The sequence below is a fragment of the Xenopus laevis genome, chromosome 1L, assembly GCF_017654675.1.
Source record: "Xenopus laevis strain J_2021 chromosome 1L, Xenopus_laevis_v10.1, whole genome shotgun sequence".
NCBI classification, from domain to species: Eukaryota; Metazoa; Chordata; class Amphibia; order Anura; family Pipidae; genus Xenopus; species Xenopus laevis.
The window spans coordinates 94,635,226-95,211,941 of NC_054371.1; the positions used below are offsets into that span (position 1 = coordinate 94,635,226).

Consider the following 576,716-nt stretch of genomic DNA (forward strand, 5'->3'; position numbering starts at 1 on the left):
GCTTAAGCTTGACATTCTTCGCTAAATGGGTAGCAGTTTCTTATAAGGTAGAAGAGCTAAATTAAGTAGTGACCACAGTCCCCCTTTCCCTTGTGTGCATTTGTTTTTTTTGTTTTTTTTGGGTTCCGTAGCAGCCTGACCAGTGTCTTATATAAAGTGATTCAGATTTACTCTTGTTCTAAGAAATGGCTCAGTTGGCTAATGCTCTGCTTTATGTTACAAAAGGTTGGTGGATCGATTCCCATTTTAGCAGTTTTATAGTCATTAGATTTTTTTTTTTTTTTTCAATTGTAGTGGCAGTTTTGAGTCTTTTAAACTGTGATATGGAGTGGGTAAAAACGGTCAGCAACTTCTATTAATAATATTTTACTACATTGATGTATTCAGTTTTTGGGGGGACACAGCCAAATAAATGGAAACAAAAATCAATGGGCTTTTGTGCCAATAATTCTAGGCATTAGTAATTTGCATAGTACTGTATTAATACTTGGTTGAGTACTTTACCCCCCTATAAAAACAAATAATAATTATAAAAACAAATACATACATCAATGTTTTATAGCAATATTTATTTATTTATTTATTTATTTATTTATTTATTTATTTATTTATTTATTTATTTTACTTTTTAATAGCTGTGTGTATTAGCCTAAAAGAAACGTTTTCAGCATATGCAATAGATCAGAGGCTTCATAGCCTTGTGGTTAAGTGACTGAACTTTGAAGGTCATGGGTTCAATTCCTCTATTTTCTTTTCCCCCTTCACAATCATGATTTTTTTTTTTTTTGGTGTGTGGGACACTGCTAAATGAATGGAAATAAATGAATGGGAGTTGTGATAATAATTATCTTATAAAATGATAAGCCTAAATATGACAATGATTTTTTTTTTTATGTTATTTTACTATTAGCCTTGAAAAAATGTTTTCAGCCATAACAGCCAAAAGGCTTCATAGCATTGGGGTTAGCTCACTGAGCTTTGACACTCAAGGTCATAGGTTCTAGTCTTGCATTTTTTAAAAAAAATTTTTTTTACTGTTAAATGTTCCACAGACAGCTGCAGCAACCTGCGCTACTAAAGACACAAGAGAGCAGGGCTGGACTGAGAGTCCAAATAGGCCCTGGCATTTCAGGTAAAACAGGCCCAACCAGCCTACACAGAGGTCCAAACAGACCCCACCAGCCACTAAATACTGACTTTCTATGGGACCTTATAGCAGCCCCTCTGGAATTTGCCAGAACCCACAGATTGCCAGTCCGGACCTGCAAGAGAGGGGCCCCGGTCATAACTAACTAGGATTGCAGACACCTGTAGCGCAAAGTAATTAGGGACCCGGCTTACCGGGAACTAGTGTTGCCACCTGCCCGGTATTTTACTGGCCTGGCCGGTACATTTCATGGCTGATCCCAATGTTATTAATAGGGAAAAAAATTAAATATATAAGGGGGAGGCGGCCGACATTGATCCTCTGCTCCCCCCACCACCTTCACTACCAGGGCTTCCTCCAGAAATCACTGACAAGGGAGAGAGATTTCAAATCAGCGGCCTCGTTCTTCACAGACTCGCAAGACTCTTCTTCACGGACTTAGACCCACTAGAACGATCTCCGGAGTCGCTGGAGTCACATTTCCACTGTGCCAGTGCTACGTGCTTCTTACCAAGGACCACAGCTCCTTCACACACTGTCACGATATATGGGATAGAGCCAGGGAGGAGAAATCCAGCGCCAAACGATTGATCGTCGCCCTTTCTGAAGAGGACAGGAAGTGGAGTTTCAAGTTATTTATTAATAAAGGATTTGCGATTTTAAACTTTAATTTGTGTTTGTGGATTTTTTTGCCGTATACTAACAAATTTTTTTTTTTAAATTTTGATGTTACTTGTCCTTTAACACAGTCCCTGAACTTTTTTGGACCGGGGCCGGATGCAAATTTTTTTTTCGAGGACCAGGGGGTGGGGTGGGATTGGGGTCAGCGGGGTCAGGTTGTGGGGGTCAGCAACATAGTTGGATGCGCTGGCGTCCAATTCGGGGCGCGTCGGCATCCAATTCGACGCACTGGGTTCAGTGTCCACAGGCTGCTTCTGGGCTGCAGCCCGACAATTGGGGAACCCTGCTTTAACAGACCTTCCCCCCAACAAAAGTCCTACATATGTGAACACTGTAATATAAACAAACCCTGGTGCTTTTTAAATGCAAATGAGATGAGGGCATGTAATTAGTACAAAGCTCCTAGACTCAGTAACTGGAATGCACAATTAAACAATGAGGCAGGAGTGGGGGTTGGGTGTGCTGTACTATACCATGTGCTAAGTAGGGAATTGTCAGACCATTCAAATTAATTTACAATGCCTTCAATTCTTTGAGCAGAGATTCACCTGAGATCACTAAGGGCTCATACAGAGAAGCAGGTTTAAGCTGTATAACAGAGCATTCTGTCCCAGTGGCTGCACAGATCCTATCTGATCCCCATTGTAAGCAGCAGTCCTGTCCTGCTTTATGGCAGCTGAGATTCTATCAATCTGTATAACAGAGCATTCTGTTTCAGTGGGGTGGGGGGCATTACTATGCACATATGCTCATGTTATTGGTGGGGGATGGGGTGCCTATATATTATTTACCTACCAGCTGACATATTTGCAGGCCCCCACTAGACTGAAAAAAGCAGGCTAATGAGGGATGTCACCGAGTAGGCCGGGACTGGCAATCTGTAGGTTCTGACAAATGCCAGAGGAGGGGCTTCTCTAACAAGCTATAGAAAGTCACTCTTTAGTGGGCTGGTTGGGTAATGTTTGGGCCTATTTTGACTCCCAGTCCTGACCAGATACTACAAAAAATCAAACCTTAAATATAGATGAGGGTTTACTTTTTGAACTCCATTGTAACATCAATAATACGCGCTGCGTCAAAACGCATGCAATTTGATGCATGCGTCAAAAATAAGGTTATAGATAGAATTGTCGCGTCGCATCGTGTCGCAGCGTTGTTCCGACGCGACGCGACTGTCGCATGCAGACGCAATGCTTTGCTTTTTTGTAGTATCTGGTCAGGACCATAAAGCAGGACAGGACTGCTGCTTACAATGGGGATCAGATAGGAATTTTTTTATTTACATAGATTATAAAAACCCTTTTACAAAATAATGCACACCTTCAAATTACTAGCATGATGCAAACTCTAATTAATGAGAGTCCATTTGTGGCAGTTCATGTAGTATGTGACACCAAACCACCCAATCCACCCTCCAGAGGATAGTCAGAATCCATTGTCCAAACTCTGTCCATACTGACATCCTCCCCTCCCTATAATAAAGGACATTCATATTCAAGTCCAGAGTCTGCTTGAAATGTCCTCGTAACACACTCCCTCCACCCTAACCTCGTCCCCCACCCAAAACAAAGGACCCCCAAGGACAAAACAAAGCAGGCAGTAATTCTCCTCCAAGGTGTACATAATAAAATAATAAACATTGAACAAAACGGCAGGTTTAAACTAAACATTAGAATATGAAATCCCTCCATGAAGAAATATTGGATGAGGATTTCGATCTTTCCATCTGTCTTATAAAACATAACTCTCTGAGTATAAAGGACACTATCCTCTCTGCACTCATATCCATCCCAAAAATGTATTTACAACGACCCTGCCAAAGGTGATATTTGTAGGCAGTAATAATGAGGTAGACTGTCTCCCTTTGATATGAAAGGTCTCTTGCCAAAACACCATATGCAAGTTCAGCATAGTTAAGGGAACTTAAAGATGGGGCAGATATGGCCTGGGAAACTTGATGAAGGACGTTGCTTGCCATGGGACACTGCAAAAGAAAATGCTCCTGGGTCTCCTCCACACCACACCCCCAGGGACAATTTTTATCTACTGCAGACAGGTATTTCACATTCCCCCTAACAAAGAGCCTTCCTTGAAGAGAGAGCCATGCCAGATCAAAAAACTTTGGGGGTAATCTCTTACTGTTTAGGTAACGCAGGCTCTCCACAAGAGTTCCCCCTACACAGTCCTTTAAGGCCATTGGAACAGCAAAATAGACACTCAACACCCTCTTATAAAGATCACGTCTGGAGGCTGTGCCAAGTTCGCCTATCCTAATGTCCCAAACTCTTAAAAGCTTCAGTGCGGGCAACAAAGTGCAGTGGGAGTTGACCATGTCGCACCCGCACCAACTTCACCCTATCGCCTTGTAACCATTGCCCTATAAAAGGGGATGCCCAGGCCCTGACACTGTTTTCCCACGGAACATCAGTTCTTTGGCCCAGATTCCCAAAATTAAATTTCAAGAAAATTGTGCCAAAGAAGGCCACAGGACATAACATGCCCAGCCCACCCTCTTTAGTCCGCAGGTAAGTGATCCCTCTTTTGACATGATTCAGCTTGTTCCCCCAAAGGAGCTGAAAGAACAAGCTGTGGATCCTTACATAGAAAGCTTTTGGCAAGGGGTAAACATAAGACACATACAGGAGGATAGGAACCAGGTAAGCTTTGATGAGCTTCACTCTTTCTCTATAGGACAGCTTCCAGTTTTTCCATCGCTGTATCCTTAAGTCGACAGCATCCAGTTTTGACTCCCAATTTAACCTGGCATTATCACCCCTCCCGAATTTGACCCCTAGAATCTTTATTTCACCGGAGGCATGCTGGAAATCAGGGAGCGGAAAATCCGGCTCACCATCCAAGGTCCAGAAAGCTTCCGACTTATCAGCATTGACCAGAGAGCCTGAGGCCTCTGAGTAACTTTCGATAACCCCGGCCAACATCCCAACTTCTTCAGGACGGGAGATGACAACCGAGACATCGTCCGCGTAGGCTACCGACTTCAGGGGCAGGTAACAGGGGACCTGGAAGCCCTCCAAATCCAAAGCCTGAACTCCACGAAGAAATGGGTCAATCGCAAAGACATATAGCAGTGGACTAAGAGGGCAACCCTGGCGTACCCCAGCCTCAACCCCGAAGGTTTCACCACACCACCCATTGACAAGTGGGAAGCTTTCCCCCTCCTTATACAAAACAGAAAGCCAATCAACAAATTGGTCCGGGATGCCATACTTACGCAAGGTCGCCCACAGATAATCATGATCCACCCTATCAAAAGCCTTAGCTTGGTCAAGACCTACCACATACTTCCCCTTATTTTGGGCTTTACATGTTTCGAGCACTTCTCGTACAGACAAGACTGCCCCAAAGATGTTCCGCCCTTTCACCGTGCAGAACTGCTCACGGGACAATAAGGTGCCTGAAAATAAAACAAGCCTAGAAAAAAAACCTTTGCCAAAAGCTTCCTATCGGTGTTCAAGAGGGCAATTGGCCTCCAGTTCTTGACATCTGTAGGATCCTTGCCCTTGGATAATAACACCAAAGAGGAGATTCTCATGGAGGGAGGCAAAATGCCTCTTCCCAGGCAGTCTTTAAAGACCTCCACAAGAATCGGGGTCAAAAGGTTCTTAAAAGTTCTATAGAATTCAGCTGTTAGGCCATCTGGACCTGGGGCTTTCTTTAATTTTAGCTGCTCAATTGCCTTTTTGACCTCTTCCTCGGTGATGTCCTCAATCAAGGGTGAAAAGTCCAAATTTTTCAGGTCTGGACCTGGGGTTCCCTCCAGAAAAGCTTTGATCCTTCCCCTATCCAAAACCTTACTTCCGAACAAACTAGCATAGTAGGTTTGAACAACTCGCAGGATCCCACCCTTAGATTTCTGAACTATACCCTGAGAGTCCTTCAAACCAACAATCAACTTCCTCGTCACAGCTTCCCTGCAATTCCGAAAGGGATCCGGGCAATGAAATCCCCCATAATCCCTCTCCAGAACCAAGGACCTGTAACGACTATACTGATGCCGTTTGATCTGAAGCTTTAGTCTGGAAACTTTCTCCCCAACCACCCTGTCCGAAATTAAGGATTCAAGCTTTCTTCGTAGGGCAAGGTACTTTTTATACTTGTTTCCCTCCCTTATAACAGATAGTCTGCGGAAGAAGGTGCGGAATGACTTCTTGGCCTCCTCCCACCACTGCGACATTGAGTCGAAAAACACAATCTTTGTTAACTCACACTGAAGGAGTGCCTCAAAGGAGTGCTGCACTGACTCGCTCTCCAGGGTATCTGAACTCAATCTCCATAACCCCCTACCTTTGGTTGGAACTGAGGAGACACCCAGCAAAAAAGATAAGGCAAGGTGGTCAGAGTAATCAACCAAGATTTCCTCAGTCTGAGTAAAGATCTCCTCCTTTCGAACAAAAGCCATGTCAATCCTGCTGCTTCGACCTGCACAATGGTAAGTATGCTTTGACATCCGGCCACCATGGGTAAAGACATCAACCAAGTCTGCTTGCTCAAGTATGTTTTTAAGAAAATTACTTTCATATTTGTCAAAGGAAAGCCTTGATCTATCTTCTGCTCTAAGGACCTGGTTGAAGTCACCAGCCATGATGACTGAAGTGGAGGTATGGAGATATGGCTGAATTTCCCTCAAAAGGTTTTTTCTCCCATGCCCAGACTGAGGCCCATAAACATTAATAAGTCTCAGTCTGCGTCCTGCAACAGAGACATCTAATAGAAGACACCTGCCTACTTCCACCTCTATAAGGCGGTGCACAAATATTCCAGAAAAGCCTTTAAACAAAATACCAACACCACCCCCAGGTTCTGCAGCAATTGAAAAAAAAGCTGGACCCCAAAGCCAATCTTTTGATGCTTTCTTGATATCTGCAGTGGTGGTCAGTCTGGTCTCTTGCAAGAAGATGATGTCAGCTGAGGTGTGGCTCAAGGCTTCAAAGGCTTGATATCTTGTACTGGCCACTTTAATGCTTGCAACATTTGTTGAAATAAACCTGAGGGGGCAAGAAGCCATAGTTAAGTGTTATTAATTTTTTTGTGCCTCCTCCTCCTTCTACTCCTTCTCTCATCCTGACTATCATCTTGATCACCAAATCTTTTAATCTGTGTACCAGATGGGATTGGATCATCATCTCCTAACGATATCATCTCACTTGCATCATCAGATAAAGCCTTATCATCTTCCCTGAACTCAACCGAGACAATTTTCCTGCAGACTTGCAATTTGTCACATTCCATTTCAGACCCTGAAACAACTTCCTCCTTTCCCTTACTGTCAGTATCGCCTTCAGCACCACTATCTGTACCCACATCAGCCTGACCATGACACTGTTTCACACTTTGTTTGTCTTCCATATCTATCCTTTCCAGTTCATCTTGCTCTTCCATAGCATCTGCCCAAGATTTTTTCTCTGCCAAAAGCTCAAATTTGTTTTCTAGGCTGATTTGCATAGGTGGAATGTATTTTGGAGGGGACTGCTTTCCTGAAAGGTCTTTGTTCTTTATTACTGTCCAATCTTGTGAGAAAGGGGACTTACTTAGTCTTACTGGTGGAATTGCCTTATCTGCTGGTTCACTATTTCCCTTTCTAGACTGTGCAAGAGGTTTCTGCCTCTGGGGAAGAGGCTGTATTCCCAAAGGCTGAATGATGGGGGCCTCTGTTATAGAAACTGGCAACTCATTTTTTGCTCCCTGAGACAAAGAGGAAACAGTCAGGGGAACAGAATCTCCTGCATCTCTTGCCACAGCTGACTGATCTTTTACCGTATCATGAGGCTGAGAAGGGGGAATGACCGATGGTTGTGAATCAGACTGGAAATAATCCATCTCATCCCTTATCTCTTCCAACAAATCCTTTGCCATCTCTTCCTCTAACTGAGGGCAACTCTCCATTATGTTATGAAGAGCCTCTGGACAAGCCCTATGTGAGTGGCCATAGCTTCCACACAAGTTACATTTCACATCATTGCAATCTTTCCCGGTGTGTCCTACATCACCACATAGTGAACACTTGACCACTGCACAGGCACTTGCCCGATGTCGGTAAGAACTACATTTGAAACAGGCCCTTGGCTGACCCGGATAAAAAACCACCCCTCGCTCACTACCAATGAAGACAGAGTTTGGAAGATGCTGCGGCACATTATACCTCATGTACAATTCCACATTAGTACACCACCCACCTGACCAATATCCATTATTATCAATGTCTTTCTTCAAAGGGGTAAGCACCTTACAATGACGTCTAAGCCATATTAGAATATCCTCAGGTGGGACACAATCATTCTTAAACAAAATGGTGACTTTCTTTGTCTCAGGTTTAGTTATTGAGATGACTCTAAAGCTTTCCCACAGGCCTGAATGTTTAAAGCTGTCATAATCCTGCCAAAAAAATTCCAGGGCTTGTGATGTTTTGAACACAATGTCATATTCGGTGTCAGAAAACTTTATATAAGCCCTGACGCCTACAGGTGTTAAAGTACTTTGCTTAAGCAGCATCTCCTTGGCTATCACATCTCTAGAAGGCATTTGTTCCTTATCACCCTGCCACCTGAGTCTAATCACATTCTTCTGCTTGAAAACTGGCCCAGTGATATTGTTTTGCACCCCAGGCACCCTCACCCTATTCAGTGGCCTATTCCAAGCATTTGGTGGAGGTGGTGGGGGCACATTTCTGCTGCCTGCACTTTCTGAAGGAATTGACTGCTGACCATTTGGTCTCCTTACAGAGGAAGAAACAGGTGCAGAGACAGAACTTGGCTGTGCGGAGGGCACTGTAGGCAGAGGATTCTGAGAAACAGCTGGAGTAGTTAAAGGGGAAGTTGTTATTGGAGAAACTGTAAGGGCTGGGGAAAAGGTTGAGGCTATAGAAGAAGTGGTGAGTACAGCAGAAGAAGATGAAATAGAAATTAAAGCGGCAGTACTTAAAGGGGTGGTACAAGGAACAGGTTGTATCACATCGGCCAATGAATTAGCATCTTTGTTTACTTTATTAACATCACTCAGCACAGATTCCACACACTGCCTTGCAACACTTTCACTGATGTCTCCACCTCCACACTCCATAACATCACTTGCATTCACACAGTCTGCTCCAGCCTCCACTCCATCCACTCCATCCTTCCCAGACTCTCCCAAACCAGCAGCTGCCGTCAATTCCTGCTCACTCAGCTTCCCATGCCCCAGTGCCAAGGACATTGGGGCACTCTGCACAACTGCAGAAGTCTCTGTATTATTGGCTGATGGTTGAGTGAAGGTCTCCTTGGATGCTGAGGGCTGATGGGCACAGTCATTCTGGGAAGTAGAGGGAAGGGAGGGAAAATCCTGTTCTGAGAAAACAAAGCTTTCCTCTTCCTTATGAGCAGATTGGCTTCTCTTTCCCATTTTATCTTCTATATTATTTGCCTCATCCAAGCTGAAGATAAAATTGGGTGCATGTATCTGAGCAACAACTGATTTCTTTGGTTTCAGTTGGCCAATCCTTCTAGTCTCCTTGTCACTATCAGAAGTAGATGAAGCAGATGCAATTTGCCTCATGGACCTGTATTTAGCCGGCTGTTTAAGAGCTTGCCGAGAGTCCTCAAACCTTCTCCTGTTTGTATAGACTTCAGAAAGGGGACCAATTTTTTTATAATTCTGCAAAATCTGTTTTTCCAAGGTTCTGAACTCTTCATTTATTTTGTTGACTTTTGCTAAATAAAAGTCTTGCTTCTCCACATCAGCAGTGGAATAGTTATAAAATGCTTTTTGCAACTCAACTTTAAATTTTTTTCGCTGCAGCTCCTGCTCATTTGCCAGTTTTATTAATTCAACCAGTTCATCAGTGGTAGGTGTTTGATCCTGGTTGTGACTTGAACCAGCATACTGTCCCTTTAAGAGGCTTTCTGCTTGGGGTTGTTCATTTATATCAGAACAATTGTTTCCCTCTGATGTGGGAGTACCAAGATGGCTGTTTCCTGTGAGACTCTTATACATCTCTACAGAGGGAGTAGCAATATGGCTGCTGGAGTTTGTTCCTACTGCCTCCCCTGACTCCACACCAGCTCCAGACACCACCCGCACCCCCGCACATGAGGCAGTTTTTGTTACCAGAGCATGGGGTGCTTGATGCCTCTCAGGGGAAGTTTTAGAAGCAGCCATTCCTCCCCCACAATCAGCCACTGGAGACTGCATGTCGGCCGCATGGTGCAAAGCAGCTGCTGCATATTCAGCCCCTGATTGTTTGCTGGGTTTGCTCTGTGCTGCCTCTCCACCCGCAAACTCACAGTCTTCCCCTGACACAGATTTCATAGAGGCAAAGAGATCAGGAGAAATAAAATGCTGACTGGTTTCCATTTTATGTTTTAAGACACAAATATCAGAACTGACATTTTGCACACAACCCTCCATGTTTGTCACAGATACAATTTCTGCTTTACTTTCCATTTGTCTTTCTTTTCCAACAATCTCCTTCCTTCCCTCCCTCTCACTCATCACACACTTTACTTCCCTGTCAGGCGTTTTCACAGCACTGGCAGCTGCCTTTCTCAAATCCTCCATGTCTGTGGAAGAAATCCTTCCCAAGGAAACCGATCTCGACCTTCTCGCTGCTCCTTTCCTTTCACTCCCTGCTGCTTTACTCCTTGTCTGCACCTTCCTGGTGGATCTCACACCTTCCAGTGTAGGCCCCAAGGCCTGGGCCTCACGCTGGGGGTTTGCCCGCCCAGGCCTTGCATGGCCTGGGCTGACACTCTCCATTCCTCTGGTTCTCTGAGAGCTCTCTGATGCACGACTGCTTTCACTGGGGATCAGATAGGATCTGTGCAGCCACTGGGACAGAATGCTCTGTTATACAGCTTAAACCTGCTTCTCTGTATGAGCCCTTAGTGATCTCAGGTGAATCTCTGCTCAAAGAATTGAAGGCATTGTAAATTAATTTGAATGGTCTGACAATTCCCTACTTAGCACATGGTATAGTACAGCACACCCAACCCCCACTCCTGCCTCATTGTTTAATTGTGCATTCCAGTTACTGAGTCTAGGAGCTTTGTACTAATTACATGCCCTCATCTCATTTGCATTTAAAAAGCACCAGGGTTTGTTTATATTACAGTGTTCACATATGTAGGACTTTTGTTGGGGGGAAGGTCTGTTAAAGCAGGGTTCCCCAATTGTCGGGCTGCAGCCCAGAAGCAGCCTGTGGACACTGAACCCAGTGCGTCGAATTGGATGCCGACGAGCCCCGAATTGGACGCTAGCGCATCCAACTATGTTGCTGACCCCCACAACCTGACCCCGCTGACCCCAATCCCACCCCACCCCCTGGTCCTCGAAAAAAAAATTTGCATCCGGCCCCGGTCCAAAAAAGTTCAGGGACCCCTGTGTTAAAGGACAAGTAACATCAAAATTTTTAAAAAAAAATTTGTTAGTATACGGCAAAAAAACCCACAAACACAAATTAAAGTTTAAAATCGCAAATCCTTTATTAATAAATAACTTGAAACTCCACTTCCTGTCCTCTTCAGAAAGGGCGACGATCAATCGTTTGGCGCTGGATTTCTCCTCCCTGGCTCTATCCCATATATCGTGACAGTGTGTGAAGGAGCTGTGGTCATTGGTAAGAAGCACGTAGCACTGGCACAGTGGAAATGTGACTCCAGCGACTCCGGAGATCGTTCTAGTGGGTCTAAGTCCGTGAAGAAGAGTCTTGCGAGTCTGTGAAGAACGAGGCCGCTGATTTGAAATCTCTCTCCCTTGTCAGTGATTTCTGGAGGAAGCCCTGGTAGTGAAGGTGGTGGGGGGAGCAGAGGATCAATGTCGGCCGCCTCCCCCTTATATATTTAATTTTTTTCCCTATTAATAACATTGGGATCAGCCATGAAATGTACCGGCCAGGCCAGTAAAATACCGGGCAGGTGGCAACACTAGTTCCCGGTAAGCCGGGTCCCTAATTACTTTGCGCTACAGGTGTCTGCAATCCTAGTTAGTTATGACCGGGGCCCCTCTCTTGCAGGCCCGGACTGGCAATCTGTGGGTTCTGGCAAATTCCAGAGGGGCTGCTATAAGGTCCCATAGAAAGTCAGCATTTAGTGGCTGGTGGGGTCTGTTTGGGCCTCTGTGTAGGCTGGTTGGGCCTGTTTTACCTGAAATGCCAGGGCCTATTTGGACTCTCAGTCCAGCCCTGCTCTCTTGTGTCTTTAGTAGCGCAGGTTGCTGCAGCTGTCTGTGGAACATTTAACAGTACAAATTTTTTTTTAAAAAAATGCAAGACTAGAACCTATGACCTTGTGTGTCAAAGCTCAGTGAGCTAACCCCAATGCTATGAAGCCTTTTGGCTGTTATGGCTGAAAACATTTTTTCAAGGCTAATAGTAAAATAACATAAAAAAAAAAATCATTGTCATATTTAGGCTTATCATTTTATAAGATAATTATTATCACAACTCCCATTCATTTATTTCCATTCATTTAGCAGTGTCCCACACACCAATAAAAAAAAAAAAAATCATGATTGTGAAGGGGGAAAAGAAAATCGAGGATTTGAACCCATGACCTTCAGCTTCAAAATTCAGTCACTTAACCACAAGGCTATGAAGCCTCTGATCTATTAGATATGCTGAAAACGTTTCTTTTAGGCTAATACACACAGCTATTAAAAAGTAAAAAAATAAAATAAAATAAATATTGCTGTATTTAAGGTTCTATAAAACATTGATGTATGTATTTGTTTTTATAATTATTATTTGTTTTTATGGGGGGGGTAAAGTACTCAACCAAGTATTAATACAGTACCATGCAAATTACTAATGCCTAGAATTATGGTCACAAAAGCCCATTGATTTTTTTTCCATTTATGCTTTTTCCACACCTGTACCGCAGCAACAGCGAGAGGAGATCGGCCAGGCAACAACTGACAGAGGGGTCGGAGCACAAGAGCATGGTGTCCCCCAAGCACCAGCTTACCTGCAGTACTGCAGGTGGAAAGAGCTCTCGGCCCCCCATTCTTCTTGGAATCCGATCTGGGGGGTTGCGGGGGGCTCTTGCTGTTATTGTTACCCATGTTGAAGTACTTATTCAGCCATTTAGCCATGATCGGCCGCTCTGGGTCCTGTAGGTGTGCAGCTGGGCAGCTACTGGCATTGTAGCGTGACTTCCTTCCTATAGGCTGTGTGATGTGACGGGAACAGCCAGGGGAGCTGCGGGAAGGCTGTCCAGCCGAGTTTAATGAATGAAGCCGATAATGGTGATTGGCAAAGGCAGTGAAAATATCAAAAACATAAACCAGCAGTCAGGGGCTCATGTGGAGCTGCAGAGAACCCCCCCAACACATACCCAGATGTCAGGATATTTATCGTCCAGGGTGTACTGGGTCCAACAACAGGTGGCCCCAGCAGCTTTGGTCAGAGTGCTTTCAGCACACCTCCCAACATTTTATAAGTAAAAAGAGGGACAAAATTTTTTTCGCATGTAGCATGGCAATTTTTTTTTGACCACACCCATTTTGTGGCCACACCCCCCTAATTACCATGTTCATTTTACAAAATTTGGCCTTATCTAAACTGTTACAATTACTTATTTTCTTAATTCAAAATTGTTACAAAGTATCTTAGTTGCACCCAGGGCTGCCATCAGAAATCACGGGGTCCCGTACAGCAAAATTTTCTGGGCCCCCCAGTCCCCGCCCACCGCAGATCCCGCCCACACCACAGTAAAATGTCCACAAAGACACAACTGCTTAAAATGGTAAACCCCCCACTCACAAAAAAAAGCCATTGGTGGTCAGGGCCCCCTTATAATTTAAAAAACAAAAAAATTGGCGACAGGGGTCCCACATAAAAGTTTTTTAAAAAAACATTAGTGGTCAGGGCCCCCCCATAAGTTAAAAAAAAAACTACTGGCACCAGGGGCCCCATAAATGTTTTTTAAAAAAGCATTGGTGGTCAGCCCCCCCCCGATAAGTATAAAAAAAACTATTGGCACCAGGGGCCCCATAAAGGTTTTTTAAAAAAGCATTGGTGGTCAGGCCCCCCTATAAGTTAAAAAAAAAACTATTTGCACCAGGGGCCCCATAAATGTTTTATAAAAAAGCATTGGTGGTCAGGACCCCCCCATAAGTTAAAAAAAAAAACTATTGGCACCAGGGGCCCCGTAAATGTTTTTCTAAAAAACATTGGTGGTCAGGGCCCCCCCATAAGTTAAAAAAAAACTATCAGTGCCAGGGCCCCCCTACAAAAAAAATCATTGTATAAGTGGGCATTGCACACACTGTATATAACAGGATCCAGGTTTCTACTGATACCAGCACTAGGCAAACTCTGTACACAGGGTCTGTGGTAGTTAAATATATCACACTACAAAGAGTCATAGTTAGGCAAATATTAAGCACAACATACACATAACTGCTTTGTCTCCCTCATGTTCTGTTTCTCTGCAAGCTCCAGGATGCTGCCACTCAACTCTCTCTGTGTCATAAAGAAAAGAGGCCAAAGAGGAACCGTGTGCTTACAGGGGCGGGACATAAGGAAGGGAGACGCTGTCATTGGCTGAAAAGCACTGGGGCAGGGCGAGATTGCAGAGTTAGGGATCATCTGCAAATTTCATACTGCTGATGAAAACTTCAGTTGTGCATTGTGTCACAGCTTGAAATTGAGTGGAACTTGCAGATAATCCCTAACTTTGCACTTCTCCTCCACATCCAATTTTCGGCGCGACTTCGGGTCTTCAGCACAGCCGGGCCCCCCTTTAGCCCCGGGCCCGGTACAGGTGTACCCCCTGTACCCCCCTGATGGCGGCCCTGGTTGCACCTGTTAGCTGTACTGGCCTCTCTGCCAAAAGCCAATTAAGTTGGAAATGTTGTCTCTCTCTCTCTCTCTGGCAGGACATGGGGTGCATTTTATAAAGCAATGTTTATTCTGTTGCTGTGTATATCACAAATCCAATCTATAACAGGAGAATATTTTTTTTGTGCTGTCAGAAATATAAATATTATTTTTAACATGAATAAATCAACTGGTAGAATCTCTAATACATATACTGTGGAACATTTAACAGTACAAATTAAAAAAAAAAAGCAAGACTAGAACATATGACCTTGTGTGTCAAAGCTCAGTGAGCTAACCCCAATGCTATGAAGCCTTTTGGCGGTTATGGCTGACGAAAACATTTTTTCAAGGCTAATAGCATAATAAAATTAAAAAAAAATCATTGTCATATTTAGGCTTATTATTTTATAAGATAATTATTATCACAACCCCCATTCATTTATTTCAATTGATTTAGCAGTGTCCCACACACCAAAAAAAAAAAAAATCATGATTGTGAAGGGGGAAAAGAAAATCTAGGATTTGAAACCCATGACCTTCAGTTTCAAAGTTCAGTCACTTAACCACAAGGCTATGAAGCCTCTGATCTAGTGCATGTGCTGAAAACGTTTCTTTAGGCTAATACATACAGCTATTAAAAAGTTAAAAAAAAATAATAATAAATATTGCTGTATTTAAGGTTCTATAAAACATTGATGTATGTATTTGTTTTTATAATTATTATTTGTTTTTATAGGGGGGTAAAGTACTCAACCAAGTATTAATACAGTACTATGCAAATTACTAATGCCTAGAATTATGGTCACAAAAGCCCATTGATTATTTTTCCATTTATTTGTCTCCCACCCCCCACCAACAAAAAATATTTTTTTTTAATGTTGGGACATGGTTCATTGCACTGAAAGTGACAACAGAATTTAACTTGGTTTGACTTTGGGGATTGAACACTAAACACACTGGTCAAAGGCAGGGACTTTACCCACTAAGCCACCATATGTAATGTGGTTTGTTATAACTAGCATTTGGTGACATCTAGTGGCCACAACTCTGTATTACATGCAGGTAAACACGACACGCATGAGATGAGACAACGTAGGATTTTATCTACCGTTACAGCGCGACAAATGTATAATCCATTCTGGCTCCATCTGTACATGGTATTATGCATATGGGTGAGTAGGATTATGAGTATGCATGGTATTATGTTGGCATAATACCATGCATACTGTCAGGTAAAATGAGAGACCTAGAATTAATTGCATGCTCTAAAAATTATGATATAATTGGTATCACTGAGACCTGGTGGTTACATTACTAAAAAAAACTCAGCATCCATAAACACACCCCTCCCTACTTTTAATTAAATTCTATATACCCATACCTATACTAACTATAGAGCTTAGTATCACAATAGCCTTTTATATTATGTCTGTCCAAAAAATCATCCAAGCCATTCTTAAAGGCACTAACTGAATCAGCCATCACAACATCACCCGGCAGTGCATTCCACAACCTCACTGTCTTGACTGTGAAGAACCCCCTACGTTGCTTCAAATGAAAGTTCTTTTCTTCTAGTCTAAAGGGTGTCCTCTGGTATGGTGATCCACTTTATGGGTAAAAAGGTCCCCTGCTATTTGTCTATAATGTCCTCTAATGTACTTGTAAAGTGTAATCATGTCCCCTCGCAAGCGCCTTTATTCCAGAGAAAACAACCCCAACCTTGACAGTCTACCCTCATAATTTAAGTCTTCCATCCCTCTAACCAATTTAGTTGCATGTCTCTGCACTCTCTCCAGCTCATTTATATCCCTCTTAAGGACTGGAGTCCAAAACTGCACTGCATACTCTAGATGAGGCCTTACCAGGGACCTATAAAGAGGCATAATTATGTTTTCATCCCTTGAGTGAATGCCCTTTTTTATGCAAGAGAGAACTTTATTTGCTTTAGTAGCTACAGAATGACACTGCCCAGAATTAGACGACTTGTTATCTACAAAGACCCCTAGATCCTTCACATTTAAGGAAACTCCCATCACACTGCCATTTAGTGTATAACTTGCATTTATATTATTTTTGCCAAAGTGCATAACCTTGCATTTATCAACATTGAACCTCATTTTCCAGTTTGCTGCCCAGTTTTCCAATTTAGACAAATCACTCTGCAAAGTGGCAGCATCCTGCATGGAACCTATAGTTCTGCACAATTTAGTATCATCTGCAAAAATAGAAACAGTACTTTCAATGCCCACCTCCAGGTCATTAATAAACAAGTTGAAAAGCAAGGGACCTAGTACAGAGCCCTGCGGTACTTCACTAACAACACTGGTCCAATTAGAAAATGTTCCATTTACCACCACTCTTTGTAGTCTATCTTTTAGCCAGTTCTCTATCCAGGTACAAATAATATGTTCCAGGCCAACATTCCTTAATTTAACCAGTAACCTTTTGTGTGGCACTGTATCAAATGCTTTAGCAAAGTCTAACTAAATCACATCCACTGCCATCCCAGAATCGATGTCTCTACTTACCTTCTCACAAAAAGAAATTACGTTAGTCTGGCAAGATCTATTACGCATAAAACCATGCTGGCACAAACTCATAGTATTATGATTTGCTATGAAGTCCAGTATCTTATCCTTTATTAACCCTTCGAAAAGCTTTCCTACCACTGACGTCAGACTAACTGGCCTATAGTTTTGAGGCTGAGAATGGGATACTTTTTTGAATAGAGGCACCACATTAGCAATTCGCCAGTCTCTCGGCACTATGACAGATCCAAAAGATCTAAATCCTGAAAAATTAAGTAAAGAGGTTTGGCAATCACAGAGCTAAGCTCGCTAATTACGCTGGGATGAATACCATCTGACCCCGGACCTTGGTTAATCTTGAAATGTTCTAGTCTCTTTTGAATTTCTTCATGTGTGAACCATGCATCATTAGTTGTATTACTAGAATTGGGACTATTAAGAAGGAAACCTTCACTAACTGGTTCCTGATTTGTGTAGACAGATGAAAAATATGAGTTCAGAATCGGCGCTTTTATTCTGTTTTCATCAACCAGATGACCCCGCCTCTGATAGTAAATTGTCATTCAGCATATTTATAAACCTACCAGCTTTTTCTGTCTTAGCAACCCCATTACCCCAGTCAATGTCTGGATAATTGAAGTCACCCATAGCAACAACTTGACCCAGCTGTGAAGCCGGGTTTGTAAATATGCTGAATGACAACTTTTTATTCTAACATTTGTGTGGGTGAGCATTTAGGGACTAGTGATCATAACATGGTCTCCTTTGAGATTCTGTTGCAGAAGCAATTCTATAAGGGAGTAACTAAAACACAAAATTTCAGACGTGCAAACTTTGACAGTATAAGGGCATCTCTGCAACATATTAAGTGGGAAATACTTTTCACAGGGTTAAACACAGAACAAAAATGGGAAGTCTTTAAAATGCTGCTTAATAAATATAGTTGTCAGTATATTCCACTTGTAAGCAAGGAACGTCGTTGCAAAGCAAAACCTTTTTGGTTCAATAGAAGCGTTGGTGTTGAGGTGGGTAAGAAAAGACGTGCTTTTAAGGCTTTCAAGTTAGCTGGGAGAGCCGAATCATTTATAAGGTACAAGGAGGCCAATAAATCATGCAAAGAAGCTATAAGACAAGCTAAAATTGCTATAGAAAAGGATATTGCAGCAAGCAGTAAAAAAAATCCAAAATTATTTTTTAAATATGTTAATAGTAAAAAAATGAAGCAGGAAGGGGTGGGACTCTTACTATCAGAGGGGGGTCAGCTGGTTGATGAAAACAAAATAAAAGTGCAGATTCTGAACTCATATTTTTCATCTGTCTACAAAAATGAGGAACCAATAAGTGAAGGTTTCCTTCTTAATAGTCCCAATTCTAGTAATACAACTAATGATGCATGGTTCACACATGAAGAAATTCAAAAGAGACTAGAACATGTTAAGATTATCAAAGGTCCGGGGTCAGATGGTATTCATCGCAGGGTAATTAGCGATTGCCAAACCTCTTTACTTAATTTTTCAGGATTCATTGAGATCTGTCATTGTGCCGAAAGACTGGCAAATTGCTAATGTGGTGCATCTATTCAAAAAAGGATCCCGTTCGCAGCCTCAAAACTATAGGCCAGTTAGTCTGATGTCAGTGGTAGGAATGCTTTTCGAAGGGTTAATAAAGGATAAGATACTGGACTTCATAGCAAATCATAATACTATGAGTTTGTGCCAGCATGGTTTTATGCGTATTAGATCTTGCCAAACTAACTTAATTTCTTTTTATGAGAAGGTAAGTAGAGACCTCGATTCTGGGATGGCAGTGGATGTGATTTAGTTAGACTTTGCTAAAGCATTTTATACAGTGCCACACAAAAGGTTACTGGTTAAATTAAGGAATGTTGGCCTGGAACATAGTATTTGTACCTGGATAGAGAACTGGCTAAAAGATAGACTACAAAGAGTGGTGGTAAATGGAACATTTTCTAATTGGACCAGTGTTGTTAGTGGAGTACCGCAGGGCTCTGTACTAGGTCCCTTGCTTTTCAACTTGTTTATTAATGACCTGGAGGTAGGCATTGAAAGTACCGTATATACTCGTGTATAAGCCGACCCGTGTATAAGCCGAGGTACCTAATTTTACCTACAAAAACTGGGAAAACTTATTGACTTGCGTATAAGCCTAGACACAACTAAGACCCTTTATGCTACAATCACTACAGCGCAAACTAAATCACTGAAAATTTGTCCCCCCCCCAGTGGATTTATATTACAGATATTTTTCAGCTGAGACAAAATATACTTTCCACTAGCAATTATACACACATAGACACACATATACTTTACACACACACTCTTCCCACAAAATAATCACACACACATTCTATACACACAAACTCCCCACACATATACTATATACACACACAAACTCTCTACCCACACCATCATACACTATATACACTCAACACACAATAATGAAATTGCGGGGAAACGCGAGGGGTGTCCGGCTGCTGCTCGAGCTGTGGACTTCCAGGGGAGTAGACGGGAGGAGGAGGCTGGGTCACTGGGGAAGGAAAGACTCGTCCCCGGATTAGACACAAGGGACTCGGTGTGAGCAAATAACGAGGCGAATTCCCTGGCTGGATCGGCTGATGATTCATCGCTCCTTCCGCCCAATGCCACACTCGATCATCCGCAGCGCGAGCGGCTCCCCCGGGGGAGGAATGGGCTGATCGGGCGGGGGAAGGAGCGGACTGTGGATAAAGGGAGAGTCCATGTGTCCGAGGGAGGAAGGTCGGGTAGAGGGAAGACTCCCGGGGAGCGGATTCCCCACAGGTTGGAGGGACTGGCGGTCAGTTCCGGTTAGAGGAGCCGCTTGTGCCCGGGGTTCGCTAATTCCTTATTAGCCCAACACAGACCCCCGGCTCACAGCCAGTTCTTCCGCCCTTTGCGCCTGCTCTTTCCGGATCCTGTCCCCTCCCGGTGCTGGGCGGGTGCTACGGACAGAGGGAGCCCCCTGCAGGCAGCGCGGACACGTCGAGCCCCGGGGAGGGAAGTGTCACATTAGGCAGGAGCCCCTCGCGTATACTTACCCGCGTATAAGCCAAGGTCAATTTTTTCAGCACATTTTGGGTGCTGAAAAACTCGGCTTATACACGAGTATATACGGTACTGTTTCTATTTTTGCAGATGATACTAAATTGTGCAGAACTATAGGTTCCATGCAGGATGCTGCCACTTTGCAGAGTGATTTGTCTAAATTGGAAAACTGGGCAGCAAACTGGAAAATGAGTTTCAATGTTGATAAATGCAAGGTTATGCGCTTTGGCAAAAATAATATAAATGTTATTTAATAGTTATTTTATAAATGTTATGTTATACTCTAAATGGCAGTGTGTTGGGAGTTTACTCAAATGACTTAAATGAGTTTACGTAAATGAGAAGGATCTAGGGGTCTTTGTAGATAACAAGTTGTCTAATTCTGGGCAGTGTCATTCTGTGGCTACTAAAGCAAATAAAGTTCTGTCTTGCATAAAAAAAGGCATTAACTCAAGGAATGAAAACATAATTATGCCTCTTTATAGGTCCCTGGCAAGGCCTCATCTGGAGTATGAGGTTGTGGAATGCACTGCCGGGTGATGTTGTGATGGCTGATTCAGTTAATGCCTTTAAGAATGGCTTGGATGATTTTTTTGGACAGACATAATATCAAAGGCTATTGTGATACTAAGCTCTATAGTTAATATAGGTATGGGTATAAATAATTTAATTAAAAGTAGGGTGGGGTGTGTGTATGGATGCTGGGTTTTCATTAGGAGGGGTTGAACATGATAGACTTTGTCTTTTTTCAACCCAATTTAACTATGTAACTATATACCATTCAAAAATGTATGTGTTGGATCAGTGGCATAACTAGATATTACTGGGCCCCACAGCAAATTATTTTTCAGGCCCCCAAAATTTTTAGCAGTTGACTTGTTTTACCAATATTTATTGAAACTGTATATGAATTAGGGCCTCGTGGGGCCCCAATACCTCCTGGGCCCCCCTGCAGGCGCAGGGTCTGCTTCCTCTATAGTTACGCCCCTGCGTTGGATTATACATGTGAGTAAGAGGGATTATACTCACCCATTCATACATTTATAATCCTAGTCATACATGTAATCCCACTCACTCATACATGTAATCCCACTCACTCATACAAGTATAATACCACTCACTCATATGAATAATATCACACATACATTTACTTATTGCACATATCTTCCCCACATCATTTGTACTACTTATACCCCTCCATTTGCCAGCACCATCACATTTTCCTAAAACAAATAGCAGCTTTCATCCGGTGGCCATTTTCCCTCTGATACCTCATCAGTAACATTGAGACATGTATGCTAAAGTTTATGAATGCAGGTTACACAGACACAACATACTTTCATAAAAAGTTCTGCTGGGACTGAGCACTGAGTTTAGACAAGGTGGTTAGGAGAAAAATATAGGATCAGCCAGCTAGAGCAGAGTTTCTATGGGAGTGCTATCTCTTTATTGGCAGTTAAACTGAGGGGTGTGTTTAGTAATCTGATCTGAAAAGAACTGAGAATGCTCATAAGTCAAAAGTCAAAGCAAATTCCTGAGGGAGGGTTACGAGTAGGTTAGAGGACTATAAAGATTTTTAAGTGATTAAGGGATGCTGGAATCTTACTGTTAACCTTTTAACAACCAGAGTGTCAGTTATCTAAAGATTTTAATGAGGCCGTTCACTGATTAAATTTTTATGGGGGGGGGGGTTTACATGTCCTTTAACAAGCATTAAAATATCTGACCACCACAGATGTCAAATTTACTGGCCTATAATTGCCTGTCTGAGATTGTAATCCCTTTTTAAATATTGGAAAGACATTATCTTTTCTCCAATCCATAGGTACCATACCAGATGAAAGCAAATCTCAGAAAATCAGAAATAGGGGCCGGTCTAAAACTAAACTAAGCTCTCTTAGAACCCATGGGGTGTATGCCATCTGGCCCTGGCACCTTGTATATATCAATTTTTAATATATATATTGGGCCTGCCCACCAAATAAAGAGACCAAGTGGCATTCAGAAAAAAATAAATATTTAGCTTTAAAATTCACCCCGACATTTCGAGTAAACGGCTTTCTCAAGGAGCCCCCTTGAGAAAGTCGTTTAGCCGAAACATCAGGGTGATTCTCTTTCTAGGGCAAGGGTATCCGCTTCCTTTTTCTGATTTTCTATTTGTGACCATTTTTGAGTGATATGTATATCTAAATTGCATGTTGTTTGCATTATTTGCCCTTTTCTGTAAATCTGATCAAACTGACTTTTTGTGAATTTTAAAACTACCGTATAATAAGTTTTTCAGCATCCAAAATGTGCTGAAAAACTCTACCTCGGCTTATACTCGGGTCAGCGGTACCCGACCCAAGTAGCTGAGATTTCAGTCACTTTTAATCATTCCTATACCAACAGTACACTTGGGGAGAGACTGCAATATCCCACAATGCCCTCTGTTGGTTATATGAAAGAATAACAGTGCGCCCTCTGTTGGTTATATGAAAGAATAACAGTGACTGCAATATCACACAGCGCCATCTGTTGGTTATATGAAAGAATAACAGTGACTGCAATATCACACAGCGCCATCTGTTGGTTGTATGAAAGAATAACAGTGCGCCCTCTGTTGGTTATATGAAAGATTAACAGTGACTGCAATATCACACAGCGCCATCTGTTGGTTGTATGAAAGAATAACAGTGCGCCCTCTGTTGGTTATATTAAAGAATAAGAGGTGACTGCAATATCACACAGCACCCTCTGTTGGTTATATGAAAGAATAACAGTGCGCCCTCTGTTGGTTATATGAAAGAATTACAGTGACTGCAATATCACACAGCGCCATCTGTTGGTTATATGGAAGAATAACAGTGACTGCAATATCACACAGTGCCCTCTGTTGGTTATATGAAAGATTAACAGTGACTGCAATATCACACAGTGCCCTCTGTTGGTTATATGAAAGAATAACAGTGACTGCAATATCACACAGCACCCTCTGTTGGTTATATGAAAGATTAACAGTGATGGCAATATCAAACAGCACCCTCTGCACATGGTTGTGGGACAGTGGGACAATGCACACAGTAATCCGTTTGGCAATTCTCTGTCATCATCAACTTTGCAAAGAAGTCCGGTTGATGGGGGGGTTGCTTTGGCAGAATGTGCGCTGCTGGGAGACAGGGCTGTAGTTGTGTCTAGGCTTATACTAGAGTCAATAAGTTTTCCCAGTTTTCGTAGGTAAAATTAGGTACCTCGGCTTATACTCGGGTCGGATTATACTCGAGTATATACGGTAAATATATTTTCTGAATGCCACTTGGTCTCTTTATTTGGTGTGCAGGCCCTATATATGTTAATTAGGTCATTGCCTGACCTTGTGTGGGGGTTGTTCTGGGCTTATTGCACTCATATGTAATTATAAACTGAATTAATTGTGAATATTGTACATTAGAGTACCCTCTATTTATGAATATTTTATATTCATTTTTATTAAAGCTTTATGAATCATATCCTGACTCAGCCACTGACTTGATTGAGCTGAGCCAACAGTTAAGATATGAATCAAGCTTGGGAACTCCTCTATTGTATACTCTATTGTGATTAAGCACATTTGCCTTTTCTGTATCTGTTTCAACCATACTGGTACCATTATTTAAAAGAACATCAGCTCTCAATCTGCATAGTTTTACTAGCCCTCAAGGCACTAAAATTTGCTTTTCCAAAATTCATGGTTTTTGTTGCCCCAGTATATATTTGTTTTTTTGCACCAGACATTAAATGATAGAACATTATGGTCACTATTACCCAGGGGTTCAATGACTTGCACATTTGCTATACGTTCTGGGTCATTTGAGATCAGTAAATCCAGAACAACATTTTTTCTGGTAGGCTCCTCAACAACTAGTGATGGGCAAATTTGCGCCGTTTCGCTTCGCCGAAAAATTCGCGAAATCCGCGAAACGGCGAAAAATTCGCGAAACGGCGCCGGCGTCTCGTTTTTGACGCCGGCGCCCGTTTTTCCGACGCCGGCGCCCGTTTTTGGCGCCGGCGTCCCTTTTTTCAAAAAAATTTTTTGATGCCGGCGAATTTTTGACGCGAATTTTCGCGGGCGTTTCGCGAATTTATTCGCTGGCGGCGAAACGCGCAAATTCGCCGCGAATTCGCGCCTGGCGAATAAATTCGCCCATCACTATCAACAACCTGTGCCATCAAATTGTCATGCAACAAGTTTATAAATTTGTTCCCATTAACTGATCTGACAGTACTGTTGCTCCAGTCAATATCTGGGTAATTAAAATCCCCCATTATCTTTACTTTACCCAAACTAGTAGCCTTTTCTATTTGCATGAGGAGCTTCGCCTCCTCCTCACTTACATTAAGGGGTCTATAGCATACGCCTACAATTAATTTGCTGGACTCTTTACAATTGGTGAAGAACTCCACTCATAAGACTTCTGCCCCCTCATTTTCTAACATAACCTCTTCCTTTATATAAACTTTTAAATCCTTCCTAACACACAGACATACCCCTCCTCTTTTTCTATTGCCTCTGTCCCTCCGAAACAAAGTATAGCTACTGATATTTACTGCCCAGTCATGCGACTCATTCAGCCATGTTTCAGTCACACCAATCACATCATATTTTCCCTCCAGCACCTCCAGCTCTCCCATTTTACCAGTCAGACTCCTTGCATTTGCAAACATATATTTAATACTGGTACCATACTGAACATATGACATGTGGTCCTCCCTATCCTTAACAGTACCCCCAGCCAAATCTCCTCCCCCATGTTCCCTTTCTTTGCCCACTATCTCATCTGACCTGTCTTCCACTGAATCTTTTACTGAACCCTCCCCCCACACCTAGTTTAAAATCGACTCCAACCAATCTCTCAGCCAAGCATTAATCTCCCTATGCTCTCGCTGTTTCCTTAGCGTTGCTCGTGGCTCAGGTAATATCTCTGAGAAAATTACCTTGGAAGTCCTCGCCCTCAACTTTACACCTAGTTTTTTAAAATCATTCTTGAGGACTTCACCACCTCCTCTAACTTTGTCATTGGTACCTATGTGTAGGTCTTCCCCAGCCCCTCCCAATAATCTGTCCACTCGTTCCATCACACATGCCGAACCCTAGCACCAGGAAAACAGCAGACTGTTCGGCATGTAGGGGCCTTATGACAGATTACCCTATCCACCTTTCTAATAATTGAATCCCCTATAACTATAACCTGCCTTTTCTTCCACTCCCCCCACCACCCGTATTAGAGGCACTGCCCCCCAGGGTGCTCTGAGAGTCAGTCTGCTCTATACGCGCCAGTTCAGATTTTTCATCCTCAGCATCTTCAGCCAAAACGGCGAATTTGCTGTTTTGGACAAGCTGTGGACCAGTCCCCCTACCCTTCTGCCCCCTACTTCCCCTCCTGACTGTCACAAACCTTCCTCCCTCATTAGCCTCCACTGCCTCTTCTCCTCCCCCCACTCCACTAGCCCCTGCCAGCGGTTGCTCTGCAATAGGGATGTAGCGAACTGCCGATTTGGTGTTCGCGAACGCCGTTCGCGAACACCGGCAAAAAATGCGAACGTTCGCGAACAGTTCGCGAACTTCGAACACCGCTAAAATCGTTCGATTCGAACGATCGAAGGATTTTAATCGTTCGATCGAAGGATTTTCATTCGAATCGAACGATCGAAGCCATTCGATCGAATGCTTTTCATTGAATCGAATGCTTACAATCGTTCGAACGAATGGAAATCGTTCGATTTTTAGCGGTCGAAGGAATTTGAATGGTCGAATGGTCGAAAGATCGAACGCGAACTCAAAATGCGAACGTTCCCAAACGTTCGCGAACATTCGGCGGACGCGAACGGTCGAAGTTCGCGCGAACTAGTTCGCGGGCGAACAGTTCGCTACATCCCTACTCTGCAAGCCTCCTTTCCTCCCCCTCATTTGCCGCTGCTCTCAGTGCTGCAAGTTCACCCCTTAGAGTCTGCAGTTCAGATTCCAAGATGAAAACCCACCGACATCTCTCACATGTAAATACTACAGGGAACTGCTGCTCCAACACCACATACATGTGTCAAGGCACACACTGAGTGATAACAGCAAACCCACTTGCACTCATATTTACACTGGGTACAGTCTCCCAAATGCAATTCCTCACAAACGCCTTTTTGATTTTAAACGCCTTAAGGTTTTTAATGCTGCTTAACACTTAAATCACATGCAACACTCGCTTAGCAGCTCCTACACTCGCTTTGAATTCACAAGGTTAAGGTTTCAACCAGAGCACACAAAGCCTGATCAGAATTTACCTGATTAACTCCTCCACCTTAATTAGAAGAAAGAGGGAAAGAGGAAAAAAAATGCTATTTGCTACCAGCAGTAAAATAACCCCTTATTAACTTTTTTTTTTAAAAATGTTCCCCTTAGAAACTCTAAAGCTAAAACAAAAAGAAAATAAATGCACTCAATGTATGCAGCTTTTTCTATTTGCATCAGGAGCTTAGCCTCCTCCTCCTAACTAACATAAGGGGGTCTATAGCATACTCCTACAATTAATTTACAATCATTGAGCGTTCCACCCATAAGACTTCCACCCACTCATTTTCTAACATTTTCATTTTCTGACAATGGAGAAGGCTCACCAGGATCACAGGTGGTGGCAGAGGATGCAGCTGCTCCTTCAGCATACATGTCTGGCCCAGTCTAATTTTATGTAAGGTATCCTGAACTCTGAACAAATTTAGATCTTGGCCTCGGCTTACCCTTCTGTCTATAACAATTCTTCATGCATCTAGGCCGTTTGGGTCCTATCACTGCCCACAAATGGGCGCACCCCCCTGAGAGCACATGCACTGGCCCCTAGGCTGCAAAGTCCTAATGCCCACATGCACATCCCTTGCGACCGCATTCTTCACAGTGCTCTTCTAGATTCGGTAGGGCGGCATGCCACCCCTCAAATTTTGCCACCCTAGGCCCAGGCCTTTGTGGCCTCACCACAAATCTGGGCCTGTGGGCAGACACGGAACCAAACATTAGCAGGAGGAACAGGGAACAAAAAGTGCGGTTGTGGGACAAGCTGAGTCAATACCAAAGGGGCAGAGTAGTGCCAAAATAGGAGACAAGAAAGTAGTCAAGGTCACAGCCCGGGTCAAACACAACAATAGTGAAGTACAAAATCAGGATCCAAGAGAGTTGTCAAAAACAAGCAAAGGTCTGGTCAGTCAGCAAACTAGGGAATGGGCAGTAACAGGCAAGACTAACAAGATATAGCACCCAGGAACTATGAAAATATTTGAATTTCGTGCCACACACTATGGCACCACGTGCTGGTGCTGAAATAAAAGAATGGGTGCCTCTGATTGAATGAAGTAGTGGTTGCGGGCGTCCCTGCAGGGAGCGCAATGGGTGCCTCCACTGCACCACTGGACCACCAGGTACCCTTACAAAAAGCTCACATTTTAGTAGTCATTAGCTACTGCTAAACAAGTTGCTGCTAAACTTTTTGAGCTGTTCTCAGGGTTGGGTCTCCAAATTGGTCCAAGGGAAAAAATTAATGTCAAAAATTCATGAAGGAACATTACATATTCAGATAATCCCACGTCTCGCTGGACAATTTTTTGATATACCACAAAAGTTCCAAAAGCAGATAAGAAATTAGCAAATATTGTTTCGGCAGTTAGTAGAAATGCCATACTTCACTGTTGGATACAAGTCTGCCCCCATCACTTGATTTTGCTTACCGTATGAATTGGTTGGAAGCTACTCTTAATAGAGAATGTCAGGTTGCAACCTTTTTTGCTACTTGGGCAAAGTATGTTCAAACATTATCTCCTAGATGAAATATCATATGTATTTCGGCTCACCGCCTGGTATATGTCAGAAGAGTTGGCGGGGAAGAATCCTTTAGTGATAGGAATTGAAATATAGGAGAATATCTATAAAAGGTTCTGGTGTTGTCTCTATTTGATGCAGTCTTGGGTGGTACTGGGAGTAGCTCTGGGGGGTGGGAAGTTGAACTTTTCCAATGTCTAGGGGGTTTTGATGATTACTGTGTGACCTTAACCATTGGGGTGGGTTGATGAATTTGTACAGACCTACTCCAATTTAAATATGTAACCCCATTCATGACTGCATGGCATGTTTGTCAATCTGTATTGTAATTTTTTTCTTTTGGTGCTAAAAATTTTTTTTTAAAAAAATTCATGAAGGAGGTGCTGGTACTCTTAAAGATACAGTCTATAAGAACCTCATTGTATCATCCATAACCTGATGGGTTGGTAGAATGATTCAACTGATCTTTAAAGCGCATTTTAAGAAAATGTATAGATTCATAAAATATAAATTTTATGATAAATTGCTCCATTTTCTGCTGTTTATTGTCCAGAAAGTCCCACAAACCTCTACAGTCTTCTCCCCATTTGAGTTGTTGTATGAGAGAAAGGTACTACATTTGTTAAGGAGTCGTGGGAGGAGCAGCCTTGTCCTTCTAAAAATGCTGTTTAGTATGTCATAGATCTAAGAAATCATTTAGATACTTTGCTAAAAATATTTGAAAAATGTACAATAAAGTACAATAACAGTTTAATAGAAATGTTTGAATTTGGATATCTCAGCCAGGTCATAAAGTGTTGTTACTCCTCCCTTCCTCAGAAAGCAAGCTCTTGATTAAATGACAGGTTCCCTTTGAGGTACTGTGCTGGACAGGAAAGGTAAATTACAAAATTGCACTACCACAAAGTAAACAGTTATCATTTCTTAAAGGGGTGGTTCACCTTCAGAATAAAGTTAGTCAATAAATTCATGGGCATATATTATTCATTTTACTAATATACATTAATATGCAAAAATGAACCATTACATAGTTAACTAACCCGAAAGACACGACTCCACGACTCCACTGCACTAAATCTTCTCAGACTGTCTCTTTCAGAAGGGTTCGCCGACACCGCTCCATAGTCCTCCCCCCTCCCTTCAGTAAAATGACGTCATCGCTACTGCGGGCTACAGCTGCTTCAATCACTTTGTGCGTAGACTCGGACTTGGAAAACTGAGAGCACCCTGTCCCAGATTACAAAGATTGGGACCACATCTTTCAGTGGTAAAAGTGCAGGGAGCCCCCAGATACCTATGGTGAGCAGCTCATAATAACATAGAAAAATGATCTGCTCACTAACATCAAAGTTTACAGATGTGTTCACAGAACTCCCTGGTATGACACATTTTATGACACAGAAAAAAACAGGAAATAAAAACACAGGCACAAGAGTGGAAATTAGATCCCCCCCTTATCAACTTCCTCACAGAAGAAAAGGTCTTTTATTGAAGTTGGCAGAACTGCTAAAGTTATGAGTTATTGAGGAGTCTAAAGGTGACTGGTGTAGCTCCATAATCCTGGTTCAGGAGCCACATGGGTCATAAGGTTTTGTGTATATCTGTGCCAAGTCAATGCAGTGGGTGAAGCAGGATTGGTAAAACCAACAACAGGATCAACAGATCAAACTAATCAGGCAGTTGCAGGATTAGCTTTCCAAACAGCAGGAGCAACTGCTTCAATTCCAGGCCACACAATCGGTGGGGACGCCTGCCGCATCTGCTTCCTCCTGCATCTTCTTAGGATGTGTGCTTCATTTTACAGGTACGCGCACCAATCGGCTGTCTTTTGCTATATTCGAGGCATTTGTGTCTGACGCCATCGTGCTGGTGCGAAAATCAAATATTTAAAGGCACATTTCACTGTTTTGCATTGCCCAACATAAAGGTCTATTTCTATAGAATTTTCTGTGTGTTTCTATGACCATGACTTTTCTATCGTTTTTTTGCTGCTCCTATTTGGTAATGACCCAGGCCTGTCCCATGGGCTCATACCCTAACACCTCCACAGCGGAAACAGAGGACAGACTCACCTTTTTGACAAACTAATCTCCCTCCACCAAAGCCTTCACGAAAGCAATTCACGACTACTGGTCCATAGTACAAAAAGACAGAATTCTCCCACCTCCCTTCAAACTTCCCCCGCGAATTGCCTACAAGAGAGGCAAAAATTCGAGAGACCAACTAGTGAACCCAGATCCTGCACACTGATACCAACCTCACATAACCTCTCCGTGGTTACCTAACTCGAAGCCCAGTTGTTATCGATGCATGGACTGCACTACGTGCAGACAACTACTCACAGGATCTACATTTTCCCACCCACACTCAGGAAAGCAGATTGCTATCAAACACAGATTGACCTGTACTTCGAAGTTTATTATCTACATCATCAAGTGCCCCTGTGTACTGGTATACGTGGGGAAAACTATTACCAATTTCCGAGGTAGGATGGCTAATCACAGATCAATCATCAGAGCAGCACTTGGAAAAGGAAGTGGAGACACCCCAGTAGCAAAATATTTTGTGAAATGTAAACACACACTGGTATCCTTGCGAAGTATGATCATAGACTGTGTTCCCGCTCCCCCCAGAGGAGGTAACCGTAAACGTCAACTGTTGCAATCCGAACTCAGATGGATCCACCATTTAGACACCCTCAGCCCTCGAGGGCTGAATGAACTTATCTCATATGCTCCATTCTTCTAATAATTTCACCCTCCTGCAAAAGGGGTCTAGGGGTTGGAACACATTAGATGACTGGCACTCGGAACAGTAATTTGACGCTGAGTTGGCCCTTACTTATCTTTCCTATTCACTATAAATCTCTCACTGGCATTTCCAAGGTGCTCAAATACCTGACCCAGACAACCTATCATGTGACCCTTGTGAGCCTCCTTAACAGGGACAAATAGAAGAGTCCTCTGCACTCAACCCATTATCAATATATTTAAGACAGAGACATTTTATGCATACTGCTACTGAAAAATGCTTTACCCTTTAAACAAAACAGGGATTGTTTGTCCATATATTGCAATATATTTAAGATGGCCAACTATGTCAAAGTCATCCCATATCTGGCCAGTCCTATTGTGCTGCCTCAGCAGTTAAAGTTATCAGGGTTAGAAAATATATGTTTAATTGCTTATGTTTATATGCATACCCATTGTTATGCTGCCACCTGCTGACCAAGGCTGTATTGCAGCTCTGTATTTCCTTGTTTGTAAACCCTCCTCCTATTCCTTCCTTATGTGTGACGTCAGTTCCTCCCATCATCCTCTTGTGTTCCTGCCTTCCATGAGTGAGGAGCTACAGCTCAGAGGTTAGGAAGGAAATATTCTTTTTGACCTGCAGCACTTATTCATCCACTGCTACATTGTTTATCCACCTCAAATAAAGCAGCTTTGTGGACTACAAGTGTCTGGTGAGTTCAGCTATCTGGCAAAGATTGTCCTCAGTGGTTGTTACAGCTCCATACAGGCCCAGCAGGGAGGTCTCACGGGGATTCAGCCATTATTACAGCAATTGGAGTCAGAATACCTATGCTCGATTTTCATCTGATTCATTAAGAATTCTATTGCTTCATTATACATTTTACAAAGGGACTAAGTTTTACCTGCAACTTACTAGCTGCTTTCAAAGTAAAACTCCCAAACTTGGCTGCCCTTTTATTAGACACCAGTGGGATCACCTGACTATAGTTGGTGACTTTAAAAAGTCTGGATTTTACATAATCCTTTGTCCTGCAGACAGACACCTCAGAAGCTGGTCTAGGGCCAGTGTTGTCACAGGCCTTTAAAGGGGTTGAGCAGCCAATTTTTTCCTTAGTAGGAAACTTTATCCCAGAGAGAAGAATTACTCAGTTACTGAGATAGAATGCATGGCTGCTGAATGGGCTATTGAGGCACATAGGTACTACCTATCTGGGGTACAGTTTTTGTTAGAGACTGAGCATCAAACCCCAGATTAATGCAGCGGCATATGGCCCTCCAACCCTCCAACACAGGCCTGAAAATGAAAATGGGGATTTTTAGGCAAGGGTTGTGCTTCAGCCCTAGAAACAAGGGCTTCCTGCAAACAGAGGAGGTATGTAGCAGAGAATATTTATTATCTTAATATGGACTGCACTTGGACACGTTCATATTGAAGATGAATATTTTGTAAACCATTTTTCTGGATTGGATTTTCGATTTGGATTAATACATTTTCTTGTATTCCACATAAGGGTTAAATGTCTGAGAAACTTGAGTGTGTGCGGATCCGTCTCTATACGTGTACGTAGCTAATCAGTATCCCATTAAATCCTGGCTGGTCAGTCTCTCAAGATCTCTGACTGAGAAAGCCATAGAGATAGGTCAGTAAACCTAACCCAGAGGACAGGGCGACCATCCATCCTGCAGCAGTTGATTTCTTCTCCCTGGCTATCTCTCCTGGCCACCCTATGTTTGTCGCGCTCTGCTCTGCCGGCAAGATTGACAGCCAGCTTCTTCTTCGCCTCCAGTCACTTCTTGATGCAGCAGTACTGGTACTGATCCTGGTGGTGATAATCTATGGGGCAGTTGCGGTTGGCATGAAACCGGCGTGCGCTGGCCTTGTCCCTGCACACTTGGTGTGCTGCTGCTGACTCTGAGCCCTGCTGCCCCTTGTCTCCCCTGCACCCTGTGTGATGGAGGTCCCGGCTGACTGGGGGTCTGCGGCATGTGGGGGGCAGCGAAGAGCACTTGTAGTTGCTCCCACCGCCCAGCCTGTCACTCCTGATCACTGCTCCCATTGATCCCATTGATAGTAGCGCCATGGATCTGACAGGAGTGCCTGCCCCGCAGTGCTGCTTTTGGTTGCAGTCCCAGGCGTTGCCACCTGAACTGAAGCTCTTATCGGTGGAGACATACACAGTCCAAGGAAAACTAAGACCCAGTTCTTGTCGGATTTTCCATACACAAATGCACTCTTGTGGAGTTCGCTTCAGTTCAGGCGTCAGCGCCTGGGACAGTGCCACGGACAGCAACCAAAAGCAGCAGCACTGCGGGACAGGCTCTCCTGTCAGTAATTGAGTTATTTTTTACTTGTTTTTATCCATTAAAATTCTGTCAGCTATTTATCCATTTGGTTGCCCCTGTACACCACAGTTTGGTAAATCTATGCATATTGGGCATCAAACTGTTCAAAACAAATAGTGCCAAAGAAAATTGTTCAGAGACCAAGAACATGAGGAGGCCCAGGTGCTCTGTCCTGAGCCTTCACATCGCCATGTTCTTTGTAGAGCAGGCACTTAAAGAGCAATCCTCGGGGGCGTGGCTTGGAGCGGCATGTGAACAGACGTGAGTTGGTGCGGCTCCGGAGCTCGGTCACAAAATCCCTGATTATATCCTGAGCGTACAGCTATATCACGGCTACAGAGGCAACCCCAGCAGAGGGACTACCCCAGAGAACGCTGATGGGGCAAAATCGGGCAGTCAAGAGAGCCTCGGAGGCGGCATTGAAGCTCGAAAAATATGCGCGAGAGAATCTCTCTGAACAAAATGGCGCTAGAGAGCAGTCTCCCGGGCCCGATGCGAGGGAAGGCCAAAGCCACGCAGATGGTAATTCCCAGGAACTGACCCTAGCAGACCTACTGGCTGAAATCAGAGCCTCAAAGGAATCTAGCAACAGCCTTATATGCTCCAAGACGGAAGAAATCAAAGTAGACCTTTCTATCATCAAGCTTGATTTGCAAAAGGTACGGGAAAGGGCGGCGGCCCTGGAACAAAGGGTGAGCTCTGTGGAAGACCTATGCCATCCATTGCCCGAACGTATCCAGCATTTGCAACAAGCGGTGGTCGCATGCACTTCCAAGTCGGACGACTTGGAAAATAGGTTGCGACGCAACAACCTTCGATTTATTGGCTTCCCGGAAAAGGCTGAAGGTAACTCCCCCGAGAACTTCCTCGAAGCCTGGCTTATTGAGCAATTTGGGCGAAATAACTTCTCCACAATGTTTGCCATCGAGAGGGCCCATAGAATACCCACCAGAGCTCCGATACCGGGGGCCCCACCGCGCCCTTTGATTGCGCGCCTCCTGAATGCCAGGGACCGCGACGGCGTCCTGACGATGGCAAGGAAGCGGGATGCCCTCAACTATCAAGATGCACGGATTTCGGTGTTTGGAGACTTCTCTGCAGAGGTACAGCGCCAAAGAGCGAAGTTCCTAGATGGGAAGCGGAGGCTACGTGACCTCAATCTGCAGTATGCGATGTTATACCCCGCCAGACTCCGGGTCATAGCGGAAGGCCAGACCAGATTCTTCACCTCGCCCACTGAGCTGAGTGCCTGGCTGGACACCCAGCAGAACCGGGCATGAAGCACCCAGGCCCCGGAGGGAGTGGGACCACTCTTCATCCATCTGGCGTAATCTGGCATTTGGAGGGCGCACCGTGAGTACTGTTTTGGGGTGGGTGGGGGAAATCTCCTGTCCACTAAGTTCTGTTTTTCCCTTTCTCCCACTCCTAACTTCCCCGCAATTTTTTTTGTCAGCGATTGTTTTGGCTGCGTCACACCACCCCGAGTACGGGGTGTACCAACAGACCCGCAGTAACCCTTACTGTTTACTTCTCCTTTTGCCTTATACCACTTGTTTGGACACTGAAGGGGACGGTAAGATCCTGTTGCCCTAGATGTTGCCTCCGAGGCCCAGTTCGCAGCACAAGTGCTGTTCACATTTAGCTTCCGAGACTGCGTTGCACCAACTTTAGTATGCAGTTGACTTTCTCCCATTTCCGGGTGAAGTGTGCTTGCCTGTTCACGGCCTTTACTGGCCCAGCGTGAGTTCACGCTCCTCAGCAGTTATGCAAGTTTGGGAAAAATTCTGCCATAAGTTGGGGGAAAGGGCAGAAGGGGAGGGGAGGGTGGTTTGGGAACATGATATGTTAATGTTTTGCAGATCTGTCTATGAATGCTGCACAAGGTTCAGGTATGTTGTCTTGGTTGCCAGAATTGGGTACTCTCAGGTATATATTATGTCAGCTCATACAGATGTCTTTGAAGTGCATTAGCTGGAATGTGAGGGGCCTGAATGACAGCATCAAGCGCAGGCTGACTCTAGATTTCCTTAGAAAATCAGGCGCTAAGGTTATTTTCCTGCAAGAAACTCACCTGATAGGGGTAAAGGCGCAGGCCCTTAAGCGCCCCTGGGTTGGCTGGATGTACCATGCCCCATACTCTACACATTCCTCGGGGGTGGCGATCCTAATCCACAAGTCCGTGCCCTTTAGATTTAGAACCATAAAATCTGACAAATCTGGCAGATTTCTGTTTATACATGGCTTCCTTCAAGCTCAGGAGATGGTTCTTGCCTCTATATATATCCCTCCCCCTTATTCTGATGACTGTGTGGTACAATTAATACAATTTATTGCTCAATTCCCACACGCTGCTGTAGTGGCTATGGGAGACTACAATGCTATTTTAGACCCCAAACTAGATAGGTTACGAAGGGATGGGAAACCTGGACCATCACCCTATAACAATTTGTTAGCCATTACAGGTGGAGCAGGCTTAGAGGAGGCTTGGAGGCATTACCACCCAGGTGTAAGAAACTACTCCTGTTTCTCCACCTCACACCTAGTCCTGTCGCGGATTGATCATGCCTTCTTAAACCATAGGGCTCTCCCCCTGGTGAAAAGCATTAAATATCTCCCGAGAGGCATCTCAGATCATGCCCCCTTAGAACTAGAGATCAGAGTGGTGACCCACCAGAATGCTCCCAGATGGTCACTAAACCCGATCTGGTTAAATATCCTTCGGAATCACGATAGAGTAGAGGAGTTCATTACTGATCTATTAGAGGCGATGAAGGACGCCACTGACCATCTTGTATCCTGGGAAGTATTGAAAGACCACCTCAGGAAATTTTATAATGCAGAAATAAATGCCTATAAGGCCCAATTCGCATTTAAACAGCAGCAGCTTGAGGGGGAGGTCACTAGATTGGAACTTCTAGTAACCATGGCTCCAGATACTCAAGGGTTCAGGGACTTGCAATCGGCACAAGATGAACTTGCTAAATACTTGACTGAAAAGGCCAAACATCAACACCTATTCTCAAAAATTAACATCCTGGAGCATGGGGAGAGGGCCGGAAAACTATTAGCACACCTGTCTAGGCAACACTCAACCCTCCCCGCTATCACGCTCCTAAAAGACGCCACCAGTAAACCAACCTCAGATCCGTTAGAAATACAGAATATTCTGAAGGGCTTTTACTCTAAGCTATATACCTCCACTTTGTCCCCAGCCGACTTCCCAGAAGTGGAATCTTTCCTTAGCTCCCTAAGACTGCCTCAACTAGACCCTAAATACAGTGAGTACCTAGATTCTAATTTAACTTTAACCGAGGTGCAAGAGGCAATTGACTCCTTCCCCAACGGGAAAGCAGCTGGGGCCGACGGCCTCCCCATTGAACTTTATAAATGCCACTCAAAAACACTAGCACCATTTCTACTTAAGGTGTATGCAACAGCCCTACAGGCGAAAGAGCTCTCGCCCTCTATGTATGAAGCTGCGGTAATACTCTTAGCAAAACAAGGTAAGGATCTGACCTTACCAGAATCATACAGACCAATTTCCCTTCTAACAGCAGACGCTAAAATACTAGCCAAAATCATAGCAAATAGGTTAAAGAAAGTAATTCACCTCCTAATTCCAGATGATCAACTGGGGTTTATGCCGGGCAAGACCACGGCCATGAATATCCGCAGATTAATGGTTAACCTCACGCTGGAACACTCTAACATAGGAGGGCGAGCTGTGGCGGCATTAGATGTCGCCAAGGCATTTGACACTGTGGAGTGGGGGTATTTGTGGAGAGTGTTAAGACTTGTGGGATTTGGAAATCACTTCATAACCCTTATACAGCTGCTCTATGCCAAGCCTATAACTGCATTGCGGGTGGGTGCAACATTGACTTCTCCCTTTGCTCTGACCAGAGGCACCAGGCAGGGCTGAATTTTGGTTTGAAGCTTAACTAACAGCTCCTAAAGTAAGTTTACAAATATGACTTTTTTACTATGTAATGCTAATAGATTACCGATAGATGTAGTTTCTTTGTTTTAACTGTTTATTAACAATGTGACATTACGACATAAAGTTGTTTTTGATGAAGATTTGCTTTGTATAGGGAGCACAAATATGGCTGCCTGGTGTGTCTCAAATGATACACACCACTATAAAGGGGCTGGTCTTTTTAACTTTGGAGCATCTGTATTGGTAGATTTTTTTGAGAACACTTGGACTGTTTAATTTATATACATATGTATTTGGTAGACAATGGTTTAAATACCTTGTGTTTAGAACTCACCAGTAGCCTATGATTAAGTGCTGTTAGAACATAAAACACATAAGGCTGTTACCTATCTTTGTACTTCAATAAATACATGATTTTTAACTTATTTGCCTGGAGGATTGTTCTTTGAGCGTCTGCTCTACTGTCAGGACTGCCAGAAGTACCCGACCCAGAAGTACCCGACAACGCTGTTTACATTCCCGGAGGTCACAGTGAAGATCCAAGATGGTGTCGCCCATGCTGAACACATGGCTGCAGCGTCGCTGCATGATGATGTCATCACTGGTGCCGGGATCTCGTCATAAAAGGTCGGCCAAAACACTGTGTCGGAGCCCAAGAATAGGATTCAATTCACTACTGATCCTGGGTTCCTGTACTGCCTGTTTTCCATTGCAATTTTATTATGCAGTAGTGCAACGTTTCGGGGTCACGCCCCTTTGTCAAGCATAGTGTGGACAAGTGCAGACATGATTTAAAGGGTGTTCAATTAACAAATTAGCATATTTAACAAGCTTTGCTGTGAAAAAAGTTCTTTGCATTGAAAAAGATTTATACATATCAAAATGCCATTTAAAATGCAATGTTAAAGTGAAAGAATATACATCCAAGTACCAATTAACAATACACTGCTGTAAAGGTTCATAGTGAAAAATACAGTTAAAAAGGACAATATTAAAAGTTATTGCAGTAAAAACCTGTTTAGTAGAAAAATTTAGTGAAAATATTTTTATCAAAAATGCCCATAAAAAAGAGCATAATATAAGATCCGTTAAAGTCCATAAATATTAGTCCTTTATTTTGACTTCACGTAGTGCTGGAAGTGATGAAATATAGAGGTGAATATCTAAGAGAAAAAAAATTAAAACAATATGGCAACAAAATGGCCATGAAAAAAGGTTAAAACTGTAACAGCTAGACAAATTCGATTAAAAAAGTAACAAATACTTAAGATAAGATAACCCTGCATCCTAAAGGGATGGGGAAAAAAGAGGACACTTTACCTGTCCCTGAAGGGATCTCATAACAAAGTTTTTATCTGAAAGGAGAAGGAATAACATTAGTATATATTTCTACAAACTTTTTAATAAAAAAACCAAGTCCATGCACAGGAACGTTTCCTCTGAAGAAAAGGCGGCTTTAAAAACTTTACAGGAGAATGCTTCAATAACTATTACCCAAGCTGATAAGGGCGGTGGAATAGTCATATTAAATACTCTAGACTATGATGGTGAAGCCAAACGCCAATTGGATAATACCACTCACTATTTCCTTCCAAAGATCCACAAAAAGCTCACCAACCCCCCAGGACGACCCATAGTCTCCAATGTGGGTTCGATCTGGCAATTTATGTAGACTCTTTCTTGCAAGATATATTGCCCAAGCTGAAGCCCTGCCTTACTGATACCACAGACTTTTTAAACAGACTAGCGACTACAACCATTCCACCTGGTGAATTTTTCTTATGTTCTCTCGATGTTAAAGATCTGTTTACATCCATCCCCCACGACGAGGGAATCGAGTGTATTCATATGTACTTGGCTCAGGGGGAGTTAGCCAATCATACTGTGAATTTTGTATGTACTTTACTTGAGAATGTCTTATTTAAAAATTACTTTCACTTTAAGGAGGTTTTTTATTTACAGCTACAAGGGTGCGCCATGGGTGCCAACATGGCGCCCGCATATGCCAACATCTATATGGACCACTTTGAGAAAACCTTTATTTTTTCTAACAATGATTTCACCCTAAGATTAATGCGTATATGCGATATATGGACAATACGTTTTTTCTGTGGTCTGGGTCACTGGAGAATCTTAATGAATTCTTGGTATATTTGAATAGTATAGATTCCACCATTAAATTCACTCTGGAGGTTAGTCCCACTGAGTTACACTTTTTGGATGTAAACATCAAATACACAGGACAGGAGTTTTTAACCACAGTCTACACCAAACCAACTGATAGAAATAACTTTTTGCGGCCCACATCATATCATCCTCCTGGGTTATTTAAGGGCTTGCCCCGGAGCCAGTTGCTACGTGTCAGGCGCATAGCATCCACTGAGGAATTATATGATAATGCTTCTGCACAGATGATTAAAAAGTTCTTGGCTAAAGGATACGAGGGAGGTACCCTAGAGAAACACAGACAAGAGGTGCGGGCTATTCCTAGACAACAGTTACTAGAGAAAAAGATGGTTAAAACGCACAAATCCCCTAGAATACCGTTTATTTCTACTTTTGATGTAAACTCAAAACGGTGCCGTAACATCGTACTTAAGTATTGGGGACTTCTTGGCACTGATCCGAGGTATGGTAAGCTGTTTCAGGCTCCACCACTGTTCTCTTACCGGCGGGGGAAAAATGTGGGTGATTTGGTGAAAACGAAACCTAAGTGTAACCTAAACAACCAACAGCCTATGAGATCACACGGCACTTTTCCCTGCAGGAATTGCGGACACTGCAGTGGGATTATCCCTGGGGAGTATGTCACAAATCCTTTGCAAGGTTCTAAACATTCGATTAAAGGTTTTTTCACCTGTGACACCAGCAATGTTATCTATTGCCTGAAATGCCCCTGTGGCCTATGTGGGCCAGACATCCAGATCTATTAAAACAAGATTATATGAACATAAGTCCACAATCAGGAATTATCAACCACCTGCCGTTGGTCAAACCACTTTAGGGACACAAGCAGCTACTAGGGATAAAGAAAAGGAGTTGGTTAAAACTAAACGAGAAACCTTTTAGCCAAACATTTTTTCACACATGGCCACAGGGTGGCGCAGCTCCGTTGGCAAGGTGTTAGAAAGAGTTATGTGTAAACAGGGCCAAGATATCAAAAGATCTCTCTTACAAAGGGAGTGTTATTGGATCTGGGCATTGCAAAGCAGGGCCCCGAAGGGGCTTAACGAGGAGTACAATATGTCGTGTTATTTATAAAATTATGGAATGGTAGAAATATATACTAATGTTATTCCTTCTCCTTTCAGATAAAAACTTTGTTATGAGATCCCTTCAGGGACAGGTAAAGTGTCCTCTTTTTTCCCCATCCCTTTAGGATGCAGGGTTATCTTATCTTAAGTATTTGTTACTTTTTTAATCGAATTTGTCTAGCTGTTACAGTTTTAACCTTTTTTCATGGCCATTTTGTTGCCATATTGTTTTAATTTTTTTTCTCTTAGATATTCACCTCTATATTTCATCACTTCCAGCACTACGTGAAGTCAAAATAAAGGACTAATATTTATGGACTTTAATGGATCTTATATTATGCTCTTTTTTATGGGCATTTTTGCTAAAAATATTTTCACTAAATTTTTCTACTAAACAGGTTTTTACTGCAATAACTTTTAACATTGTCCTTTTTAACTGTATTTTTCACTATGAACCTTTACAGCAGTGTATTGTTAATTGGTACTTGGATGTATATTCTTTCACTTTGAAGGACCAGTAACATCAAAAGTTTTTTAAAAAAAATTAGTTACAATACAACGAAAAAAAAACATCAAGACCAATTAAAATTTAAAGTAGCAAATCCTTTATTAAGATATAACTTACAGAAACTCCACTTCCTGTCTTCTACAGAAACGGCGAAAGGGCGACCATCCATGCTGTTGTGCTTGATTGCTCTTCTCTGGCTCTTCACTGACAGCGTGTCGATCTCCTCCAGCTCTTCAGAAGGCCGCAGCGGTGTTATTATGCCTGTCCCCACTGTAACATAGCAGACCGCCAGCATACAAAGGTAACCCAGAACCCCCTGCCCCTGCATTATTTCAACCCTCCTGGCACCCTGAGGATTCCTTCTGCCTGCTGCTGTGGGCTGCTGGAGAGACGCGCAAGGGGCTGCATCTCTGCAGAGCCTGCCTTCTCAAGGTGAACCAGCTGGCCGGCGTGTTTGTGAACGCATCCCCAAGGCGAACGGCTGCCTTCACGATGGCTCCAATCACCTAGCAGCGTAAAGACTCCCGCCACTCGTTTCCTGATTCCTCCAGAGTGGAGGTTATACGATCCTCAGCCTTTTGCCCCGCTCGGGCTTCCTTATTGTGTTGCAACGCTCTCCTTTTGGTGCCGGAATCACTCCGGTTTTGTTACTGATGTAACCGCTCGGGAGGAAACCGGAAACGAGAGGCGGGAGCTGCAGAGTCTCGGCACAGGGAACTAGGCTGCTAGGTGATTGCCATTGCAAAGGCAGCAGTTCGCCTCGGGGATGTGCGGAGAGAGCCGGATAGCATTGGACAGGGGCCTGCCATTCACAAACATGCCGGCCAGCTGGTTCACCTTCCGACTCTGAAGAAACGCTGCTCCCTTTACTGATCCATACATTGACTGCGCGTCTCCCCAACAGCCCAAAGCAGCAGGCATAAGGAATATTCTCGGTGCCAGGAGGGTTAAAATAATGCAGGGGCAGGGGGTTCTGGGTTACCCTTGTATGCTGGCGGTCTGCTATGTTACAGTGGGGACAGGCATAATAACACCGCTGCGGCCTTCTGAAGAGCTGGAGGAGATCGACACGCTGTCAGTGAAGAGCCAGAGAAGAGCAATCAAGCACAGCAGCATGGATGGTTGCCCTTTCGCCGTTTCTGTAGAATACAGGAAGTGGAGTTTCTGTAAGTTATATCTTAATAAAGGATTTGCTACTTTAAATTTTAATTGGTCTTGATGTTTTTTTTCGTTGTATTGTAACGAATTTTTTTGTAAAAATTTTTGATGTTACTGGTCCTTTAACATTGCATTTTAAATGGCATTTTGATATGTAAAAATCTTTTTCAATGCAAAGAACTTTTTTCACAGCAAAGCTTGTTAAATATGCTAATTTGTTAATTGAACACCCTTTAAATCATGTCTGCACTTGTCCACACTATGCTTGACAAAGGGGCGTGACCCCGAAATGTTGCACTACTGCATAATAAAATTGCAAGGGCTTGCCCTGCTACTGCAACTCCTGTGTGCCGGTGAAATTCGTCTTACCCTTGTTGTGAGGCGGCCGATTCCTCTACCACTGGGCACCAGGATAAGAACCTTTGGGAGTGTGTAGTGTGCGGCTTCTCCAAAGTTTACTTGGACTGCCTGTTTTCCAGCCTTGATTCCTGCTCCCTGTCTGTGATTCCTATTACCTGCCTGTGTTATTGAACTATGCCTGGACTTTGGACTTTTGCATCTGATCTGCCTGCCCTCGTTAACTCCTGCCTGTGACCACTACTACTGATTCTGCTTAACCCTTCGGATACCGCGACCTTGCTCCCACTAGAGGGCTTCCTCCTTGATCCAGACTACCTCCCTGGAGGGAGCTCCCGGCTCCCTGACATCTACAAACTACACAGCAATATCAAACTGTTCAGTAAACCCCTGACATTTATAAATAGAATGCTTTATGATGGTAAATTATAAAATGTTAGGTATATAATGGGGCAAAGCCATAAAAACCATTATGGTTAGCATACAATAGCTTTGTAGTTTGGTAGTTTGCAATAGAAAGGTGCATTTATACATTTTGGATTTGTCAGAATGTGTACAAATGTATATGGTTTATGGGGAGTCTTATGGCACATAATACACATACTTTGTGCTAATTGCAACACCCACAGTGTCAGCCGTGAAAATTCATATACATATTTTTAGTTAGGTGCCTCTGCATGCCACATACTTTGGTAAATCGATGCATATTGGGCATGAAATTGCTCAGTAGAAACCTTGCATTCATATTAGGATGTTTTATGCTAGTACATTATATTATGTGGGGCATATAATGTGGTACAATTTTCAGGAATTCATGAATTAACTGCTATGTTTAGAGTAGCTTTGCTGTTAAGTGCTTGGCCATATGAAGACATATTTACCCATTTTAGATTTGGCAGAATGGGTTTTTATTTTGAAAATATGAGGTTTTCTGGGGTTGACATACTTATTTGCCATTTTAACCACACAAATCAGGCATCTTACTTTTTTGGTAGTAGAAATATATGTCATGAAATATGTATCCACAAACTTAATTTTGGGGTCTCTGTGCCAGATCTTTGTGTTTTTTTTTTCATCTTACGTACTTTTTACGTACCCCTTTTCAAGCACAACTTAATGCAAATATGTGCTTTCAGAATCTTTTTGCTATCTTCCCTGGAAGTACACATGATTAACTAATAATAATATTAAGCATTAAGTATAACACCTAAAAAAAAATTTCTGCAGTATTCACCTAATAATGGCTTCCATATACTATTGTTATATATTATATTATATATTTATTATACATTTATTAGTAGTCCAAAAGCATACCATATGCATAAATAACAGTCCCAGAGAAGAAATATGCAAGAGACAGGGTGAAAGCATAACTCCAGAGTTGAGGTTTAAATACATGAAAATTGCCTCAAAGCTTCCACTTTCAAACATCTTATCGCCCAAGTATGATTAGGTACTAAGAAAAAAAATATCCCAAATATGATTCCCAGGGGTCCACCAAACCATTTGATACCAATTTTGTATAGGATTACCAAAGTAGAATTTAGTATTCAGAGACCCCAAAATGTTAATGCATAAAACTATCCCATAAGTCACTTCAGCTACTTAAAAATCAACACATTTGCTGCACTTTTTGTGGCGTAAAAACACAAAAAATACATTGACCCCCCAAAACCATATATTATTTTTTAAATAAATATTCTGCTGAATCCAAAATGGGTAACCATTTCTTTCTACTCCACAATAGTCTCAATGCTTTCCTAAAGTTGGTGATTTTATGAAATACTTTAAAACCACCTCAGAGCTTTCAAAATTTTCAGCATCTTATCATTCACATATTATTAGATAAAAACATCCTAAATATGATTGTCAGGAGTGCCCACGGTGCATAGAATTACCAAAGTAGCTGGCACATTTATCAAATTTCAAATGAGTATTTATAACCTCCTTTAAATTCGAATATTTACTCGAAAATCGATTGGGGGTTATTTTAAAAAAAATAAAAATTTTAAAACTCTCACTCATTTACAGATTTGAAAACTCAAATCAAATTTGACTAGACTTGATTCGAGTTTTTTCTCCAAAAAAACTCAATGTCAGAAAGGCTACTAACATGTCCAAATTGATCTCTTCCATTGACCCTGCATATTTTAGGTAGCGAATAGTCAAATTTGAGTTCTTAAAGGGCCAGAGTATGATAAATCTCGAAATTAGAATTAGAATTAAAACTCGAATCGAGTTTGGATAATTCACAATTTGAGAGAGTTTTGACAATAAAAAAATATCACAAATTGGAATTTTCATTTCGACCCTTGATAAATCTGACCCTTAGAGACTCCAAAATAAAGGTCACTTCAGCTACTGAAAAATAAACACATTTACTACATTTTTAGTGGGGCCAATTGCTGTGATAGTGGCTGATTTCCCTGTGAGACATCCTTACTTTAATCCCCAAAGGGTAAGATCAGTACAAGTTCAGTGATGGGCCGATTGAAAGTCTTTAAGGCACCATCCTAAGCAAGTCTTACTTACACGTTATGTACCTTACCATACTCACTAGGAATGAACTGTGTGATAAGTCTGATTGGTCAATTAATCCACTGGGTTCGTTGGTCTTTTGTAGGACAGGGTCTCATACCTGTATGTTAGGAGTCAGTCTTTGCCACTTTCTGTGTCCTTGCAAATCTGCCACTTGGTCTAGCAATAGACACGTACTGGCACGTAGAGACGCGCTGTTTTTGCATGCTTCTTTAGGGCTGAAGGTGTTATTAGACGTACTGACATGCCAGTACAGTAAACTTAAGAAGTATGGTGTCACTACGTTCCAGTACGTGTCTATTGCTAACACCTTCAGCACACAGGCAGCAGTATAGTCTGCTGCTATCTATCAATATAGATAGATAAGTGGCAGATCATTTCACTAATGTGCCCAAATATTACTACTACGATTACTCGATTTCTGTTATTTAATGTTAATGTTAAAGAAGAATGTCGGGCTGAATGATCGGCCCCCACACATTTTCACCTCACCAAATCTGACCCTCGTTGCAAAAAGCTTGGGCACCCCTGCCCTAGTGTGTCGTGTAGAGACGGACCAAAGGCCGAACACATCTAGGCCAACATTGGTGAAAGGTGGGTCTAGGCTAAGTCTGTCAGCCGGAAGTGTAAGGATACTTACACTCCCTCAGCGCGGCATCTCAAGGTGGCGCTGACGTCACGGGCGTTAAGACGCAGGTGCGCAACAAGGAGCGCGTCCTGACGCCGACGTGCGTACTGCGGCGCTGAGCGTAATGACGTTGGCATCTTTGCGCAGGCATGCTGATGCTTGTGAAAAGGCGCCAAGACTCCAGGTATTTAAATGTATTTTTATATTTTACCTGTGCCTGGTTATCGTGGTTACTCCTGAAACCTAGCTAAAACTGATCTATTGAACTCCTGTGTATTACCTTGCTTTTGATAAAATCTGAATCTTTGCTACATATCCTGACTTCGGCCTGCCTATTGTTCCTGCTATTTGCTGCCTGCCCTTGAACTCGGATCTGGTTTGACTACGTCTCTCTCTTACTCCCCGGTACCTCGATCCTGGTTAGCCTTACTGGCTTCTCTCCACTCACGGCTCCCCCTGTATCATCCTCAGGTGGGTTCAGTGTTTTGTGAGCCACTTGTGGGTCCATGTCTTCTAGAAGAGATCCATCATCTAAATTCTCCAGTAAGCCTGACAGTATAACCAGGCCAAGCCGAAGGACCATCTCCATTTTCAGTTCTCACACAACAATTATCCACGCTTACTCAAGCGGTTCGTGAACTTCGGGGAAGTTATGCTCAGATGCAAGATCAGATGAGGACACTGCAGTCGCCTCCTGGGGGTTCAGCCACAGTATCATCGGCTGATCAATCCACCTCTGATAGTCAAGTACTTTCTTCTGATCATCCTGAGCCCAAGATTCATCTTCCTGAACGGTTCTCTGGTGATCGAAAGACCTTTCGCCTATTCAAGAATAACTGTAAACTTTTATTTACGCTTAAGCCATGTACCTATCCTACCGAACAGGCTCATGTAGGTACTGTTAGGTACTGTTATTTCCTTCTTATCCGGGGACCCTCAGGCTTGGGCTTTTCTGTTAATGGATCAGCACAGCCCAGAACTGGCTACAGTGGAGTCTTTCTTCAAAGCCATGGCCGTGTTATACAAGATCCACATAGGTCTTCGGCAGCAGAAGCTTCACTGCGTGCTCTGAGTCAAGGGCGGGGACCAGCTGAAGATTACACACTGGAGTTTCGCAAGTTTGCAGCAGATCTAGACTGGAATCAATCTACACTCAAACATTAGTATCACCTGGGGTTGTCAGAAAGCTTGAAGGATGAACTGGCACGTACGGGAATTCCTGAGACCTTAGATGACCTCATTCTACTCACCATACAGGTTGAATGGAGACTCCGTGAGCGGAGAGCTGAGAGGTCAGGACAAGGCTCCCCAATGTGGGTACTCCCTTGTGCTTCTCCACCAATCCAGCTGCCTGTTGCTTCAGCTGTTTCATCCCCATCAGTGGATCCTGAATCCATGCAGATCGGTGCCATTAGATCAGCACTAACGCCTGAAGAACGTCTGAGGCCTAGGAGGCTCAATCTGTGCCTATACTGTGGACAAGCCGGCCATCTACTTTGTGATTGCCCCACACAACCTTTCTCCAGGGGTAAAGCTGTTTCTAATAAGTCTCCAGTATTTACTTCCCCTTTAACTCCCTTACTTACAGTTCCACTTTCGTTACAGTGGGAAGACAAGTCAGTGAAACTACAAGCAATAATTGACTCTGGGGCCATTGGGTGTTTTCTGGACTCTGTAATTGCTAAAACTCACTTTTTCCCCCTGCACCTGAAAAAGAATCCCACGCTTCTTTGCAGACGGCTCACCCATATTATCTGGTCCAGTTACTCAAGAGACTTTTCCCCTCTTTATGTCTCTAAATAAAGTTCATTCAGAAACCTTGAACTTGACATTGTGGCGTCACCATTATTTCCTGTTATTTTGGGAATGCCATGGCTTCGGAAGCATAATCCGTCCATTAATTGCTACTGAGGAAATAGTTTTTTTCTTCTGACTTTTGTATTTCTAAGTGTCAACCAATATTATCCTGCAGGCCTGCCAAACTCTGTTCTCTTGCACCTCCGCAAGGGGTTCCTGATAATCTCCCAATGGCTTATCAAGAGTTTAAGGACGTCTTCAATAAGAAGGGAACAGACACCTTACCTCCACATCGCATATATTACTGTCCCATTGACCTGTTACCTGGAGCACAGATACCTTTTGGTCGCATATATCCTTTGTCTGTGCCTGAGTTATTGGAATTTCGCAACTATCTGGATGAAAATTTAGCCAAAGGTTAGTTTACCTAAGAAAGGAAAAGAGAGATCAAGGATTACGTTAGACTTAGTATCATCTGCTCCAACTTCAGACGAGTATGACACCTCTACAGAAGGGTGATTAACACCCATCCCAATTACAAGGATTCAAAAAAATGCAAAGGGAGGAGGTGGACAAAGAAACACTGGATCCAGTCCTGCAATTCAAACGAGACTTCAGAAGAAGGACAAGGGATATTAAACTTATCACACATGCCTTTATCTAAGGTGCAATTGACTGTGTTACAGAAGGGGTTAAATTTTGTACCTAGATGTAAAGGTGATCTATTCAATGTGCAAGCTAAATTGTTTACATTTTTCTGTGTTTTAAATCTTAGAATTGCCTTTTCAGGTACTCAGGCTCTTCAAAGGAGAAATGATGACCCATCTGGGGGACCCCTCATTATGTCTCTACCTGATAAGTATGACCTCTCATCCATTAAAACTAAAAGAACATTTATTCAACCCATAAATCAGCCCTCATTAATTTTTTTGCCAATAGAGTTAAATAACAAATAAGATGTTTACCGTGGCACAGAAAAGTAAAACATATAATCCGACTAAATTAGAAATAGACTCACCATGTGAGCTGGAAAATAATAAAAATATAGTAATAAACCCTGCTGATAAGTATATCTAGTATAGGTAAATCTAAAAAACAACTGGACTTGCTGAGTAATCAATGAAGACGTTTCACTACTCATCCGAGCAGCTTCTTCAGTTCAACTGACTGGTGTGGGAAGTTCTCGCCATATAAACTCTTCCACTAATCCAATCACAATGGCATTGTAACTCTTCAAAGAGGTGACATCTGAAGAAATTTACAGAGGTGTAGATTCTGTGTACTGTGATAGGATTATCCAATGTGTCATGCAACTCCTAGAAAGAGGTGTTACATGTGAGAGTTGCATGAATGGATGTGTGAAGTGTTCTGAAGTAAACAGGAAACCCACTCATACGGATCAATATCTGTTGTTTGATTCCCACCAGCCACTGGAACACAAACTGGGTGTCATTAGAACTCTGCACCACAGGGCGGAAGTTGTGGCAACTGATACAGAGTCCAAAGACAAAAAGCAAAAACATCTTAGAGGAGCTTTAAAAGAGTGTGGCTACCCAGACTGGGCCTTTGTCAAAACAGCAGCAACTAAGCCCAACAGGAACACCAATAGAAATAACCACCCGGAGACACATAGTAGGCAAAACATAGTCATCCCATATGTAGCTGCAGTGTCTGAGAAACTCAGGAGGATTTTTAACAAACACCACGTCCCTGTGTTTTTCAAACCTAGCAACACACTGAGACAAAAACTGGTACACCCAAAGGACCCAACCACTAAAGAAAAACAAAGCAATGTGGTATACGGAGTCCAGTGTAGCGAGGAGTGCACAGATCTATACATTGGGGAGACAAAACAACTGCTCACCAAGCGAATGGCTCAGCATAGGAGGGCGAACTCTACAGGGCAAAACTCAGCTGTCTTTCTACACTTAAAAGACAAGGGACACTCCTTTGAAGATAGCAAGGTCCAAATATTGGATAAAGAAGACCGCTGGTTTGAACGAGGCGTGAAAGAGGCGATTCATGTCAAGGTGGAGAAACCATCCCTGAACAGAGGTGGGGGCCTTCGACACCACCTGTCTGCTACATACAGTGCTTTTCTAACATCTGTACCCAGGCGGTTTCAGAACACTTCACACATCCATTCATGCAACTCTCACAAGTAACACCTCTTTCTATTACATTACAGAATATTATCACATGATCCTTTGACATCATGAAATTGATAAGCACATTAGTGAAGCAATCTATAGAGTATGGTGTTATTAATGATGTTCAAACACAGTTCCTTATTAATAAATATCCAGTTACCCCAGTGTTGTACGCTTTGCCAAAGATCCATAAAGACCCAATTCATCCACCTGGATGTCCGATTGTAGCAGGGACAGGCTCTATTTTACAACCATTAGCCATTTTTCTGGATAAATTTAACAACCGCTGGCTCAAGAAGGTAAATCTTTCTTGAGATACACTACACATTTTTTGAACAAATTAAGAGAGACTCAGGTGCCATCTAATGAATTTATTCTTGCAACCCTTGATGTACAGAGCCTGTATACTTCAATTCCACACTGTGAGGGTATACAAACCTGCAGAGAAATATTAGAGCAAGAAGATCTTGATCAAAGATTAGTGGAATTTCTTATATCACTTTTACAGATAGTATTAACTAAAAACTATTTCCGTTTCGGCTCAACCTTTTATGAACAGGTACAAGGGACAGAAATGGGGGCAAACATGGCACCCTCATGTGCCAAGTTGAATTTTTGCACATAAGAATCTCCAATGCAGAAGGCAGGCTAGAGACTGACCTTTACCAGAAACCAATGGCCACAAACAGCTATCTGCATCCCGATAGCTTTCACCCCAGATCTCAGGTACGATCAATCCCCTACAGTCAGATGCTTTGTACTAAGAGAATTGTCAGTAATGAGGCTGTTTTACCAAGGAGAATTAATGATCTTAAACAAAAATTCTTGGAAAGGCGTTATTGTAATAGAAGTGTAGATGATGCTGAAAATAGAATGTACAGGACTAATAGAGAATCACTATTAGGTAGTGCTAGTTTATATAGTATATATCAATATTAATAATATTAATATATGAATCCACACCAATGAGCGTATAGTAAAGTGATATATTGTAAAATAAATCTGATTGTTATACATTAATGATTAAACTTAGACTAAACAATAATTACAATATTTACAGTTACACATTACACAAGTCTACATTGTTGTTACCAAAAAGGCAGGGGAATAGTGTTCAGTTTCATCTCTGCCTTCCCCTCTGGTCCTCATTCCTCACATGTTGTCTTGTCCCAGGCTCCTCTGGCTTCTTCAGCTCTCTCCTGCCTCCTCTCAGCTGCCCAGCCTTGTCCTCTGTCCAGCGTTCTTTTATTCTGGGTTCTCACCTGCCCCCACAGAAACCCTCCCAACTGCCAAGATGCTGTGATAAACCCCCAACTTGTCTACATCCTGTTGAGCAAGTTTTCTTGCATACAAAATCAGTTTTATGGTCCCCACAGCAGACATAGGCCTTAGTAGTCACAGCAAAACCTTTGTTATGATAATCAGGGCTTCATGTAAGGTCCCTGAACAACAGCTTTCATATTAAATAACAAAATCAAGATGGCAATTTCTTACAGTAGTAAACCTTTAAAATCTCAGGAGAGGGGGGGGCGTGACCGGATGTCGTACTGAACAGACATGAGAATCAGCAGCTCCCGTCTTCAACCAGCATTTAACTTGCTTTCATTAGCGTAAGGACTGGTAAACCACTTATAATGGGCAAAGATGCCAAGAAGAAACCTTACCCTCCAAAACAGACGTCCCTGGCGAAGGTAAAACTCCCTTCAGTGTCGTCTTTCTTTGAGAAACCGGAGGGGCCTAGTTCGCAACGCTCCAAGATGGCGGATGCACCACGTCGTAGCCCAAGCCCGACAGACTCCACGAGCAGCTCTATACAGCGCTCTCAACAGCACGACATTCGTGAGCTCCTCACGGCCTTACCGACTAAGTCGGATCTGCTAGAAATGACTAAAAATATTAAAACTACGCAACAAACCGAATTGGCTGGGATTAAAGATGCTTTGAAAGGCATTGGCGTGAAGATGGAAGAGATCGATCTGCAGCTCCAAACCCATACGCAAGGGATTAATAAAGCTACAGAACGGGTAAATACACATCATAGATACATATATTTGTTGCGGCGGCATATGGAGGACCTGGATAACGAAATAACCTACGCATTCGGGGAATCCCTGAGTCCATTAAACAGCTTGATTTGGAACAGGCCTTATGTGAGATCTTTAACCCACTGCTTGACAAACTGCCCCAAACAGCGATTGACTTTGACCTTGCACACAGAGCGCTTAATGCTTCATTTAGAGAAGACCAGCCAAGAGATGTCATTTGCTGTCTCCATAGCCACAAATTGAAAGAGGAAATCCTCAAGAAGACGAGAGCTGAGGTGCAAATTTCGTACGAGGGGCATAAAATTGAAATTTATCAAGACCTCGCATGGCACACTGCAGCAGAGACGTATGCTTCGCCCCCTGACGGAACTACTCATGGAGAAACATATTAAATACAGATGGGGATATCCGTTTGCACTAATTGCCAATCTAAACGATAGATTCTTCAGCCTTAAAGAACCAGATGATCTCCCCCAGTTCTGCAATGAACTGGAGATCCAGCCACCAGACCTCGCAGAATGGAGAGCACTTGCTTACAACAGTGAGGACCTACCAGAACTGGAGTTCCGAGACTGGTCTACACCAACTAAGAAACGAAGAGGACTTAACAAACCACCACTAGAGTCATGATGGATCCACATTCCTGATTACACAGTTCGGTTCCTAACCTTACAGGAGGGTAACTATATCACGATCTCTGGATGGACTGAACAATTTGCTTATACAAAGGGTGTTTGAAAATTGATGATTTTTCACTTGTATAATGGGCTTACTACTTCTTCCCTTTTGAAGGCCCGAATTTCTAATGTTCCCTTGAGGCTTTTTGCGGTCTTTCCCCTTCCCCCCCCCCTTTTTTTTTATTTTTTTTATTCCTTTCTTCTCTTCCCTTTCTTTCTCTTTTTTTTGTTCCCCACCAGATACCCATGTTTTCCTTCCCTTTCCCCCACTTTTTTTTTTTTTTACTTATTTTACTTATTTCCCTCTTTCCTATAAAGGGCTCGCACATCCCTGTTGCATCCTATGTTTACCTTAGTCTTTACCTTAAATTTGTAGCTAAGCAGAGCTATTCATACCAGAGACTGTGAGCTGCGGATAACGTGTGTTTCAGTTTATCCTAGGCTTCCCCCCCATTTGTATCTCCGTAGTTACATAACTCCCCCAATTTTCTTTTTGGGAAAGGGAGTTCACGGAGTTCTAACACTTAGTTCTCCCTCTTTGAGTCTGCAATGGGAGATAATAATGTGATTAAGCAGTTATGCTTGTATAAAGTATTCAAGTTTGTTTTAACATGCTGGGCGGTTCTTCTACGGACACCTTTGATTTTGCTGAGAAGTGAGGATATCACTAACAGGTATGTGCATTGGCTACAGATTGTTTACAATGATGTGTAACAAATTGTGTATCATGTCGTTGAATGTCAGGGGTCTCAACACAATTCAGAAACGCAACAGTCTCAAATTAGAGCTTAAAAGGCATAGAGTGCAGGTTGCCGTGCTACAGGAAACGCATCTTAAAAGACATCTAAGCAACATCTAAGATATATGTTAAAGGCTACCAAAACATTTACATTAGCCCACCTCAACAATCTAAAGTTAGAGGCACGGCTATTCTGCTGGCCGATCACCTGCAATGGATGTACCTAGAACAGACGGCAGATAAACTGGGACATATTAATGCGGTCAAAGGTCTAATAGGAAATACGAAGTACACTTTTGTATCACTTTATCTTCCGAATACGGGGCGATTGCGACATTTCAAGGCCTTACTCAATCAAATAGACCAGTTCTCTTAAGGTGTCTTGATCATAGGTGGAGACTTAAATTTTGCTTTCGAACCACTTATAGATTGCTCCTCAAAACACTCTAGCCTCTCTTCAGGCCAACTGGCTAAATTGAGACAATTGTCATCTGGATATTGGTTAGTAGATGTGATGTCTCCATTGTTCAACATATATTAGGGACTTTAGAACAATACTTCAAGGAGAACGACACTCCCACTTCAGATCCACAAATGGTGTGGGAACCACATAAATGTGTGGTCAGGGGCGAACTGATCAAGTTAAGTACATATAAAAATCACGAGAAGCAACAAAAGTTTAACCAATTAATGATATCTCTGGCCACACTGGAACGACAACACAAACATCGACATTCCCCAGCCTTGCTCTACCAAATTACGGCACTGAGACAGGAAATTAAAAATTTACTTAGCAATTATACAAAAAAAGCTATATTTTATCAAAAAAAGCTCTACTTTGAACATGGAAACAAAAGTGGTTGTCTACTAGCCTCTGCCTTAAAAGTCAAGCAAAGACGAAACCACATCATGAATATTAGAGACTCTACAGGAAAGCTTACACATGACACGAACAGAATTACTCACGTTTTCCGTGACTTCTACAATCTTTACACAATATTGAGCTGGAACTAAACCAATCTCAGGATTCAGCCGAGACTATAGACATGGACACATATTTGCAAGATATCCGCAAACCTCGACTTTCCAAGGAAGACCTGGAACATTTGGAATCTCCAATATCTCGAGAGAAATTACAATTTGCCCTCAAACACACTCCGACCCATAAAGCTCCGGGACCTGATGGATTTACTACAGACTACAGACGCTTTTCCACGATCCTACTCCCGTACTTCCTAAAACATATCCGCATCATTGCAGACAGTGGCAAACTGCCACTAGATGCTGCTAAAGCTAATATCGCTCCGATACACAAGAAAGGGAAGGACCCCCTAAACGTGAAGAGTTATAGGCCGATATCCCTACTCAACGTAGACACCAAGTTGTATGCGAAAGTGCTAGCAGAGAGACTAAAGCCATTGCTATCAACAATTGTTGACCCTGAACAAGTGGGGTTTGTCCCACGGAGGGAGGCACGAGACAATACACTCAGAGTATATAGCATCATTGACTATTGCAAAAAACACAATATTCCTATGGCCTTGTTGTCCACCGACGCGTAAAAAGCGTTTGATAGAGTGGAATGGGAAACTATCTTAAGTGCCTCCAATGGGTGGTAATTGGGCCCACTTTTCTACGCTATGTCCAATGTCTATATGCACAACCACAGGCACGAATTCGGATTAATGGGACTTTGTCAGAACCTTTTGATATTAAAAATGGTACACGTCAAGGCTGCCCGCTGCCCCCCTCCTGGTGCACGCTTGAACCGTTTTTTCAAAGGATTAGACAAAATTCGAACATCACAGGAGTGATTTCTTGTGACTACCACCATAAAACGGCAGCATGTGCTGCTGACATGCTATTTTTTATCACAAACCCAAGAATTACACTGCCAGCAAGCCTGCATGAATTTGATGTATATGGGACTCTGAGTTACTTGAAAATTAACCAGCAAAAATCTAGTTTTCTTAACATTTCTCTGCCACAATGGGAATTACAGCATGTTCGGAGCACTTGCACATTTATGATTGAACCAAAACATCTTACATACTTGGGTCTTAAGGTGTCGCCAAACACGGCAGATGGGGTATCACTGAATATTATTCCGCTTCTCAAGTCAGTAAAATCTGATCTACAGCAGTGGGATAAGCCGCATTAGCATTGTCAAAATGAACATTCTCCCCCCCTTTTTGTATCTGTTTCAGACGGTTCCATTCCGGATACCTAGATTGTTCTTTAAGGAATTACATTCTACCATCTCTCAATATATCTGGAAACACCGGAGGGCCAGACAGAAATTTGACAATCTCACACAGCCAAAAGTATCAGGAGGTCTGGGCTTTCCGGATTTCTGGGCTTATCATAAAGCTGCTATCCTACAAAGAATCTTAGATTTCTATGTGCTGCAACCCTCCAAACTGTGGATTGGCGTTGTGCAAGCCAGTTATGAGACTCCGCTAGATAAATATCTGTGGTTACCCAAAACAGACCGGGAAGTTCGAAAAACACCAGACCCGATCATGACGGAGATTGTTGATACTTGGGAATCATTAAAGTACAGACGTTGCCTTTTGAATGAGAACTCTAGAATTACCCCTATATTACACAATAAAGATTTCACTCCGGGACTGAGACCCATAAACTTTAAACACTGGACTTCGACAAATTCATTATGGGCCTATCAATTGCTTAACAGTAGATCCCTTAAATCCATGGCAGATATATTACCATTGGAGAATACAACACCACTGGAGATGTTATGCTTACACCAAATTCGACACTTTTTGGCTGCTAAAAGTATTACCGATGAAACAGGACCAGAGGACACTTTATTTGAACAAATGTTTAATAACTCGGATCGCACTCCTCACGAGATTGCAAAAATTTATAAGATGCTGATTTGCCGCCCTATAACACCAATGTGCGCTTTCCACCAAAACTTTTACAGACGAGGAATGGGAGCTCATAGTGACAAAGTCATATACGTCTACTAGATGTTCCAGATTGTTGGAAAATAATTATAAGATGCTCTCTCATTGGTACAGAGTACCAAGTGCCCTATCAAAAAAAATTTCCCAATTTCCCGGTTTGCTGGAGGTGCGGCCAACCTGGCGGAACTTTTTTACATATTATGTGGCAATGCCCTAACATACAATTGTTTTGGACTCAAATTAAACAACTGTTACCCAGATTCACAGACTTACCTATACCAGACTCAGCCCCTTTTTCCTTTTACACAGCAATGAGATGTCCCCAGTGCAATATAAAAATGCTCTTATCTCTATTTTGATAACAGTAGCAAAGTCATTAATCCCATTATTTTGGAAATCAAATCTCATTCCTACACTGAAGGACTGGGCACTTAAGGTCAACGAGATCCACCAGTTCGAAAGTTGTAAAGTGGACATTACTAGGCCGAAACAACAGGAGAAGCTCGCTTTGAAATGGTTCCATTGGACACAGTTTCTTGAATCACCAGAATATCTTGCTCTCGTAACATAAATTATGTGGATGTGCTATTATAGTATTGTTGAGACCCCTGACATTGGTTTCGATTATCACATACCTGTACTTTTCTTTAATTGAATTCAAGTACGCATTTTGAAAAGTGCTTACTTCTCTAACTATTGAGTTAATACTCAGTCCGTAGAGGTCCACCCAGGCCGTTTGTCACTTTTTCTTTTCTTTATTTTTTTTTATGTTGTTTTCTTGAGCTTCTTTATACGCTTCTCAGAGGTTCCTTTAACTTTGAAACAGGACAGACATAGTTTAGCAATTGCATAATTGCTTAGACTGATGATGTATGTAAAATCTTAAATTGAAATATGTGCCTTATCTTTATGCTTTGAAGATGTTTTCCCAATAACATTTCCTGTGATGTATTGAAAATGATAGAAGAAAATCAAAATAAAGAATTTATAAAAACATCTACCTCCACCAGAAAAAGAAGGGTGGAGTCTGGATGCTGGAGTACTGAGGCTGAAATAAAAGCTTCTTTCAGAGACTCAAAAGCTTTTTTTTTTTGCCTCTTCAGGCCACATACTAGGGTCAGCCTCTATTTTAGTAAGGGCAGTGATGGGAGCCACTAATGTTTAATAAACTGCCAGTAGTAATTGGCGAACCCCAAGAACCTCTGAATGGCCCGTAGGGACAGGGGTTGCGCCAAACTTAGGATAGCCTGAACCTTAGCTGGCTCAATTTCTAACCCCTTTTGGGCAAACAGAGGGTACTTCAAAAACACATTTTTCTAGTTTGGAAAACTTGGAGAACCTGGAAAGCGGCAAGACGGTGACTCGTAATTGTTATATGTGCAAAGACCATTGTCAGTGTAATTTTAACTTATTGGCAATTAAAGCATTTACGGTTTTACACTATGTCAGTGCATTCTTATAGAGCTGCAGAATTTGGAGCAGATTGGTGAATCTTCATCTTAATAATTCCCTCAATGCATATTTCCTTTTAAACATTTGTAAGTACCCCACCGTTTGAATACATCATATTGCATGCTTTGGAGTGGATTACAAGGGGTGCACAGTTTGGATAAGCAGAACAATAAGGGCACTTATGTTCACTTTTTCGCTTAAGCACTAAGTGGTGTATCAACATAATTACAAAATACTGCACTATATTGGTATCATTTTTCTTCTCTTTTTTGTCTAACCTTGTGCTACTGAGCGCTGTTTTTTTCTTCAATATTGGTTGGATTCTACTACAAGTCTAAAGGGAGAACAGACATTATTTAAACCGGCAGAGGAAGGAACCACCGGAGCCTTGACATATCTTTTTATAAATCTGTTGTTGCCTTAGCCGCCATAACATCTCTTGGACATGAATACGATGAACAGATAAATTGGAAGACAATATCAAGATATCGTCAAGGTATACCACAACATATCACCCCAAACGGTCACGAAAAATAAAATGTACAAATGTTTGGAAGACTGCTGGGCATTACAAAGACCGGATGGCATTACTAAGTACTCGTAATGACCATCCCAGGTATTAAAAGCCATCTTCCACTATTCCCCTTCCCTGATTTGAATCAATTTATACGTACCCCTACAATCTAGTTTAGAGAAAATAGTGGCACCCTTAACTCTATCAAAAAGCTCTGAAATCAAGGGAAGGGGGGTAAAGTTTTTTTACTGTGATCTTGTTGAGACCTCTATAATCAAGACAAGGCCTGAGACATCCGTCTTTCTTTTCTACAAAAAAGAACCCAGCACCTGCAGGAGAGGATGAAGACCTTATGAATCCTCTCTCCAGATTTTTCTTAATGTATTACTCCATAGCCTGAGACACTGGGAGAGAGTGGATATGTTGTACCCTTAGGGGGAGAGGAACCTGGAGACAAGTCAATGGCACAGTCATAGGGTCTGTGCGGAGGCAGGATTTCGGCCACCTTTTTCGAGAAAACATCAGAAAATGATGAGTAAACTGCAGGTAGCTTTTCTAAAGAGGTAGTGAGCAGCACCTGAGAAATCTGGAAACATTAAGGCTCACAACCTGTACTCCAATGGAGGAGCTTCTCTGTGACCCAATCAATGTGGGGGTTGTGCACCCATAACCAGGGGAGACCCAGAATCACTGGGGTTTGAGGCAATGATTGATGTAGAAGGAGATCTCCTCAGAGTGATCCCCTACAGACATGAGAAGCCTTATGGATTGGGAAGACACCAACCCATTCCTCAGGGCACTCCCATCAACAGCTACCAATTAAAGAAGACAGGGACCTAAATTTGCAAAGAAAAAACTTGTTGGGGAGTAGAAATGGCATAATCCAAGCAGGACTCCCCAGATCTGTGTAGGTTCTGCCCCTTTCCCCACAGTAAAGACATAACCCATTAGCCCACCTACGGTCCCTCTCTCTAGATGACAGACAGGTAGAGCCCAATTGCATGGGCTCCTACTCTAGGAGCAGAAGGTGAAAGATAATTCCAGCCCGTTTCTACTACCCAACGATGAATCTCAGTACAACAATCCCCAAACTGCCACTTGTCTTGCCTGAGGTTAAAGGCCCAAAGCTGTGGGTCCCCCTGCAGTAAAGATTACAAAATTCATTCACAGATTCTTCCATAGGGAAAGGAGTTTGCAGGCCTCCTGAAAGGCAAAGAATCTGCTGCAATCCCCAGAAAACATTTCCAGGATAGGGACCTTTGGCTCCACCAAGGGGTTACCCCCAGGTGAAGGTAATGGTCTGTTTGCCTAGACTGGAGCTGACACAGGAGCAATAGGCTGTTGCTAAACTTGATCCAGCCTTGTGGATAGTCCCTGGAGATATTGGACTATCTGATCTTTTTTGGCCTCCTGTTCTCTGCTGCTGCTTGCCTTTTACCATGTTTATGCTGGCCTTTACCATGGCCCTTGGCTCATGTGTCTGTTGGCCTTTACCATTGCCCTTGGCTCATGTGTCTGATGGCCTTTTACCATGGACCTTGGTACATGTGTCTGCTGGCCTTTTACCACAGCCCTTGGCCCATGAGTCTTCTGGCATTTTCTATGGCTCTTGGCTCATGTGTCCTTTTTTCAACAGTCCTTGGCTGATGTATCCTTTTTTTCCATTGCCCTTGGGACGTGTGTATAGAACTTTTTTATACGTTGGTACAGAAAGATTTGGAGTTATTACCTGCAACACATAAACAACAGAAAGGGGCAAGACATCTTACTCATGGAGAATCCAGGGCACACACTACTCTCCGCCATAATAAAGAAATCATTAATCAAAATTGGTGGAGCCGTGGTTGTCATGGATTCTTCTGCGTATGAAAAAGAAGTGATGAGGCAGCTTGGGGATATTGATACATATGTTAAACTGCAGTCAGAGCCTACAGACAGGTTTAGCAAACAATTAAAGGATTTAGTAGATGTTGGTTATGAAAATGGGATTTTTAGAAAATCTGTCCTCCCCAAAGTCCACAAATCGCTGGTCGATGTGAAGGGTCGACCGATTGTAGCCAGCATCGGTGCTCTGAACGAGGGCCTTTCTATGTACATAGACACATTGTTGATCCCCTTGGTTGAGAAACTCCCTACATTCTTGAGGGATACAACAATGTGCATTAATAAGATGAAGGGTGTGTCTTTGAAATCCACATACAGATGGTTTTCCATGGATGTCACTGCCCTATATTCCAACATTGTCTAGGCTTACAAGCAATTAACTATTGGCTTACCAATGAGAAATGTTATCCAGAGATCCAAAATGTTTTTATACTAAAATCTATTGAAATTTTGCTACATTCAAACTATTTTTACTTTAACTAGTTTACTTTAAACTACTTTTTCCAGAGACGTGTTACCACCATGGGGGCCCCCTTTGCTCCCACCTACACTAACCTCTTCATGGGGTGGTGGGAGAGACACCACGTCTTTGGCAATACAAATTCATACCATTGTAATATTACTTGATTTTATAGAAATATCGATGACTATATTGGAATATGGGATGCAGATGAACACACGCTAAAATTATTTAATGGGTACTGTAATGTAGTAACGGAAGGAATACAGTTTACTTTTGAAACACATGAAAATCTATACCCTTTCTAGATATTATCCTAACCAGAATAGGATTGAAAATACACTATATCATAAACCCTTTACTACATGCCACTAGTGGACATCCTGCGTCTTGCCTGAGGGGCATCCCTGTGGGAAAGTTTTTGCGGCTACACCGTATATGCTCCAAGTGGTATGCCTTTCAGGAGAGAGCTATGGAACTCTGGGACAGGTTCATTGATCGTGGATACGATATGAAAGACATTAAATCTGCATATGATAAAACTGTCTCTACACACAGACTAGATTTACTACAATATAATACCAAAACCAGTAAGAAAAATAAAAACTGTAGGAAAGTGGCCACAGGATCTAGGGCATCGGCATCTGATCAAGGGTCCAAATGTGGTTTAGTACAGTGTATCCAAGAGATGACTTTTATATTCAATGCAGTGTCTGTAGACATTGGGGCATTGGGTTTTAAAAGAGACCTTAGACCAATTTCCCTCTTTTGTTTTTTGAAAAGGGAAATCTCTAGCATCCTGGCTGTCTCCTAGTTTATATCAATCCAAGGAATGTAATTTGGATTCAACCTGGTTACGATACAAAGGCACCTACAAATGCGGTCGTGACAGATGCAAGGCATGCACTGTACTCAATGTCTCTTCTAGATTTAACAGTACATACACTGGAAAGGAATTTACATTATTAAACAATATTTTAATTGCCGCTCGAGGTGGGTTGTTTACCTGGCTACCTGCACATGCAGAGCCCAGTATGTGGGCAAAACTACACGGTGTATGGGGGTCAGATTTGTGGAAAATTTGTCGGCTGTGGAAAGGGGTGACACTAAATCAGCCATTGCTAAACATATGATAGAACAACACGATAAGGTATCTCGAATGACTTTTCAAGTAATTGACAGCCCATGATACAATGTGCGACGGGGTGACAAGGATAAGACCCTTTCCAAATTAGAGGCGCACTGGATTTATCAATTTAAAATGGTAGAAACTCACGGCGGATTAAATCGAGAATAGGAAATAACGTGTTTTTTTCTAATTAAATAATGAAATGTGTAGAGAAATTTGTTCATACCTTATTAACTAATTATTTGTTTCCAATTAATTCTTATCTCCTTCTAAACTCTTCCATTTTTTAGTCCATGTATTCTAGTGTAATAATGAATGAATTACATACTTATATACTTATGTAAATTATCTATAGTACATTAACTGTCAATTGTATGAAATTTTGAGTGGTACAAATCCCTTACTGAAACTCTACATGTATGTGTTTAGCATAATATATGTATTCAGCACTGCAAGGGTTACTGTCCAGAACTCCAAGGGTTACTGTTTTTAGTGGGCATGTTTTTGTCTATTTAAATGCTCACATGGACTAAGTGAAAATAACTTTTGAGGAAGTGGCTTCTGTCCACGAAACGCATCAAGCGTTAGTTTGTTGTGTGCTCCATTCATGCTTTTTAAAATGTTCTAAATAAAGCAATAGTTTTAACACCGCTGGTGCTCTGTGATTGAGGATTCCCTTGGCATGTGTGGCCTTTTTACCACAACCCTTGGCTCCTGTGGCCTTTTTTATGACTCTTGGCTCCTGTAGCTTTTACCAGTGCCTTGGCTTGTGTGGCTGCTGCTCTTACACCAGGGCCCTTGGCTCATGTGTTTGCTGGCCTTTTACCAGGGCTCTTGTGGCTGCTGGCCCTTGGCTAATTTGACTGCTAGTTTTTATGTTAGTTTTGTGGGCTTGTGGTTACTATGGCCCTTGGCAGGCATGGCTCTTTGCCTTGCAGCAGTTGTTGGCAGGACAACAGCTATTGATTTTGTCTTGTTTACAACACTTGCATGCATGGTTGCTGGTTGATCCAGCATTTGGCATGATTGGTGTTGCTCTGAGTTCCACAGTTCATAGTTATTTTTGGTGCTGATGGTATTCAGCAGCTGATGTTGGTTTTATATTGGCCCTATTGCATGTTTTGTTTTTGGTCTTGTATGACACTGCTTATTAGAAATAGGGCTGGCTTATGGGTCAGTGTTTTGCAGGTGTAGTAACTTGTGCTCAGTGGTTGTGGAAATGGATTTGTGTTGCAAATGCAGTTGGTGGTTTTGTGCTAAAAGGTGGCATTCACCATAGTTTGTTTGTGTGCTATTGCTTGTGTGGTAGCTGCTTTTCACTCTGGTGTTTTGCATACACTGCAGCTGACTTGGGTATGACTTGTGCTTGCATGTGTGACAGCTGTCTGGCACATCTATGTTGGCATACACAGTAGCTGGCTTGTCCACCACTGGTTTGCATGTGTGGTAGCTTGTGAATTGGTGGCTGGCTCGTTTGCCAGTGGTTTCTGCATTATTGCTGCTTGGCACCAGAGTTTGCAGGCTATAAACTTTTTTCGTGCCTATTTTCTGATTGTGACACCAGCGGTTTGCTGGTTCAGTAGCTTCTTGGATTCAGTAGCTTCTAAGTGTGGTCGCTGGTTTGGTTCAGTCCTTGCATGCGCTGTAGTGGCCATTGTTTGTGGGTGTATTCTAGTACTGTAAGTGGCCTGGGTGCCATTTGCTTGCTTGGGCAGCAGCATATATGACTGATAGATGGTCTTAAGCCACATTTGGCAGCAGCAGACACATAGTTTGCATTTCTGCAACTCTCTAGGGGCCCATGGGCAATCACTCCACAGAGGCCACTATCTTCCTACTTCTGCTCACTGCCTAGTGCTGCAGAATGTAGAATCTATAATCTGTGGCACTTAGAACATTTTATCCACATGTAGAAACCCATAGGTTTAACACTCCCCTATGGCTTTAAATACCTACACCCCCTTGTTCTCTAGTTGCTTGGCAAAAGCCCATATATCTACTTTTGCTTATTAGCATAATGTGTAATGTGTATCATTTTCCCAGAGACTGATGAACACTTCCTGCAAAACTTTAGTACAGTGTTGGGAAGAGTGTGGGTCTTCCTCTTTTGCTTTCCACTTCAGGAGGGAATGGATGCTGCTTGGAGCATGGGACTTTGCCCCAGTAAAGCCCAGCCTACCAGCCAGTCCCTGTGTTATAATGCAGGTGTGTGGAGACTTACTGAAGCCTGTGTGCCTGGATTATCTGCCCCTGCTGCCAAAGCATGAACAGATTTATCAGAGCAACTGGAGTATCAGTACTAGTTCCTAGTGTCTATACAGACACACCTTGGAAATACCCTTAACTCTTTCAACTCAGGTTTTTATAAAAAGATTTTATAAAGAGACTATTAATAGTTTTTAAATATCCTTCACATACTCATTTAGCAAGTCCATCAAAAAATCTGATGTTTCCCATATGCCTACCTTGAGGTGGATGTATCGGGCTGATTCCACTATTTGCCACAATTGGATCACAATAACATGAATTTTTAAAAATCCCACCTGACAAGATTTCTAAACCTCTTTGATCAATATCTGGCTGATTTTGTACGAGGCTCACATTCACAGGCCAATAAGCTTCTTACTTGTTCTGGAAGGACTGAATCAGCAGCTGTTATGACACAGGAATGGCCACGTTTGCCTTGCATGCTTATTGTCAGTTCTGTTAATTAACTGACTTTTGTTACATTGGTTTAAAATTTGAGCATTTGTAATTGTATGCAAAGAAGTTTGTTTTGAACGACAACTTTTTTATTAGGCAGACTTTTAGTTTGGGGTTTATATTCCCTTTAAGTCCAGTAACAAACTTTCGACTAAAATTATATTGACCTATAAGATTGAGCTACTGTATAAGAAGAGTTGCAATGGTTTAACCAAACAATAACATTTCTTTTAATCAAGATAAAAAAAAGAAGCAGCATTATTATGCACAGTAAGACATTTTACAGTAATATAATGCCTAAAAGCTATATTTATTATTGGTTTGTAATAGTCAAAAGCTTGCTTCAAAAAATCAGTCAAGATTATATCTAAACACGTGACGGTTTCAATGATAATGAATAGATTTTAAATTTTTTACAAACTGTGTTTATATTTTATTTGTATGGATTTTGAAGAGCAAAAAGAGAACTAAAAGATATCGGGATTTTAATCAAATTAAGGAGACAAATTAATTGCGGTCACAATCAGTCATATTTATTATACTCACTTCACAAGAACAAAAATAAATATAGATATAATCCAACGCATGCAATCCCATTTCACTTGCATAATTGTTTATAAAATATATAAGACCATACATAAGTTTCATGTCAAGAAACAACCCACATGCAGGGTTGGACTGGGCCGGCGGGACAACACTCTTTTGGGCCCCTCCGGCCCAGACCTGCTTCCCACACTTCCCTCTTATCTTCTGGGCCCAGTTATATGCTGCAAAAAAGTATGCACGTGTGCATGCACGCACGCATGTGTGGCGCAGGCCCACTAGCCCAGACCCGCTCCCTGCTCTTCCTCCTTACCTTCTGCCAGCAAAAGGTATGTATGTGCACATGCGCAGGGGGAGGAGGTGGTTTCCCATAAGATTAGACTTTACGGCTGGGGGGGCCTGGGGAATGCTGTGGGGGTCCCCTGAAGCTGGGCCCCAGGCCAATGCTGCCCACATGTCACAAAAATAAAAAAAAACGCAATACAGCAAAAATAAAATATGGCCTATATCCGCATGGGGCTTAATAACCTCTAAACAGGTAGAAAAACCTGAGGGTGTAGTTCACTGTGAACACATACAGGGACTCTACCACAGACACTGAAGCATCTATCCCTGGTGTAAACTGTATTTTCAAATGTAAGTGATATTTGAATCATAGGATAGTATTTAACATACCAATTTAATATAGTGTTTCTCTAGTTGGTAGAATGAAGCAATACATGACCCATGCATCCGCCTATGCCCGTTCCCTTAGTTACCCAATAAAGGAGTGACAATATTATTGTTGGAATGATAGTGGCCACAGCTTTATTAATATTGTAACAGTGCATAACATTAGTACAAACTGTAACATGAATAATCCATTCATGACATCCATTTAGAAAATATACAACAATTCCATAAAAAATATCATTGTAATAATAATAATGAGTAACAAAAAACGTGTCTGCCTTAGCCCCTTGTCAGTCTAGCCTTCCATAACCGTGCCTAGCCCATATATCCTTGATTACAATGTAATTATCCTACCGCACACCTGTAGTTCACCAATCCTGCAAGCTGGTGGTGCGTTCCTTCCGTTGACCCGGCCGGGTCCCTTAGCAACCAATGTGTAAAAGAAACGGATCCGCACACACACCGATTAGTGCAGTCGGGGATTATCCCCTTTTATTCAGCCACCAAACATCAACGTTTCGGGGGGGAACTCCCACCCTTCATCAGTCTCCTTTAGTCTCCTTTAGTGTGTGCGGATCCGTTTCTTTTACACATTAGCCCATATATCCTCCAGCCGCTAAATCCCAAGCTCAGTGGTTTCTTGCCGCATATCCCGGGGTCTCCTTTAGTGCCCATTTTGTATTCCATCTATCCCCCATGGTCACCCACCTTAGGGGTTAAACCATCCACTTGACCTGATCGGGCATACCAGAACAGGTCACCTCCCCGGAGACTGACAATGACCCACCTAAGCTGTGACAAAGACCAATTGCCTTCCTTAGCTCCCTGAGCTCCCTGTCTATCCCGCATAACCAAGCCCCACTAATGCAATCGCTTTTCCCCCCCATAAGGCCACAAGTGTGACAACTAGTACCAAAACCCTGCAAATTAATACCATCCCCCCTCAGGCGACAGGGAGGGAGGGTGAGGACTTGCTCACTGTGACATCCTCCTAAAATGGTGCCTAACAAAGCTCCCTCTATTCTTTTCCATGTGACCACTCCTCCCCTTGCTATCAGCTCCACCCCCCCTTTGTTACTATTCTGCCCTGTCCCCTGCCCGAAATGCTGAGCTGTGTCATGCATCCTCTCCTCCTACTTTTGTTGCTATGGGGCTCTCATTTATATTTCAATAATTATATTTTAAATGTTAAATGTGCATTTCAGAAGCTTCATAAATACATTGTGAAGAACTTACCTGGTGGTCTAGTGGGGGGACGGCAGGGACGCCTGCCGCCCCCTCGGCGAGGACGCTCGCCGCACGGAACAGACTCTGTTAGGGCGCGCGCGCGCGCCTCTTCCTGGTTTATGCGCATGCGCGCTGACGTGATGACGTCAGCGCACAGTGGCGCGAAATTCAAATGTTACTTAAAGGTACAGTTTTTCTTTATGCATTGCCCGTGATAGGATTTGTTCCTGGTGCTTCTGAGCCTTGTGCTAAATTCTTTAACCTGTCTGATTCCTGTTTTTGACCCCTGCCTGGCTATTTGACTACTCTGATTTCTGGATTCTGACCCTTGCTTGATTACTGACTACCGCTTCTGATTAACCCTCTGATTGACTTCCTGGTTTGACCCTTGCCTGCTTGATAACGTTTACTCTCTGCCTGCCTCGACCCGGCCTGTTCTGACTACTCCTTAGCCTAACGCCTTGTACTGCGATCTTCTGTCCAAAGACTTGTTTTACTACAGTCGTGCCCCTTTGCTTGCCAGAACTCCTCGCCTTGCTCCTCTCGAAAAGTCCAGGTGGCATCTGAGTACGCTGAGGGCTCCTCCCGAAGCCAAAGGCGGTCACACTACTGGTGAAGCCGAGCCGAGACCAGGGAGCTTGGCATTAGTTCTGGTTTAGGGTGCCGACCGTGACATAACGGGCCATAAAGGATGGACGAAGAAGGTCGAGCTGCCGCTGCTACTTCCACCACTGAGGCGCTACTTACCACGCTGTTACAGCGCCTGGAAGAACATGAGCAGAGGCAAGATTACCTGATGCAAGGTTTCCACAATTTGACCCGTCGACTGGATGCTTCTGTTCAGTCTCCAGCTCCAGTAGTCACCCCTCCTGTGGGTTCTTCTGCTCCGTTGGGTAATGTATCCAAAACCCATGAACCCAAAATTGTGTTTCCCGATAAATTCAATGGGGACAGGTCAAAACTTTTTGTGTTCCAAGAGGCATGTAAATTATACCTCAGCTTTTTTCCCCATTCATTCACTACTGGCGAGGAAAAAGTGAGGTTCGTAATAACCTTATTACAGGGTGATCCCCAAGTTTGGGCTCTCAGATTGCCCCTCTCAGATCCAGCCCGTTTTTCCCTTGATTCATTTTTTAAAACCATGGCTGTACTTTATGATGACCCGGATCGTGCATCTTCTGCCGACTCCGCGATTCGTAAATTGCGCCAGGGGAAACGGGATGCGGAGGTGTATTGCACCGAGTTCCGCCGGTGGGCAGTAGAGACTGGGTGGAACGTCATGGCGCTTCGTAGCCAGTTCCGTATTGGGCTGTCTGACTTAGTCAAAGATAGCTTGGTAAATTACCCTTTACCCTCCAACCTGGATGATCTCATGTCATTTGCCATCCAAGTAGATAGGAGGCAGAGGGAAAGAAGGGGTGAAAGGGGTTCTTCTATGCATTCTGGGTTTACCAATGTGAAGTATAACTTTTCTAATGTGGTGTCCAATGTTAAGTCCCCTAACCCTTCCATGGTTCAACCTCAGGAGGAACCCATGCAATTGGGTATATCCCATCTAACCTCTGAGAAAAAGCCCGCAGGCGTTCCCTTGGTCTTTGCATTTACTGTGGGGAAAAGGGTAATTTCCTGAATTTATGTCCTAAGAGGCCGGGAAACTTCCAAGCCTAAATGGAGAAGGGGAGCTCCATTTGGGTGCAGAAGTTTCCTCTCCCCAGTCTACCTCTAGGATTTTGATACCTGTTAAACTCACCTGGCCTACGGGTTCTGTCAGGGTGTCCGCTTTTGTGGATTCAGGGGCGGAGGGGAATTTTCTGGATGCTACCTTTGCGGCAAAATTTGGTATTCCCTTAATCCCCCTGATTCCTCCTATGAGGATTTTGGCAGTTGATAAAAAACCTTTGGGTTCAGGCCTGGTAACTAAAAAGTCTGTGTCTCTTTCCATGTGCTCTGATAACCATCACAGTGAGGAGTTAGCCCTTTTTATCATTGAGGGTGTGTCTTCTCCTCTTATTTTGGGGTTACCTTGGCTCCAGATCCATAATCCTCATATTGACTGGGTATCGGGGAAGATTCTGCAATGGGGTCTTAAGTGTGGTGGTTCATGTATTCCTCAGGTGGTGGCAACTACTTCTTTAGAAGGTTTACCTGCAGCATATGCTGAATATGCTGACGTGTTTTCTAAGAAAGCTGCAGAAACCCTACCTGATTGCCCTATAGATCTAATTCCTGGGTCTATTCCCCCTCGGGGTAGAACATACCCTCTTTCCTTGCCGGAGGCCCAGGCAATGAAAGAATATATTAAGGACAACCTTGAGAGAGGGTTCATTAAGCCTTCTAGTTCCCCTGCGGGGGCAGGTTTTTTCTTTGTTGGGAGGAAGGATGGTGGTCTACGCCCCTGTATAGATTATAGGGGTCTCAATAAGATCACCATAAAAAACCGCTATCCCCTCCCGTTAATTTCTGAATTATTTGACCAGGTTAAGGGTGCCAAGATCTATTCTAAGATAGATTTTAGGGGCGCCTATAATCTCATACGCATTAGGGAGGGGGATGAGTGGAAAACTGCATTTAACACCAGAGACGGCCACTACGAATATCTTGTAATGCCCTTTGGTCTCTGTAACGCACCCGCCGTGTTCCAAGAATTTGTCAACGACATCTTTCGGGACCTGTTGGGGATATTCGTAGTGGTCTATCTTGACGATATCTTGATTTTCTCCTCTAACTTGGGTGAACATAGAAATCATGTTCAACAAGTCTTGTACAGACTCAGGGAGAATAATCTTTATGCAAAACTGGAAAAATGTACCTTTGAGGTTACTTCCGTTCAATTTCTAGGGTTTAATATTTCCAGCAAGGGTCTTGAAATGGATCCAGGCAAGGTGAGAGCTGTACTGGATTGGACCCAACCCCAATCATTACGTGCTACCCAAAGGTTCCTGGGGTTTGCAAATTACTATCGTCAATTTATTAAGAATTTTTCCATTATTGTGGCTCCCATCACTGAGTTAACTAAAAAAGGCGCTGACCCCAGCATTTGGCCTCCTGAAGCTGTACAAGCTTTTGAATTCCTCAAAAAGGAATTCAGTTTTGCCCCAATCCTTCGTCACCCCGACACTGCACTTCCCTTTATTGTGGAGGTTGACGCCTCTGAGGTAGGAGCTGGGGCAGTCCTTTCTCAAAGGCACCCGACTACCGACAAGTTACATCCCTGTGCTTTCTTCTCCAGGAAGTTTTCACCCGCAGAGGTGAATTATGATATAGGTAACAGGGAATTGTTGGCAGTCAAATGGGCCTTTGAGGAATGGCGGCATCTTCTAGAAGGTGCTAAACATTTGGTGACGGTCTATACCGACCATAAAAACTTACTGTATATTGAATCAGCTAAACGCCTAAATCCCAGGCAAGCCCGGTGGGCTTTATTCTTTTCCAGATTCAATTTCTTGTTAACTTTTCGGCCTGGTTCCAAAAATACCAAGGCGGATGCACTCTCTAGGAGTTTTGAATCCTTTTCCTCTGACTCTAGCGAGTTTACACCCATCATTCCCAGGGAAATAATTGTTGCGACCTTGAAGTCTGACCTCTCTTCCTTGTTGTCCCCTTTACAGTCATCTGCTCCTGCTGATACCCCATCTGGTAAATGGTTCGTTCCTGAGGAGCTTAGGGAACAAGTGTTAAGAGTGGTTCATGATTCTAAAGTGGCAGGTCATCCAGGTATTGCAAAAACCATTTCTCTTTTATCCCGTCATGTCTGGTGGTCTTCCTTCAAACAGGATACTAAAACATTTGTCAATTCCTGTCCAGTTTGCCAAAGGTCTAAGTCATCTCATCATCTGTCCCAGGGTCTATTAAACCCCTTACCCGTCCCAGAGAAACCATGGTCTCACATTTCCATGGATTTTATTGTGGAGTTGCCTCCTTCTCAGGGTAAGGCAGTGATTTGGGTGGTGGTCGATAGGTTCAGTAAAATGGCTCATTTTATTCCTCTTCCACATCTCCCTTCCGCTAAAACCCTGGCAGACTTATTCATTACTCATATTTTTAAGTTCCATGGTTTTCCTGTAAATATTGTTTCTGACAGGGGGGTTCAGTTTGTTTCAAGATTTTGGCGTGCTTTCTGTTCCTTGGTGGGTACTGAATTATCTTTTTCCTCTGCCTATCACCCCCAAACTAACGGTCAAACCGAAAGGGTGAACCAGTCCCTTGAGCAGTATCTCAGATGCTATTTGTCCGATAGCCAGTCCACATGGTCCGAACTGCTACCCTGGGCAGAATTTGCATACAATAATGCTACCCATTCCTCCTCTGGAGAGTCTCCTTTCTTTGTTGTCTATGGTTTGCACCCCAAAGCGTTTTCTTTTTCTAACTCTAATTCCCCTGTACCCTCTGCCAATTCTTCTATCCTGAAATTTTCCGAAATTTGGTCTCAAGTTCATAATTCTTTATCCACAGCTTCCCTAGCTCAGAAAAGAGCTGCTGACAAATCCCGTAGGGAAGCACCCCAGTACAAGGTAGGAGATTTAGTATGGTTGTCAACAAAGAATATCAAGTTGAAGGTTCCCTCTCCTAAACTGGGTCCTAGATTCATTGGTCCATACCCCATCATTGCAATAATTAATCCATCTTCTGTCCGTCTTCAGTTACCTCCTAATTTCAAAATTTCTAATTCTTTCCATGTCTCTCTGTTGAAGCCTGCCAATGATTCTCGTCTTCTGTCTGTTCCTCCCCCAGTGTTGGTTGAAGGTCAGCCTGAGTATGAGATCCAAGAGTTCCTCGACTCCCGCCTCGTGAGGGGTAAGTTACAATATCTTACCAGGTGGAAGGGCTTCGGTCCTGAGGAGAACTCTTGGGTCTCAGTAGAGGACATCAAGGCTGACCGCCTCAGGAAACAATATCATACTAAGTTTCCCAGTAAACCTGGGGGTCCAGTGGCCCCCCCTAGAGAGGGGGGTAATGTGAAGAACTTACCTGGTGGTCTAGTGGGGGGACGGCAGGGACGCCTGCCGCCCCCTCGGCGAGGACGCTCGCCGCACGGAACAGACTCTGTTAGGGCGCGCGCGCGCGCCTCTTCCTGGTTTATGCGCATGCGCGCTGACGTGATGACGTCAGCGCACAGTGGCGCGAAATTCAAATGTTACTTAAAGGTACAGTTTTTCTTTATGCATTGCCCGTGATAGGATTTGTTCCTGGTGCTTCTGAGCCTTGTGCTAAATTCTTTAACCTGTCTGATTCCTGTTTTTGACCCCTGCCTGGCTATTTGACTACTCTGATTTCTGGATTCTGACCCTTGCTTGATTACTGACTACCGCTTCTGATTAACCCTCTGATTGACTTCCTGGTTTGACCCTTGCCTGCTTGATAACGTTTACTCTCTGCCTGCCTCGACCCGGCCTGTTCTGACTACTCCTTAGCCTAACGCCTTGTACTGCGATCTTCTGTCCAAAGACTTGTTTTACTACAGTCGTGCCCCTTTGCTTGCCAGAACTCCTCGCCTTGCTCCTCTCGAAAAGTCCAGGTGGCATTTGAGTACGCTGAGGGCTCCTCCCGAAGCCAAAGGCGGTCACACTACTGGTGAAGCCGAGCCGAGAGCAGGGAGCTTGGCATTAGTTCTGGTTTAGGGTGCCGACCGTGACATACATTCAATAATGCATACAGGGAATGGAAGAAACACTTTTGGCATGCAGCTGTTGGGCTCCATGAGGTCGTCCTCACCCAACTGTCTGCTTGTCCTGCATTGTGATCTGGTCGTTTGGCTCTTAAGCCCAATATTGCCTACCTCAAGGTGGACATATTGGTAAAAGGATCTTTATAAGTACGGCATATACTTTAACCCTTTCCATCAGATGACCAATGCAGATACAGTCTCCGACTTCTCCCAGTTTGGGATGGCATAATTGCCCTGTCCAAATTCAATTCCAAGGATTTTAATTTTGTATTGGGCCACAGGGAAGACATCTGGGAGGTGAAGACAAGATCCCCCTTCCCCGTCCTGAATGCTTCATACTTGTTCCTGTTGATCAGTGACCCTGAGGCCTCTAAATAGTCCTGCAAAATTGATGCCACAGTCACAGTATCTGCCTCTTACCTACTAAATACAATTGTGACATCATCAGCATAGGCAGTGATCCTCAAAGCTCTCTCAGGTGCCAGGGGAACCCCTGCCAAAGCATCACCATCAATTGATCATTAATTCATCGTTAAAGGATCTATGACAAAGGCATACAGCATAACGCTCAAAGGACAACCTTGCCTGATCCTAGAAGGGACCTTTAAGAATGCACCAAACCCAGCCCCTCACAAGAGGGAAGCTTTCGTCTTGCAATACAAAATGTCATCTTTGTTAGAGTTCCATATACAAATCTAATCACTTCTTGGAAACAAAGAGATCTTAAATATGATAGAAAATCATTCAAAACAGGAGATTCTTCATTAATCGAAAATGGATATATGGATTAATATTTGTTTAAGCTTTTTGGTTGAAGTTTAGCAATGCCAATTGCAGGGAAATTCTGTTAATGATGATTTAAAATGTTTTCTGTAAATACAGTGCAAGTTCTCTCCACATAACTATTGTTTTAGGACAATGCCATAGGTACTGGAAGATTTTTATGTTGTGCTGTTTGCATTTAGGACAGAAGGAGTATGTTGACCCATCAGCCTTTTTCAAATAAAATATCCTCTAACCTCAATAAATTTATCTAAATTGTTGATCTCTCCAGTTTTCACAACCAATTTGTTAATTTCCTAAAGAAAATATTAGTTGCTATGGGGAGATGACAGTATCCAAGAATAAAGACCATTTATCTACCAGATCTTGCAAAGGAGGCAAACCATTTATTTTTGGCTGAGACAGCAAAATAGAAACATATATTTTATTTTAAAAAATAAAAAAAAGCTCTTTAATGATTTTGAAGCGATTATTATAAAGGACTTTTATTAATAGCCAGAACATCTTTACATGTTGTATATATATAATTCTCAGTATTAAATGTCCTTAAGGACTAAACGTAGAAGCTCTAAGAATCATCCTGTGTGGCTTAATACAGAGGTAAAGATGTTAATGGGAAAGAAGAGAAAGGCATTTAAAAACTACAAATCTGTAGGGACAGAAGCTGCATTTAATGAATATAAACACTGTAATAAATGTTGTAAATCAGCAATCCGGAAGGCTAAGAAAAGAAATGAAGAGTTAATTGCGGTGGAGGTGAAAACTAACCCTAAAAAGTTTTTTAAATATATTAATAGTAAAAAGATGCAGGTTGAGAGTGTTGCTCCATTAAATAATGGTACCAGTATGGTTGTAACAGATACAGATAAGGCAAATGTGTTAAATCAGTTCTTTTCTTCAGTGTATACAATAGAGGAGTCTGGGTTCACAGGCTCACTTAATAACTGCACGAATGGTTCAGCTCAATCTAGTCAGTGGCTGACTCAGGATATGATTCAAAAAGCTTTAATACAAATTAATGTAAACAAGGCTCCAGGGCCTGATGGCATACACCCCCGGGTTCTAAGAGAGCTTAGTTCAGTTTTAGACCAGCCCTTATTTCTGAATTTCTCAGATTCACTGTCATCTGGTATGGTGCCTATGGATTGGAGAAAAGCTGATGTTATTCCAATATTTAAAAAGGGATTACGATCTCAGCCAGGCAATTATAGGCCAGTAAGCTTGACATCTGTGGTGGGCAAATTATTTGAAGGCTTGTTAAGGGATCACATTCAAAATTTTGTCCTAATGAATGGCATTATGAGCAACAATCAGCATGGCTTTATGAAGGATAGGTCATTTCAGACGAATTTGATTGCATTTTATGATGTGGTAAGTAAGATTCTGGATAGTGGGGGGGCAGTAGATGTGATCTATTTGGATTTTGCCAAAGCGTTTGATACTGTGCCCCACAAACGACTGCTTTCTAAACTAAGGTCTGTTGGGCTTAATGAAGTCGTTTGCACATGGATAGGAAACTGGCTACAGGATCGGGTACAGAGGGTGGTTGTTAATGGGACATTCTCTACTTGGAGTAAGGTTCTTAGTGGGGTCCCCCAGGGCTCAGTATTGGGTCCACTTTTATTTAACTTGTTCATTAATGACTTAGGGGAGGGTGTTGTAAGTAATGTATCAGTGTTTGCAGATGACACAAAATTATCCAGCCCAATTAATTCCATCCAGGATGTGGCGTCCTTGCAACAGGATCTTGACAAACTGGCAATCTGGGCAGCTAAGTGGCAAATGAGATTCAATGTTGATAAATGTAAAGTCATGCACCTGGGATGTAAAAATATCCAAGCCATTTATACCCTTAATGGGACTGCACTAGGCAAATCCATTATGGAAAAGGACCTTGGAGTCCTTGTAGATGATAAACTTGGCTGTAGCAAGCAATGCCAGTCAGCAGCATCAAGGGCAAATAAGGTCTTGAGCTGTATTAAAAGGGGCATAGAGTCACGGGAGGAGTGGGTCATTCTTCCACTGTATAGAGCACTTGTAAGGCCCCATCTAGAATATGCCGTACAGTTTTGGTCTCCATCACTCAAACAGGACATTATTGTATTAGAGAGGGTACAGAGAAGGGCAACTAAGCTGGTAAAAGGTATTGAAAATCTTAGCTATGAGGAAAGACTGGCCAAATTGGGGATGTTCACGCTGGAGAAGAGGCGCTTAAGGGGTGATATAATGACTATGTATAAATATATAAGGGGATCATATAACAATCTCTCTAATGCTTTATTTACCAGTAGGTCTTTCCAGCTGACACGAGGTCACCCATTCCGATTAGAAGAAAAGAGGTTCCGCCTAAATATTCGGAAGGGGTTTTTTACAGTGAGAGCTGTGAAGATGTGGAATTCTCTCCCTGAATCAGTTGTACAGGCTGATACATTAGATAGCTTTAAGAAGGGGTTGGATGGCTTTTTAGCAAGTAAGGGAATACAGGGTTGTGGGAAATAGCTCATAGTCCAAGTTGATCCAGGGACTGGTCCGATTGCCATTTTGGAGTCAGGAAGGAATTTTTCCCCCTCTAAGGCAAATTGGAGAGGCTTCAGATGGGTTTTTTTGCCTTCCTCTGGATCAACTGGCAGATAGGTAGTTAATAAACAAAAAAAAAAAAAAAAAAAAAAAAGTTGAACTCGATGGACATGTGTCTTTTTTCAACCTTACTTACTATGTTACTATGTTACTATGTTACTATGTTTTCAAATATATTCTAAATGGTAAAATGGGTGAGCTGAAGATCTGGAGGAAAAATATGATGTGGTTGTTGTAGCCAAAACATGGCTGAATGAGTCACATGACTGGGCAGTTAATATGAGTAGCTATAATTTGTTTTGCAGGGACAGAGCAATAGAAAAGGAAGGAGGGGTAAGTCTGTTTGGCAGGATTTTAAAGCTAATATAAAGGAGGAGGTGATGTTAGAAAATGAGGGAGTTGGAGCTTTATGGGTGGAGCTTTTTACTTGTTGTAAAGAGTCCAGCAAAATAATTGTAGGATTATGCTATAGAACCCCTAATGTACAGTAAGTGAAGAGGAGAAGGCTAAGCTCCTGATGCAAAGAGAAAGGCTGCTAATTTGGTGATAGTTTGGGGATAATGGATGATTTTAATTACCCAGATATTGATTGGAGCATCAGTACTGCCAGGACAGGTAATGGGAACAAGTTTATAAACTTGTTGCATGAAAATATGCTACACTGGATTTAGTGATCTCTAATGACCCAGAACTGAAATGAACCCCTGGGCAATATTGACCATAATGTGATCTCAATGTATGGTGCAAAAAACAAATATACACTGGGGCAACAAACCCTGAATTTCTGAAAAGCAAATATTAGCTCCTTATGGGCTGCCCTTCAGAGCATATATTAGGGAATTATGTTTTCTGCTAAAAACACAGAACAACAATGGTTGTCATTTAAAATTATATTAAATTGTTACTGTTCTCAATTTATTCCCTTAAGAAATAAATGTAGAAACACCAAACCCCACCTTATGTGGCTTAATATAGAAGTAAAGACATTAATAGGAAAGAATAGAAAGGCATTTAAAACTACAGAAGGGTACTGAAGCTGCATTTGACAAATATAAACATTATCATAAACAGGGCTGTATTTAGGTTCAATGCCACCCTAGGCATCGGACCTAAACACATCCCAACGTCACACCCGTAATGTACCTCGGACCCCCTCACCCCCTCAGCTCCGTCACCAGATTTCCTATGGAAATCCGTGGAGGTGGGTGGGGAGGGTTTTTTTTTAAAAAAAAAAAACCCCAGGGGGCCACCTCCAAAACCATGCCACCCTAGGCACAGGCCCTAGGGGGTCTATATATAAATACAGCCCTGATAATAAATAATAATAATCTGGAAGGCAAAGATTGGAAATAAGGCTAAGACTAACCCCAAAAAGTTTATATTAATAGTAAAAAGATGCGGGTTGAGAGTGTTGCTCCTTTAAATAATGGTACCAGTATGGTTGTAACAGATACTGAAAAAGCAAATGTGCTAAACCGGTTCTTTTCTTCAGTGTATACGATAGGAATCAGAGTTCCTGGACCTGTAGCTGCAATCAGCTCAATCTAGGCAGTGGCTCACTCTGACTCTGATTAATAAAGCTTTACTAAGAATTAATGTGAACAAGGTGCCAGGGCCAGATGGAATATATCGTCGGGTTTGAAGAGAGCTTAGTTTAGTTTTAGACTGGCAACTAATTATGCATGGTTCACACATTAGGAAATTCAGAAGAGATTATAACATGTTAAGATTAACAAAGTTCCAGGACCATATGCTATTCATCCCAGGGTACTTAGTGAGTTTAACTCTGTGATTGCCAGACCTCTCTACTTAATTTTTCAGAATTCATTGAGTGGGAGACTGGAAAATAGCTAGTGGTGCCATTATTTAAAAAGCAATCCTGTTTTTAGCCTCAAAACCATAGGCTGGTTATTCTGACATCAGTGGTAGCAAAGCTTTTCAAAGGTTTATTAAGGGATAAAATACAGGACTTTGTTGCAAATAATAATACTATGCGTTTGTGTCAGCGTGGTTTTATGTGTAATAGATCTTGACAGACTAATTTAATTTCTTTTTATGAGAAGGTGAGCAGAAAACGCGATTCTGTGATGGCAATGGATGTGATCTACTTAGACTTTGCTAAAGCATTTGAAAAAGTGCCACACAAAAGTTACTGGTTAAGTTAAGGAATGTTGGCCCGGAACAAAGTGTTTGTACCTCGATAGAGAACTGGCTAAATGATAGATTACAAAGAGTGGTAGTAAATGGAACATTTTCTAATTGGACCAGTGTTAATAGTGGAGTACTGCAGGGCTCTGTACTTGTGCTTTGCTTTTCATCTTTATTTATTATTAATAACTTGGAGGAGGGCATTGAAAGTACTGTTTCTAGTTTTGCTGATTATATAACATTGTGCAGAACTATAGGTTCTATGCAGGATGCTGCCACTTTGCAGAGTGATTTGACTAAATTAGAAAACTGGAAGCAAACTGGAAAATGAGGTTTAATATTGATAAATGAAAGGTTATGCACTAAATGGCTGTGTTGGGAGTTTCCTTAACTGAGAAGGATCTAGGGGTTTTTGTAGATAACAAGTTGTCTAATTCTGGGTAGTGTTATTCTGTGGCCACTAAAGCAAATAAAGTACTGTCTTGCACAAAAAGGGCATTAACTCAAGGAATGAAAACATAATTATGCCTCTTTATAGGTCCCTGGTAAGGCTTCACCTTGAGTATGCAGTACAGTTTTGGGAAACAGTTCTTAATAGAGATATAAATGAGCTGGAGAGAGTGCAGAGACATGCAACCAAACTGGTTAGAGGGATGGAAGACTTAAATTATGATGGTAGACTGTCATGGGTCACGGTTGGGGTTGTTTTCTCTGGAAAAAAAGATGTTTGAGAAGGTACATGATTATATTTTACAAGTAAATTAGAGGACATTATAGACAAATAGCAGGGAACTTTTTAACCATAAAGAGGTTCACCGCACCAGATGTCACCCCTTCAGATTTGAAGCAATGTAGGTGGTTCTTCACAGTGAGGTTGTGGAATGCCCTAATTTATGTGAGGGTATGGAGGGGTCAATTTCAGTGTGTATTTATAGATGCTGGTTTTCATTTGGAGGGGTTGAACTTGATGGACTTTTTGATCTTTTTTCAACCGATTTATCTATGTAACTATGTAGAGCGGAATCTATTTATGATTTTCTCAGACTTGCTTAATCTGGTATGGTACCTATGAATTGGTGGAAAGCTTATGTAATTCCTATATTTAAAAAGGAATTATGTTCTCAGCCTGGCAATTATAGGCCAGTAAGTTTGACATCTGTGGTGGACAAATTATTTGAAGGCTTGTTAAGGGATCACGTTCAACGTTTTATCCTAGTGAATGACATTATGAGCAACAATCAGCATAGTTTTATGAAGGATAGGTCATGTCAGACAAAGTTGATTTCTTTTTATGATGAGGAAAGTAAGATGCTGGACAGTGGGGTAGCTGAAGATGTCATCTATTTGAATTTTGCCAAAGCGTTTGCTACATTGCCCCACAAATCGCTGCTTTCTAAACTAAAGTCTGTTGGGCTTAATGAAGTTGTTTGCGCATGGATAGGAAACTGGCTACAGGATCGGGTAAAGAGGTGGTACATTCTGTGCTTGGATTAAGGCTTTTAGTGGGGTCCCACAGGGCTCTGTATTGGGTCCACTTTTATTTAACTTGTTCATTAATGACTTTGGGGAAGGTATTATAAGAAACGTATCAGTGTTTGCACATGACACACAATTATGCAGCCCAATTAATTCCATCTAGGATGCGACATCCTTGCTGCAGGATCTTGACAAACTGGCAATCTGGGTGGCTATAAAGAAAGACTGGACAAGTTGGCATTGTTCACGCTGGAGAAGAGGCGCTTAAGTAATAATATGATTTATAACTATTTATAAATATATTAGGGGATCGTACAAAAACTTCGCTAATGCTTATTTACCAGTAGGTCCTTCCAACTGACAAGAAGGCACCCATTCCAATTAGAAGAAAGTAGGTTCCGTCTAAATATTATGAAGGGATTTTTAACAGTGAGAGCTGTGAAAATGTGGAATTTGTTGTACTGGCTGATGCATTAGATAGTTCTAAGAAGGGGTTGGGTGGCTTATTAGAAAATGAGGGAATACAGGGTTATCAAAGATAGCTCTTAGTAATTTATCCAGGGACTCTTCACATTGATATAGTAACACAGTAACATATTAACATAGTAAGTTAGGTTGAAAAGAAGACACACAAAAAACACATGTCCATCAAGTTCAGCCTTTTAACTTTTGTTAAACTGCCTAACCGCTAGTATATCCAGAGTAAGGCAAACAACCCATCTGCCTCTCCAATTTGCTTCAGTGGGGAAGAGGAGTCAGGAATTTTTCCCCCCTCTGAGTCAAATTGAAAAGGCTACAAATGTTTTTTTTTTTGCCTTCCTCTAGATCAGAAATCCCCAACCATTTGAACCCATGAACAACATTTAGAAGTAAAAGGAGTTGGGGAGCAACACTAGCATGAAAAATGTTCTTGGGGTGCCAAATAAGTGCTGTGATTACTAAAACTTGCCTCCAAACCCTGAGTTCAAAAATAAGATCCTGCTTTGAGGCCACTGGGAGCAACATCCAAGGGGTTGGAGAGCAACATTTTGGTCACAAGCTACTGGTTGGGGGACCACTACTCTAGATCAACTAACAGTTAGGCAGGTTATATCTAGACTTATAAGTTTAAACTTGATGGACGTGTGTCTTTTTTCAACCTAACTTACTGTGTTACTATGTATGTTACTATGCTTTGTAAGTTCTAGGCCAATTGGAAGCTTCATGTATATAATTAATTCAACTTAAATATAGATTTAATGGATTTCCATGCTAAAGGCTCGCCAGAGTCAGGATCAACAATATGTTGTATTTGAAAAATACCTTTCTTTCTCCAAGACAGGATGAATAGGTTTTTTTCACTAGAAAAAACTCTAAATGATGATAGAAAGGGTGCAATTTGATAATTTAAAATTAGCGCTGATAACACTGATGTACAGCTAATTCAATGCTTTAAAATTCTGCTGACACAGCTAGCTATGCAACCATGCGCAACACTAGCAACACTGAAGCCCAGAAAACAGTTCCTACACAGCAAAGGCCGTCACAAGGCCAACCATCACAAATTGTTAATTTGCCTATAAAACAAATATTGCCATCAAGGCTAGATGCTGGCAAAAGTAACAGTGCCAGGAGCACCATGTGCAAGCACTGACACAAAAAACTAACTACAGTTAATGCAGTTAATTTGAGCCACATCACATGCAAGCATTTGCACAAAAAACAGCTACATTAATACTAGCACAGGCACAAACCAGCCACAACTCATGCAAGCACTGAAACAAAAGTCAGACACAGGACATGTGAACAATGGCTAAAAAATAGGATCAGCTCACATGGACACTTGGTCGAAAGTCAACCACTGACAAAAAGGCCAACCACAGCTTCTGAGAGTGCTGACACAAAAACCAGCAACAGTTCATATAAGCACTGGTGCTCATCTAAGAACTGCAACAGCTCATGTGGATGCTTGACACTAAAGCCAGCCACAGCTCCTGAGAGCACTGACATAAAAACCAGCAGTACATGCAAGTACTGGTACTCATCTAAGAACTGGAGCAAAGGCCAGCCATAGCTCATGCGAGCATCTGGCTCAGGGAGTTCTGGGTGTCTGCCAAGTAGATCAATAGATCAGTAAGCGGGCCAAGTGTGAGGCAGACAATTTGTTCTAATTTGCATATGGCAATGGCTAGGGGCTCAATGGCTAGAGCAAAGAGGAATGGAGAGAGCAGCTATTCCTGTCATGCACCTCTTCCCAATTGAAATGGGTCTGATATTAGGCAGTTGACCCTGACCCATGCAGTTGGACGGTGATATAACATTTGTATGCATTTAATGAAGTGCTGGGAGTTGGACCCCCGGGTACCAAAACCAGTGGATTGTAACCCAAGGGAAGGTTTAGGAAGACCCTAACCCATCCACCTGTTACATATGGTTTCTCGGGTTTCACAGTGGGCTTGCGTTATTGCTCCAGTTATTGTACCCCACATAACCCCCTTAGAGGTGTCCCAGAGGATTGCCTGGGAGGCTGAGTTTGCATTTAGGGCCCAATAATTTTAGTATCCTTCAGTGTTGGCTGTCTGCACTAGGCTATTAACTAACCAAAGAGGACTAAGTTTCCATAGTCTAAGTCTCGAGGTCATTGGAGTCGACCATCTCAGGGAGAGTAAAAGTGGGGAATGATCAGAGACAACACTTTGTCAATGTGTGGGAGGATATCTGTGGATACTAAAGCTAAATCAATCCTTGGGAAGGGTTGGTGTGTGGCAGAATGACAGGAGTAGTTTCTCAGCCCTGGGTATTTCCATCTCCAGGTGTCTACTGGTTGAAGTGCTTCCGCTCGTTGAGCTAATCTAGTGGGACTTGTACCATGCGCATTGAGTCAGTCAATTTGGGGGTCCATTGTGGAGTTCAAGTCTCTTAGAATACACATTGAGGCTGATGGCAAAGTTGCTAGTTTGTAAGTAAATTTGTTAGTAAATAGAGCCTGCACTCAATCCAATGAATGAAGCCAGAGGTGCACGATCCAAAATAGAATAATATATGAACAGAAGATCAGCACTCTCTGTAGTTTGGTGAAACTGTGTTGATTTATTTTACAGAATATCACATCTTTTCCGACGTAACGGCCCCACATGGGGACTTTTCTCAAGGATACAGTGTACATAGAGTGTTAAAAATAAATACCCCACAGTATGAGGAATGTGTTTATTAGGTACTCAGTGACTACATGGGATAAAGTCCACTTAACCCTGTCTCCTCAGACGCTCCCCTCTCCTCTTACTCCACTGTTTCACAACCCTGCTTTTCCTCTGGGGATGAACTCCACAACATTCACATGGTGGATTAATAATGGTTTCTCCAGAGTTCAGAATTTGTTCATTAACTCTAAACCCATTTCTTGGGATACTTTACAGTCGAAATTTCATATACCACTGACAGAACATTATAGGTTCCAACAGCTCCTTCATTACGCTTCGGGCCTGTTGGGTCGCACATATCCCGATACCTCCTCCTTCGAATTCTTATGTAATCATCCCTTACGCAAACATAAAATCAGTGTCTTATACACTGGACTTGTTGAAGCCACTTATTCACAGGGGAAAACAACTACTATGCTGAAATGGGAACAGAGATTGGGGGAGCCCATAGAAATGGAGGAATGGGAGAATATTCATAAGGTTATGGCAAAAGCTTCTATAAATACCTATATTAAAGAGAATGCATATAAAATTTATCATGACTGGTACTACACTCCTAAGAAGTTGCATAAATGGTTTAACTCGTCTGATCTATGCCCAAGGGGCTGTGGGGAAGTGGCGGATGAAATGCACATGTGGTGGACATGTCCTACAATATACAAGTTATGGGAGGACGTCTTTAAAACGATAAATGACACTTTGGCGACATCACTGCCACCTGACCCTTGGTTAGCTCTCCTACTGCGTAAGCCTGAACTGATAACGTACAATGAACATAAACTTTGTGTTCAAATGTGCCTAATCACGAGAGGCTTAATAGCTAAAAGATGGAAGGGCCCACCTCCAACTATGCAGGAAATCCGAAGCAAGTTGTGGTGGTCGATCGAAATGGAGAAGCTTACTGCTATGTTGAACAATAGGCTCAGTAAATTTGAGGACGTATGGAATATCTGGTTATATAGAGAAGGACTATTGCTAAGACAAATTTAATACCTCAACCATCAGGAGCTCTCACTCAACCCCTTCCCCTCACCTTCTTCCCCTTTCCCCTTTTTCCACATTTATAAGGAATTGTTATATAATTGTTAACACATACTTGGGTTTGTAGATGTGAAAACCATGATATGCGAAGATTGAATATCAGTACAATTATATTGCTAAATGTGTAAACAGATACCGAAAAGTGCATTCTGTTGAACTAATGTGTTAACTTCAATAAACAGAAAGTTGAAAAAAATAAATAAATACCCACCCCCATTAGTGAATTTGGGCGCCAAAAATGACGTCATAAGTCCATATAAGGAATACAGAGTCCAAAAGTTTTCTTCTGTTTCCTTTGCATAACAAGTGCACCTTTTTTCCTGTTAGGTGCATTTCTTGCAGTAAAAGGATAGAGTGTGCATGTTTCTTAATGTAGTTATGCATAAGACTTTGCTTAAATTTAGAGTTTAGGCCCCTAATGTTCCAGGAGATTGTGTTACAGGGATCCATGGTGGTAGAGATTTACATATGTGGCCAATGTGAGTCTTAGTACCTGTTCAGTATTGGTGGCCAGTGATACTGCAGTAAGAGAGTGGATAATAGTTAGCATAACACATATACGGCCTTAAAACATTGCATGAAATAAGTAACTTTTTAACATTCCGCTGGTTTCCCTCTGGTCAGTATTGGGGTGAGTCACCGGGCCATTCAAACCCAGAACTTAAAATAGTTTTAAGTCTTAAATGGCCATTGTTTCTGCCAGCCCGTCATAGTGTAGTCTAATGGTCTGCCTGGTTAAGTATCAGACCACATAATTAATAACAAAAATAATTAATAATGGCCCGGTGACTCGAGCCTTACAAGTAGGTGTCACACTTGTTGTCTCAGATGGCTGTATTACTAATTAGAAACAGTTTACCTGTTTGTTAGGACTGGAAGAGATGAATGCCCCCCCCCCACCTTGGGATTAGACAGCTAGAGGAAGTCGAGTCTGTAGGCAGGTGTCCCGTGAGTTCTTTGGTAATAATAAGCAAACCAGCAGTTGTAAAAAATTAAACAGCAGTTGTAAAAAAATAAACAAAGTCCTATTTATTCTTCCAACACCAACATGTCATTTCAATGTAACACCAACAGGCAAATCTTCACTATTGGGATTCGCCCAAATCCCCGAATACTTCTTGAAAGATTCGGCCAAATACCAAACCGAATCAGGATCGGCGCAGGAAAGGAAAAAGTGGAAAAATATCTTTGACAAAAAGTCACATGATTTCCCTACCTGTCCCTAATTTACATATACAAATTAGAAATTCTGATTCGATTCGGCCAGAAACAAGGATTCGGCCAGATCTAAACCCTGCTGAAAAAGGCAGAATCCTGGCCGAATCCCAAACCGAATCCTGGATTCGGTGCATCCCTACTTTGTAACAATTTTAAATAAAGTAATAAGTAATTTTAACAGGTCCCTTGGAAAAAGTTAGAATCACAGCTTAAAGGGCAATTCACCTTCATTAGCAAAACTGTAATAACTTTAAAAAATACAGAAATATGTTCAAACTTTCATAACCTGCCAAATGTTGTAAAATTAACCAGGTAATTAGGGGGAGTGGCCAAAAAATGGTTGTGGTAAAAAAATTCACAGCGGCAACTTTTTTGTCCCTCTTTTTATTTTCAAAATGTTGGGAGGTATGCCTTTTTAATCTTGTCTCGGACTGTTGTTAAGGGGGTTGTCTTCATGGGCCCTTTGCATCTAACCAGTTGTCTCCTTTGGTTGGTGTTGCAAAGATATTTCCTCGTCTGCCATCTACGATCTTTAGTTTAGCTGGAAAGAGCATATTATTAGGTGGTGTGGCCTAATAATAATAATAATATATATTATAATAATAATAATAACATTTAGGGGCAGATTTATCAAGGGTCGAAGGGAAAATTTGAATTTCAAATTCGAATTTCAAATGTAAAAATCCAAGTTTGCGGGTCGATCTTAATCACTCGAATTTGAAAAATTTAATATTTTTCTTACAAACTCCCATGAACTTAAAATTCGACCCTTGATAAATCTGTCATGAATGTCATGAAATTTATTAAAAAATAAAAAAAAGTATGAACAGAAAATTACACTGAACTTTGCACTAAAAATTATGAATACCTCAAAAACCTCCAAAAATTCAAGTTTTTGGACAATTCCTAGTGAATGTATAAAGGCTGGAGTTACTATGTCACGATCGGCACCCAGAATCCAGAACCAATGCTAGGCTCTCGGCTCTCTTTCTTCTGCCTTTAACAGCCGCCTTTCACCTCGGGAGGAGCTCTCGGCTAATTGGATGCTGCCAGGTCTTATTAAGAGAGGAGCCAAGCAAAGGGTTCTGGTTCAGTTCAAGGAGCAGGCAGAAAGCGTAGTCAAAACCAGGCCGGGTCAGTGCAGGCGGAATACAATCAGAGTCAGACAGGCATGGGTCAAAACCAGGGTATCAATCAAAAAGAGTCAGACAGGCACGGGTCAGAATACAGATTTCAGAATAGTCGATTACCAGGCAGGGGTCAGGATCACAGAAGACAGATTAATCAGGCAGGCAGGGGTCAAACCAGGAATCAGATTCAAGATACAAACAGGTAAAGCACTAAGGAACTCTTAGAGAAGAACCTATAACGGGCAATGAAAGAATACAAAAGGCCCCTTTAAATATCTTTGAATTTCGCGCTATTGCACGCCAGCGTGAATGCACCTATAAATCAAGAGGATGCGTGCCACATGCACCCTAAGGAACCGGCGCACAGGAAGATGAGGCACGGTGTGGTGGGCGTCCCCGCCGATGTCGCGCCGGGCGTCCGGCCCGAACCGCTAGACCACCAGGGTGAGTAGCTATTACAGACTAGATGTCTAGCAGAACACTACTTCCTGCTTTTCAGCTCTCTTGGGGGCAAATTCACTAAGATGCGAAGTTGCGCCAGGCGCAACTTCGCCGCACTTCGCCGCACTTCGCCAGGCGTAGTTTTGCCAGCGCTTCGCAAATTCACTAAAATCCGAAGTTGCGCACAGGGGTAGCGTAAGGTTGCGGAGTTGCGCTAGCGTTGTTTCGCTATATAAAGCGAAGTTGCGCTAGCGAAGGCTAATTTGCATACGGCGCGAAATTCGAATTTCAATGGAGGAACACGTATCTGCACTACAAATGCCTAGAAAACCTTCAAATCTGCAAATAAAATTTTTATTTTGCCCTACACATGTGCCCACTGTCTAGGTAAGTTGCCATGAGTCAGGAAATGTAGGGGGGAGGAAGGGGAGCCCCAAAAATGTTTCGATCTTTTTCAGCCTATCAGCCATCATCTAGAAAACATGCCAGCGTTTTTTGGGACTTAGAAAAAATGTTGACTTTTTTTTTAAACAATCCCTATCTACTCTATTGCGCTTCGCCAGGTCTGAGGTGGCGAAGGAAGTCTAGCGTAAAAGGTAGCGTTCACTACACTGCGCAAGTTAGTGAATTTGCGTAGTTTCGTCGCTAGCGAAGATTCGCCTGGCGTAAGGTTGCGAAGTAACACTAGCGAAACTACGCCAGCGTTCGTTAGTGAATTTGCGCAGTAGCGAAAATGCCAAACGCTAGCGAATTAACGCTAGCTTTCAGCGCTTCGCGCCTTAGTGAATTTGCCCCTTGGTTTCCACTGACTGGTTACCCTAATGACCAAACAGTAACCTCACTGGGCGCCACATGGGCCATAACTGTTGCTTCTGAATGTGACCTGCATGCTTTGAATGAATTGCAAACTTACCGAACAATTATGTACCATGTGGCCCCCCCTTCAAGTCGCTGACTAAAAGCAGGAAGTAGTTTTTTGGCTATTATGTTAGACATCCAGTCACTCCAGCCTTTATAGATTACATTTTTGGATAACTATATTAGAAACATGTTTTATTTTGCACAGCCTATCTATTTATTCAGTTTTTATTTTTATGCTGATCTGTTCCTGCTATTATCGCTTTGTGGACGATATTTTTATCATATGAAAATCATCTGAGGATGAGTTGGAAGCGTTCTTGTTGTTTCTAAATACACATAAACATCCAACTAATAAATTTCAGCAAATTTAACCACACCTCGATACATTATTTGGATGTAAAAATAAGTAACCAACAGGGGACTATAATTACAGAATTATATAGTAAACTCCTAGAGAGAAACGATTCTCTACGTTATGACTAAAGAAAGGTTCCACCTAAATATTCGGAAGGGTTTTTTTTTTACAGTGGGAGCTGTGAACATGTGGAATTCTCTCCCTGAATCAGTTGTACAGGCTGATATATTAGATAGCTTTAAGAAGGGGTTGGATGCATTTTTAGCAAGGGAGGAAATACAGGGTTATGGAAAATTGTTCATAGTACAAGTTGATTCAGGGACTAGTCCGATCTTGAAGTCAGGCAGGAAACTTGGAGAGGCTTCAAATGGAGTTGCCTTCCTCTGGATCAACTAGCAGTTAGGCAGGTTTATTAGAGTTAAAATGTAGAAATTGATGGATGTGTGGTTTTTTTTCAACCTAACTTATATATTATGTAACTATGATAACTATCATTCCCCCAGCACAATTAGAGGGATCCCAAAGGGTAAATTTTTATGTATAAGGAGGATTTCTTCTGATGACACTAAGTATATGGAAGCCTCCAATAAATTAAATGAGAAAATTGTTAATTAATAGGGGCTATAACAGAACCAAAACAGGACCAATTTAGAACAAACGAGATGAGGTTCTGGAGAAACCCCATGGCATTCCTTTAAATAGGTTGACTCTATTCAGTGTTCTTTAACTGCACCAGAGGAAGGACACATAAGGTTTGAAACATGTAGTGCTATGACACAGAAGCTCTACTTGCATGCTCTCCAGTGGATTTTGTATAACTACACTTCATATGTAGCAGTTCAACAGAGCTCTTGAAGACCTAAAGATTGTTATATACATCTTTTAAAGTAATGATTGAGCTAAATTTAATTCACACATTAATTTTTTTTTTTTTTTCACAAATGTTTTTATTAGTTTTTCCAGAATACAAGTAAAATGAATTAAAACAAAATCATAACCAAGAAAGTAAATAAGATAACAATATTATTGTCAAGGGTAGAACAAAGTAGTAGAAGGCAGGAATGATAATTAGCAGTCTATACCGTTGCCAAGTGACCAGGAGAGAATGGACCAGGTAGATACACCGCTACCTATATATATTGAAAAACGACCCAGCATGTCACTAACTATTAACAGTAGGAAGAAACATAAAAAGATTCGTACTCACAGAGTGCTTGTTAATATTTGATTAAGGGAGTGGCTCCTGGGGGGTCCCGTTGAAATTGGTTGTTGTAGGTTTCCCCGATTCATCAGCTGTTGTTCCGCCTCACAGACAAGATCGGTTCCCTGCAACAGTTCCCTTTCATACCATGTAGTATATTGAAAGGTTTGAATGGTTAGTAGTTTAGTATGCAGTGGGAGGGTGTTAATGTGCGTCAGCCAGGTATCGAAAAAGGTTTCCGTGTGGCTTTCCTTACTCGTTAAGGTTTCTATCCAATCTAAGTGGAATATGTATTGCAGTTTTTGGTGCACCAAGGACAGTGGTGGGGGAAGGTGGGACAACCAGGTATGTAAAATGGCTTTCCTGGCCGCCGCTTTAATTCACACATTAATTTAAAGTCACTCACGGCAGTCCCAGTCTAGATACATTAGCTCATGACATAAGCAGTTCGAAAGGAATAATGGTTTTGGATAGGCTCTCTCCACCCACAAAGCAAAAGAGTCACAAAAGAAAAAAACTCTATTCAGCAATGTTATGGGGTGCCGTTTGTATGGGGTGCCATTTGTCCAGTGTACATTTTGTAGACAAAAAGTACATTCTGTCTGCAAAAATAACTTCAATATAGTTGAGGCACAAAATACATTTTACCAGGATATATATATAACTGTGGTCAGATATATTGGTAGAAAATGTACAAAAGCAGTATGATTAGTCAAAAATGAGAACAAAATCTGATTTCTGTACAAATAGGATATCAAAGTATTGTAAACAAGCATTTTGTCTTTCACACTGTATTTTGTTTCTCAAATGTATAAAATCCATGTAACAAAACCAGTGATGTGTAAAGGTACCTACAAGATGAATTATGTAAAAAAAACTAGAACAAAATATATAATGTTGTAAGCGGCTATCATATGTGAATCCACACAATTGATATCTCACTATAATTTACCAGTTTGAAGTGACAAAATAGATGCTTATTACAGAAAGGAATATACCCTATCACAGAATCCATAATATCAACAAAATTAACACCAAGTTCAACAAAACCAATATCAACACAATAGTTAAGTTAGACAAAACAGATAAAACAGACAAAACAGATATTTTCAGATTCAGATTATCTATTTTGTGAAACATTTCTGTCAGTCAAATTAGTGAACCAATGAGATGCAAGCATACTTCTTAACCAATAACAAGCACTCTTTAACTGAAGTCCATTTATCTATTAATTCACATTTCAAATAGCCAATAATATTAGGTTTCACTTTTTTTTCTGATCCTGCAGCTTCTTGCTATGTTTCCCCTCCCCTGAGGCTGCCATTTTCTAGCACATGCTCTCCAGAATGGATCATAGGGGTATTAATGTGAAGCTATTAGCTGACAGCATTTTGAACCTTTCAAAAATAGTTGAGAATTGGTCCTCTACAAGCTCCAACACTGGGGTAAGCCTGACAGTGATTTTATTCATCTCTCTTGTGGTGTATACCAACATATGGGTATCTTGCTATAAGGTGTACATCTTAAAATTTGCACAACTTGCTTTTCAGACTTATTTAGCTTCTATTTTTTTTACTTCAATTAATAATAAGCATACAATCCATAATTGACTGGCCAGTCTACTTAAAAAGGATAAAAACATGCTATTTATTTATCTCTTAATTCAGGGGTCCCTAACCCTATAGCATAGCATAGTACAGGTAAAGGATCCCTTATTTGGAAACCCGATATCCAGAAAGCTCCGAATTATGGAATGGCTGTCTCCCATAGACTCCATTTTATACAAATAATCCGAATTTTTAAAAATGATTTCCTTTTTCTCTGTAATAATAAAACAGTAGCTTGTACTTGATCCCAACTAAGATATAATTAATCCTTATTGGAAGCAAAACCAACCTATTGGGTTTATTTAATGTTTAAATTAATTTCTAGTAGACTTAAGGCATGAAGACCCAAATTACGGAAAGATCCGTTATCCGGAAAACCCCAGGTCCCGAGCATTCTGGATAACAGGTCCCATACCTGTATATACCAATACTATATATCTAGCATCTAATATATCTATCCTCTCCCTCTTTCTGTCTCTCACTCTCTTCTATCTATCATTTAATATAGCAATTCTCTCTCTTTCTCTCATCTATCTATCTATCATCTAATATAGCAATCCTCTCACTCTCATCTATTATCATCATCTATCATCTAATATAGCAATCCTCTCTCACTCTCATCTATTATCTATCATATTTATCATCTAATATAGCAACCTCATAGTGAAACATGCTTTACTTGTCCTTTAAAGGGGTTTTTCACTTATAAATCAAGTTTTACATTAAGTAGAGAGTCATATTCTGAGACAATTTGCAATTGGTTTTCATTTTTTATTATTTGTAGTTTTTTTTGCTTTATTCAACAACTCTCCAGTTTGCAATTTCAGCAATATGGTTGCTAGGGTCCAAATTACCCTAGCAACCATGCATTAATTTGAATTAGAGACAGGAATATGAATAAGTGAGGGCCAAAATAGATGAGTAATAAAAAGTAGCAATAACAAGTTTGTAGCCTTACAGGACATTTGTGTTTTCTGTGGGGTCGGTGACCTCTGTTTGAAGCTGTAAAGAGTCAGCAGAAGGCAAATAATTTAAAAACCATGAAAAAAAGCAATGAAGAGCAACTGTTGCCTTAGAATAAGCCATTCTAAAACATATTAAAATTTCAATTAAAGGTGAACGTCCCCTTTAGCGCAAACAATGCACTTGCAGTCATCGAGGTTGTGAGAGTTTAAGTTTTTTTAAGCTGTTAATGTTTGTCACATCTTTAGTGTTTTTGCTTTGCCATCATCTATCTATTTATTATCTATCTATTCCCCCCTACTTCATTATATATCTGTATATTTCTTTGTCTGGTGCAGTTTCTTCAAGAGCAATGGCCTGTAGAAAAACAGCAGAATTTTTTTTACTGAGGTAGCCTTTTTTGCCACCACTGTGAAAGCTTGTTTAGAGCTCCTTATTCTGTTGATGTTTGTCACAGCTTCAGTATTTGTGATTTTTGCTTTCTACTTGTCTACTTTAACCCGTAGAACATCTATGTCTGTGTTTTTTTGCTTTGTTTTTTCCTTGTCTATATCTTGTCTATATGTTTATCTCTGTCTATGTATCTCTATTTTCTCTCTATTTCTCAATGTATTAACTATATCTTCTCTCTATCAAATGGTGTAGTTTTTTTTTTTCCAAGATCATCAGCTATCTATCATTTATAATCTCTCTCACTTGCTCTCTCTCTCTCTCTATATATGTCTTTCATCTGGAGAGTTTATTTTTGAAATCTTTTTGAAATCTTTTTGAAATCTTTTAATTGAGCTAGTTTCTAGCTGCATTAAGCTGCATCCTAACTCTAAGAAAACAATGCAGTTCCAGTCATAGAAGTTAATTTTTATCAGAGAATAGAAATCTATGTGATTTTTGCTTTGCCATGCAGGAGAAATAGAGAATTAGTTCTAAAAAGTCAAATCCATGTGTCTGTGGCTTTGAAAGTTATAAAATCCATAAAACAGAACCAGTGAAGTGTAAAGGCACTTTACAGAATGAATGATGTTAAAAATAATGTCTCTGATTTACCAGTTTAACATTACAAAATAGTTAAGTTAGACAAAACAGATAAAACAGACAATCCAGATAACTATTTTGTGAAGTTCTGTCAGTCAAATTAGTGAACCAATGAGATGCAAGCATACTTCTTAATCAATAACAAGCACTCTTTAACTGAAGTCCATTTATCTATTCATTCACCTTTCAAATAGCAACAGTTATTTGGCCAATAATATTAGGTTTCATTTTTTTCTGATCCTGCAGCTTCTTGCCATGTTTCCCCTCCCCTGCGGCTGCCATTTTCTAGCACATGCTCTCCAGAATGGATCCTAGGGGTATTAATGTGAAGCTATTAGCTGACAGCATTTTGAACCTTACAAAAATAGTTGAGAATTTGTCCTCTACAAGCTCCAACACTGGGGTAAGTCTGACAGTGATTTTATTCATTTCTTTAGTGCTGTAAGGTGTACAGCTTCAACTTTGCACAACTTGCTTTTTCAGACTTGTTTAGCTTGTGTTTTATAATTTGGAAATATTACTGTCATCATTACATTTGCATATTCCAGCTTTTATTTGAGTTATTGTTCAATAGCAGATGCAGAATTTAAATTAGTTTTTTGATTCTTGTCTCCCCATTTAAACTTAACTCAAACAGTACAATTCCAATTCTTATTTTATATTAGCTCTAAAAGCACTGCAGATTCTTTTTAGGCGGGTTGTTTCGATTCCCCACAGGGATCCCTATATATATATATATATATATATATATATATATATATATATATATATATATATATATATATATATATATATATATATATATATATATATATATATATATATATATATATATATAAAATCTTTGGCTGGCTGGCTGGCTGCTCTGTAAGGCTACAAATATACTGATATTGCTACTTTATATTCCTGATCTTTCTATTCAGCTTCTTTCCTATTCATATTCCAGTCTATCATTCAAACTAGTGCATAGTTGCTAGGGGAATTTGCACCCTAGCAACCAAATTGCTTAAAATGCAAATTGCCGAGCTGCTGAATAAAAAGTTAAATAACGCAAAAACCACAAATAATAAAAAATAAAAACCAATTACAAATTCTCTCAGAATAACACTCTACATCATACTAAAATGTATCTCAAAGGTGAAGAAGCACCCCTTTAATGCTTAAGTCTGTGTGATTTTTCTATTAGTTTTCTGCATCTATCATCTATCTGTCTATCTATCATCTATATATCTATCCAGTGGAGAATTTATTTTCAAGATATTTTAATTGAGATTATCAAACATTGCAGTTTCAGTTTTAGTAAATTATTGTTAGAACTCCAGTCTGTGATTTTTGCATTGGCATATACGTACAATAGAGAACTTGATTGAAAGTCACTGCTAGCTTTTGCCTATCACTTTGCCCATCTATTTTCTGTCTCTCTCTGTTTCTTTGTCAGTCCTTGTTTTTTCTTTTTTATCTTTTTAACTAGCTACCAAGTTTTAATTGAGCTTTTTTCTTGTCTCTTCATTTAAACAGCATTTTTAGCTTAATGGAAAACGATTGCAAAAATGAAAACTGTATATGTGCTTTATCTTATGGAAATTAGAAACCTTATACATATAATCAATTAAAATTATGTCCGTGAAATGAAGTTATTCTTATTGTCCTCCTGGTCATTCTCTCTTGCGGAAGTCAGATAGATTTTGATTTCACAGTCAGGTCTAATACTTTCTTTGTGTGTGTGTGGGGGGGGGTGCTTGGTTTTATGCCGTTTGCCTAGAAGATGAATTGGATCTCACTCTTTCAAAATAACTAGATCTCTCTATAGGATTTATACTGGAGTGTGGTATTGTGCTAGTTTTTGTTTGTGCTGGTGTTGGTTATGTTATTTACCTATAACACAGTTTCTAGGCAAAATAAAACAATTAAAAGATGTATTAGAACTGTTAATTAAAATCTGTCCCAAACGCCTGCATGAAGAGAGATTGCTAAATGGGGCATACTGAAAAGTTACTTTAATATTTCAGAAACAGTACATAATTTTAGATTTTTTTTACTTCCATGATATGAAGCTTATAAAAAAGATTATTTGCACAAAAGTTCCTTTTTAACCCAGACATTTATAACTATACACATTTTTGCAGGAATTTAAAGTCATATTTATCAAACAATCATTACAATATTTATCAAGTGGTGGTCTATTGAAATGTTTGGTTAATTTTCATCTACTAAATTTTCATCAGCTAAATTTTACTTCTTTATACCCAATGCCTGATCAGTCAAAAGAGGAAAAAAGGTTTTAAAGGAGTAAAACTTGCTGTATATGAGACCCACAACCTGACCTGATTAAAGTCTGTAAGGCTGCTGCACACACTTTAAGAGAGATAGTGCCCTGGTACTAACAGTAGTATTATATAGAATTTGTGAAAAATGCTGTTGCACTCTAGGGACTTTTGCAGTAAAAAAAACTTTATTAGAATCGACGTTTCGACCCTCAATGGGGTCTTTATAAAGACCCCATTGAGGGTCGAAATGTTGATTCTAATAATAGAGTGCAACAGCATTTTGCACAAATTTTATATATATATATATATATATATATATACATATATATACATATATATATATATATATCTATATATATATATATACACATATATATACATACACACACACACAAATGAGCATTCACAACTTTTGCAGTAAAATTTCAAGTTTCTTTCTCTTGTGTGCTGATTCCAAAGCAACCTTTAATCATAATGTATTACACTCTAACTACAACTACAGTTATTTAAGGCGTAATTATAGCAGATGCATTTTAGATTTAACCAATAGGTATTGTGAACCGTTAGCGTACATGTTAAAGGGGTGGTTCAACTTTAAGTTAACTTTTAGTATGTCATAAAATGGCCAATTCTAAGCAACTTTTAATTTGGTTTTGATTATTTTTTATAGTTATTTGCCTTTTTATTCTGACTCTTTGCAGCTTTCAAATTGGCGTCGCTGACCCCTTTTAAAAGCAAATGCTCTGTAAGGCTACACATTAATTGTTGTTGCTACATTGTATTACTCATATTTCTATTCAGGCCCTCTCCTATTCGTATTCCAGTTTCTTATTCAAATCAGTACATGGTTGCTAGGGTAATTTGGACCCTAGCAACCAGTTTGCTGAAACTGCAAACTGGAGATCTACTGAAAACTAAATAAGTCAAAAACCACAAATAATAAAAAATGAAAACCAATTGCAAAATTGTCTAAAATTGTCTCAGAATATCACTCTCTACATAATACTTTAATACTTAGTACTATTCTACTGAAAGGCTGCTGTCCCCTTTCTGACCCTGAGAAATGGAGTGAATGTGAAATAGAAACATTTTCAAGTGGGGGAGAGGTAGTAATGTGCATGTGCCTAGAACCTGATCACTCACCATTAGGTGCTCATTGTGCCAGATTACTTTGCCAGCAATATCTGACTGGTATATACCTTGTCTATATCTTATTTCTCAGCCATATGTCCTCACTCATAGCAGATTAGTAGTTTAGTTTGCTATCTTGGATCACCAACAGCATTTATCCTTCAATAAATGATCATGCTCTATTCAGACACACTGTGCAGATGAAAGAGGAAGATGCATTTTAGGTTTAACCTACAGTTAACCTTGAAAGTTATTTTACACAGTATTCTGTGTAACGATTAATAAAGTGACACGTAGAATAATTGTTGTCCCCTTTCTGACCCTTAGCATTGAAAGGGAAAATGAAACACAAAATTGTTACATTCAGTAGGGAGAGTAGCATCAATGTGTATGCTCCTAGAACTAACTGTTCATTTGGTCCTTGTTGTACTAGATTGCTGTGCCAGCAGTATCTCACTGATATGGGCCACCTTGAATATACCATATTCTTTAGTCATGTGTCAAGACTCTGACAGCAGATTAGTACCTATGTGAGACCACAATTAGACAGATGCCACAGGCAGCTGATTCTCAGCCTGCAGGAAACCTGCTGAACAAGAATCAGACCTAAACTAGTGCCAGATTCCTTCCTTGCCCACAGCCTGAACCACTGGGTTAATGTGGGTGCAGGCACAGGTGGGAGATTTTGGTGCCGGAATGCATAGATGGAATTTGATTTTTTTGTTTGGAGAGGCTAAAGTTGGCCGTATACAAGGAATATATTAAATTTAAGATTTGCACCAGTATGATAACCTGTAACTATATCTACAATTCCCACCAACTTCAGTACAAAAGTGAAGTGTATTTTTCAGGAATACCTTTCAATATTCCAACACTGAAATTACTGTATTCTTGCCAGAAAATATGTTTAGGTGCTTTATTGCTCACTGACATAGTAACACAGTAATTTAGGTTGAATAAATACATGTACCCATCAAGTTCAACCTTTGAAACCAGCCTGCTAATTCATCCAAAGAATATAGTGAAAGGCAGTGGACACTTATTAAATACAGTGATAGAGTAATGATACCCCAGCACATTGGGTAATGATACCAGTCACTTTCATTTACAATGCCCCCCTGAACATTGGGTAACATCAATTCCATGCCAGTTTCATGTATTATGCCCCGACTCCCCAGAAAATGTAGGATAAATTCAATGCTCATTCTATGTTTATCTATAATAAGTAACACACTAAATAAGAGAATAAAATCATTACAAATTTAATGTATAATACCCAGAACACAAATAACAGAATAAATGCTTGTTTTTATCGCCTGTAATACTTAAGAACCAAAGTTTAATCCACAAAGTATACATCTAGTTAAAAATAGCATTTCTGGTTACAGCAAGGCAAAGGGTTAATGCTATTAAGGTGAGAGATGCTGCAAAGTTTTCAGCACTGAGGGACTATCTAAAGTAGGGATGCACCGAATCCAGGATTCGGTTCGGGATTCGGCCTTTTTCAGCAGGATTCGGATTCGTCCGAATCCTTCTGCCCGGCCGAACCGAATCCTAACTTGCATATGCAAATTAGGGGCGGGGAGGGAAATCGCGTGACTTTTTGTCACAAAACAAGGAAGTAAAAAAATATTTCCCCCTTCCAACCCCTAATTTGCATATGCAAATTAGGGTTCGGATTCGGTTCGGTATTCGGCCGAATCTTTCACGAAGGATTCGGGGGTTCGGCCGAATCCAAAATAGTGGATTCGGTGCATCCCTAATCTAAAGTATTTGTTTGCTTAAGACAATTCTTTACTGCAGTTCTTATAGAACTTAAAGGGGAAGGAAAACTAGTCGGCGCACACCCCACAGCCCCCCTCCCGTTTGTTGCCCACCCTCCCTCCTCCCCCCTGGCCTACCCATCCCTCTGGGCAAATGCCCCTAACTTGTTACTTACCCTTACCTGCGCAGAAGGGTAAGTAACAAGTTAGGGGCATTTGCCCAGCGGGAGGGGTAGGCCAGGGGGGAGGAGGGAGGGTGGGCAACAAACGGGAGGGGGGGTGGGGGGTTTGCGCCGACTAGGTTTCCTTCCCCTTTAAAGTTTGGGTGGAAGGTGATGCTAATTACCTCCAGTGTCAGCTGCAGAAAAACTTCATAGACAGGAATTCCTGCACTTTCCCGCTCCCTAAAATCGATCTCCATTGATGCTGCTGGTTCAAGCCCTGGTACTGCCATGCAGGCATTTGATTGGCTGCAGAATGGGTCAAACATTAACCTCTAGCCAATCCAATTCCAGTCATACCAGGACTCTCAGGGCAAAACATGAAGCATCTAAACTTTTATTAGTCAAAAAATATAGCTAAATACAGAGGTGAGAGGACATACACCACCCCTTGCTCCCCCCACATGCAGGTTTCGCACTATAAAGTCAGTAAGGGTTAGGGAGTAGGGCATTTATTGCTTTTTCTTCCTCCTTTTTTATTTTTTTTTAAAGGTGTCAAAATACAAACTCTTGCATTTTGGTGCTGAAATTCAACGCACATACATCCAGTCAGCTGATGAAGTGGTTCAAGGGTGCAAAAGGGCAATAGAGAGGTCTATAGAGATAATAGCACTGCATTTATATTATTTTGCTTGCTTTGTTTTTCTCTTGCTGTGATGGGTTTTTAAGTCTTAAATGGGTTGTTCAGGGTGATATTCTGAGACACTTTGCAATTGGATTTCTTTTTTTTTTTTTAAATCTTTATTTTTTGTCAAGCAGAAAAGACATTACAGCAATTGTACATTTTATCAAAAACATAGCATATAAGCCTAACATTGCTAAAACATGTTACGTATGTTGCTATTTTTAATATCATCTCTTGCATATTAATAGAAAATCACAGATATAGGCTAAGCAATGTATCTTTTCAGAAACCAGACAGATCTTTGGTACACTGTCAAGTAATATGCAGCTATTGGATTTCATTTTTTATTATTTGTTATTTTTTAGTTATTTAGCTTTTTATTCAGCAACTCTTTGGTTTGCAATTTAAGCAAAATATTGGGTATTATAGTTTTACATTAACCTTGGTAGCAGGCAAATTGTTAAACAAAAACTACATTGCCCAACATGCAGTGGGAGAGGGAGGCAGGAACATTAAAGGAGAATTCAACCTGTGGGAAAAAAGTTTTTTTCCCCACAGGTTGAATTCTCCTTTAAATCCATATCTTGCCTAGTTTTTACTTAAAGGGGTGGTTCACCTTTCAGGTAACTTTTAGTATGTCATAGAGTGGCCAATTCTAAGCAACTTTTCAATTGGTCTTCATTATTATTTTTTTTATAGTTTTATAGTTATTTGCCTTCTTTTTCTGACTCTTTCCAGCTTTCAAATGGGCATTGATGACCCCTACTAAACAAATGCTCTGTAAGGCTACATGTATTGTTATAGCTACTTTTTATTATTCATCTTTCTACTCAGGCCTCTCCTATTTATATTCCAGTCTCTTGTTCAAATCATTGCATGGTTGCTAGGGTAATTTGGACCGTAGTTACCAGACTGATTAAATTGCAAACTGAAGAGCTGCTGAATAAAACTCAAAAACCACAAATAATAAACTCAAAAACCACAAATAATAAAAAAAAGAAAACCAATTGCAAATTACTTAGAATATCACTCTCCACATTATTCTAAAAGTTATCTCAAAGTTGAACAACCCCTTTAAATATATATATATATATATATATCCCTATGTACAGTGAATCAAACTTTTAATTGATTAATGTTTGGGTCCACATTAGGACGCCTTGTACATGAACTGTGGGTCCTTTTGCTATATATATTTAACTTTTTTTTTAGCCTCTAGGGTCACATCATTTAACAAAACAAGGACACAGAAATTCTGCTACTGAACAGGTATGTTTACGTTACAATATGTGAACACAAAACATTAATTTGTATTTCCCATAGGAAAAAAAAAATTAAATATATATATATATATATATATATATATATATATATATATATATATATATATGTAAAGGGATTTATACTTACGATAAATTATTTTCTAGTAGGCTCGAACTGTCAGTACAGATGTATGGGTTATGTCCAGGTTCACCTCTGGAGGCAGAACCGAAGAATTGGTCTCTTGGCCCCTCCGTCAGGATATATAGGCTGGCTCCACCTCTATTCCACAGTTCTGTTGTAAAGCTCGGTGAGGTGATGAAGAGACAGCATGATATGAAGGAAGGTCAAGAGACAAAAGTAGGAATTATAGAGAGAGACAGAGTAGAGAGTCCTGACACCCATACTAAAATCAGCCTGGGTGGGATTTACTGCACTGACAGTTCGGGCCTACGAGAAAATAATTTATCAGGAGTATAAGTCCCTTTTTCTCTAGTCGGCCCTCCTGTCAGTGCAGACGTATGGGATGTTCCAAAGCTGTCCCCTAATAATTTGGGTTGGTACTGCAAGACCTGATTTTACCCCACAATTGAATTAAACATGCCTCTCCGCTACTGCAGCTTGTAAAACTTTACGGCCAAAGACCGGTGTAGAAGCAAAAACATGGAACTGGTAAAACTTAATAAAGGTGTTGGGTGAAATCGACTCCATCTTGAACTTTTGGCTGTGAATGAACTGGTTCAAAAATGTGAGGTTCAACAATGGTCTGAATGATCCTTCTTTTTTTGTGACTAGAAAGAGGTTGGAGTAGAACCCTTGGAGTCTTTGGTTGTTTGGTACTGGTATGATAACCCCTGACTGTTGTAGAGATTCGATTGCTTGATTTAAGGCAAGTAGTCTGTGCGGGGGAACTACTGACGGAACGAACCATCTTGGTGGTAATTTTGTGAAGTGTATTCTGTAGCCCTCTTTGATAATCTGGAGTACCCAACTGTCCAGAACATATGTTTCCCAGCAGGATAGGAAGATGGACAGGCGCCCTCCTACTTTGGGTAATTGTTGGAGGCAGTCAGGCTGAAGTGGCTTTAGGGGTGGTAGGCTTCTGTGTCTACCCTGTTGCTGCCACTGTTGTTTATTGGGTCTCGCCCCCTGTCTTGTGTTACTGGTACGAAAGTTAGGGGAATGAAAGGAACGAAAATTGCGGTTGGGACCATGTGCGTCTGCCAGTAGATCTGTTGGCATTAGGGCTCCATTGGTCTAGACGCCCTTTTTTTCCTGTTGGAAGGAAGGTGCTCTTTCCACCCGTAACTTCAGTGATAATTTGTTTGAGATCTGGTCCAAACAAAGACTCTCCTGTATAGCATAATCCAAGCAGCTTGTTTTTAGAGGCTGTGTCCCCTGACCACTGGCGAAGCCACAGGGCCCTTCGAGCCATCACCGAATTGGCTGAAGACTTTGCTGCCAGGCAGACGATTTCAAGGGCTGAATCTGCTAGGAAGGACAGGGTATTATCTAGTCTACTGATGTGCCTGTCTAAATCCTGAGCTGAAGCCGGTGGATGTCAGCTATCGCTTGTGCCCATTGTTTAGCTGTGCGGGCCAGGCCTGCTGCTGCCGCTGCCGGTCTGAGAATAGCTGCTGTTTGAGTGTAAGCTCTTTTTAGGGAAGGCTCTGATTTCCTGTCCATAGGATCTCTAAAGGCCGCTTCTTCGGTTGGCAAGGTAGTTTGTTTAGAAAGACTAAAAATAGCTGAATCAATCTTTGGTGGTTTATCCTAAACTTTTCTCTGTTCCTCTGGAACTGGATAAGTATCATAAAATCTTTTATTTAAGGTAAATCGCCGGTCTGGTTGTGACCATTCAGTGTCAATACTTTGGGTGATTGACTTGAATATGGGGAATGACCGGGATTTATTTTGGTGTACACCTAGGACCCTATCGGCTTTTGAGACAGCCGTGGCTTCATCTTTTATCTCTAATGTCTCCATCATCTCTCTAAGGAGCTTCCAGGAAATATCTGGTTTGGCAAAGGTAGGTTGCTCTGAATCTGAATCACTGATTGAGTCAGAAGTCACCTCCCCTGATTCTGGTAACATTGAATCATGAAAGAAAATGGCATCAACATTAGATGAGGGCCTTCCTCACTGTCAGACATGTCAGGTGGAGGGTATTGAGCCTTACGTTTGGTGGCTCTTTGTCGTGTGGTAGGAGGTTGGAACGCTGTCTTTATCCACTCTAAGAAGTCTCCTACCTGAGGAGGGAGTTGTGGTGTTACATGAGAAACTGGTTGCATAGTTATTGGATCATTAGAAATGGACTCCTCATTCCCCTGTAGCTCCAGTATGGCTGAGTTAGTGTCAAGATTAATATCCTGTGGAGATAGGGTTGGTGGCTCAAGAGGCTTACAGTCAGTGCAGTATTTTCTGCATTTAACCACTTTTGCTGGCTTCGTAGTTGATTTCTTTACAGAGTTTGCAGCCTGCATGTCGACTCTTAAGTCCCTGAGCGAGTCTGCTCTTTCCATAGTAGAGGTAGCGATTGTATAGTTGCACAGTTTTGGCGTAATAAAGGCTGTGTGTAAACGCCTTGCACGCTGGCCATGAGAGCTCCGTGTGCTGACTGCTCCTGTTGTGATGCGCAACTAGAAATGGCGCTGCGATATGACGTAATGACGTCGCATAACGTCTTTCATGCCAAAACAAAGCGGTCACCCAAAAGGAAGTTGGTGGTTTCTGGTTGCGCAGAGCGCACTTACCAGACATAGCGCCTTGCGCTGTATTGGAAAGTGTGACTCTGCTTACCTAGGGACACAGCACTTTAGTAATAAAGGCTCTGGATACTGCGAACGGACTCACAGTTATGGGTCCATAGGAGACTAAAAGTAGCTCTCCATGCTGCCCATGGGGATTAACCCGGTGTGTACCAGAGACAATCCTCACTGGGCTCTGTGGTAGCACTGCATACCTAGCCCCTGGGGAGTAATAATTAGTCTGATCTACTCCACTTACTGCTAATTGCCAGTAAGGAGGAAGAATCCTGACACAATGAGAGACAGCTCTGCATGCCTCCATAATGTGTGTATAAGGCTGTCCACTAACTGCAAAATGCCAGCCAGGAGGGATCAGCTTGAATCGGTGGGAGACAGAACTGCATGCCCCCATATCAAATGTTGTAAAAAATATAAATACATAAATAAATAAATAAATAAAACTAGAAGAAGAATTTCTGTCCTTCACCTCCAAGGCAGGACAAAGAACTGGGGAATAGAGGTGGAGCCAGCCTATATATCCTGAGGGAGGGGCCAAGAAACCAATGATACAAAAAACTTTCTACAGCTCTCAGAGAAGCCACTTCCTAAAGGCCTTTAGGAAGTGGCTTCTCTGAGAGCTGTAGAAAGTTTTTTGTATCATCCTTGAAAAAGGTCCTAAGGTGGACCGAAACGTCGGTTTGATACCAAGACAACAATAAAGAATATTATGAATATTAAGAATATTATGTTTTAAGAAAAGGGAGTGCTGGTCCATTGCTAATTGATATATACATACTGTATAATCACCGTGCACCCCGCCATCAACAGCAGCCTTGGAGTGCGGATACTCATTGGAGAAAGTATATATATATATATATATATATATATATATATATATATATATATATATATATATATATATATATATATATATAACTTTTACAATTCACTTATAAGAACTTATTGGCTAACTGTGATCTCGTGTATAGGGTCTGCCAACAAAACAAATCAAAATGAATTTAGGCATACATGTCTGTCATACACATACACACGTATAGTTATCTTTAAATTGTTCTATTCGTTACAATAAACAGCACAAACTAAAGAGCAGAGGTGCAGACTTCTTTTCTGGCTGATCAACAGATATTGTCTAACAGTAAGCTTGATTGGCAGGTGACACCTTCTCTCTTCCTATCTGTGACTAAATGGTCCATTTTAAAACTCCATATTAAAAGTCTAATTGTGGGTCAGTCCAAGACTGATAAAAATTAAAACAAGCTAGTGTTGAGGGAAGTTGGAGTTAGTAAGCAAACATTAGTGCAGTATAAAATCAGGAACTGCTTAGGGTCATTTATGAATACTTGGCAAATTGGCAACTGGGCAGTAGCCAATGATGACAAATCAGACGTGCATTTATTTTCTATCTGAAGCTGGCTGAGAAAGGCTAATCACTGAGTGGTTGCAAATTTAACCAGTGTTTATAATTGAGCACCATATTTTCTGCTTAAGTAATGTGTAAGTAATGATATTTCTCTGTAGATGCTTATTACTTTGAATGGATTTGATCATGTTTTTTCGCTCCAAAACTTTTTATTTTTGAAACTTGAAAAATGTAAAAAAAATATAGATATGTGAAAATGTAATATTTGGTGCAGATTGAATTAGATTTCTTCTCTTAACCACCAGAAAATAGCCCCTTAATAAAATAACTGTTTGTTTTTTTTTAGACATTTCAACTTCCAACAAAACCCAGCCAAGTTAATTCTACTATTAATCAGGTATGTGTGTATTTGAATACCAACAAAATGTTAATTTCCCCACTGTCAAAAAATATACATACCCATTAGCTAAAATTTTTTACAGTAATACAAAATATACACTATTTAAAGAACCTGTTGGTTGAAAACTATGGCAAAGTCTTTAATTTAGGCTAACCAGATCACTTGAAAATTCAGCAACATGTCTAGAAAATACAGCTTCACTGATTGTAGTTTAATTTGAATGAGCACTGCAGCCCTGCAACATGCAAATTCAAAAGTACTGGTGTCCAAAAATGCACTGCCCACTTGGTTCAAGATACACTGTGGTTCAAGGTACACTGGTTCAAGGTACACTGTGTGTACTGGTGGTTACTTAAACAAGTAACCACAGCATTTTCATGCTTACTGAGTTCTCTCCTCATTTCTCTTTTACTAAAAGTGATCTGGTAAATTGTTATGCTTTATAAATAAATCACTATAATCTCAGGATACTCAGGGCCACCATCAGAAATTATTGAGCCACATACAAGTTATTCATCAGGGGCTCCCCCTGAACACAAGCACATAGTACCAAAGGTTTTGGCCATGCCCCTTGTATGCAATACACAAATGATTAGCTAACAGTTACCTAGGTAGATTTTGCTAGCACAAAAGGATGAACAAATGTTTTTTTTTAACTATGACAACTATGATACAAACTGATACTAATATTAACCCTTTAAGTGCCACAGAACGTAGAATCTACGTTCTGTGGCAAAGTAACTTGAAATGCCACAGAACGTAGATTCTACGTTCTGCAGCATTTGCAGGTTTGGGAACGGAGAAGCGGCTTCTAAAGCCGCTCTCTCCGTTCCGACTTGTTCCCCAGCCCCTAGGCAACGAGCCTAGGCGGGGAACAAGTGGCCCCTGGGTCGCGATCGCCCAGGGGCCCCAAGGCAGCAGCAGGCACGTGCAGCATATGTGCCCTGCTGCTGCCTGCACTTTCAGAACGGAGGAGTGGCTTTACAAGCCGCTCGCTCCATTCTTAGTGTCCCTGGCAGCTTCCCCGTCCCCTAGGCAACGAGCCTAGGTGGGGAAAGATGGGCCCCTGGGGCGCGATCGCCCAGGGGCCCCAAAGCAGCAGCAGACACACGAAATGTGCGTGCTCTGCTGCTGCCTGCATTTACTGAACGGAGGAGCGGCTTGTAAAGCCGCTCTCTCCGTTTCCGACTTGTTCCCCAGCCCCTAGGCAACGAGCCTAGGCGGGGAACAAGTGGCCCCTGGGTCGCGATCGCCCAGGGACCCCAAGGCAGCAGCAGGCACATGCAGCATATGTGCCCTGCTGCTGCCTGCACTTTCAGAACGGAGGAGTGGCTTTACAAGCCGCTCGCTCCGTTCTTAGTGTCCCTGGTAGCTTCCCCGTCCCCTAGGCAACGAGCCTAGGTGGGGAAAGATGGGCCCCTGGGTCGCGATCGCCCAGGGGCCCCAAAGCAGCAGCAGACACGCGAAATGTGCGTGCTCTGCTGCTGCCTGCATTTACTAAATGGAGGAGCGGCTTGTAAAGCCGCTCGCTCCGTTCCAACTCGTCCCCCAGCCCCTAGGCAACGAGCGGAAGTGGGGAACGAGTGGCCCCTGGGGCGAGATCGCCCAGGGGCCCCAAGGCAGCAGCAGGCAAGGAAAATCGAGGTGCCCTGCTGCTGCCTGCGCTTCCTGATCATCAAGCCCCGCCTACTCACCAGGGCCAAAAAAGAAGACGGTCTCCAAATGTTCCAAGTCAGCCTCCTGGACTACCTACAGCCTGCCACCCCAGGTAAGTGCCCCCCCCCCACACACAAACACATACTTATTGCACTAATACACTTACATTCACACTTACACACACATACATTCAATTTTGGGGGATCAGGGGGGGTCACACATATTCGCAGCACTTACACACGCTTGCATACGCATACAACACGAATACAACACGCATACAACACGCATACAACACGCATACAACACGCATACAACACGCATACAACACGCATACAACACACAATTTGCATATTGTACGCACACATACATTATTTTGTGTTTTTTTTTCTTTTATTGCATTGCCTGTTTTTTTGGCTGTAAAAACTGTTTTATTGCCATTGCGAATAGCGTATTTGCTAATTGCACTGCGCAATACCTTTTGTATGTTATTTCGATGACTATATTGCAATTTCAGTGATATTGGTGATTTTTTAGACATTTTATTGCATGTTTAGCCATTTTATTTCATTTTCAGTTTTGTGTAGGTGTTGTTCGCTTATTTCTATCCGTAAAACCTATTTAGCCATGCTAAAATAATCAAACTTTGATTCTGACTGCTAATTACATTAGGCTAAAAAAAAATCCATAGATTTTTGTGTTTTTGTTGGATTTTACTGATTTTATACCATTTGGCTCTGTTCTTTGTTACTTTGTTTTGCCCATGGAAATTTTGTCTGCTATATATTCATTTGGGGGTCTCTGTGCGCGACATAGTTTGGTTTATCTATGCATACCAGGCATCAACCTGTTCAGTAGACCCCTGGCGTTCATACTTATGGTGCCTTTTGCTGGTACGTTACAAAATGTGGGGTATATAATGGGGTAAAATGCAAGCTTTGTGAGTATTTTTAGAAATTTCATAAAAACTGTTATGTTTAGCATAGCTTTGCAGGTTGGAAGTTTGCAGTAGAAAGATGTAATTACCTGCTTTAGATTCGTCAGAATGTGTACTTTTGGAAAATGTATAGTTTTATAGGGTCTCCATACTGTTAGGGGGTCTTATGGTGCATAATACAAATACCGGGTGCTTATATTGTAGAAGTCAGAGTGTCATACGTGAAAATTCATATGTACTATTTTCATTTGGGGGTCTCTGTGCGCGACATAGTTTGGTTTATCTATGCATACCAGGCATCAACCTGTTCAGGAGACCCCTGGCGTTCATACTTAGGGTGCCTTTTGCTGGTACGTTACAAAATGTGGGGTATATAATGGGGTAAAATGCAAGCTTTGTGACTATTTTTAGAAATTTCAAAAAAAGCGTTATGTTTAGCATAGCTTTGCGGTTTGGTAGTTTGCAGTAGAAAGATGTAATTACCTGCTTTAGATTCGTCAGAATGTGTACTTTTGGAAAATGTATAGTTTTATAGGGTCTCCATACTGTTAGGGGGTCTTATGGTGCATAATACAAATACCGGGTGCTTGTATTGTAGAAGTCAGAGTGTCATACGTGAAAATTCATATGTACTATTTTCATTTGGGGGTCTCTGTATGCCACCTAGTTTGGTAAATCTTTTCATATCAGGCATCAAACTGTTCAGTACACTCCTGGCGTTCATATTTAGGATGCTTTTTGCTGGTACGTTACAAAATGTGGGGTATATAATGGGGTAAAATGCAAGCTTTGTAAATATTTTGAGAAATTTCAAAAAAAGCGTTATGTTTAGCAAAGCTTTGCGATTTGGTAGTTTGCAGTAGAAATATGTCATTACCTGCTTTAGATTCATCAGAATGTATACTTTCGGAAAATATATGGTTTTCTAGGGTCTACATACTGGTAGGGGGTCTCATGGCACATAATACACATACCGGGTGCTTATATTGAGTGTCATACATGAAAATTCATATGCCCTATTTGGATCTGGGGGTCTCTGTATGCAACATAGTTTGGTAAATCTATGCATATTGGGCATCAAACTGTTTAGTAGACCCCGCCACATTCATATTTAGGATGCTTTATGCTGGTAATGATACATGCACGGTACGATGCTGGAAAGTTGAAGCTTTGAGGCAATTTTCAGGTATTTCACCAAAACCACCAATTTTGGGAAAGCCTTGCGACTCAGTCGTTTGGAGCAGAAAGGCTTGGGTACCCAGTTTAGATTCGGTAGAATGTGTACTTTCCAAAAATATATGGCTTTGGGGGTAAACATATATTTCTGTGTTTTGACTCCACAAAAAATGCAGTCAATTTGTTGATTTTTCAGTAGCTGAATATGCGCTGACTTCATTTTGGGGCCTCTAAATGCCAGATACTTTGGTAAACCTATGCACCATGGGCACCAAACTGTTCAGTGGACCCCTGGCAATCATATTTAGGGTGCTTTTGCTTGGTATATAATGATTCATGGGCGATATGATGCTGGAAATTTGAAGCTTTGAGGCAATTTTCAGATATTTCACCAAAACCGACAATTTTGGGAAAGCCTTGCGATTCGGTCGTTTGGAGCAGAAAGGCATGGGTACCCATTTTAGATTCAGTAGAATGTGTACTTTCCAAAAATATATGGTTTTGGGGGGTAAACCTATATTTCTGTGTTTTTACCCCACAAAAATTGCAGTCAATGTGTGGATTTTTCATTAGCTGAAGTTACCCACAGGACTATTTGTATGCGCTAACTTCATTTTGGGGCCTCTAAATGCCTGATACTTTGGTAAACCTATGCACCATGGGCACCAAACTGTTCAGTGGACCCCTGGCAATAATATTTAGGGTGTGTTTTCTTGGTAAGTAATGATTCATGGGTGATATGGTGCTGGAAAGTTGAAGCTTTGAGGCAATTTTCAGATATTTCACCAAAACCGACAAATTTGGAAAAGCCTTGCGACTCAGTAGTTTGGAGCAGAAAGGCATGGGTACCCATTTTAGATTCGGTAGAATGTGTACTTTCCAAAAATATATGGTTTTGGGGGGTAAACATATATTTCTGTGTTTTTACCCCACAAAAAATGCAGTCCATGTGTTTATTTTTCATTAGCAGAAGTTACCCACAGGACTATTTGTATGCGCTAACTTCATTTTGGGGCCTCTAAATGCCAGATACTTTGCTGCACCTATGCACCATGGGCACCTAACTGTTCAGTGGACCCCTGGCAATCATATTTAGGGTGCTTTTTCTTGGTACATAATGATTCATGGGCGATATAATGCTGGAAAGTTGAAGCTTTGAGGCAATTTTCAGATATTTCACCAAAACCGCCAATTTTGGGAAAGCCTTGCGACTCGGTTGTTTGGAGCAGAAAGGCATGGGTACCCATTTTAGATTCGGTAGAATGTGTACTTTCAAAAAATATATGGTTTTGGGGGGTAAACCTATATTTCTGTGTTTTTACCCCACAAAAAATGCAGTCAATGTGTTGATTTTTCATTAGCTGAAGTTACCCACAGGACTATTGGTATGCGCTAACTTCATTTTGGGGCCTCTAAATGCCTGATACTTTGGTAAACCTATGCACCATGGGCACCAAATTGTTCAGCGGACCCCTGGCAATAATATTTAGGGTGCGTTTTCTTGGTCAGTAATGATTCATGGGTGATATGGTGCTGGAAAGTTGAAGCTTTGAGGCAATTTTCAGATATTTCACCAAAACCGACAAATTTGGAAAAGCCTTGCGACTCAGTAGTTTGGAGCAGAAAGGCATGGGTACCCATTTTAGATTCGGTAGAATGTGTACTTTCCAAAAATATATGGTTTTGGGGGGTAAACCTATATTTCTGTGTTTTTACCCCACAAAAAATGCAGTCAATGTGTTGATTTTTCATTGGCTGAAGTTACCCACAGGACTATTTGTATGTGCTAACTTCATTTTGGGGCCTCTAAATGCCTGATACTTTGGTAAACCTATGCACCATGGGCACCAAATTGTTCAGTGGACCCCTGGCAATAATATTTAGGGTGTGTTTTCTTGGTAAGTAATGATTCATGGGCGATAGGGTGCTGGAAAGTTGAAGCTTTGAGGCGATTTTCAGATATTTCACCAAAACCGTCAATTTTGGGAAAGCCTTGCGACTCGGTCGTTTGGAGCAGAAAGGCATGGGTACCCATTTTAGATTCGGTAGAATGTGTACTTTCCAAAAATATATGGTTTTTGGGGGTAAACATATATTTTTGTGTTTTTACCCCACAAAAAATGCAGTCAATGTGTTGATTTTTCAGTAGCTGAAGTAAAGTCCTGGACAATTTGTATGTGCTAACTTCACCTATGCACCATGGGCATCGAACTGTTCAGTGGACCCCTGACAATCATATTCAGGGTGCTTTTTCTTGGTACCTATTACAGTGTGGGATATGCGGAGCAGCAAAATAAAACCTTTGAAGTGATTTTTCAGAATTTTGATACATTTTTATAAAAACCACTACGCTCAGACAAGCTTTGATGTTTGGTAGTTAGGAGTAGAGAGACATAGTTACCCATTTTGGAATCAGCAGAATGTGTACTTTTCAAAAATATATGGGTTTCTGGGGTAAACCTAATGTTTCAGGATTTTGTGGCCTTGGAATCTGAAGTATGCCATTTTCTGCCTTCTGCTTTCAAAATTCGGTAATATACTGCCGACAGTTTTTGCTGTACAGAAGTCCTAAATCTGCCTATAACTATACATATCTGGTATTGGCACGTTCGAGAGATATGAGGCTTTCCAAATCAGTTGGATTTTCATTCGTAAAATGAAATATTTTTCTGGTATAAATTCATATATTGTGAAAAATAGAAATTTTTCATTTTTTTTTGTATTTAGCGCTAAAAATCTTTTTGCAGAGGTGGAAATAGATGAAAACTCAGGCACATTTAAAAAGCTCAGTTTCTCCCGAAAAAAACAATGTATAGTTTTCCTATGTAAACTATAGGTTTCCCCTCAGAAAATGCCCCTAAAGTGAGAGAGCACAAATGTTTAAAAAATGGCTGGCATTTCGCGTAACCAAAATGTGAAATTCTGCTGGCACTTAAAGGGTTAAAGTGGTTGTTCACCTTCCAAACACTTTTTTCAGTTCAGTTGTTTTCGGATTGTTCCTGAGAAGTAAAGACTTTATTCAATTACTTTCCATTATTTATTTTTTACAGTTTTTCCAAAATCTAAGTTTAAAATTGAATGTCCCTGTCACTGGTGTTTGAGTCTGGCAGCTCAGTAATTCAGAGCAGACTCTGAACTGTTACAATTTTACAACATTTAGTTGAAAGCAGTATCTCTGGAGTATTAGCAACTATTATATCAAGTCTAACAACTGCCAGAAATGAAATCCAGGGATTTTGCTCAGCAGGGACAAAGACCCACCCTCCCAGAGCTGCTTTAGAATGTGAAAAATTACACCTTAAACTTCAGTATTAGAAAAACAGTGACACATAAAAAATAGAAAGTAATTGGAAAAAGTTATTATTTCTGGTGATCTCTCTGAAAACAACTAGTTTGAAGGTGAACCACCCCTTTCATTGCCATGCATTCTATTGGTTTATGCCATTAGCCTTATGCTACTTTAGCCTAATAAGTAGCATTTCTACATTTTTTCTCTATATTTCTTTAAAGTTTTAACACTAAAAATATTTTCCCATCTTCAGAACCTTAATGAAGTGAAGATGAATTTCAGATTCAGGTAAAAAATATTTTTCAATTATTAAATTTAATATATCTAATATTATTCTGTGTAAGTACTATAATTAAACACCATGCATCAAGGTAAAACATTAGGTTTATTTTGTGTGGAACTTTGTTACAAGTATAATATTTATGTGTATATGAGGTGCTTTGCCCCCCCCAAGTGTATGTAAGAGAAAAGCATATGTTTCTTTCCAAATTACTTACAAGGATGTGTGAATGAGTAAGACAGGTATGCATACAGTATTCTGTGGTCAGTACTAATTTGATACTATATCAATGAATTCTACTAAAACCTTATGAGTTTTTTTACGGTCATATACTGTATTTTCTATATTTTTATATTTCTGCATGTTTTTTTAGTTACTTCTCAACATATAGTATTTATTATTGCTTCCTGCTCTAATGTGAAGTCACAACCATTCAGTTGTTATGCATAGCACTTCTCTTCCTGAACAGCTACTTAAGCTGGCCATAGGCACAAAGATCTATTAAGTAGTTAAAGAACAGATGAGCCGATGTTCTGCCCCTGACAGCAATCTTATGATAGACAAAGCTAGTGATGGTCTCCCACTGAAAATCGTACGATCGGACCGTGTGTGGAGAGTCCCGACATTTTTTGTCCGACGGAGATTGGTAGATCCGACAGGTTAGAAAATTTCTGTTGGCTGCCAATAATATCTCTGCGTGTATTGCCAATCGTATGATTTTCAGTGGGAGACTGTCATAGTTTTGTCTATCGTGCGATTGCCGTCAGGGGCAGAACATCAGCTGATCTGTTCTTTAACTACTTTATTTGGTCGGAATGGTAAAACTTTGATCTGAATGGTTAGTGGCAGGTAGGGAGATGGGAAAGTCCGATCGTACATTGATTCGTACAATCAGATATTTGCGTCTGTGGCCAGCTTTAGTCACAGACCCTTCTGCTGTGAACGCCTTAGGGTGGCCATACACAGGCAGGTCCTTTACATAGTTACATAGTTAAATTTGGTTGAAAAAAGACAAAGTCCATCAAGTTCAACCCCTGCAAATGAAAACCCAGCATCCATACACACACCCCTCCATACTTTTAATTAAATTCTATATACCCATACCTATACTAACTATTGTGTTTGTCGTTTTTTTGTTCTTGGCCTGTTGGTGTCAGATTGGTCTGGTATGTTTTTTGCTCTGGTCGGTTTGATTTGACTGGAATGCAGAGTGAAAGGAGCAATAGGGTCTGCCTTGTGAGTTCCAGTGTCTCCTATTGGAAAATCTGTTAGGTGCGTTCAACTTTTGCCTCTTTCCAGTGAGTAGAAATGTGCTCTTACCCCCTGTGACTTCCGCAATGATTTGCTTCAGTTACACTGAACTGTTCCTTTAAGGAAATCTGAACTGTTCCTTTAAGGAAATCAGTCTCCTCCATGGTTAGGGTAGCTCCCATAAATACCTATTAAGGTACAGGACATGCAATTAGTGTGGTGCATTAGGTTAAGAGCGTGGCATTTAGCGCTCCCTGTAGCTAAAGCTATAACTAATGTCACACTCATGGGTGTAGTGGTATCAGTTGTACTGACACTGGTCCCAGCAACTGCGCTGTCTTGTCCCAGGAGATGCACTGCCTTGGTAGTGTGCTCTGAGTTCCCTGGTAGAATGCGCAGTTGCAGCCTTGTGAGCTCTACAGCTGCTTGTGGAGTCAATGCGCCCAAACAAGTGCTAAGAAAAAAGGTTCGAAGTTACGGCGCAAAGCCGTCGCCTAGCTACCGGCTGGTTTCTTCGCTCCTAAAGTAATTAAGTATTTCCTATAAGGCTTTTTTTTTCAGGTGTGAACAATGCAGGATTTTAGTGTCTGGATGTGAGGTGTAAACAATGTAGGAGCCAGTTAATCTTAGTACTGATACCATTTAAACCTTACACATGCTAAACAGACCCAGCAGGTAGACTTTCATGTGGGGGCGACACAAGGCCAGTTGGACAGCACTGAAATAAATGGTTGGACAACGGGGTTGTAACAATATGTGATCGAACCCTCTTTTAATATAGGGATACATGAAAATGTACTTTCTACATTTATGCCAAAACAATAATCATTGTATACAGGGAGTAGATGGCAGTGGTACATTGCATAATATTATCTGTCTTTTGATGATACAAAACAATTCAGGGAATTTAGTAAACCCAGGATGGTGTATCATTTTAAGGGAACCTATTAAAATTTCCAAACCTAGTCCATAATTAATAAATTTGCACCAAAGTTGCTGACATTAAATGGGACATATTGCATATATTTTCACAATGCATCAAACCATATAAAATAGAAGAAAACTTTTTTATTTTGATACCTTTTGGATTAAAAAATGTCTGTATTAGCCTGAAAACTGTTCTCAGCCCTCCCCCTTTGCAACTTCCTGTCTCAGACTCTTCAGTATCTGAGCTGCAGCCAACGGCTCTTTCTGTATAAGCTATAGAGCAGCAGCCAATGAGGGAAGAGTGGGCGTGTCTGTGATGTCCTTCCCTGCAGACATCTGTTAACCCTTACTGCTGGTTTTCCCTTTCCTGAACTGCTCCTTTCTCTCTCTCTGTCCTGTTCATTTAACCCCTCCCTGCCCTGTTCATTTAACCCCCTCCTTACAGTACTTGTTTCTCTCCCTCTATTATGAACAATAGATTATGTCCAGCTGGGCAGGTACATGTGTGACTGCCTATTTGCTGTGGAACACAGGAACATACTGTTGTACTTAAACTAAAGAAAATAATACTATTACATTACTATTACAGTTTGTATTAACCCTTGATTTATTGCTTTATGTGTAACATTTAAGGTATATTGTCAGAACTGAATGATCAGGCAGCAGCATAAATCAGTTATGTGCAGGCTGGGAACACACAGGACAGAGGGTGGGATGGGGTTTAGGTTTTCCTACAGCTGCAGAGTTCAGCCTGTCAGTCTGTGCTATAACCACTTGCTGTAGAAGATTGAAGAGACACTCCCACTCATTTCAGCCTAGCCTATGACCTGTGAACATCTCTCTGCAGCTCTGATATAATGACAGTTGTAGGAGGTAAAATGTTTTCAAAACGTTTTTCTTTCTGCATCATTACATGTTTTGAGGTATGAGTAATATATCTGAATATGAAGGTTATATGAAATGTCTCCTTTAACTATTTACACATAAACCTATGTTTAAATATATAACTAGATTAAAAGCTAAACTTTGACAAATTTAATAATTGCAGCAATCACAAGTGGATATGTCAAGTAGCTGTCATAGTTTTAGAGAAAGTAGTAGCTTCACTATATTTCTGGGCAGTGTAATTGATTAAATACATTAAATAAGTTATATTTCCTTGCTCTCTCTTTCTCTGTTGGATAACGGGTTTGTTAATATTATCTGATTTTTTTTTTTTTTAGATGGAACCTATTTTGAAATCCTAGATTGTAAACAACTTGCAGATGAAGAGGTTGCATTTATTAAAAAACTGAAACCCAGCCACATCCTCGCATTTGCCACGGGAAGTGGAAATATACCAGCTCTAGGATTTTCTCCAAGGCCGCGAATATCGTTCATTCATGATGAGGATCATGTTTATCCAATTGCACACACATGCAACAATGAGCTTCAGTTGTTTGTCAATGTCAAAACAACCAAAGATAATAATTTTTTATATTTGTTATTGACTGCTCTTATGAATGGGGCAGTATTTAGCACTGTCTAATTAAAATGTTAAAGGACAGACATTGGTCTGTAGCCTATCCAGCAATTGTATCCCATTGAAATATGAAAAATCATTATCCTTTGTTGTATATTTTCTGTTCATTTAAGGAGGAACTATCATGAATTCTGGATAGATAAAAAATAGTTTATGTAAAAAGAACTTAATTTTCTACCATTGTGAAGATAATTGATGAAGATCACTGCATCAAGAGCAGCATTCCTTCCTCTTAGTCAGTTATACATTTAAGTGTTACATAGGTCAATATGTCAAATCAAGGCATTTACTATAGAATATCTTATTCGTGATTAAAGGCTTCCAGCCTTTACACATTTTCAGAGTTGTAAGACAACTAAGATGCTAAGAAAAAACAATTAATGAACATATTACTAACATATTTTGTGTCTTTTTTTTTTTTTTTTTGCTACCTGGGGGGTAGTGGTGGCCTAAGGGTTGGGGGGATTTCAAAGTTTGAGATGCTGGTATGGGCAGGTGTTTTGATATCCAGGAAGACCACACCTAATCAATTTTTTGGGGCAACCTCTCTGTAGGTATTGTATGAACTGATTAATTGGTATGAACTGATTCCCTTCTTCTGGCAGGATGGTTTGACTTCCACTTCATGGCAATAAGCTTTGACTGTATAAAGAGAGGGTTGAGGAGGGTACCTTACGTTACTTGATTCAGTGACAGCATTTTGGGAGTAACTAGAAAAATAAGTGCTAATTAAGCCCAATTTCTCCTGTCCTTTTTGTTCAGAACCGCTTGATGGTAGGGCAGACAGGAGCATGAAATCTACTGGAGAATGAGAACCTTTGGAACAGAAATCAGGACTATTAGACTTTATCGTATTAAATCTGTGTGGGTTTAAGTTCTATGTAGGTAGCACATTTGTATAATTTTGTCCCTAAAGCTAATTAAGGGAGTGGTTCTTCATTAGATTAACTTTTAGTATATTATAGAATGGCTAATTCTAAGCAACTTTTCAACTGGATTATTTTTTATAGTTTATAGATTATTTGCCTTCTTCTGACAACAAATGTTGTATGAGGCTACAAATAAGCTACTTTAAATGACTCCTCTTTCTATTCTGGTCCTTTCCTATTCATATTCCAGGCTCTCATTCAAATCAATGTATGGTTGCTAGAGTAATTGAGACCCTAGCAACCAGAGTGCTGAAATAGAAAACCGGATAGTTGCTGAATAAAAAGCTTAATAACTCAAAACCACAAATAATAATAAAACCAATTGCAAATCATGTCAGAATATCCCGCTCTACATCATAATAAAAGTCAATTTAAAGTTGAGCAACTCCTTTAACATATCATTAGTGTTTCTAGGATGTAATTCCACAGTTCTTAGGTAAGATGGGGATGTCCTGTGACATTTTTAATTGGATCCCTTGGCCTGTTCAGGGTTAAAATGAGGATACTGGTTTGCATAGGTTGGGGCTTGAAGGCTAGCTCCTCTATTCACCATGGTGAGGTATCAATTTGAGTGTGGCCAAAACTGAAAGAGCCTGAAGAACATAGTATTGGGTAAGTTAAATGTGTCTTTCAGATTCTCAAAGGTGGACTCATTTCCTTGGACTATGACATGCTCCAGGTATTTTATATTGCACTGAGCTTGTATTTTGTGGTCAGGTATGGAGCATAATGAGTGAGCTGTAGGTTATGCCAAAGAGGTATGTTACCAGAGTACTGTGATTCCACCCTAACATGAAAAACACACAAAAGGAAATATAGACAGACTGCTATAGGGAAATTTGTGTCTGTTAGAATACACAGAAAATGCTGTTGGATCAACAAATCTATAAATGTGGAGGCAAGTTTTGGTTGTATAAAAAAAACAAGTTGTACTGCCAAATAGAGTCTCAATGTAGGTTGACAATCCACATATTGATGGCCAATCACAGGACTTATTTGGCACCCCAAAAACATTTTTCTTGCTTGTGTTGCTCCCCAACTCCTTTTTCTTCTGAATGTTGCTCACGGGTTCAAAGGATTGGGGATCCCTGCCATAGGCAGAGGGTGATATTTTTGTTTGGGAAGGCTATACCTTCCACTGCTTGTTTCATATTCAAAACACACAAAAAAGTATATACAAGAGTCATTCATGGACAGTGGGCAAATTTGCACCTGGGCTACAATCCATAGCAACCAATCTGTGATTAGCAATTTTATCCAGCTTCAGGTTCAACACTGAAAGCAAAACTTCATTGCTATGGGTTACTGCCCAGGTGCACATGTGCCCACTGTTTAAAAATAAGCAGGTGTCACCTTTATGCATCATTATGCACCCCAGAATAAATGCAGTGCAAATGAAATGCATTAGTAATTATATGTAAATGTGTAAAAAAAATGTATGTATTAACGAATACAGGTATGGTACCTGTTATCCACAATTCTCAGGACCTGGGGTATTCTAGATTACGGAACTTTCCGTAATTTGGATCTTCAAAAATCATGTAAACATTATATAAACCCAATAGGCTGGTTTTGCTTCCAATAAGGATTAATTATATCTTATTTGGGATCAAGTACAATTATTGTTTTATTATTACACAGAAAAGGAAAATCATTTTTAAAAATTTGGATTATTTCTTTATAATCTTGTCTATGGGAGATTGCTTTTCCATATTTCAGAGCTTTCTGGATAACGGGTTTCCGGGTAATAGATCCCATACCTGTATTAGAATAATTTCAACATATTACTTTAGGTTGAACAATAATGAATCGTACAGAGTAGTCAGCACAGCTTCCTGGCTTTTTCTTGATTTGTGGTGCAGGTTTCCCCGGTGGCCACTTTTCCATAGGTAGAACTTTCGGGTGAAAGATGAAACAGCACCACTCCTTTGTAAAATAAAAAGGAGTGGTGCTGTTTCATCTTGCAACTGAACAGTAATGAATGAAATCCTGGAAATGTAGTGTAATAAAATCTTGCTTCCTGTAGACTAGTGCTTTAGCCAAGTTTAGAGGTTATAAAATAACCCAGATTTTAACTACATTTAATCAGGGACTCATAAAGATATAAACATACGCAAACACAGATTAAGACACAGGTACAGAAATTCTGATATAAGTATACCCAGGCATATTTAGGCAGGAACACACATAGAGATGCAGTAATACTGGGACAGGCAGTGAAAATGAACACACATATTTGGCAGGCACATAGACACACAACATATACACATTCTTAGGCAGCCCACAGACACTGGCATACACACAGATGCAGACAATCAGAATCTTAGACAGGCCAACACTGATTCAGAAGAGATTTGTAGTTGCACATCCAGTAAATATACCAGGATCTCTCAAATATCCACACCTGATGCCCCAAGTTTCCCCAGGTGCAGCTTCTCTGTTCCTTCCTAAGAAGCTGAAGTTGTTAAAGACAGACAGAAATCAAATGGACCAAGCTAAATAATTTGGGCAATGACTTATGAATAGCTTTTCAACCTGATGATTTTATAGCAAACAGCTCACATTAATTATCATAAATATGTAATATACATACAGACACATGGGCTGCAGCAGCACTGACACTCACTTCTCATAACATCTGAGCTGGCACAATTATCTGAATCTCACTGGAGTTCCTGCCTCCTCCTTTCTCTCTCTGCTCTTGCTCCCTCCTCTATTTGAGATTGACAGTGGCACTCCCCAATCAGCTTCATCCTGCCAGAATATACATGCCCGTGGGACTGGTCCTTAAAGGAGCAGCAGTCTTCACGGCATCCATCTTCCGGGTCCTCGGTAAGATGATTGGGAGATCGGCGCAGTTGTCGCAAGCCGCAGGGCCGGATTTACAGAGTGGGCACCCCTAGACCCACTGGCATTAATCGCTCCTGTCCCCTCCCCTTTATTCATGCAAATTTTCATCATCTGAACTGGAGCAATGGGATTGGCGCATGGGAAATTTAAAAAATGATTGTATCTCCAGCGCATCCCCAGTGTTTTTTGAACCAATGTGGGTGTGGTTGGGCAACATGCCACCCCCCTAAAATCCTGCCTCCCTAGGCCCAGGCCTAGGTGGCCTTTCCACAAATCCGGGCCTGGCAAACCGGCAAATTGCTCCAATTGCGCATGCTTTGACATACCGAACTCCCAGTCAGTTTACCGAGGAGCCGTAAGATGGATGCCTTGAAGTCCGCTACGTGGGGTGGGGTTATGGGATTTTTTCTTACAGGGTTTCCTTCTCCTTTAACTCTTGCTTAGAGAGGGTATAGCCATTTCGGATGCAGGCTTATGATTCTTGTTAGGATTTTATTTAAGGCACATACTCTATTTGGAAACACTAACCCGCTGGTTTGGGAAGGCTAAGCCTCCCCAAGCCTCCATTATAATCCCATGGTTTACACTCATACAAACTGCTGGAGGGGCACCCATATTGTGTCCCTGTATGTAGCACAGTATGAACTGTTTATCTTAGGGTGGCCCTGATAGGTTTCCCTATATCCTGCTGTCTCCTGCCTTCCTTATGCTCCCTGCTTGTGCCATACTCTGCCTGCCCTATACTCCCTGTGTGTGTCATACTCTGCCTGCCCTATGCTCCCTGTGTGTGTCATACTTTGCCTGCCCTATGCTCCCTGTGTGTGCCATACCCTGCCTTCCCTATGCTCCCTGTGTGTGCCATACTCTGCCTGTGCTATGCTCCCTGTATGTGCCATACTCTGCCTGCCCTATGTTCCCTGTATTGATGTCACAAAAGGATATGTCAAGGTTCCGGTAGTCTGCTTCTTCTGCCGGTTTAAATAATGTTCCCCCTCAGACTTGTAGTAAAGTTCAACCAGTAATGTAGAGAAAACCTGCGCTCACTAGCACGAAGTTTAGACAAAAAAGACTAAAAATAATACCAATATAGTGTAGTATTTTGTAAAAATGTTAACACACCTTTTAGTGTTTAAGCGAAGTAATGAACATAGGTAATTCTTATATGTGCACTTTTTACTAAGATCATTGTGAGTGTAATTTTTAACTTATTGGCGATTAAAATATTTATGGTTTTACACTATGTCAGTACCTTCTTATAGAGCTGCAAGATTTGGAGCAGTTTGGTGAACCATCAGCCCAATAACTCTCCCAATGCATCTCAGACAAGATACGCAGTGCTAGAAAACTTGTTTCCCATATGAGTGATATTCCTGCAGTGAGCACCAAGTATTACATTTTTGGTATGTTACCACCATTAATGTGGACATGGTCTTTAAATTTCTTGTAGTTACATGGGTGTGGTTTAAAAAGAGGGAGTGTAGGCCAAAAGGCCAGAAAAATTCAAGCCCTCTGTACCACAGAAGTTGGACAACACTATGCTCCTGATAGCAAAAACTGCACTGGCCTGGGGCAACAGTGAGCAGCAATCCTCTTCCTCTCTCCCTCCTTCTTTCTTCACAATCCCGCAGCCAATGCATGCTTAGTAGAGTGAAAAAGCCATGCAAGTGGCACAAAGACAGAAGCAAGTCACACAGGTACCCAGTTTTCTGTTAACAAGAGCAGTAAGCCAGGGTATCAGGTAAATTATTACAATCCCTGGGGGTCCTTAATATTTTGGCAACCCCCCAGTGATTTCGGAGTGGCAATGATGGGGGTGCCTTTAAGGACCCCATGTCTTTAAGGACCCTTCCTTTAAAGACAACTGTACTTTGTGGGGATCTCAAAATACAAAAATCTCTACAGACAGATATTGACTTTATATAGAAATGATTATCAAGGGGCATGTTTAAAGATTAATTTAAAAAAATGACTGCAACTTTTAATACATAAATATGATGTACCCATAAGGGACTTAGGGGTAATGTTCTGTGCTGAAATCTTTGCACGATATTTCAGGTTTATCCCCCAACATTCTTCTTTACATAGTGATTTATGGGAAACTGGTTGTGCAGGGCTGTACTTAATGCTCTGTACCCCATTAATGTTTTATTCAATCTAGGGGGGCATACCATGCAATCTCTGCCTTGGGCCCACTGCTACCTTAAAGCAGGCCTGACTCTATTAATATTTATTTATTTAGTTTTGCCTTGCACTAACCCCAAAAGAATTCACAGACATTCCAATAATATCTATGGTAGAGAAGTGAATCAATAACTTTAGAAGACATTTTTAACTTAAGTGCTATCAGGTTATTTAAAGAACATGTAAAGTACAATTCACTGGGTTTACTCTACTGCACAAACAAAAAGCTGATTTAGGGGCAGAAATATATATAAGATGCTGGGGCAGTGCTTTTCCATGGCAGGTGTTGGTTTCTCCTAACAGAAACACTAACCCAAGGATAAACACACGCAAACTATTTCACTTGGATGTACCTAACATGTTGATGCTCCCCAATGAAATGTGCTTTACATGCTCTTTGAGACAGGGGCTCATTTATCAACACTGGACACAATTGCCCATGCACCCATGGTTACCTATGGCAAACAAATTGTTGCATTAATTGTCCTACCTGCAGCTGCCTGAATAAAGCCAGATACTGATTTGTTACTATGGGTTACTGCCCATGGGCAGATTTGCCCAGTGTTGATAAATGAGCTCCTGTGTGCTTAGATATTGCATGCAGAAATGTATTATTTTGCAAAAAAAAGTTATGTATTTATTATATTTTTTAGAAAATAGTAAGTTCAGATAAAATCAGTATTTCATGAATACTTCATATACTTTGAAGGTGAACTATTACATGCAAGACAACAATTCAACAAAAATTGTAATTGCTATATGACATAGTCCTGCAGGTTTGCATAGGCAACTGTCCATGGCAGAAAATGAATTATTCAAAACATCAAGCCTATGAGGTCTGTTCATTGTTCATTTGCTTTTCAGCAATAAATTGCCCCACAATATTCACAGCTTTTTCATAAAGTTGTTCACAGTTGTTGAGGTTTACCAAATCCTGTGGTATTTCAGCAGTCAACATCTCTAAAAGCTCAGGGGGTGCATTAATTCTGACATCTGGTACTTCAACCTGGGTCAGGTGTACTTCTTCTATACTGTTTTCTTCCTCTGAAGGGTTGTGTAAGTGCAGGTCTGTTAGATGATTGTTTAGTTCATGCAGCTGTAATGGAGTATAGTTTGACTCTGTTGAAAGGCTATGATTGTTATGGGCTTTTATGTGGTCAGACAACATATTATTGATAAACTTTTTAAAAACCCAATGCAAGCAGAATAAATCCGTATCATTTAGTGGATCAAGCAAGCAGATATTTTCTAAGTTGTAAAAAACTGATCTGAACGTGGAACTAATTAATCTGTTTATGTCTCTCCACAAGCGCTCAATCCTTTCATTGTGGACGGAGCTTCCTCTTATTACAGATGCTGCTGTTCTATGATGATCTGTCATAACTTGCCACACTTTCTGATTTTCACCACCAAGATCTGTTCTAACGTGTATGGGCCATCCATGCACATGTACTGAGTTTTGAAACAAAGAATAAACTGTATCTGATTTGTTATTGGTGGAACAAGCAAGAAATAAAAGAAGCCTACTAAAGCCATCTATCGCTCCATGGATCACAAGCTTCCACCTAATCAGTTTATGCAATCCATCTAAGTGCCAGACATAATTCGGGCAGGGTGAATAATACACTCTCCTTGAGATGGTTGGTCTTTTTCTCACTGCAATTCCTTCAGGATCAACTTCATGAAGTATTGTTCTCAGGCGATGTCTCCGAACATATATTCCATGTGCTCTTAAGTGACCATTTATGAAAACTTCACCTGCATGCATGTGACACTTTTTAATATCTTTTATCGCCTCTTTCAATGTAGCATCATTAATGCTGGTGAATTTCTGCCATGAAATCCCATTTGCATCCATCAGTCTATAGACCATATTTCGACTGATATCCAATCGTCTTGCAATTTCAGATATGGTCAGCCTTAACTCAAACAATCTCTTTATATTATTAACTAGAACTCCCTAAAAATAAGAAAAAAATTGTTATAGATGAAGTGTTTAACTCATAAATTGTCAATGCATTGTCTTAAAAGCTATATGCAAAAGTCTGTGTAAAAATAACTAGTGTAAATGCTACAACAGGATTTACAACTAGGGATGAGTAAAATATTTTGAAAGCAAAAAAATGCCTACAGACTCTAATGCAGGGATCCCCAACCTTTTGAGCCCGTGAGCAACATTCAGAAATAAAAGGAGTTGGGGAGCAACGCTAGAATGAAAAATGTTCTTGGGATGCCAAATAAGTGCTGTGATTGGCCATTTAGTAGCCCTTATGTGGATTGTCAACCTAAATTAAGGCTCTGTTTGGCAGTGCACCTGGTTTTTATGAAACCAAAACGACCACTGGGAGCAACATCCAATGGGTTGGAGAGCAACATGTTGCTCACGAGCTACTGGTTGGGGATCACTGCTCTAATGTATAATTGAAAAAAGTTGCACATTTTGAAAAATATTGCAAGAAAAACATCCATTGACTTTTGTCAATGTGTTTTCGCAAATTTTCGGTAAAACACGCCAGATTTGTCCAACACTATTTACAACTGTCATTCACATAATGTGAATTTTCTACTTAGGATTACCCATTGGCACATACTACTAGAAAAGTAAATTTTTAGGAAAATTATATATTTAAATAAATCAGTGTTTTACATAGGAGTTTTTATATGAGGTCTAGTTTTCCTATAAGTTTTAGAATATCCTATTACTAGCACATTTGCAATTGGTCTTCATTATTTTTTATAGAGTTGGAATTATTTGCATTCCTTTTCTGCCTCTTTTTATATTTCCAATTGGGGTCAGTGACCCTGAAAACCAAAAAATATTTCTCTGAGAGGCTACAATTTTATTGCTATTGTTACTTCCTATTGCTTAGCTTCCTATTAAGGCTCTCTTATTTTTAAATTCCATGAATTTATTTATTTAAACCACTATGTGGTTGCTAGGGTAAGTAAGCTAAAACCAATTAGCCACTGAAATACCAAATTGGAGAGCTACTAAAACAGAAAGCTAAATAACTGAAAACAATAAAAATGAAGACCAAATGAAAAATGTCTTTGAATACCAATGTCTACATCATACTAAAAGTTTAGGCTTTAGTAAGAGTAGAATCAAGTTAAGAATGTGCTTTTGTAAATAGTGGATAGGAGAGTATGAAAGAGAGAATGCTGATGGCCTATTATTAGCAGGTTTTCAGTTGGTCTTCATTTGTATTTTTTCTAGATTTTGAATTACTTGCCTTCCACTTCTGCCGCTTTTAAGCTTTCAAATGGGGTCACCAAATTACTATTGCTCTATGAAGCTCAGATGACTAAAAGCTGCAGGTTGTATATATGTGCAGCAAAGAGATCATAATCATACTCTCCCTGGATGTTTTATGTCTGAACTAAAACTCTGGGTGGTAAGCAGAAATTATAACGCAATGACAGGTGGGGGCTGCCATGACCTTACAACTGTTACTTAAATAAAACTTGCCAGTGTTACAACTACTACTCCAATTTAGGAAGGGTGAAGGAAATGGTTTGTGCTCAGGGTTGGACTGGCGCATTTGGGGCCCTCCAGGTGCCAAACCGTGGGGGCCCCATGCACCAAAGGAATCATACTGCATGTGCAAAATCCTCCACAGCGTGCTACACTTATTTTTCTTTTAGTTAGTTTAGGCTGATCGGGGAGGGGGTCTGGGCTGGCAGGGGCCCTTGAGAGCCGGGGCCCACCGGGTTTTTTTCCCAGTGTCCCGCTGGCCCAGTCCGACCCTGTTTGTGCTGAACATATTGTTACAGAAAATGAAGCTACTTCTTGTTTGTTCCTTGAATGGTAGGTAATTAGATAATAATTAGGCAAACAAATTATAAATAATCCAACTGCATATAATGCATATAATTATCTAACTCATATGGACCATATATGTAGTAATCTTAATTTCCTGCTTGCCCTGCTTACCTGAAGAAATAGCAAAACCATGGATTTTATGTGGTTAAAACAACAATTAAAAAAAAGTATATTCAGCACAAGCCATATTTATTGCACACGTTAAACAAGAAGTTATACTACCCCTATAGCAACAAACAAGATCTACAGGACTGTACACTATTTGAAAACATCCAAATTGTATTTCTTTGCATGTTACAGGCAGTTCTACCATAGGCATCTATGTGGTAATAAACAGATAAAAATAGGGCTTGCATGTGCCCCGCTGATGTTGCACTCTTTTCCCCACACCGGATTTTTAATGCAGCACAAGAAGCAGAGTGCAGCTTTCCCCAGGGCAAATATTTTTCTTATGTGAGCTCTTGCACGATTTGGTGCTCTTATACTTGTGCACCTAGAAACACAAATGACTCCATGTGAGTTATGCTATTTTTAAACATACCTTAAAATTCCTTATTACACAATGTTATGCTGTAGATACATTTGCACTGAGCACTAAGAAAAGTTGTAAAATGCATGATACTTTAGTATTTCAACAATAGCTCTCTTGGTTTCCACTGTTTGGTTACCAGGCAGTAAACAATCAGGGATTTGAGGGGGGGGCACATAGGTCATAACTGTTGCTTTTGAATCTGAGCTGAATACTGGGGATCAATTGCAAACTCACTGAACCGTTATGTCCCATGTGGCCCCCCTTATAGTCACTGACTAACTCAGAGTTAGAGAGCTGAAAAGCAGGAAGTAGAGTTCTGGCTATTATGTTACACATCCACTCACTCCAGCCTTTATACATTACATTTTTGCCTAACTAACTATATTAGATACACTTTTATTTTGCACAGCCTATATATTTACCAATTTTTATTTTTACACTGAACTGATCCTTTAATAGAGAAGGAAAGTAATCACTTTTACAGTTATTACAATTGTTAAAGGATTCTGGGAGTGTTAGTTCAGCACATTGTCAACAGCATTTTAAACAATCCTGGTTTTAATGGTTGAATCTATGACTCTCCATTTTAGTATAGTTATGAAAGCATGAAAATATAAATATAAATATAGATGTTTTCATGAAAACTTAAAGGAGAACTGTCATGAGATATAGTAATTTCTATTTTTAAGTATTACACAGTAAAGTTAACAATAAAAAATAAAACCTATTACATAATTAAACAATAGCCTTATGTCACCTCTGCATCCTCAACCAAGCTATTACTAATCCCATGCAGGCAAACTCAAAAGCAGCATAGTCTGCAACAAGATGTCATCATAATCAGCTCCAAGTATGCTCCTATGTATCCCCCTGGAGGAGCCAATCACACAGATTCCCCCACCAAATATGATGTCATAAGGACATGACCTTTATCATAAGCCTGCCATTTGCAAGGAATTATGGGGATTGTAGTTTCAATAGGGGCAGATTTATCAAATTCAAGGCGAATTTTCAAAGGAAAAAAAGGTGGAATTTCAAGCTATTTTTTGTGTACTTCGACTAGGGAAGAGTCGAAATTCAATTTGAAAAAAATTAAAAAATTTGAATATCGAAATTTATCATGTACTGTCTCTTTAAAAATTCGACTTTCACCATTCATCATCCAAAACCTGCCAAATTGCTGTTTTAGCCTATGAGGGGCCTTCTAGAAACTATTTGGAGTCAATTGGTGGACTTTGGGAAAAACTTTGAATTGAATTTGATCGAATGCGATATTTCTTCAATTAGAACAATTAAAATTCGGCAGAATACGTACCTATTCAAAAGAAAACGGACCGATTTGACACAAAAAAAACATTTAGCTTAATTTTGGTTGGTCTTTTTGAATTCAAAGTTTTTTCAATTCAAAATTCAACTCTTGATAAATATGCCCCTTAATGTGACATTCGTTCCATTAATATGTTTAACTCTCCCCCCTCAAAAGTTGCTTATAATGGGGATCAGAGAGGAAATATGCCAGTGTGAAAGAATGCTATAAACATAGCTATAATCTCAACCATAAAGCAGGGCAGGGATGCTTCTTTTAATGTGTATCAGAGAGGAGCTGTGCCAATGTGAAATAATGTTGTGTTATAAACATATTTAGAATCTCAGCCATACAGCATGAAGTACGGCATACAGGCAGTGTAGGACAGGCAGAGTATAGCAAACACCAAGACCGCCATCAGAAATCACAGGGCCCCATACGACAAAATTTCCTGGCTCCCCCTGGGCTGCGCCCACTGCAAGCCACACCTAAAGGTCCTCCCTCCCCACCCCACAGGTCCGCCCCCCACCACACAGTAAAAAAAAAAATATTGGTGGCTAGGGTTCCCACATGTTAATAAAAAATAAAAAGATATTGGTGGTCAGGGCCCCCCATTAAAAAATATTGGTGGCTAGGACCCCACATGAGAAAAAATTGGTGGCCAAAATTGGGGGACATTATAAGAAAATTGGTGGCCAGGGCCCCTTAAACGTCCATGCCTTCCTGAAGTCAGCAGCACTCAGAAAGATGGGGGGCCCGGCTAATCAAGTAAGTGTGGCGTAGCCAGGCCCCCCTTACCCCCGGGGGCCCCCTACAACTCTACCCCCTGTCCCCCCCTGATGGCTGCCCTGGCAAACACACAGGGAATATAGTATGTTGTGTACATAATATATACATACTCCAGCAGTTTGTGTGAGATTTGATCAGGAGAACAATGCAGTCAATTACAGTTTGGGTCTGACTCTGAGGTGAACAGTACAGGTATTTACAATACTGTGGGAGATTATAGGTTTAAACAATACATGCCTGAGAAGGACAAGGAGCAGTACTACTGAAAATGATCCTCTACAATCAGTTTGAAAAGTTATGTTCTGTCAACCAAACCAGAGGCACAAATTCAGTTCTTCAATAATGCTCCCCTGTCTGCAAACAAAGAGGTGTTGCGCACAGATACGATGTTACTAGAGGATGAGGGAGGGGAAAAAAATATGACTCAGGAAACATGGGCGGGCCTAAGTAAATATTGCTGAACTGAATAGATTCTACTACTTTCAGATTCTGAAAATGCTTGATCTGGAGAGCTGTTAGAAATAAGTGAGAAGAAAGTGTGTTTATAACACAAATTTGATGCAGTTGGGTATAGATTTTATTGTAGTAATTAATGTTATATATCTGTGAGAAAAATGGTATGGTTTATAGTTCATGGCAGTTCTGCTTTAAACCAAGTAATACCTGTGAAAAGAATAATTCTTGGGCACATTTGCAATACAGCACCAATGAGTCTAATGAATGCTTTATGCAAATGTATAGGGCATGCTATAAAATCCTCACACCCGCTTGCTTACATTTATCAGATATAAATCAGTAATTATGTACAATAACTTTAAGACAAAAACATGATCATGTGCTCTCACCTCAGAAGATGCCATATTTGAACACTGATGTGGAAGTATGCTGGAGCTCTTGAGAAAGCAGCACTAGCTGATCTAAAGAGGTGCTATTGATGTGTAGATCATATTACATTTAGAAGAAAGCTTTTGATTGGAAAATAAAATCATGCAGTGGATTGGTAACAGGAGACAATAGGGGGTGGGGGGAAACTAATAACACGAGCCATGATTTGTTCATTGTCAGTAAATTTTAATTGGCTTTCAAAATTCTTACAAAATGATAAAAAATAATGCTACATTGACAAAATAATTCTGATAGCACAAAACTGATAAAGTAATCTTTCTACATAGTTGTATCAGAATATTAGCTGACAAAATGAATTAGGTGATATACTGTAGATATCTGAAGAACAGACACTGATGTTTATCCATTTTGTCAAACAAAAGAGATAATGTGAAAACATACATATCTTTTAAATAAAGATGGTTGTACATAATGTATTTGGTCAAACCAAAAGCTGTATGTTCTTTTGTAAAACAACAAAAGTTGAGCAAAACTTGTTGGAAGTTGAGCAAAACGTGTTTGTGCTACAAAAAAGTAATTTGCACTTTTGTCAAAATACAATAGATATATTATATGTACACAATTTATTTTTGCTAACTATTATCGGTTTTGTTCCACAATACATATTTAAGCAAGACTACATATATTTTGTGGCACAAAATCCATGTTCTCATTAATTCTGTCCAAATGATGCAGAAAATCCTATTAACAGATTAATTTTGCTTACAAAATGTACTTTTTGTCAACATAATGTACATGGGACAAACGGCACCCCATATACTCCATCTGTTATGTCCGGCCTTGTGGTAAACCAATCCAGGTACCTAAAAGTCAGTACTTGCTGCTCAATTGGTCAAAGATAAAGTAGCAAGATCACTGTAGGTCAACAAGAATAAGTATGCAGAACACTTTGTCACACATAAGATGTGGAATACACATAGCTCATCAATAAAAATGGGACATGGGAAGAGTTTCATTTAAGCCTTTGGGGGCAAGGGTCTCCAATTTGTAAATCCACATGGATTCTTTCTGCATTAATAATAAACCTCTGTTTCCACCCCTACGTTGCACAGGGACATGGTCTATTAGCATGTGACGAAACTGGGAGAGAGTATGTTTGCACTTCGACCAGTGCTTAGATACAGGTTGGTCGGCTTTGCCCGTGGACAAAGCCAATCTGATCGCGCTTCGATGATTGTTCATTCTTTCCCTGTATGTCGTCACAGTTTTCCCAATATAATGTAACCCACAGGGGCACCATGCCATGTAGATCACGTGATCAGACGTACACGTTAATCTATGATTGATGCTGTACCTGTGACCAGTTCTGGGGTGTGAGAAGTACGAACCCTGAAGCATTCCACTACAGGTCAGGCAATTGGAGCATTTAAAACATCCTTTTTTCAAAGGCTTGTTGAGCCAAGTCTGTGACCCCTTGGCTTCAGCTGTTACATCCTTCACCCTAAATTCTGTCCTCTACCAGCTTTTTTTCACTTATCAGGACCTGTGTGTGCGGAAGTTTTTTTTGTGTATATATATATATATATATATATATATATATATATATATATATATATATATATATATATATATTTTTTTTTTTTTTTTACAACTTATCTGTTGTGATTACTTTAAATGATGTTGATGACGATGATGAATGGCTTTACAACAAATGGCTTTTGTTTACATCAAGATATTGTAACTAATTATATATATGCAAAGTTTTTAATACAAAGGGTTAATTGACCACTAGTAATTTTGAAATACAAGCAGACCAAAATGAGGATAGTGTTAACGTCTTCTGGTAATACAAAAATATTATAGTAAAAACAACTTTACTCCATTACTTATGTGCTAACTTTTCATGTTTATATTTGTGTATATGTGTGCATGCTAAATTTAAAAAAATAAATCACAGACTATATATAAATTATATGATAAATGTTATACATTTACCAAATATTTGTTACTGTATTTTAGCATTTATACCATGGTTATACACCCCAGTCATCATCCTGTTTTAATATAAAATATTTCTTTATTTGTGCACTCATATCTTCTATATCTTTGCCACCTTTACTTACTTTCTTCTATTCTTGGCTGAATTCTTGGCATTGTAGTAAACAAAATCTTTTTTTTAACCTTTTAAGTGCCAGCAGAATTTCACATTTTGGTTACGCGAAATGCCAGCCGTTTTTGAAACATTTTGTGCTCTCACTTTAGGGGCATTTTCTGAGGGGAAACCTATAGTTTACCTAGGAAAACTATACATTGTTTTTTTCGGTAGAAACTGAGCTTTCTAAATCTGCCTGAGTTTTCATGTATTTCCACCTGTGCAAAAAAATTTATAGTGCCAAATACCAAAAAAAAAAAGAAAAATTACCATTTTTCATCGTATATCAATTTATACCAGAAAAATATTTCATTTTACGGAGGAAAATCCAACTGATTTGGAAAGCCTTATGTCTCTCGAACGTCCCAATACCAGATATGTATAGTTTTAGGGAGATTTAGGACTTCTGTACCTCAAAAACTCCCGGCAGTATATTAACGAATTTTGAAAGCACTAAGGCAGAAAACGGCATGCTTTAGATTCCAAGGCAAAAAATCCTGAAACCGTAGGTTTACCCCAGAAAACCATACATTTTTGAAAAGTACACATTCTGCCGATTAAAAAATGGGTAACTATGTCTCTCTACTCCCAACTACCAAACATAAAAGTTTCTCTGAACATAGCGGTTTTTCATAAAAAAATTCAAAATTCTGAAAAATCATTTCAAAGGTTTTATTTTGCTGCTCCGCATATCCCAAACTATATTAGGTACCAAGAAAAAGCACCTGAAATATGATTGCCAGGGGTCCACTGAACAGTTTGATACCCATTATGCATAGGTTTACCAAAGTATCTGGCATTTAGAGACACCAATATGAAGTTAGCACATCCAAATTGTTCAGGACTTTACTTCAGCTACTGAGAAATCAACACATTGACTGCATTTTTTGTGGGGTAAAAACACAGAAATATATGTTTACCCCCCAAACCCATATATTTTTGGAAAGTACACATTCTACTGAATCTAAAATGGGTACCCATGCCTTTCTGCTCCAAACTACTGAGTCGCAAGGCTTTCCCAAAGTTGTCGGTTTTGGTGAAATATCTGAAAATTGCCTCAAAGCTTCAACTTCCCAGCACCATATCACCCATGTGTCATTATGTACTAAGAAAAGCACCCTAAATATGATTGCCAGGGTTCCTCCAAACAGTTTGGTGGCCATTGTTCATAAGTTTACCAAAGTATCTGGCATTTAGAGGCCCCAAAATGAAGTTAGCGCATACAAACAGTCCCGTGGGTAACTTCAGCTAATGAAAAATCAACACATTGACTGCATTTTTGTGGGGTAAAACACAGAAATATATGTTTACCCCCCAACCCCATATATTTTTGGAAAGTACATATTCTACAGAATCTAAAATGGGTACCCATGCCTTTCTGCTCCAAACTACTGAGTCGCAAGGCTTTGCCAAATTTGGCGGTTTGGGTGAAATATCTGGAAATTGCCTCAAAGCTTCAACTTTCCAGCATCGTATTGTCCATGTATCATTACCAGCATAAAGCATCCTAAAAATAAACATAGGGGTCTACTAAACAGTTTGATGCCCAATGTGCATAGATATACCAAACTATGTGGCGCACAGAGACCCCCAAATGACAACATGTATAGACATTTTCACCGCTGACACACTGGCTGCTGCAATATAACCACCCGGTGTGTGTATTATGCGACATTAGACCACCTAACAGTACAGAGACCCCAGAAAACCATATATTTTCAGAAAGTACACATTCGGACGAATCCAATATGGGTAAATAAGTGTTTCTACTGCAAACTGCCAAACTGCAAAGCAATGCTGAACATAACGGTTTTTATCAAATTTCTGAAAATTGTCACAAAGCTTGAATTTTACCCCATTATATGCCCCACATTTCGTAACTTATCAGCATAAAACATCCTAAATATGAACGCCAGGGGTCTACTGAACACTTTGATGCCCAATATGCATAGATATACCAAACTATGTGGCGCACAGAGACCCCCAAATGACAATAGTGTATATACATTTTCACGGCTGACGCGCACTGGCTGCTGCAATATAAGCACCTGGTGTGTGTAATATGCGACATTAGACCCCCCTAACAGTACAGAGACCCAGAAAACCATATATTTTCAGAAAGTACACATTCTGACGGATCCAATATGGGTAAATATGTGTTCCTACTGCAAACTGCCAAACTGCAAAGCAATGCTGAACGTAACGGTTTTTATCAAATTTCTGAAAATCGTCACAAAGCTTGAATTTTACCCCATTATATGCCCCACATTTCGTAACTTATCAGCATAAAACATCCTAAATATGAACGCCAGGGGTCTACTGAACACTTTGATGCCCAATATGCATAGATATACCAAACTATGTGGCGCACAGAGACCCCCAAATGACAATAGTGTATATACATTTTCACAGCTGATGCGCTGGCTGCTGCAATATAAGCACCTGGTGTGTGTATTATGCGACATTAGACCCCCCTAACAGTACAGAGACCCCAGAAAACCCTATATTTTCAGAAAGTACACATTCTGACGAATCCAATATGAGTAAATAAGTGTTTCTACTGCAAACTGCAAAGCAATGCTGAACATAACGGTTTTTATCAAATTTCTGAAAATCGTCACAAAGCTTGAATTTTACCCCATTATATGCCACACATTTTGTAACGTATCAGCATAAAACATCCTAAATATGAATGCCAGGGGTCTACTGAACACTTTGATGCCCAATATGCATAGATATACCAAACTATGTGGCGCACAGAGACCCCCAAACGACAATAGTGTATATACATTTTCAAGGATGACGCGCTGGCTGCTGCAATATGAGCACCTGGTGTGTGTATTATGCAACATTAGACCCCCCTAACAGTACAGAGACCCCAGAAAACCCTATATTTTCAGAAAGTACACATTCTGACGAATCCAATATGGGTAAATATGTGTTTCTACTGCAAACTGCCAAACTGCAAAGCAATGCTGAACATAACGGTTTTTATCAAATTTCTGAAAATTGGCAGAAAGCTTGACTTTTACCCCATTATATGCCCCACATTTCGTAACGTATCAGCATAAAACATCCTAAATATGAACACCTGGTGTCTACTGAACACTTTGATGCCCAATATGCATAGATATACCAAACTATGTGGTGCACAGAGACCCCCCAATGGATATATAGTATATAAAATTTACAAGGCAAAACAAAATAAGGCAGTAAAGAGTGAAATGCAAAAAAATCCAATAAAACCACAAAATCAATGTTTTTTTTTCCAGACTAGTGTTATCGGCCGTCAGAATCACAGTTTGAATATTTTAGCTGGGCCAAACAGGTTCTACGGCTAGAAACAAGTGAACACAACATATGCAGAGCTGAAAATGCAATAAAATGGCTAAAAATTCAATAAAATGGCTAAAAATGCACCAAAATACCCAAAATTGCAATATAATCACCGAAATAACATACAAAAGGTATTGCACAGTACGGTTAGCGAATACGCTATTCGTAATGGCAATAAAACATTTTTTTCAGCCAAAAAAAGAGACGATGCGATAAGAAAAAAAAAAAAAAGCCACAATGCCATGTATGTGCGTGTGTACAAATGGTAAATTACATGTTATGTGTGCGTGTGTGCGTGTGCACATGTGTGTAAGTGCAGTGAGTGTAAGTGACCCCCCCCAATCCCCAAAAATGTATGTGTAAGTGTGTGTAAGTGTGAATCTAAGTGTGTATTACTGTAATAAGTGTGTGTTGGTGTGTTTGTGTGTAATTGTTGCACTAACCTGAAAAAATCGCTGAAGACTGTTGCAGGCGATCAGGAAGAGCCCCTGGAAGACATCTGCCTCGTGGTTCCTGTCTGTGTGCTGTGGGGGCGGAGATCGACGATCCGGTGCAGGCTGCAGCAGCAGGACACATAAGTAACACGTGCCTGCTGCTGTTTTTGGGCCCCTGGGCGATCGCGCCCCAGGGGCCACTCGATCCCCTGCTCTGCTCGTTGCCTAGGGGCAGGGGATCGAGCAGGAACGGAGCGAGCGGCTCTAACAGCCGCTCCTCCGCTTCTGAACCCGGAAGTGCTGCAACACGTGCATTTCAAGTACCTTTGCCACAGAACGTAGATTCTACAATCTGTGGCATTTAAAGGGTTAAAACTCTACCAGACAGATTAAACAGCTGAATACTCAATTGCTGTATAATGGCTACACATGAGAACTATATCAGTGGTGAGGCACACAGACAAAAGCATTCATTACACCAACTCTGCTATGAACTTTCATTATCATTGCACTGACTAAAGTAGCATCTTGGACTGATGCTTTAAGAGACTATTTCAAAGACATTTCTACATTGTCATTCTACGATACAGATGAAGCCAGAATGGATTGTGCATCTGTCGCACTGTAACTAATCCAGATAAACACGCTGTTTGCGTTAAGTACAGGGAAACACGATACCCTGTCGGTCAGAGAGGAACGGAATTTAAATTAAAATAGGCGCAATAGGCGCCTGATATACGTTTCATTTGCAATGCTCTGTACACTCTCCCGTGACAGAAAGCAAGCTAAACTTAATATTGATAAGACTTTAGAAACGAAGCCAAATGTAACCATTTGGGACACACAGTCAATCCAATATTAGTAAATATTTGGTCATTACATTCTTGACTATAGGCTTTAGATTTTCTTCATTCAATAGACTTGGCCCTGTAGCTAGGTTTAAAAATAAATTAATGAATACATTGGTAAAAATAAATGAACAAATAAAAACCTGTATACGTTTGTCATTTTCTTTAAACATTTATAGTATCCTTAGTACATCAATTTGATTTTAATTAAGGAGGATTTTAGCTGACTCTTTATATCAGCCATAAGAGAAAGTTTTTGAACATACTTTCTAGTACCAGCATAGTCCTAGTGGTTAGTGTAGAGGACTATGATATGGGGATTGTGGGTTTGAACCTACTCCGTGCATTTTTCTTTTTGTTTGTTTTTTAAGAGTTCAAACCCCAATTCCTCCTCAAGTTTTATTTACATATTAGGACACCTTAAGCAGTTGAGGACTGAAAAAATATAGTGGCTCCATCAAACTGTTGATTACTCTGGAATAGAATTTTATTGGTGGTGATAAATGTCGAAGTCACTGGAGCTAGTCTGGTAAATTCGTGGAGCCACTTTTCATTCCTTATTTGCTTTAATATAAAATGGTTAATATGTCATAACATTTACATTTCACTTTTCAGTAGCAGTTAGACAAATAGTAAAGCTTTAGGTGTAGAGGGGAATTGAACCCAGTATATATATATATATATATATATATATATATATATATATATATATATATATATATATATATATATATATATATATATATATATATATATATATATACACACTTAAGTACTGGGCAGGTAAGGGGACAGCATCATAACACCTATGTTATAAATAAGTGAAAAGCATTGTGCAGCTTGTTGCTTCTATAAAAATAAATTGTGATCCCCTAAAATTGCCCCTGCCTAAATGACCCCTTTTGTTTACACATAGTATGCAGGTGTGGCTGCTCATATAACCTACACATCATACTATACAGAATGTGTGTGCACATGATCAGTCCCACATCTCTGGCTAAACCTATTATGTAGTAGTTGCACTATAGCTGAGCACATTATTAAGAGACTGCTAAAAGCTAACTGGTGGAATATTACAGCTAGGAGGATGCATTGGAGTCCAGCAATCATATAAAAAGCTTATTACTGACTTTGAGAGTTTGTCAGACATTATTGAAGGGATATTAGGCCTATTATAATGATGGGTTAGGCTGCAAGATAAGTGTGATAAACTACTGGTAGTGGATTAAATGATTCTGCTGTGTTAGTTCATGTCTGGGCCGTAACTAGGGATAGGCAGAGAAGGCATGTGCCTAGGGCGCAACACTTGGGGGGTGCCAGGCACATACCTTTCACTGCTGCCTGCCCCCAGTCCGGTCTTCAGAGTTCCGCTCGTTGTTCCTGTATGCACGCACATGTGCGCGCCTACGCGGGCATGGGGGGGGTGATGCAGCCATTCTGCGTGCGAGGCAGAGGGGGTCATGTGGCCGGCTGGGTTGCCTGGGGCCCAGCCCTGGTTCATGTAAAACAGTCAGACAAGCACAGGAACTTCTGGTACATTTATTACAAAATGGCAGATAGGTGTGGTCTGCCCCATTATTGCTCTCATCTTAGACAGGAAGATGGAAGCAGGAATGAATCATTAGACAATGTCAAAACAGCAGGAATGCCCTTAATCAAAATACCCACACAAGCAGATTACTACAATAAGAATAGCCATATAACCTAAAATGATCATATTTATGTTTTGCATACCTTTCTTTCTCTACAATCATCTTAAGTGCAGCATTATATTTCTCCATTATAAGAATTTCCAATTAGGAACCTGTAATGTTTAACAGCAGCCCTTTTAAGAAATGTTTATTCATGTTTATTACTATGTAGCACAGGGGACATTAGAGGGCGCCCTCTATAACAGGCCAGATACTATGCCTTAGGGATGATGCAGCCATGTGGAGCAGAGCTATCAACTTTTTATCTTGTTTGTTATGACAATAAGCTTTGTTCTTATTGGTTGAGTAATGTGACAGTATTGCTTCACAGAATGGACATTTTATCTGTTTTGTGAAACGGATATTGTGGAAGCAATGAATCCTGTACTATAAAATCTTGCTTTCTGTCATAAATATCTATTTAGTCATTCAAATCTAGCTTGTCATGCACTAGTTAGTTACACTAATATATTATGTCCAAGTTTTTTTTTTACATAATTCATTCTGTAAGTAACTTTGCATACAAGTGCATCCGTTACATGGAGGTTATACATTTATGAGACAGATTGCTTGTTAAAATGTACAGAATGGAGTTTGTAATATATTGACATCCTTTTGTGCACTGACCAGATTTTGTTCTCATTCTTTAATAGAAATAAGTCTTTTGTATATTTTTTTATCTGTGTATGGTCACAAATATTTATATACCATAAGATATGTTAATTCTATGTATTAGGGATAGTTTGGTATACAGAATGTATTTGGGACAAACGGCACCCCATTAGCTTTTAGCAGTCTCTTAATAATGTCCTAAGCTATAGTTCATCTACTACATAATAGTTTTGGCCACAGATGTGCGACTGATCATATGCACACACATTCTGTATAGTATGATGTGTAGGTCTTATGAGCAGCCACTCCTTAGTGCTGTGTGCAAACAAAAGGGGTCATTTAGGCAGGGGCAATTTTAAGGGATATTTTTTATATAGAAACAAAAAGCTGCACAATGCTTTACATTTATAACAGAGGTCTTATGATGCCACCCCCCTTACCTGGCCAGTTCTTAACCCTTTCACATCAGAGCAGGTTGAGGGTGGCACAACACCAGTGCAGAAAGCACAACTGTGCCCAAGTCACACTCGTGACGCCAGTTATGATGACACACAGAATTAGAAAAGAGAAATTGGGTCCGATTAGTGTCAAAGCACAAATATAATTGTGCAAATTGTAATGCATTGGATGCAATTATGTCAGACATGTCATCTGCATTATGGGGAATGTTCTGCATTATTGGTTAAAAAAAACATGGCAATTGCGGTCATAAATGACCCCTAAAGTCTATGTATTACAATATGTAGCCTTGGTGATCAGTGACATTGTATAATTAATGCTGTCAAATCTCAATTGCACAGTTCCTTGCTCAGCGGCAATACAGGTGCATGTCATACAATAATATATTTAGAAAAACAGCATTTGTCTTACAGTGAGTTCAGAATTTTTCAACAAGAATGGGTCATTCAGCTGCCTTACTGAGCCACATATACCAGATTAATCCATATGGGAAAAAATCACCCATGGGTAGTCTCTGCTCACTCACTGTTACAAACTGTTACACTGCTTTTGACAAAGCTATCATAGTGATGAAATGGAATTTATGTAAACCAAGTAACTGGTTATTAGGCCTACTCATACTATACAGACTGTGTGTGAGCCCCCATTGTCTGGAGTGGAGAGGTTGCCAAATGAGCAGATCTTGCCCCAGTATGCCCACTTTGAGTGGGTGATGTTCATCTGATCTGATCGTGGGCCCTAGGGACCACTTGGTCTTTTGCAGCTTTTATCAGCCCGTGTATGTCCACCTTTAGTCAGCCACTCCAGACAATGGGGACTCACACACAGTCTGTATAGTACAATGTGTGGGCCTTATTAACAGTTTCTTAGTCACATAATTAGCTGTAGTTTAACTACTACATAACTTCCATTTTATCACTATGGTAGCTTTGTCAAAAACATTGTAACAGTTTGTGAGTGAGCAGAGCCCACCCATGGGTGAATGTTTCCAATATTCCAATGGAGTTCGGCAGCACAGTCTTCAATCTGAACTCACACTAAGGAAAATACTATTTTTCTAATTCTATTATTGTATGATATTCACCTGAAGTGCCACTGGGCATGGTGCTGCGCAATTCAGATTTGGCAGCATTGATTATACAATGTCCCTAATCACCAAGGCTACACATTGTACTACATACAGTAGACTTTAGGGGTCATTTACGACTGCAATAGGCATGTTTTATTAACCACAATTCACCATATTCCCTATAATGCAGGTGCAATTGCAGTTACCAGGATGAGATGTGCCTAGTGTTGCCACCTGTCCAGTTTAGACCTGAACAGCCTGGCTTTTTGAAGGGCTGTGTGGGTGAAAACTGCCTGCCTGGTTTTCCATATTAGGAAAATCTGGCAGGATTCCCTATGATTGATGCTGCAGTTAGACAATTGCCAAGGCATTGCCCGCCCCTGATATCACAGCTCCACCCCCATTACAGCATCACCTGCCCCCAGCCTGGAGTTAGAGAAGCCCAGATGTGCCTGACATCCAAATGCATTACAATATGCACAATTACATTTGTGCTTTGACACAGACCCGGGCCAAGGTAGTTAGGCACCCTAGGCAAGGTCTTAAATTAGCGCCCCCACCCCCTGTAGGACCATTTACCACCTAATCACTTAGTTTTTTTTTTTAATAAAGAAAACCTTACAACACATTAATGAATTAAACTTTTCTTTTATATAAATATGTAATGTTAACAAACAAAAATAAAGTACACTAAAAAAATATCATAAAAACCAAAACAGTAGGATAATTTTATCCTGTTAAACAAAGTGCAAATACTAGAATATCCACAACATTTTACTTTTAACACAACTACTAAGAAAAAAAGTGCAATATTGGTCTAAGCTGAAACCTGCTCAGTGATGAAGTAGCCCTTCCACTGCCAACATGCCCATTTTTGAGGTAGCTTGATATGTCGCTGCAGAAATTTCAACCAATCCTTCTGCCACTATACATTGAACTGTACAAACATGAAAAGTGCTCATGTGGCTGTGGCAAAAATATTTAACATTCAGTTGTTAACACATCATTCACACAACCTTCAAGTAAAAAAGATAATAAATACAGTCAAATATTGAGAAATCAATTAAAGTGCAATTTTTCTTGCTTTAATGGCAGCAAAATGATCTATAACATCATCAAAGTCTATTTTCTTTGCAATCTCGTGCTCAATTGAAAGGATGCTTAAGTTTGAAAGCCTCTCTTGTCCCATAGTTGAACGTAAATAATTTTTAATAAGTTTCAGCAAAACTTCTTTCGCATGATGCTATAGTTACAGGTAAAGTCAGAAATATGCGAAGTGCCATATCGATGTTTGGATAGCAGTCTGCAAGTGAGTAGTCCTGTATCATCTGACATAGGTCTAGAGGTGTTGCAGACTTTGTGTCACGGCCGGCACCCGATACCAGAACAAATGCCAAGCACCCTGGTCTCGGCTCAGCTTCACCATTAGTGTGACCACCGTTGGGCTTCGGGAGGAGCCCTCAGCTTACTTGGGTGCCATCTGGACTTAACGAGGGGTGCAAGGCGAGATGTTCTGGCTGGCGAAGGGGCACGGCTGTTAGCAAAGTCTTTAGGCCGAAGGTCACGGTACAAATGGAGCAAGAGAGAGAATCGTCAGACAGGCTGGGTCGAGGCAGGCAGATAACTGGAGTCGTCAGGCAGGCAAGGGTCAAAACCGGGTAATCAAACAGAAGGGATCAGGCAGAAAGAGTAGTCGAAATGCAGGCAAAGGTCAGAGTTCGGATATCAGAATAGTCAGGAACAGGCAGGGATCAAAAACCAGGAATCACAGATAAAGTTAACAAGAACAAACAGCACAAGGCTTCAGGAACCACTAGAATAACAATTCTATCACGGGCAATGACAAACTGTGGGAATGCCCCTTTAATAATTTCAAATTTGGCGCCCTTGTGCGCTGACGTCATCACGCCAGCGCGCATGCGCCTTTAAATCCGGAACTGCGCATGCGCACTAAGAGAAATCTGGAAGAGGAGCAGCGCGGCGCGGCGGGCATCCCCGCCGAGGGGGCGGCAGGCGTCCCTGCCGTCCCCCCACTAGACCACCAGGGTGAGACTTTGTTACACTTTGCATCTGACAATATAGCTTCAACTTGATGTTTAAAGCTCTCAATTTCTGAGCACAATTCGGGAGCATCCAAATCCTTGTTGTATTTTAAAGCAAGGTCAGATGCAGCTTTCTGTAACTGTGGCAACTCAAATGTGACAAGTGCAGGGCAAGAAAGAAATTCAAAATCCACTGAGGTATCCATTAGTGTTTTTGATTTCCATGTTAAGTCAGAGATCAGAATATCAAAAATTTGATTAAGGCTGATTCTAAAGTTATCTCCAGCAAAAGGCTTGCTCCTTCATCGGCTGATTCATAGGATGCTCTGGCTTTCACTTTTCTTTTCCTCTTTTGGGGAAATGTTGCTGGAATTTCAAGTTTTTCACAGACATCCCTGGCGTAAAGGTATATTTCATCAGCACTGATGCCTCGCATTTCTTGGAATGTTCTTCTTAGGCCATCGATCATTTTTGAAGCATCAAGGATGGATATGCCTTTGGCTTGCAACGATTGGTTAACTTTGCCTAAAATTTTATTCCATACAAATAAAGTGCAGAGAAAATGATAGTCAACTTGCAAAAGAAGAGATTGTGCCGTAGACACAGAATCAGAGTTTGAAGAATTTTCTCTGATATCTGACAATGCCTCGCACACATTAATGATCTCAGCAAACAGTGCTTTCACAGCACTTGCCCTTGATGCCTATCGGGTGTTTTTTGTGCCCTTTGAGAGTTGTTTTCAGTATATTTTTTAGTATTTCCCAGCGACTAGTAGATGAGGAAAAAAATGTGAATAGTCGTTGAACTGTAACAAAAAAGGTTTTCATTTCAGCATTTACAGAGGCTGCATGCACACCTGCCAGGTTGAGACTATGTGCTGCACAAGGAACATATTTTGCATACTCCTTTTCTTGCAAAATTCTTGCCTGGACTCCGTTATACTTCCAGGCCATATTTGCTGCATTATCATAGCCTTGGCCTCTTGCATCCTTGATATCAATGCCATCTGTAAGTAACTTGTTTAAAATCTCTGAAGCCAAGCCACTTCCCGTTTTCTCTTTGGTGTGGATGAAGTCTATAAAACTTTCTTCAATTGTCACAGACATAACGTAGGACTTCACTCATTTGCTCTTGATGGGATACATCTGGTGTACAGTCAAAGAGCAATGAGTAGTATTTAGCTTCTTTTATTTTACCAATAATCTCAGATCGCACTCTCTTCCCTAGGATGCTGATAAACTCATTTTGAATCTTATGAGAGAAGTAATTGGTGGAACCTTTTTGGCGAGTTTTCTTTTAGTGCTATGTTATGGTGGCCTATTACTTCTATAATATCTAGAAATATGCCAGCATGTGAGCTACCAATAACATCCGTTGAGCCTCTTAATGCCAAGTTGTTCCTTGCACAGAATAAGATGGCATCTAAAATGCACTTTAAAACATTACGCCACTTCTGCTTTTCAGTCATAATATTTTTTTCTAGTTCACTATCAATGAACTTTCCTTCCTTCATCCTTTTTTCCCATGAGTTTCCACTGTCAATGGTTTTCACAATGATCTGCAGAATTTTCATGAGCTGGAATGCGAGGGTTCAAATTCTCCTAGTCAGAAAAACCCTTTTTTGGGTTTATCAGTGAAAAAGTGTTTTTGCCAAACAATTTACATGGAAAACAAAACAATGCATTTGATGTTTTGGAGTATATTAACCATGTCCTTTCAATCTTTCTACCACTGGGTATTTGTTTGGTGAACCACTTAGGGTTAAAGGAGCGCTCCTCATGTGACTGAGACTTTCCAAAATCCCCATCTTTACCTTGATCAGGGCCCTGATGTACAAGGTACCTTCTGAATTTATCGGTTATTTCTGGCCATGAGGGTGGATCATTTAGATTTCTCTCTATGTTAGGACTTTCTTCAGTCTGAGTATCTTCTGATATTGTGTCATCCTGTGTCAAACTTTCTCTGGCAAAATATGAGCAGGTGCCATGTATTCCAGTGACACTTTCCTCACTGTCTGATTCTGCACAGCTTTTACTTTTTGCTTTTTCTGGCATTAGTTCTAAATCTTGGTCAGATTCAAAACAGATTTCTGGAGCTGTTTCAATGATGCCTGTATCCTGACCACTTAAACCAATGCCACTGGTGCATTCTTCTGAAGTTGAAGGTGTTTCTGCTTCTGTACTTTTGCTTGGTTTTATCCATTTTTGAAACTGCTGTGATAGTTTACTTGCTTCATCTTCCCTTATCTTTCTTCTTTTTCTGAATTCTGCACCAGAAGGTTTTTTGGATGACATTCCTTACAAGATAACAAAGTAAAAAAAAAATTTAGTTCAGGCCATTTAGATCATGCATAATGCACAATCACCTATATCTTTCAAGTTTTCTCTGCTGGTGAACATAGAAAAAGGCAATTTTCTCTAAAAAACAAAAACAAAAAAACCCCATATTTCAACATATGCACAACAAGATAACCTGCCTATCATCGCACACACATAAAGGGGTCAGAAGGCAATGGAACTCAGTGAGTCTAAAATGTTACTTTTTTTTTTCCTACATTCATCTTCAGTCTCTCACTCAAAAAAAATACCAGGTTGTTAGGTAAAATTGGTCCATATTAACCATATATCTGCTGGAATGTTTGGAGAGATGCTAAACAAAAATCGAAATAACTGGAAAAACCACAAAGACAATGACGATCAACTGCAAATTGTCTCAGAATATTACAAAATCTATTTCATACTAACTTAATTTAATGTAGAGTATCACTGTAATGTAGGGTGAACTGAATACTTCAAAATTCAGGGACACGTCTGATAAATACATGTTGTAGGGAAGCACTGGTTGAAATTCTGCCCTGCTCTTTGTATTTTTTAGACATGTCCCTGAATTTTCAAGTGTTCTGGTCACCCTACTTTAATGCATCACAATAAAAACATCTGAATGGTAGACATATTATAACACATAGGGCAGGCATAACATTTTGATATTCAGGGACCACAAGGTAGCAACATATATATAGCATATTTATTATATTGATAAGCAACAAAGAGTGACATTTGGGGCCCAGTCTGAGGACAAATGGAGGACAGTCTGATGACTTACAGTTAAGGCACACTGAATTCTTATTAGTAAAAAAAATGTAGCTCTATACATTATAAACATTAAAACGCTTATCATTAAATCTAGGCAAATCTAGCATTTTTCTGCATTTTAAAGTATTTTATTTTTATAATACATAACTCAAAGTTACAGGCAGGACATCAGCCCAAACTTACAACCAAATAATCACAGCGCACATTAAACAGCAGCCCCCACCCCCAAATAACAGCACACAATCCTAATCAGCTCCAGTAGTACAACAGTCCCACCCCCCAGTCACACATGTCACCCGACATGAGGTCCAGATAGTCAGATATAATTAATAAATGTGCCAGCCACATGAAATTAACCCCTTCTTGATTTTTCCCCCCATTTACCAGTGCCAGCAGCCATCATTTTACTCCCATGTACCTGCAGCATCCAAAATATCCATCATATTATTGCCTCAATCTATATCTCTGCTAAAAATCCATCAATTATCTGTCTACCCATGCAAGCAGCAGCCAAGTTATAGGCCCCAAATTTCTGCCTGTGCCAAGAGCACACAAAATCTGTACTTGTGCCAGCCAGCAGCACCTAAAATATTGCCCCATTCTGTACCTGTGCCAGCCAGCAGCACCTAAAATATTGCCCCAATCTGTACCTGTCCCAGCCAGCAGCACCCAAAATATTTCCCCAATCTGTACCTGTGCCAGCCAGCAGAACCTAAAATATTGCCCCAATCTGTACCTGTGCCAGCAGCACCTAAAATATTGCCCCAATCTGTACCTGTGCCAGCCAGCACCCAAAATATTGCCCCAATCTGTACCTGTGCCAGCCAGCAGCACCCAAAATATTGCCCCCAATATGTACCTGTGCCAGCCGCACCTAAAATATTGCCCCGATCTGTACCTGTGCCAGCAGCACCCAAAATATTGCCCCCAATATCTACATGTGCCAGCCAGCAGCACCCAAAATATTGCCGCCAATATGTACCTGTGCCAGCCAGCAGCACCCAAAATATTGCCCCCAATATGTACCTGTGCCAGCCAGCAGCACCCAAAATATTGCCCCCAATCTGTACCTGTGCCAGCCAGCAGCACCCAAAATATTGCCCCCAATATGTACATGTGTCAGCCAGCAGCACCCAAAATATTGCCCCCAATATGTACCTGTGCCAGCCAGCAGCACCAAAAATATTGCCCCCAATATGTACCTGTGCCAGCCAGCAGCACCCAAAATATTGCCCCCAATATGTACCTGTGCCAGCCAGCAGCACCCAAAATATTTTCCCCCCCAAAGTCTGTACCTGTTGTGCCAAAAACATTCATTGCCCCCAGCCCCCCCAAATCTGTACCTGTTGTGCCAAAAAAATTCATTGCCCCCCAGCCCCCCCCAAAGTCTGTACCTGTTCCAAAAAAAAAATTTTCCTTTTCAAAATTGCGCCCCCCCTATGAATGCGCCCTAGGCGGGCGCCTACTCTGCCTACCCTTAGTTCCGGCCCTGCTTTGACACAAATAAGACCCAATTGCTCTTTTCTAATTCTGGGTGTCCTAATTTCTGATGTGACATGTGTAACATGTGTGCAGTTGTGCTCTCTGCACTAGTGTTGTGCCACCCTCGACCCACTCTGATGTGAAAGGCGTAACCACTGGGCAGTTAAGGGGGACGGCATAATAAGATGCCTTTTGTTATGCATTGTGCAGCTTGCTGCTGCTATATAAATAAAGTATGATCCCCTTAAATTGCCCCTGCATAAATAACACCTTTTTTTGCACACAGTACTCAGGATTGGCTGCTCATAAGACCTACACATCATACTACAGAATGTGTGTGTACATGATCAGTCCCACATCTGTGGCTAAAACTATTGTAGTAGTTGAACTACAGCTAACTATGAGACTACTCGTACAGATGAAGCCAGAACGGATTGTACATCTGGCGCGCTGTAACGCAAGATAAACGCGATGGTCGCGTTAAGTGCAGGGATACACGATGTGCCGACGTTAAGAAATGATTAGAGTGAAAATGAAATAATAATATTCAAGTAATGGACACCAGGTGGCGCCTGAACAACTTTTCCATTCGAACCGCAAGTATTGCTATAGTTACCGGCTTACTTCAGTGATTCACAGTGCAGAAAGATCGTGGCATGCACTCAATGTAGCCTGGAGAAATAGAGAATTTTACTTACCTACTTGACGTAAATTCCTTTTCTTCTAGTCCCGACATGTCAGTACACATGGGCATTACCCCTCCCAGACCTGGAGGTAGGACCTATAACATAGCCAATCAAAATGAATCATGACCTATAAGACCACATGACTTCCTCCTCACCACAGTTATACTTTTGCCATAGCAGTACAGTAACCAAAATAAATAATTGGGATGGGAAACCCTGTACTGACATGTCGGGACTAGAAGAAAAGGAATTTACGTCAAGTAGGTAAGTAAAATTCTCTATTTCTTCTACGTCCCTCCATGTCAGTACACATGGGATCTACCAAGCCATGCACCGAAAACAAGGGGTGGGAATAACCAACATAATGCAAAAACCAAACTGATGCTAAGGAGGCCCTGAGAAAAGGCCAGCATCACATCCATCCAACAGGGGAGCTGATAAAATGTATATCTCCTGAAAAGGGTAGATAAAAGGCACAAGAACAACATGTCCTAGGACATGGTAAACGATTAACAAGAGCTACAAAATCAACCACAAAATTACAGAGACCGGTACTTGAGGATCAAGCATTGCAGATTAAGAATAAACATTCTTTTTAAAAAGGTCCCCTCGGTGACTAGAGGGATACCTGCAATATGGTTATCTGACAAAAACCCCCTGGGGAAGAACAAAAATCCTGCAACTGTTAAAACAAAAAAGTGCCCTAGGACAAAACCAGAATGATGGCAATAGCCATCTCAGAACTAAAACACCCTAGAAACCACCAGGAAATCAATCAGATCAGAAACTAAACACAGCTTGAATGCATCTATCACCAGTGCTGGAGAAATACACGATCCTCAGCAATAGCAAGTGGCCCTAAAAAGACTTGGCCCACATTAGCCTGGTCCTGCATCTTAATGGAAGCAGCTCAAACCAGTGCTGACCGGAGTCACCTCTACACTAGAGATCAGTCCAAGATCCACTAACTCCATGCTAATAATACCTAATGAAGACAACTAAATGAACACCAACTCTGGGTTATCATAAATCAGCATATCATTGTAACCATTGTAGAGCCATGCTGGTACAGCCCAGTAGCTCCACCAACCACCAAATCTAAACTGGGTATACAACAGCACAAGGATAAGCTTCTGAACCAACCAATGTGACTTAAAGCCATCTACCAGTAAGCTATGCTGTTGCCCCAGCCAACTGCTACATAAGCAAGCAATGGGACCCAAGCCAATTACAGTTCTAGAAAACACCCACAAAAGCCGAGGCCACTACAGCTCAAGCTGCACAATGATACAGTTTATGCAAAAACTGAACCAAACCTGTGATCATTCATAGAAGCTACTGAACCAGCCAACAGCTGGGATCACAATCCAAAATCAGGCATGCCAGAAGCTTATAGCCTACAAAAACTGGTACCAACCAGCAATGATGCACAATCCACTGGCAGAGAGCCAGCCACCATACATGCAACCAGTGGTGGACCAGCCAGCTATTATGTATTCCAACATAGATGTGCAAGGCCATTGTCACACTAGCAGGCCAAGATGCCCGTCAGCTGAAGTGTTTGCAAAAAAAACAGAGTGGAATTCGAATACACAAGCAATAGTAAATAAGCCAGCTATTGTGAATGCCACCCTTAGGGACAAGGTAACCAACTGCACTAGCACCTAACACAAAAGTCAATTTCCATACATGCAACAACGGAGCACGTCAGTTGTTGAACTTGCAAAACCCTGTTCCACAAGCCAGCCTTATTGATAATAAGCAGTGGCATACAAGACCAAAAACAATGCATGTAAGGCAGAAGAAAAGGTTAGCTGTAAGCCAACAACATATGACCAACCACAGCTGCTGAATACCAATCAGCAACAAAAATAGCTGTGGGCTGTGAAACTCAGAGCAAACACCAGCTGATGGTACAACCCATGCTAGATCCAACCAAATAGTCAATCATGCCTACTGCTGATGTAACCAGAACCATACCTGCAAGGATTGCAGACAAGACAAAACCGATGGCTGTTGTCCTGCCAAGGATTGCCGCAAGGCCCACAGCAAGAATAGTAACCATGCCTATCAGCCGCCACAGCCTGGCGACCTATGCACCATAGGTCACAGCCAAGACTGGCAGCCACAAGCCCACAAGGACTATAATAAAAACTAGCGGCCACCTTAGCCAGGGGCCACAGAAAAGGCCAACAGCCCAAGAACCCTGGTAAAAGGCAAGCAAGCACCTAAGTTAAGGGCCATGAAAACAGGCCTGCAGCCATAATAACCCAGGTAAAAGGACAACCAAACAAATGTGCCAAGGGTAAAAGACCACACGAGCCAAAGGCTCATGCAACAGGCCAGCAGAACAAGGGCCCTTGTAAAAGGTCAGCAGACCCAGGAGCCGAGGACCATGGTAAAAAGCCATGAACCAAAACAAGGGCTCTAACCCAAGCCAAGGGCCATAATGAAAGCCAGAGGCCACACAAACCCAGCTCCCTGGCGAGATGCCCGAGGCCACACAAAGGGCCATAGACTACAAGCATGTTAAGGTGCCAATAGACATAACAGTAAATGCCCTTTAATCTACCAACAATTAAAGAAGGGAAACCTACAGTCACAAAAACTCAGTAGATGTAGTATAACTACAACTGAGCTCCCAACAAAAGCCACCAGATGGGAATAGAATATCTAAGAGAAGGCCTACATCACACAAAAAGACCCCATATAACTTGGAACACTGCCTGTTAAGTGTGGAAACATCATAGGAAAAAATGGGGCACAATGCTGCTACAGCAGAACAAACCCCTAGCCGGTCCTGGAAATACCAGGTGTAATAAGAGCACACTTACCTACTGTGTCTGCGCAGAGAACTCGGGCTCACAAACCTAAGACCTCAGATGACAACTATACAAGAAGTCAGAGGAATACAGGCACCTAACCAGATAATATGCGCTAGACAGTAGGAATAATCCAGACAGATCCTTGGTGGCAGACTGCTTCTAAAGAAGAAGACTCAGGGGCGTAACTAAAGAGGAAGCAGACCCTGCGGCTGCAGGTGGGCCCAAAAGGTATAGGGACCCATGAGGCCCAAATAAAGAGCAATTTCAATACGTATTGGTAAAAAAGTACAACCTCTGGATATGTTAGGGGCCCTAAAATGAATTTGCTGTGGGGCCCAATGACATCAGGTTACAGCACTGAGCAGACTCAATGTAGGGAAGGAAGGGGCTACCATACTGCTTCAGCAGTGCAAGCCTCCAGCCAACCCTGCAAGCACCCAGTGTAATATAAGGCAAATATAACCTCTGTGTCTGCACAGAGGACAATAGAAACAACAGTAGCAAACTGAGGAGTATCTGCACATTACCTGATAGCAATGAAAAGTCTGCAGGTTGGAAACTTCAGCTAGAACTCGGATAGGTTTCAGCAGAGGGACATAATTAGCTTATTAACATGCAGACTTAGTACCTTGTGTAACTGCATTTTGCACAGAGGACTCCAGCTCACAACATACGACTTCATATAATATAAGAAGGAACACAGGCAGTTTACCAGATAGCTCAGACTTGTCAGCAGGAATATCCAGTCCAGTGGAACACTGCTTTTTAAGAGCAGACTCATAAGAAAGGAAGGAGGTGCCATACTGCTTGAGCACATGAGCCAATATAACCACTGTGTCAGCCAAGAGGATGCAGGTTCACCCATACAAAACTTAAAATATTAAACAGCAATAACAAAGGGGCCAAAGGAACACCTGCACCTTACCAGAAAGTGACTAGTTAGCTTGATGGAAACTCCAGCCAAAGCCCTGATAGCTTTCAGCTGAGGGACATATTAAGCATATTAACATGCAGACTTCCCAGTGAAATTAATATTTCAAATACACAATGGATACTGAGAAATCAAAATCTCTGGATTCAGGTACAACACTGCTTAGGCAGAGGGATTCACCAGCCAGTACTTAAAGTGTAGCAAGAGCCAATACTGTATTTTGCACAGAGGACGCCAGCTCACAACATAAGACTTCAGATAATACAAGAAGTCAGGGGAACACAGGCACCTTACCAGATAGCTCAGGCTTGTCAGCAGGAATATCCAGGTGGAACACTGCTTGTTAAGAGCAGACTCATAAGAAGGAAGGAGGTGCCATATTGCTTGATCAGTGCAACCTCTAGCCCTTCCTGGAGGTGCCTTAGTAACATGAGCCAATATAACTTCTGTGTCTGCATAGAGGATGCAGGTTCACCCATACAAAACTTAAAATATTAAACAGCAATAGCAACGGGCGAAGGCACACCTGCACCTTATCAGAGTGGCTAATTAGCTGGATGGAAACTCCAGCCAAAGCCCCAATAGCTCTCAGCTGAGGGACATAATTAGCTAATTAGCATACAGACTTCCCAGTGCACTACACACAGTAGATAATGAAGAATCATACTCACCAGCTTCAGGCAGTTATAACTAGCCCATATGCATACACACGGCCCTTTTGCAGAAGTTCTGTAGAGTTCTGTAAAGTCTCACATAACTCAAAAGAAAAGGGGAGTCCAAAAATCTCACAGGTAACAATGTGGAAGCCCACACCTGTGTCTGTTCCCAAAAAAGCACTAGATTGAATCTTGTGTCTCGCTGGGCATATAGCAGGGGGGCTGTTTTAGCACAGGGCTAGGACCATGGGTATGCCCACACCTGCACTTCTTCCCAATAAGCGATAATTTACAGATTATGCGTCTTGAGGCATCAGGTAAATTCTTCTCCATTACCTGGGAATCATCCCTCTGTGTCCACACAGAGGTAAAAAATAAGCAAAAATAAATAAATAAATAAAATAAAAATACAGAAGAAAAAACAAAAGGCTCACAGGTAATAATGTGGGAAGCCCACAACTGTGTCTCTTCCCAAAAAGCACTAGATTGAATCTTGTGCCTCGCTGGGCATATAGCAGGGGGGCTATTTTAGCACAGGGCTAGGACCATGGGTATGCCCAAACCTGCACTTCTTCCCAATAAGCGATAATTTACAGATTATGCGTCTTGAGGCATCAGGTAAAATCTTCTCCATTACCTGGGAACCATCCCTCTGTGTCTACACAGAGGTAAAAAATAAATAAATAAACAAAAAGAAAATACAAAAGAAAAAAAAAACACAAAAACTGTTTGATTTCTCTCAAAATTCAACAAAAAATAAAAAGTGAGGAGGGAGATCCTACCTCCCTGTCCAGTAGGACAAAAATAACTGTGGTGAGGAGGAAGTCATGTGGTCTTATAGGTCATGATTCATTTTGATTGGCTATGTTATAGGTCCTACCTCCAGGTCTGGGAGGGGCAATGCCCATGTGTACTGACATGGAGGGACGTAGAAGAAAGGGGGTGCTTCATGTGCTCAGAAACCAGTCACAATAATTTAAATAGCAGTGTGATTATTTTTGCATGGCTAGGAAAGTAGATCTACAGAGGTTAAGTCCTGAGGAACTAAAAAAAAAAAATGTAATGAATTAAAAAATAATTTAAAAAATATATAAATAAATAACCAAAATTAAGTCCCAATGCCTCCTCCATCTATCCTGAGCATATTTTCCCCATTACCATGCACTGATTATTTTTTTTCTTTTAATGTGTGATTGACATCACAGGAAACGTCTGAACAGGCCACTCACACAGGTGCTGTGGTGGCGCATTTGCTATTGATGCTGAAGGTACTGGGTTCAATACCCATCTATACCCAAAGGCTCACAATTTTCTTTAATTGATATTTAAAATTATAATGTACATTTTACAACTTATTAAGCCCAATCATGTTATATTAAAGAAAATAATGAATGCAAAGACACAGTGTCACCATCAATTTGGTTCAAGCTATTTCATGACATTTAGCCACACCAAAAAAGTCCATTCCCGGATTACAAATAATTTGATGGTGCCACTATATCTTTCCATTCCTAAAACTGCTTGATATGTCATAAAATGAAAATTTTACATGTCAAAACGAATTAGAGAAATTAATACAATTTAAGGCAGAAAAGGGAATTGAACTCATAACCTCTTATTTTAAAAGCAAACACCTTATCCATTTGGCCACCAACACTTTCACTGTGGCAGACAAGTCAAAACTAACCCTCATCTGTGATGTACTGAAATGCTGCAGCATCAACTAAATATCCAATACATATGAAGGGCAAAATGACCACAATACCTGTAAAAACTTAATCCACAAATAAATGACTCAACAGAGAGAAACTTAATGTGCTGCTAATACCTGGCCAACTACAGCGTGTATGTGGAAATGCTGGTGCCGACATTTTAAAAATGACTCGTGCCACTGTTGGTGTTTTATTCCTCATTAGGGACAGGTGACTCTGCCCTTTTTTACAGAACATTTGCAAAACAGTGGATGAAGCTCATTGAAGTTAAAGGGCATCCTTGCATGTTACTTTTTCCAAACTGGATGAATTTTTTTACTGTATATTACAGTCTATGAACATTTTTTCATGGCAAAATATTTCACCCATCATTTTTCCTCAACTACTGTATCATAAAATGTTTCACACACTCCACTGCGTCTGTCAGTAAACAGCAGAGCGTAGGTTGACCCAGTAACATAACTAGAGGGGGGTGGGCCCTAGTGCAGGATGTAAAGCCGGGTCCCCCCACCCAGGAACGGAACTAGGGGTAGGCAGAAGAGGCACATGCCTAGGGCGCAAATGTAGAGGGGCGCCAGGCACTTACCTCTTCCGACGCCTTCCTCTAGTTCCAGAAGCAGTGGTAGCAGTTTTTCGCTCCCCTGCGCATGCACACTTGTGCACCTCCGACGCATGCGCACTTGCGTTCCTTGGTGCATGCGCACTTGCGCTTCCTCTGCGCATGCGCACTTGCGTGTTGCATCCTCGGCACATGCGCAAACGGTGTTGGTGCGGAGTAGGTGCTGGGTTGCCTAGGGCAGCCAGCCGACGTGGCCCGGCACTGCCCCCACCCTCCCTAAAGCCGGGTAACCCCACCCCCCAAGCTACGATATTTTCTGCCCGGAAATCAGCGGTGCGCAAGCTGCCGAGTGGGGCCTGAGTAGGGTTGCCAGCTTTACTTAAAAATAATACCGGCCAGTGGGGGGTGGGCACCAAAAGGGGGTGGTCCGCGTCGGGAAAAGGGGTGGGGCTACATGGCGTGCCACAAAAGGGCGGAGCAACAGCGCAGAGAAAAGGTAAGTTTTTTGCGAGTTGGGGACAGGCCAGGGGCTTTTTTTAAAGGGTATTACAAATTACCAGCAATTGCATTGCCAGTAAATTTGTAATACCGGCCCCGGCCTTGGCAGGTGTTTTATAGCTGCTTTCATGTTTTTGGGTCAACCCAGTGGTGGGTGCGATTGGGCCAGGGCCATCACCGGCCAGGTGGCAACTCTAGGCCTGAGCGGGTGATGGCCCTGGCCCAATCGCACCCCCTACTCCCCCAGGTAGTTCCACCACTGGGTTGACCCAAAAACATGAAAGCAGCTATTTTCAGGCTGATGTTCACTTTGTTGTGTGTTTCTATACACAAGCACAAGCTGTGCAAATGAAAAGAGCCGGGGCAGGGAGGTCCATTGCTTCACTTAGCCTGCAAACTCAGGGCCTGGACCGCTGGGCGCCCCAGGCAACCCGACCAGCCCTGCCGCCCCATCCACCACGCGTGCAGGAGGAGTGTGCGCATGTGCACTGGCCAGCCACTTGAACCCCTTCCGGTACACTCTCCCCCTCCCCTCATGTGCGCGCACGCGCACACGCACAAATAGGTGGAAGCGCGGAACTCACTCAGTCGGATTAGGGGTAGGCAGCAGTGACAGGTACATGCCTGGTGCCCCTCAAGTTTTTGCCCTAGGCACGTGCCTACTCTGCCTACCCCTAGATCCGGCCCTGCGCAAACTGCAAAAAAATATGCAGACAGGAAGCAGCGGAGCTAACGCTCCATGTGTGCTCCATAACTGATGAGTGCCCTAGAGGACCACACACAGAGACAAGTGACAGCCGTGCATACTGATAATTCTTCAATGATTTACTGGCCGGTGGGGGCGGCAACAAAAGGGGCGGGCGAGTTTTGCAGATGATTGGGGGCAGGCTGAGGGGGTGTTTTTAAGGGTATTACAAATTTACCGGGAGCTACATTGCCGGTAAATTTGTAATGTCAGCCACCGGCCTTGGCAGATATTTTACCGGCTAGGCCGGTAAAATACCGGCTGGGTGGCAACCGTAACTGATCATGAGACGCTTGAATCTTTTATGTCTTTACAAAGACTTATAAAATAGGTCCAGAAGAGTCAAAATTCACCTCTGAAGAGTCCCAGAGACTGAGACAGACTTAGAACAATTTGCACTCAATCTTTATGAAACTTGCACAAGTACCACCTGTCCGATTGACCAAACGACCGATTCCCTGCCGGACAAAAGATGTTGGCGCTCGCCACACACTGTCCGAAAATTGTCCGAATCCTCGATGGCCACCTTTAGTGTGTTACCATTACCACAAAGCAGAAAAGCAGAGCAGCAGGAATGGGGCTGTTGATACTACCTGCCCATCCCCTCTCCACTGTGTTTCAGTGTACTGCTAGGAAGTGTAAAGTGTAATTAACATATGTTAAGGGGGAAACATAGTAGCTGTTGGCTTTCTGATTGTTGGGATTACCTGTGAGAGGAGTGGGGGATGGGTAAGAGTTAAGTGATCTGGTTACAGTTTCAGACAAGTATGTGAATAGTCTCAGCAATGGAGTTCCTGTTATTTCAAGTACACAGAGGCCCTAACAGCCCCCCAACCAGCCCACTAAATAATAACTGTCTATGGGAAATTACAGCAGCCCCTCTGGCATTTGTCAGAACTCATAGATTGCCATTCAAGGCCTGCTGGGTGACATCTGTCATTAGCCCACTACTTTTTTCAGTGTATTGGGAGCAAATATGTCAGCAGGTAGGGGAATAATATGTTTTCAGGTAAGATGGGCAGGCATTGCCGGTAAATTTGTAATACCAGCCACCGGCTTTGGCAGGTATTTTACCTGCTACCACTGGAGCCTGCCCATCTTACCTGAAAACATATTATTCCCCTACCTGCTGACATATTTGCCCCCGCTACACGGCGCTGGAAAAAGGTACGTTTTTTGCGAGTTGGGGATCAGTGCATGGTAATGGGAAAATGAAGCTCAGGATAGATGGAGGAGGCATTGGGACTTAATTTTGGTCATTTATTTATATATTTTTTTAATTATTTTTTAATTCGTTACATTTTTTTATATTTAGTTCCTCAGGACTTAACCTCTGTAGATCTACTTTCCTAGCCATGCAAAAATAATCACACTGCTATTTAAATTATTGTGACTGGTTTCTGAACACATGAGCACCCCCTTTCTCCAGGCTACATTGAGTGCATGCCACGATCTTTCTGCACTGTGAATCACTGAAGCAAGCCGGTAACTATAGCAATACTTTGCGCTTGGCGACCTCTAGTGGCCAGAACTGGAACTGCATGCAGGTAACTGCGAAATGCAACGGCACATCTTAAGATATCGCACTTGCTGCCAATTATCTAAAGTTACAGCGCGCCAGATGTACAATCCGTTCTGGCTTCATCTGTAAGACCCACTCATTATACTATACAGAATATTTGTGCACATGATCAGTCTAGGGCTGCCACCTTTTTTTCTAGCAAAAATGGACAGGGGGCAGGCCGGTGATGTAAGGGGGCAAAGCAGGTGACATCAGGGACGGGACTGATTATGTGGCAATCAGTGATTGGTAGATAACCATGTCATAGCTGGTCACGGGTTGTTCGGGTGAAATCTGGACAGGTGACAACTGGCCGGTATTTTACTGGCCTGGCCAGTAAAAATTATGGTTGATCCCAAATGTTATTAATAGGGAAAAATATAAATATATAGGAAGGCCGGTATTTTTTGCAAAAAAAGGTGGCAACCCTAACCCTAGATCAGTCCCGCGCCTCTAGCTAAACCTTTTATGTAATAGTTGAACTATAGCTGAGCACATTATTAAGAGATGGTTAAAAGCTAACTGGTGCAAGATTACAGCTAGGAGGAGACATTGAAGTCTAACAATCATATACAAAGCTTATTACTGACTCTGAGAGTTTGTCAGATGTTATTGAAGGGATAGTAGGCCTATTATAATGATGGGTTAGGCTGCAAGATAATAATTGTGATAAACTGGCTGGTAGTGGATTAAATGATTGTCAGACAAGCACAGGAACTTCTGGTACATTTATTACAACATGGCAGGTAGGTGTGGCCTGCTTCATAATTGCTCTCAGTTTAGACAGGAAGAGGGAAACAGGAATATGAATCAGAAGACAATGGCAAAACAGCAGTAATTCCCTAAACCAAAATGCCCACACAAGCAGATTACTACAATAAGAATATCCATATCACCTAAAAGTATCATATTTATGTTTTGCATATTTTTCTTTCTCTCTAATAATTATCAGCAAAGCATTATATTTCTCTGCAATTTGTAAGAACTTCCAATTAGGAACATGTAGTGTTTAACAGCAGCCCTTTAAAGGGATGATTTGTGGAGCAGCCATGTGGAGCAGAGCTGGCAACTTTTCATCTTGTTTGTTATATGGCAATAAGCTTTGTTCTTATTGGTTCAGTAATATGACTGACAGTATTGCTTCACAGAATGGATATGTCTTGTGAAACTTTTTTTGTGGAAAGAATTAATCCTGTACTATGAAATCTTGCTTTCTGTCACAAATATCTATTTTGTCATTCACATCTAGCTTGGCATGCACTAGTTAGTTACACTATTATATATTCTGTCCAAGTTTTTTTTACATAATTCATTCTGTAAGTAATTCTATACATAAGTATGTCTGTTACATGGAGGTTATACATTTGTGAGACTGATTGCCTGTTAAAATTTACAGAATGGAGTTTGTAATATAATGGCATCCTTTTGTGCACTAACCAGATTTTGTTCTCATTCTTTTATAGAAATAAGTCTATTGTATATTTTTTATCTTTTTATATGGTCACAAATACTTATATACCATGAGAGACATTCATTCTCTGTGCTAGGGATAATTTTGTATACAAAATGGATTTGGGACAAAAGGCACCTTATATGGGAGTGGCCTATTTTGAACCTGACACACTGAGAACTTCTTATATCATTACATCATCATGACCAGGCTTTGTCCTTACTTGTTTACTATTGGACATTTTTACTGCCCTCCTCCTAGTAATTTATTGGTTGCCTGTGCACTGTAACCAGTCACATAATTTGAATGGTCATTGATTGATTACTCCATTGTAATGGCATAGGTAAACAAATGATTTTTTTATGGGGTAAAAACACAAATAATATATTGACCCCCCCCCAAAATAATATATTTCTGGAAAGTGCAGTCGCAATGTTTTCCCAAAATTGTCAGTTTTGATAAAATACCTAAAATGGCTTCAAAGTTTTTTCTAGCATCTTATCTCCCACATAGCATGAAAAAACATCCTAAATATTAATACCAGGGATCTACTGAACATGTTGATGCCCAATATGCATAGATTTACTAAACTATCTGGCACAGAAGCACCCAAATGAAAATATGCATATAAAATTTTCACAGCGGACACTCTGGCTACTTCAATATAAGAATACAGTAGGGGGCACATTTACTAATGGTTGAATATCGAGGGTTAATTAACCCTCGATTTTCGACCCTCAAAGTGAAATCCTTCGTTCGGTCAAACGATTTTAATCCATCGATCGAACAATTTTCCTTCGATCAGAAATTTGTTAGAAAGCCTATGGGGTCCTTCCGGTTTTAGGTGATCAAAGTTTTTTTTGAAGAGACAGTACTTCGACCATCGAATGGTTGAATAGTCGAACGATTTTTAGTTCAAATTGTTCGATTCGAAGTCAAAGTTGTAGTCGAAGGTCGAAGTAGCCAATTCGATGGTCGAAGTAGCCAAAAAAATACTTCGAAATTCGAAGTATTTTTTATTCTATTCCTTCATTCGAGCTAAGTAAATGTGCCCCTATGTGTTTTATGTGCCATAATACTACCATAATACCCCCTAGCAGGCATGGAAAACCTAGAAAACCATATGTTTTCCAAAAGTACACATTATGATGAATCTAAAATGGGTAAATACGTCTTTCTACTGCAAACTACCAAACTGCAAACTTATGCTAAACATAGTGTTTTTTCTAAAAATCGTCACAAAGCTTGTATTTTACCCCATTATTTGCTCCACATTTCTTAATGTACTAGCATAAAACATTCAAAATATGAACACCAGGAGTCTACTAAACAGTTTGATGCCCAATATGCATAGATTTACCAAACAATGTAGCATACAGACACATTCAAATGGATATAAGCTTACACATGGGCTTCTCAACAGTAACAGTATTATAAGCTGAGCAATGTGCTATTGTAACTTGATATTTATAATCGATTAATGTGACTTCTACACTATGATAAATATTGTATATGTATGTCTTAAATGAAGATTTGCAAACATATTGGTTGCTATAGAACTAACAGGAGTGTGGGAGGATGCGTCCACTACTGTGTGGATTTCTCCATGGTAACCTGACATCACAATTTAAAACTGGACGCAGTAAAGAGGTGTTGCGGCAAGCTACCGAAATGTAGGATGTTATTACAATTTTTAACCGTGCATTCAATAAATGCGAAGTTTGTGAGTGCAACCCGGTTTGATGATATATTTTGGTAAAGTGGATTGATTTCCCACTTTTGGGACTGATGCACCTTATTTGTGCTGACTAATTGGTTTGGTGCATCACAATTGTTGGACTAGTGTGTGTGTGTGTGTGTGTAACACCCCTAATTAAGCATGACATATAAACAGCAACTCACCACAATAAAGAGCCTGGATTTCTATTGCGTTTGCAAGAACAGTAAACAGAACTACATTTCCCAGCATGCAGCAGAGCTCAGGACCCGGGATGGGCCATGCAACTACCAATGATAAGAAAGGGTACAACATTCTTTGGAGGAGGGGTCTGCCTCTGACTAAGGGGTGAAGGATAGCACTGTGGAAAAGCAGGGAACTTCTGACTGTGTGCGTCTCCTGTTTTGGTGAAAGAGATCTGCCAGAGAGAGAGAAAGCCACCTGCAGAGATCCTGAACCCAGGGAAGCTGTCTGGCTGTTTGCTGAGAAAGTCCTAGGCTGGAAGGCTTCACAGAGGCCCAGGTATTTACACTGCTGGAGGACAGAGCTGCCTGCATCATCTTAATATCTGCTTACATCTGCTACTCAAGTGATCCAGTGTTTTAGGAGCACAGACTGTGAGTAAACTTTCAACACCCTATCCTATTGGGGAACTGTGAATTTACTAATCCATAGGAGTTAACCCTGCTAACCCATAGATATTAGCTTCACCCAAGGGTGTGCTACATTTGGGGGCACATCTGGGATCACTCCACTCATATCACAGACTCTGTACAGCCCTTGATCTTAGAATTGAACATGGATCCTCAAGCTATTGCAGAGTAGTGCCAAGCTGTAAATGCCAACCCAGATCATTGCCTGGCACTGCTGCTTCCTACAAAGGATATGACTTCTAAACAGATATATCATCTAATGGATGATACAATTCCCCAGAGTCGCTGCTTCATAAAAGGCACGAAAAGAGACAATGTTACTGATACCACTAATGTATTACTGGAGTGGGATTGCCAAGTACTAAGCTTAAATGTGCCCCCTACTATAAAGTTTGGAAAAGAGGGTCACAAAGTCCAGCTAGTCATTCCTATAGAAAACCCATATGCCACTTGTACTGCTACTGGGTCATCTTTTAGATGTATCTCGGACTATAGATTCTGAATTTATAACTGCTCTAGGCACTTTTGTAGAGAAATGCAACAAGAGCAGTGCTCCATATCCTGGGTTTGGCTATCGCAAGCTGAGGTTCCTCTCAGGGTCAAAGCCTGCTCTTACAGGGGAAGATGATTATTTCCTGGATGGAACAGGCTATGCAGGTCCTAGATGAATAGGATATCCCTGAAGCCCACAAGAAACAAAGAATATCTGAGAGTTTGAGGGGAGCAGCTGCAGATACTGTGCGGAATCTGAAGCTCAGTAAACGAGACTGTACTGCCTATGATTATTATAAGCCTTTCAGGATGTGTTCGGCAGAACTGAAAATGCAGCTGACCTACTGTACAAGTTTGAGCACACCTATCAGGAACCTGGGGAGAAACTGTCAGCCTATATCAGACGTCTAGATAAGACCCTACACCAGATATTGCTAAAGAAGCATTTGGATCCCAAATTGGTAGACAAGGTAAGAGTGAAACAGATTTGGCAGGGGGGCAAACCCTTTGACCCCATCATGCTGAAGTTAAGACTGAAAGGACTAAAATCAACTGATTAAAGAAGTCAGAGAGGAAGAGGCCATACTGGAGGCCAAAGGATCTACAGTACACTCTGGATCTGGACCAAACGTTGCAGTCAAAACTGTATGCCTGTAATAATACCTGTGCGGCGGGGTCGTCCGCCGCGCCATCGGCGGGGATGCCCGCTGCACCATCCTTCCCTCCAGCCACACCAGCGCGCAAAGGCGCGAAATTCAAAAGTATTTAAGCCCATTTCTGTCCACAGCACCTTGCCCGTGATAGGATTTGTTCCTGGTGCTTCTGAGCTTAAGCTATTTCTGTCTGAACCTGTTTGTGATTCCTGTTGTGACCCCTGCCAGGCTTTTGACTATTCTGACTTCTGGATCCTGACCCTTGACTGATTACCGACTACCTCTTTTGATTAACCCTTTTGATTGACAACCCGGTTTGACCCTTGCCTGCCTGACAATTCTTGATATCTGCCTGCCTCGACCCAGCCTGTCTGATGATTCTCTCACCTGCGCCATTTGTACCGTGACCTTCAGCCCAAAGACTCTGCTACCTGCCGTGCCCCTCTGCTAGCCAGAACATCTTGCCTTATACCCCTTGTTAAGTCCAGGTGGCACCCAAGTAAGCTGAGGGCTCCTCCCGAAGCCCAACGGTGGTCACACTACTGGTGAAGCCGAGCCGAGACCAGGGTACTTGCCACCTGTTCTGGTATTGGGTGCCGGCCGTGACAATGCCCTATGGAACTGAGCCAAGAGGTTACCCAGTTGAGAGCACAACATACTAACTGAGCTGGTGACTCAATTAACTAAGACTGAAGTATCTACTCCAGAGATGACTGGCAATATGCTCAGTACAGCAGCTGCAGAAACTGAGAGGCCTCTTCATACCCAAGCTCGCTCTGGTGGAAAAATAGAGATATGTTACAAGTGTGGAAAACCAGGCTATTAAGGAATACTATTCCGCCATGAACCAAACCCAAGGAAGGTGATAAATTATCAAAAAAGCTAGCTGAGAGCCCATCTGAAAGAAGCTCAACTAGAATGAAATCACACATGAATGCTGACAGGGGGCCCTCCAAAACTCAAGTAACAAAGACACCTAATGTACCAACAGAAAGTGCACACTGCCCTACAAATATGAACAAGCTTAAAGGACAGTTTCTTCCTCATATCCAGAAAGGTGCTAGAGAAACTCACATATGGCAGGGGTCTAAACTACCCAAAGGACTGACAGGTCCATCTCCAGTTGTTCCAGTCCAAATTGAAGGAATCTATGGAGATGCTCTACTAGACTGTGGTGCTCAAGTAACTATACTATAACGAGATTTCTACCAAAAATACCTGAGCTACATTGCTTCGGAAAAGATTGAACACCTTAAAATATGGGGCCTAAGTGATACAAAGTTCCCGTATGATGGCTACATTAATATCAAGTTGGAGTTCCCACCTTCGGTGACAAGGGTCTAAAGATAAATTTGAGGCACCGGCTCTAGTGTGCCCTAGACCAGAAGGTTCTAAGACCTCCATCGTGGTAGGCACAAAACACTGATCTTGTGAGGCGAATGCTTTCTGGGTTGTTGGAATCAAGCCAAAGACTGTATTTAACAAAAGCCAAAATTCACCCCATGCTGCAATCTGTACTGGTCTCCAAGAACAAACAGAGAAAAAAGAAGGTACAAAAGGAATGTGTGGGAAATGTATGGTTTCTACAGAGAAGAGAGCAAGTGATAACTTCTGGGCAAATAACATGCATGAATGCTCGGGTGAAGATGTGGGAAGACCCTGCTCATAATCTCTTGATTGACAGTGAACATGGTGTTGACTTGCCCCTCATAGTTAATTCCAGAAGCCTTACCAGCTGACTGCTTAAAACGCAAAAAGGGAAATATAAGAGTGGGACTCAAGAATACAACCAATGTACCAGTTAAACTTCATCCCCATGCTTTGTTGGGTAAAGTCTATTCAGTTTGCCCTATACCTACAACTCAATTGACTCCAAAGTCCTGGGACCTAAAACCAGAAGATTTCAACTTTGGAGATTCCCTATTCCTTCAGATTGGAGAAAAAGACTGCAGAATCAGCTGCTAGAAAGAAGCCAAGTATTCTCCAGAAGTGACCTGCTCTATTAGCACTGAACTTAGGATTCATCTCAAGGAAGATGGGCCCTTTAGAGAGAGGTCCTGGGGCATTGCCCCAGGAGATCTGGAAGATTTAAGAAAACATCTAGAAGAGCTAAAAGTGGCCGGGATTATCAGAGCATCACGGAGCCCATATGCTTCCCCAATAGTAGTCATGTGTAAGAAAAATGGGTCAGAATGTGTGTGGATTACCGTATTCTGAATCGGCACACCATACATGACCAGTACACAACCCCTCGCCTAGAGGAGGTCCTGAATTGGGTTGTGAGGAGCAAGTGGTTTAGCACTGATCTTAAAAGTGGATATTACCAAATACCAATGCATCCAAACAATAAAGAGAAAACTGCTTTTATATGCCCTCTAGGGTTTTATGAATTTGAACGGATGTCTCAGGCTATTTGTGTAGCACCAGCCACCTTCCAAAGGCTTATGGAGCGCACTGTAGGAGACATGCATTTACTAGAAGCGTTGGTGTACCTGGATGATTTAATTATATTTGGAAGATCTTTGGAAGAGCATGAGGAAAGGTTGACGAAAGTTCTTGATCGACTGCAGAAAAAAGGTCTAAAGCTATCACTGGACAAGTGTCAATTTTGCCAGCCATCTGTGTCATATATAGGCCATGTGGTGTATGCTGCTGGCATTGCCACTGATCCCAGTAGGATAGATCTGTGTCCACCTGGCCGAAACCCAGAACTTCTACTGAGTTATGATCTTTCCTTAGATTCTACGGATATTATAGATTTGTAGAGGGGTTCTCCAAAGTAGCTAGGCCCCTCAATCAGCTTCTGCAGACTGATTCAGACCAGGAGGAGAAAGAAAAATCCAGGGTGCTAGGAAAGCCAAAAACCCAAGAGTGGATAAAGGAGTCCATAGAGGAGAAATGTACAGAAGAATGTGAAAGAGCATTTGATCAGTTAAAATACTGCCTCACTCATGCGATAGTCCTAGCCTATGCTGACCCCAGCAAACCATACACTCTCCATATTGATGCCAGTAGATGGCTTGGGAGGCGTGCTATACCAAGAGCATGAAAAATTATTAAAGCCAGTTGCATTCATAATAAGCAGAAGCTTATCAGGACTGAGGAGGGAGATTGGCACAGAGGGCACCGACTGTTGGACTTCACACAAGTCCACATAACTCAATCATGCAATGCAGCAACTGCCGGCACGCCAAGTGATCACTGCAGGGAAAGTTACAGAAATAGGAATATGGCCAGAGAGCCATAGGGACTCTACAGAGCACGCTGGCTCGGGTTCTCTGTGCTCATCTGTAAGTTGCCCAGATACTTTCCACTGCCATAGCGGGACCCGAGGGGTGCTGAGAGAATGGTATACCCATGACCCCTACCCATCTCCCAGGGATGGGAGAAGCGGGAGCTCTGAAAAGTGGCCATCCAGAAAGCGCCGATTTCTCAGCAGGGGGAGCCAGGGGTGTGGGGCAGGGCTGGCAGGGGCTGAGCTGCTGGGCTTGCGGGTGATGGTGGTGGGTCTGACGTCCCCGGTGCTTTGGAAAGTTTTCTCCAGAGCAACATAAACAGTTCGATAGCTTTGCAGGGCTGCAGTGAGCAGGGTCAGTGATCAGTTCCTCAGATCTAAACGGAGCTGCCGAAGGTGCCCACGGTCAATGCAATTCTACTGCTCCCAGTGTGATAGAGCTGCTTCTCTGACTGCCTGTGCCCCTTGGCTATGGCTGCTGCGACTGCTGCTCCTTCACACGCTATCAGTGAATAGCCAGGGTGGAGAAATCGAGTGCCGCAGGATGGATGATCACCCTGATCGCCTTTTCTGAACAGGAGCAGAAGTGGGTTTCGGTAAGTTATTTCTTAATAAAGGCTTTGCAATTTTAAAGTTTTATTTGTCTTGGTATTTATTTTTCTATGTATACTAAGGAATTTTGAATTTTTTTTTGATGTTACTGGTCCTTTAATGCTTCTGGGAGTGCTGAAATCCTGAACAACACCATACCACCCACAAGGTGACCCACAGCCTGAAAGATTTAACAGAACCTTGTTAGATATGCTGGGCACCCTAACAACAGAACAGAAAACACAATGGAGCCGACATGTGGCAACCCTGGTGCATGCATGCAATAGCACTGGCTACTCACCATACTTCTTAATGTTTGGGTGTGAAGCTAGACTGCCTGTGGATATGGCCTTTGGAGTTACAGCAGATGATACTCCTATTAGATCACACCAAAGTTATGTAGGGAGACTAAAAAGAAATTTGCAACAGGCCTTTGACAAGGCTCAAGTGGCATCAGGGAATAGAAATCAGCAGAATAAAGCTCGGTACGACCAAAAAGTAAAATTTTGTGAGACTCTGGAGACAGAGTTCTCTTAAGAAATCTGGGGATACCAGGAAAACACAAACTAGCTGATAGATAGAAATCGCAACCGTATATAATCCCAGCTTCCAAACCTTCTAGTGTACCAGATAAGGCCCGAAGGGAAATACTATCCAATTAAAACATGGGAACATGGGATCCTATTAAAACATAGGAACCATCTCCTGCCTATTGGCCCAACAGTGAGGGAGCCCACGTCTGAGGCGACAAACCACACCAAAGCATCAGACCCAGAAGGTCAAAAAGAATTCAACGTCAAACCACTGTGGTACCTAGGGCCAACAATCACATTTATTCAAGTGATGATGAATCGGAAGAGGAGAATTGGGGCTTCAACCACTTCTTCTGTGAAACAGACTTTTCACTTTCAATAGTAGAGAATCCACCACTGAACTAAATGTACAGAGTTTGTCCCAGAATGTCCTGAGTTAGTTACCAACTTAGGTGACATACCTTACCAGGTTTCAGATGATGACTAGAACACTCTTGCCCCAGCAGAAAATGAGGTTGTGCATGAACTTTCAGAAAACCTACCACCTACACTTGAGACTGATACAAACATTACTTCTACAATTGAGGTTGATGGACAATGCACTGACTTAAGTTTGCTTAACATAGAGAACCCAGAGTTATCAGACCACCTCAGAGGCTTACTTATGATTCTTAGGGCAACAGTACATAAAGACTGTGATTGCTGCACACAGAAATGTCTAAGCCCATATTCCCTCTGGTACACACTCTACAGGTGACACCCCACCCCAGTATACATCTGTGATATACTTGTAATGACCTTCCTTTGTGGATATACAAATTTGAATGATGTTTCATAAGTATGTATGTACCTATTAAATATACATGTTGCAAGTTATGATATGATATTCTTGAGAGGACTCATGATCTGTGGTGGGGGAAGAGTGTAACACCCCTAATTAAGCATGACATATTAACAGCAACTCACCACAATAAAGACCCTGGATTTGCAAGAACAGTAAACAGAACTACATTTCCCAGCATGCAGCAGAGCTCAGGACCCGAGATGGGCCTTATAACTACCAATGCTAAGAAAGGGCGCAAAATGTTTTGGAGGAGGGGTCTGCCTCTGACTAAGGGGTGAAGAAAAGAGCTGTGGAAAAGCAGGGAACTTCTGACTGTGTGTGTCTCCTGTTTTGGGGAAAGAGATCTGCCAGAGAGAGAGAGAGAAAGCCACCTGCAGAGATCCTGAACCCAGGGAAGCTGTCTGGCTGTTTGCTGAGAAAGTCCCAAGCTGGAAGGCTGCACAGAGGCCCAGGTGATTATACTGCTGGAGGACAGAGCTGCCTGTATCATCTTGATATCTGCTTACATCTGCTACTCAAGTGATCCAGTGTTTTAGGAGCACAGACTGTGAGTAAACTTTCAACACCCTATCCTATTGGGGAACTGTGAATTTACTAATCCATAAGAGTTAACCCTGCTGTTGCTGAACTATATCATTGGGCACGTGATTCCTAACCAGGATGGAGGATATTTTTTTAATTCAGTGGCAGCAGTTATAACGCTGGCCAGCCAACTAAAGGAACAGCACTAACAGACATTGATTTGATAAGGATTAATACCAAAGGGCCCCAACGTATACAATAATTATTTGGAACTGTGACAGGGGAGTTAATACAGCATTATAGTTTGTGGTATATGTTACATAATAGTGTTAAACTGCTACTGTTTTAGAATATGCATGTTGTTTAATACTGCTGGTTATATTCAGATCCCTGCCATTTGCTGCACTTAAATAATAAAAAGGGATCTTATTGTTGAAGCAAAATTTACCTTGCTGTGGTTAATCTGGGAAAGGTAAGGGGTGTCACTGAGAGTACTGGAGTTACCAATTCATTCATATTAGCTTCATATATCTATATATATATATATATATATATATATATATATATATATATATATATATATATATATATATCCCAAAGTTGCCAGCACTCACGATTAAGAAGTTTGGTAAGCCTGGGTGCAGAGTCAATAAATTATGAATAATTGTTGCAAGAAGATCCGCACTCACAGGACTTATAAAAAATAAGAAGATTTATTGCATGGGACTAACGTTTCGGCCTCCCCAAGGCCTTTCTCAAAGTGACAAACTGAACAAGAAACCGCCTTAAGTATACATACGGGCGGGGAAAGACAGCTGGTACATGTCACATGATCAGTATTACATATCACTTTAAGTACTTTCTTTATCGTATCGCTTTAAGTATAACATTTAAACATGTAGAAAACTAGACACAATATATCCCCTAGCTTATATCACTAACAAGTTAAAAACAAGACATTTTGTAACCACATAATAGCTCTACTTAGACATTTAAATAACTAATGTTACAATTACGTCAAAATTTGAAGAGTTCAAAGTACAATGGGGCAAATTCACTAAGCGCCGAAGCACCTAACACTATAGCGTCAATTCGCTAGCGTTGGGCATTTTCGTTACTTCGCAAATTCACTAACGAACGCTGGCGTAACTTCGCTAGTGTTACTTCACACCCTTACGCCTGGCGAATTTTTGTAACTACGCAAATTCACTAACACGCGCAGTGTACTGAACGCTACCTTTTACGCTAGACTTCCTTCGCCACCTCAGACCAGGCGAAGTGCAATAGAGTAGATAGGGATTGCTTCAAAAAAAGTTCAAATTTTTTCTAAGTCCCAAAAAACGCTGGCGTTTTTTCTATATTATGGGTGATAGGCTGAAAAAGATCAAAAATTTTTTTGGGGCTCCCCTCCTTCCCCCCTACATTTCCTAACTCATGGCAACTTAACTATACAGTGGGCACATGTGTAGGGCAAAAAAAAAAATTATTTGATGTTTTGAAGGTTTCCCAGGCATTTGTAGTGATTCTACGTATTCCTCCATTGAAATTTGAATTTGGCGCCGTATGCAAATTAACCATCGCTAGCGTAACTTCGCTTTGCTTAGCGAATCAACGCTAGTGCAACTTCGCAACCTTACGCTACCCCTGTGCGCAACTTCGGATTTTAGTGAATTTGCGGAGCGCTGGCGAAACTACGCCTGGCGAAGTGTGGTGAAGTGCGGCGAAGTTACGCCTGGCGCAACTACGAATCTTAGTGAATTTGCCCCAATGTCTTCATCTACCTAATTACAAAAGGCTGTTGCATCCCTAATTGATCTGGTTCTGTGTTACCCATTATAAACAGTTTTTTTGTTCCATGTTCACCCTATATTATGGTAAACTAATAAACTACTGCTTTTAACATGGCTACTTATAAGGTGCTCATTAGGGGCAGGGTCTCAACCTAATCATAAATGTGTCTCAAATGTATTTTCGGGGTATACAAAGTGACCAGGGGGCGGTGGTCTATGGGCCTGGGGTCGATGTAAGCTGCAATATAATCAAAAAACAAAACCCGATATAGAACAAAATAAATAAAATAAGTATAATGTGATGACCCTTTAATATAGTCATTAACATAATAATGTAGTAAAAGTGCGCCTCACTAGCTAGATACAATTATACTAAATAGTGAATAACATAAGTGAATAAAATTCAACTGCCTCCATATCGGCATTACTGATCATAGTCTATATGTGCATAAAGTATATAATTACCACTGATTGTGCAAACAATCTACAATATATAAAAAAAAGCATTCCTTGCTCCCCCACAAGCCTCAGTATAGGTGAACACGTCACCATATAAGTGAATTAAATATATCTACAAAAATTCCCCATATGCATAAAAATTAGAAGCAAAAATCTACAAAAATATATATAAACAATATATCAGGTAATAGCTTTAATAACCGTCTCTTAGTTAGAGAAGCATATCAAACTCTCTTATATTCAGTCCACATCCAGACCCAATGTCAGAAAAATATCAAAGTCATTACTGGGTTCACTGGCGATCTCTCCAACCCGCACCGGATCCGTCAGCACAACAGGCATCCATCACGGGCCGCAGGCACAAGCGAGGGAGGTGATGTTGTTCCTCCGGAACAAGGGTAATAGCCGCAGATTATCTCAAATCACCATCGCTTCTCTAACTAAGATATGCTTCTCTAACTAAGAGAAGGTTATTAAAGCTATTACCTGATATATTTTTTATATATATTTTTGTGGATTTTTGCTTCTAATTTTTTATGCAAATTGAGAATTTTTGTAGATATATTTAATTCACTTACATGGTGATGTATTCACCTATACTGAGGCTTGTGGGGGAGCAAGGAACGCTTTTTTTATATATTGTAGATTGTTTGCACAATCAGTGGTAATTATATACTTTATGCACATATAGACTATAATCAGTAATGCCGATATGGAGGCAGTTGAATTTTATTCACTTATGTTATTCACTATTTAGTATAATTGTATCTAGCTAGTGGGGCGCACTTTTACTGCATTATTATGTTAATGACTATATTAAAGGGTCATCACATTATACTTATTTTATTTATTTTGTTCTATATCGGGTTTTGTTTTTTGATTATATTGCAGCTTACATCGACCCCAGGCCCATAGACCACCGCCCCCTGGTCACTTTGTATGCCCGAAAATACATTTGAGACACATTTATGATCGACCCTAGGCCCATAGATCGCCGCCCCCTGGTCACTTTATATGCCCGAAAATATATTTGAGACACATTTATGATTAGGTTGAGACCCTGCCCCTAATGAGCACCTTATAAGTAGCCGTGTTAAAAGCAGTAGTTTACCATAATATAGGGTGAACATGGAACAAAAAAACAGTTTATAATGGGTAACACAGAACCAGATCAATTAGGGATGCAACAGCCTTTTGTAATTAGGTAGATGGAGACATTGTATTTTGAACTCTTCAAATTTTGACGTAATTGTAACATTAGTTATTTAAATGTCTAAGTAGAGCTATTATGTGGTTACAAAATGTCTTGTTTTTAACTTGTTAGTGATATAAACTAGGGGATATATTGTGTCTAGTTTTCTACATGTTTAAATGTTATACTTAAAGCGATACGATAAAGAAAGTACTTAAAGTGATATGTAATACTGATCATGTGACATGTACCAGCTGTCTTTCCCTGCCCGTATGTATACTTAAGGCGGTTTCTTGTTCAGTTTGTCACTTTGAGAAAGGCCTTGGGGAGGCCGAAACGTTAGTCCCATGCAATAAATCTTCTTATTTTTTATAAGTCCTGTGAGTGCGGATCTTCTTGCAACAATTATTCATAATTTATTGACTCTGCACCCAGGCTTACCAAACTTCTTAATCGTGAGTGCTGGCAACTTTGGGATATATATATATATATATATATATATATATATATATATATAGATAGATAGATAGATAGATAGATAGATATATGAAGCTAATATGAATGAATTGGTAACTCCAGTACTCTCAGTGACACCCCTTACCTTTCCCAGATTAACCACAGCAAGGTAAATTTTGCTTCAACAATAAGATCCCTTTTTATTATTTAAGTGCAGCAAATGGCAGGGATCTGAATATAACCAGCAGTATTAAACAACATGCATATTCTAAAACAGTAGCAGTTTAACACTATTATGTAACATATATATATATATATATGTATGTGTGTGTATATATATATATATATATATATATATATATATATATATATATATATATATATATATATATGTGTGTGTGTATAGTAAGAGCTGATTTAGCTGGTTTTGAAACAGCGAATAGAGCAATCCTGCAGACAGACCATGAAACCGATTGGTTGGAGGAACAGACCGGCAAATACAAGAGGGAACTGCTGGCATTCAAAATTCAAAGCTCCTTAAGGTTAATCAGGACTACAAGGAGTCCTCTTATCTATCGGTGGCAGCAGGGAGGAACAGCGCAACCCAGAAGAAGGAAACCAGAGTGGCGTGGCAGGAGATCTCCAGGGCGCAGAACAGCGAGAGGCATTTCGGAAATCGAATGAGAGGCGAGTGTGGCAGAGTCACCACGATCAACCTCTTCTTTTTTAGGGGATCGTCCATGCACCAGCAGAGACCCAGGAAACCACCCGCAGGAGCAGGAGGAGGCAGCGGCCCTGTAACAACACGATCACAGGGGCAGCAGGCGAGGCAAAAGAGGAAAGCCTGATTTTCAATCTCTCCTCTCATCGACTAACATCAGCGGAAGAGGCGCTGCTGCAGCGGGGCTTAGGATTCGTACCTTCGTTGAGTGAGACTCCATTTCAGCATATAACAGACAATTACAAGTTTTCTAGGCAATTGCGCTTGAAAGAGTGCTTTGGGCAAGACTGGGGGCCCCAGTATGGAGGTCCTAAATGCTGTGCAGGATACTGAAGCGGGGACATTACAAATGTAGTCTCTACAGTCCACAGCAGATTTAAGTTAAAGAGCAGCTATGACCCTGTTAGCATTAAGACAAATACAAGATTCCTCTGCACTCAACCCATTATCAATATATTTAAGACAGCGACATTTTGTGCATACTGCTACTGAAAAATGCCTTACCCTTTAAACAAAACAGGGATTGTTTGTCCATATATTGCAATATATTTAAGCTGGCCAACTACGTCAAAGTCATCCCATATCTGGATTTTAAAAACTAGTGGTGAGCACAACTTTCCCCTGTTTGTTATAGTTATACAGGAGCAGTGACCAGCTCCATGTTGTAGCTCCCACCCCCTCCAACTATAGTCAGGTGATCCCACTGGTGTCTAATAAAAGGGCAGCCAAGTTTGGGAGTTTTACTTTGAAAGCAGCTAGTAAGTTGCAGGTAAAACGTATTCGTCCCTTTTATAAAATGTATAATTAAACCATAGAATTCTTAATGAATCAGATGAAAATTGAGCATAGGACTGGCCAGATATGGGATGACTTTGACGTAGTTGGCCAGCTTAAATATATTGCAATATATGGACAAACAATCCCTGTTTTGTTTAAAGGGTAAGGCATTTTTCAGTAGCAGTATGCACAAAATGTCGCTGTCTTAAATATATTGATAATGGGTTGAGTGCAGAGGAATCTTGTATTTGTCTATATGTTTTTTGTGGTCACACCCTCATTGCACCCCCGCCTAATGATTTTAAAAACTAGTGGTGAGCACAACTTTCCCCTGCCTGTTAGCATTAACCCATCCATCAAAACATTTAATCGCACGTTAAATTCAGATATGGCTTTGTGGTATAAAGAAAAAAGTAAATGGCGAGGTAACTTGTCTGCAGGGGAGAGGGAAGCCATATGTTCCCTTAAGAACAATAATGATTAGTGATGGTCGAATTTGCGCCGTTTTGCTTTGCCGAAAAATTCGTGAATTTCGCGAAACGGCGAAAAATTCGTGAAACGGCGCCGGCGCTCGTTTTTGTTGACGCCGGCATCCGTTTTTTTTCCGACGCCGGCGAATTTTTGCCGTGAATTTTCGCAGCCGTTTTGCAAATTTGTTCGCTGGCGGTGAAACGCGCGAATTCGCGCCTGGCGAATAAATTCGCCCATCACTAATAATGATATAATCATTAGGAAGGCCGATAAAGGAGTAGCGGTGGTTGTTTTGACTACAGCTACTATAAACAAGAGATACTGACACAATTAAGCTATGGGACAAGTTATGGCAAATTGACATTTGATCCCACGGACAAGTTCCAGGAGGAACTGAAGGGTATACTAAAAAGGGCAAATTGTATACAGGTCCACCCATTGAATTTGCGCTGTCCCTGTTGAAGTTTATTCTATATAAGAATTACTTTAAATTCGAGAAGCAGTTTTTTATACAACGTACAGGGACAGCGATGGGATCGAAGGTAGTCCCTGTGTACGCGAATGCTTACATGTACTGTATATATATATGAGCAAGTTATGATACTGGGGGACCCAATGTTTAGACATTTTCTGAAAAATATGATATGGACAGCATCGAGTTTTTGGATGTGAAAGTCTTTAAGAGTGATGATAAATTAAATTCATGTATTTTTGTTAAACCCACAGACAGGAATACTATCCTACACTACCATAGCAACCACCCTATTGGATACAGAAGTCCCAGATGCTAAGGGTGGTTCACATCGATAGTGATTGGCAAAAAAGAAAGGAAGATTTGACTACCATGTCTAAAAAAAATTTAGAGAGAGGATACCCTTTTCAATTGGTACACAATGTGATGGAGTGGGCCCTGAAATTGGATAAGGATGAGATGCTACTGGAACAAACACGTGAAAGAGCAGGCTCTAAATGTACTGATGATCTGTATTATGTAAGTTATGGGATGGCAGCAAGTTATAAACGCCAATGTGTGTTAAAATATTGGCCATTGGTCCATAGCGATGGGACATTAACTAAAAAGCTACCACCAAAACCTAAGTTCAGCTACAAGAGAGGCAGAAGTCTGAGAGAGAACTTGAGCCCATCTGACCCTGTAGCTAAATACATGGAGCCCCAGAAAGAGCATTTCTTAATACAATGTCCTGGTGTGTTCAAGTGCAGCGGTTGCATAATGTGTGACTGTTTAATATTAGGTACCAGTTTCACTCACCCCCATACTGGCAAGAAATATTCCATTAAGCAGCGAATGACATGCACCACCAAAATGGTTGTCTATATTATAAAGTGCCCGTGCGGTCTCCTGTACTTTGGGAAGATGATACGCCAATTCAAAGAGAGAATTGGGATGCATAGAGCCAGCATAAGGGTGGCATTAGACAGGAGCAGAGAAAAGGACAAAAAAACAAGATATTGCACAACAATTGGTTGCGAAGCATTGGGCAGAGGCAAAGCAAAGTTAAGAGAATGTTTGCACTGCATATTGGTTTAATGAGATTTTGTGCAACATGTATGATGTCACGGGTGGCGCCATTTTGCCTAATGGGATGGGCTATGTGTATAAATATGCACTCACAATGCTTGTTTTTTATCCCAAAAGGCCCAAATACGGGCCGAAACGTTTAAATAAACACATATATATATCTCAGTCTATCTGCACACGCCAATCAATATAGTAAGTGCCAGGTGCTCCCCAATTAATTTACAGTTCACAAGAAGAAAGCACTCACGACTAAATTTTCATAAAAAATAATAGGATCTTTATTCCATCAACCACATATCTACGTGTTTCGATCCCAGAGGATGCGTGCTTTTCTACACACACATATATATACACATAGTTACATAGTTACATAGTTAAATTGGGTTGAAAAAAGACAAAGTCCATCAAGTTCAACCCCTCCAAATGAAAACCCAGCATCCATACACACACCCCTCCCTACTTTTAATTAAAATTCTATATACCCATACCTATACTAACTATAGAGTTTAGTATCAAAATAGCCTTTGATATTATGTCTGTCCAAAAAATCATCCAAGCCATTCTTAAAGGCATTAACTGAATCAGCCATCACAACATCACCCGGCAGTGCATTCCACAACCTCACTGTCCTGACTGTGAAGAACCCTCTACGTTGCTTCAAATGAAAGTTCTTTTCTTCTAGTCTAAAGGGGTGGCCTCTGGTACGGTGATCCACTTTATGGGTAAATTTATATAAATTTAAACCCTTGTCCAAAGAGCTCACAGTCAGTGACAAAGAAAACTAAGTAATAGCTGACAGCTATGCAAAAACAGATGACTTGTAAAACTATGGCAACACAGGCAAGGTAGAGACTAGAGAAAAAAGTGAATATAAACAAATCTGGCAAAGAAAAAAGCCCACAACTTTGAACTCTTGAACTCCCTGGAAGATAACCCTTTCTCACTATTCTATAGCACTTACAATCAATACTAAATAAACCTATCAACTAACAATGTCAATCTAAACCCAACTGATCAGTCGTTATTAAAAATCAATAGCAATAGCAAAATAAATATGCAATAAAAGCACTAAAACCACTAAATACTATCAAACAACAATTCATCAGGCATAGTGATTAGTGGTCCAAATACTTTATCATTATTCACACTATGATATAACTGTTTTAAAAGCAATGAGCTTAATAAACAGCAATACACCTCAATATCTAACTCAACAAAATCACTAAAAATGCAATAAAACAAGAAAAGTGATTATGATGGGTGATTCAGGTTAAAAATAAAACTAGAGCAAGCAAAGACAAAAAAGTAATAAAGAGCAACTCAGAACTGAGAAATTCAGCAAATACAATCAAGAACAATATCAAGAAGAAGAACAATCCGGAAACAGCAACAACAAGGAAAACAAACAACTAAATATCCAATAAAATCACTGAAAATACAATAAAACAATGAAGTGATTATGACATGTGAATACAATCAAGAATGAAGAAAAAACAATATGCAAAAGCAGGTAAATGAACAGCAACAACAAAATATGAAATGCAAAACATAAAACAATAAAAATAACTGAAAACTAACATTATAAAAACTTTAAGATATAAATGATGCTTATCATGTATGATTATCCAGGCATATTTGTTTAACAATACATTATTATTACTGGTTAAATTAAGGAATGTTGGCCTGGAACATAGTATTTGTACCTGGATAGCGAACTGGCTAAAAGATAGACTACAAAGAGTGGTGGTAAATGGAACATTTTCTAATTGGACCAGTGTTGTTAGTGGAGTACCGCAGGGCTCTGTACTAGGTCCCTTGCTTTTCAACTTGTTTATTAATGACCTGGAGGTGGGCATTGAAAGTACTGTTTCTATTTTTGCAGATGATACTAAATTGTGCAGAACTATAGGTTCCATGCAGGATGCTGCCACTTTGCAAAGTGATCTGTCTAAACTGGAAAACTGGGCAGCAAACTGGAAAATGAGGTTCAATGTTGATAAATGCAAGGTTATGCACTTTGGCAAAAATAATATAAATGCAAGTTATACACTAAATGGCAATGTGTTGGGAGTTTCCTTAAATGAAAAGGATCTAGGGGTCTTTGTAGATAACACGTTGTCTAATTCTGGGCAGTGTCATTCTGTGGCTACTAAAGCAAATAAAGTTCTGTCTTGCATAAAAAAGGGCATTAACTCAAGGGATGAAAACATAATTATGCCTCTTTATAGGTCCCTGGTAAGGCCTCATCTGGAGTATGCAAGTTCAGTTTTGGACTCCAGTCCTTAAGAGGGATATAAATGAGCTGGAGAGAGTGCAGAGACGTGCAACTAAATTGGTTAGAGGGACGGAAGAATTATGAGGGTAGACTGTCAAGGTTGGGGTTGTTTTCTCTGGAAAAAAGGCGCTTGCGAGGGGACATGATTACACTTTACAAGTACATTAGAGGACATTATAGACAAATGGCAGGGGACCTTTTTACCCATAAAGTGGATCACCGTACCAGAGGCCACCCCTTTAGACTAGAAGAAAAGAACTTTCATTTGAAGCAACGTAGAGGGTTCTTCACAGTCAGGACAGTGAGGTTGTGGAATGCACTGCCGGGTGATGTTGTGATGGCTGATTCAGTTAATGCCTTTAAGAATGGCTTGGATGATTTTTTGGACAGACATAATATTAAAGGCTATTGTGATACTAAACTCTATAGTTAATATAGGTATGGGTATATAGAATTTTAATTAAAAGTAGGGAGGGGTGTGTGTATGGATGCTGGGTTTTCATTTGGAGGGGTTGAACTTGATGGACTTTGTCTTTTTTCAACCCAATTTAACTATGTAACTATGTAACTATTATTGGCATGTGTCAGGGGGCCTATCGGCTCCCAGTGGGAGTAGACAGGAATTTAGGAACCCAGGAACACGATATAGCAATTCCTATATTTGGGCATTGAACCCATGACCTGGAAGTCCTTTTATTTCAGAGTTTGCACCGGCGCGTGATGTCATCACGTCAAGACGCTGGCATCGATCCACGTGGCACATGGGTGCCGCCATCTTGCCTTGGACGCCGCCGGAGATGGGAGCGCCAATGGGCGCTCCTGACAGCATATTGCTGCAAAGAAATGTTTAAATGTACATGTCATGATGGAACAGTAAATTCCAGCATAGAAAGGGTTAGGTTTTCCACTTTCTCCCAATTCAATAAGCCTTCGTCTAGAATCCACATTGTGAGGAAACCTCACAGTAGGGGTAATTCACAAATACCCACTAAATGTCATAAGGACAGACTGTCTGGCTAGGGGACTGAAAACACAATTATCATACCTGTGATATAGTGGAGTGGTCTTGCCTCTAGGCAGATTTAAAGGTAATATTGTTTTATGCTCATAACTTAAATATAATCTAATACAGATATTAAAATCATTGCACCCATTACCTTATAGCTAGGACTTCTCGAGGAGTCCAAACACGCCCACATTATTATGATGCCTCCCAGTGTTACCTGATATTCTGATAAGGCCAGAATAATATGTGTTGGTCTTTGGGTGTTTGGTCTCTATGAAAAGAGAATTAAATTTCCTGATATTCATAGTTTCATAATTTTGCTATAAAACCACAAATCGTTTAGGCTGGTTGAAAGATCTATGTATCACTGGATGGGGGTGTGACCTTTCTCTTCCCAACCTGAATATTAAGGGTCCAGACAACTGGCAAGATATATGCCTTTGGGGACCAAGCTGCTTGGGAGGTATATGTCATTATTCTTCTGTTCCCCCGGAACAGGACTCATATAAGATCCTTCTGTAGGTGATGTATGCAGGTTTCTGTATTTTTATCCCTTTTTATTTTATAACTGTTTGCTGCCTTGTATGTTATTTGTAATTGTAGCTGATCTTTTTATATTTTATGCACTGTCCACTTTGGACTATTAAATCTACAATTTAAAAGAGTTTGTCTTTACTGCTCTAAATGAACCTTTGACCTGAAGAGAAGTGTGTATGTCAAATGTATGCTAACCCCCTCTTGCTAGTTAGAAGGAAAGTTGTGCCTGTTTGAGTGTTTTGTGTGGGAGTGTGGGAGTGGGAATTTTGTGTTGACTGTGTTGAGTGGGAGTGTGGGAGACTGTTGATTGCCTTAACCTGTCTGCTGGAGTGAATGTCATAGTGCTTAGCTAGAAAGCATAGTCTGATAAGCCTCTAGTAAGTGTCAGATAGGGTGCTTGCGGCCCTTAAGCGTGGTGGTGGCAGCTTTTAAGTTTTGGCATGTTGGGACTGTTTGGGTATGACTGCGTGTGAGTTCTGCACAGGTTAGCAAGGAACTGCGTAGGCCTTTACAGTTGCATGCTGTGTCACATGAGTCTGTGGTGGTGTGCGTGACAGTACACATTGTGGGACATGTCCAAAAAACTTGACAAGTTTGCCCAGGTGTATTAACCTATAGCAAACAATCAGAAATTATCTTTTTAAGAGATGACCATTCATACCTAATTTTACATAGTTTATTATGGGACAAAAGACATGAAGAAATGTCGCAACTGTTCTTATTTAACTGACAGCTGCACCCCCTCATATTTATAAATTATTCAGTAATCATATACTAATACCCTTTAATGATATAGCAAGGACACATTTCGTCCAAACTTTTGATTAAATTACATTATTCCCTACCACAAGTGGATTACATGTAAATTCCCTTGGATGTAATTTTAATCTACCTTCATGGAATGTGGAAAGTATATAATAACAATGCATGCAGACATGCTTAGAACATAAAAACATACATTACAATCCCTTAATCCATTACAAACAACATATCCTGCAATATTAAGGGTGGTAATTACTAAAACTCGAATTTATCTAATTTTTTTTATTTTTTTATTAAAACAAAGCTCCCATCCATGAATTTAACAATACATTCTTGAAAAAGTTGGTGAGAAAAAATGTTGCAACAAATTCCTGCATCAATTGGAATCAGTTGACTTTTTGAATCGACATTCCAAAAACTCGACTTCATCAAATTGTCACCATGACAACTCGAAATTATCAGATGAAAATCAGAACAGATCACAATGTCAAGAAACATCTTTATGGACATCTGACATTTACTTTTACATTATTATATTTTCGGATTCAGATTTTTAGGGGTACAGCAATGTGATCCGTTATCTAGAAACCAGTTATCCAGAAAGCTCCAAATTATGGATTGGGCATCTCCCATAGACTCCATTTTATCCAAATAATCTAAATTTTTAAAAATGATTCCCTTTTTCTCTGTAGTAATAAAACTGTAGTGTGTACTTGATCCCAACTAAGATATAATTAATCCTTATTGGAAGCAAAACCAGCCTGTTGGGTTTATTTAATGTTTAAATGTTTTTTTAGCAGACTTAAGGTATAAAGATACAAATTACAGAAAAATCGGAAACATTGAAGTTGATTTATTGTTTATCACTTCTTTAAGAGCTACAGTATAGTGTTTATGATTTTGATATCTGTATATCTGATATCATGTTTTGTGATTGTATTAATATTGTTGCTAATACATAGTAAGTTAGGTTGAGAAAAGATACATGTCCATCAAGTTCAACCTTTTATGTCTATATATACAGTAAGCTGCCTAACTGCTAGTTGACCCAGATGAAGGAAAAAACCTCAGAGGGGGTGAAAATTTCTTTCCTTACTCAAAGATGGCAATTGGACTACTCCCTGGATCAACTTGTACTATAAGCTATTTTCCATAACCCTATATTCCTTAATTTGCTAAAAAAGCAATTCAATCCCTTCTTACAGCTATTGATTCAGAGAGGGAATTCCACAACTTCACAGCTCTCATTGTAAAAAAAAAAACCCTATCAGATATTTGTGGAATAGTTATTTACGGAACCTCCTTTATTCTGTTGGTGCCTTTGTAAATAAACCATGAGAAAGATTATTATATGACCCCCTTATATATTTATACTGTATTTATACTGTACATACTGTAGTTATCACAGATGATACACAGAAAAAAATTGTCAGTGCTCAGTCTAACCCACACTCTGGAGCTGACCAGCTACAGAAGCAGATAAAAAGTCAATATTTGTACATAAAAGCAATGAGGATAGGATTTGATTGGCCGGCTCATCGGAGATGAGAATTTAAAGGGATACTGTCATGGGAAAAATGTTTTTTTTTCAGAATGAGTCAGTTAATAGTGCTGCTCCAGCAGAATTCTGCACTGAAATCCATTTCTCAAAAGAGCAAACAGATTTTTTTATATTAAATTTTGAAATCTGACATGGGGCTAGACATATTGTCAATTTCCGTGCTGCCCCAAGTCATGTGACTTGTGCTCTGATAAACTTCAATCACTCTTTACTGCTGTACTGCAAGTTGGAGTGATATCACCTCCCTACCTTCCCCCCCCAGCAGCCAAACAAAAGAACAATGGGAAGGTAACCAGATAACAGCTCTCTAACACAAGATAACAACTGTCTGGTAGATCTAAGAACAACACTCAATAGTAAAAACCCATGTCCCACTGAGACACATTCAGTTACATTGAGAAGGAAAAACAGCAGCCTGCCACAAAGCATTTCTCTCCTAAAGTGCGGCACAAGTCACATGACCAGGGGCAGCTGGGAAATTGACAAAATGTCTAGCCCCATGTCAGATTTCAAAATTGAATATAAAAAAATCTGTTTGGTCTTTTGAGAAATGGATTTCAGTGCAGAAGGCTGCTGGAGTAGCACTATTAACTGATGCCTTTTGAAAAAAACATGTTTTCTGATGACAGGATCCCTTTAAAGTCAGATCATGTAGTTTATTCAAGCATCTACAAACGACAGTCAATGTATTTTAATGGGTGAAAAAAAGTTAGTCAAACACTTTTGGATTAGATGCATTGTTTGCATCAGACAGTCATGTTGACCCACGTAAGAGGGAATAAAATTCTATGTATGTAGAGTCCCCCGAGAGCCCCCCTGACTTGGATGGATTCTTTTCTCAAGCTAGATGAGCCAAAAGATATTGGCTATGATGAAAAGTATGCAATTTCCAATATTTCAATGATTACACATGTGAGCATTGCCTTAGGTTAGTACATTACCTCAGAGATAGGCCACTAGTGCGTGGTGAATGAGTCACTAGGTTATCCTATTTCCCCGACCTTGCCAGACAGAATTTATGGTCTGACAATGCAAATGTGAGGTCCCTTAACTCATTCAGGCTGACTGTGCCTTAACACATGCACACACAACTCTCTATGACATCTGTATGCTCTTGCAATGCTAACACCCTTTTATGCCATAAGCTTTTATATTGTATGTTCCCAAGTTCTTTGTTCGGGGGTTCTGACTCTTTTTGAGAAAATTTCATAGGAAGTGATATTATTTGATTGATAGCATTGTGTGCAATGCAAAGGGAAAAAAATTTAGTGTGTGAGGGGTTAATTATAGTCGCAAGGAGTAGGTTGGATATCTGGCATTGTGAATTATAGTTTAAAGGTTTGCAGAAAGTTGTTGAAAGTTATTTCAGCTACTTAAATAAGGAACCAAGTATGTGAACATTTTGCAGTATGACTGTTTTTGTTTTGTAAACCGTGGCAAGTTAGCTCCTTGTAGTGGCAGGCAGCACCCCCAGCCCCTCCCCTGGGAATTCCTAACACCGTTCTAGGTAACATTTCTTTTCTGTGTCCTGCACAGAGAGACCTTCCTAACATTTTCACTACAATTAAATACAGGACAGCCTTTCTGTGAAAAGTGAGCTCTGATATATGAACTGGACCACTAGAATGGATTTTCTGACTTGCCTGTTCCAGGGCCAGATAGCAAATTCCTTTAAACACAGAAACCATTGACTGTTTAGTAACATATCCTTTGCAGCTTACATTTGTTTGATCATTCTACCACATACCCCCCCCCCCCTCTGCTTCAACCAGTAGGGGTCATCACACAGACTAGTGTCAATTACACAATCCTTTAAAATTAATTTTGACCTTTTTCAAGGATGTAAAAGATTCAATGCATACAACTCAATCTGAGTGTACACATACATGCTTTCCTGAATTACAAACACTTTGTATTTTTACTTTACTCTTCAGGGTTATCATACCTAAACTACAGAAGTCACCTGTATCATACATGTCGAAAACACACTCAGTGTTAACAGTCAGCCTATACTTGGCATCATCTTTGTTGGGACTTAAGCCATTTTCTGGCAGACAGATACTTTCTGTATGCAAGACTCCTTCCACAGTAACAATAGATTCAGCTGCTTCTTTGCCAGCAAAAAAAAAAGCTGCAGGGCAACAAAGAGTTACACTCCATTGATTTTAACCCATTGTTTAATAAATAATTTCAACACACTTTGTTCAACAGTTCCCCATTTAGACCTTATCTGCATCAGTTTGACCATCTTTTTGCAATAGAGCTGCACAAACCTTACCATTCACACAAGCATTTTGTTCAGGTTTAACACATACCAAGCATTTTAAACTCCCTGCATCATTCACACCTGCTACAGAAACAGTAACAGTGGGGCCATCCCTACTCCCTTTAACATGTCAACATAGCCTCACACTTGCTCTTTACACACCGTAAATTAGCTTAATTAGACACTATATAAAGTCCTTTTACAGTGGCGTAACTAGATATTACTGGGCCCCACAGCAAATTATTTTTCAGGCCCCCCAAATTTTTAGAGGTTGACCTGTTTTACCAATATTTATTGAAATTGTATATGAATGAGGGCCTCATTGGGCCCCTATATCTCTTGGGCCCCCCTGCAGCCGCAGGGTCTGCTTCCTGTCCCCCCTGTCTTTTTACAGGCAGTAGCCTTCCTAGCTTAACCAGTCATTCTCTAGGCCCATTGCCTGAATTCAGTATTTTCACCTTGAAAATTATTTTCACAGTCAGGGCCACTACTGCCATGAGGCAAGGTAAGAACCTTGCTTCAGGTGGCATGGAGCAGCCATTTACCAGGGGCGGCAAAAAGCCGCCTCTAGTAACTTTAAGAGCCGAATTTTCATTTTTTAACAAGCACTCACTGCACTAGCAATGCGGCCCCCCCTGGACCCGCTCTGATGCTAAAAGTTGAAAGCGTGGAGCAGAAGGGGGGCATCATTGGGGCTCCTGCCTCAAGCGGCAGCAGCCCCTGAAATACCTATGATTACAGTCTCACTTTTTCCTGCTAAAGTAAAAGAAGCATTAGAACAACAATTCAAAATTAAGCAAATAAAGGGGTTTCTTTGCAAATCTTGCTGAACTGAATCTTTTCATGGTTCGGTCCATCACCATGGTTTCAGTGGTAATTTTGCGCTTTATTTATTTTGTACATTATTGTCTTTGTAATGGTCATCATTCTTTGTATCTACTGCCTATTAAATCATGTCACACTATGTAATTTTATAGTTTGGGACATCTCAGTATACTATAGTATGATATATGTATGGTCCCATAGGACCAAAATGAGGACTGAGAGAGAATACAATTCTGTGTATGCAGATTCACCTGGGAGCACCCCTGAATTGGATGGATTCTGTTTTCAAGCTAGCCTTGGTAGTACTACCTTGACCTTGAGGAAGAACCAGTTCATTGGTTATTTGAGCAGTTCTTTGTTTTTCTATGCTGTGAAATGACATCTCTATGCTCTTGCAATGGTAATGCCCTGTTATGCCATAAGCTCTTATGTCATATGTCCCAAGTTTATAAAAACTGTGATTTCTTTGTTTCTTTGAGCTTGTGTCAAATAAACTTTAGTTTTTCACCTCAAGTGGTCTGTGGTTGTTGCAGTTCAACAATACATGCAACTTCATACTTCTTGTAGGATGTGTTTTGTTAATCCAACACCATCCTACAAAATCTTATGTGCAGTTTATCCCACAAGCCCCAGCAAATTATCCTATACTTGTAAGTAGTTCCCTGTTCTTATTACTGAATGGCAGCTAGAAGCAATATTTGGCTACAATTTGTACATGATAAAACATAAAGAAATCACCAGCACACATTCTAACCCATATTGTGGCATTGACCCCTTAAATGCCTCCTCTCCATTGTAAGCAACCCCAACTTGGCCAGTCTTTCTTCATAACTTTACATACCATTTACCAGCTTAGTTGCCCTTCTTTTGACCCTCTCCAATTCAATAATATCCAGTTTGAGCACTGGAGACCATATTCTAGATGGGGCCTTACCAGTGCTCTGTAGCTGTTGAAGAATTGTAGTAACCTTCATGTGTGGACATTTTGTTAAAGGACATTCCTGCTTTTTTGCCATTGTCTTATGATTCATATTCCTGTTCCTGTTCTCCATCCTCCTGTCTAAGCTAAGAGCAAGCATAGAGCTGGCCAGACTTACCTGCTATATTGTAATAAATGCAGCAGAAGTTATTGTGCTAGTCTAACTGCTTACCTGAACTAACCTGAACTAGCCTGAACTAGTCAAGTAGTTTATCACAAGAATAACCACCTCCTCTCACAAATTCTAGGCCCCTTTTAATGCAGCTCAAGGCCTTGTTTGCCCTTGCAGTTTCTGACTGGCATTCCTTGCTTGCTACAGCCAAATGTATTATCTACAATGACTCCTTTTCCATTATGGATTTGCCTAGTGCAGTCCCATTAAGGGTAAAATAAAGCCTTGGTGCTACAAACACAGGGGCTGCATGACCAGCAGCCAGATTGCATCAATTTGCAGAGATGGCAGAATCAGATGTAGCTGTGATGGGGTGAGAACGAATGAGTTAAGGCAGGGTAAAGCTGGGTTGGGGGTGGAGAAATATTGGGATGTGATGTCAAGGGAAGAAGCAGTTCACTTACATGTCTTCTGAGCAGGTAGAAACATGAGGCAGAGCTCTCTCTTTTATATAATGTTATTAGCTGCAGCATATAAACATTAACTTCTCAGTATACTGCTAGCTTTTGGGGTAGAAATATGTGAGCAGGCTGCTTGTTAGTCTCTTGCTGTTTATTTGCTGTTTTATAGCAGTGTCACATACGGCTCCCTAAATTCAGAACAAGTGCTAGGCTCAATCTTCTGCCTGTAGCAGCCACTTCTGGCCTCGGGAGGAGCCCTCAGCTACTCAGATGCCACCAGGTCTTAACCTAGTGGCCAACACGGTCTGTCGGCAGCTTATATCAGTACATTGTTATGAAAACAAGTTACCCATGGGAAAGGCTCACATTATACATTATAGGTGCATATATAAATATAAAATATGTAAGAGCAACATACTATTAACCTTATTTTTGTGTCCCCTGCTCTTCTTTCCCTTTTATTTTCTTATACATCTCTGTCTTGTTTCTTTTTATTTTTTTCTTCTTCTAGCATTTCTTATAATCTTATTTTCTTTACAGTTTTTCATACTGTTCTACCTCTTCCTGCTCTTCAGCTTACACCCCTCTTTCATTCATATCTTCCATTCTCCCCTTTCCATTGGGGAGAATGTGACTCCTGCCTCTTAAACCTTTTGGCACAGCTCTCCCATTTTTTGTGCTCTGTCCTGGCCTCTACATATGTATTTGTTCTATGCACTGCAAATTAATAATGACCTCAAACCTTGCCCTATACTTGCCCTAACCTTGTGCCTGGTAGCATAAATCATTTCACAGTATAGCCAGCAATGATAGGATTATCTCCTTAACATTTTGGAAAGTACATACTATGACAAACCCAAAGTATGTGGCCTGTAGGGACAGTCAGTAGCACTTCCCTTATACTTACCCCCTTTTGTATTTGCTGTAGGGACACTAACAGACAATAGTGCATATGAATTTTCTTGACTGACAATTCAGCTTACTCAAAAAGCACCCTTCTTTACACAATCCAAAATGCATAAAGGTCTTTCTACGCCAAACTACCAATATGCAAAGCTACACTAAAAAATGCAACAAAAAACAATGCAAGGATACAGCTGGAATAAAATCACATAAATGAAATACAACTGTGAAACTCTGTGAAAAAACAATGTAACTGATCCAACAACAGAATATCAGATTTAAGAGTTAAGCTGTCAAAGAAATAGTTATATAGGCAAACAAGAGCCACCTGCCTAAAGCCACAGATATAGGCACAAGCCATTAGGTGGCTATATATTAAAGGGGGTGTTTACCTTCAAATTAACTTCTAGTATGATGTAGAGAGTGCTATTCTGAGACAATTTGCAATTGGTTTTCATTTTTTATTATTTGTGTTTTTTTAGTAATTTTAGCTTTTTATTCAGAAGATCTACAGTTTGCAATTTCAGCAATCTGGTTGCTAGGTCCAAATTACACTACCAACCATCCACTGATTTGACTTAGATACTGGAATATGAATAGGAGAGGCCTGAATAGAAAGATGAGTAATCAAATGTAGCAATAACAACAAATGTGTTACTTGTGTTACTTTACAGAGCATTTGTTTTTTACATGGGGTCAGTGACTCCCATTTGAAAACTGGAAAGAGTCATAAGAAGCAGGCATTTAATTAAAAAAAATAAAATATAAATAATGAAGACCAATTGAAAAGTTGCTTAGAATTAGTCATTCTATAACATACTAAAAGTTAAATTAAAGGCCCCTTTAATACAGCCCTGGTAGCAGCTACATGCTAGGCAGGCAAAGGGCTAATGATAACTGTAGAAAAATAGTTCCTCAATTTACCCACCTAAATAAATTAATCTTTTGCTTCCCTCATCAAACCTCCCCCTATAAAAGGCATGTGGAAAGGCAGCATGGTCTGTAGTGAAGGGACTTCTTTCTCTGTGCCTCCGCTGCCCCCCCTGTTCCCCCCACATAAATCCAGCTCTCTCCTGCTTCAACCCCCCCACCAGAAAAGCCTGAATCGGTATATAGCCACCAACTTCTTTCCCTGTTCCGCACTGCACTTTCCCTTATTATTTAGGACTCAGGAGTCTCATGTACTGAATGTGCGGTGGTGGAGAGTTAGAACAATGATCAAGCAGGAGCATGGGACACTAAGAGAACAGATCACAAAATCTGTATTTTCGCTTACCCTTCTGGGGGGGAGACCAAGAAAAAGGCCAGGTGATGTGAGTGTTTAGGCAGAGGACAAGCGCCTGCAGGCTACTGTAAAGTATAGGTGCTCGTGCAGACCAATCCTCCAACGCTCTGTGCTGCAGGGAAAAAAAAACCTACAGGAGCAAAAAAATTCTCTGGTATTCTGTCCCTTGCCATCCCGCCAAAGGGGATGCAAATTGGTGACAAAAAAGAAGTGGCGGATGCTGTCCTGTCGCATCCCACCCCAATTCCAGCACTGCCCTCTAAGCCAGGCATGTACGGATGGAGGGGGTCTCTACAGAGCAGATGGATGCTATGGAACAGAGTAGTAGAGTGGCTGGTTGGCCTAACCCTTGGAGCTGGGCTGTCAGAGCTGGGATTACACAGCAAGGAAGGGCTGCTACAGAAGCAGCATAGTAGAGTGGCCAGTTGGATCTCTACAGAGTGGATGGGCTGCTATGGAAGAAGCATGGTAAGTGGTTGGTTGACCTTACCCTCAGAGCTGTGCAGGGGCAGCTGAGGGCCCCCAGAGCAGATAGGCAGGCTGCCCTGCACTCCGTTGTTTTAAATAAGTGTAGGAATGGAATCAAATTTACTTTGAAAGGCTATGTTAGTGTAATAGTCTACCTTGTGGGCAGAGTAAATGGTAAGTTGTAGCAAAATAATGCTTTGATTTCTTAGGTCAAGTCTCCTGGCCAATGGAATGTTCTAGTGGTTTTGTTTTTTGTGCTCACTCATTTCTCTAGCACTGAACTATTTAGGCTGGTATGGCAGGCAACCTAGTGTTAAGTTTGCCTTGCTGTAACCTGTCCAACAAATATACATCCACAGGAGGGTAGTTGGCTAAACCAGCAATTGCACGTGGTCATAGACTATTTAAAGGTATTTCAATAAAGGAATGTATTTCTTTATGATTTGCATACATATGATGTTTTAAAAAAAACTTATACCATAAGGCTAATTGCTAATCTTTTTATATTTTACATATTCTTTATTTGGTTTTCTTTTTTTCAGAAAGATAAGGCAAAGACAATATACAGAAAGAAGAATGAAAAACAAAATAATAAGAATTAAATCAGTAGGCTGTAACCCCTGATTGTGTTTACATGACAGTTATACAGTTAATGCATTCAGTTGTACATAATACTTGATATCTTCTCTGGAACAATAAAAGTGGTAGACATTAACTTTCCTTTAATCAGTTATGTCAAGGGTTTTCAAACCAATAAAAAGACAAAGGTGGATCAGCACATCACAATCTATCAAAACATAATAACATCACAATCTATCTTCTAAATCGTAGTACAAGAAATTCACATATTTTGATACTACCCTTCGCACCAAGAAACATCATATAGCAGCTAAAGCAGAATCAGGGATGATTTGAATAAGGTCCAGGACGTCCAGATTTTTATATAGTGATTGGGGGATTTATTTGTGTATGAAAGTAGCTCATCCATACATTGTATCTGGTTAATTTCTGTTACCCATTCAGCCACTGTAGGAGGCCTAGTACATTTCCATAATCTGGGAATTACAGTTCTGGCTACTGCTATTGCAAATGCTACAAAGCCCTTAGGTACAATTTTCAGCGGTGCATTAGGGGATGGTATTGTTAGCAATGCTAAAGAGGGATCAGGTGGGATATATATCCCTGTGACTTTGGAGATTAACTGGAAGACTGAACCCCAAAAGGGTTGTAATAACTGACAAACCCACCAAATATGTTTCATATCACCTTTCTCCATGTTACAGCGCCAGCATATATCTGACACCCCAGGGTAAATAGTATGCAGGGTCGTGGGGCACCTGTACCATCTGGTGAGAATCTTGTAGTTAGTCTCTTGTGCTTTGCATTCAGTTGCCAATTTGTGGGTAAGGACAAAGGATTGCTCCCAGTCTTTGACACTAAAAGAAATATTAAGGTCTTTCTCCCATTGTGCTTTAAATTTAAGTTCTTGTGTACCTTTCAGGTCCAAGAGTATGGAATACACCTGTGCTAATGTATGAGTAGGTTTTAGTTTAGCTAAACAGAGATCATCAAAAGCTGTGCTGTCTGCCAATAGCAAGTTTTTCCCTGGGTTTGTTCGAAACCAATGGGTTAATTGATGGCGAATAAACTTCTGAGCAAAGGAATGCGTGGGAGTCTCTAAGATATTTTCTAGAGGGGCCACTCCTGTTAAACTTCTCACCCTTATAAAGGGGTAACTCTCCCTCTGTCGTTTAGCCAAGAAACCCTTACTAAGCATACCCGGCGGAAAAGCTGGATTCCCAATCAGGGGTTTCATTGGCCCTGCCCTAGCTGTTAAAGGTACTTGTCGTAGAAGTTTTTCCCATGTCAATAACATATTGTGTATAGTTATGGGTAACGTCTTGTCTATCTTTGGGACTTATCCAAGGTAATCCATCCAAAGGCTGCTTCACCTGAGACTGCTCTATTTGAATCCATTCTTTTTGATCCTGATGATGGAAACAGGCTATCAATCTAGTGCAGGTTACCGCTTGCCAATAAGTATATGTCAGGTAATCCTGCTCCCCAATTCTGTTTGCACCTGTTTAAGATTGACATTTTGATTCGGGGTGACTTAGCCCAAACGAATTGCGTGAGGAGCCTATTAGCTTTCTGCAAGATATTCCGTTTAGGTGGCATGGGAAGGGTCTGGAAGAGATATAGGAATTTTGGGAGGATTATCATTTTTACAAAATTAATCCTCCTGAACCAAGTGATTTTTGAATGGTCAATTCTTTGCAGGTCTGCTTTAATTTGGCTTAGCAATTTGGAGTAATTGAGTGTTGCGGCGGTGGAGCTGTCTTGTGGGACCAAAATCCCTCGGTATTTAAGGGAGGTAGACTGCCATGCAAATGGAAATTTTTTTTGCAGTCTGAGTACATCAGTCTTGGACAGAGATACATTTAACGCCTCAGATTTGGGCATATTAATTTTGAAATTACTATAAAGGCCGAATCTTTCTAATTCTTGCATGAGTGGAGGGATTGATAGAAATGGGGATTTCACAAATGCAGCTGCTTTAACCTCTCTTACGCCTATTTTCACACCTTGTATTAAATTATTATTCCTGATTGCAGTTATGATTTTAGGTATAAATAATTGCCCCAGTCCAGCCTGTAGGAGAGATTCCCTGAGGAATTTCCATCTTACCAGATCAAAGGCCTTCTCCGCTTCCGTTGATAACAGTATAAGTGGGATTTTATGCCTTTGGGCATATTGGAGAACGGAGAAGGTCTTGATCATGTTGTCTCTCGCTTCCTGTCCCGGGACAAACCCCACCTGATCAGTGTGTATAAGCGTGCTTAATAGGGGTTTCAGTCTGTTGGCCAGCATCTTGGCATACAATTTCGTGTCAACATTCAATAGGGAAATGGGACGGTAGCTTGCACAGTTTGTCAGGTCTTTACCTGACTTAGGTATTACTGTTATGGTCGCTTCCAGGAAGGACTGGGAGGGTGGCTCTGTGTCAGAAATTGCATTGAATGCTGGGATGATAACTGATTCCAGGGTCCCCTAAATGTTTACACAGCCCTATGGAGAAGCCACCCGGCCCGGGGCATTTCCCCTGTGGGGTAGTGGAGATGGCAAATTTTAGTTCCTCCTGGAGGAAGGGCCGATTCAATGCTTCATGTATGTCTGGATCTATTAATCGCATATGGGTAGTTTCCGCTATGTAGTCCTTTAACTGTTGCTCATCAGGGGGTGGGTCCACTTTCAGGTTATATAATTTAGAGTAATATTGTTTAAAAGTCAGGGCAATCTTATTGGTATGGTGGGTGGTTTGTCCCTCAGCTGTTTGAATGTTCTATATATAATTTATGTTTTGCTGCTGTTCATACAATTTCGCCAATAGCTTACCGCACTTATTGCCCCAAGCATAAAATTTCGCCTTGCCTCTCTCTATATATTTGTGGTATTGAAGTTGGGTCATGTCGTTAAGCTCCTGCCTGGCTCTTTGGAGTTTGCCATATGTTTCTGCATCAAGGTCGGCTTTATGAGTGGTTTCCAATAAATGGATTTGTTTAAGTAATTCATTATACCTCAGTATCCTGGCTTTCTTGAGTCTAGAGCCGTGCTTGATAAGAGTGCCCCTAAGCATACACTTTAATGCCTCCCATCTCGTCAGTGGGGTAGTATCATCCCCCTCATGGCCTCGCTTAAAGTTTGTTATTGTTTGTTTCAGATCAGACATACAGTCCTGATCCCTCAATAAGGATTCATTGAGATGCCACATCCACTGCCGAGCTGGGAGGTCAGGAATCTTTATGTCTACAAATATGGGATTTTGATCGGAATTATTTTGCGGTCTGATGTCTGACAAGGAGACCCAGTCTAGGATGTGATGAGATACAAAAATATAGTCAATTCTGCTGTATTGATTGAAAGGGGGGGAATAATATGTGAAGTCTTTGACAGTTGGGTGTTGAATTCTCCAAGTATCAATAAGCTGATACTTGTAGAGGACTTTTTTGGCCTGTCTTAAGCGCTGGAATGAAATAATAGACTTGCCAGTCGAAGTGTCTAGGCGAAGGTTTAAAGCCATGTTAAAGTCTCCTCCCACAATGAGCTGACCTTCTATGAACCCCTCTAAAAGCAATAACATTTGTTCCAAGAACTGCGTCTGCCCCGAGTTCGGAGCATAACAATTGATGACCGTTAAAACAGTTCTCTGAATTTCTATTTTGATGGCTTGTATGCGCCCAGTGCCATCTGTTTTTGTATCTTTCAAAGTGCATTGACAGTTTTTATGTATCGCTATAGCTGTACCCTTACATTTAGCGACTGGGTTATCATTGCAAAACCAATTTGGGAAATATTTGTTGGCTATCCTGGGCCTATGTCCTACCTTAAAATGAGTTTCCAGCATTAGGGGTATATCAGTCTTATCTTTAAGCATCTCATAAAGTATTTGAGATCGCTTCTCAGGTGTATTGAGGCCTCTAAAATTTATGGATGTTATCCGCAGTCCCGCCATGAGGACATACTTTGAGAATCATGACCGTCGAGGTCCAATACACCTGTAGCGGACTGTATTTCAATGTAGATTGTGATCTGATCCGGGAGAAAGGTAAAAGAAAGGGGGACACCGTTCAAGAAAACACATCAAAAAGACAAACAAATCTAACTGTAACATTATTCTCGTAATTGTGGGTACCTGTCCCACATGTATCCTAGGTGGGGGGGTAGTGGTCTTTCACCTGCCCAAAAGGCCACATTGAAAGCTCTGGTATCATAGGGGGGTCTATTGTTACTTAGACTTAATTGAACGGGTGCCTAAAAAGAACATGGGTTGGAAGATATAGAGAACAGTGATCTGTGTGTTCCATGGGGCATGTAAAAGGCCTTCATCAGGCACGTAGGTCAGCCAATGTTAGCTGCCACCAGGTATGTGACCACTTTTCTAGATTACAATCAACCGCACATTACCCAAAGGTGCTACACTTTAAGGGGCAAATTCACTAAGATGCGAAGTTGCGCCAGGCGCAACTTCGCCGCACTTCGCCAGGCGTAGTTTCGCCAGGGCTCCGCAAATTCACTAAAATCCGAAGTTGCGCACAGGGGTAGCATAAGGTTGCGGAGTTGCGCTAGCGTTGATTCGCTATATAAAGCGAAGTTACGCTATTGAAGGCTAATTTGCATACGGCGCGAAATTCAAATTTCAATGGAGGAACACGTATCTGCACTACAAATGCCTAGAAAACCTTCAAATCCGCAAATAAAAATTTTATTTTGCCCTACACATGTGCCCACTGTCTAGGTAAGTTGCCATGAGTCAGGAAATGTAGGGGGGAGGAAGGGGAGCCCCATCAGCCATCATGTAGAAAACACGCCAGCGTTTTTTGGGACTTCGAAAAAAAATTGACTTTTTTTTAAACAATCCCTATCTACTCTATTGCGCTTCGCCAGGTCTGAGGTGGCAAAGGAAGTCTAGCGTAAAAGGTAGCGTTCAGTACACTGCGCAAGTTAGTGAATTTGCATAGTTTCGACGCTAGCGAAAGTTCGCCTGGCGTAAGGTTGCGAAGTAACACTAGCGAAACTACGCCAGCGTTCGTTAGTGAATTTGCGCAGTAGCGAAAATGCCAAACGCTAGCGAATTAACGCTAGCGTTCGGCGCTTCGCGGCTTAGTGAATTTGCCCCTCAGCGTTTACCCAGAAAGGCCCATAACTTTGTAAGTACAGTTCTAGAATCATTTCATATAGGCAAGACTATCATAATTTGTAGTAATTACAGTGGGCCTTTGTCACTCTCTGCAATTCTGCGTTCGACCATTATTAACACCTTCCTGTCACATTATCATTTTCACGTGCCCTGGTTAAGCTCAGTTAGCCCGACTTCTCTTTTATGTTATCTAGATATAAAATTTACCCCTTGGAAACCTATCAAAAAATACGGTGTCATATCACTTTAGACTTTAACCATTGAGTTAAAGTCTACCTTAGATTGATATAAAGGGTGTATGAAACCTCTAATCCCATCAACCAGTTGAGCAGATCTTCTCGATAATAGTATGTCCATACATTACCAGATCAAGGGGAACTGGGTGTAGCAGTGTTCATAAACATGTAACTGTATGGGTGTAACTGGTCAGTCAAACTTAAACCGTGAGGTCTTGATTCTCAGTTGAGTCGTCTATCTCGGATCTACATCTGCCATATCACACCGAAGCCGGCCGTGTTGTCCCAGATGCAGCGAATCTCCAGGAGTCTGGACCCTTCCATGCAGGTAACGTCATCAGGGGTAAAGAGAGCCTTTTCAGAAAGCCCTCTAGATCTTCTGGATTCCTCAGAGTGGCGGGTTTGCCCTGGTGGAAAGCTGTTAAGGCAAAAGGGAATCCCCACTTGTATTTATTCCCCATTGTTTGAAGAACTTACAGCAAAGGCCGCAGTGCCCTTCTCTGGGCTATTGTAGTTCTTGATAGATCTGGAAAAAATTTGAGCTTGGCTCCATCAAAGTCAAAGTGTCTGGATAGATTAGCCTTTGCCATTATTCGTTCCTTCTCAGCATAAAAGTGAATACGACATATGACATCTCGTGGTGTGGGAGCCTCTGGTCTGAGAGGCCGCAGTTCTCTGTGTACTCTATCAATCTCTATATGCGTTGTAGGAGGCCTACCCAGTAGCTGATTAAAAATGCCTGGCACTGAGGTCCTCAGATCCTCTGGACCAGTGGCCTCTGGTAGCCCATTAATGTTATTAAGCCTTCTCCTGTTTTCCTGATCATCTAGGTGTTGTTGCAGGAAATATATCTGTGTGGCTTGCATAGTCACTGTTTTTTGGAGGGCCCCAATATGATCCAACTGCACAGATTGGGTTTCCTCTAGTGCCGTGACCCTATTATTCACTTGTTCAAAGTTCGTATTAAGGTCGGCTAATTCCAATCGCAGGGCACTCTCAAGCTTGTACACCACCTGGGTCAGGTCTGTGGTAGGTAGTCCGGTTAGTGACTACCAGATCGCTTTTAAGTCCGCTGTAAGTGATGCTTGGCTGTGCTATATGGGCCGGCAGTGTCCAATTCACTGCCATGCTGTAATGGCTGCGCCACTTGAATCGGCCCAATATGCTTGTTTATGGGGGTTGTAGCCCCAGTATCCTATGCTTTACAGTGGCTATCCGGCCATGGTGAAATTGTAAATGCGGGGCTGGGTAACACCCCATTAACAGTTTCGCAGGGAGTGCAAAGTAGTGGGCTGCCAGTTACGGTACCTTTAATGCCACTGTTTTCTGGTGTGTTATGCGGAGCATCCGCCTGTGCACCATGTATTTGTGCTTGGATAGTCATCTGCTGCTTACTGCTTTCTGGTGGCGGGGAAGGTACAGGTGTGGTTACAATGTCCTCCTCGTTTATTTGCCCCACTCTGGCTGCTTCATCATCAAGGCCGCTGGTCCAAGATGGCTGCCGCAAGTCCGCTGAAAAATCGGCGCAATTGTCTTTTGCGCAGAAGAAGGATCCGATATTACCCCTGGGAGAGTTCCCTTCAGGTTTCTGCTTCATTTTATGCCTCCTCTGCCTAGTCATCGCAGCTCAGGAACCCAGAATTAGGATTAATTAGACCCCTTTACACTGCGCTCCTGCTACGTGCGTGCTACTTGGTTCAGCGCTAGGCCACGCCCCCCTAATTGCTAATCTTATTCCATCCTGTGGTCCAGAATGTGTGATACAAAGCAAATGTTTTGTATAAGTTATGGTGGGGATGAGCCCATGTGGCGATAGGACCTTGACAGAGTACTGCACAGGTACAGTCATATGAAAAGATTTGGGAACCCCTCTCAGCCTGCATAATAATTTACTCCACTTTCAACAAAAAAGATAACAGTGGTATGTCTTTCATTTCCCAGAAACATCTGTGTACTGGGGTGTTTTCTGAACAAAGATTTTTAGTGAAGCAGTATTCAGTTGTATGAAATTAAATGAAATTGGAAAAACCGGCTTTGCAAAAATGTGGGTACCCTTATAATTTTGCTAATTTGAATGTATGTAACTGCTCAATACTGATTACTGGCAACACCAAATTGGTTGGATTAGCTCATTAAGCCTTGAACTTCATAGGCAGGTGTGTCTAATCATGAGAAAATGTATTTAAGGTGGCCAATTACAAGTTGTGCTTCTGTTGACTCTCCTCTGAAGACTGACAGCATGGGATCCTCAATGCAACTTTCAAAAGATCTGAAAACAAAGATTGTTCTACTACTGCTTGTGCTAATTGACAGGCTGCTTGGATTTCCTATCATTAAGACACTGCCGATTCAGAATTGAGAGCAGGCCTGCTGAACTTTTATGGTGGATGATGCAGCTCCTGCATCTTTGGGGCCATCTCTCTGCCTAACACTCAGTGGTGGATATAATGACATAGTGCTGATCTCATGTCTTCAGTGAGGAATGGCAGAGCATTTTTTTCTGGCTCCTGGTGTTTCATTAAGGTATACAACAATGGGGTTCAGTGGGATGGCTGAAAGTGAAGGGTCAATTGAGGAGTCCCCTCAAGGTGGCTTGCATATTTTTACATCCCAATTGCATGACCTTAGATTTATCGACATTGAATCTCATCCGCCACTTAACTGCTCCATGATGCCAGTTTGTCAAGACTCTGCTGCAAGGATGCCACATCCTGGATGGAATTAATCAGGCAACATAGTTTGGTGTCATCTGCAAACACTGATATACTACTCAGAGGGGGGGTTCCCTCCATGTATCATGATAATTAAATTACGAAGGCCAATAAAAAAGTTGTTTTTTTTATTATTTGCTTTGGTGTACAGTAGGTTTGATAGCAAACAATGGCATCTGACAATCACTTTTTCCTTAAGTTGTACATCTGTCTGTTAGTGGGGTTTTGCAAATTGAATGTAACGTTAATGTTGGTCTGCTTAAACCTTGTCTTTAACACAGTACAGTCCTGTTCTATTAACTTTCCAGTTTTTCTTTATTTTTTTGTTACAGTTTTAGATTATTTTCCATTACTATGGAGATTTTCATTCATCCAGGTCATGGTATATCTAATATAAGTAATTCTAAAACAAATGGACTTGCTGAGTAATCATTGAAGATGTTTCACTACTCATCCTAGCAGCTTCTTCCATTAAACCAATCACAATGGCACATTGTAACTCTTCAGAGAGGTGACATCTGAAATTCACAGAGGTGTTAATTATGTTGTAGATACTGTGATAGGATTAGCCAATGTGTCATGCAACTCCTAGAAACACGTGTTACTTGTGCTACATACAATGCTGTTCTCACATCTGTACCTCAGCAATTTCAGAACACTTCACACATCCAATCATGCAACTCTCACAAGTAACAACTCTTTCTAGGAGTCGCATGAGACATTGTTTAATCCTATCACAGTATCAATACCTCTGTGAATTTCAGATGTCAACTCTCTGAAGAGTTACAATGTGCTATTGTGATTGGATTAGTGGAAGAGTTTAAATGATGAGGATTTCCCACACCAGTCAGTTGAATTGAAGAAACTGCTCAGATGAGTAGTGAAACGTCTTCAATGATTACTCAGCAAGTCCAGTTGTTTTAGAATTAATTATTTTCCATCCTATTCCACTTAGATTCAGGGGGTCACAGACGCCAGTGTGACATCAGCGCACAGTGGCACAAAATTTTTAATATTTAAAGCCTCAAAGCAGTTTTTCACATAGGATCTTGTTCCTGGTGCTTCTGTGTGTTTGAGCTTCTGTTTACTCTGTATTGATTCCTGTTGTGACCCCCCTGCCTGGCTTCTGACTATTCTGACCTCTGATTCCTGACCCTTGCCTGAACACCAACTACCTCTTCTACGTTAACCCCTCTGATTGATATCCCGGTTTGACCCTTGCCTGCTTATTCTCTGCCTGCCTCAACCCAGTCTGATCTGACTACTCTATTGCCTAACGCCTTGTACTACGACCTTCTGCCCAAAGACTCTCGCAAACAGTCGTGCCCCTCTGCCTATCCAGAACCTCTAGCCTTGCACCTCTCGTTTAAGTCCTCATGGCATCCAAGTAGCTGAGGGCTCCTCCCGAGGTCAAAGGCGGTAACACTACAGGTGAAGCACGAGCCAAGACCAGGGTGCTTGGCATTTGTTCTGGTGTTGGGTGACAGTATGCTGCTGTGTGCTCTCTGCAACCCAGTTGTTAAAGTGAAAACTCTCAGGAACAGCTGGCATCTGTACAATAAATATTACCTTTAGGGGTAATTTATCAAGGTCAAGTTGTGTTTTCCTGCAAAATTTTAGCTTTTCGAGGGTAGTTTCAGTAAAAACTCAAATTTTTTGGGTTAAAAAAAACAAAAAAAATTTGAGATATATTATTCCTCAATGCTGCAAAAAGCTTAAATCTAAAAATACTCCACATTAAACCTGTTGAGGTCATGTATAAGTTAATGGTAGAGGTCCCTTGAACCATTTGAAGATGTTTTTAGCCTTTATGATTTTCTGATTTTTTTCTGTGGTATGCCCTAGATAAACTCGATCAAGTTGAGCTATTAGAGGGTTTTTTTCAGCATTAACTTGAATAATTTGATTATTCAAGTTTCCCCCAATTGCATTGATTCAAGTTTTTTTTACATTCATGTTTTCTAATAAATAAGTAAACATTTGAGTTGTGAGTTTATTCAAGGTATAAAAAGTAAGCAGAGCTCAGTTTTATTACAGAGATATTCTAATATGTGCCCTCATATGTGGGCAGTACAGATTCCCCATGTTACTTTCTATTATATCACCAGCTAGTCCAGTGCTGCTGCCACAGCTGCTGACATGGTCCAATTTATTGCAGGAGCAAAGGGTTGCTCAGCTAACTTTCCCTGAACCAACATTTTGCTAGAGAGATTATAATCATAACCTGAACTGTACACTAACTTAATCTGAACTAGGCATGTCAACTACCGAATATCCACCTCCCCATTGAGGTGTGGTCCTAGGAAATACCCAGAGGACATTAGTGCTCTACAAGCGTAGTATTGCACTGGCATTGCAAACACTGGAGACATTTGGGTTAGGGTCCACAAAGATTCCCTTAATTAAACATTTCCACAGGAGGGCTATACAAAGTTGCTATCCATATTTGCCTTCTGAGACAATTCGGAGTCACACCATTTGTTCAAGGAAGCTGGGCCAGTCAGTTCTTTGATCATTTGATCAAAAAGAAAGTAGCTGGGAACCTCAGCTGTAAGGGGGGGGGGGGTTAGACAATGTATGGATTATAGGAAAGGATCCATGTCCTCTGTCATAGAGTTCACATCCTCATAACTCACATATTGGTTATGAGGAGGTCACATGCTTCCCAATAATACCAAACAGGGCCAGCCTATACCCATAAATTAGGAAGGATAGTTCCTTGGGGACTGGAACATGAGACATTCCTCATGTTTGGTATCATCTGATTGTCCATTTATGGATCACCCTATGCCCCTATTTTCATTATGCTAATGGCTACTGGCAAGACCCAGTATTAAAACTGGCCTAAGACCCAAAACCACAGGGGGTCATTAATCATGGAGACTCCTACCGCATGAATAAGGTAATGAGGAGGAGAGGGGGTGTCCCAGGAGGCCAAAAAAAGGTGGGGAGATGTAACAATGGCATCTCATACTTTAGGGACTCACCTTTGTGGGAGTATGTGCCCAGGTTTCCAACTCTTGTCTCTGGAGGACACAGAAATTCTAGCTTGGTGTGTTTTATTCCATTGTGTTTTATTCCATTTTCTTCACCTTTTGTTTGTACTCTGTATTTTATGTATGTCTTTTTTAATAACAACTTTTTTTTTATAAATGCACTGTTTAGTTCTGTAATATTAAACATAAAATGTGATAAGTTTTGTCCTTGTGCTCTAAAGAACTCATCACCCATATGAAAGCTTGTGCCTCGATGTATTAACTCTTTGTATGCGTGGACAGGAAAGTTACCTATTTATATGCTAAATAACTAGTCTGGCTAGCAGGATAGTATGTTTGAACGTAAACTAACCCTTTGGCTGCTGGAGTACTTGTTGAAATAGTAGTATCTAACCCTGACTATTTACCAAAGGAAAGAATGTTTGATGCATTGGTGTATTGTGAGTTATTACCTGTTAGAGAGCAGGGGAATAGTCACATTAGGTTTCTATTGCCTGTAGATAGACGGTGGCAGTGAATTCATTTTCTGGGCGTTGGTAAGTTGTGGGATGTAACCCCTTGTAGCCAAACCCAACAGTCACGTGGTTGAGAGTGCTGTTTTCGTGACAATCAGTAACACATTTTAACTCATACATTTCAATTCTGTACATCACACTTCAACAGCCTCTGTTGTGTCAACACATTGGTTATGCGCCTAATTCTTGCATGTCCTTGCTTTCCCTGTTTCCCAGACAACTGTTCTACATGCTGGTTGGGCACACGTCAGTTTTTTCCTTCTAATTCCTCTGATCAAGTGACAACCCCCAGCCTATGTAATATATATAACCTAAGATGGTACTTCAAAAGTAAACACCTTCTTTCAAAAACAGTTTCCTGATAAAGTGACTTACACTTAGCACTTCAAAAAACAACATGTATTCCATACAATAAAGCATGTACTATTATTCTAAAAGAAATTCTATGAAAGTTTAGTTATTTGACAACAAAAATTGAAGTAATTATGACTAAGTGGGCAGCAGATTACAACAGTTAATCAAGAGTAATAGAAAATGTCTTTAGTTACTTAACTAATTGATGCTTCAAACCATTGCCATTGAAAACTTTTTCCTGTACTATTATATTTCCTTGCTGACACTTAGTCACAGGGTAGCAGTCCACTGCAGTTACACACTAAAATTGGTTGATTTTTTGAGCTTAAAGGAGAAACTGCTGACATTTTGTCTACAAACAATCTACATTATTAAAAGGTTGCATTTAGAAAACAAAGTAATTGCCATATCTGCTGGTAACACCAATACTAATTTTGGTGAATAATGGAAGCTTTAGAAATGTTGTGGCACTAGGTTGTGTGCACTTATTTGCACATGCCTGTGTTGGTATGATCCCACTTGATATTTATGGAATAAAAATATATTTATATTTTTACAGTTGAATGCATCATGAAACTTTGTGATTTTGTTGGCCAAGAGAGGAAGAAAGTTATTAGCTCCATCAACATCAAGTGGTCTTTTTTCCAGAAGACAAATGCCCAGTGCACTTATAAAGATGGGGTTCTGATCCTTGCACCCAGCTTTGGCTGGAATTTTACGATTCTACCCTTAATCTTTTTCATGGCATTATTAAGAAGGTTGAAACACAAGAAGTAACTGCTGTTGAGTCTTCGTTGATTACAATTGAATTAATTAATAAGATGACTGCATGATGAGATTTTAATTTTATCCCATTTGTGATTAAAAACACACTGGCCTGTCTTGAAGAAAATGGCTTATATATACTAAAGTTGACTACCATAGAGTTTCTAATGTATTTTACAGTACTGGCATAAAGTACTTGAATGTATGGTGTACATATTTTGATCATATTGAACATCACAAAATTGCAGGAATGGATTTCAGGCAAACTATCAACTTGTGGGGTCTGTTTTTTCTGTTTTAAACTAAAAAAATGCCCCTTGCCCCTGTCTTGACACATTGATGACAAAGAAATTACAAGGCTGGGCCTCTAATACCTATTATATACCTTATATATGTAGTTTGGCTTTTCTCTGCTGGAGGTTAAACACCAGCAGAGGAAAATATGTGTGTGCTATTAGCCTAATGCTTTTACTATATCTTAAGGGGGCTTAAGATCTTAAAATGAGCTATGAACATACTTTTGTCTATTGTTATAATTGAAAAATAGCTATGCTTTTATTATTATGAAGATTTTCATTCATCCAGGTCATGGTATATCTAATACATTTGTAATTCGAAAAACAACTGGACTTGCTGAGTAGTTATTAAAGACGTTTCACTACTCATCCGAGCAGCTTCTTCAGTTCAACTAACTGGTGTAGGACGCTCTCTGCATTTAGATTCTTCCACTAATCCAATCACAACGGCACATTGTAACTCTTCAGAGAGGTGACATCTGAAATTCACAGAGGTGTTGATTCTGTGTAGTTACTGTGATAGGATTACCAATGTGTCATGCAACTCCTAGAAACAGGTGTTACTTGTAAAAGTTGCATGAATGGATGTGTAAAATGTTCTGAAACCGCCGGGGTACAGATGTTAGAACAGCATTGTGTGTAGCAGACAGGTGGTGTTGAAGGCCCCCATCAAAACATTAGCAACCAAGCCCAACAGGAACACCAAAAGATATAACTGCCTGGAGACACATAGCAAGTGACTATCCAATATGTAGCTGGAGTGTCGTGGAAACTTTGAAAGATTTTTAACAAACACAAAGGATACAACGCCTTAAAGGAATTGTTCAGTGTGAAAATAAAAACTGGGTAAATAGATAGGCTGTGCAAAATAAAAAATGTTTCGAATATACTTAGTTAGCCAAAAATGTAATGTATAAAGGCTGGCGTGATTTTATGTATAACAAGTCAGTCAGAGCACTACTTCCTGCTTTTCAGCTGTCTTGGTTTACACAGACTGGTTACCCTGGTTACTAGACAGTAACCAATCAGAGACTTGAGGGGGGGCCACATGGGTCATTTCTGTTGCTTTTGAATCTGAGCTGAATGCTGAGAATCAATTACAAACTCACTGAACAGAAATGTACCATGTGGCCCCCCTTCAAGTCGCTGACTAACTCAGAGTTATAGAGCTGAAAAGCAGGAAGTTGGATTCTGGCTGTTTTATTAGACATCTGTTCACTCCAGCCTTTATACATTACATTTTTTCCTAACTAACTATATTAGAAACATTTTTTATTTTGCACAGCCTATTTATTTACCCAGTTTTTATTTTCACACTGAACTATTCCTTTAAGAAAAACAAAGCAATGTGGTATAAGCAGTCCAGTGTAGTGAGGAGTGGACTGATCTATACATTAGGGCAGTGATCCCCAACCAGTAGCTCGTGAGCAACATGTTGCTCTCCAACCCCTTGGATGTTGCTCTCAGTGACTTTAAAGCAGGTGCTTATTTTTGAATTCCTGGCTTGGAAGCTAGTTTTGGTTGTATAAAAACCAGATGTACTGCCAAACAGACCCTCCTGTAGGCTGTCAGTCCACATAGGGGCTACCAATAGCCAATCACAGCCCTTATTTGGCACCACCCAGGAACATTTTTGTGCTTGTGTTGCTCCCCAACTCTTTTTAAATCTGAATGTTGCTCTCGGGTGAAAAAGGTTGGGGACCCCTGCATTAGGGAGACAAAACAACTGTCTTGTCTCTACTATACAGTAGTGTGGATGTGTGAAGTGTTCTGAAATTGCAGAGGTACAGATGTGAGAACAGCATTGTATGTAGTACAAGTAACACCTGTTTCTAGGAGTTGCATGACATATTGGCTAATCCTATCACAGTATCTACAACATATGCATATAGCATTAGCATTTCCGTATATTTATGGGAAGACTATTAAAAAAAACAGTTTTACCAATTTGACATTAACTAACAAGGCACTGGCCATCCATTACTAACACAACATTTTCAAGTTATCATACAGAAAAGGTGCTTCGTAACCTACTATAGCTGGCTTGATAGTTACCAAATATATATATATATATATATGTCAATGTTGGGTAAGTACTGTATTTTGTTGGCCACAGTTCGCCTTACAAAACCAAAACCTGTATAACACAAGGATCAATGTTTCACAATCAACAATCGCCTGTTAACCCTTTAAGTGCCACAGAATGTAGAATCTACGTTCTGTGGATCAAAGGACCAAAGTGCCACAGATCGTAGATTCTACGTTCTGCAGCACTTCCGGGTTTGCGAGCGGAGGAGCGGCTGTTAGAGCCGCTCGCTCCGCTCCTTCACGATCCCCTGCCCCTAGACAACGAGCAGAGCAGGGGATCGTGTGGCCCCTGGGGCGCGATCGCCCAGGGGCCCCAAAGCAGCAGCAGGGACGCGTTTCCTATGCGTCCTGCTGCTGCCTGCGCTTCACTTCCGCCCAGCTCCGCCCCCACATGTCTGATGATCGTTGGAACTGGAGATCTGCTGCGTGGGACCCATTATCAACGATCTGCAGCATCTACCCCAGGTAAGTGTAACATTTACACACACAAAAACACACAAACACACCAACACACACTTATTACAGTAATATACACTTACATTCACACTTACACACACTCACACATAGATTTTTGGGGATTGGGGGGGTCACACACACTCACAGCACCCATGTACACTTGCACACGCGCACACGTGCAAATAACATGCAATTTACCCGTTGTGCACACGCATATGTACATATATGGCTTTGTGGCTTTTTTTTTCTTATCGCATCGTCTCTTTTTGGGCTAAAAAAAATGTTTTATTGCCGTTCCAAATAGCGTATTCGCTAACCGTACTGTGCAATAGCTTTAGTATGTTATTTTGGTGGTTATATTGCAATTTTGGGTATTTTGGTGCATTTTTAGCAATTTTATTGAATTTTTAGCCATTTTATTGCATTTTCAGCTCTGCATTTGTGTTGTTCACTTGTTTCTGTCCGTATAATCGATTTGGCCCAGCTAAAATATTCAAACGGTAATTCTGGTGGCCGATTACACTAGTGTGAAAAAAAAAAGCATTGATTTTTGTGGTTTTATTAGTTTTTGGTGATTTATTTGCATTTCACACTGTTCTGTGTTATTTTGTTTTGCCTATGTAAATTTTATCTACTATATATCGATTTGTGGGTCTCTGTGCGCCACATAGTTTGGTATATCTATGCATATTGGGCATCAAAGTGTTCAGTAGACCCCTGTCGTTCATATTTAGGATGTTTTATGCTGATACGTTACGAAATGTGGGGCACATAATGGGGTAAAATTCAAGCTTTGTGACGATTTTCAGAAATTTGATAAAAACCGTTATGTTCAGCATTGCTTTGCAGTTTGGCAGTTTGCAGTAGAAACACTTATTTACCCATTTTGGATTCGTCAGAATGTGTACTTTCTGAAAATATATGGTTTTCTGGGGTCTCTGTACTGTTAGGGGGGTCTAATGTCGCATAATACACACACCAGGTGCTTATATTGCAGCAGCCAGCGCTTCAGCTGTGAAAATGTCTATACATATTGTCATTTGGGGGTCTCTGTGCGCCACATACTTTGGTATATCTATGCATATTGGGCATCAAAGTGTTCAGTAGACCCCTGGCGCTCATATTTAGGATGTTTTATGCCGATAAGCTACGAAATGTGGGGCATATAATGGGGTAAAATTCAAGCTTTGTGACGATTTTCAGAAATTTGATAAAAACCGTTATGTTCATAATTGCTTTGCAGTTTGCAGTAGAAACACTTATTGACCCATATTGGATTCGTCAGAATGTGTACTTTCTGAAAATATATGGTTTTCTGGGGTCTCTGTACTGTTAGGTGGTCTAATGTCGCATAATACATACACCAGGGTGGTTATATTGCTGCAGCCAGCGTGTCAGCCGTGAAAATGTCTATACATATTGTCATTTGGGGGTCTCTGTGCGCCACATAGTTTGGTATATCTATGCATTTTGGGCATCAAAGTGTTCAGTAGACCCCTGGCGCTCATATTTAGGAAGTTTTATGCTGATAAATTACGAAATGTGGGGCATATAATGGGATAAAATTCAAGCTTTGTGACGATTTTCAGAAATTTGATAAAAACCGTTACGTTCAGCATTGCTTTGCAGTTTGACAGTTTGTAGTAGGAACACATATTTACCCATATTCGATTCGTCAGAATGTATACTTTCTGAAAATATATGGTTTTCTGGGGTCTCTGTACTGTTAGGGGGGTCTAATGTCACATATTACACACACCGGGTGCTTATATTGCAGCAGCCAGCGTGCGTCAGCCGTGAAAATGTATATACACTATTGTCATTTGGGGGTCTCTGTGCGCCACATAGTTTGGTATATCTATGCATATTGGGCATCAAAGTGTTTAGTGGACCCCTGGCATTCATATTCAGGATGTTTTATGCTGATAATTTACGAAATGTGGGGCATATAATGGGGTAAAATTCAAGCTTTGTGACGATTTTCAGAAATTTGATAAAAACCGTTATGTTCAGCATTGCTTGGCAGTTTGCAGTAGAAACGCTTATTTACCCATATTGGATTCGTCAGAATGTGTACTTTCTGAAAATATATGGTTTTCTAGGGTCTCTGTACTGTTAGGTGGTCTAATGTCGCATAATACACACACCGGGTGGTTAAATTGCAGCAGCCAGCGCGTCAGCCGTGAAAATGTCTATACATATAGTCATTTGGCGGTCTCTGTGCCCCACATAGTTTGGTATATCTATGCACATTGGGCATCAAACTGTTTAGTAGACCCCTATGTTTATATTTAGGATGCTTTATGCTGGTAATGATACATGGACAATACGATGCTGGAAAGTTGAAGCTTTGAGGCAATTTTCAGAATATTTTACCAAAACCGCCAAATTTGGCAAAGCCTTGCGACTCAGTAGTTTGGGGCAGAAAGGCATGGGTACCCATTTTAGATTCTGTATAATGTGTACTTTCCAAAAATATATGGGTTTGGGGGGTAAACATATATTTCTGTGTTTTTACCCCACAAAAATGCAGTCAATGTGTTGATTTTTCATTAGCTGAAGTTACCCACAGGACTATTTGTATGCGCTAACTTCATTTTGGGGCCTCTAACTGCCATATACTTTGGTAAACCTATGCACAGTGGGCACCAAACTGTTTGGAGGACCCCTGGCAATCATATTTAGGGTGTTTTTTTTTGGTGCGTAACGATACATGGGTGATATGGTGCTGAGAAGTTGAAGCTTTGAGGCAATTTTCAGATATTTCACCAAAACCGACAATTGTGGGAAAGCCTTGCGACTCAGTAGTTTGGAGCAGAAAGACATGGGTACCCATTTTAGATTCGGTAGAATGTGTACTTTCCAAAAATATATGGGTTTGGGGGGTAAACATATATTTCTGTGTTTTTACCCCACAAAAATGCAGTCAATGTGTTGATTTTTCATTAGATGAAGTTACCCACAGGACTATTTGTATGCGCTAACTTCATTTTGAGGCCTCTAACTGCCAGATACTTTGGTAAACCTATGAACAATGGCCACCAAACTGTTTGGAGGAACCCTGGCAATCATATTTAGGGTGCTTTTTCTTGGTGCGTAACGATACATGGGTGATATGGTGCTGAGAAGTTGAAGCTTTGAGGCAATTTTCAGATATTTCACCAAAACCGACAATTGTGGGAAAGCCTTGCGACTCAGTAGTTTGGAGCAGAAAGGCATGGGTACCCATTTTAGATTCTGTAGAATGTGTACTTTCCAAAAATATATGGGTTTTGGGGGGTAAACATATATTTCTGTGTTTTTACCCCACAAAAATGCAGTCAATGTGTTGATTTTTCATTAGATGAAGTTACCCACAGGACTATTTGTATGCGCTAACTTCATTTTGAGGCCTCTAAATGCCAGATACTTTGGTAAACCTATGAACAATGGCCACCAAACTGTTTGGAGGAACCCTGGCAATCATATTTAGGGTGCTTTTTCTTGGTGCGTAACGATACATGGGTGATATGGGGCTGAGAAGTTGAAGCTTTGAGGCAATTTTCAGATATTTCACCAAAACCGACAATTGTGGGAAAGCCTTGCGACTCAGTAGTTTGGAGCAGAAAGGCATGGGTACCCATTTTAGATTCTGTAGAATGTGTACTTTCCAAAAATATATGGGTTTTGGGGGGTAAACATATATTTCTGTGTTTTTACCCCACAAAAATGCAGTCAATGTGTTGATTTTTCATTAGATGAAGTTACCCACAGGACTATTTGTATGCGCTAACTTCATTTTGAGGCCTCTAAATGCCAGATACTTTGGTAAACCTATGAACAATGGCCACCAAACTGTTTGGAGGAACCCTGGCAATCATATTTAGGGTGCTTTTTCTTGGTGCGTAACGATACATGGGTGATATGGGGCTGAGAAGTTGAAGCTTTGAGGCAATTTTCAGATATTTCACCAAAACCGACAATTGTGGGAAAGCCTTGCGACTCAGTAGTTTGGAGCAGAAAGGCATGGGTACCCATTTTAGATCCGGTAGAATGTGTACTTTCCAAAAATATATGGGTTTTGGGGGGTAAACATATATTTCTGTGTTTTTACCCCACAAAAATGCAGTCAATGTGTTGATTTTTCATTAGCTGAAGTTACCCACTGGACTGTTTGTATGCACTAACTTCATTTTGGGGCCTCTAAATGCCAGATACTTTGGTAAACCTATGCACAGTGGGCACCAAACTGTTTGGAGGACCCCTGGCAATCACAATTTGGGTGCTTTTTGTGATACATAATGATACATGGGTGATATGGTGCTGGGAAGTTGAAGGTTTGAGGCAATTTTCAGATATTTCACCAAAACCGACAATTGTGGGAAAGCCTTGCGACTCAGTAGTTTGGAGCAGAAAGGTATGGCTACCCATTTTAGATTCAGTAGAATTTGTACTTTCCAAAAATATATGGGTTTGGGGGGTAAACATATATTTCTGTGTTTTTACCCCACAAAAATGCAGTCAATGTGTTGATTTTTCATTAGATGAAGTTACCCACAGGACTATTTGTATGCGCTAACTTCATTTTGAGGCCTCTAACTGCCAGATACTTTGGTAAACCTATGAACAATGGCCACCAAACTGTTTGGAGGAACCCTGGCAATCATATTTAGGGTGTTTTTTCTTGGTGCTTAACGATACATGGGTGATATGGTGCTGAGAAGTTGAAGCTTTGAGACAATTTTCAGATATTTCACCAAAACCGACAATTGTGGGAAAGCCTTGCGACTCAGTAGTTTGGACCAGAAAGGCATGGGTACCCATTTTAGATTCGGTAGAATGTGTACTTTCCAAAAATATATGGGTTTTGGGGGGTAAACATATATTTCTGTGTTTTTACCCCACAAAAATGCAGTCAATGTGTTGATTTTTCATTAGCTGAAGTTACCCACGGGACTGTTTGTATGCGCTAACTTCATTTTGGGGCCTCTAAATGCCAGATACTTTAGTAAACTTATGAACAATGGCCACCAAAATGTTCAGAGGAACCCTGGCAATCATATTTAGGGTGCTTTTTCTCAGTACGTAATGATACATGGGTGATATGGTGCTGGGAAGTTGAAGCTTTGAGGCAATTTTCAGATATTTCACCAAAACCGACAATTTTGGGAAAGCCTTGCGACTCAGTAGTTTGGAGCAGAAAGGCATGGGTACCCATTTTAGATTCTGTAGAATGTGTTCTTTCCAAAAATATATGGGTTTGGGGGGTAAACATATATTTCTGTGTTTTTACCCCACAAAAAATGCAGTCAATGTGTTGATTTCTCAGTAGCTGAAGTAAAGTCCTGAACAATTTGGATGTGCTAACTTCATATTGGTGTCTCTAAATGCCAGATACTTTGGTAAACCTATGCATAATGGGGATCAAACTGTTCAGTGGACCCCTGGCAATCATATTTCAGGTGCTTTTTCTTGGTAAGTAATATAGTTTGGGATATGCGGAGCAGCAAAATAAAACCTTTGAAATGATTTTTCAAAATTTTGAATTTTATTTTGAAAAACCGCTATGTTCAGACAAGCTTTTCTGTTTGGTAGTTGGGAGTAGAGAGACATAGTTACCCATTTTGTAATTGGCAGAATGTGTACTTTTCAAAAATGTATGGTTTTCTGGGGTAAACCTATGGTTTCAGGATTTTTTGCCTTGGAATCTAAAGCATGCCGTTTTCTGCCTTAGTGCTTTCAAAATTCAGTAATATACTGCCGGGATATATACTCCCTAAAACTTTACATATCTGGTATTGGCACGTTCAAGAGACATAAGGCTTTCCAAATCAGTTGGATTTTCATCTGTAAAATGAAATATTTTTCTGGTATAAATTGATATACGATGAAAAATGGTAATTTTTCTTTTTTTTTTGGTATTTAGCACTATAAATTTTTTTGCACAGGTGGAAATACATGAAAACTCAGGCAGATTTAGAAAGCTCAGTTTCTACCGAAAAAAACAATGTATAGTTTTCCTAGGTAAACTATAGGTTTCCCCTCAGAAAATGCCCCTAAAGTGAGAGAGCACAAAATGCTTAAAAACGGCTGGCATTTCGCGTAACCAAAATGTGAAATTCTGCTGGCACTTAAAGGGTTAAGGCCTTATTCATCTAACATTTCACAAACATGCAGATTTAAAGTGAGCACCATGTTACAACAATGCAGATCAGTTTCACTTATTTCTACAAACATAAAGGGAGTTCTTTTGCATTCATTTTAACCAAAAAAGTAGTTAGAAAAAGGAAATAGCAATTTATCCTATATAGATTGTTTTCACACATCTTAATTAAACCATAAGATGCTGCATGTTCTAGATGTTCAGGTAGTATCCAGTTTTCCTGTTAATAGTTGTATTTTTTGGAATAATATAAAAGACACTGTAGAGTGCCTGAAAAAGAAAATGATCTTACCAAAGCAAAACAATATTTTAACTAGTAAAAATGTCATACTCATCGAAAATATGGGGCATCTAATTATGCAGCAGCTAAGATGGTGGTTCAAGCAGTAACAAAAGACCAGCAAGTTAATATAATACAAATGTACGGTATTCTTTCTGCAGGAATGATAGCTATGCTGGCGAAATCATATGCTGGAGTCAGCACAAGAATACCCAAAAAAGGTGATCAGTGGGTGGTTGGTTTTAGGGACTTATTTTCCCCTGCAATAATCCTGCTGTAATTTTTCTGATGCTCTTCTTTAAAGGAGTCTTTAACTTTCCCTCTTTTCAGGCCTCCGTCCCTGTAATCAGATAAATGAAGGAAAATTGTATGTTTTCTGCCCCACAGAATGTGTGATACAAAGCAAATGGTTTGTATAAGTTATGGTGGGGATGAGCCCATGTGGCGATAGCACCTTGCCAGAGTACTGCAAAGGTACAGTCATATGAAAAAACGTTTCGGAAAAAATGTTTCAGCAAATAGCCTTTGTCAAGGGGAATCCCCTTGACAAAGGCTATTTGCCGAAACGTTGGGGCTATTCTCATTTTGGCAGGTGTATCCACTACTTGTAGTTTCCTTTTCTGCCTTTTTGTACCTAAGGGTGGTATGTATATCAGCATCATGTGAAATGTTTCTTGTTCTTGTAAACATTATGCTTTTGTTTGGTTGTTCTTTTTAACTAGTAAAACATATTTCAATCTTACCACCTGAGTCTAAAGATTCGTGTTTGAGTGTGCAGACCTGATTTTTTGTATGTGTTATATTTGGTTGCTCTGTAGGGGCGACTTATAGGTTATCTTGCACCTCCCACTGCATTTTTTCTCTTGTATAGTTTGAATTAGGTGTGCCCTCCATTTATCTGTATTTTCAAAAAATCATCCAAGCCATTCTTAAAGGCATTAACTGAATCAGCCATCACAACATCACCTGGCAGTGCATTCCACAACCTCACTGTCCTGACTGTGAAGAACCCCCTACGTTGCTTCAAATGAAAGTTCTTTTCTTCTAGTCTAAAGGGGTGGCCTCTGGTACGGTGATCCTCTTTATGGGTAAAAGGGTCCCCTGCCATTTGTCTATAATGTTCCTCTAATGTACTTGTAAAGTGTAATCATGTCCCTTCGCAAGCGCCTTTTTTCCAGAGAAAACAACCCCAACCTTGACAGTCTACCCTCATAATTTAAGTCTTCCGTCCCTCTAACCAATTTAGTTGCACGTCTCTGCACTCTATCCAGCTCATTTATATCCCTCTTAAGGACTGGAGTCCAAAACTGAACTGCATACTCCAGATGAGGCCATACCAGGGACCTATAAAGAGGCATAATTATGTTTTCATCCCTTGAGTTAATGCCCTTTTTTATGCAAGACAGAACTTTATTTGCTTTAGTAGCTACAGAATGACACTGGCCAGAATTAGACAACGTGTTATCTACAAAGACCCCTAGATCCTTCTCATTTAAGGAAACTCCCAACACACTGCCATTTAGTGTATAACATGCATTTATATTATTTTTGCCAAAGTTTGCTGCCCAGTTTTCCAGTTTAGACAAATCACTCTGCAAAGTGGCTGCATCCTGCATGGAACCTATAGTTCTGCACAATTTAGTATCATCTGCAAAAATAGAAACAGTACTTTCAATGCCCACCTCCAGGTCATTGAATTTCTTCAGCTGCAAAGGGACACTCCTTTGAAGATAGCAAGGTCCAAATATTGGATAAAGAAGACCGCTGGTTGAACAAGGCGTGAAAGAGGCGATTCATGTCAAGGTGGAGAAACCATCCCTGAACAGACACCACCTGTCTGCAACATACAATGCTGTTCTAACATCTGTACCCTTTGCGGTTTCAGAACACTTCACACGTCCATTCATGCAACTCTCACAAGTAACACCTCTTTCTAGGAGTTGCATGACACATTGGATAATCCTATCACAGTAACTACACAGAATCTACACCTCTGTAAATTTCTGCAGATGCTCGGATGAGTAGTGAAACGTCTTCATTGATTACTCAGCAACTCCACTTGTTTTTAGATTTACCTATACTAGATTAGTGGAAGAGTTTATATGACAAGGATTTCCCACACCAGTCAGTTGAACCGAAGAAGCTGCTCAGATGAGTAGTGAAAGGTCTTCAATGATTACTCAGCAAGTCCAGTTGTTTTAGAATTAATTATTGTCCATCCTATTCCACTTATATTCAGGGGGTCACAGACTCCAGTGGGCCAAAAACAATTTCTCTGTGAGGCAACAATTTTATTGTGGTTTTTTATTATCTTATGTTTCTATTCGGGCCCTCTCCTATTCATATTCCAGTTTCTCATTCCAACCACTGACTGGTTGTGAGGGTAAATGATCTCTAGCAATACAACTGGATTATTGCTAAAATGCCAAACTGGAGAGCTGCTAAAAATTCAAAAGCTACAAAAAAGGTAAAAAATCAACATTAGCTATAAAATGTCTTGGAAAATCTGTAGCCCACCCATTGGTGTGCTATAGAAATGTAGTAACAGTGTGACATAGTTGTATGCTGCTAATGTATGCTGCTGTGTGCTCTCTGCAACCTAGTTGTTAACGTGACAACTCCCAGGAACAGCTGGCATCTGTACAATAAATATTACCTTTAGGGGTAATTTATCAAGGTCAAGTTGTGTTTTCCTTCAAAATTTGAGCTTTTCGAGGGTAGTTTCAGTAAAAACTCAAATTTTTTGGGTTAAAAAAACACAAAATTTTCGAGATATATTGTTCCTCAAAGCTGCAAAAAGCTTAAAACCGAAAATACTCCGCATTAAACCTGTTGAGGTCATGTATAAATTGATGGTAGAGGTCCCTTGAACCATTTGAAGATGTTTTTAGCCTTTACGATTTTCTCGTTTTCTTCGGTGGTATGCACTAGATAAACTCGATCAAGTTGAGCTATTAGATTTTCTTTTCAGCATTAACTTGAATAATTCGATTATAGGAGTTTCCCCCCAATTGCATTGATTCAAGTTTTTTTTACATTCATGTTTTCTAATAAATAAGTAAACATTTGAGTTGTGAGCTTATTCAAGGTATAAAAAAAAGCTCACAAACTCAACCTTTGATAAATAACCCCTTTAGTCTTTGTCACTTAATTGGGGGAAAGATCAGACAATGGGGTAAATTTATCAAAGAGTGAAGTTCCGCCACTAGAGTGAAATTCCGCAGCTCTCAATTCATTTCTATGGGATTTTGAAAGGCGTATTTATCAATGGGTGAAAGTGGAAGTTCACCCTTTGATAAGTACACCTATAAAAATCCCATAGAAATGAATGGAGAGTGGCGGAATTTCACTCTAGTGGCGGAACTTCACTATTAACTTCACTCTTTGATAAATATACCCTATTGAATATTTGTCAACCAACAGATGTAGCAAATGATCAGAACCACAGATGCTTTTTGCAAACAAATTAAATTCTTAAAGAACTTCCAGGGATAGTAACATTTGATGATAGCAGTAGTATCTCACTTGAACAGCCTCTGTAGCATAACATAAAGTAACTTCTAGAACATTTAGAGGCATTCAGATTTCAGAGCTAACCCCTCATGTGGGAGCATACTCCTCCCTGGATTAAACACACTTCTTGCTGCTGATTCAATCCCCAGTATAGCTGATACGATGGTGGCATCTTGCTTCCCTACCTGGTTCTGAACTCACCCACTTGTTGCCGTACACTAGTGGTTTGATTATGGTGGGGTTCTAACTCCTCTAAACTCTTTGTTGAAACAGCTATGTGGCTACACACAGTAAACAGACAAAAGAGTAATCAGAGCTTAGGTTTATTACAGAGATATTGTAATATGTGCCCTCCTATGTGGGCATGTACAGATTCCCCATGTTCCTACCTTTTGCTAGAGAGACTATAACCATAACTGTACACTAACTTAATCTGAACTAGGCATGTCAACTACCGAGTATCCACCTCCCCATTGAGGTGTGGTCCTAGAAAATACCCAGAGGACATTAGTGCTCTACAAGCGTAGTATTGCACTGGCATTGCAAACACTGGAGACATTTGGGTTAGGGTCCACAAAGATTCCCCTTAATTAAACATTTCCACAGGAGGGCTATACAAAGTTGCTATCCATATCTGCCTTCTGAGACAATTTGGAGTCACACCATTTGTTCAAGGAAGCTGGGCCAGTCAGTTCTTTGATCATTTGATCAAAAAGAAAGTAGCTGGGAGCCTCAGCTGTAAGGGGGGGGAGTTAGACAATGTATGGATTATAGGAAAGGATCCATGTCCTCTGTCATAGAGTTCACATCCTCATAACTCACATATTGGTTATGAGGAGGTCACATGCTTCCCAATAATACCAAACAGGGCCAGCCTATACCCATAAATTAGGAAGGATAGTTCCTTGGGGACTGGAACATGAGACATTCCTCATGTTTGGTATCATCTGATTGTCCATTTATGGATCACCCTATGCCCCTATTTTCATTATGCAGATGGCTACTGGCAAGACCCAGTATTAAAACTGGCCTAAGACCCAAAACCACCTACAGGGGCTCATTAATCATGGACACTCCTACCTCATGCATAAGGTAATGAGGAGGAGAGAGGGTGTCCCAGGAGGCCAAAAAAAGGTGGGGAGATGTAACAATGGCAGCTCATACTTTGGGGACTCACCTTTGTGGGAGTATGTGCCCAGGTAATAAGTTTTGTCCTTGTGTTCTAAAGAACTCATCACCCATATGAAAGCTTGTGCCTCGATGTATTAACTCTTTGTATGCGTGGAAAGGGAAAATTACCTTTTTATATGCTAAATAACTAGTCTGGCTAGCAGGATAGTATGTTTGAACGTAAACTAACCCTTTGGCTGCTGGAGTACTTGTTGAAATAGTAGCATCTAACCCTGACTATTTAGGGTTAGATTGTTTTAGGGAAAGAATGATTGATGCATTGGTGTATTGTGAGTTATTACCTGTTATAGAGAGCAGGGGAATAGTCACATTAGGTTTCTATTGCCTGTAGATAGATGGTGGTAGTGAATTAATTTTCTGGGTGTTGGTATGTTGTGGGATGTAACCCCAACCCAATCGTCATGTGGTTGAGAGTGTGTTTTCGTGACAATCAGTAACACATTTTAACTCATACATTTCAATTCTGTATATCGCACTTCAACAGCCTCTGTTGTGTCAACACATTGGTTATGCGCCTAATCATCATCATGCATGTTCTTGCTTTCCCTGTTTCCCAGCCAACTGTTCTACATGCTGGTTGGGCACACGTCAGTTTTTTCCTTCTATTTCCTCTGATCAAGTGACAACCCCCAGCCTTTGTAATATATATATATATATATATATATATATATAACCTAAGATGGTACTTCAAAAGTAAACACCTTCTTTCAAAAACAGTTTCCTGATAAAGTGACTTACACTTAGCACTTCAAAAAGGAACATGTATTCCATACAATAAAGCATGTACTATTATTCTAGAAGAAATTATATGAAAGTTTAGTTGTGGGCAGCAGATTACAACAGTTAATCAAGAGTAATAGAAAATGTCTTTAGTTACTTAACTAATTGATGCTTCAAACCATTGCCATTGAAAACTTTTTCCTGTACTATTATATTTCCTTGCTGACACTTAGTCACAGGGTAGAAGTCCACTGCAGTTACACACTAAAATTGGTGGATTTTTTGAGCTTAAAGGAGAAACTGCTGATATTTTGTCTAAGAAACAATCTACATTATTAAAAGGTTGCATTTAGAAAACAAAGTAATTGCCATATCTGCTGGTAACACCAATACTAATTTTGGTGAATAATGGAAGCTTTACAAATGTTGTGGCATTGGGTTGTGTGCACTTAATGTTGCATATGCCTGTGTTGGTATGATCCCTCTTGATATTTATGGAATAAAAATATTTTTATATTTTTACAGTTGAATGCATAATGAAACTTTATGATTTTGTTGGCCAAGAGAGGAAGAAAGTTATTAGCTCCATCAACACAAGTGGTCTTTTTTCCAAATGCCCAGTGCACTTATAAAGATGGGTTTCTGAACCTTGCACCCAGCTTTGGCTGGAATTTTAAGATTCTACCCTTACTATTTTTCATGGCATTATTAAGAAGGTTGAAAAACAAGAAGTAACTGCTGTTGAGTCTTCATTGATTACAAGTGAATGAATTAATAAGATGACTGCATGATGAGATTTTAATTTTATCCCATCTATGATTAAAACCACACTGGCCTGTCTTGAAGAAGAAGGCTTATATATACTAAAGCTGACTACCATAGAGTTTACCATAGAGTGTACACATTTTGATCATATTGAACATCACAAAATTGCAGGAATTTATTTCAGGCAAACTATCAACTTGTGGGGTCTGTTTTTTCTGTTTTAAACTAAAAAAATTGCCCCTTGCCCTTGTCTTGACACATTAATGACAAAGAAATTACAAGGCTAGTCCTCTGATACCAATTATATACCTTATATATGTAGTTTGGCTTTTTTCTGCTGGAGGTTAAAGGAAAATTATGTGGGTGCTATTAGCCTAATTCTTTTACTATATCTTAAGGGGGCTTAAGAGCTTAAAATGAGCTCTGAACATACTTTTATCTATTGTTATAATTGAAAAATAGCTATGTTTTTATTATTATGAAGATTTTCATTCATCCAGGTCACGGTATATCTAATGTATTTGTAATTCAAAAAACAACTACACTTGCTGAGTAATTATTAAAGGGATTCTGTCATCGGAAAACATGTTTTTTTCAAAACACATCAGTTAAAAGTGCTACTCCAGCAGAATTCTGCACTGAAATCAATTTCTCAAAAGAGCAAACAGATTTTTTTATATTCAATTTTGAAATCTGACATGGGGCTAGACATTTTGTCAATTTCCCAGCTGCCCCTGGTCATGTGACTTGTGCCTGCACTTTAGGAGAGAAATGCTTTCTGGCAGGCTGCTATTTTTCCTTCTCAATGTAACTGAATGTGTTTCAGTGGGACATGGGTTTTTACTATTGAGTGTTGTTCTTAGATCTACCAGGCAGTTGTTATCTTGTGTTAGGGAGCTGCTATCTGGTTACCTTCCCATTGTTCTTTTGTTTGGCTGCTGGGGGGAAAAGGGAGGGGGGTGATATCACTCCAACTTGCAGTACAGCAGTAAAGAGTGATTGAAGTTTATCAGAGCATATGTCACGTGACTTGGGGCAGCTGGGAAATTGACAATATGTCTAGCCCCATGTCAGATTTCAACATTGAATATAAAAAAATCTGTTTGCTCTTTTGAGAAATGGATTGGATTTCAGTGCAGTGCTGGAGCAGCATTATTAACTGATTCATTTTGAAGAAATGTTTTTTTCCCATGACAGTATCCCTTTAAAGACGTTTCACTACTCATCCGAGCAGCTTCTTCAGTTCAACTAACTGGTGTAGGACGTTCTCTGCATTTAGATTCTTCCACTAACCAATGTGTCATGCAACTCCAAGAAACAGGTGTTACTTGTGAGAGTTGCATGAATGGATGTGTAAAATGTTCTGAAACCCGCCGGGGTACAGATGTTAGAACAGCATTGTGTGTAGCAGACAGGTGGTGTCGAAGGCCCCCATCAAAACATTAGCCACCAAGCCCAACAGGAACACCAAAAGTAATAACTGCCTGGAGACACATAGCAAGTGACTATCCAATATGTAGCTGGAGTGTCGGAGAAACTCAGAAGGATTTTCAACAAACACCACGTCCCTGTGTTTTTTAAACCTAGCAACACATAGACAAAAACTGGTACACACAAAGGATACAACGCCTTAAGAAAAACAAAGCAATGTGGTATAAGCAGTCCAGTGTAGTGAGGAGTGGACTGATCTATACATTAGGGAGACTCTACTCAGAGACGTAACTAGAGTTGGCGCGAGACGTGCAGCCGGGCCCCGCCCCCCTCCATATGGCCGGAAACGGCCGCATTAGAACAGAGTGGCGCGCGAGCTGCCTGGGGGCCCCGAGGGGGTGCGGGCCCTGGCCCAATCGCACCCCTTGCTCCCCCGGTAGTTACGTATACAGTATTGTGGATGTGTGAAGTGTTCTGAAATTGCCGAGGTACAGATGTGAGAACAGCATTGTATGTAGTACAAGTAACACCTGTTTCTAGGAGTTGCATGACATATTGGCTAATCCTATCACAGTATCTACAACATAATTAACACCTCTGTGGATTTCAGATGTCATTGCTCTGAAGCGATACAATGTGCCATTGTGATTGGATTAGTAGAAGAGTGTATATGCGGAGAACTTCCCACAACAGTCAGTTAAACTGAAAAAGGTGCTCGGATGAGTAGTAAAACGTCTTCAATAATTACTCAGCAAGTCCAGTTGTTTTTTGAATTACTTATATATATCTATGTTTTTGTTATTTCTGTTACATTTTTACTTAAGCACATCCCACCACTTCCTGGTTATGATGAACTAAGGAAAAAACAAATTACCAGTCCACTGAGAAGCCCTCTCATTATGAGCTGCTCAAAGTCTGTAGCATGGGAGGTCTTTGTTCAAAGGCAGATAAAGAGCTCTGAACAAATTGCCCTGTTAATAATGGGAGTTAGAAGAACATTCTTTACACTGGCAAAAAAAATTGGGAAAATATTAGCTCTTTTAATTAAAAGGAAAAGCAGAATATATTATCAGCACAAGTCAGATTTATTGTTATCTGTTTAGTAAAGGTGTTTTTATGTGAATACTGACCCTTTGATTGACATGTTACCATACATGCATATAGCATTAGCATTTCTGTATATTTATGGGAAGACTATTAAAAAAACTTTTACCAATTTGACATTAACTAACAAGGCACTGGCCATCCATTACTAACACAACAATTTCAAGTTATCATACAGAAACGGTGCTTCATAACCTACTGTAGCTGACTTGATGTTTCACAATCAACAATCGCCTTAAGGCCTTATTTATCTAACATTGCACAAACATGCAGATTTAAAGTGAGCACCATGTTACAACAATGCAGATCAGTTTCACTTATTTCTACAAACATAAAGGGATTCTTTTGCATTCATTTTAAGCAAAAAAGTAGTTAGAAAAAGGAAATAGCAATTTATCCTATATAGATTGTTTTTCACACATCTTAATTAAGCCATAAGATGCTGCATGTTCTAGATGTTCAGGTAGTATCCAGTTTTACTGTTAATAGTTGTATTTTTTGGAATAATATAAAAGACACTACAGAGTGCCTGAAAAAGAAAGTGATCTTACCAAAGCAAAACAATATTTTAACTTTCAAATATGGGACATCTAATTATGCAGCAGCTAAGATGGTGGTTCAAGCAGTAACAAAAGACCAGCAAGTTAATATAATACAAATGTACGGTATTCTTTTTGCAGGAATGATAGCTATGCTGGCGAAATCATATGTTGGAGTCAGCACAAGAATACCCAAAAAAGGTGATCAGTGGGTGGTTGGTTTTAGGGACTTATTTTCCCCTGCAATAATCCTGCTGTAATTTTTCTGCTGCTCTTCTTTAAAGGAGTCTTTAACTTTCCCTCTTTTCAGGCCTCCGTCCCTGTAAACAGATAAAGGAAGCAAAATTGTATGTTTTCTGCCCCACTAAGATAATTTATTTTCTAACACCAATTTTATTTCTTTAAAACATGCTTATAGTATAGACAATTACAAATGGTAAAACATCTAATCAATAGTGCCCCTTGGGTGCTAAGATTTCTACTTTAATTGAAACAAAATGAAAATGTAATTTGAACATTATCTCATGAAAATATGGTAATCTAAATATAATTAATGAAACATTGTATTTCCAAAATAATCAAGCCTCCCTTTCAGAATTGTCAGATTTGGTTTTACAGTTCAACTACATTGGTATGGGCTTTGTCACACAGATGCTGTTGAATTACAACTCAACTGCCTTCTTCAATTTATGTAAAAATAAATAATACAACATCCTGTGCCACTGGCTTAACTACAACTAACCAGCTCCCCCCAAAAAAATTTCAGGTAGTCTGGCAGGGAACCCCCAACTCTGGTGGCAAACTAAAGTGCTCTAGTGAGGAGAACAATTATAAAGCAGACCCTGTGGTCTGGGCTTCCCTGTACCCCGGGTCATACCTCATGACATCTGCTGTATTGTAAAGTTACAAAACTATCCAATGCACCAAAAGCTGCCTACACACTTACAGGCAAGAGCAGTGCTGGCTCTGCTGCTATCAGCAATTTAGGCAAATGTGCTATAAAGGTAAAGGCAGGATGAATACAGCTCTGTGCTGCTCACTGAAAAGTATCTTGTTGTAATTGTGTACAGCACTCAACAATCAAATCTCACCTGGTGCTCATTTGGATGGGACTTGCCAAAACCCAGTCATAATCTTCTTTATGCAGACTCCAAGGTACCCAGGAATAGTTTAATAACTTATTTTTATTGCACCATATACCTTGCTGAGAAGTATCCCTGTCACCTGAAAACTGCACCACCCCAGAGTTTCAGGTAAGTGATTAAGTTATTATAATCACTAGGTACATTTGGTATCCTCAGTGACTATTCTTTCCTTCTACATTCAGACTAAAGTAGAATTTGAAGAATAATACCATCTCAATAGGTTAGTCATTTTTTCTTACCACGGGAGTTCAACAAGTCCTCCTTGTTTGGCAATTGCAGATTTCACTCTGTTGGCAAACTGAACAGCATCTTCACCATCCTATAGTCAAATATTGTATTAGCAAATACAGTAGCTGCAAGTTATTAGAATGAAAACAAAAACATGATGGGCCAAACAGAGAAGGAAGGGAATCAAATGCATCTATAAAAAGAAGTGAAAAGACCTGCACTGCAAACTTCTAAAATGGACACAATGAAGATTGCATATTGATGAACTTCATTAAGGTAACAATTGTAGGATAGGAAGGAGCATTCACTTGAAAAAGGATCCATGATGATCCGAAACATGTTGTGACAATAAAGGAATTTTGCAGCCAAGTCTGCGGATTGTAATGCTCCTTCCTATCCTACAATTGTTGCATGAGTACAAGTTTGGCCTGGCTGGTGTGGCCTGAGTAGGAAAGTGAGCTACACAGGTGGAGATCGTTTGGACAAAACTTCATTTTTGAACTTCATTAAGGTATTGCATATGAAGCAAGTGCAGTTACCTGCATGCAGTTGCCAATGCATCATCTGCTGATGAAAGGTGCATAACTGTTCCCACTTAGAGCTACCTCTCGTGATGAAATAAACTATTCACCAGGCATTAATTTGTGATGAAATTTATAAAACCAAAGGAAATCTTGCAGTGGAAATCACAGACTGACACCAGTGTATTTTGCATGAAAAAATTGCTGTTAAAAAAAAAACTGACATCAATACATTTTATGTTACCCCAAAAAGCACCCACTGACTTCAATGGATTTCACCAATTTTCGCCTTTCCCAATTTTTTTGGTGATGTGAAACAGGACAGATTTTGGTGATGTGAAACAGGACAGGACTAGCTACAGCCATCCTGGACCTGGTTGTAGCTCCAGGTTTCTCATAGCAGGTTGCATCAAAAGGAACACGAGACTTGCAAACTTTGTTTTGAAAACACTTTCTGAAAGTGATGCATTTCCCCTCACTGCATATGCTTAATGCAACTTGCACCTAATTTATGTGAAAACACCAGTGCAGTTTCTTCCTTTTTGACACATCATCAACAATTGTGGGGGGCACAATTGAAAGAGCACCAACTGTAATTATAGGAAAAGATACTGCATTCTTGTTAAAAAAAAAAAAAAACATTATGTGCACCTGAAACTAAAATTTGTACACTGCACTTGTGTAAATGATTTCTATAATCAATATTAAAGATACTAAGAAATTTAGTATTTGCCTCATTTTCATTGACTGAAAAAGAATACTTTTCAATAATCACTCAACACTGTATAAGTAGGAGTATAATACCTGTCTATTCACTGGGGGGAGGTACCACACATTGCACTTGAGGGCCCAGCTTGTCATCATTCTCAAAAGATAGCTCACCATGCTATTTTTACTGCTGTTCCAGAAAGCATCCCCAAACTGGGGGTCATACTGTAAAGAGCAAGAGACACAAATTAAAGTTAACAGGCATAGTTTAGTATCTTAAGTTCTAATGGTCAAAACTTAAATTACAGGGAGTGCAGTTTCACTGAACTCTGTAAGATCTATTTTTGAAAGGCTGTCCAGGTCAAAACTGCCTGCCCGGTTTTCCAAAGTAGGAAAAATGGACCGGATTCGCTATGAGCGATCAGCCAATCACAGATCGCCATGTCCTTGTAGGTTCTTGAACGAGCTGGAATAAAAAGTGGTCATTCAGCATATTTACAAACATAATTTACATTACCCCAGTCAATGTCCGTATAATTGTAGTCACCCATAGTAATAACTTGACCTAGTTATGAAGCTGCTTCTATTTGTAAGAGTAGCTGGGCTTCATACTCGTCACTTATACAAGGTGGTTTATAGCATACCCCAATGATAATTTTCTTTGTAACCTTTTGCCCAGTCAAAATCTCTACCCAGAGGGTTTGTACACCCTCACCAGTGCCAGCTATGGTTATTTGTTTAGTGCATGGCTTTAATTCAGGCTTTACATACAAGTACACTCCTCCACCATTTTTAATCCCTCTGTCCCTCCTAAAGGTTGTAACCATTTAACCTTTTCCCTGCGAAGCACGTAGGTACTACGTTCTGGCAGGAAAATGCTCTGACTGCCAAGCACGTAGTACCTACGTGCTGCGCAGTTCAAGGTCTCTCGCTGCAATGGCGGCTTTAGCCGCCATGCAGGCTAGTCTGCGGCGTCCCCAACCCCTTAGGCAATGAGCTTAGGGGGCTCCCACCTCGGTCCTGCGACGCAATCGTCTCAGGGCCCGACTTCAGGCTATTGCCTTATTCAGCAGAGTCGCAGACCTCGTGGGACACAATCCAGCGCCGCCCACTCACTTCCTGTGAGCGATCCTGGACCCTCCAACGCTGCCAAGGACTCCCCCAGCCACAGAAACGGTAAGTGACGTTTCTTAACTGGTTTACACACATTTACACACTCACATGTATGTACACACACACTACACATGTAACTAAAGGTAGATGTTTTTTTTTTTTGCTTTTCTGGATTTTTTTGTCTTTTGTACACTTACATACTTTTGCACATATTTACACACTTACCTACACATATAAACACATTTACACACTTTTTAGAGCTGTACACACATGCATACACAAGCACACACATTTTTTTTTAGTTCTTCATTTTATCAGTTTTCCTCTTGTTATTTCGCTAAAAACTGTTGATTTCACAGCGTGGCTATTGGATCAAGCATTCTGACCGCTAGCCACGCTGTCGGATCAGTTATTTTGTTATGTCATTGATTTGCCTAATTGTTTTTGATTTTTTTATGATTTTATGCTTGCATTGTTATTTGCATTGTTGTTTTTTCTAGCGTCGTTTGCACTTTGATCATTTGGAGTACAAAAATTTTTTAGCAATTTTGGATTCGCCACAATGTTTACTTTACAAAAATATATGGGTTTGGGGGATCTTTCTGCTGTTAGAGGTTCTTGGGCACAAAATATTCAGTCCAGGGTCTATTTTCACAGAAGGTGAATCGGCAGCGGAGAGAATATGCATATTTTTATTTGGGGTCCGCACATGCCAGATGCTTTGGGCATCAAACTGTTCCGTAGACCCTTGGCGTCAATATTTAGGATGTTTTACAATTGTATGTAAGAAATTGGTTGAGATAAATGCTGCCAATTGCAATATTTTTAGACAATTTTCAGAAATAATTCAGACATAATTACCTATTTTGGATTCGTCAGAATGTGTACTTTCCAAAAAGATATGGTTTTGGGGGTTATTTGTGCTGTTAGGGGTTTTTGTGGTGCAATACGCAGTCACTGGTCTATTTTGACAAAAGGCGAAAAGACAACAGAAAAAAATCAAATACACAAATTTTTTTGGGGGCCCGCACATGCCAGATGCTTTGGTATATCTATGGTATATCTATGCATATTGGGCATCAAACTGTTCAGTAGACCCTTGGCATCAATATTTAGGGTTTTTTACAATTGTATGTACGAATTTAGGTGAGATAAATGCGACGAACTGCAATATTTTTAGACAATTTTAAGAAATGTCATAAAAAACCCTGCCTTTAGCGTTGCTTTGCCGTATGGTAGTTTGACATAGAAAGACATAATTGCCTATTTTGGATTCGTCAGAATGTGTACTTTCCAAAAACATATGGTTTTGAAGGGTATTTGTGCTGTTAGGGGGTTTTGTGGCACAATACAAAGTTACTGGTCTATTTTCACAGAAGGCGAAAAGACAGCAGAGAAAATTCAAATACACTGATTTTTTTGGGGTCCTCACATGCCAGATGCTTTTGGTATATCTATGCATATTGGGCATCAAACTGTTCAGTAGACCCTTGGCATCAATATTTATGGTGTTTTACAATTGTATGTATGAAATTAGATGAGATAAATGCGGCCAATTGCAATATTTTTAGACAATTTTCAGAAATGTCATAAAAACCGCTGCATTTAGCGTTGCCTTGCAGTATTGTAGTTTTGAGTAGAAAGACATGCATACCCATTTTAGATTCATCAGAATGTGTACTTTCCAAAAATATATGGTTTTCTGGGGTGAACATACATTTTTGTACTTTTGGCCCTTGAAAAATGCTGTAAATGTGTTGATTTTCCAGGATCTGGAATTACAGAACTGATAACTTAATTGGGGTGTCTTCGTTCTGGGGCCCCTATACACCACATACTTAAGTGTACCTTTGCATATTGGGCATCAAACTGTTCAGCAGACCCCGGGCGTTTAGGGCGTTTTATCTTGGTATGAATTGACAATTAGGAGATACGATGCTTCAGATTTGGAGTATTGAGGTAATTTTCGGAAATGTCATAAAAATTTCCAAATTTAGGAAAGCTTTGCGGCTTGGTACTTTAGAGTAGAAAGGCATGCATACCCATTTTAGATTCGTCAGAATGTGTACTTTCCAAAAATATATGGTTTTCTGTGGTGAACATACATTTTGGTACTTTTGCCCCTTGAAAAATGCTGTAAATGTGTTGATTTTCCAGAATGTAAGAAAGCCTAGAGGCTTGGTACTTCGGAGTAGAAAAACATGCATACCCATTTTAGATTCGTCAGAATGTGTACTTTCCAAAAATATATGGTTTTCTGTGGTGAACATACATTTTGGTACTTTTGCCCCTTGAAAAATGCTGTAAATGTGTTGATTTTCCAGAATGTAAGAAAGCCTAGAGGCTTGGTACTTCGGAGTAGAAAAACATGCATACCCATTTTAGATTCGTCAGAATGTGTACTTTCCAAATATATGGTTTTCTGTGGTGAACATACATTTTGGTACTTTTGCCCCTTGAAAAATGCTGTAAATGTGTTGATTTTCCAGAATGTAAGAAAGCCTTGAGGCTTGGTACTTCGGAGTAGAAAGACATGCATACCCATTTTGGATTCGTCATAATGTGTACTTTCCAAAATTATATGGTTTTCTGGGGTGAACATACATTTTTGGTTTTTGGCCCTTGAAAAATGCTGTAAATGTGTTGATTTTCCAGGATTTGGAATTACAGAACTGATAACTTAATTGGGGTGTCTTTGTTCTGGGGCCCCTATATGCCACATTCTTAGGTGTACCAATGCATATTGGGCATCAAACTGTTCAGCGGACCCCGGGCTTTCATATTTAGGGGTTTTTATCTTGTTATCTATTGATATGTTGGAGATACAATGCTCTAGGCTGGACAGTTTGAGGTAATTTTTCAAAAATGTAACACATTTTTATAAAAACTGCTAATTTTAGGAAAGAATTGCAACTTGGTAGTTTTGAATACAAATATATATTTACCCACTTTAAATCAGATGTATGCCTTGACGTGGTATGGTGGCTTATCAATTTTATGATCATAACTTTGTAACTAAAAAACCCTGTTTCAAAACTATATGCACTAGCATTTTTACTTGAATCATTGAGACAGGGAATTAGACTTTTTGAAATTGGCCTCAGGTGTGCACCCACAACCATTCTTTTTTGTATTTGTAATTGCTGGGAGCTATGGCTAAGCTCCATGTGGTTTGTTACACCCTCATACCCACCCTTTGAGATTTTTGGTGGTCCTATTGTCCCTTTAATTATTTGCTTTGGTTTGTGCAATCACTCTCCCTTAAAAGCCGAAAATGCTAGCGGCATGGGAGGATCTAGCCTGAAGGCAGTCTCTCCCATTTAAAAGCCACATAGCAGTTGGCGGGGGAGGATTTAGCACACAGTTTAAAACCAAGGCATAGGAGTTGTTCACATGAAGTAATGCTATTAAGAAGAGAGGTAAGATACCTATTTTACTATGATTAAAGGTAAACAAGTTAGGGACCACCGTATGGGGTTTACCTTGACGTGGTATGGTGGCTTATCAATTTTATGATCATAACTTTGTAACTAAAAAACCCTGTTTCAAAACTATATGCACTAGCATTTTTACTTGAATCATTGAGACAGGGAATTAGACTTTTTGAAATTGGCCTCAGGTGTGCACCCACAACCATTCTTTTTTGTATTTGTAATTGCTGGGAGCTATGGCTAAGCTCCATGTGGTTTGTTGCACCCTCATACCCACCCTTTGAGATTTTTGGTGGTCCTATTGTCCCTTTAATTATTTGCTTTGGTTTGTGCAATCACTCTCCCTTAAAAGCCGAAAATGCTAGCGGCATGGGAGGATCTAGCCTGAAGGCAGTCTCTCCCATTTAAAAGCCGCATAGCAGTTGGCGGGGGAGGATTTAGCACACAGTTTAAAACCAAGGCATAGGAGTTGTTCACATGAAGTAATGCTATTAAGAAGAGAGGTAAGATACCTATTTTACTATGATTAAAGGTAAACAAGTTAGGGACCACCGTATGGGGTTTACCTTGACGTGGTATGGTGGCTTATCAATTTTATGATCATAACTTTGTAACTAAAAAACCCTGTTTCAAAACTATATGCACTAGCATTTTTACTTGAATCATTGAGACAGGGAATTAGACTTTTTGAAATTGGCCTCAGGTGTGCACCCACAACCATTCTTTTTTGTATTCTTTTTTGTATGCAGTTTTGTGAAGCAGTGCTGTGGAAATTTGGTAGTTTGCTGCTTCTAGTTTTTGATCTATAGAAGTGAGAAATCTCAATAAAACGATATATATTTGGTATTGGCGCGTTTGGGAGACACAGAACTTTCCAAATCTGCTGTGTTCTCATACATAAAATAAATTATGTTTCTGATATTTGCGTTTGTATCATGCAAAACTTTTTTGTTTTTTGTTTTTTTTATACACTTGGAAGCCCATATCTTTTTACAGGAGTGGAATTACAACAAAATTGTAGTATATTTTGAAAGCTTATGTTGTCCTGAAAAAGAACAATATCTTGTTTTCCTGGGTAAACCAAAAGACCCCCCCCCCCAGGAAAGGCCCCTAAAGTGAAAGAGCACAAAATGTTCAAAAATAGTCTGGCAATAAAAGTATCAACTTGGCCAAATTGGCTGGCAGTGAAAAGTTTAAATTAACAGTCCAGTCACATGTTTCATCCCACCAGGTCTCAGTGATACCAATTATATCATAATTTTTAGAGCATGCAATTAATTCCAGATCTCCCATTTTACCTGACATACTCCGTGCATTTGCCAGCATATAGCGGAGGTTACTACTTTTACTTTTTTAATTTGCATTACTTAGTGGAGAATTATGTATCGTAATTTATTACTGACCAAACTCAGGACAGGTAACATTCCTGCTGCATTTACTTTAACAGGTCCAACAATATAAAGAAGGGGTTCTACTAATGCAGGGGACTCACCTATAAGTTCTGATCCAGGGATGGATAGATACACCCTTTCTAAACCACCTAATCAGCCTGATCCCACCACATGTAAAGGTTTAATCACTCTCAAAAAAGCCCTAGTCTCAATGCAACTCCTCAATGCCTGGAGGGAACTTAGCCCTAGGAGTAAGAATTATACTTTTTTGCCAATCCCCACAATATGTACTCCCAACTTGAGCATAGTTGGTTTCCTCAAACCTTTAAGATGAAAACTCTCTTATCGAAAATACCTACAACCACATTGCTTGTCCTTTGTGATATCATGAAACACCCCCCCCACTAAATCTACAGACAGAAACAGGAAATCTAGAACCACCTAATTCAGTATTTCCAAGAGAATGTGAACAGTGTAAACTCCCATGTTAATTTATGGGAAGCACATAAAGTTGTTCTAAGAGGCCACAAAAGTGTAATATCACAGAAAATCAAGCATTCCAACTAAAAAAACACCATTCTCTAAAACTGGGGACCTTGGAAAGTCAAAATAAAATGTCTTCTACTCCCTAACTACAAACACAATTAACTAACCTTAGGACAGAATTGGATCTGCACTTTTCAGCTAAAGTAGCTTCTACATTGCAATGGAGATCCCAGAAATACTGCTCATTAAGTAATAAACCCACTAAAACTGTCTAAAAAATCTGACTCCGGTACCTTATAAAATCAAAACATCCCAAGAGGACCCAGTCAAAATTTTGTTGGAATTTATAAGCTCTACGAATCTCTCTTTTCTTCCAATCTGTTCCTGTCTAAGGAAAAAGCTAACAATTTTTAAAATCACCTGGGCCTGATGGTTTATCTGTCTTGTATTATAGAAAATTTGCTAAAATATTGACACATGCTTAAAAAAAGCACTGAATCAAATCCTAGATTGGGATATTGGGGTAGAGATTCCCTCCTCGCCCAGGTCACGCCCTGACTCCAATCAACTTAACTGTTCCAACTATAGACCGATATCAATTATGAATATAGATGTCACGATCTTCAGAAAATCTAGCCAAATGACTGAATTCCTTTTTGCCCGCCATAGTAAACCTGGACCAAGTTGACTTCGTACCGTTTGACATGCATTAGACAACATCAGGAGAGACTTAACTTTCATACATATAATCCAATCTAGAGCTACCCCCGGTGTATTGCGGTCAATTGACTGGAAAAAGGCATTCAATTCAGTTTCATGCATTACATTTTAGAAAAATGGGGCTTTAAATAAAAATTTCACCATTTGATCATAATCCTATATAATCACCCCAGGCATTCGTATGGCAAGGCCAGTATTTTTCAGACCCCTTCTTTTTGCCAGGCGGTATGAGAAAGGAGTGCCTTTTGTCTCCAATTCTCTTTATTATGGCTCTTGAGTCCATGGCAGCACTACTTCGGGGAGACACCAATATCATGGCCTTAAAGGTAGGTCCAGATCACCACAAATGATGCCCTTTTGCAGATGATAACCTAATGCTAATAATATCTAATGCTAATAACACATGCACTCACTACCTTACCTAATCGTATTCACACATTTAACAAATCTGAAGATCTCTCAGGGCCAAAGATGAATTATGATAAAACCTATACCCTGAATATAAACCTCTCACCTGCAGCAGTCAAACTTCTTAAAATACATTTCCATTTTCAATGGCAACCTCTGCACCTAAAATATTTGGGGGTCAGAATAACTCCAGAGTTGCAAGTCTCCTACAAAACCAACTATCCCCCTCTTTGGAAAGTGATTACATAAATTTTAGAGACATGATCTTAATACAATATATCATGGAAAACCCTATCCATGCAGTTAGAATGACTATCCTACCTAAGACTCTATTATTTTAGAACCCTCCCAATCCCCATATTTAATTAGTGGGGAAATAGGAACCACTCAAGGTTTTTACTCAATTGGGGAATGTAATAAAAGTCGCACAGAGCAAAACAATTTGCACAAATTTTTTTTTATATATTCTCTTTTTATTGAAAAAAAAAAGCATATTAAGACATAGCATAAACATAGGTATCAAGGTTAGAGTAGTATCACAACAAAGATATAGAGATAGAATCATGTGATATACAATAGCAAACTATCCTGGGCCATGTAGCATACCAAAATACACACAGTTCTCAGAAAAGCGCAGTTGACAAAATAACACTACACAGTCATATTTATCATAACACATATTACGTCCCATACCAGATTACGTCACTTGACTGCTACAGCAATCTAGGGACCATTGCATTCAAAGTATACTCATATCTTGTTGAAAAGCAAATAGGTTAAAAACATAACAATAGGATACCAAAATCAGGTGAATAACAAAATATAAAAGAGACCAGAAAAGACAGGAACAGAAAAAGAAAAAAGAGTCGCTCAGCCGTTGTAAATTACTCTAATGATAGACAAGTAAGTCCCAACATAGATTTACCAAGTAAAATATGACACGTATCCAAAATAGATAAGCTCCTAGTCCGAATACAAAAGTTTATATTGATCTGATTCCAAAAATACAACCCATGTCGTCCAGGTCTTAATATATACCTCATGTGTCTCATACACATAACTAAGTAGCTCTTCCATACGCCTAATCTCACCCATTTCTTTGAACCATTCCTGTATTGTAGGAGGAATTATGGACTTCCAGTGACGGGGGATTACGGTTCTTGCAGCACTCAGACAAAAACCTACTAACGACCGTTTATATTTAAACATATTCCCTGGTAGCATAGAGAGAATACCTATTGAAAGAATTGTTGGGATATCCAGACCCGTTACCATGTTAATAACTTTAAACACTCTTCCCAGAAGGGTTTTAACACCAAGCATGACCACCATATATGAGTGGGGGAGCCTAATGCTATTTCACACCTCCAGCAAAGAGCAGAAACCGCAGGATACATTTTGTGCAAAAGCTCAGGACACCTATACCATCTAGAGACAATTTTATAATTTGTTTCCTGCGGTTTACACGCAATAGAGAATTTATGGGAAAGGAAAAAGCACGATTTCCATTGTTCAGCACTAAATGTAGTTTGTAATTCCTTTTCCCAGCTGACAGTATATTTAGCAGGCGCTTGCACCGCTCTGGGATCTGACAACTTATACAGTATAGAGATTCCATGCCTAAGAGGATCTGATTGTAAATAAAGATCTTCGAAAGCAGTAGAAGGTGTAGTCATAATCTGTCGATTCACCGAATTCCCTAGCCAGTGTTGGAGTTGAGAAAATTTCAGTTGAGATAAAAATGTTGTCGGAATACCAGGGCAAACAGTATCAAATGGTAACAATAGCTTATCCTGCACAACCTGTCCACATATAAAATTGTCATTAAACCGTCTACCCAGGAATAAACCCTTGGTCATACCCGGTGGGAAATTCGGGTTACCAATAATAGGTGTCATTAAACCAATCCGGGAAATTAAGTATGGAGCAGTTTTTAGGAAACAATCTGCCTGTGAAAGAGTTTCTCTGCATATTTTAGGCAATGTGTGTTTGTCAGGTCTGAGAGCGGGGCGCAGCCACCACAGAGCTTGAATAGGTCTGTTGAGTAGTGATTGTTCAATTTGAATCCACTTTTTCTGATCTTTATAATGAAACCACTCTATGATTCTGTTCAAAACCGAAGCTCTTAAATAACCCCTTATGTTAGGGATGCCTAGCCCCCCGATAGATTTATGCATCCTCAATACATTCCTACTGATTCTAGGGTTCTTCTTAGCCCAAATAAACTTAGTGAACGATGAGTGCAAAATGTTAAAGAAACGAATAGGGGGTTGGACCGGGATAGCCTGAAATTGATATAAAAGTCGAGGTAGAACATTCATCTTTATCAGACTAAGCCGGCCAAACCACGAAATATGAGGTAACTGCCAATGATTTAGGTCTTTTACAACTTCAGAAAGGAGGGACATATGGTTGAGTTGAGATAATTTTCCCAGGTCTGATGGAATGTATACACCCAGATATTTGATGGCCTCGGATTTCCATTTAAATGGGAAATTGGATTGCAACAATGTTGCGAATTTGGGGGTAAAGAAATATTCAAGGCTTCAGACTTGTCCAAATTAATCTTAAAGTTACTAAATTTCCCATAATCTTTGAATTCAGTCATTAATGAGGGCAAAGAGGTATGGGGGTTAGTAATGTATGTTAAGAGGTCATCTGCATATAGTGCTACCTTATGATGTTTTCCTTGTATCAATATCCCGGGTATATTTGGATTATTCCTTATAGCTATTGCCAAGTGCTCCATAACTAGAGCGTATAGCAGTGGGGACAAGGGGCATCCCTGCCGAGTCCCATTGCTAATACGTATAAAGTCAGTAAATTGGCCATTAATTTTAATTCGAGCCCGAGGGGACTTATATAGTGCCATAATCCTTTGTTGGGCTTTGGGACCCAATCCTATTTGAGAAAGAGTTTTGGATAAGAAAACCCAGCTGACCCTGTCGAACGCCTTCTCCGCATCAGTCGACAGGACCAGCAGGGGAATCCTGTGGCGTTTTGCATAATCTATAATAGTAATGGTTTTTAATATATTATCTTTGGCCTCCCTGCCCATCACAAAACCTACTTGATCCGTTCCTATTAAATATGGCAGATGAAGTTTGAGACGGTCCGATAATATTTTGGCGTACAATTTAATATCGCTATTCAGCAAAGAAATGGGTCTATAACTTTTACAAGAAAGCGGGTCTTTACCAGGTTTATGGATCAATGAAATATGAGCTTCTAATAACGAACATGAGGGAATTGGGTATGTATCTATGTTATTAAAGGCAGTAAGCAAGGGATCAGAGAGATCGGATTTCAGAACCTTATAGAAAAGGGTTGAGAACCCATCAGGGCCCGGAGCCTTACCGGGAGGGGAATTTGTAATCACCTTGTGAAGTTCTGTAAGTGTTAACGGACCCTCAAGAGTCTCTGCATCAACCTGTTTAAGGCAAGGAAGTGCAGTGTTATTAATATAATTATCAATTTCTTGAGAAAATTGAGCGTCTGTTCCTACTTGCGAGCCAGGGATATTATACAATTCAGTATAGTAATTTTGTAGCACCTTCAGAATCTCCTGAGTGCTATAAACTATATGGTCGTTTTTTGATTTAATAGCCGGAATAAATGAAGTCCCTAATTTAGATTTAACTGCTCTTGCTAAACATCTACCCGGTTTATTACTATGTTCGTAAAAGTAGCTTTTACATTTCTGAAAAGAGTAAATGGATTTCCTGTTTAGTTCAGATTTTAACAATTCCCTAGTCAAAGTGAGCTCCTCGAGAGTATCCCCAGAAAGTGAAGTTTTATGTGATAGTTCTAGGTTTAAGATTTTCTTAGTTAGATCAAGAATGAGCTGGGATCGTGCCTTCTTAAGTCTGGTGCCATGTTTGATAAGGATACCCCGTAATACCGCCTTGAGTGCTTCCCACTTTATCACTGGGTGAGTATCATCAGTGACATGAACTTCTTTAAAAGCCGCTATTTCTGCTTTTAACTCCTCAAGGCAGTCCCTATCCTTCAGCAGAGATTCATTTAATCTCCAGGTCCAGGACTTACGTTCCATTGAGGGAAGGGATAAATTAACAAAAATAGGGGCATGGTCAGATAAAAGTTGAATACCTATATTACAGTTCGTAACCCAATCTAATGCAACATGGGCGATAAATAGGTAATCAATTCTGCTATAGGTTTGGTGAACCTGTGAAAAGAACGTGTAATCTCTATCTTTGGGATGAGCAATTCTCCAGCAATCCATCAATTGGTTACTGTGGAGGTGGGCCTTAACATTTTTCAATGTGGTATACGGGACGCTCGTCTTACCCGAGGATGTATCTAGTCTGGGGTCTAAAACCAAATTGAGATCACCACCTAATATAAGTACACCTTGAGAGAAACTTTCAAGCTGGGCCATCATTGAATCCACCAATTTATGTTGGTTTAAATTAGGAGCATAACAATTTACTAGAGTCATAATATGACCCGATAGATTTATTTTAACAAAAACAAATCTCCCTTTCGAGTCTGCCTTCGAGTCCAGTACCGATACTTTAAGATTTTTGTGAAACGCAATAGCAACGCCTTTGCTTTTGGAATCCGGAGTGTCACTAAAAAAACAATTTTGATAGAATCTGTTATTAAATTGTGGTCGGTGGCCCAACTTGAAGTGAGTTTCTTGCAAAAATAACACCATGGCTTTTTGTTTATGCAAACCTGACAAAATTTGAGATCTTTTCGTAGGAGAATTGAAACCTCGGACATTATAGGAGCAAACCAGGAGATCATGCATGGTCATATCTACGTGGACGGAGCTGCTTAATAGTACGGCTGAGCGACTGAAAGAAAAGAACAGGCATTAACATTGAGAGCAATGCTTTCCCAAGTGGGAATAGAACAACAAAATGACAATTCTGAACAATGACCTTGCTGTAAACCAGAATAACATTCTCGAAAACAGTGAAAGTGTGTCTCGGTTCAGTGGGCCTATGTGGGGGCATAGGAGTCAACACAAACATATTATGGTGTTTTAAAAAAGGAGGGTGTCATGCCAGGGCCACCTTGCACTGGCATTTTTAAAGTTAATACTGTAATTACTCAGTCTCAGGCTCACGCAGAGACCCTTAATTGTATATCTCACCAGGGGGCTGTGGAAAGGTGACATCCATATCTGTCATCTGAGACGGTCTGGAGCCACACCATTTGGGCAAGGAAGCTGGGCCAGTCTGTTCTTTGATCGGCTGATCAAAGAACAGAGCTGTGGACCTAGAACAGCAGGGGGGGATAGCTAGTAGAAAATTATGGATTATAGGAAAGTATCCATATCTCCTGTGTCATAGGATTCACAACCTCATAACTTACATATTGGTTATGAGGAGGTCACATGCTTCCTAACAATACCAAACAGGGCTAGCCTATGCCCACCTGTTAGGAGGGCTGGTTCCTGGGGTACTGGAAAGTGGGAACCTATTAGTGTTTGGTATTGTTCTTCTTGCCCACATATGGATCACAGCCTGCCCATGTTTTTATTATAGTATTGGGTACTGGCAAGTACCCATATTTTATTAAGGGATATTGGGGAATATTGCCTGAGAGTAGCAAACCCCCTGCAGGGGGTCGTAAATGACATGTTCCTGGACACTCCTACCTCATGCATAAGGTAATGAGGGGAGTGTCCCAGCAGGAAATAAAAAGGTGACATTCCCAATATCACATTGTCATACAAGGAGGCTCCATTTATTCAGTGGATTGTATGTCCAGCTTCCAACTCGTGCCTCAGAGGAAATACACTGACAACTTCAAAACTTGGTAAAGTAAGGGTTTTCTTTATGTTTTTACTCCCTTTTATTTTATTTACTGTATTTGCAACTGTGTGTCATCTTTGTAATATAATTTTTATATATATACATTTGCACTGTTTCTTTTAAATATTAAATATCATTTAATACGTTAGTCCTTGTGCTCTAAACGAACTCATTGCCCATATGAATGCTTGTGCCTACGTGTATGAACTCTTCGTATGTGTGGAAAGGGAAAGTTGCCTATTTGTATGTTGGATAACTAGTACGGCTAGCAGGAAAGTGTGTTTGAATGTAGATTAACCCTTTGGCTGCTGGAGTGCTTGTTAGACTAGTAGGATCTTACCCTGAGTAACTACCATAGGAGAGAGTGTTTGATGCATTGTGTAGTGTGAGTTATTACCTGTTAAAGAGGGCAGGGGAATAGTCACATTAGGTTTCTATCGCCTGTTAATGATAGATGGTGGCAGCGAATGAACTTTGTGGGTGTTGGTGTGTTTTTGGGGTGTCTGATGTTAGTCTAACCTGTGTGTAAGGTGATTGAGAGACGGATTGTAACCCCTTGTAGCCAAACCCAAGAGTTAAGTGTGGTTGAGTGAGTTGCTTTTGTGACAGAGGGATTATTAGAAAACACTAAATGAGAGCACTATTAGTGCAACAGAGAAATTGAAATGATGCTATACAATAAACATTTCGGGCCCTTTTGTAACTAAGGGCTATCTTAAGGGCGCTATAAAGCACAAAATAGCTGAGACATAAGCATGAGTGAAAAGACCCTTATCATGTAGTGACCAGTCTTTTCTTAGTCGGCGTGCTCTGACCACTTCTTGGAATTTGCTCTCTTGTCTGACGGTTGTTACGATTAGATGGACCTTTCTGTGCATAAGTAGATGAGGAGATCCATTCCCAGGTGTTCCAGTCTGGGATATGTACCTGCGGCAGATCAAAACAATCCAGGAAAGATGCGATGTCTCTGTGTGACTTGATCGTGATCGCCTTCTCATCTTTCATAGCGATCAACGCGAAGGGAAAACCCCACTTATATCTAATTCCACGTTCCATAAGCAGATCTAGAACTGGTTTAAGGGATCGTCGCAGACGCAATGTATGTCTGGATAGATCTTGGTATAATCGTAATTTCCCATTTGCGAATTCAATGTACCCTTTATCTCTGGCCTTGAGCATAATCATTTCCTTTACTTTGTAGAAATGTATCCTGCATATAACATCTCTGGGGCTAGCCGAGGTTGGGTCTTTAGGCCTTAATTCCCTATGAGCTCTGTCTATGATTATAGGGTTATCAGGTTGCTCTCCGAGCAGGTCATTGAATAATGTAAGCAAGGTACGACCAAGGTCCGCATGATTTATAGGCTCTGGAAGGCCCTTAATCCTGATATTGTTGCGTCTAGAGCGATTTTCTTGGTCATCAAGAAGGTTCTGGAGATACAAAAATCTGTCCTCATAATGCGACATGGTCTGTCTCATTTGTTTCAGCTTGTCGCTATTTTTGTTAACAGATGTCTCCAACTGCATATGTTTTTCTCCAATTTCTGACAATTTATTGTAAATCGTAGAGATCTCAGATTTTACCGTAGTTTCGGTCTTTATTACCAGGATTTCTATGTCCTGGCGCGAAGGTAGTGAGAGAATATGAGCCCTTAGTTCTGCATCCAAGGCAGAGGTCGTGTCTGACTCTCGCAAGCAGTCTTGCCTCCGGTCTATATGGCTCCGGGAGGGGAGATCATCTTTAAGAGTAGCAAGATTAAGGCTACTAGGTGACTGGGTCTTATCCAGACTATATTGAATGTCTATATTGGGAATGGAAATCGAATTTTCCTGCATGGCGCCTGTGGCGCAGTTAAGCGGTACACGTGGAGAGGAAGGGGAGACCTGCCAGTCATCGCCACTTTCCCACTGAGGCCAGTCGCTTGTGCGGACTGCGTGTGCGGTATTAGAGTGGGATAACTGAGAGTTACTTGCCGGTATATCCTGTCCATCCGACTGGTCTCCCACCTCCATCCCGTCGTCTGCGCGGTCAGGAGAGTCGCTACGAAGATGCGGCGCTTCCCAAGATGGCGCCTGGGCCTTAGCCTCGGCATGCACGTCCGAGCAGGAAGCCGAGCGTCTTTGGAAAAACTTAGTAAGATGGGACTTCTGCGGGATATCTTGTTTGTCCGGGCTCTTACGACCTTTCTTTGTCCTGCCCAACTCAGCAAAATGTCTTAGAAGGCCGAAATATGGCGAATACAGTCTCTGTGCACGGAGCTCTGCAATTTAGCGTCTGCTCTCCGTCATGTCCAAGCCACACCCCCGCATTGCAAATTTTAATTGCGCATTGTCCACTTTTAAGAAGTGCTTGAAGGTGTCGTAATCTTTTGGAGCAAACATAACATCTTTTTCAGTACATTCACTGTGCATTGGCGCAAACTATAAAATCTGCAAACTTTCTTCCACTGTCGGAAGTGGTCACTAAATAGTTTCCGGTTTCGCAAAAGCTATTTTAAATTTGCTCAAAGGCAAATTTGATCGCATAAAGGCATAATTGTTTTGTATTGCGAATATTTTTCCATTACCAACTTTTATTACATATCCCCAAATATATCAAGGTACAGGCAATATATTATCGATAAGCTCTTTAATGGCAATAGTCACAAGTAAGATTGTGTAAATTGGAAATCGCAGGGGCCCCATAAGAAAAAATTTCCTGGGCTCCCTGGGCTGCACCCACCGCAAGCCCCACCTACAGGTCCACCCTCCCCACCCCACAGGTCCGCCCCCCACTACACAGTAAAAAAAAAAAAAAATATATATATATATATATTGGTGGCTAGGGTTCCCACATGTTAATAAAAAATAAAAAGATATTGGTGGTCAGGGCCCCCCATAATAAACATTCGTGGCCAGGGCCCCCCCATTAAAAAATATTGGTGGCTAGGACCCCACATGAAAAAATTGGTGGCCAGCCCCCCCCCCACATTATGGGAAAATTGGTGGCCAGGGCCCCTTAAACGTCCATGCCTTCACAAAGTCAGCAGCTCTCAGAATGATGGGGGGCCCAGCTAATCAAGTAAGTGTGGCATGGCCGGGCCCCCTTACCCTCGGGGCCCCGTACAACTCTCCCCCCTGTCCACCCCCTGATGGCTGCCCTTGCTGTACTGCAAGTTGGACTGATATCACCCCCTTCCTTTCCTCCCCCCCAGCACCCAAACAAAAGAACAATGGGAAGGTAACCAGATAACAGCTCCCTAACACAAGATAACAGCTGCCTGGTAGATCTAAGAACAACACTCAATAGTAAAAACCCATGTCTCACCGAGACACATTCAGTTACATTGAGAAGGAAAAACAGCAGCCTGCCAGAAAGCATTTCTCTCCTTAAGTGCAGGCACAAGTCACATGACCAGGGGCAGCTGGGAAATTGACAAAATGTCTAGCCCCATGTCAGATTTCAAAATTGAATATAAAAAAATCTGTTTGCTCTTTTGAGAAATGGATTTCAGTGCAGAATTCTGCTGGAGTAGCACTATTAACTGATTTTAACTGGTTTTTGAAAAAAAAAAAACATGTTTTTCGATGACAGGATCCCTTTAATTGTTTTAAAACTTCTGTTTTATTTGTTCAGTACCAAAGTGAGAAGCAGTGGTTAAACTGTTTTGTACATCAAACAGGGTTACCATTACAGTCCAAGCAAAGTCAATTCAGGGGATGAAGGTATATGGCACTGGCCTACCCACATGCCAGTAGTGAATCCAAATAGAAAAGAATGTCAATACCTGTGGTTGCAGCAAATGGGGTGATCCCAAATTTATTCAATGGTGCTATACCACTTTTCAAATGATCAAATGTTTTGGGACCGCATTGTGATACCCAACCATAGAGATTGTGCACATTTATAGACAATTAAACAGCGTCCTCTAATGGTGGTCGTTGATATACAATTCTTAAAACAATTGTGTAACAATGTTCTTTTCCTAATAATGTATCAATATCCATTTTGCAACGGCAGTCCATATACAAATTTAACACGGTTAATCACCTCCTGCTAATAAAAATATTTATAAAAATACAATACCAAAAACTTTTACACACGTACATTTTTTTCTGTTATTTTATAATTTTTGTTTCCAGTGGCAAATTTAACCCATTCTTATATGACCTGACTGCATCTCATAATGTTACTTACTATAATACATATTCACAAAAACAGTGTTTTATCTAGAAAAATACTAGCAGTTACTAACTGACTACAGTACGGTTAGAGGGGAGATGTCTATCTCATTTCCATATTGGTGGGTTTTATGTTTCTCATTCTATGGCTGTAAGGAAAACATAAAAAAGTTAATCATTTAATAGTACTACTGCCTCCAGTTAAAGAAAAAAGTTCAATCCCCAACTCTCATTCAATCCATTAGGGGCTAAGGTACCTAGCTTCCATATCCAAAAACACTCACGCCGCAGCAGTTTTTTGTCAGTGTTGGTGTATTCAGATTTAACCTCTTCTAACACTTGCCACTGTAATTGTGCGACATTGTGTCTACACTCAAAGATTACCTCTGTCGGACAACATTGGACAGTGTGTAGACACAATGTCGCTCATTTACGGTGGCAAGTGTTAGAAGAGGTTAAATCTGGATACACCAACACTGACAAAAAAACTGCTGAAGCGTGAGTGATTTTGGATATGGCCCCTAAGTCAAAGTAAACTTTATTGTCATCTCAGCAGTCTACGAATATACAGTTGAAGGTTTATCATGCCTACGTGCCGACCCTTGTAGGCCTCTGTACTTGTTTTTCTGTACAACCCTGTACTGTCTCTTCTTAGACAACCTTGCATAAGTATCATCATGTACTATAAACAATATTATCAGCTTGCCTCAGCCAAAATATCTTAGCTAATGCGCATGCACATATTTGTCTCTTTTTTCTATCTTGTCCATCCTGAAGGATATACCTATTACAGACATACAGTATACTATGCTAATAACTATGCTGATACGTCACTATATTGGGACGTCTTTACTTATAACCTATATAAGCCTATGTTTGACCTTCAATAAACTGAACTTGTTTGCAACACACAAATGTATTGTGTCGTTCTTGCAAGTTCCCTGATCAGCGCACCTGGAAGGAATGATATCAGATGGTCTGCCAGTACACAGGAATAAATCGAGTCGACTCGTAGCTGCAGGGACAGTGCAAGGAAAGCACAGTCAAGGTTTATTCCCTAACAGTTTCTGGTATCAGAAGTGGGATTCGGTTGGAAATCCAAGGGTAAGTAGGATCGCTGTCTGAACTGAAGGGTTTTTTCTCTTACCCTTGGCTCTTTCCGTTATACCGATCCCTTTGGTATATTTCAAGGGAAAGGTTAAGCAGCTGAAATAGTCTCAATGTAGAGACAGGTTTATATAAGTCTTGTGGTCAAGACAGGTTGTAGAGAATCCCAAGGTAGTTAGTTAAGATATAGGGAATTCTCAGGTTGTGTACGGAGATCATTTCTTACTGACTGATTCGTCCTTCCATGCGTTTTATGTGTTCATGTTTATTGCATATGATTGTTGTTAATGGCTAACTCGATTATTGTGATATTTCCATGACTCTCCTCTACTTTTCTGTTTCCGCCAACTTTTAAATCGACTTGCCCCCTTATACCCATAATAGATTCATAAGCTCTGACATTTCAGAGACAGGCTATTTCTTTCTATCACATTGTGAAGCTTCATGAGTCCGAGAATTAGGTTATTAGCCCGGAACAGAAATTGAGTGTGTAGAAATAACACACAAGCAGATTTCATAAGGAATTCTGTAAATCACGTTATCATTACACTCTATCTATAATATAGTTAGGTGTATTACCTTCTCCTATCTTTTACTAATACAATGGGAGGTAAAACTTCTAATAGTCTACCACCTCCTGAACCTGATGAAACATGTAAACAATATGTATATAGATGTAGTCCCACAGGGGGATTTTATGTAGACCCATAGGTAGATAAAATAGCAGGATGGGGAGAAGCTTTTTCTATACTGAACATCTTGTGTCAGTGTGGTTCTTCTGGTGTACACCCATAATCTAATTAGGATGGGAATAGATATCTTCAGGACTGTTTGTGTCCTTATCAATTTTGATGCCCATAGTGAGGCTGCAGGTTCTGACTGCTCATCAGCCGATACAAAGGACACAGGTCGACCAATAGAGGATGGTACGGAGACTGATCACCTCCGGGACACGGGAAGACCTATTTTTTTTTTTTGTTTCTTACTCGTGTCAAACCTGCTATTATTGTTCATCCCTGTTGTCTAAATCGACTCCTGGCAGCCAGCAAAAACAGGTATTTGCTTGCCTGCAGCTCTTTATTGAACCTGTATAGAGCTATCTATTACCCGGATTGTGTTTTATGTTTTGTGATATTCTCTTTCCGAGAGAGTAGAATTAGATGATTAATGCGTGTGGTATCCGGACGTCGATAGGACGCTGATACAACTCTGTCTCTGTACATCATAATGATAAGGGTCTTGTAGAGACCGTTGAAGCGTGGTTCAAAGTTGCTAAATGCTTACACAAAGAATTTTGGTCCGAACAAAGAATAATCGAATCAAATGGGAATGTTAAAATGATGTATTAGAAGCTCTAGCCCCACAAGAGTTGAGTGGTTGTAACTCATATGGCATACATAGAGCCATCAACTCCTTATGCTAGGAATGTTTCCCGTAATCAGAGCAGGGGAAAGCAAGAATCAGAAAGTGCAGTAGAAGAAGGTCAGGTAAGTGACATAGAAGAATTTAGGTAAGTGACATAGAAGAAGGTCAGGAAAGTGCCGTAGAATCAGAGGAAGCTAGTAGAAGGGTTAAGTTAGAAAATAGAGAATAGTGAGAAGAGACAATTTATCTTTCAGTGCTGAAAACAGCAGCGCTGATACAGGCAGTTCTCAGCCCCAAGCTCTACCCTGGCCGCAGAGAAAAAGGGGGGGGGTGGCGGGCGTCCCGGCAGCACATCTCATTAACACAGACAGAAAGCTCATTCCATGGACATCACCAAATCTTAGAAGGATTTTTCAAGACGTTCTAATCCACACAAATTTGGACAGGAACTCTTGTTTATCCATAGTGCCCATAACCCTAATTGGACTGATATGTTAGTTGTAATCAAACATGTGTGTGGGCCAGTGGATTACCAACATCTGCTAGCTACAGTGGATTGGGACACTAACCCTGCTAACCCAGCCCAAGTAGGGGTCCCGTATCTACACAAGCTGCCTTTCTTATCAGTGCCCCCATCCCTGACAGTTTCATAGGTAGGGACATCCTTTGTAAACTAGGGTGTACCATATACTGCATTCCAGATTGAGTTTGTGTGTTTCTGTCCCACCTCAGTAAGTGTCTGAGATGACTAATGCCCCAGATACAGCAAATCATCTGTCACTAAAAGAAATGTCTAAGAAGGAACCTTCCATACCTCCCGAATTACAATGTGTCCTAGGTGATGTATGGGCTTTATCACCGACAGATATTTAATTGATGTCATCCATTCCACCTGATTCCAAACAAGTAGACCCATGGGGCCCCCTGCCCAAAATCCCATAGCACCCACTGTCCAGGGCGCAAGTAGAGGGGATTCACCCAGTCATTCAAGGGTTACTTGACAGGGGAGAGTTAATTCACAAGATCAGCTCATCTTGCCAATTAAACAGCCCGGCAAGAATGAGTGGCGTTTTGTTCAGGATCTCACAGCAGTTAAAGTTGTTATTGCATCCCATCCGGTAGTGCCTAATCTGACTACCAAAGCAGGTTGCAAAACTCCAGAAGGTGATGTTTCTTTTTTGCGCTTAGGCGATTGGCCTGTCGCACCCCGTGCTCTGTTACCATATTTGGTTGCTGCCTCACATGGTCTCACCCACATTTCAAAAAGGGGGAGGTGTGATGCAGTATCAAGAGTGTGGTTTGCCCTGGGTTCTTATCTATCGCAGCCAAATATGTACAATTAATGTACCCATTTCAGATATTGCAGATAGATTCAACAAATCTGTAAAGACATTGGGATACATCAAATGCTTCACACACCCTGACAAAGTGAGGTACATGGATTTGATAATGAAAAAAATGAACCTTTGTTAAATCCTTATTGTGAATTGTTTTTTGATGGTTCTCGCTACTGTACTGAGGATGCTAAATATCATATGCTGTTGTAACATGTGTTTGATGTTTTAGTTCAGCAGAATCTACCTCCACATATGTCAGCTCAAGAAGCTGAGCTATAAGCACTCATCACAGCATGCATACTAGCAGAAGGTCAAAGGGCAAACATCTTTTCTGATAGCAGGTACTGTATTGGTATTTGTCTCGACTATCTTCTGATTTGGAGGGCCAGAAATGTTATGACATCATCAGGTAATCCAAATAAGAATACAAATACAAATTGAGTAAAACAGCTATTGTTAGCATTACAGCTTCCAACTGAGGTAGCCATTCTTAAAGTATAAGCGCACACAAAGCTTCAAACTCCAGAAGCTACAAGGAAATGCAAAAGCTGACGAGAGAGCCAAGTCAGTTGCCCTCTTGCCTATAATGACAGTAAATTGCATCCAGAAAGACCACAAATGGCCGTTGGACATGGATATCCTGGCTACAATACAGGACTAGGCCCCTCCGATGGAAAAAGGAAAGTGGTCAAAGCTGGGAGCCTCCAAGGATGACATGGGTCTATGGAGAAATGGTGTATTATACTGTCTATCAAAAACAGTGTATGCTATGATGGCACACCTAACTCATGGACTTGCGCACTCAGGTAAGAATGCAATGGCTGCTTCAGTTCAGAAAAGTTGGATAGCACCTGGGTTTCCAGCATTTGTTGCAAAATATGTATTTTCTTGTGTTACCTGTTTACGTCATAATCCTGGTCAGATAGTCAAATCTCCAAGACAGCACTTTGCTAAACCAGAATAACCCTTCCAGAGATTACAAATAGAATACAGCCAACTGCCTAAAGTAGGTACATATGGATATGTACCAGTATGTATTGACATGTTCTCAGGATGGCCTGAGGCATGGCCAAGTTGCTAAGGCTACAACAAAAGCAACTGCTAAGAAACTTTAAATGAGGTAATCTGTAGGTATTCTTTACCAACCTACATTGCAAGCAACAAGGGTACACATTTTACAGGGCAGATAATGTCTTAAATAAAAATAACCCTCAGAGTTTTGGGAAGGTTGAAAGCCTAAATGGTGTTATATAGAATACAATTTAATAGATTCATTCAGTGAGACTTGGTCAGTGAGAGGAGGCGTGGCTTTCCTCACAGGCTCTTTGTTTAGCGCGTCAAACCATGCATATAACTTGTTCAGTTCATCTGGGAGTGTGGCGTCTTCGTCGCTGCTGCTCTGCGCAGGCTTGTACTGTGTGATAGCCTGAATGCCTTGCCATAAGTTGAATGAGTCTTTTGAGTTGTCGAAATGATTTTGAATCTTCAGTGTGTATTCCTCCTTTGCTTGTCGGATGGTTCGAGAGAGGTTGGCACTGGCTATTTTAAGAGCAACTCTGTCCCCTGATCGGAAAGCGGCATCTCTCTCTCTTAGCCGTGCACGAACCTTTGCTGTAAACCAGGGTTTTTCGTTGGCTCTCGTGGTGACAGTTTTGGAGATGGTAACATCCTCTATATATTTGTTGATGTAGCAGGTCACAGAGTATGTGTACTCCTCTAAGTTGATGGAGCCATTGTGGGTAGCAGTCTCCCTGAACATGTTCCAATCTGTGCAGTCGAAACAGTCCTGAAGTGCTTCCACAGCTCCACTCGGCCAGACTGTGATGATTTTTAAGGCTGGTTTTGTGCATTTGAGCAGCGATGTGTATGTGGGTGATAACATCACTGTCCGGTGGTCGGAGGAACCTATGTGGGCGCACACGAAGGCTTTGTAGGCACCGCGCACGTTCATGTAGACTTTGTCCAAACAGTTCTCTCCCCTCGTAGCAAAGTTCACCTGTTGAAAGAATTTGGGAAGCACTGACTTCAGGTTTGCGTGGTTGAAATCACCAGCAACAACGATAAATCCATCCGGGTGTGTTGTTTGAAGCTTGTTGATAGCCTCGTACAGCTCTCCTAGTGCCAGGTTAACATTTGAGCAAGGAGGCAAGTACACAGCTACCACTAGTACTGCAGTAAATTCCCTCGGCAGATAGAAAGGCCGACAATTAAAAATTCCACTTGTGAACAAGTGGAGTTGAATGAGAGTTGGGGATTGAACTGTTTTCTTTAACTTGAGGCGGTAGTACTATTAAATGATTAACTTTTTTATGTTTTCCTTACAGCCATAGAATGAGAAACATAAAACCCTCCAATATGGAAATGAGATAGAGACATCTCCCCCACTAGAAACAAAAATTATAAAAAACAGAAAAAAATGGACATGTGTGTAAACAAAGTTTTTGGTATTGTATTTTTATAAATATTTTTATTAGTAGGAGGTGATTAACCGTGTTAATTTTGTACATGGACAGCTGTTGCAAAATGGACATTGATACATTATTAGGAAAAGAACAGTTACACAATTGTTTTAAGAATTGTATATCAACGACCACCACTAGAGGTCGCTGTTTAATTGTCTATAAATGTGCACAATCTCTATGGTTGGGTATCACTGAGGAAGGGCCATGCGGTCCCGAAACATATGATCATTTGAAAAGTGTTGTATAGCACCATTGAATAAATTTGGGATCACCCCGTTTGCTGCAACCACAGGTATTGGCATTCTTTTCTATTTGGTTACCATTACAGTCTCCACACCTTAGTATCAAAAGTATCTGTATTAGTACTATATATTTATTTTTAAGTCAAATACATAACACATATAACTTAGATTGAACAGATCAGCCATCGTGCCTATATGTTGCCCAGGCCTAGAGTCTCTTGTCCGGGTGGTACCTGTAATACTTTGTAATTATGCCAACATTCCCAAATCGCCTGATAAACCTAAAGAGAATTCTCCCTCTCCGCCACTGCCCTTTCCATGGAGCACCTAATGTCTATACATGCTTTGCATTCCTGAAGAGTTGGTTGCGTGGAAGTTTTCCAATGCTGTGCAATCAAAGTGGTTGCAGAGTTAAATACATGAAATAGTAGTCGCCTTGTTGGTTTGTTGAGTTTTATTGAATACAGCTGTAACAGGGCCACCTCAGGTTCCATGGGGAGCTGTGTTGTTAGCTGAAAGATTGGTTTTCAAAGTGGAGTGAATGTTTGACATTCCCATCACATATGTAATAGGGATCCTTGGGCACCGCAACCCCTCCAGCAGCACTCGGGATAATGTGGTATTATTTTGGAAATCCGTACCGGTGACGCGTGCCATCTGTAGATTAGCTTAATATGAGCTTCTCTGTGGTTTGTACACTTTGTTGCACCTTGGGGTGCTGCCAGGATTTTTTGCCATTGCTGAATGGTAAAGGTTTTTTGGAGATCCTGTTCCCATTTACACTTATACGAAAGCTTATTATTAGGATCCTGGGCTAAGAGTTGTTTGTAACAGTTAGAAATAAGTCGCTTTCCATTCCAACTCTGCTTACAGAGATATTCCATAAAGGTTTTGGGTCGCATGGTTTTATAGTCCTTGTTTAGGGAGCGAAGCCAATGTTTAATTTGTAGGTAGACATATTATTGGTAGGCCTGAGATTGTGTTTTTCAGTCTTTCAAACGGTTTTAGAGAGTTTGCAAAGTATAAAACTGCAATTAGGAGAATCAGACCTATTTTCTGTGTACCTAGCTGTGTCATTATACCACCAATGTCTAGGTCCACTCTAATTTTCTGGGCCAGTGGTTCAGCCATCAGGGCAAATATCAATGGGGAGACAGGGCACCCTTGACGAGTCCCATTAGTGATAGAAAAGGCATTCGACAGGGCCCCCGAGGTACCCACCCTGGCAGTCAGAGATGAATACAAGAGCTTAATTGCTTTAATAAATGTGAGGCCAAGGGCAAACTGTTGGAGTGTTTCATTCATGTAGAGCCAATTAACCCTGTTGAACGCCTTCTCTGCAGTCAAGAAGTACAGTGGGTTGTTTGGTATGTTTGATTGTTTAATAAACTGTGGAACCTCCTTGTACCATCTGATCCCTGTCTACCCATAACAAATTTTACCTGGTAGTTATTTATCAAGGTGGGGAGCAATAAGTTTAGTCAAGTTGCTAATATTTTAGAATAAATGTCAAATCCGTGTATAACAGTGCAATTGGGTGATTGTTCTGGCATAAGTCTGTAGATTTATCTGGTTTTGGGCTTGATCTGGCCTGTTTCTTTAAAGGAGAAGGAAAGCTATGGAGGCATTTTATTGGCAATAGATTAGCTGCAATAGTGCCAGCTAGAATGCTATATTTATTCTGTAGAATGTTTTACCATACCTGAGTAAAAAGCTCTAGAAACTCTCTGTTTGTTTAGGATAGGAGCTGCAGTATTAACTTGGTGTGACATCACTTCCTGCCTGAGTCTCTCCCTGCTCTGGGCTCAGATTACAGCAGAGAAGGGAGGGGGGGGGGAAGTGGAGCAAACTGAGCATGCTCTTGCCCAGGGCAATGAGGTTTAAGCTGAAGGCAGGAAGTCTGATACAGAAGTCCATGTGTACACAATAGAAGGAAAGAAATGCAGTGTTTCTTTTGACATGGGACTCAGAGCAGCAATACTTTGGGGGTTTACTGGTATATTTAGATGGACCTTTCTGATAAGGCTTACTTAGTTTTAACCTTTCCTTCTCCTTTAATATTATTGTAGAGGCAGGTTAAGTGTGGTAGGAGTACTTGTTTGAACTGCTTATAATGTAGGTTAGTGTAGCCATCTTCCACTGGAGATTTGCTAATTTTAAGCTCCTTAATTGTTTGTCCCACTTCTTCTTGTGAGATATCTTTATTTAGGTTTAGGTTATTTGAGGGATGGGGTGGGGAAGCTGTAAATCCTGGAAATACTGGCATATTAGAGCACCCGTGGGGTGGGACTCTAATAGATCATTTTGTAGATTGTAGAGTTTAGCATAATAATTTGCAAAATGATCCGTTATTTGTTTGGGGGTCAGTTAATTTGGCTATGGGTGTGGAAATATAGGCTATTCTATTTTTGGCTTGCTTTTGTTTAAGTTGGGAAACCAATGGTTTATTGGCCTTGTATAATAGAATTGCCTTAAAAGTTTGAGTCTATATTGCATTTTGCTGTAAGAAATTTCATTAAGTTTAGTTTAATTTCTACTAATTCTTGTTTAATTATAGGGGTGGGTAGGATTAAGTATTTCCTTTCTGAGTCCGAGAGTTTTTGTTCTAGCTGTATGTATTGCTTATCTTCGTGGTTTTTTTTTTAAATCTTTTGGCCATGGAGATTAATTCCCCACGTATAACAGATTTATGAGCAAGCCATAAAGTTTGGGGTCTGTTGCAGGTTGTTTATTCTCCTGGAAATATTGTTTGATTTTCTCTTCTAGAAGCTTCTTAGATTCCAGTTTTAATATTAATGACTAATTGAGTCTCACAACCGTCTTCCTTGCCTATTGTCAGGGGCCAAAGTTCAATACATATAGAGGCATGGTCTGACCAAGTACGAAGACCAATCCAAGTTTTGGATATTTGGGTTGTGTTTGTGGGTCTGCTAAGATTATGTCTATCCTTGTGTGTGTGTTATGTCTGAGGGAGAAAAAAGTGTAGTCCTTCTCTCTCTGATTTTTGGCTCTCCAAACATCTATTGGTGCATGAAGATGGAGTATATCTCTAATTTATTTTGCCTGGGCATTTAGTGAAGTTAAATTGGGGAGTGGGTTCAGTCTACGAGTGTCTAGAATAGGATCCAGGAGTGCACTGAAGTCCCCGGCTATTATACTTCTACCCTTTCTATACCGTAACAATTTTTGTAATGTTTTAGCTTAATATCGGACCTGATTTTCATTTGGGACATATAAATTGATCAGGGTAAAGTCAGTATTTCCCAGGTTGCATCGTATCACTAAGTAATGTCCTGAGGGGTCAGCGATTACCCTAGACACCTGCCATGGCACTCTAGACCCTATAAGAATCGAGACTCCCTTGGTTTTATTAGGAGAGTAGGCGTGAAAGGCAGATGGATAATGTTTGTTAAAAAAACCTCGACGGATTATTTTAATAAAAAAGAGTTTCTTGTTAGAAGAGGATATCAGCTTTCACTTTAAATGCATCATAAAGTGCTTTGTTGCATTTGTGAGGGGAGTTCAGTCCCCTAGCATTAAGGGAGTAAAATCGTACCATTTTGGGTGCCAAGGCAATCATTTCGCCTTCTAAGCTTAAAACCTTTAATCACATTAGTAACAATAATAGGCTGGCATCATGGCTGTTCAAAACATTGCAAGTAAAACATTAACTTCAGTAAACAGTAATAAACACAAAATTGAGCATTTGTGGTTTGCATGTGAGGGACCACAGAAATTGACTCCAGGATGTAACTTTTAGGAGTCTGGGGGGTAGCTAAGGTGGGGTATAAACTGGTTGGTGTTTACCGGGTTCTCCCTACAATTTAATTTTTCTCAGGCAAGGAGAATACATAAATGAACCTGCACAATGCTTAGTTGGCTTCAGGAATGCAGTTCCGCAGGATCATGAGAATGATGAGACAGGTTTTAGTCATGTTATTTAGCCATCTGGGACAGAGTTCCAAAGCTTAGCGACTTTACTGGGTGTTGATTGTGGCGAGTTTCTCTGATTGGGTCTCCGCTCCTTTAGCCCCAGCATGATGTTCCATCTGATGAGTGCCTTCTTAGCCTCCTCCAGGGATGCGAGGGTGGAAGGGCTGCCGTTTCATAGTACAATAAGTTTCACCGGGTACCCCCAGCGGTATGGGATGTTGTGTTGGCGTAGTGCTGTTGTGATCTCTTGGTAGGATTTATGCTTTAACACTTTGCCTGCCAAGCACGTACACTGTACGTTCTGGCAGGCAAGGGCTTTAACTGCCAAGAACGTACCTAGTGCGTTCTGGCAGAGACTTAGCAGTGCTGACAGCCCCCTGGGCAACAAGGCTAGGGGGCTGTCATGTCGGTCCTGCAACAGGATTGTCACAGGGCCGACCTAAAATCGCAAGAAGAAGCAACTTACCAGCTCCTCCGTCTTCCTTCTTCTTTCTGCTTCACTGGCGGCTCCCACGCACTTCCTGGCTGCAGTGACTCAGCACACACGCTGCTCAAGAGCAATCTGACTGTCCCTCCTGCTCCAGCAATGGTAAGTGGCCTTTATTTTACACACTACACACTACACTACACTGATATAGATCTATACACAGTCACACATTTACACACTCATTTCAGTAAAGATTTTTTCTTTTTTTTTCACTTGAGAAAGGGCCCTTGCTGCCCGAAACATGTCGTGTGGAATGCACAATAAAGATTGAATAGCAGGTATTCTGCTTTTTGCTGTTAACCCTGTGGTTGCCTGTGACGGAGCACCAGTGCAAATCAAGAATATCCAACCAATGCTGGGTGCATGTGTGTTACCTTTAAATGTGACTACACTGGTATAGATCTATACACAGTTACACATTTACACACTCATTTCAGTAAAGATTTTTTCTTTTTTTTGTAAAGTTATGTACACTTATTTGCACTTTATTTCACACGTATATACACACTGTCACACCACTTTTAAAAGTGTATACACATGTATACACAAAAAAACTCACAAAGAGGGCTTTTTTATTTTTTTACTTTTTCATTTTACTAATTTGTGTTTTTTTACCCCTAAAAACGTTTTTTTTGGCAGCATGACTATTGGGTAATCGATTTTGGCCACTAATTATGCTGTTGGATCAGTCATTTTGTTATTTCATCGATTTACACAATTTTTGTAGTTTTATTGCAATTTTATCCCTGTATTATTTTTCCTTATGTATCTTTAGTATAGTTTTGCTGTCTGGTGCCTTGGAATAGAAAGATATATTTTACTTTGTTTGATCCATCAGAATATGTACTTTCTAAAAATATATGGTGTTCTGGGGGCTTTTTACAGTTTGGGGATCTTACAACACATAACGCAAAGTCAGGGTACTGTTTTCAGCAGCTTAGTTGGCTAGTGTGAAAATTCATATGCATGTTTTTCATTTGGGGAACGTACACACCGCATACTTTGGTAAATCTATGCATATTGGGCATCAAGCTATTCATTAGACCTCTGACGTTCATATTTAGGGTGATTTTTCTTTGTAAGTAAAACATTGTGTGTGAAAAATGCGGCAAACTGCAACATTTTTAGGCAATTTTCAGAAATGTAAAAACCTCTAAGTTTAGAAAAGCTTTGCAGTTTGGTAGTTTGGTGTAGAAAGACATCTTTAGCTTTGTTGGATTTGTCAGAATGTGTACTTTCCAAAAACATATGGTTTTGGGGGATCTTTGCTGTTAGGAGGGTCTTGAGGCACATAAAATAAAGTCAATGGTCTATGTTCACAGAAGGCGAATCAGCAGCAGAAAAAACTCATATGCACTATTTTTATTTGGGGTCCGCACAAGCCAGCTGCCTTGGTATATCAATGCATATCGGGCATCAAACTGTTCAGTAGTCCCTTGGCATCAATATTTATGTTATTTTACAATTGCATGCAAGAAATTGGGTGAGATAAATGCGGCCAATTGCAATATTTATAGGCGATTTTCAAAAATGTAAAAACCGTTGCTTTTATCGCCAAATTTAGGAAAGACTTGCGACTTGGTACTTTGGAGTACAAGGACATGCATACCCAATTTGGGTTTTCGGGAATGTGTACTTTCCGAAAATATATGGTTTTCTGGGGCTAACTTACTTTTTTCTACCTTTGCCCCCCCCAAAACAATTGCAGTACCTGAAATGACAGACCATATGTATGCCACGTGCTTGGGTACACCTATACATATTGGGCATCAAACTGTTCAGACGACCCTAAACTTTCATATTTGGGGTGATTTCTCTTGATACTTAAAAGTATGTGGGTAATACGATGCTGCAGGGAAGAAATTTTGAGGTGATTTTTGGAAATGTCCCCAAAATCACCAAATTTAGGAATGGTTTGTGATTTGGTACTTTGTAGTACAAAGACATGCATACCCAATTTAGATTCGTGGGAATGTGTACTTTCCGAAAATATATGGTTTTCTGGGGTGAACTTACCCTTTTCTACTTTTGCCCCCCCCCCCAAAACTATGTAAATGTGTTGATTTTGCAGTAACTAAAATGACAGACCATATGGGGGTCTACATTTTGGGGCCCCTATATGCTACGTGCTTGGGTACACCTATACATATTGTGTATCAAACTGTTCAGAGGACCCTAGGCTTTCATATTTGGGGTGATTTCTCTTGATACCTAAAAGTATGTGGGTAATACGATGCTGCAGGTTAGAAATTTTGAGGTGATTTTTGGAAATGTCACCAAAATCACCAAATTTAGGAATGGTTTGCGGCTTGGTACTTTGTAGTACAAAGACATGCATACCAAATTTAGATTCGTGGGAATGTGTACTTTCCAAAAATATATGGTTTTCTGGGTGAACTTACTTTTTTCTATCTTTGCCCCCCCCCCCCAAAACGATGTAAATGTGTTGATTTTGCAGTACCTGAAATGACAGATCATATGGGGGTCTTCCTTTTGGGGCCCCTATATGCCACGTGCTTGGGTACACCTATACATATTGGGCATCAAACTGTTCAGAGGACCCTAGGCTTTCATATTTGTGGTGATTTCTCTTGATATCTAAAAGTATGTGGGTAATACGATGCTGCAGGGTAGAAATTTCGAGGTGATTTTTGGAAATGTCACCAAAATCTCCAAATTTAGGAATGGTTTGCGGCTTGGTACTTTGTAGTACAAAGACATGCATAGCCAATTTAGATTCGTGGGAATATGTACTTTCTGAAAATATATGATTTTCTGGGGTGAACTTACCTTTTTCTACTTTTGCCCCCCCCCCAAAACTATGTAAATGTGTTGATTTTGCAGAACCTGAAATGACAGACCATATGGGGTGTCTTCATTTTTGGGACCCTATATGCCACATGCTTAGGTACACCTATACATATTGGACATCAAACTGTTCAGGGGACCCCAGGCTTTCATATTTCGGGTTATTTATATTGATACATAATAGTATGTTGGAAATACAATGTTGCAGGTTGGAAGTTTTGAGGTGATTTTAGAAAATGGCACCAAAATTGCCATGTAGTAAGGGTTTGCGGCTTGGTGCTTTGGAGTAGAAAGACATGCATACCCAATTTGGATTCGGGGGAATGTGTACTTTCCGAAACTATATGGTTTTCTGGGGTGAATGTACTTTTTTCTAACTTTGACCCCACCCCCCCCAAACTATGTAAATGTGTTGATTTTGCAGTATCTGGAATTACAGAACTGATAGCTCAAATGAGGTGTCTACATTTTAGGACCCCTATATACCACATGCTTGGGTACACCTATACATATTGGGCATCAAACTGTTCAATGGACCCCAGGCTTTTATATTTGGGGGGTTTTGCATTGATACCTAATGATGTGTGGGAGATATGATGCTGTAGAGTGGAAGCTTTGAGGTCATTTTTAAAAAACTTCACCAATTTCTATAAAACATTATAAATTTAGGGAACAATTGCAACTTGGTAGTTTGGAGTACAAAGATATATTTACCCATTTTTGATTCACCAGAATCTGTTCTTTCTAATAATGGGTAGTTTTCTAGGGTAAACCTACTGTTAGTGGAATGTTTGGCCTTGAAATCAGAAGTATGCCGTTTGGGGAGCGGTGATTTGGTAGTGTACTGCTTGTACACTTGATTTTGAGCTATACAAGTGAGAAATCTCCATAAAACTCTATATATTTGGTATTGCCGCATTCAGGAGACATAGACCTTTCCAAATCGGCTCTGTTCTCGTACATAAAATAAATGATCTTTCTGATATATGTGATTGTTCTTTGTGAAACATGATTTTTTTCATTTTATTAGACACTTAGAGGCCTATTTTTTTTTTACAGAAGTAGAATTACACCAAAATTCTTGCATATTTTGAAAGTTCAGGTTGTCCTGAAAAAAACAATATATTGTTTTCCTGGGTGAACTAAAAGACCGCCCCAGGAAAGGCCCTTAAATTGAAAGAGTGCAAAATATCTAAAACTGCTTGGCAGTAGATGTTCGCATCTAGGACAAAACGGCTGGCAGGGAAAGGGTTAAGAGCGTAGCACCGGAGAGGTCAGAGTATACCTCGAGTTGTTGAGGCCAACCCTTTTTCTTTCTCGCCAATGTTAGTAGCTGATCCTTGGTTTTAATAGTCACAGAATGACTCGGTTTACCGGATTGCGATTATTTCACGTCCATCTCGTGAGCTAGCTAGCTCCGCCCCTTGATGCTTAATTGTTGATCTTTAAAGTTTGATTCCTGCTTGATGATGGTTCTTAAATTTAAGGGTGGTTTAAGAAGTGCTTATTGGAAGCATATTTTTTGTTAACCAAGCTAAGGTTACCCACTACACCTTATTTTACCCTGGGACCCCTTAAATTGCAAAACAGTAACCATGTAAATTGCAAGTTAGGTGTCTGCAAGAGACAGACCCCGACTATTATTGCTTTCTTTATCTCTCCCTACCTATAGACCTTCTCATTCCCATTCACTTTTCAACTATTTTCTCTTAATGATGAGATGCTGTGAAAGATTATATTTTTGCTATGTAAATTGTTATTATCCTTAAAGGGATACTGTCATGGGAGAAAACATTTTTTTCAAAATGAATCAGTTAATAGTGCTGCTTCAGCAGAATTCTGCACTGAAATACATTTCTCAAAAGAGCAAACAGATTTTTTTATATTCAATTTTGAAATCTGACATGGGGCTAGACATTTTGTCAAGCTGTTATCTGGTTACCTTCCCATTGTTCTTTGTTTGGCTGCTGGGGGGGAAGGGAGGGGGTGATATCACTCCAACTTGCAGAACAGCAGTAAAGAGTGATTGAAGTTTATCAGAGCACAAGTCCCATGACTTGGGGCAGCTGGGAAATTGACAATATGTCTAGCCCCATGTCAAATTTCAAAATTGAATATAAAAAAATCTGTTTGCTCTTTTGAGAAATGGATTTCAGTGCAGAATTCTGCTGGAGCAGCACTATTAACGGATTCATTTTGAAAAAAAAAATTTCCCCATGACAGTATCCCTTTAATAAAAACCTTTAAAAAAAGATACAGATGGTCATCCTATTTTTTTAAAAGGCTATCCTTAGGGATGCCCTAGAGAGGTGCCTTCCAATGGAAGGCACAATTGACCCAATTGTGCACTACCCTATTGCCACTTATCTGTGGATGGGGCAATGGTCATGACCATAGGATATGTGCAGCTCCAGTTATTAGAATAACTTGGAGAATAGACTTTATTTGCTCATTTTGAGTACTTCAGAATTTGTACTTTGTAAAACTATATGTGGATGTAATATTACTGTCAAGAGAGTTTCATGACATGTATGTTTTGTTTGCAGACCTCTCCAGAGAAAAAATTATTAAAGGAGAACAAAACTGTACATTAAAAGCTTGTTACCAAATTATTGCCATAAGTCACCCTCCTGAAACACCAGATCAGAAAACTTTCCCTGGCCCCTCTTTGTGACAATTCCTCTGAATTGCTACAAAACTCAGACAAGCAGAGACTTGTGTTGCACTGCTATGGTAAAAGAAAAGCTATCCTATTGGTGGTGCAGGTCAAGAAGGAGGATCAGTAAATGTCAGCAATGGTATTTGGGCACAGATCAAGAAGGAGAATGAGTAAAGGAAATTGTTGACATTCAGGAAAATCATATGTATCATGACCTGAATGTAATCACGCAGAGCTCAGGCACACTGACGTACGCATGCATATGCCCTACGATAGGATTTTTATTAAAGGGGACATTTTGCATAACCTTCATACAGGCCCGGACTGGCAATCTGTACTTTCGGGCAAATTCCCGAGGGGCCGCTTTATATTTAGCTGAAGTGGGCCGCTCGCAAGATTTTTAAGAAGTTGAACATGCACAAAAGCGTGACTGCTCCTTTAAATGCGCAAAGCAGGGCAGAGTGGGCGGTGATTCTTAAGTCACAGAAACCGGAAGCAGAAGCAGTGGCAGCGCCGGACTGCTCCTCAGTCAACCGCACAGCAGGCTCCTGAGCTGCCTGTCTGCTTATTTATTGCCTTCTGCAGCCAGCGGTGGGGAGAAGCAGCAGACACAGCACAGAACTGTGCTTCTACTTTGTACTTTGTTATGCTTTCCGTAGATTGACTTCAACTACTGGGGGAGGTGCACCTTTCATCTTAAACTGTATGTAAGTGAGTGGCCAGTGTAATCTAATTTTTTTATCGTGATCATCATCAACTGTGAGCTGACTGTAATATTTAGCAGCTTTTATCACTAGATTATAGGTGAAACTATTCTATGTATTGGCTGTGGACAAGAAATAAATGTTTTGAATGATGTAACCCTATCCAAGTTCTGACAAAATAAACGACAGGAAACATAAGTTAACCCCTCACTTCCTTCACCTTCTAAGCTTTCATGTCTTCTTCTACAAAAAGAAAAGTACCATCTAAAAATAAAAGGTCCCAGTAACAAATAAAAAAATAAATTGACAAAGCAACAGTAACAGGCCCAGCTAGGAAGTGACCTGTTTTTTCTTACTTATACTACCCATTATAGGCTCATTATAACGTCTATAACTAAGCAGCAACTAAAACTGATGTTGATGTATGACCTTAAAAATATACACATATTTAAAGTGATAAACATATCACATAAAAATATAATCATTCAAGTACTCGCTACCAAGAGTTAGTTTGTGTGTTGAGATCTCCCAATTAAAACAGCAAACACAGAAAAAGCAAGTATTCCTACATTATTTTCAATGCCCACGCACTGTGTGACATAGGTTGGACTGATGTGAATGACAAATAACCTGGGTGCACCTGCCCTACTGTAAATGATAAGGATATTAGAAGTCACTGAGGGGTTGTTCTGTGACCATATAAAGACACAAGGCTGCAGGCTGAGTTATAGGGGGAACTCTGAGTATCACTCATGTATTATAAGGGATAATGTACCCCCTACTGTAAATGATAAGGATATTAGAAGTCACTGAGGGGTTGTTCTGTGACCATATAAAGGCACAAGGCTGCAGGCTGAGTTATACAGGGAACTCTGAGTATCACTCATGTATTATAAGGGATAAAGTACCCCCTACTGTAAATGATAAGGATATTAGAAGTCACTGAGGGGTTGTTCTGTGACCATATAAAGACACAAGGCTGCAGGCTGAGTTATAGGGGGAACTCTGAGTATCACTCATGTATTATAAGGGATAATGTACCCCCTACTGTAAATGATAAGGATATTAGAAGTCACTGAGGGGTTGTTCTGTGACCATATAAAGGCACAAGGCTGCAGGCTGAGTTATACAGGGAACTCTGAGTATCACTCATGTATTATAAGGGATAATGTACCCCCTACTGTAAATGATAAGGATATTAGAAGTCACTGAGGGGTTGTTCTGTGACCATATAAAGGCACAAGGCTGCAGGCTGAGTTATACAGGGAACTCTGAGTATCACTCATGTATTATAAGGGATAATGTACCCCCTACTGTAAATGATAAGGATATTAGAAGTCACTAAGGGGTTGTTCTGTGACCATTTAAAGGCACAAGGCTGCAGGCTGAGTTATACAGGGAACTCTTGAGTATCACTCATGTATTATAAGGGATAACGTACCCCCCTACTGTAAATGATAAGGATATTAGAAGTCACTGAGGGGTTGTTCTGTGACCATATAAAGGCACAAGGCTGCAGGCTGAGTTATACAGGGAACTCTGAGTATCACTCATGTATTATAAGGGATAACGTACCCCCTACTGTAAATGATAAGGATATTAGAAGTCACTGAGGGGTTGTTCTGTGACCATATAAAGACACAAGGCTGCAGGCTGAGTTTTACAGGGAACTCTTGAGTATCACTCATGTATTATAAGGGATAACGTACCCCCTACTGTAAATGATAAGGATATTAGAAGTCACTGAGGGGTTGTTCTGTGACCATATAAAGGCACAAGGCTGCAGGCTGAGTTATACAGGGAACTCTGAGTATCACTCATGTATTATAAGGGATAATGTACCCCCTACTGTAAATGATAAGGATATTAGAAGTCACTGAGGGGTTGTTCTGTGACCATATAAAGGCACAAGGCTGCAGAATCTTTCACATATTTTACATTAATTACACTTAAGTGAGAAAAGCAGCTCTTTATGCACATAATTTTTTGCTGTTTTAACTCCAATATATGAGTGGATGAGTTCAAGACCAATGCATGTTTACATATGGGCTGCTTTGATCTTTTTGCCCGGGCTGCTTTTTACTCCCAGTCCGGCCCTGCCTTCATATTTAGATATATGATTAATCTTTACTCAAACAATGTAATGATGCAGGAAAAAAAAAGGTTTTGAATGCATTTTACCTGCTAAAAGTGTCATTATATCAGAGCAGCAATGAGAACCTCTCACATCAGAAGCTTGGCTGAATTGAGAGGTGGGAGTGTCTGTTCATTCTCTCACAGGAAATGGTCACAGCACTGACTGACAGGCTGTACTCTGCTGTAGCTTGGAAAACCCCTCCCATCTCCCTGCCTGTGTGTTTGTACTGGCCAGTGGATATGCTACTTCTAAAGCTGCTGCTGACTACTGGATGTCTTTTTGTAAAATATGTGGCTGTACTTAGTTTTCAACATATGAATATGACACACACCCATCAAGTTCAGTTGCTCAAATAATTCAGTTAAATCATTTAGTTAGTAGCACAACTCCAATTTAATGAACACATATGTAAGTATACAACATATATGTAAAAAACAGAGAGGCAAACAGGAGAACAGTGAGCAAACAGACAAATAGACAGGAATCTGTAGCCTGACAGGAAAACATTCCCCACTTTTCCCTTCCTGGCAGACAGACAAGTCGAAAAGCAGAGCAAGGGCAGGAGGGTGGTCTGTCCCTCTGGCTCGGCATGTGCGGGTGCCTATCCCATGTCAGAGAGCTCATCTCTGATCCTAACACTGTGGCTTCAGCCCGTGTCTCGGATTTCTGAGCTGCTGCTCTGCTTAAATTGTTGCACCAAAGTGCAATTTGGGATGCAGTGGCAGTGCAAGGGGCATCTGATGAGCGGCAAGTGTGGGCACTATGTTCTGTAACAAGCTGAAGGAGATCAAACTGACAGGGGAATGTCTGTTCTCTTTGCTGACACAGTGTCAGCGCTCAAAGGGTCGCTGCTGCTATTGCCTCAGAGCTGTGAGCGCCAGCACTTCACGTACAGGGAGCGTTACTATGGCAACGGCTATGCTACTCTTACATCTGCGCTACCCTTAAATCTGTGCAAATGATTATGAGCCAGTTTGTAAAGCACTCTTCACTCACTAGTAGCCAGCACTTATTCAAAGATGATCTTCACGCACGCTCCGTTGCTGTCTGCCTGTGCACAGGAGAAGCTGGGCGGGGACTAGCACAAGCAGCTCTGAGAAGGACCCGGCATGATTGACGTGGCTCCAAGATTACATAGATAACCAGCGCCTCCCCCTATGCACGCCCAATCCTTCTCAGTGGCTTCTGCTTGTAGAAAAAAAAGACAGTGAAAAAGTAGACGGCCGGCTGCACAGATACCAGCACAGGATATCAAGAGAAGGGGAGGAGCAAGATATGAAATACAAAGATATCAGGGAAAGTGGACCCAAAAGGTATATTAAACAAAACGTTTTATTCAATTTTAACACAAAAGGAATTGATTAAGACTTAGTTCAAAAGTATGATATATGTCGCCTTTAAAGGGAAGGAAGATGTGATTTTCTAGCAGGTTAGCAATTATTTTTCTTTACAATGTGGATTAAATACAAATGGAAAGTTGTTGACAGGCAGTTTGATGGCAAGTACATGTACACATAATGGCCATTTCATTTAAAAGGATGTTCATCTTTCAACCCTTTTTACAGTGTTCTTGTTTTCAGATAGTTCACCAGAAACACTTTTTAAAATTACTTTCAGTTGTACTTGTGACATTTTTTGAAAGTTTAAATTTTCATTTTCTTATGTTTTTCTGAAGCAGCTCTGGGAGTTCACTGAATCAGTAAACTGTTCTGAATTGATACATACTGAGATATTAGGGATGCACCGAATCCACTTTTTTGGATTCGGCCGAACCCCTGAATCCTTTGTGAAAGATTTGGCCAAATACGGAACCGAATCCCAACCCTAATTTGCATATGAAAATCAGTGAGGGGAAGGGAAAAAGAGAGCCACGCACTAAGTAGATATATTTCTTATCATTGGCCCTGCTGAGCTGAATCCCTGAGTTTCATTAAAGGGGTGGTTCACCTTTAAGTTATCTTTTAGTATGTTATAGAATGACCAATCCCAAGCAGCTTTTCTATTGATCTTCATTATTTGTTTTTTTAAAGTTTTTCCATTATTTACCTTTTCTTCTGACTCTTTCCAGCTTTCAAACAGGGGTTAATGACCCATCTTAAAACAAAGGCTCTGTAAGGCTACACATATATTGACATTGCTACTTTTTATTACTCTTCTTTCTATTTAGGCCCTCTTTTATTCATATTCCAGTCTCTTATTCAAATCAATGCTAGGTTGCTAGAATAATTTGTTCCTTAGCAACTAGATATTGCAAACTGCTGCTGAATAAAAAGATTGACTCAAAAACCACAAAAAATAAAGCATGAAAACCTACTGCAAAATGTCTCAGAATATCACTCTCGACATCATACTAGCAGTTAACTCAAAGGTAAGCAACCCCTTTAAAGGCAGCTGATAGAATTGCTACATTAGCTGCTGATACAATAGTTGCTGACATTCCATAGATGCTGCTGAGAAATGTATCAACTAAGGTAGCAAATATGAACAGTTCAGAATCTGCTACTGAGTTACCAAAAACACCAGAGACAGACTTTAAACTTCAATGTTGTAAAAATGGTGAAAATAAAGCAACTGAAAAAAAATATTTCTGGTGAACAACCTCAAAACAACTGAACTGAAAAAAGTGTTTCTAAAGTTAACAATTTTCTTTAGAATACACAGATGACATATCTATCACAACTGCAAACAATTCACTATTGTGATATTTTTACCTTTATTGCAACTGGGTAAATGGTTCCTCCAATTTCAAAACTTCCCTTTTTGAACATCATTACGGATGTATTATTGATGCAGGTTCCTGTAGTGGAAAAATAATGAATTTAAATGTGATATACAAAACCTTCAAAAAAATAACAATTGCTACTTAGGGTAAGCATCTGTTAAAAAAAAAATACAGGATAAAAAAGATTATGAAGTTTGCTTGAAATAAGATTCAATGGCCCAATGTACTTCTGTAAGACTACCACATCTTGATAGTCTTTAGCTTGTTTGTTCTCTTCTGAGACTCCTTGCTGGGTGTGCATGCACAGTAAGGGTAAGAGCACATGCTAAGGTTTGGGGTTCCCGACAAATCGCCTCCTCTTCTGGTGACTAATCCCCCCCGAAAAGTCTTCCGGTCGGCTAGAATCTAAATCGCCAGCCAGATGGCATTTCTAGCGCTTCGTTTTTTCGAAGTTGCCCGACATGGGGGCAAATTCACTAAGGCGCGAAGCGCCGAACGCTAGCGTTAATTCGCTAGCGTTTGGCATTTTCGCTACTGCGCAAATTCACTAACGAACGCTGGCGTAGTTTCGCTAGTGTTACTTCTCAACCTTACGCCAGGCGAATCTTCGCTAGCGACGAAACTACGCAAATTCACTAACTTGCGCAGTGTACTGAACGCTACCTTTTACACTAGACTTCCTTCGCCACCTCAGACCTGGCGAAGCGCAATAGAGTAGATAGGGATTGTTTAAAAAAAAGTCAATTTTTTTTCTAAGTCCCAAAAAACGCTGGCGTGTTTTCTACATGATGGCTGATAGGCTGAAAAAGATCGAAAATTTTTTGGGGCTCCCCTTCCTCCCCCCTACATTTCCTGACTCATGGCAACTTACCTAGACAGTGGGCACATGTGTAGGGCAAAATAAAAATTTTATTTGCAGATTTGAAGGTTTTCTAGGCATTTGTAGTGCAGATACGTGTTCCTCCATTGAAATTTGAATTTCGCGCCGTATGCAAATTAGCCTTCGCTAGCGCAACTTCGCTTTATATAGCGAATCAACGCTAGCGCAACTCCGCAACCTTACGCTACCCCTGTGCGCAACTTCGGATTTTAGTGAATTTGCGAAGCGCTGGTGAAACTACGCCTGACGAAGTGCGGCGAAGTTGCGCCTGGCGCAACTTCGCATCTTAGTGAATTTGCCCCATGGCCTCACAAGGAAACTTTGGGTTACTATAGAAAATGAAGCGCTCCGAGCGCCATCCCGCCGGCGATTTAGATTTTAGCCAGCTGGAAGGCTTTTTTTGGGGAGATTAGTCGCCCAAAGAAGAGACGATTTGTTGCTGGGTGACTACATCTCGCCTGAATCTTAGCGTTTGCCCTTACCCTAAGGGCAATTACACATGAGGAGATGTCACCTGAGACAAATCTCTGCAGGCAACTAATCTCCTCCAATGTTTTCACACAAGAGATAAAAGTGGAAACCGATGTGGTACTTTGTTTTTCTGAAGTCACATCAAAAGAGAACTTCAGGCTACTTTGGAAAAGTTAAGCCCAAATTTTGCCTTTAAGTTCAGCCTTTCACTCCTGCTAATGCGACTGAATGTAGAGAAGATGCAGAAAGAAAACAATGGTACCATGGCATTCCTACAGTAGTACCCTAGGCTGCTGCAGTTTTCAGTGAACATAAGCTCAGTGAAACCCTGGCCAGGGTATTTAATGACTGATTGTAACCACTGCGGGTGCCTAACATTTTGGAGGTTAAAAGGGAAAATTAGATTTGGTTTAAACAAGAGCCCCAGTACAGACTGCAATTATTAAATATTTTAGCTGTTGCTAGATGAAATGTTACTAGTGAACATGTCGACCTAACCACTTAAGGTAAAGCAAAGGAACATGCAAGCAGCCGTAGTATACTTACATGCAAAATAAGGCTTTTGCTTACCTTCAGGGAAAATAAGAATTGGCAGTTTTGATTTATCAGATACATGTTCTCTAAGCCTGTTAATTAAATAAAATAGTTATATTAAAACTGCATTTATAGGATTTAAAAATGTATACAGTAATACACTTAAAGCAAATAATTACAAGATACATATTATTGAAAAAGTCCAGAGAAGTTTGGTTTATTGAGATCTCCACACTACATTTAGGAGGATCTACCCCCTTACTTAAGGAGATTTCAACCTGCCCAACTAATTAAAACCCCTACCCTACGTAAGCCACCCACCCCGCTCCCCCTGCACAGGTGTAACACCTGTAAATGCCCTTAATCCTGTAATTATCCCTTGTTGCAGAGTCAGTGCAGTGCAGCTCATGGTGGTATCTTCTTCCTTCCCTTTGGCAATGGTCATCACTTTTAGCACATGTGCAGTTATCATAAAGCGGAAGAAAACTCCAACTGCACATTCGCCAATATGGGTTTTTATTAGTTGAGGGGGTTGAATTCTCCATTAACTTTTTTGCCAACCTTCAGTTCATGTAGCCCTCTAGGAGGGGTTTGGACAGATAAGAGCTTGTCCTGATTTATAGCTGGGAGGTGCAGTGTTTCCCATTCCTGGGTTAAAGTATTTCCCTGGCAGTTCAGTAAAAGATGAAGCCACCACATATTCATGTCTCTATGGACTCATTTGCTAGAGATGGTTGTGAGCTGAAGAGCCAGGGGTGGAGGTAGGTTTCTGTAGGAGAACTAAGTAAGTGTAATAGTTTTGTAATAGCTGTCCCAACAGTAGGTTTACACACATTAGCTGAATTTTTGCTAATCCATAGTAATGATTCCCTGGAGGCTCCATCCCTGTCCTCCACCTTGTATTAATAGTGTATATATGAATTTCGGAATCACATACTGAAGGCAGAATTACTGCAATTACATTTTTATTGTGCTTCCACACGACAAGGTTTCGGGCACCAAGGCCCTTTTTCAAGTGTGTGAAAAAGGGCCTTGGTGCCTGAAACATGTGGAGTGAATGCACAATAAAAATGTAATTGCAGTTATTCTGCCTTCAGTATGGGATTCCCAGTTTTGTAATAGCTTACTCTAGGAGTCCATTCACTGGCCGATGTGGCATGGCATATGATTGATAAAAGAATACCAATGCTCACATGTATTAGAAGCACTGTGTCTTGGTGCACATAACATATGCCTATGTATTTAAGGAAATTTACACTCACAGTTCTTATCTTTGTCAAAAAATAAATACATTTTGTGCAAAACCAATGTTTCAGCTGTTTTACCTGCCTTTTTCAGGGTACAAAAAACAGAAACACAACCCAGTTGTGTCCATGAAACAGAGTATGTGATAAAAACACAAGAAAGTGCAACAATTATTATATATATTGTACATAGTGTGAATAAACTATAAAAACATAGTAATGTAACTGTTGCTATCACTTTAAACCCTAAACTCTAATATGCATATCTAGGTATGGCTGAAATATACGTTTTAACCATGTTAACAATGTTCTATTAAAGAATTAAGGAGACAAAATTAACAAACCAGGTATAAATATGCATAAACTAGACAAGCCAAAATTCAAAAAAGTGAATAAAGCCTAGAAACAAAAAAAATAAAAAGTCTTTATATGCCAAACTGCTAAATAGAGAAGCATGAAATGTCACCCTTCAAGCACATCTTCAGGAAAAAAACACACTAGTAATACTAGTTAGGGAACTACTAGTTAGCAGTGGATGCTAATTATAGTGCTCCTGCTAATCTAGTGACAATGCTGCAATTCAGTTGATATCCATAGTTCATTGAAGCAATGAACTATAACATAAAGGAATCTGGTTAAGAGCGTGGTAGTCGTTGAATAAGATCTTTCATATTGTTTTAAATGGTCTTGATGGTAGCTATCAGAAGTAGATTGAGTGATGTCCCAAATGACACACTTGAAATTAGTTTAGCTGTTGTCTGAAGGATACAGTAAGTAATACTCAACCTTAAAAAAAGCAGTTGGATTAACCTACCTACCTACGTTCACATCCACAACAATACCCTCTTAATCTGTGATAGAACAGGAAAAGTGTTGAAAGCCTTCTTTTCAAGGTTTGAAACCTTCCTTTAGCCATGGTATTGTCTATCATGTTGTCAAGGCAGTTTTGTCACATATTTTCCTGCAGTGTACTTAACTAAGGATGAGAACCACTGTATAATTTGTCATCTTATTTTGAGTTTATCATTTTTTTACAGGTAACCCTTAAAGATTCCCAAATGGCTTGCATAGGCTTTAAATAAGCAATTTTTTCTAGCTGGTTTAAATACAAAGGCCAAGGTAAAAGAGTCAGCATAGAGAGACTTATTAGGGTCAAAGTAAGCCACAAGGACAAATTAGCAAAGCCTCCAGTGGTTCAGCAGATAAGTGTACTGCTGGTTCATTGCATAGACTAGGGTTTGAACCTAGTGCATATACTGTGACAAGCTGTATGCCTGTAAACTTAATTTTGGGGTAAATTAGCTATGGTAAGGAGGTAAGCAGAGGATCAGGAGAATAAAGACAGGGACACCGCTTCTTCAGGCAAAAACACAGGTTTATTAAAAAGACTTTTTCCAACATGAAGTCACTAGCATACAGTTCATTAGAGTTTCAGCATCATGCTTTCAAAAATTTTCCACACTCACCATACAGGGTGGTTTCCACACACTAAGCCCTTCTGAGTTTCCCCTCCAGGGACACAAAATCACCAACTTCTGGCCTGGCTCACCTACTGGCAGCACCTCAATCACTTTAGACTCACGGTGTCACGATCGCTGCCCGGAGCAGTCCCAGGAGCTCCGGCCGGCGTGTCCTCCTCCGCCGGCGTTGCTCACAAAATGGCGGCACCCATGGCCGCCAAGTGGGTAGCGGCGCCGGCGCAATGACGTTGACGCGGCGCAGGAACACCAGAGCATCGCCGCCAGCGTATTGACGCTGGCGCAAAAACGCTAGCGTCAGTGACGTCACTATGGCGCCAATATTTGTGTATTTAAGGGCGTCCAGGATGCCAGAAAGGCACCCAAGTATAGTATACATTTCTTGTGTTTATCCTGGGTTCCCTGTGAGCAGTTATTTATACTGAATCTTGTTCCACATTGTTATCCTGAACTTTTGCCTGGTCTTTGGACCTTGCTTCTAAATCTGCCTGCCCTTCAACTCTTGCCTGAACTTTGATTATCCGTTTGATCAACTCTTTGGACACCGCGACCTTGATCCCTCAAGAGGGCTTCCTCCTTGATCCAGACTACCTCCCTGGAGGGAGCTCCCGGCTCCCTGACATTATACTTGGGCCATGGATCCTACTGAGGAAGCTACGCCTGATGTCTGACGAGCGCTGCGCGGACTGGCATCCCGCATGGAGGATTATGAAGCCCAGCAGTACCGCATAGGACAGGCACTCGATACCCTTCTTTCTCGAATGCCTCCTGCGCCCCCTGCTTCCCAAGCTGTTGTAAATCCTCCCATGGCAGCCGTCTCATCTACCGCAGGTTCCTCATCTGGTGAGCCTCACATTCCGCCTCCACCTCGCTTCAGTGGGGACCCACAAGCCTGCAGAGGTTTTGCTACACAGTGCCCGATCCAGTTCGAGTTTCAACCCTCGCACTTCCCCAATGAACGTTCCAAGGTGGGGTATGTGATGTCTCGTTTGGTCCGCAAACCGCTTGAATGGGCAACATCTCTTTGGGAGATGAATTCTCCAGTGACTTTTGATGCAAAGGCTTTTCTTCAAGCATTTCGTACTGTGTTTGATGCCCCGGGTCGGGTCACAAATGCCCCTTCTCGTCTTCTGCAACTCCGGCAGGGAAACCGCAGTGTCAGTGACTATGCTATTGACTTTAGAACTTTGATGTCTGAGACTTCCTGGAATGACGATGCCTATAAGGCTGTATTCTATCAAGGTCTGTCTATTCGAATTAAAGTTGATCTTGTCTCCAGGGAGTAACCTGACCTGCTGAAAGATCTGATTGCTCTATCCATTAAAGTGGACACTCGTCTCAGAGAGCATCAAGTAGAGAAGGAGCGCAGTAAAAGATTTCATCCCTTGTTGGCACCTCGCTTCCAAAGACCTCTCTTGCATACCCCAGCTACTCAAGCTTCTACATCTCCCCTGGAGGAACCTATGCGTACAACCTCATCCGCATCCGTGAAGGGGACGAAATGGAAGACGGCATTCAACACTCAAGATGGGCACTATGAATATCTCGTGATGCCCTTTGGCCTTTGTAATGCCCCCGCTGTTTTCCAAGAGCTCGTGAACGACATCTTTCCGGGATCTTTTGGGAAAGTCTGTGGTCGTGTACCTTGATGACATCCTGATCGTCTCTAAAGACCTTGTATCTAATCGCTCCCAGGTGAAAGAAGTACTCTCTCGTTTGAGGAAGAACTCTCTCTTCGCCAAGTTGGAGAAATGTGTCTTTGAGGTGTCTAAGATTCCTTTCTTGGGTTACATCATCTCCCCAGAAGGTTTTGAGATGGATCCCGTTAAAATGTCTGCAATCCAAGAATGGCCTCTTCCCTTGAGCACCAAGGCAATACAAAGGTTCATCGGGTTTGCCAACTACTATCGGCAATTCATCAAGGGGTTCTCATCCCGTATTGCACCTATCCTTGCTCTCATCCGGAAAAGTGGGTAAACCCAGTTCTTGGCCTCCAGTTGCCGTTGAAGCTTTTCAGTCCCTGAAGGATGCGTTTTCTTCTGCCCCGGTCCTCCGTCATCCTGATCCGGAGCTACCCTTTTGCATTGAGGTGGATGCATCTGAAGTGGGTGCTGGGGCTATCGTATCCCAAAGACATTCAGCCGATGGGAAGTTGCATCCTTGTGCCTTTTTCTCCAGAAAGTTTTCTCCTGCAGAACAGAATTACGATGTAGGAAATCGAGAACTTCTGGCAGTCAAGCTTGCTCTTGAAGAGTGGCGTCACCTCCTTGAGGGTTTCTCAATTCCGGTCACGATTTATACGTTTCATAAGAACTTGGAGTTCATACACTCTCTCAAGAGACTGAATCCTCGTCAGGCCAGGTGGGCTCTATTCTTCTCCCGTTTCAACTTTGTTCTGACCTATCGTCCTGGCTCCAAGAATCGGAAAGCCGATGCACTTTCCCGAAGTTTCACTCAGGTAGATCGTCTTCCTGAAAGGCTTGAACCAATTATTCCTCCTGCCAAGATTATTGCATCCGTTTCCTCAATTTGCTGAATGAATCTTGGCTGGACAGACTTCTGCTCCTCTGGATAACCCCATTGGGATGGCGTTTGTTCCCTCCGAGCTATGTCTGCCTATTCTTCAACAGACTCACTGTTCCAAGCAAGCAGGACATCCTGGTCCTGAAAAGACTCTTGAACTCCTTCGACGTTTAGTCTGTTGGCCGACTATCCGAAAAGATGTCAAAAGACTTTGTTGCTGCTTGTACCGTTTGTGCCACATCCAAGCCTAGCCATTCCCGCCCCAGTGGGTTATTGCAACCATTGCCTATTCCCTCTCGTCCATGGACTCATTTAGCAATGGACTTCATAGTTGAGCTTCCTCCCTCTAGTGGGAACACTGTGATCTGGGTTGTGATTGACCGCTTTAGCAAGATGGCCCATTTCATTCCCCTGCAGAAGCTTCCCTCTGCTGTGGAGTTGTCTCAGCTCTTCATCCAGTATATTTTCCGCTTGCATGGTTTTCCTGTGGAAGTTGTCTCCGACAGAGGTTCCCAGTTTACAGCTAAGTTTTGGCGTTCCCTGTGCAAAGATCTGGGTATTACTCTCCAGTTCTCCTCCGCTTATCATCCCCAGACAAATGGAGCAGCTGAATGAGTGAACCAAGCTTTGGAACAGTTCCTGAGGAACCACATTTCCCTTTGTCAAGATGACTGGTCTGATCTCCTCCCGTGGGCGAAATTCGCTCATAACAATGCCTGCCACGCTTCCACTGGAAGGTCTCCATTCATGTCGTGTATGGTCAGCATCCTCAAGCCTTCCCACAGGACTTTGTGTTGTCTGACGTCCCAGCTGTAGATGACCATGCAGCCCACATGTCTGCTATTTGGGCTGCAACCAAGTCGAACTTGGAAAAGAGCGCTCTGGTTCACAAGACGTTTGCAGATCAAAGACGTAGACCCTCTCCTCCCTACAAGGTTGGTGATAAAGTCTGGTTGTCTTCCAGGAGCATTCAGTTGAAGGTGCCATCTCCTAAGTTGGGTCTGAAGTTTGTGGGTCCATTCTCCATTTCAGAGGTGATCAATCCTGTGGCTGTCAGACTTCAGCTTCCCCCTGAGATACGAATGCTTCTGGGAAGGACACTCTGATGTTCATGCTCCTCGTCTTGAGAGGGATTTCCACTCCAAGTTTCCCCAGAAGCCAAGTCCTGGTGGTCCTGAGGGTACTGTCACGATCGCCGCCCAGAGCAGTCCCAGGAGCTCCGAGCGGCGTGTCCTCCTCAGCCGGCATCGCTCCCAAAATGGCGGTGCCCGTGGCCACCACGTGGGTAGCAGCGCCGGTGCAATGACACCAGCGCGGTGCAGGCAGAGAGATCTGGGGGAGATAGAGCTGTCCTGCATGTGAGATGGAATCCTCTCTTCACAGAGACCAGTGACTGTCTGCTATCTGAAGAGGAGTGTTACAGATCACACCACATGGTGACTGCTTAGTCTGCTCAATATCTGGAGAAACTGTAAGCAGTTTTCAGTGAGTGCAACCTGTTGATTTTGACTCTCACTTAATCAGGCATTGCAGGGCTTTATACAACCCAGTAACAGTTAGGACTAGAGACAGGACTTTTATATCTGCCTGCCTGCAATCCATTCTGAAGGGTAAAGGCCTATTTGGAGAGGATTATTCATATATCGCCAATAATTCAGCTTGTGTCATTTTCTGCATGTGCTCTCCTGAGTGAAGCCTCCCACTACAGCCTGGTGGATTACAACTACTGTTTATTTGCCTTGTGGATTACAAATACTGGTTTATATATGAGCTCCAACTGCCGGCCTTACTGCTATTATTAACACTGGCCAGTGTTCAGGGAACTTGACTTAAACATTATCTGAGTTGACTAGATCAGTCTGTTTATTATTCATTGTCATTTTCTAACATTTGATCTTACATTAGTGGTATAACTGTGTGTTCAGATGCTTTGACTTATTTGTTGAAACATATTACTAAAAGAGAGATTGTTCAATTTATCCTTATTACTGGGTCTTCGGATCCGATAAAAGTGCTTGACATGACACTGCTGGTTTATGTGTATCACTGGGGGTTGTGGGTGTCACCAGAGGTGGACGAGAGCAGGACCCATCTAACACAGCTACACCTACGGGTGCGCTACACCTATTTTGCCAAGCTAAAATATTCAAACTGTAATTCTGATGTCTGATTACACTAGTCTGGAAAAAAAAAGCATGGATTTTTGTGGTGTTATTGGATTTTAGTAATTTATTTGAATTTCACACTTTTCTGTATTATTTTGTTACGCCTTGTAAATTGTATCTACTATATATGCAATTAGGCGTCTCTGTGCACCACATAGTATGGTATATCTATGCATATTGGGCATCAAAATGTTCAGTAGACCCCTGTCGTTCATATTTAGGATGTTTTATGCTGATACATTGCGAAATGTGGGGCATATAATGGGGTAAAATTCAAGCTTTGTGACGATTTTCAGAAATGTGATAAAAACCGTTACGTTCAGCATAGCTTTATAGTTTGGCAGTTTGCAGTAGCAACACATATTTACCCATATTGGATTCATCAGAATGTGTACTTTCTGAAAATATATGGTTTTATAGGGTCTCTGTACTGTTAGGGGGTTGTATGTCACATAACACACATACCTGGTGCTATATTGCAGCAGTCAGCGCGTCCACTGTGAAAATGTATATACACTATTGTCATTTGGGGGTCTCTGTACGCCACATAGTGTGGTATATCTATGCATATTGGGCATCAAAGTGTTCAGTAGACCCCTGTCAATCATATTTAGGATGTTTTATGCTGATACGTTATGAAATGTGGGACATATAAGGGGGTACAATTCAAGCTTGTGACGATTTTTTAGAAATTTGATAAAAACCGTTACCTTCAGCATAGCTTTACAGTTTGGCAGTTTGAAGTAGAAACACATATTGGATTTGTCAGAATGTGTATTTTCCAAAAATATATGGTTTACTAGGGTCTCCATGCTTTTAGGGGGTCTTATGGTGCATAATACACATACCAGGAACTCATATGCGAAAATTCATATGCACTATTTGGATTTGGGGGATCTCCGTATGCCACCTAGTTTGGTAAATTTGTGCATATTGAGCATCAAACTGTTTAGTAGACCCCCGTTTTTTAGGATGCTTTATGCTGGTAATGATTCATGGACAATACGATGCTGGAAAGTTGAATCTTTGAGGCAGTTTTCAGATATTTCACCAAAACCGACAATTTTGGGAAAGCCTTGCGACTCAGTAGTTTAGAGCAGAAAGGCATGGGTACCCATTTTAGGTTCAGTAGAATGTGTACTTTCCAAAAATATATGGTTTTGGGGGTAAAAGATATATTTCTGTGTTTTTACCCCACACAAATGCAGTCAATGTGTTGATTTTTCATTAGCTGATATATTATTCAAATTGCAGGTGAGTGATTGCTCACCAAAGTTAATCACATCTGAAAGGAGATAATTAACTGATTAAAATACAACTGTCACTTAAATAAAAGTGCACTTAAATATGGAGTGTGAGGATTGTCTGAACAGAAACCAGGTCTGTGGATAATGCGCAAAGTACCCCATCTATTGCCCACTGGTCAGCAAATTCTTTCAACCGACCAGTAAACAGTGCTTGGGTGTACTCTGCTCGGATGCGGGAATGCACCAGCACCGGGAACTTAGTTACATAGTTAAATTGGGTTGAAAAAAGACAAAGTCCATCAAGTTCAACCCCTCCAAATGAAAACCCAGCATCCATACACACACCCCTCCCTACTTTTAATTAAATTCTATATACCCATACCTATAGTAACTTATAGAGCTTAGTATCACAATAGCCTTTCATATTGTCTGTCCAAAAAATCATCCAAGCCATTCTTAAAGGCATTAACTGAATCAGCCATCACAACATCACCCGGCAGTGCATTCCACAACCTCACTGTCCTGACTGTGAAGAACCCCCTACGTTGCTTCAAATGAAAGTTCTTTTCTTCTAGTCTAAAGGGGTGGCCTCTGGTACGGTGATCCACTTTATGGGTAAAAAGGTCCCCTGCTATTTGTCTATAATGTCCTCTAATGTACTTGTAAAGTGTAATGATGTCCCCTCGCAAGCGCCTTTTTCCAGAGAAAACAACCCGAACCTTGATAGTCTCCCCTCATAATTTAAGTCTTCCATCCTTCTAACTAATTTAGTTGCACGTTTCTGCACTCTCTCCAGCTCATGTATATCCCTCTTAAGGACTGGAGTCCAAAACTGCACTGCATACTCCAGGTGAGGCCTCACCAGGGACCTATAAAGATGCATAATTATGTTTTCATCCCTTGCGTTAATGCCCTTTTTTATGCAAGACAGAACTTTATTTGCTTTAGTAGCCACAGAATGACACTGCCCAGAATTAGACAACGTGTTATCTACAAAGACCCCTAGATCCTTCTCATTTAAGGAAACTCCCAACACACTGCCATTTAGTGTATACCTTGCATTTATATTATTTTTGCCAAAGTGCATAACCTTGCATTTATCAACATTGAACCTCATTTTCCAGTTTGCTGCCCAGTTTTCCAGTTTAGACAAATCACTCTGCAAAGTGGCAGCAGCCTGCATGGAACCTATAGTTCTGCACAATTTAGTATCACCTGCAAAAATAGAAACAGTACTTTCAATGCCCACCTCCAGGTCATTAATAAACAAGTTGAAAAGCAAGGGACCTAGTACAGAGCCCTGCGGTACTCCACTAACAACACTGGTCCAATTAGAAAATGTTCCATTTACCACCACTCTTTGTAGTCTATCTTTTAGCCAGTTCTCTATCCAGGTACAAATACTATGTTCCAGGCCAACATTCCTTAATTTAACCAGTAACCTTTTGTGTGGCACTGTATCAAATGCTTTAGCAAAGTCTAAGTAAATCACATCCACTGCCATCCCAGAATCGAGGTCTCTACTTACCTTCTCATAAAAAGAAATTAAGTTAGTCTGGCAAGATCTATTACGCATAAAACCATGCTGGCACACATTTATAGTATTATGATTTGCTATGAAGTCCAGTATCTTATCCTTTATTAACCCTTCGAAAAGCTTTCCTGACATCAGACTAACTGGCCTATAGTTTTGAGGCTGAGAACGGGATCCTTTTTTGAATAGAGGCACCACATTAGCAATTCGCCAGTCTCTCAGCACTATGCCAAATCTCAATGAATCCTGAAAAATTAAGTACTTAATTACTTACTGGTTCCTGATTTGTGTAGACAGATGAAAAATATGAGTTCAGAATCTGCGCTTTTAGTTTGTTTTCATCAACCAGCTGACCCCCCCCTCTGATAGTAAGGGAACAAGACCTCTGCTGGCAGAGGATTCCCACCTTCCAAACATTGCTTTCTAGATTTATGAATGACTAATTTAGCTAAAGCCAGGAGCAAGTTGGAGAGAAGGTCTTTCTCTTGATTGTCCCGGGATACTGGGCGTCCAAAAATATAAACACGAGGGGAAAAGTGTAACCAGAACTGCAGGTAAAGCTTCCTCAAATGAGCCAATAGAGGTTGCAGTCTGGCACACGTAAAATAAGCATGAAACACAGACTCTCCTTTGCCGCAGAATGGACAAGCAGCTGGGGAGTCTGTAAAATGAGATAAATACTCTCCCATGCTCAATGCACCATGCAACACTTTACAACTCAAGTCTCCAGTGGGTCTAGGCACCAAACTGGAATAAAAAGGTCGCCACTGAGGTCTTTCACCCTCATTAAGCACATGTCTCCAGATGGTATCATAGCGGGACATGAGGGCAATGAAGTGTACAGTGTGAAGCATTAGAGAGTACAACAGCTTTCTTGTTATATCATGAAAGTGTGTCAATGGAAAATTCTCCAACTGGCTCAAGTTGGGGGAAGGAAGTGTTTGGGGGGATAGACGGGTTTTGGGTGCTATTATTATGTCTGGAGGTGAGGAGTTCCAAGGTGGATGTGGCTCTCCAGCATGTAAAACCCCATTAATAAAGGTGTGAGAATCAGCAGAGATTGTGTCCTTGATTTCCTTGAGCAGACGGTGTGGAATTCTAGTGGTGAGGAATCCCATGCGTTGCATAACTGTCCGAGAGTCCACCCAATCTGATTTCTCAAAATTCAGGAGATCCTTAACTCTGGTTAACGAGCCTCGCAAAGGCGACGGCGGATGCTGATGGATTCCAACATCCTAGTCTTAAAAGATGGATTGTAAAGTAGGGGCTCATTTAGAATGTCTTCCGATTCAATGGCTCCTTAACACGGAGACCATGCTCCAGGTCTTTAGAGTGTCTTGTTAGTAAGCTGGCAGGGTTGAAAGGTTTCTTAGGAAACCCTCAAGTTCAATGATAAACAATTGCCGGTCATATCCCATATTTCGTACCTAGCGATAAAAACTCAATGCTAGAGTACACCACTGTGGAGAAGGATCTGCATACAAGTATCTGTATTTGCTGGAGACGGAAGGTGTGCACTTGAGAATGTATACACACGACTCCTTGCCCTCCCTCTTTCAATGGGAGGCTTGAGACACCTGCAGAAACCCAGTGCTTTCCTATCCAGAGAAAGTCCAGTAACCTTCTCTGGATCTTAGCAATGAATTCTTGGGTCGGGCTAAGACATACCAGCCGGTACCAGATCTGAGAGGACACCAGCTGATTAATCACCAAAGCCCTCCCCCTCATAGAAAGTACTTTAGCAAAACCCTTCCACTTTCCCAGGCAGGTTAGAACACGCTCCTCAAGTTCAATGAAATTCTGTGAGACAGGATACTCCTCAGCTGATAGGTAGACGCCTAAATATTTAATGATATTGCTCAGTAGCGTAACTTCGGATGCCAGGGCCCCCCTGCAAAAAAATTTTCAGGGCCCCCTCTGCAAAAAATAGTGGGAGAATTTCATGTATTTCATGTATAATATCACCAGAAGTCATAGAAGAATGGCACAGTCGCAATTTCATATATAAATACCCCAGAACTGTAGAAGGATGGTACAGTGTCAGTTTCACATATCTCTCTGTAAAGGCTATGAGCAAACTTAAGGGCTGTTACTGCAGAAGTAAGATCGTAAGATTCTAAGCAACTTAGAACTTCAGTTGGTTTATATTATTTATTTTTTATAGTTTTATTATTATTTGCCTTTTTCTTTTGACTCTTTCCAGCTTTCAAATGGGTGTCACTGACCCCATCTAAAAACAAATGCTCTGTAAGGTTACACATTTATTGTTATTGCCAAATTTTAGTTCTTTTCTAGCTTTCTAGTAAGGTACTCTCCTATTCATATTCCAGTTTCTTATTTAAATCAGTTCATGGTTGCTATGTAATTTGGATCCTAGCAACCTGATGGCTGAAATTGCAAACTGGAGAGCTGCTGAATAAAAAGCTTAATGACTCAAAAACCTTAAATAACAAAAAATGAAAACCAACTGCAAATTGTCTCAGAATATCCCTCTCTACATCATATTAACTCAAAGGTGAACAACCCTTTTAACTTTTAGTGAGATGGTTTTTACCTACTATGTGTAATACCTCAAAGTTAGTTTGATGGTTTGTGCATGCTAATACAAATATAAAAATATTTAAGCAGGGATTATTTAATCAGGAATGTGTGGGATTTATGGGCACTTCTGGTCTATCCTGATGTAGTGGAAAGCTTGCGATGTTTCTAATTGTGTTCAGTATGGAACATAGATCAAAAACATGTGGCAGATTTTAGGTTACTATGTGCTGAGGAAACCCAAAGCACTTGCTGAACTAGAACTCGACAACCCAACTCCCCCCACACCCCAACAGTCCAGATCGTGGCTGGTATCTGCGCAGCAATACAAATTGTCAGCGACCCCTCTCTCCAGCTCCCTTCCCCTGCTATAGCCTTAACCTCCCACCCCCTATTTGCCTACTGAGGACCTCTCAGGACCTCACATGCTGACCTGATACATTACGGTGCAGAGCAGCAAGACTCAGCAGCAGAGTCTCTACGAAGAGAAAGCTGCCTGATACATAATTTACTCTCTGGCCCTGTAGGGTGACGGGATGGCTTGTGACTCAGGTCTGGATTGCCAGCGCCATCCATTGGACCGGGCCCCATTGGACGAGGTGGACTGTAGCCAGTGTCGGATTGGGGGGCCTGGGGCCCACCGTGGCTGCTGTCTCAAGGGCCCCCGCCGCAAAGCCCCTTCCAGACCCTGGGCGCAACCTAAGATGACAAATTTTTGAGACCACACACACTTTAATTGCCCCACCCACTCAAGGACATGCCCACATATTTCTTTTTCTGTATATTTCCCCAGCGCAGCTGCATTATTAATGTATTATATCTAAAACTAATTTAATGGCCCAATAATACACATAACATTACATATGCATAAAACCAACTTTATGTCAAATGCTCCAAAATATATAAAGCGGTGTATATACAGTGCCAATAGTACTATTCTACTTTCCTTCTTGGCTCACTTGACACAGCCTTTCACAATTAGTAGTTTGCAGACTTGTAAAAAAAAATGTCTCAACTTTTCCCCTCCTTTATGAATCTGTGGAATAAGAACTCACCAGCAGTAACAGATATAGTGCAGGCCTATTATCCAGTCCTTTGAACAGCAGATCAGTCACTGGCTCCATTAAAAAAAATAAACAATCCTGTCAGGCAGTTCACAGCCTTGCAATAATCAATCAGACTGCTGCCCCAGCTCCTCCACAGCACTTACAGGAACGCAGCCGTGCACCAGCCTAAAGGTGGCCATACACGGATAGATCCGCTCGTTTGGCGATGTCGCCAAACGAGCGGATCTCCCTCCGATATGCCCACCTTGAGGTGGGCAATATCGGGCTGATCCGATCGTGGGCCCTAGGGCCCAACGATCGGATCCTAGCGTTCGCCAAACGGGCGGTCGGATCGCGGGACCGCATCAACGAACAGATGCGGCCGCGATCCGACGGGATTTTTAATCCCATCCGATCGAGATCTGGCCGACTTTCGGCCAGATCTCGATCGGGGAAGCCCGTCGGGGGCCCCCATACACGGGCCAATAAGCTGCCGACACGGTCTGTCGGCAGCTTTTATCGGCCCGTGTATGGCCACCTTTAGACAACTCTCAGAGGTCAGTGACCCCACTCCCCTCCGTGCACCAGCCCAAGGCAACTCAGAGATAGAGTTCGTGCCCCTACTTCTTTCCAGCACTGAAATCAGCCCTGCACTTAAGGCAGCACACAACTTTTGGTGTGCTATTTGCGCATAAAGTTTGTAAAAGACCGTTCTACTCACAAAACACGGGTGTGTTGGGAGGGGTCATTCTGTGAGAGCAGAGTGGTATTGCCTGCTACGAAGTGTCAGGGGGACAAAGTTATGAGTTATGAGATCCCCGTGGGCCAGATAATCTTATCTCAACCCCTCTAACTTCCTTTTGCCGGAGCTGGAAGTCAGAGGCAGCAAAGGCAGGGAGCGGATCTGGGCCGGCCCTGACTGTAGCCTAGGGGCGCCTTGTGGGTAATCCGGCACTACTGAGGAAGCAGGCCCCGCCGGGCCCCCTGTACCCCCGGGCCCCCCCACGACTGCGGGGTCTGCTTCCTCGGTAGTTACACCACTGATATTGCTCTCCCAGGAGATGTCACGAAAAGCAGGAGGTAGGAAATCTACCTGTAGAGAACCCTCCAGAAGGCCTAAGCTATTGGACCAGTTGATCTGGGCAGATGAGGCAGCAGTGTAGACTTCTTGACACTCTTGTGCCCGCTCAAGATCAACTAGGTCCTGGGCCACAAGAATTACATCATCAGCGTAGGCTGAGAGAACCACCCTCATGACGGGTTCTTTGAGCACCAGTCCCGTGAGCCTTTTCCTTAAGAGACACAGGAAGGGCTCAATGGCCAGCGAGTACAGTTGTCCCCACAAGGGGCATCCTTGTCGAACTCCTCATCCAAAGGCCAGAGGTGCAGTCAGAGAACAGTTGATTTTAACTAAACACTCTGCAGAGGCATACATTGTTTTCAGGTAGCCCAGAAACTGTGGGCCAAAGCTATAGGCCTGCAGAGTGCGTATAAGATATTGGTGATCCACCCTGTCAAATGCCTTCTCTTGATCCAGAGAGAGAAAAGCAAGTGATAGACCAGTCCTTCTCGCAAAATGTAGTAAGTCTCGGATTAAAAAGACATTATCAAAAATTGTCCAACCGGGGACTGTATAGGACTGGTCAGGATGAATCACCTCTGCCAGCACAGATTTGAGCCTGAGTGAGATAGCTTTGGTCATGATCTTATAGTCTGTGCTGAGCAGTGAGACTGGCCTTCAGTTCTTAATAAGACGGAGATCCCCCTTCTTAGGAAGTAGTGACAACACTGCTCGATGACACAAAAGTGGCAACTCACCTTTCTTGAAGGCCTCAGTTAGGACCCTATGGAAATCAGGGCCCAGAGTATCCTAGAAGAAATGGAAGAACTCTACGGCTTATCTTCTAATAAACTGTTGTTAAAGTGCCAGTAAGCTGCTTTTGGCTGAGATGGTGCGATTGACATTCTCAGGGATACACAATTGTGGTCAGAGAATGGTGCCAATCTAATGGTGCTTGACTGGGCTTGTGACATGAGATGGCTCGATATATGTATCCTATCAATCCGGGATTGAGAAACATGACCATCTCTCACCCTGACATAGGTGAAGGCAACCGTCTCTGGGTTCTGTTCTCTCAAGATGTCAACCAAGGAGAAATGAGCAATTAGCTCTCGCAAAACTGACTCAGACGAGTCCCTTTTCTTGGGGACATTACGATCTCGAGCATCAAGGGTGTAATTAAAATCACCCCCTATAATCAAGGCTTCATCAGAGTCAATTGTCTCCATATAGGCTGACAAACTTTCTGGTCCGGTAGTAGGAGCACACACATTCATTAGATTATATGTTCTACCTGACTCCTGGACCCGAAGATGCAATAGATGGCCAGGGATGACAGAGGTAGCACTCAGGACCTCTGGCTGGAAGGAATCTGAGAAAAGGGTCACCACCCCACATGATGTCCAAGTGAGGTGATTAAAAAAGACCCTTCCACTCCAGATTCCAGCTTGCCTCAAGAGTGGTGTGGATCTCTTGGAGGAAACTCACAGAGTACCCTCCTTGACGAAGAAAGGAGAGTACCTGAAACATTCAGAAAGGATTCCGACAGCCATTAGTATTAAGTGTGCTTATACTCAAGGCCATTACTGAGTCTTAGGAAGTGCTTTAACCTTCATCAAGGTCTGATGAGACAAACATTTTTTGTGAAACTTCATTATACGGAGATATTCTGCTGTTCCATAGTTCTTGGCCTCTTTTATGACCTTAATGTATTGTCTCACAGAATTGATAACTAAAGGCAAATCATGCCATTTCTCCAGAGCCATATGCAGCTTCTTCTCTAATTTAACACCAAGGGTGCTCTCAAGAAACTTTTTGAGTTTCTCAGCAGGGATGATTTTGGTAGAAGGATTTGCCACTCCTATGTCAACCTCCTCTTCGATGTTCCCCTCATCCATGAGCTCTTCCTGGCTAAGGGATTGATAATCTCCCCTCTCCACTAGATCTTTGAGAATCTCTCCACAAGATGTTACAGGAAAAGGATCAGAATCACTTAAATTAGCTCCCCAGCAAAAGGTGGAGCTTTGGAGGCTCGATGGTTAGCCTCTGCCCTCTCCACTGCCTCCTGTGCTTTCTGGATGGCAATTACATTGGGATCAGTGGAAGACAAGGGAGGAGAGATCTTTACATGAACAGTAGAGTTTCTCTGGCTACCCTCCTCTGTATTTACAACTCCACCCTCACCATCCTCCCCAGCAGTCTCATCTGCAGGGTCCTGTATGGGGGTTAGCCCAATATTCTCCCCCTCCTGGAGTGAAATACCCTGTTTCTTGGTATCTGAAGAGGAAAGGCCACTATCTGCCCCAACCCCAACAGGTGTTGCAATCATGGGTACCCCCACACCCTCAGGGTTACCCATAACAGGGGTACAATTTTTTGTGGTAGGAACAACTGTGGCCCTGGGGGATGCATTGACATATTTCCCCCTTTCTCTTTTGCCACAATTGTAAGACATGCTGCAGCCTTAGATATCTTCAGTGAAGAAGGAGGAGGTTTGGATATTGTTGAGGTGGGTTGTGTAACAGCCACCTTAAGGTTTTTTTAGTGAAGGAGATATCCCCTTTGAGGACCCTGCTGAAATAGTCCCAGCAGTATAAGAGGTTTTATTTGAGGCACTGGGGGCAGGAACAGGGCCTGTGGTCTTAATATGCCCTTTGGGGCAACTCTGGCGAGTGTGCCCCAGGTTCTTGCAAAGGAAGCACCTCACTTCCTCTGTGCTGTAAAAATTTTTATATGCCATGAGCACTTGACATCAACAACTTGGCATCTGACCCCATGCTTCCTTCCCATTATTTTACAAAACACCACACAAAAAGAAAACTATATACTATTGATCAACAAAAAAGTAAGTTTTAAGTTGAGAAGCTGTGGCAGGGAAAGGGTTAATGTGAGCAAAGTGCCTGGGAGCTGCACTGCTGCTGCTGGAAAAGATTTTATATTTATACTTATAGTAAATCCTTCTCCCTTTAGCTTTCTCTCCTCACAGAACTGAGTGCAAAATCAAAATACCCACTCAATCTGTACAAAAAGTAAACAATTTGTGCTGAAACAACAGAAAAATGCAAATGAAACTGACACCCAGGTGCGGGGGATCTAACAGTGAGTTTTTGTAGCCCAGAGCAAGTGAAGGGAACTGGGCTAGGAATCACTCACCTTCAGGGTCAAAAGAAAAATCACAACAAAAACACAAAAGTGGACAACATATTCACACACCAAGTGAAAACAAAAATTCCTGTCTTAAACAAGGATTTGAATGCTTAATTCGGCACCAAACAGAGAGCTTTCTCCTGTGTGTTGATTTTTTACTAGCTTAAGTTAACCACAGGACTATTTGTATGCGCTAACTTCATTTCGGGGCCTCTAAATGGCAGATACTTTGGTAAACCTATGCACAGTGGGCACCAAACTGTTTGGAGGACCCCTGGCAATCATAGTATGGGTGCTTTTTTGTGGTACATAATGATACATGGGCAATATGATGCTGGAAATTTGAAGCTTTGAGGCAATTTTCAGATATTTCACCAAAACCGACAGTTTTGGGAAAGCCTTGCAACTCAGTAGATTGGGGCAGAAAGGCATGGGTACCCATTTTAGATTGAGTAGAATGTGCACTTTCCAACAATATATGATTTTGGGGGGTAAACATATATTTCTGTGTTTTTACCTTACCCCACAAAAAATGCAATCATGGTGTTGATTTTTCATTAGCTGAAGTGTCCAACAGAAATAATTTGTATGCGCTAACTTCATTTTGGGGCCTCTAAATGCCTGATACTTTGGTAAACCTATGCACAGTGGGCACCAACGGCATTGGTACCCATTTTAGATTCAGTAGAATGTGTGTACTTTCCAAAAATATATGGTTTTGGGGGGTAAACCTATTTTTCTGTGTTTTTACCCCACAAAAACTGCAGTAAATGTGTTGAAAGTAAAGTCCTGAACAGTTTGGATGCGCTACCTTCATAGGGGTGTCTCTAAATGCCAGATACTTTGATAAACCTATGCACAATGGGCATCAATTTTTTTTATAAAAACCGCTATGTTCAGACAAGCTTTGATGTTTGGTAGTTAGGAGTAGAGAAACATATTTACCCATTTTGGAATCAGCAGAACGTGTACTTTTCAAAAATATATGGTTTTCTGGGGTAAACCTACTGGATTTTTATGCTTTGGAATCTAAAGTATGTGGTTTTCTGCCTTAGTGCTTTCAAAATTCGGTAATATACTGCAGGGAGTTTATGCTGTACAGAAGTCCTAAATCAACCTAAAACTATACATAACTGGTATTGGCACGTTCGAGAGACATAAGGCTTTCCAAATCAGTTGTAAAATGAAATCTTTTTTAGGTATAAATTCATATACTATGAAAAATAGGAATTTTTCATTTTTCTTTTGGTATTTAGTGCTATAAATCTTTTTGCAGAGTTGGAAATACATGAAAACTCAGGCAGATTTAGAAAGCTTAGTTTCTCAAAAAAAAGTATAGTTTTCCTAGGTAAACTATAGGTTTCCCCTAAAGTGAGAGAGCACAAAATTCTTCAAAAACGGCTGTCATTTCGCGTAACCAAAATGTGAAATTCTGCTGGCACTTTAAAGGGTTAATGTTAGAGATGGCAAGATAACAATGCCATATGCCACAATGGCATATTTATCTATATCACCTACTTAAGTGCCCTAGGGACAATAGATCCGAATTATACCTGAATTAAGGTATATACAAATGTACAGGATTCAAATATAAGATGGAACCATGCATAAAACAATGTTTGTTTGTTTGTTTATTGTTGGAAAATGCAAAATAAAAACCTTTTAATAAAAAAAAAAAAAAAAAAAGATGTAGGATAGAAATGTTGTACATTATGTTTTGTCTTCTGTACCAGCCCAAGGCAACCACAGTCCTTTAGCAGTAAAGATCTGTGCCCCAAAGATGCTCCAGTAGCTCCCCATCTTCTTTTCTGCTGATTCACTGCACATGCTCTGTGCTGCTGTCACTTACTGAGCTTAGTGATGGACTCAAAATATACAGAACACATAGAATAGAAATGTCACAATATAAGGCTGATTAGTAATAAATAGAGATAATAACTACATGGCAGCACAGAAACCAGTGCAACTAGCATCAGAATTTAAACATCAGCCCTGTAGCATCAGCTTACATTACAGGCCAACCTAATTTTCTGCTTGATAATTTGCTACAACCCCTAATCTTAGCTTCTCAACAGCTATTGAGAATCTGAAACTTTAGGCTGGTGCAATAAATTCAGTATATAAAATATGGCATTTTTAGCCATATTCATTTTTAGGGTTTAGTTCTCCTTTAAACACCCCTTGGATGTCCAACCCACCTCTAGCTGGTTAACCCCATGGTGTCTATTAAAGTGGTGGTTTTAAAGCCTAAAGAATGGGGGTTTCCTGTACTTCACATGGCAGTGGTTACTAATGGGTTAATAGTACAAAAACGAACGGCATGCTGCTGATGAATTAAAGCTTTATTTTACCCTATGTTACAGTGCGTAATGTCCATTACTACTGACGCGTTTCGTGCCCTTTGGCACTTCCTCAGAGTATAAAATTTATTTTTCAAACATGAAACTTTATAGCTAAACACAATATTGACAAAATCCTATATTTCAATCTCCGCATAGTCCTCCCTACATACTGACGTCCACATATACAGGTTGCTAAAGATACAACATAAGCTGTTTTACAATTTATATAAGTTCTGCAGTCATACTCTTTCCCAGTAACTGTACTCTTAAATTTAATTATAAGGAAATATAAAAAAGAACAGACGAGACTAAATATTGAAATTGAAGAAGTCAAAAGCCATCTGACAGAATATCAAACCACACCAGAATATAAAGATAGAGATAAAAAGCTGAAAGAAGATTTAGAAACTATGGAAAGAAAAATTATGGATAGTAAACAGCAGAAATTCCTGAGAGACAAAGGAGACTTTTAATGAAAGAGTCTACTCTTGGGGAATGATACTCAATAAAGAAAGAGGTAGATGGGAAAGAATTAAACCAATATTAAAACAAAACAAATGGCCACGCGCCCCCCGGGAGCCATCTCACCAACAGGTTGTTACGTTCTTATTCACGGAACCCTATGTAGGGATCTCTTCAGTTTATCTTAGTACTTTATCTGAGCTGTTAGTTTAGTTTGATCTGTTATTGTTATTCTTGATAGATTATGTCCATTGCATGAACATGATGTTACATAACTAACGTGTACATTTTCTTACTTGGTCACTACCATGTAACTATTATGTGTTGATCCTTTAATAAAAACAAGTTTTAAAAAAAAAAATAAATAAAACAAATGGGGTAAACTACCTAAAAGAAGTTCGACTCCTGATAGAGACTTGGATGAGACACAAGGGGTGACTTTTTTAGTAACAACAGACAGCGAGGTGGAGACGAGTCGAGAGATACGCGAAAACACCTTTGGAAAAGGCAAAGTAAAGAAAGGGAGAAGGATACAGGAACAAGAAGAAGAGATAGAAGAAGAGAGCGAGGCGGAAGAACCAATAATAAGAAGAGAGAAAAAAGAAAGACTGGAAAAGGGAACTACATCCAAGAAGTTAGAGATGCAAAAGAAAAAGAGATAAATGAAATACAGAAAGAACCTACTAATGAAGATCTTGTCATTAATTTATCATATATATTGACTGAAAATGAAAAGACTCTCTTGAATAAGGGTTTAACGTTCTGTCCATCAAGTCGTTTTTCCCTTTTTTCGACAGTTGTTGATTTGAATAGATTTATTAGAACCCTGTCTCTTAGAAGATTCTTTAATAAAGATAGTAGTAATAGTACTGAATTTGATGTGACACAGTGGACTCAGGAGGTACTGAATTTGGTGGATGAGGATCACTTAGAGAATTTCCCTACACAAGAGGTAATGCGTGAATTAGCTGAATGGGATGAGTATGGTAATGTGGGAGATCATAATATAGTACATACAGATTTAAAACCCAAATCAACCTTTTACCCAAGCAACCAGAATGGTCCTTTTTTTGATAGGTTCTATACATTGGTATGTAATGACTTGAAAACTCTAACAGAATTGAAGAATATATAAACAGATATGAGCAAAATAATTTAACAGAAAAAGAATTTGAGGCATTGAAATCTTTAAAGGATAATGACAAAATTGTAATACGTAAATCTGATAAAGGTGGGTCCATTGTTATATTGGATAGGAGTTTTATGATAATGATATTAAGAGACAGCTTCAGGATCAGAAACAGTACCAATGTTTAGAACAAGATCCTACAAAAGCATTCTAAATAAAATTGAGAAAAATTTTGAAATTTGGTAAAACCATGGGGATTCTAAATAAAAAAGAATTTGATTATATATGGTGTGCGAATCCGAGGATATCAATTTTTCACACACTTCCCAAAATTTATAAGGGATTAGATAATCCAAAGGGAAGACCTATAATTGCTGGGAATGGGTCTTTAAATGAAAAGTTGGGAGAATATGTTGTCAAACTGCTCCAGCCCATAGTTTTGAATTTAGAGTCATATGTGAAACATAGTGGTGATGTAATTAATAAATTGCAAGATGTTATATGGGATGAGGATATGGTGTGGGTTACACTAGATGTTACAGCCTTGTACTCCTCAATTGAACATTCTTTGGGCCTACAAGCATTAAAATTTTGGTTAGCCAGTTCCAAAATTTACTCAGATGAACAAAGTGAATTTATCATTGAGGCGGTTCAGTACCTCCTGTGACATAACTATTTCCTGTATAATGGACGTTACTATCTCCAAAGGTGTGGCACTGCAATGGGGGCGCAGTTTGCGCCATCTTATGCAAACTTATTTATGGGATGGGTTGAGAGATGCCACATCGTTCGATCTGGAAAAAGCATATTGTTCGTTATTATAGGTTCATTGACGATCTGATTGTAATATGGAAAGGTAGTGTTGATCAGGTGCAGGATTTTGTGGCATTCTGTAATAGTAATGATTGTGGTATAGAGTTTACTTATAAAACAAATGATAAATGTATAGAATTTCTAGATATACTGTTTTCACAGGAGAAGGGGGTAATAACAACGGATGTATATAGGAAACCTATCAGTAGAAACTCCCTTTTATTACGGAGTAGTTGTCATCCTGAACCCCTTCTGGAGGGTATCCCGATTGGACAATTCCTCGGGTTGAGAAGAGAGTTTGTTCCACTTGGGATACCTTCCAGAGGGCTGCTATGGATTTATGGGATAGACTGAGTGCGAGAGGATATAGTATACCTACTTTAAAAAGAGCATATGAACGTGCAGTACTTAGTGACCGCAAGGTACTTTTGAAGGATAGAGTAAAGGACAGACATAGACAACAGATAAGAAATAAGAGAGGTAAAAATAATATGTACTTTGTGACAGACTATAGCAAAAAGGCATGTATAATCAAAAAAATAGTCCATAAACATTGGCATCTGATTAATTCAGATCCTTTACTAGATGTCGAAAAACCGAGATTCACATTTAGAAAAAATAGATCAATTGCGAGTCATGTATCCCCGAGATAAAATGGAATGTAATACATCCAGTTGGATACGCTATTTGGGCACATATAAATGTGGAGCAAGAATTTGTAAAGCCTGTAGCTATATCAATATATCGAAAAAATTTAAGAGTACAGTTACTGGGAAAGAGTATGACTGCAGAACTTATATAAATTGTAAAACAGCTTATGTTGTATATTTAGCAACCTGTATATGTGGACGTCAGTATGTAGGGAGGACTATGCGGAGATTGAAAGATAGGATTTTGGAACATATTGCGTGTATTGGTAGAAAAGATAGATCCTCCTCAATTGCTGAATTTTATGTTTTTAATTGATTCAATATGGTGCTTAAGATATGAGGGTATGTCCCTTTAAGCACTGATAGAGAATGCTGTGTCAATATTGTGTGTAGCAATAAAGTTTCATGTTTGAATAATAAATTTTATACTCTGAGGAAGTGCCAAAGGGCACGAAACGCGTCAGTAGTAATGGACATTACGCACTGTAACATATGGTAAAATAAAGCTTTAATTCATCAGCAGCATGCCGTTCGTTTTTGTAATTTTGATGTTGTGAAGGAAGTTCAGCTGCCAGGGAGCATACACGACGGACATGTGACAGTCCTGGACCAATCAGCACGGCACTGGTGAGAAAGTAGTAACTAATGGGTTAATCCCCGGTCACGTGACGCAGAAAATAGCAATAAATTTGAATTCCAGCCCCAACAATCCATCCTTATTTTCCTGTGTGTGAGCTCATTCCAATACCAGTAGGGTCTCCGGCCTCTGACTGCTGAAACTCCAGGGTCTACTAAAAATATCCTGCGAAGGTCCTATCCAGACCATGGCCTTCCGAAGCCGGTACATTGCAGTAAGCTGCATGGTGGTTGAACTCGCGCAGTAAGTCGATGGTTGCATTCCAAATGATTTGAGAATGCAAACGAGGACAAGTGCTCTCCTCAGATATGCTCTGTTTCATAGCTTGAAGCATGCTATGTAAGTACAATGAGTGCAGGGTAATTTGCATATTGGATTTGCCTGCAGTATGCAAGCATCAAGTTAAGAAAACACCTAACTGAATATTATGTCTCTATTGCCTGATTACCTTTCATCTTATTGGATTTACCTGCAGTGTGCAGGGTAATTTGCATCTCGGTGGAAAAGCACCTTACTAAAGAGTAGGTCTCTATTGCATGATTACCTTCACGCTTATTGAATTTGCCTGCAGTGTGCAAGATAATTTGCCTCAAGTTAAGAAAACACCTAACTGAGAAATAGGTCTATATTACCTGTTTACCTTCCAGCTTATTCTGCTTAATAGATTTACCTGTAGTGTGCAAGATATTGTGCATCTCGTTAAGAAAGCACCTAACTGAAGATTAGGTATATATTGCCTGATTACATTCCAGCTCATGTAGCTTAATAGATTTGCCTACAGCGTGCAAGATAATTCACATCTCATTAACAGAGGAGACCTTAACTGAAACATAGGTCTTTAACATTGCCTGATCCTCTTCCAGCTGACTTATCTTGGATTTGCCTGCAGTGTGCAAGATGTGTATAACCACAACATACAGTGGGGCTCATTTATCAACACTGGGCAAATTTGCCCATGGGCAGTTACCTATAGCAACCAATCAGTGATTAGCTTTTTGAAACTAGCTGCAAGTAGAACAATGAATGCAGCAATCTGATTGGTTGCCATGGGGTACTGCCCGAGGGCAAATTTGCCCAGTGTTCATAAATGAGCCCCAGTATGTTGTATGCAGACTACAGGTATGAATACCTTTTTTCCAGAGCTAGGCATGCCATTATCTATTTTGATATGATCAAATCTGTCTTTGGTGGATTAGCACTTGCAGGTTGTATTCCTACAGTATACCAAGGCTAAGCACCTGTGCCAAGACTAAAGGATTGTGATTTGGAGGCCTGTTTGCATCTCCATCAGTAACACCTCACGCTTGTGGTCACTGTTGCAATCAGTATGTTATATTATTGCCTCTCTGAAGTTATTATGCTACCAGGTTGTCACCAGTAGATTATACTGTAGATATCTCTGTATACATGTGATATACATTTGGTAGAATATGAGATGGCCAGGCTCATTTATCTAAATAGAGCTGTGATTAAAGGGATCCTGTCATCGGAAAACATAGTTTTTCAAAGCGCATCAGTTAATAGTGCTACTCCAGCAGAATTCTGCACTGAAATCCATTTCTCAAAAAAGCAAACAGATTTTTTTATATTCAATTTTGAAATCTGACATGGGGCTAGACATTTTGTCAATTTCCCAGCTGCCCCCAGTCATGTGACTTGTGCCTGCACTTAACGAGAGAAATGCTTTCTGGCAGGCTGCTGTTTTTCCTTCTTAAACTGAATGTGTCTCAGTGGGACATGGGTTTTTACTATTAAGTGCTGTTCTTAGATCTACCAGGCAGCTGTTATCTTAGTGTTAGGGAGCTGCTATCTGGTTCCCTTCCCATTGTTCTTTTGTTTGGCTGCTGGGGGGAAAAAGGGAGGGGGGTGATATCACTCTAAAGGTGGCCATACACAGGCCGATAAAAGCTGCCGACAAACCGTGTCGGCAGCTTATTGGCCCGTGTATGGGTCCCCCCAACGGGCTTCCCCGAACGAGATCTGGCCGAAAGTCGGCCAGATCTCGATCGGATGGGACAAAAAATCCCGTCAGATCGCGGCCGCATCTATTCGTTGATGCGGTCCCGGGATCCGACCACCCGTTAGGCATCGTTAGGATCCGATCGTTGGGCCCTAGGACCCACGATCGGATCAGCCCGATATTGCCCACCTCAAGGTGGGCATATTGGAGGGCGATCCGCTCATTTGGCGACATCTCTCCATGTATGGCCACCTTAACTTGCAGTACAGCAGTAAAGAGTGATTGAAGTTGAACAGAGCACACGTCACATGACTTGGGGCAGCTGGGAAATTGACAATATGTCTAGCCTCATGTCAGATTTCAAAATTGAATATAAAAAAATCAGTTTGCTCTTTTGAGAAATGGATTTCAATGCAGAATTCTGCTGGAGCAGCATTAACTGATTCATTTTGAATTTTTTTCCCATGACAGTATCCCTTTAAGTAGACAGGAGTGCCCACTATGGTAACATGTAGCAACTAATAGTTTTATACTGGACATTTAGGTTCAGTACTACCATGTTACAAACAGGACCGCCATCAGAAATCGCAGGGCCCCATACAACAAAATTTCCTGGGCCCCCTGGGCTGCACCCACCGCAAGTCCCACCTACAGGTCCACCCACCCCACCCCACAGGTCCGCCCCCACCACACAGTAAAAAAAAACAAAAAAAATATTGTTGGCTAGGGTTCCCACATGTTAATAAAAAATAAAAAGATATTGGTGGTCAGGGCCCCCCCCATAAAAAAACATTTGTGGCCAGGGCCCCCCATTAAAAAATATTGGTGGCTAGGACCCCACATGAGAAAAAAAATTGGTGGCCAAAATTGGTGTCCAGGCCCCCTCCCACATTATGAGAAAATTGGTGGCCAGGGCCCCTTAAACATCCATGCCTTCCCGAAGTCAGTCAGAAGTGTGGCGTGGCCAGGCCCCCCTTACCCTCAGGGCCCCCTACATCTCTCCCCCCTGTCCCCCCCTGATGGCTGCCCTGGTTACAAATCCTCAATATCTAATGCTGCACATTTATAGTCATCATATTACGATGTTGCAACCTACTCAGCATATTGATACTGTGTGCTGTAGTTCATTATACTTAAAGGATGCAAGCAACTATTCACTAAATACAATGTTATAGCTTCTCAGCAAGTTTATACTATACAATCTATAGTCTGCAACAACTCAGTATATTATCTATGCAGCTACTTGGTATATATTTATGCATCCGGTGATCATTATTATTTTTAATTCACCATTGCTACTAGATTGAGATTACTCTGTGTATTAATATACATTGAGCATGCCATATTATACTAAACTCTATAGTTAGTATACGTATGGGTATATATAATTTGTGATAGTATGGAGGGGTGTGTGTGTATGGATGCTGGGTTTTGATTTGGAGGGGTTGAACTTGATGGACTTTGTCTTTTTTTCCACCCGATTTGACTATGTAACTATGTTAAGTATATTCCCCATTTAATTATGGTGTTCTGCAGTTCTTCATTACTATCAGGTGCAATCACTCTGTGTGTAGGTATATATATATATATATATATATATATATATATATATATATATATATATATATATATATATATATAGATATAGATATATATACATACACAGTTCTACAACATTTTCTAAGGCTAATAATTAGTGCAAACATTATACATACATAGGTGCGGATTCACCAGCTTATTTTTACTGGGTGCAACTATTCAACGTTTAAATATGTGCATTCGGCATTCCATCATTATTCTGAGTGCCACTATTAATGATAAAGGTGCACATGAAGTCATACTTCTACTAGACTGCAACTACTTAGTGTAACATATGCATACCTCCCAACTGTCCCTTTTTCGGAGGGACAGTCCCTCTTTTGACAGCTCATCCCGCAGTCCCTCATTTGTACTGAAAAGTCCCTTTTTTCTCTGCACTGAACAGCCAGAAAAAGAAACAAAGTCTCTAACTTAATTGGCTTTTAGCAGAGAGCACAGAACAGCTAACAGGTGGAAATAAGATACTTTGTAACAATTTTGAGACACAAAAAAAACAGTTTAGATAAGGAGAATTATTTCCAAACTTTCATAACCTGCGAAATTTTGTAAAATGAACATGGTAATTAGGGGGTGTGGCCACAGAAAGGGGTGTGGTCAGAAAATTGCGCTGCGCTACGTTCTGAAAAAAAAATTGTCCCTCTTTTTACTTCCAAAATGTTGGGAGGTATGCATATGTCCTGCAGCTAACGTGTCAATTCATGCCAATTCTCAGTATGTACTGTGTATTCTATAGATTAGAATAATTATATGTCAACTACACAGTGTATTAATACTGTACATTTGTAGTTCTTCCTTTTAACATGATGCAACGGCTTTATATATATACGTATAGATATATATATATATATATTTATATATATATATACTGTATATACTGGACATTCTGCAGTTATCATGGCAGATGTAACTATTCATTAATTTAAGCCATGCATTTTACTATCCATATTTACTATATGTTACTACTAAATGCTTAATACATATATGATTTCTTGGCATATTAATTTCATGCATTCATAGTTCTTGTACCATCTGATTATTATCAAGATTTTATTTCACAACTATCATCCTTAATACTATAGTTCACCATTGATGGTTTCTACAGTTCTATTAAATGCATTTTCTTTGTATTAGTACTGCATACTTCTTGCAGTTCAGCATTATCAACTGAAAGAGCCAATCACAAACAGCATTATAACCTTTTTTGCAGCTTTCCAATACTCATGGCCAAGCTGGTAACAGCAGCGGAGATTCTTATTAGAGGCATATCTGACCACTCTCCCATAACAACTACTTTTCTGGTGGCCACAGACCCAAGGGATATACTATGGAGCAGGGGTTTCCAAACTTTTTGCAACAAGGGCCAGATTTGGTGAGGTGAAAATGTGTGGGGGCCGACCATTCAGGATGACATTCTTTGAACCATTAGGTATGAAGATCCAATTTACAGAAAGATCCCTTATCTGGAAACCCCCTGTTACCGAACATATATATATCATATATATAGCAGGTCCCATACCTGTATTCTGAATGCACTTTAATTGCACATATATGTTGTTAAGTGAAGTGAACTTGCCACACTATAAAATCATTTTCTTGTCCCTCTTCTTTTTTATCCATTTTTTTCCCCCTTTTCATCTTTTTTCATTGGATGGATTATATACAATCTAGCTCCCCAGTGTAAAGCAGTCAGACCCTTACTGCCAGGCTCTTACTGTCAGACCCTTACTGCTAGGCCCTGTCACACAGTTACCTGCCGCTTGGTTGAGGTTGGACCTCCTGTGCCTCCTGTTCCCAGCACTGTTCCTAATCTCTCGCAGCTCCTCCTCTTCTTCCTCCAGCCAGGCTTCAGCCATCAGCAGCTGTGGGCCTCACAAATCCTTGTCCCGTCCTGTCACCAAACGGCAGCACAAGGCTCCTGTGTAAGAAGCCAAGGCCAGATTGGAGCGCTTGTGTTTAGCGGCCTCGGCTCAATGGAGGCAGCAGCGCATTGGCATCTCCTTTCCTGTATCCCAGTGTCAGCCCAAGGAGGCAGCGCACCTGCTGCTGTTGCTGAGCTGCATATCCAGGGTGCCCGCCGTCTGCTGCCTCCTCTCCAGGTCCCCCTCTTTCCCTGCGCACAAACTTTGTAGCGAGTGATGTCCTAAAATGCTTGCCGTACTCCTTATCTCTATCAGTCCCCTGGGAGACAGACGGCAGCACAGCCCGAGTACAAAGTGCGAGTCGGGAGAACTTGATGGCAAGTGCCTAGGGCGTGGTAATCCGTCCCTGGCTGCGGCCCTGCTATGGAGAATTAATCCTTATTGGGTCAATCGCTCAGATTTGAAAGAGCCAATCCAAAACAGCATTATAACCTATTTTGCAGCTAACCAATACTCTGCCTCCACAGAGATAGTCTGGGATGCCCTAAAGGCCCATATTAGGATAGAATATATTAGTAATATTAAAGCTATAAACATCGCAATCAGATCTGAAATAAACACACTCACACAAAGAGCACAGGAGCTGGAGGAAGCATATGTAGCAGCATGCCTGGCTCAATGCACAAAATGCATTAACCCTGGCCCAAGTTGAGTTGACTAAGAAACACATCCTGTATCAACATGCCAATATATTTGAGCACGGGGACAAAAATGATAAACTACTATCACATCTGTCAAAAAGTCATACTGCCCTCTTTAACATATCAGTGGTAAAAATGTCCCCCACTAATTACACATCTGACTCAAAAGAAATCAATGATGCTGTCTGGGCATTCTATACAGATCTATATAGCTCAAAATTACATATGGGACAATCAGAAATACATGAGTACTTACTTAACACAGACATCCCGGTACTAGAAGATCAAGACTCCCAACCATTAGCTGCTGATATAATGGTTGACGAGGTGCTAGGCACAATTTCGTCATTCCCAGCCCTTCCCCATCTTAAGGGGAACTCGTCAGGGCTGGCCACTTCCCCATTTCTATTTTCCCTGGCCATGGAACCCATGGTGTTTTGCATTAGATCTAATCCTGAGGTTGAAGGGCTAAAGTTGGGAGGAATTACAGAACAGGTGTCTATGTATGTTGATGATACTCCACTGTACCTTGCTAACCCTGACCAGGCACTTAGAACAGTGTTGAACACTATCAATATGCATACAACCTACTCCGGTCTCAAAATCAATTGGACCAAGTTGGGGGGCAGAGCTAGCAAGCTCACAAAATGGACGCAAAATAAACGCACTCCGGTAAACCGACGTTAATCCACAACTACTACGACAGGTACAGCAGCAGAACGGTGAGAGAACTAATTGCAGCGGTTCACTAAAGGTATGGGGCAAAGGAGAAACCCAAGGAAAGAGCAAAAATGGGTTACACCATTCTTTAATCAGTCGCCACGATCACCTGCACGAGGCTCACCCTCTTCCACCTTGGATTAACAACAGTGAGATCTCTCGCCTACATTTCCAGATATGACAACTCCAGAGACAGCTCCCGCTACAGCCCAACAACTAAGGGAGATGTTAATAGAGTTCAAAACAACACTCCAAGGCAATATTAAACAACTGCCCATGGACCTTCGGCGAGAAATACAAGAGGTCGGAGAATGCACATTGAAGAAAAAATGGGAGAATTTGCAGAGGCCCACATTGAGCTTGTGGACTCCTGCAACAAGGTGCAAACAGAACTCAACTCATTGAGGGAAAAGGTAAGTGACCCAAAAGATAGATCACCCAGAAACAATGTAAGTGTGCGCGGCATCCCAGAGTCAGTCCAGCCCGCAGAACTAGAGGCCTACCTCTTAGAACTGTTACAAGCAATAATGCCAGAAGCTCACGCTTTGGAACTCACGGTAGACCGCATACACAGAATCCCAAAGCCAAAGACAGAACCCGAAAAGGCTCCTCGGGATGTCATCCTGCGGCTACTATTTCTCAAAACTAAGGACAAGCTGCTAACTTCGGCGAGGAAGAAGGAGCGCTGGCATGCTAAATTCCAACAAGTTGAGGTATATACAGACCTCTCCTGAGCCACACTCCTTAAACGCAAAACCTACCAAGAGATCACAACCTTACTTCGCCAGCACACCATACCATACCGCTGGGGGTACCCGGTAAAACTTATTATATTACGCAATTCCCCCTCCCGGCGTGAGTATATGCGCACCTGCGAATAAGCGCTGGTGAAGGGTGCCATTGAACGGGGATGCACAGGTCCCCATAATTCGGCTGGGCGGCATGCTGCCCCTATTTTTTTGCCACCCTATGTGGCCTCGCCACAAATCTGGGCCTGAATGTATTGCACAGCCATCAGGCCAGCCTAATGTTGGCTTAAATGTGACTGAATTTTTCAATCTTAGAGGGCGAAGCGATTGCCTTGACACAAAAATGGTACGATTTTACTTTGTTTCTCAACAAACATTATCCATACGGCTTCCATGCATACTCTCCAAATAAAACAAAGGGAGTCTTGATTCTTATAGGATCCAGAGTACCATCACAGGTGTCTAGGCTAATCGCTGACCCCACAGGACACCATATAGTGATACAATGCAAGCTGGGGAACACTGACTTTACCCTGATAAATTTATATGCCCCCAAACCAGAACCAATATCTAGCCACTACCAAAATTGTTACAGTACAAGAAAGGGAGATGTACAATAGCCAGGGACTTCAATTTAATCCTAGACCCTATTTTAGACCCGTAGATTGAACCTAGCTCCCAGTTTAATGCTAATAAACTCCCAGGCAAGTTTAGAGACGTATTCCATCTTCATGCATTGGTTGATGTCTGGAGAGCCAAAAACCAGAAAGAAAAAGAATACACTTATTGCTCCCCCAGGCACAATACACACACAAGAACAGATATAATTCTAGCAGACCTACAAGCTACAACCCAAATTTCGAAAACTATGATTGCCCTTCGTACCTGGTTTGCATGGAACTAAGCAAGGAAGAGGGTTGTGGCAACTTAACGAATCATTAATACTGAAAATGGAATCTAAGCAATTACTAGAAAGCAAAATTAAACAATATTTTCAGGAAAATAAGCTACCCACAACAGACCCCCAAACCTTATGGCTTGCTCATAAAGCTGTTATATGAGGGGAGCTAATCTCCCTGACCCCACTCCACAACAAATAGACAGCCTAAATAAACCAATCACTCAAGAAGAAGTAGGACAAATAATCAAGGAGCTTAAAACCAACAAATCCCCAGGGGAAGATGACTATACTAACCTATATTATAAACAGTTCAAACAATTACTGCTACCACACCTAACCTGCCTCTAGAATAATACTAAAGAAACAGGCAAGATTAAACCAGAGTTTTTGGTAGCTCAAAACCAGATAAACCTACAGATCTATGTCACAACTATCGCCCAATTGCACTATTAAACACAGACCTCCCAACCTTGATCAATAACGATACTACATGGCATCAATAATGGAATCCGCGGTTCGTATGTATACATCCCTTGGACAGAAAAAATTAGTTGACTTGGAAGCAGGCTATGCAGATCTACTATATCTGGCTTAACAAACCCAAAAGGCCTTCCACCCATAACTTGCTTCCCACCACTAGATTTACTCTACAAACATGGCACAAACTAGCCATTAAGCAGGACTTTTACTTTACTTCTACACTGTTCCCACTATCAGTTTTCCCCAAAATCATCCCCGACATCCAGATTTCAAGTTGGAGCGAAAGGGGGATTACGCTGATTGCAGATTTATACTTTACAAACTCCTTGGAATCTTTTGAAAGATTGACAGAAAAATACAACCTCAGATCTACCGATAAATATGTCTACCTACAAATTACACATTGGCTACATTCCCTAACCAAGGACTATAAAACCATGCAACCAAAAACCTTTATGGAATATCTCTGTAAACAAAGTTGGAATGGAAAACGACTTATTTGTAACTGCTACAAGCAACTATTAGCCCAAGACCCTAACAATAAACTCTTGTCTATGCATGAATGGAAACAAGACCTCCAAAGAACATTCACTGCACAGCAATGGCAAAACATCCTTGCAGCACCGCAAGGAGCAACAAAATGTACAAATCACAGAGAAGCCTATATTAAGCTAATCCACAGATGGCATCTGACACCACTAAAACTATCAAAAATCATACAGAATTACCGGAATGTTGTTGGCGAGGATGTGGCGCCCAGGGCTCCCTACTGCATATGTTGTGGGAATGCCAAATAATCTCCCCACTTTGGCAACAAATTTTCCAACTAACAAACGAATATTGGGGCAACAACTCCCTATGGAACCAGAGGTTACCCTCTTTACAGCTATAGCCAACTAGATTACTAAACCCACAAGAAAATTACTATTCCATGTTTTCAATTCTGCAACTACTTTAATTGCTAGATATTGGAAAACTTTCACACAACCAGCTCTACAAGAATGCATAGCTCAAATAGACACTAGAATCTCCATGGAGAGGGCAGCAGCGGAGAAAGAGAATTCTCTTGAGTCATGTCAAGCGATATGGGAAATTTGGCATAACTATAAGTTAATACATATTCATTCTTGATCAGAAACTCTAATTTTGATAATGTTTAGGCATGATAGCTGACTGGTTCAATTTATACTTATGTTCTTAATTTAAAATGAGAGACACGGTACCTATACCGATACTCAGGTGAGAAGACTGTAAAGTTAACCCTGTTTGATTTATACAACTAACCACTGCTTTCTGACTTTTGTACTGAGCAAATAAAACGGAAGTTTAAAAAAAAAAAAAAATCAATTGGACCAAGTCCACCCTCTTTGCCATTGACCACAAAGCCCCAAATCTGGAAACTACAATGTTCTAGAACAAGTCTCAGCTAAGAATTGCCCAAGCTACCCTTCAATTACTGGTGAAACAGGGGGGCTAGCAGCACCAAACTTATTCCTGGTTTGAAATATTTTATTTGGTTTTCACAATAAACCATAAAAATCAATATGATAACAAATAGTATGCAGAATAAGAAGATTAATACAATGACATATTAAACAGAATGAATAATTTACCAAACTTATTCCTATACTACCTAGGGGCTAAACATGTACAGTAAATGCATGGCACTTAGCATTCCCTCCCCACTAAATGCCTCCACAATAATAGAGGCACAAGTGACTGGTTTATTTGAAGGGCTAAAGAATCTGCTCTACAGGGTTGTAAAATGCATTGACTCGGCCACATCGCTAATAAAGGCAACAGTGGATGCATGGCAGGTGGCCCTAAATCTATCCCCCAAGCCAACCCCCCATTGCTCTAAGTATACCCCATTATGGTGTAACCCCCAAGCTAAATCATGTAAAAAGTATCCTAGGCCTGAATTTATCGGCATGTTATGGGATCAAATATATCTGATAGGTAAACGAATGCAATTTCAGGACCTTAACGATAAATATGCACTAGCCAATCAAATGCTGTTTATATTTCCAGGTGAGACATGCAGTGAATTCCCAATTCCCCACTGGACCAGTGGATACCTCCCCTGGGAGACTGGAAGAGTATGTACATACTCCAGAACTCTGGAAACCTCTATCGCTATTCTACAGCCATTTAATAACAATTAGAAATCTCTCACTAGCTAAACTCCAGGCTGTAGCAGACATACCCAAACTTGATAATGAAATGTGCGAAGATGCCTTAGACTCCCATTTTGAGGGAATGGTCTGCAGCAGAGACAAAATAACCCAACTGAATTACTAACACATGACCTACCTTACCCCACAAAGACTTCATAGAATGAACTCTTACCTACAACAGACCTGCCTCAGGAGCCCCACTGCAGTTGCAAACAACTTACAATGGTTTGGACCTGCCCTGTAGAACACACCTTCTGGCAGCAGGTGCTGCAACATATTCAATCAAAAACAGACCTAATAGTACCCATGGACCCTAGTGTAACTCTTCTAAACAGGCTAGAGGAAGTATTCATCAAGAGAGCTCAGTGCACCCTCCTATCTATTCTACTTATCTATGCAAAAAAGGCCATAGCCCTGCACTGGAAGGCTACCTCTGGACCAACAGTCTGATGCTAAATGGAGCAATGTGCTAACAATGAATAAGTGTATAAGTAAGGACACAAACCAAGATTGCAATGATTTGTCTAACAAAATAACTAAGCATAACTGAAAGCTACCACAGTTCACCCCAGTCTATGGGTGCAAAACCAAAGCAACATATGGTAATGTGGGCTTCCTAAAAAAAATCAAATCAAAGAAAAAATGTTAAAACTGCAAACACACTTATTAGGACAAGATGGACAAAAGCCTAATGCGTTTTGTGCCTGCTCGGGCACTTACTCATAGGCTTGTTGGCACACCACTGTACAACACCTTTAGCAGTGCTGTGATCAATCACAAGAGCACATCCATCCACCAATCACAGTGATGAGTCTGTAGTCAAAATCATATGACTAAACTCCCTATCAAGTTGTGATATAAATTCACATGTGAACACAAACAAGAAACACATTAAACTAAGTTATACACAACCCATAAGAAAAAACTAACCAGTTGGAAAATGAGTAAAGAAATTAAGTACAGAAAATAAACAAATTAAGGAGTACCCCATAGAGATTATTAATGAAGTATTCAGGGAACATGGGTAATCACTGATACCGAAATTTTGTATGCATAGGTACTATTTTGAAGTTTGTAAAAATCTATATTTCTTTTGAACCGGAGACGGGAGGGTGCTGGGCTTGCACTAGACTAGGGGCCAGTTATTTACCCACTGTCCATGAGCGACAGGTCACTGTTTTATACTCTATATCAAGGATTGATTCAAAAACTGGATCAGTTCGTTGTATATTAAAATTTCTTTCGAAGATTTTTTTAATGCTATTACTTTGAGGACTACATTGTCTGATGAAATAAACCAGATTTGCAGATTTAGCATTCTGTGTGGTCGTTACTGAATTGTGCTGCTCTTCCACAGGAGTTGTAGCCGGGCCTGAATGTAATGCTTTAGAAAAGGCATCAGAATAACCCCTGGTTTGAAAGCTCTGTTGTAGTTTTTGGGATTGAAGGATAAATTTCTGTGTATCAGTACATAACCATGAATTGTCACGCGGGTATTGCATTAATTACATGTTTTGAGTGACAGGAAGTGGCTTGTAGTAAATAGTTGACAGAATTTGGGTTTCTATCATTGATAGAGGCTATTTGTCCATTTTTTGTGGTATAGAGTTAGATCTAAGAAGAAAATGGAGTATTGGGTGAACTTTAGCTCTATGGTGTTATCATTGGCATAATCTACGAAATTCTGGAACTCTATACTGGAACCTTGCCTGATAATGATCAGGTCATCAATGTAGTGACCGAAAAAGACTGTTTTTAAAGAGATTCTCTAAACTGTAACTATATTGTTCTTTCCACCAGCCCCCATTTCCAAAGCATTGTTTCTAAAGATAATATTTATTATTATTATACAGAAAGAAATTGTGTTTAAGTATAAAACTGATTGCCTCAAGCAAAAAAGATTGAAGTTCCAATGGGTAAGCACTTTACAGTACTTACCCGTAAATGTGAGTTTAACACAGAAATATTCACCCATTTCTATTTTTTACTATGGGACTTTTAGACCTGCATTTATCATTGGGTTAGAGTACACCGTTTGATAAATACACTTCTAAACATTCCATAGGAATGAATAGAGAGTGGGTGGGGTTTTCTGTGGTAAACTCTAATCCCACATTGTACATCTATTAAGATACATCTATCTCTTAATGTAACAATATATAGTAGTGTAAAGTGCCATATTGTAAAAAAAACCACACCAAACAGCCAGTAGGTACCAAACAGTTAAGTATTCGTGAATTTATCATTCAAATAGATTAAATACAGTTAAAAAAACTGGTGGCATATCATAGTTAAAAAGTCTTATCTGAAAATCCCATCTGAAGAGGCTTCAGATGGGATTTTTTTGACCCTGGATAATCTAGTAGTTAGGTAGGTGTTTTTTAGACAAAAAGCTTGAGCTCAATTTGTCTTCCTACAACAGATATAACTATATCTACTTACCCTGTTACTTTTTTAGGAGAAACTACAAGGGGTCAAACAGTTATAAGTACACCCACAATGGTAAAACATGAAGGGGTGGCAATAGGCACAAAAGGTAGACCACCAAGAAGGGGCAGGTAGACCTGATTTTTAGTTTATCCAAACCAACCTGATTTTTAGTTTATCCAAACCAACCTGATTTTTAGTATATCCAAATCAGCCCAAGGAATATATTTTTTAAACGAGGACTTAGTCTTGTACTAGAACACTACACTCATACACATACCGATTTGAGTCAACATAAGACATTTATAAATGTATTTATATAATTTACTATTCTCCTGCACTGGTAAAACTGGTGTGTTTGCTTCTGAAACACTTTTATAAATGCACTGCTGTGTAGGCATTGGTGTAGTCAATCAATCTAAACCTGAATTAAACCTATTTTATTTTTTATTCAGTTCTGTTATCTCCTATTAACCTGTACCACTAAGCCCTATTTCAACTTGACTAACGACTCCATTGGTTAGACAGCAGCTTATTTATATAAAACTATATTAGTGTTTCTGAACAAACACATCCATTTTACCAGTGTAGGACAACAGTATATTATATTTGAATCACTTTAAAACACGTATACAATTTTTTGATGTTACTGTTCATTTAAGCCAACTAGATGACTATAACACATACTGCAGACTGACCCTGTACATTAGAAAAAATGTTTGAGAATGGACATGCTGCAGGCTGGTTTGAGATTAACTGCAGAGATTTTTATTAACCAGCACATATTCCACCACATAACCCACAGATAGGGATAGTTACAGATCAACCTAAATGCTCTAATCTTTAACCATCATGTACCATATTACTGAACTGCCCATGATGCACAAGCTGTTATGGAACCTGAAATCACACCAGCTGATGGTCATTGTGATCATCCCATATTGGCCCAGGATGGCTTGGTTCTCAATCAAGGTCAGTGATAGAACCCTCTAGACTTCCTTAGCACCAGACCTGCATTCCTAGGAGCTTTACCTGCATCACAGCCTTCAGATGCTATCCCTAATGGTGTGTCTATTGGTCAAGAAAACATCTCTCTGACACAGTAGTCCAGACCCAGCTACAACCAGGAAGAAATCTACAAATCTACAATACAGAATATGGAGAACCTTCCTTGGCTGGTATACTCAGAAGTAGATCCACCACAAGATCATCCCCACAGTACTCATTTTGTAATTCCTGCAAGGTGGTCTTGACAAAGGACTATCCCTATCTGTTCTCCTACATAAACAGTTGGCAGAACTTTTATTTGGGCATCACAGCACATCCGACCCCACTGGAGCCCACCCATTCTTGCTTGGGACTTCAACCTGGTTCTACAGGCATTACAGAGCGAACATTATAAGCCTGTGCACTCCATCATTATATAGCTACTTTCCATCAAGACAGCCTTTCTGATGGTTATTGTAGTAATATATATAGACCGATTGTAATTAATCCTTAGGTAGAAGGTATCCTGAGTTTTTATGACTCCTTCAAAGGAGCACATCCTGTCTTGTAATAAAATGCAAAAATAAGATAGGAAATAGGTGGGACACATTCCAAGAGACCATCTGGAGAGGGTCTTTTACATTTCAAAGAGGAACTGTTTGTACAGTTGTTATTGGTAAAAGGGGCATTAAAGAAATTAGCTGGTTTTCTTGTTTAACTTGTCATCGGCCAATCAGAACCATTCCCCATTTGGGTCAATGGCATAGAAACAGTATAACAATGGGATTGGTTTTTGGCTGAAGAGAAAGGGAAGGAGAGCAGAAGAGAAAGGGAAGGAGAGCAGAGGAGAAAAGGAAGCAGAGGAGAAGAGAAAGGGAAGAAGAGGGAGAGAGAGAAGGAAGGAAGTATAACCTGTAGGCACATTTTGAAAGATCTCTGTATCATTTGCTGTCTCTGGGCTGGATAATCTGAATAAATCATTCATCTCTGGGAACCTTGGTTGCATCCTTTACCTGGCTGTGGTAAATTGCGGACTTTACATCTCATACACTGTACGGATAATATTGCGGAGTACACAACAGTTATCTCTTCCAGAAAAGTGTCATAACTGGCAGCCCACTCATGCACATCCCATATTTGTGCATTCCATAAGGACAAGGTAGTTAATTTTTTTATAGTTTTTTTTCTGTCTTGGGTGCTAAGTAGCAAAATTTGATCTCATATTAATACTCTCTCCTGTCCCAATACGGCAGCTTCTCTCTACAACGATGCCCTTTCAACAGCACTCCCTTGCACCTTCTACCACCCGTCACAGCCGGCCAGCTAAACCCCAACCCTGGCACACTAGTGTAACACGGTACCTCAGAAGATGTAGTAGATCAGCTGAGCGACGGTGGAGAAAGTCACGAACTGATCCTGACTTCATCCACTTCAAATTCATGCTCTCCTGCTATAACCAAGCTCTATCATTAGCCAACGAACAATACTTCTCTTATCTAATATCTACTATGTCCTCCAAACCGCAGCAGCTGTTTGCCACATTTCACTCACTCCTATGCCCTCCTCCACCTATAAATGTTACCGCCCAAGACCTTGCTCATTTCTTTAATGAAAAAATCGATCTCATTAGGCTGAGCATACCGTCCGACAACAATCTCAGACCAACGTGCAGTCCACTCACATCTACTTTGCACTCCTTCACCCCTGCAACTCTAGATGAAGTTAGCAAACTTCTAGCCAGCTCAAAACCCACCACCTGCTCAATTGACCCCATACCCTCTCGCCTTCTCCACCCAATCTCTGATACACTCTCTCCTGCACTTACCCACCTATTCAATCTTTCACTCTCTACTGGTACCTTTCCATCATTATACAAACAAGCACTAATCACTCCTATCCTCAAAAAACCTTCCCTTGATCCCAGCTCTCCCACTAACTATCGACCGGTCTCCCTTCTTCCATTCGCATCCAAATTACTAGAAAGGCTTGTTTACAAATGCCTGATCCAGCATCTCACTCACAACTCCCTCCTCGACCCCTTGCAATCTGGCTTCCGCCCATCACACTCGACTGAAACTGCACTCACCAAAGTAACCAATGATCTTCTATTGGCAAAGTCTAAAGGTCATTATTCCATTCTAATCCTTCTAGATCTCTCTGCAGCCTTTGACACAGTTGACCACACACTCCTCCTTGACATTCTACACTCAGCTGGCATTCGGGACACTGCTCTTTCATGGTTTACATCTTATCTGTCTGACCATTCCTTTAAAGTTTCCTTCTCTAACTCTACTTCTACTACTTTCCCACTCTCTGTTGGAGTTCCTCAAGGCTCTGTTCTTGGACCCCTGCTGTTCTCGCTCTATACAACTTCACTAGGAAAACTCATTCAGTCATTTGGACTTCAGTATCACCTTTATGCTGTTGACACCCAACTCTACTTGTCTACTCCTGATCTTTCTAATTCTGTCCTTTCCCAAGTCACAGACTGTCTCTCTGCTGTCTCCTCCTGGATGTCACAGCGCCACCTGAAACTGAACCTTTCTAAAACAGAACTCATTATATTTCCTCCAAAATCTTCCCCTGTCCCTCAGATATCACTCACCGTAAACAACACCACCTTTCATTCCACCACACAGGCACGCTGCCTAGGAGTCATCTTAGACTCTCATCTGTCTTTTTCACCACACATTCAAACACTTGCAAAATCTTGCCGTATTCAACTGCGCAACATTGCTCGAATACGACCCTATCTCAGTTCAGCATCAACTAAAACACTGATTCAGTCTCTCATCATCTCCCGCCTTGATTACTGCAACTTACTCCTCACAGGTATTCCAACAAGTCACCTTTCACAACTCCAATCTGTTCTAAACGCGGCCGCTAGACTCATTCATCTAGCTCGCCGCTCAACATCAGCTGCTCCCATATGTATGTCCCTTCACTGGCTCCAAATCTCTTCTAGAATTAAATTCAAATTACTTACACTCACATTCAAGGCCCTTAATAATGAAACCCCTCCCTATATTTCATCTCTAATCTCCAAATACACTCCTTCACGAAACCTACGCTCTGCTTCTGATCTTCGCCTCACTTCTCCTCTGGTCACTTCTGCCCATTCTCGTCTACAAGACTTCTCTCGGGCTTCTGCTTTTCTCTGGAACTCTCTGCCACAAGCTGTCAGACTTTCTCCTTCCTTCCAAACTTTCAAGCGCTCCTTAAAGACCCATCTGTTTAAAGAGGCCTATTCGATGTACCTTAATTAATCATTGCTGTATCAAAAATGACAAAGTGTTTATACAATCCTAATGTCTCAATTGTACCCTAACCTTTTAGTTTGTAAACCCTATTGTACTCTGTAATCCTTGTCTGTTATCCACTATTTATTCCCTGTTTGCTATAACTGCAGTAAAGCACTGCGTATCTTGACAGCGCTATATAAATAAATGATGATGATGATGATGATGATGATGATGATGTGCTATTGTACTTACAGCAAGTTTGTCACAATCTGTTTTACTATACAGTTAATTTACCTGTTAAAATGCCCCTGTGGCTTAGGCTACATAGGGCAAACAAAAAGGGCATTTAGGCTAAGACTCAATGAGCATAAAAGTGTCATAAGAAATTATAAGTCGGAAGAGAAAATTGAGGACGATAAGGTTAAGGATAAGGTAAAAAAAGAGACCATCCATGCGAAACATTTTTTTGAGAAAAGACACACAGTTTCACAAATAAGATGGCAAATTTTGGAAGAGGTGTGGGTGTCTCCAAGTACTGTTACTGATAAAAAATTAGCTTTACTGAAAAGGGAGGCTTTCTGGATTTGGAAACTTGGAACATTGCATCCTAAAGGTCTTAATGAACATTTCAGTCGAAATTGTTTCTTATAATATGTATTTTTCAAAAGTTTGTAACACTGTTTTACTTTTCACAGATAAACTGGCCAGAGGGTGAAGAGAAATGATAGAGCTAATGATAAAAAAAACCCTGCTGGCCGTGAGTAATTATACCACAAGATGTTATATAATCATATATATCATTTTAGTCTGGATGTGTAATTCCTGCACTATGATATTTTATTTAACTGATGTTTGACACGGACATCCTTGTTTTGATTTATTGAGAAGAAAATTCCTTCTTGTTTGTGACACTACAAAATGGACCCTCAGATTAGGGTTGGACAGGACTGATTACCAAGCCTCAATTTGGATCCATACAGGAACTTGGGAACATGTGGTTGGTGGGTGTGGCCTAATGGGCTTTATAAGGTTATGGTTAGCACTGTGTGTTTATCCTGATGAAGGGTGGGTGAAAACCCCCCCCGAAACGTTGATTTTTTGTGGTGAAAAATAAATGGGGAAGCTCCCCACCTGCAACAAAATGGTGTTGTGCTGCTCTCTTCCATTCAACTGTGATTACTATGATTGACGTGTGCCGACCGTCTAGAGAGTTTTGCACCATCCAGCAGGAATTGTCATAGGAAAGGCAAGGGAGGTGCGGAAATTTTCACATTTGGATAGCAAGAAGGTCTGTCCCAGTGCACAGTCTACCATATGTATGCAGATTTGGAACAACAGATGCAAACTGCTTACCTCTGTGGTGGTTGTTAGCAAATTGCCACTTTGGAGGCTGGAGTTAGAGCACTAGAGCAACAAATTGCAACACTGCAGTTGATTAACAATCTTGAAAGGAGTTTCTTGTTCACTGAGCAGGGCCTAGCTGGGTCAGATAGTTTGGGGGGAACAGAACAGCAGCAAGATGTTGAGGCAATTACCTGGGTGACCATTAGAAAACCTAATGTGGGCAAAAGGAAAATGGAGGCTGCTCTGGGGTTTATACATCCCAACAGATTTGCCAGATCGTTTGAAGAAGATGGCAGTGTGAACTCTGGATTGGCATATGTAGACGGGGCTTATCTCTCTAACAGCCGGGAGACCAATTTCTCTAGTAGTGGTGGGAAGGAGAGCAGAGTTAGGCCTAAGCAGATTGTGGTTGTAGGGGATTCAATTATTAGGAAAGTGGATAGGGTTATCTGTCACCCGGATCGCTACAACTGAACAGTTTGCCGTCTTCCTGGTGCCAGGGTTCGGCATGTGATTGATTGGGTATACAAATTATTGGGTGGGGCTATTGGTTGATGAGAACAAAAAAAAAGCTGAGATTCTGAACTTATATTTTTTGTCTGTCTACACAAAGGAGGAACCAGTTAATGAAGGTTTCCTTCTTAATAGTCCCAATTCTAGTAATACAACTAATAATGCATGGTTCACACAAGAGAAATTTCAAAAGATAATAGAAAATTTTAAGATAAACAAAGGTCTGGGGCCGGATGGTATTCATCCCAGGGTACTTAGTGAGGTTAGCTCTGTGATAACAAAACCTCTTTACTTAATTTTTCAGGATTCATTGAGGTCTGGCATGGTGCCAAGATACTGGCAAATTGCTAATGTGGTGCCGCTATTCAAGAAGGGACCCCATTCTCAGCATCAAAACTATAGGCCAGTTAGTCTGACGTCAGTGGTAAGAAAGCTTTTTGAAGGGTTAATAAAAGATAAGATACTGGATTTCACAGCAAATCATAATACCATGAGTCTGTGCCAGCATGGTTTTATGCATTATAGATTTTGCCAGACTGACTTAATTTCTTTTTTTGAGAAGGTGAGCAGGGACCTAGATTCTGGGATGGCAGTGGATGTGATTTACTTATACTTTGCTAAAGCATTCAATACAGTGCCATACAGAACATAGTATTTGTACCTGGATAGAGAATTGTCTTAAAGATAGACTATAACGAATGGTGGTAAATGGAACATTTTCTAATCAGTCCAGTGTTGTTAGTGGAGTGGGCAGGGCTCTGTACTAGGCCCTTTGCTTTTCAACTTGTTTATTAATGACCTGGAGGTGGGCACTGAAAGTACTGTTTTTATTTTTGCAGATGATACTAAATTGTGCAGAACTATAGGTTCCATACAGGATGCTGCCACTTTGCAGAGTGATTTGACTAAGTTGGAAAACTGGGCAGCAAACTGGAAAATTAGGTTCAATGTTGATAAATGCAAGGTTATTCACTTTGGCAAAATAATATAAATGCATGTTATACACCAAATGGCAGTGTGTTGGGCATTTCCTTAACTCAGAAGGATCTATGGGTTTTTGTAGATAACAAGTTGTCTAATTCTGGGCAGTGTCATTCTGTGGCAACTAAAGCAAATAAAGTTCTGTCTTGCATAAAAAAGGGCATTAACTTAAGTGATGAAAACATAATTATGCCTCTTCATAGGTCCCTGGTAAGGCCACGCCTGGAGTATGCAGTGCAGTTTTGGACTCCAGTCCTTAAAAGGGATATAAATGAGCTGGACAGAGTGCAGAGATGTGCAACTAGTTAGAGGGAAGATTTAAATCATGATGGTAGACTGTCACGGTTGGGGTTGTTTCCTCTGGAAAAAAGGCACTTGCGAGGGGACATGATTACACTTTACAAGTACTTTAGAGGATATTATAGACAAATAGCAGGGGACCTTTTTACCCATAAAGAGGATCACTGCACCAGAGGCCACCTCTTCAGACTAGAAGAAAAGAATTTCTTTTGAAGCAACATAGGTGGTTTTTCACAATGAGGACAGTGAGGATGTGGAATGCCCTGCCGAGTGATGTTGTGATGGCTGATTCTGTTAATGCTTTTAAGAGTGGCTTGGATGATTTCTTGGACAGACATAGGGGCAAATTCACTAACCACCGAAAATTCGCCATCGACGACTTCGCTCACATCGCAACACTTCACGCAATGTTGCGCTAGCATTACTGCCGCAAGCAAAGTTGCGCTAGCATTGGCTAATTTGCATGCGTCGGGAAGTTAAAGTTAAAGGACGTATATGTTGCAGCAAATACATTACACTACACAAGCCCAGGGAACCTTAATATAATAAAATAGAGTTGTTATATTGCCCTACACATGAGCCCAGTGTATAGTTTATGTGCCATATGTTATGAAATGTAGGGGGGAAGCCGGGTACCCCAGAAAAAAATTACGATCTTTTGCAGCCTATCACCCTGAAAAATTAAAAGTCGCCACCGTTTTTTGGGACTTAGAAAAATTTTCAACTATTTTTTGAGGAAGTCCTATCTACTCTATTGCACTTCGCCTGGTCTGAGGTGGCGAAGGCAAGTCTGGCGTTGAGTAAAATCCGCATCTTAGTGAATTTGCAAAGTAATGCTGTCGCCAGAGCGAAACTTCGCCTGGTGTAAGAGTGCGAAGTAGCACTAGAGTCTACCTCCTTCGCTACCGAAGTTATGCCAGTGACCGTTAGTAAATCGGCGAAGTCAGTGTTGGACTGGCCCACCGGGATACCAGGAAAACTCCCGGCGGGCCCAGGTGTCAGTGGGCCCTCATGCTGCTAAACATTTGGCTTATTTAATAGCCATTCCCTATTTCATTGAGAACAAAGCGACTAAATAGATGGAATATTTGATTATAGTACTATAGTAGATAAATAAAAAAGACTAGGAGAATAGAGGTTGAGTGAGGAGAGTAAAAATAGTAGTACTGAGAGTGGGCCCCTGGTCTAAGGTTTTTTGGTGTGCCCCTGAGCTAAGCTTTTTGGGTGGGCCCCTGGAGTCCCAGTCCAACAATGGGCGAAGTACCGAAATGATGTCACACTGGCGATTTTTCGCCAGCTTTAGTCACTTTGCCTTTTAGTCACTTTGCCTTTTAGTAAATTTGCCCCATAATGTCAAAGGGTATTGTGATACTAAACTCTATAGCTTGTATAGATATAGGTAAATATAACTTATGTGAAGGTATGGGAGGGTGTGGATGGATGCTGGGTTTTTATTTGGAGGGGTTGAACTTGATGGACTTTGTCTTTTTTCAACCTGATTTAACTATGTAACTATGAGAGGGATGGAGGGAGGCCAGTTGAGTGGTCATGGGTTTAGGAGAGGGGATTTTGTTTTTTAAGTCAGCATGCATACTCCTGCAGTACCTGTACTGCTATTTGTGTGTAGATAAGAAGACGTAATCTGCAAGCACACTATCCTACTGTTTTCAGATCAGTAAAGGCTCTGTTCTCCCACAGAAGCCTCTCGGTACTCTGGGAAATTTCTGTGATTCAGTGGACATAATCACTTCCAAGCGAGATAGATATATGGTGCCGAAACATAGCTTTTATTGAGCACTCCAGCACTCTGTTCTCTTATCATGCAATTGAATGCCTGCAAGAGGAGCAAACAAACCTACTCTGAACAACCTTTGCTAGCATTGTGAACAACTGGTCAGAATGAAGAAAGAATCGGCAAGCACTCCGGATGCGTTTCGTAGGCATAGTTAACACAGACATCTAATGGCTATTAAAGTAGCAAGTAGGGAAATGACATCATTAAACAGGCTGTTTAACCCAAATATGTATTAACCCTTTTAACATAGCGGAAAGCCATTAAAAACATTAAAAGACTTCTGTTATTGTGATCAAACCAACTGAAATGTAGCCTACTTAACATAGCCTTGTTGGTATTAAAAATCTATGCAAAGAGATAATTTAGATAGAATCTTATCTGAGATTATTTCTATCCGATGCTTGCTTTTCATTCATTAATTCATTACTTCTTATCTATTAAATGTATAAAAAAACATAGGAATGATTTTATTGTAACAAAATATCATACAAAGTAACAAATAGATCCTAAACTAAAAAGGGCACTCTTATCATTATAATGTAATGTAGAAACATTTTGGACCCAAGGCAATGTATATGAATAGGCCATGAACCTCATTCCTAAAATCTAAGCAAATAAGGCATCACAAAGTTGATAAAGGTATACATGAAGATGTGCAATAAATCCATCTATTTACATAATAAAGAAAGTTTCTAACCAAATAAATATACACATTTCCATCAAACTTACAAACCTATGGTTTCCAAACTGGTGAGATAAGGTAAAACACATATCACGCTTATGTAACGCCAGAGGTATGAGTAACTAGATGAACAGAAGAAACATATCTGAATGACTGCTCTGACCCAGGTCTGAACAAGGGAGAAGGAGAGCACACAGCGCAGCTTTTAAAAGTATATGTCTTCCAATTTCCCTTTGTTGTTAGGTCCTGTAAAGGACCTATTTTACTAATGCATTTGCTGGTCAACATATCGAAGTAAAAAAGTGTCAGTATGGCATACTACTTATTAGAAGGGCTTGGAAGTGAAATACATAATGAAAAATTATAGTTGTACGTTTGCTGCGTCCGAAACAGACACTTTGTTCACTTTAAGGCAGTTTATTAATACAGAGGGGTGACTATTTTAGCATCAAAAAAACACATTGTAAAAAATACTCCTGTCCTCTGGGCACTTCCTTCACATATTTTGTGAGATCTCTCACTATGCTGGACCCCTGGTAGACTATCGGCAACAAAACATATGTGGTCACCCCTGTACTATTTCTTGGCAACAAATGTGTTATTTTAAATGAGATGTATTCATTGTATAATATAGTTCTGTAGACAGCCAATTATTGCATTTGACCCATTTATCTTCCTGTATAAGAGCTACATCCATCATAATCTACAGAGCTTGTCTGCTATCAGTTATGTAACCTGTGCCTGTTTTTTTGCCTGTAATAAAAGTATTCTTGGTACCTAGGAAAATCTACCATTTGCCTGTCCACAAAAGCAGCTGCCATATTGTATCAGAAAAGATTACTAATAACAGTGCTTTTGGTAGGTGTATCATTAATAAATATAATACTGTATGCTACAAAATATGATTCTAGGTGCCCTGCTCATCCAATCCAGTTTACATACGCGCAATGTAAGATTGGTATTCCTCCTAGCTAACTGTACTAGTTAGCAGAGCCCATGCTTTTAAATCTTAAAAGACTTGAGAATATGGACTTGAGTGAGGTTGATTGTAGCCAGGATCCAAAAAACTGATACTAAATGTGCTTAATCTGCACAAGGGTGGATTCAGGTTTCCATAATCAATCGATCATCATTACCTGCTTCCAAAAAGCTGACTTTTATTGTGAATACTGAGAGATGAATGAAGACTGACTCAAATAATGTGGACAGGGCCACCTTCAGAAATCACGGGGCCCTGTACGGCAACATTTTCTGGGCCCCCTGGTTCTTGCACACCCCAAGCCCCACCCTACCCTTCTCGCCCACCCCACAGTAAAAAGGCCACACAAACATCAGAGCTAAAACATTAAACCCCACTAAGCCCCCCTAAAAAGCCATTGGTGGCCACCCCCCCTACATGTTATAAAAAGCCATTGGTAATCAGGGGCCCCCTGCAAGTAAGAAAAATATTGATGGCCTGCCCCCCCCCCCAACTTATAAAAAACCATTGGTGATCAGGGGCCCCCTGCAAGTAAAAAAAAATATTGATGGCCTGCCCCCTACAAGTTATAAAAAGCCATTGGTGATCAGGGGACCCCTGCAAGTAAAAAAATATTGATGGCCTGCCTCCTACAAGTTACAAAAAGCCATTGGTGATCAGGGACCACCCTGCAAGTAAAAAAAATATATTGATGGCCTGCCCCTCCCAGTTATAAAACGCCATTGGTGATCAGGGACCCCACTGCAAGTAAAAAAAAAATATTGCTGGCCTGCCCCCTCGCCCCATCAGTTATAAAAAGCCATTGGTGGCCTCCTTTAAGTAAAAAAAATATTGGTGGCCAGTCCCCCAAATTTTTTAAAATAATTGCTTGCCAGGGTTTGGCCATAAGAGCGGCCAGGCCATGCTTTACTTACTTGATAAGCCGCCCCCCTCCTGCTGTCAGCTTCAGAGGAGAGGACTGGAGCTCCCATACCTGCATGATTTTCTCCAATTCAGTTCATGTAACCTCATCGGTCTTAAGTTTAAGTCCCGGAAAGCTGCATTGGGATTGGATAGGCTGGAGGGGAAGTTCCTACTTCACCTATCCAATCCCTGTACAACATTACCGGGACGTATCCTTAAAGGACCAATGAGGGTACAGAGAATCTGAATAGGATTCTGCTGTCCTATTTTCTGAAGCTGGCAGCACAAAACCCTGCAGGGCCCAGGACAACTGTCCCTTTGTGCCCCCCTGATGGCAGCCCTGAATGTGGAAGTGAATGATGTTTGGGAGCAATTGCAAACACGAACATTTAGCAAATTTGGTGTGTTTACAAGCATATCCTATAATCTCATGTCCATAACAGTGGAGAAAAGAAAACCAGTAGCACACTGAGTCAGGTTGCAGTTGTGTTCAAAAAAAGAATTATTTTATTAAGCCCATATGCAAAAAGGCAACGTTTCGAGCCTACTAGGCCCTTTCTCAAGCCCTGTGTTACACCATACAATGCTCTTTTAAAGTGAGGAAGGGGGTGTGACCACATGCCCAGCCCCCTTTCCGTGACATCAGCATTATTATATATACAAACATTAAGTCTCATCCAGTATAAAATCCGGTTGTGAAGCAGTGATTAGTTCAAGAAGTGTCTTTAAACAAAAAGTGAATCGAATAAATAAAAGTCTCAAAAAAGAATCCAAGAATAAAAACCATTGTAGCAAAAAATCCGTTGTGTCTCAAATCATGTCCATTGTAGCGAAAAATTGCAACATAATTGACCAAGAAAAGTATCCAAGGTAAACAAAACCCACTCATAATGGGAACTGCCACACAATTTGTTATTTTGTTATTTCTGCAATATCATTGGAGTATAACATGTTAATTCAACATACTGTGATCTAACATACCTGAGACGCCAATATGACTCACTCTGCATATCGCACTCAGCACTTTTTCTGAGACACCTTATGATATGCAAGATATGTTGTCAGCACTCAGGGTGTTCTATGTAGATCCTTAATAGCCTAAAATGAGAAAAAGCAATGTTAATTTAAATTCAAAACATCAAGATATGTAACATCTATGCATATATACACGTATACAGGATAATAGTATTCACCTCAAAAAATTAAATTGGCTGGGGTGTATTCCCTATTCAAACCTCGGGGCCAGATAGTGTCCAGTCTGTGGATCCACATCATTTCTAGTTTTTTCAACATCAGTAACCTGTTACCACCTCTCCTGGGTGTCTCTACCGTGTCAATAACCTGGAATTTGAGCTGACTGATAGAGTGTCGTGCAGAATGGAAGTGTGCTGGGACTGGTTCCCTGGACATTGTATTACTGAATATAGAATTTCTGCAGACTAAAATACCTGAAGTGCAGTCCCGCATCGAGGAGATTGAACAGAGATTGAAGGAATCGCTGAACACAGATGAACTGCGAGATTTGCATACCCGCGTTGAGGAAGTGATCAGCAAACACCGGAAGACAGTGGAGGACAGGAAGCGTGTCAAGTTTCATCGCGACGCAGAGGACTACAGGACAGGACGCGTCTACCAGTGGAGGAGCACAGACAGGGACCCGGCCGTCCAGTTTCCACGTGGGTACGCCAACGCTACAACAAGCGGCGGATACAGATCAGGCCCTTCGCGTCAGTTCCCGCGGGACTACAGGGAGGATCGCGAGAAACGGAAACCACGCTCTGGGCACCAACAGAGGCAGGACATCAGATCAACGGAGGAGAGCGCATCGGATAACGTGGCCTCCACTTCGTCCTCCTCCTCTTCTCTTTTTTTAGGGCCACGTACCTTGGGACCCGCAAAACCAGACGAGGACTCAAGAGACGTAAGAGGGGACAGGACTCACAGTACCAGGGACCCGAGATACGGCCCCAATCAACAGGAACGACGACAACTTCCGGAAAGACAAGTGAAGCAGGACAAGTACAAGCGCAAACAACGTTAGTATACAATATACAAATACACAAGAAATTCTTGTTAGACCTGCTTGAGATTGTATTACATCAGAATTATTTTCTGTTTGGTGACTGTTACTACATACAACAGAGGGGGACCGCCATGGGCAGCAATGTAGCGCCAACATATGCGAATCTCTACATGGCCTTTTTGGAAGAGACCATGGTATATGATAACCCCCTTTTTCGTGAGCATTGTATTCTATACATACGCTACATAGACGATCTACTGGTTCTCTGGGACGGCACAATGGACAGCCTAGTTGAGTTTCACACATTCCTGAATGGCATGGAAGAGACACTGAAATTCACTAATGTATGTGATAGAGTTACTATCAATTTCCTTGATGTCCAGCTTACTAGGGTGGGTATAGGGCTTAAGACAGATCTGTTTAGGAAAACGACTGACAAAAACAGCCTACTCCACTATACCAGTTTTCACCCTAAACCCCTAAGGGATTCGCTACCCCTGAGCCAGTATACAAGGCTGAAACGCATAGTCAGTGTTGACAGCGAATTACAAAAAGAAAAAAGTGAGATGACTTCCCGGTTCATGGAGAGGGGTTACCCCTGTGATATACTGGGTATGAATGAACAAAAGCTACAGAACAGGAGCAGAGAGGATTTGCTCTGCCCTGCAAAAAGGGAAACACAGCAGACATGTGGGCAATATTATTCGCCGACATTGGCATATACTACAATCATGTCACCAGGACATACCCTCTTTCCAACAATCACCCATGCTAGCATATAGACGGGGGAAAAATCTCAAGGACCAGTTGGTTAAGGCTGACATCGGCGGTAAAGGTCCCTCCAAACAGCTATTTTTACAAAACCCTAAGTTTGGGACTTTCCCCTGCTTGCATTGCGTTCAATGTAATTCAGTGACCAAGGGCAATATCTTTTATCACCCACACAGAGGCAACAAATACGAGATTAAGAGATACTTCACATGCGAATCATCATTTGTGATTTATTTGTTGAAATGCCCTTGCGGTCTACTCTATGTGGGCGAAACCACACAGAAAGTACGGGATCGTATTTCGAAACACAAGTCCACAATACGTAGGGGGTTGACGGCATTACCAGTCCCAGCACACTTCCATTCTGCACGACACTCTATCAGTCAGCTCAAATTCCAGGTTATTGACACGGTAGAGACACCCAGGAGGTAACAGGTTACTGATGTTGAAAAAACTAGAAATGATGTGGATCCACAGACTGGACACTATCTGGCCCCGAGGTTTGAATAGGGAATACACCCCAGCCAATTTCATTTTTTGAGGTGAATACTATTATCCTGTGTACGTGTATATATGCATAGATGTTACATATCTTGATGTTTTGAATTTAAATTAACATTGCTTTTTCTCATTTTAGGCTATTAAGGATCTACATAGAACACCCTGAGTGCTGACAACATATCTTGCATATCATAAGGTGTCTCAGAAAAAGTGCTGAGTGCGATATGCAGAGTGAGTCATATTGGCGTCTCAGGTATGTTAGATCACAGTATGTTGAATTAACATGTTATACTCCAATGATATTGCAGAAATAACAAAATAACAAATTGTGTGGCAGTTCCCATTATGAGTGGGTTTTGTTTACCTTGGATACTTTTCTTGGTCAATTATGTTGCAATTTTTCGCTACAATGGACATGATTTGAGACACAAAGGATTTTTTGCTACAATGGTTTTTATTCTTGGATTCTTTTTTGAGACTTTTATTTATTCGATTCACTTTTTGTTTAAAGACACTTCTTGAACTAATCACTGCTTCACAACCGGATTTTATACTGGATGAGACTTAATGTTTGTATATATAATAATGCTGATGTCACGGAAAGGGGGCTGGGCATGTGGTCACACCCCCTTCCTCACTTTAAAAGAGCATTGTATGGTGTAACACAGGGCTTGAGAAAGGGCCTAGTAGGCTCGAAACGTTGCCTTTTTGCATATGGGCTTAATAAAATAATTCTTTTTTTGAACACAACTGCAACCTGACTCAGTGTGCTACTGGTTTTCTTTTGGATATCGATTTGACCCAGTGACAGGAGTGGGTCTCACAGTACAGCACCTGGCACTACAAAAGTGTGTATTAGGGAGGTGAGCGCTCCACTTGATTGGATTTACATAACAGTGGAGAAGACCTGGCTGATCACATTAACGAAACAGATCACGATAATCAGGATGAGGATCTCCGATCTCCAAGCCAGAAGAGGATGAGGAAATTGATATTCCCATAAGTTTGGATGCATTGGCAGTTATTGCAACACTGAGACATTACCTTACCACTAAAGCCTGGAAACTCCAGCGCCTAGGTAAGATTAGGTCCAATTGACCGCAGGCGTCTTTAATGTGCAAGCCTTCCTTGATTCTGGAGCAGACGACCTTTGTCTACTGCTTTCATTTCCAAGACTACTATGGAACTAATCCTGACTGTTGGTTCTCTTCACATGGAAAAAATATCCTTTCTTCTCATATGCTGCCCTTCTGCTCCAGTAGTTCTGGGACTACATTGAATTTGCTTGCACAATCCCTCCATCTTCTCAGATTTCCCATTGGAGCTCCTACTGCCAGAGGAATAGTCTTCTTCCTAATGCCATTCCACCTATCTCCCTTGCTTTGGTCGACCTCCCTGCCATGTCCTCGGTTTATCGAGAGTTCACTGATGTGTTCTGCAAGAAATCGGCAGAAAAGTTACCACCTCATTGCCCCATTGACCTGCTTAATGGTACAATGCCTCCTCGAGGACACACCTATCCCCTTTCACCTTCTGAAACAAAGGCTATGAAAAAATATATTCACGAAAATTTACAATGGTGATTCTGCCCTTCCTCCTCTCCAGCCGGGGCAGGTTTTTTCATTGTGGAGAAAAAAAGATGGTAGTTTATGCCCTTGTATTGATTATAGAGGGCTCAATAAAATCACATCCAAAAACCTCTATCCATTACCCCTTATTTCAAAGGGGCATGTATCTTTACTAAACTGGATCTTCGAGGGGCATATAACCTTATTCGTATCTGTGAGGGTGATGAATGGAAAACAGCTTTCAACACGTGTGATGGGCACTATGAGTACCTGGCAATGCCCTTCGGACTGTACAACGCGCCTGCCATTTTTCAAGAACTGGCGACATATTTTGACATTTATTAGGGCGAAGCGTAGTGGTATATTTGGACGATATCTTAATCTTTTCCAAGACTGTGGACATACACCAAACCCAAGTACACGAGGTCCTTTCCTGCCTTAGGAAGAACTCTCTTTATGCCAAACTGGAAAAGTACTCTTTTGAAGTTTCCAAGATTCCCTTTCTGGGGTACATCATATCTCAGGTGGGGTTCGAGATGGAACCAACCAAGATTGCCGCAATCCAGAACTGGCCTCTTCCTTCCATTACTAAGGCGATTCAAGATTCCTTGGGTTTGCCAACTATTACAGGCAGTTCATTAAAGGTTTTTTGTCCCACATTTCCCCTATTCTTGCTTTCATTATAAAAGGGGGAAAACCTTATTGTTGGCATCCACAAGCTTTAGAGGCTTTTGACTTCTTGAAGAAATCCTTTGCTTCTGCCCCAGTCCTCAGACACCCGGACCCCCTCTAACCTTTCTTCCCTGAAGTAGATGCATCAAACATCATGACATTTGCTGATTTTGGATGGAAAACTTCACCCATGTGCCTACTTCTCTAGGAAATTTTCTTCACCTGAGCAAAACTATGATGTTGGCAACCAAGAACATTTAGCGGTCAAGTTAGCATTAAAAGAATGGAGACATCTGTTGGAAGGTTGTACTTTACCGGTTACCATCTTCACTGATCATAAAAAACTTTAGTATATCCAAGCCCTTAAGCGACTGAATCCTCGTCAAGCCCATTGGGCTCTTTTTTTCTCACCTACTGACCAGGTTCCCGGAACAAGAAGGCTGACGCTCTTTTGAGAAGAAGTTACCTTAAAGACAGTGATCCTATTATTCAGCCTTCTAGAATCTGTGATGAATTCTTACCCTGTTGGTCTAGTGGCGTCCCGGCAGGACGCCCGCCATGTGCTTCCTTCTTCATTTAGTGCCGGTTCTCCTATGGCGTGCGCAGCAGCACAGTTCCGTGTTTATGCGCCAGAGTGATGATGTCATCGGGCAGTGGCACGAAATTCTAATAAAGGGGCTTTGAATGGAAACTCAAGGCCCATTGCTAGGTTCCACTTAGCTGTTACTGGCCTGTGTATTATAGGTGTATCCTGATTAATATTACTGGTTTTGACCCTTGCCTGGCTGCCTGACTATTCAAAACTCTTTATCCTGACCCTTGCCTGTTTTGCTGATTATTCTACGATCTCCTGATCCTAGCCTGTCTGACCATTCCTTGAACTCTGCCTGTATTGACCCGGCCTGTCTGACTATTCTCTACTCAGCTTGTGCTGGCCCGGTCTGCCCGTCCACGTTATATTGTCTGGCCTGTCTTCCAAGCTGTGCTGTCTTCTATCTTGTATCCTTGGTGAAATGATCATGCCCCTTTGCTCGTTCAGAACCTTTTGCTTTGCTCCTCACTTAGTAAGACCTAGCGGCATCCAATTAGCCGAGGGCTCCACCCGTAGTGAAAGGTGGCTGTTAAAGGCAGAAGCAAGAGCCAAGACCAGGGAGCCTTAGCACTGGTTCTGGATTTAGGATGCAGAACATGACAGAATCATTGCTTCTCTACTTCCACAATTCATTTTTCAGATCTTGTCAGGCCAATCTGATGCACTCTCCAACACTCTTGTAAGTATGGCTTACGTTCCTCCGGAACTTCGTCACTCTATTCTACAACAGACTCCAAACAGACTGGCCATTCAGGGGTGAGAAGAACAATAGATCTGTTAAATTGTCTGGTCTAGTGGCCATCACTAAGGAAGGATGTCAAGGAATTTGTGGCCTCTTGTTCCATCTGTGCAGCCTCTTAAGTCTAACCATTCCCATCAAAGTGGTTTACTCCACCCATTACCTGTTCCTTCTTGTCCATGCACTCATCTGGCAATAGACTTCATTGTGGAATTACCTCCTTCCTTGGGTAATACAGTCATATGGTTGGTAATTGATTGATTCAGCAAGATGGCACACTCCATTCCTCTGCTGTAGAACTCTCTCAATTATTCATTTCACATTTTTTGTTTTCATGGATTTCCAGTGGAAATAGTTTTGGATAGAGGCACAAAATTTTAGCGGTCCTTATGCAAATCTCTGGGCTAGGGATGGGCGAATTTTTTCGCCTAGTTTCGCCGAAAAAATGACACCCATAGACTTGTATGGTGTCGTGCGTCAAAAAAAAGACGCGCGTCAAAACAATTTCGCCACGCCATAGACTTTAAGGGCGTCTGAGACATTTTGCCGGCGGTGAATTTTTGGCGAATCGAAACGGGTCAAATTCGCCCAATAATTCTCATAGCTCTACTGGAAGTTCCACTTTCCTGTGTATTTACGGACAACATCCTTTGGTTTTCCCCCAAGATCTCCTCTTGTCTGATGTAACCACAGCTAATGATCAAATAGCCTACATGTCAGGTATGCCACAGGTATGCCACAAAAGCCAATCTGGAAAAAAGTTCTTTGTAACAAATGACATTCGTCAAGAAGAGACAACAAGCTTCCCCTTAATATTCTGTGGGAGACATGGTTTGGCTTTCCACCAGGAATATCTATTTGAACATACCCTCTCCTAAATTAGGCCCTAAGTTCATCGGTTCTTTCCCTATTTTAGAATTCATCAATCAAAAGTGGCTGTTTGACTTCAACTTTCTCCTGAAATGCAGATTCCCAATGCTATCCATGTGTCTCTTGTCAAGTCTGCTACATCTGCCCAATTTTCCTCAAGGTCTTCTCTTCCTGCTCCAGTAATCGTTGATGGTCAGCAAGAATATGACATTTTAGAAGTTCTGGATTCTAGGGTCTCAATGGGTTCTCTGCAATATTTTATTCAATGGAAGGGTTTTGGTCCTGAAGAATGTTCTTGGGTAAAGCAGTCTGACATTCATGCCCCCCCGACTTTTACATAAATTTCACAAACAGTTTCTTTTCAAACCAGATTGAGGAGGTCCTGGGGCCTCCCGTGGGGAAGGGGGTACCATGAGGTGCACCCGACGGCAGTCCTCTCCTCCTCCATGCAGCTTGCAAGATGGCAGTGCCCAGGAGAAGACGCCGCATCATGGTGCATTGACGTCACCAAGCTGGCATGTGGCGCCGGCGTCAACATGCAGGGTGAGAATGTTTCTAACTCCTGATCTTTTGTAAACAACAATTCTGTTGTGAGGAAATATCATGATATTTGATCAAATCTTGATTAATCATTAAAATTGGTTTACACAATGAAGGTAATAAAGGATCTTTACCTTCTTTAGGGATTCATTTGATATTAGAATTATGGCTAAAATGACTAAATTTGTTATGTAAAAAGATTTCATTAACTTGGGCTGGAAGAAAAGGGGCAACTTTATGACAAATACTTTTATAGAAAGTGGAGGTCAGCCCATCAGGGTTATTAATAGTACTTCAAATAGACCAAGTCATACCAAGTAAAGCCTATTTTCCGCTAGGTCCCGAGTATCCAAGCATAAGGATTAGCTATGTGCCACAAGTATATATAAAAAATTTTATACATTTTATTTACAATCCACTTAGGTTAAAATATCCTATCCCTTAAAAACAAACAAAGCTAGCACAGCATTTGGAGGAGCACCTCAGGTGAATAATATATTGTCTACTTATACGCACTTGGTTCCCACTGGGGAAAAGCTATCTGAGGGTGGTGTTGCAAAGTTAATAGTTGTTGTTATAGCTCATATTTCACAGTGTCACTTGGTGCCTTTAGGATGTAGTCCCCAGCAGTACCGCCAAGCTGGCATCAAAATCAGTCTATATGACGTGATATTAGATATCTCTTTTACAGTGTCTCTATACCCCAAGCCAAACTATTACTCATAAAAATATTTCAAGTTAGTGTTACTTAGTTGAACTCCATTCTAAGGTGAATCTGGCTCATAGCCAGATAAATCCCCATTTGACATGCTCCAATTATTATAACACCAAGCTCAGTCTGTAGCAATGCACATTCAAACACTTTGGATTTTTCAATACAGCTGTATCTGCATATAAGGGCCCTTTTCCATTCCTGTGTCGGACTCCCCAACAGCTGTTCCATCACAAAAGTGAGGTGTTTACTGTGCATGTGTGTCACATTTTTAAACAAGCAAAGTGGTAGTAACCATGGTGGTAGTAACCATTACCATTGGTAGTAACCATTGCCATGGAAATCTGTTTTTCTTTGTGAAACTCCAATACTCCACCCAATGTTCCAACATAACACAGTAGCCTTAACCCAAGGCAATATCACAAGTGGGGGGCTTCCACCATAAATATTTTAATATATTTTCCTAAGTGTATCATGCCTCCAAATATATACATAATACCATGGCAATGATAGTCGTTACATATATGTTTAAATACATGCGGGCATAATTCATAGCATCCAACAAATAATTATATAATTGTAATGCCATGGCAACCCCACTGCAGTGCTGTATTACATATAATAGTGCTGAACAGTGACACTAAGGGCCCACTCTCAGTACTAATATTCTTCCTCTCCTCAATCAACCTCTATTCTTCTAGTCAATTATTCCATCTATTTAGCCTCTTTGTTCTCATAGAAATAGGGAATGGCCATGAAATAGGCCAAAAGTTTAGCAGCATGAGGGCCAACTGACACCTGGGCCCAGCGGGAGTTTTCCTGGTATGCCGGTGGGCCAGTCCGACACTGGTACTGAAATACATGTATTTACCCATTTTATACATAATAAAATTCATATGCAAATATTAGCCAATATTATGTGTTAGATCTCATATAACGGTCTCACAACAGATCATTTTACATGAAACAATAATATGACAATTAGTATTCTGCTAACACTGTAGTAAATATGACAATTTAACAAAGACAGCCCCTGTAAGACCCTTCAAACCCCCGGTGTGCACACCTAAGTCTTGAAACAGTTGTGTACCGATGGGGGGCCCCCTTACTGAGTTGAAAGAACTGGATGGGCTGCAAATAGCACAGCAGTCTAAATGAATGGAAAATTCCACTTTAGGTTGCTGCTGAACTGTGCAACTGGATTATCTCCCTGGATGTAACCACAATAAAAGAACTGGGGATGTGTCCCTTGGTAAGGGTATAGATGGTGCTCCCTCTGGTGCTGTTGGAAGTGTGCAGCAATGCTGTCAGCTCTCCTTGCACAATATGTCTCACCCTCCAATGGACTAGCAGGATAATGTCTATTTTATAATTTCCAAAGTTCCTTAAACTGGTAGCACAAGGGTTAATAACTTACAGTTGACAAAGAACCTTGCTTCTCTCCACACTGTGGCTTTCTCCTTAACAAGATGGCTGACTGTTGTACTCCTGGATCACAATGGGTGCTGACAACAAAACTTCCTCCAGGGAACAGCAGCACACAGCTTCAAGCAGGCTGCACACTGCAGTGTTCTCCCCTTGCAGGTTAATAGCAGTCTCTCTCTCTCTCTCTGGCTGGTCACTCAGCAGGCTGGAACACAAACCCAGTCTCTAGATCTCTCAGGACATCTCTCCATGCTGGCTGGTCTCTCCTCCTCCTGTTCCAGACTCCTTCCTCTTCCTGTTCCTGGCTGAGAGGGCAGGGCACAGACTGTCTCCTTTATCATTGGCTGGAGAAAATCCCTTGCTTCCTGCAGTCTGAAGCATTAACTAGTTCCTCTGTACTGTAGTGGAAGGCACGGGGGGGGGGGACTACATTACCCAGCAGTCTTATAGGTACAAACATTAAGTGTGCTACACTGATTTATAAGGATCTTCCCATAAGTCCACCAATAATTTTTAAGGTTCTAAAATATTTTTTGTCAAACTATTGTAGAACTTGGTCATTTACAGAATTCTTTATTAAACAATGTGATCAATGTGCAGACAAAATATGTATCATTATTTAATGTCAAACAAGTGGACATATTGGAACATATGTTAAACTATTTTTAAATGTTGCAGTGGTGTCCTGTGACAAAAGTGTGGATGATAAATTTATAATCTGTAATGCATGATTATGTAGTAAATCCACATTTTGTGTTTTATTGCAAGTGTCCCCTATTGTGTTAACAGGTCTAAAAAATTAGACTGACTTTTCGGTTTGGTATCTGAAATCTGTGACGCAAAATTAAAAAAGAAAGATGCCAGATGGTTTGATTCTTAAACCCTCCCAGCCACGTGGTCTTCTTTATGTGCCAGTGTATTTAATCTGCAAGATTGTGACGTATCTGACCATGCCCATTTAAAACATCACCTTTTCCATAAATAAACATATTTCTCCTCGTAAGCTGCCAAATACCTTGCATATTTGTGTTTTTTTGACAATCATGATCTTCCAATTTAGCCTCTCCATATGTTTTCTCAATTTCTGATGGTATCGTTTAAAGTCCTCATTTGTTTCCCATTATAATAACTTTGTTGACTTTTAACGCGCTCCAACTCATTCATATGATTGTTTCAAAAGTAAAAGAGCTATCACTTAAGATTTCCTCCCATTGTAACTTAACGTTATCATTACTTTCACTAAAGCTTTCACTGAATGCACAGGTGCTTTGGGATGATTTTGTTGTTATATATTCATCTATAGCAGGGTCGGACTGGGCTAGCGGGACACCGGGAAAAAACCCGGTGGGCCCCAGCCCTTGTGGGCCCCGCCGGCCTAGACTCATTTCACACAGCCTGTGCTCCAAAGACTCCAACCCCCCACCTGACGTGAACCGATACACACTGACGGCGGAGGCGGCAGGGAATACAGAGTAGCAGAGTGGGATTTCTGGGAGAGGGGCGAGGGCCTTGATGCACCAGCCCTTGTGGGTCCCACTGGCCCAGACCCACCTGCGCTCCTGACCTCCACCCCCCAATCTAAGAATTGACAAGCACAGGTGGGGGTTGGGGAACAGAGCAGGATTTATGGATTGGGAGGGGGCTCTGATACGGCGGCCCCAGTCGGCTCAGGCATCCCCAGTCCAACACTGATGATCTATAAAAAGTATGTTCCCAAATAAGTGTAGCTTGTGACACATTAAATATTTACACTTATTGCACAAATGAGACAAATTAAAATTGCCACCAGCCACTTCTGTCTGGGCAAACACATTCCTAGACATTTGAGTCCATTTATTGTCATCTGGAAAAAAATACTTTTCATCACTAGTAAAACTTTTGTTATAACCCTGCTGATGAGAAAGTGGGAGAAAAATGTAAATTTGGTGGGACGAGTGTAGAGTTACAGTTCAGTTAGGGGATACCAATCCCAGTCACAATCCTTTATCAACACTAGAAATGAACGCTCATCTTGGAGACTCCTGGTCTATTCAGCCTATAACTTTTTTGTAGCAGCAGCAGTTGTTGCAAAGTTAATAGTTGTTATATTTCATATTTCACAGTGTATTACTTATGAAATAGTAATTGGGATTAAGATGTTATTATAGTTTCGGAAAGACCCAAGACAAACATATCTTTGTAATGAATTTTAACCCTTCCCTTTTATTATAATGAGAACATGATTAAAGATCTTAATAATACTCTCTAAAAATATAAATTATGGCTTTAGGAGAATTTGTTGTTTTGGCTGGCTTTAATAAAAAAATGATTTCTGACTATGTTAACTATGATTATTTAAAGCAAAATAATGTTCTTGCAAGTCTTCTCTTTTTATTGTTGTTGTGTTTTATGGGAAATTTGAATGTTAAGAGATTTATGGTAAAACAAATTCACAACCCAATCTTTTAAGCTTACTATATTCTTTTCATTCCCTTGATGTTTTTGTCCGGTTTTATAAAGGAATTTAGGTGATTAACATTCCATGAAATGGTCTAAATTTATCAAACTGACCTGTAACTCTAATAAAGAAATATTTGGTCTTTGCATCCAAAAACACAGGATCACTGAGTACACAGCTGAAATAAATCAAAGTTACTAAGTAGAGAGTGTCAACAACAATTATCAAACCTTTAGCACTTGCTATTAGTTCTTTAAACTGACAGTTGATGTGTTAGTTACAAAAATTTTATCTTTAGATGAGATAGATGTGTAGCTACCTTTTTTCCTTAAAAGGAAGCGGAATAAAATCTCTTCTCACTAAGAAAAAAACAGGTAAATCCACACATTGCTAAACAAGGATATAAAGAAATAAAAAAATGTAAGGTTTCTAAAGACACTGTCCTACAAATAATTTTTTATCATTAATTCCTTTTGTCTAGAAAATGAAGAGATTTAAATCTGTGTCTTATTTTATATCATTACCGTTTCCCTTGGTGCTTACTAGAAAAGAAAGTATAATCTTTTTCCCTAGGAGGATCATAAAGAATACCTCCCAACATTTTGGAAATAGAAAGAGGGACAAAAAGATTTGCAGAGCGGTGAATTTTTTTTGACCACACTCATTTTTGCTGACCACACTCATTTTTGCAAAATTTGGCAAGTTTGAACACATTTCTGTGGTTTTTATGTGTTATTACAGTTTTGATAATGAAAGTGAATTGTCCTTTAAACAGAAAATCAGTTTCCCCAAGAGGCCTGCTTATCTTAAACTGTTACAATTGCTTCTTTGCTTATATAAAATTGTTACAAAAGTATCTAAGTGTACCTGATGGCTGTACTGTGCTTTCTGCCAAACGCCAATTAAGTTAGAAAATTTGTATCTTTATCTGGCTGTTCAGTGCAGGAGATCAAAGACAAAGTTGGGACATTTCAGTAACAAACCTGGGACTGCAAGCTAACATCTAATTTGCTGGTTCTAATCCCCAAACCTCATGAGACCCATATATCAATTAATAGTGCAGAACCATAAATGTCCGAGCTATATAATTAGCCGCAAAAAATAAATGTAGAACCGCAGCTCACCTGATAGGAGAGTTGACCTGGGTGTAAAAACCCCAGGTACAACACCTTTGGATGAAATTAGCTCAAAATATATAACTATAAAAACAGCTATTTTTGCACTCAACAAATCCGGCAAGTGGCCCTAGTGCCGTGCCCCGAACCCGTAGCTTGAGGTGAGAATACGACCAAATAATGAACATGCACTCCTGCAGCCAGCCGATAAGGTAAAATTGAAGCTTTATTCTATATTGTTAAAAGTTACACGTCCTAATGCGTTTCGTATCCATCGATACGCAATCATAGGTACAAATGTGAAAAACCGTTACAAGTATTTAAACTGAATTAAAGGAAATGTGGTTAGGATTAATCCTACATAGGACTTATCCCAAGGCTCCAATTAAAAACATTTAACAAGTATGAAAACTTCAACTACAATATAAAGGAGTATAAATACTATATAAAAAGACCCAAAGATAATAAATTAAAAATGTAGTTTAGATAATTGATATTAATTTAAGTTTAAATGTTCATTGCAACCCTGCAAACAAATTAACCATACCAATGCAATATGTATCTATTTGTGTTAATTTATACAATCATATTTAAGCATATCATTGTTATTATACTTGATAAATTAATGTATCTATAGTCAAGAGACATAAATTACTCTGAAATTTCAAATATTTCCTACATGAAAATTAATATAAATGTACACAATTGCTAAACTGTAATAAATCTATACAACTTCCATATTTAATTCAAAATAATGAATTATTATAAAATGATTAACAAATGTTTAACAAATATTTATAGTATCGGTTGTGTTTAAAAAGGTAGGGAGATTGTTAGCCCTTGTGTTGAAATATATGAATAAATATATATATATGAATAATATATGAATAAAACAAGTTAAGTTAATTATGCCAATTATATAAGTTTAAAAATGAATAACCTAAATATTGCCAATTCATATTATTGTTATTATTACAATGTACAGATTATACCCACTATTGTGCAACTAACTAAAAAGAAGAAGAAGAAAAATGGAACATGGATGAGCTTAAAAATCAATGAACCGTCGACGGCAGTAAACTGTCGCCCTTCTGAATTTTAAATGATCAAGAGCTATGTGATTTAATGGAAGATTGTAGGTATCGAGTGAGACAATATAAATAAAAAATAAACCACTACTCATAAGCTTATTCAGAAAAAACTAATATTGTATCTCTTCTTGACAAGAAAACTACCTCTAAATTGTGTGCCTCTGACTCAGTTTCAAATGCAGCATGTTACATCAAAACAAAGGTTTAATCCCTTAGGCTGTTGAGTATCTAGTGTAAAAATCCAATAAACTTCTCTGTGCAACAATTTAGATACTTTATCACCACCTCTTGATTGAAATATTTTCTCTATCCCCTGAATTTTTAAATATCTAATATCACCGTCATTACACTCTAAAAAATGCCTGGATACAGTCATACCAGAGCTGCGGGAAACAATGTGATTGTGTTCCCGCATCCGACATTCCAAGCTTCTGGAAGAACATCCCACATACTGAGCGTTGCACTTTTTGCATGTAAGCAAATATATGGCAAAGGAAGTGTTACAATTAATGTATCTTTTTTTATACTTATTGGTGGTATTACTAATTATAAAGTCTAAAGACTTTACCATATATTTGCATGTCACAGATGCGTCGCCCCACAACAATATGAGCCTACTGTGTTCAACCAAGTTATAGGACTATTTTTTCTTTTTTCACAAACGTCACTGGGTGATAAAATATTACCTAGTGTTTTTGCCTTACAGGTTACAAACTTACACCCTTTCTCCATTACTATCCGCAATTTTTCATCACCATTCAAGACTGGAAGGTATTTCTGAACTATTCTCCTTATTTCTTGATATTGCTTGCTATAAGTGGTGATGAACATTGGTGAGTTACTCTGTAATCCTGTCTCAAAAAACTTAGGGGCACATTTACTATTGGTCGAATATCGAGGGTTAATTAACCCTTGATATTCGACCATCGAAGTTAAATCCTTCGACTTCAGAGGATTTACCGCAATTCGTTCGATCGATGGAAAAATCGAACGATTAAATCCTTCGAATCGAATGATTCAAAGGATTTTAATCCATCGATCGAACGATTTTCCTTCGATCACAAATTGCCTAGAAAGCCTTGGTTTTAGGTGGCGAAGTAGGTGGTCGAAGTTTTTTTTAAAGAGACAGTACTTCGACTATCGAATGGTCGAATAGTAGAACGATTTTTAGTTCGAATTGTTCGATTCAAAGTCGAAGTCGTAGTGGAAGGTCGAAGTAGCCAATTCGATGGTCGAAGTAGGTAAAAAAAATACTTCGAAATTCAAAGTATTTTTCCTTCTAATCCTTCACTCGAGCTAAGTAAATGTGCCCCATAGATTTGTAGAGCAATTGTTTCCTATTTTCTTTAAAGCTCTAATAAAGGCTGTTTCTAAGGATTGCAACAAATAACCCCGGGCCAAAAACTATTTATTAATTCCATGGATTGTGTCAAGAACTCTGTCTCGGTATTACAATTTCTTCTCAAACACTGAAACTAACAGATAGGCATTGCTTTAAAACATGACATGAATCTGCTCTCAAAAGTGAATTTCCAGCGGATTCTTTTCTAAAAACGGTACTTGTGATCTGACAAAAAGCACCTGTTAATTTCAGATCCAAAAAATCAATTGTGGAGTGGTTCAATGAATAAGTGAACCCCAGATTCCAATCATTACAATTCAAACCCTTAACGAATTCTGTGAATTGAGACTTAGCCCTTGCCATATGAACAAAAGATCATCCACATATCTCTTGTATAATTTAATGTGCTTTACCTCCCAGCAGGTGGACTCCCACCAACCCATATATACGTTGGCATAGGTCGGCGCAAACTTCGCGCCCATCGAGGTGCCACACAACTGGAGGTAAAAAATGTGACAAAAAAAATTGCGCATGAAAAGAAAGTGCAAAGCCTTCAGAATAAAATCTATAACATTACTGGCATGATTGCTGTAATTCTCCAAGTGATATTTAACCGTCTTAATTCCCTGGTCATGGGGTATAAAAGAATATAAACTGATGACATCAACTCAATGCTTTTTCATTCCAAAGGAAACCATACAAAACCTGCAAAACATGCTTGGTGTCACTAAGATAGGAGTCAAGCCTCTCAACTAAGGGCTGCAAAAGCATATCTATTAATTTTGCTAGATTTTCATTTAAAGAACCTATACAAGAAACAATTGGCCTTCCCTCAGGAGGATGCTTGATTTTTTGCACTTTGGGCAAAATATGAAAAATGGGTATGCTAGCATTTGCAGGTGAAAATGGTGCCATGTGGTTTAAGAATAAAGAAGTTTCCCAGATTTAACACAGAGGATAAGTTTTACTGCAAAGTGGAATATGATTCTCACGGATTGTTTTAATAGTTTGATACAATTTTAATTGAATATAAACGTAAAATTTTAGTTAAAGCCAAATTTAAAATAGAGCAGGTCCGTAGTCATTTAATAAAAGTTGAAGCTGAGGAGCGCTATTCAGAATTAGACCGGTACTTGACAGCTAAATTAAAGAATAAAGTAGATTCAATAATAGCCCGCAAGGTAAGAAAGTTTGAAAGAGATAGAAGAGATTATGATGAGGGGACTGTATGTACCAAAAGACAACAGAGATATTTTCAGTTATGAGGTCCTAGGTCCATTTTGAAAAGCGGCATGTCTGCTTTTCTAGTGCAGATGATTCGTATGGTTTTGATGAAGATACTGCTCCTTCCTCTTTTCCTGTTTCTTCATCCCCACAGAGTGACGGTGAAGTCCTCGTTCTTGAGATATTCATGGTTGTCATTTAAAATGTTATTAAATCATTACTGTTCTCAATTTATTCCATTAAGGAGTAAATGCAAAAGGTCTAAGAATCACTTTATGTGGCGTAATATAAAGGTAAAGAAATTAATAGGAAAGAAGAGAAAGGCATTTAAAAACTACAAATCTGTTGGGACAGAAGCTGCATTTAATGAATATAAACACTATAATAAATGTTGTAATTCAGCAATCTGGAAGGCAAAGAAAGAAAATGAGAAGTGCATTGCGACGGAGGCTAATAAGTTTTTTTAAATATATTAATAGTAAAAAGATGCAGGTTGAGAGTGTTGCTCCATTAAATAATGGTACCAGTATGGTTGTAACAGATACAGAAAAGGCAAATGTGCTAAATCAGTTCTTTTCTTCAGTGTATATAATAGAGGAGTCTGAATTCCCAGCTTCATAGCTGCACTGATGGCTCAGCTTAATCTAGACAGTGGCTGACTCAGAATATGATACATAAAGCTTTAATACACATTTATGTAAGCAAGGCTCCAGGGCCTGAAGGCATACACCCCCGGGTTTTAAGAGAGCTTAGTTCAGTTTTAGACCAGCCCCTATTCCTGATTTTCTCAGATTCACATCTGGTATGGTACCTCTGGATTGGAGAAAAGCAGATGTCGTTCCAATATTTAAAAAGGGATTACTATCTCAGCCTGGTAGTTATAGACCAGTAAGTTTGACATCGGTGGTGGGCAAATTATTTGAAGGCTTGTTAAGGGATCACATTCAAAATGTTGTCCTAGTGAATGGCATTATGAGCAGCAATCAGCATGGCTTTATGAAGTGTATGAAGTGTAAGTGTTCATGTCAGACAAATTTGATTGCTTTTTATGATGAGGTAAGTAAGATGCTGGACAGTGGGAGGGCAGTAGATGTGATCTATTTGGATTTTGCCAAAGCGTTTGATAGCGTGCCCCACAAACGACTGCTTTCTAAACTAAGGTCTGTTCGGCTTAATGAAGCCGTTTGTACATGGATAGGAATCTGGCTACAGGATCGGGTACAGAGGGTGGTTGTTAACGGTACATTCTCTGCTTGGAGTAAGTTCTAGTGGGGTCACTCAGTAAGGTTCTTAGTGGAGTCACTCAGGTTCTTAGTGGGCTCAGTATTGGGTCCACTTTTATTTAACTTGTTCATTAATGACTTAGGGGAGGGTATTGTAAGTAATGTATCAGTGTTTGCAGATGACACAAAACTATCCAGCCCGATACATTCCATCCAGGATGTGTTATCCTTGCAACAGGATCTTGACAAACTGGCAATCTGGGAAGCTAAGTGGTAAATGAGATTCAATGTTGATAAATGTAAAGTCATGCACCTGGGATGTAAAAATAGCCAAGCCACTTATACCCTTAATGGGACTGCACTAGGCAAATCCATTATGGAAAAGGACCTTGGAGTCCTTGTAGATGATAAACTTGGCTGTAGCAAGCAATGCCAGTCAGCAGCATCAAGGGAAAATAAGGTCTTAAACTGTATTAAAAGGGGCATAGATTCATGGGAGGAGGGGGTCATTCTTCCACTTTATAGAGCACTGGTAAGGCCCCATTTAGAATATGCAGTACAGTTTTGGTCCCCATCACTCAAACAGGACATGGTGCAGAGAAGGGGAACTAAGTTGCTAAAAGGTATATAAAATCTTAGCTATGAGGAAAAACTGTCCAAATTGGGGATGTTTACGCTGGAGAAAAGGCGCTTAAGGGATGATATGATACCTATGTATAAATATATAAGGGGGTCATATAATAATCTCTCTAATGCTTTATTTACCAATAGGTCTTTCCAACTGACATGAGGTCACCCATTCCGATTAGAAGAAAAGAGGTTCCACCTAAATATTCGGAAGGGGTTTTTTTACAGTGAGAGCTGTGAAGATGTGGAATTCTTTCCCTGAACCAGTTGTACTGGCTGATACATTAGTTAGCTTTAAGAATGGGTTGGATGGTTTTTTAAGTGAAGGAATACAGGGTTATGGAAGATAGCTCATAGTACACATAGATCCAGGGACTAGTCCGATTGCCATTTTGGAGTCAGGAATGAATTTTTCCCCCTCTGAGGCAAATTGGAGATGGGTTTTTTTGCCTTCCTCTGGATCAACTTGCAGATAGGCAGGTTATAAAAAGTAAAAAGGTTGAACTTGACGGACGTGTGTCTTTTTTCAACGTAACTTACTATGTTACTATGACACTAGAAAGAAATATTTTAATGGGAACTGCAATGAAGCAAAAAATGACATAGGTGGAGATTACAGGCGTTCGCAATGGAACAAAGAGGTCAGCAGGTTGGATTCATCAAGTCACATGAAGGGGCAAGAGCAGAAAAAGAAAAGATCAGGACCAGACGTGGAAGACGAAGAAATCGAGCAGCGTCAAGAACATCATATGAAGAAAAAGGGGAAAATTGGGAGAGCGCAGTATTAAATTTGTCACATAAACAGTTAAGTTCACATCAATTATCTCTTCTCTCTAAAGGCCTATCTTTTTTTTTTTTTTGCCCACTGAAGATTTTAATTTATTTGAAACATTGGTGGATGTTAATAGATTTGTTCGTAAAATTGTTTTGAAAAAATATTTTTTGACTTAAAAGATTTGGCATTGAGCTGTGTGATTTAATGAGCTAAGGGACTAATCTAAGTTTTATCCTGTTCATTTCAGAGGTTCCACTGTTGATGTATTTCAGGACCTTGCAGAAAGAATTACGGCATTTAAAAACTAGCAGCAAAAATAAAAAGTTTAACTCCAATCTATGTCTAAACATGAGAACTTGGCATTACAGGAGTTAAGTTCAGATGATACTATCATCATGCGTAAGGCAGATAAAGGGGGTAAAGTGGTGGTCTTAAATAGCTCTGACAACTATGAAGAAGTTAATAATCAACTGAGTAATTTAAATTCCTACAAGGTCCTGAAATTGAATCCCCAAAGCCTGTTTAAAGATAAATTGGCAGAGTTAATTGAAATGGGTAGGTATGAAGGAATTTACACTGATAGAATTAAAAGTTTTTTGGTTCCGGAAAATGCTAGCATACCCATTTTTCATATTTTGCCCAAAGTGCATAAAAGCAAGCGTCCTCCTGAGGGAAGGCCAATTGTTTCTTGTATAGGTTCTTTAAATGAAAATCTAGCAGAATTACTAGATACTTAGCTTGACTCCTATCTTAGTGACACCAAGCATGTTTTGCAGGTTTTGGATGGTTTCACTTGGAGAATTACAGCAATTATGCCAGTAATGTTATAGATTTTATTCTGAAGGCTTTGCACTTTCTTTTGATGCACAATTTTTTTAAGTTTGATCACACTTTTTACCCCCAGTTGTGTGGCACCTTGATGGGCGCAAAGTTTGTGCCGACCTATGCCAGCCTATATATGGGTTGGTTGGAGGAAGTCCACCTGCTGGGAGGTAAAGCACAAGGGGCACATCACATTAAATTATACAAGAGATTTGTGGATGATCTTTTGTTCATATGGCAAGGGACTAAGTCCTAATTAACAGAATTTTCACAGAATATTTTAAATGTTTGAATTGTAATGATTGTAATCTGGGGTTCACTTATTCGTTGGATCACTCCACGATTGTTTTTTTTTTTGGATCTGAAATTAACATGTGCTTTATGTCAGATCACAAGCACCGTTTTTTGAAAAGAATCTGATGGAAATTCACTTTTGAGAGCAGAGTCTCATCATCCGAGTCACGTTTTTAAACCAGTGCCCATCAGTCATTTTCAGCATTTCAGAAGAAATTGTAGTGCCAAGACAGATTTCTTGACACAATCCATGGAATTAAGAAATCGTTTTTGGCCCGTCTTTATTCAATGCAATCTTTAGAAACAGCCTTTATTCGAGCTTTTAGAGAAAATAGAAAACAATTGCTCTACAAATCTAAGTTTTCTGAGAAAGAATCGCAGAGTTACTCATCAATGTTCATCACCACTTATAGCAAGCAATATCAAGAAATAAGGAGAATAGTTCAGAAATACCTTCCAGTCTTAAATGGTGATGAAAAATTGCAGATAGTAATGGAGAAAGGGTGTAAGTTTGTAACCAGTCAGGCAAAAACACTACGTAATATTTTATCACCCAGTGACGTTTGTGAAAAAAGAAAAAATAGTCCTATCACTTGTTGAACACAGTAGGATCATATTGTTGCAAGTATATGGCAAAGTCTTTAGACTTTATAAGTAGTAACACCACCAGTAAATATAAGATCAAAAGTTACATTAAAGGGGTGGTTCACATTTATACTACTAGTTGGTTTCAGATAGATCACCAGAAATAAAGACTTTTTCCAACTACTTTCTATTTTCTATGTGTACCTGATTTTCTAATATTGAATTGTAAAGTGTCATTTTTCATCTTCTAAAGCAGCTCTGGGAGGGGGGGGGGGGCGCTGACCCTGTAAACTGCTCTAAATTGATACATTTAGTTGATACATTTCTTATCTTTGTCCCTGCTGAGCAGAATCCCTGAGTTTCATTACAGGCAGCTATTAGAATTGATACAATAGTTGCTAATACTCCAGAGATACTGCTGAGAAATGTATCAACTAAATGTTGCAAAATTGTAACAGTTCAGAATCTGCACCTGAATTACTGAACTGACTCAAACACCAGACACACTTAGATTTTGGAAAAACAGTAAAAAATAAATAATGGAAAGTAATTGAAAAAAGTCTTTATTTCTGGGGACCAATCTGAAAACAACTCAACTGAAAAAGTGTTTGGAAGGTGAACAATCCATTTTTCTTCTTTTTCTTTTTAGTTAGTTGCTCAATAGTGGGTATAATCTGTACATTGGAAAAATAAAAATATGTATTGGCAATAGAGTATTCATTTTTTAACCTATATAATTGGCATAATTAACTTAACTTGTTGGTGTATTTATATATTTCAACACAAAGGCTAACGATCTCCCTACCTTTTTAAACACAACCGATACTATAAATATTTGTTAAAGATTTGTTTATTATTTTTATAATAATTAAATATTTTGAATTAAATATGTAAATCGTTGTATAGATTTATTGCAGTTTAGCAATTGTGTATATTTAGATTAATTTTCATGTAGGAAATATTTGAAATTTCATACATTCATTTATCAAGTATAATAACAATGATATGCTTAAATATGATTGTATAAATTAACACAAATTGATACATATTGCATTGGTAGGGTTAATTTGTTTGCAGGGTTGCAATGAACATTTAAACAAATTAATATAAATGATATAAACTATATTTTTAAATAATTGTGCATATATCTTTGGGTCTTCTTATATGCTATTTATACTACTCAGTTATATTGCAGTTGAAGTTTTCTTACTTAATTGTTAAATGTTTTTAATTGGAGTCTTGGGATAAGTCCTGTGTAGGGTTAATCCTAACATCATTTACTTTAATTCAGTTTAAATACTTGTAACGTTTTTTCACATTTGTACCTATGATTACGTATAGCTGGATACAAAATGCGTTAGGACGTGTAACTCTTAGCAATATGGAATAAAGCTTAGATTTTACCTTATCGGCTGGCTGCAGGAGTGCGTGTTCATTATTTGGTTGTATTCTCACTGCAGGTTGAGCTGTCAAAATCGGGACAGTCCAGCGAAAAACGGGACAGTTGGGAGGTATGCATTACGTTCATGAGATTTCACTTGTCTTGAGATTATTGAAAGTTACATTTTGTTTATCAAATTGAAGAGCAAACTTTTGGGCCTCTCTAGAAATTTTAGAAAATGTAGGTTCCCATGGTGAGTAGACTTTTTTCTGAATAAAGATTGGTAAATGTTAACAAATTCATTCCTTTTTTTGTGATTCCAGAACTAAATAGTCTTAGCAATATTGTTGCATCTATTATAGGATTAGTCAGTTTGGCAACTTAAGAGGCCTGTTTATTAGTTATTATTAGTTTATTAGTTATTTCAAGAGAAAGAAAAACACAAGCAACAAAAAAAACGACAAAACTTGTGCAACCCTGGTTGGTGGTAGGTAAGAATCCTTGTTACACATGTGTTTGTGCACCTCCCAGTGCCTTGAAAGCCCCTCTTATTGTATTAATGATGTACAATTGTATTTAATTAGTGTACATTGTGTGCTTTGTATGGTACTTTTTGAGGACTAGAAGATAGGGGGGTTTATTACTAATTTATAACCAATATAGATTAGGTGATTGTTAATGGACACATTGAATCATCAGTGTGTGGGGAATTCTATGATTCTCTCAGTACCTGGGTACATAGACTATTATAATTAAGGATTCACATACCATTGATCTTTTTGACTATGAAGATTTTCATTCATCCGGGTCATGGTATATCTAGTATAGGTAAATCTAAAAACAACTGGACTTGCTGAGTAATCAATGAAGACGTTTCACTACTCATCCGAGCAGCTTCTTCAGTTCAACTGACTGGTGTGGGAAGTTCTCGGCATATAAACTCTTCCACTAATCCAATCACAATGGCATTGTAACTCTTCAAAGAGGTGACTTTGAAAAAAAATTCACAGAGGTATAGATTCTGTGTAGTTACTGTGATAGGATTATCCAATGTGTCATGCAATTCCTAAAAAGAGGTGTTACTTGCGAGAGTTGCATGAATAGATGTGTGAAGTGTTCTGAAACCGCCAGGGTACAGATGTGAGAACAGTATTGTATGTAGCAGACAGGTGGTGCCGAAGGCCCCCACCTCTGTTCAGGGATGGTTTCTCCACCTTGACATGAATCGCCTCTTTCACGCCTCGTGCCGAGAACTTCCCACACCAGTCGGTTGAACCGAAGAAGCTGCTCGGATGAGTAGTGAAACGTCTTCATTGATTACTCAACGTGTAAAAGAAACGGATCCGCACACACACCGATTAGTGCAGTCGGGGATTATCCCCTTTTATTCAGCCACCAAACATCAACGTTTCGGGGGGGAAACACCCACCCTTCATCAGGATAACGTTGCTAAGGGACCCGGCCGGGTCAACGGAAGGAACGCACCACCAGCTTGCAGGATTGGTGAACTACAGGTGTGCAGTAGGAGAATTACATTGTAATTTCATTGATTACTCAGCAAGTCCAGTTGTTTTTAGATTTACCTATACTAGATACAGTGATCTTTTTGTATATGCTTTTTAAACAAATGTCTGTTTTTAATGATGTAATAAAAAAGTGGGGGTTTTTATTTCAGTATACGTGTGTGAGCCCTCAATATGGTATTTCATCTTTTCTAACAAAAAATTTTTTTGTATGTAGTTGTCATTTTTGACACCTGGGGGCACTTCCACTGTATTACAATGTTATCAAGTTACTGTACTATACAATTAGTGCACCCTCTAGTGGTAATAGGTATTATTTTGGCCGTTACAAACACCATTGCTGTTCAGTGTTCTCCTGATTGTGGACTCTTGTGAGACAAGTCATCAGTTGCTTAAAAGTTACCCTGGGTTCCTTTGTAATTCGGACCGTTGCTGTATCATGTGACAATGTGGTACTCGCCCAAAAAGTTGTTGATCTTTTTAAGTGATACAATAAAAAAGAAGGACGTTTCCTGTTTGCATTGCCTTTGAGTGCCAATTTGTTTTTGTTCCCTGTGGCTAAAACAATGCCTTGCATTCAATGAAACAAAATAATCATGTGGACTGAGAGTGGACAGACTGATTATTAATCAACTTTTAAAGTAAAAATTGAAAAAAGAGGTTGAGCTCAACAAATGTTGTTTATTCTTGGTCTGCAGCAACCTACTTTCTAGGTGGTTGGCAGCAGGGTGGACAAAATGGCAGTATTGTAGTGTAGAATCTATGTTTCTCTAAGGGAAAGTTGCATTTTCTCAGCATGACATGGCAGCTTAGAAAGCAAAGGGCTAAAAGATGAGTCATCCAAAAAGAAGGCATGATAGTATTTACGCCCAACCCACACACTTACTGTAGAGAGGAATGTGCTAAAAGAGGAAACAGGAAAAGTGTGAGGTGGAAATAAATAGATATAATTATATTATAAATATAACATTTATTTTTAGACAAATATATAGAGGAGTCAGCATGCAGAGATTTATTAGACTGAGATGGTGGGAATCAGCAGTAAGAATTGAAACAACACTATTAAAATATGAGAAGACAACGAATACAGGGAGGCTAAGGCAGGGGTAATTATGGGAATTCAGTGGGCAATTAACTGAATGGGTAAATGTGCTTTGTGAGAAAATGGTTGTATGCTCTGGAGAAAATGGCTGTAGGCAAACTAACACCCAACCTGTACCTATAAGCTATACACAAGTTCATTTTTACTCTTAATCACTTATACACAGTTTGTCATAACAAGTGCCCTCCCCTTTACCCCATTTGAGGACGGTCATGCCTTTGAGTGCCATTATTTTAGAGGATTATGCACTAGTCACTATTGTTAACTAGAGACCCAGGCTTGTTTGTGACACACAAGTTGTGACTTTTAAGGATTTTTCCCCCACTGAGGATTACTGAAGTTGGTTGTTGTGTTGTGCCTCACCAGTAGTTAGGCGGGTTTAATTCGGACAAAACAGTTGGATTGAATTTGACGGACATGTGTTTTGATTTGTTCATGTGTTCCCAGTTACAAAAACACTTAGGTTAAGAAATAATAAAGTTATCAATTTTATGATTCATCTCCTTCTGTTCTCTAATATAACGTGCTAATAACTAGTGTGCAAAATTTATTTTTAAAACCCTGTATCTCTACCTTTCTGTCACAAGATGGCGGTCTCGCATTTCAGACCGTTCAAACCACACATGAGGACAAGCTCTTGCCATAGCTCTCTGGATAATTCCCATCAGGCCCCCATGAACTTGTCCAACCTGAAATTCCACCAAGAAAGGAATATCATGATTACATCATTATGGTCATAATTTGTTAAAACAAAAACTGCTTGTTAATTCTATTAAATTAAACTGAAAATAAAAGGCATGACAGTATTTTCCTAGCTGCATAGTATGCATTTGTTTTGGCATCATGGTGGCTAAAATTTCTTCCTAGCAACACTGGGATCCAGGGTTCAGTTTGAGCTTGCGTACCCCCTGCAAGGAGTTCCTGTGTTCCAGGAACTTCAATTTCCTCCCTTACTCCAAAAACATACAGGAAGGTTTATTGGCTCCTGATAAAATGAACCCAACCATTTTGAATGTGATAAGGACATTACATTGTAAGTAGGGATGGGCGAATTTTTTCGCCTTGTTTCGCCAAAAAAATTACGCCCATAGGCTCCAGACTGAACTGATGTGAATTATGCAAAAAAAAGCACTGTGTAAATGTGTTGGCACTATATAAATAACAGATGCATCAAAAATATTTATTTGTTGATTTACATTAAAAAAAAGAGGTGCAAAAGCACCATCCACCAACTTGAGAAAACAAGGTGGTGTGTGGGGTCTGTCAATTAATCAATAGGTAAAGAGAAGGAAAGACAGACCCATAATAACTGCGCCTCCAACCATCGTTGTGCAGGTACCTCTATGTAACACTTAAAATTTAGCTTTTAATACATCCAATTAAAAAATAAGCATGTCCAGGTATACCTGTTTTTTAATTGGATTTATTAAAAGCTACTTTTTAATTGCTACATAGAGATACATGCACAATGGTGGTGGGAGGTGCAGTTGTCTTTCCTTCTCTTTACCTATTGATTTACATAAAAGCAAGGCTAATGACACACAGGGCTAAGTTCAAATTTTCGCGGCATGTGTTTTAAATGCATAGGATTAATGGCAAGATTCCAAACACAGGACATTTGCAGCCAGGCTGTATAATAAAGGTAACCTGTGCTGGTCTATATATATATATATATAGGCTACACAAATAAACTCTCTTATGATTCATTAAACAGTAGTTCCATCCAGCGGACAAGTGGTCATGCCTTCATTAAGAGGGAAGAAGATAGTACAAAAAGAATCTTTTAGAGTTATGAAGTAGTGGCAGGTACATAAAATAGTTTTCTTAGTTGTCATGTAAAAACCTTTTCCTTAACTCAGGGAAATGCAACAACTGAATGATTTTACTTTCTTTTAAAAGAGTGGTTCACCGTCCTACACTATTTTAGTTCAGTTGTTTTTAGATTCACCAGAAATACTTTTTTTTTTAATTACTTTATTTGAGATTGCGGTCGTTTTTCTAATACTTATCTTTAATTTTTCATGTATTACCTTCTTATGCAGCTGTGGGAGGAGGTCACCGACTCTGTATACTATTGTAAATGATACATTAGTTGATACATTTGGCTCTGCTGAGCAGAATCTCTGAGTTTCATTAAAGGCAGATGTTAACAGCTGCTAACATTCCACACATGACACAGAGAAATGTATCAACTAAACTAGCAAATTGTAACAGTTCTGTCATGGATTGCTAAACTGCCAGACTGAACCACCAGAGACAAGAACATTAAACTTTAAACTTCAATTTTGGAAAAGAATAAAAAAAAGAAAGCAATTAAAAATGTTTTTTATTTCTGGTGAAACCAACTGAACGGAAAACAGTGTTTAGAAGGTGAGAAACCCCTTTGATGCCAGTAAAAGGCACTTTAAATACTAGGGACGCACCAAACCCTCCAAAATGGTGTGTTTTTGCTTCATAGACACTAATATGGTATTATCATCAAGCTACTATATACCCATGGGGCCAGCCATTCAAGTTGCAAAAGCAATGATTACCAGATAATACATAAGAAGCATTGAATATAATGTACAATTGTGTTCTTAATTAATCAGATAGACAAGGGGCTCTGCAGGGCTATCGAATGAAAACCTTTTTAAAGGATTGTAGCACCCAGCAGAATCCTGCACTGAAATCCATTTTTCAAAAGAGCAAACAGATATTATCTTTATATTTAATTCTGAAATTTGACATGGGGCTAGACATGTTCTTAAAGGGATTCTGTCATGATTTTTTGGTTTACTTTTTATTTCTAAATTACACTGTTTACATTTCAAATAATTCACTCTGCCATTTAAAATTTTAGATTTGAACCAACAAATGTATTTTTTTTGCTGTAATATTTGTGGAGGCAGCCATCTCAGTGCGTTGTGCCTGGTTCTGAGCTTTGAGAAGGAGCCAGTCCTTCAGAATGGAACTGCTTTGAGACAGCTATGATTTCCCATTCCCATTGTATTATACTATGACCCACGTCGTGTTTGCATTGCCCTACCTAGTAGTAGACATGAAAATACTTTGGTGCTATTCTCATGTCCACCACTTTTAGCAATGCAAACAAATCCTTCAGCAGATGTGTCAGGCAGCTGATATCTGGTTAACTACCCATTGTTCTGTTGATAGGCTGCTGATGGGCTGCTGTGTAGGGAAGGGAAGGGGATGAAATTACTCCAACTTGCAGTGTAGCAATAAAGAGTGACCTGTGAAACTGACAATATGTCTAGTCCCATGCCAAATTTCAAAATTAAATATAAAAAAAAGTTACTGTATAAAAAATTGATCTCAGTGCAGAATTCTGCTGAAAACACGTTTTCCCCCGACAGTATCTCTTTACTTTTCTCAACCATGTGACTTTTTCCCTGATAAACTTCAGTCACTCTTTACTGCAATTTAGAGTGATATCACCCCTCCTTCCCACCCAGTAAACTTTCTGCAGAACAATGGAAACAATGGTTCTCCCAGACACCTGCACTGCTAAAAATGCTCCAATACACCACTTGTGGTACATATGAGAATACACTTAATAGTAAAACACCTGATCCTGATCGCATCTCCTTCAATTATGCAGAGTAGGAGAAACAATAGCTATTGTGGGTGCTAAACAGAATTAGTGTCTCAGACCTCAATTGGCTTCTCTTGCACTACTGATATCAGAAGCAGGAAAGGTAAGCACTAACAGCATTACAGGGGCTGCTCCTGAGCTAGAATCACCACTACTGACATCAACTGAGAGAACTTTTTTTCCTCACTCCTCCATATAGATTTTTTTCAGTTGTGTGAGGTTTCAAATCAACTACAGCATCTTGATGGAAATCCAGATTTGACATAGCCATTCCAGAACCATCCAATTCTTTGGTGAATTTAATTTTGGTTGAGCTTTAATAAATAAAATTATTTATTGTTTTAGATGAGCAAAATACACTTTATTTACATTATATAAATGACTTAAAAACTTTGTTTCCTTCACATTTGTAACTCACAATCACAGCAAGCAAACCATTTTGTAGACACTGTTATTAAGGCAAGTTTTCATCATGCTAAAATCTTGCGTATTCACCGAAATAGAGGAACTGATCCACAGGGTCAAACTGGCCCACCTGGACACCAGGAAAAATCCCAATAGGCCTGCAGTCACTGCTAACAGAAAAAAGTGGTGCACACAGGCCCCCTACACAGAGCTGCCTCCAGTCCAGTTTATGAAGCAGCAATTTACGTTTTAGCCAAGACTGTCCGTGGTTATACTGTGTTTCCTAGATTGGAAACAAAGACAACCCACAGGAAATAGGAAACATGTTTCTAGTGATAGCTTGTGCAAATCTTAAAGGGATACTGTCATGGGGGAAAAAAAATTCAAAATGAATCAGTGCAGCTCCAGCAGAATTCTGAACTGAAATCCATTTCTCAAAAGAGCAAACAGATTTTTTTATATTCAATTTTGAAATCTGACATGGGGCTAGACATATTGTCAATTTCTCAGCTGCCCCAAGTCATGTGACTTGTGCTCTGATAAACTTCGATCACTCTTTACTGCTGTACTGCAAGTTGGAGTGATATCACCCCCCTCCCTTTTCCCCCCCAGCAACCAAACAAAAGAACAATGGGAAGTTAACCAGATAACAGTTCCCTAACACAAGATAACAGCTGCCTGGTAGATCTAGGAACAACACTCAATAGTAAAAAACCCATGTCCCACTGAGACACATTCAGTTACATTGAGAAGGAAAAACAGTAGCCTGCCAGAAAGCATTTCTCTCCTAAAGTGCAGGCACAAGTCACATGACCAGGGGCAGCTGGGAAATTTACAAAATATCTAGCCCCATGTCAGATTTCAAAATTGAATATAAAAAAATCTGTTTGCTCTTTTGAGAAATGGATTTCAGTGCAGAATTCTGCTGGAGCAGCACTATTAACTGATCCATTTTGAATTTTTTTTTCCCATGACAGTATCCCTTTAAACTTCTGGCAGAACTTGTTGCACAACATAAAAAGCAGGGCAGCACCAACAAGAAGCGATTGAAGACTAATGTCCTATGAGGTCCTAGACCACATGAATTTCATTAACCGAGGGCCAAAAGCAAATCAGGCTAGCTCTGCTGGACTATTGATCCATCAAATGCTGATCCCCTCACACTTTTCTGGCAAAACTATTCTGCAATTTTGTGGTTAGCGAATGTTAATTATACTCTACCCAAAACTAATAAGAAAGAAATAATTATGCCAGTGATGGTGTAATGGTATTAAGGTATTTTGACTGCAGGCGAATGAGAATGTGCTGGGGATCATCCTTATGGATTTGATTGGAGTGGCTCTGGGATCAATATTTTTTTTTTACCTGCGAATGGGGGGAAATGCATCTGTAGCTGATACTTTCAATGCCCACCACAACATATTATAAATTTGTAAGCCCTCCCATACCCTGCCTGATATTCATTAGTGATATTCAGATATATCAGTCAAATGAAAGGGCATTTGGAAGAGTATATTGAAATTACTGGAGTGACAAGAGAATATAGGAATAAACATGTTTGTGTGAAGGAATAGAGGCAAACTGGAGAGATAATTCAGTTGGTCCTTATTTTTTATTTTTGAGTTATGCTAGTAGTAAAAAAGAACATTAGTTTGTGACGCTCCAATGTTGTTGTTACTTGTTTACTTATATTTCCATTCAGACCCCCTCCTATTTATATTCCAGTCATGGGTGCTGCGCCAATGAGGTGAGTTGAGAAACTCACCTCAGGCAGCAGTGCCCCACATGGGGTGGCAGAAAAGCCAAATTCTGTTTTGAAAATTTAGTTTCAGTGCTGAACTCTCTGCACTAGCAACATGGCTACCCCCCCCCCACAACCCCCTCTGGCGCTGAAAGGTGAGCGAGGGGGGAGAGGATGGTTAACAGCAGGAAAGCCACCTCAGGGTAGCAGAAAGGTCAGGGTAGCCCTGATTCCAGCCTCTAATTCAAACCACTGCCGGATTGCCAAGGTAAAATGCACACTTGCAACCAGACTGGAGAGCTGCTGTACAAGCTGCTAAATAATTCCATTTTTATTTGGGTTTTAGGTCACATGACCACATTTTAGGTCATATATATGTAGGGACCCATATGTTTTAATATGCTCCTATGGCTATAAGTCCTACCCTTTTCCTTATCCTTAGTTACTAAGCAAAAGCCTATGTATCCATTTAACCATTTACATCAGTGTTATTGGTCAAAGGGTGTAATTACCACTTCCTGTCACGCTTCAATATAGTGTGTGGAAAGGGGTGGATCTTCCTCATTGGTTGCTGGTGTCCTAACCATCTGGATGTGCCCATTGAGCCTGGGTATACCAAGGCCCAGTAAAGCCACCACCCTAAATGGACAGCACCTTTAGTGTTTAAGTCGGGGACCAGGAAACCCGGTGAATGAGGATTAGTAAGAGCTCCTAGACTCCTAGAGAGTTAGATAGACAGGTTATAGAAAGAGCAGTTGTGTGCTCCATCAAGGATCAGTAGCAGGGAGTAGCTTTCCAAAAGGCTTCCTTGTATGCCTTTAGTGAAGGGACCACAGTGTATAGGGTGTTAGGCTAGACGTCTTCTCCCTAACCACTCCACTGAATGGGATCCAGACCACTTAGAGGTATATCGGCCTGAGGGAATTGATGTACGCTTGACTACTATGCCTTATGGTAGTCACATCCTTCATTGCTGTATCATCCTCCTCTATCATCTTTGAATGCTAATACCTCCTCATACGCGAGTAAAACCTGTGGTCATTTGTCTCTGATATCATAGACCATCCTTTTTGTTTCACCTTAAGAACCTCCTGGCATTCAATTTTTCCTATGTTATGTACAGTAGCCTGAGTGTTGTAGTTCCACTACACCTTTATGGGAAACTTCCACTTAGCAAAGGCCCTGATTCTGATGTGTGAGTCACAATGTAACCCATGCTCATATCACTAGCTGGACACTTAACTATCTGTGGTCTGGATAGCCCAGATTAACGTTACATATATGCAAAAATATATATTTTGCAATAAAAAATATTTTTGATTTTACTAAATTTCTTTGTAAATTTTTCATTATTTTCTTTTTCTTTTACATCATCTTTATACACTGTATAAATGAAGGTCAAATATTGATATTTCCATATGTTAAAGAAACATTACATGAATTACTTATATTTTCACATGAATACAGTATATGTTTCCTGACAACAATCACCTGTGGATATGAATTAATAAAGATCTGTGGCCTATTGTCATGCAATGTCTTGCTGTGATATATATATATATATATATATATATATATATATATATATATATAGATATAGATATAGATATAGATATAGATATAGATATAGATATATCTATACATATATATACACACACACAATATGAATCCAAGTCAGTGCTGTCCTTTTTGAGCACATTATTCAGAATTTGAATTAGTTGAGTTTTGATAGTTCTTTCTAGGGCTTTCTGGTAGCAGCTCAACACTAAAGTACAAATATGTTAGTATAAAAAAATTACCATATCTTACCAGCAATGCTACCCCCACTCTATCCTCAGAACATATAATCAATTTTCGATACTTTCAATAACCTCTGTATAAATACCTTCAAGGGATGGTATAAAGGGGTCAGTTACAAGACTTGGGGATAAAAGGAGGTTCAAGATATTTATGCTTACCATGGCATAGCAGCCATCATTAGCCAAGATAATGATGTCTATAGGAGAAGTGTGGTTGGCAACACAAATCCCACCTTTTTTAGGCTTGTTTTCTCTGTGGAAAGAAAGGAAATTGTAAATCACAGATACTACTTGAATGAACAGATGGTTTGCAATAAAGGTTTTTTTACTATTGTCTGTAGCTAGGTTTCCCACACCGGCCAGTCTAACTGTGAGGTTCACTTGCAAATCATATGGGCCTGTATAGATATATTGCTTTGGGTCAGACAATTGCCAGCACTAGACATTGATTTGCAATTACAATCATTTTTGCCAGCATCTCACTATGTATAAAATACTAAAGTAACATTTATTAATCATTTAATAAAACACTGCTTGGTCAACCCTCTACATCAGGAGTCCCCAACTTACCTGTGAATCACACTTGAATGTAAAAACCATTGGAGAGCCACATTAGCAAGAAAAAGATCCTTGGTGAGACTAATAAGGGCTGTGATAGGCCAAAACGTGAATTTAAGCCAGGAATTTATAAATGGGCACCTACTATGAGGCACTGGGAGCAACATCAATGGAAGTAGAAAGCAAAATGTTGCTTATGAAGCACTGGTTGGGGATCACAGCTTTACATTGAGTTTTTTTTTAATAAAACCAATATAGAGGATTATTAGTTCTGGCTGGGATAGCCACATAAAATTGCTTCTAAGACTACAATTTTTAAGAGAGAACAATATTGAGTGTTGAAATATTAATACATTTTAATACATTTGCATGCTGACTGAAAACACAGAAGGCAAGTTCTAATGTCATTATTAGGATGCAGTGCTGCTGGTTTTTACCATATATTAGTTGGAAATTCCTGGTTACACTGGGTTACACCTCATAGCACCTCAATGACTTTCCTTACTATATGTATTAGAACAAACTGGATTTATGTTTGAAGACTGAATACCTCCCTGATATAGTTGCTAAAAGGGGCGTTTCTGCCATGAGGAAAGGTGAGCACCTTGCCTCAGACGGCAGTTGCCCAGAAGTTACCAGGGGCTGCAAAAAGCAGCTCCTGGTAACTGTAAGAGTCGAATTTCCAATTATGAGATTTGTGCTAGCGATGCGGCGCTCCTGAACACTGGCGATGTTATGGTAAGGACATGGGTTGGAATTGCAAACGCCGCCTCAAGAGGCATTAAATGCCTAAAACGTTCTTGGCTAGTAATGTTAAAGAGAACTTAGTTTACTATTTTTCCAATCTCCCACACCCCTTTGGCTTCATCTGCACTTACCCTCTGGGAAGCCTATAAACCAGTAATTAGAGTGATATTTATTCAGTTAGGCTCCCAGAGGAAGAAAGCCAGGAAAAGGGAGATTAATACCCTGGTTCAGAAAATTGCTACATTGATTGCAATATATGCATATACCCCTATAGAATTCCTTCTCAAAGAAATCCATCACCTACAGAAGGTTTTGGATTTATTAATGCCTACCCATGCAGAAAAAAACTGAGATGGGCTAGACATACAGTCATATGAAAAAGTTTGAGAATCCCTCTTATTTCTTTGGAATTTTGTTTATCATTGGTTGAGCTTTCAAAATAGCAACTTCATCAGTGATATGAAGTTTATTGGATTAACAGAAAATATGCAATATGAATCATAACAAAATTAGACAGGTGCATAAATTTGGGCACCTCAACAGAGATATTACATCAATACTTGGTGGAGCCTCCTTTTGCAAATGTAACAGCCTAAATGCCTCCTATAGCGTTTGACAAGTGTCTGGATGGTGGAATTTTTGACCATTCCTCCATACAAATCTCTCCAGTTCAGTTAAATTTGATCGCTGCCGAGCATGGACAGTCTTCCTCAAATAATCCCATAGATTTTCAATGATATTCAAGTTGGGGGGACTGTGATGGCCATTCCAGAATATTGTACTTCTCCCTATGCATAAATGCCTTTGTAGATTTCCAAGTGTGTTTAGGATCATTGTCTAGTTGGAATATCCAACCCCTGTGTAACTTCAACTTTGTGATTTATGCTTGAACATTAGCCTGAAGAATTTGTTGACACTGGGTTGAATTCATCTGACCCTCGATTTTAACAAGGGCCCCAGTCCCTGACCTAGCCACACAGCTCCACAACATGATGGAACCTCCACCAAATTTGACAGTAGGTAGCAGGTGTTTTCCTTGGAATGCAGTGTTCTTCTTCTGTCATGCAAAGCGCTTTTTGTTATGACCATATAATTACATTTTTGTCTCATCAGTCCAAAGCACTTCCAAAATGACTGTGGCTTGTCTAAATGAGCTTTTGCCTACAACATGATACTCTGTTTGTGGTGTGAGTGCAGAAAGAGCTTCTTTCTCATCACCCTGCCATACAATTTTCTTTGTGCAAATTGCATTGAATTGTAGAACAATGCACAGATTCTTCATCTGTAGCAAGATGTTCTTGCAGGTCTTTGGAGGGGATATTTGGGTTGTCTGTAACCATTCTCACAATCCTCCGCACATGCTACTCCTGTATTTTTCTTGGCCTTCCAGACCTGGGTTTTACAGCAACTGTACCTGTGGCCTTCCATTTCCTGATTACATTCCTTACAGTTGAAACTGTCAGTATAAACCTTTGCGGTAGCTTTTTGTTGCCTTCCCCTAAACCATGATACTGAACAATCTTTGTTTTCAGATCTTTTGAGAGTTGCTTTGAGGATCCCATGCTGTCACTTTTCATACAAGAGTCAAACAGAAGCACAACTTGCAATTGGCCACCTTAAATACTTTTTCTCATGATTGGACACACCTGCCTATGAAGTTCAAGGCTTAACAAGCGAATCCAACCAATTTGGTGTTGCCAGTAATCAGTATTGTGCAGATACATGCATTCAAATTAGCAAAATTACAAGGGTGCACAATTTTTTGCACAGCCAGTTTTTCACAATTGATTTAATTTCATACAACTGAATACTGTTTCACTAAAAATCTTTGTTCAGAAAACACCCCAGTACTCATATGTTCCTGGGAAATGAAAGACATACCACTGTTATCTTTTTGTTGAAATTGGAGTAAATTATTATGCAGGCCAAAAGGGGTTCCCAAACTTTTCATATGACTGTAGACTGTCTAGCCTTGATGAACCTGAGAGAATGCTAGCACATAAATTAAAAGAATGGGACTAATTCCTCTTGATACATAGAGGTTTCCTAAAAGGAAACCCATAAAAGATAGCTGATGTGTTTGCTTTTATCAAAAGCTGTACAATAAACCATCCACCATTTTTATGAAAACTTTTGATGAATTTTTTCTTGACTGTAAAAGCTGGCCATACATGGATTGATAAAAGCTGCTGACAGACCAAGTCGCATTTTATTGGCCCGTTTGTGGGGCCCTCCGACGAGCTTCCCATATCTATATCTGGCTGAAAGTTGTCCAGATGTCAATTGGGCAGGGTTAAAAATCCCATTGGATCGCAGCCGCATCTGTTCGTTGATGCGGTCCCGCGATCCGACCGCACGTATTGCCTGCATTATAATCCGATCATTGGGCCCTAAGGCCCACGATCGGATCAGCCCAATATCGCCCACCTCAATTTGGCCATATTGGGGAGAGATCCGCTTGTTTAGCGAAATCGCTAAATGAGCAGATCTCTATGTGTATGGCCATCTTTAGTCTTCGAAAACGTAATTTAGATATTCTAGGAACAGGTAGGGGATTGTTACCATGAAATCAATCTGTTTGTGGATGACTTGACACTTATCTCCAGACAAATGACTTTACTTCCTAACCTATTTAGAACACTGGAAACTTTTGGGACACTGACAGACCTTATCATTGCAAAACAAAGTCATTGAACATTAACCTTCCACCTGAATTGAAATTGCTTCATCTGAATTTTGAAAAGATTAAAGCGTTTTAAAGAATTAACATATAACATACTATTAGCAAGCACTGGTAAAAGATTTGTGTTTGTTTCAGACTACTTTAGTTTATATACACAAGCTACTGTGTAGCCATGGGGGCAGCCATTCAAGATGTGTGGGGTTTTATCTATCTGCTATGTAACCTGTGCCTTTTCATTTTTTTTACAGCTTCAATGGATGCCCCATGGCAGTTTGTTTGTATAAACTATATGAGTCTTTCTTGGGCAAAAACCACATTCAGTGCAGAGCAAAAGTACAACAAAAGTACATTCTATTTTAATTACTTTGATACACTCAATTTTTTGTAGTTACTTAATTGCCATCCCATTTTATATCACCAATAGGAATTAAGATAAAACATTAATATAATACTCAAAAATTTGGGCCCTCATAATATATACTGGTTAGGATGCATAAACTTGGTTAAACAACCGATTTGCCAAAGCTTTTCTATTTTTTTAGAATTCTCCCAGTCTCCCAGGTCAAGGGACCTTGATCTTCAACAAACACCAGGTCCCTGTGTTTTTCAAACTTAGCAACATGCTGAGACAAAAATTGGTACACCCAAAGGATCCAACGCCTAAAGAAAAACAAAGCAATATGGTATACGCAGTCCAGTGTAGAGAGGAGTGTACAGATCTATACATTGGGGAGAGAAAACAACTGCTCTCCAAGCGAATGGCTCAGCATAGGAGGACGAACTCTATAGGGCAAAACTCGGTCTGTCTTTTTACACCTAAAAGACAAGGGACATTTGAAGATAGCAATGTCCAAATCTTAGATAAAGAAGACCGCTGGTTTGAACGAGGCGTAAATGAGGCTTATACCCCACTTAGTGTGGGGTATATGTCACAGCTATGATATATATGCTTTTAATCATATTTAATAAATGAAGATTTTATTAATTCAGCTGCGGAAATGCTCCACAAGTTCTGTTATGTGTTCATGTGATATTGGCCTGGACCGGGGGAGCGTTGCGTGTAAGCACACAGGTTTGCTGAATCACTCGTGCAGGTGAGAGGGGGAGTGCTCCCATTTGTCTTTCTACTTATATTGATATACCATGACCTGCTATTCATAGTCATATGTTCAATTAATGGCTTATATATGTAAGCAGTTCGGCCATTAGAGGGAGCTAGAGAGTAACAGTAGTTTCATAAGAGTGCGGGAAGGTCCCCAGTGGGTGGAGAATGAGAGGTTATAAAAGTAGAGTGGAGCAAGCAGGGAACCACTGAAGCAGTAGAGTCATCTCCCAGGACAGGTACTGAATGTAGCTAGTGTGAGGCCTAGCAGCTGTAATAGGAAACTCTTGGTGTGTGAGGTGGGTAATTAGCATGGGCAGCTATGGCCTCAACAAGGAGTGAGTGGGCATGGTGACCCAGCGGGTATCCCGTCAGTCAGGATTTAAGAGGATAGGCAAAGCCGAAGGAGAAGCCGACAAAGGGTGTGAGACTTCTACTGGAACCACCTATCATGAGGACAAAGCTTGGGAAGAGGGAGAAGTGCGGACTAGACCCCCTGGTAGGATACTGCAGTCTGTGGTGTGAGTGGGAAGGGACACCGTGGAAACAGAGGAGCACATTGGAGAGGTGCCAGAGTGTATACATCCCCCTGACCAAGTGTAATTATCAGAGGTACCACAAGAGGGAGGCAGTAGAGGAGATCCAAGCCCTGTGCATGTGTTCCGGTTTGTGTGCTAAAGAAGTGTGACAATATTAATAAACAAGTTTTGTGTAACTGCAACTCCCAGCATCTTGTTTCTAATGTAAGTTCCCTTCCTGATGAACAACTTGCATTAAATGGCATAGTTGGCAGGATCAGACCATCCAACTGTGGGACACCCCGGTAAAGTGTGTAGACTGATATAAGCAAAAGTAGAGTTCCTGGCGGCGCCATAGGAACTGTTAATATGGGCAAGCCACTTTGGGTGGTGCTGGCCTTCATGGACTGAGGGGCATGTTCAGAGGAGGGTCTTCCAGAGGAAGAGGCATATGCCTCAGAAGCGACCCGTAGGGTCCATCTAAGAGAGCAGCTACAAAGGTCCGGGGGCCAGATGGTCTTCATCCCAGGGTACTTAGCGAGCTTAGCTCTGTGATTGCCAAACCTCTTTACTTAATTTTTAAGGATTCATTGAGATCTGGCATAGTGCAGAGAGACTGGTGAATTGCTAATGTGGTGCCTCTATTCAAAAAGGATCCCGTTCTCAGCCTCAAAACTATAGGCCAGTTAGTCTGACGTCAGTGGTAGGAAAGCTTTTCGAAGGGTTAATAAAGGATAAAATACTGGACTTCATAGCAAATCATAATACTATGAGTTTGTGCAAGCATGGTTTTATGCGTAATAGATCTTGCCAGACTAACTTAATTTCTTTTTATGATAAGGTAAGTAGAGACCTCAATTCTGGAATGGCAGTGGATGTGATTTAGTTAGACTTTGCTAAAGCATTTGATACAGTGCCACACAAAAAGTTACTGGTTAAATTAAGGAATGTTGGCCTGGAACATAGTATTTGTACCTGGATAGAGAACTGGCTAAAAGATAGACTACAAAGAGTGGTGGTAAATGGAACATTTTCTAATTGGACCAGTGTTGTTAGTGGAGTACCGCAGGGCTCTGTACTAGGTCCCTTGCTTTTCAACTTGTTTATTAATGACCTGGAGGTGGGCATTGAAAGTACTGTTTCTATTTTTGCAGGTGATACTAAATTGTTCAGAACTATAGATTCCATGCAGGATGCTGCCACTTTGTCTAAGTTGGAAAACTGGGCAGCAAACTGGAAAATGAGGTTCAGTGTTGATAAATGCAAGGTTATGCACTTTGGCAAAAATAATATAAATGCAAGTTATACACTAAATGGCAGTGTGTTGAGAGTTTCCTTAAATGAGAAGGATCTAGGGGTTTTTGTAGATAACAAGTTGTATAATTCTGGGCAGTGTCATTCTGTGGCTACTAAAGCAAATAAAGTTCTGTCTTGCATAAAAAAGGGCATCAACTCAAGGGATGAAAACATAATTATGCATCTTTATAGGTCCCTGGTGAGGCCGCATCTGGAGTATGCAGTGCAGTTTTGGACTCCAGTCCTTAAGAGGGATATAAATGAGCAGGAGAGAGTGCAGAGATGTGCAACTAAATTGATTAGAGGGATGGAAGACTTAAATTATGAGGGTAGACTGTCAAGGTTGGGGTTGTTTTCTCTGGAAAAAAGGCGCTTGCGAGGGGACACGATTACACTTTACAAGTACATTAGAGGGCATTATAGACAAATAGCAGGGGACCTTTTTACCCATAAAGTGGATCACCGTACCAGAGGCCACCCCTTTAGACTAGAAGAAAAGAACTTTCATTTGAAGCAACGTAGGGGGTTCTTCACAGTCAGGACAGTGAGGTTGTGGAATGCACTGCCGGGTGATGTTGTGATGGCTGATTCAGTTAATGCCTTTAAGAATGGCTTGGATGATTTTTTAGACAGACATAATATCAAAGGCTATTGTGTAGGGATGCACCAAATCCACTTTTTTGGATTCGGCCGAACCCCCGAATCCTTGGCGAAAGATGGGCCGAATACCGAACCAAATCCGAATCCTAATTTGCATATGCAAATTACGGGTGGGAAGGGGAAAACATTTTTTACTTCCTTGTTTTGTGACAAAAAGTCACGTGATTTACCTTCCCACCCCTAATTTGCATATGCAAATTAGGATTCAGTTCGGCCTAACAGAAGGTTTCGGCCGAATCCTGCTGAAAAAGGCCGAATCCCGAACCAAATCCTGGATTTGGTGCATCCCTACCATTGTGATACTAAGCTCTATAGCTAGTATAGGTATGGGTATATAGAATTTATGTAAAAGTAGGGAGGGGTGTGTGTATGGATGCTGGGTTTTCATTTGGAGGGGTTGAACTTGATGTACTTTGTCTTTTTTTCAACCCAATTTAACTATGTAACTATGTAAGAAGGCTTGGAGCTGTATAATACTATGAATGTGGTTTATTAGACTCCTGAAGCACCCACTATGAATGAACTGCTGGCACATTTCAGAAAGCACTGCAATCCTAGAAAGAGATTGAGAGATATCAATTCTGGACACATCCCATGCCAAACACTGGGGTATAGAAAAGTTTCTGACAGAGCTAAATTAAAAGCAAACGATTGTGAATTTAAAGACACAGAAGATCTTGTGCTGATGGTATTTCTAGTAGTACCATTTTTGACCTCGTGTAAGACAAAACTCAGTAAAGGAAAACCTTTAGTAATAGTCAGGCAATTTATTCATACATAATACAACGTAACAGTTTTGTCTGGGTAAGCTGTTAGAGTAACACACAGAATGTCAGCCAAGGACATACCAAAGACCCACCTCTTGGTCCAAGCGTTATATAGCTTTCAGAAGGAAATACCATACATGGTCTGGCGAGGAGACTTGCTGACATATACATTTATACATTCCTGCAAGATGTGCAGTTTTGCAACATAAGAGATTTCTGGTTCCAACTGTCCACAGCCTCGTAAACATCTGTTGGCTAAACATAGCCATTGTGGTACAGACAGCTATTGAGCAACACTTCTGCAAAAGGGCATAAGAGACATACTGACACTATGCTGACACTCTTCTAAGTAACAGAGTGGAGATCATTTATTTGTATGGCCTAGTATAAGTTATATGAGTGACCATTGTCCACAGTTGACCATTAGCCCTTATAGTCCATCCTGCCTTGGGCCCTATAGCGTTATGGCGTCATAGAGGGCGGGGGTAATAGATATCAACCCTCTGACACTAGCCATTCGTCCGCCATAGGAATTAGACCGTTCCAGATATATTTTATATAAACAGTGCTCAGAGATAAAATTGGGTTCAGCATTACCATTCCTGCACTAAAAGAGAAACTGTTAGCTGATCCTGATTTAACATTAGAGAAAGCTGCGTCAGTCTTCAGAATTAAAGAGACAACAAAAGTCCAAGTTGAAGCTATGGGTGCAAGTGCACCTGAAAGGCACATGCAAGCACTGTCACAGAGTAAATTGAGCAAAGAATATGCACATGACAAAAATTCAGGACATATAAAGCAAAGCATGCAGAAATCACCGGACACACAGAGCTGCAAACAGTGTGGACAAAAGCACAAACCAAGACAGTGTTCAGCTTATGTGGCAACATGTCACAAATGTAGTGGAAAGAATAATTTTGCCAAGTGCTGCAGAACAAAAGATCCTTTTTGAAAAAGAATAAAGAGAAGTCAAAGGAAATAGACTCTGTGTTTATTGATGTCTTGCAGGCAGCAAATACATGTACACAGGCCCAGAAACTAGATGATGTCTGGTATATAGAGCTACACAACAATAATTGATGCAGCAGCACTCCGAACCTTGATTTAAACTTTTATTTGTGCAAAAAACACGGCAAATTTTTTTGTACAAATAAAAGTTTAAATCAAGGTTCAGAGTGCTGCTGCAGCAATTATTGCCTTATGGATTCAACCTCTGCAGAGAGGACTACATCGTGCACCAGAAGCTTAAAACAGGGGATTAGTGTGAGTGCGGCACTTCATTTTTTACTTTTACTGGTATATAGAGCTAGATACTGGAGCAGAAGCTAATGTATTACAAATTGCAACGGTTAATACTCTTTCCACTTCTGTGAAAATTGAACCAACTACCACTGTTTTCATTTCCTATGCGGGTACAAAACTGATTCCTAGAGGCTGTACAACTTTGGAAGTGGTGGCAAAAGGGCAACCAAGAAAACTCAAATTTTTCTTCACAAATAAAAATACAACACCTATTTTAGGAAGGAAAACATGTATAGATCTACAGCTCATTCAGAGAATAGTTTTTGAAGGACTTGGTTGTTTTCCAGGAAAACATCACATATATGTAGAATCTACCGTGCCACCTGTCATACATGATTGTAGGAAAATTCAATATGCCTTCATAGACAGATTTAAGCAAACTATTTTAGAACTTAAAGAGACAGGAGTTGTGAGTTCTGTGACTGTACCTACACCCTGGGTGAACAATCTTACAGAAAAGAAAAAACAGAAACCTCAGAGTCTACTTGGATCCCAGAGAACTTAACAAAGCTATAAAAAGACAACATTTCTCAATTCCTACACCTGAGGATGTGCCATCCAAACTAAGTGGAAAAAATTCTTTACCATCCTCTCTAGATGAACAATCATTATTGTTGTGCACCCTTAACACACCATGGGGGCGCTACAAATTCAATTGGCTACCATTTGGAATAAAGTCTGCTAGTGAGATGTTTCAGCAGAAAAATGCAGAAGCTTTTGGAGACATTGAAGGCATCCACATCATAGCAGATGATATGATTATAGCTGCTTCTGCTAAGCAAGAATATGATGAAATTCTGAACAAAGCTATAGAGAGAGTCCAAAAGCTTAATATCCAGTTCAACAAGGATAAAATCCAATACTTGGTGAAAGAAGTTAAATACATGGGCCACATCATAACTTCAGATGGTGTCATACCTGACAATACCAAAATCTCAGCGATACTAAATATGCCTTCACTGCATGTTAACAAAAGTCTAGGTATTTAGCACAATACATACCTCAAGAAGCATCCTTAACTGCACCTTTGAGAATGCTCCTTAGAAAAGACATTGTGTGGCAATGGGGGCCAGAGCAGGACAAAGCCCTAAATTCTCTGCAGAGCAGCCTGACACTATCCAGAGCAGTTGATACCAAAAATTTTTATTTTGGGGTTGACTTGCCCCTTAATATACATGAGTAGTTTGTTAATATGTGAAGTTTTTGTAATTTGTTTATACTTTTTGCATATTTTGATTTGCTAAAACTGAATGGTATCTCTGTTTCTTGTGAAGTTATGAGGAACTGACACTCCTGTTGCAGTATGATAAAATACATTAGTAGAAGAAACCTTGAATGATAATTTGTAGTGGACATGTATAACAGTTTGATCTGAGGGAAATAACTTTTTATACTTCAGCTTTAAGAAAAAAATAAAAATTTAGTAAAACTACTGTGTTGCACATAGCACAACATTAATACAGTAGTAATAAGCATAACCTGGGTGTCAGTGGCATTTATACTGCATCCACAGGCCTAAGTAATCTTTAGCTGATGGAATGTTTTTCCCAGCTATTCATAACATAAGAGGGTATTGGTCAGATATGGATAGTGAAGAGTATTGTTTTTGATCCAGACACAAGCAAAAAGGCTTATTACTCTTTTAAACTGATGGATGTGTTAGCATATTATCTCTCTCTGTAAGCTATACATTATAGAGACCTCATCCCAACTGTGTCAAATAAATATATCCATATTTGTGTTTATTATTGTAGTGGTGCTATATTAATGCAATGAAATATGTGTGTGTGTGTGTGTGTGTGTGTTTAGATGCGTTAAGGTCATATGAACAGACATTTTCTCTCAGTAATCCAAACATATGATTGGTGTTATTATATTCTGCAGAAGTGTTAGTTTTACTGCATTCACTCACTTGTTGTGGTACTGAATTGCACTAGAGAGAGCTCTGGCACATATACGACAACACATCAGGTGAACCAGTTCACTGAACCAACTTTTCATCCTGTGAGAGAGAAGATATATGCATGTAGTTTTTTATGAACAACAACTACAATAAAGATTTTTTGCACTTTTGAAAACATAGTGTAAAAATATTAGATCAAACAGTTTCTGCAGTGCAATAAAAAGTACAACTGGAATAATATGAACAGGTCAGTTGACAAGATTCGTGAATCAATCTAGAATGTTGCAGCTAGGTATACACAAATTCCTGACTGGGTTTGGAATTCAGCCAAATCCAAAACTTTTTTTTTTTTTTTGAGCAGGATGTGTATTTGGCCAAAACATTAATCCAGGCTGAACCAAATCTGAAACCAACAGAAGTTCACAATTACCTTTCACATGCTGGGGATTTGGTTTGAGATTCAATCAAATCACCCAAATATTTTCTGGTAGATTTTGGTATTTTGCCAAAATCTAAAATTCGAAATTCAGTACATTCCTAGTTTCAGAAAATTATAGTTGTCTATGAAGATTCTCATCCAGGTCATGATATACACTATCTAGTAGAATTCAAATGCAACTGGACATTTAGATTTTTTTTTTTTTTTTAAACCATTTCGCCACTCATCCAAGTGGCTTCTTTAGTTCAACTGAATTGATAGGGAATTCCCTGACATTTAATCACTTTAGGGTAGTAAAGTCACACATATCCAATCACAATGGTTCCATTGAACATCAGAAAGGTGTTGGCTGAAACTCACAGATGTGTGAAAGTGTGATCCAGTGGTGACCACAATGGTACCATGATTTTCATTGAGGCAGGTATTAATCAAGTTTGTTCCTTACTGGATCTATACCTTAGTACCACAAGCACAAGGAAGTATTTTATAGACAAAAAACATGGCTGTGCCATGAATTTGCCTGTGTCTCCAATTGTAGTGAACCTTTACATGGAAGAAATGGAAAAGAAAGTCCTGAATACCTTCAAGGGAACAGCACCAAGTCATTGGTTCAGATATGTGAACAACACCTGGGTCAAAATGAAAGCACATGAGGTTCCAGCTTTCACTCAACACAAACTCAGTGGACAAAAACATCAAGTTCACTAGGTAAGACGTGAAAGATGGCAAACTGGCATTTTCTGCTAATAAAACGCAAGGGACTGTCCCTGCTTGCACCTGCCCTTTGAGTGCCAGTGATTTCTTACAAACAGGCATTTGTGGACTGTGCAATAGTTATCAAAGAGGGGGGAAACCAGGATATTGAAGTATACAGGAAATCCACTCACAACAATCAGTATTTGTTGTTTGAATCCTATCACCTAAACTGAGGGTTACAGCATGGGGCTGAAACTGTAGCAATTAGTGTAGAAGCAAAAGAGAAAGAATACAAACATCTAAATGGATCTCTGATAACTTGTGGATACCTGGACTGGGTCCTAATCAAAACAAAATCAAAGCCAAGCAAAATTACCAAGAAATAGAGGGGAGGGGCATAGCAGGGAAAGCATCATATTCATCCCATGTGTGGCCTGAACATCAGAAAAACTTGGTGCGACCTAAATAACCAACACCAAAGCACATGAAAAGCAATGTGGTCTATGCTGTCCAGTGTAGTGAAGAGTGCTCTGATCTATACCCTGGGGAGACAAAACAGTGGCTTGAAAGAGGCCATTTATGCCAAACTGGAGAAATCATCCATGAACAGGGGAGGGGCCCTGCAACACTGCTTGCCATCAATCTACAATGCCACTTTGGCATTCTTAGCCCTTCGACTTCACAATAATTCACACTTCCAGGCATATACATTGAAACACCTGCCTCAATGAAAATCATGGAACCATTGTGACTGGATTACACACATATCTGTATTTCATCCAGCACCTTACTGAAGTTCAGTGCAACCATTATAATTGTATATGTGTGACTTTACTACCCTCAAGGGTTTAAATGCCAAGGAATTCCCTACCAATTCAGGTGAACTACAGAGGCCACTCGGACGAGCAGTGAGAAAAGCACAAGAAAATATCCAGTTGACTTTCATTTAATTCTACTAGAATTATAGTTCCACAGTTCTGCAGCCTAATCTACCAAAACCAATGCCAGTGATTTGCTAGTCAAATTCTCCAGCATGTTTAGAAATTGCTATAAAAATAAAAAAGGAACCAAAATCTAGGACTTGTGTAACATAATGAGTTAATGTATGAAATACAGGAAGGTTTTCCCACTGTTCAAAAATAAAATATGAAAGAGAAAAGGGAAATCATGTATGTAATCAGAAAACATTCTTACTGGAACTGTTGGAGGGCAAAGTAATTTTAATAAAATGCTAAAGGGAGGGTGGAATAAATCTTTTTTTGGACAACAATAATTGTGTGATTATTGGTGCAATTTGTTTGCAATTTTTTTAAAAAAAAAGAAAAGTGGGGAACAGTGCATCAAAAGGTAAGGCAACTTAATAGAAACCAGTATTGGCTATCATGCATATCATACCTGGCTGGTATTTTATAAACTTTCTTATTATTATTGAAGAAACATGAAAATATAGGAAAGTCAGTATTTTTTCACCAGAGAAGGTGCCAACCCAAGCTACAAGCCTTAAAAACACATAACTGCTTGCCACTGGTAAAAACCATGAGCTGTGAGCAGCTTGAATCTGGAATTGAGCCAATTTACCGGGTTTACTGAAAGGCAAGGTTCATAACTTAAAATCCTTTTTTTTTTATTGTCAGCACTGGTTAATAAAATAAAAGCACATTATAATGTTACCTGCTGTTTGGCAGCTGTCCAACAAGTGTCGCTCCTAATACTAGCCAGCTGATCCCAATTGTTGCAAGTGTAATACTGAAACATATAAATCAAAAATGATAAATGTCTTGGAGTTGCAGGTGGTACAAACTGGACCCCAAAAATGGGCAGTTCAATTAATATTTTTGCATTATTTTTTTAAATGCATAAGTTAATAGTGCTCCTATAGCAGAATCTTTTATTGAAATCTGTTTCTCAAAAGAGCAAAACTATTTTTTATATTTCATTTTGAAGTTTGACATTGGGCTAGATATGTTCTTAGTTTTCCAGGTGCCCCAACCATGTGACTTGTGCTCTAATAAACTTCAGTCATTCTTTACTGCTGCACTCCAGCAGCCTATCAACAAAACAATGTGAAGTTAACAGGATAACAACTCCCTGACACCTGCATTGCTAGAAATGCTCTCATGTCTGCTTAGTGGTACATATGAGTAAAGCACTCAATATTAAAACACCCAACCATATTAAAGCCAAACCACGACAAATCCGGTTACGTTTATTAGGATAAACAATATCTTATCTGAAATCAGTTCCATTGCTCTTTCTGAAAGCACATAATCAGGCACAATAGCCCGAGAGGGCTGCCACACACTAATATTATAACTAAAAAAAATACATTTATTTTAAAATATAACAAACTTTAAAATGGAAGACTAAATCACCTGCAAGGTACACAGTGTAACGTAGTAATAAAAACAATACGTTAAAAATCACTACAAAATCCCTTTAACATATAAATTAGTTTAGTATTACAAAGTACATGCAAGGGTGTCTGTTTGTACCTGTACCTATTAAAGATAAGCACATGTTCTGTACAAAAAAGAGTGAAGATTTAATCTACTTTACATAACCAGGACCTCTCTGTACCCCATGTTGCATGCCCAAGTACCCAGGACTGACTGGGATTGGAACTGAACATATTGAATGCCCTGGTTGCTACCTGGATTTAGCATTTTAACAATTTTAAAAACAGCTAGAACGTTTTATTCAGTGATGAATTTAGTATTATGTCAGGAGTATTCAAATCCACTACAGGCTATACCAAACCAAGCCCAACTTTAACAATCTTACCGCAAAGGCAGGAGAATACAGTAGCGCACACACAATCCCAGAACCCAGATGAGTGTGACTCGGAGACTGACATAGTGGAAGTTGTTGTTGGTCCTAGTTAGAAGGTTCCAAGAGATGAGCTCTTCTGAGGAAAACCTCTGCGTGACCTCGTCTTCAACAATAGCTTCAAATCCCTTTTTTGCAAAATAGAAGACATCACCAAGCTCAAAGTCTCCTTCCCGTATGTCCTGACTCCTACTTTGTCTCAAGCATTCAATTTCTGTCTCCATTGGGGACTTATCTCTCTGGATGATACCTTAGTAGGAAGAAACAAAAAAGGAGGAAGCATTCCAATTGTTTCATCTGTTTATATATGAGGAAGGATTATAGCAAATGTATCTTGATATATACTGTAAAGTATATGTTTGTTGTTACTTTTCACAGGAAGATATCTGAAGGCCAAAGGTGCACATGGTCCCTGCCAGTGTAAGAAGGCTATTAAACACATTTGCACTAAGAGGGTTTTGAGGCCATGTCTATTAGCCAACCGATTTATATAATTTTTATATTCTTAATTCTGGAAAAACAAGGCCGATAACTTCCGAAACATACGTCTTTACTTTCAGCACTGGCTAAAAGCATATATTCATACAGTCATTCAAAGATGTCCAGCCTGCAGTTTGGCAGCTGTCCAAGTGTGGGAGGTGCTTTTTACTTTCTATGAATTGCAAAATACTAAAGTATAATTCATCTTTGTATCATCTTTATTGAGTATTAGGTACAGCTCAGTCAGGATTTATTTTACGATCTCTAGGTCAGGGTTGTATGTAACCACTAGAATAGAATACATTGGTCTCTCCTTGTATTTCAATGTTACATCTGGGAATTCCAACTGTTCTTTGTGTCCATATCCCTGCTTTATATAGGTTTGTTTGAGACTGGTTAGAATTTGGCTTGTTTCTGTGTGTTGTAGGAAAGATACTAAGGAATTGTTTGGGGTAAAAGCTATTCCTTCTAAGGTAAGATGGATTGCAAATTGGTTTTAAGGGATATTTCGTTTCTGGAAAAGCAGAGCTTCAGTTTTATGGTAATGTAGAATATATTGTAATCAGAGTGGATTTTTAGCAGAGCCTCATTTTGATCAGTCCAGATTATTGATATATCATCTATGTAGTCTGTATTTTTATTTACACAAGTTAGCCAATATACAGTATCAAGTAACCATTAAAAAAGGAATTAATGAAATTCAAAAAATGCACACTAGGAATTCAAACATCATTGCAAACTACCTTCATAAGTACTACATACCTGTTAATAATAATTAAGGAACCAGATATGCTGTGACATTCTCAGGAGCGCTCCATTTCAGAGCACTCTGCCAAGATGACAGTGCCCATGGCCATGTCAGCTCACCACTTGACATCATCACGCTGTGGTCAGCATGACAACTTAAAATAACAGGATGCCCAAGACTTGGGTTTAATGCCAGAATACATCCTTCTTAAATTGTTTACTGGGTGTGCTATATTTGTTCTACTGAATGATCCTTGATCCTGACTACATATTTTCACTGTCTGCTCTGACTGTTGTCCTCACTCTGGCCAACCAGAACTGCTAGGCTGTGAGAGTATATTTGGGCCATAGTCCCTTCTGAGGAAGCACCAGTAGATTTAAGAGAACATTTTTTGCAGCATGACCACTTGCATGGAGGCCTACAAAGCTCAGCAGGTTTGCATAGACCCATTTCTCCCAGATGCCTACTGCCTCTCCAGTCTTTGTAGATCCCACTCTTTTGGCTTCTGGGTTGGCTAAAGGACCCCATACTCTGCCACCTCCTTGCAACAACAGGGATCTTCAGACCTGCCAAAGCTTTGTGAACCAGCACATAATACAATCATTTTTTTTTTAACAATTATTTTTATTGAGTTTTCCAAGTGCATATACATCTGTGTTCATGCTCAATAAACTTTGACATAATCAAATAACAGTGTCTATCAGTCATTGACATACATTTTACACATTACAGAGGACAATAACTCAGGCGTTACATGGCATTACAATCTGCAAATGTCATTTTTAAACATGAACTTACATACATTGTTGTATTTACGAGTACATGCTCCCAATACAATTCCCCCAACCTAACCCGAACTGGCGGGCAACCATACCTAAACCGAGAGGTGTATTACCTTTGTTATCGATTAAACTCTTATATTTGTTAAACAAAAAAAAAAACAACTCCATTCTAAGCTCTTGGTTACCTCCATGTGTGTTTCTCATCTACCTATTTTGGGGGAGGTGTGTATCCATCCAATCATTCCAAATAGCATCAAACTTAGCCGGACAACCTCTTTTTAAGTACGTTAATTTATACATAGGGATATTGTTATTTACCATATCTATCCATTTCTTTTTTGTGGGCGCTGCAGTAGCATTCCAGTTAGTAGCTATCAATTGTTTGGCATAGACAAATAAAACCGACAGGAGACTTCTAGTTTTACGTGTAGGGGTTATACTTTCAACATAATTAAACAGAATAGGTAGAGGATCCAGAGTCAAAGGGATAGAAGAAACCTCCATACATTCAGCTAGGATCTCTTTCCAAAATATTTGGAGCTTACAACATGACCAGACCATATGCATAAAAGAGGCTGGAGTTTGATGACATTTAGGGCATTCATCAGGAATGGTGTTGGATATTAAGGATAACCTGTGTGGTGTGAGGTAAGTCCTATGTAAATATCTGAATTGTATCATTTTATCCCTAACACTTATAAGAGATCCAAACGCTGACTCCAAAACTTCTTCCCACAAATCTGGGGTTAAAGTTGGTATATCTACATTCCATTTCAAGTATAATTTGGGGAGTATTTGTGGCATAGAAAGATTAATTAATTTATACAATTGGGACATAGGTTTACGCAATCCTTGAGTATGGACATAATCCTCTAACTTGATGGGACTAGTTTCTATATTTGGAAAAGGTAGTTGGGCCTGGGTAGCGTGACGTAACTGTAAATACCTGAAAAACATTCGATTCGGGAGACCAAATTTGGATTTAAGATTGTTAAAAGATATTAATTTCCCTTGGTCAATTATATCACCTATGTACTTTATTTGATATTTTGCCCAAAGTTGAGGGTCAGGGATCGTTAACAAGTGAGGTAAATTCGGATTGAACCATAAGGGAGAACATTTTGAGCAGTAAGTTTTTTCTTTGCGAAAACATTTTTGAGCTAGTTTCCAGTCAGCAACAGTGGCTTTCATTAATGGTGTAACCCATCTGTTTACCCCTGCTCCCCTGTATAAAAGGTTTTTTAAAGCTTCTGAGGACCCTAGTATATGAGATTCCAAAATGGTAGCTGTGTTTGATTAAGGCGTTTGGAAAGTATTTTTGCCAAAATTTTGGCATCGACATTTATCAATGAAATGGGCCTGTATGATGAACAGTGCAAGGGGTCTTTTCCTGGCTTGAGAAGTAATGTAATCAATGTTTCACTCATGGAACTCGGCAGTGCTACCCCCTCCAAAACATCATTAAACAACTTTTTTAATTATGGCATTACCAATGTCCCATGTATCCCATACCATTCTGATGGTAAACCATCCAACCCTGGCGACTTCCCACGGGGGAAAGCAGATATAGCATCCAAAATTTCCTGATCAGTAATTGGTTGATTCAGAAACTCCCTTTCCTGGGTCCCTAACTGGGGTAACGGAATATCTTGTAAGTAATTGAAAATGTCCTTCTGGCTATGCTTAATTTTGGATGAATAAAGTTGTTTATAGTATGACACAAATACCTCATTAATTTTATCCGGGGCAGTAATTACACTATCTTGACTATCCTTGATGGCAGGGATAGTAATACTGGCTCTATCTAGTTTAGTTAACATTGCCAATAATTTCCCATTTTTTTCCCCAGAAGCAAAAACATTTGCACAATGATATAACAATTGTTTATTGACCACCTCAGTTTGGGCTAGCGCATGTTTTTGCAACATAAGTTGGAAGTCTTGTTTGGTTTCCGGGTAGGGTTTTGAATAAAGAGAGTTTCTGACAGGCATAGCTGTTTTTGGATGTCGGTTATATTATTAAGGGCATTTTTATTATACTGCTTTATACATATATAGATATATACTTCCCTCTAGAATATGCCTTAAGGGTGTCCCATTCAATCTGCATGGATGCTGTGCCCTCATTAATACTTATATGTTCCTTAAGAGCCTCATTCACCTCTTCTGTTATTTTGGGTTGTTCAGTCCAGAACCGACTAAGTTTCCAGATCTTGTTGATCGGAGAGGTTAAACTAATAACTTGCAGTAAAATTGGAGCATGATCCGATATTCCACCTGGTAAAATTTCAATTTTCTCTAAATAACTGGTAAATTCAGGGTTGCCCAAAGCTAGATCAATCCTAGACACAGTACTGTATGAGGCTGAGAAACATGTAAATTGTTTCTTGTCTGGGTGTTTGGCTCTCCATAAATCCGTCAATGCAAAAGTGTTAGCCCAAGTGGCCAATGCAGAGGTAGAGCGCAAACCCCCTTTCAATCTATCCACGTCTGCATGCATGAGTCTGCATCCACGTCTGCATGCTGAGTTAAAGTCTCCCATCATTACGAATGGTGCTAAAGGAAGTGTAGCTATTTTTTCCATAATGTGGAATAGTAATGTGTCGGAAAAGGGGGGAGGATTATAAACATTTACAACAATAAACATTTTGTGATACAGCATACGCAGAATAATTATGTATCGACCTTCCTTATCACATATTACTTTGCTCACTGAGTAATTGCATGACTTAGCAAACATTATGGACACCCCCCTAGAATACATAGAGTGCATGGAATGATACGAGTCTGCTAACCAAGGTCTCCGAAGTGCTTGTTGTACCTGTATATCAGCATGAGTTTCTTGCAACATATAACCTGTGGTTTATGTTGCCTGATAAAGTTAAATACTAGACACCTCTTGACAGGGTCTCTCAATCCTCGGACATTCCAGGATAGGAAAGTCAGATTAGCCATTATTCAGGTAAATCATCTTTCCCAGAGTGTAACCCCAAGTCACCTGTAACCCAGAGCCTATGTCACCCTTCATAAGAGTCGACAAAAAACAACTTGTATTCCTTCGTAGAGATCTTTCCGGTTTGGAAAATGATTGGCCAGAACAAAAAAAATTCCCCACTTTCCCCCTACCCCACCTGACCACCCCAATTGCGGACAAGTATGAACCCATAAAAAAACCACAAAAAAAATTTCCTACTGAGACGTGGGAAGAGGAGGAAAATAAAGAAAAACACCAGACCAGCAGTACACTGCCCAAATAACCAAGAAATAAAGTGGTGCTCATCACTTCTTAACATAGCATATTGAGTGAGCTAAACTGTAGGCAATTTTAAAAGGGAAAAATAAACCTCATCAGGTATCCTTTTGTTGTGGTCGTCCATGAGATGCCTCCGATGGTTGATCACTGTGTGGAGTGTGTGGCTGGCGGTCAAGCCATTCATGCGTCTCCTCTGGGTTATTAAAGAAATACACCTTTTCGCCTGTAACCACCCGTAGTTTTGCTGGAAATAGCATGGTGTACGTAATTTGGCATTTTCTCAAAGATTCCTTCACTGAGGCGTTCTTCTGGCGTTGCTTACGTACTTCCAACGAAAAGTCCGGATAGATAGATATTCTTTGATTCTCCATCATAATATTTCCCGCCTTCCTGGCAGCAGTCAATGCAATGTCCCTGTCCCTGTCCCTGTAATTTAATAGCCTTGCCACAATCGGTCTTGGATGGGCACCAGGCGGAGGGGCACGCCCAGGGACCCTATGGGCCCGTTCAATCACAAATGTAGAAGTGAAAATTTCTTGCCCGAATAACTTAACCAGACAATTTTCTAGAAAGTGCTCCATATTGCTACCTTCCACTTTTTCCGGCATGCCAACAACCCTGATATTATTGTGCCTTAACCGATTTTCTATATCATCCACCCGTGTCTCCAAGGCATTAAGATGGCGGGTTACTTGCTCTAGTTTGCGTGGCATGGGCTGGACTGTGTACTCCATATCAGAGATACGGCGCTCTCTCAGCTTTTGCATATCTTGCTTAAGAATCGCAAAACTAGTGCCCAGTTCTTCCAATTTCTGCACCACAGTAGTGTGATTTTGTGAAATAAGGAGCATTACCTCTGACAGGGTTGGTTCAGGTAGTTGGGCCTCAGGGGTCGGAGCCGCCAACTTCTTTGTAGCAGCTATATTACGGATTGGAGATAACTGCATTGAGGGAGCTGGAGGGGAAGATCTTGCAAACTTACTCAGTGAGACGAGGTTGATTTCAACGCGTTGCCATCTTGAGAATCCTCACACTCTAGATAAGTCAATTTTGATTTTGGAGGATTGCCTCTATTCCGCCTCATTGCATCAGTGCATGAAGCTTAACCAGCCTTCATCTGTATGCGAGGTAAATTTCACTCAAAATAGCCCACTTCAGGGTAAAAAAACAGGGTATCTGTAGCGGAGCTCTCACCACTGCATGCTATCCGGAGCTCATCCAAGCCACGCCCCACATAATACAATCTTAATGGCAACCTAATCACTATGCTTCTGAATGAGCTACAGTGCGGTAAGTCATCTCTATGTTAGAGGGCAAAGCTCTGGAATGGGCATATCCATTCTGGGAAAGGAATTAATCTCTAATTCAGGATGCCAAACCTTTTGGACTGTTATAGATGCTCCTGGCCGTGTTCCAATTGCGCCAAGGGAACTGTAGTGCTAGCAAGTATGCTGTTGATTTCAGAATCTTCATGACAGAAACCAACTAGAACAATGAGGTGTAGGTGGCTGTCTTTTTATTAGGGACTGCCCAATCCAATACATTTAAAGATGATCTTGTTTCCAGAAATCTCCCTTAACAGCTGGAGGATCTGATCACTCTTGCCATCATGGCGGACACCCGAGAACACCAAGCAGATAAAGAGAGTGGCAAGAGATTCCAACCCATACTGGCATTTTCGGATTCACTGGATTTCAGAGACCTCTTCTTCAAAGCTCTCATTCTCCTTTTACCTCCTCTAAGGAACCCATGCAGATTGGGAAGGCACATCTCTCTGAACAGCAGAAATAAGCACGGCTCATTTTGTCAATAACTGCTTTTTGAAGCAGGGAAACACGAGTTCCTATGTAAGATTGGGGAGTGTTATATGGGCGTTATAAAACCTTCTTCCCATAAGCACTCTCACAGATTCCTGCTTCAAGTTCAGTCTTTTCCCTTTTTTCCCATGTCTACCACCTTGCAGGTCTTGGCGATTAATCATAGACTGCTGATGCCTGAAATAATATGTAATGTAATGCACCTGCTGTCTTCCAAGAATTTATCAATGTTGTTATATTCAAAAACATGTTGGATCAATCAGTAGTAGCCTACCTAGACAATATCCTGTTTTTCTCCAAAGATTTTAACAGTCACAGAGCTCAGGTGTGAGTTCTTTCCTAATTGAGGGAAAATTCTCTCTACACTAAACTGGAAAAGTTATTTTAGAAGCATCTAGGAAACACACAGGAAATTCTATAAGTGGGCATGGAACCCATGACCTGAAAGCCCTTTTATTTTCAAAAGTTTGTGCCAGGCGAATGACGTTATCACGCCAGCATCTATACGCTGACGTCGTTCCACATGGATCATGGGCGCCGCCATCTTGGAAAGTATTCCGCCAGTGACGGGAGTGCCAACAGCACTCCTGACAGTACCCACTCTCCCAGGGGGGCCACTAGACCACCACCTCATGGTTTCTTTGGAATTCCCTTACCTGTTGAGGAGCATGGACATCTGCCTGTTTTATCCAAAAGCACTCCTCGGGACCAAAACCCTTCCATTGAATCAGGAATTGTAGAGACCCTCTAGAGATTCTTGAGTCTAAAATCTTCTCTACCTCGTATTCTTATTGGCCATCCATAGAGACAGAAGCAGGAGGAGGTTCCGTAGAGAAGTGATTTAGGATTGCTGGTTTCACCAGGGATATGTGAAATACTTTAGGGATTCGCATCTCAGGGGGAAGCTGAAGTCTGACAGCCACGAGATTAACAACCTCCACAATGGAATATGGACCAACAAATTTTGCACCCAACTTGGGGGAAGGAATCTTAAGACGAATGTTCCTCGTTGAAAGCCACACTTTAAATTTGTCCCCAATTTTATTTTAAGGAGAAGATTTCCATCTTTGATCAGCATAATTCTTGTGGGACAAGGAACTTTTCTCCAAGTTTGCTTTGGTAGCTGACCAAATGGCTGACATGTGGGCTGCATGATCATGGGCTGCTAGAACATCAGACAAGAGGAAGTCCTGAGGGAAAGCTTGTGGATGTTGTCCGTACACAGTCAAGAAGGGCAAAGTCCCAGTGGAAGCATGACAGGCATTGTTAAGAGAGAATTCTGCCCAAGAGAGTAGATCGGCCCAATCGTCCTGACAGAGGGATACAGGACTTCTCAGGAACTGTTCCACCGCTTTGTTTACTCTTTCAGCTGCTCCATTGGACTGAGGGTGATAGGCAAAGGAGAACTAGAGAGTGATACCCAGGTCTTTACACAAAGAGTGGCAGAACTTGGACACAAACTGGGAACCTCTGTCTGATACAATCTCTGCTGGGAAGCCATGAAGACGGAAGATATATTGAATGAACAACTGAGAGAGTTCAATGGCAGAGGGAAGTTTTTGAAAGAGGGATAAAGTGTGCCATCTTGCTGAAGCAGTCAATAACTATAGAGAATGACTGGACTTAGAAGAGACACAAACACACAGGCCGCCACAAAGTCTTTCACATCCTTCCAAAGGGTTGGCAACCAAAAGGAGACAACTGACAAGCTCAAGGGCCTTTTGGGTACCCAGATGTCTTGCTTGCTTGGAACAATGGCTTTGCTGAAGGATGGGAATGCGGAACTCGGGTGGTACATTTACCATACCTTTGGGGGTATCAGCAGGAGCAGAGGACTGGACAGATAGAATCTGGCCAGGAATAGGGAAGCAATGAATTCTGTAGTTGGAACAATTGGTTCTTGATCTTCACTGATGCGACCCTCAAGAACAATGCTTCGGGACAGGGCATCTGCCTTCTGATTCCTGGAGCCAGAGCGGTATGTAAGGACAAAGTTGAATCAGGTGAAGAAGTGTGCCCACCAAGCTTGACGAGGATTCAGTCTCTTGAGAGTCTGGATGAATTTCAAATATTTGTGATCAGTGTAAATGGTGACAGAATGAGAGGCTCCTTCCAGGAAGTATTGCCACTCCTCGGGTGCGAGTTTAACTGCCAGAAGCTCATGATTCCCGATGTCATAATTTTGCTCAGCAGGAGAGAATTTCTTCGAAAAATAGACACACGGGTGCAGTTTCCCATCTGCAACTTGTCTCTGAGATTCGATAGCTCCAGCTCAGTCAGAAGCGTTGACTTCAAAGAAACTGCTCTTGAAGCAGGAGCTATTCTGTCTAGGAGACAAGCCTCTGATGGAAGTTACATACATGCGCCTATTTTTCTAAGAAGATTTTCTCTTCTGAGCAGAATTGTGATACTGGGAACCGGAAGTTACTGGCTGTCAAACTATTGCTAGTAGAATGAAGAAACATAAAAAATTTTGTATAATATATTCAGGCTTTCAATAGATGGAATTCACAATAGGCTTCCTGGGCACTCTTCTTATAAAGATTTAACTATCAACTATTGTCCAGGCTCCAAGAACAGAAAGAAGGTTTATTCCTAAGGATCGCCAAATGAGGAAAATTACCCAGTTATTCCTCCAACCATGAATATTGCCTCTTTAGTTCTACATTTAGCTTCTGCACCTCTTGACACTCCCATTGGTATAGTGTATATTCCTCCTAAAATTAAATTCTCTATTCTTGACAACTTTTTAATTTCAGCTAGTTCAGCTAGAACCTACTAGGAATGGCTCTCATTTAATGGGTGAGCATTTAGGTAATAGTGATCATAACATGGTCTCCTCTGAGATTATGTTACAGAGGCAACTTTATAAGGGAGTAACTAAAACACTTAATTTTAGACTTGCAAACTTTGACAGTATAAGGGCATTTATGTAACATAATAACTGGGCATTTCATGGGGTTAAACACAGAGGAAAAATTGGAAAATTCTACTTAATAAATATACGTGAGATTTCAGGTAGCAGGAATCATGACCACGGCACTTTTGTAGCACAGAATCAACACACAGAGCCTTAATTCAGTCCAATTCAGCCTGGGCTGCTTTATTTGAAGCTGTTCACACAGACAGCATGAACAGAAGGTTTCAGCAAGTTGAAATAAAGCAAATAAAACATATCATAGTCCAGCACTTACTGATTTAGCTCAGTTTCCTCAGTCTGGTGTGCAAAGCAATGGCTCCAGGCTTGTAGTTTTAACAGGCAAATCTGTAATGGTATCTCTGTGTCACTCTCATCTTGAGCTCACAGCAGGCTCCTCAGCCCCTCACACACACTGAAATTAGACACCTGATTCATTTATGGGTAGGTGGCTAACACCACACCCAGGTCAGTCTGGAGTGGAATGGAAGGCCCGCCCAGATCCTTCCCTCCATTCCAGCCCTGGATATAGGGTTGCCACCTTTTAATATAAGTTCCACCGGCCGGTGGAGGGGGGCGGAAACAAAGGGGCGGGTCGCTACTTCAAAGGGGTGGGCTGTGACACCAAAAGGGGCGGAGCCACGGCATGTGATTGGCTGGGGACGATCGTGACATCAAGGGGGCGGAGCCTCAACACTGCGATAGACAAGAAGCCGGCAAAAAAAGTGAGTTTGGGGGCAGGCCACGGGCTTTTGTTAGGTGTATTAAAAAATTTACCGACAGCTACATTACTGGTAAATTTGTAATACCGGCCCCGGCCTTGGCATGTGTTTTACCGGCCGGGTGGCAACCCTACCTGGATACCCTAAAGAAGAAGAACAATACAGTTTCTTAACTGCAATATCCTTCATCCAGGGCCCTTAACCCCTGAACTAACATGCATTTTCCTTTTACCATATCACATATCCCCCCCAGATCACTAGTATAGTGATCTACAAGAGGACGAGACACTGATGAAGTCCCATACGTTAAAGTCACCTTATGCTAATGACCAACATTTTTCAGACAAAAATCTGGGAGAAACATATATTCCATCAAGCACTTCTCCTTACTATGCATATTACTTTCTTGTACCATCCCCACTGTTGGGATAGATGCACCAAAGAGGGAATGGATTCTGGAGAGGCCATCAACATTGCTCATCTGAACTCCTGGCCTATGTGTTACCGTAAACTTAAACTCTTGCATAGCCAGGAACCAGCAGGTAACTCTCCTATTAGTCTCCTTCTTATCACACATCCATCTCAGCAGTACATGGTCTGTCACTAACTCAAATTCCCTTCCTAAGAGGTAATACCTTAGTGCCTCCAGTGCCCATTTTATGGCCAGACACTCTTTTTCAACTACTGCGTACTTCCTCTTGTGGTCATTTAATTTTCGGCTAATGTAGACTACCGAATGTTCCTCTCCATTATGAACCGGAGACAAAATTGCCCCTAGACCTACATCGGATGTATCTGTTTGCACAATAAAAGTTTTAGAGAAGTCTGGTTATTACAATACTGGCTTGGAACATAATGCATCCTTTAAAGCCTGAAAGACTTCTCTGTCTCCGGTGTCCACTTTACCATTACAGATTCTTTCCCTTTTGTCAAATCTATTAAAGGCGCTGCAAGGGTAGCAAAGTTTGGGATAGTAGCCTGTAAGCCCCAAAAAAGCTCGGACCTGCTTTTTATTTAGAGGGCGTGTCCAGGCTTGAATGGCCTCAGTTTTATTAACTTGGGGTTTTATAACCCCCCTACCAATGATGTACATCATCTAGGTTTGCAGCCGCCCACTGTCTATGGGGTTTTAAAATTTTGTCCATTGCCCTTTGAAATGTCGCAGGAGCATTTTGTAATCCAAAAGGCATCATTCTATAGTGGAATGCTCCCTCTGGTGTTACAAAAGCTGTTTTCTCTTTAGCAGTTTGGGAAAGAGGGATCTGCCAATATCCTTTTGTCAGATCTAGGGTTGTAAGGTAATGGGCAGTACCTAGCCTGCCAATAAGCTCATCCACACGTGGCATAGGGTATGTATCAAATTTGGATATTGCATTGAGCTTCCGAAAATCTTTGCAGAACCTCCAACTTCCATCGGGTTTTGGAACCAGTACAATAGGAGAAGACCAATCACTACAAGACTCTTCAATAACACCCAGATCTAGCTTTTTTTTTTTTTAGTTCTTCTGCTACTACCTTTCGCCTAGCTTCTGGTATTCTATAGGGTTTTAGCTTTACATGATCCCCAGGGTTAGTGACAATGTCATGTTCAACAATAGAGCTATGACCTGGAAGTTCTGAAAAAAATTCTCATGAGAAATTCCTTTACCCCTTGTTTCTGAACATCGGAAGGGTCTCTGCAATCTTCACTTCTGGAATTAAGGGTTGTTTACTGAATGTTTAGCAGATTCAGCAGCTAGGGACTCTCTGTCTTTCCATGGTTTCAACAAATTAACATGGTAGATTTGCACAGGCTTCCTTTTTCCTGGCTGATGAATTTTATAATTCACTTCCCCACTTTTTTCCATTACTTCAAAAGGGCCTTGCCACTTTGCAAGGAATTTGCTTTTTGCCGTGAGGACTAACACCATGACCCTATAACCAGGGGCAAAAGTAAGTACACGAGAACCCAGATTATATACCTGTTGCTGCATGGCCTGAGCATGCACCAGGTGTTCTTTAACAATTGGCATTACTGCTGCAATTCGACCCTGCATTTGGGAGATGTGTTCAATCACACTTTTATAAGGTGTCACTTCTCCCTCCCATGTCTCTTTGGCTATATCTAAAAGCCCTCTGGGATGTCTCCCTTAAAGTAAGTGAAAAGGCGAGTATCCTGTAGATGACTGGGGAATGGGGAACCTCCCTAATCGCAAACATCAGATAAGGCAAGAGTTGATCCCAGTTTCTCCCATCCTTATCTATTACCTTCTTCAACATGCCTTTAAGGGTTTTATTAAACCGTTCCACAAGCCCATCTGTCTGTGGATGATATACTGAGGTCCTGAGGTATGAGATTTAGAACAATTTACATAACTCCTTAGTTACTCTAGACATGAATGGCGTCTCCTGGTCTGTCAGGATCTCCTTGGGAATACCTACCCGGTTAAATACCTGAACTAACTCTTTCACAATCGTTTTAGCACATGTTGCACAATGGAACTGCTTCAGGATAGCGGGTAGCATAATCCATAATCACTAGGATATGTTGATGTCCCCAAGCAGATTTTACTAAAGGACCCACCAGATCCATAGCAATTCTTTCAAATGGAGTTTCAATAATGGGTAAGGGCACCGGGAGACTACAAAAGTGGGGCATGGGTGAAGAAATTTGGCATTCAGGACAGGAAGCACAATAATCTCTAATATTCTTGTATACTCCTGGCCAAAAGGAGTTTTTTCCACCCCCAAGTGACCACCCATGACATGCCCATGTGCCAGGTCCATTACCATCCTCCTATAGGGTTGAGGAACTACCGACTGTTCAATAACCTCCTCCCCTTTTTTGTACATCTGGTATAACAACCCTCCATTCATAGCCATATAAGGATAAGACAGCCTCATCTCAGGTTCTGTAGGCTTTCCATCCACCATTTTTACATTCTCTCTAGTCTTGGCCAGTGTGGAATCTTTTAACTGCTCAGTACCAAAATTTCCTTTATGAACCTCCAGGTTAGGTAGTCCTAGAGGTCCCTCTGTGTCTGTGGGGCTCAGGTTATCCTGCATAGGAGCAGAATTGTCCTCAGAGTCACGCTCCTGATCTCCAGTTAACACAGAAAAGGGAAAAACAAGGGGGTCCTGGATAATAATGTTCTCTGAGGATTAAACCTCACTATCTACAGACTGGGATTTATGCTGAGTTTGGTTTTCCCATAGTTCCCAGAAATAAGGAAAATCTCTCCCAATTATAAAATCATGTAAGAGTTGCGGAACTATTCCTGCTGAACAGGCCACAGACCCAAATGAGGTGTCAAATGAGGTGTCAACCTGAATAGTTGCTATGGGATACTCCCTAATGTCTCCATGTATGCAGACTACAGCAAGCTTTTTCCCTTGACAAATTACCGGAGGTATTAGACCCGACTTTATCAAAGTTAATCAAAGGTATAATTTAATCCAAATGGCAACCTGGTTTGTAAATATCCAGTATACTTCTCTTTTACGCAATTTTGTCAGAAAATCTCCTCCTCTAGTACCTATTCTAATCTGTTCTATCCCTTGTATGGACAAAAATTTTCGATTACTCTCATTACACTCTGCAAAATGTCTAGTGACATTGGTTTTGTTACTCAGCTTAATATTTTTTATTTGGTTAATGTGTTCTAGAGGTACTAGAGGAGGAGATTTTCTGACAAAATTCCGTAAAAGAGAAGTATACTGGATATTCCATTTACAAACCAGGTTGCCACTTGGATTAAATTATACCTTTGATGTAACTTGCTATACATAAGATTTTAAGTCTTTTTTATGACTTTGTATAACACACTGTTTTCTACAATACCCTGTAATATGGATTATATAATATACAAACCATGTGATGTTAAACAACTGACAAACTGAGCCAATAACCTGGCTTTGACCAATTGTTAGATGCAACATGTGTGTTGAACTGTGATTGGTTTTATTGTGGGGAAGGCTCTCGAGAGCAGGTATTTAAGGAATATAAGAAGCTAATTTGTTAGAGATTGCCTATGACTAAGTGCTAGGTAAGCATGAAATGCATTAGGCGCCATAATGGGGTAACTTTTGATTTTTAATATGTGAAATAAACGTATACTTTTTATCTCTAAGCACGGTTCTGGGATTATTTTTCAAAAGTTATATTTGTACCTCTGTTTGGCCACTAGAGGTTCCAAGTGTGCTTTAATATTCTTTACTAGGCCTCTCATCCAAGGACCTGTATGTTTTAGAAAAATCACACTGCATTGGTTCATCTATAAGAGCACAATCTGCAACCATATGTCACATTTTATGGTAGCGAAAGCACTTAATTCCCTCTTGACCAAGTCTTTTATTAGGCAAAGGCCCTCCTGACTTGGCCTGCCAATCTTTGACCCCAGTACCGACCCTCTCTCTTGGAATGTTCCTACCAAGTGCCATGGCAGATCTCAGTTTAATGGGTGAATGTTGCTGGTCAGCCAAATCCTGAGCTGCCAGGTACCTCTCCACCATTTCCACTAGGTGGTCAGCTGACCTGGGGTCTGCATGACTTACCCAATTTTGCACTTGCACCGGGAGGGACCTCAGGAAACAATCCATGACAACTCTTCACATGATTTGGGGACTAGTCAGGGTGTCCGTCTGCAGTCATTTTTTTGCCAGGTATATTTGCATTTGAGACCGGGGCGACTTGTCAGCAATGTAAATCCAACTCTGTACCCGCTGGGCCCGTACAGACGTGGTAACCCCCAGCCGTGTAACAATTTCCAGCTTCAACTTCTCATAGTCTTCGGCACAGGCCCGGACTGATAATCTGTCAGTTCGGGCAAATGCCCGAGGGGGCGCTCTACCCTGCTTTCAAGTGGACCGCATAATCCCTGCATAATTAGAACCGGTGCTTGCTGCACTTGCCTGCAGGGAATTAAATAAGGAAACTTGCTCAAACACTTCACCATTATCCCCCCTTCTGAAACGCTGCATTTAAAAGTGTTATATAATTATTGTTTTCGCACACTGTTTCCAAATACACTTTGCCGCCGTCATTTTAAACTTGCAGCGTCACTTCCCCCCAGCGCCTCATTGATTCAGCACATGAACCTCCTTAAGAGCCTGGGATGTAATAAACCAAGTGCACGTACAAGTAAGAAAACAAGCATTTCTTTCTGTAAAATAAATGCTTTATTAATACAGACCTCAGTCAGACAGACCCGAACGCTGCTGAGAAATTTGTGAACTGTTCCTTCACTAGCTCCTCCACTGCTAATAATGCGAGCAAGCTTCAAAGCTTACCTTCCCCTGTGGCGTCTCCATAGCAACGGAACAGCATGCGCTACAGCAGGCAGGAGCAGAGAGGTCAGCGACGAAGTTTGTCACATGACCCGAACATCCTCCCTACACTGTGGAAAGCTGAAGCAGTTGTGCGCATGCACAGGGCTCCACAGAAAAGAAGTGCGCATGCGTGTGCCCTGAATAGAAGACCTCTGCAGCAGAGGTACACTTGGCAGAAATAATAACTCACAAATTTCAGGAAGACTAATGCTAAATATATGTACTGTGATGTTTCGGGGATCACAGCGGGGTTTTTTCACCAAACATGCAGGCCACTCCACGTTAAGGGAAACATTTACTTTATTTTCTTCAGTTTAAATAAATCTCTCACAGACAAGCAGTGGCATAAAAATCAAAACAGCTTCAGTTCAGCAACAAAATAAGTCCCAACAAAAGAGCCGTGTACTTGCCAAGAAAACTTGCAGTGTCCAGTCTGCCGGGAGTGAACTCCCTAGTCTTTTAGAAAAGAACTTTCTCCAACTCCACAGTCAGTAGCCACACATGAAAACCAAACTTTTCTGTTTAACACAGCAGTGAGTTTCCAACCCCTTTCACCTGCTGCTCACCTTCATTAAACACCCCTTGGATGTCCAGCCCACCTCTGGCTGGTTAACCCCATGGTGTCTTTTAAAGAGGTAATTTTAAAACCTAAAGAATGGGGATATATATCGGTCATCTACAATATATCCCCCCCAGCTTCTACATATCCCCCCCCCCTGCCTCAACCCAGGGGAGGTGGAGGCACCAGAAGAGCCCAAACAATGGACTCGGGAAAGAGCATCAGCATTCAGGTGCTGTTTTCCGGGTCTGTGCTCTACCCTAAACTTGAACTCCTGGAGTGCCAGGAACCACCGTGTTACTCTGGCATTTGCCCCTTTTTTCTGCTTCATCCATGTGAGTGGGGCATGATCAGAAACCAGCCTGAACCTTCTACCTAAAAGTTAATAACGGAGCGAGTCCAAGGCCCACTTGATGGCCAGGCATTCTCGCTCAACTATTGCATAGTTTTTCTCTGCTGTAGTCAACTTTCTACTGAGGAACACCACGGGATGCTCTTCCCCATTAATGACCTGTGATAATACAGCTCCCAAACCTACATCTGAAGCATCGGTCTGGACAATAAACTCCTTGGAGAAATCTGGAGCCACCAAAATTGGGTGATTACAAAGTGCCGACTTGAGCTCCAGAAAGGCCTTTTCAGCATCAGTGTTCCACTCAATCATAATTGACTTACGACCTTTGGTCAGGTCTGTTAATGGAGCAGCTATAGTGGCAAAATCGGGGACAAACCTACGGTAGTACCCAACTATTCCCAGGAAGACTCGTACCTGTTTTTTTGTTTTAGGGCGGGGCCAGTTCTGGACTGCATCTATTTTATTTAACTGGGGTTTTACTAGCCCTCTTCCAACAATATACCCAAGGTACCTTGCCTCTTCCATACTTAGCGCACACTTTTCTGGGTTCACTGTGAATCCTCCCTCTCTCAAGGAGTCAAGAACTGCCTGGACTTTAGGCAAATGGGACTCCCAGTCCCTACTAAAGATGACAATGTCATCCAGGTAAACGGAGGTGTACCTGTGATGGGACCTCAAAAGCTTGTCCATTGCCCATTGAAACGTAGCGGGGGCTGTTTGTAAACCAAAGGGCATTCTTCTATATTGAAAATGGCCATCTGGAGTGGAAAATGCAGTTTTCTCCCTTGCTGCCTGAGATAGGGGTATTTGCCAATACCCTTTCGTGAGGTCCAAAGTGGTGATATACCGGGCAGGACCCAACCTCTCTTTAAGTTCGTCTACCCGGGGCATGGGATAGGCATCAAATTTGGAAATTTCGTTGAGTTTTCGGAAATCATTGCAGAATCGCAAAGTACCGTTGGGCTTTGGTACCAACACAATAGGACTCGACCATTCACTCTGTGACTCTTCAATAACTCCTAATTCCAACATTTTTTTTACCTCCTCGGAGACAGCCTTCCGGCGAGCCTCTGGAATACGGTAAGGCTTTATACAAACCTTTACTCCTGGCTCTGTAATTACGTCATGCTCTATGACATTAGTGATCCCAGGCAAATCAGAAAAAATATCTTTGTTTCTCTGCAGAAACTCCCTGACTTGCTGGGTCTGAGCTTTTGACAATGCTGTTGCCACGCGGACACTGCCAGCACCAACCTGAGACTCAAGTTTCCCACTAGCCAGTGCTGAAACTGGTTCTCTATCCCTCCAAGGCTTTAACAAATTTATGTCATAGATTTGGTAGGGCTTTCTCTTACCAGGTTGGTGAACCTTATAGTTCACCTCACCCACTTTTTCTACAATTTCAAATGGGCCCTGCCACCTGGCCAAGAATTTGCTCTCTACAGTGGGAATCAACACTGCTACTCTATCTCCCACCTGGAATTGCCTCACTTTAGCGGACCGGTTGTATACCCGGCGCTGAGCCTCTTGGGCACTTTGCATGTGTTCCTTAACCAGGGGCATCACTCCTGCAATTCTTTCCCTCATTTGAGAGACATATTCCAAAACACTTTTGTGGGGAGTAGCTTCACTCTCCCAAGCCTCCTTTACAATATCAAGTAGTCCCCGGGGCCTGCGCCCGTACACCAACTCAAAGGGGGAGAAACCTGTGGACGCCTGAGGCACCTCTCGAATTGCGAATAAAAGAGCAGGTAATAAACAATCCCAATCCTTACCATCTTTTTGCACCACCCGCTTAAGCATTGTTTTTAAGGTCTTATTAAAACGTTCAACCAAGCCATCTGTCTGAGGATGGTAGACAGATGTATGTAAATGCTTTACACACACCGGCCATAACCTTTGACATGAATGGGGTACCCTGGTCAGTGAGTATCTCCTTTGGGAAACCTGTCCTTGAAAACATTAGGAACAGCTCACGGGCAATGGCTTTAGATGTGGCATTCCTTAAGGGAATAGCTTCCGGGTATCGGGTGGCGTAATCAAGGATTACCAAGATATACTGATGCCCTCGGGCAGATTTTACCAGGGGACCTACCAAGTCCATGGCTATACGTTCAAATGGTACTTCGATAATGGGTAAGGGCACCAAGGGGCTACGAAAATGAGAAGCCGGGGCTGTTAACTGGCAGGTGGGACAGGACGCACAGTAGGTTTTTACTTCGGACTTTAAACCTGGCCAGTAAAACCGGTCTGTGATTCTTGCTTCGGTCTTCTCTGCCCCCAAGTGTCCACCCAGGGCATCATTATGCGGGAGGTCAAGTACCATTCGTCTGTATGGCCGGGGAACTAACAGTTGTTCAACAACCTCCTCACGGACCTTGGTGACTCTATAAAGCAGATCACTATTTACAGCAAAGTGCGGCCATCGGTTATCTGCACCTGGTTCTTGGGGAACACCATTTATCACCACCACCTGTTCTCTAGCATTAACTAAGGTGGGATCCTGCATCTGGGCCATGCTAAAGGCTCCCCTTGACACATCCAGATCAGGAGATACGGGATTTGATGAATCATTCTCATCATCCTCCCCTAGCATTACCTGTAATGGAGAGAAATCCCCCCCCTCAGAGGACAGCTCGGTCTTCTGACTGGGATCCTCCATTGCCTTATTACTTTTCTCCTGAGTTTGGGGCAGTGACACATCATCATTTTGAAAATCATACATCACATCATTTTCAATATCACTGGGTATATCAATTATCACATCCCTTGGGTTTTGGGGACCCAATCCCACCCTCAAGTCAGTGGTTTCCTTCCCCACACTTTCCCACAAGTTCCAGAACTTTGGAAAGTCACGTCCCAAAATAGCGGGGTGCAACAGTTTACTCACCACTCCAACTTCATGCACAATGGATTCACCGGCAATAGTGATGGTCACTGGGACTAGCGGGTAGGACCGGATATCCCCATGGATACAAATTACCCAGAGTGATTTGGCTGCTGGTTCGAATTCTCCAATAACACTGTCTAGTACCAGGGTTACCATACTCCCCGAATCTAGGAGAGCCTTGACAGGAACCTGATTGATGTAAACATCACACTCAAATTGCCCCTCAAACAAGTCAGGGCATGCAGTGTAAACTTTCTGTGCATAACAAGAAAGCTGGGTGAGAGCCCCACACTCCATGGTCTCGTCTTTCCACGGGCACTGTGCTCTAGTGTGCCCCCAGGCTTGGCACTTCTAACACTGCACGTTCCCCCCTTTCCAGGGTGAAGAGGTATCTGTTGGGCCGGTGATGGCACTTCTCCACTTTCTTTCACACTAAGCCTAGGACTCTGCAGGGAACTTTTCCTAGCCGATGTAGATTTCTCCGGACGTGAAATGGCGAACGGTCGCGGACGGGTGGGAGCAAGTAGTTCCTCAGTAGCCGTGTACCTCTCAACCATCTCGACCAGCTAATCAACTGTTTTGGGGTCCCCATGACTCACCCAACGCTGTAGGTCAACAGGGAGGGACCGGAGGTACCGATCTGTCACAACTAGGGATGTAGCGAACGTCGGAAAAAAAGTTCGCGAACATATTCGCGAACTTGCGTCAAAAATGCGAACGGTTCGCGAACGTCGTGAACCCCATAGACTTCAATGGGAAGGCGAATTTTAAAAGCTAGAAAAGACATTTCTGGCCAGAAAAATGATTTTAAAGTTGTTTAAAGGGTGCAACGACCTGGACAGTGCCATGCCAGAGGGGGATCAAGGGCAAAAATGTTTCTAAAAAATCCATTGTTGACACAGCGCTGCGTTTTGTGCTGTAAAGGGCAGAAATCACACTACATTTCTAAACCTGTGTAATAAAATGCTTTAAAACGTCCGGCGTCTACATGCCAATCAAGTCGTGTAAAGGTTACAGCCTGTTCACACGCAAAGACGAAACGCGGTGCTTACTGCAACGCAAAAAGACCCAAAGAGCTTTAATGAATGATACCGTCAAGTGAGCAAATAATAGTTTTTAATTACTAGTTGCTTCTCACCTCCAGGATGTTCGTCCTGTTGGTGGCAATATTTCTGTAGTGGTGTGTTTAGCAGTCACCGTGCTTGTGCGCACGTGCACGGTCAGGCAGAGGTAATTCAATGTACAGTGAAGTGAACCAAAAAACACTGATTCTGCAGTGTGGGCCCAGTTTTGGTCTACTTTATTGATCACCTGCGGTGACCATAAAAGATGCGATTTTGCCACTGTTGCAGAACCCTGAAAAATTAGGCATGTAGCCACTGAACCAGAAGTCCAGAAACAATATGCCATATAAATGCTGAAAATATTATTTTTTTTTTGTGGCAGCCACTGCAGCACAGAGGCCAGAAAAAATATGCCATATAAATGCAAACAATATTAATTTTTTTTTGTCGCAGCCACTGCAGCACAGAGGCCAGAAAAAATATGCCATATAAATGCAAACAATATTAATTTTTTTTTGTCGCAGCCACTGCAGCACAGAGGCCAGAAAAAATATGCCATATAAATGCAAACAATATTAATTTTTTTTTGTCGCAGCCACTGCAGCACAGAGGCCAGAAAAAATATGCCATATAAATGCAAACAATATTAATTTTTTTTTGTCGCAGCCACTGCAGCACAGAGGCCAGGAAAAATATGCCATAAAAAATGCTGAAAATATTCCATTTTTTTGGTCGCAGCCACTGAAGCACAGAGGCCAGAAAAAATATGCCATATAAATGCTGAAAATATTCTGGTTTTTTTGGTCGCAGCCACTGAAGCACAGAGGCCAGAAAAAATATGCCATATAAATGCTGAAAATATTCTGTTTTTTTTGGTCGCAGCCACTGAAGCACAGAGGCCAGAAAAAATATGCCATATAAATGCTGAAAATATTCATTTTTTTGTCACAGCCACTGAAGCACAGAGGCCAGAAAAAATATGCCATATAAATGCTGAAAATATTCTGTTTTTTTTGGTCGCAGCCACTGAAGCACAGAGGCCAGAAAAAATATGCCATATAAATGCTGAAAATATTCATTTATTTTTGTCGCAGCCACTGAAGCACAGAGGCCGAAACAATATGCCATATGAATGCTGAAAATATTCATTTTTTTGTCACAGCCACTGAAGCACAGAGGCCAGAAAAAATATGCCATATAAATGCTGAAAATATTCTGTTTTTTTTGGTCGCAGCCACTGAAGCACAGAGGCCAGAAAAAATGTGCCATATAAATGCTGAAAATATTCATTTATTTTTGTCGCAGCCACTGAAGCACAGAGGCCGAAACAATATGCCATATAAATGCTGAAAATATTCATTTATTTTTGTCGCAGCCACTGAAGCACAGAGGCCGAAACAATATGCCATATAAATGCTGAAAATATTCATTTTTTTGTCACAGCCACTGAAGCACAGAGGCCAGAAAAAATATGCCATATAAATGCTGAAAATATTCTGTTTTTTTTGGTCGCAGCCACTGAAGCACAGAGGCCAGAAAAACTCAGGATTTACCTGGATTCAAATTAAACCAGTAGGGTTTGCACCCTAGTTTGTAACGGTGGTGGAGGGAGGAGGACGCTAAAGGACAGCTGTATGTGGAGTCATGAGGCGTGCAGAGAAGGACAGCTGCATGGGGAGTCAGAATCAGAAACTCAGAACAAGTCTTCCGGCGTGCAGTAACCCTCCGAGATCCACCCCTCATTCATTTTAATAAAGGTCAGGTAATCCACACTTTTGTGACCTAGGCGAGTTCTCTTCTCAGTTACAATCCCTCCTGCTGCACTGAAGGTCCTTTCTGAGAGGACACTTGAGGCGGGGCAAGACAAGAGGTTCATGGCAAATTGTGACAGCTCTGGCCACAGATCAAGCCTGCGCACCCAGTAGTCCAGGGGTTCATCGCTCCTCAGAGTGTCGATATCTGCAGTTAATGCCAGGTAGTCCGCTACCTGCCGGTCGAGGCGTTCTTTGAGGGTGGATCCAGAAGGGTTCTGCCGCTGCCTTGGACAAAAAAACATTTGCATGTCTGACGTTACAGAGTGGCCAAAGTGCTTTGTCCTTGCAGGTGCACTCGTGGCAGGATTACTGGCACCTCTGCCCCTGGAATGTTGATGAGTTCCTGAAGTGACATCACCCTTAAAAGCATTGTACAACATGTTTTGCAGGCTGGTTTGTAAATGCAGCATCCTTTCAGACTTGTGGTATGTTGGTAACATTTCTGCCACTTTATGCTTGTACCGAGGGTCTAGTAGAGTCGCGACCCAGTACAGGTCCTTCTCCTTAAGCCTCTTGATACGGGGGTCCTTCAACAGGCATGACAGCATGAAAGACCCCATTCTCACAAGGTTGGATGCAGAGGTATCCATCTCTGCTTCCTCGTTATCAAGGACTGCATCATCCACGGTCTCCTCCCCCCAGCCACGTACAAGACCAGGGGTCCCCAAAAGGTCACCACTAGCCCCCTGGGAAGCCTGCTCCTGTTGGTCCTCCTCCTCCACAAAGCCACCTTCCTCCTCTGACTCTACTTCTGACACCTCTCCCTGCGTTGCAGCAGGTGCCTGGGTTCGTTCTGGTGATTCCGACCAGAAATCGTGCGCTTCCTGCTCCTCGTCACGCTGGTCTACAGCCTCATCTGTCACTCGTCGCACGGCACGCTCCAGGAAGAAAGCAAAGGGTATTAGGTCGCTGATGGTGCCTTCGGTGCGACTGACCATATTTGTAACCTCTTCAAAAGGGCGCATGAGCCTGCAGGCATCGCGCATAAGCACCCAGTAACGGGGGAAAAAAATCCCCAGCTCTGCAGATCCAGTCCTACCACCCAGTTCAAACAGGTATTCGTTGACGGCTCTTTGTTGTTGCAGCAGACGTTCCAACATGAGGAGCGTTGAATTCCAGCGAGTCTGGCTGTCGCAAATCAAACGCCTGACTGGCATGTTGTACCGCTGCTGAATGTCAGCAAGGCGTGCCATGGCTGTATAGGAACGTCTGAAATGGGCCGACACCTTCCTGGACTGCCTGAGAACGTCCTGGAATCCTGGGTACTTTGAGACAAAACGTTGGACTATTAAATTCAGAACATGTGCCATGCAGGGCACATGTGTTAAATTGCCCAGTCTCAGTGCTGCCAACAGATTGCTTCCATTGTCACACACCACTTTTCCGATCTTCAGTTGGTGTGGGGTCAGCCACCGATCGGCCTGTGACTGCAGAGATGACAGGAGTACAGATCCGGTATGGTTTTTGCTTTCCAGGCACGTCATCCCCAAGACAGCATGACAACGGCGTACCTGGCACGTCGAATAGCCTAGGGGGAGCTGGGGGTGCACAGGTGTGGAGGAGGAGGACCCAGCAGCAGAGGACGAAGAAGAGGAAGAAGACGAGGTAGAGAGCGAAGGAGGAGTAGAGGTGGTGGCAGAACCGCGTGCAATCCGTGGCGGTGACACCAACTCCACTGTCGTTGTTGAGCCACACATTTCCTGCTTCCCAGCCATGACCAAGTTCACCCAGTGGGCAGTGTAGGTGACATACCTGCCCTGACCATGCTTGGAGGACCATGCGTCAGTAGTCATATGGACCTTTGGCCCAACACTAAGTGACAGAGATGCGGTGACTTGGCTCTGCACATGGTGGTACAGGTGTGGTATTCCCTTTTTTGAAAAAAAATTGCGGCTGGGTACCTTCCACTGCGGTGTCCCAATTGCTACAAATTTGCGGAAGGCCTCAGAGTCCACCAGCTGGTATGGTAAAAGGCTAAGAGTGCAGACAAGCCAGCTGTCAGACGCCGGGCAAGGGGGTGACTCGCAGACATTGGCTTCTTACGCTCAAACATGGCCCTCACAGAAACTTGGCTGGGGGCAGATGACTGGGAATGGGAACTGGTGGTCAAGGTGGAAGGCGGAGTGGAGGGTGGTTCAGACGGGTCAAGGACAGCAGAGGTAGAGCAGTAAGATGCTGGACCAGAAGGAGGGTGGCTTTTAGTTTGCCTGTTGCCTTTGAGGTGTTGCTCCCAAAGTGCTTTGTGCTTGCCGTTCATGTGCCTTCGCATAGAAGTTGTACCTATGTGGCTGTTGGGCTTCCCAAGACTCAGTTTCTGACTGCACTCATTGCAAATTACAACGCTTTTGTCAGAGGCACACACATTAAAAAAATCCCACACTGCTGACCTTTTTGAAGCTGGCAATCTGGCGGTAACAGTAGAAGTTGGCGGCGTTGGCGGCAATGGCGGGTGCGTTGGCCGGCTGACCACAGGTGCCGATACATGTTGTTGCCCTACTGTTCCCTGCGAGCTGTCCTCCCTGCTTCTTCTAAGTCTTATTCTCCTCCTGCCTCTCTGACTCTCCGTCTCTCCATCTGAACTATCCTCCTCTTGCTCTCTTCTACTGGGCACCCACAAAACATCAATCTCATCATCATTCTCCTCAGATGCATCAATTTCTTCTAACAGCTCACAGAAGGAAGCAGCAGCGGGGACCTCCTCGTCATCACTCATTATGTCCATCTCTGTTGTGTTCTCTGCCAGAATTAAATCTGGTGTAACGTCCTCATCTCCTTCATCTTCTTCTGCCAATAATGGTTGCGCATCACTCAGTTCAAGAAACTCATGTGAAAATAACTCCTCTGACTCCAGTGAAGAAGGGGCGCCGGTGGTGGAGGAAGTGTTACGTGGGGTGGCCATAGCAGTGGAGGATGAGGATGTTGTGGTAAAGTTAGAAACGGTAGAGGATGGGGTGTGCTGTGTAAGCCAGTCAACTACCTCTTCAGCATTTTGGGAGTTCAGGGTCATTGCCTTTTTAAAACTGGGCAATTTCCTAGGGCCACAGGATAGCATAGCAGCACGGCCCCTAGTGCCTCTGCGTGGCGGCCTGCCTTTGCCTGGCATTATTTTTAAAACAAAAACAACAACAACTCAGGTGGTGTTCTGGAGACGGTATTATTATTGATATTTAGACAGAATGTGAACAAGCTCACACAGCTAAGTGGCAGTGGTTTGAAAATGAAGAACACACTGGGCAAATAATGCCTACAAGGTCAACGTATACACTACAGCAGTGGTGGATACGGAATATATTATTGCTGCTTGAAAAACGTCACTCAGGTGGTGTTTCTGGAGACGGTATTATTATTGATATTTAGACAGAATGTGAAAAAGCTCACACAGCTAAGTGGCAGTGGTTTGAAAATGAAGAACACACTGGGCAAATAATGCCTGCAAGGTCAACGTATACACTACAGCAGTGGTGGATACGGAATATATTATTGCTGCTTGAAAAACGTCACTCAGGTGGTGTTTCTGGAGACGGTATTATTATTGATATTTAGACAGAATGTGAAAAAGCTCACACAGCTAAGTGGCAGTGGTTTGAAAATGAAGAACACACTGGGCAAATAATGCCTGCAAGGTCAACGTATACACTACAGCAGTGGTGGATACGGAATATATTATTGCTGCTTGAAAAACGTCACTCAGGTGGTGTTTCTGGAGACGGTATTATTATTGATATTTAGACAGAATGTGAAAAAGCTCACACAGCTAAGTGGCAGTGGTTTGAAAATGAAGAACACACTGGGCAAATAATGCCTGCAAGGTCAACGTATACACTACAGCAGTGGTGGATACGGAATATATTATTGCTGCTTGAAAAACGTCACTCAGGTGGTGTTTCTGGAGACGGTATTATTATTGATATTTAGACAGAATGTGAAAAAGCTCACACAGCTAAGTGGCAGTGGTTTGAAAATGAAGAACACACTGGGCAAATAATGCCTGCAAGGTCAACGTATACACTACAGCAGTGGTGGATACGGAATATATTATTGCTGCTTGAAAAACGTCACTCAGGTGGTGTTTCTGGAGACGGTATTATTATTGATATTTAGACAGAATGTGAACAAGCTCACACAGCTAAGTGGCAGTGGTTTGAAAATGAAGAACACACTGGGCAAATAATGCCTGCAAGGTCAACGTATACACTACAGCAGTGGTGGATACGGAATATATTATTGCTGCTTGAAAAACGTCACTCAGGTGGTGTTTCTGGAGACGGTATTATTATTGATATTTAGACAGAATGTGAAAAAGCTCACACAGCTAAGTGGCAGTGGTTTGAAAATGAAGAACACACTGGGCAAATAATGCCTGCAAGGTCAACGTATACACTACAGCAGTGGTGGATACGGAATATATTATTGCTGCTTGAAAAACGTCACTCAGGTGGTGTTTCTGGAGACGGTATTATTATTGATATTTAGACAGAATGTGAAAAAGCTCACACAGCTAAGTGGCAGTGGTTTGAAAATGAAGAACACACTGGGCAAATAATGCCTGCAAGGTCAACGTATACACTACAGCAGTGGTGGATACGGAATATATTATTGCTGCTTGAAAAACGTCACTCAGGTGGTGTTTCTGGAGACGGTATTATTATTGATATTTAGACAGAATGTGAACAAGCTCACACAGCTAAGTGGCAGTGGTTTGAAAATGAAGAACACACTGGGCAAATAATGCCTGCAAGGTCAACGTATACACTACAGCAGTGGTGGATACGGAATATATTATTGCTGCTTGAAAAACGTCACTCAGGTGGTGTTTCTGGAGACGGTATTATTATTGATATTTAGACAGAATGTGAAAAAGCTCACACAGCTAAGTGGCAGTGGTTTGAAAATGAAGAACACACTGGGCAAATAATGCCTGCAAGGTCAACGTATACACTACAGCAGTGGTGGATACGGAATATATTATTGCTGCTTGAAAAACGTCACTCAGGTGGTGTTTCTGGAGACGGTATTATTATTGATATTTAGACAGAATGTGAACAAGCTCACACAGCTAGATGGCCACTGGGCAAATAATGCCTGCAAGTGCACTACTATTGGTGCACTACTATGAAGAACAGCAAACAGCACTGGACACCTTAAAGAACAGTAAGATAAGTAAAATAAAAAAAAAATTATATGTATATTAAAAAAATTTCTCGGGTTGGTGCTGCTGAACTACTAGGAGCAGCACAGTAGCACACCAGTCCCACTCCCCAACACTGCTAGACTAATAGCACTTGGCTGTTAAAGTAGCAAAGTAAAACAACAAAAAATAAAATAAAAGCAGTCCTTACAAGGACTATTGGGTTATTACAGCAGTCAGCAGATGAGATCAGAAGAGATCAGTGCCCACAGCAGGCAGCTACATACAGAGCACTGCAGTAGAAGGTAGATTACTAGCCAGCAAAGCTACCCTAAAATGTCCCTCAAATCCCTGCAGACTTCTGTCCCTCCAATACAGAGCAGTATCAAGTAGATTACTAGCCAGCAAACTTACTATCAACTGTCCCTCAAAGAAATCAGTGAAATCAGTAACAGCTCTCTCCCTACACTAGCTCTTGCAAGCACACACAGGCAGAATGAAAAAACGCTGCAGGGCTTCAGTTTATATATGGAAGGGGAGTGGTCCAGGGGGTGTGGGGGTGGTCCAGGAGGGAGAGCTTCCTGATTGGCTGGCATGTATCTGCTGGTCTGGGGTGAGAGGTCAAAAAAAAGCGCCAGGTAAGGCGAACCCAAAATGGCGAACGTCGCGCGACGTTCGCGAACTTGCGGCGGACGCGAACAGCCGATGTTCGCGCGAACAAGTTCGCCGGCGAACAGTCCGCGACATCCCTAGTCACAACTCGCTCCACAATCTGGGGTTCATTCAGATCCTCGGGTTGCAGCCACTTTGTGGCCAAATGGATAAGGTCGTGCATCTGTGACCTAGGTGGTAGGTTGGTTTGATATTTCCACCCGTGTACCCTTTGGGCTCTGACTGCAGTGGTTACCCCTAGGCGGGCCAGGATCTCTGCCTTTAGCCGATCATAATTCATGGCGTCATCTGGGTTAAGATCATAATACGCCTTCTGTGGATCGCCAGACAGAAATGGAGCTATTAGGCCAGCCCATTTATCTCGGGCCACCCTTCTCGCTCTGCATTCCTCTCAAACGTGGTAAGAAAGGCCTCCACATCATCCGTGGGACTCAACTTTTGGAGAAAATTAGTTGCCCGGGTGGTTACCTGGTTCCCCTAAGCCACGGCAACGGTCTCCCATCCTGGAGCACACTGCTGTACAGCCTCAGTCAATGCCCTGGCTTGGGCAATTGTAGCATCATGTAAGGCGGTGGCTTGTAAAGTTACAGACTCTAGCAAAGCAAGCAACTGAGCATATGTGGAGTGCTGTTGAGACACCATGGCCGATAGCTGGGCCTCCAGACTCTTTTGCTGAGCATCTGTAGCCTGCTGCTGCACGACCATGCTCTGCTGTAGCTGAACTGTAGCTCGAGCCAGTTGCTGCAACAGTTCCTCCATCTTAGCAAAATGGGTTACTGGCTCTTTAAATGTCAGTCAGAGAAAAAAAAAATGTCTTTACCCTTCGGTAGTGCCTGCCCGCATCCGAGCACCAGTTGTGATGTTTGGGGGATCACAGCGGGGTTTTTTCACCAAACATGCAGGCCACTCCACGTTAAGGGAAACATTTACTTTATTTTCTTCAGTTTAAATAAATCTCTCACAGACAAGCAGTGGCATAAAAATCAAAACAGCTTCAGTTCAGCAACAAAATAATTCCCAACAAAAGAGCCGTGTACTTGCCAAGAAAACTTGCAGTGTCCAGTCTGCCGGGAGTGAACTCCCTAGTCTTTTAGAAAATAACTTTCTCCAACTCCACAGTCAGTAGCCACACATGAAAACCAAACTTTTCTGTTTAACACAGCAGTGAGTTTCCACCCCCTTTCACCTGCTGCTCACCTTCATTAAACACCCCTTGGATGTCCAGCCCACCTCTGGCTGGTTAACCCCATGGTGTCTTTTAAAGAGGTAATTTTAAAACCTAAAGAATGGGGATATATATCGTTCATCTACAATATATCCCCACCAGCTTCTACAGTACATTTTATGGGCAATAATTAGATTTTTTTTTTTTTTAGCCTTTTCTTTTCCTTTAACCACTGACACCAGCGTACACTGCAGGGCCACCTAATTATCTTATCTTTAAATGTATCCCTGACTGGTGACGTGCTTCACATAAACCTGTCATCCTCCCCCACTCGCTGGTATGATGCTCACGCAGTCTCCTCCTTCCTCACTGCTATCAATGTGTAATGTAAAGTTAGAGCAGAGAGAGAGAGGGACAGGGCTGCAGAAAATTTGAATTTGTGGGTGGGGATTTTAAACACCTCACCACACACAGGTTTAGAAGGCTGAGGATTTGCACTACAGTGTACCATATAAAGGCACAAGGCTGCAGGCTGAGTTATACAGTGAACTCTGAGTATCACTCATGTATTATAAGGGATAAGGTACCCCCTACTGTAAATGATAAGGGTATTAGAAGTCGCTGGGGGGTTCTGTGACCATATAAAGGCACAAGGCTGCAGGCTGAGTTATACAGGGAACTCAGAGTATCACTCATGTATTATAAGAGATAATGTACCCCCTACTGTAAATGATAAGGATATTAGAAGTCGCTGAGGGGTTCTGTGACCATATAAAGGCACAAGGCTGCAGGCTGAGTTATACATGGAACTCAGAGTATCACTCATATATTATAAGGGATAATGTACCCCCTACTGTAAATGATAAGGATAACTATATATATATACATATATAAAATATGTGTGTATAAGTTCAACACAAGACCGTGGCGTAACTACCAGGGGTGTGCGATCGTATCCGGGCCCGCACCCCCTTGGGGCCCACCGAAGCCATGATAACAGTTATTGTGGGAGGCTGGGGGGTAGGGTCTGACAGGGGCCCCGGGTGCCCATCCTGTACCAGGGCCCGCTGGCAAGTAGTTACGCCACTGACACGAGCATGCATTTATGTGTGGGCTGCTTTGATTTTTTTGCAGGGCTGCTTCTTACTCCCAGTCCGGCTCTGCCTCGGCATCCTCGGCTGGTAGATCAAAATATGCCTTTTGGGGTTCTCCAAAGGAATGGAGCCAACAGCCCCGCCCACTGCTCCTTGGACAAGCTTCTCTCGCAGCTGTATGTTCAAATGTGTGTAAGAACGCTTCCACATCATCTTGCGGTGTCAATTTTTGTAGAAAATGACTGGCTCTGATAGTACCACTCATATTATGCTGGGATACTACCGGAACACCTTGGGCCCTTAGTGTGAGCTGTTGGTTAACTGTTTTTGTGCCAATGCAAACTCCACCAATTGTGAGATTTCAGGTAGCAGGAATCATGACCACGGCACTTTTGTAGCACAGAATCAACACCCAGAGCCTTAATTCAGTCCAATTCAGCCTGGGCTGCTTTATTTGAAGCCGTTCACACAGACAGCATAAACAGAATGTTTCAGCAAGTTGAAATAAAGCAAATAAAATATATCATAGTCCAGCACTTACTGATTCAGCTCAGTATCTGATGTGCAAAGCAATGGCTCCAGGCTTGTAGTTTAAACAGGCAAATCTGTAATGGTATCTCCGTGTCACTCTCAGTTTGAGCTCACAGCAGGCCCCTCACACACACACTGAAATTAGACACCTGATTAATTTATTGGTAGGTGGCTAACACCACACCCAGGTCAGTCTGGAGTGGAATGGAAGGTCCGCCCAGATCCTTCCCTCCATTCCAGCCCTGGATACCCTAAAGAAGAATAACAATGCAGTTTCTTAACTGCAATATCCTTTATCCAGGGCCCTTAACCCCTGAACTAACATGCATTTTCCTGGGTACTTTATTCACTATATAAGGTATGTCACAAAACAAAACCTTTGTGCTTCAATAGAAGTGTTGGTGTTGAAGTGGGTAATAAAAAGACGTGTCTTTAAGGCATTCAAGTTAGCTGGAACAGCTAAAACATTTATCAGGTACAAGGAGGCCAATAAATCATGCAAGAAAGCTATTGGACAAGATAAAATTGAGATGGAAAATGCAGCAGTCAAACTGCAGGCAGGTATAATACACTTGCTGTATCACAGCAACCAAGAACTAACTTAATGCCACAGCTATTCGATATACTGTATATGTGTGCAATTGTATGATGCATATATTTTTTTTTAAAAACGCTTTTAGAAGCGGTATATAACGTTAAATTCTTTAATGGCTTATGGTTTTCTCATTATAACAATAAGCGGTTTACTTCTGTGGTTGTAACCCTAATTGTCGAAAATGGTATTTGATATGGGGCATGTCATTTTGCAATACTGCAGGTTTTTAAGATCTATGCCACTTGAATATATTGGAGTTTGCCTGCCAGAGAACTGCCTTGCTAGTTGGTTGGCAGGTTATCTTAAGGGCAATTTCCATGCAGGATGCTGCCACTTTGCAGAGCGATTTGACTAATTTGGAAAACTGGGCAGCAAACTGGAAAATGAGGTTGAATGTTGATAAATGCAAGGTTATGCACTTTGGCAAATATTGTCATGTCTCCAGCATAAGCTTTTACCATGCTTATCGGACTGATTGATCAGCAATGACCAACAACAAGAGAGCCTGACATACCAAAGTGGATGTGACCAACACCAGAGGAATCTACCGGTGTGGGCACATACGCATGGAAATTGTGAAAGCTGAAGGGCTCTGAGACCCAGGAACGGGTGCTGTATACAGTGGGTGGTATAGAACTATGAATGACACCCAATGAGAAAACAGCAAGTGGGCGTGACTAACTCTGGAGAAATCTACCGGGAAAGGCACACATGCTGGAAAAGGGTGATAACTAGAGGACACTGAGACCTAGGTGTCACACACAGCCCGAGGTGTCAGAATGAAGCAGGGACCTAAGGCAGTCACACACAGCCTTAGGTGACAGAATGAAGCAGGGACAGCCGCGAACCTATTGGTTACTATGGCAACAAGCGAAACAGCGGGGAACAGCTGCGGATAAGGAGATTGCCGGAAGGGAGATGCGCAGTACAGACCGGTTATTGTGCCTTACATGTTGGCGGCTCTAACAGGGCGAAACTCCAAAGGGATCTGCCCCCTCTGACTGGGGTAAGTAGTTTAAATGTACAGTGCTGTATATAAAGAACACAATGAGGTGTTGCTCTGGAGATTGTTTTTGATAGTATTCACTGGTCACTATACTCTCACCAGTAAACAATGTATGCACTTACATGTCACTAATTGTCAGTAGTTTTTAAAGTATACATTCTATGTATCACTGTGGGCACTTACTGATGACGTCATATCCACAATTTAGGCGCCATCCTTACATGGATAAATCTGGTACTTGTGTTGTATGTTTTTCACTTCCTGAAGTTGGTCCGAGTTGGTGTGCCGAAACGTTGAAATAAAATTTTCTACTTTTTTCACTATTTCAAGGCCTTGGAGTGCGGTTTTATTTTTTGGTTTTATATATATATATATATATATATATATATATATATATATATATATATATATATATATATATATATATATATATATATATATATATATATCTATATCAAATAAAATACACAAAAGCCATGAATATCTTGTAAATTATAGCCTTATAAACCGTGAGTTCTGACGTCATCAGTTATAAACCGTGAGTTCTGATGTCATTTCTGTCACATGACTCACTGAACCTAAAACTTGTGTATTATAATAAACAAAGTACCCCCTGTTGCAAAATATGAGGATATTAGAAGTTACCTCAGAGTTCCACATTCGGCTTTCGGCCTCATGTTTTTATATGGTCATGAAACTCCTCGGTAACTTATAATTTGCTTATATTTTACAAGAGGGGGTACTTTATGCCCTATATTATTTACAAGAGGGGGTACTATATAATTTATGTGAAGGTATGAAGGAGGTATGAAGGGGTAGGTGTATTTATGCTAGGTTTTTATTTGGAGGGGTTTAACTTGATGGACTTTGTCTTTTTTCAACCCAATTTAACTATGTAACTATGGTATACGTCTGGCAGATAAATTGTCATATTTTTTTTTTACATTGCATATGTATTGTATTATTCTACCCATATGCAGCCGCTTGCCAGTGAACCAATTTGTTCTGGCTTCCGCACATATTAATTGCACTTTATTGGGGGAACTATGGGCATGCCTGTTGATGTTGTGGGAGAAAGTCACAACTTTTTTTTTTTTTTTAGATGTTTTTAAGTCTGACAAATTTGCTGTATTTTAAAATAAATATTGACTTGGAAAACAATAAAAACATTTTCAATCTATAAATAATTCTTGTTTTTTGTAATACCAAATGGTGGTTTTCTAGCGTTGCTACCTTTAAAAAAATGTAATACTGACATAGAAGATGTTATGGTGGTGTGAGGGCAGGGCTATGGTGCAATGGGGCAGGGATGTTGGCAAATTTTGATCACATAGGGCTAGAGTTTTGAGGCAGGTAGGACTTTGCAGCTCGGGGACCGGGGGATTGTGTAGGAGGGCCCCTGAGGCTGTGGCCCAGTGGGCCCCCCCCAGTCTGACGATGTGTGTACCACATTTTTGGCAGTATTATATACACACACACATAAACACATATAAACAGACACACACGTTAAGGCTTCAACTAAATATTTTCTAAATACTTTCTAAATATCTTCTAAATTTTAACTCAATATCAATATCTTCTAAATTATTTACATTTTTTTACCATTGGATGCAGACAGTTTCTCCTTATCTTTAAATCCTTTCTGAATCCTTAACGTGGCCCACTAAAATGAAAAGAAAAACGGTTTATCAATCAAGGATGAAAAAGTATGCAACTGAAAAACAACACTGAGAAAACATACCCCAGCTTTAAGCTTAAAGGAAAACTATACCCCCCAAAATGAATACTTAAGCAACAAGTATAACAAATATAAGTGGCATATTAAAGAATCTTACCAAACAGGTATCTATATTTAAGTAAATATTTCCCTTTTACATCTCTTGCCGTAGCCACCATTTTGTGATGGTCTATGTGCTGCCTCGGAGATAACCTGACCAGAAACACTACAATTCTAAGGGACAGATTTATCAAAGGTCGAAGTGAATTTTCAAAGTAAAAAACTTAGAATTTCAAAGTAATTTTTGGGTACTTCAACCATCAAATAGGCCAAGATTCCATTTGAAAAAACTTCGAATATTCGACCACTCGAAAATCGAAGTACTGTCTCTTTAAAAAACTTCGACACCGCCACCTTAAACCTGCCAAATTGCTGTTTAGCCTATGGGGGACCTCCGAGAACCTGAGGCTTTTGGGCAAGTTTTGAGAAGTCAAAGTTTTTTTTGTAAAATCCTTCGAATCGTACAATTTGACTTCGATTGAACACAGCCGTTTTCACTGGAAAAAATACTTTGACTATAGAAGTACTCAAATTCGATGGTCGAATTTTCAAGGTTTTTTATCTTCGAAATACGATCCTTTATAAATATGCCCCTAACTGTAACAGGAAGAAGTGTTGAAGCAAAAGACACAACTCTGTCTGTTAATTGGCTCATGTGACCTAAGAAGTATAGTTTGTTTGATTTGTGTGCACAGTGAATCGTACGATCCCAGGGGGCGGTGTAATGGAAACCGATTGTCTTCGCCAAGATGGCGTCCAAGATGGCAGCCTCCTGGATCCTGCTGGTCGCAGCACTATGACATCAGCGTCTTTTCGCCCTCGGATTGGTCGCCGGCGTCGGAACGGACGCCGGCGTCAGAATGGGCGCCGGCGTCAGGACGCTGGCGTCAGTGCATCAGCGTCCGCGTCATGACGTCAGCGCGTCCAAATTGGCGCCAAACCCAGGCCTATTTAAAGCAGCTTCAGACTCTCCTCAATGCCCAATTATAGGTTTTCGCTTGCTGATTCCTGGGTGTGTTTATCGTTGTTTATCTTGTGTACCGACCTTGCCTGAACTCTCGTCTTTTGACCTCGCCTGAACTGATTCTACTGCCCGATTACGACTATTCTACTGCCTACTCCTTCTGTACTGCGAACTCGGACTTTGTTACCTCCTCCTTGGTCCTTACTACCTCGGGGCCCTCGGGCCTTACATTATAATTGGGCCATGGACCCTACTGAGGAGCCTCATGTCCCTACAGATGTCGGCAGAGCCATTTGTGGTTTGGCTTCTCGCATGCAGACCTATGAAGCCCAGCAAACCCACTTCGGCCAGGCTCTAGAAGCAATCCTGGAGAAATTGTCTGCCTTGTCTCCAGTGGCACCAGTTCGTCCACCGGTCCCAGCTACTCCGCTCCAGATTTCCGAACCTCGCATCCCTGCACCTCCTCTGTACAGTGGTGATCCGGAATCATGCCGTGGTTTCATCAATCAGTGTGAGATCCAGTTCACCCTGCTTCCAGGTCAGTTTGTCTCGGAGCGAGCGAAGGTGGGCTATATCATCACCCGTCTGCAAGGGAAAGCTCTGGAGTGGGCTTCTCCCCTCTGGGAGAAGGAGGATCCGGTCATTGACGATGCCAAGGCTTTCATCCGTGACCTTCGCACGGTGTTCGACGCCCCAGGTCGATCTGCTTCAGCTTCTGCTCGCTTGTTCCAGTTACAGCAAGGCACTCGTACAGTTCCTGAGTATGCCATCGAATTCCGTACACTAGTGGCTGAGACTTCGTGGAACAACGATAGCTATCATGCTGCCTTCTATAATGGGCTGGCAATGCGCATTAAGGACGATCTGGTGTCCCGTGAAATGCCTCCACTCTGGGAAGATCTCGTGGCTCTGGCAGTGAAAGTGGATACCCGGCAGAGGGAGCATCAAGTTGATCGAGAGCGGGCAAGGAAATTCCAGAGATTTCAACCAGTACTGGCTCCTCGCTTTCAGAGACCATTTCTTTCCAGTTTGGCTCCTTCTCCACCCTCTCCTTCTTCTCCTGCGGCTCCTGCAATTTCTTCTCCTGCGGCTGAAGAGCCGATGCAGATAGTACGGGCTCGCCTTTCCGAACAGGAGAAGCTTCGGAGAAGGGCTGCTGGTCTTTGCCTTTATTGTGGGGGAAAGGCCCACTTCGCCTATGAATGCCCTGTGAAGCCGGGAAACGCCAACACCTAGGTATGTTTGGGGAGACTTACCTGGGTGGAATTGGTCCTTCTCCCCATCCTTCTACTCTACGTTTCCTTCTTCCTGTGCAGATCCGGTTTGGAACCCAAAAGATTTCTTCCCAAGCCTTCCTCGATTCTGGTGCAGCAGGGAATTTCATGGACAAAGATTTTGCCGAGAAACATTCCATTCCTCTTCAACCCTTGGCTGTTCCCCTGCGAGTTCTTGCCATTGATGATCGTCCATTATCTTCTGCTATTATTTCACAGTCTACCCTGGAACTTTCTTTTACTGTGGGAACGATACATCTAGAAAGACTGTCTTTTCTCTTAATTGACTGCCCTTCAACTCCCATTGTACTTGGTCTGCCCTGGCTGAGTATTCACAATCCAGTCATTGATTGGTCTTCTGCCCAGATCTCCCGCTGGAGTCATTTTTGTCAACAGAACTGTCTGCCTGTCAAATCTCTTATTAAAGTTTCTTCTGTGACCCTGAATTCTTCTTTACCTCCAGTTTACCAAGCCTTTTCAGATGTTTTCAACAAGAAGTCTGCTGAAACCTTACCTCCTCATCGTTCCTATGATTGTCCTATTGAACTGCTTCCTGGATCCATGCCTCCTAGGGGCCGCACCTACCCGCTTTCCCCTTCTGAAACTTCTTCTATGAAGGAATACATCCAGGAAAACCTCCAAAGGGGGTTCATTCGTCCATCTTCCTCTCCGGCCGGGGCTGGATTCTTCTTTGTGGAAAAAAAAGACGGCGGTTTGCGGCCCTGCATTGACTACAGGGGTTTAAACAAAGTTACGGTGAAAAATCGTTACCCTCTTCCTCTCATCTCTGAATTGTTCGACCAGCTCAAGGGTGCAAGCCTCTTCACCAAACTAGATCTGCGTGGGGCCTACAATCTTATCCGGATCAGAGAAGGAGACGAATGGAAGACCGCATTCAATACTCGTGACGGGCATTATGAGTACTTGGTCATGCCCTTCGGCCTTTGCAATGCTCCTGCGGTCTTTCAAGAATTCGTTAATGATATCTTCCGGGATCTGTTGGGGCAATATGTGGTCGTTTATTTGGACGATATTCTTATTTTTTCTAAAAACCTCCAAGAACATCGTCATCAGGTTCAAGAAGTTCTTTCCCGTCTTCGAAAAAACCATCTGTTTGCCAAGTTGGAGAAATGTATCAACCATTTCTTTCCTAGGATACATCATTTCCCAACAAGGCTTCAAGATGGATCCAGCCAAGGTTTCGGCAATTCAAGATTGGCCTCTTCCCACCAGTGTCAAGGCTGTTCAAAGATTCATCGGCTTTGCTAACTATTATAGACAGTTCATTAAAGGTTTTTCGTCAAAGATTGCTCCAATCCTTGCTCTTATACGTAAAGGGGGTAAACCTCAGCATTGGTCTCCACTAGCCTTGGAAGCTTTCAAGACTCTTAAAGAATCCTTTTCATCTTCCCCACTCCTTAGGCACCCTGAACCTCTCCAACCTTTCTTCATCGAAGTAGATGCCTCGGATATTGGAGCAGGAGCAATATTATCTCAAAGATCCTCTTCTGATGGTAAATTGCATCCATGTGCCTTCTTTTCCAAGAAATTTTCCTCCTCCGAAAGAAATTATGACGTAGGGAACCGTGAGTTACTGGCTGTCAAACTTGCTCTAGAAGAGTGGAGACACTTACTTGAAGGATCATCGGTCCCTGTAACCATCTTCACCGACCACAAAAACCTCGAGTATATCCAGACCCTTAAGCGCCTCAATCCTCGACAAGCCAGATGGGCACTGTTCTTCTCACGTTTTAACTTCATCTTAACTTTTCGTCCTGGTTCAAGAAACAAGAAAGCGGATGCTCTTTCCCGAAGTTTTACCCCCGAAAACCCCATCTCTGAAGACCCAGAATCCATTGTGCCTCCTACAAAGATAATTGCCGACCTGTTTCCTTCCCTTGCCTCTCATCTTTTGTCTATTCAAGCTTCTGCTCCTGTGGAAACTCCTGTAGGCGTAGCCTTTGTTCCTCCTGAGCTTCGTCATTCCATTCTGGTCCAATCTCACAGCTCGAAGCAGGCCGGTCATCCTGGAATTAAAAAAACGACTGAACTTTTATCTCGTCTCGTCTGGTGGCCTTCTTTAAGAAAAGATGTTAAAGACTTTGTTTCCTCCTGCTCCACTTGTGCTGTATCCAAATCTGGACATTCTCCTCCCAAAGGCCTACTTTTACCTTTGCCTGTTCCTTCCCGCCCTTGGACCCATTTGGCAATGGATTTCATCGTGGATCTTCCTGCTTCCTCCGGCTACACTGTCATCTGGGTGGTGATTGACAGATTTAGTAAGATGGCACACTTTATTCCTCTTCGGAAACTTCCATCAGCTCCAGAACTTTCTTCTTTATTCATTAAACACATTTTTCGTCTCCATGGTTTTCCTGCTGAGATTGTCTCTGACCGTGGATCCCAATTTATTTCTAAGTTTTGGAGGTCTCTTTGTAAAGCCCTTAATATTTCCCTTCAGTTTTCTTCTTCATATCATCCCCAGTCTAATGGAGCGGCAGAAAGAGTTAACCAGGCTCTTGAACAGTTCCTCCGATGTCATGTATCCCTGTGTCAGGATGATTGGGCTGACCTCCTTCCTTGGGCCGAATTTGCACATAACGCCTTGCACTCTTCTTCTGAAAAGTCTCCTTTTTTTTGTGTTTATGGTCTTAACCCCTTGGCTTTTCCTCAAGATTTCCTGCTCACAAATGTTCCTGCCGCCAACGATCAAGCCGCCCACATGTCGGCCATCTGGCAGGCTACTATTGTCAACTTAGAGAAGAGTTCCCTTGCACAGAAGAAGTTTGCTGACAAGAGGAGAGTTTCTTCCCCTCTGTATGTTCCCGGTGACAAGGTCTGGCTGTCTACTCGCAATATTCGCCTCAAAGTTCCTTCACCTAAACTTGGGCCCAAGTTTATTGGTCCCTTCCCTATCTCCGAGATCATCAATCCTGTGGCTGTGCGGTTGCAACTTCCTCCTGAGATGCGGATCCCCAATGCTTTCCATGTTTCTTTGCTTAAACCTGCAGTTTCTTCTTCTTCTTCCTCCCCAGCTCCTGTCATTGTAGATGGGCATCAAGAGTTCGAAGTAAAGAAGATTTTGGACTCTCGGATTTCTAGAGGCACCCTGCAGTACCTCATTGAATGGAAGGGATTCGGTCCTGAGGAGTGCTCGTGGGTAAGAAGCTCCGATGTCCATGCTCCTCTCTTGGTCCAAAGGTTTCATCGACAGTTCCCTTCCAGCCCAGGTGGTCCTGAGGCCCCCCCTAAGGAGGGGGGTACTGTAATGGAAACCGATTGTCTTCGCCAAGATGGCGTCCAAGATGGCGGCCTCCTGGATCCTGCTGGTCGCAGCACTATGACATCAGCGTCTTTTCGCCCTCGGATTGGTCGCCGGCGTCGGAACGGACGCCGGCGTCAGAATGGGCGCCGGCGTCAGGACGCTGGCGTCAGTGCATCAGCGTCCGCGTCATGACGTCAGCGCGTCCAAATTGGCGCCAAACCCAGGCCTATTTAAAGCAGCTTCAGACTCTCCTCAATGCCCAATTATAGGTTTTCGCTTGCTGATTCCTGGGTGTGTTTATCGTTGTTTATCTTGTGTACCGACCTTGCCTGAACTCTCGTCTTTGAACCTCGTCTGCCTGAACTGATTCTACTGCCTGATTACGACTATTCTACTGCCTACTCCTTCTGTACTGCGAACTCGGACTTTGTTACCTCCTCCTTGGTCCTTACTACCTCGGGGCCCTCGGGCCTTACAGGCGGCCCTTATTTTTTAAAATGGAAATTTCCTATTTATGATTACCCAATGGCAGATACTACTAGAAAAGTATATTATTATGAAAACAATTTCCCCAACTTATATCTTGCCACAAGGGCATACAATCACGTATACCACAAATTGCGACAAACAGGTGTGATAACCCCTAATCTGAACTAACTCTTCTGTGCCTGGATATATAAAAGTCTTTCCTCTGATGCCATGTTTACATTGTGTACAATTTAAACACTGATACATACCTGTGTTCCTAGTACCTAAAAATGTTACTTTGTGTATCTTCCTTTTGTGCTAGGGATCTAGATACTTTTGATCCAATGGTTTTACCTTTTTGTATGATATCAATGGGGGGAAATAAATTCTCCCACCATAGGGTATGCCCTACATAATATGTACCAGTGTTTACACAAAACTGTTTACAAAAAAGTATCTTGATCCCTAGTACAAAAGGAAGATGCTAGGAACACGGGTACGTATCAGTGTTTAAATTGTACACAACGTAAACCTGTCATCAGAGGAAAGACTTTTATACATCCAAGCACAGGAGAGTCAGTTCAGATTAGGGGTTATAACACCTGTTTGTCGCAATTTGTGGTATACGTGATTGTATGCCCATGCTGCAAGATATATGTTAGGGAAATTGTTAAGAAAGTTAAGTCACGTATTTCGAAACATAAATCTACTATAAAATATGGAAATTTGGCATTGCCACTCTCTAGGCATTTTAAGGAATATGGTCACACGGTTTATCAGTTACGGTTCATGGTGTTGGAAACAATCCCTCCATTAAAGAGAAAATTAAAACAGAGTGAAGTGTGGTGGATTAACAAGTTAAATTCACTTCACCCACATGGTCTTAACAAAGACTATGATCTGTATCTGTTTTTATAATTCTGACAGGATAAAAAAGCTCTCAAAAATTGTGCTTAAAATTGTGCTAAAAAATCTTTTAATATATGCTTATATAGAGTCATCTGTATTTTGTTTTATTCAGATTATAGGGTGGATTTCCTGCATAGAGCATGAAAGAAAATATACCACGTCACTTCCCTTGCTGGACTATAAAAATCTTTATGGACTTTGACTATGCTTTTACACCATTGTTTCACATGGCTTGAGAAAGATCCTTTTTGGCCTGAAATGTCACTGCTACAAATGTGCATATTTATGCTGATTTAATCTTTTACTATTTAATACAAGTTTTGAGCATTATTGGCGAGTGCTGTTCATCATTTCAAGTGTGTTTGTGTGTGCACCAGCCTAGCCTCGTTTTGTAGTTGATTTATATATTCACTCTCCCACCAATAGGGGTCACCCATAAGCCCACACTGTGAGGGTGTTTAACCCTTTAAGTGCCAGCAGAATTGACCAATGCCAGATGTTTTTGAAACATTCTGTGCTCTCTCACTTTAGGGGCATTTTCTGAGGTGAAACCTATAGTTCACCTAGGAAAACTATACATTGTTTTTTTCAGGAGAAACTGAGTTTTCTAAATCTGCGTTTTCATGTATTTCCACCTCTGCCAAAAGATTTATAGTGCTAAATACAAAAAAAAATGAAAAATTCCTATTTTTCACAATATATGAACTTATACCTGAAAAATATTTCATTTTACACATGAAAATCCAACTGATTTGGAAAGCCTCGTGTCTCTCGAACGTGCCAATACCAAATATGTATAGTTTTAGGCAGATTTAGGACATCTGTACAGCAAAAACTCCCGGCAGTATATTACCGAATTTTGAAAGCAGAAGGCAGAAAACGGCATACTTTTGATTTCAAGGCCACAAAATCCTGAAACAGTATGTTTACCCCAGAAAACCATATATTTTTGGAAAGTACACATTCTGCCGATTCCAAAATGGGTAACTTTGTCTCTCTACTCCTAACTACCAAACATCAAAGCTTGTCTGAACATAGCGTTTATCAAAATTTCTAAAAATCCCTTTAAAGGCTCCGCATATCACACACTATATTAGATACCAAGAAAAAGCACCCTGAATATGATTGCCACTGAACAGTTTGATCCCCATTGTGCATAGGATTACCAAAGTACATGGCATTTAGAGACCCCAATATGAAGTTAGCACATCCAAATTGTTCAGGCCTTTACTTCAGCTACTGAAAAATCAACACACTGACTGCATTTTTTGTGGGGTAAAAACACAGAAATATATACGTTTACCACCCAAAACCATATATTTTTGGAAAGGACACGTTCTACTGAATCTAAAATGGGTACCCATGCCTTTCTGCTCCAAACTACTGAGTCGCAAGGCTTTCCCAAAATTGTCGGTTTTGGTGAAATATTTGAAAATTGTCTCAAAGCTTCAATTTCCCAGTACCATATCACCCATGTATCATTACGTACCAAGAAAAAGCACCCTAAATATGATTGCCAGGGTTCCTCCAAACAGTTTGGTGGCCATTGTTCATAGGTTTACCAAAGAATCTGGCATTTAGAGGCCCCAAAATGAAGTTAGTGCATATAAATAGTCCTGTGGGTAACTTCAGCTAATGAAAAATCAACACATTGACTGCATTTTTTGTGGGGTAAAAACACAGAAATATACGTTTACCTCCCAAAACCATATATTTTTGGAAAGTACACATTCTACCGAATCGCATGGCCTTCCCAAAATTGTTGGTTTTGGTGAAATATCTGAAAATTGCCTCAAAGCTTCAACTTTCCAGCATTGTATCATCCAAGTATCATTACCAGCATAAAGCATCCTAAATATGAATGCCGGGGGTCTACTAAACAGTTTGATACCCAATAAACATAGATTTACCAAACTATGTGGCATACAGAGACCCCCAAATCCAAATAGGGCATATGAATTTTCAAGTATGACACTGGCTACTAAAACAAAAGCACCCAATGAGACCCCCTAACAGTATGGAGACCCTAGAAAACTATATAGTTTCTGAAATTACACATTCAGGCGAATCTAAAGCAGGTAATTACATCTTTCTACTGCAAACTACCAAACCGCAAAGCTATGCTAAACATAAGTTTTTTTTTTTAATTTTCTGAAAATAGTCACAAAGCTTGCATTTCACCCCATTATATACCCCACATTTTGTAACGTACCAACAAAAGTCATCCTAAATATGAACACCAGGGGTGTACTGAACAGTTTGGTGCCTGATATGAAAATATTTACCAAACTAGGTGGCATACAGAGACGCCCAAATGAAAATAGTACATGTGAAATTTCACATAGGACACTCTGACTGCTACAATACAAGCACCTGGTATGTGCATTATGCACCATAAGACCCCCTAACAGTATAGAGACCCTAGAAAACCATATATTTTCTGAAAGTACATATTCAGACGAATCTAAAGCAAGTAATTACATCTTTCTACTGCAAACTAAAAAACCGCAAAGCAATGCTAAACATAACGCTTTTTATGGAATTTCTGAAAATTGTCACAAAGCTTGCATTTTACCCCATTATATACCCCACATTTTGTAACGTACCAGCAAAAGTCATCCTCAATATGAAAGCCAGGAGTGTACTGAATAGTTTGATGCCTGATATGAAAAGATTTAACAAACTAGGTGGCATACAGAGACGCCCAAATTAAAATAGTACATATGAAATTTCACATATGACACTCTGACTGCTACAATACAAGCACCTGGTATGTGCATTATGCACCGTAAGACCCCCTAACAGTATGGAGACCCTAGAAACCCATATATTTTCTGAAATTACACATTCAGACGAATCTAAAGCAGGTAATTACATCTTTCTATTGTGAAACTACCAAACCGCAAAGCAATTCTAAACATATAGTTTTTTATGGAAATTATGAAAATAGTCACAAAGCTTGCTTTTTACCCCATTATATACCCCACATTTTGTAACGTACCAGCAAAAGTCATCCTAAATATGAAAGCCAGGAGTGTACTGAACAGTTTGATGCCTGATATGAAAAGATTTACCAAACTAGGTGGCATACAGAGACGCCCCAATGAAAATAGTACATATGAATTTTCACATATGACACTCTGACTGCTACAATACAACACCTGGTATGTGCATTATGCACCATAAAACCCCCTAACAATATGGAGACCCTAGAAACCCATATATTTTCCGAAAGTACACATTCAGACGAATCTAAATCAGGTAATTACAATTTTCTACTGCAAAACTACCAAACCGCAAAGCAATGCTAAACATAACGCTTTTTATGGAAATTCTGAAAATAGTCACAAAGCTTGCATTTTACCACATTATATACCCCACATTTTGTAACGTACCAGCAAAAGTCATCCTAAATATGAACAGTTTGATGCCTGATATGAAAAGATTTACCAAACTATTTTGTACACAGAGAGCTCCAAATGGTTATATAGCAGACAAAATTTCCAAGGTCAAAATGAAGTAACAAAAATCACTGAAATCCAACAAAACCACAAAAATCTATGTTTTTTTTCGCCTACTGTAATCAGCAGTCAGAATCAATTTTTGATTATTTTAGCATGGCCAAATAGGTTTTACAGACAGAAAAAGGGGAACAACACCTTTGCAAAGCTGAAAATGTAATAAAATGGCAAAACATGCAATAAAATGTCTAAAAATGCACCAAAATCACCAAAATTGCAGTATAATCACCAAAATAACATAGAAAGGGTATTGCGCAGTGCAATTAGCGAATACGCTATTCGCGATGGCAATAAAACAGTTTTTTCAGGCAAAAAAAACAGACGATGCGATGAAAAAAAAAAAAAAGACACAACAGTGTAAGTGTGTATGGGTGTGTACAACTGACCAATTGCATGTTGTGTGTGTGCAAGCATGTGGGGGTGCTGTGAATGTGTGTGACCCCCCTGATCCCCCAAAAATGTATGTGATTGTGTGTAAGTGTGAATGTAAGTGTGTAATGGGAAAATAAGTGTGTGTTTGTGTGTGTTTCTGTGTGTGGATGGGCACTAACCTGGGGGAAGCAGGTACAGATTGTTGTGCAGGGCTGGAGGAAGAAAATGCTGCATCACCCAGGAAGATCCGTTGTGAGGGGGCAGAGCTTCGGCTCAGGAAGTGAAAGCAGCAGCAGCAGGACACGCAGTTTGCACGTGTCTGCTGCTGCATTTGGGGCCCCATGGCGATCACGCCTCAGGGGCCACTCTTTCCCAGCCCCTGCTCATTGCCTGGGGGCTGGGGAACGAAGAGGAACGGAGCAAGCGACTTGAAAAGCCGCTCCTCCGTTCCCTAACCCTGAAATGCTGCAGAACATAGAATCTATGTTCTGTGGCATTTCAAGTGCCATCCCCACAGAACGTAGATTCTACGTGGGGTGGCACTTAAAGGGTTAAACACAGAGAGCTGCTATTTTGTCAGTTGGGAAAAAGCAGCACACCAGTAACATTGGCTCTGTGTCTCCACTCATTTATTTTACAGGTATGTTGTTTGTGGCCTGTTTATCCACAAAATGTGGCTGTATAGTAGGATTGCCTAAACAATAAATCCATGCTAGAGGCAGTGAGTTCTTTGAAAGGCTTAAATGTTGCCTTATTTTGGTAATTGTAACATAGTATCCATATAATGACAACATCTGTGTCCACTCCTCAGTGAACAATAGATATTTTTATAGCCCCAAACCTGGTTCTGGTGTCTGTAAAACTCTGCTAGCTGATTAATTAGGCTCTGGTTTTTCCAGCTATATATAAATTCAGACCCAGTATAGGGGATGCCACTAGTGCTAACATTTCCTAAGTGATAATATTTCAGAAGTGCTTAGAAATGACAGTTATACAAGGCAGTTCCATGGAACTAGCTCCTATCTCTTCTCATTCCTATAGGTAATTCTGCTTATCCATATACTGCTATATATCTATTGCAACTCCTTATTCTGGTAATTCTGCTTATCCATATACTGCTATATATCTATTGCAACTCCTTATTCTGGTAATTCTGCTTATCCATGTACTGCTATATTCATATACTGCTATATATCTATTGCAACTCCTTATTCTGGTAACACATCTTAAATCAATACTTGTATCTGTTAAGGACAATAACTTCTGTCTGTTAGGCCTACTCTGCTTTAGTGTCTCTGATAAATATCTCAAACAAACATCTCTGTCCAGTCCTCAGTGAACAAGAGATATATTTATAGCCCCAAACTTTGTTCTGGTGTCTGTGAAACTCTGCCCTTTGATAGCTGGTTGATTGATTAGTCAACTAGGCTGTTTTTTTTTTGTTTGTTTTTTCTTCAATCTGCTACATATAAATGTAGGCCCAGTATAGGGGATGGCACTAGTTTTACATTTCCTAAGTGCTAATATTTCACATGTGCTTAGAAATGGCAGTTATACAAGGCAGTTGGACAAGGCATTGACAAGGCAAAAGGATTTCCCTGCAATCAACAGTGAACAGGGCCGCTTCTGCCATGAGGCAAGGTGAAACCCTTGCCTCAGGCGGCAGCGAGCGGCCAGTTACAAGGGGCGGCAAAAAGCCGCCTCTTGTAACTTTAAGAGCCGAACTTCCGGGTTTTAACCCGGAAATTCGGCTCCGAAAGTGCAAAGAGCGCTCAATGCACTAGCGGTACTGCCCCCTGAAACCCGCTCCGACGCTAATTTTTAAGCGCCGAGCGGGAGAGGAGGGGGGCGGCATCTGGGCTGCTGCCTCAGGCAGCAGCAGCCCCAGAATCGGCACTGACAGTGAACCATCTGGGATAAGAAGAAAACAGATTTGTTTGTACCTGCTAGTTTGTTGCTTCTTACTCCAAACATGCTTTATCCTGTATTTCTCCTCCTTTCACTCTCATGCTTCATAAAACATTTTTCACTACCTCCCCCATCAAATCCCAGTTCTATACAAATCTCAGCCTCTTTACTTTCCTCTCCTTCCCTCTCCACACATGAAGTTTATAAAATACTCTGTTTAGCTATTCCACGAAACTCCTTTTTTCCATACAAACTAAGAACTTACAAATCCCGCTCTCACTTAGTCTATCTTTCCTTTCTATTGCTAACAGCTGGGGACATTTCCCCAAACCCTGGCCCTTACCCCATCCCAGTTATAGCACGGCCACAAGCTCCTTCTCTTTGGTGCAAATTCCAACAGTACAGAACTCTTACTCCTATTCCCAAAAACCCACTTCATCTTTCCTGTGCTCTCTGGAATGCCAGATCTGTTTGCAACAAACTCACTACTAAACACGACCATTTAATTGCAAATTCCTCTAACCTACTCGCACTTACTGAAACATGGCTCTCTCCTACCAACACTGCCTCGATGGGGGCCTACCCGTGAGACCCTTTACATTATCATTGCCTGCACACGGTACCAGATCTGGCAGCATAAGTGCAGGAGATCATTTGGCTTTTCTGGTGCTACTCCTGATAACATTGTTAGGGCAGCTCTGGCTCAGTTGAGTTTCCTGAAGGAAAATGAAATAAGAAGGTCTGTGGCTAATGAAAAGCGATGGCGATGGGTGCACCTTCCTCTGTACCTTCCTCGGTATTGATATTGTTTGCCACACTCTTTTATCCTCAGGGTGATGGCAGAGATATTGCACAATGTATGAGCAGAGCATGTCCTGGAAATGATTTATTTTGTTCTTCATGCATTTCTGGAAGAGGGTGGGGGAGTTTAGATATTTTTGTGTTGGGGTGGTACAAAGGACAAAAACAAGACTTTGCAAGTTTTGGCCTTGTGAATTGGTGGTTTGGACTGTTGCCTATGGACAGAGGGATGGACTCTGCGGGCAGGAGGGTGTATGGGTGGGTTTGTTGCTTTTTTGATTTTCCGATATGTTAACGTTTTGAATTAATGTAAGTACAGGAATAGGATCCCTTGTCCGGAAACCTGATATCCAGAAAGCTCCGAATTACGGAATAGCTGTCTTCCATAGACTCCATTGTATCCAAATAATCCAAATTTTTTAAAATGATTTCATTTTTCTCTGTAATAATAAAACAGTAGCTTGTACTTGATCCCAACTAAGATATAATTAATCCTTATTGGAAGCAAAACCAGCCTATTGGGTTTATTTAATGTTTAAATTAATTTCTAGTAGACTTAAGGCATGAAGACCTAAATTACGGAAAGATCCGTTATTTGGAAAACCCCAGGTCCCGAGCATTCTGGATAACAAGTCCCGTACCTGTACTTTTTTTATAATAAAAATCTCTATGGGGGCCTACACCTTACTCATACTCCCAGGCCTGGTAACAGACCTGGAGGTGGGGTAGGTTTGCTTCTCTCTCCCCGCTGTACTTTTAAAGTTATTCCACCTGTTCCCCCCCCCCCCATATCAATCTCCTCAATTGAGGCTCACTGCATTAGGCTCTTTAATCCGGTTTCACTCTGCATTGCTGTCATATATCAACCACCAGGACAAACTGCACAATTTATGGACAACTTTGCTGCCTGGCTTCCTTATTTTCTTTCATCTAACATCCCATCCATCATATTAGGTGACTTTAATATACCCTTTAACAACCCTTCTGTCTCTAAACTTCTTTCACTAACCTCCTCCCTAGGCTTATCTTTGTGCTTAGACTCCCCCTCTCACTCCAATGGTAATGCTCTGGATCTCATATTTAGCAGACTCTGTTCAACCACCAATTTTACTAACTCACCATTTCCCCTCTCTGATCACAATATGCTCACATTTCAACTCTCACTAACTCCCTCTCACCACCGCCCTTAATGAGCTTGCTCCTATAAAAACTAAACGTGCTAGACCCAAACCACTTCAACCTGGGCATACTGCTCATACAAAAGCACTCCAAAGACACTCACGTGCACTTGAGTGTCGCTGGTGCAAATCCCACTCAGAATCAGACTTTTGGAGCTACAAATCTGCCCTGAGCTCATATAACACCAGCCTCTTCCAAGCCAAACAAACATACTTTACTTCACTCATTAACTCCCTTTCTAAAAAACCAGCACAACTTTTCTCCACCTTTAACACTCTCCTTTCCCCTTCTCCACCCCCTCCATACACATCTGTCTCTGCTCAAGATATTGCTGAGCACTTCAAAAACAAAATTGACACTATCAGAAGGGACATTACACTACTCAACCCCCCCTAGACTTCCACCACCATACCTCCACACTCCCCAGTCTCTCCTGTGCTCCTTCACCCCTGTCACTGATGAGGAAGTCTCAAAGCTTTTGGCCTCTTCTCACCTTACCAGCTGCCGGCTTGATCCAATTCCCTCAAAACTTCTCCGCAAAACCAATCCTTGTCTAATCAAATCCTTAACTCACCTATATAATCTTTCGCTCTCAACTGGACTTTTTCCTTCTCAACTAAAACATGCTCTTGTCACCCCTCTCTTGATCCCTCCAATCTTGACAACCTCCGACCTATCTCTCTGCTACCTTTCATCTCTAAACTAATTGAGCGCCTAGTCTACAACCGACTAACCTCATTCCTCTCTGACAATAACCTGCTGGACCCCCTACAATCTGGTTTTAAGCCACAACACTTCACTGAAACTGCCCTGACTCGACTAACTAATGACCTTTTAACCGCTAAGGCCAACAATCATTTCTCACTACTAATACTGCTTGATCTCTCAGCTGCATTTGACACTGTAGATCACCCTCTCCTACTCCAGTACCTCCATTCGCTTGGCCTTTGTGACACAGCCCTGTCCTGGTTCTCTTCTGACATCACCAATCGTTCCTTCAGTGTCTCCTACAATGGAGTAGCATCTTCTCACCTACCTCTTTCTGTTGGGGTTCTTCAAGGCTCTGTCCTGGGACCATTACTATTCTCCCTCGGCAAATTAATCAACTCATTTGGTTTCCACTACCGCCTCTATGCTGACGATACTCAGATCTATCTCTCATCTCCTGATCTCAACCCAGAACTCCTAACTCGCGTCTCCTCCTGCCTGTCTGCTATCTCTACCTGGATGTCGCAACTCTACCTTAAATTAAACCTCTCTAAAATTTAAATGCTTCTCTTTCCTCCAACTAACACCAGTAACATCCCGGAAGTATCCATCATAGTATCATCATAATAATTCCACTATCACCCCCTCTTCCCAGGCCCGGTGCCTTGGGGTTATCCTAGATTAGGCCCTGTCATTCACTCCTCATATCCAGTCACTTATTAAATCATGTCACTTCCACCTAAGGAACAAATCCAAAATATGAATTTATCACCCAAGATGCTGCCAAAATTCTTATTCACTCGTCATATCACTTCTAGACTACTGTAACTCTCTTTTAATTGGCCTTCCCCTCCAGAGACTGTCACCTCTCCAGTCCATCATGAACACTGCTGCGAGGCTCAAACACCTCAGCAACTGTTCCTCCTCTGCCACACCATTCTGTCAATCCCTGCACTGGCTTCCGCTACCTTTCAGAATCAAATTCAAATTAATGACCCTGACATTCAAAGCGCTTCATAACTCTGCCCCACCCTACATCTCTGAAATCATCTCTATATACTCACCCAATCACTTACTACGCTCCTCTACTGACCTGCTACTCAACTCTTCTCTCATTACCTCCTCACATGCCTGCATTCAAGACTTTGCAAGGGCTGCACCCCTCCTCTGGAACTTTCTCCCACCGTCTGTCCCACTTTCTGCTTTCAAGAATTCTCTTAAAACACACTTCTTTCGAGAAGCCTACCCTCACTCTGCTTAACTACCAAATGCAACACCACATACAGTATCACATTTCTCACCCACTTAATTCAATCTTGCCCACTCCCACACCTTGTGTATTACTCCCTTCCCTTTAGAGTGTATGCCCTTTGCATAGGGTCTTCCTCACCTTTTGTACCGGTATTGATTGTGATGTATGTAATTCCATATGTTCTATGTATATAATTCATGTGATTTAGTTGTATAATCACATTTACTTTACAGTGCTACGCAATATGTTTGCACTATATAAATACATGTTAATAATAATAATAAAATGTCTGATGCAACCCTTGTTATACTTGTTTAGATACATGGATGCTTATGTGTATTCTCTGATTTGTGAACTTTAGTTAAACTGTATTAACGGAAGAACTGTGGTCTGTAACAAGGGTAAATAAGGTCTTGATCTGTATTAAAGCTGTATTAAAAGGGGAATTGATTCACGGGAGGAGGGGGTCATTATTCCACTGTATAGAGCACTGGTAAGGCCCCATCTAGAAAATGTTGTGCAGTTTTGGTCTCCAGTGCTCAAACAGGACATTACTGAATTAGAGATGGTATAGAGAAGGGGAATTAAGCTGGTATGAGGAAAGACTGGCCAAATTGGGGTTGTTCACACTGGAGAAGAGATGCTTAAGGGGTGATATGATAATGCATTGTGGATTATGTAGTTTCTGCATACTGTCTGTAAGCTGTGGAGAAGTTGTTTCAAATGATGCAGAAAGAGAAGAACTGTTAACCAGCTGGATTGCAGCATAGAAAATGCAATTTATTCATACTTTTTGAAGAAACAACTGTGATGGGTATATTAGGGGTTTCTGTGTTATGTGGGCCTCTTTATCGAGTTTTGGTTTGGAAGAGTTCCCCTGTTAGCTGTTAGAATTGATACAATAATTGCTAATATTCCAAAGATACTGCTATGAAATGCATCGACTAAATGTAGCAAATTGAAACAATTCAGATTCACTGCCTGAATCACGGAGCCAGATTTGAAACAACAATCATTAAACTTTAAACTTGAATTTTGGAAAACAGGTAAATAATAAAAAAAAAAAAAAAGCAAATTAAAAAAAATTATTTTCGGTTAACAATCTGAAAACATATCAACTGAAAAAAGTGATTGGAAGGTGAACAACTCCTTTAAGGGTAAGGGCACACCTGGCGATTCAGGGAGATTTAGTCGGCTGACAACTGATCACCTCTTCTTTGGGGCAACTAATCTCCTTGAATGGCTTCCCCCTGTTTTGCACCGGCTATAATGAAAAATCGCCTGCGGCATGGCACAGGCGTTGCTTCATTTTCCAAAGTCTCCTCCTCGTGAGGCAACTTCTGGCAATGTCAAAAAATTAAGCAACACGTGTGCCATGCCACAGGTGATTTTTCATTATAGCCGGTGGAAGACAGGGGGAAGCCTTTCGGGAGATTAGTCACTCCAAAGAAGAGGCGATTAGTCGCCAGGCGACTAAATCTCCCCGAATCGCCAGGTGTGCCCTTACCCCTAGGTATGGTAATCCAAATTACATTATAAGAGAACTCCGGGTTTAGTTAAGAATCCCCCAATCTCTTATTTGTAGTTACAGAAATCTGTTATCAATAGCAATGCAATGGTTGTGTGTTTTTTTTTTGTTTTTTTTTTAATTTTTTATAGTCAATACAAGTCCTCCGACTCCTGTTGGAGACAGCTTCAGTGAAATTAGTCGGCATCATTAATCTTCACGTAACCCCTGATAAATGTAATCTCTCACCTTCAAAGAATGCACGCCAGAGAATTCCTGAAGGTTGAATCTTCTGAGGCTGAAAGTGCTGGCTAAGCAGTAAGGATAGCTGGGTGGAATAGGATCAGTTTAACGGAAGAGGGGGAGGCAAACCTTATCTTGGTATCGTTCATTCTCTCTCCCCCTCCAAGCAACAATACCTATTTCTTTGAAATCCAACTGAAGAGCAGTGCTCGCCAAATGGAGAATGCTATCCTTAGAGATAAGGAGAGGCATTATGGAGGATGTAGTTTTTGGGCATGTAAGTAGTGATGATGTCGGAAGCATGTTTACCACTCGTACACTAGAGACATTTTGAAACCAAATCCTGCAAGCTTTTTGCATCAGAAAAGAGGTAAAATCATATTTAAAGAATAAAAGGTTGGAATTTATGGATGCTTAATATTATTTTACGTATTAAGGCCAGTGTATTGAAGATTTTTATATGAACCCGGAGTTCCCCATTAAGGGCAACATTTATCAAGATGTGGATGTAAATACACATATTTAATTTATGTGAATGGGTGTGTGTGTGTGTGTGTATGGATGCTGGGTTTTCATTTGGAGGGGTTGAACTTGAAGGACTTTGTCTTTTTTCAACCCTGATTTAACTAACTATGTAAGGCAAGGAAACTGTGTGATCAAATCTGTAAAGCTGTAAATGTGTCTGTGCACATCCAAGAATTGTAGATACATATTAAGTTAGGTTTAAAAAAAGACACACGGGTACAAGACACACATCAGGTTCAACCTTTTAACTCTATTTTAACCTGCCTAACTTGTAGTTGATTCAGAGGAAGGCAAAAAACCCCATCTGACGCCTCTCCAATTCCTACCAAAATATTCTTTCAGGACTCCAAAATGACAATTGGACTAGTCCCTGGATCAACTTGTACGGTTAGCTATGCCCAACCGTGTATTCCCTCACTTGCTAAAAAGCCATCCAACCCCTTTATATATCTAATATATCAGCCTGTATGACTGATTCACAGCTCTCACTGTATAAAAAAAAAAAACCCTTACAAATATTTAGGCAGAACCCCCTTTCTTCTAATTGGAATGGATGACCATGCATCAGCTGGAAAGACCTACTGGTAAATAAAGCATTAGAGACATTATTATATCATCCCCTTATATACTTATACATAGTTATCATATCACCCCTTAAGCGCTTCTTCTCCAGCATGAACAACCCCAATTTGGCCAGTCTTTTTCAGCTTAGAGGCTTAGTTGCCCTTCTCTGTACCATCTCTAATTCCATAATGTCCTGTTTGAGCACTGGAGACCAAAACGGTATGGCATAATGTAGATGGGGGCTTACCAGTGCTCTATACAGTGGAAGAATGACCCACTCCTCCCGTGAATCAATTCCCATTTTAATACAGATCAAGACCTTATTTGCCCTTGATGCTGCTGACTGGCATTGCTTCTACAAGCAAGTTTATTATTAACAAGGACTCCAAGGTCCTTTTCCATTATGGATTTGCTATGTGCAGTCCCATTAAGGGTATAGTTTTACATCCAAAGTGCATGACTTTAAATTTATCAACATTGAATCTCATTTGCCACTTAGCTGCCCAGATTGCCAGTTTGTCAAGATCCTGTTGCAAGGATGCCACAACCTGGATGGAATTAATCGGGCTGGATAGTTTCATGTCATCTGCAAACACTGATACATTACTTACAATACCCTCCTCCAAGTCATTAATGAACAAGTAAAATAAAAGTGGACCCAATACCGAGTCCTGAGGGACCCTGAATGATTCAATCAGATGAATGAGGAGAGCAATCCAAACAGCAGAATACCTGCTACAATGTGATTTATTTGCAACTACAAACACAACATGTTTCGGGCCACACACGCCCTTTATCAAGTCTGTGTGTGGCCCGAAACAAGTTGGGGCAAATTCATTAAGGGTCGAATTTCGAGGGGTTGAATCCCTTGAAATTCGACTGGGGAATAGAATCGAATAGGCAATTTGGGCAAATTTACGCGCTGGCAAATAGTTGAATTGGCGAATATTTGCCAGGCGAATAGGCGCTCGATCGAATATTCGCTTGAAGGATTTTCATTCGATCGAATGCCTTTTTATTCGATCAAAAACTTGGAAAACAAGCCGATGGGACTTTCCCATAGGCTTTTAAAGCAATTCGGTAGGTTTTAGGTGGCGAAGTAGGCAGTCGAAGTATTTTTAAAAGAGACAGTACTTTCACTATCGAATGGCTGAATAGTCGCAACCTTTTTGCCCTCGATCCAGTACTTCAACTATTGTTTTTGCGCTCGATCTATTCGAATCATTCTACTCAGGCGAATTTACACCAATTCGATAGTCGAGGAGCACAAAAAACTACTCGAAATTCGAAGTTTTTTTACTTCGAATCCTTCACTCGAAGTTAGTGAATCGGCTCCGTTGTGTTTGTAGTTGCAAAAAAATCACATTGTAGCAGGTATTCTGTTGTTTGGATTGCTCTCCTCATTTATCTGATTGAATCATTCATGTTGAAGATGTGCGGTGAAGTCTTTTGAGGAAAGAAGCACCGATCTATTTTAAAGTTTGGCAGTGCGCTGAAGTAATTCAAGAATAAGCTATCCTGAGGGACCCTATTAAGAACTTCATTCCAAGTAGAGAATGTACCAACCACCCTCTGTACCCGATCCTGTAGTCAGTTTCCTATCCATATGCAAATGACCTCATTAAACTCAACAGACCTTCGTTTAGAAAGCAGTCATTTGTGGGCCATGGTATCAAAGGCTTTGGCATAATCTAAATAGATCACATCAACTGCTCCCCCACTGTCCAGCATCTTACTTACCTCATCATAAAAAGCAATCAGATTTGTCTGACATGACCAATCCTTCATAAAGTCATGCTGAATGCTGCTTATGACATTCACTTTGAATGTGATCCCTTAACAAGCCTTTAAATAATTTGTCCGCCAGACGTCAACTGGCCTATAATTGACAGGCTTGTAATTCCTTTTTAAATATTTTAATGACATTAGAATGACATCAGCTTTTCTCAAATCCATAGGTAACATACCAGATGAAAGCGAATCTGAGAAAATCTAAACGAACTCTCTTAGAACATGGGGGTGTATGCCATCTGGCCCAGACGCCTTGTTTAGATTCATTTTTATTAAGGCTTTATGAATCATATCCTGAGTCAGCCACTGACTAGATTGAGCAGAGCCAACAGTGCAGCTATGAAGTGAGCCTAGGAACCCTCTATTGTATACACTAAACAAAAGAACTGATTTACTGCATTCGTTTTTTTTTCGGTAACAACCATACAGCTACATTATTTAAAGGAGCAACACACTCAACCCGCATCTTTTTACTATTAATATACTTAAAAAACATTTTAAGGTTAGTCTTAGACTCCGCTGCGATGAGCTCCTATCTTTGCCTCATTACATTTTTTACTTTTATATTAAGCCACATAGGGTGATTCTTAGTGCTTCTACATTTACTCCTTAAGGGAATAAACTGAAAACAGGAACAATTTAATCATTTTAAATGACAACCAGTTCTGTTTTGTGTTTTGAGATGAAAACATATGCCCCAATCTATGCTCTGAAGTGCAGCCCTCAAGGCACGAAATTTAGCTTTTCTAAAATTCATGTTTTTTATTGCCCCAGCGTATATATATATATATATATTTTTGCACCAGACCTTAAATGATATCACATTATGGTCACTATTACGCAGGGGTTCAATTACTTGCACATTTGTTATACTTTCTGGGTCATTAGAGATCACTAGCTCCAGTATAGCATTTTTTCTGGTTGGCTCCTCAACGACTTGTGCCATAAAACAAGTTTCTAAACGTATTCCTATTAACTGACCTGGCAGTACTGTTACATAGTTACATAGTTAAATCGGGTTGAAAAAAGACAAAGTCCATCAAGTTCGACCCCTCCAAATGAAAACCCAGCATCGATACACACACCCCTCCATACTTTTACATAAATTCTATATACCTATACTAACTATAGAGCTTAGTATCACAATAGCCTTTCATATTATGTCTGTCCAAAAAATCATCCAAAAAATCATCCAAGCCATTCTTAAAGGCATTAACTGAATCAGCCATCACAACATCACCCGGCAGTGCATTCCACAATCTCACTGTCCTGACTGTGAAGCATCCCCTACGTTGCTTCAAATGAAAGTTCTTTTCTTCTAGTCTAAAGGGGTGGCGTCTGGTAAGGTGATCCACTTTATGGGTAAAAAGGTCCCCTGCTGTTTGTCTATTTGTCTATAATGTCCTCTAATGTACTTGTAAAGTGTAATCATGTCCCCTCGTAAATTCCTTTTTTCCAGCGAAAACAACCCCAACCTTGACAGTCTACCCTCATAATTTAAGTCTTCCATCCCTCTAACCAATTTAGTTGCACATCTCTGCACTCTCTCCTGCTCATTTATATCCCTCTTAAGGACTGGAGTCCAAAACTGCACTGCATACTCCAGATGAGGCCTCACTAGGGACCTATAAAGAGGCATAATTATGTTTTCATCCCTTGAGTTAATGCCCTTGTTTATGCAAGGCAAAACATTATTTGCTTTAGTAGCCACAGAATGACACTGCCCAGAATTAGACAATTTTTTATCTACAAAAACCCCTAGATCCTTCTTATTTAAGGAAACTCCCAATACACTGCCATTTAGTGTATAACTTGCATTTATATTATTTTTGCCAAAGTGCATAACCTTGCATTTATCAACATTGAACCACATTTTCCAGTTTGCTGCCCAGTTTTCCAACTTAGACAAATCACTCTGCAAAGTGGCAGCATCCTGCATGAAACTGTTGCCACGGTCAATATCTGGGTAATTAAAATCCCCCATTATCATTATTTTTCCCAAACTAGCAGCCTTTCTATTTGCATCAGGAGTTTAGCCTCCTCCTCCTCACTTACATTAGGGGGTCTATAGAATACTCTTACAATTATTTTGCTGGACTCTTTACAATCGGGGAAGAGCTCCACCCATAAGACATCTGCCCCCCTCATTTTCTAAGAGCACCTTCTCCTTTCTGCCTAACAAACAAACATACCCCTCCTCTTTCTATTGCCTCTGTCCCTCCAAAACAAAGTATAGCTGCTGATATTAACTGCCAAGTCATGCAACTCATTCAGCCATGTTTCGGCCACACCAATCACATCATAGTTTCCCTAGCCCCAGCACCTCCAGCTCTCAAATTTTACCAGACTCCTTGCATTTGCAAACATACATTTAATACTGGTACCATATTGAACATATGACATGTGGCCCTCCCTGTCCTTAAAAGTACCCCCACCCAAATCTACTCCCCCATTTTCCCTTCCTTTGCCGATCGAACCTGTCTTCCACGGAATCCTTTACTAAACCCTAACCCCTCCCCCTCCAACCCTTCTAGCCATCTTCTGTCCCAAAACAGCTGCACCATCATCATTGAGGTGCAGCCCATCCCTAGCAAACAGCCTGTAGCTGATTGAAAAATCAGCCCAGTTCTCAAAAAACCCAAAACCATCCTCCCTACACCAATCTCTCAGCCTTAATCTCCTGCTGACGACTTGGCATTCCTCGTGGCACAGGTAATATCTCTGAGAAAGTTACATTGGAAGTCTTCGCCCTCAACTTTACACCTAGTTTTGTAAAATCATTCTTGAGGATTTCACCACCTCCTCTAACTTTGCCATAGGTACCTATGTGTACCAAGATCACCGGGTCATCCCCAGCCCTTCCCAATAATCTGTCCACTATTTCCACAGAGTTCTGCTGAACCCTAGCACCAGGCAAGGAGCAGACTGTTTGGTATGAAGGTTCCTTATGGCAGATTACTCTATTCACCTTTCTAATAATTTAATCCCCTATAACTAAAACCTGCCTATTCTTCCTTGCACTCCCCCCACAACCCATATTAGAGCCACTGCCTCTCAGGGTGCTCTGAGAGTCAGCTTGCTCCATACACGCCAGTTCAGATAATTGGAAAAATGAATAAGTGATATCAAAAAGGATTTTGAAGAAGAAATTATCAGAGGAAAAAAAGTCTGCACATGCAACTGGTGGAGGAGGACCAATCCAAATGCATTACCTTGATTATGAGGAAGAATTTAAACACGTTATTGGTCAAGATATAAATTATGGAATTGATGGGCATGTTGATACTGATGGTAAGAGGTATTATTTTGTTTTTAAAAAATGTATGTGGATATGTACATTTTTATAAAATATTTTTGAATGTGGAGCCAATAGTATTTTTTCTTCTACTCCAAACATATTAGAGAGAACATCCCTACAATCTCCAAGTACCCAATCAAATAATGCTGATACACAATCAGAAAAATCTAATGAAAGAGATATGTTTGTCTTGTCATAGTACTGCTCAATCAGCTTGTGCTGTTATATGGTCACAGAATGCTTCAGGGACTTCTGCTATCCTTATCTTTAACAATAGGTGGTACATTATCCAATATGAGTGATATTCAGAGGTCCCTGTATAACTCAGCCTTGTGCCTTTATATGGCAACAAAAACCCCTTTTAATATCCTTATCATTTACAGTAGGGGGTACTAAGTGATACAGTTCCCTGTATGCTAAATATATTTCCTGATATATACATAACATTTTTATTTTGCATGGTATGTATATTACTACTGTTTTGTAATGATCTGTTGTATGGTGGATGAAGCCATATTAATAGTACAATTATCTTTTACAGATGCTGAAAGCGACAATGAAATAACATTGGTTCTGGAACCAGTGAACTGCAACAATATAACAGATGGAAAATCTAGATACATCCATTATAGATACAGCAGCTCCAGCAGAACAAGCTGTAAATTCTCAGAACTCTGAAGAAAGAGGTGATTTTTCAGATGTACTTTTTCTTTCAAAAGTTCTGGATAATTTCTCTAAAAATACCAAAGCTTTAAAGAAAATTAATCTGAAAAACCAAATAATTATGCAAAGTATACCTTAAACTACCTTAAAATCAATGGCCCATCATATCTCACAAATACAATGACAGCAAAGAGCCGATTCATTGAGAATTATTGAAATTATTATACAAATATAGCCGATTCCATGACATGCTTTGTTTGCTGTCTTGAGCTTGGGTAACTGCTCTCTGGAATTATCTTGTTTACTTAAACTTGTGGAATAAGATATGTTTGTTCAGAAATTTTTTTTTAATTTTTTTTTAAAGGTAATGCTTATCCACCTTTTCTACAAACTAACTGTGTTCAAGTAAAAATAAAGGTAGTGGTATTTTCTGTTTAATAAAATTTAGATGAGATAACTTCGTCGCCTGACAGGAATATAGGTTTAGGGATTGAGAGGTGCTGTCTAGTGGCAAAATCTGCAATTTGTAGCCTGCATTTTACCTCAACAGAGTCGGAGTAGGTGGGGGAGGTTCCTGGTCACTGTCGCAATCATTATTCTGGGTACTGAACGGCAAGGAGCTGAATAAAGATATTTAGTGCGGTTCCTGAGGTACCTGACGTGTGCAAATGGCGACCCTGTGATACTGTTAACGCCGGCTGGCTACTCTCCTCTCTTATACTGCGGTGCGGTGGGGGAGGACTGCCCTCATCTTAGTCTTAAATCAATCGATGCCCTGTGTATTAAAATTCCAGTAGTTAACTGGTTAATACTTTGGTGCCATCTGCTGGACTTTATAAATTTCGGCTGGCTGCGAACTACAATTTTTCATCTCTTCTCTGCTGCCTCAGGGTTACCTCATATCATCCCTATTGCAGTACCAGATACAATTGGGACGAAGCTTTTCAGCCTAAATTTTCACTGGTTATTACACCTATACAAATTCTGTAAGTTTGGCACCTAGTTCTCTTGCACTCCCGTCTCTATATTTTTGACTACATCTTTGTACAGCAACAACTTGGAATCTTGCTTCATACCTCTCACTGAAGAAAAAAATATATAAATGTAAAAAACAAAACAAAAACAAATAAAAAGAGGTAAATACATTAAAAAAAATTTTTTTTATTTATTTATCTTTGAGACCTCTGCACTCTTTTTTTATTTGTCATTTGTTGGATAATGCTGATAAATCCTAATATGGTATCCAAATTCAGTGGCAAAACTTATGAAAAACAACATAAGAAATTCGCAAAGCAGTCAGATGCTGACACCCCAACTACGGTTCTGTAAGATTCTGTTATATTTTAATTATACATTTTACTAACAAGAAGTAATTCCAATAGTATCCTTGGCTCTTAGAGGAGACACTGTCATTGAAAAACCTTGGTCATCAGTCTGGTGAATCCCTATTCTTAGGATTAGGGTCATTCCTTTACATTCTTGTAGATCTATTCATGGTCTGTATGGTAGAGTGTGTGTGTGTTAAATGACAGGACAGCTGTCTTAGGTGAGGAGTAAGGAGAAACTATATTTGGTTTTTACTGTGATGCATGGCCTGGTCACAAAAGAGTTTGTACAGAAAAAACATGTATTGAGGTTTTTTCATACAATAATAGTATATATATTATACATATAAATAAGGAAAGGGGTGTTTTCTCTTGATGTATTTTGAACATATAAGGTTTTGTGATAATTTATGTATATTCATTTAAGAAAGAGTGATTGTTTTATATATCAGACACCATTTACATTATCCTAATGAATGGTCATTTGGACATATGCCAAAAGTAATCCTCTACTGCCCCCAAGAGGGGTAGAAACTTTGGAAGAAAATAAAAAACCTACCACAACCTATTTCTGGGAAAGTACTAATATGGACTTAACCACAAGTGATGGAAGGATCTAGAGGTATTCAATGCATTTGTATTGGACTGAAAAAGTATATAAACTGACCTTCAAGCTAAGAAGATCAGAGAGAGAAAACCATCAATAAAAAGGAGCAACTCTTCTAAAGGATTTTGTCATCAAGGACTGCTCTCTCTCTCTCCCATTACCAGCACATGAAGATCAACTGAGGTTGTATACCTGTTTTGCAATAACTGGATTTATCAAATAAATAATCTTTCTTTCAAAAGGCATAACCCTCTGAATTTTATAAAGAAGTACAAAATAGGAGCAATATCCAATTTTGTTGGCGAGCAGTTATTTTTCCTACATATTTGGCTAAAGCCAGCCAGGTTACAGAAAATCCTTCATTTTGGGACACCAATCCACTCCTCTGATCAGGTGATATCAATTGTTTTTAAGACTGCAAACACCTGTGGTTTTTTTTCGTCTTAAAAAGGGGGGAGAAGACTGTCTGTACTAACCCAAATCATACAAGACTAAAGGATTTTTTGTTTAAAAGAACTGTATTCTGAAAGCCCAGGAAGAGGTTTTCTAGAGTAAGGAAAAGGCCCAACAGAGAGATTTCCTAGTTCTGCTGTTAAACCCAGGAAGAGGTTTACAGAACAAAAGGGAAAAGAGCCTAGGAGAGGTTTTTCACATTGTACTGAAAGCCCAGGAAGAGGTTTACAGAACAAGAGAAAGCCCAGGAAAGGTTCCAAAGCCTGAACTGAAGGCCCAGGAGAGGTTTTCAGGAAAAGAAAAGAAGAAAATCAGTGGCCACTGTACAATTTTCCCTTGGATCCAGGTAGAGAGGCGCAGCTGCCAAGGTTTCCTTGAGTGTATATAAAGAGGAAAGTCTGTGGAGCTACGAAAGACATACCAGGTGAGTATGGATATTATTTCAAGTTTTGCAAAAGATAGTAATGTGATCTTTAACTTTACATATAATGTTAGAACAGATGCTGAGTTGTGGTATAAATTATATGAGCAGTGTGAACATGCAAATAATACGTTAGACAAACAGTTGATATGTGTTAATAGAGAAAAGAAAAAGTTGAGGAATATTTTAAAGATGATAAATATTTTTCATTCGATGATCTTTAAAGAAGATCATACACATATTGTTTGCATGAACACAAAAACAGAAATGCCAACTGGATGTAGTGATGAAAATGGAATTGATTGCCCCAACTGTGATATTCTGATGCAACATGTACATGAATTAGAGGAGCAAGTACAGTTGAGGACAGATATGGTGTGCAAACTTACAAAGAGTAGTAATACACAAAAAGATTTGAAACAAATCTGTGCAGGGAAAAAAGTTAAGGGTGCTTCTGCTATTCCAGAACCAGAATTAGAAGAAGAAGAAGAGGAAGACGAAGGTGATGTTAGGGAGAAAAGGAAAAAGGAGTTACTCAGTAAGGCAGCACGGGTAAAAATTAAGATACACGACCAGTTAATGAAGGTTGTGAAGGATATGCCAGCTTCCAACAGTAGTAAGGATGCATTTATCAATGCTGATATTTTTGAATCTCACACAGATAGATACAATCTGAGTGAGGAACAAAAAAACAAGGTATTCAAATTTTGGTTACCAACTTATATGAGTAGGAGATTAACAACACCTGTCAGTAGTCCTGAAACAGATATTCATGAGAATGTAGCAGTGCATGGTACAAGTAAGGATAGGCTGACACAATTAATTCATTTTACTACTGGAGAAAATGAGCCTAACACGGAAGTACTTGATACTCTTAAAACCTCTATAAATGAGGACCCATTTGCATTTATGGTCATATTTGAACAAGCTTACAGACTTGTCATGGATATAGAGGATGATCAGGTACCTAGGAAAATGATACAGGCATTTGTAAAGAAATTCAAATATTTAGATCCAGTAGCAATGGTTGCAGCCTCTAACTTTATGACATTAGAAGAAGCAGCAGCCTACATAGATAAATTAAGGCGTCAGATTAAAACTAACAGTTCAAAGGCTAAAATTTCAGAAGTAGTAAGGACAGAGAAAAAGACTGCCTATTACTCAACACAAGGTCAAAGAAACAGAGTGGGAGATGGGAGACCATTGTCAGGCCTACACAATTTATTTTGCCATAGATGCCGAAAAAGGGGGCATCTAAAGAGAAACTGCAAAACACCTGAACAGGATATAAAACCTAGAGAATCAGGTAATGAAAATGGATTTGTAAGGCAACCTTCAGCACCACCTGCAGAGTCTGCATGCATACCGCAACAGTCTCCATATGCACCACTAGTAAGACAGATTAGGGAATTGATTGCCCACACTGATTTACCCACAATTAAGCAAGACACATCCACTGAGTCTGTAAAAATATCTAATAGTCAGTGACTAAGCCATCCCATAATTCATCCTCTAGAATTTCTAGCCCCTTTACATTTAGACAATTGTGGCAGACCTTTTGTTAAGGCTGTGTTAGGAGGATTTAATATAGAAATATTAATTGATACAGGGGCTCAATTGAGTGTGACTAGTGAAAAATTACCAGTGTTAAAAGGATCACCTTTCTGCACCATTATAGGGTTTAATGGTGGAGAAAAGTCCATAGCAACAATGGTGGCAGATGTTTCTTTGGAAATACCAGGTTGGTTACAAACAAAAATTGACATATGGTATTGCAAAGGAGTAGACAGCATAATAGGAACTGATGTTATGCAAAAACGAGGATGGATTGTAGACTTAGGAAATAAGGCAATATGGAAGGATGCAAAAGGAAGGAAACCAATTGTGATTGATCCCACAGAATATGATCATGTAAAAACCATTTGCTCATTGGACACAAGTCCAAAACAGTTTCAATGGCCAGATACCGGGGGAAATCATGCTTTAAAACAGTTGGTGGAAACATTTCCAGGTTTATGGGCCCAAGGTAAGAACGAGTGTGGAAAATTGAAAGGAGTTATAATTGACATCAAAGGTCCAGATCCTCCACCCCAAAGACAGTATAGACTTCCACCTGATTCAATGGAATCAATTGGAAAAGTGATATCGGATTTGTTGGAAGTAGGGGTGATTCGAAAAGCAAACTCTAAGTGTAACAATCCTCTATGGCCGGTTAAAAAACAAGATGGATCTTGGAGACTGACAATTGATCTGAGAATGTTAAATAAATATACACCTCCCTCAGCTCCAATTGTAGCAGACATTCCAGATATAATGTCAAAGTTGATGGCAAATGCAAATTTTTATTCCAAGATTGACATTGCAAATGGATACTTCAGTATCAGGATGGCAGAATCATGTCAATATAAATTTGCATTTACATTTCAAAATCAACAATATACATTTTGTGTATTACCCCAGGGGCTGCATTGTTCCCCAAGTTTATTCAATCAAGCTTTGGCTGGGGTGTTATCAACTTTTTCAAAACCAGAATGTCTATTACAATATGTTGATGACATATTGTTACAAACGGTCACAGAGGAGGAACACTTGATTTTACTGGCCGAATTGTTTGAACTGATATACAATTCAGGATTGAAAATGAATACAAAAAAGGTAGTATTCCTGAAACCTGAAGTAGAATATCTTGAGGTTCAAATAGGTCCAGGTTACCGAAGGCCATTACAAGAAAGGATCAAGGCCATTGCAAATCTTCCTGTTCCTACTACGTATACAGGCTTACGACAGTTTTTAGGACTTGTAAATTTCTCAAGAGATTTCATTGAATCATTTGCAGAAAAAGCAAAGCCTTTATATGAGCTTCTAAAAGGCAATGATTCTGCATTTGGACCGTGGAATAAAGAACATCAAAAAGCATTTGAGACACTCAAAAGAGAGTTGCAAATGGCACCAACCCTTGCCACTATTGATCCATCTGCTCCTTTTGCACTACAAGTACATACCTCTGAAACGGCTGTTTCAGCTGTACTTCTGCAATTACAAGGAGGAGAGTGGAGATCAGTAGGCTATTTTTCCAAAATCCTTACACCAGTTGAGAAAGGATTTGACACATGCACAAAACATTTAGTGGGAGTACACTTTGCAATCCTGGCTTCAGAACATATAGTAGGTTTCAAAGAGATTGATTTACAAACACCACACACACCTTTAAAACTCCTTCTTGAGAAAGGAATTTCAGGGGTCTCAAATCAGAGATTTTCACAATGGTTAGTGGCGTTGTCAACCAAACGTGTAAAAATTGATCATAAAGCAAAGTATGTACTACCTCAACTGATGCAATATGAAGGTCAATCACATGAATGTCTTGCTAACATGGAAGATGCTTATTCTATTCTTTTCCGTAGAGAAGCAAACGAATCAGATGAACCTGTATTTGTGGATGGTTCTAGATTTTTTTCTGAAGGAAAATATTACACAGGTTATTCCATTTGGTATCCAAATAGGAATATTTCTGTTAAACACAAACTACCAGGTCACTATTCTGCACAAAGAGCAGAGTTAGAAGCAGTAAAAACTCTATTGACATTAAATGATGAAAAAGAGAGACATCATATGGTAATTTACAGTGACAGTTCTTATGTTGTAAGGTCATTAACAGATTATCTAGTAGTATGGCAACGAAGGGGTTTTGTAGATGCAGCAAACAAAATTCTAATACAGAAAGATACATTAGAAGAAATTTATGAATTTGCTTCAAAAGTACCTTGCCTCTATGCTATTGTAAAAGTACCTGCACATAAGAAAGGCGAAGACCCTATCACTATGGGAAACACCATAGCAGATAACTTAGCCAGAGAAGCAGCACTGACTGGAGACACATTAATAGTTTCAGAGCCAATAGTGATGTCACCTGTTAAAAAGACAGATACACATTTTCCATCTTTTATAGAAGAACAAGCAAAAGATCCGTCAATTGCGAATCTTCTGGTTAATCTGACATTCCCATTTGTTCATGAGAACGGAATGTTATGTTATGACGTAAATGGAAATCTGTGTCCTGTTGTTCCCAAACATCTACAAGTTGCTTTTACAAAATATAACCATGAAAGCCTAGGTCATATAGGTCAACAAAGACTACTTGAGGTGTTAAAAGGGAAATTCTATTGGGAACACATGAAAGATACTGTAGAACAGGTTCTAAAAGGCTGTCTTGTATGTGCGCAAGTAAATCCACGTCCAAAAAATCAGAAACCACCACTTCATCATATTGCCCCAGCTGATGGTCCATGGGCTACACTCCAAATTGACTACATAGGACCACTACCATCTGGTAGGTATGGCCTACTTTATGCCTTAGTGGTAATAGATGTATTTTCTAAGTGGGTGGAAGTAATTCCAGCAAGAAAAGATGATGCACTTACAACGGCTAAAATCCTTTGGGAACACATTTTTTCAAGATGGGGATTCCCTCAGATATTAGAATCGGACAGAGGCACACATTTCACAGGAAAATTAATGCAAGCCACCTGTGCAATTTTAGGTGTCAAACAAAGATTTCATGTTCCATATCATCCGCAATCAGCAGGAATAGTGGAACGAATGAATAGGACATTAAAATCCAGAATTACAAAAATGCTGTTAGACAAAGGGAATACGTGGGTAGAATCATTACCTGCAGTTTTATTGGGGATTAGAGGGACAACCTCATCATCTACCCAATACACTCCGTTTGAATTGATGACTGGAAGACGAATGCCATTAACATTTCCTTTTGAACCACAGCTATCGACTCCACAGAAAGATGCTATTGTAAAGTCTCAATGGTTGCAACATTTGCAAAATAATTTGGAAACCATTCTTCCACATGCTGCATCAAAAATGCAAAAGATGGTTCCACCTGATTTTACAAAGTTTCAAAAGGGGGGTATGGTGATGGTAAAATCGTTTCGTAAAACAGGTCCATGGGAAGCTAACTGGGAAGGACCTTATAACATCCTGAATACCATGGGTCAAATAATGATACAGGTGCAGAGGCCACCTAATTCAAAAAAGAATAAACGGAGGCAACAAATGTTTTGGGTCCATGCGGACCAATGCAAATTGTATATACCAAATTAATGATACTGCATTTTTTGTTTTAAATAGGAAATGGCGATATATGGAAAAAACAACTGTTATAACAACAGGAAGAGACAAGACCAGAATACTTCATGGAAACCATTGATCATTGGTTGCGTAATTCCTATAGTGGTGATGACCATCGTGGCGATTCAGTGCATATCAAATGATTTGCATTTGGAGATTAAAGACTTGGCAAAAAGGACAAGGAGAGAAGAAATAATGTCACAGGAGGAGAACATATCGGATTTAAAATGGGATTCTATGGATTCTGTGGTTGAATCAGAGGTTAAAGGTGAATTATGTGTAGGAAGCGAGAAGGGTCCAGTATTAACATGTTGTGTAAAAGTACAATTTAGTAAAGGAGATGAATTAAATGTTAATGTAACAGTTGGACCTAGAGGAAAATATCAATGGATGAAAGGGTTTTATATGCATAATAATGAATACAGGGCTATGGAATGCAACATTGAGGAAAAGGTTTTCTGGACCATGTTTATAAAAGGTCACCAACCCATTAAAGTAAACAGTAGTCCAGAAATAGGTGAAACCCCTTTAACAAAACAAGGAAGTTTACAACCTCTGAATATTTATGATGTACGATCTTGGATAAAATATGTTGAACCTGAGAAAATACAAGAAAATAATATTTCTAGTGATGATATTAGTAACAGAGAATGGCAGATTCAAATTAGTAGAGAATTTGCATCAGTAAAATTAGGATTAATATTTACTGAAGTTGAGATTGTGTTTCCAAATGTGAATGTATGGCCAAAAAAAATAAATGTACAAGAAGGCCATAACATACGATTAAGTTGTAATGTGCAATTACAGTTACCTTATGGATCCACAATGTCATGGTCAAAAGGTAATGATTTTCGGGGTAGTGTATCCTATGGTTTGCAGGTTGTTATACATAAAGGCATAGTTGGGAAAGTGGAATGGTCTAAACAAAATTTCACTTATAGTCTAACAAATTTGAAAGTATCAGATCAAGGGGAATATCAATGTTGCATAAACATAGTAAATCAGGAAAGATGTAGCCAAGTCAAGATTGTGGTCAATCCTCACCCTGCGAATATAACTTGTGTAAATAAGTCATTTATTCCATCAAGTCCATTTCAGATAAATTATTTCCATTCTAAACCTTTGTTAATGAATGGACAGTTTATGACCATAATGTGGCATTTTAATTTATCTAATTGGAAAATTTCATCGAGATTTCCACAGTGTAGAAAATATCTTATAAATATGGAACAAGGTATGGAGAATTGGTTTGGTAAAATGAGTAAAAATATAACCAGATCAAAGAGAGATTTAATAGAAAAGGTACTTGGAGGTATAGGTACTTTGGGTACTATAACCAATAGTATGGGAATAAGTTCCCTACAGAAGAATTTAGAAAATGTTGGATTGTTGGACAGCAAAGCAATGTATGTTCAAAGAGGATTGAATCAGATTCTAAATAATATGATTGTGAAAACAGCTTCTGTTTTCGGCCCTTCTGTATTACACCTCCAAGACATAACAATAGGTCTATTGAATAGTGAGAACGCTGCACAAGTTTCAAGAATTTGTATGGAAATCCAAATGGAATATTCGACTGATTTTAAAGTTATTGCACAAGCTTTGCAGGGTGGAATTTCTCCTTTAGGCATTAGGAATAGTTTACCCAAAGAATATAAAATAGCCTTAAATCATGTAGATTTATGGGTGAATAAATGGATTGGGTGTAAAAATTCTGAATGCCTAGGAACATCATTAATACCCATAGCAGGGGAAGAAGTACCATTATACTCCATGAGTGTTTTAGGAATTCCTATAAGCCAGTCCCAATTATTATATTATAATCTACAGTTTAATGATTTTATTGTAAATTCAACAGCTGAAAACCCGGTTCAGGTGGATTTGTCTGCATGTTTACGGTTTAATTCAAAGGTATTATGTTTACCTCACCAGTTAAGACCAATTTATCATTCATGTTTTCATAATCATTCTACTTGTACTGCAAGAATTGAAGATATGAAATGTCCTTTTGAATTGGTAACACCTTTACAAGAAACAAAAGTTTGTTTACAGGTAATGGCTAAAACTGAATTAGTAAAGGTATATTTTTCCACTTGCACAGAGATAGCGGAATTGGAAAGAGGGTTATATTGTATAGATAAAAGTCCTTTAGGAATACTTTTACAAGGAATTCTGGTTAATATTCCTCAAATATTAACAACAGATATAGCTTCAAATCCTTTTCAATTTAATATCTCCCTTACAAATGAGTTTCCATGGTTAGAATGGGCAAAACAAATTCAGAAAGATGAAGGCCTATTGCATATGTTGAAAAAAAGGTTACAAAAGACAGAAATTATTTTCCAGCATGAGCAAGGGAAATTAAAGGAGATAGAACATGAATATTCAGAGATGTCTGGGTCTTCCTGGTGGAGGAAGATGACAAAATCAGTAAACATGTGGTCAAAAACATCTGTAGGAACAGCTGTTGGAAATATTCTCATTCACCCATTAGTTATTTTGTTATTGATTATATTATTTTGTATAGGATTACAAATGTTTGTAATGTGTAAAACTCGATACATGTATAATCATTTAAAAGAAGTTATTGAACAGAGCGGAATAATTTTCAAGCAAATGGTATATAGGAAGGCCGAACCTCCATGCCTCTTAGCTAAAACAGCTGATTCATGTCAAGTTTAAATGTGATACGGAAGGTGTATGGATGAATTTTCCTATTTCAGACCATGAAAAGGGGGACTGTAAGATTCTGTTATATTTTAATTATACATTTTACTAACAAGAAGTAATTCCAATAGTATCCTTGGCTCTTAGAGGAGACACTGTCATTGAAAAACCTTGGTCATCAGTCTGGTGAATCCCTATTCTTAGGATTAGGGTCATTCCTTTACATTCTTGTAGATCTATTCATGGTCTGTATGGTAGAGTGTGTGTGTGTTAAATGACAGGACAGCTGTCTTAGGTGAGGAGTAAGGAGAAACTATATTTGGTTTTTACTGTGATGCATGGCCTGGTCACAAAAGAGTTTGTACAGAAAAAACATGTATTGAGGTTTTTTCATACAATAATAGTATATATATTATACATATAAATAAGGAAAGGGGTGTTTTCTCTTGATGTATTTTGAACATATAAGGTTTTGTGATAATTTATGTATATTCATTTAAGAAAGAGTGATTGTTTTATATATCAGACACCATTTACATTATCCTAATGAATGGTCATTTGGACATATGCCAAAAGTAATCCTCTACTGCCCCCAAGAGGGGTAGAAACTTTGGAAGAAAATAAAAAACCTACCACAACCTATTTCTGGGAAAGTACTAATATGGACTTAACCACAAGTGATGGAAGGATCTAGAGGTATTCAATGCATTTGTATTGGACTGAAAAAGTATATAAACTGACCTTCAAGCTAAGAAGATCAGAGAGAGAAAACCATCAATAACAAGGAGCAACTCTTCTAAAGGATTTTGTCATCAAGGACTGCTCTCTCTCTCTCCCATTACCAGCACATGAAGATCAACTGAGGTTGTATACCTGTTTTGCAATAACTGGATTTATCAAATAAATAATCTTTCTTTCAAAAGGCATAACCCTCTGAATTTTATAAAGAAGTACAAAATAGGAGCAATATCCAATTTTGTTGGCGAGCAGTTATTTTTCCTACAGGTTCAGTCTCAAAAAACTCTCTCTCAAAATTCAGCTTCTGCAGAAGAACATGCTTTAATTGCGGCTGAAGTGGCAAGACTATTAAATCCTGTCATAGAACAATCCGTGGATAAAGGACTTCATCTGGAAATTAATAAAATTTCCCAACAACTGGGACGTCATGATAAAAAAATTTCTGAACTGGAGTCAACTGTCTCTTCCATTTATGATGATTCATTTAAAGTGCAAAAGAAAATTGACTTCTTGGAAAAGCGTGCAGAAGAACTTTTTCTGAAGGTCGATGATTTAGAAAATCGTTTCAGATGCAATAATTTAAGATTTATTGTAATCTCAGAACTTCACAAAATGGATTCCTTACATAAAATAGTTGCCTAAATAATCCCTCAAAAACTGGGGATTTCATTGGAATCTTACCCAATGAAAGTTGAAAGGCTTCACAGAATAGGCCCATTGAAAGACAAGCATCACACTAGACCTAGAGTTGTTATCACTAAATTCCTTGATTACTCTGATAAGAATACTCTGTTCCAAGCATTCAAGAAATCCAAGAGTCTAGAGATTGAAGGGAATAAAATCCTAATTTTTCAAGATTATTCTGTAAACCTTTCTCAAAAAAAGGAAGGAATTTTCAAACGCATGCCAAACTTTGGTGTCTCTTGACATTAACTTTGTACTGCTGTACCCAACAAAATTAAATAATTTTCTGACAACTGGTCCTCAGATTTTTGGTGAAGCTTCAGAAGCCAATTACTTTGTGGACCACCTAAATAAGCAGAGATGTAAAAACGTTTCTACTCTTAATTCAAGCACCTTCTCTGACCATTCAATTTCTCTTCCCCAAAGAGATCACAAAGATAAAAAGTTAGAAAAACGTAAGGGTCCTACTAAAGAGACTTTCCAATCTCATTCTCGCAAACATAGATCCAGATCTCCCATCTCACCTAAAGGGACTTCTCCCCTTATCTCAAGTGAAGAAGATACAATGTTTGTGTCTTAATGTTTATCTGCATAGATGGCTCTCTTTCTCCTGATAACTTATCTTTATAAGAGGGTTGATAGTCCTCCACCTCTAGGGAAAAAAGGAGGTCAATTTTTGCATTTGTTTTGCTGACTATATTTCTTCCCAAATTATTGGTTAGATTAGTTCTAGTTTTATATCTTATGAGATTGAAAATGGTTTTATACCTACTTATTATCCATCTCATATATGTTAATAGGTTCTCTCATTCAGTGGCTCTTTACAATGATATTTTATTTTGTGTTTATGTAAGTATGCTCATCTTTATCCTGATATACCATATATAGTAAATGTCTCTGGACATAGTCTCTTGGAATATTAATGGCAGTAATCATTATATAAAAAGGAAAAACATTTTACAACATCTTAAAAAAGGTAAATGCGATGTTGCTCTATTGCAGGAAACTCATCTTAATGAATCTAATAACAATACCCTGCTTAGAGAATGGGTTGGAGTTATGGCTTTTTCCCCGGCCATAAATAAAAAAGGTGGGGTACCAATTTTATTCCATTGAAATTTATATGCCCAAATTTTATCAGAATATAAAGATGAGCAAGGTAGATTTATTCATGTCGAAGTATTGATCCAGGAAAGGAAATGGCATTTTATTTCGGTTTATGCTCCTAATCACACTAAAGAGTTTTTTTGTTGACCTTAGACATAGAATCTCGACAATCAAATATTATTTTAGGAGGTGACTTCAATGAGACTCATCTGTGATCTTTGGACAGATCAGATTCTAATAGGGCCAATGCAGGGAAAAAATCCAATTGGATGAACGATTTACTTAACTCCTCTAGTCTGACTGACATATGGAAATTATTACACCCAAATGAAAAGGATTTTACACATTTTTCCTCCCAACATATGGTGGGGACCAGTATTGATTATATCTTGGTTTCAAATAATATTGTTGGTAAAACAATCTCTGTTGATATTGGTCCTATTGATCACTCTGATCATGCACCTGTGATTGCTAAAATTGCCACCTCTTAAGATTTCAGGGATTATGTGTCATGGTCTTTCCTGGTTACGTTAGCAGATCAACCTGAATTTTCAAAGATGCTTATAGAGAGATGGGATTTATTTGTTTCAGACAACTCACAACACGCTAATAATCCATCTTTAATGTGGGAAACATGGAAATCCGTGATAAGGGGTGAAATATCATCTTACAAATTTCGGTTTATACGTAAAATCAACAAATTATTTTTTAAGTTAAGCACACAACAAAGAGATTGCTACCTTAAACTAAAACATTTTCCCTCTCCAGCAAATAGTCAGAAATATAAAGAAGTATCTAAATCCTTAAAGAATTGGATAACTTTAAGAGACTCTGTCCTTGCTCAATATTCTATGGCAATACTGTCTAATTTTAGCAATAAAGCTAATAATGAATTTTACGAGGTGTTGGAATAAGAAGTTCTCATTGATTAAGGTTAAGGACAACCAAGGTTCCCTAACTAATAACCCATCTAAACTGGTTCAAATTTTTAAGGATTATTATGAGTTGCTATACTCTTCATCAAAGTCGATCCCTATGGAAAGTATAGCTTTTTTAAAAACAATAAAGACACCCCGACTTTCTGCAGAGCAGTTGGAGAACTAAAATAAACCAGTCTCTATAGGAGGAAGTTTCTTCCGCCATTAACAACCTGAAAAAGAAAAAAGCTAGTGGTCCAGATGGTCTTCCCCCAACTTTTTATAAGATCTTAAAAGAAAAAATTTGCCCATTCATTATCAATTTGTTTAATGATATTTTATTAAATAAAAGTATACTCCCAAGCAGTTCTCTCTCTAGCTTGATTCTAATACCCAAAGAGGGCAAAGATCCCTCTCTCCCATCATCATATAGGCCCATCTCACTGTTAAACCAGAACATTAAAATACTTTCAAAAATATTAGCTGATAGACTGGCTTTGATTTTACCTTCAATTATCTCTTCAGCACAAAATGGGTTTATTAAAGGGTGCTTTGGTATTAAAGATATTAGAGCCCTTTTGAGTACCATTGCTTTTGCCATTAGACATAAAACTCCTTGTACAGTGATTAGTCTTGATGCTGAAAAAGCTTTTGATAATGTAGTATGGGAACATCTTTTTAGTTGTCTGGACCATTTTGGTATTGTTGGCCCCTTCAACAGTTTTGTCATATCCTTATATTCCTCTCCAATGGCTCAATTACTAATTGCTGGTGTGAAATCCCCCCATTTAAAATCTTTAGAGGGACCAGACAGGGGTGCCCTCTATCTCCACTCCTCTTTAATCTTTCACTATAGCCCTTGATCAGAGCACTAGATAATCTGGAAGTATTTCAAGGTGTTAAAATCAATAAATTTCATGTTAAAACCTTAGCATTTGCGGATGATTTATTATTAGTTGATCAGAATGCCAACAATTCACTCCCTGATATCTTTAACTTGTTACATAAATTTGGCACTTTTTCAGGTTACAAAATTGACATTCATAAAACTGAGATTATGAACATCAATGCTACTTTATGTAGTGCCTTATTGAAGAACCTGAGACTTGACTTTTCAAAATCACATCTTAAATACTTGGGGCTAATTTTTCCCAAAGACTTGAGGAACCTTTATTCACTAAACATTACGCCTGCCATAAATAAAGTATTATCTCTTTGCCATAAATGGAATAATACCCCTCTAAATCTAAAAGGAAAGATAGCTTTATTCAAGATGTTGATATTTCCCAAATTAATCTATCCATTAACAAACTTGACAATTTTAATTAAACATAATGACATTAAGAAACTGGATTCAGTAATGAATAGTTTTATATGGAGTGGTAAGAAACCTAAAATTGCCCCTATGCTTTAGGTGGCCTAAAGTTACCTAATTTCAGAATCTTTAACTTAGCTGCAATTACTAGATACCTTATTGAGTGGACGTTTAAAGGAGACAAATTTACAAATCCTGCTCTTGAACTTTTTCCCACATCCACCTCCCACATTTTAAAGATCCTCCATTTGAAATGGAAGGATGTTTCTTTTGAATGTTAAGTAAACCCTCTATTTAGGGACTGAATTTTTACATGGAAATTGTGACTGTGACTGGGAAATTCTCCAGTCACAGTTTTAATCATATGCAGACTCCTTTCATGCCAATTCATCTCCTTTGGAAAAACTCACAACCCGGATATTACTCCTTGCTTTCCCTCTCTAAAAAACGCCATCCTCTTATGATTAGAGACTTTGTGGATCCTACTAATGGGAAACTTCTTTCTTGGGCAGTTTTAAAAAGACAGGTTTGAAGATAGGAGATCACTTTCTCTATATTATTGTAAAAAGCGCTTTTCTTTCAGTTGCCAACAAAAACCTCTATGCTATTCATGGTTAGCTGAGGAGCTAGCTAAAATAGAAGATAACTGGGGGATCTTAAATATAGATTATATAACATGGAAACTTTGTCCCCTTTAAGAATAATGCACCCTCTTAAAGATGCAGTTTTAAAATGGACAAATTATTTGCATTGTGAAATACCAGTATATTACCTCAGAGGACTGGAGAGTCCAGCATTTCAAACTGATCCACCTGGGATACGGGAAGCTTTTTCGCAAAGGTAGGGGATTGGGTCATGTCTCATTTTGCCTAAAATGTAAGCATGAGAATGTAGACCTGTTCCATTACTTTTGGGGTTGTCCACGGATTAAGTTGGTCTGGCAAAGACTAAAAGACTTCATTAGTTCAAAGTTGAAAATATGCTTCAATTTCTCTCCAACTTATGTCCTCTTAAATATTGGCTCACCTACTTTCTCTAAGATAGATCAATGCAATGCCAATGTTAAAATGTTAGTCAACTTAATCCTTCGTTTTGTTGCTGCTACGAAAAAAACTTTACTCTTATATTGGCTTTTAGAATCTCCTGCCTCCATGAAAGATATTTTATTACAGATAAATCAATTGTGTTGGCAAGAAGCAATATGGGCAAAAAACAGCTGAACCACATTTAAAGCGCAAATTCATGGATGACTGGTCTCATTTTTTCAAACTAATTGATCCTGGTCAAAAAACTAAAGTCTTAGAACTACTACAAATCTAAATATATTGAAATGTAAGGTGGCTTTATCAGTTCATGCATATTTTGGATACTTCATACTGCCATTTTTGTTGATAATTCTTTTTACATTAATTAGTAAATCCACTGAGTGAAGTTTGGTTTATTATTGTTTGTTTACTTCATTATTTTATTTACTATGTTAATTATTTTCCTTTGGAATGTGTGCTTTTGAGTATATATATATATATATATATATATATATATATATATATATATATATATATATATATATATATATATATATATATATGTGTGTGTTTGTATCTTTGGCATGTTATACAGCATTGTATATTCTTTTCTTTTGTTATCTTGACATACTCAATCTGCGTAATATATTCTATTGTGTTTATGGAAAACTCAATAAAATTATTGAAAACAAAACAGTAACTTTTAGGTGAAGTTCCCATTCATATACCTGCTGTAATACAAACAAGAGTTACATAAAATGTGAGGCGATCCGTTGATTCCTAACTTGCCGTCCATTATCTGTATGCTCATTCAAGGTTTATCTGCACATCATCAAAATGTGTTAGCCCATGAGATAATGCAATGTTTTTCAAGACACCGCATATCAAAATAATGTTTGTAGGTTATTTTAATAGGGGAATAATTCAGAACTCCACTTGATTTGTCCAGGCATAAAAACCTTGCTTTTAATAATCCAAAAGTTTGTTCGATTACAGAGCATGTGCAGCGGCGTATTTTTCCTCAATATTTGTCTTGGGTTTTAGAACTGGTGTTGAAGCCAGGAAAGGCATCTATAACAAGAATCACTTACAAAAATATATGTACAGTAAATTAGTTAGAAGTTCTGCAATCTGCAATCTGCATCTTGTACTGAATTTATAATCCAATGCAAAGTGCAGAGCACAACCTTTTTAGTCTATTGTTTAGGATGCATTTGCAGGACACCTGTGCCTACTGCTCTGGCACTTCTATCCAGGGTTATACTTAACTGCCAAAAGTACAGCTATGAACATAACTACCTAATAACCATCCGTCATGCATGAGACCGTATTCAAATTTTTAAAATAATATATTTGAACATTTAGTGAATGGAAGGGCTTCCTATTTCAATATTGTTCCTCTCCATGCCAAGGAGGTCTTATAGGTATGTATGTGCAGCCCAGTGCTCCTAGGACATTAGGCATAGCAGCTATTGGATAAAAAGACACCTTGAGCTCACCCCATTCAATTCTTGTGCAAGGAAAATGTATGTATTTTGGAGACCTTGGATATTATTACACTTCCAGTTAGTACCTAGAAAAAGTCAGCCGTCTGATTTCTGTGATTACTGATGTGACAGCTTGAAAAGATCCTGTAGCTAAAAAATGTAGAAAACAGTTTGATTTTGCCTGGTATTGCTTGAGTTCTTGATGTTAGAGATTCTAAGTCTGACCCAGTTTCACTGTATAGATGTAATATTGCGTCACAATTTAATTGAAACCTTTGAATTATTTCCCCATCACTCAAGATTTCAAGGTTTGTTCTTGGCAAGAAACTTATAGGTTTTCTTGGTGTCAGTTCTCCTTTCATTCTCAGTGCGAACATCTTGACCGTTAGATGACCTGTTTTTTTTTCCAATAAGTATTATACTTCTTACCAATGCCACTGAGATTTCAGCACCAATTATCTCCAGGGGCGATCCTGGCCCCTCTGTTGCCTGAGGCAGCCGCAGTTGCTGCTGCCCCCCCCCCGGAAATTCGCTCCTAAAGTACCAGGAGCAGCATTTTTGCTGCCCTTGGTACCTAGTGGGGCGCTGCCGCCTCATTGGCGAAGCACCCCTGATTATCTCAAATTCTCATCTCTTCCAATTTGCAGATTCTTGCAACTTTCGAATGTTAAGGCACCTTACAGTAATTTTGTATGCTTATTTTAGTGAAGGATCCTAATAGTAATTCGCTATACATTTTTTATAGGTATTGTGAGGTTTGAGACTTTCCAATTGTGCACTTACTGCAAGCTGCAAGATGAGAGAGCCCAAAAGGGAAGAAGAAAGGATTCACCTCAGAGGAACACTGATTTATAGTTGCTTACTTAGCTAGGCAATCTTATGATAATCATCCTGTAAGCAACAAAAATGCATAAAAAAAGAGTCATGTCCAAACTTGTGCATATATTGGAATGCAAATATGGAATTAGTAGAACCATTAAGGAAATCCAAGTGCGCTAAGTGAAAATGTGACAAAATGAACACATAACGACAGAAATTGGACAAGGTAAGCAAATGTCTAATTATAACAGCAATATTTTACTTTACAAAGCGTTTTTTTTAACTTCTATTTTTTAGGTGTGTCGCAGACATCTGAGTGCAGATCACAAATGGAAACGCAAAAAGGAAATTAAAGTAAAAGATGGGGATGTATAGAAATGGTTGCATGTGGTCTGATTGATAGATATATGTGGATGGGTGTGGATAGATACAGATGCTGGATGTGGATTGATTGATCTATTGATGTGGATGGATTGATAGATGTGGGTGATGTGCATTGATACGGATGGTTGCATGCGGATTGATTGACATATTTGTGGATTTACTGATAGATATGGCTGGATGTGGATAAAAGCAGAAAGATGTGAATGGTTGGATGTGGATTGATTGATAGATATATTGATATGGATGGATTGATAGATAAGGATAGCTGTGGATGGATAGAAGTAGCGTGTATTATTATGGATTATGGATATGAATTATTTATGCCATGGTATTGTTTCACAGAACAAGGACCCTCAAAGATTGGCAATTCCCAAGAACCTCCAAAAAAGAAATTGTATAAAGAAAAGCATGTCTCTTGTGACTGTGAAAACCACTGCATTAAAGAAATTGTTCTGCAAATTGATGTAAAACAGGATTCTTTGATTGTTAAAATGGATCCATTACTCAAATGTTCCTTTTTGGGTTAAGAACAACAATAGGTTAATTATTGTCATTTGTTTATGGTTATTTTAAGTTACGTTATTACTTAACCCTTTCACTGCCAGCTGATTTGACTGATTTGATACTTTTAATGCCAGACCATTTTTGAACATTTTGTACTCTCACTTGAAGGGCCTTTCCTGGGGGTGGTCTTTTAGTTTACCCAGAAAAACAATATAATTTTTTTCAGGACAACCTGAGCTTATTCTAATATTCTAGAATTTTGGTGTAATTCCACTTCTGTAAAAAAATATAGGCTTCTAAGTGTCTAATAAAATGAAAAAAAATCATGTTTCACATAGTACAATCACATATATCAGAAACATTTATTTTATGTACTAGAACACAGCCCATTTGGAAAGGTCTATGTATCCTGAACGTGCAAATACCAAATATATATAATTTTATGGAGATTTCTCACTTGTACAGATCAAAATTTCCAAAGCACCGCTCCACAAAACGATATACTTATGATTTCAAGGCCAAACATTCTACTCAGCAGGTTTAGCCTAGAGAACTACCCATTATTAGAAAGAACAGATTATAGAGAATCAAAAATGGTTAAATATATCTATGTACTCCAAACTACCAAGTTGTAATTCTTTCCTAAAGTTATCATTTTTTATAGAAACTGGTGAATTTTTTGAAAAAAAAAAGTTTTATATCTCCCACACATCAGTTCTGTAATTCCAGATACTGCAAAATCAACACATTAACATCATTTTGGGGGGGGGGGGACAAAGGTAGAAAAAAAAGTATGTTTACCCCAGAAAACCATACATTTTCACAAAGTACACATTCCCCCGAATCCAAATTGGGGGTATGCATGTACTATTTTTACTACAAGCCGCAAACCTTTCCTAAATTTGGCGATTTTGGTGACCTTTCCAAAAATCACCTCAAAACTTCCACCCTGCAGCATCTTATTTCCAACATACTATTAGGTATCAAGATAAATCACACCAAACATGAAAGCCTGGGGTCCTCTGAACAGTTTGATGCCCAATGGACATAGGAATGTAAAGACCCCAGAATCTACCTTGTGCATACTTATTTGATGGCTTACATTTGCACTAATTTATAAACACTGCTAGTTTTTTTTTTTTGTATTTCAAGAAAACTTTATTCCAAAAGAATAAGCAAGTGTACATCCAACGTACATTAAAGAATTATATCAGATCAATAGTTAGACATGCAAGTGTATACGGCAACAAGAATACAATTCTGAAAATCAACTATTACCAATAATGTCACAGAAAGAAAAAGGTAGAGAAGAAAGAAAAGGGTGGGAGGGGAGCAGGTGTTGGGGGTAAAGCTTGGAGACTAACTTTCGGACATAGTGCTACGTTGTTACAGTTTGTCATGTGTATGCAAGTAGGAGATCCAGGGCTGCCAGGTCAATATGAAGTTATCCTTACTCTCTGATAAATATGAAGTAATTTCCTCCATAAGATAAATATCTCTGACATTGGCGACCCATTCATCTAAAGTCGGGGAAGTAATCTCTCTCCAATGTCTTGGGATTAGAATTTTAGCCGCTAGCAATAGCTGGTTGAGGAGACTATATTTGAATGTATGTTCAGGCATCTCAGTATGAAGCAATAGGAGCAATTGAGGTGTGAGATCAACCTGATAGCCCAGAATCTCCCGACAAGCCTGCTTTATGTTATCCCAAAATAGTTGTAACTTCTCACAAAAAAACCAGATATGAGAGATATTCCCAACTTCCTTATGACATCTCCAACATAGGTTATCTGGCACCAGATGCATTTGGAATAATTTAGCAGGCGTTCTATACCAGTACGATAATGTTTTATAAGAATTCTCCTGAAATCTGTTATTAATAGAGCATTTTGCCGATAATCTGAAGCATTTCTCCCATTGCTCCTCTGACAGACTTAGTTGTAATTCGGATTCCCAGGTTTTTGTAAAATGCGGCAACTGAGGAAATTTCTTTTGTATGATCAGTTTGTAAAGCACGGAAATTAAATGGTGAGGAACAGATTTTTTATCACACAGATTTTCAAACTCAGTCAAAGTTCGATTGGCTTGTTGGAACATTGGGTTTAGTTGTAAAAAGTGTTGGATTTGGCAGTATCTCCAGTGGTCTCTTTCATCCCAATTATGTATGGAGTTTTCAATGAAGGACACAGAAGTGTCTGTTCTGAGGATATGTTGCAGCTGTAAGTTTTGTGCCCCAAATGCAGATGCCATTCCCTTATCCAAAATTCCCGGCATAAAGTCAAGGTTTTGACTCAAAGCAAGTAGTGGAGAGGGGTATGGAACAAGCTGATATGCTTGGTTAAATCTGTACCAGAACTGATCCAGGGCTAACGTTTGAGGATTGCCTTTCAGGTTAAGAGCCACATGTTTCCCTTTATTCCAGAGAATGTTGTTTACAGGGAAATTGACTCCTTTATCCTCTATACATTTCCATTGTTTTGTTGAATTAGCATTGGAATGTTCAACTAACTTCGCTAATAAGCATGCTTGATAATACGAAAAACAGTCAAATAGACTCAATCCTCCCCTTCCCTTAGGTAGGTATAATATAGACCTGCCAATCCTAGGACGTTTATTAGCCCAAACAAATTTGCTAATAATAGTGTTCAGAGAGAGAAAGAAACCCTTAGGAACTAAAACTGGCAAAGTCTGAAACAAATATAATATTTTAGGTAAGATCGACATTTTTACAATAGCGATTCTGCCTGTCCACGTGAAGTGGGTTTTGTCCCATTCTTTCAGCAAGGCAGCTATTGAGGCAACCATAGGTTTATAATTGTAAAAATATACTTTGTCCAGGTCACTTGGAATATAGACACCCAGGTATTTAATTTTTTCCACCTGCCAATGAAATCTAAAGTTAGCTCTTAATTGGTGAATCGCCGAGTGCTGCATAGAAATGGGGAGGGCTTCAGATTTAGTCATGTTAATTTTATAATTGGAGAGTTCGCCATAGATCGCAAGTTCTTTAATAGCATTGGGCATCGAAATATGTGGGTTGGTTATGACTAAAAGGAGGTCATCCGCAAATGCAGCAAGTTTATATACCTGTGTGTCTATAGTCAACCCCGTGATATCCTGGTTGTTCCTAAGTGCTATCAGTAGGTGTTCCATGCAGAGAACATAGAGCAACGGGGATAAAGGGCAGCGCTGTCGAGTCCCGTTCTTTATATCAAAAGTATCAGAAAGCATACCATTCAGCCGTATTTTGGCGGAGGGAATCGTGTAAACTGCCATGATTTTATCCCTGAAAGGCTTCTCTATTCCAGTCCCCTCTAGTACCAGTTTGAGAAATGTCCAGTTAACCCTATCGAACGCCTTCTCCGCATCAGTAGAGAGGAGCAGAGAAGGCGTTCGATGAGCCTTCGCCCAACTAATCAGATTAAGAATCTTCATGGTATTCTCCTTGCCCTCTCTCCCCTTGACAAACCCCCACTTGATCATCATGTATCCACAGTGGGAGAAGTGGGTTAATTCTCTGCGCTATAATTTTTGTGTATAATTTCAAGTCAATATTCAATAGAGATATAGGTCTATAGTTACCACAAAGTGTGGCGTCTTTGCCTGGTTTAGGGATGACTGTGATATAGGCGAGTAAAGCCTCCTTGGTCAAAGGGTGATTCTCATCAATCTCGTTTATAAAATCGAGAAAAAGGGGAGCTAACTGAGCAGAAAAAACCTTATAGAACTTCCCAGTATAACCATCAGGCCCCGGGGACTTGTGCAGTTTTAAATTTTTGATAGCAGTCAGTACTTCCTGTTTTTGGAATGGTATACTCAATTCTCTAAGGAGATTACCGTCAATGCCTGGTAGGGGATATTTTGCTAAATAAGTTCTAATTCTCGCTTCCAATGTTTTTTGAGTCATAGTTGGGGGGATATTGTACAAGTCATGATAATACTGTTTAAAGGCTTCAGCTATTTTTGTCGGTAAGGTCTGTAGGTTACCCTGTTGGTTATTGATTTTATGTATATAAGAGAGATTCTGTCTATTCTTTAGGGCGTTGGCTAACAATCTCCCTGACTTGTTTCCAAATTCATAATACTTCTGTTTTAGTTTGATCATTGCATGTTTGCTTTGGGCATTCATAATCTGTCTTAATTCTGTTCTTTTCGCTGTTAGAATTTTGAGGTTATCGAACGACGGATTTGCAATGTGCTGAACTTCCAACTGTTGAATTTGACTAAGTAAGTTGTCGAGCGTGTTCTGACGCTGCCTTTTCAGGCGGGCGCCATGCTTAATCAGAATACCTCTAATCAGACATTTTAATGCTTGCCATTTAGTTTGTTGTGAAGTGGAATCATGAGCTACTCTGGGGATATAGTCCTTAATAGTTCCCTCAATTTCATTTCGACAATCAGCATTATCTAGTAAATTGTCATTAAGTCTCCAATTCCAGACCGGTTTCGGTTTGTTTGGTATGTTAATTACAATATAAACAGCTGCATGGTCAGACCAGGTTATGTTATCCATATCCGCCGTCACCAGCCAGTGCAAGTAATGTTGGGAGATGAATACATAATCCAGTCGGGAGTAGCTCTTCTGGGGGAATGAAAAATGAGTATATTGTTTAGCAGTAGGATTAAGAAATCTCCAGGAGTCTATGACTCTCATGTTTTGTAGCGATTTGGCAGCTCGAGTAATGTTTTTGGAAGTTACTAGAGATTGTCCTTTGGAAGTATGTAGTTTGGGGTTTAGGGCGATATTAAGATCTCCCCCCAGAATCAATAATCCTTCGGAAAAGTTAGAAATCTTTGTATTTAGTTTAGATAGGTACTGTGCTTGATTAAGGTTGGGTAAATAAAAACTACCGATGGTACAGGGAGTATGATACAATAGGCCTTTTATCAGAACATATCTACCATGAGGGTCTACGAGAGTATCATTAACTTTGAAATCAATTGACCTTTTAATAGCTATAGCTACCCCCTTAGTTTTTTGTAGCGGATTATTACTGAAAAACCATTGTGAGTACTGACCCAATTTATGCATTTGTGGGGCTTCCTTCCTGAAATGCGTTTCCTGAAGTAAAATTATATCCCTTTGTTTTTCCTCATCAAAGTTATCAGTTGTTTCCTCTTTTCCGGGATATTTAGGCCATTCACATTTAAAGAGATTATTTTCAGATTACTCTCCATTGTATAAGCAATATAAAACAATAATAACACATAATACAAACTTCTTACTGAAATCGTAGCCTCCAAGCTCAGGTTGGGAAAGGGCAACAGGGTAGGATCTATAGAAAAAAGTTGTGGAAATACAATGAAAACATATCTTGTAATCAAACATAATGCAGTGACCGGAACAACATACTGTAATCCCAGCAGATGTGGGAGCATAGAAAAAAACAGAAGGAAAAATGTATACCGTATAAATGGGCTTCTCTCCTGCAAATGCAGACCCTTCGTCAGACAATTTGTCTGGCCCATTGCTGGGGGGGAGGTAGTGAGCAACATGTGTCGTGCAAACGCACCGTGGCAGAAAATTGCTAGAGCCCATGAGAAACCAAAAAAAATGTAACAACACTATTGTAAGTGGAGCATAACAATAAAGAAGGAATGGGACAAAAAAGACGGCTAATTCACTTGAAGCACTCTCTGCTGTGTTGGAGATTCACCCAGGGTTAGATGGCATAGGGCTTCCGGGAGCTTTTCCGGGTGTTTGTCGTGATCTACTTCTTTTCGCCTTAGGTGATTCCACCTCTTTCCAAGGATCTTGATGCGGCAGCAAGGTTGGTGTCGGTAGCTGTACAAATTTAATCCAGTCTGAAAGATCAAGTTTCGGAGCATTACAGGCCTGTAGGAAGGGTCGCAAATCCTCAGGCGTCGATATTGTGTATGACTTCCCAGCAATTGTGGCCTGGATGCTAAACGGGTACCCCCACCTAAACAAAATTTTATTTTCCTTCAGGAAGTTTGTCAGGGGCTGGAGGAGTCGTCTTTGTTGTAGTGTATACCATGACAAATCTTGCATGATAGAGACTTCAGCATCATCCACCTTAATCAGCTTCTGTTGCCGTGCTTTAGAGAGGATTTCCTCTTTCACTGTGAAATGCAGTAAGCAACATATGACATCTCGTGGTTTATCAGATGGGAGTCCTTTAGGTCCGAGTGCTCGGTGAACCCTTTCAATGTGTATCTCATTGGTATCAGGCAGGTTGAGCACAGAATTAAACAATGAAGTTACTGTGCGTTTAAGGGTGTTTACCTCTACTGCTTCAGGGAGACCTCTTATGCGCAAATTACATCTCCTCCCCCTGTTATCAAGGTCTTCCACTCGACGAGTCAGAGATTGAATAGCTTTGTTTTGTATTTGGGATACCTTGAGCAGTGAATCAACGGACATCTCAATTTGCTCCGTTCGGCACTCAATCGATTCAGTCCTAGCATGGATGGATGCGATTTCCGTCTTAAGTTCAGCCACTTCTTCCTTTAGCGCAGTTTTAATCTGAGTCGCTAAATCTTTCAAATCACGTTTTGTGGGTAATGTCTTTAGGAGCGCGTAAGTGTTACTTTCTGAAATAGTAGAGTCATCATCAGAGGCCTGGTCATCTCTCTCAGCCTGATCCAGCCTATCTGACTCTGCCCGGGACCGCTCCTGCTCTGCTGGAGCCAAAAATTTCTTTAAAAATTTTTGGGATTCAGTCATTTTATGCTGTTTTGGAGTATCCCTTACGCCATCTTTCACTTTGCCGTATTTACCCATGGTAATAAATAAATTTTTCCACTTAGTAAGATGAGCTCCAGCACATGGCCAGTATTAGATATCCATCATAGGGTGTAAACAGTCCCAAAGCATAAATGGAGCCAGTGAATGAGGCCTCTGTGCGGCCTGTGTGAGCTCCCTGGGAAGGACAGAGTGTGTGCCACTCCCTTTTGAAAATGTAGGCTGCAATTAAGTCAAGATACTGTATGTGTCCGTGGCCTTACAATATTTGTAGTTGTGGGGTTGTCTTCAGTGCCCCAAGCAGTAAGGACGAAAAACTGCCTAGTAGCAGTCAGCCAGGGAGTTATGTGATGACGTACCTCCAATTTGCTAAGGCCAACAGAAGGCCCGTGTGGGGTAATTCACCCTGAGAGAGGGGTATATCGTAGGATTACAGGGCCCCGAGGTACTCACCCCTGGGAGGTCGCCGCGTGCAGCGTATGAGAGCGCCCTGTGTGGGAGCGCTGGCTAGCGGCTATTGCGGTCCAATCGCGCCGCCACCTCGTGGGCCAAATCCAGTCCGCGGCTTTGGTGCGTCACTAGGCCGGAGGCGTCGGTCGTGCTGCACAAGCCCCACCGTCTCGTATGTGGGCTCCTTTTGTGGCGAATACTCCCCCGAGGCCAACCGGATTACTCTCCGAGGCAGCGGGTGAGCTGCGGTGGCGAGATGAGCCACAATGGCCAGTTGGACTCGGAGCTTGGCAAAGTGCGTCTGCACAGGTGCCCGGTTAGTCACGCAACACTGCTAGTTTTATGTAGGATAAAAGGTACAAAAAATGATGGGGACCCATGAAAACCATATTTCCTAGCCACTATATGTCAACATAAATACTGAGGTAGGTTCCCTGCCCTCACTCAAAATCAGAAAGTCCCTCTTGCAAAGCTATAAAAACCCCTCCCCTCCTGGGGCCAGTAGTCTTTTTTCTGTCCTTCTCAGATTTTGTTGAGCTACCCGGCCCTTAAAATGTTTGTTTTTTTAACCCGTAGCCTCAAATATTAGGGGCAGGGTTATTTACCTGTTTTTGGGTTGGTCAGGTCTCTCAGACTGCACTCCTTGAGTGCTGCAGGATAAGTGAGGTTGAGCCATTACTTAAAACTTTGGTTCCTTCTTACGGAGTCAGATGCGCGCTATGGTAATCTCCCTGGTCTTTTGCCCTTGTCAATGGCGGATTAGCAAATTCATGCATGGTGCGCATGCGCAGTGCCAGTTTTTCCGTCATTGGTGCGATAGCACTCGAGGGGGTGGTAGCAGATACAGTACAGCCGATAACAGGTATTTACTTAAGTTCTCCTGGGGTGTTTATACTCTTTTGGAATGAGTGCTGAATTGTTTTTTTTTTTTTTTTTAAAATAGCACACCAGGGGGATGGATCCCACTGCCTCAAGTAAAACTGTCCCTAGAGCTGGGCAGATCCCTCCATTTATTTATTTTTCTCGTTTTTTCTGCTGTCTTACTGGTACCAAGTGTTTTTCTTTGATTACAGCTTGCCTAAAAAGAAGCTGGATACAAGAAAGGAGTCTGTAGTGTGCAGAGGATGTGAAAATCCTAGCTTGCCAAACAAGAAATTCTGCGCAGACGGTTTTTCTCTGCTTGCTGCAGGGGCTTCCCCTCTATCTCCTTCTTCAGCTTTGGAGTCAGCAATGTCGAACAGTTTGCTAGCATGCATTTCAGAAGCGGTGGCTCAAGGCATTTCAAAAGCTACTTCCTCTGTGCCATGTATAGATTCCACCTTAGACCTGGTTTCTTCAGAAGATGATTTGCTCCAGGATGGCAAAGGAAAGGGCAGACCTCTCTTTGCCATAGGGATTTTTTTTTCAGAGAATGAAGAGGAGGAGTTGGATATTTCCTTTTTTGACCTCAATTTGGTTGGGTCATTATTAAGGCTGTTAAGCTGGTTTTAGGAGTTGAACCTCCTTCAGAATCCACCCGAAGCCAGGTGTTGCCTTCTACTATAAAATCAAAAGATCATTTCCCTTTATTTCAAGAAGTTGCAGACCTTACCAGATCAGAGTGGTCTAGGGGATCCAAAACAGTCTTGGTTTCTTCCTTATCATCTAGATTTTCTAGAGTATACCCCTTTGTGGAAGAAGATACTACGTTCTGGGATGTTCCGCCAGCATTGGATTCAGCAGTTATTCATCTGGCAAAAAAGACCACTCTCCCTATTGATGACTCCTTAGTCCTTAAAGATGCAATGGACAGGAAGACAGAGTCCGAGTTGAGGAAAGTGTTTCAAGTTGTGGGGGCTGCATGTAGGTCAGCAGTAGCTCTCTATTATCTGTGGCTAAGGCCATTTCTTGAGAGAGCCTGGATACCACATTGAAGGAGGGAGCTGACAAGCAAGATATCTCTGCGGGTTTAGTGGAGCTCAAGCAGGCTTCTGCTTTCGTATCTGAAGCAGCGATAGATGTGACATGTCTTATAGCTTGTAATATGGTCCTGCTAGTTTCAGCCAGAAGGGCCCTCTGGTTGCGTCAGTGGTCAGCAGATACGCCTTTGAAGCCGAGTCTGTGTTCCTTGGCCTTTGAAGGAGAAAGGCTATTTGGTTCCAAGTTAGATGAAATAATCTCAAAGTCTTCTGGGGGGGGGGGAAGAGTCAATTTCTGCCACAGGAGCAGAAGAAACAAAAAAAATCCAGACTTTCAAGTCCTTTCTTTTTCAAGGAACTGGAAGAGGTAGGGGTGCAGCGGGTCCATCTAGATCTAACAATAAGGAAGCAACAAGACCCTTTGCCTGGGCTAGTACCAGCTGTTCGTTGGCCCGAGGGCGTGGTAAGCCTTTCCAGAACTCCAAGAAATCATCCTGACTATATGCTGGAAGAAGACTCCAAGGTGGGGACCAGAGTTTTTCAGATCAATGGGAAAGGACAGTTTCAGATCTTTGGGTTCTGTCAATAGTCAAGTCAGGTTATCGGATAGAGTTCTCCTCTATCCCAAGTCAAGAGGTTTTCATTATTTCACCAGTTCCAAGGTCTCCAGAAAAAAGAAAGGCTTTGGAGGAGTATCTAAGGCTTCTGCAGTTCAACAAGACCTTTCCCCTGTCCCAGAGAATCAAAGAGGCAAAGGCTTTTACTCCATTCTATTTCTGGTGAGGAAATCTTCAGGGGGCTGGAGACCTGTTTTGGATTTAAAAAGATTAAAGTACTTCATAGCTCCAAAAAAGTTCAAGATGGAGTCCATTCATTCCATTATCCCAGTGGTTCAGGAGGGAGATTGGCTAGTTTCCATCGATCTGAAAGACACATATCTGCATGTCCCAGTAGCAGCTTGTTATCAGCCATTTCTACGATTTGCAATGGGCAGAAGGCATTTTCAGTTCCGTTGTCTACCATTTGGACTAGCGTCGGCTGCCAGAACCTTCACAAAGCTGATGAGGGTATAATGATATGGCACTACCTGGACTATCTCCTTCTGTTGAACAAGGACATGTCCCTTCTTCTGAAGCAATGGGATCGGGTTCTTTCCTTTCTCTTAGCTCACGGCTGGTTAATAAATCTGGAAAAAAGTTCTCTGGAGCCATCTCAGTCTCTATTTCACTTGGGGCCTCTCTTCAATACGCAGATGGGAGAAATCTCCCTTCCCCTGGAAAAGGCCCAGAATCGGAGGCAGCAGATTTCTCTTCTTCTCACGGAGGAGAGGACTTTATGTCTATGATAAGTCTGATGGCTTCCCCGATTCCAGTAACCAAATGGGCCCAATGGCACATGAGGTTGGCTCAGCAAGTGTTTCTTCAGCAATGGAATGTGTATCTGAAGGACTGGTCACAGATGGTTGTCTTACCGCAAGATCTAAAGAAGGCTCTTCAGTGGTGGTTGAGTGTCTCAAACCTTTTGAGAGGTTTTCCCCTACAACAGAGTATGGGAGATAGTGACGACCTTGCTTCTGCAAGAAGTTTCTCCTATTCTCTGCTGGGTGGAAGAGCATCTGGACTATCAGACAGCAGTTTATATTCCAGGTGAGCAGGAATACCCTAAGCAAGCATGAATGGCAATTCAACCCAGCAGTGTTTCAACAGCTTGTGAACTGATGGGGCAGGATGAGTGTCAATCTAATGGCTTCAGCAAGCAATGCCCAGTTGCCTCAGTTTTTCTCAAGGAGATTTCATCTTCAGGCAGTGGATGCCCTTCTTCAGAGTTGGAACTTTCCCCTTGTGTATCTTTTTCCTTTGGTTCCTCTTCTGAAGATTCGGAGCGAGGAAACCAAAGCAATTCTGATTTCCCCATTTTGGAGGCCTTGGTTTCTGTTACTCCTGAAACTCCAAAAAGAGGAGCCTTGGCGGTTGCCAGTCAGGAAGGAACTTCTTCTTCACGGCCCTGGTTCATCCAGATCCAGCATCCCTTTCATTGGTGGCTTGGAGGCTAAGCGGAAAGAAGAGGTTAGAAGACTTAGGCCTCTCAGAAGCAGTGATCTTTATTGCAAGCCAGGAAATCTTTGACATCAAGAACATATTACAGGATATGGGAGAGTTTTCTGGACTGGCATAATCAGAACCAGTTGAATTGAACTGTTCATTCCTTATCGCAAGTTTTATACTTCCTTCAAGAAGGTTTGAACAAGGGCTTGCAATACAGGACACTTAAAGTACATGTGTCTGCCTTATCTGCTATGACAGGAATTCAATGGGTGGAGGATCCAGTTATTAAGAGATTTTTTATGGCGGCACTTAAAATTTGTCCTCCGAAGAGACTTTCTTCTGCCACTTGCCCCTTGTTCTAAGATCTTTAACCTCCTCACCTTTTGAGCCTTTAGATCAGGCTTCGCTCTAGAAAATCACTTTTTGAAGACATTGGGGCTCATTTATCAACACTGGGCAATATTTTAGCTTTCAAGAACAAACACGGCAATACAACCATTTGCAAATGAATATGTGCTGCGCAAACTTTATAAATCACCCTGTGATACAAATGTGACATGGCAGGCCATGTATGAATGTGAGTGTGATCAAGTGCATTCAATATGGCTCCTTAGTTGTAAAATGGATGTACTGATATTAGCAGGAGACCAAGGAACAGCCGGAGTAGTATTAATAGGAGACCAGGGAACAACTGGAGTTAAGTTATTCAGTCATTAGCAGAAGAACAGGGAATAGTAGGAGTTAAGGTAATAGACTCATAAACATATAAATATGTTTATTAAGGAGGAAGCTCATATCTTATTCACATAGTTATAATCAAAATACACAGCAATTATACACAGCAATTATTTTCATTCACATGGTTATTTTCATTGTCATTCTCATGGCCATGTCCTGGGCATGTAGCCATTATTATTATTATATATGTCTATGTGTAATGATCTATTACTTTGTTATTGTACCAATATAAAAAGGAGCTCAGCTGGGGGGGGGGCTTCGGGACTTCATCTACAAGCAGACGTGTTGTCTTCAATCGGTATTGTATTACTTTTCTTACAATATATTATTCTTCTTTAATGATGATCAATGTGTGTGTGTTTTATTTCCACCCTATATTTGATAAGTCTGCTGGGGGAAGTGCTCAGTTAGACATTTAGTTTGTGATAAGTCTGCCAAGGGAACTTGTAGCAAGACATTTTGGTACCAGAAGTGGGGTGCGAGAATAAGATAAAATGTTTAAGAGAAAGAATAATAGCATTGTGGGGAAAGCTGTAAATATTCTAGATATCCCTGGTTGGGATGATACTTCATGTAAAATTATTGCCACTGAGTGGTCTAAAGGTGCAGGATTGTGTGAGGATTGGGTGCATCAATTGAAAGATGCTAGTCCAATTAACGTAGTTACATGTTTAGAGAAAGTACCCTTTGAAAAAGGACAGGAGTTGTGTGCTTTAGGAAGACGGGGGGTGGATTTTGTTGTCTGCGTATCGCAAGCAGCATAGTGATTGTTCAGTGTTAACAGCACGTACGTATTTCTCAGTTTGAAAAAGAAATACTTGACTTACAGAGTCGGGGTTACAATGTTGCAGTGTCAAAATAGATTATTAACGGATAAAGCTGACACGTATCAGCAAGTTGCCGAAACGGCCGCTGTGCGATGTGCAAAGTATAAATATCGAAAGCGTAAAGGAAAAATTAATATGAAGAAAGTATCCAAACTAATTGCTAAGGCAGGAGTTGATTGGGATCCAGATGAGTGGGATGGCAATATTTGGGATACTAGTGATGAATCAGAGGATGATAGGGAAACCCTGTGTGAAAACAGACAACAATACTCAAATGAGTTTCATGCTGTAGCCAAACCAATTGAGCGGAGAAAAGCAGTAAATGCGCCAGGTGGGGTTGTAAATACTACCACCTTAGAAGATTTTACACAGCAAGAAATAACAGATTTACATGATAGGTTTAAACAAAGATCATCAGAGCCCCTCATATCCTGGCTAGTGCGGTTATATGAGGGAGGGGCTGCTGGAGTTAATTTGGATAATGGAGACTCACGTAAGTTCTGTTTATTGTCTAATGAGGCAACTGTGCAGGATGAGTTTCGTAATTTTCAGGATGCAAATATGTCCTCGATGTTAGCATTGGCTGCTCGTGGTGCATCCAGGCGTTATCAAATGGAGTCAGATTGGCTAATGATAAATCTTGGTATACTTTGATGGATTTTTTACAGCGAATAAAAGAGGAAGGTATGAAAAATGCAGTATGTTGGGCAAGCAGATCAAGTACTGGATACTCCCTTAACTGTACAAATTAGAAACAAAATGATTAAGCTTGCTGCGCCAGCATATAAAAATGTTATTATGACACTGCTCGTTAATGAGACAGGGCAGCCTTTACAGCATGTTATTGAGTCCATTCGAGAGCTTGGAGATCTAGGAGATTGGGGTCCCAAGGATAAGTACAAGGACAGGGATAATAAAAGGATAACAATCAGAAGGGAAATTTTGGTGATAGAGTCCCCAGAAGGGACATGTTTAATGCCCTAATGAGAGATGGAGTCCCAATAGACGAGATAGATGGAATAGATACTTTGGAAATGTGGAGATTGTACAAAAAACTGGGCTCTACTAGATTAAAAGCACAAGAGTTGAGTGAAGAGTCAAAAGGGATATATCCCTGGGCTGATTTGTCTGAGGCTCAGCGATTTAAATCAGATTAGGGATCAGGTCAAGCTCCAGTAATAGGGCGTATACAGCATGTAGATGACCGCCCGTACGTTAATTTAGATATATATTGGAAAAAAGGAAATATACAAAAAGTACAAGCCCTAGTTGATACGGGAGCGGAGGCCACTATAATTGCTGGGAATCCAAAATATTATAAAGGGCAACAAGTCACTATTACTGGATTGGGGGGAAAACAAACCCTTGGTGTACAGGCTATGGTTGAATTAAAAATTGTTGATTGTACCTATTAAAGAACACATAATAGGTATAGATATTTTAAAAGGAATGCAATTAGATTTGCCTGATGGCCGATATCAGTTTGGTGTTCGTAATTGTAAATATGTAAATACTGTTATAGTTGGACGGTTAAAAATGCCTCCCGTGGAATTACCTCCAGCTGTTAAGACTGTGAGAATGAAACAATACTGAATTCCGGGAGGGCGTAAAGAGATAACTGATACAATACAAGAGTTAGTCAAAGCAGTCAGTATGCAGAATTATATGCTGTTTTTCAAACTTTAAAGCAAGAAAATTTAGGAGAGTGTTATCTATACACAGACTCGTGGTCGGTAGCTAATGGGTTAACTACCTTGTTGCCTACTTGGCAAAAACATCAATGGAAAGTTCACGCAGAAGAAATCTGGGATAAGGATTTATGGCAGGAGATATGGGATATTGTATTTAAAACAAATGTTACTGTATTTCATGTTGATGCGCATTGTCCTATTGATTCATTAGAACGTTTATTCAACTCTATTACAGATGAAAAAGCAAAAGTTGCTGAAGCAGAGACCCAGCCCATTGATGATATAGACCTTAAAGGTTTGGTTTCCTGGGCACATCAGAAAAGTGGACACTTAGGAGAAAAAGCCACGTATAGATGGGCGCAATCACGGGGAATAGGTATCCCATATGATATAATTAGAACAGTGATTTCAGAATGTCCCATATGCCAACATACACAGCATAGACCAATACCACATATTATGAAAGGACAGATTTCAAGGGGTAAATTACCTGGTCAAATATGGCAAATAGATTACATTGGTCCATTGCCAAATAGTAGAGGATGTGAGTATGTATGTACGGCTGTAGATACATTTTCAGGTTATTTAATAGGATTTCCTTGCAAAAGAGCTATCCAGATAAATACAATCAAGACTCTGGAATTGATAATACAGTATTATGGTTTGCCTTTACAAATACAAAGTGATAACGGATCACATTTTAAAGGAAAAATGATAGAAGAGTATTGTTATAACAACAACATTGATTGGATATATCACATACCATATTATCCACAAACTGCTGGGTTAATAGAAAGGATGAATGGTTTGTTAAAAGAGCAATTGAGGAAACAAGGTCATGGCACTTACAAAAATTGGAGATAATTTACAGGGTTCTTTGCAAATATTAAATAACAGACCAATTACTGAGAACGAAACTCCTTTAATGCGTATGTTAACCCCATATTTGCAAGTAAAGCCATTACAGGTTCATGCTACTGTCAGTTATTGGGAAATTAAAGAAGGAGCATTGGCCCATTACAGAGCAACGCCAGATGCTGCAGGTTTAGATTTGCATGCTTATGCAACAAATACAGTTGCTCCACAACAAGTTCAAATTATTGAAACAGGAATAGGAATTCAAATTCCTCAAAAACATTTTGGATTAATTTGTGCCAGATCAGGATTAGCTATTAATGGTATTCAAGTATTAGGAGGAGTTGATGCAGATTATCAAGGAGAAATCAAAGTTATTTTATTGAATTCAAGTGATGCTGATTTACTTATACAAGCAAAAGACTGTATTGCTCAAATAATCATTATGCCAGTCTATCATGGGCCAATAAATAAAGGAAATCCTCCAACTGTGTTAACAATAAGAGGTGATAAGGGTTTTGGAGCTACGGGAATTCAAAGTGGTGCAAAAATTTGCATACAGCACCCAAATAAACAACCAGAACCTGCTGAAGTAATTGCAGCAGGAAAAGATAATGTTGTATTAATAATCAGACCAGGTCAAGAGAAATGGGATTATGTCCCAATAGAAAAATGTTATTTACGAGAATAATAAACTGTATCTCTTTATAGATCAACATTAAAGGAAAAAGAAGTCTTACCTATGAGGACTGAAAAACTCTTTCCCAAAATGGTGGTTGGATTCCCAGGACGATCAACTATCTTGTGGCCCAACCCAATCTTTGCTCCAGGAAATGGAGGTCGAGTTTGTCAAATTCTTATTTTGGCAGGACTTGAGTTCCTGATTGTCATGCTGACTACTACCTGTGTGTATCAACCGCAGGATTTGCCATGGTGTGAACAATCATCAGATCAAATCAATGGGAGCAGAGAGAGATCTAAAAGGGCACTGTCTTTGCAAGGGGACAATTTGTGGGAGTATATGGCTAAAGATGTATTGAACACTAGCTACATGTGCTTAAAGGATGTCCTAAGTGCTGGTGAACTAATTGAGACTTGTTTTATTGCCATCCCCACACCCACAACAGTTTTGACAGCAACATTTCAAAGAAAATATAATGACTCAAATGTTGAGGACTCAACTTATATACCTGTTTATGCATATGTTGCAGATCAGAATGCTACAAGAAAAATGAAAAAAAGTTTTCTTTCTTTGATCACTCACCATATAACTGCAGCAGATGTGTATTATAATATGACTTGTGATAGTGAAAAGATTCCTGCATGGTCAGGCAAAGATTGATACTAAAAGACCCAAACCATCAGTATGTCTAGAACTATGAAGGAATGTAATAACATTACTACTTATATTATAAGTTATGTCCCATTGCCAAAAGGATGGTTCTTTTCTTGTGGAAACATTTCCTTTACTTATATTCCAGCCAATATTTCTGGAGGGCCTTGTGCACTTACCAGACTTAGTTTAACTATCCCTACAAGCCATATATTACAAGATCAGACCATACAGTGCTATAAAAGAGAGGCATCGTATGAGCAACTCTTTGATAAATCAGAAATTATAGCTTTAGGTGCTTCACTAGTTGCAATACCTGGGTTGACCATATATCAAGGCCGTCAAATTAATAAGATTGCTTGTATTATGGTCAAGAGTATAAATGCTACCAGTAAAGCTATTACTAGTCTCTTAGCAGATTTTGGAGATATTAGAAATGCAGTACTACAAAATAGGGCTGCCATTGATTATTTACTTTTTAAGCATAACCATGGTTGTCAATATTTTAAGGGTATGTGTTGTTTTAACCTTTCTGACCATTCTCATGCCATCAACAATTAGGTATTCTACATAGTTTAGTCACTAACATTACTGAACATAAGCATGAAGGTTGGTGGGACTGGCTTACTAGTTGGATCCCTGATGTGGGAGGTTGGGTTCAAACAGTTATAGAAGTAGTTTTGGTTGTGATATTTTGTCTGATCATAATTCAATGCTTACCCTCACTAATATCTATCTCAAAGCAACAAAAAAGTATAACCTTTTAAGTATATACTTATAGGTATACTATATAGCCCAATTATTTAGTGCTATAGTTAAAGTTACCATAATCTTCGATAGTAGGAAATATAATTTAGTAGTACATCCAATATTGATATCATTAATTTTCATATGTTGTGAAGTCTCTCGCTTGTATTGCGAACAACCGAGGGTCGTGTGAGATTCTATTGAATGCAATTGATCAAGGGTCGAATGTGATACAAATGTGACATGGCAGGCCATGTATGAATGTGAGCGTGATCAAGTGCATTCAATATGGCTCCTTAGTTGTAAAATGGATGTACTGATATTAGCAGGAGACCAAGGAACAGCCGGAGTAGTATTAATAGGAGACCAGGGAACAACTGGAGTTAAGTTATTCAGTCATTAGCAGGAGAACAGGGAATAGTAGGAGTTAAGGTAATAGACTCATAAACATATAAATATGTTTATTAAGGAGGAAGCTCATATCTTATTCACATAGTTATAATCAAAATACACAGCAATTATACACAGCAATTATTTTCATTCACATGGTTATTTCCATTTTCATGGTCATTCTCATGGCCATGTCCTGGGCATGCAGCCATTATTATTATTATATATGTCTATGTGTAATGATCTATTACTTTGTTATTTTACCAATATAAAAAGGAGCTCAGCTGGGGGGGCTTCGGGACTTCATCTACAAGCAGACGTGTTGTGTAGAATAATTGGTCTTGTAAGGACCATTGGCCGATTGATGTGCTCTGGGAGTTGCTGTATTTGATTTGGGCCCGGGGTCCCCCAGCTGATGTTCCTCTCAGAAGTCTGCGAAGGGAAGCTCAGCTAGACGTTGTGTTCTCTTCAATCGGTATTGTATTACTTTTCTTACAATATATTATTCTTCTTTAATGATGATCAATGTGTGTGTGTGTTTATTTCCACCCTATATTTGATAAGTCTGCTGGGGGAAGTGCTCAGTTAGACATTTAGTTTGTGATAAGTCTGCCAAGGGAACTTGTAGCAAGACACACCCCAACAGAGTTAATCTTTTGTAGGCACACAATAAGCAACACAGAGGGTCTGACCCAGCTAGAGAAGACAGCGAGAATACAGGATAACTGTCAGCAGGAAAGTAGTCTTTTAAGGAAAATATGGTATTTAATGGTACTACAAGATTCTTCTGGATGTAAGTATCAGAGGGAACAAAGCCACCAGGTCAATTGAAAGTGGGCCAGGAGGGAAAGATGAGCCCTTGGTACTTTTCAGCTCTGAGCGAGATGCAATGCCACCAGGGTCTTAGCAAGAAAACAGGCACCATTAAAACCATTTGCAGATAAACGTGAGCACAGCCAGCAAGGGTTAATTAAACAGTCTTGTACAGAGAAACATGAGCACAGCCAGCAAGGGTTACAGTTACAGTCTTTCGCAGAGAAGCGTGAACAGGGGAGCCAGGTTGTTGTTAGGAAGATCAATTCAGGAAATGGAGCAGAGCAGGAAGAAGAGTACTCGTAATCCAGGGATGGGCCGAAATGGAGTCCTTTACGTTAATCCAACAGTCGAGGTACAGAAGGGGAAAACTGTGAGTCAAAAATCCAAGGGGTTTGCCAGAAAATCAGAACCTAAGAGATTGTTACAAGACGCTTCCGGGAACGCTGAACAACAACTGTGCACCGATACTGCGCATGCATCTCCCCTTAAAGAAGAACTAAACCAACTTGCTTATAAAAATCTCAACCCTCCATAGCCTCCCCATCCCTGCTACCCACCCGCACAGGTGTTAACATCGGTAAATGCCCCCAAGCCTGTAATTACCCCTCGTTCCAAAGTCAGCAGAGCTCATGGGTCCCATCTTCCAAGGCTTTGGAAATCTTCGGGTCTTCTTCCGCGATTCAGTAATTTTTGTCACTTTCGTTGCATGTGCAGTTATCACGAGGTGGAAGACTGCTCCAACTGCGCATGCACTGATACAGCATTTACTTAACGAAGATTACCGAAGCGCTGAATATGGCCCCCATGAGCACTGACTCTGCAACGAGGACTGGCTTAGGGATACTTACCAATGTTAACACCTGTGCGGGGGGAGCAGGGAGAGGAGACTACGGAGGGAAGGGGTTTTTATAAGCAAGGGGGTTTAGCAAGCCGCAAATTCTGGAATGGAGCTTTGGCGCCTTAAGGTGGCCATACACGGATAGATCCGCTCGTTTGGCGATGTCGCCAAACGAGCGGATCTCCCTCCGATATGCCCACCTTGAGGTGGGCAATATCGGGCTGATCTGATCGTGGGCCCTAGGGCCCAACGATCGGATCCTAGCGTTCGCCAGACGGGCGGTCGGATCGCGGGACCGCATCAACGAACAGATGCGGCCGCGATCCGACGGGATTTTTAACCCCATCCGATCGAGATCTGGCCGACTTTCGGCCAGATCTCGATCGGGGAAGCCCGTCGGGGGCCCCCATACACGGGCCAATAAGCTGCCGACACGGTCTGTCGGCAGCTTTTATCGGCCCGTGTATGGCCACCTTTACACATGTATTCCAGCAAAGATACACTGCCAGTTTTTAAGTGTGGGGATACTTAGATCTTTTGCTAATTTTGCAGCATAAAATGTTGTTCACAGGTCATGGATTATCTCTTTTGTGATAAATTGTCATCCTCAAGTTCCTGCCTGCATTTTTAGTTCTGTTCAAGACCCTATATTTTTTTTCATTAGCTCTTGGGCAAATGTTGAGCAGCACAGAGGGAATTGCAACAGATATGTTGGCTACATCACACTCACATATTCAGGCAATTAATGACAGAAAGCCTAAGCATGTGTTGTTCACCAACTCTTCGCACACCCACCATTCATCTACAGTACAATAGTGGGCAGCTGCAAGATGAGATGCAAGAGTTATCAAATTTAAGCCTGAGCATGAAAAATCATGACCAGTGCATAGATTGAAGATTAGGAGTGGACTACAAATATTTCAGAATGGCAAACTGCAAATTCTAAACAGCAGTTACACTGCAATTAATACCATATTTAGTTGAACTATCATTCCACATCAAGCTTTTAATGGATTTCAATATGTAAATTAATACTAGAGTTTTATTTACTAATTAGGTTGCTCCCAAATTTAGGTAGAAATGTGGTTACGGCGAATGGAAACTGTGCATAATCAGAAATATTTGGTCTAGTTAATGTGTTGATTATGTAGCATTCTTTATTTGGCCAGTTTGATCCTCAACACAGTGTAGCTGGAACACATACAGAATATTACAGTAGTCCCATATTATATGCACCAAGCCTAATAGAAACTTTTAGACAACAGCTGAAGCAAACCATAGAAAATCCACAAGACAACTAACATTGACGGCTACAAATTATTTATTTACATATAAAACATCTGAGTATAATGCTCATATGTTCAGGTTACAAGTAGATTCAGCTAGATCATGTTAAGAAAAATTACATACAAAATAAAAAGCTGCAATGAAAGGGCACCCATTGTCAGGAACTGTGTGGTATCAAACACTGAACAGCTGTATGTACTTTCTATGCCACTGGGGTTTTTTAGAGCTGGCGCTAGTTAGTGTTTCTGATGAAGTGCATCTAGTATCGCTCTGTTGCCCCTTTGCCTCTGCCTACCTTGTTAACCAGTTGGTCAAGCAATTGGAGGCCTTTATAAGCTGTCTTCTTACAACTCTCCATTGCTTGATCATCAAAGCTCCTAAGCCTGGTCTAGCTTGTGTTTTTGTGATTCCTGGTTCCATGTTCCCTGCCTGGTTCCTTGATCCTGTTCTCCAGTACCTATATGTTGTGGATTCCCACTTGTTTGCCATTGAACTTGGTCTACATTTTGGACCTCTCCTGTCATCAGCCAGCCCTGACCATTCAGCCTGGTACTGGACTCTGCCTTTGTCTGCTGTTAGCCTCACTACAAGCCTTTTTGGAACATATTGTTTTCAGTCTTCACATTTTTTATGTTTTGCGATTTTTCTTCTTTATTCATTAAATCTTGTTTTTATACCTTATCATGGCTTCCAGTCATTATCCAGCCATTATTGTTGCACGCTGGATTACTTAGCATGCCAGCTCCTACCTGCTGGTAGCTCACCAATGGCTGACACCTATATTATACATACTTTTTGTGCAGTACAAGTCTTTCTCCTGGAAGATTTGCTTAAAATGGCATTGCAGTTTTATTGTCATTATTATGATCCACTATGTTTTGAATGCCACAACTATCAAGAAAATTAAAATGACTATACCCCTTAGGCTAAAGGCACATATGTCAGAGATACGTCTGATTCTTAAATGTGTGAGCTGACAGGCACAGGATCAGTCCATCAGTGCACACACAGTGCAAAAAATAACATGTTACTTTTCAATTTTTACTTTAGCATTTTCTGAAATCTACTTAACAGCAAAATCTTGTGTAACTTATGGGGAACTGAAGGTTCTCAACTTTCTTCATTGCAAAAATGCTCCCCAGCCCACATGACCGTACCCTGAGCAACTGTGTATCAGCAGTGTCTCTCTTTCCAGTGCACACTGTGGCACGGCAAGACAATGTTTTTAAGGATTTTATGGCCTTATTTAGTTTGTACAAAATGCATGGGTATTTCTATGGGAGACCGATTTTTAACCCCCATTTTACGTTGTTCAGGGAACCAGGAAAAAATTATGTAAAATCCAGGAAAATGTAAAATAAGGGAAATGTATTAAAGTAACTTTTTCTTCAAGTACTGAAAGGATATAAGCACAGGAGTCTGTTCTACTTTGAGATACAATATTTACTTTGTTAATAACAAATGTTAAACATTTCAGCATTAATGTTACACTATAGGGGGCATGTGCAAGGCAACCTAAAGCAATATGTGATTGGTGCAGGACTGTATAAGAGGCACAGTACTTAAAATCGAAGTTTCACTGTAGATATATCTCAAGAAGTCTCCTCTATACCAATATCCCCAGGGCTGCCATCAGGGGGGGAAAGGGGATACAGGTGTCCCGAGCTCGGACCTGAAGGGGGGTCCGGCAGTGCTGCACTTTCGAAAGAGCCGGGCCTCCCATTGACAGCACGGAAGCCGTACGGGCATTTTCAAAGTCACAATGTCATGATCAGCCGAAATGCAGAAGTGCCAAAAAGCTAAAGTCACGAAGCGGCCAAAAGACGCGAAGACACGAAAACAGCCAAACTCCCAAAGCGGCGAAAACGAAAACAGCCGAAATTGAAGTCGTGAAGCAGCTAAAAGACCCAAAGTAATGAAAACAGCTGAAATTTAAGTCCCCAAAGTCACAAAAGGAGGCGATGTTGAAGTCCTGAAGCCATGAGTTCAATTCTACTGAACACCAATTTGTGGTTTTTTTTTGTATCCCCTGGCCACTAATGTATGATTTTAATACTCTAAAGGCCCCTGCCACCAAGGTTTTTTTAAAAGATATTCTCTGGGGCCCCAATTCTTTTAACTTGTAAGGGGGGCCCTGGCGCCAATGTTTTTTTGAAAACCTCTGCCTTTCAACTTCCACGCCCTCAATGACAGGTGGAACACCTCCTGAAATGGAACTGGTCCCTGCATCAGCAGATCTTTCACGACCGGTAGTTTCATTGGAGGCTCCACGGACATCTGCCTCAAAAGTGGAAACCAGGGACGCCTGGGCCAAAATGGAATTATTGCAATCACCTGTGTCCCTTCCTTGTCTATTTTCTTCAGCACCCTCCAAATTAATGGAAAGGGTGGAAAGACATAACCGAACATCCCTCTCCAGTTCTGATTTAGAGCATCTACTCCACTGGATATCCGGGATGGGTACCTTGAAAAGAACCTCCAGCACTTGTGGTTGTGATCCGAGGCCATGAGGTCTATCTCTGGATTGCCAAATCTTTGGGTAATGGTCTGGAACACAGAGAGATTTAGAGACCACTCTCCTGGCTCGAAGGCATTTCTGCTCAGGAAATCTGCCTGCATATTCATCTTGCCTGGCACAAAAAAAGGCTACTAAACCTCTGAGGTTTGATTCTGCCCATGACATGATGGTTGACAGCTCTTCTATTAACTGCGCACTCTTGGTGCCTCCTTGTCTGTGTACATAAGCCACAGCCGTGGCATTGTCTGACCGGATTTTCACACACTTGTGTGTTATCCTCTCCGAAAAGGCAAACAGAGCCATCTTTATTGCCCTCAACTCCAATATATTGGAAGAAAGATGAGAGACTTCCCACTGCCCTTGGGCTGACAGATCGTATAACATGGCTCCCCAGCCTGTTTGAGAGGCGTCTGTTGTAATCGTGACATAGTCCGGTTCTGTTAACGGCATTCCTCTGGTCAGATTCCTCGGAACCAACCACCAGTCTAGGCTCACCATCACATGTTTTGGAATATGAAGGAGTCTCCTCAGATTTACGGGGTTGGTTGACCCTGAACCCAGAAAGCATATTTGAAGGGGTCTCATGTGCCACCTCGCCCAACGTACCATCTGAATGGTGGAGGATAATAGTCCCAGAATTGACATACAATCCTTGACTGTCACTCTGGTGAGTCGTTGAAAAGACCTCACTCAGTCCATGATGTATGAGACCTTCTGTTATGGAAGAGATACTGTCGCTTGAAGAGTGTCCAAACTGGCTCCCAGGAAAACTATCTTCTGAGTTGGCACAAGATGACTTTTCTGCCAGTTTATTACCCAACCGAAATGTTGCAGAATTCCAACCGCTTTGTCTCTGTTTTTTCCAGCTTCTTCATCTGAGTTGGACACCAGAAGGATATCGTCCAGATAATGAAAGGCTGGGACCCCCTTCACTCTCAGGACCATCAATAGCTTTTTAGAACTTGTGTTTGTGGGGGGGGTTTACCTTTTTTAGCACTGATGTCCGTGTGGTCTTTTAACTGTTGTGTGGAGTGTGCGGGATCTGGGGTGGGGCTCGGGGGCTGGGGCGGGCCCGATAATTTTGTTGTATCTGGCCCCGTGATTTATAATGTACACATGATTATTTAATACACGGGTGTATAACATACATTATTTTAAGCCTTTAATTAGCAAAACACACACACACACACACACACACATCCTCAGCCTTTCTCAAATTTGAATATTAGATCTGGTGAAGGTCTCACTTTACTTTCCTCCTGTAATAATTCATTCTGCGTGGTCTGCTTGGCTCTCCACAATTGCTCCTCCACAAGTTTGGTTGAATAGCCCCTGGACAAAAATTGTTCAGCCAGATCTAATATTCACTACGGAATGGAGTACCACCAGCATAATCCTTAAAAAGTCGTTGAGTGACAGATGGGAAATTATCAACACAGACCCCCATCTCCCGTTTTGGAACAAAAGGAGACCATTGCTTGCTTATAGACAGGGACGCAACCTTGCGGATATGCTGGTAGTAAAAGATGTGCTTCCAGAGCAAAAGAAGGGACGGACCTGGCTGGACAAGCCACTAAAAAACGGCTGTTACAGGTGTGCTGGCTGCCTCACCTGCATTCATATGACACATGGAGCTTCCTTCACACATCCAAGGACGGGGCATAAATTCACAATGAGACATAGAGTAACGTGTACGTCGGTATATGAGGTGTATATGGCATGGTGTCCTTGTGGCTTATATTATGTGGGGAAAGCTTCCACGACGTACCGGGAAAGGATGAATAATCGATTATTCATAGTTGGGCCATTCATTACCACAGTTCCGGCATATGGTTATCCACCATGTGGCTCCACGGAGGAGAGGCGGGAATAGGGACCTCCTATTGCTACAGCGAAAATCTATGTGGATTTATAAACTTGATGCTCTGGCCCCCAAGGGACTGAATGAAACTCTCCCGATGTCCCATTTCATTTGAGATTGTAATAGATTCTGTATCTATGCAGCCAGCTGCTGAGCAAGAAATTTAAGGATTAAAGACCATTTATAGTGTTACAACTCAGGGCTAAATTGAGTACTCTCGTTAGAACACTAATAGACAATGTATCTTTATTACACACAACAGTCTATGTTGTAACACTTAGGATACAGTGCCAAAGACGTTTCTTTCAGTGCAGAGTGCTAACAGCACTTTTTCTATTGTATGTATTTATTGATCTAATCACCCTCTGTTCTCCCTTGTGATTGTCTTTCAGGTTTATTGCACCTAATGTCGGCAAGGGGATGTGGGCCCAAATTCGGATTTAGGCCCCCTACAGGGTGTCGGATGGTGTGTGGCAGGAACTGTCTGGACCCGTCAGTAAAGGGTTAAACAGCTTGTGACTACGATCAGAGTGCTCTCATCTATGTCTAGAAGCCTCATCCAGTGAAGCACCAGTCTGACACGGTCAGCACCCTAAGCAAGGATCTCGCTATGGAGATATATCCAGTAGGTACGTACAGCTATACAAGGTTGCAAAACAATGGTGGCTCTGATCGTGAGGATTACTGGACGATGGCAGAAGCAGCGAGTAACCCCCATGAGGGCCCTGAATTGGTAACCCCGGATTGGGTCAAGTGAGTGCACGTCGGAGTGCTGTAAAGATGGTGCGGCAGAGTGTGCAGACGGCTATGTGGGATAATGGGCTGCGACGGAGAGCGATATATACTCTGCAGGGGAGCTGTGTTGGAACGGAAGGGAACGGAGGCGATCCTGGAATGGCGGTGCTTCCAGACAGTACTGCTGCTTCGGTACACCATACCGTACCTGGATGGGTGGTGACATGAAAAGAGGTAGGTGGAAGCATTCATTCCTAGCCTGCATGGTGCTGTCCATAACTGCTTCACATACCCATGTGAAGGTTTAGTGAAGACATACGGAGTTGTGTGCCCCCCCCCCTCAGACAACATAAAGATTTGTGCGTAAAGCAGGTATGCCCTGCCGGGGGGGAGGGGGGGCCCTTGCAGCTGGGAAAGGGGGGTCTTGGAGGGTGCAGGGGATCTGATGTGGTGTAGCCCTGGTGGGCCCAGAACCATCCAGAAGTAGTGTTCTGTTCTGTTAAGAAATCCAGTCACTCCAGCCTTTATACCTTACATTTTTGCCTAAATATATTAGAATTTTTTTTTATTTTGCACAGTCTATTTACTGAGTTTTTATTTTTATATTGAACAATTCCTTTAAGCCTGTGTTTTTTCTCCAGGCAAGAGAAGTGAATCCAATCCTCTCTGTCTTTGTGCACTGTAAAGTACAAGTACAAATACAAGGAACAGAGGTTGGCCTGAAAATACCTGCTTTTACATTTTTGGGCCAATCTCTGCTCCATGAACCCATGGGTGTCCACAGAAAATTGTCTGGGGGTGGGGGCAAGGCAAAAGTATTACACAATTTACTTGTACCAACATTTTGATTTCAAAAATTCTACAGCTCAACAACTTTTCTATAATATACAAGTAGTAACAGTAGCATTTGTATAGCATTTTCATTCAATTACTGACACAAACTGACACAATGGGTGTCTTATCTCTGGATTTAAATTATGACCTTTGCTCTCTCAGAGAATTAGCCAGCATTGCACTTACACACTCATTACTTTGAGCCAACGCAGCTATCTTTATTAGGCAAATCAGTGACTTGGGCATAATTAGTGGGACGAGTTAGTCCATCAGATAAAATGACCAGTTTCATAATCTGTTCATGACCAATGCAATGCCTTTCATTTAATGAAATAAAAATGCTCATGTGGGCTGAGAATGGACAAACTGATTTTACTTAACCTTTTACAGTAACAATAGCAAGAGGTTGTGCTCAACAAATGTCATTTACTTCTTTGTCTACAGCAACCTACTTTCTAGGTGGTTGACAAAAGGTTGCCAGTAGTACAGAATCTATGATTATGCATTCTATTCAAAACTAGGGGAAAAGTGCATTTTTCTTAGCATCACATGGCAGCTCAGAAAGCAAAGGGCTAAAAGATGAAGTGGAAGAGGGACAGGAGCAGGAGAAGAGGGTGAGGTTCAAATAGATATAATACAAATATATAGAGGAGTAAGCCGGCAGAGAGTTGTCAGCAGGGCCACCATTAGAAATCACAGGCCACATACAACAAAGGTTTCAGGGCTCCTGGGCCCCACCCACCCCCAGCCCAGATCCCACCCACCCCACACCACAATTAAGACCACACAGACATCAACTTACTATGAGTTAAAAAAAACTGTGGTTCCAGGGCCCCCCATAAATTTTTTTTAAAAATTGTAAAATTTTCACAAATGATCTGTTGGGCTTAATTCATTTGCACATGGATAGGGACAATGGCATAACTAGATGTTACTTTGTCCCACATGGATAGGGACAATGGCATAACTAGATGTTACTATGTCCCACAGCAAATTAATTTTAGGGCCCCCAACATATCTAGAGGTTGTCCAGTTTTAACAATATATGTTAAAATTGCTCATTAATTAGGGCCTCATGGGGCCCCATATACCTCCTGCCCCCTGCAGCTACAGGCTCTGCTTCCTCTGTAGTTACACCACTGGGTAGGAATCTGGCTACAGGACAGGGTACATTCATTCCATCCAGAATGCAGCATACTTGCAGCAGGATCTTGACACTGCACTGGGCAAATCCATAATGGAAAAAAACCTGGAGTCCCTGTAGATAATAAAACGGTCTGTAGAAAGCAATGCGAGGCAGCAGCTTTAAGGGCAAACAAGGTCTTGATTTGTATTAAAAGGGGCAAAGATTTGTGGAAGGAGGGTGTCGTTCTTTGACTGTACAGAGCTCTGGTAAGGCCCCATCTAGAATACACTGTACAGTTTTGGTCTCCAACGCTCAAACGTACATTATTGAATTAGAGGGAGCCCAGAGAATAGCAACTAGGCTGATAAAAAGTATGGGGGAAAAAGTTGAAAAGAAAATCCCTCCTGACTCATCTTGGAGTCAGGAGGGATTTTTTCCCCGATTTCAGGCAAATTAGAGAGACTTCAAATGTTTTTTTAACCTTCTGCTGGATCAACTAACAGTTAGGCAGGTTATATATAGTCTTAAAAGTTTGAGCTTGATAGATGTGTGTCTTTTTCAAGCTAACTTACTATGTTACACTAATAACAAATATGAGAAAACAATGACTAGAGTTAGGGCAAGAATAGGGAAATTCAGTAGGGCAATTAACTGAAGGAGTAAATGTTCTTTGTTGCAAATGCCTTGGAGAAAATGTACAAGTTTATTTATACTCTTTATCACTCACACAATTTGTCCAATCCTCTTAAACAGCTGCCCTCACAAACACACATTAATGGTTTGTTTTACTCACACACCCTTGCCTTCACACCTGACAGATTCATATGCCCTAGGAAAGAAGCGGTTTCATGAGAAGGGGTACATCTTAGAGTGGTCCTGATAGGTTTCCCTGTCTCCTGCTCTGTTCTACTTTCCCTATGCTCCCTGTGTGTGCCTGCTCCGGCTGTGGAACATAAGCCTGGTATTTGTTCTGGGGGTTTGTTATCATTTTAAAATTATTGTTAGGGGCCCCTAAGGTGTTAAATTATGTGCTGGGGGAGCGGTGTTATCCACCGGGGACAATGGCGGAACAAAGGGTGCAATTGTACCGGGGCCCGCACCCCCTGCATGCCTGCCGGCAGTTTGTGTGAGCGAAAAAATGCTGAAGAATCCGCTTCCAAAGGGGGGATGAATGAGCCCGTCTGACAATCTGCACCCAGGCCAGCCACCCCATAGTTACTGACAGGGGAGGTGGAGGCATGTGGTTTAAGGGTAAGTCTTAAAATGACTTTACATTTTTCACATATGAGTGATAAGTGATATCCCTGCAGTGAGCATCAATCATTTGGTTTTTTTGGTGTGTTACCACAATTAATGTGGACATGGTCTTGTGGTGACATGGGTGTGGTTTAAGTGGGTGTGGTTTAAAAACAGGGAGTGGCTAACACTAGGTTCCATTATGGCTCTCCACCATGTGGAAAAAAATTCAGCCCTTGGTACCACAGAAGTTGGACAGCACTGCTCAAGCATGCCTTTCTCAAATTCTTAGCGTTTGAGAAAGTGATGTGTATCCTAAAACATTCCTCTTGTTTTTTGTAATGTCATGCAGAATATGAGTTTTTTTTAAATTGCATTTAAGTGCTGGTATAATTTATGAAACTGTGTTATCACCCCATGCAATATGAGTATTGTATGCGGAAAACAAGTGAGCACACCCTATGCTTAGGGGCGTAACTACAGAGGAAGCAGACCCCCCTCATTGATGAGCAATTTGAACATATATTGGTAAAACAGGAAAAACACTGGATATGTTGGGGGCCCTAAAATTAATTTGCTGTGGGGCCCAGCAACATCTAGTTACGCCACTGCCTATGCTGCAAACAAAACCTGGGTGCTAGTACAAAAAATACAGGTACAAAGACAGTGCTCCTAGGGTTTAAAAAAATTCCAAACAAAAATGACCTTGAGTGAAAAAGTGTGTGTGTTATATGAAAGAGTTGCTACTGCCAGACAGGACCGACTCTTGGCCTGCATGAAAATGCAGACTGAGAATCAAATGGCCTCTGTTTCTGTGAGTATGCAGTTTCACAACAAAATCCACTTTGTGTGTCTGCACCCAAGCCAATGAAGTGCCTCTCTGTGCAGGGGCGCGCCTGTCAGGAGAATAGGTGAGAACCTTGCCTCAGGTGGCATTGCCCTGCAAGTTACCTAGGGTGGCAAAAAGCCTCTCCTAGTAAATTTAAGAGCTGAATTTCCATTTTTAAACTGGAAATTCAGCTCTTCTACTGTGAGAAACAGCCATGCGGCCCCTGGACCGACTCCGACAAGAGATGATATAAAGTAAAAGTAATGGGGAGGGGCATCAAAGGAGCCGTCTCAGGGTGAATTAGGAGGCCAATTTGCAGTCTCTGTGCAGACACAGGAGGAAGCAGAGATCAGCGAATCGGCTGATTCTTTATATGCAACAATTATCCAGTTCATGGTTGACAAATAGATCTATCTAGTTGAACCCCATTTCCCCAAAGTAAAAAAATATTCTGAGGAGATATCATTTAAACTAAAATAGGATTGTATCTGACTGCTAAATTATACACATAGTTGCACTGATTAACTCCAATAACAAGGTGTGGCATTAACCAGTTTAATACCACAGCCGGGCTAAATACTTAAGAGCTTTGCAAATGTGTCTCAATATGATTGCTGTTTAGCAGTTACTGAGACTTACAGCACAGAATATTTTTCTATTAACTAGATGCACAACATTGTTAAATTTAATAGAAGCCTTGATATAAGTCAAAGACAGCAAAGGTGCTGGCCCAACTCGCTATAATTCCTCAAGTGAAAAGGTAATTAGCCAAGCCAATCACTAAATACAATAGTATAAAAGGGCAGGTAGACATTTAGGGCCAGATTTATCAAAATGTAAGATTAGAGCTCAATACAAAAAAAGTCACTCACTTTCTATTCAGTCCTATGGGACTTTTAAGAAAACTGTATTTATCAAATGTGAACGCTAATTTACACCCATTGATAAATAACATTCTAAAAATCCCTTAGAAGTGAATAGAACGTGAGTGAATTTTTCTGTTGAAGATCACATTGTGATAAATCTGCCCCTTAATCTGCATGTCATTTTTTGCAGAGATTGACACTCTAGTTACCTATCTCAAAAGAAAATGTAAAAGTCCCACTAAGGGCAGAGACTCCTTTTCAGGGTGACTAATCTTCCCAAACTGCCTTCCCGCTGGCTACATTCTAGCCGGCGGGAAGGCAGTTCAGGGAGATTAGTCGGCCAGAAGAAGAGATTTGTCACCAGGCGACTAATCTCCCGATTGACTGTGTGTCTCTGCCCTAAAGGGACGACATCCCCAAGCCCAAATGTCCACAAATTTTAAGAGATTTTACCTCTAAAACTTTCACTAGGATCTTCATGTAAACTTCAGAGATCCCCAGGGAGCTGCCAAACATTGAAGGCAACAAGATGAGAACAATAACCAGCGTCAGCCATATGATGAATATATTACAAGCAATAGTCTTGAAGTCCTCCATTGCTATACCAGACAATTCCTATACAAATTCCTCCGGGAAGACTTTATCATATGCTTCCCCTCCTCCGATCCTTAATTTGTCAAAACAAGGAAAACACACTTTGCACACAAGGCATGAACTTCCTATAGACTGCCACGGCACTCCTCTATCCCCTCCTCCTCCTCCACCTAATCTAATAACGCTTTCCTCCCACTTTACAGTATTAAATGTTGCAGGTCTCATTTTCAAATGTCAGAAAACCAGCCTAAAGCCATTTCATAAGTAGCATTAAACCCAAATATCTAAGAGGATATATATGAAAATATACCTTCTCTTAGCCCTCTCAAATCTAACTAACCATGCCTAGTGCCTGCTCTCCAGTGCCACCCACCTCATTGCATACTAAGATGACTGACGTACAACTGACTGTGCAAAGTACATGCAGTTATTATAGTTTTACTTGAACATGTACTTTTGCATTCACAGGGTGCTTGTATTACTGAATATTGGGCCAGGAAAAAAAATCCTTAAACCTTATCAGAGTGATGTATTAACCCCTGACATGCCAGTAAACCACCAGCTAGATTAAGCATACTGCATTAACCCCAGGCCAGTAAATTCACTGTAGAAATGTATTCAGAGTATTGCATTAACCCCAGACATGCCTATAACACTGCAATAAAGAAAATGGATTTAGAGAGCATGGCAATATTTATACATGGTTGTGTGCTGAACTACAATACATATTCAACTACAGGAATACATGCCAAACATACATACTAGTGTGTGATAATGTCAGAACAAATGCAGCTGTAAGCTGATTCTAGTGCTGATGGTTTGGGACAGAGAGGGTGCAGTTGCTGCTGCCTGGAGCAGCTGAATGGAGAGCTTTGTTCTACACCATTGCAGACTGGGTATTGTAGTTTTAGATTAAAGGGGTTGCTCACCTTTCAATTAACCTTTAGTATGGTGTAGCAAGCGATATTTATTATTTGTATTTTTTGAGTTATTTAGCTCTCCAGTTTGTAAATTCAGCTGTCTGGTTGTTAGGGTCCAAATTACCATAGCAACCATGCACTGATTTGAATAAGAGACTGGAATATGAATAGGAGAGCCCTGACTAGAAAAGATGAGTAATAAAAAGTATCAATAATCATACATTTGTAGCCTTACAAAGCATGGGGTCAGTAAACATTTGAAAGCTGGAAAGAAAAAACCGACTTAAAATAAATAATGAAGAGCAATAGAAAATGTGCTTAGAACTGGCCATTCTCTAACATATTAAAAGTTAACTAAACGGCTCTTACAGATGAGCATTTTTACCTGCGCTCCCCTGCTTTCCGGTTTCATGTGTTCAGCCGCAGGGGAGCGCAGGAGTAGACACACTGAATTATTTTCAATGTGGCTGTATTCACACAGACACATGTAAGCGCTGAACGCAGGTCGGGACACAGGTAGGAGCACAGGTAAAAACGCTCGTCTGTAAGAGCCCTAAAGGTGAACCACCCCATTAACTTTAGACAATATGCAACAAGTTAAAAAAAAACTACTACAAATAAGGTCTTGAGCTTTTATTAAAAGGGGCATTGATTCACTTGAGGAGAGGGTCATTCTTTCACTGTATAGACTAAGCACTGGTAAGGCCCCATCTGAAGTATGCTGTACAGTTTTTGTCTCCAGTGCTCAAACATGACATTACTGAATTAGAGAGGATACAGCGAAGGGCAGCTAAGCTGGTGAAAGGTATGGAAAATCTTAGCTATGAGGAAAGACTGGCCAAATTGGGGATGTTCACGCTTGAGAAGAGGCACTTAAGGGGTGATATGATACTTATGTATAAATATATAAGGGGATCATATAATAATCTCCCTAATGCTTTATTTACCAGTAGGTAATACATTAGATAGCTTTAAGACTGGGTGTATCTAGAGAGCAAGCACTGGGCATGGTTAGTGATTCCGAGTTTCAAAGGGCTATTTTTATGTGGTATTTTTACATACAGTATAAAAGTATATTTTACTATATTACATTTTGTTTCACTGGGAATATTGGGCTATTTTTGGTCTACTTTTTAAATGGTTGGCTGGTCTTGGGCTTGTTTTGAAAATAAGACCTGGCCGCCCAGTACTAGGTTCTCTGCCCTTGATGTGTGCAGGCGGAACATTTGTTGTACTTTGCTCTGGTAATGTAATAGTGTTGACTCAGCTAATGATTTTTCAGCATCAGCGAAAACTTGATTAGTCTTTTGAAGTGGCTTGAATATGTTAAACACTTTTACCTCAAATATTTTTGGACAGTGGTTAATGATTATGTGTGAACATAACAGTTATTTGATTATTCACTTTCTTTAAAAAATGGCATAAATTGTGTTGATAGCTATACTTAAAGAGATACTGACACCTGAAATTAAACTTTTTTTTACATCTATTATAATATTGGCTTTGCAAACTACTTCTAACTTTGCCATAAAGTATTTGCATGATGCTTTTACATTACCTGTCTGATCCCCCATGTTCCTGTATGAGGGGGCTGCCATATTTGTGCAGCAGGAGTCCGTTAGCATTAGAAACTGTAACTAACAGGCTGAGATGGGACAGTCAGGTTGGCAAAGTCAGAGTGTCAGAGAGTCAGGCTTAGGAACTTCAACTAACAATTATATACAAAAACAAACCTCTCAGCAAAAAATTATCAACATGACCTATAGGTAACATTTAATGTACATTCATATGCTAAAATTCATTTTTTAGTGTCAGTATCACTTTAAGGACACAGAACTCACATAAGGACTCACCCTAATGTGAGTTGTTTCTTAAGGAAAAATCATGTAAATCTTGGTAATTAAAAAACACATTAGACCAAACCGGTTTGCCAGAGTATGCAATAAAGAGCATGTTAATTTTTATTGGCTAAAACACAATTATAAAAAAAAAAGAAAGTGTTCACAGGAATCAACAAGCTAAAACTTAAGTTCTAGCAACAGCTGATGCTGTTTAAAAGAACATGCTACAAAAATATATTTTTACCTTAGCTGCCAAGTATCTGGCTCCTATTCTAATTTGCTTGTTCCTTTAAAGTCACTGACCCCATCGGAAAAACAAAAGCTCTGTAAGACTACAAGTTCATTGTTATTGCTACTTTTTATTACTCCTCTTTGTATTCATGTCCTCTCCTATTGATATTTCACTCTCTTATTCAAATCAATCCATGGTTGCTAAGGTAATTTGGATCATAGCAACCAGATTGCTGAAATTACAAATTGGAGAGCTGCTGAATAAAAAGCTAAATAATTTAAAAAAACACAAATAAACAATTAAAACGAATTGCAAATTGTCTCAGAATATCATGCTCTACATTGTACTGAAAGTTTACTCAAAGGTGAACAACACATTTAACAAGTCTGCACAATAATGCTGTATTGATGCGGTGGCACAAAAATAATCTAATTATGTTTCTAGAGATTTTGTAGCTAAAAATGAATATTAAAGAAAAGCATGCAAAACGTCAGTATGATAAACTGAAATGACGCGGCTATTTCTATCAGCTTTCTACCAAATGTATCATTACAATAAGCCTAATATTTCCTCATTAACATCTTACAAACTCAAAAAAACACAAGATCTTAATGGTATCATAGTAAGACCACCTAAAGATAGCATCATAACTACATATACGAGAAGGCCCTTGTATTATTATACAATATATGAAACATATATTTATGGTAGCAATGGTAACTTAGTATATATGAGACACTAGTGAGTACAATACAAATACATTCTAACAAAAGCTCCAACCTCCAAGGATATTGGCCAATATCATATTTACACTGCAATATGAAGTTATACAACTTTACATAATTTACCTGCTGGAGTAGGGGTTCTAATATGCTTTGTAGATAATTGCAAGACTTCAATCTCCATCTATCTGTAATATTACATTAGTTACCACTCTATTAATAATATATTTAGCTTTAGTTCAACTGCTACCTAATAGGTGTAACCAGACTAGAGAATTAGGACTAATCACATCCTGCCCCCTGATGTCATGATCCCCCATCCCTGATGTTGGTTCTGCCTGGTATCACTCCCCCACCTCCCTGACATCACCACACACCCCCTGCCCAGACTCCAAGCAGCCAGAAGGTGGCGACCCCACTCACACCCACTGTTCGTTGATGCAGTCCCGCAATCCGACCGCCCATATTGCCTGCATTAGGATCCGATCATTGGACCCTTGGGCCCATGACCGAATCAGCCTGATATGGCCCACCTCAAGGTGGGCATATAGGGGAGAGATCTACTCGTTTGGCAAAATCGTCAAACAAGCGGATCTCTATGTGTATGGCCACCTTTAGTCATGTAGTTAGCTGTAGTCAAACTACTGTATAATAGGTGCAAAATTGTGATTCAGCTACTACCATTGTATCCCTATGATGCTTTGTTAAAAGCAGTAAAACCAGTGGCCTAATTAGATGTTACTGGGCCCCATAGCAAAATCAATTGGGGGCCACAAAACATTGACCTAATGTACCAAGATATGTGAAAGTTGCTCATTTTGGCCTTTCTGGGGCTGTATACTCCTGGACCCCCCTCTGTAGTTACTCCCCTGAGTGAAACAGCTGTTGAGTGAGCAACGCTTACTAACATAGTAACACAGTAAGTTAGGTTGAAAAAAGAGACAGGTCCATCAAGTTCAACCTTTTATGTCTAAATATAACCTTCTTAAATGCTAATTGATCCAGAGGAAGCCAAAAAAATCCCTCCTTCTGAAGCTTCTCGAATTTGCTTCAAACGAGGAAAAATTCCTTCCTGACTCCTAGATAGCAATCAACTTGTACGAAGGCTATCTTCCATAACCATGTATTCCCTCACTTGCTAAAAAGCCATCAAACCCCTTCTTAAAGCTATAACATAGTAAGTTAGGTTTAAAAAAGACACACGTCTATCAAGTTCAACCTTTTAAGTCTGTATATAACCTGCCTAAATGCTAGTTGATCTAGAGGAAGGCAAAAAAAAAAAAAAAACATTTGAAGCCTCTCCAATTTGTCTCAGAGGGGGAAAAAATCCTTCCTGACTCCAAGATGGCAATCGTACTACTCCCTGGATAAACTTGTACTATAAGCTATCTTCTAAAACCCTGTGCTCCCTTACTTGCTAAAAAGCCCCTTCATAAATCTATCTACTTAAAGCCAGTACGACTGATTCAGGGAGAGCATTCCACATCTTCACAGCTCTCACTGTAAAAAAAACCCTTCCGAATATTAAGATGGAACCAGACCCGGATTTGTGGAAAGGCCACCTAGGACCAGGCCTAGGGTGGCAGGATTTTAGGGGGCGGCATGCTGCCCAACCACCCCCACATTGGTTCAAAGACACTGGGGATGCTCTGGAGATACAATCATTTTTTAAATTTCACATGCGCCAATCCCCATTGCTCCGTTCCAGATGATGAAAATTTGCAAGAATAAAGGGGAGGGGACAGAGGAGATGAATGGCAGTGGGCCTAGGGGTGCCCACTGGCCCTGGATGGAACCTCCTTTCTTCTAATTGGAATGGGTGCCCTCTTGTCAGCTGGACGGACCTACTGGTAAATAAAGCCTTAGAGAGGTTATTAAACAATCCCCTTATATATTTACACATAGTTATCATATCCCCCCTTAAGCGCCTCTTCTTCTGCGTGAACAACCCCAACTTGGCCAGTCTTTCCATAGCTGAGATTTTTAAGGTCGGGGCACACGGGCAGATTCAGGGAGACTAGTCACCAGTCAATCCTGCCATCCCTAAGGCCGCTCCAGACTCACCTCTCCTATGTTCTCCCTTAGTGCAGCTCCACTTTCAATTCCTGGTACTCTGCCGACAGCGTTCCCACTGTAATATGCCATACTTGAACAAGGAGAAAGGCGGCACTCTGGTTAAAAAAAGGTGGTTTACTGCAAAAGGTCACTGAACAAAAATCGCTTGACGCATAGGCTTACAGATTCATACATGTCACTTCCTTAAATAGGCCTTGCAACAGCGGCCCCTTCAGAAACTACATAATATTGTAATAAATATCCACTACCCTATGTATCAATACGTGTGTAGATCCCCAAGATTAAAAATACTCTTTATTAATCCACATTAAGATCCAGTAAAATAGTTAAAACAACCACAGAACCTTTTCTGCTGTGTTAGTTAAGCTGAGAAAGTGCCTTTGGGCCACAATATGGTACTGTAAATTATTCCGTGTTAGTAGGAGGAAAAGAGAGGATAAATGTATGTGTGTATGTATATTTTTATTTGTGGCAAAGCACTGTACAGCAAAACAATAAATTAGAAGTAACAAACAAGGGGTCATTGAAATAAAAAGTAACAATAAGTGCATTATTAAGAATATAATTCCCGTAGATATAAAATATAGTTACAATACAGATTACGTGCTCAGCGTCAAGGAGACAAAAGGCTGGAGGACCCTACCCCATAGGGCTTACAGTCTAAATGGGAGGGTAACAGACAGACACAATTCAGAGGGGTATTAAAGTGCTGTAGGTTACAGTTTGTTACACTGTCAAATAAGTGCCAGTTCCCAGTTCAGGTGTTATCCAGGTGCTCCCAGAGTTTCGTTTTAAAAACATTGAAGGAGGATTATCTACGGAGAGTTTCAGGAATGACATTCCAAATATAAGGAGCAGCAAGAGAGAAAGGTTTAATACGGGAAACAGCAGTAGTAATGGGGGGTGCAACCAAGCTCTGAGAGGAGTGGAGGTTTCGGCCAGGAACATATAGAGAAACAAGCGATGAGATGTAATTAGGTGCAAAGGAATGAAGGGCTTTGAAGGTTATGAGGAGGAGTTTATAAGATATTCTTTGTTTTATAGGCAGCTATGATTAGGACTTCAGCAGGGTTGGGGCCTGTACCCTTTTGGATGAGAGGAGGATAATTCTGGCAGCAATGTTTAATACAGACTGTAGGGGGGAGAGATGGGAGTTAGGGAGGCCAGTTAGCAGAAGGGTACAGTAATCTAGTCGGGATAGGATGAGAGCACACATGAGCGTCTTGGATGTATCAGGTGAAAGGAAGGGACGGATTTTGGCAATATTGCGCAAGAAAAAGTGACAAGTTTTGACAGTGGTGTTAATGTGATCAGAGAAGGAAAGAGAGAAGTCAAAGATTACCCCCAGACAATGTGCTGAGTTAACAGGATTAATGAGCATGCCATCAAGGAGATAGTAAAAAGGGGAGTAGGCCCAGGCTTAGGGGGAAAGATGATTAGTTCAGTTTTTGTTAGGTTGAGTTTGAGGTGGCACTGTTTCATCCAATTTGAGATAGCCAGGAGGCAGTGAGAGATTTGAGCCTCTGTTTCAGCTGTTAATGAAGGGGTGGATAAATATATTTGAGTATCAACAGCATACAGATGATAATTAAAGCCAAATGATTGGATGAGATCTCCCAAAGACAGAGTGTACAGGGAGAACAGCAGCGGGCCAAGCACAGAACCTTGCGGCACCCCCACATTAAGTGGAACTGGAGATGAGGTTTTGTTAGCATAGGAGACAGTGAATGATCAGTTAGAGAGGTAAGAAGAAAGCCAAGATGCAGCCTGGTTACAGCAAATACAGAATCTTCATCAGGAGAGAGTGGTCAACCATATCAAATGCAAATGATAGGTCAAGGAGGATAAGGATAGAGAAGTGACCTTTGGCAACTTGAAGATCATTTGTAACTCTGCACAAAGCAGTCTCAGTAGAGTAACCAGGCCGGAAACCAGATTGCAGAGGGTCCAACAGATCATGGGTCTGCAGAAAGTTAGTAATACGGGAGAACACAATACGTTCTAAGAGTTTAGAGGCAAGTTGGTAGAAGTGAGACAGGACAGTAATTTGACAGACTGAATGGGTCAAGCGCGGCCTTTTTAAGAATAGGCTTTACACAGGCATGTTTAAAAGGATAAGGGAAGGTTCCAGAAGCTAGAGAAGAATTGAAGATGTGAGTAAGTGGTGGTGTAAGCTCTGCAACACAGTGTTTGAGCAGATAAGAAGGCATAGGGTCAAGGGGGCAAGTTGTGAGTGGGGAGCACAAGAGAAGCTTGGAGACTTCAGACATTGTTACAAGAGGGAAGGTATGCAGAAGGGGGTTAGGAAGGAGGAGCTGGTTTGCATTAGTTAGAGGTAGGGACCTGATTGCGGATGGACTCTACTTTGTCCTTAAAGAAATCAGCAAAGTCCTGAGAAGAGTGTGTCTGGTTGGCAGATACTGTTAATGACGGATGGAGAAGAGTATCGAATAGAGAAAACAGGCCTCCTGGGTTGGATTTGTGATTGTTTATAAGGGTACTGTAGTACTCTTGCTTGGCCTTCGACAAGGCAGAATTGAGGCAGGACAGTAGAAATTTATAGTGAATAAAGTCTGCTTGCGTACATCATTTCTTCCACATACATTCAGCAGATCTTATACAGCAGAGCAAGAATCTGTGAATTCAGCCAGGGTCGTGAGATTTGAGCACATGTACGCTTAGCCTGTAAAGGGGCAAATGAGCCAATTGTTGAGGATAGTATATGATTATACTCACTCACCAGGGTATCAGGATCAGACATCTCCTTAAAGGAAGTGTGTCAGGTCCCAGCAGGTCAGGTTCTGGTTGAACCGACGTCTCCTCTGGCCAACGTCCCCACGCCAGCACCTGTTGCTAGCACAGGCGCATGTTCTAATGCGCGCGCGTTATAGTGCGGATGCCATTCTCATGCGCGCACGCGTTCTTGCGCAGGCGCACAGCCAGACGCAGGCACGCGTTCTGACGCAGGTGCATGTTCTGACGCAAACATGCGTCCTGGGGTGCTCAGGCCTAGGCTCAATGCGAGGTGATCGTCTCTACTGACACTAAGCGTATTTACTACTGATGATTATTCTGATTACGACTACGGCTTGTTCCTGACTATTCTTCTGATTATCCCTGGATTCCTGTGTTTGTTATTCCTGATCTCGACCATGGCTTCCCTGACTACTCTGCTGGATTTTCCTCAATTGGCACCTGCTTCCTGATCGTTCTCTGTGTATGACCCGGCCTGTCCCTGACTTTGTCTCTTCAACTGCAGATCAGTGCTGAGTCCTTATTACGAACTGTTATTCTGCGGGCTCACCTGGCACTCCTGCTATTCCTTATCTGGGACCGTCCTGTACCAACTTTCAGGGCGCAGCTCAGTGGGAAGCATGGGGGAGGCTCATACCTTCAGACTCGCCTTGATACCTGACAGTATCACCTCACCATGGAGTCTGAGGAACCAGCCCCTTCCCCTTTGGAAATCGTTGCTCAGCAATTGGCTGGCCTCACTCGGGCTGTTCGAGATTTACAGGGAGGCTATCAACAATTGCAGGCTCAGATGCCAGATATGACTGTTGCTGCTGCTCTTCCTCCTGGGCCCTCAGTTTCGTCAGCTTTTCCTGTTTCAGCATCTACTTCCACACATCCGACGCCCAAGCCCAAGATGCCACTTCCTGAACGCTTTTCAGGAGATGGAGCAAAATTCAGAGCTTTCGAAAATGACTGTCGGCTTATGTTTTCCCTGAAAAGTCAATCCTATGCTACGTGTGCTGTTCCAGCTTTTATTTCTTTCATTTAATTTGTAATTGGCTGTAACTGCATTATCTTATTATTACTGTTATGTAATGCTGCCACCCTGTGGTCATTCTTATTATGTGCCTCTGAATGTATTATGTTAATTTCCATTGCTTTGCTCTCCTCCCTTTGTGACATCACATCCTGTCCCAGGGTCCTGTGTACTTCCTTTCTGCTACAGACATCATACCTGGTGAGAGCATTTCATTTTGACCTCTAATATTCTCCAGCGTTACCCTAAGTTCATGCATATGTTTGCTCTAGGTAAATCAATAAATTACCAAAGCATCACCATTGTATTCTCCTCACTGGATTATCACATACAACTGGCACCCTATCTGGAAATATTTAGTGAGTTCAGCTATCTACCATTGCTTGTACAGGGATTATCACTCACAACCAATCAGAGGTTTTCTCTAACGTACATCTGTGGCAGAATAGTCAAAATGAAGCTTAAATCTACAGTCTTTGCATGTCTATACGCAGTCTGCAAGCAAGCTTAGAGCTGTCCGCCATCTTATATGCACATGGCTTCATAAGCACAGTGAGCAAGCTGAAATCCCTTCTTAAAGAGACAGTACAACTTAAACAGGAACAACATGTCCACAAGAGGCTTAGTGGATTCCTCAATCACTGAACATACAGAAACTCACCCTGCTCCCAAAAACCCAGATATGCAGGAAGCCGAGTCCATGTTAACTGAAGAACAAGCAGTACGATCTAAACGTGTTATCAAGCCAACACAAAAGATTAGAGAGAACTTTGAGGCAACCAAAGAAGAGTTCAGTGACAATTTAAACGATTTATGGCAGAGAACTGAACACTATATAGCAGCTCTTTTTTTATGCTATAACAACGACGCAAAAAAGTTAACCACACTATTGAATCGCTTAACTAATGCCTATGTCCGCTATCAGCGACTGTCTGCAAAGTACATCACTTTCCTGAGCGACTCTGATTTTGATGATGCCTCAGAAGAGCTGAGTGAGAGAAAGAATCTCCTCGAAGAGAAGGATGCCATAGTACAAGACGCTAAAAACAAGGCAGAACTCCGCATCGCACACTTACAAGAGGTGAGATCCCATCAATCTACTTCAAGTAAACATACCAAATATACCCTTTCATCCTCCAAAACCTCTCGTTCCAGAAGGTTGGCGTTGCATGACAAGCTTATAGAGATCTGGGCAGAAGCAGAGGAAGCTAGTGTAAGAAGTTCATTTGCTAAGGAGATTGCAAAGAAGAGAGCAGAAATAGAGGCAGAGGCAGAAGCCCAACTAAAAATCCTCCAGACAGAAAGGGAAGAAGCAGCTACCTTAGCAAAACTGAAGGTCCTGGAGCAAGCGTTAGGCCAAGGTACCGACCTAGACTGTTTCATCCCAGGAGAAGTGGAAGACCCAGCCGACCGCACTGCCAGATACGTGCTAAGGCAATCATCGCCTCCTGCTAAATCGCATGTACCAACTCCACTTCTAAATCGCCAGCTGGGTGAACCCACAGAGTTCCAGAAATCATCAAACCCCAGTAATAAGGTAATTTCTAGCATCAAGCGGGCTAACGCTCCAGAGACTAAACCATAGCTTAATCCTTATGCCACATCATTTCGTCCTGATCAATCTCAACCCCATGTGCCAGAGCCCCTACATGCTCCAGAGAGACCACAATGCAATCCAGCAATAGGAAATGGGAGATCAGACATGTCAGACTTTGCCAGATACATCATGCGCAGGGAGCTGATTAACATTAGTCTCTCAAAGTATGATGACCGTGCCGAAAACTACAGGGCCTGGAAATCGACCTTTGAAGCTGTAATCAGTGATCTTAACCTCACTGCCAAGGAAGAACTTGACTTGCTTATCAAATGGTTAGGCCCAGAATCTGCAGAACGTGTAAAGACATTAAGAGCAGTCCATGCAGGCCACTCAGAGGAAGGCCTCGCTGCAGCATGAGAGAGACTTGATCAGACCTATGGCAGTTCAGAAGCTATAGAAAATGCCTTATTCAGGAGACTTCAAGCCTTCCCAAAGATAACCGGCAAGGACAATCGCAAGCTCCAGGATCTGAGCGACCTGCTAAGAGAACTAGAATTGGCGAAAATGGACCCACATCTGCCAGGACTGAGTTACCTTGATACTGCCCATGGCGTCAATCCAATTGTATTGAAACTACCACATGGCATGCAAGAGAAATGGGCAGACCAGGGCTCCAGATACAAGAGAGAACACAATGTGTCTTTTCCCTCTTTCTCTTATTTTACCAGATTCATCAGTGACCAGGCTCGGAAGAAGAATGACCCCAGCTTTGACTTCACTGAATCCACCCTACCTGCTTCATCCTCATGTTCAAGGTATGACAACACCACAAGTAAACATAGAGACTTAAGGGGAACAGTATCCGTTGGAAAACAAATGTCCCATTTGTTGCGGCCTGCACTACTAGGAAGGACAAACCCTTCCTTAACGAAAAGGACCCTAACAACATGTGCCCTATCCATAAAAGACCTCATCCTTTAAAGGAATGTCATGGGCTCAGGGCAAAGTCTTTGCAAGAACGCAGAGAGACACTCAAAGAGCTTGGAATGTGCAAAAGACTGTAAAGTTATTATCAGGTGTGCAGAATGCAGCAGTGACAAGCATGTTACAGCAATGCATCCTACCCTGCCTTCAGACAACGCACCATCTCAAGCTGCTACCAATGCCGTTGCACTTCATGGCGGGGACTGACTGTCTCCTCTTCCTGTATGGAGATATGTGGCAAAGAGGCTGGTTCCAAGTGCTGTGCAAAGGTGTGCTTGGTCAATGTCTACACAGAAGGGAAATCTGAAAAGGCCACCAGAATGTACGCCATTATAGATGAACAAAGCAATAGGTCTCTGGCAAAACCTAAATTCTTTGAGATCTTCGGCATAACGGGAGAAGCAACACCATACACCCTCAACACTTGTTCTGGTTGTGTAGAGACTTATGGCAGAAGAGCCACTGCTCTGCTGGATACCTTATCTTCTCCAATGTTCATATACCCTTGCCAACGTTAATTGAATGCGACCAGATACCCGATGAAAGAGATGAAATTCCTACTCCAGAGCTGCATACCATCATTTCCATTTGAAACATCTAGCTAGTGAGATTCCTCCTATGGACATGAATGCTGACATCCTACTTTTGCTTGGGAGAGACATTCTGAGGGTCCACAAGGTGCGGCCACAATGCAATGGTCCTGACAACGCCCCATATGCACAGAGACTTGATCTAGACTGGGTAATCGTGGGCGATGTATTTATAGATAAGAGCCACAAACCATCTCAAGTGAGCTCCTTCAAAACCTTTGTGCTCAAAAATGGTCGCACATCTCACTTTAAGCCATGTGTTCATCATTATGAGGTAAAGGAAAAGCTTTCTAACCTTCTAAAGGCACCAGACATCGTTCCTACCGTCTATGACAACTTAGGAAAAACAGTGTTTTGTACAACACCAGAGGACAACACATTGGCCTTATCCATGGATGACAAAAAGTTTATTAAAATAATAGACGATGGATTCTTCAAAGATGCATCTAACCATTGGGTTGCACATTTACCTTTCCGTGCTGTAAGAGCCAGACTCCCTGACAACCGGGAACAGGCACTATCCAGATTCATGTCCTTGCAGCGTACGTTAAAGAACAAACCAGAAATGAAAAATCATTTTGTGGCCTTCATGGAAAAGGTATTTCGCAGTGATCATGCCACAGAATTCAGAGACTTGAATCTAGGGATAGACAATCCACCCGTACAGAGAAGTCTGGGCCTGAGGTGGGATTTATCAAATGACTCCCTTGGATTTCAAGTTAACTGTGCAGATAAACCATTTACTAAACGGGGAGTTCTCTCAGAGGTGAACAGCCTATATGATCCCCTGGGATTTCTAGCACCTTTGACTGTAGAAGGCAAATTCCTGTTAAGACAGTTCTCAGAGTCCATTTCAGACTGGGATGCTCCACTGCCCTCTGACAAACAACAAAAATGGGAGTTGTGGAAAGAATGCTTGCATGCACTAGATAGGATTCACATACCACGATGCTACACTCCAACATCCCTTACTACAACTCAGAGGAAAGAAATCCACATCTTTTCAGATGCATCAACTGAAGCCATCACAGCTGTTGCTTTTTTAAAGGTAATAGACTATTATAATCAAGCGCATGTTGGATTTCTGTTTGGAAAGGCAAAATTAGCTCCAAAACCTGAACACACCATTCCTAGACTCGAACTTTGTGGGACTGTGCTAGCCGTAGAGATTGCTGACTTTATACAGCGTGAGCTGGATATTTATGTGGATGACATTCAATTTTACACAGACAGTAAGGTTGTCCTGGGTTACATATACAACCAGTCAAAACGCTTCTATGTCTATGTCAGTAAACGCATTGAAAGGATTAGAAGATCCTCTAAACCTGAACAGTGGCACTATGTTCCATCTCATCTCAATCCCACAGATTGCGCCACCAGACCGGCATCTGGTAGAGTCTCTGCAAATTCTTCTTAGCTAACAGGTCCAGAGTTTCCGCTGAACCAGAACGAAGAAACTCCTACTCAAGACATCTTCAGTCTCCAAGACCCTCATGAAGATCCAGAGATTCGGCCTGAAGTTAGTACCCTTGTCACCAAGTCTGAAAAGAGGACTGGCTTGGGCTGTCATCGATTTGAACGATTCTCCAGATGGTCAAGACTCGTTCACACCATTGCAAGGTTAGTCCATATTGTTCATTGTTTTCTCGCTGAGAAGCATAACACTGGATGTCGCAGCTGGCACATGTGCCATAAACCTCTCACCGCAGAAGATATTGTTCTAAGTGAATTGTGTACGTAACGTACAGCAGAGTGCCTTTAAAATGGAACTGAAATGTATACATGACAAGCAAGATGTACCAAAAAGCAGCCCCATTGTCAACTTGAAACCAGTAATTGATGATCATGGCATGCTGAGAGTTGGTGGTCACCTAAACAAGGCTAAGTTAGAGATTTCAGAAATGAATCCCCTCATTATTCCTGCCAATCACCATGTTACTACACTGCTGAGACGACATTATCATGAAAGAATCCAGCATCAAGGCCGACATTTCACTGAGGGCGCTTTAAGAGCCGCAGGTCTTTGGATAGTGGGAGCAAAAAGACAGATCGCTCATATACAGTAATTCACCATTGCATTAAATGTCGTAAAGCAAGAGGGAAACTGCAACATCAACAAATGTCTGATTTGCCGGTTGATAGGACAAGCACCGAACCACCGTTTACTTATGTTGGTCTGGATGTCTTCAGGCCATGGACAGTCACTGCATGTAGGACCAGAGGTGGTCATGCAGAAAGCAAACGATGGGCAGTGTTGTTTACGTGCTTAAGTGTACGCGCTATACATATTGAAGTGATAGAGTCCATGGACGCTTCAAGCTTCATCAATGCTTTAAGACGATTCCTCGCTATCAGAGGACCAGTAAAGCAAATAAGATCTGACTGCGGTACCAACTTCATAGGTGCCTGCAGAGAGTTGCAAATTGATTCTAGTCCAGTTAAAGACTACTTAGCCAATAATGGTTGTACATGGATCTTTAACCCCCTCATGCCTCTCATATGGGCGGCTCATGGGAAAGAATGATAGGCATCACCCACAGAATATTGGACTGTATGCTGATGAACTCAAACTTCTCAAGGCTCACCCATGAGACTTTGACTACCTTCCTAGCTGAGGTATCTGCTAGTGTCAACTCAAAACCTCTTGTACCTGTATCTATGGATCCAGAATCCCCTGCCATTCTCACTCCAGCAACTCTTCTCACTCAGAAGTTTGGATCTGTTCCTAATCCACCTGAAGAGTCTTCTTCTGGTAACCTATATCTGAAACAGTGGAAACACGTTCAACATCTGGCCAACTGTTCTGGAGCAGGTGGAGTATTTAACTCTTCTTCAAGCACGTAGGAAGTGGCAACAGGTCAAGCCAAACTTACAAATAGGAGATCTTGTTCTCATGAAAGACCAGAAGGTGGAAAGAAATTCCTGGCCCATGGGTCTCATCTCAAAAATCTTCGCCAGTGAAGACGGCAAGGTTCGCAAGGTGGGAGTGAACATCGCAAAACAAGGCAATCCCAAGTCCTTCATCAGGCCTGCATCCAAGATTGTTCTTCTCTTATCCGTTGAGGAATGACTCATTTACTTGAGGAACTTTTCTTCCATTCAGTCGTCCATCTCCGGACTATACCTGGGAACCAGAAAACTCCAGACATTTGGACTGGTTCTGTCCATCTTTTTCAGTTTAAGTGCTTTCTTTGTTTTGCCTTTGTCTTTCAGGTCCCGGTATTTGATTGAACATTTCATGGACATTCATGTTTCCATATACAGTATAGTGAAATCCTAGGATTTCAGACGGGGAGTGTGCTGTTCCAGCTTTTATTTCTTTCATTTAATTTGTAATTGGCTGTAACTGCATTATCTTATTATTACTGTTATGTAATGCTGCCACCCTGTGGTCATTCTTATTATGTGCCTCTGAATGTATTATGTTAATTTCCATTGCTTTGCTCTCCTCCCTTTGTGACATCACATCCTGTCCCAGGGTCCTGTGTACTTCCTTTCTGCTACAGACATCATACCTGGTGAGAGCATTTCTGTAAGGAGATCTTACCCTGGTGGTATAGTGGGGGGACGGCAGGGACGCCTGCTGCCCCCTCGGCGGGGACGCCTGCTGCCCCCTCGGCGGGGACGCCCGCCGCGTCCTTCAGTTCCTCTAAGTTGCGCCGTTCTAGGGTGCGTGCGCGCACCTCTTCCTGGAATTCATTGCCCGTGATAGGATTGTTATCCTGGTGCTTCGCAGCCTTGTGCTTTTGTTCCTGAACCTTGATCTTGTTTGCTATTCCGTGTTTGACCCTGCCTGTATACTGACTACTCTGAATTCTGAATATTGACCCAGCCTGAACTTTGACCACTCTTGCCTGATCCCTTCTGCCTGATTGATTCCCAGTTTTGACCCTTGCCTGCCTGACGATTCTGTTATCTGCCTGCCTCGACCCAGCCTGTCTGAAGATCCGCTTGCCTTGACTTTTGTACCGTGACCTTCGGCCTAAAGACTCTGCTAAACAGCCGTGCCCATTCACCAGCCAGAACATCTCGCCTTTCATCCCTCGTTAAGTCCAGGTGGCACCCAAGTAAGCTGAGGGCCCCTCCCGAAGCCAAAAGGTGGTCACACTACTGGTGAAGCCGAGCCGAGACCAGGGTGCTTGGCATTTGTTCTGGTATCGGGTGCTAGCCGTGACAATTTCATTTTGACCTCTAATATTCTCCAGCGTTACCCTAAGTTCCTGCATATGTTTGCTCTAGGTAAATCAATAAATTACCAAAGCATCACCATTGTATTCTCCTCACTGGATTATCACATACAACTGGCACCCTATCTGGAAATATTTAGTGAGTTCAGCTATCTACCATTGCTTGTACAGGGATTATCACTCACAACCAATCAGAGGTTTTCTCTAACATACATCTGTGGCAGAATACTACGGAACAAATCAGGGTGGGAGTGATTATGTCCCTATTGTCTGGAGAACCCAAGACTTGGACTCATCGTCTTTTCGAAACCCAAAGTCCATTACTGGCTAGAGTGGATATATTTTTTTCAGCTATGGCTCAGATCTATGATGATCCTAAGAGGTCCAATACTGCTGAAACAATGATCAGGACTCTTTTTCAGAGCAAACACCCAGTACAAGACAATGTGACGGATTTCCGTACTTATGCTACCGACACCGAGTGGAATGACAAGGCTCTCAGACATCAATTACGCTTGGGTTTGAGCCCTACTCTGAAGGATGAATTAGCCAGAGTAGGAATACCTGACTCATTGGAATCTTTGATTGATTTGTGTGTCCAGATTGATCGTCGTCTGAGGGAAAGACGCGCAGAGAGAGCTACAACACCCTCTCTTGGAGCATCCTGGGTATTACCTAAAGCCCCTCTGTCTCCACATGTCTCTGCAACTTCTTCGCTCATCTCTTCTCCTGCTTCAATGGCAAGTGCCCCTGAACCTATGCAGATTGGACTCATTAGAGCAGCCATCTCAGCCCAGGAGAGGACTCAGAGAAGAGAGAATAATTTATGTCTTTACTGCGGTCTTTCTGGTCAGTTTCTGAGGAACTGTCCTACCCGGCCTGGGGGTAAGCATATTCACCCAATCTGTCTTCCATCCTCATCTTCCATCACTCGAGAATTGCCTATGCTTATTGTTCCTATTTCTCTACAGTGGCCCCAAGGGTTCCTAGAGAGTAAGGTCGTCATAGACTCGGGAGCCTGTGGTTGTTTTGTGGATACAGAATTTATTAAAACTCACAATATTCCGACCCGGCCCAAGACACAGCCGTTTCTTGTGAGAACTGCAGATGGCTCTCAACTTTCCTCCGGACCAGTGATGTTAGAGACTACACCACTTATTGTTATTATTGACTCTAATCATGTTGAGACTTTGTCTTTTGATGTGGTGTCTTCTCCTCTTTTCTCTTTAATTCTCGGTTTCCCATGGTTGAAAACACACAATCCCTCAATAAATTGGAGCACTGGGTTATTGCAATTTTCGTCTGTGGCCTGTATTTCTCATTCCATTATGCCCAGAACCACTTCTAAAGCATTTGCCTTGTGTTCACCCCAAGATCCTCATTTTCAGGCTATTCCAACATTTCTTCATGATTATATGGACGTCTTCGATCAAAAGGGAGCTGACAAATTACCTCCTCATCGAATTTATGATTGTCCCGTAGATTTGCTTCCTGGGGCTCCTATTCCTTTCGGACACATCTACCCTCTGTCTGAGCCTCAACTGTTGGTCCTTCCACTTCACCAGCAGGGGCGGGTTTTTTTTCATTGTGGAAAAGAAAGATCACTCCTTACGTCCCTGCATTGATTACAGACACAAATCAGATTACTGTGAAAAATCGTTATCCTTTACCTCTTATTCCTGAACCTTCGTGGAGCTAAAATTTTTTCTAAATTAGACTTGCGGGGGGCATACAATTTGGTAAGGATTCGTCAAGGAGATGAGTGGAAAACAGCTTTCCGAACACGTTTTGGACATTATGAGTACCTCGTTATGCCATTCGGCTTATGCAACGCTCCCACTACTTTTCAGCATTTTGTTAATGATATTTTCAGAGATTTTTTGGATCAATTTTTGATTGTCTATCTAGAAGATATCCTAATTTTTTCTTCTTCCAAACAGGACCATGAGATTCAATTAAGAAAGGTTTTTAACCATCTGCGAACTCATCTTTTGTATGCTAAGTTGGAGAAATGTGAATTTTGCAAGTCTACAGTGGAGTTCTTTGGATTTGTAATTTAATCTGATGGAGTCTGCATGGACAAGAAGAAGGTGTCCACTATTCTTGATTGGCCTGTTCCTTCTTCCCGGAAAGCAGTGCAAAGTTTCGTCGGATTTGCTCATTTCTATAGAAAATTTATTAAGGACTTTTCTAAAATTATCGCTATCACACATTTAACTAGTTCCACTAAACTTTTTCAGTGGACTACGCAAATACAGGAGGCTTTTGATCAATTGAAACATCTTTTCACATCTGCTGCTGTCTTAAAACATCCTAATCCTGTACTGCCGTACATTTTGGAAATTGATGCTTCAGAAACTGCGATTGGAGCCATTTTATCTCAGAGGACCGGCAATAACAATGCTCTTCATCCTGTGGCTTTCTTTTCTAAGAAACTCTTCATTTTGGAAAAGAATTATGACGTTTCTGACAGGGAACTCTTGGCCATTAAGTCAGCGTTTGAAGAATGGTGTCATTTGTTGGAAGGAGCTTTGCATCCGATCATTATTTTTTTCAGACCATAAAAATTTGGAACATTTAGGGACCGCCAAACGTCTTAAGCCAAGACAAGCCAGATGGGCATTGTTTTTTTCCCGTTTTAATTTCCATATACTGTAACTTATAGGCCTGGCTCTAAGAAAAAGAAAGCTGATGTCCTTTCACGGTTACTCGGCCAGGAAGAGGATCCTTTGCCTCCGGATACGATACTACGTCCTCAAAATTTCTTTCTTTTGCAGAGTGAACTTTTGTCAAAGATCAAGGAGGCGTCCTCTTCTTTATTTCCACACGGGGATTTACAAATTTGTGACAGGTTATATTTTTTGAATGATAAAGTCTTCATTCCGGAAGCTCTTCATTTGGAAACTCTAAAGTTACTTCATGATCACCCGTTGGCGGGTCATATGGGATATGTCAAGACTTTGGATCTTGCTCAGAGATTTTTCTTCTGGCCTCACTAAGGACTGCAAAGATTACGTATCCTCTTGTGAGACATGTGCTCAGTTTAAGGATTCACGTGTTAAGCCTCTGGGTTTGCTACGTCCTTTACCAGTCCCTACTCGATTGTGGGGTTCCATCTCTGTTGATTTCATTGTACAGCTTCCTCCCTCGCAAGGTTACAATACAATTTTTGTAATTGTGGATCGACTCTCCAAGATGGCACATTTTGTTCCCCTCTCCGGAGTGCCTTCTGCATCTTCTACGGCTGAGGTGTTTATTAGAGAAATTGTCAGGCTCCATGGAGTTCCGGACGAGATTGTTATGGATCGGGGAGTGCAGTTTACTTTCAAATTTTGGAGAGCATTGTGCAAGGCTCTAAAGATCAAGTTGGCCTTTTCCACGCGTCCAGAAGCAGGCGCATGTTCTGACGCAAACGTGCGTCCTGGGGTTAAAAGGTCGCTCAGGCCTAGGCTCAATGCGAGGTGATCGTCTCTACTGACACTAAGCGTATTTACTACTGATGATTATTCTGATTACGACTACGGCTTGTTCCTGACTATTCTTCTGATTATCCCTGGATTCCTGTGTTTGTTATTCCTGATCTCGACCTTGGCTTCCTGCTGGATTTTCCTCAATTGGCACCTGCTTCCTGATCGTTCTCTGTGTATGACCCGGCCTGTCCCTGACTTCGTCTCTTCAACTGCAGATCCTTCGTCTCTTCAACTGCTGAGTCCTTATTATGAACTGTTATTCTGCGGGCTCACCTGGCACTCCTGCTATTCCTTATCTGGGACCGTCCTGTACCAACTTTCAGGGCGCAGCTCAGTGGGAAGCGTGGGGGGAGGCTCATACCTTCAGACTCGCCTTGATACCTGACAAAGTGAGACTGGACCTGAAAGACTGAGCTAAGGCTGGAAGGTCAATGTCACGTGTATCCCGAACTAAGACAGTGGGGGAAGAAGTAGGTTCGCACGGAGAGTGAGAGATGGAAAATGTAACCAAATGGTGATCGGAAAGGGGGAAGGGTTCACTGTTAAAACCAGAGAGAGAGAGAGTTTTTTAGTAAAGACTAGATCCGGAAAGTGGCCATCCTTATGAGTAGGGTTGTTTGTCCACTGCTGGAGCTCAAAGGAGGAGGTTAGGCAGAGAAAACGAGAGGGCCAGGGTTGTGAAGCATCATCAATGTGAAAGTTAAAATCCCCAAGGATGATTGCAGGGCTGTCAGTGCAGAGAAAGAAATCCAGGTGTCAAAGTCAGAAAGAAAGGCAGCAGAGGAGGAGGATGAAGGGGGTATGTAAATGACAGCTACATGTACAGAGAGAGGGTGGAAAATCTGAAGGGCATGCACCTCAAAAGAGTTAAATGAGAAGGCTGGAGGAATAGGAATAGGTTTGAACCAACAGCGAGAGGAGAGAAGAATTCCAACTACTCCACCACGTCCAATGGTTTGGGGGGGGTGAGAGAAGGAGAGACCACCATGAGAGAGTGCAGCCTCAACGGCAGTATCATTCTGTGAGAACCAGGTTTCTGTTGCAAGAAGACTAAGTGAATTAGAGCAAAAAAGATCATGAATTAATGTGGTTTTGTTAGTTAATGAGTGGGTGTTATGAAGGGCACAAGAAAAGGGAATATATAAAAATAATAAAAATATATTAAATAATTTTCCAAAGCATGCTAGTAAGTAAAAAGTTAGTTTATTACATCAATATTATAAAAAACATTATTCAAAAATCCCCTTATAGCTCCTAACTCATTTCATGCTTACCTAGCATTTAGTCATAGGCAATATCTGTCTAATCAGTTCCTTTTTGTTCCTTAAATAATAGCTCTCATAGTCCCTCCCCACAATAAAACCAATCACATGTGTTACAAATGCCATATATTATACACAGGGCTAATGGCTTTAGTAATCCTTAAATGATCTTTGTATTAGATAATCAATGTTACGGGGTATTTAAAATATAATTTATACAATAAAAAAATTTGTTGTTATACAAATGTAGTTAAATATAACAAGTTACATCAAAAGCATAGTTCAATCCAAATGGCAACCTAGTTTGTACGTGGAAAACCCAATAAACCTCCCTTTTCTTTAGTTTCATTAAGAGGTCTCCTCCTCTGATACCTGTCTTTATTTGTTCTATCCCCTGTATAGAAAGTACTGTAAATTACTGACAATCTTGGCCATTCATGACTTCATTGTTATCAAAATGTAACTCTGGCAGTTGCATTTTGATAACAATGAAGTCCAATGGTCCTCTTATTTGGTGTGTGAAGAAAGAACTGCATTAAGAGAACTGCAGGATGATGACTCCATAGTAATAAAAAATGCAGATAAGGGTGGATTAGTGGATTTTAGATACTGAAACATACAAAAATGAAGCCCTCAGGCAACTAAATGATAGAGAAGCTTATATATTACTGGAAAAGAACCCTACTGAAAATGTCCTGTGTAAACTAGTGACATTGGTTGAGCTAGCTTATTCAAAAGTCTTAATTAATGATATAATAAAATATTATCTTGTACCTAAATCTCCTGTTATACGTACCTTTTATCATTTACCAAAAGTACACAAAGCTCAGATGCCACCTATTGGAAGGCCAATTATATCTGGAACAGGCTCACTGAATGAGCATCTGTCCGAATGTATAGATGCACATTTACAACCATTAGTACTACGTTTGGATAGTTACTTAAAGGACACCACAGATGTACTTTGCAAATTGGAGCAGATTGTGTGGCATGAGGAGTACAACTGGGCCAAGCTTGATTTACTCATCTATTCCACACGACAGAGGTTTGGAGGCTATTAGATATCATTTGGATAAATATAGTGATTATACAGAACATTAAAAAGAATTTTATAAGATTTCTTCTGGAACACAATTACTTTCTGTTTAATGAATAATACTATCTGCAGCAGTGTGGGACGGCCATGGGAACGAAATTAGCTCCCTCATTTGCCAACCTATACATTGGCTGGTGGGAGGAGACCCAAATGACTGCAAATAGAAACCAATATTTGAAGCTTTATATTCACTATATTGACGATTTATTATGCATTTGGACAGGTGAAGAACAACAGTTTAGAGAGTTTGTACAGAAAATGAATACTAATGATCTGAATCTACAATTTACAGATAAATTCTCAAAGACAGAAATAGAATTTTTAGATGTAAAACTTGTAGCTAAATTAAATAACATAAATACAACAATTTATTGGAAACCCTGCAGTGGAAATACGCTACTCCATGTGCATTCGTGCCATCCAAGAAGCCAAATAGCTAGAATCCCCACTGGGCAATTCCTACGGTTGAGGTGGAACTGCTCCACTATAGGGGAATATAAAACTATGGCAGATGATATGAAAGAGAGGTTTAAAGAGAGGGGGTATAACAACAAGATTATTCAGAGAGCTTATGAGAGAGCCAAAAATACTGATAGAGACACTTTATTGTACCCACAAAATAAAACATACAAAAAGGACAGTGTACGTAAAATATCTTTTATTACAGCAGACAGCAGATACAGCAGGCAATATAAGAGGATAGTTAAAGTGGTGAAACAGTTCTTGCCAATTTTATATGCTGATGGTGACTTCTGCACTGCTTTAGGTCCAGGGATAAACTATGTGGCAAGACGGGCCTATACTCTTGGCGACTTGCTGTCTCCGAGTCTGTATAGGGGAAAAAAAACATAAAAAGCAAGATGATTTTCTGAGATTCAGTGGGTGCTTTAAGTGTGGTCATAACTGCTGTATTACATGCTAGTACCTAAAAACCTAAAAAAAAATTTGCTCAACTGAGACAAAAACCGTATATAAGATCAAACAATCTATCAATTGTTGCAGTAAAGGAATTATTTATCTCATTACATGTACTAAATGTGTCAAACAATATGTGGGCTGTACCACTAGATCACTTAAAGAACACATCAGAGAACACATTAATCAAGTGAGTAATATCAAACTAAGCAGCAAAACCAATGTCACTAGACACTTAAAAGGAATACAATGGCAGTAATTTACAGTACTTTTCTATACAGGGGATAGAACAAATTCAGACAGGAGGAGACCTTTTAATGAAAAGGGAGGTTTTGCCTATGACTAAGTGCTAGGTAAGCATGACACGCGTTAGGCGCTATAAGGGGATTTTTGAATAATGTTTTTTATAATATTGATGTAATAAACTAACTTTTTACTTACTAGCATGCTTTGGAAAATTATTATTTAATAAATGGCTGTACCTCTGTTTGGTCACTAGAGGACTCCAGCATGCTACTATAATGTTTACCAGACTCTAGTCCCAAGCTGATTAACAAAAGAAAAGGGAAGACAGGAAGAGTTAGAATCTGAATAAGGTTAGAGAAAGTAGAGGAGCAAGAATATTTGCGCAAGTTGGCAGGAAAACGAGGCCAAATATATGTTGGTATAGAGCAGGGTCCAGGGGTTGGAGAGAAATCCCCTGCAGCCAGCAAAAGTAGGTAAAAGAGCGAAAAGATGTGGGAAGAATATTTGAAGTGACTACACATCCGTGTTTTGTTAGTAACTGGGGGACAAAGGTGTTGCAAGTAGTTGTAAAGTGTATAAGTGCTGGAGTATGTGGATGGGAGCAGAGAAGGCGATATGTAAATAGAATACTGATAGACAATAGGATGGTGAAAGGAAGTAACTACCTTAGGGAGCACTGTGCATGCAAACAGAGCCAAAACAATCAACTTTGCAATTGCTTTTTCTACCAGGTAACTTGTAGTGTTATGTCCTCAATGGAGTATGACTGCAGTGGGTGGGTAGCTCACAATCAATTTCTTCTAAGATTGAAATCAGTCATTTACTGTGGTGATAGAGTCCTGTGTGTCGTCTTTCCTTGTAGCTCTCCTTGTTAAACTTTTCCAGATCACTTGTAAATGAATCATTTCGAAACTAATCACCCTTGCAAATGCACTCCCCTAAATAGGTCTTAATAAATAGGAAGAGTAGAAGCTGGGAACTGCTGCACACAGGTCTGGGGAATCACATTCTAATTGATCAAACACCAAACTGATCACCCAGCTGTGACAGAGAGTGAGAGCAGAACAAGACTAAAGATGAATACAGAGATAACCTGATTTACAAAGTTTGTTTGGAAAGGTGTTTATAGGGGGGTCATAAATGTACAAGTAACAAGACTACAGGGAGAACTTATAATCAATATAATGTGACTAGTTTAGAAGTGCAAGTTAACAATGCATAAATATAACACATTTAAACAGCGGTGTAATGGAGATGTCAAAGCAATAACAGATTTTCCAATAAAAGTGCAAAAATGCAGACAATAGGGCCACAGCAGAGATGGAAAGGAATGCAAAAGCAGTTTTAGCAGATTTACCAATAAAAGTGCAAAAATGCAGACAACAGGGCCTCAGTAGAGATGGAAGGGAATGCAAAAGCAGTTTTAGCAGATTTACCAATAAAAGTGCAAAAATGCAGACAACAGGGTCACAGCAGAGATGGAAGGGAATGCAATAGTAGTTTTAGCAGATTAAACTTTAATAAACAGAAGAAGAAGAGAGATGTCAATTTATAACTCCTTGTTACACTCTTCCAGAACTTTTGTAAATGAATCACTTCAAAATTAATCACCCTTACAAATGCTCACCCCAGCAAATGCTCTCCCCTCAATAGGTCTTAATAAAAAAATACTTTTTAGTCAGGAGAAATACAATCAGCACTTATATATATGCAGTAAAAATATTTATGGGCCATCCTGTGCTGGCTATATTGTTATCCGTGTGGTGTTCTAAAGTTGCATCTGTATTCAAAACATGGTGTATTAATAGGAGTTTTTTCAATAATGGCTCATGGTAATACTCTGATTAAACCCAATAGCTCATTGCAATACTTTGATAGGGAACTGTATTAAAATATAACACAAAGAACTGTTCCACTTTTGAACCCGATGTCATATGTTGAGCCCAATATAGTGTAAAAAGACAGCTTTATAACGTATAATTGTGTATAACAAAGCTTTGTATGATAGTATACAAGGTGGCGTTATAATCCATAATCCTGTATAATAAAGCGTTGTGCAAGAGAAATCATGGAAACTAATCATCTCGTTGACCTAATACTTGTTCTTTATTCTCATATGTATTATGTTTTATGATTTCTGCAGCCCTTACCAGACTTTCCAGTTAGCTAAGATAAGATCTCTGCTTCGGATGTGCTTGTTGGGAGTCTGGCCAGATCCTGATGAGCGCATGGGAAGCAAGACCTGTTATTAACCAAATCATTGTATCTTCTTACCAAATTACTATATGAGCTCATTGTTTGCTAAGCCTATATAAACTGGGGGTTGAGATTCGGTCAGTTGAGATTCGCCTGTGGGGTTTACGCATGCCAACGCAGGACCTTCCGCGAACCGTTTGAGCCTCGATCTGCGGACTGTTTAGGGATCTCCCAGTCGTACAGGCAGAGAGGGGGCTTGCATACTGTGCTCACTCGGTAATGTATCTTCTTCATTCTATGTATGTAATAAACCTTTGCTTATACGTAGCTGGTGTGTTTGAATTACTTCCAAGAGACTCATAGAACCACAATTAAAACATTTGGTACCAGGAGTGGGGTCTCTGGAAATAATTTAATACATGGCTTTTCGCAATCTAAGGTTAGTGTGCCCAAGCTCGTGGTTGATGAAACGCCGTATAGAGTTATTGCTAAGGAATAGGGATGTAGCGAACTGTTCGCCCGCGAACTAGTTCGCGCGAACTTCGACCGTTCGCGTCCGCCGAATGTTCGCGAACGTTTGGGAACGTTCGCATTTTGAGTTCGCGTTCGATCGTTCGACCATTCGACCATTCGAATTCCTTCGACCGCTAAAAATCGAATGATTTCCATTCGTTCGAACGATTGTAAGCATTCGATCGAATGAAAATCATTCGATCGAATGGCTTCGATCGTTCGATTCGAATGAAAATCCTTCGATCGAACGATTAAAATCCTTCGATCGTTCGAATCGAACGATTTTAGCGGGTGTTCGAAGTTCACCAAATCGGCAGTTCGCTACATCCCTACTAAGGAAGGGGCATGTGAGTCTTGGGATGTGAAATGTGGTGAGCCTACTGATGTAGTGCAATGCTTGCAGAGGGTAAATGTTGAAAAAGATAAAGAAGTTAGTGCCGAATCTAGACGAGGTTGGATCCTTTTGTTTGGATACAGAAAGATGCATCAAAACTGTTCTGATTTAATTACACAGAAAGTAAAGCTTGAGGAAGAATTAGGTTCTACCGAAACTCAGTTAATAGCTGCTCAAGCTCAGCTGAATACTTCTGAAGCTGAGAATAATATATTAACTAAAAAGCTAAAGCAGTTACAATGTCACACAGAAAAAGCTGCTGTAAGAATAGCATGCTATAAAAAGAAAAAGAAAAAGGGAAATATCAGTCAGAAAAAAGTGAAGGCTGCAGTTACTTCTGCAGATTGGGACCCAGAAATCTGGGATGGAAATATTTGGGATTCAATTGATGAACAAAACTCCTCTGATTCCGATCGAGCATGTAGATCTTTACCTCGACGGAAGGTAGTGCAAATCCCAAATCAACCCATAGATTATAAATATATCACAGAGGATTTTTCACAAGAAATTATTGACATACATGCGAGAGTTAGAAGAAAATGAGAGGAAGCATACTAAATCAGATAAAACAAAGAGTTACTTGACACTGGGATGGAGACTTCATTAATTTATGGGAATCCAAATTTATTAATTTGGACAAATAATACACTATAATAATAGTAACAACGTAAGAAATATGGAAAAGTTAGCCCAGTAGTCAAAAGTACAACTATAATTGTAAGAACAAGTTTGGTGAGCGAACAGCTGTATGCTGAGAGCTCTCTTTGTAAAAAAAAACACAGGATTCTCTCCCCGCCTTCAATGTCTACTGAGGGAGTGATTCCGCATTCAGACAGAGACACAAAAAGAAATGTTATTCATGAAATTTGTTAATAATTTGTTTTTCCTTTTTCCTCGTTCATTTCATGTTTTAATATTGATGAATCTGCTCATTTTGTGTTAATAAGGTTTCCAATTACAGAAATAAAGGTTTTTTTTGTTTTATTTTTGTTCCTTGGATCCAATATATATTTTTTTTTTAAGCTTGTACATTTTTGTGTAAGACATTTAAGACATGGTGATTTTTGAAAATTTTAGACATGGTAATTTTTGAAAAACATTTTTTTTCTCCTCTAAGAAAAAAAGATGCAGAAGCAGGGTAAAACACCTAACGATGAAACTTGCAAGTTATTAAAACATTTTTGTTTTGTATGTTTCTAAGTGTGTGTGGGCCCACATGAATGAGTTATGTGTTTATATGTTTTGTCTTGTCTTTGTGATTTAAGACGCTGTGATGCAAAATAAGAGACAAAAGTCTTGATAAAATGTATAAGTTGATATAAAGTTATAAATCAGATCTTAAATGCTAAGAACTGATGCTGCCTTGATCCTTTCTTTCATAGATGTTTCATGTGGCTGCAATAACTGCATTAACAAACAAGTTGATTGCAGTAAACAAAGATTCGGACATTGCTTATCTTCAATGGACAATAAACAAAAATGCGAACAATCCACAGATCAAGGTGGATTGAAAACTTTCATAGACATTGATTTGTTTTTTTGTTTTTGTTTTGGAGGGTTGTCATCAACATGGACTTTACAAGTGACTATTTCAATGCCTTTTCATCCAACTGGTTTTATAAATTGAAATTCACAAGCATTATTATATCATTGATAACGGAGTTGTTATAGTCTGTTATATGACAGACTAGGTCTGTTACAAGGTCAGTTCATAAAGATCTCTGGTTACAGATATTCATAATCTTATAGGAAACATAATGTTAGCCATAAATGCAATATAATATCAAAAATGTAATATTAAGGTACAAAAAGTATTGCATATGTGGGAATAGGGTTACAGAACATCTTTTATGTAATGGGATAGCAAGTTGTCTAGTTCTAGGCAGTGCCATTCTGTGGTTATAAAAATAATATATATTGTCTTGTAAAAAAACATGGGGTGGATTAACTTATAGGATAATATATGGTTTTGCCTTTTTGTATGTCCTTCTTACAGCCTTGCCTTCCGAATAGGGGACAGTTTTAAGCGTTAGTCCTTAAAAGGAATATTAATCAGATTAAGAAAGTGCAGAGCCATACAACCAAACTTATTAAAGGGGTGGAATACCTAAATCCTAAACAATACTAGATAATTGAGTGCATAATACTAAAATACATAGGAAAGTATATAATTCTGCTGAAGGACATAGTAGTTTAGAAGAAGTCACTGTTAGACTTGATAGTATCATCCCAAGTGATTTGAATGCTCTGAGTGATTTGTGCCCTTATGGATTGGAGTTTGTGTATACTGGTCATAAATTGGTGTTTTTGAAAAGGCAGTGGTAGGATGTGTGTTGATACTAAAACTCTGCTGAAATAAAGCCAGTTGCCAATGGTCTGTATTAAGGCAGGTTTGTTACAAAAATTCATGGCGATAACATGGTAAACAGAATGTTTTCTACGACAGCACTGTTTAACTCTGTAACGCCTCCAATGTAACCTACCCTCAGCCTAATTGTTTGGACCAGCTTCATTGTAGAAGTATTTTATGACTTGGAATGTACGTGAGATTTGTTTAATCTTTTGTTCAAAGTGATGTCCTTCACTCAGAATTAGTTGCTCAGTACAATAATTGTTTATATCAGTCTATGAGTGTCAGGGAGCCGGGAGCTCCCTCCAGGGAGGTAGTCTGGATCAAGGAGGAAGCCCTCTTGAGGGAGCAAGGTCGCTGTATCCAAAGGGTTAAGCAGAATCAGTAGTAGTGGTCACAGGCAGGAGTTAACGAGGGCAGGCAGATCAGATGCAAATATCAAGAGTTCAGGCAGGGGGTCAGAAACAAGGTAGGAGCTAGAAACAGACTGGGAGCAGGATTCAGGCTGGGAGCTGGAAACAGGCTGGAAACAGGCTGGAAACAGGCTGGAATAAGGCTGGAATCAGGAATCAGGAAACACAAACAGGAACCCAGGATTAATGGCAGCAAATCCTATTCTTGGGCGCCGTCACAGTGTTTTGGGCGCCCTTTTATGATGAGATCCTGGCACCAGTGATGACATCATCATACAGCGACGCTGCAGCCATGTGTTCAGCATGGGCGCCGCCATCTTTGATCTTCACTGTGACCGCCGGGAATGTAAACAGCGCCGTCGGATACTTCTGGGTCGGGTATGTCTGGCAGTCTTGACAATGAGATCACATCAGTATATATTGTAAATCAATAGGTGGAAACTAATATTCATAATTAGTCATAATAATTTCCAATATATATCTGCTCCAATATATAAATCAAGTTTAGTCAAAAGCATCAGATTTCAGGACAGCTTTTGTCCATATGAATAGTCACTTTAATACTAGCTGGTACAGCCGAATCATTTATAAGGTACAAGGAGGCCAATAAATCATGCAAAGAAGCTATAAGGCAAGCTAAAATTGCTATAGAAAAGGATATTGCAGCAAGCAGTACAAAAAATCCAAAATTATTTTTTAAATATGTTAATAGTAAAAAAATTAAGCAGGAAGGGGTGGGACCCTTACTATCAGAGGGGGGTTAGCTGGTTGATGAAAACAAAATAAAAGCACAGATTCTGAACTCATATTTTTCATCTGTCTACACAAATGAGGAACCAGTAAGTGAAGGTTTCCTTCTTAACAGTCCCAATTCCAGTAATACAACTAATGATGCATGGTTCACACATGATGAAATTCAAAAGAGACTAGAACATGTTAAGATTAACAAAGGTCCAGGGCCAGATGGTATTCATCCCAGGGTAATTAGCGAGCTTAGCTCTGTGATTGCCAAACCTCTTTACTTAATTTTTCAGGATTCATTGAGATCTGGCATAGTGCCGAGAGACTGGCGAATTGCTAATGTGGTGCCTCTATTCAAAAAAGGATCCTGTTCTCAGCCTCAAAACTATTGGCCAGTTAGTCTGACGTCAGTGGTAGGAAAGCTTTTCGAAGGGTTAATAAAGGATAAGATACTGGACTTCATAGCAAATCATAATACTATGAGTTTGAGCCAGCATGGTTTTATGCGTAATAGATCTTGCCAGACTAACTTCTTTTTATGAGAATGTAAGTAGAGACCTTGATTCTGGGATGGCAGTGGATGTGATTTACTTAGACTTTGCTAAAGCATTTGATACAGTGCCACACAAAAGGTTACTGGTTAAATTAAGGAATGTTGGCCTGGAACATAGTATTTGTACCTGGATAGAGAACTGGCTAAAAGATAGACTACAAAGAGTGGTGGTAAATGGAACATTTTCTAATTGGACCAGTGTTGTTAGTGGAGTACCGCAGGGCTCTGTACTAGGTCCCTTGCTTTTCAACTTGTTTATTAATGACCTGGAGGTGGGCATTGAAAGTACTGTTTCTATTTTTGCAGATGATACTAAATTGTGCAGAACTATAGGTTCCATGCAGGATGCTGCCACTTTGCAGAGTGATTTGTCTAAACTGGAAAACTGGACAGCAGTCCTTAAGAGGGATATAAATGAGCTGGAGAGAGTGCAGAGACGTGCAACTAAATTGGTTAGAGGGACGGAAGACTTAAATTATGAGGGTAGACTGTCAAGGTTGGGGTTGTTTTCTCTAGAAAAAAGGCGCTTGCGAGGGGACATGATTACACTTTACAAGTACATTAGAGGACATTATAGACAAATGGCAGGGGACCTTTTTACCCATAAAGTGGATCACCGTACCAGAGGCCACCCCTTTAGACTAGAAGAAAAGAACTTTCATTTGAAGCAACGTAGGGGGTTCTTCACAGTCAGGACAGTGAGGTTGTGGAATGCACTGCCGGGTGATGTTGTGATGGCTGATTCAGTTAATGCCTTTAAGAATGGCTTGGATGATTTTTTGGACAGAAATAATATCAAAGGCTATTGTGATACTAAGCTCTATAGTTAGTATAGGTATGGGTATATAGAATTTAATTAAAAGTAGGGAGGGGTGTATGTATGGATGCTGGGTTTTCATTTGGAGGGGTTGAACTTGATGGACTTTGTCTTTTTTCAACCCAATTTAACTATGTAACTATGTAACTAGCGTTAGAGGATACAATCATGGGGTTTGTGGGATTGGTTATTTGAGTGGTTACCTGATTTTAGGCTATTAATGTGTTGAATGATATAATGTTTGACAATGTTCTGTCACATATAATGACGGCACATTTCTTTATAATAATGAGATTAAAAGCCTAGAGGATGCATTTCATTATCAAAGCATGTATTTTCAATAGCCACCATATAATGTTAGAGAAGTTAAAAAAAAAAAAAGAAGAGGAACAAGAAGTGTGTTTTATGTGTATTACCAGGAGCCAAGGTGGAATGTATTAATAGGAGTTTTTTCAATAATGGCTCATGGTAATACTCTGGTTAAACCCAATAGCTCATTGCAATTCTTTGATAGGGAACTGTATAAAAATATAACACAAAGAACTGTTCTACTGTTGAGCCCAATATAGTGTAAAAAGACAGCTTTATAATGTATAATTGTGTATAACAAAGTTTTGTATGATAGTATACAAGGCGGCCTTATAATCCATAATCCTGTATAATCAAGCATTGTACAAGAGAAATCATGGGAATAACTCAACTCGATGACCTAATACTTGTTCATTATTCTCATATGTATTATGTTTTATGATTTCTGCAGCCCTTACCAGACTTTCCTTTATTGTAGCTAGGCGCACAATATACTATTCAGCTACCAGTTAGCTAAGATAAGATCTCTGCTTCTGATGTGCTTGTTGGGAGTCTGGCCAGATCCTGATGAGCGCATGGGAAGCAAGATCTGTCATTAACCAAATCATTGTATCTTCTTACCAAATTACTATATGAGCTCATTGTTTGCTAAGCCTATATAAACTGGGGGTCTTCATTCGGTCAGTTGAGATTCGCCTGTGGGGTTTACGCGTGCCGGCGCCTGACCTTCCATGAACCATTTGAGCCTCCAATCTGCGGACTGTTTAGGGATCTCCCAGTTGTACAGGCAGAGAGGGGGGCTTGCATACTGTGCTCACTTGGTAATGTATGTCTTCTTCATTCTATGTATGTAAGAAACCTTTGCTTATACATAGCTGGTCTGTTTGAATTACTTCCAAGAGACTCATAGAACCACAATTAAAACACATGGCATCTGGGGGGCGCATGCGCGCTATGTAGAGAGCGGACGTGTTTGCTGTGAGCTCCGACCAGGGGGGTGCCATCTCAACTAATAAGCTAACAGACGGGCACTGAATTTTGTTACAATACAACTGGACAGATGGTAAGCAGTTGAGGATGCCATCAAAAATTTTAAAAAAGGATCAGCAGAGTCTATCCAGCTATTTGCAGCTCTCTCAACCATGGCGGAGTGAGGCCCATTCTCAAGATCGCACAGTAGCTTCCTCACCTATGCAGTCTGAAGCTTCCGGAGACTGGGCCGCGGATGTGACTTCGCAAGAGCTGCAGAACCAATTGAACCAGCTTTACATTAAGATTTCCAGTGTTATTTCGGACTCGGTCAGTAAAGCTGTTACTACATTACAAGCTGATATTACGGAGCTGGGCCAAAGAATGTCACACTTGGAAAACAAAATGACCGAGGCGGTGCACAGACATAACCCTCTGGTTGACGAATTTGAATGTCTAGCAAACGACTTCGCCATGGCGCAACATCATATTGAGGATGTCGAAAACAGGGTTCGCAGACAGAATCTACGTATTCGAGGTATCCCAAATAGCGTCACTGCATCGGAGTTGACTGCTTACTTATTAGAGTTGTTCCAGTCGGTTGTACCTACTATCCCTGAGGGGGCGTTTCTTTCGGTAAATTGATAATGGCTTCTATAACCATAGTTTCACACAATGTTAAAGGCTTTAATAGAACGGCTAAACGTAAAGCAGCCTTTCTATATTATAGGAAGGTACGTGCTGATGTTGTTATGCTGCAGGAGACTCATTTTGCCACAGGGTGAACACCTAACTTTTTTGATAAGAATTATGCACAAGCAGTATACACCACTTTTGATTCTAAAACCAGAGGTGTTGGTATATTCATTAGGAAAGGTTTCCCCTTAACTATAGAACATGTTATCAAGGATCGGGAGAGTCGTTATATTATATAAGTTACTAAGTACAATGGGAAAAAGATATCCTTTGCTAATATTTATGCACCCACCGAGTCCCCCAATCCTTTTCTGGTAGAGTTCTTAGGATTATTAGAGAGACATGCTGAAGGGCAAATAATATAAGCGGGTGACTTTAATACAGTAATGCAAGCTTCCAAAGATAGGTCTAGTTTAACCCCTTACTCCCGAGAAATATCTAAGCTAGTGTTGGAAGGAAAATATGATGTGATTGGTGTGGCCGAAACATGGCTGAATGAGTCGCATGACTGGGCAGTAAATATCAGTGGCTATACTTTGTTTCGGAGGGACAGAGGCAATAGAAAAGGAGGAGGGGTATGTCTGTATGTTAGGCAGGATTTAAAAGCTCATATAAAGGAGGAGGTTATGTTAGAAAATGAGGGGGCAGAAGTCGTATGGGTGGAGTTCTTCACCAATTGTAAAGAATCCAGCAAATTAATTGTAGGTGTATGCTATAGACCCCCTAATGTAAGCGAGGAGGAAGAGACAAAGCTCCTAATGCAAATAGAAAAGGCTGCTAGTTTAGGTAAAGTAATGATAATGGGGGATTTTAATTACCCAGATATTGACTGGAGCAACAGTACTGCTAGATCAGTTAATGGGAACAAGTTTATAAACTTATTGCACGACAATTTTTTAGCACAGGTTGTTGAGGAGCCTACCAGAAAAAATGCTATTCTTGATTTAGTGATCTCAAATGACCCAGAACTTATAGCAAATGTGCAAGTCATTGAACTCCTGGGTAATAGTGACCATAATGTTATATCTTTTAATGTCTGGTGCAAAAAACAAAAATATACTGGGGCAACAAAAACCATGAATTTTGGAAAAGCTCATTTTAGTGCCTTGAGGGCTGCCCTACAGAGCATTGATTGGAGCAATAAGTTTTCAGCTAAAAACACAGAACAGAAATGGTTGTCCTTTAAAATGATATTAAATCATTACTGTTCTCAATTTATTCCCTTAACGACTAAACATAGAAGCTCTAAGAATCATCCTGTGTGGCTTAATACAGAAGTAAAGAAGTTAATGGAAAGAAGAGAAAGGCATTTAAAAACTACAAATCTGTAGGGACAGAAGCTGCATTTAATGAATATAAACACTGTAATAAATGTTGTAAATCAGCGATCCGGAAGGCTAAGAAAAGAAATGAAGAGTTAATTGCGGTGGAGGTGAAAACTAACCCTAAAAAGTTTTTTAAATATATTAATAGTAAAAAGATGCAGGTTGAGAGTTGACAATTTAATGTAAACAAGGCTCCAGGGCCTGATGGCATACACCCCCTGGGTTCTAAGAGAGCTTAGTTCAGTTTTAGACCATTCCTTATTTCTGATTTTCTCAGATTCACTGTCATCTGGTATGGTGCCTTTGGATTGGAGAAAAGCTGATGTTATTCCAATATTTAAAAAGGGATTACAATCTCAGCCTGGCAATTATAGGCCAGTAAGCTTGACATCTGTGGTGGGCAAATTATTTGAAGGCTTGTTAAGGGATCACATTCAAAATTTTGGCCTAATGACATTATGAGCAACAATCAGCATGGCTTTATGAAGGATAGGTCATGTCAGACAAATTTGATTGCATTTTATGATGTGGTAAGTAAGATTCTGGACAGTGGGGGGGCAGTAGATGTGATCTATTTGGATTTTGCCAAAGTGTTTGATACTGTGCCCCACAAATGACTGCTTTCTAAACTAAGGTCTGTTGGGCTTAATGAAATCGTTTGCACGTGGATAGGAAACTGGCTACAGGATTGGGTACAGAGGGTGGTTGTTTATGGGACATTCTCTACTTGGAGTAAGGTTCTTAGTGGGGTCCCCCAGGGCTCAGTATTGGGTCCACTTTTACTTAACTTGTTCATTAATGACTTAGGGGAGGGTGTTGTAAGTAATGTATCAGTGTTTGCAGATGACACAAAATTATCCAGCCCAATTAATTCCATCCAGGATGTGGCATCCTTGCAACATGATCTTGACAAACTGGCAATCTGGGCAGCTAAGTGGCAAATGAGATTCAATGTTGATAAATGTAAGGTCATGCACCTGGGATGTAAAAATATCCAAGCCACTTATACCCTTAATGGGACTGCACTAGGCAAATCCATTATGGAAAAGGACCTTGGAGTCCTTGTAGATGATAAACTTGGCTGTAGCAAGCAATGCCAGTCGGCAGCATCAAGGGCAAATAAGGTCTTGAGCTGTATTAAAAGGGGTATAGAGTCAAGGGAGGAGGGGATCATTCTTCCACTGTATAGAGCACTTGTAAGGCCCCATCTAGAATATGCCGTACAGTTTTGGTCTCCATCACTCAAACAGGACATTATTGTATTAGAGACAGTACAGAGAAGGGCAACTAAGCTGGTAAAAGGTATTGAAAATCTTAGCTATGAGGAATGACTGGCCAAATTGGGGATGTTCACACTGGAGAAGAGGCGCTTAAGGGGTGATATGATAAATATGTATAAATATATAAGGGGATCATATAATAATCTCTCTAATGCTTTATTTACCAGTAGGCCTTTCCAGCTGACACAAGGTCACCCATTCCAATTAGAAGAAAAGAGGTTCCGCCTAAATATTTGGAAGGGGTTTTTTACAGTGAGAGCTGTGAAGATGTGGAATTCTCTCCTTGAACCAGTTGTACAGGCTGATACATTAGATAGCTTTAAGAAGGGGTTAGATAGCTTTTTAGCAAGTGAGGGAATACAGGGTTATTGGAAATAGCTCATAGTACAAGTTGATCCAGGGACTAGAACGATTGCCAATTTGGAGTCAGGAAGGAATTTTTCCCCCTCTGAGGCAAATTGGAGAGGCTTCAGATGGGTTTTTTGCCTTCCTCTGGATCAACTGGCAGATAGCTAGTTAATAAAAAGAAAGAAAAAAAAAATGTTGAACTCGATGGACGTGTCTTTTTTCAACCTTACTTACTATGTTACTATGTTACTATGTAGTGCGACGCCTCCTGTATAAGCACTTATTGCTTATCCAGGAGATATCTGAACCCAACTTTATCTCAATATATGTACTATTCAGCCCCCCATGATTCGTTTTCCCGAATCGACAATATTTTTGCACACTCAGATTTTGCCCCATATTTTCAGGAGGTAGATATAAGGCCGGTGGGTTGGTCTGACCATATGTATGTCTATTGACAATTCAATTGGCCCCTCCCGTACCTCATTCTAAAATGTGGGTATTTAATGAATCCCTATTGCTTAATTCACAAATTACCTCAGAATTACATCACCATATCGAGGAATACTTTCTACACAATTGCACTGCGGATGTTTCTCCTGTAATGGTCTGGGCAGTGTTTAAACCATTTTTACAGGGCCATTTAATTTGGTTGGGATCCCAAGCTAAAAAACATAGACTGACACAATGTCCACAGTTAACAGCCCAGTTATCTCAGTGTTATAAAAGCCCTACTTGGAGAAGGAATCCCACTACTCTTAAGGATATACAGAAACTAAAACGTGAACTTGCAGATTTGCAGCTTACAGAGGCAGAGCAATGTTTAAAGTGGACAAGACATAAATTTTATGCTTTCTCTAATAAAGCTTCCACTCAGTTTGCTAGGCGGCTTAAAATAGACGAACAAGGGCCTCCAATATCCAGTATATTCAACAAAATGGGTAACCCAGTTATCGATCCCACCAATATTTCGAATGTTTTTCGGGAATATTATGTTGATTTGTAGTTGTCAGGTAGTTGCCTTAGATACAGCACAGTGTCAGACAGATATAGCCTGCTTAAAATGGTCAACTCTAGATTCGTCACAACGTGAAAGGTTAAATGCCCCCATATCGGAGGAAGAATTAGAATTGGCAATTATTAGATTAAAAAATAATACATTTTATAAATTTATAAATTTTATAAATTTTATAAATACTTCTCGAAATTGCTCATCCCCCATCTACTTGCTGCATTTAATAGTATATTTCAAGGCACCTCCCTTCCTCAGGAGCTCTTAGAGGCAATCATATCCCCTATTCCTAAACCTCATACTGATCCCCATCATTACACTAATTATAGACCTATCCCTATGATTAATGTTGATTTAAAATTATTTACCTCAATATTGGCATCCAGATTGGCATTATATTTGCCACAGTTCATACATCCTGACCAGACAGGTTTTATTCCCACGTGAAATACAGCAGATAATATTTGGAGAATTTTTAATGTTATACAACGAGTGAACCAGACTGGGGAACAGGTGTTAATATTTAGTTTAGATATACAAAAGGCGTTTGACTCATTGCAATGGCCCTATATAACTACAGTTCTACAAAAATTTGGGATTACAGGATCATTTCCAACTGCGGTGCAAGGCCTATATTCCAACCCTATTGCACGCACTAAGGTTAGAGGTCACTTATCTGACAGGTTTAAGATTAGCAATGGAACCCGGCAAGGGTGCCCGTTGTCACCATTGCTGTTCGCGTTATCAATGGAGCCATTGGCCCAAATGATTCGGAATAATCAAACGATTATAGATAATACATGGAAGGGGGTAAAGGAATATAAAATAAGTCTTTACGAAGATGATGTATTATTGACTTTAACTAAGCCGTTGACTAGTTTACCCACTTTGTTTGCATTACTTACACGGTTCTCCAGTTATTCGGGATTGAAGGTAAACCCACATAAGTTGGAAATGATGGGTGTCAATATAACTGGGTCTATGCTCCAATTGATACAGCTTAATTTTCACTTGTTGCCCAGGATGGTAGCACTCAAGTATTTAGGCATTCAGATTACTCCGAAATATTCACAATTTTATAAGGTAAATTATTGTTTTCTTATGTAACATTTATTGAAAATGTTGGAATGTTGGAAACGATATGCCATCTCATAGCTGGGGCGCATACTGTATGTGCTATTAAAATGTCTTGGCTCACTAAATTGTTATACTTTTTTCGTGTACTTCCAATTGCAGTTTCGACAAAGGACATTGTACATTTGTAGAAACAAATGTCGGCTTATATCTGGCACTATAAAACACCCAGAGTATCTACTTCAGTGTTGCAGCGTAAACCCACAGATGGAGGATTGGGCATTCCGAACATTTTGTTGTATTACAAGGCGGCGCAAATTATGCAATTGGTTAAATGGCAACTTCCATCTTCCTCGACGGTTTGGGTCGAAATTGAATCAATGGATTGTCACCCAGTGTCGACTACCAATCTGCTTTGGTCTGATCGCAAGGCAAGAATGCTTTATTCAAATTGTAATTTGATTGTTCGCCATTCTTTACAAATTTGGGACTCTTGTAAGCTTCATTACTCGCTTAGCAAACCTGGTTCTCTATTGCAAACAATAGTGGGCAACCACTCATTTCCACCTGGATTACAACCCCGTGCTTTTGAAAAATGGACACAGAATCATCTGGTCACCATTAGATCCCTTTTGAGCACTACTAACATGAAATCCTTTCAGATTTTTCAGTACGCCTATGATTTCACGGAGGCAGACAGATATGCTTATACCCAGGTTAGACATGTTGTGCAGACTACGATAGAAAACATGGCCTCTAAAGATTTAACAGTGTTTGAAACCATTTGCAATAATTGCCTGCTTGCCAAAGGGACAATCTCTTTACTTTACACCCAATTGCTGGGGGTTACTCTTCATTCACAGCCTGTGTATTGTGCAGCATGGGAACGGGATTTGTCAACTCCATTGCAGGGAAATGGTTGGCATAATATCTGGGCATCCACTAAAGGAGTTTCTGAAAATGTGGCGACTAAGGAACTATCTTACAAACTTCTCACCAGATGGTATATGACCCCACAAAGGAAACACAACATTTTTGCTGTGCATTCACCTCTGCGTTTCGGGGTTGCCAAGAAATAGGCACTTTAGTACATGTTTGGTGGGACTGCCCAACTGCACAAGCTCGCTGGACTAAAGTACATTCGTTGCTGCAAGAGATATTTTCTGTGTCATTCCCATTGAACCACTGGGAATTATTGCATAACTACCCAATCAAGGATCTACACAAACAATCCAGGCATTTAGCCAAGCATATTCTTTCGGCTGCAGAATGGAGTCTGGCCATTAGTTGGTTGTCACCAGAAATAACATGGCAACGGACTTTGAACAAAATACAGGTTATCTTTACAATGGAGCAGTTATCAGCCCGAGTCCAGGGAGCTTTGGACAGATTTACGGAAATTTGGGCTCCGTGGATCAGCTATATGGCAAATAAGCATCTTTACTTATAGAATTGTAAGCTAAATTGTTTTTTGTTGGGTGTTAAATGGGTATCGATGTATTATCTGACAACGTATGCGGGGGACCCTACTCTCTGATCCTATTCTCTGTTTCTTATTCTTCCTTTTCTTACCTGTCCTATTTCTGCATTTCCCTTCTTATTGGAGATTATAGTTACATTGCTTGAATCTGTGTAAAATGTTAGATTGCCTATGCCAACTATATTGTATTGCATACAGTATATATGAGGCTTTGTTTGGAGCAATGTAATCTCTGAAATTGTGTCTTTATTTTTATTTATTTTGAAAACTTAATAAAAATCTTTTGAGTAAAAAAAAAAAAAACATGACATCTGGATCAATATAGGTACATAAGGTCATGTTTAATCCCTTCGGTATTCTGTTATCAAGTTCCAAGATCCAGAATGCCTCCCTTAATTTCAGTGAGCGCAAAGTATCTCCCCCTCTCAAGGGAGTTCTTACCTGCTCAACGATCTTAAATGCCTCTAGAGGAGTATTATGAGAAGTGTTTACCATTAGGGGATTTATCATCCTTCCTCTCTATGGCCCTAATGTGTTCTCTTATTCTATCCTTTACCTATCAGATGGATTGGCCCACGTATTGTTTCATGCAACGTTTACATTGGAGTAAGTAAATAGTTAAAAAAAAACATATTTTGATAAGTCAAACCTGTAGTGTTTGATGAAAATCCACTACTCACATCAATCACCCCACAGGTCTCGCATCTCGTGGATCCACATCTGAATATACCCTTGAAAGGAAAGCCAGTCACCTCTCTGTGTAGGTACGGTCCAAGAGACCAGACTGGGTGCTAGCATATTGCCCAAGGTAGTGGGTTTCTTTGAGACAAATTTGATGTTCTTAATGCTTCCTGCAATCTATCATCACCACATATAATGGGAAGATATCTCTTAACTATTTTGAAAATTTAGTTGTATTCTTAACTGTATTCTGATACAAAATATTTTTTTTTTCTTTTTTGTTATCACAACCTTTCCTGTTGTCCTTCTTTATATTCATATTCTTGCTGTTTAGCACAGATTTATTTGCTTTATCATAGGAGTTATTAACAAGATCTTTAGAGTAGCCTCTTCTACATAATCTTTGGGACAGCTCTCTTGACTGTTCCTGAAAGGAGATATTCTGACTGCAATTCCTACGGTACCATACAGACTGGCCATACTGAATGCTCTGCAGATTATGTGAGGGGTGACTGCTGTTTGCCTTTAGTATGTTATTGCCTGCTGTGGGTTTGTAAAAAGTCTCTGATTCTATGCTACCATGGTCACCATTACCCCTTAATTTTAAATCTAGTTAATTAATCTTTAGATTAAGATTATTATCATTAAGATAATTGTGAAACTCCCCTATTAATTCGTGTGGTCCACCCAAAAAGAATAAGAGGTCATAAATATAGCGACCATACCATATTATGTGACTACGATAGGGATTCTCACATACAAGGATGCGAGACCGCACCCACCAACCCATATACAAGTTGGCATAGGTGGGGCAAACAAAGGATGCGCCAATGGCCATCCCACATCTCTGGAGATAGTAATCCCTATCGAAATAGAAGGAATTGTAAATGAGTAAAAATTCTAAAATCAGTAAAATGAAATCTATAAAATGTTGTTTATATTCATATGACATGGTGAGTGTTTCTGCTATAGCTCACAAGCCCATGTTGTGTGGGATGGAGGAGTATAAAGATTTAACGTCCATGGAAATCTAGTATTAGCTTTGTAACCAGGCAATACTGGCAACAATGGGTCTCCCCTCTGGTGAAGATAGGAATTTGTGGATCTTGGGTAGATGGTGGAAAACAGGGACCACAAGAGAGGGTTGTATTGGATACTCCCTGTCCCTGGAATCCACCACCCCCAATAAAATACCATACAATACCAGTTGTACAATTTCAGTCAAAAACTTGACCTGGGGATTAGAGGATAATCTGACATATATTTACGCATCATCCATCTGTCACTGAGCTTCAGATAGATAATCCTTCATATAATTCCCTCCTTTATCTGTCTGCCTTCCCCAAACAGAAGATGTGGAACCCGTGTCTCTTAGCCATGCCAAATAAAAAAACATAGAGAGAGATCTCAGTGATTTGGAAGATATTGAATCATATAGGAGGCCAAAAAACTACTACAGCCAGGAGGCACAATCGAAGAGCAAGAAAAAGATGGAACAGTAATGAGCAGAGAGAAAGAAATGGACCAGGAGAAACTACAGAAACCCAGGAGGACCGGAAGAGGGGGAAGGGTTTCAGGAAAGATCCTACAGACTAAGAGAGAATCAGAGGAAGAGGGACAGGACTTACTAAATGCAATTAACCTCTCCTAAGCAATGGCTTTTTCTTTGCTCCTTCCCACCACTTTAACTTATTTAAAACACTGCTGGATGTCAATCAATTTGTACGGAACTTGACTTTAAGGAGACATTTTGGTACTGGTGTAGAATATAACAAGTTATATACTGATAAATCTATGGACAAGCATTCAAATAGCAATAGCAGCATAGACAATATAGATGGAGAACCCTAACTTTTACTTCTTTTCAGGAACAGTGTTGCCTAATGTATATGGTTTCTTTACAGGAAGAAAATGCCATCCCCACTGGGGAGAGACCTGTGGGCCATATTAGTTTACTCAAAAGGTTAGCTCTAGGTGTCCCTTTATCGATATGTTTCAAGAGCTGGTCGAATCCGACCTCAAGAAACTGTCCTTAAATAATCGTGATAACGTTTTTCATGATAAAATCACCATAGAGGAGAGAAAAGGCTTGAAGGCCTTAAGAGATAATTGTGATATAACTATCCTACAGGCAGATAAAGGAGGGAATGTAGTGGTTTTGAACAATTATCTAGCTGAGGCTCAGTGACAGCTGGGTGATGCGGAAGTATGTCAGATTATGCTCTAACCCCCAGGTCAAGTTTTTTACTGAAATTGAACAACTGGTATTATATGGTATTTCATTGGGGTGGTGGATCCTTCTTTGATAATAATATAAAATAAAAGTGTACATCATCAGCTGTCACCTAGAAATAATTTTCATGCAGGTATGAACCCCCCCGAAACAACATAGTTACATAGTTAAATTGGGTTGAAAAAAGACAAAGTCCATCAAGTTCAACCCCTCCAAATGAAAACCCAGCATCCATACACATACCCCTCCCTACTTTTAATTAAATTCTTTATACCCATACCTATACTAACTATAGAGCTTAGTATCACAATAGCCTTTGATATTATGTCTGTCCAAAAAATCATCCAAGCCATTCTTAAAGGCATTAACTGAATCAGCCATCACAACATCACCCGGCAGTGCATTCCACAACCTCACTGTCCTGACTGTGAAGAACCCCCTATGTTGCTTCAAATGAAAGTTCTTTTCTTCTAGTCTAAAGAGGTGGCATCTGGTACGGTGATCCACTTTATGGGTAAAAGGTCCCCTGCTATTTGTCTATAACGTCCTCTAATGTACTTGTAAAGTGTAATCATGTCCCCTCGCAAACACCTTTTTCCAGAGAAAACAACCCCAACCTTGACAGTCTACCCACATAATTTAAGTCTTCCATCAATCTAACCAATTTAGTTGCACGTCTCTGCACTCTCTCCAGCTCATTTATATCCCTCTTAAGGACTGGAGTCCAAAACTGCACTGCATACTCCAGATGAGGCCTCACCAGGGACCTATAAAGAGGCATAATTATGTTTTCATCTCTTGAGTTAATGCCCTTTTTTATGCAAGACAGAACTTTATTTGCTTTAGTAGCCACAGAATGACACTGCCCAGAATTAGACAACGTGTTATCTACAAAGACCCCTAGATCCTTTCCTCATTTAAGGAAACTCCCAACACACTGCCATTTAGTGTATAACTTGCATTTATATTATTTTTGCCAAAGTGCATAACCTTGCATTTATCACCATTGAACCTCATTTTCCAGTTTGCTGCCCAGTTTTCCAATTTAGACAAATCACTCTGCAAAGTGGCAGCATCCTGCATGGAACCTATAGTTTTGTAAAATTTAGTATCATCTGCAAAAATAGAAACAGTACTTTCAATGCCCACCTCCAGGTCATTAATAAACAAGTTGAAAAGCAAGGGACCTAGTACAGAGCCCTGAGGTACTCCACTAACAACACTGGTCCAATTAGAAAATGTTCCATTTACCACCACTTTTGTAGTCTATCTTTTAGCCAGTTCTCTATCCAGGTACAAATATTATGTTCCAGGCCAACATTCCTTAATTTAACCAGTAACCTTTTGTGTTGCACTGTATCAAATGCTTGAGCAAAGTCTAAGTAAATCACATCCACTGCCATCCCAGAATCGAGGTCTCTACTCACAAACTCATAGTATTATGATTTGCTATGAAGTCCAGTATCTTATCCTTTATTAACCCTTCGAAAAGCTTTCCTATCACGGACGTCAGACTAACTGGCCTATAGTTTTGAGGCTGAGAACGGGATCCTTTTTTGAATATCTTAGTCAAAATCGAAGAAGGAAATGTGTAATACTTTTTTTACAAAGCATTATAGGGATTTGTATGTCATTGTCTATGAGATCTTGCGCAATGTCTCCAGGGTAACAACTATTGTGGCTGGTAAGTCACAGTACAAATCCCCATTACCAAAACAATGGTGATTAGTTGGTGCGATCAGGGTTTTTAAAATAGCTGTGAATTGCCCAGTGTGTCATTGTCCATAGGCTGGTGACGCACTGAGGCCAGTGTCACACTTAAATTTCTTAAAGCCAGTGCAAGACATTACCCCCACCTATAGTATGCACTGGCTTTCTTCAGCCACCTGCAGGTTGAGCAATAAAAGCAAACCTTTGATTGGTTGCTAAGGGTATCTGCACAGGTGCAAATTTGCACAGTGTTTATAAATGAGCTCCACAGTATCTAAAGCAACTTGATTTTGAATATTCTTGAAAAAAAATTCACCACACAATCGAGCAGCTTCTTCAGTATAACTGAGTGAAAGGAAATATTCCAGCATTTAAACCCTAAAAGAAAATGCAGTCACCAACCTCCAGTCACAATAGTTCAATAAACTGTTCAGGTCTAAGCTGAATCTGATTTAAAAGTGTGAAACAATCACAAAAGTCTGCAGCATACTCCTACAATTTGCCTATCACCTTACAAAGCCATAAGGCTTCTTCCTTAAAGGTCCTCATAGACGCAAAGATTTCTCTTGCCGAACGACCGATTTTAGCGAAGTCCGACCAATCCTTTCGAAATTATCATGCAGTTAGTCGGATTGGAACGATTGAACATCTTACGATTTTTCGGCCGACATCTGTCAGGAAATTGATTGTCCAGGTTAAAAAATCTTTATCAGTCCCAGGGCAATCTATCTATGTTTGTTGGGCCAAGCAGGCATCTACCCTTTGTTTTCCTGGCAAATTGGTCTTTTTAGTTGATGGACATTTCGTATGATCGTACGATCGTTCCGAGATAATCGTGGTCTCACAATGACGATCGGATCTTTTAAAAATCTCAACATCTATGGCCAGCTTAATACAGGGTTTCAAATCCCATTTAAAATACAAACATGCTCTTCCACCTTTTCTATTTCCCCTATCCTTCCGAAGCAAGGTATGGACCTTTATGGTTACTGCCCAGCTGAATGACTTATTCCTTCATGTTTCAGCAATTCCAATTACATAATACTTCTCATCCAGTCCAATTAAATAAGCTCTCCCATTTTCTAGCCAATCATCTTCAATTAGTAAACATACATTTAATACAGGTACCAGTTACTCTATTTCCTATATGTAGTGCATGGTTTTCCCTGCTATATATATGTGTAGGGGCCCCTACTGGGTAATCTGCCCTGCAGCTTTAAGGCCCCCACCTTTTTCTTAGAGTGATCTGCCAGGAGAGAATGACACTCCCCTGCTACACTGCTATATAGTGTGTGTAGGGAGTGGCCACTTCCTCTTTGGCCTGTGGATGGTGATCCAGCTGGGTGTGCTCAGGAGAGCCTGGGCACAGCTAGGCCCAGAAAGGCCCATGTGCTTTGGAGAAGAAGTCGGGGACCAGGTAACCCCGTGAATGAGGAATAGTTACACTAGGGCAGACTTGTCATAGTCTCTCTAGGAGAGAAAGGCAGAGAGGTGAGAGAGAAAGAGCAGCTGAAGCTCCAACAAGGATTTGCAGTAAGGGAGTAGCTTCCCAGAGGCTTTATGTGTTGCCTCCAGTCAGGGACCTCAGTGAAGAGGGACTGTAGGGTAGAAGCTGCTTTCCTGACAACTTCCAGGAGGGAATGTGTGTGAAAACTGCAAATGCCTAATGGAGACCTTTCCTCTGTGAGAAATGCCTAATGCCTGCAGCTCTGTGTGAGAAATGTGCTATTGCCTCAGCTCCTGCGTGAGTACTAAACCTGTGGTCACTTGCCTCGTGCATAGTTAAATAAACCGTTTCTGTTTTACTGCAAGAACCTCCTGGCGCCCATCTTTTGTTGTATGAACAGTAGCCTGGGGGATGTAGTTGCACTACACCATAGAGAGAACACTTCAACATGGCAAAGGCCCTGACCCTGTTGTGGGTGTAACCCATGCTTCTACTGCTAGCTGGACAGTTTAACTATTTGTGTGCTATGCAGCCCAAATAGGTGTTACATATGATAATCCCATCCATATCTCCACACCAATTTTCCCAGATCCTCATGTAAACTATCTTCTCATAGCTCTCTCCCCTACCCATCCCTAGTTTAAAATCTACTCCAACCTCCTAGCCATCCTCTACTTCTTACAAAAACCCCATGCCATCCTCCCGACATTATTTTTAGCCAAGAATAGGGGACTGTCATGTTGATCCAGAAGCGCAATAGTGTCAAAACCAACCTCCAAATAGCAGACATGTGACAACCACATAGCTGCTGTTTTGGTGTCAGGGTCCAAGGAGAAAGCACAATGCAGAAAGACAGGAACAATCCAAGCCGCAGTATACAAGGGGATAAGAGGCTCAAAAATCATAATCGAGGCAAATAGTCAGAGGCAGGCAACAATTAGAGTAGACCGTATCAAAGCAGAAGGATGAGAGACCAGGAATCAAATAGTCAAATAGCAAAATATAGCACACCCAGGAACTCACAGACGCAAAACCTATATTCAGGCATTGAACCATGGTCTCAGGCATTCTTTTATTTTGGATTTTCACACCAACCACTGACATGATGACATCACAGCACTGCAACATTACGTGGTACATCAGCATAATATTATGGCCATGGGTGCCGTCATCTTGGAAATTGAAGTGCTCGACAATGGAGTGTTAGCAGAGAGCTGCTCTGAACTGCATGTGCAGCTTCTCTGTAAGGGAGGACAGCAGGCCCAGACTGGCCAGCTGTAAGACCGGGTCACTCTCTTTATAATGTAAATGGGCCACTGGGAACTTTATTATGTAAATGAGTTTTTGGAGGAAAATATTACCAGCGAGAATCATAAATCACATGTGTTAGCAGAGCATAGAGCGGGAAGAGGTAGAAAGAGGAGTACATAAGATGGAAACAACATTTTTCAGGGGTGGCAGGCTGGGTTGTGAAATGTACTAACAATCTGTTTAATAGTGCTGTTAAACAGCAAATTGACTTGCCTTGTAGGAAGTACTGTCAGCTCCAAGTGTATCTTTTCCATGTATGAGAAGTCTCAGCTGAAACATAGTATCAAACGCTCCCTGTCTGAGCCTGCAGGGGAGGGGGCGGGGTTTCCATATTGAAACCAAGGTACTGCAAGAACTCAGGCAACATGTTTTCCTTTTATTTTACTGTTACTTTTTAGTTGTTTACTTTCTGTATTCCCATATACAATGAATGGGGACTGACCAGTAGATGCATGAGAAGAATTGTGATATGTACATTCTGCCCATGGAAGCATTCAAGCCCACTGGGATTGATTATCAGATACATAACAACTCAAAAACTGTTCTAGAGACTGATTTACTCTTTCCGTCTGACCATTGGTCTGGGGGTGATATGCAGCAGAGAAGGATGTTTTAATACCCACCAATAAGCAAAAAGCCGCCAAAATTTTTAAACAAATTGTAATCCCCTGTCTGACACAATATTTTCAGGAAAACCATGACATTTGAAAAACTTTGAAATAAACAATTCAGCCAGCATTTTAGCAAAAGGAAGAGTTGGTAATGGAATAAAGTGACTCATTTTGCTGAATCTATCAACCACCACCCAAATCACAGTATTACCTGAGAAGGAGAAAGATCTACAATAAAGTCCATTGAGATAAGAGACCAGGGTATATTAGGGATAAGGTAATGACCTCAACAGCCCCTGTGGTAATGTTCTAGAGGACTTGGATCTGGCACACAGAACCAGAATTAACAAAATTTTGCATGTCTTGTTTGAATGAAGGACACCAAACATTTCTAGACAACAAAGCAGTGTTCTAAGTAATACCTGGGTAACCTGCCATCTTAGAGCTGTGAGTTTAAAAGGAGAACCTGCTCCCTTAGATCTTCGGGAACAAATAGTTTCCCAGAGGGAGTATTACTAGGAGCCAATGTTTGAGCCTGAGACAGAAGTGTGGCGGCCACAATTACCTCTTTGGGAAAAAAGGCAACACACTCAAAAGATTTAACCGGATTTGATTCAAAACGTCTAGAGAGTGCATCTACCTTAGTATTTTTAGTGCCAGGCAGAGAAAAATTAAATCTAGTAAAATATAAAGCCTATCTGGCCTGTCTTGGATTCAAACGCTTTGCGGATTCAATATATAAAGCATTCTTATGGTCAGTATAGACTGTGATAGTATGTTTAGCCCCCTCCAACAAGTGTCTCCATTCCTCAAAGGCCCATTTAATAGCCAACAATTCTCTATTACCAATATCATAATTGGCTTCAGCAGATGAGAATTTGAACCTTATTAGTTATTAGATGCCTTTGGGAAAGAACTGCCCCTGTGCCAACTTCTGAGGTATCTACCGCCACAATAAATTGTAGGGTTGTGTCAGGATGACAAAGGATAGGGGCAGACATAAATTCCTTTTTTAAGAACTCGAAGGCTTGGCTAGCCTCAGGAGGCCACATACTGAGATCTGCACCCTTTTTGGTCAGATCCATAATTGGGAACAGAAAAATTCTGTCTATAGTAGTTTGCAAAACCCAAACATCTTTGAATTGCACATAGTGAAAGAGGTTGAGCCAATTTAATACTGCCATTACTTTCCAGGGATCCATCTCCAACCCCTTACCAGAAATGTTGAACCCCAAAAATTGTTTTGAAGGGACCTCAAAGATACATTTCTCTACTTTGGCAGATTATTTTCCCTTAATCTGCGTAGAACCTCACGCACATGTTGACGATGATCACCCAGATTAGAGGAGAAAATCAAAATGTCATTGAGATAAATTACTACATATAGACCAAGTAAATCCCGAAAAATATCATAAACAAATGCCTGAAAAACTGCATTGGCATTGCAAAGGCCAGACAGCATAACTAAATATTCGTAATGGCCATTCCTGGTATTAAAGGCCATTTTCAACTCATTCCCTTCCCTAATACGAAGAGGTTATACTCACCTCTAAGATCAAGTTTAGTATAGATTGTGGCATTTTTAACTTGATCAAATAACTCAGAGATTAGCAGAAGGGGATAGCGTTTTTTATCGCCATTTCATTAAGGCCACGATAGTCAATGCATGGGCAAAGCCATCCATCTTTTTTACCCACAAAAAAGAAACCAGCCCCTGAAGGGGCATTAGAGGGCCTAATAAAACCTCTCTCCAAATTTTCCTTTATATAATCTTTCATGGCCTGTGCTTGAGGCAAGAAGAGAGGATATGTTCTCCCTCTAGGAGGGGTAGACCATAGGACCAAGCCAATAGGGCAGTCATACCACCTATGTGGTGGTAGCATTTCAGTGGCTTTTTTAGAAAACACTTTGGAAAACTCTGCATAAGGGGAAGGCAACCCCACCAAAGAAGTAACTGCAACCACCTGAGGGGAGTTGCCCTTACATTTAGATCCCCACTGAATAACCTCCCCAGATACCCAATATGTGTGCGGGTTGTGAGTTTGTAACCAGGGCAACCCCAGAATTAAAGGAGAAGAGGAAGAACCATGAAATATTTAAAAAGATATTTCCTCAAAATGTATATTGTTAGTACACATGGAGACAGACATAGACTTTTGGGTAGAAGATAAAGAAGCAGGGCTGACCGGCACAGATCCACAAGACCAGAGAGATATTCAGTTAAAAGATAAATTTATTGGTAGAAAAATTAAAAAAGTTATAGCTTCATCTCCATCCACCCCACGCGTTTCACACCCTTCAGGGTGCTTAGTCATGGGCAGGATAAGATAACATGTACCAAAATACTAGAGGTAAATTGGGGAGAGAAAACTTCCTGACCCAAATGGAGCTCCCCTTCTCCATTTAGGCTTTGAAGTTTCCTGGCATCTTAAGACACTGGTTGAGGAAATGGCCCTTATCCCCACAATACATGCAAAGACTTTGAGATCGCCTTCGAGCCTTTTCCTCAGAAGACAGGTGAGTGACCCCCCAAGTGCATGGGTTATTTCTGAGGAATAGGCAACAAGGGAATCTGTGTCTTATCAGCACTACAAGCTTCAAATGAATAAGAACGCCTTTCCCTTTGTCTCCTATCAATCTGGGTGGCCAGCCTCATAAGGTCATCCAGAGTGGATGGAGGAGGATAATTAACCAAACTGTCCTTGACAGAATCATTAAGCCCCACAAGAAATTGGCTATGAAGAGCAGTGTCATTCCACTCTGTCTCAACAGACCATAGGCGAAATTCCGTACAGTACTCCTTTATTACCCTTTTCCCCTGGAGGGGAACTAACGACTTAGACCTAACAATGGGCAATGAGTTATCATTCAAAGCCCTTTTAATTATTCAAAAGTTTGCGCCAAGCATGATGACATCATCAGTCGCGGCATGTAAAACCCAGAAGTGCGCGCCGTGCATGCATTAGTATGCAGCACCTGGGAGAAGGAAGCTACAGCTGTGGACATCCCCACCAGGAGCGCGGCGGGCGTCCCTGCCGGCCGTAGTATGCAGCACCGGGGAGAAGGAAACTACAGCTGTGGACATCTAGACCACCAGGGTGAGTCGCTAGAGCAACACTATTTGAGACAGTTTGAGTGGAGATAGAACTTCTTCCTAATCACCCTGCCATACAGATGTTCTTTCTGCAAAATGCGCTGAATTCTAGAATGATGTACAGATACACAATTTGCAGCAAGATGTTCTTGCAGGTCTTTGGAGGTGATCTTTGGGTTGTCTGTAACCATTCTCACAATGCTCTGCAAATGCCGCTCCTGTATTTTTCTTGGCCTGCCAGACCTGGGTTTTACAGAAACTGTGCCTGTGGCCCTCCATTCCCTTATATTTTTTTATTGTAAGTGGAATAAATTATTATGCAGGCTGAGAGGGGTTCCCAAACTTTTTCATATGACTTTACTTTAGTTTACTTTAAATTTATGCTTAATGAGCATAATGCCTTAGTGTTCATATTTAGGATGTTTTATCTTTGTACGTAAGAAATTGTGTGAGTGCAGGTAATGCTTTCAATCTATCCACTGATCTTATGGTATGTCAGTAGTTAATGGAGTACTAATTGGCTATTTTTCAGTAATGATACTGCCATGTTTGGTGTTGTTGAACATTTTCCAGTAATCTTACTGCCATATGTGGAGTTTATTTGGTGCTAGTGGGACATTTTTCAGTGATATAAGAGTAAAACTACAGTGGAGCTTTTGATCAGATTTTGTGGGTCAGATTTTATCTAAGCTTGCCATCTTACACCACTGAACAGTACAAGATTTGTAGGATCCTACAAAATCTGACTCCCCTATATCTAGATTTGTAAAGTCAAGTGGTACAGTTTGTTCATGCATCTACATCGGACAGTCAATGTATTTCAATGGGGGAAAAAGTTGGTCAGACACCATCAGATTTGATCTTGTTGGATAAATTAAATGAATGAATGAGTGAGCCGTGCAGGGGGAAAGTCACTGGTTCTGGGCGATTCTGGGGCCACCGCACAATTGTTGGCCTTCTGACAGGGACAGTCACTGAGGGCGGGCTCCTGTGGAGGCTCCGGGGGGCACCCGCATTGAGCACCCGCAGGAACGGGTGTGCTGCCGGTCGGGAGAGCCGGGATCGGAGTGCGGCCTACTGCTGCGATGGAAGTCTGGGGCTAAATTAGGCGCCATTCAAGTGGGACGAACGGCTGCACACGCTCTGGCAGCCTGAAGGAGTGCACATCACTGTCAGCGCTAGCAGGTTGGTGCCAGAGCGACCCCACTGAACTCCCTAGATAACCTGACCTGACTCTAGGTCCCCAGGGGCGCCCCAGCCCACATTTTAGTACACCTGCTACTAGAGATCAAGGTGCCCACTGCCAAGAGACCAACATACCTGTTTGCTGCTCAACCTGATAAACATAAAACATACACAGTGTGCAGGTGGTGAGGGGACATATTTTGGGTCACACACTGGTCCCCCCCCCCCCGGAGTACCACTGAAGGCAAGCACTTGACTGCCATTTCCAGTTCCTTGGTGTTAACCTGGATATATAAACACCACCTACTGCACGACCCACCCCTCAAATAAGTGGGACTTTAAATGCCCAGACACACATATGCTGTATCAAATATCAGTGCTTCGGTGTCTGCATTGATTTTGGGACACTATATATCGCTTGTAAGCTGCTGATAGCTGCCTGCTCCATACTGCCCCGATTACTCTACTGTCATGCCAACAGGCGGAAATATGGATCTGACAGCATGAGACTATAATAATACAGATGTCCAGTGCATTACACACCATTAAATAAAACTACGCACATCCGAGGGCTTTCATTATCTGGATATATTCACAAAATGGGCAAACACGGCCCCAAACAGAGAACCTTAGAGCAATTTGCAAAAAACTCTGACAAAAGCTCGAGCTCCCCACCTAGGGACTCGGATGACGGCTCGGGGGATCCTGAAACCCCTCCCCAGACCCCCACAGCATGACCCCGGGGTCCAAATCTTGCTTGCAGCCATAGCAGAATCAAAAACAGCTCTGTCTACGCAAATCGAAGAATTGAAGGTTGATGTCTCTTTGCTCAGAGCTGATCTCCAGACTGTCAGGGAGAGAGTGAATAACATGGAGGGACGCATCTCTGGGCTCGAGGACAGGTGTGACCCAATCCCAAATCAAATACAACAACTAACTCAACAGCTACATAACCAAGATGATCTCTTAGATGACTATGAAAACCGTCAACAATGAAATAACCTGAAAATACTTGGTCTGCCTGAAAAGGGCAACAACTAGGGATGCACCGAATCCACTTTTTTGGATTCGGCCGAACCCCTGAATCCTTCGTGAAAGATTCGGCCAAATACCGAACCGAATCCGAACCCTAATTTGCATATGCAAATTAGGGGTGGTAAGGTGAAAACATTTTTTACTTCCTTGTTTTCTGACAAAAAGTCATGCAATTTCCCTCCCGCCCCTAATTTGCATATGCGAATTAGGATTCGGTTCGGCTGGGCATCCTGCTGAAAAAGGCCGAATCCTGGATTCGGTGCATCCCTAGCAACAACCCTGTAGCCTTTATTGAGAGCTGGATTAAGACAAATTTGGGCTCCACTACATTGTCGGCCTTTTTTGTGGTGGAGCGAGCACATCGGGTCCCGGGTAGACCCCCAATTCCTGGGGCACCCCCCAGGCCTTTTCTGTTACGCCTTTTGAACTATAGAGACCGAGATGCTATATTGGCCATGGCAAGAGACAAGCGAGACCTCACTCATGAGGGCAGCCATGAGCCATATACCCGGACTACTCCTCAAGTCTGCAAAAGAAATGCAACACCTTTGTGGGTGTCAAGCGCCGGATGAGGGATGTACAGCTGAAATATTCAATGTTGTATCCAGCAAAATTGAGAGTAACTGACGGTTCGCAGGTCCACTTCTTCACCTCCTCAGAGGAAGCAGGAGCATGGCTGGATCGACGTCCTCACCAGTCCGCTAGGGTGAGCCCTAACCGCTAAAGGTAAAATGACTTCACTCCTGACCTTTACCTCACGGTTTTCTGGATACATATCTCTGCACTGAGGTTCTAAATTTTTTTTTTTTTTTTCAAGATCGTCAGGGCCAGGACATTTTGCGTATGGGTCAGACTTCATTCAATGGGAACTTCATAATTTTTGTACAACCTGTTTCCCCTTGTGATCCCACACCCACGTTGGGGTCTATGATGTCCTCTCTTCAGCGCTGACATATCCCTGTTGGTTTACAGCAAAGACAAAGTAAGATGTGGCTGAAATATCTCCAGGTGTGAGGATCGAGTGGTAAATTATAGTTCCTGTGAACTTTACATCCGGTATATTTTTTTTCCTGATGGTAATGCCAGTGACACTCTTTAAGTTTATTATTACTGTTGTCATGTGTAACTTCAAGTGGAGCACACTCCATGCTCAGCCACAGTTTTGGGAAAAAGCTCTCCAAGTTGGGTGGTCGGGCAGGGCCATCCTCATTGGTAAATCCGCTAATATTCTGATTCAGCACATATGTACTGACCCGCAGGGCAGATATATTCTCATGAGGTGCTTATGGGGTACCAAACCTTACATTATTGCAAATGTCTACCTCCCTCCACCAGCTAATATAGAGGTTCTCTCTTTAATATTGGCTAAGATCAGCAGCTGGGACCCAGCGCCGCTGATACGAATGGGCGACTTCAACCTGGTCCTGTCTCATACATTGGATAGGCATAACTCAGCAGATATAACCATTAGCCCACTAAATAATTGGTGTGATACGGCCTCCCACTCTGCAGCATCTAGAATAGATCTTGCTCTAATTTCTAGGCCCCTATTGGCAGAGGTAGCCAACACCGCTTATCTTCCAGGTGGCATATCAGATCACGCCCCCCTATCCCTTACCCTACAACCTCAGGGGGAATTGAACCGAGTGCAGTGGAGACTCCACCCCAAGTGGTTGCAGGTCCCAGATGTAAATGACCACCTGATCAAAGAAATGGGGGAATATTGGTCTCTAAACGAAGGCTCAGCCTCTACACTAACGGTGTGGGAACCTCTAAGGCATATCTGAGAGGCTCCTGCATATTGGCTGTATCTAGTCACAGGAAGCAGCTTAATCATTAATCAGAGGAGCTTGAGGTGGACATACAGTTGGCAGAAGGGGAATTTGCTAGAGATCCTTCTCTAAATCACCATCTACAGGTGGCACAGGCCCACAGACAGTATTACCTTCACTTAGTGGACAAAACGGAAAAAAAGTTATTATACACGAATCACCTCCTTTTTGAAAAGGGTAATAAAGGGGGCAAGCTGCTGGCCTATCTGCTTAGGGAATCCACTGCTCCCACCCCAATCACGCAGATACAGTCTACATTGGGTGATTTGCGGGATACCCCTAGAGGCATTAATGACGCCTTTGTACACTACTACCATAACCTCTACCAATCCACAGCCAATATGACGCACCAAACCCTAAGTGACTGAGTAACATTCCCTTGGAAACCGTGACACCACATGAAAGCCTCTCACTGGAGAAGCCATTATCAGTTACCAAAATTATGGATGCTATCTCATCCTTTCCTCCGGGTAAGACGCCAGGGCTGGATGGCATCCCGATAGATTGGTACAAGCTCAATATAGATAGTATAGCCCCTAGACTACTTTGCTTATGTGAATCTGCACTGGAGGTCGGTATGCTGCCCCCGACTCTTAGGGATAGCACTTATAGTACTGATACCCAAAAAAGGTGGCAACCCGCTGGACTGTGCAGCCTATAGGCCTATTTCGCTCCTCTGTAATGACGTTAAGATTTTGGCAAAAGTGCTAGCCAACCGTCTCACTAAAATAATCTCTTCTGTAGTACATCCTGATCAGTCTGGTTTTATGACGGGCCGGGCAACTGATGTCAACATACGTAGGCTGTTCACCAATATTGACTTGGCCCGACTTGGTGGCTACCCAGGGGTAATAGTCTCCCTCAATATAAGGAAAGCATTCGATTCTGTTGAGTGGAATTTTTTGTGGGGCGTGTTGACAGCCATGGGCTTTGGTCCTAAATTTATAATATGGGTAAACTGTTATATGCTAATCCATCAGCTAGAATTAATAAGATAGTCTCCAGCCCTTTTAGCTTAGGTAGAGGTACTAGGTAGGAGTGCCCGCTCTCGCCACATTTGTTTGCATTGGCTATAGAACCTCTGGCAACCTTGATACGTGCAAGCCCTCACATCACTGGTATGCGCTTTGGTGGGGTGGAGGAGCGGATATCCCTATATGCAGACGATGCCTTGGTGTTTCTAGCAGATGCTAAACAATCGCTTGGGGTCCTACTCAGGATAGTTGACCAGTTTGGAGAATTCTCAGGGCTGCAGGTCAATTGGCAGAAATCTACTTGCATGACTATTAATGGACAGCAGCCCTCCCGCACTCTATGTCTGCAGACTTGAAATGGGTAGAGACATTTAAATATTTGGGAATTTGGGTTTCTCCAAACCCGTACAAGTTTAAGGAACTTAACATTGACCCGGTAGTCCAGCAACTGACCATGAACCTTACAAACTGGTCAGGACTCCCACTTAATCTATTAGGACGCATCAATCTCTTAAAGATGGTGGTTCTTCCCAAGTTGTTGTACCTTTTTCATAATTCCCCAGTTCCTTTGCCCCTCAACCTTTTTACCAAACTTGACTTGCTCGTGGGCACGTTTATATGGGGCGACAAACAGGCTCGTATAAGTCTCAAAACACTGACAGCTCCTAAAACACTTGGAGTTCTGGCTTGCCCGCATTTTCTTTTGTACTATCTGGCAGCTCAACTAGTCTATGTAGCATGGAGCCTTAACCCATCAGCTGAGAACGCTGCCTTCCCTATCTTGGCAGAAGCAGCCGGGTCGGTTGAGGCACTCACCAATACTACACTCCGGGGAACTACCCATAGGGGTTGTCCCCCCTCAACTCTAAAGATGCTACCTCCAATTTGGGAAACAGCCCTTAGGTATGACAAAACACGCCAAATTGATATCTCCCCCTACACTCCTATATGGTGCAATCCTAAACTAAGACACTTTCTGACAATACCAGACCCAGTACTTTAGGCAAGATATAATATCAAATACATTGGTCAGCTTTATGACAACCAGGGATTTAAATCATATGAGGACTTGGCAACTGAGTTTAATCTTCTAAGAAACATGTGGTACAGATATTTTCAAATAAGACATGCAGCACTTAGCCAATTTCCGACTGCCCCCAAGTTGTCCCTCTCCTTGCTTGAGGAAACTCTAAGGTCACCAAATCAGGGGAAGCTAATATCTCGCATTTATAACACTCTTAATAAACAAAGAGGCAACCCCTATGCACAATGCCATACTAAATGGATGCAAGACATACCACACTTAGATCTGGATGACTGGGACGATATTACACATTCATATCTGCCTTTAGTAATAGGTAGCAATGACATCCTAATACAATACCGTATGATACATAGAACCTACCTTACTCCGACAAGGCTGCACTCCATGGGCCTAAAAGCAGATAATATATGCTTTAAATGTGAGATAGATCCGGCCACTTATCTTCACACCTTTTGGACATGCCCGCACTTGTTTTTGGGACAAGGTGGTTAACTACATCACACAAACTCTTAATATACCGAGTGTTCGGACACCGGAGGCATGCCTTTTAGGTCTGGTTGAAAACATTACATTTGACAAATACCAACATATTTTATTGAGGTTGCTGTACTTTTACACAAGGAAGGCTATTACCCTAGTCTGGAAGCTACCCAGAGCTCCCTCCTTAAAATGTTGGAAATCCCTAGTGAATGCAGCTCTTCCCCTATACAAATTAACATACCTAAGTAGAGGTTGCCCGGACCGGTTTGGAAAGATCTGGGACCCATGGTTAGATGAACTTGACACAGCCTCTGTACAGGAAAATGGTTAATGTGCTACAAGATATATATATACTGCGTCACTTATGATGCATCACCTTCGGCCTACCCCCCTTCTTTTCTTTCTGTTACCCTTCCCTCTTTAAACCTCCTATCCTCTGTTAAAAAGGTCAAAAATGCTTGTACCATCTCTTCCTGTTTCAGTCTAAGTAGGCATTGTTGCAGTGATGAATATTCAGAGATACGATAGACTGGTGTAAATTTGAACTGTTTAATACTGTTTTTTCTCGTGGATGTATCAAGCTTGAAAATAAAATCTTTAAAAATAAAAATGAATGAATGAGTAATGTTACTCCAATTGTGCAAACATTTACTCCAGTGTCTTATGCTGTAAAAAAACATATTGTGGATTACAGGAATATTTTACCATTGGATTCAACCTGGCTGGAGGAAGCAAAAAAAGCCACCTATGTGTGTGTATGAAAAGGCAAGGTCATAGGGGCAAATGTAAGTAAATACGGATTTTGTTGAAAAATATGATGCTATAATTCACAATCCAATATTGGGTTGTTTCTGTTGCCACAGCTGCATCAGGTGCAACGCAGTGTTGGTAAATTCATATTGGCTAAGAGATATTACATTTGTGGTAGGTGTGACTGTTATACCACTTACTGTGTGTATATAATCAAGTGTTCCTGTTCCCTATAGGTAAAACGAACTGATGTTCAAAATTCGATTTGGGAAATACAGAACGTTTTTTTAAAGGGAGGATTAAAAGACATGAGCATTCATTTGCGGTACACTGTGCAGAAATGCAACCTCAGATTTGTGAATTACAGATTAGGTGCCATTTAAAGGAGGGTGGTGACAGGATAAGATGCCTCCTTCAAGAGGAATACTTTTGAATATATATATTGAATACCAAAAAAATGCAGGTATCAAATACTGTACCTCTTTGCCTTATGGGTGCTTCTTGTATGAATTTTAATTTGGAAGTGTTAGTAATGGGTTAATTATTAAGTTTGGTCATGTGGGAGGGAGGAGGCAAGACTTTTGTCCTTTTAGTGGTTGTGGGATTTGTGGTCGTTTGTTACATAGTTAAATCGGGTTGAAAAGAGGGTTGGAAAAGTCCATCAACTTCAACCCCTCCAAATGAAAAACCAGCATCCATACACACACCCCTCCCTACTTTCACATAAAATATATATACCCATAGCTATACTAACAATAGAATTTAGTATCACAATAGCCTTTGATATTATGTCTATCCTAGAAATCTTCTAAAACCACTCTAAAAGGCATTAACAGAATCAGCCATCACATCACCTGGCAGTGCATTCCACAACCTTACTGACCTCACTGTAAAGAACCACCTATGTTGCTTCAAATGAAAGTTCTTTTCTTCTAGTCTGAAGGGGTGGCCTCTGGTACGGTGATCCTCTTTATGGGTAAAAAGGTCCCCTGCTATTTTTTTTATAATGTCCTCTAACGTACTTGTAAAGTGTAATCATGTCCCCTCGTAAGTGCCTTTTTTCCAGAGAAAACAACCCCAACCTTGTCAGTCTACCCTCATAATTGAAGTCTTCCATCCCTCTAACCAGTTTAGTTGCACATCTCTGCACTCTCTCCAGCTCATTTATATCCCTCTTAAGGAGCTGCCTGGTAGGATGGGTTTCCAATGAGATGCCTGCATACTCCAGATGAGGCCTTACCAGGGACCTATAGAGAGGCATAATTATGTTTTCACCCCTTGAGTTAATGCCCTTTTTTATGCAAGCAAGAACTTTATTTGCTGTAGTAGCCACAGAATGAAACTGTCCACAATTAGACAACTTGTTATCTACAAAAACCCCAAGATCCTTCTCATTTACAGAAACTCCCAACACACTGCCATTTAGTGTATAACTTGCATTTATATTATTTTTACCAAAGTGTATGCATTTATCAACCTTGCATTTATCAACATTGAACTTCATTTTCCAGTTTGCTGTTCAGTTTCTCAACTTAGACAAATCACTCTGCAAAGTGGGAGCATCCTGCATGGAATCTATAGTTCGGCACAATTTAGTATCATCTGCAAAATTAATAACAGTACTTTCAATGCCCATCTCCAGGTCATTAATAAACACGTTGAAAAGCAAGGGACCTAGTAGAGAGCCATATGGTACTCCACTAACAACACTGGTCCAATTAGAAAATGTTCCATTTACCACCACTTTTTGTAGTCTATCTTTTAGCCAGTTCTCTATCCAGGTACAAATACTATGTTCCAGGCCAACATTCCTTAACCAGTAACCTTCTGTGTTGTACTGTATTAAATGCTTTAGCAAAGTCTAAGTAAGTCACATCCACTGCTATCCCAGAATCGAGGTCCCTACTTACCTTCTCATAAAAAGAAATTAAGTTTGTCTGGCAAGATCTATTACGCATAAAACCATGCTGGCACAAACTCATAGTATTATGATTTGCTATGAAGTCCAGTATCTTATCCTTTATTAACCCTTCGAAAAGCTTTCCTACCACTGACGTCAGACTAACTGGCTATAGTTTTAAGGCTGAGAACGGAATCCCGTTTTATATTGTATTTGACTTTGAGAAAGGAGTGCTGTTGTATCACGAAACGCCAGTCTGTGCATAGTGAAATAAATGTTTTAAGCACCTTTTAATACCACTATAAGAGTACCCAGATGCTACTACCCTAGGCAGGTTGTTTGTGGACGAGTGCAATGTTCTTACTCAGCAGAATCTTCATGTACACGGCAACTATTATGCACTCTGTTAAGATCAGAGACGTCAATGAGGCACTGAAAATTGCCGAGTGGAACCGAACATTTTTTGCAGCATACCTGCAGAAGTGACATCATTTTGCACGCATGCTTGCTCCTGAGAATGTCACTGAATGCCAAATTTTGCTGGAGAACCTGTAAAACCTGGGGGAATTAGCTATGGAAATAGATGAAAGGGTTGGGGGAACCAAAACTAGATAGCTCCAAACAAAATTGGGTGGGTTGACAGCTTTGCAAGATAGATACATGTACAGGGTGTGTGGATCTTCAGCACTCAATTAATGATGCATTACACTGCATGTTACTAACTGGAAGATTAGATCAAGTAGTGTGCCTAACATACGTTAAAAATACATTATTAGCTTTACCATGATAATGAATACTCTTAACTTATCTCAAAACAATGTAAAAGTGTTGAGTATTTACCAGTACTAGTGCTGCATGGATTGAGTATATGTAGCACTACATATACCAGTAAGTATGGACTGGCTCAGGATATATATACGGAGTAGGGAGGATTAGGGAACGAAGGATGCCTTCCTGGCAGCTCTATCACCTCCCCAGCTGATTGGTTATTACACTCTACCATTGCCTTCAATGAAGTTGCCAGATATGGAGTGTGTAATGTCATCTGCTCCTCCCTTTAATTATGTGCTCTGTGATATTATCTGTTCCTCCAGTAGCAGTGGAGTAAAATAGGTTTGTTATCTGCCTGGAAGATATAACCTGGAAGGCATCCTTCATTCCCAATTCCTCCATACTCCCCTCCTGTATCATGGCTGCTGAAGTCTAGAGCGAAAGTGATTTGAAAAGAGAGAGGATTCCTGCAGAGAAGAAGAATTTCAGTAATACGTTTTAAACAGCAAACTGCACAGAAGTATATAGAAAGTAATATACAGGTGGCAATCTAGGCGTAGGCAGGAAATCTGTCAGTGCGTAGGCTGTGTATTTTAGTGAATTACACTGACATCTTAATGTAACATTGAGACTCTGAGGGCAGAGAGCTGCAGATTGTCTTCTAGTTGAAAACACATCTGCTTCCCAACTATCTTTTTTTGTATATGTGTACAATAAATGTGCTGTACAAGTGATTGTATTGTGTTGCTTAATGCTAAAATAGTAAGTTGTAACCATGTGCTCTCTGCCTCCCAGGATGATCTCATTTATGTTCTGCCTGGTAGGATGGTTTTCCTATGAGCTGCCTGATTGTAACGTTCACAGTGAGGAACCACTGTAACCGAGGATAGCCACTCCAAGGGGAGTGGATATGGTGGGAGCCCAGGGGTGTAGCCATAGGTGATTGGAGGCAAAGACATGATGATGATGAAAGTAATAGTAGGTTTATTGGCAGTCAGAACACAGAAACCAAAAGGCAGGAACAGACAAAAAGGCTAATCAAGGTATCCAGATGGTGCGGGAAAAATGGGGAACACAGGAACAAAAGGTACTCACTCAGGAAACAAGGTTTTCAGGGACAAGGCATACAAGGTTTACAAGGTTTACAAGGTTTTCAAGGTTCAGGTTCAGGTTGGCAGGTCAGGAACAAACAGAATACATTCAATGACTCAGCCCTGAGCAAAGCCCAGGGCGGGGTTTATAAAGGGGAGGTGATTAGGAAATGGGAGACACATGAGGGTAAACGAGGTGGGTGGAAAACACTGTGAAAAGGCAGATAACAGAAACATTAAACACAAGAGTTCAGAACCAGTCCCGAGAGCCCCCAGTGGCTCATGAGGTAAGTGCTGCAAATGACCAGAACAGCACCACCAGAGTTCAAGTCCCGGGCTGATCCTGACATTACCCCCCCTTGAGGATCGACCTCTGGGCGATCCCAGGATCAAATGGTCCCCCATCCTTTTTAGTCCAAACACTGGGAAAATGGACAAAAGCCTCGCCAGAAACGAGAACAGGAGCTTCTTGAGAATCGACCTCTGGGCGATCCCAGGATCAAATGATCCCCCAGCCTTTTTAGTCCAAACACTGGGGAAATGGACAGAAGCCTCACCAGAAACAGAAGCGTGAACAGGAGCTTCACCAGGATGGGAAAACAAAACAAATAAGTCGCTGGGGTCAGGAGCCAGATCAGGAATATTGGCAGAATTAGGAGCCAAGACATCACAGCCAGAGTCGGAACCAGGACATGAAGATAGACAAGACCAATACAGGCACCCATTACAGGTGGTGGACCAGGAGCTTGGACACCCATCACGGGTGGCGGACCAGGAGTACAGGCACCCATCACGGGTGGCGGACCAGGAGCTTGGACACCCATCACAGGTGGTGAACAGCACGGGCACCCATCACAGGTAGCGGACCAGGAGCACAGGCACCCATCACAGGTAGCGGACCAGGAGCACAGGCACCCATCACAGGTGTCAGACCAGGAGCACGGGCACCCATCACAGGTGGCGGACCAAGAGCACAGGCACCCATCACAGGTGGCGGACCAAGAGCACAGGCACCCATCACAGGTGGCGGACCAAGAGCACAGGCACCCATCACAGGTGGCGGACCAGGAGCACAGGCACCCATCACAGGTGGCGGACCAAGAGCACAGGCACCCATCACAGGTGGCAGACCAGGAGCACAGGCACCCATCACAGGTGGCGGACCAGGAGCACAGGCACCCATCACAGGTGGCGGACCAGGAGCACAGGCACCCATCACAGGTGGCGGAGCAAGAGCACAGGCACCCATCACAGGTGGCGGACCAGGAGCAGAGGCACCCGTTAGAAACAGGAAGAGGCAAGCCAGGAAAGCAATAACACCACTTACAGCAATAGACCGGATAGAGACAGGATTAACCGCCCTACCAGGTCCAGTAGCAGGGAAAGTGGAACTATCCAGGGCAGGCAGGTCCTCAGGCCCGGAGGCCAGGGCAGGCAGGTCCTCAGGCCCGGAGGCCAGGGCAGGCAGGTCCTCAAGCCCGGAGGCCAGGGCAGGCAGGTCCTCAGGCCCGGAGGCCAGGGCAAACAGGTCCTCAGGCCCGGAGGCCAGGGCAAACAGGTCCTCAGGCCCGGAGGCCAGGGCAAACAGGTCCTCAGGCCCGGAGGCCAGGGCAAACAGTACAGAAACTGGCTCAGGAAGAAGCAGTCGTCTGGGAGCTGGCACAGGAACGGAGTCTGGCTGGGCTGCAGGCACGGAGACTGGAACCGTCTGGGCTGCAGGCACGGAGACTGGAACCGTCTGGGCTGCAGGCACGGAGACTGGAACCGTCTGGGCTGCAGGCACGGAGACTGGAACCGTCTGGGCTGCAGGCACGGAGACTGGAACCGTCTGGGCTGCAGGCACGGAGACTGGAACCGTCTGGGCTGCAGGCACGGAGACTGGAACCGTCTGGGCTGCAGGCACGGAGACTGGAACCGTCTGGGCTGCAGGCACGGAGGCGTGGAACCGGCTGGGCTGCAGATACAGAGGCGTGGAACCGGCTGGGCTGCAGATACAGAGGCTGCTTTCGGGGAGCCGGCACAGGCAGCTTTCGGGGAGCCGACACAGGCAGCTTTCGGGGAGCCGGCACAGGAGCAAGGACTGGCTGGGAAGCCGGCACAGGAGCAAGGACTGGCTGGGAAGCCGGCACAGGAGCAAGGACTGGCTGGGAAGCCGGCACAGGAGCAAGGACTGGCTGGGAAGCCGGCACAGGAGCAAGGACTGGCTGGGAAGCCGGCAAAGGAGCAAGGACTGGCTGGGAAGGCGGCACAGGAGCAAGGACTGGCTGGAGAGCCGGCACCAAAGCTGGAGACTGGAGAGCCGGCACCAAAGCTGGAGACTGGAGAGCCAGCACCAAAGCTGGAGACTGGAGAGCCGGCACCAAAGCTGGAGACTGGAGAGCCGGCACAGGAGCAGGTGACTGGAGAGCCGGCACAGGAGCAGGTGACTGGAGAGCCGGCACAGGAGCAGGTGACTGGAGAGCCGGCACATGAGCAGGTGACTGGAGAGCCGGCACAGGAGCAGGTGACTGAAGAGCCGGCACAGGAGCAGGTGACTGAAGAGCCGGCACACAAGCTGGAGACTGGAGAGGGTGCTGGGAAACCGTAGAAAAACTAATAAACTGGGGTTCAGGTCTGAGAGAAAAAGAGGGTGACCTGGGTTTGGCAGCTGCCACAGGAGCAGAAGGTTGTGGAGGAGACAAGGGCCCAAAAACTGGAAGTGGCCGATCTGACACAGGCCAGATAGCAGTTTGTAGTTCATCTTCATCCGAGTCTAGATCCTCCCAGTCCTCATCGAAGACTGAATCCTCCCAGTCATCATCAGAGACAAAATCCTGCCAGACATCATCAGTGAAATGGATGGCGTCTTCTGCCTTATCCTCTCCATCCCAAGGGAGTTGCAGTTTAACAACAGAGTCAGAAGGCATGGAGGGCTTTCCCAAAGGCTTCTTGCAGTTAGGCTGAGTCATTCTGTAGCGTTCACAGCGAGGAACCGCTGTAACCGAGGATAGCCACTCCAAGGGAAGTGGATATGGTGGGAGCCCAGGGGTGTAGCCATAGGTGATTGGAGGCAAAGACATGATGATAATGAAAGTAATAGTAGGTTTATTGGCAGTCAGAACACAGAAACCAAAAGGCAGGAACAGGCAAAAAGGCTAATCAAGGTATCCAGATGGTGAGGGAAAAATGGGGAACACAGGAACAAAAGGTACTCACTCAGGAAACAAGGTAACAAGGTTTTCAGGAACAAGGCATACAAGGTTTTCAAGGTTCAGGTTCAGGTTCAGGTTCAGGTTCAGATTCAGATTCAGATTCAGATTCAGGTTGGCAGGTCAGGAACAAACAGAATACATTCAATGACTCAGCCCTGAGCAAAGCTCAGGGTGGGGTTTATAAAGGGAAGGTGATTAGGAAATGGGAGACACATGAGGGTAAACGAGGTGGGTGGAAAACACTGTGAACAGGCAGATAACAGAGGCGGGAACCGGCTGGGCTGCAGATACAGAGGCTGCTTTCGGGGAGCCGGCACAGGCAGCTTTCGGGGAGCCGACACAGGCAGCTTTCGGGGAGCCGGCACAGGAGCAAGGACTGGCTGGGAACCGTCTGGGCTGCAGGCACGGAGACTGGAACTGTCTGGGCTGCAGGCACGGAGACTGGAACCGTCTGGGCTGCAGGCACGGAGACTGGAACCGTCTGGGCTGCAGGCACGGAGACTGGAACCGTCTGGGCTGCAGGCACGGAGACTGGAACCGTCTGGGCTGCAGGCACGGAGACTGGAACCGTCTGGGCTGCAAGCACGGAGATTGGAACCGTCTGGGCTGCAGTCACGGAGACTGGAACCGGCTGGGCTGCAGGCACGGAGATTGGAACCGGCTGGGCTGCAGGCACGGAGACTGGAACCGGCTGGGCTGCAGATACAGAGGCAGATAACAGAAAAATTAAACACAAGAGTTCAGTCCCGAGAGCCCCCAGTGGCTCATGAGGTAAGTGCTGCAAATGACCAGAACAGCACCACCAGAGTCCTGGGCTGATTCTGACACTGATAGGATGGTGTTGTCACTATGAGCTACCTGGTAGAATGGTTTTCCTATGAGCTGCCTGATAGGATGTTGCTGTCACTATGAGCTGCATGGTAAGGATGGTTTTCATATTGGTTTTCATGAGCTGCCTGGTAGGATGTTGTTCTTATGAGCTGCCTGGTAAGATGTTTTTGTCACTATGAGCTACCTGGTAGTATGGTTTTCCAAGGAGCTGCCTGGTAGGATGGGTTTCCATGGAGCTGCCTGGTAGGATGGGTTTCCAATGAGCTGCCTGCTAGGATGGTGTTGTCTCTATGAACTGCCTAGTAGGTAGTTTTCTTATGAGCTGCCTGATAGGATGTTGTTGACACTCTGAGCTGCCTAGTAGGATGGTTTTCCTATGAGCTGCCTGGTAGGATGGTTTTATCTCTGTGAGCTGCCAAGTAGGATGGTTTTCCCATGAGCTGCCTGATAGGATGTTGTCACCATGAGCATGAGCTGTCTGGTAAATGGTGTTCTTATGACCTGCCTGGTAGGATGAAGTTGTTACTACAAGCTGCCTGGTGGGATAGTTTTCCAATGAGCTGCCTGGTAGGATGGTGTTGTCTCTATGAGCTGCCTGGTGGGATGGTGTTGCCACTATGAGGTGCCTGGTAGGATGGTATTCCTACGAAGTGCCTGGTAGGATGGTATTGTTATGTGCTGCCTGGTAGGATGATATTCCTATGAGTTACCTGGTAGGCTGATGTTCTTTTGAGCTGCCTGGTAGTATGGTGTTGTCTCTATAAGCTACCTGGTAGGATGGTGCTCTTATGAGATGCCTGAAAGGATGGTGTTCCCATGAGCTGTGTATTTGGATGGCACCAGTTCTATGTGTTGCTTTGTAGTATTGTGTTCCTATGACCTGCGTGGTGGGATGGTGCCATCTTTATATGCTGCCTGGTAGGATGCCATTCCAATAAACTGCATGGTGTTATGGTGTTCATAGGAACATATCCCACCAGGGATCTCCAACCAGTGGTGTCACCTCTATGAGCTGCCTGGTGGGATGGTTTTCCCAAGACCTTGTGGGATGGTGTCCATATTAGCTGCCTGGTAGGGTGGTATTCAAATGAGATGCCTGGTTGTATGGTGTTCCTATGAGCTGCCTGGTGGGATGGCATTGCTATGAATGCTTCGCTGGGTAGTGTAATCCCTATGAGCTGCCTTATGAGATGGTGTCACCTCTATGAGCTGCCTGGTGGGATGGCGTTCCAACGAGTTGCCTGGGGGATGATGTCTAGTAGGATGGTGTTCCTATGAGCTGCCTGTTTGGATAGCATTCCAATTAGCTGCCTGGTGGGATGGTGTCATTCCTATGTGATGGCATTCCTATGAGCTGCCTGGTCAGATGGTGTAATCTCTTTGTGCTGCCTCATGGGATGGTGTCATCCCTATCTGCTGCCTGGTAGGATGGTGTCCCAATGAACTGTCTGGTAGAATGGTGTAGTCCTTATAAGGCCCATTAGGATTATATGGTTTCTATGTGCTGCCTGGTAGAATGGTGTCTTTCTATGTAAGTAAGCTATACTGGCAGACTCTCCACCTGAGATGGATGGCAGGTAAATGGTGTATTGTCAGATGTTAAATGCAAACTATTAAACTAAAACCCTCTATACTTAACTGATAGTACTCTCTGTGATGTAATCATATCAGTTATCTCTGAACACTGCACCAGGACCATAAGAAGGTCTCCAGTGTTCATACTCCAATTTAGAAATTATTAAATAGACCTTGGGGCCAAAGAAATGCAGCTGAATGTGTCAGTTTCCATATCCTCCACACACATCTGTAGTGTAGCACCAGGTAAACAGGAAACATTGACTTTTAGGAAGTGTTGTTGATGCACATCTGTAGGGGGCACATGTTTAGATTGTAAGATCTGTTGGGCAGGCCCAACTTTACTACTTATATCAGTGATTGTCTTCTTATATGTAACCTGTATGTTCAATGCGTACACTTATGTAATTTATTATAAGTGCTAGGTTGGTGCTTTTTATTTTATAGCTACTGCCATATATGACTGAGGTCTTATTTGTGAAGCTACCTCTTCATCTTGTCTTGTTTATTAGATTAGTGCTATATTATCACTTTTCCTTAGGAGCAGCATCAACATTGTAATTGTTGTTGCTTTATAGATACATGTGAATTAAAATAATAATAATTCTGGTAAAGTTTAAAGCATGCTATTAGCTGTGGTCCAACAACACCAAGGTCATATTCTTTAGGGGATTATGACACATTCCTATAAAAACCCATATGCACCGATCTTCCTTAGGGTGCGCGAGGCTCGCACTTCCATGTTAAATGTGCGCAATGTTGCTGGCATCATCACGTCATCACACTGTGGCGTGAAAGTTAAAGGCTTTGAATTCTAACTCGTTGCCCGTTGTTAGGTCTAACTCGTTTAGTTTCCTGGGTGCGATTTTTGTCTGTCTGATTCCTGTTACTGATCCTGCCTGTCTGAATATCCTGTATTTGGTGTATCCTGACCATTGCCTGCCTGACCAATCTGATTCCAATGTTATTAACCCTTGCCTACCTGACGATTCTGATTCCATTGTTATTGACCCTTGCCTGTCTGACTACCCTTGAACGCTGCCTACACTGACTCGGCCTGTCTGACCTTGCTTGAAACCTGCCTGCACTGACCCCGGCCTGTCTGGGCCTACTCCCTTTGCCTATTCCCAGAAATGTATCTTCCATCCCAAACTTTGCTAACGATCGTGCCCCTTTGCTTGTCCAGAACCTTTGCTTGGCTCCTCTCTTATTATGACCTGGAGGCATCCAATTAGTTGAGGGCTCCTCCTGAAGTGAAAGGCGGCTGTTAAAGGCAGAAGCAAGAGCCGAGACCAGTTCTGGATTTAGGGTGCAGATCGTGACAGTACAACTGAAATGGACACCGAAGGTTATGCTGCCTCTGCTCCTCCTACCACTGAAGCGCTCCTCACTACTGCAGAGGAAAAAGGAAGGTTCGTGATGACCTTGTTACAGGGTGACCCCCAAGTTTGGGCACTAAGGTTACCTTCCTCTGACCATGGCCACTTTTCCCTAGAAGTTTTCTTTAGTAATAATGCCATTATTATATGAAGACCCAGATCGTGCTACTTCTGCTGATACTGCCATTCGTAAGCTTTGCCAGGGGAAGAGGGTAATTGAAGAATACTGTACTGAGTTCTGCCAGTGGTCTGTTGAGACCGGTTGGAATGATACGGCTCTTCGTAGCCAATTGCGGGTGGGGCTCTCAGAGTCTGTCAAGGACAGCCTTGTGAATTATCCTCCTTCTTCCATTCTGGATGATCTTATGAGGTTAGCCATGCAGATTGATAGAAGACAAAGGGAGAGGCGGGTTGAAAGGGGTACATCTTTTCATTCTGTATTTAGTGGTGAAAAATCACCTACCCCTACATTGCCTTTGCCTCAGGCGATCACAAGATCTTTGTATGTATTGTGGGGAAAAAGGTAATTTTCTTAACCAGTGTCCTAAGAGGCTGGGAAACTTCAAAGCCTAAATGGAAAAGGGGAGCTCTATTTGGGTAGCGATGTTTTCTCTCCCCAATTTGCCTCTAGGGTTATGGTACCAGCCAATTTGCATTGGTCTGGGGGTTCTATTAAGATTTATGCCTTTGTGGATTCTGGGGCTGCGGGGAAATTCTTAGATGCTGCCTTCGCAGCAAGGTATAATATTCCTCTTATTCCTCCTGTTAGAATCTTAGCAATTGATAAGAGCCCAATTGGGTCCAGGCTGGTAACCCAATAATCTATGCCTGTCTCCATGTGTACTAACAATATACATTTTGAGGAAATATCCTTTTATATTTTTAATGGTTCTTCCTCTTCTCCCTTAATCCTAGGGTTACCCTGGTTACAAATTCATGGGAGAAAAAAAAATTATTGGGAAAGGCAGGTCAATGAATTATTATGATAAGCCAGAAAAAATATCATTATACAGTTTATATAATAACTGATTATTTAGGAGAAAGGAACCAAACGAATTACATGTTCATGTGCCTTTAAAAGTAAAATCTGATCAATTATTCTTTAACCATAATGCATTGGAGCATAGATAGTTTACTTTGGCTGGCATGTGGCAACACCATGGAACTATGTGGCTCTAAGTTACAGAATCATCCAACCCATAAATCAGTAAATACCTGGAAGGGTGAGCCTCTGACAACTCTGAAATGCCAATAATAGAAGGAAAGTGCACCCTTTCTATAGTCTACATAACATTATTATGGCCAACTGCATATCCTCTGCGATACTGTGATTTAAAGGAGAACTAACAGTTATGCCTTTACTGGGAGAGGTGCCAAAATGTTGACCTTCCCCAGTAATTATAATTGCTCACCTTATACCCCAAGCCTATGCTGCTGTTCACTAAAAATTACAACAGCACAGTTTATTTCTTTAGAAGCTAGTTGTCATCATCTTCTTTCGCTTCTTCCATCTGTTCTTCATTCCATTTTGGCAGGAAGAATAGAAGGAAGAAGCAAAAGAAGATCTCTGAAATTAGTTTTAATTAAATAGGAGCACCGGACTGGAGTGTGATATACAGTAAGTCACCGATGGATAGATGCTAGTAATTCAGAAATGCACATTTTCACAGTCAGTGTCTTACTTTTGTTCATGTGGAGATCATGTTTATGCATGGCCAGTCATATATTTTCAGAAAACTGTCACAAATATGTCTAGCTGACCCAGTGGTAACATAAGCTAACACCACTCCTCTTCGGTGTATATTGCACTGACCAGAAAGGTCCTAAAAGGTCCTTGTGACTGTCAGGACCACACACATATTTGCAATACAGTATACTATGCTGAACTATGAAACAGGGTGAGAAGATGGTACTGGAATAAATATACCTGTTGTGATAAAGGTGAGGAGGAGCACCAGCCTGAAGTTTAAGGTACACTGATAAAGTTATAGGTTCTCTTAATGCTTGTATGGTGCAATCCATTTCACTTGATGATCAAGTGACAATGTTCAAATAAAATCTGTGGCCTTTGGGGCAGGAATAAAGGATTTACTCAGAAACAGTGTTCCATAGGCTATAGCAAGTGTAACAACATACCTTGTTGGTGTAGTTGGCCGGCGGCGTGTGAAGTCATCATGTAGTGGCACGAAAATCAAATGTATTTAAAGGGGGCTTCTATCCCCTGAGGAAAAGTTTCGAAGGCGATCCCAAGGTCTTTGTATATATTGTGAGGATAAAGGACAAGTCATTTCCTTAACCGTCGTCCTAAGAGGCAGAGAAACTTCCTCTCCCCAATTTAACTCTAGGATCTTGGTACCTGTCATTTTGTCCTGGCCTGGGGGTTCAGTTAAAATCTCTGCCTCTGTGGATTCTGGGGCAGCGGGGAATTTCTTGGATGCTGCCTTTGCAGTAAAGTATAATATTCCCATTATTCCCCATATACCTCCTATGTATTATTATTTGTGGTTTGTAAATTAATTAGCTTTATATTCAGCAGCTCTCCAGTTTGCAATGTCAGCAATCCGGTTGCTAGGGTCCAAATTCCCCTAGCAACCATGCATTAATTTAAATAAGAGACTGGAATATAAATATAATAAAAAGTAGCAATAACAATACATTTGTAATAACAATGCAATGTTTAGCTATATGTTTATCCCCACCCAGTAACAGTGACGCAATGGACATTTATTTTTTAATAACTTTTTTTACTTTTGTTTTAAATATAAAAACTTATTTTTAGCAAAAGTAAAGTGTTTGTTAAATATGTTAAAAGTTAGTACAGGAGAAAGCCCTGCCACAGAACGTAGAATCTACGTTCTGTGGAAAAGTAACTTGAAATGCCACAGAACGTAGATTCTACATTCTGCAGCACTTCCGGGTTCTGGAGCGGAGGAGCGGCTGTTAGAGCCGCTCGCTCTGTTCCTCTTCGATCCCCTGCCCCTAGGCAACGAGCAGAGCAGGGGATCGAGTGGCCCCTGGGGCGCGATCGCCCAGGGGCCCCAAAGCAGTAGCAGGCACGCGTTACTTATGTGTCCTGCTGCTGCAGCCTGCACTGCGCCATCGATCTCCGCCCCCACAGCACAGGAACAGGCAGATCGTCGCAGAGCTCTTCCTGGGACCCCTCCACATCGTGTGCAAGACTCTTCAGCGACTTTTTCAGGTTAGTGCAACAATTACACACACAAACACACCAACACACACTTATTACAGTAATACACACTTAGATTCACACTTACACATACATTTTTGGGGATTGGGGGGGTTACTTACACTCACTACACTCACACACACGTGCACATGCACACACGCGCACATAACATGTAATTTACCAATTGTACACACGCACATACATGGCATTGTGGCTTTTTTTTTTTTTCTTATCGCATCGTCTCTTTTTTTGCCTGAAAAAAATGTTTTATTGCCATTACGAATAGCGTATTCGCTAACCGTACTGTGCAATACCTTTTGTATGTTATTTCGGTGATTATATTGCAATTTTGGGTATTTTGGTGCGTTTTTAGCCATTTTATTGCATTTTCAGCTCTGCATAGGTTGTGTTCACTTGTTTCTAGCCGTATAACCTGTTTGGCCCAGCTAAAATATTCAAACTGTGATTCTGACGGCCGATAACACTAGTCTGGAAAAAAACCATTGATTTTTGTGGTTTTATTGGATTTTTTTTCATTTCACTCTTTACTGCCTTATTTTGTTTTGCCTTGTAAATTTTATCTACTATATATCCATTTGGGGGTCTCTGTGCGCCACATAGTTTGGTATATCTATGCATATTGGGCATCAAAGTGTTCAGTAGACACCTGGCGTTCATATTTAGGATGTTTTATGCTGATACGTTATGAAATGTGGGGCATATAATGGGGTAAAATTCAAGCTTTCTGACGATTTTCAGAAATTTGATAAAAACCGTTATGTTCAGCATTGCTTTGCAGTTTGGCAGTTTGCAGTAGAAACACTTATTTACCCATATTGGATTCGTCAGAATGTGTACTTTCTGAAAATATATGCTTTTCTGGGGTCTCTGTACTGTTAGGGGGGTCTAATGTCGCATAATACACACACCAGGTGCTTATATTGCAGCAGCCAGCGCGTCAGCTGTGAAAATGTATATACACTATTGTCATTTGGTGGTCTCTGTGCGCCACATAGTTTGGTATATCTATGCATATTGGGCATCAAAGTGTTCAGTAGACCCCTGGCGTTCATATTTAGGATGTTTTATGCTGATACGTTACGAAATGTGGGGAATATAATGGGGTAAAATTCAAGCTTTGTGACGATTTTCAGAAATTTTATAAAAACCGTTATGTTCAGCATTGATTTGCAGTTTGGCAGTTTGCAGTAGAAACACTTATTTACCCATATTGGATTCGTCAGAATGTGTACTTTCTGAAAATATATGGTTTTCTGGGGTCTCTGTACTGTTAGGGGGGTCTAATGTCGCATAATACACACACCAGGTGCTTATATTGCAGCAGCCAGCGCGTCAGCTGTGAAAATGTATATACACTATTGTCATTTGGTGGTCTCTGTGCGCCACATAGTTTGGTATATCTATGCATATTGGGCATCAAAGTGTTCAGTAGACCCCTGGCGTTCATATTTAGGATGTTTTATGCTGATACGTTACGAAATGTGGGGCATATAATGAGGTAAAATTCAAGCTTTGTGACGATTTTCAGAAATTTTATAAAAACCGTTATGTTCAGCATTGATTTGCAGTTTGGCAGTTTGCAGTAAAGTCACTTATTTACCCATATTGGATTCGTCAGAATGTGTACTTTCTGAAAATATATGGTTTTCTGGGGTCTCTGTACTGTTAGGGGGGTCTAATGTCGCATAATACACACACACCAGGTGCTTATATTGCAGCAGCCAGCGCGTCAGCTGTGAAAATGTATATACAGTACACTATTGCCATTTGGGGGTCTCTGTGCGCCACATAGTTTGGTATATCTATGCATATTGGGCATCAAAGTGTTCAGTAGACCCCTGGCGTTCATATTTAGGATGTTTTATGCTGATAAGTTACGAAATGTGGGGCATATAATGGGGTAAAATTCAAGCTTTGTGACGATTTTCAGAAATTTGATAAAAACCGTTACGTTCAGCATTGCTTTGCAGTTTGCCAGTTTGCAGTAGGAACACATATTTACCCATATTGGATTCGTCAGAATGTGTACTTTCTGAAAATATATGGTTTTCGGGGGTCTCTGTACTGTTAGGGGGTCTAATGTCGCATATTACACACACCAGGTTCTTATATTGCAGCAGCCAGCGCGCATCAGCCGTGAAAATGTATATACACTATTGTCATTTGGGGGTCTCTGTGCTCCATATAGTTTGGTATATATATGCATATTGGGCATCAACGTGTTTAGTAGACCCCTGGCGTTCATATTTAGGATGTTTTATGCTGATAAGTTACGAAATGTGGGGCATATAATGGGGTAAAATTCAAGCTTTGTGACGATTTTCAGAAATTTTATAAAAACCGTTATGTTCAGCATTGCTTTGCAGTTTGGCAGTTTGCAGTAGAAACACTTATTTACCCATATTGGATTTGTCAGAATGTGTACTTTCTGAAAATATATGGTTTTCTGGGGTCTCTGTACTGTTAGGTGGTCTAATGTCGCATAATATACACACCGGGTGGTTATGTTGCAGCAGCCAGCGCGTCAGCCGTGAAAATGTCTATACATATTGTCATTTGGGGGTCTCTGTGCGCCACATAGTTTGGTATATCTATGCACATTGGGCATCAAACTGTTTAGTAGACCCCTATGTTTATATTTAGGATGCTTTATGCTGGTAATGATACATGGACAATACGATGCTGGAAAGTTGAAGCTTTGAGGCAATTTTCAGATATTTCACCAAAACCGCCAAATTTGGCAAAGCCTTGCGACTCAGTAGTTTGGAGCAGAAAGGCATGGGTACCCATTTTAGATTCTGTAGAATGTGTACTTTCCAAAAATGTATGGGTTTGGGGGGTAAACATATATTTCTGTGTTATTACCCCACAAAAATGCAGTCAATGTGTTGATCTTTCATTAGCTGAAGTTACCCACAGGACTATTTGTATGCGCTAACTTCATTTTGGGGCCTCTAAATGCCAGATACTTTGGTAAACCTATGAACAATGGCCACCAAACTGTTCGGAGGAACCCTGGCAATCATATTTAGGGTGCTTTTTCTTGGTGCGTAACGATACATGATATGGTGCTGAGAAGTTGAAGCTTTGAGGCAATTTTTACATATTTCACCAAAACCGACAATTGTGGGAAAGCCTTGCGACTCAGTAGTTTGGAGCAGAAAGGCATGGGTACCCATTTTAGATTCTGCAGAATGTGTACTTTCCAAAAATATATGGGGTTGGGGGGTAAACAAATATTTCTGTGTTTTTACCCCACAAAAATGCAGTCAATGTGTTGATTTTTCATTAGCTGAAGTTACCCACAGGACAATTTGTATGTGCTAACTTCATTTTGGGGCCTGTAAATGCCAGATACTTTGGTAAACCTATGTACAGTGGGCACCAAACTGTTTGGAGGACCCCTGGCAATCACAATTTGGTGCTTTTTTGTGATATGTAATGATACATGGGCGATATGATGCTGGAAAGTTGAAGCATTGAGGCAATTTTCAGATATTTCACAAAAACCGTCAATTTTGGGAAAGCCTTGCGACTCAGTAGTTTGGAGCAATAAGGCATGGGTACCCATTTTAGATTCTGTAGAGTGTGTACTTCCCAAAAATGTATGGGTTTGGGGTGTAAACATGTATTGCTGTGTTTTTACCCCACAAAAATGCAGTCAATGTGTTGATTTTTCATTAGCTGAAGTTACCCACGGGACTGTTTGTATGCGCTAACTTCATTTTGGGGCCTCTAAATGCCAGATACCTTGGTAAACTTATGAACAATGGCCACCAAAATGTTCAGAGGAACCCTCACATATTTCACCAAAACCGACAATTTTGCGAAAGCCTTACGACTCAGTAGTTTGGAGCAGAAAGGCATGGGTACCCATTTTAGATTCTGTAGAATGTGTACTTTCCAAAAATATATGGGTTTTGGGGGTAAACATATATTTCTGTGTTTTTACCCCACAAAAAATGCAGTCAATGTGTTGATTTCTCAGTAGCTGAAGTAAAGTCCTGATCAATTTGGATGTGCTAACTTCATATTGGTGTCTCTAAATGCCAGATACTTTGGTAAACCTATGCATAATGGGTATCAAACTGTTCAGTGGACCCCTGGCAATCATATTTCAGGTGCTTTTTCTTGGTACCTAATATAGTTTGGGATATGCGGAGCAGCAAAATAAAACCTTTGAAATGATTTTTCAGAATTTTGAAATTTTTTTTGAAAAACCGCTATGTTCAGACAAGCTTTTATGTTTGGTAGTTGGAAGTAGAGAGCCATAGTTACCCATTTTGTAATCGGCAGAATGTGTACTTTTCAAAAATGTATGGTTTTCTGGGGTAAACCTACGGTTTCAGGATTTTTTGCCTTGGAATCTAAAGCATGCCGTTTTCTGCCTTAGTGCTTTCAAAATTCGGTAATATACTGCCGGGAGTTTTTGAGGTACAGAAGTCCTAAATCTCCCTAAAACTATACATATCTGGTATTGGCACGTTCGAGAGACATAAGGCTTTCCAAATCAGTTGGATTTTTATCCGTAAAATGAAATATTTTTCTGGTATAAATTGATATACGATGAAAAATGGTAATTTTTCTTTTTTTTTGGTATTTAGCACTTTAAATTTTTTTGCACAGGTGGAAATACATGAAAACTCAGGCAGATTTAGAAAGCTCCGTTTCTACCGAAAAAAACAATGTATAGTTTTCCTAGGTAAACTATAGGTCTCCCCTCAGAAAATGCCCCTAAAGTGAGAGAGCACAAAATGTTTCAAAAACGGCTGGCATTTCGCGTAACCAAAATGTGAAATTCTGCTGGCACTTAAAGGGTTAAAATCAAATGCTAGACCAGCGTAAGTACGGTACGTGTGCCACTTTTTGTGATGCTGCAGCAGTAGATTCACAATTGGAGGCTGTAAAGTAGTAAAAGTAAAAGTCCCCTATTTAAGAGATTTGATGTGCCACTGCCAAGCTCTGACTGCATTTCTTTTTTTTTTATAACTTGTTTTTATTATAGGATAATAGATTATAATCACATAGAGCATTTGTACATAGTTCCATAAAGCAAAGAATATAGTGATTATGACATTCAAATCAAAACTTTTCAATAAACTTTTTAAACAGTCAGCTCAGTTATGGCAAGTAGCACGAGGGGGCGGGTTTTATGAGGATTAATTCAGATAAGAGGTTAGCAATCTGTTAATCTGATGACTTCTGGGAGGCGCATTATCAGGTTGTAGTTGTTCTTGTTGTGACATGGCTAGATATTGGGATGATTCCATGATCAAAGGGTGATCCTTCAAAGATTCCATATCGTACCATGACGTGTGTCTAAAGGTGTAGACTGTGAGGCATCTAATTCTTTGTGGGAGATGTATTATGTAGGTAGACCACATATGAAAGAACTTGGACGTATTGTGTTCTTTTTTAGTTAAGGTTTCCAACCAGTCCATATGGAAAATGTAATGTAATTTTTGTTTCACCAATAGCAATGGTGGGGGCGTAGTGTGTAACCATTGTTGCAATATCGTTTTCCTGGCTGCCGCCGCCGCCAATCTCCCCACTAGATGTTTTTCGGTAGTTGTAATATGTGTGAATGAAGTAGTGTTACTAAACAGAGCCCATTCTATGTGTATTTGGAGGGATTTCCCAACCATCTGTGCACCATATGAAATGACCTCTTCCCAAAAAGCTTGTATTAAAGGACAAGACCACATGGCATGTACTAAGTTAGCTGCAGGAGTGCGGCATTTTAAAGCCTTACGACTCAGTAGTTTGGAGCAGAAAGGCATGGGTACCCATTTTAGATTCTGTAGAATGTGTACTTTCCAAAAATATATGGGTTTTGGGGGTAAACATATATTTCTGTGTTTTTACCCCACAAAAAATGCAGTCAATGTGTTGATTTCTCAGTAGCTGAAGTAAAGTCCTGATCAATTTGGATGTGCTAACTTCATATTGGTGTCTCTAAATGCCAGATACTTTGGTAAACCTATGCATAATGGGTATCAAACTGTTCAGTGGACCACTGGCAATCATATTTCAGGTGCTTTTTCTTGGTACCTAATATAGTTTGGGATATGCGGAGCAGCAAAATAAAACCTTTGAAATGATTTTTCAGAATTTTGAAATTTTTTTTGAAAAACCGCTATGTTCAGACAAGCTTTTATGTTTGGTAGTTGGAAGTAGAGAGCCATAGTTACCCATTTTGTAATCGGCAGAATGTGTACTTTTCAAAAATGTATGGTTTTCTGGGGTAAACCTACGGTTTCAGGATTTTTTGCCTTGGAATCTAAAGCATGCCGTTTTCTGCCTTAGTGCTTTCAAATTCGGTAATATACTGCCGGGAGTTTTTGAGGTACAGAAGTCCTAAATCTCCCTAAAACTATACATATCTGGTATTGGCACGTTCGAGAGACATAAGGCTTTCCAAATCAGTTGGATTTTTATCCGTAAAATGAAATATTTTTCTGGTATAAATTGATATACGATGAAAAATGGTAATTTTTCTTTTTTTTTGGTATTTAGCACTTTAAATTTTTTTGCACAGGTGGAAATACATGAAAACTCAGGCAGATTTAGAAAGCTCCGTTTCTACCGAAAAAAACAATGTATAGTTTTCCTAGGTAAACTATAGGTCTCCCCTCAGAAAATGCCCCTAAAGTGAGAGAGCACAAAATGTTTCAAAAACGGCTGGCATTTCGCGTAACCAAAATGTGAAATTCTGCTGGCACTTAAAGGGTTAAAATCAAATGCTAGACCAGCTTAAGTACGGTACCTGTGCCACTTTTTGTGATGCTGCAGCAGTAGATTCACAATTGGAGGCTGTAAAGTAGTAAAAGTAAAAGTCCCCTATTTAAGAGATTTGATGTGCCACTGCCAAGCTCTGACTGCATTTCTTTTTTTTTATAACTTGTTTTTATTATAGGATAATAGATTATAATCACATAGAGCATTTGTACATAGTTCCATAAAGCAAAGAATATAGTGATTATGACATTCAAATCAAAACTTTTCAATAAACTTTTTAAACAGTCAGCTCAGTTATGGCAAGTAGCACGAGGGGGCGGGTTTTATGAGGATTAATTCAGATAAGAGGTTAGCAATCTGTTAATCTGATGACTTCTGGGAGGCGCATTATCAGGTTGTAGTTGTTCTTGTTGTGACATGGCTAGATATTGGGATGATTCCATGATCAAAGGGTGATCCTTCAAAGATTCCATATCGTACCATGACGTGTGTCTAAAGGTGTAGACTGTGAGGCATCTAATTCTTTGTGGGAGATGTATTATGTAGGTAGACCACATATGAAAGAACTTGGACGTATTGTGTTCTTTTTTAGTTAAGGTTTCCAACCAGTCCATATGGAAAATGTAATGTAATTTTTGTTTCACCAATAGCAATGGTGGGGGCGTAGTGTGTAACCATTGTTGCAATATCGTTTTCCTGGCTGCCGCCGCCGCCAATCTCCCCACTAGATGTTTTTCGGTAGTTGTAATATGTGTGAATGAAGTAGTGTTACTAAACAGAGCCCATTCTATGTGTATTTGGAGGGATTTCCCAACCATCTGTGCACCATATGAAATGACCTCTTCCCAAAAAGCTTGTATTAAAGGACAAGACCACATGGCATGTACTAAGTTAGCTGCAGGAGTGCGGCATTTTAAACATCTGTCTGAGGGGAGGTTACCCATCTTAAATCTTTTAATCGGGGTGAGATAAGAGTTATGGAGGATTTGCAATGACATTTCCTGATATCTGCCTGCCGGGAGTAGTGTCATAACCTTAGTGTGTTGTTTCAAGACGTCTGATTCTGTGACGTGAGGTATTGCCGTAATCCAACTAAAATTGGGGTTATTTACGTTGTCTAGGTCTAGCAACAGTTTGATAGTTTGGTAAATGTACGAGGTTGTATGTTTTTTGTTTCTGGTTTTCCAGAGTTGGTTTAGAAGTTATTTTTGTCGTTATTTGTTAGGAGTCTTATGGTAGAGTTCGCAAAATGAATGATTTGCAAGCGTAGGTACAAATGGGCTGTAGTAAAGGGAAATTTTTCCGCAAATTTGTGTAAAGGGAGTACGGTATAGTTGTTACCTAGTATGTCGTATAAGTTGTGTAAACCATTCGCACTACAGTAGTAAAGAATAGGATTTTGTATACCCGGTGGGAAGTTGATGTTGTCAATCCATGATAAGTATGGGGAAACGTATTGTGATATGTTTTTCTTCTTCCTGACTGAGTGCCAAGCTTTGTATGTGTCCAGAAATAATGGGTTATCTTTCACGTGCGTTGGAATGTTTTGTATAGGGGTATGTAATAGAGAATTTAGGGAATGGCTATCAGTTCGGTATTGGTCTAAGGAAAGCGTTGTGTACAAATCTTTATTAAGGATCCAGTCTCCTGCGTATCGAAGAAGGGCTGCTTCATTGTAGGCCTTAATATTAGGGAAATTTAGGCCTCCTAGGGTTTTGGGCTGTTGTAATTTAAAGAGACTAATTCGTGAGCGTTTTTTATTCCATATAAAAGTTCTAAAAATTTGGTTTAAGCGTTTTAGGTCAGTTGGTCTAATGCAGAATGGTAACATCTGCATTGGATATAAGAGTTTAGGGAATAGAATCATTTTGATAAAATGTATTCTGCCTAGGAACGATTAATGTGTTTCCATTGCAGCGTTTCTTGTTGTATGGCGTCAATTATTTTCCGAATGTTCAGGGAGTATAGGTCTTTGTGGTGTGAAGGGATTAAGATTCCTAGGTATTTAATGTGCTGTTTAGTTTTTTTAAAGGGGAAGTGGGAAAGCCAATCTGTATTTACCGTGTGATGTAGTTGAAGGGCTTCTGATTTATCTAAATTGATTTGAAAACCTGCTATTTTGCCAAATCTTTGTATAATCTGCAAAAGAGCGGGTAACTCCGTCTTTGGTTGACTGACAAAAAGCAGGATGTCATCGGCAAAAGCTGTCACTTTTAGATTAGTTCGGCCTATTTGTATTCCCTGTATTTGGTGGCAGTTCAGTATATGTCGTAATAGTGGATCGATTGCTATGTTAAAGAAAAGAGGCGATAGTGGACAACCTTGGCGGGTACCTCTGCTAATTACGAATCGGTCTGAGTTAGTGTTATTAACCGTAAGGAATGTAGTAGGTGATAAGTATAGTGTCTTAAATAGGTTAAAGGTTTGAATGCCAAAGTGTTGGAATTTAAGCAGGCGGCGTAAATGTGCATGTGATATCCTATCAAAAGCTTTGTCTGCGTCTAGATTTATTAACATTCCATGTTTTCTTTGTTCCAGGTTGGAATGATAAACTGCTGTGATTATCTTCCTAAGTGCTTGGACTGGATGGCGATGTTTGATGAAACCTACTTGGTGTTCGGTAAGTATTGATGGTAATATTTGTTGTAGTCTATCTGCCATAATTTTAGTTAATATTTTAAGGTCTTAATTAAGTAGGGATATCGGCCGGTTTGGAGGTTGGGGTAGTCAAATCCCTGCCTTCTTTGGGGATTAGTATTATTCTGGCTACGTTGGCTTCATGCCACAGAGGTGTACCCTGTAGAGTGTTGTTATACAGTTTAGACAGAATAGGTGTTATGTCTGGTAATATATGTTTGTAAAATTCTGCAGAAAAGCCGTCAGGACCTGGTGTTTTCCCATTTTTCAAATGTGTGATTGTTTCTGTTATTTATCTCTCCGTTATAGGGGCATCCAATATCTCACGGTCCTGAACTGACAATTTGTGAAGATCTGCTTCTCGTAGGAATTCCACACCATCCTGTGGATCATTGGAAGATGACTCATAGAATTTCCTGAAATGTTCTGCCATTATGTTTTTAATTTGTGTCGTGTCATGTGTCCATCCATTCGGTGTTTTGAGTTTTTGTATAAATGTGTTTCGGGATCTTTTTATAGCTATTTGTGCCAATAATTTTCCCGATTTGTTACCAAATCTGTAAAATTTGTTTGCAGTATGACTGATTGATTTGTGTGCTTTTTCTGTTAGTAAAATGTCAAAAAGTTCTTTTGTTTCTTTGTATTTATTTTTGTCCTCTTGCGTATTTGTCTTTTTAAAAGCCGTATAACAATCCGTTAATTGCTTTTGTAGGAAGTTATATTTTTCATTATAATTCTTTTTTTGTCTGATTAGGTATGAGATGATTTGTCCCCTCAGCACCGGTTTAGCCGCTGCCCACAGTAGTTGTTGGTCATCCCAATGATCAATATTATCGTCTATAAAATTAGCCCAACTAGTCTTTAAGAAGGTTTGAAAATCCTCACTAGTGCACAGATATGTTGGGAATCTCCAGTTATAGGAGTTGGGTCGGGGTGTGGGTAGTTTTAAAGTGATTGAGATTAGTGCATGGTCGGAGATGTCTATGGGGCTGATAATAGATGATTCCAACAGTGGTAGTAATGTCTGTGATAGGAATAAATAATCAATTCTGGAGTGTGTGCCATGGACACCCGAATAGAACGTATAGTCTTTAGTTGTGGGGTATAGGTGCCGGTAGGTGTCATACAGATTTAAAGTATCGCATGTCAAGTGTATAGGTTTCGCCCTAGTACGTGAGTGTGTGGTAGGCTTGCCTGATTTGTCCATGAAATCATTCCAAACTGCATTGAAGTCTCCTCCCAATATGAGATTTGCGGCCTCCCAGGAAGTCATTTTCTGTAACATATCTGCAAAGAAAGATTTGTTATCGTCATTAGGTGCATAAACATTCACTATTGTGTACTTAGCGCCAGCAATATCTAGATCTACTATCAGGTATCTGCCATTTTTATCTTTGTAGGTTCGTGAGACAGTACATTGTAAGTTTTTGCTAATTAGTATCGCTACCCCTCTTGATTTGGTTTTATAAGAGGCGTCTAGTGTTGTTTGTATCCAGTTATCGTTTTAATTTACAGGGTATCTGTGTGTTTCCAGTGTGTTTTCTGTAGGAGCACTATTTGGGCTTTTTCCTTTCGTAGTTTATCTAATACCTTTCGTCTTTTGATAGGGGTATTTAAGCCTCCCACGTTCCATGAAACTATTTTAAAGTGTTCAATAGGTTTATCTAAAGTGTTTTTGGAGCCTGTCGTATGTGTAGAGTGCATAATCTAACCTATACCCAGTTTCCAGCGGTCAAATTGTAAGATATGAGTGTGCATCAGGAGTGGTCTGTCCCAGCGAGCAGACCCTTTCCCTGGATTAGGGTGAAGCCATGGCATATAAAATTGGTTCTTATCTGAGATTACAGTGAGCTGACAAAAAAACTATTCAACCTGTAAAGTAACATACTGTAGTAGGTAAATGAGAGAGAAAGAAGGGAAAAATGGAATCAAAGAAATAAACATATCATATCTTTCCCGTAGTAGTACAGTCCATCTTTGACAGTTCAATCATGTGGAGGAGATCGGTGTCAATTATAGAAGAAGTAGATCTTTCAAAAGGTTTCTCGAGAGTTAGTTAAGTTCCAGTGTGGAATACGGAAATTCCATCATTATGTTCGACAAAATTTTAGTGTCTCAAGTTGTAAGTTAAGTGTTGTCCGCATTTCTTGACTTTCCGTCATAATAATCCTTAGCGAGAGTTGGAGTATCAAAAAATAAAGGTTTGCCACTGTCTTTGTCTATGATCTTGAGCTTCGCCGGGAACAACAGGGAGAACCTGTAACCAGAGTTGAAGACTGTTGTGCAGATCGATGAGAACTCTTTCCTTTTCATAGTAACAGAGGCAGAGAAGTCCTGAAACATTAATAAGCGGTTGTCGTCATAAGAAATGTTCTTAGTTCTTCTGTAGGCTGAGAGAATATTGGTTTTATCAGTGTAGTTGAGTAACTTGAATATGACCTGTCTTGGCTTTTTGGCGTCAGCAGCTGGTGGGGGGCCGATCCTGTGGAATCTCTCAATCAAGAAATGAGATTGATCTTCCTCCATTTTTAAGAGAGATGGAAGGGTAAAGTGTAGAAAAGATTCCAGTTCAGTTCCTTTGATTGATTCTGGAATGCCGATTATATGGAGATTATTCCTCCTGCTCCTGTTTTCGAGGTCGTCTACTTTTTCGGCTAGAATTGTAATTTCTCTTTGTTGGGTGTCAACTAGTTGTTGTGTTTTCTCCAATTCATCTTCCAATGTACCAATTCTCTGTTCATCGTCTGTTATTCTCTGGTTTTGGTTAGTGATTTGTTGAAGCACTTCTGATACTGATTCTTTAATAGTGTCCAGCCTTTGGTCCAGCCATGGGCCTAGTATTTTCATCAAATCTTCTGCTTGGTTTGGTTCAGGTTCTGAGTCAGTTGGATCAGCTTCCTGAATTGTCTTCTTGGTCTTTAGTTTTGATTGTTTTTGTGATTTTGTAGTGGAGTGACCCAGATATTCTCCACAAGGAGAATGACGTGGTAAGTATGCGCCAGTTAAGTTGAATGTTAGGCAGTGGTAGGATGTTCGTGCCTTGTTCCGAGGTAAGTTGTGATTCGGTGCACACTTCTGGTTTACTGGCCAGACCGTCTACGGTCCCTGCCTTCCCGCAACTGGATGTCGCCGAAGTGAGTGTGGTCGATGTGGGCACACTCACCGACCAGTGTAGCAGTAGGGTCGGATATGGAAGGCGGTTGGGTTCGGGTCCACAGGGAGAAACGTGTGGTGTGCGTGCGCTAGCCAAGTGTAATCTTAGGTACCGGCAAGGTGCATGTGTCTTGTTCCAGAGTGGATAGCGATCTGGTGCGCACTTCCGGTTTGACCGTCTGAGATGTCTTTGTAATGCGCTCTTCGCCTTCCCGTAACCGGGTTTACGCCCGAATAGGTGTGGTCGGGTGTAGTCACACTTACCGACCAGGGTTGTAGTGGGGTCAGATGGGTATGGTGGCCTGGTTCGGGTCCACGAAGAGATCGCTTCAAGTGTATGGCGACTTCCAGGGATTGCAGTAGAGGGATGAGTGAAATAGCTACGGCTATGTATTCCCCACACTATCCTGTTGATAGAGGCAGAGGCAGTTGCTTTGAGATATAGGTGATGCCTCACGTGTGGTCTGCACTTCTGGCTCCCAGTGTCAGTAGCAGGACAGGTATCAGTGCAAGTGTCTTCCCGCAACCGGAGTGTACCGCAGCTTGTGGTAGGGTAAGGGTCGGGTGGTGTACACTCACTGATCACTGTCCTCACTTGTATAGCTGCGCTTTGGTGCGGGTCCGCACTTCCAGTTTCGGGTCTGCACTTCCAGTGGCTGGAAAGTGGCACAGAGACCTTCGTTTTTCAGATGTTATAGATTTTAAGACCGGAATAGGTCTGGAGGTGGTAGGAGTGAGTCTCTTACTGGCAGCCGGATCCTGAGGGTGTGGAAGACAGCCAGTTCAGGCCCGCAACATGGGGACGTTGACTTCAGGGGTAAGCACTTGAGGGATGAGCCAAATAGATGAAATTATTATTTCCCCTCACTATCCTTAGGTTGGGAAGGCTTTTTTTCCAGTGATCTGCGATGTAGAGAGCTGTGATGGCTGTAGATTGTAATCCCAACGAAGGAGCTCCTCTAAAATGCGGCCATCTTTGGGTCCGCCCCCCCGGAAGTCCCCTCTGACTGCATTTCTAAAGATCGTTTGCACAGTTGCACCAACCAGCTCACATTACCACAGTCTGCTTCTTCACTAACTAGAAGAAGTATATACTTTTAGAAGTATGTGCGGACTAGTTAGTCTGCTGCCTCCTGCTTGGAACGTAGGATCTACGTGCAGGCACAGTGAAGCAGCACTAGAGCAGGGTCCAGTGACTGACCATATAACACGGGGAGATGTACACTGCTGCTATGGGTGGAAGAAAGCTGGAAGCAGAATGACGTTGGCGGAAAGTGGTGCGCCCACTTACGGGAGTGGTGTGCCCAGTTACCGGGGTGGTGCGCTCACTTACCGCTGCACTGGCAAATTAACTAGAATAAGGGCCTAGGGGCCCACCAGGTTTTTTCCCGGGGCCCCGGCAGGCCAGTCCAACCCTGCCTTTAATATTTCTTTTTCCAATTTCCAGCTTTAAGGGAAGCATTCAGCTATTTCCATCCCTCCTTGTACCAGTTAAGCTTACAATTTAAGCGCTCAAGGGAATCTGCCATGATTTTTATGGTTTATGGTTTACTTTTTATTTATAAATTACACTGTTTACATACAAAATAATTTGCTATACCATTTAAAATGTTATTCTTGAACCAACAAATGTATTTTACTTAGCTGTAAGATTGGCATGGGGGCGCCATCTCAGTGCATTGTGGCTGATCCTGAGCTTTGCGAAGGAGCCAGCACTTAAGGATGGAAATGCTTTGAGACAGCTTTTGTTTCTCCCCTTCTCATTGCATTTCAGTACAACCCAAGTCCTGCTCTCAACTAGTGGTAGACATGAGAATTGCACCCAAGCACGAAAAGCAGGGTTTTTCCTGCTTGGGTGCTTTTCTCATGTCTACCACTAGGGAGCACTTTTAGCAAAGCAAACAAAGCCTTCAGCAGAGATGTCAGGGTTGGTAGGATGGTGTTGTCTCTATGAACTGCCTGGTAGGATGATTTTCCTATGAGCTGCCTGATAGGATGGTGTTGTCTCTATGAACTGCCAAGTAGGATGGTTTTCCTTTGAACGGCCTGATAGGATGTTGTTGTCACTGGGAGCTGCCTGGTAGGGTGGTTCTTCAATGAGCTGCCTGCTAGGATGGTGTTGTCTCTATGAGCTGCCTGTAGAATGGTTTTCCTATGAACTGCCTGGTAGGATGGTATTCTAATGAACTGTCTGGTAGGGTGATGTTCTTATGAGCTGCCTGGTAGGATGTTGTCATCACTACCTGCTGCCTGCAGGATGGGTTTTCTATGAGCTGACTTGTGGGTTGGTTTTCCTGTGAGCTGCTTGGTATGAAGGTTTTTTTTATGATCTGCCTGGTGAGATGGTGTTGTTACTATAAGCTGCCTGACAGGATGGTATTGTCATGTGCTGCATGGTAGGATGGTGTTTTCAACATGAGCTGCCTGGTGGGATGGTGTTGTCACTATGAGGTGCCTGGTAGGATGGTATTGTTATGAGCTGCCTGGTAGGATGGTGTTGTCACTATGAGCTGCCTGGTAGGATCATGTTCTTGTGAGATGCCTGGTAGGATGGTGTTTCTATAAGCTGCCTAGTGGGATGGCACAATTTCTATGTGCTGCCTTGTAGTATTGTGTTTCTATGACCTGCGTGGTGGAATGGTGCCATCTTTAAATGCTGCCTGGTAAGATGGTGTTCCTGCGCTCTACCTGGTAGGATGGTTTGCAATAAACTGCATGGTGGGATGGTGTTCATAGGGCATCTGCAAATAAACGAGCAAGGGTTTCCCTGCTAGAAATATCCTGTTGTGTCAGTGATTTTTCTATTCTCTGTATGGTGTTCATAGGAACACATCCCACCAGGGATCTCCTACCAGTGGTGTCACCTCTATGAGCTGCCTGGTGGGGTGGTTTTCCCAAGACCTGCCTAGTGGGATGGTGTTTTCCCTATATTCTGCCTGGTAGGATGATGTTCTTATTTGCTGCCTGGTGGGATGGTATTCCTTTGAATATTTGATGGGGTGGTGTAATCCCTATGAGCTGCCTGGTTGAATGGCTTTCCTACTAGTTGCCTGGTGAGACAGTGTCATCCCTATGTGCTGCCTGGGGGGGATGATGCTATCTGTATGTACTTCATAGTAGAATGGCATCTTGTAACGGTTGGCACCCTAAAACCAGAACCGATGCCAAGCACCCTGGTCTCGGCTCGTGCTTCTGCCTGTAGCAGCTGCCTTTGGCTTTGGGAGGAGCCCTCAGCTACTCAGATGCCGCCAGGTCTTAATAATGAGAGGTGCAAGGCGAGGGGTTCTGGACAGACAAAGGGGCACAACTGTAAGCAAAAGTCTCTGGGCAGAAGGTCGCAGTACAAGGCTTGAGACAGAATTGTAGTCAGAACAGGTCAGGTCGGGGCAGGCGGAGTACAAACGTAGTCAGGCAGGCAAAAGGTCAAACCGGGTGATCAGAAGGGATTTAGCAGAAGAGGTAGTCGGTATTCAGGCATGGGTCAGGATACAAGAGTTCAGAATAGACGATAGCCAGGCAGGGGTCAAAACAGGATACAGATCAGGATTCAAAACAGCTCTAAGCTTAAAACACCATGAGGTAACAAAACCTATAACAGGCAATGATTTACAACCCTGAAGTCCCTTTAAATACATTTTGAATTTTGCGCCATTGTGCGCTGACTTCATCACGTTACAAACCAGGAAGCGGAATGCCACGCATGCCTTAAGAAACAGAAGGGAAGAGGAGCAGCGTGGCGGTACAGTTGTTACACATCTAATACAAAGATGAAAAAGAAAAATGCAAAAATTTCATACAAAGATGAAAAAGAAAAATGCATTTCGCAATAAACACGCAAGGCAGCTTGCTTGTATTGACCCTGTGTGCCTTGCAGGGCCGGGCCAAGGTATTTTGGCAAGGGCCCCCCCCCCCACCCAGGTACTACATTAACATTTCCCACCTTACCATTCATATTGCCCCCTGTACCTGTGCCAGTGGCCATTATGTTGCCTCATGTACCTTTGCCAGCACCTATCATATTACCACCATTTGTACCTGTGCCAGCAGCAGTCAACTCTGATGAAGTGCCAATAGAAAGGGCACAAAACGCGTTAGTTCGTACCACTTACCCACTGCCTGTTATCACTTATGGAATTTGAATAAAGCCATTTTTTCAAAGAATAAGTGTAGCGAATCTTGATGAGGAGGATGGGCCAGCGCTGAACACAGGAATTGCCCAGCAGCAGTCAATCCCTCATATTGTCCCCAATCTGAACTTGTGCCAGCAGCAGCCAGAAAATCCACAATATTGCCTCCGAATATGTACTTGTGCAAGCAGGAGCCAAAAATCCATCATATTGCCCCAAATATGTATCTGTGCCAGCAGGAGCCAAAAATCCACCATATTGCCCACAAATATGTACCTGTGCAAGCAGCCGCCAAGAGGGAGGTGGGGAGTGCCCGCAGTACAAATCACGGGCAAGAGGGGGTTGGAATAGGCAGTTTATAAAACTGAAAAACTATTAAAGGCCAAGCAAACCAGGGTTACAGCACTGTTGAATAGGTGACTGCAAGTATTTGTGCTTCATTTCAAAGCAATTCAAGAGAGAAAGGCAGGGTGCAAAGTGTAATACAAATGTGATGTGAGTTATTGAGTTATTTAGCTTTTTATTCAGCAGCTCTTCAATTTGCATTTTAAGCAATCTGGTAACTAGGGCCCAAATTACCCTAGCAACCATGCATTGATTTGAATAAGAGACTGGAATATGAATAGGAGAGAGTCTGAATAGAAGGCTCAGCAATAAAAAGTAGCAATAACAATACATTTGTAGCCTTACAGAGCATTTGTTTTTTTTTTTTTAGAAGGGGAAAGTGACGTCCATTTGAAAGCTGCAAAGAATCAGAAGAAAAAGACAAATAACTATAAAAAAATAAATAATGAAAAGTTGCTTAGAATTGGTTGTTCTATAACAAAATAAAAGTTACTTTAAAGATGAACCACCCCTTTAAGTTTCAACCATGTATTGCATAATAAAATATGAAGGGAGGCCAAAGAGACTGCTCAACACACACTATCTGCTATGATGGGAGTGTCCACTTTGCAGTACTTTTGGAGTTGTGACAACATTTCTTGTTTTATCAGAATGTGTACTTTGCAAAAATATATCGCTTTCTGGGGTCTTTTTGCTTTTAGGGGGGGTTTTACGTTTATTTGCAGAAGCCAAATTGGCAGCTGAGAAAATTCATATGCACGATTTTAAAATATTGGGCATGAACTGTTCAGTAGACCTCTGGAATACATATTAAAGGGATACTGTCATGGGAAAAAATTTTTTTTTTCCAAATGAATCAGTTATTAGTGCTGCTCCAGCAGAATTCTGCACTGAAATCCATTTCTCAAAAGAGCAAACAGAATTTTTTATATTCAATTTTGAAATCTGACATGGGGCTAGACATTTTGTCAATTTCCCAGCTGCCCCATGTCATGTGACTTGTACTCTGATAAATTTCAATCACTCTTTACTGCTGTACTGCAAGTTGGAGTGATATCACCCCCTCCCTTCCCCCCCCAGCAGCATAACAACAGAACAATGGGAAGGTAACCAGATAGCAGCTCCCTAACACAAGATAACAGCTGCCTGGTAGATCTAAGAACAACACTCAATAGTAAAAACCCATGTCCCACTGGGACACATTCAGTTACATTGAGAAGGAAAAACAGCAGCCTGCCAGAAAGCATTTCTCTCCTGAAGTGCAGGCACAAGTCACATGACATGGGGCTGCTGGGAAATTGAGAAAATGTCTAGCCCCATGTCAGATTTCAAAATTGAATATAAAAAATCTGTTTGCTCTTTTGAGAAATGGATTTCAGTGCAGAATTCTGCTGGAGCAGCACTATTAACTGATTCATTTTGAAAAAATGTTTTTCCCCATGACAGTATCCCTTTAATGATGTTTTATCTTTGTATGTAAGAAACTGCAAAATCGCAACATTTCTAGGCGATTTTCGGAAATGCCTTAAAAAAACGGCAAATTTTAGGAAAGCTTTGAAGTTTGGTGTAGAAATAAATATGTACCCATTTTGGATTTATCAGAATGTGTAATTTCCAAAAATATATGGCTTTCTGGGGTCTTTATGTTTTTAATGGGGGTCTAATGATGCATAATATGCAGGCAGGGTGGTTTGTTTGCAGAAGTCAAATTGGCAGCCGAGACAATTTATATGCATTATTTTCATTTGGGGCACATGCCAGCTGCTTTGGTATATCTATGCATATTGAGCATCAGATTGTTCAGTAGACCCTTGGCGTTAATATTTAGGGTGTTTTCCAATTGTATGTAAAAAATTGGGTGAGATAAATGTGACCAATTGCAATATTTTTAAGCGATTTTCAGAAACGTCAAATAAAAATGCTGCATTGAGCATAGCTTTGCAGTATGGTATTGAAGCAGGAGAAGGAAAAGTGTGTCCCATGTCATTGCACCATCCCATTATTTTGTCCGAGATCCCATCTCGGACAAAATAATGGGATGGTGCAATGACATGGGACACACTTTTCCTTCTCCTGCTTCAATTCTATATGTCATGTGACCCTGCACACCATTAATTTGCTATATCTCCATCAATGGGTAGGGCTACCTATTACCTTTTGTTGCAACTTTGCAGTATGGTAATTTGGAGTAGAAAGACATAATCACTTATTTTGTATTCGTCAGAATGTGTACTTTCCAAAAATATATGGTTTTGGGGGGACTCTTTGTACTGTTAGTGGGTCTTGCGGCACATAATACAAAGACAAGGGCTTTGTTCACAGAAGGCAAAAAGGCAGCCAAGACAATTTATATCCACTATTTTCATTTGGGGTCCGCACATGCCAGCTGCTTTGGTATATCTGCATATTGCGCATCAAACTGTTCAGTAGACCCTTGGCGTTAATATTTAGGGTGTTTTCAATTGTATGTAAGAAATGGGTGAAATAAATGTGAAAGTAGAAATTGTATGCACTCCCAGGCCTTCTCGTATTCAATAATCTGGTGCTCAGTCCTCTAGGGAGACGGCACTCTCACACTGAAATAAATGTGACCAATTGCAATCTTTTTAAAAGGTGAACTTTATTTCGTTTAATTCATGTAACAATACAAACAATAAACAATTGTATTGAAAATTGCATTACATTTGTCTTTTTTTTTTTACAGTCAGTCAATTATTATATTTTTATGCATTCAATGCATCACGCCCCATCCTCAGTAGCCCTTGGCTCTGCTCCCGGCCCTGACTCTCACCAGGGACTCCATATTTTTTCAAATTTGGTTGCACTGCCTCTGGCTTCATAGGTAAGTTTAATTTTGGGTATTGTCTGGTTGACTAGGTTAATACAGGAGTCTCTTGTGGGTGTGTTCGGTCCCATCCAATGCATTATTACACATTTTTTAGCATAAAAAAAGCAGAACCCTGAACTGCAATCTTGCATGTATCGTAGGCACCAGGTGATCAACTACTCCCAATAGACACACCGTGGGGGAAGAGTATTTGTGGGTAGTCTAGCGTGTTTGCTAGAATGGCCATTATTTGCAACCAAAAGTCAGCTATTGCTGGGAATTCCCAGATCATGTGTAAGAAATTGGCTGTATGAGTTCTACACCTAGGGCAGGTTTCATCTTCTTTCTTGCCCATTTTCTTTAACCTTTGGGGGGTAATGTAGAGTTGATGATAAACCTTGTATTGGATTAGTCTGTCCCGTATTGCGATAAAGCTTGTATACATAGTTTCGGTGGCTTCGCCCCAATCATCTTGGGTAAGTTCAGGAATAATTTCTTGCCATTTAACCTGTGCTAGATTGAAGGGATGGGGAACTGAGGTGAGCATATTTCAATATAGTTTGGATATCAGTTTAGTGGGTAGTTCCCCTGCTATGTAGTTAGAGTAGGGGAGAGATTGCCAAATTGGGATTTAAATATGTGGCGAATTTGAAAGTACCTGAATAGCGGTAGAGCATTTAGCCTGAAGCGGTTCATGGGTAAGAAAGGTAGCGTTCTGTAGGAGATCCTCTAGGTGCTAAGGCAGTACTAAGGCAGTAGTATAGCTGAAAGTTAGGCATGGCTAAGACTCCATCTTCTTTTTCTGCTATCAATTTAATCCAGGCAATTCTAGGGGTTTTTTGGTTCCAGATAAAGGGCAGAACAAGGTGGTTAATCTTTTTGAAGAGTGACTGACGAATATGGACTGGGGTGTTGTGTAGGTGGTAAAAGATTTTTGGAAGGTAAATCATCTTAATTAGATTCATTCTTCCCCATGGAGTTAGTGGAAGGTTTGCCCAGACTTGTAGGTCAGTGGTAAGTTTTGTAATTATTGGATCCAGGTTTTTTTTGTATATGTTGCATTAGATCTAAGTGTACAGTGAGATCTAGGTACTTGAACTCATTGAGATGGTGGGGGGGGGGGGGCTTGATGGTCTAATGGGAATAGCAGGGACTTATCCCAATCTATTTTGAGACCAAATATAGATCCAAACTGCTCCACTACATTAAGGAGCCCCATTAGTGAGTTTTGGGTGTCCGCTCATCTGCGTACAAGGATATTTTTGCTGTGATTGGGCCTCGACCAAGGACGACTATTTGGTCTGATGTACGGATTGCAATGGCTAGGGGTTCTATTGCTAAAGCAAAGAGGAAAGGGGAGAGGAGACAGCCCTGGCGAGTGCCTGTAGCTATGCGGAATGGGGCGATATCACCCAATTCACTCAGCAAGTCTTGCTGTTGGCTGGTGGTATAACATCTGAATCCATCTAATAAAGTAACTGCCCAAATTAAACCTACAGAGCGTTTCCCCACTGGTATGGGTGTTCTGTTGAGTTAAATGCCTTTGCTGAATCTAGTGAAGCTACTGCTCTCGCGTTTTTTCATGTTGAATAGATACATTGATGTATAGGCTTCTAATATTAATGTTTGTGGCTCTACCCGGCATAAAACCGGATTGGTCTGGATGTATGAGGTCTATTATATACCTTTGGAGTCTTGTAGGCAGTATTTTTGCAAGGATTTTTGCATCCGTGTTTATAAGGGAGATTGGTCGATAGGAGCTACACATACCGGGGTCTTTTACAGGTTTTGGAATTACTACTATGAGAGCTTTCCCAAATGAGGGGGGGGGGCTCCAGTTTCAAAGGATTTTTGCAGCCTGTTTAAAAGGTGGGGGGATAATTGTTCCACCAGAGCCTTATACCAGTTGGATGGGAGTCCATCCATACCTGGAGTTTTGTTAGCAGGGAGGGATGCTATGGCTGCCTTAACTTCCTCAATGGTTATTGGTTGATTTAGAGAGTTTTTGTCTTGTTGGTGGGCAGTATAGTTGTCTTACATAAGTTCTGGTAATAAGTTGCAAATTCTTTCACTGTGTTTAGGGTTGGTAACTATTGTCCCATCTCCCCTCCTTATGTTTGGTACGGTAGTTGTAGGGCTTTGGGTTTTTGCAAAATATGCCAACAATCTCCCATTTTTGTCTCCCTGCTCAAACATTCTTTGGGATTGGTATAGTAGTGCTTTTTTAGTTAAGAGGGTATTTTGACGTTCTAGGTAGTTGCGTTTTGCTTGTAGCAGTGCATAAGCTTGTGGTGTAGGATTTGCAGTGTGGTTGGTTTCTGCTTGTTATACTTCTTCCTCTGCCTGTTCTGTTATTACTTGTGTTTGTTGGCATGCTTGTGTTATAGCCCTCATCAGTACTCCCCACATTACCGCCTTACTTTCATCCCATAGAATTGCCTGGGGGGCAGAGTCTACATTTTATACCCAGTATCCTTCAGAATTGTCAGTCTGTACTATGTCATTGTTCAGCCATATGGGACTCAATCTCCACAATCTGGGCCCCGTTGGGTTGGACCAGCGGAGGGAGAGCAGGAGCGGACAGTGGTCAGAGAGTATGCGTGGTAAGAATTGCACTCTCTCGATGAGGGGGAGGATGTCTGTAGTTACCAGTGCTAGATCTATTCTAGAGAAGGTGTGGTTGAGTGACAAAAATATTCTTTAGCGTCTAGGGGTTTCCATCAGCAGGCTAGATTGAAGGCTTCCAGCCATTGTGCTCGTTTAGTTGGGCCAGGTTCCTGAGAATGGAGGTGGTCTGCCTGGGGTTGCATTGTGGAGTTGAAGTTACCCATTACACATATTGGGGATGGTGGTAATGTTGCTATTTTGGTGTTACAAACAAGGGAAAGTTGTGCTCACCACTATTTTTTAAAACCATTAGGCGGGGGTGCAATGAGGGTGTGACCACAAAATACATATAGTCAACTACAAGAGGTCCTCTGCACTCAACCCATTATCAATATATTTAAGACAGAGACATTTTGTGCATACTGCTACTAAAAAATGCCTTACCCTATAAACAACACAGGGCAACACAGGGTGTGTGTGGATTGACCACACACACCCTCATTGCACCCCCGCCTAATGGTTTTAAAAAATAGTGGTGAGCACAACTTTCCCTTGTTTGTTATAGTTATACAGGAGCAGTGACCAGCTCCATGTTGTAGCTCCCACCCCTCCCAGCTATAGTCAGGTGATCCCACTGGTGTCTAATAAAAGGGCAGCCAAGTTTGGGAGTTTTACTTTGAAAGCAGCTAGTAAGTTGCAGGTAAAACTTAGTCCCTTTGTAAAATGTATAATTAAGCAATTGAATTCTTAATGAATCAGATGAAAATTAAGCGTAGGACTGGCCAGATATGGGATGACTTTGACGTAGTTGACCAGCTTAAATATATTGCAATATATGGACAAACAATCCCTGTGTTGTTTAAAGGGTAAGGCATTTTTTAGTAGCAGTATGCACAAAATGTCTCTGTCTTAAATATATTGATAATGGGTTGAGTGCAGAGGACCTCTTGTAGTTGGCTATTTTGGTGTTAACCAGGTCTAACAGGGTACCATTATACTATCACAATAGTGATGGGTTTATTACACAGCGTACCTTGGAGAATTACGTATCGACCATATTGATCCATAATAACTTGGTTTAGCGAGAAATTAATATTTTTCCTGATAAGAATTAATACTCCACGTGCATGAGTGGAGAAAGTAGCACGATAGGACCACCCCACCCAGAGTCTTTTAAGGGAAAGAATTTTATGTTATAGATAGACATGTTTAAAAGGGTATAATTGAGAGAACTATATGGGCACCATTGGTTGCTGTAGAATTTTAACCAGAGAAATTAGTTGACAGCAGAAAGCAATAATTAAAACAAATAACATTTTAACATTTCTCCCATACCCTCCCTACCCACCCCCAAACTTGGGTGGGTCTAATACCCATAACTATAGAATGGTCAATGGTGCGGCATGGGCCCCCTTTAACCTGGGACGTAACTGGTTTTTGGTGTTTTGTGGCCATTATCCCTCCTGGCCCGATTATAATATAGCTTAGTGTTCTGCCTGGTTGGAAAGAAATCTTATATTTAACATGTCAGGTCCCACCACATATGAGTAGTCATTTTCCTTTCAAAAAAATGCTTGGTTTAATATCATGGATACCTGTACAAATGACTAAAGGGAGTGTATCCGGGTGGCAGGGTGTAGCATGTGCAACTCTTATCCTCCACACTTTAGGGATCAGTCATATGTTGCCCTCATCTTTTTGAAAGTGGTGGGTTATGTAGGTAGGTAGTCTGTCACAAGATTTTTCTATGAATGATTATTCTTGTCTTGGGCTGTTTCTCCTGTGACCCCTTGCGTCTAGCCAATTGTCAGCCTCGGCTGGGGACGCGAAAATGTGGGCACTGCCGCCGTCCCAAGATTCTCAGTTTGGCAGGGAAGAGCATGCTGTATTGGATCTGTGCTTCTCGCAGTCGCTTTTTAACTACTTGGAAAGTTGCTCTTTGTTTCTGTACTGTTGTTGAAAAGTCTGGGTAGAAGGAGATACGGTTGCTATTGTACTGTATTTGGCCTTTTTGCCGGGCTGCTCCGAGGATAGCGTCTCTGTTTCTATAGTGTAGTACTTTTATCAGGAAGGGCCGAGGTGGAACACCTGGTGGCGGCACTCTGGTGGGGATCCTGTGGGCCCTTTCCACTATAAACACCTCAGAGAAAATTCTGGCTCCAAATAACTCTTTCAGCCACGTTTCTTTGAATTATTCAGGAGTTTGCCCCGCTGCTTTTTATGGTAGCCCAATAATTCTGCGCCTATTTCTATTTTCAAGGTAGTCAGATTTGTCAAGTGCAGTTTGGAGTTGTTGTTGCAGTCCACTTATAGGGGCATATTTAACAAGGGTCGAATTAAAAAACTTCGAAATTCGAATTCAAAAAGAGCAACCGAATTAAGTTGAAGTTTTTTTGGGTCGAATAGGTCCGTTTTCGATCGAATAGTTCGGTATTCGGCCAAATTGGAATTGTTCGAATTGAAGGAATAGTGCATTCAATCGAAACTGATTCTAAGTTTTTCCCAAAAAAAACCTTTGATTTTTCAAAGTCCACCAATTGACTCCAAATAGGTTCTAGGAGGTCATCCATAGGCTAAAACAGCAATTCGACAGGTTTTAGATGGCGAATGTTCGAAGTCGAATTTTTAAAGAGACACTATGTCATGATACAGGCCTGTAATAGTTAATAAAACAGGCCAAGGTATCATGAGAAATATTTCTGCCAGCATCTAAATCAGACACATAACAGGCCTCTTTTCACTATGGTCAGAGGGGTCAGAGCTGCCATGCCCTGGCTGATAAGAGCCATTCCATGGGGAGGGGGAAAGCCCAAGGAGTGAGAACTAAATGTTCCCAGCAAGACCCTCAAAGGTGAAGTAAAGGTTACATATAATGTATACTCCAATATATTTATCCTTACAGAACCCATACCTTTTATACCAACAGTATAAAAAACTGATGATGGGTTCAAGGCAATTTCATCTTTCCAACGAGTCCAAACATGAGTAGGTTTGGTACTCTGTATATTAGATGTGAATATCTGGGATGGGGAAGGTCACACAGTATTGATGTTTAGTATCTATGGAATCCCTGAGAGAATTAATACCGTATATACTCGCGTATAAGCCGAGTTTTTCAGCACCCAAAATGTGCTGAAAAACTCGACCTCGGCTTATACGCGGGTCATACGCACATACTGTAGCCAATCCCTCACCGGATACTGTAGCCAATCCCTCACCGGATACGAGGCTCCTTCTGCGGCCCCAACACACCTCCCTCTCCCATAGCGCATCAGGACTCTGTGACTGACTGTCACGATCGCCGCCCGGAGCAGGTCCAGGAGCTCCGGGCGGCGCCATTTTGGAAGGACGCCGGCAGGGAAGGACGCGCCGCCCGGAGCTCCTGGACCTGCTCCGGGCGGCGATCGTGACAGTCAGTCACAGAGTCCTGACCATATTCAGGCATGGAGGTAGCAGGACCAGGGCCCTTTTGTATAAAGTGTTGTGTTATTTCCCAGCACCCACTGCTAGCCCTGTATTCTATATGGATTATCTTCTCCCTACAGGAACCAGCATGGCAGCACCAACTGCTAAACAGGGGCTTATTTATAATAATGGGATTATTGGACCCCCTTCCCCCATCCAGGCCATATTCTCCTAGAAGAGTTTGTGACCAAAATAAGCAGAGGAATTTCAAAGCTCTTGCTGCGGACTGTAAACATTTACATGTGTCCTGCACACTGTTGGGGCCGCAGAAGGAGCCTCGTATGTAGTTGCTGCATCTCTCCATCTCTCTGCCCCTGGTTGAGTTATAAGTTATTTTACTGTGACTGGTGTGCTTACAATTTTTTTTTTTTAAACTGTGGGCAGGCCTACCTTTCATTGTTATTCAGTGGGTGCAGGTACAGATTGATTTTCAATCAGCCCCTAGGCTTATACACGAGTCAATAAATTTTTCCAGTTTTCTTAGGTAAATTAGGTACCTCGGCTTATACACGGGTCGGCTTATACACGAGTATATACGGTAACCAATGAATATATCATCATCTCTCTCCTATGTTCCAATAAGGAGTTATGATCATTATATTCTTGGTCCAGTTCCGACACACAGGAGCTCATAAAAACTCAATCTGTGTCCTGCTAGGCCACGCCCCCTGACATTCCTGAGGGAGGGGGAGTGTGCAGTTACCTGATGCCCTGAAATCACTAATAAATAGTCAGCTCTTCTGACTAAACTTTGGAGGACCAATTGCGATTGGAAGTTATCCCGTTTGTTTCCCCTTGCCTCCAAGACCAGGAATTCTATATCTTTGGAGTTAAGTATAGGTTTTCCATGTTTTCCCTTTTAGTTTACAACTGTTTGTAATTGTATTATTGAATGTATGTCTCTTTTTGTAACATCTTTTTGTATATTGCACTGTTATACCTTTTATAATATTAAAGAGAATTTAATAAGATTGTCTTAGGTGCTCTAAACGAACCTAGCCTGAAAGAGTGTAACTGTGAGCCTTAACCCTCTGCATGCTGAAGTACTTGTCGAGTCAGTAGGGACTAACTGACTATAGTGAGAGAGAGAGTGTTTGATGCATTGGTGAATTGTGAGTTATTACCTGTTAGAGAGAACAGGGGAATAGTCACATTAGGTTTCTATCGCCTGTGAATGATAGATGGTGGCAGCGAATGAGTTTTGTGGGTGTTGGTTGGTGTTTGGGGTGCTTTTGTGTTAATCTAACCTGTGTGCAAGGTGGGTGAGAGACTGAGTGAGTGACCCCTGATAGCCACACCTAAAGTCACGTGCGGTTGGAAGTACCGTGTTCGTGACACAGTATATGATAAATTTCGATATTCTAATTTTCGATATTTTTCAAATTCGAATCGGATTTACCATTCCCTAGTAGAAGTACACAAAAAGTAGCTTGAAATTTTTTTTTTGTTTTTTTTTTTCATTCAAAAATTCACCTCGACCTTTGATAAATCTGCCCATAGTGTTTTGTAGGGGAGATACTTGGTCTTCGAGGGATGAAATTCTGTGTTTCACCTCTGCTGTGCACTACCTTACATTTTGCAAGTCTTGTCTCAGCAGTGATATGTCTATTTTGAGCTGAGCAGTGGCTGTTGTACGGTTCTCCAGTATTGCCCCTAGTACTTCGCTCAGCGTTGGCTCAGAGGGTGCTTGGTCTGATTGTGGAGAGACTTGTAGCCAAAAATGCCAAATTTAGGAATGGTTTGGTGCTTTGGAGTAGAAAGACATGCATACCCAATTTTGATTCGGGGGAATATGTACTTTCCGAAAATACATGGTTTTCTAGGATGAATGTACTTTTTTCTACCTCTGCCCCCCCCCCCCAAACGATGTAAATGTTTTGATTTTGCAGTATCTGGAATTATAGAACGGATAGCTCAAATTGGGTGTCTACATTTTGGGACTCCTATATGCCACGTGCTTAGGTAAACCTATACATATGTGGCATAAAACTGTTCAGAGGACACCAGGCTTTCATATTTGGGGTGATTTGTCTTCATACCTAATCATCGTCTGTTCCTTCCACTCCCAGTGGAGTATAGGGCATCTGTGAAGGCTCTCCATTTGGATTTATTTGTTGCTATTCTCTTGATGTCATTCCATGTTTTTTCCATTTTTATAATTTCTTCTTCCACTGATCTTCTCCATGTTTTTCGAGGACGTCCCTTCTTCTTGATCCCTGTGGATTCCATTCTAGGGCTCTTCTTTCTATAGATTCCTCTCCCTTCCTGAGTGTGTGGCCTATCCAACCCCACTACTTTTTCCTTAACTGAATTTCTATTGGTAGCCGGTTAGTGTTTTTCCACAGTTCTTCATTTATCACTTTCTCCGGCCATTTTATATTCATAAGTCTCCGTAGGCACCTGTTTACAAAGATCTGGATTTTGTGGTAATAGGTTGTGGACCTTCCAAATTTCACTTGTGTATAAAATGACTGCTTTCAAATTAGTATTAAAAATTTAAACTTTGGTTCTTTTTCATCTTCTGCACCACCATCTCTGGTAACAACACTTCCCAAGTAGGTAAACAACCCCTCCAGTTCTATTTCATAGTCTCTAATATTCAGTTTCTCTGTAGCAGTATTGTTTATCCTCATTTGTTTTGTTGCCATTGATACATAGCCCTGCAATTTCTGCTTCATTTTGCAACCTTTCCAGTTTTTCTTTCATATCTATATATCTTTGAGACAATAAACACATCATCAGCAAATTCTAGATCTTCCAGTGTTTCGATCATGCTCCATTGTATTCCTATTTTCTGTTCTCTTAGAACTCTTCTCATTACGCTGTCCAATACCAAAAGAAATATTGTAGGAGACAGGAAGCAGCCTTGTTTCACTCCTTGTGTTACTTCAATGTAGTCTGACTACTTACCTTCATGGAAAATTCGTCATTAAAAGCCATTTTACATACCCTTTAGTAATGACAACATTTTTCTAGGGATTCCAAATTTTTCTATCGTGCTCCACATGAATCTTCTATTAAGGGAATCAAAGACTCTTCCGAAGTCTATAAAAGTCAAGTATAGTGTAGTTCTCCATTCAGCACTTTGTTCTACAATTATTCTTAAAGTGTTTATGAGATCGGGAACAAGAAAAGCGAAGCACCGGGAGAATTCCACTTCTGATGAAGTGGCAGGACGCCACGAAACGCGTTAAGCGGGCAGCCACGGGTTGCTGCTGTAACTGGTTTTTACATGTCTATTGAATAAAATTTCATTTTTTTACATTTTACTGAATTCTCCCGGTGCTTCGCTTTTCTTGTTCCTGGAATTCTTGTGACCGTGTGGGATGGCGGCTAGCTGTACAGCACGTCTGAATTCAGTGTCCGGTAAGTGCTCCCACTAAAACATACTGTTTATGAGATCGACACAGCTACGATGTTTGAGGAAGCCAGCCCATTCCTTTTGGATTTTTAAATCAATGACATTTTTTACTATGTTTAATATTATCTTTGATAATATCTTGTTTTGTATACATAGGAGGGTAATACCTCTCCAATTACTACATTTCGTTAGGTCACCTTTTTTCGGGATCTCAACAATAATTCCTTCTTTCCATTCTGCTGGTACGTTTTCCTCTGCCTATATCTTCACCAAAATAGGACGTAATAAATCAATTGTTGTTTCAACGTACGTGCTGGCGGTTCAGGGCTCAGACTGCCAAGAACGTACACCATACGTTCTCCTGCAGCTCAGCCCTCCTCTCTGCATCTGCGGCTTTTGGCCCCTCTGCAGAGAGTCAGGAAGGATGACAGCTCCCTGAGCAACAAAGCTGGGCCCCCCCAGCTTCGTTGTCAAGTCGGATCTGCAAAAATCGCGTTGAACTACTTCAAAGTAGCAGATGTGCCACGACGCACACCCGTCCACTCACTTCCTGCTGCGCAGTAACTGTGCAGACATGCTGACCCTCCATCGATTCCAGCTGCTACAAAAACGGTAAGTGCACATTTTTTTTTACACACTTACAGCACATTTGTCGCTGGTTTGTGATGGCCACTAGCTGGTTTGTGTCCACCACCAAATAATGTAGCACCATTCTATTCCATGTTTCATATGTCATTGCTAATCAATGTGATGATGTTTGTTTCCCAGGCCACCAGTTCAGCTGCATCAAGTGGAACAGCTGGAGCTTCAGGCTGTCACGATCAGCACCCTAAATTCAGAACCTGGTCACAGCTCTTGCTTCTGCCTTTAACAGCCGCCTTTCACTTTGGGAGGAGCCCTCAGCTAATTGGATGCCGCCAGGTCTTAAGAGGAGCCAAGCAATGGTTCTGAACGAGCAAAGGAGCACGGTCGTTAACAAGGTGTTGGACAGAAGGCACAGTTCAAGGAGTAGACAAAGCGTAGTCAGGCAGGTTGAGGTCAGTGCGGGCATTGTTCTAGCAAGGTCCGACAGGCAGTGGTCGGTACAGGCGGAATTGTAGCAAGGTCAATCAGGCGGGGGTCAATACAGGCGGAGTTCAAAAGAGTAGTCACCAGGACAGATCAGAATTGTCAGACAGGCTTTGGTCAGGATCAGCAGAGTTCAGAATGGTCAGGCAAGCAAAGGTTCAGAGTTACAGGATAGTCAGAGGCAGGCAGGATCAAAAACCAGAATCAAACAGATAATAAGCACACCCAGATACTAACACAAATTAGATCTAACAACGGGCAATTTGTTTGAATGAAAGGCCCCTTTAATCCACACGGCATTGCGTGATGAGGTCATGATGCCGGTGACGTTGCGCACGTAAAACCCGGAATTGTGCGCCGCACGTGCCCTAAGCAAAAACAGTGCGAGCCGCCGAACTGGAAACACCACGCTACGGCTGTCCCACTAAACCACCACGGTGAGTACCTTTTACAATAGCAAGGCTGATCATTTGTTATTTCAGAATTACTTACAACCTTTTTAAATAACGGCAACAAACTGCTGTCTTTTCTTTGAGCCTTTCCAATATCAATGTCCCAATTGACTGTAGCAAGAAAGTCGTTATTGGGCTCGTTGTGATGTGTTTTCCACAATCTTCAAAGTCCTTCAAACAAAAGAAAAGGGGAAAAGTTTATTCCAGGTTTCCTCATTGGCAACATCTTGCTTTGCTTGTGCCCTCAAAGTTACTGCTACCATAGGAGACTGTCTTCTGTTGTGGCAACAAACTAAGAAAATTAGGAAAGTCTCTCCCAATAATCAAAGGGCAACTTGGGAACCAGTCCAATAATCAGTCGGTGGACAATCGGTCCAACTTTAACTTGTATTTTGGCCAAAGCATGTTTTTTCTTGTCGCCATGGACACAGGTTATTGTGGTGTTTCCTAAAATATGAAGATTTCTTAACAGACCAGCTTTAAGAAGTGTCTGGGGACTTCCACTATCCAGTAGGGCTGTCTACACGTGCTTCAACCAGGAAACCACCATTGTCTCCAATAATATTAGTAGGGAAACATTTGCTTTGTACTTAAAAATACGATAAAATCTGTCAATATGTCCAAGTTTTCACACACTTTACATTTCCACGGTCTTGAGGAAGGGGTTTGTATCGCATAGTATTTATTTGTTCTGCTTCCCTCCTAGCGAGTAAAAAGTCCTCAGCTGGAGCAATCGCCTTAGCGCTCGTTTCAGGACGATGCTCATGTACCCATAACTTTACTTTTTCAGGCTGAATTTCAAACAACTGCTCCAGTGCAATAATTTCAAGGATTTGCTCACCAGTTTTTTTTAACAACAGTTCATGAAGCTGGGCACATGCTTCACGAGGACCTTCGGAGTTGCTGAACCTGTAGGCCCTGAATCTTTGAAAGTTTCAGCATTTAGCTCATACCGATGAAATAAGGCATCTTTCACACAGTCATAATGCTGAGCATCTCTTGCATTTAAACTGCTGTATGTTTTCTGTGCTTTGCCAGTTAAATACAGAGCAAGATGTACCACCCATTGATTTTTGGGCCAAACGCAAGTTTGGGCAACTCTTTCAAACATGGTGATATAGGATATCATCCTCTGCAGTCAATTTAGTCATGCTGAGATCTTTAAGACTTGTAGTCTCTTGAGGCTTAGGACTCTGTGCTTTCCAGGATTGCAGAATTTCAGCAAGCTGCTTGTGCTGCATCTGTTGTAGCCTGAGCATTTCCTCAAGGTGCTCCTGTGCATCTTGTTGAAATCTCCTTTGCTCCTCCACCTTATGCTTCTGATTTGATTCTATTTGTTTCAGAACCATCCATTTCAGAAGTTCATG

General features: G+C 40.9%; 2 protein-coding genes and 1 long non-coding RNA gene across 3 annotated transcripts; 2 read left to right on the forward strand and 1 right to left on the reverse strand.

The window, feature by feature from the left end:
• The first annotated feature begins 10,863 nt into the window (after positions 1 to 10,863).
• Positions 10,864 to 11,496, forward strand: LOC121403668. The gene is made up of 2 exons (XR_005967433.1): positions 10,864 to 11,242; positions 11,344 to 11,496. It is a non-coding gene; the product is annotated as an uncharacterized LOC121403668 (long non-coding RNA).
• Positions 11,497 to 218,379: 206,883 nt separating this feature from the next.
• On the reverse strand, positions 218,380 to 472,037 carry gpat3.L (glycerol-3-phosphate acyltransferase 3 L homeolog). The gene is given in 12 exon segments (NM_001094023.1): positions 218,380 to 219,276; positions 220,341 to 220,420; positions 221,655 to 221,783; positions 261,010 to 261,095; positions 262,942 to 262,997; positions 338,747 to 338,862; positions 345,873 to 345,966; positions 357,259 to 357,348; positions 360,056 to 360,130; positions 361,166 to 361,460; positions 395,711 to 395,771; positions 471,775 to 472,037. Coding segments are annotated over 12 exon segments (1,341 nt in total). The 5' UTR covers positions 471,919 to 472,037; the 3' UTR covers positions 218,380 to 219,161.
• On the forward strand, positions 423,836 to 432,678 carry LOC121403669. Its single transcript, XM_041591357.1, has 2 exons — positions 423,836 to 423,906; positions 429,049 to 432,678. The coding sequence occupies exon 2, from the start codon at positions 429,052 to 429,054 to the stop codon at positions 431,728 to 431,730; it is 2,679 nt and encodes an 892-aa protein (XP_041447291.1). The 5' UTR covers positions 423,836 to 423,906; positions 429,049 to 429,051; the 3' UTR covers positions 431,731 to 432,678.
• Positions 472,038 to 576,716: the final 104,679 nt, after the last annotated feature.

Excerpts from the sequence above, each read along its gene's own strand:
- LOC121403669 (XM_041591357.1), top strand. The coding sequence starts at position 429,052 with ATGGCGATATATGGAAAAAACAACTGTTATAACAACAGGAAGAGACAA.